At 39.3% G+C, this 434,427-nt stretch overlaps 7 protein-coding genes, 1 long non-coding RNA gene, 1 other non-coding gene and 1 pseudogene across 39 annotated transcripts; 3 read left to right on the top strand and 7 right to left on the bottom strand.

Moving 5' to 3' along the window:
* Positions 1 to 18,289: 18,289 nt before the first annotated feature.
* LOC134756652 (uncharacterized) lies at positions 18,290 to 27,118 on the bottom strand. Its single transcript, XR_010129606.1, has 3 exons — positions 26,375 to 27,118; positions 22,176 to 22,240; positions 18,290 to 19,108 (listed from the first exon to the last, which is right to left on the bottom strand). It is a non-coding gene; the product is annotated as an uncharacterized lncRNA (long non-coding RNA).
* Position 27,119: 1 nt separating this feature from the next.
* On the top strand, positions 27,120 to 30,150 carry LOC101135368 (patched domain-containing protein 3-like; annotated as a pseudogene).
* Positions 30,151 to 43,610: 13,460 nt separating this feature from the next.
* On the bottom strand, positions 43,611 to 61,488 carry KLHL23 (kelch like family member 23). Its single transcript, XM_004032760.4, has 4 exons — positions 61,225 to 61,488; positions 59,104 to 60,318; positions 53,914 to 54,066; positions 43,611 to 46,019 (listed from the first exon to the last, which is right to left on the bottom strand). The coding sequence occupies exons 2-4, from the start codon at positions 60,314 to 60,316 to the stop codon at positions 45,709 to 45,711; spliced, it is 1,677 nt and encodes a 558-aa protein (XP_004032808.1). The 5' UTR covers positions 60,317 to 60,318; positions 61,225 to 61,488; the 3' UTR covers positions 43,611 to 45,708.
* Positions 61,489 to 67,299: 5,811 nt separating this feature from the next.
* LOC115933867 (small nucleolar RNA SNORA51) lies at positions 67,300 to 67,431 on the bottom strand. The gene has a single exon (XR_004069712.1). It is a non-coding gene; the product is annotated as a small nucleolar RNA SNORA51 (small nucleolar RNA).
* A 16,648-nt stretch (positions 67,432 to 84,079) lies between these two features.
* On the bottom strand, positions 84,080 to 100,848 carry PHOSPHO2 (phosphatase, orphan 2). Of its 8 annotated transcripts, none has more exons than XM_019022093.3 (5): positions 100,758 to 100,848; positions 100,033 to 100,065; positions 97,753 to 97,923; positions 97,302 to 97,391; positions 84,080 to 94,348 (listed from the first exon to the last, which is right to left on the bottom strand). In XM_019022093.3, the coding sequence occupies exon 5, from the start codon at positions 94,320 to 94,322 to the stop codon at positions 93,597 to 93,599; it is 726 nt and encodes a 241-aa protein (XP_018877638.1). In that variant the 5' UTR covers positions 94,323 to 94,348; positions 97,302 to 97,391; positions 97,753 to 97,923; positions 100,033 to 100,065; positions 100,758 to 100,848; the 3' UTR covers positions 84,080 to 93,596. The 8 variants fall into 8 exon arrangements, with proteins under 8 accessions (XP_018877638.1, XP_055235121.1, XP_004032806.1 ...); XM_055379146.2 differs by having other exon boundaries at positions 100,539 to 100,840; XM_004032758.3 differs by having other exon boundaries at positions 97,302 to 97,419; positions 100,658 to 100,792.
* On the top strand, positions 100,827 to 153,752 carry CFAP210 (cilia and flagella associated protein 210). 7 transcript variants are annotated; one of them, XM_063694976.1, is made up of 12 exons: positions 114,154 to 114,281; positions 115,475 to 115,563; positions 115,783 to 115,915; positions 118,079 to 118,355; positions 118,630 to 119,931; positions 120,255 to 120,428; positions 120,526 to 120,719; positions 132,861 to 133,017; positions 145,301 to 145,440; positions 148,950 to 149,142; positions 150,148 to 150,312; positions 153,309 to 153,752. In XM_063694976.1, exons 5-12 carry the CDS (start codon positions 119,827 to 119,829, stop codon positions 153,648 to 153,650), a joined length of 1,470 nt encoding a protein of 489 aa, XP_063551046.1. In that variant the 5' UTR covers positions 114,154 to 114,281; positions 115,475 to 115,563; positions 115,783 to 115,915; positions 118,079 to 118,355; positions 118,630 to 119,826; the 3' UTR covers positions 153,651 to 153,752. The 7 variants fall into 7 exon arrangements, with proteins under 7 accessions (XP_004032802.3, XP_063551046.1, XP_063551045.1 ...); XM_063694973.1 differs by lacking the exon at positions 114,154 to 114,281 and adding an exon at positions 114,658 to 114,840; XM_063694974.1 differs by lacking the exons at positions 114,154 to 114,281; positions 115,783 to 115,915; positions 118,079 to 118,355 and adding an exon at positions 114,658 to 114,840.
* A 7,997-nt stretch (positions 153,753 to 161,749) lies between these two features.
* PPIG (peptidylprolyl isomerase G) lies at positions 161,750 to 217,092 on the bottom strand. Of its 6 annotated transcripts, none has more exons than XM_063694970.1 (15): positions 214,958 to 215,099; positions 206,703 to 206,791; positions 195,754 to 195,814; positions 195,350 to 195,426; positions 195,191 to 195,265; positions 193,331 to 193,438; positions 192,336 to 192,380; positions 190,718 to 190,805; positions 184,984 to 185,013; positions 184,753 to 184,892; positions 168,498 to 168,711; positions 167,554 to 167,721; positions 166,239 to 166,326; positions 163,258 to 163,394; positions 161,750 to 163,075 (listed from the first exon to the last, which is right to left on the bottom strand). In XM_063694970.1, exons 4-15 carry the CDS (start codon positions 195,408 to 195,410, stop codon positions 161,971 to 161,973), a joined length of 2,259 nt encoding a protein of 752 aa, XP_063551040.1. In that variant the 5' UTR covers positions 195,411 to 195,426; positions 195,754 to 195,814; positions 206,703 to 206,791; positions 214,958 to 215,099; the 3' UTR covers positions 161,750 to 161,970. The 6 variants fall into 6 exon arrangements, with proteins under 6 accessions (XP_063551040.1, XP_063551041.1, XP_063551042.1 ...); XM_063694971.1 differs by lacking the exon at positions 214,958 to 215,099 and adding an exon at positions 214,549 to 214,873; XM_063694972.1 differs by lacking the exon at positions 206,703 to 206,791 and having other exon boundaries at positions 214,958 to 215,125.
* A 6,727-nt stretch (positions 217,093 to 223,819) lies between these two features.
* FASTKD1 (FAST kinase domains 1) lies at positions 223,820 to 267,971 on the top strand. 10 transcript variants are annotated; one of them, XM_031008449.3, is made up of 15 exons: positions 223,823 to 224,067; positions 225,560 to 226,078; positions 228,480 to 228,548; positions 234,719 to 234,844; positions 237,057 to 237,455; positions 240,553 to 240,663; positions 242,581 to 242,712; positions 251,114 to 251,600; positions 252,992 to 253,106; positions 257,622 to 257,750; positions 259,662 to 259,790; positions 260,462 to 260,575; positions 266,234 to 266,372; positions 267,022 to 267,136; positions 267,797 to 267,971. In XM_031008449.3, the coding sequence occupies exons 2-15, from the start codon at positions 225,702 to 225,704 to the stop codon at positions 267,896 to 267,898; spliced, it is 2,544 nt and encodes an 847-aa protein (XP_030864309.1). In that variant the 5' UTR covers positions 223,823 to 224,067; positions 225,560 to 225,701; the 3' UTR covers positions 267,899 to 267,971. The 10 variants fall into 10 exon arrangements, with proteins under 10 accessions (XP_055235106.1, XP_030864309.1, XP_055235105.1 ...); XM_055379130.1 differs by having other exon boundaries at positions 223,824 to 223,920; XM_055379129.2 differs by having other exon boundaries at positions 223,835 to 224,739.
* Positions 267,972 to 271,466: 3,495 nt separating this feature from the next.
* Positions 271,467 to 289,296, bottom strand: KLHL41 (kelch like family member 41). The gene is made up of 7 exons (XM_019022218.3): positions 286,828 to 289,296; positions 282,976 to 283,133; positions 282,746 to 282,853; positions 279,319 to 279,504; positions 276,697 to 276,843; positions 272,022 to 272,138; positions 271,467 to 271,711 (listed from the first exon to the last, which is right to left on the bottom strand). The coding sequence occupies exons 1-6, from the start codon at positions 287,935 to 287,937 to the stop codon at positions 272,027 to 272,029; spliced, it is 1,821 nt and encodes a 606-aa protein (XP_018877763.1). The 5' UTR covers positions 287,938 to 289,296; the 3' UTR covers positions 271,467 to 271,711; positions 272,022 to 272,026.
* Positions 289,297 to 291,050: 1,754 nt separating this feature from the next.
* Positions 291,051 to 316,281, bottom strand: BBS5 (Bardet-Biedl syndrome 5). Of its 4 annotated transcripts, none has more exons than XM_004032752.4 (12): positions 316,115 to 316,281; positions 313,447 to 313,529; positions 308,650 to 308,715; positions 307,930 to 307,979; positions 307,671 to 307,798; positions 302,790 to 302,925; positions 301,956 to 302,051; positions 298,233 to 298,295; positions 296,312 to 296,446; positions 292,753 to 292,836; positions 291,622 to 291,645; positions 291,051 to 291,467 (listed from the first exon to the last, which is right to left on the bottom strand). In XM_004032752.4, the coding sequence occupies exons 1-12, from the start codon at positions 316,171 to 316,173 to the stop codon at positions 291,366 to 291,368; spliced, it is 1,026 nt and encodes a 341-aa protein (XP_004032800.1). In that variant the 5' UTR covers positions 316,174 to 316,281; the 3' UTR covers positions 291,051 to 291,365. The 4 variants fall into 4 exon arrangements, with proteins under 4 accessions (XP_004032800.1, XP_018877765.1, XP_018877766.1 ...); XM_019022220.3 differs by lacking the exon at positions 316,115 to 316,281 and adding an exon at positions 315,782 to 315,978; XM_019022221.3 differs by lacking the exon at positions 316,115 to 316,281 and adding an exon at positions 315,221 to 315,239.
* Positions 316,282 to 434,427: the final 118,146 nt, after the last annotated feature.

Here is a 434,427-nt window from a genome sequence, read left to right as displayed (position 1 = left end):
AAATGGATGAAGCACGTAGTAAGGGACAAAGTGACTTTAAACAATTGCCCCCCAAGCATGGCGACTGATATAGTTTGGTTCTGTGTCCCCACACAAATCTCATCTCGAATTGTAATCCCCATAATCCCCAAGTGTGGAGGGGAGGAACCACACACAGGGTGGGAGGTAACTGGATCATGGGGATGGTTTCCCCTATGCTGTTCTCCTGGTGGTTTTATAGGGCAGTTTTCCCTGCTCTTGCTCGCTCCCTCTCACCTGCCACTGTGTAAGACATGCCTCTTCCCCTTCCACCATGATTGTAAATTTCCTGAGGTCTCCCCAGACATGCGGAACTATGAGTCAATTAAACCTCTTTTCTTTATGAATTACCCAGTCTTGGGTATGTCTTTATTGCAGCATGAGAACTAACTAATACAGGGGTGTAGGGACATGACTGAAGTCCCAAACTCATATCTCTCTGTGCCTGATAAATTCTGCATACCTCACATAGTTCAGACTGCTCTGGGCTCTTTTTCCTTTTCTTAAGGCCAATGAGAAAAAACATATTTAACAGGGTTGTGCTCAGGTAGTTTAAATTCAAATTAATTAGATTATCTTTTATCCACTCAAAGAATATTTATCTAGTCTCTATTTTATGCCAGACACAATTGAAACCTTAATTCTTGTTTTGATCAAGTCAGTGAGAATATATGTATTTAACAGAACAAATAATATGAGTGTCAGGGTACTCTCATTCATCCATTCAGCAAACTGTTTATTACATGCCTGTTAATGTCCTGGTATGGAGGCTTAACACTGGGAATAGAAAGAAGAGTCAGACTCTGCCTACAGACAGAGCCACCTAAACAAATATAACTGCTTCTTCATGCCCCACAACATCTGGGCAGAACTGCAGGTACAGCCTATTATCAGAAATCACACCGGCAAAAAAAACATTTATTTCATGTTCTCATCAGGTCCCTGGTCCTTTGCTCTCCCTTTCTTGTCTTTTCTTTTTTATCTTTTTCTTTCTTCTTTTTTTTTAGACAGTCTCCCTCTGTCGCCCAGGCTGGAGCGCAGTGGCACCACCTCGGCTCACTGCAACCTCTGCCTCCCAGGTTCAAGTGATTCTCCTGCCTCAGCCTCCTGAGTAGCTGGGATTACAGGCGCCCGCCACCATGCCTGGCTAATTTTTTTATTTTTAGTAGAGTCAGGGCTTCGCCATGTTGGCCAGGTTGGTCTCGAACTCCTGGCCTCAGGTGATCCACCCGCCTCAGCCTCCTAAAGTGCTGGGATTACAGGCATGAGCCACCATGTCCAACCCTTTTCTTATCTTTTCTTTTTCTCCCTCGTTCCCTTCCAGAAGCTGAGTTCCATGCAGACACACCCTCTGAGGAAAATGAATTCCTGGCGGCAGACCAGGAAGCTTCACGTTTCATTTACAGTACCTAGGAGAGGACTCTCTCTCATACTGGTATCCATCTCTCATAGCATAACTTTGTAAGTCAGTACATTAAAAGACCATCTTTCTGGGTATACATTTAGTACAATTATTTTAGAGAACAAATTGATAATATCTACTAAAGTTTAAGATGTGCATAGCTGATGGTGCAGAAAGTCCACTCTAAAGAATATACTCCCAGCCTGGCCAACATGCTGAAACCCTGTTTCTACTAAAAATACAAAAATTAGCCAGGCATGGTGGCGCATGCCTGTAATCCCAGTTACTAGGGAGGCTGAAGCAGGAGAATTGCTTGAACCTGGGAGGTGGAGGTTGCAGAGAGTCAAGATCGCGCCATTGCACTCCAGCCTGGGCGACAAGAGTAAGACTCTGTCTCATTAAAAAAAAAAAAAAGATTATACTCTAGAGCAATGTTCACATCTGTACACAAGAAAACATGTTCAAGCATATTCGGGCCGGGTGCAGTGGCTTATGCCTGTAATCCCAGCACTTTGGGAGGCTGAGGAGAGTAGATCACGAGGTCAAGAGTTTGAGACCAGCCTGGCCAACATGGTGAAACCCCGTCTCTACTAAAAATACGAAAATTAGCCAGGCATGGTGGCACGTGCCTGTAATCCCAGCTACTTGGGAGGCTGAGGCAGGAGACTTGCTTGAACCTGTGAGGTGGAGATTGCAGTGGGCCAAGATCATGCCACTGCACTCCAGCCTGGATGACAGAGCAAGACTCCGTCGCTAAAAAAAAAAAAAAAAAAAAAAAAAAGAATATTCATAGCAGTATGGTTTGTAAATTTAGGGAACTGGAAATCAACTAAATGTTCACCACAAAAGAATGGGTAACTAAATTAAATTGTGATATAATTAAATAATGAAATTCTATACAGTGGGAAAAATAAACTAGATCTACATGAATTGACATTGATAAATTTCACAAACATAATGCTGAGTTTAAAAAGAGATTTCAGAAGAAATGTAAGTAGCACCCCCCAGTCACTGTGACAATGAATAATCCCACCTACATTTCCAAACACTAAGTAAGAATGGGTTACTGCTCCCAGCCTCATATTAAGAACATTTAGTCTAGGGTAATAGCATTGCTCTATTTTGAAGATTTGGTTTTGTTACTGAATTGGGCTTGTTCTGCCTGTTGCACAATATGCCAATCACTGAGACATCAAATTTTGCTGCAGAGAAAGGGTTTATTCATGAAGCAGCCAAGTGAGGAGACAGGAGAACAGATCTCAAATCCAGCTCCCAAAGATGGGGTTTTAGGGTATTTATGGGATAAAGGAGCAAGGTGGTCTGAGGCATGGGGAAAGGTACTTGGGGTAAGAAACAGTGAGGCAACTGGTGATGTGCACAAGCATAGTCAAGCTTCATAGCTCTTCATAGGACACATGTCCACAAAATTGCAGCTTTAGCATGATCTGAGGGTGGAGCTCTTGGTCCTGTGATGCCAAAAGGTCACCCATTGGACACTCATGCAGGCCCAGTTGAAGAGTTGTTGGTCTCAGCTGGCTTAAGCTGGACAAGAGCTAACTCTAAGTTCCTGAAAAACAAGCAACCATTACCATGGTGACCTGTATCTCAGATATGTAATCTATAAGGAAGCTAGTGGAATTTTATTTATATATTACTTAGCTACATGACTTTTAGCTATTAAATATGTAGCTTTTAAAATTAACTAAAACCAAATGAGACAAGTTAAGTTTGGTGGGCCAAATCAGGTTAGCCCTCAGTTTCAGGTTGAAATGCTTATTAGACATCAAGGTAAAGATGTCAAGTAGGCAGTTGGTATGAGTCTGGAGAAGTCAGGGTTAAAGATATAAATTTTGGAACTATTAGTATATAGCAGACATTTTAAGTCATGTCATTATATGAGCTCTCCTAAAGAGAGTATAGACAACAAAGATGGGAGGATCCCAGACTGACCCCTCTAGCATTTGAATTTTTTGGATAATGAATAAAAGAAGAGAAGCCTGTAAAGCAGCTAGAATAAGCAGACCCTGAGAGGTGCTATGAAAATATGGCACCATAGAAGCTAAAGAGTGAAATGTTTCAAGGAAGGAGGGACCAACTGAGTACATATTGATGAGAAGATGCTATGGATTGTGTATGGGTCATGAGGATGGATCCCTTATGAGTGGCTTGGTGCTGTTCTTGTAGTAGCCAGTAACTTTCCCTTCCGATTGGCTCTCAGAGGAATGGGTTAGTTCCCATGAGAATGGGTTGTTATGAAACAATGGGTTGTTATACCAGGGTGCCCCTCAGATTTGGTCTTTCTTCACACATGCCTGCTTCTCTTTGACCTTTTCCACCATGTTTGACTCAGCAGAAAAGCCCTTACTGGGAGCCAAGAAGATGCTGGTGGGTGTCATGCTTCTTATACAGCCTGCGGAATTGTGAGCCAAATAAACCTCTTTTAAAAAAAAGTATCCAGCCTCGGGTATTCATTTATAGCAACACAAAACAGACTAAGACAGAAGATTTGCAAGCTGACCTAAACCAATTTTGTCACTGTGGCAGAGACTGTCACTTATCTCTTGGCTCTCTCCTTCCTATATAATAATAAAATCACCTGTGGCTTTCAACAAAATGTACGGCCAATCAGAAATAAAAACTACATTTTTCCAGCCTTCCTTGAAGCTTAGTAAGACAATGTCTGGCCTATGAGACATGAGTGGAAGTGATGTGTGCAACTTCCAGGTAATTCTTAAATGCAATGAGTTTATTCTCTTACCTCATTTTCTCTTTTCTTCAACTAGCTAGATGTGGATGATGAGCAAAACTGGACCAAGCAAATGAAGGAAACACCATAGGTATGGCAAAGCAGCAAGATAGAAGGAAGCCAAGTCCCAACATCCTGTAGTTCCATACCAACCCAGATGGCTTCGTAGAATGGACTTATCATTCTAACCTGGACTTTAAATGCGAGGGGGAAAAAATCCATGAAAAATTATTCAAGGCAGATGATTATAATATTTTAGACTTTTGGTTAGGGCAATTGAGAGAATTCATCACTAAGGGGCAGAAAACTCAACTAAATCAAAACTCCAGGCCAAGAGTACCACTTTGAAGGCTGCTAGGCTTGCTAAGTTTTTCTATTTCTGTGTGTGTGTGTGTGTGTGTGTGTGTGTGTGTGTGTGTGTGTGTGTGCGCGCGCGCAAGATGAATATCAGATTGCCTAAAAGCCAGAAATCTAGGGTCTCCCTGAATTTTGGGAATAGATTGTAGGACTACTTTTGTGTTTTCTTGCTAATAGATGTTTGAAGGTGAATCTTGTCTACAAAAACTTCCTTCATTGTAATAAGTCATATGAAAGTGAGGTTATTAAGGGGAGACCTAGAGCCCACCCCTATGTCTAACAATTGGTGACCTCCACTATCCTCTAAATTATCTGATAATTGTGAACAGCCAAATTTACTTGGGTCAATTTGCTACATTTGGCAAGTGGACGAGATCAGCATGCATAAAATCATAAGTAGATCTTCTATAGAAGACAGTACATGGAAGTTGATAAAACAGCACAGATTCTTTACCAAGACTTCATGTAAAATAAAATAACTGTGACAGATAAAGAGAAAAGAAGGGCCTTTGGGGGCTAAACATTTTTTTAATTGAATTATATCACACAAACTATAAGGTGCATGAATTTTAAGTGCTCAATGAAGTTTCACAAGTGAACACCACCTTGTAATTACCATCCAGATTGAGATATAGAACATTTCAGCACTCCAGAAAGTTCCTTTGGGCTCCTCTCCCAGTCAATACCCTCTTTAAAAGTAACTACCATTGATTAGCTTTGCCTGTTCTAGGTCATGTAGTATGTATATATCTGGGTCTCAGTTTGGACAGCTATAACAAAATATCATAGACTGGGTGTCTTAAACAACAGAAATTTATTGCTCGCAGTTTTGAAGGCTGAGAAGTCCAAGATCAAGATGCTGTTAGATCTGCTGTCTCATGATGACCTGCTTCCTGGTTTGCAGATGGCCATCTTCTTCATGTATCCTTACATGGTGAAAAGCAGAAAGGAAGTAAACTCTCCAGTCTCTTCTTACAAGGCACTAAATCCCATTCATGAGGTAGAATTCTACCATCATGACCTTATTACCTCCTAAAGGCCCCACTTCCTAATACCATCCCACTGGAGGTTAGGATGTCAATGTATGAATTTTGGGGAACTACAAACAGTCCACAGCATGTGGTATACGCACATACCACAACTGATTTATCCATTCTTCCATTTCTTTTCCTTTTTTTGAGACAGAGGCTCGCTCTGTTGCACAGGCTAGAGCGCAGTGGCGCAATCTCGGCTCACCGCAACCTCTGCCCCCCTGGGTTCAAGTGCCCCCCCCGGGTTCAAGTGCCTCAACATCCCAAGTAGCTGGGATTATAGGTGCCTGCCACCATGCGTGGCTAATTTTTGTACTGTTTTAAGTAGAGACAGGGTTTTGCCACGTTGGCCAGGCTTGTTTCAAACTTCTGACCTCAAGGGATCCATCCACCTTGGCCTCCCAAAGTGCTGGGATTACAGGCGTGAGCCACGACGTCTGGCTCATTCTTCTGTTTCTGACCATTTTGTTGTTTCTAGTTTTTTGCTGTTATGAATAAAGCTATTCTGAACGTTCTTATCCATGTCTTCTGCACTCATTTCTGTTAGGTGTATGCCTAAGAATGAAATTATGGGTCACAGGGCAGGCGTGTGTTTAGCTCTAATATATATTGCTAAACAGCTTTCCAAAGTGGTCATATCATTTTTCACTCACACCAGCAATGTAGTTGCTAAACATTCTGGACAATGCACTGTCATGTTTTAAAGCCAGATATTATTTTTTTATTTTAATTTTAATTTTTATATATTTAGGGAGTACCAGTGCAGATGTCTTAACATGTACATATTACGTAGCGGCGAAGCCTGCCTGGGCTTTTAGTGCATCCATCACCTAAATAGTGAACATTGTACCCAATAGGTAATTTTTCAGTCCTCACCCCTGCTCTCTCACCCTCCCACCTTTTGTAATCTCCAGTGTCCATTATTCCACTCTAAGCCACATATAATATTAATATTAAAAGCTCATGCTTACAATAAGTAAACTACGTAGTGAAGAGACAAAATAAGTACATGCTTACAATAAGTACATGCTTACAATAAGTAAACTACGTAGTGAAGAGACAAAATAAAGTTGGTGAATAAAAATGCACACTTGAAAAGTTTTAGAAAGGCCGGGCGCGGTGGCTCACGCCTGTAATCCCAGCACTTTGGGAGGCCAAGGCGGGCGGATCACGAGGTCAGGAGATTCAGACCATCCTGGCTAACACGGTGAAACCCAGTCTCTACTAAAAATACAAAAAAACTAGCCAGGCATGGTAGTGGGTGCCTGTAGTCCCAGCTACTCGGGAGGCTGAGGCAGGAGAATGGCGTGAACCTGGGAGGCGGAGCTTACAGTGACCCGAGATCGCGCCACTGCACTCCAGCCTGGGCGAGAGCGAGACTCCGTCTAAAAAAAAAAAAAGAAAAGAAAAGAAAGAAAAGTTTTAGAAAGAATCGAACAATTACTCCTGTTTCTAGTGTAGGAGGAAAGAGAAACAGACACATTAAAAATTATTCTTTCAGATGAAGGCTGCTGACAGTTGAAATAGTTAATTAACACTGGCTTCTTTTCTCCCTAATCCAAAGCACTCTTTTCTTTCATTGGCTTCTGAAAAGCTATTTTAGTCTCCTGCCTACATGTAGAGGCAACACAGGAAGGCTTTGGCCAGTGCTGAGATGGCTGGGATCACTCAACTGGTCCACTAACTGGAATTAAAGTCAACAGTAGTAATAAGGGTTTCCAGTGGTGCATGCTAGTAGTCCCAATCACTCAGGGGGATCCCTTGAGCTCAGGAGTTGGAAAACAGCCTGGACAACATACAGCTAAACCATCTCTTGAAGGAAAAAAAAAAAAAAAAAAAAAGGCTAGGTGCAGTAGCTCATGCTTGTAATCCTAGCACTTTGGGAGGCCAAGGTGGGCGGATCACGAGGTCAGGAGTTCGAGACCAGCCTGACCAACATGGTGAAACCCAGTCTCTACTAAAAATACAAAAATTAGCCAGGCATGATGGTGCGCACCTGTAATCCCAGCTACTCGAGAGGCTGAGGCAGGAGAATCACTTGAACCTGGGAGGCAGAGGTTGCGGTGAGCTGAGATCGTGCCATTGCACTCCAGCCTGGGCAACAGAGTGAGACTCCGTCTCAAAAAAAAAAAAATTTTTGAAGGCTTAGTTAACTTTATCTGTCATCCAGATGAAACCGCAATGATTTATGATTTGGAGAATTCTCTGGCATCTGTAGAGTGCCCGACATCCTCAAAGTTTTCAGTAGCATCTCTCCAGCTTATTCACTTAAGACTTCTTTCCCACCAGGATGCTCTGCCAGGAATTTGGTCAAATCGTACACCCAGGTGCTTTTGCTATGATTGTGCTTTGAATCTCCTCCAGGACGCAGCACTTCACGGCCTTGTCCGACTGCTGGGCCATCTCGGTGGGCTGCGAGCCAGTCCCAGCTCACACAGCGGTGCCCTGCCAGCAGCGTGCGCCTCTCATCAAGCTCCGTCGGGGACATTCCCCGCCCGCACCAGGGACCCCTGCCAGAGGCGGGGCAGCCGGTCTGTCATTCTCTTAAATTTTGGCCACATGGTGGTGTGGTGGTATCTCATTGCGCCTTTAATTTGCATTTCCTTGATTTACAATGTTAAGCACATTTTCAGATGCTCATTTGCCATTTGATGTCCTCCTTTGTTCAGGGCCTTGCCCATTTAAAGACTGTGAGAGTTGGCCAGAAGCGGTGGCTCACGACTGTAATCCCAGCACTTTGGGAGGCCAGGAGTTTGAGACCAGCCCGGGCAACATAGTGAGACCCAGACCTTGAATCTACAAAAAATAATTTAAAAATTAGCCGGATGTGTCTCTTAAAAAAAAAGTGTTTTTTAAATTAATTTTTACCAATTTTATCAATTAGGATTTTTATAAATTAGGATTCTTCCAATTTTATCAATTAGGATTACCAATTTTATCAATTCTTTCAATTTTATCAATTAGGATTCTTTATATGAATCTGGATATGAAGGTTACATCAGATGTAGGAATTGTGGATTTCTTCCCCCCAGACTACGGCTTTCTTTTTCACTCTCCTATTGGTGTCTTTGGATAATTAGTGCTTTTTATGTTGCATTTAAAAAATCATTGCCTACTCCAAATGTTCAGAGATATTCTCCCCTAATTTCTTTTAGAATCTGTATTGTTTTATTTTCACATTTAGTTCTATGATTCACGTTAAATTAATTTTGGGGCATAATATAAGGCAGATGGCAAAGTTCCTTCTTTTTCTATATGGATGAGCAATAATTGCTCCAGCAAAATTTGTTGAAAAGATTTTTACCACGTCTAATTCTAATTCTAGAATTGTTATCCAAATTTTAAAAAATACCTTTTTTTTTTTTTTGAAACAAGGTCTAGCTCTGTTGCCCAGGTTGGAGTGCAGTGGTATGATCATGGCTTCCTGCAGCCTTGAACTCCTGGGCTCAGGTGATCCTCCCATCTTAGTTAGTCTCCAGAGTAGCTGGGACTACAAGGCACACGCTACCACACACACCCAGATAATTTTTAAATTCTTTTGTAGAGACAGAGTTTCACTATGTTGCTTAGGCTGGTCATGAACTCCTGGCCTCAAGCAATCCTCCCACCTTGGCCTTCCAAAGTGCTGGGATTACAGGTGTGAGCTACCGTGCCCTGCCTAGAACGAGATTTTTTTAAAGAAATGAAAATAGCCACATAAAAAATCCAGGTATTAAGCAGATAGAAGATAATTCTCCTTTGATCATATCCACCTTAGGGGTAAGACTATGCTGATCCCTTGAAAATAAAGACAGTAATTAAAAATGATTTTAGAGGAAGTTAAATGTACAGTGAAGTTACTGCCTACACAAGGTTGATGTTACAGACTGTATCAGAGTCTCAGCAAGATTTTTTTTTTTTTTTGAGATGGGGTCTCAAACTCTTGGGCTCTATGGATCCTCCCTCCTCAGCCTCCTGACTAGCTGGGATTACAGGTATGTGCTACCATGATCGTCTGGCAGCAGGAAAATGTAATAAACTACTTTTTACAAAGGTGTGGGAAGGGCATAAGTAAATTCTGAGGGATACTGTGGTACCCCAAAGTTAGTAATATTGAGGGCTCCATTACCATCCCAAGGGGAGGGTGGCAGAGCGAAAGGAGGAGCTAGTCACTGGTGAGAAAGACGACTGTACGGAGAGGTCCCTGAGAATGCATCCAAGCCATGCCAACCCTGCAGGAATGGAGCCAGGGGAATGAAGGCTGGAGTGAATGCCCCCCTCCCCCACTCTGTTGTTAGTGCTCTCCTCTGCGTAGATCAGCCTCCTGGTAGAGAAGGAGCTGGTGGAGAATGTATCTGGAGGAGAAAAAGAAGATCTAGCACACAAAACACAGGAAAACACTTAGTCCAAAAAGAGGAAGAGTGGATGTGTGTTATGTACTCAAGATCAAAGAAGGGTTTGCAGTGAAGCCAATAAAGTTTAAGCTTCAGGACCCCTCCATTATATTGGCCCTTTCCAAGGACCTGGGAGGGATCCTAATAATATGTTCATAAGGTCATATGGTTTTGTTAAATTTGTAAAAGATATTTTAACCAAAATCATCAAACTGTTGTTCTTCCATTTCAAATCTCCCTCCATTTCACTTCCCCAGTGTTCAATGGTGCTGAAGTGACACAAGTATTTTGAGTTTCTGTCTAAAAAGAAGTTGAATTGAGAATAAACCACTATAAATGTAATTTGAACAGGCATTTTTAAACATTTTAATAAGATGTGAAGAAATTACAGTTCCTAGTTTATTAAAGAACTGAAAAAACAGATAAAATTAATAGAATATGAAGCTAAAGTCATAAACATGAATGACAAAATCAGTGGAGATTATTCTGTATTCAAGAAGCAAATTATAAGAGAGAAGTTTTCAAATCATACCAATATCAGTGATTCATTAAGAGTAAATAAATTTCAAAAAAGAAATGAATAAGCTTCTTGGATTGTGTATAATCCAAATAACAAAGTGGAGCAAATCATAAGAATATATTGGAAAAAATTAAAATTTTTTATGATTTGAAAATAATGAGATTGGCTGGGTGTGGTGGCTCACACCTGTAATCCCAGCACTTTGGGAGGCCGAGGCAGGCAGATCATGAGTTCAAGACCAGCCTGGCCAATATGGCGAAACCCCGTCTCTACTAAAAAAAAAATACAAAAATTAGCTGGGAGAGGTGGTGCTCACCTGTAGTCTGAGCTACTCGGGAGGCTGAGGCAGAAGAATCACTTGAACCAGGGAGGTGGAGGTTGCAGTGAGCTGAGGTCACACCATTGCACTCCAGCCTGGGTGACAGAGCAAGGCTCCATTTCAAAAAAAAAAAAAGAAAACAATGACATCAACAAATACAACCTAAAATCATAATACACCTTTTTTTTTTTTTTTTTTTTTGAGACGGAGTCTCGCTCTGTCACCCAGGCTGGAGTGCAGTGGTGCAATCTCGGCTCACTGCAAGCTCCACCTCCCGGGTTCACACCATTCTCCTGCCTCAGCCTCCTGAGTAGCTGGTACTACAGGTGCCCGCAACCACGCCCAGCTAATTTTTGTATTTTTAGTAGAGACGGGGTTTCACCATATTAGCCAGGATGGTCTCGATCTCCTGACCTCGTGATCCGCCCACCTTGGCCTCCCAAAGTGCTGGGATTATAGGCGTGAGCCACTGCGCCTGGCCCATGATACACCATTTTAATGACATTGGTGACAAACTGTTTAATGAGTGCCCTGAAATACACTTACACATCCTGAAATCTTACCACTCATATGTGAAAAAGACTTACAAAAGTGTCCTCAAATTTGTAATACTCTTAAATATATTTTTTCTTTTTTAAATTTTTTCTAGCCACTAGACCACCAGGGAACTCTTACATATTTGTAAGACATCACCAATAACAACTTATTAAGCTGACACTTTCCTAAACAACCAATAATTTAAAAAAAACTTTCTAGAGGAATTCTAATTATTCTAGAAAAAAGTAAATTATCCTTATGCCCTCTCTATTGAAAATACTCTCTCTGTAAAAAATGTTACAAAATTGAAGAGTAACCAAAGTCTATGTGGCTAAAGAATGTAGGGAAAAATATGGGAAGGTTTCTGGCAGTTAATTACGTTCAAGTAGTTTTTTGTCCTGGATTTTGTGATGCTTGTGCTATTTGCCTTTGTTGTGATTTACCTATTTATTCTAAATATATATTCATTTTCCTTTTTTTTTTTTTTTTTTTTTTTTTGAGACAGAGTCTCGTTCTGTTACCCAGGCTGGAGTGCAATGGCGCGATCTCACTGCAACCTCTGTCTCCCGGGTTCAGGCGATTCTCTTGCCTCAGCCTCCTCAATACTGGGACTACAGGCATGCCACCATGCCCAGCTAATTTTTGTATTTTTAGTAGAGACGGGGTTTCACCATGTTGGACAGGCTGGTCTTGAATTCCTGACCTCAGGTGATCAGCCCGCCTCAGCCTCAGAAAGTACTGGGATTACAGGCGTGAGCCACCATGCCTGGCCTCCTGCCTAATTTTGTATCCATAATTTGGTATTATTTTTCCTAAAGAGTCCCTCTTTCCCCAAACTGCATTTAATACCATGACCCACAAATTCTGATGTGACCTCGTTCAGAATACACACTAAAGAAACAGGGCTGGGCAAACTTCAACAGTAACAGCAATGGCAATGAAATAAGAACATGAAGCACTCTCCCTAGGGTAGAAGACTGGCGTGCATGTTTGATATATATATGCAAGTCCAACACACACAAACATAAACACACATATGACAGGGTCTCATTCTGTCATCCAGGCTGGAGTGCAGTGGCACAATCATAGCTTGCTGTAGCCTTAACTTCCTGAGCTCAAGTGACCATCCCACCCTCAGCTTCCTGAGTAGCTGGGACCACAGGTTCAGACCACCTCACCTGGCTAATTTTTGTATTTTTTTGTAGAGACAGGGTCTTGCCATGTTGCCCAAGCTAGTCTCGAACACCTGGCCTCAACCAATCCTCCTGCCTCAGCCTCCCAAAGTGCTGGGATTACAGGTGTGAGCCACCATGTCAAACCAGGAATATTTAAAAGAGTCTATAAACCTCATTAAGGAAAGAAGGGGAAAAAAGCAGAACCAGCTGAGATGGGTAAATTGTAGTCTGGAGGAAATCTGGCCCACACAATTTTGGCAGCAAATTGGTGGAAAATTATTCCAGAAGCAAATCTATTCTAAAAATGTCACTGTGATGCAGAGGTCCCAGGAAAGCAGTGTGGAGACTGGAGCAGCACTGGAAGGCCTTTGGCACTTACTCTAAAGGCTAAGCTGCCACCATACTTTGAGGTAGCACCTCCTACTGGGAGGACAGCCTTAATCCATACATTGATAAGCATTACTGACTGCAATTAGTAGGAAAATCCCAGAGGAAATAATTCTACCCTCATCACTCAAAAACAGAAATGAAGCAATACGCTAACTTGAAAAAGCCATGGGGAATTTTGAGAGAATCAGGGGTCCCAAAATAAACCATTCATAGACTTTGGAAAGAATTCTTTTTTCTTTTTTTTTTGGAAATGGAGTTTCGCTCTTGTTGCCCAGGCTAGAGTGCAATGGCGCAATCTTGGCTCACCACAACCTCCGTCTCCCGGGTTCAAGCAATTCTCCTGCCTCAGCCTCCCGAGTAGCTGGGATTACAGACACGTGCCACCACGCCCGGCGAATTTTTTTGTGTTTTTAGTAGAGACGGGGTTTCTCCATGTTGGTCAGCCTGGTCTCGAACTCCCGGCCTCAGGTGATCCACCCGCCTCAGCCTCCCAAAGTGCTGGGATTACAGGCGTGAGCCACTGTGCCTGGCCTGGAAAGAATTCTTAAGGGGAGAGCTCAGAGGGTTGCAAGCTTTTTGGTTTCAAGTTTGGATTTTTTTTTTTTCTTGCTTGTTTTCTTCTTATTATAGAAATTTTCAAGCATACTTCAAAAGTAAAAAGTGTAATATAAATAGTATAACAACCCTCTGAATAGCCATCATCCACCTTCCACATGCATCAGCATATGTTCAGTCTTATTTTATCTACATGCCAACCCACTTCCCAAAGCCCTCATAAGATTATTTTAGAGCAAATGACAGACATATTGATTTAATCTACAAAGTCTTATCTATGTATCTTTAAGAATAAGGACTCTTTTTAAAAATATATAACCATATTTACCATTATCATACCCAACAAATTAACAAAATTACTCAGTCATCAAATATCCAGTCAGTATTTACATTTTTTATTGTCTTATATTTTTTAAGTTGCATTACGCAAATCGGGATCCAAATGCTATTCACATGTTGCATTGTGATATACAATGGCTCTTAAATTTCTTTCAACCTATAGTTTCTTCTGCTTTTCTTACCGTTTATTTGTTGATGAAATCAAGTCATTTTCCCTATAGAATCTGTTACTTTCCAGATTTGATTAATTGTATCCTGAGGTGTTATTTAACACATTTCTCCATCTTCTGTATTTCACATAAACTGAAAATTAGGTCTAGAGGCTTGATAAGATTTAGGCTAGATATTTTTGGAAGAGTGCTTCATAGGCAATGCTGTGTTCTTATTGCATCACACCAGTAAGTACATAATGTCTGTATGCCTCTCTTTTTGGAATATTAAAATTAATCGGTGGGTTCAAGTGTTGTCAGCCTGATCCATCATTATAAAGTTCCTCATCAGCCTCTCACCTAATGATTTCAGCAGCTATCAATAATCATTGCCTAGATCCATTATTTCATTCAAGTGTCAAAATAGTAATAGTCTGTCATTTCTTCTGCATTCACTAGCTGGAGTTCTTCTGTTAAAAAAAAAAAAAATTGGGGCGGGGCGCGGTGGCTCATGCCTGTAATCCCAGCACTTTTGGAGGCAGAGGTGGGCAGATCATGAGGTCAGGAGTTCAAGACCAGCCTGACCAACATGGTGAAACCCTGTCTCTAGTAAAAAGACAAAAATCAGCCGGGCGTGGTGGTGTGCACCTGTAATCTCAGCTACTCAGGAGGCTGAGGTAGGAGAATCACTTGACCCGGGAGGCAGAAGTTGTGGTGAGCCAAGATCGCACCACTGCACTCCAGCCTGGGTGACAGAGTGAGACTCTGTCCCAAAAAAAAAAAAAAAAAAATTGACTGGGTGCGGTGGCTTACACCTATAATCCCAGCACTTTGGGAGGCCAAGACGGGTGGATCACTTGACTACAGGAGTTCGAGACCAGCCTGGGCAACATGGTGAAACCCCCATCTCTACAAAAAAATACAAAAAAAAAAAAAAAGCTGAGCACGGTGGCAAGCATCTGTAGTTCCAGCTACCCGGGAGGCTGAAGTGGGAGGATCAATTGAGCCCAGGCAGTGTGTGTGTGAACAGGCCATTGCACATTGCACTCCAGCCTTGGTGAGAAAGCAACACCCTCTCTCATAAAAAAAAAAAAAAAAGTACCATATTCACAATTTGGTTTCCTTGATGTACATACAAGTAAAAGAAGATAAGTGCTTGATTTTCTCCCTTCGCCAATTTTTAGAATAATGAGTTGGTTTCTTAATATTGTTCAAGAGCAACCAATTAGTTTGGCTGCAAGTCCAACAGTGCTAAGCATGGCACTAAATAGCACCATCTAAGAAGGTAATAGACCCCTGACCCTACTGAACTGATAAGTTCTCTTAGATACTGATGGGTCTCTCAGCCAGTGGAGTAGGGCAGCAGACAATCATACACTATCACAACAATTAAATCATTCTTGAGAAATCATCAAAATCAATAATCATTTATAGATGACAGATCCTAAGTGATAACTCTTCTTGAAAACCAATCATTTTTAGAAGAGTCAACAAGGTAGAAAAATCAAAGGTTTTAGTAGTACCTCTCCACTTGCAGTGGAGAAGTATATGGCGAAGTATGGTGACACTGGAAATAGGGCGCTAATTCGGGAATTTGGGGTAGCAGTAGCCAGAACCTCAGAATGAATCATTGGAATCGGTGTTTCTGGGGGAAGACACAAATTGGAAGAATGAAAAATTCAAGATTTTATGTTTATAAGGGAGGCTAATTAGTAGTTTGCTAAAATGTTCTTCATAAAGTACCCAGTTCAGAATCAAAAGAGACCCATAGCCCTCATTTACCTACATGTACTGGAGGCTACTGATACCTACAAAAAGAAGCTAATAATTGAGAAGGGTCCAAGTGGATCAGATCAGTTTGCACAAGACTCAGGCAAAATGAGGAAAAAGAAGTATCTACTGAATTTGGCAATATGTAAGTCACAGATGACCTGATAACAGTAGTTTCAGTGATGTGATGAGGGTGGACGCCCTGGAGTAGGTGGAACAGTGTGGGGTTAACAATTCTTTCAAGAAGTTTTTCTGTAAAGGGGGGCAAAGAAATGAGATGTTCCTGGAAGGGTATCTAAAGACAACTGAGGTTTATTTATTTTTAAAAATAGAGATGGGATCTTGCTGTGTTGGCCAGGCTGGTCTTGAACTCCTGAGCTCAAGTATCTTCCCTCCTCCCTCCTTGTTGATGGCCTCCCAAAGGGAACTGAGGATCTTTTTTTTTTTTTTTTTTTTTTTTTTAATACAAAGTCTCACTCTGTCGCCCAGGCTGGAGTGCAGTGGCACGATCTCAGCTCACTGCAGCCTCTGCCTCACAGGTTCAAGCAATTCTACTGCCTCAGCCTCCCGAGTAGCTGGCATTACAGGTGCCTGCCACCACACCTGGCTAATTTTTGTATTTTATTTCAGGCTAGGCTGGTCTTGAACTCCTGACCTCAAGTGATCTGCCTGCCTCGGCCTCCCAAAGTACTGGGATTGCAGGTGTGAGCCACCGCGCCCAGCTGGAACTGAGGATCTTTTCACCAATAGGGTTTTTTAAAGGATGATAGTTTCAGGCACGGTGATGCGCACCTGTAATCCCAGCACTTTGGAAGGCCGAGGCGGGTGGATCACCTGAGGTCAGGAGTTCGAGACCAGCCTAACAAATATGGGGAAACCCTCTACTCTACTAAAAATACAAAAATACAAAAAATTAGCCAGATGTGGTGGCATGTGCCTGTAGTCTCAACTACTCAGGAGGCTGAGGCAGGAGAATCTCTTGAATCCTGGAGGCGGAGGCTTCAGTGAGCCAAGATTGCACCACTGCATTCCAACATGGGTGACAGAGCAAGACTCCATCTCAAAAAAAAAAAAAAGATGGTAGTTTAAGAATTGCAAATTCCACATAATAAAGGGAGAAATTGGTGATCTATGAGAGCCGGGACAATTGCAAGAGTGATGTCCTTGAGAAAACAAGAGAAGATAGAATCCAGAGCATGACTGCTTTGATAGAGCGATGGCATTTGAATTACAACAAGCGGGAGAACAGGAAATACTGACACAAGTGTAGAAAGATTTGGTGGTTAGAAGAATAGAGTTCCCGTTTAGTTGCTTATGTTTTTTCAGTAAAGTATGTGAGAGTGGGGCCAATGAGGAAGGGTTTATGTTCTACAGTATTTATCTTAGAAAAAAAAAGGAAAGGGAAAAAAAGGAAAGGAAAAAAAGAGGAAGGTTGAAATTTTTAGGAAAAGAAAAGATATAAAATAGCTGACTCAGAGAGCAAAATATTAATCTTACTAGGAAAACCTTTTAGGATTATGGAGCAGATATAGAGTGTTTCAGCTTTGTGGTCAGAAATTTAAGGCACTGTGCCAGTGTTTGGCCGCTCTGGTGCAGGCCCAGAGAAGTTATACTCAGATGGGCAAGTGAATATAAAAGAAGTACAATTGCTTTTCATAATGACGACCAGGACATCAAAGGTGGATAAGGGAGAGAATGAACATAGAATAGACATGAGAGTTAAAAAAAAAAAAAAAAAGCAGTGAGGTTGGTGGGTTGAGGACCCCAGGTGTCAGATGGGAGGCTATCTGGATAAAAATGAGGACACCAGTCAGGATGAAGAGGAAGACAGTGAGCTAGGAGTCAAGCCTTCAGTGAATGAGGGGTGTGACTAGGTGATCATTAGAATGTAGACACAAAGAGGTGGGGCTTTTGAGGAAGGAGGATAGTTTGAAAGTGATGATGTGAGGCCTGGCACTGTGGCTCATGGCTGTAATCTCAGCACTTTGGGAGGCCGAGGCTGGCGGATCACGAGGTCAGGAGATCGAGACCATCCTGGCCAACATAGCGAAACCCCGTCTCTACTAAAAATACAAAAATTAGCTGGGCCTGGTGGTGTGTGTCTGTAATCCCAGCTACTTGGGAAGCTGAGTCAGGAGAATCGCTTGAACCAGGGAGCCGGAGGTTGCAGTGAGCCAAGATCGCGCCACTGCACTATAGCCTGGCGACAGAGTGAGACTCCGTCTCAAAAAAAAAAAAAAAATCCATACCAGAAATTTAAGGCACTGTTTGTTCCAGTGTTTAGCTGCTCTGCTGCAGGCTCAGAGAAGGTCTGGAGTTAAACTGGGGAATCTTTTGTTGTGTTTTAAAATCCTATTAAAAAATATAAGTGCCTGTAATCCCAGCACTTTGGGAGGCCGAAGTGGGTGGATCACCTGAGTTCAGGAGTTCGAGACCAGCCTGATCAATATGGTGAAACTCTGTCTCTGCTAAAACTACAAAAATTAGTTGGGCATGGTGGCATGCGCCTGTAATCCCAGCTACTCAGGAGGATGAGACAGGAGAATTGCTTGAACCCGGCAGGTGAAGGTTACAGTGAGCTGAGATCGTGTACTGTACTCTAGCCTGGGTGACACAGCGAGACTGCATCTCAAAAACAAATAAACAAACAAACAAAAAATATATACATATAATTTGAAAAGGCCTATTTCTACACTATTACATCTATTGGATTGAACATCCTCTAGTTTACCATAGGTCTTAGACCCTCTAATTTTGTCTTGACTTTAGAGATAGTAGTGGTTTTTACACTTTTTATCTCCCTCACTAGACAGTCAGCTCTTTGAGGCCAAGAGTATATTCCCATAGCTTCCCTTAAAATAATACTCGCTGTGCACAAATTGTCACCTTTTATTAAATGTGTGTGTTTACTGTAAAAACAGAGCTGGACAATAGAATGTAAGCTGAAAATCAGACCATAGAATCTGGCCTAGGTTTGGGGAATGGAGAGAATAAAGACTTGGATTTCATTCAAGTTGATTTTACTTTGGTTTAGTTTTGGATGAACTAAGAAACAGAGCAAAGAATATAAACAAGATAGAGATGCAGGAGGATAAATATTGCTTCCCATTGCCTCCCTTGTATGTCCCAGAATACACATAAAGTTTGCATTCTTGCCAGCTCTGCACAGCAAGGTATCTACCAGGTCAAAGAGGCAGAGAATGACAGGCTCCCTGCCTTCTATATTCCCAGTTATATCAGCTCAGCAACAACTTATACTACCATATAAGGTGATCATTCTTAGACTCAGTGAACCATGCTATCCAGGTTCCAGGCCTTGAAATTCATTTGATGTCCACAGTCAGGCAGGTTCCTATTTTCTGTGGCTGCACGGCAGGGCCTAGGAATTTTTCACCTCATCTTCTTGTGTTTTTTTTTGTGGGCAGGCCTTGGAAAAACAATGAGAAATCCATATATAAAATGAAGCCCATGTTATCACCACGTGATGTAGAATAATTATGGTTGCTATCACACAGTTTAACATGAATTCCTAATTGCACAAATTATGTATGGTGTGCTTACCATGTGCTTCGCCCTAAAGATCCAAAAGTAAATAAAACTTAGGCTCTGCCTTCTGCCTCAGTACACTTGTAGTCTAGTTAAATTCATCATGCTTCTCTGTCATGACCATTTTTTAAATAGGAGGTGGACAGCAAAGAAACAGGATACTCTGGTTGAAACTTTTTTAAAAAGTATATTATTAATTCCAGGTTGTTTAATAGCCTTTTGATCTCTTTTGGTTTTCTCCCATCTCTCCTTTCTGTTCTGTTTCCCTTAAAATAACACTCAGTGCACACACTGTTTTCATTAAATGGGTGTGTTTATTCTAAAAACAGAGCTAAGAGTTATCAACCGGCAGATTCTTCCTGCTCAGGCCTCCTTAGTGTCTAAACAGTGCATGACTCGCAGAAAATGCAAAGTGGTTTGTTCTGGTTCTTAGAGGCAGAGTGTTAGGAGGGCCAACTGATAGAAACAGAACTTAATCATTTTAGGATTTCAGGAGTATCACTGTAGAAGACAAGGGTGAATGCAGGAGTCAGCCTGTAGACTGTGTACAATCCTAAATTCCACCCTCATCTGAAGAAAATGAACCTGTTTTCATGAAAATGCACCTTTTATATTTCTTATAAATGGGTAGCTTAATAAGTGTATGTATTTATTAATATAACTGATCCTTGATTTTGGAGATATAAAATATTCTAAAAGAATTAATTTAGCCTGGGGAACATCCTCTTAGATAATAAGTCTATAGATGGCTTCACAGTACACATGCCTCAGGGCCTTTGTACCTACTGTTTCCAAGGTTATAGCTTGCTTCCTTCAGGGCTCAGCACAAACATCATCTATTAGAGAGGTCGTAGCTGACCACCTTATATTAATAGTACTTCCCCCACAACGATTTTACTCCGCCATCTTCATTCTCATTTTTTTTCATAAAACTTGTTACCAGCCGGGCATGGCGGCTCACGCCTGTAATCCCAACAATTTGGGAGGCTGAGGTGGGCGGAATCACGAGGTCAAGAGATCGAGGCCATCCTGGCCAACATGGTGAAACCCCCTCTCTACTAAAAACACAAAAATTAGCTGGGCATGGTGGTGAGCGCCTGTAGTACCAGCTATTTGGGAGGCTGAGTTAGGAGAATCACTTGAACCCGGGAGGTGGAGGTTGCAGTGAGCTGAGATAGCACCACTGCACTCCAGCCTGGGGACAGAGAGAGACTCCATCTCAAAAAAAAAAAAACAAAAAAAAAAAACAAAAAACAAACTTGTTACCACCTGATATCTTATTATGGGAACATACAAATTTTGTGGGGCCTGAAGTTTTTATAATGGGGGGGCACTTTTTAAAGAAACAAAATATAAAAATTGCAATTAAAAATTAAGTATGAGCTGGGCGCGGTGGCTCACGTCTGTAATCCCAGCACTTTGGGAGGCTGAGGCGGGCGGATCACGAGGTCATGAGATCGAGACCATCCTGGCTAACACGGTGAATTAGCCAGGCATGGTAGCAGGTGCCTGTAGTCCCAGCTACTTGGGAGGCTGAGGCAGGAGAATGGCGTGAACCTGGGAGGCGGAGCTTGCAGTGAGCCGAGATCACGCCACTGCACTCCAGCCTGGGCAAGAGCAAGCCTCCGTCTCAAAAAAAAAAAATAAATAAATAAATAAATAAATAAATAAATAAATAAATAAAAAGTATGAAAGTGAATATTAAGAATGTGAAAATAAATCATAAATTGCTGGAGTCTTGGAGCTTCAGTTCTTCCTTCTAGGATTTGTTTAGGCAATTTACTAGAAATGCTTATATAAAAATGTGTAGTTGTTGCAACCTGGCTTCCACTTGCCACCTAGAACATTCTATGGCCCTCAGCAATTACCAGCCCTCCCCAGGGTATCACAGTAAATCTGACTCTGCATATTAAACATCAATTTGCTTGTTTGTTTATTGTCAGTCTGTATCAATGGAATGTCTTAAGCTTCTTGAGAGCAAAGATTTAACCTTCTATGTTGCTTTATGCCCAGTGCCCACAACAGGAGTAGGCATGGGGGGCATATTATACATGCTTCTTTAATAAATTGTATCTCTCCCCAAAAATCAACTTGGAAAAAATAATCCTTCCTCCTCTCCCATTTTAGCCACTCTGTATTGTCATAGCTCTGTGTTATTGTCTTTTAGCACTATCACTTAAAAAATTAGCTTACTGCTTACTTTTTTTTTTTTTTTAAGACAGAGTCTCTTCTGTCACCCAGGCTGGAGTGCAGTGGCACAATATTGGCTCACTGCAACCTCCACCTCCCGGGTTTAGGCGATCTCATGCCTCAGCCTCCCAAGTAGCTGGGAGTACAGGTGTGTGCCACCATGCTTGGATAATTTTTTTGTATTTTTACTAGACATGGGGTTTCACCATGTTGGCCAGGCTGGTCTCGAACTCCTGGCCTCAGGTGATCTGCCTGCCTTGGCCTTCCAAAGTGCTGGGATCACAGGTGTGAGCTACTGCGCCTGGCCTGCTTGTTTACTTGTTATCTGCGTCCCCTACTAGAGTAGGCCATACTAAGAAAAGAGAGTGTCTTGCTCCCATTTTCCCAGAGTTTTTAAAGCAAGGCACAGAGGAGGCTCTCAATAAGTATTTTTTTGAGTAAATGAAAATAAGGCAAATAAAAAACTTTTCACGATGAAACTTGCCATGTACTGCAACTCTCCTTGTACCTCTGTTTTTATTCTATTTATCTGAAAGTTTCATTTAGGTACTCAATTATATGCTAATTTAATGAAACATAATTAAGTTTTAAAAAAAGTAGAATTATAATAATCACTTCACTTTACACCTTAGCTAAATAAGTACAAATGCATTTTGATTTGACAGAAAGATTGAGTAATTAATTTGTAACCATCTACTAACAAGATTTGAAAGATAGTACTTTCAGACACATGATTTCTGCTCTGAATTTGCACTCACCCATGATTTCTGTGACTTTAGGGAGTATCAAATAGAAAATGCCCCTACGTACCAAGTTTTCTTCCCTGGAGGCAAAATAAAATAAATAAACTGATCAATTTCTTATATATTATTTCTGAAATATGCTATGAAGGTATTAGCAGATATTTATATATTTTTCTTTTTCTTGCACAATTTATAGCATACTATACTCACAATTCTGTACCTTGTTTTTGTTTTGTGATTCTGTTTTTTTAATATATCTTGGAGCTTACTAATATTTTTGGCTGCATAGTAGTCCATTGTGCAACAGTGTCTGATTTAAATAATCCTCTCTATGGACATTCAGATTGCTCTCAGTCTTTTGGTATTATAAACAATGCTACAATGAATAACCTTGTACACATGTAACTTCATACATATGTAAGTATGTCTGTAGGATAAACCCGTAGATGTGTGTTTGGATCTTATAGCAATAAATGACACTCCTCATCCTCACCCAAATTCTAAGCCAATTAGGAAATAAGACAAAAGAGGCAGATAGGTGATTAAAATGTCACTTCATTACTGGTGACAGCTGATGTTGAAGCATGTTGCTTACATTTGCAGATAAGAGAGCTTCCCAATTCTGGATCTCTTTCCATTTAATCATAGGCAATGTTCTTCAAACATAGGTCTCCCCATGCAGGTTTTAGGAAGATGATGGGCTGAATGCGGCCTTCCCAGTTTATTCTTTACAAATTTAACAATTAGAGGAGTCATCCCTCCTTTCTCAGGGAGAAGCAAGTGAGGAGGAGAAGAGAGGCCAGCGGCATTAAACCAGGAGAGCTACTTAAGCCTAGAAGTACACATCAAGAAACATTCCCGCCCTAACAAAATACTCTCATGTTCGAAACGGTCTTCAATTTGTAATTTTAATATATTTTTCTCAGTTGTTCACCAGAAATGTGTCAATTTACACTCCTTCCATGAATATGCACCCAGGCATATAAGAAAAGTTAGCATTAGATAAATGTTTTTCAATTATCCTTGGTCTATTCATGTCTCACTACCCCACAGGTTTTTCTTGAATTTTCTTACATTATTTTGAAATATAACACAGCAGAATTTTATTTTATTTTTGAGACAGAGTCTCACTCTGTTGCCCAGGCTGTAGTAGAGTAGTGTGATCTTGGCTCACTGCAACCCCCGCCTCATGGATTCAAGTGATTCTCCTGCCTCAGCCTCCCAAGTAGCTGGGACTATAGGCATGCACCACCACGCCTGGCTAATTTTTGTATTTTTAGTGGAGATGGGGTTTTGTCATGTAGGCCAGGCTGGTCTCGAACTCCTGACCTCAAGTGATCTGCTTGCCTTGGCCTCCCGAAGGGCTGGGATTACAGGTGTGAGCCACTGTGCCCGGCCCAGAATTTTAATTATAGTGGCTTCATAGCATTTTAATGTCTAGCAGAGACTGTCAATTGTCACAGTATCCATTGCTCCCATCTTCCTGTTTGAAACCAGACTCTCTGAGATTTCACCCAGGCCTATGGCTGTCCATCTTTGTGTGAGTCGTTGTAGCACCCATGCATATAATTGTAAGGACTTTGACTTTAGCTCTGAGTGAAATGTGGAGTCATCACAGGGATGTGAACAGAGGAGTGACATGATCATAATGTCTTATAGGCTAACCCGTAACTATCTGCTCATAAGGAAAGCCTGGTAAAGTGCAAGGCGCTTCTCCAATCAAAGAACTGACTGCAAAGTAGCCCCAAGACTGGAAGTAAAGCTGCTCTACAAGTTAGGGACACTAGGCCACTGGAGAACTGGGCGAGTGGCTCTCCTTTCCCTCATCTTAAATTCTTTTAAATGTTTGGGGTTGTTTTGTTGTTGTTGTTTTTGAGACAGGGTATTGCTTTGTCGCCCAGGCTGGAGTGCAGTGGTGTGATCTCGGCTCACTGTAGCCTCAACCTCCTAGGCTCAGGTGATCCTCCCACCTCAGCCTCCCAAGTAGCTGGAACTACAGGTACACGCCACCATGCCCGGCTAATTTTTTGTACTGTTTGTACAGACAGGGTTTTCCCCTGTTGTCCAGGCTGGTCTTGAAATCCTGGCCTCAAGTAATCCACGCATTTGGGCCTCCCAAAATGGTGACTAGCCATGAGCCACTGTGCCTGACCTAAATATTTGGTTTTTACAGACAAGAAAGGAAACAGAAACGGGAAGGAGACTGATGGTTTCCGATCCTGATTTTATGAGCCAGGATGCTGTGCAACTTCCACAGATGTTTTGTTATATTTTTGCAGTTGTTTTCTTGTCAAACTTTGAGCTTCCTCATTGAAAAAAAATTTCAAAGTTTCATTTCATCCATTGTAATGGCCAATAACTTCTTTATAATTTATGGAATAAAAGCACAGAGCTTCATAGAAGGTGGATGTCACTATGGAAAGATGTCCAGTTAGAACTACTTTTAAATATATTACAGCTACGCAAGATGAAAAACTCAAATAGGGAATACAAAGCTACAAAATACACTTGAAGACTACAGTTGTATCCAGCCAAGACAGTAATGATAATTTCTGCTTTCTTTCTTTTATTTCCTTTCTTTCTTTCTTTCTTTTTTTTAGAGAGAAGGTCTTGCTCTGTCACCCAGGCTGGAGTGCAGTGGCACAATCATAGCTCACTGCAGCCTACACCTCCTGAGCTCACGTAATCCTCCCACCTCAGCCTCCTGAGTAGCTAGGACTACAGGTGTGCACCATCACACCTGGATAATGTTTAATTTTTTTTTTTTTTTTTTTTTGAGGTGGAGTCTTGCTCTGTCACCCAGGCTGGAGTGCAGTGGTGCAATCTCAGCTCGCTGCAACCTCCGCCTCCAGGGTTCAAGCGATTCTCCTGCCTCAGCCTCCCGAGTAGCTGGGATTACAGGCACGCACCACCACGCCCAGCTAATTTTTGTATTTTTAGTAGAGACGGGGTTTCCTCTGTTGGCCAGGCTGGTCTCAAACTCCTGACCTCAGGTGATCTGCCCGCCTCGGCCTCCCAAAGTGCTGAGATTACAGGTGTGAGCCACTGAGCCCAGTCTACTAAATTTTTTTTTTTTAAGGATGGGATCTCATTATATTGCCCAGCCTGGTGTCAAAATCCTGGCCTCAAGTAATCCTCCTGCCTTGGCCTCTCAAAATGCTGAGATTACAGGCATGAGCCACCACACCCAGCCATTAATGATCATTTCTATTGGCCACAACTTTGGTTTAAATTTTCTAGTAACTTTTTTTATAATCACAAAAAAAAAGTATTATGACAAAAAACTTGGAACTCATAAAATTATTAGTTAATTGAACTACAAAAACAAGCCATGGCAATGAGCAGAATGGGGAGAAGCTTGTAACTCTGATCACAAGAAAGGTGGTCATTTTTAAAAAAATATAAATGGTTCCTATAAACCAAGAAGAAAATCTCAGCAATCCATAGGGAAAACTTCTGAATGGAATAGGCACACAAAAGATAAGATAGTTCACTCAGAAAGATGAGGATGCTAAGCAATACATTCAAAATTAAACCAAAGTAAGATACCAGTGGCACAAACCAAACACTTTGCTGACACTGTGGGATAGGCTAAGGCAAATTCATATATTGCTTATGAGGGTATAAATTAATACAACTCCTTTGGATTTTAATTTCTCAATAGCTCTAACACTTTAAAAGAACCTATCCTTTGGCCTAGTGAATCCACTCTAAAAAATTATCTCACAGATATGGTTCCTGTGTATAGGTTAAATAAAATACATTCATTCACTGAGCACTATTTATAAAAGCAAATGACTAAACAATCAATGAGTCCATCAATAAGATTCTGGTGAAATTATGTTTCATCTACACATTGGAAAAGTATAGAGCAGTTAAAAAATAAGATAAATTTATATGCACTGACATACTCAAATCCTCTGCCACCGTAGATGAAAAATATAATCTGCATAACATGAATAGTACAATATTTATGAAAAAGGTATATTTGCTATATCTTTGATATGCATGTATTGCATAGAAAGGGCTTGTAAGGATGTAGACCCACTTTTTAACATTTCCTTTAAGAGGAATGGGATAAAGAGGTTTAGATTTTTTTCCCCACTTTTCATTCTATACTTCTTCACAAGGAGAATGTATGTACATGTTACATTTGTGGATAGAGAATAAAAATAATAACTAAGTTAAGTGTATCAAGTTCACAAAAGCGTTACCTGAAACTGCTACTGGGTGAACCCCAAGAAAGGTAATATCTGTCACTCAGGACATGTGGAATTTCTGTTATTTGTGTATGAGAGAAACACCAAATTCTCCCAATAAATTGCGAGTCCCGTAGGATAAGCACACATCTGATGGCCCTGAAGAAGCGTTCCTTGTGTTTGCTGAACCCCTGAGAGCCCAGGCACGCCTCAAACACATTTAAGATTTGTTGGGCATCCGGGCCAGCCACGTGCTCCCAACGCCGCCTCCGGGTCGGGGCGCGCCGCCAGAGCTCAAACAGACTCCCCTAGAATGCCTCCAGGAAACCGTCGGGTGGGGCGGAGATCTGCTCCCCGCAGCGGCTTTTTCACCTGCTGTCCCGCCTGTGCTTCCTGGAAATGAGTTTCTGTTCCTCTAAGGTCGTGGGGCAGCCGGACCCGAGCCTGGGGCGAAGCGGGAGCTGAAGTTGGCGCCCAGGAAGAGGGACTGGGCGACTACCCGGAGTCGGGCCGGGAGTCCGAGCGGGGTCGGTCAGAGTCGGAGGGGTAGCCGGAGCCGGGCCGGGGCCAGACAGCGCAGCTCGAGGTCTGGGTCCGGGTCGGTGGAGGTCCCGGGGTTGGGACCAAGGACCGAATCGAGGCCGGTCTGGGCGTCAGGGCAGCCCTCGGAGCGGCGACCGTTGCTGGATAAGGGGCCGCAGCCACCCCGGCGTGGGTTGGAAGGACGCACCCCTGCTGGGGCGAAACCCCGAATCCGTAGCCGTCTGCCCGCGACTGCCAAGCCGACCGCCTGAAGGGGCCGCTGTCCCGCGCCTTCCAGTGGCTGGGGTGGTGGTGGGCGCCCCTGATCTTCCTCTGGCGCCCATGATGCTGCCGGCCGCGCTGGGCTCCGGCTTCCTTTACCTGCCCGAGGACGAAGAAGGTCTGGAGGAGCCGTGCGCCCAGGGGAGCCCGGCCAAGGCTGAGTGGGCTTCATGCAGGGCCATTTCACCACCACCGACTCCTACCGCTTCTCCAGGAGGAGCCCCGAGGCCAATTTCGCCTCCATTTTGGTGGTCTCCCACAGCGACTTATAGCTGGAACCAGATACCTTTGCCGAAGTTGGTAAATTGGGCAGCGTGATGCAGGATCTGCAGGTCCCAAGGGGAAACGGAAGCCACATCCAGTACCAGCAGGTGTCCCTGAGGCACCAGACGCTCTGTGTGCCCCCCAACCCGCTCCTGGACGCCTGGCAGGTGGACAAAACGCTTGACCTGAGCAGCATCACCTTCCCTATCTACAACCACAGCGGGCATCTTGTCTTCCTGACCGGCTTCTTTGGAAGACACATCCTGGGGGACAGCTTGGGAATGGGCCAGTTACTTCTGCAGGCCAAAGCCATGCAGCTGCTGTACTACCTGAAGACCCCGCACCGGAGGACAACGTGCAGAGCAAGCAGTGGCTCACCCATTTCCTCCACCAATTTAACAATATTAACAACAGTCTGGCCATGAAGAAAATTGAGGTACCTGGCGGTTCAGGTTTACAAGCAGGCCAAGAGAAGGTGGGAGGGATGAGGAAGACTTGTTCCCAGAACCGTAACAAAAGCACCGCATGACTACTTCAAGGGGTTCTTGCCTCAAAGCCGGGTTTGCTTTACTGTATTTGTCACTTAATCCAACTCTTTTAAATTAACACCGACGGATGCCAGGAATCGTGAATTCTTGGTAACATTCAGGTCGGTAACACAAATCCTGTGTCCACCAGATGGGGCTGTTCAGCACATACACTGGTCTTCATGTTTAATTTTGGGGTTTGGTTTCTTATCATATTACAGTGCTTTGACATTCTACTTATAGTTGAAGTCTTCACTGGTTTTGGGGAGCCCCCAAAACTTGCTTGGAGCTCGCTGAGTATTTTTTTTTTTTTTTTGGCAGGTGGTCCACTTCACATTGCTTTCCAGACAAATGCAATTGGAGGCAACTTCTATGACAGTGATCCCTTTGTTTCACCTGGCATACATTTGAATCATACTATTTGCAGTCACATCATGCTATTGTTACTGCAAGTTCTGGATCAAAAGTATCATCTGTGAACCTCAAGAGCAGGGGGGACTTGCCCACCCCACTCTCACGAAGATGAGGGTCTTCAGGGTGGTTAGCATGTCCTCGTCCATCCTGACCCTGCTCCACTCTGAGCCCAGCTGGCTGCCCCGGAGTCTGCTTCTGAACCCTTCAGCAGCTCTAATAATTTCATAAACCAGTTGTATGTTGTCATTTTAGTGAGGCTGAGTAAATGTTTGGATTCATGGGGCTTCTTAACTGTGTGCAATTCCTGCCCCAAACTTTCTTAGACAAGTTTCTTCTTGTTCAAGAAGACAAAGATTATGGGCTCCATTACCTTGTCTTCCTAACTTCTTTCAAAAGCAGATATAAAAGGGAATAGACATGTTTTTAAACCAATAACTTTGTGTTAAAAATACTGGAAAATACTTTTCTTTTGTGTGTGTTGATTGGACCTCCTAACATGTTGACAAGCAAAAATGTTATATGGAAGAGCCTTTCTAAAAGCTGAACCTCTGAGAATAAATGCCTTATACTAGGAATTGGGGAAGAGAAAAGCAGAAGGAAGTTCTAACAAAGATCGTGTTTCAAAGACTTTCAGAAATTATGAAGGACACCTCTCTGAAAAGTACTCCAGTATGATGTTCCTTGAAATGGATATGGCTGTCAGGATGTTGCTTCAGAGTGTGAAGTCAAATGCATGCTAACCTTCCAGTTTTGTTTTTGTTTTGTTTTGTTTGACACAGGGTCTCTGTCACCCAGGCTGGAGTGCAGTGGCACAATCTCGGCTCACTACAATCTCTGCCTCCAAGGCTTAAGCAATCCTCCCACCTCAGCTTCCCAAGTAGCTTGAACTACAGGTGTGCACCACCATGCCTGGCTAATTTTTGTATTTTTAGTAGAGAGGGGGTTTTGCCATATTGCCCAGGCTGGTCTTGAATTTCTGAGCTCAAGTGACCCACCCACCTTGGCCTCCCAAAGTGCTGGGATTACAGGCATGTGCCACCATGCCCTGCCAACCTTACAATTTTTTAAAAAGAGACAAAATGTGGTTGAATTATCTGGAGCTAATAAGAAAAAACTTGAAGCAACCATTAATCAATCTAATCATGTTCTCTGAAAATATAACCAGCCATTGGCTATTTAAAACTTGTAATTTTTTTATTTACAATAAGTATGGAGACTATACTGCCATCTGATTATAAATGACAATAAAATATTAATTCAACCCTTTATGAATTTTATGAAGAACAAAATGCTCTAAACTTTCCTACTTTTAATGTATGTTTAGTATTTCTGGCTGGAATTCCATACCATTCTTTCCTTCTTACTAAAATCTCAAGTTTCAGGTGGCAGCTTGCCAGTTTCAACCTCACCTTCTCATCTGCTTTCTGATTAAAATGTTTAAGAAATCCGGCCAGGCATGGTGGCTCACGCCTGCAATCCTAGCACTTTGGGAGGCCAAGGCAGGTGGGTCGCTTGAGGTCAGGAGTTCGAAACCAGCCTGGTCAACATTGTGAAACCCTGTCTCTACAAAAAATTAGCCAGGCATGGTGGCGTGTGCCTATAATCCCAGCTACTCGGGAAGCTGAGGCACAAGAATTGCTTGAGTCTGGGAGGCGGAGGTTGCAGTGAGCCGAGATCATACCACTGCACTCCAGCCTGGGCGACAGAGAGAGAGACTATCTCAAAACAAACAAACTAACTCAATAAATAAATAAAATAAAATCTGGAATTATTAAAAATTCATACCCAAACTGCATGTTGGCATTGTTATTCTAAGAATGGTGTGTGTGTGTGTGTGTGTGTGTGTGTGTGTGTATGTGTGTGTGAGGGAGGGAGGGAGGGAGGGAGGGGGGGGAGAGAGAGAGAGAGAGAGAGAGAGATGTGGAATAAAGCAATGAGTTACAATGTGATATCCCAGGTGACCTTGAGAACCAGAATACTTTCTGTGGGAAAAAGGGCTACCTATAGTTGTTAAAATGCTTTTACCATTTCCCTGACAATGCTAGAACCTTAAACATGTTAAATTCTAATACCCCTCTCCTGCTTTTGTGTTATGTATTTTTTTTCTAATTTTTAGAATTATTTATAGTGAGCTATATCGCCCAGGCTGGTCTCAAATTCCTGAGCTCATGCAACCCTCCTGCCTTGGCCTTTCAAAGTGCTGACATTACAGGCATGAGCCACCACACCCAACCTGTGTTATTATGTATTTTAATTTTAGGCCTAGAGACAACGAACAATCCAGTAGCAATAAGCATCCCTAGCATCCAGACTATAGTCTTTAATGAGAAATACCATTTCTCACTAAAAGAAACTAGTGCTGCTTAAACAAATGGTTCATTCCAGGTTTGAGGCAGGAATTGTACAAAATGGGCCAGGTGCATCTTGTTATACAAGATAGCAAAGAAGCTATCAAAAACTATTAAGGTTTTAACTGAAGTAGTTGGAAACAATCTGCAGACGACTCCACTGGCTCAAGATGGAATAAATCATGCATGAATAAGAGTAACTGCAGTGGACTGAAAAAAAATGTTTAAATTAATGATTTAAAAATGATTAAATTTAAAAATGATTTTTTTAAAAACCTAACCGGCCGGGCACAGTGGCTCACACCTGTAACCCCAGCACTTTGGGAGCCCAAGGCGGGCGGATCACGAGGTCTAGAGATTGAGACCATCTTGGCCAACATGGTGAAACCCCACCTCTACTAAAAATACAAGAAAAATTAGCTGAGCGTGGTGGTGCACGCCTGTAGTCCCAGCTACTCGGGAGGCTGAGGCAGGAGAATCGTTTGAACCCGGGAGGCGGAGGTTGCAGTGAGCCAAGATCATGCCACTGCACTCCAGCTTAGCTACAGAGCGAGACTTCTTGTCTCAAAAAAAAAAAAATAATAAACCTAATAAATCATCTTTGGAGGACGCTAACAACTATTTTGCAAACTAGTAAATAAAGGGAAGAATCAAGCATTTAACCTGCCTTTCCTACACAAACTGTAACTCTGAGTAAACAACTAGTAAATGAGGGAATGTCTCTTTTTATAGAAGTATTTAAACAAATAGACCAAGAAGAGACAATAGCGGCCAGACGCGGTGGCTCATGCCTGTAATCCCAGCACTTTGGGAGGCCAAGGCGGGCAGATCACAAGGTCAGGAGATCAAGACCATCCTGGCTAACACGGTGAAACCCCGTCTCTACTAAAAATACAAAAAATTAGCCAGGCGTGGTGGCGAGCGCCTGTAGTCCCAGCTACTCAGGAGGCTGAGGCAGGAGAATGGTGTGAACCCAGGAGGTGGAGCTTGCAGTGAGCTGAGATCGTGCCACTGCACTCCAACCTGGGCGACAGAGCGAGACTCTATCTCAAAAAAAAAAAAAAAAAAAAAAAAAAAAAAAGGAAGAGACAATAGCATTGGAAATCACCATTTTGCAATCCTTAATGAATTAAGGATCTAGGATTGAGCATCTACAGCTGCTAACATCACAGACAACCAGACGTTAGGTTTTTTTTTTGTTTTTTTTTTTTTGAGATAGAGTATCACTCTGTTGTCCAGGCTGGAGTGCAGTGGCACCATCTCGACTCACTGCAACCTCTACCTCCCAGGTTCAAGCGATTCTTGTGCCTCAGCCTACTGAGTAGCTGGGATTACAGGTGCCCGCCACCATGCCTGGCTAATTGTTTTGTATTTTTAGTAGAGATGGGGTTTCACCATGTTGGCCAGGATGGTCTCGAATTCCTGACCTCAAGTGATCCCAGCCTCCCAAAGTGCAGGGATTACAGGCGTGAGCCACCATGCCTGGCCCAAATGTTAGGTATCTTTTGTCAAACACATCATCACCTATGAAGTAGCCTTGACAAAAACAAAATCAAACCTGAATCTGATTAGGCCTCTAGATCTAAGTATCAACGTATAGGACATACAGAGAACAGAGGAATGTGCTAATCTACACAACATGAATCAGTAAAATACCAACATTGAAAAAGTAGGATATATGATCAAGGTTCTTCAACAAATACACTGCCAGGAGTTGAAATAAAGAAGAGATAGATAAGGAATTTATAAAATAAGAGAGCTAAAAGACAAAGCAAAGCTAAATACAGTGTTTATAGAGATTTACAGTTGGGTGATGTAGTGAGTTGAATGCAAATATGACCACGTCCTACTACCTGGAACCTACGAATGTTACCTTAATTGGAAAAAGGATCTTTGTAGATGTAATTAAGGATCTTAGGAAAATCATCCTAGAGGCCAGGTGTGGTGGCTTACGCCTGTAATCCCAACACTTTGGGAGGCCAAGGCGGGTGGATCACAAGGTCAGGAGATCGAGACCATCCTGGCCAACATGGTGAAACCCCATCCGTACAAAAAAAATACAAAAATTACCCGGGTGTGATGGCACGTGCCTGTAATCCCAGCTACTCTGGAGGCTGAGGCACGAGAATCACTTGAACCCAGGAGGCGGAAGTTGCACTGAGGTGAGATCTTGCCACTGCACTCCAGCCTGGCAACAGAGCGAGACTCCACCTCAAAAAAGAAAAGAAAAGAAAAGAAAGTCATCCTAGATTATCCTGGTGGCCCTAAATCCAACAACAAGTGTCCTTATAAGAGTTAGGCAGAGGGAGATTTGACACAGATGGAAGAGGAGGAGACAATGTGACCAGGGAGCAGAGACTGGAGTGATGTGGCCACAAGTCAAGGAATGCCAGCAACCACAGGATGCTGGAAAAGAATGGATTCTTCCCTAGGTCCCCCAGGGGTGCAGCCCTGCTGGCACCTCAAATTCAGACCTCTGGGCTCCAGAACTTTGAAAGAACACATTTCTGTTGCCATCTATTTTAATTTTTTACAGCAGCCACAGGATGCTCATAATACAGGTGGATAATATCCAAGAGAAAGAAAATAATCCCCATAGTGAAGACAGAGGTTATCGATAAGGGTTTGGGAGATACATGTGGAGGGTGTCTGGGGTAGTTGGCAAGGTATTCTCTCCTGACATGGATGCCAGTTGCAAGGTAGTTGCCCTTTAATAACTCAAGCTGTACATTTGTCTCATGTGGATTTCTGTATTCGTATCATATTTAACAGTAAATAAAGTTTTCAAAAAGTCATACAACTAGTAAAGCTCTTATCTCAAATGTCTGCCCGTGCACAAGGAGGGCCTGTGTTCTCTAGACAGGGAAGAAGGTACGACTCACTTCCTTGATGGTCAAGGTGTGAGGAGGGAAAAGCTATGAAGGGTTAGAGGAGGGCTGCAGAAACACACCTTCGGGAAACCACAAGTACCACTTTTATGTATTTATCTGTCCAGGAAAGAACTAGAAACAAAAGTTTGTCTGTGAACCTTCAAATGAAAGATGTATTTCACAAGTCTCTGCTGAAAGTGTTCACAGTTTATACATGCTCAGCCTGACTTTTAAATGCCACTGAACAAAGGTTGGGGGGTGGGTAATAATTAACTACACTCTACTAAGACTGATGGATACAGTGCTGGTATTTCAGATTTCCCAACGAGAACCTCTGTAGGTACTTGTAGGTATACAATCTTGTGGTCTGTTTTGAATTTCAAAGGTAAAAGTTGAAATGTTGGCAATCTTGTGTATCCAACATGGCACAATTTGCAGTGACTCTTCCTAAACCAGCTCAGAACACCCTTAGGAGGCGGCCAGTTGGGATCTACAATATTCACTGGAGGTTTGAGCAGGATGCTCAACACCCGTCCAGTGAGGCCCCCACAAAAATATTATCTTTTAACTCAGAGGGCCCCAGTACGAGTTTAACAGTCTATGACTCACAACTTCAAAATACCATCGAAATTCAATTCAGAGTTAAAGACTGTATGACGATGCCCCAGATTTTAAGAAGACAGTTCTGTTGGCCATATTTTTATGTTCATTGCTATATAGTCCATAAAATTTGTGTCACAACTTGTTCTTTTCTTGAATTTTTATAATTTATATACCCCAATTTTACTAAAGACTACTATATTGTTTTTGTTTTTCAACCTTTATTTTAGGTTCAGGGGTACATGTGCAGGTTTGATATACAGGTTAATTTGTGTCATGGGGGTGTGTTGAACAGATTATTTCATTACCCAGGCATTAAGCCTAGTACCCAACAGTGTTTTTTGTTTGTTTTAGGCAGAGTCTCGCTCTGTTGCACAGGCTGGAGTGCAGTGGCATGATCTCAGCCCACTGCAGCCTCTGCCTCCTGGGTTTAAGCAATTCTCATGTCTCAGCCTCCAGAGTAGCTGGAATTACAGGCATGCACACCCATGCCTGGCTAATTTTTATACTTTTAGTAGAGACGGGGTTTTGCCATTTTGGCCAGGCTGGTCTTGAACTCCTCACCTCAAGTGATCCACCCACCTTGGCCTCTCAAAATGCTGGGGTTACAGGTGTGAGCCACTGCACCTGGCCCCAATAGTTATTTTTTCTGCTCCTCTCCCTCCTCCAACCCTCCACCCTAAAGTGTTTGTTGCTCCCTTGTGTTCATGTATTCTCAGAATTTAGCTCCCATTTATAAGTGAAAACATACAGTATTTGGTTTTCTCTTCCTGCATTAGTTTGCTAAGAATAATAGCCTCCAGCTCCATCCGTGTTCCCACAAAAGACATGATCTCACTCCTTTTTAAGGTTGCATAGTATCCCAAGATGTATGTGTACCACATTCTCTTTTTGCAATCCGTCATTGACAGACATTTAGGTTGATCCCATGTCTTTACTATTGTGAATAGTGCTGCAATGAACATTTGCAGGCATGTGTCTTTATGGTAAAATGATTTATATTCCTTTGGGTATATGTATACCCAGTAATGGGACTGTGGGTCAAATGATAGTTGTTTTTAGCTCTTAGAGGAGTCACCACACTACTTTCCACAATGGCTGAAACTAATTTACACTCCCACTAACAGTGTATAAATGTTCTCCTTTCTCCACAACCTCACCAGCATCTGTTATTTTTTCATTTTTTAGTAATAGCTATTCTAACTGGTGTGAGATATTACCTCATTGTGGTTTTGATTTGCATTTCTCTAATGATCAGTGATACCGACTTTTTTTTAATATGCTTTTTGGCCACATACATGTCTTCTTTTGTAAAAGGACTAGTATATCTTGGCCGGGCGTGGTGGCTCACACCTGTATTCCCAGCACTTTGGGGGGCCAAGGCGGGGGGATCACCTGAGGTCAGGTGTTCGAGACCAGCCTGACCAACATGTAGAAACCCCATCTCTACTAAAAATACAAAATTAGCCAGGCGTGGTGCCACATGCCTGTAATCCCAGCTACTCAGGAGGCTGAGGCGGGAGAATCGCTTGAACCCGGGAGGCAGAGGTTGCAGTGAGCCAAGATCACGCCACTGCACTCCAGTCTGGGCAACAAGAGCAAAATCCCGTCTCAAAAAAAAAAAAAAAAAAAAAAGGCCGGACACGGTGGCTCACGCCTGTAAACCCAGCACTTTGGGAGGCCGAGGCAGGAAGATCACGAGGTCAGGAGATCGAGGCCATCCTGGCTAACATGGTGAAACCCTGTCTCTACTAAAAATACAAAAAATGAGCCAGGCGTGGTGGCGGGCTCCTGTAGTCCCAGCTACTCAGGAGGCTGAGGCAGGAGAATGGTGTGAACCCGGGAGGCGGAGCTTGCAGTGAGCCGAGATCGCACCACTGCACTCCAGCCTGGGCGACAGAGTGAGACTCCGTCTCAAGAGGAAATAAATAAATTAAGAAAAACGACTAGTATATAATGTTAGGTGATGCTTTATTTATTACCTTCAATAAAAATGAAAATTCCTCACATTTAATTTCTTGACAATAGAATTAATTTCATATAGAGTCTTTCAAATGTGACGCATTGGTAAGTTGTGTTATTTACTATTGTCATAGTTAATGAAGCTTTTTTTTTTGAGACAGAGGGTCTCACTCTGTCACCCAGGCTGGAGTGTGGTGGCATGTTCATAGCTCACTGCAGCCCCAAACTCCTAGGCTCAAGTAACCCTCCCACCTCAACCTCTTGAGTAGCTAGGACTACAGGCATGTGCCACCACGCCCAGGTAATTTTTTGGATATTTTTGTAGAGATAGAGTTGCACAGGCTGGTCTTAAATTCCTGGCCTCAAGTAATTCTCTAGCCTGGGCCTCCCAAAGTGCTGGGATTATAGGTGTGACCACCACATCTGGCCTAATGAAGCTTTACTATCAGTATTGATATTTCATAACTTTATAAATATTATTTTCTTACACTGCTCTATTTCTTAGCTGTTAAATAATAATTGCTATAGCTAAAACACCTTATGAAATACTTGATATTATGTAATACTTTGGTTGTCTTATATAGATTGACATATAATAATAATTGGGCTAGACACAGTGGCTCATGCCTGTAATTCCAGCACTTTGGGAGGCCAAGGCAGGCAGATCACTTGAGGTCAGGAGTTCGAGACCAGCCTGGCCAACATGGTGAAATACCGTTTCTACTAAAAATACAAAAATTAGCTGGAGGTGGTGGGGTACCTGTAATCCCAGCTACTTGGGAGGCTGAGGCACGAGAATCACTTGAACCCAGGAGGCGGAGGTTGCAGTGAGCTGAGATCCGGCCACTGCATTCCAGACTGGGCAACAGAGCAAGACTTTGTCTCAAAATAATAATTGGCAAATAAATTATATGAAAACAACTTTTTATATTAGCATCAAGAAAGATGAACTCTTTATCACCTTGAGTCTTTCTCTCTCCTAGGAGCAAAAACCTTTTTTTTTTTTTTTTTGCTAGAGGACCACCCCCCTAGAACCCTTCTTCTAATATCTTAGAGGTTAGAACTGCTTCACATACATTCCTCCACCAAACACTGGCAAGGAGGATGGACTATCCATGATTGGCTTAGAGTAATTAAGATTCAAGTTACATGGCCTCCTAATATGCAAAAAGACCTGGGGCTCTTGATAATCTACATCTTTGACACAATTAGTCACTTCTCTTGCATTATATTTTGCTTCCAGCCCTTGGCAGAATGGTCTAACAGTCAATGACCCTGTCACCAACTTTTTTTTTCCTAAACCTACTTTCTATCTTCCACTCCTCAGGAGTTCCTGACACCCATCATTGTTTTTTGTTTTTTTCTTTTTCTTTCTGTCAGAATCTCCTCTCAAATCAAATGGAATTGCGAAAGTCAGGATAAGACAATATATCACTATCTGTGGTATGCAGAATAATGGTCCCCTAAAGATGTCTACATCTTGATCTTTGGAATCTATGTATCAGGTTACATGGAAAGGAGAATTAAGGCTCCTAACACTGATACGGTGAAATCTGTACCACGCTTCTATCCTGCAGAATTATAAAATAAATTTGTATTACTTTAAGCTACTAAGTTTGTGGTAATTTCTTACAGAAGTGATAGAAAACACAATACACTTTCCAAATATATTTACATCTTAACAAGGGACAAAGCCCTTCCTTGACTTAGCACATTTTTGGTTGCAAGAGATAGAAACTTGATTCAAAACAAAAAAGGATCTATTGGGTCACATCACCATTCAACTGTGGAAAAGACAGGAATGGAACTGTGTCAGGAAGGCCTAGAACCAAGACGTTAACATCATCCCCCATCCCCAGTCACTGGGCATCTGTATCTGTTCTCTTCATTCACACCAGCTTAGTCCCAACAGCAGGGAACTTGGCCAACCACAGCTCTAGGTCTGCCCCCATGACTCAAACACCTCCCATTAGGCCCCATCTCCAATCCTGGGGATCAAATTTCAACATGAGGTTTGGAGGGGAAGAATTTCCAAACCATAGCATTCCACCCCTGGCCCCCAAAACTGATGTCCTTCCCACATGTAAAGTACAATCATCCATCTCAACGGTCCCAAATGTCTTAAGTTGTTCCAGTACCAACTCAAACGTCCAAAGTCCAAAATCTCATCTGAGATTCAAGAACGGTTCCTTTCAGCTATGAGCATGTAAAATAAAAAACAAGTTATTTAATTCCAAGATACAATGGTTATACAGGCATTCCCATGTCAAACATTCCCATGTCAAATGGGAGAAATCAGTGAAAAGAAAGGGGTAATAGGCCCCATGCGTGTCCAAAACCCAGCAGGGCAGGCATTAAATCTTAAAACTCCAAAATAATCTCCTATGACTCCATGTCCCGCAACCTGGGCACACTGGTGGGTCCTGAGGCCTTGAGCAGACCCATCCCTGTGGCTTTTCTGGGTGCAGCCCATGTGGCAGCTCTCATAAGGTGGAGTCAAATGCCAGAGGCTTTTCCAGGCTGAAGGTACACCCTGCTGGTGGCTCTATCATTCTGGGGGCTGGAAGGCAGTGGCCCTCCTGCAAATCCACTAGGCATTACTCTAGCAGAGGCTGGCTGTGAAGGGTCTGACTCTGCAGCAGGCTTTTGCTTGGGCACCCAGGCTTTCCAATAAATCCTCTGAAATCAAAGTGGAAGCCACATCTCCATAGCTCTTGCATTCTGTGGGCCTGCAGAATTAATACCACGTGGATATCACCAAGGCTTCCACCTCGTGCCCTCTGGAGCAGCAGCACCAATCTTATCTGGGGTTCCTGGGGTCATTTGAGCCACAGCTGCTACAGCCTGGGAACAGCATCCTGAAGCAGTGAGGAGCAGTGGTGCCCTGGTCCTGTTCCCCAAAACCAATCTGTCCTCCTAATACCCCTAGGCCTGTGATGGGAGGGGTGGCTGCCCAGCGGAAATTTCGATTTGTGAAATGCCTTTGTGGCCTTTTCCCCACTGTCTTGACTATTAGTACCTAGATCCCTTTTTGTCACCCTAAACTCTTTAGCAACCTGTGGCTCCAGCTTGACCATACCCTTGGATTCCTCTCCTGAATATGCTCTTTCCTTCTCTATTACATGACCAGGCTGAGAATTTTCCAATATTTTACACTCTGCTTTTAATGATAAATTCTGCCTTTAAGTCATTCCTTTGCTGCTGCAATTCAACATATGCTGTTAAAAGTAATCATACACTTCTTGATTGCTTTGCTGCTTAGAAATTTCTTCTGTCAATTACACTAGGTCATTACTCTTATGTTTGGTCTTCCACAAAGCCCTAGGGCATGGACACAATGCAGCCAAGTTCTTTGCTGTGCTGTAACATGGGTGATCTCTGCTTCAGTTCCCAGTAAGCTCCTCATTTCCACCTGAGACCTTGTCAAGATGGCCTTTACTGTCTATATATTTTTTTAATTTTTAAAAATTTTTTAAAAGTCCCCATTTGACATACTGTCTACATTTCTATCAGCATTTTGGTCATAACCAATTAATCAATCTGTAAGAAGTTCCAACCTCTTAGAATTTCCAATCTCTAAATTCCTCATCTTTTTGTCTTCTTGTAACCAGGGGCCTCGGTGTTAAAAATCACCCACTTTCTTTTTCTTCCTTCCCTCTCTAGACACTCCCTTTCAGCACAATGTATGCTTATCTAATTAGGCTCTTGCTTGAGAAATCCCAGAGGCTAACCTTGAAACAAATCAGGGACAGAGCCCTCATTGAGGAATTCTCCCATTTGGAGGGAGTAACCAACAATTAGTCCACCATCATCAGGCCGAAGTCAAGATAATGCCAACCAGACGTCTGGACAGGCATTACCCAAGATAACCACTGGAACAAGACACACAGACCCTGTACCCTGCACCTCCACATGTCTCCAAGTTTCCCTTTAAAAATCCTATGGTAAATTTTAAAATGTAAGATGGTACTTTCATTGCAGCACTATTCACAATAGCAAAGACATGGAATCAACCTAAATGCCCATCAGTGATAGACTGGATACAGAAAATGTGGTACATATATGCCATGCAATACTATGCAGCCATAAAAAATGAGATCATGTCCTTTGCAGGGACATGGATGAACCTGGAAGCCATTATCCTCAGCAAACTAATGCAGGAACAAAAAAAGCAAACACCACATGTTCTCAATTTAAGTGGGAGCTGAATGATAAGAACACATGGACACATGGTGGGGGACAAGACACTACGGTCTGTGGGGATGGGGGTTGAGGGGAGGGAGAGCATCAGGAAGAACAGCTAATGGGTGCTGGGCTTAATACCTAGGCGATGGAATGATCTGTGCAGCAAACTACCATGGCACACGTTTACCTGTGTAACAAATCTGCACATCCGCACATCTACCCGGGAACTTAAAATAAAAGTTGAAGAAAAAAATAAAGATGGTACTTTCGAATGCTTGTTCACTAGGTTCTCAAGTTTGCTGGCTCTCCAATTAAACCTGCTTTTCCTCCCACCAATCCTAGCCTCTAATGTCTGGTGTTTAAGCGGCAGCAGCTGAACCTAAGTCTGGTTACATTCTGAGCCCTCCAAACTCTTCCAACCTCAGCCCATTACCCAGTTCCAAAGCTGCTTTCTCATGTTTAGGTATTGTTAAAGCAATACCCCACTCCTCAGTACCAATTTTCTGTCTTATTCCATTTTGTATTGTTATAAAAGAATACCAGAGACTGATAATTTATTAAGAAAAAAAGGTTTATTTAGGCCGGGTGGGGTGGCTCATGACAGCACGTTGGGAGGCCAAGGCTGATGGATCATGAGGTAAAGAGATTGAGACTATCCTAGCCAACATGGTGAAACCCCGTTTCTACTAAAAATACAAAAATTAGCTGGGCGTGGTGGTGCACACCTGTAGTCCCAGCTACTCTGGAGGCTGAGGCAGGAGAATCCCTTGAATCGGGGAGGCGGAGGTTGCAGTGAACCGAGATTGCACAACTGCACTCCAGCCTGGTGACAGAGCGAGACTCCGTCTCAAAAAAAAAAAAAAAGAAGAAAGAAAAAAAGGTTTATATAGCTCAAGATTCTGATGGTTGCAAAGTCCAAGATTGGGCATCTGCATCTGATGAGGGCCTCACACCTGCTTCCACTCACGGTGGAAAGCAAAGGGGAGCTTGTGTGTGCAGAGATCACATGGCAAGAAAAGGAAGAGAAAGGAAGGGAGGTGCCAGGCTCTTTTTAACAACCAGCTCTCATTGGAACAGAGAACTCACCCACAAGGGAGGGGGTTAATCTATCCATGAGGGATCTGCCCCCATGACCCAAACACCTCTCATTAGGTCTCACCTCCAACACTGGGGAGCAAATTTCAACATGAGACTTGGAGAGGTCAAACATCCAAACCATAGCATAGTCCAAGTGTAAGTGCCCCATAAAAAAAGAGTTAGGGCATCAGCACAGTCACAGCCTTTGGAAGAACTGCTCTAAGACAGACAGAAGCCCCAAGCTGTGTCTGCTGTGACCTAAGAAATGTAAGCCGTATTTATAGTTTCAGACATTTTCAGACTAATAAAACAAGTGTTTTTTGTTGCTTTGCATACGTGAAGGGAGGGAGGATGGAGGGCTGACTGTCTGCTACTGGCTGATCCAGCACCTAAACTGATCATACAAACGGCGATCTCCTCTGCAGTCTGTATTAGTCAGCTTGGGCTACCATAATGGGTGGCAAACAAGCAATTTTTTTTCTCACAGTTCTGGAGGCTGGAAGTTTGAGATCAGGGTGCCAATATGGTTGGGTTCTGGTGAGGGCTTGCTTCTGGCTTTCAGACAGCAAGATGTCTTTTCTTATAATGACACTTATCATGTTAAATCAGGGCCCCATCCTCAGTACCTCATTTAACCTTAATTACTTCCATAAAGGCTGTATCTCCAAATATAGTCACATTGAGAGTTGGGGCTTACAGATATTTATTTATATAAATGTGAAAACATAGGGCAATGTGCCTTTGAGCAAGTACCCTAGATGCTAATCCTCTTTCAGTTCCAGCTAAAACACTGAAAATAAAACCTAAGAGAAATAACAGCTTCTAAAATTTGGATAAACTCATCTTAATTAATCCACGCTTAAAATAATCTCCATGATTTTCACTATTTTGTAAAATAATGTTTGACCTCCCAAAGCAATGGCTTGCATTTGATTTTAGTGAAAGACAAAAATACAAAAATACATACATACATATATACATATATATATATATATATATATTTTTTTTTTTTTTTTTTTTTTTTGTAGAGACAAGGTCTCACTCCATTGCTCAGGATGGAGTACAGTGTGATCAAGGCTCTCTGTAACCTGAAACTCCTGGGCTCAAGGGATCCTCCCTACTCAGTCTCCCAAGTAGCTGGAACTACAGGCATGCACCATGCTGGGCTAATTTTTTTTATTTTTTGTACAGATAAGGTCTCCCTATGTTTCCCAGACTGGTCTCGAACTCCTGGCCTCAAGCAATTCTCCCACCCCAGCCTCCCAAAGTACTGGGATTACAGGTGTGGGATTACAGGCTGGGATTACTAAAATGTTTGGCCTTAGTAAAATATTTTTCATCATACCGCAGTGACTTCAAATTTGAAAAAGTTGACAGAAAGCTGTACACCTTTGTAATCCTTTTTGCTGTGCACAAATCCATAGCAAAAATGTTTTCTAACAGAAAACAGGAGCTTCTGACACAAAGTACAGCATTTTAAAAATTCAAAAAGAGGCCAGGAGCAGTGGCTCATGCCTGTAATCCTGGCACTTTGGGACGCCAAGATGGGCGGATCACCTGAGGTCAAGAGTTCAAGACCTGCCTGGCTAACATGGTGAAACCCTCTCTCTACTAAAAATAAAAAAATAAAAATAAAAATAAAAATTCAAAAAACAAACAGAAAATAAGAGCTGAAAATTAAATACCTCAGATCACAAACTATTTTCAAGATCCTTCAAGCACCTCCAGCATGCTTTTCTGTAAAAATAATCCACATCATCGTCCTTGTATGCTGGACGTACATATGAAATACTAGATCTTGAGAAGGCCAAGAATAAGATGCGGTCCATAATCTCTAACTTAGCCAAGAGATACACAATTCATATATAAATGACCAATTCTTAAACGTGACAATGGGAGTCTTACTGTGGCTGAAACAGGAAAGACTTTCCAGACAAGGCCAGACTTGACTCAGGAGTTCACAGGACCTACATAAACTGGCAAAGGAGGGGAAGGTGACTGCAATTGTTCTCACCTATGCTATAAAGTGGATCTCTAAAGCACTACTGAGCAGCATATTAGTTCTAGCATTAATTGCTAAATGTTCTTCAGAGCAATAAAATAGTCTACAATTCAATTACAGATTGAAGTAGTGTATAACTCACTTGTTTTCATTAATTCAGACTATCCTTCAACCCAATCAGCCCAAATTCAAGCAGTCTTACTATGTACAGTGATTTATTTTTATTGAAAATACAAAGTAATATTAAAGAAAAGATTTAAATAAATAAAGTCATTCCATATCCCGCTACACTAACACAATGAATTTGTTTTGCAGATTACCTTCCACATGCATAAAGATTTTACAAAGTCACAATCATAGTATGCATACGATTTTGTATTGTGCTCATTTTACTTACCGTATCAAACATGTCCACGTTTCTACAGTCTTCCAAATAATTATTTTAATGGCAGTATAATACTTTACTATTTTTCTTATCCCACTTTCTTGACATGGAGTTTTTTTCCCCAATTTTTGTTATTATAAAGAATGCAGACATAAATGTCTTCATGCATTTATCTTTTTTCTGAATTATTTTTAAGGTTAAAAGTATAGAAGTAGAATTTATGCGGCAAAGGATATGGTCATTTTTACAGCCCTTGCTATGTAGTACCATATTGTGTTTCCAAAGGGTTGTATCTATTTAAAACGCCATCTGAAATAAATGCATTAAAATTTTCCTTCTAAATTTTTTTTTAATCAGAAATGCTAGGTAGTTTTAAACTTCAGTAAGTTAAAAATAATTATTGTCTCTTTTTAAAAAATGAAGAGTGTGGAATAGATGGTCTCACAGATAACTAATGGTGTAAAGGAGTTAAGCAACACATCCCAACTATTCCCAAGTTATGGCACACATGGAAAGCGATGCTGTAGGCACACTGAGGAAAATGGACAAAGGTGGTTCTGGCCCAGAGGCTCCAGCCACCCAGGCCACCTTTGGATGTAGCAAGGGGTGAGGGGATCTGTATCTAGGCCTGTCTGTGATTTGCAGTGCCAGTGTGCATGGCTCAGGAAGCTCTAATCAAGGAGAGGTTAAATGACTTAAGTCACAAAATCTAGTTACTGGCAGCTTCGGGAAATAAATGCAAATATCTTCTTGTCAATGTATTTTCTACTAATCACAACTGCTCTACATGCTTTCTGGCTCTAAAATTCAATCATATATGCAGACATGTATCTATATTTAAGAATAAAGAGGATTTCCTAACATGCTTGAACTAAAGACACCTAAGCTAGCAATTTACATCAAAGCTGAAAATTAAAAACAGTTCTTAGCATAAACAAATATTTGACTATCTTCTCATTTATTTTTCAGACTTGCCATTCTTTTAAATTTAGTTTGTAAGCTCTTTGAACAGTAACAATCTTTTGCACAGTATTTTGTATATCTCTGGTAGTCAGTAAATAGAGAGTAACAATAAATTACACTATAAAGGAAAAAACTAGACAAAGTAAATCCACATTCTAAATAATTCTGAAGGTGAAAAAAGCGTTAAGTGTTGATTTTGTAGAGGTAGAGAAGATTCCCTCTTTAAATGTCAAATTCCTGCTAGCTAAATGGATTTTTTTTTTTTTTTTTGAGACAGGGTCTCGCCAGGTTAGTCTCCAACTTCTAGGCTCAAGTGATCCTCCCGCCTCAGCCTCCCAAAGTGCTGGGATTACAGGCATGAGCCACCATGCCCAGCCAGACATCTTAATATGCACTATCTACTATATTATAGGCTCTTGAGAAACATTTCATTCCACAGAATGGTTCTGATTTATCCCCAGTGTTGATGCTACCAAGAGGAAAAGATTCACTACAAAGGTAGTTCAGCTTTTACCAAGTGTCAAATATTCCATATTACCTTTGAAAACCAGAGATTATAGGTATTAATCCCACTGATTCAACTGTGTATATATGTATACATATATATGTATATATGTATATATATATACACACATATATATGTATATATGTATATATATACACACATATATATGTATATATGTATATATATACACACACATATATATGTATACATATATACATATATATAAACACATATATGTGTGTGTGTATATATATATATAAGATTTTTCTTGACCATGAATCACCATATTTGGGAGTACAGTAGGGTTAGGAATTACAATTTACTGATCCCCTATCATGTGCCAGACACAATTATCAGGTAAGGAACTTCAAACCCTGCATTCTTTTTTTTTTAAAAAACTATACTCCAAAAAAGTGATTGCTTGGTCATTTCTGCAGATTCAGTCAGACATTATACACACAAACACACCCATGAGACCGCATGGCACTGGGAAGATTACCCACTATTTCCCACTTATTAAGATCTGGATCATATTTCTCAATGCTCTGAAGATACGTTCCCTTTGAGTAGGAGTATCCTCCAGTGACATAAATACATCCGTTCATGATGACGGCACCGCACTCCATCCTCCTTTCCATCATGGGAGCTATCTCTCTCCATTCATTTTGTTCAGGGTCATAGCATTCTGTGATTGTAGTTTGTCCACCGACTAGATAGAGCTTATTTTCAAACGGAACTGAGCACAATCCATATTCTTTTAAAAAGAAAAAAAGAAAACAGCAATTTTTTAAAGGATAACAAACAAAAGAGATTCCACAGTGTGGTAATGTAATAATCCTTTAAAATTTAGCACACAAAAAATAGGGGAGTGGTGGCATTTTGATTCAGGCACACAATACTGCAACGCTGAGGCTGAAAATCATTCCCTGTCACCTAATTCAGATCGCCTGTTCCTGCCATGCTGCCATTATCCTTCAGCTTGTCCTTAGCTGGCTCTGTAGGAGGCCAGGGAGGAACTCACCCAACAGATCACCTTTCTGGGAATTTCCCAACACAGACAACTTTTACTTGACACCTATCTGTAAAAGATGGTAGCAGTAGAATCCTTATAAAAAGACACACTCGATAAGCAGTGGTGTCCCTTCAGGTCTTGGCAGCTGTCTCCTTAACCAATGGCAGGCAATCTGGCATGCCTCCTGTCACAGGTGCCACACAGGGTGGCCTTGTGTGCTTCTCACACTGCCAGTCCAGTTATGAACTCAAGAAGCTAAAGAAACGTACCCAGACTCGTGGGGCATGACAGTCTATCATCCTGAGAAGCCGCGAAGCGTGTCCCCAGGCGGAGGGCTGCTGTGTGGGATCCGGGTCCTGGGGCTGGAAGTATGTATATGGTGGGGGGGGTCCTCCTCCTAGGCTGTTTTAATGTTTTCCATTTTATCTCCCCCTCTACACCCAAACCTGCTGGATCTTCAAAGCACCAGGATATCTCACAACTCTACTTCTTCTCCCTTCTTCCCAGGGCTGTGACAAGAGTGAGGCTAGCGAAGTGCTTAGGGTACAAAATGCAGGGAGGCAGAACTCTGTGAGTCATTTGCACTGCATGGCCTTACATTTTGTGCCTGAAGCATCTCATTTGCCTCATCCTGGTCTCTGCCCTGTTTTCTTCCACACACCCGCTTTTATCATCACTCCTAGCCTGTCAGTTCACTCTCTGGGAATATCAGTCATAAAATTACACTTAAAAACCTTTCACTGGAGCCCCAAAGGAAGAGGAGGATTTGTCAGTGCATTCAAATTAAAGCAAGGAAAGATTTAGCGCACTATCGCTGAGCTGTTCCTTCTGCCTTGAAGTCTCTCCTCTCCCCAGGTCTCTGCACAGCTGCGTCCTTCCTGTCATTCCGGTCTTATCTTACTCTCACCTCTTCAAAGGGCATTCCCTGACCACCCAGCCTGAAGTGGCCAGGCAGGCGTCTCTACCACATCATCCTATTTTAATTCTCTCCATAGCACTTCTCATTATCTGGAATGTTTCTTTTCTTTTCTTTTCTAGAGACAGGGTCTTGCTCTGTCACCCAGGTTGGAGTGCAATGGCACAATCATAGCTCAATATAGCCTCAAATTCCTGGGCTCAAGTAATCCTCCCATCTCAGCCTCTCAAGAAGCTGGGACTATAGGTACACATCACCACAACTGGCTAATTTTTGTATTTTTGTAGAGATGGGGTCTCCCTTTGTTGCCCAGGCTGGTCTACAACTTCTGGCCTCAAGAGATCCTCCTCTGCCTCAGCCTCTCAAAGTGCAGGGCTTACAGGTGTGAGCCAGGTGTGTTTCTTATCGTCTCTCTCTCTCCCTTCTGGCAGCACAGGAACTGTGTCCTGCTCACTAACCTATTCCTAATTGGAGAATGGCAACTGTCTGGCACCTTGTGAGAATTCAATAAATATGTGTTGAATAATGAATGAATTGTACTTTGTATGCTTGTGTCCCAATGTGTCCTCACATTATAACATAGAAGGAAAGCTTATAAGCAAGCCCCTCTTTAGAAAGAATAATACAATCAGAAATGTGATTTCCAGATGAGTGTGGTGGTGCACACCTGTAATCCTAGCTACTGGGGAGGCTGAGGCTGGAGGATTGCTTGAGCCCAGGAGTTCAAGGCTAGTCTGGGCAACACGGTGAGACCCTGTCTCTTAAAAAAAAAAAAAAAAAAAAAAAAAGTGATTTCCTCTTTAGGAGTGGAAGACAACTTCTTATCAGTAAAGTTCTCCCTCAGTTTTTTTTTTTTTTTTTTTTTTTAGAGACAGAGTCTCGCTCTGTCTCCCAGGCTGGAGTGCAGTGGCGCAATCTCAGCTCACTGCAACCTCTGCTTCCCGGGTTCAAGTGATTCTTATGCTTCAGCCACCCAAGTAGCCAGGATTACAGGTGTGCACTGTAGCTGAGATTACAGGTGCGCACCACCATGCCTGGCTAATTTTTGTATTTTTAATAGAGATGGGGTTTTGCCATGTTGCCCAGGTGCTAGTCTTGAACTCCTGGACTCAAATAATGCACTGAGATTACAGGCGTGAGCCACCATGCCCGGCCCTCCCTAGGTTTTGACAGCTAAGGAAAGTCTTAGAAGATTGCATTTTTGCTTCGCTTCTACATATTTTTCTCGTTACTGACATCCAAGAAAATATCCTACTTGTTAAAAACTCATTTTTTACTTTCCAGTTATTTATATGTTGAATTTTTATAGGATTTACTTGTTTCAAGTACTTGTGAAACACTGCTTATATCAATTATATGAATCATTCAACTAATGGTTATTGTGAAAATGATAGTTCAAATATTTTATCAGTTGGTAAAAGTGATTCAACATCACTCACTAGGCTTTTCTTAAATTACTTGAAGTTTATCAAAACACCCCAATTTTTGATTCATATGTTAAGAAAGCCATCTGTCTTCCTATAGCAGTAAAAATATTTAAGTAAAGTGATTCCTAATCATTTTTTCTCTTTTACTCAAATACAACACATGTTCTATTGTTGTGGATAGGAACTTTTTCTTCCTGAGCTGTAATTGCTTTTTTTCTTGTTAGTTAACCCCTCTAAGCCACTGAGGCTCTGGGACTGTGCCTTGCTCACTGTGCTCCTAGCACTGAGTATATAGCAGCATGTAGGATGCACACAGCAGATATGTTGGACATGAATGAGTGAACAAATGAATAATCAAGAATGGGAGTGACACCATCTGTCACGGCTCAAAAGTTTACACACAAGTATAAAACATCAACACACAGCAGTCTGTATTCAGTGTTAGATGAGTGATATGAACAAACAGCTAGAGGGATTCAGAGAAAACCACAATATCCATTTGAATTGATTTCAATTTTTTTTCCTAAGATCTTTTCTCATTGAAGAGCCTGTAAAGTTTATGTAGTCTAACTTCCTGATTTCACTGGAAAGTAAGGCCCAAGAGCTTAATCTACTTGCCGATGGCAAGGCAGGTAAATAAATGGCAGGGCCAGGAAAGTTCTCTCCCCACTTGACACAGCTCTCCACAGGTCCTTCTTTATCACGTACTGCTTCCTCTCGGCTCTTCACACACTTTTGCTCCCAGCTTATCCCTCAACTCTGCCCGTTTCCTAGGTTTCTGCCCATAGCTGTATTGCTGGTCCCACCCTACCAAGGCATCTTATTCATCCCCATACCCAGAGCCACCATCCAAGCAAACAATCCCCAGATCTCTACATTCAGCTACCTCCCTTCTCCTCAGCTGCAAACCCACATTTCCCTTTGCCTGCTGGACAGCTCTTTTGGGTTATCCAATGATTCTTTCGCTCTAAACTATAAAATCGAGCTCATCATCTCCCCTCTTCTCCCTTCCTATCAGCTTCTCCTTCAGTATACCTCATTCTCTCAGACAACCAGCCAGAGACCCTGAGACGACTGTCAACTCCTTTCTCTCCTTCATCTCCTGTATGCTGTCAGCCAAGGAAGCAATCAGCTGTTGAATCTACGACATTCCTCACATCGGCCCCTCTTTTCTACTCCTACCACTTCTTCAGGCTTTCAGCATTTCTCCCTTGGTTAAACACAATAGTGTTAGTAGATCCCCTTGCTGTCTTTCTCCCAATCTACCTAAAAGGAGTTCTCTTCCCTTTTTTTTTTTTCTTTTTTTTTTTGAGACGGAGTCTCACTCTGTCACCCAGGCTGGAGTGCAGTGGCACGACCTTCGGCTCACTGCAAGCTCTGCCTCCCGGGTTCACGCCATTCTCCTGGCTCAGCCTCCCGAGTAGCTGGGACTACAGGTGCCCACCACCAAGCCCGGCTAATTTTTTTGTATTTTTAGTAGAGATGGGGTTTCACCATGTTAGCCAGAATGGTCTCGATCTCTTGACCTCATGATCCACCCACCTCGGCCTCCCAAAGTGCAGGAACTACAGGCGTGAGCCACCGCGCCCAGCCAGGAGTTCTCTTCTTAAAACCAGAGCTGGGCCAGGTGCAGTGGCTCAGGCCTGTAATCCCAGTGCTTTGGGAGGCTGAGGCGGGTGGATGACTTTAGGCCAGGAGTTCAAGACCAGCCTGGCCAACATGGTGAAACCCTGTCCCCACTAAAAAAAAAATACAAAAATTAGCCAGGCGTGATGGCGCATGCCTGTAATCCCAGCTACCTGGGAGGCTGAGACACAAGAATCGCTGAACCCAAGATTGTGCCACTGCACTCCAGCCTAAGCAACAGAGCGAGACTGTCTTTAAAAAACAAAAAAAAAAAAACCTAGAGCTGATCACACATCATTCTCTTGCTCGAAAACCTTTATGATTCTGCATTTTAAAAATTACCCAGACTGAGCTGGGTGTGGCGGCTCACGCCTGTAATCCCAGCACTTTGGGAGGCTGAGGAAGGCGAATCACAAGGTCAGGAGTTTGAGACCAGCCTGGCTAACATGGTGAAACCCCATCTCTACTAAAAATATGAAAAATTAGCCGGGCAAAGTAGCGGCGCCTGTAATCTCAGCTACTTGGGAGGTTGAGGCAGGAGAATAGCTTGAACCTGGGATGCAGATGTTGCAGTTAGCCGAGATCACACCACTGCACTCCAGCCTGGGCAACACAGCAAGACTCCATCTCAAAAAAAAAAAAAAAAATTACCCAGACTGCCATTCAAGGCTCTCCATGACATGCTCTCCAACTGAGCTCTCCCATCCGATCTCCCATTCTACCCTCTTACATTCCATTCATTCATGTCTACTTCCAGGTAATGGAATACACCTGAAACTTTCCTTTCCACCTTCCTCCACTGGGCTGACTTCTTGCCAGAAAAACCCTCCCTCAAAAACTACCTTCCTTATTTGGGGCCATTCTTTAAGGCCCAGTTCATAACCACCTACTGTTGGAAGCATTCTAAGATAGTCAGATTTCCCTTAATTAGACTTACACTCTTTTTATTCTCAATTTCAATAGCACTTGTTTTTACAGAACTTAGCAGAGACTGTCCTGTATTTCCATTATGTATGTATATTTGCTCCTGGATTCTGAGCTCCTACGGCAGTAAAGACTAGCACTTAATCATCTTACATAATTATCAGAATCCTACCTTTTCCAATGTAGGGTCTCAATAAATGTCACCTTGAATTCAATGTAACTATAGTCCCGTGTTTTCCAATTATACAAACTACCCCATTAAAGGGGTTAAGATAAAATATAATACTTATATTATCTTTAAAAAAAATAGTAGTCATTTCTTCTCAGTGTAAGCAATGTATCTCTATGAAGTCAACTCAAGGATGACATTTTAACTCCTCAGAAGGTACTGCTAAAATCCGTAAGAAACAAACCTTGCTATAATTCAGTGGATGCAGATGCACAGCCTTCAAGAGCTTAAGGATTTAACAGACTAGCTGAGCAAAGCCAGCCGGGAGCAAGAAAAACAACAGCACAGGCCCCCTAGGTCAGTGACGTGAGGAGAATTGGAAGGACTGTGGTGAAACGGAGCACACAAGCCTCATTTAGGGGAACAGCTGCCCCCCGGCTCCCGTGACTGCTGCCTAGAAGGAATACATCCAAGGCTGCTAGGTCTTCCCATTTCTTCTAAAGGACAGAAATAATGATTTTTACTTGAAATTCTCTTAAATTTTAAATATTGGTAACAAGCCAGTTCAAAAATATTTTAAGGACTGTGAAAGCTAAACAGAATACATCATGCAAGGTACTGATTTAAAATCTGTTTTTTATGTTTCATCAGGAAAAAGTTCAACGTAAATCAAAACTACATGTGGATGCATATTATGTTACCATTGATTTATACTATAATTTAACATTTATTTTGGATTTTCAATTTGCCATGACTTATTAATACTTTGGATTAAGTCCAAAGTGACACTGTCTCTCAGACTCTTTTTCATGTAGTTAATAAGCTATATGAAATCTGCTATGGAAAACTTATTTTTGAGGGAACCTCTTAATGACATATACATTAAATTTATAATATAAATAACTGCCCTCTAATTTGTGAATTCTGACTTTTCATGTATCGGATTTTCTTTGTAAAGATAAGCTTATCCACAAAATAGGCAGAGTAACATCTAACTTCTAAGGGTAACATGAGGTTCAGGTGAGATAATAGTGAAGTTCAAGCCAGTCTGTCTAGGTTTGAACCTCAGTTCTAATAAGCACTAGCTGGCTAACCTTGGGCAATTTATATAATCTCTTTGTACCTCAGTGTCCTATAAAATATGATAAAAACAGTACCTAGCTCATGGAATTATTCTGAGGTTTAAACAGATTATACATGTAAAATTACTGGAATAGTTTGTGCCTGCCACACACTGACTGAATAAATGCTAGCTATTTCTCACTATGAGTTGTTACTATTCCTTTCCATTATAACTTCATTGATCACAGCAGAAAGTGGTGGGGAGTCTGGGATGGTCCATTTGGGCTACTAGGAGGGAGAAGTTTACCCATTCCATGGTGTCTTTGCAGCCAGGGAAGCCTGGGGCTAAAGTTCCTTCTCATGCAAAGCCTGGGCATATGGAGATGCAGCACCAGATTTAGGTGTGCTTCAGCTGAACCATCATATGGGATAGATGATGTATGGGCTGGAAGTAGCTGCCTTGGTTGAAAGCAGGAGAGTCTGCTCCCTTAAGGAGAGACAGATTGTTTAGGGGCTACAGCACAAGTTATGGAATCAGACCGCCAGATTTTGAACCCTGGTCTACCACTTTCAAACTGTGAAACTGTGACCTTGGAAAAGTTACTTATTGTTTCTAAGCCTCCATTTCCAAATATGTAAAATGGTGACAAACAATACCTGCTCACAGACTTGTAGTGAGAATCTGAGGTAATACACATATGAAGTGCTTAGCCAGTGCCTGATCTATGGTATTACTAGTCCTCTCAGATGGTTCCAGCTTGTGAATTTCAACTACCCCCTCCACTGACCCACATGGAAGCCTGATGCTCTATGGAAAATGATTCAAGGTAACATGGTGGTACAATGATATGAATCTTTCCTAATGAAAACAACTTAAACCTATGGCATAACTGAAACAGACTAAAACTTGTGCTTCCCTCTGAGCTCTTCACAAAGACACAAGTCAAAGAACAGAAGACATCCAAGAAGGTAGACCATTCCTTATGGGCAGACAGCATGTTCCCTGTATGAGTGTTAAGGTAAGGCCAACATATGGCTCTGCACATTGTAGGAGTGAGTGCTTAATAGTAAGTGAAACCTAGAAAGAACACGCTTCTAAAACAGGAAACAATCTCTAGCTGAACTTCAATCACTGGGTACCCTTTCTGACTATTTGATAGAATGGTGCTTTTCAACTACTTATGAACATTGTATTTTATATAATTAATGTCATAAATGAAAGATGGCACATAAAGGAAAAAAATTTTAAAGACGCTAATATTTTTGACTACATAGACTTATAATGTGCATTGTATAAAGACATCAGGGAAAATATTTGTAGATGTGACCCAATCAGAATCTCATTGTGATTATTGTTGGATGGACATATATGAATATTTTGAGACTTTTAATTCTACCCATGCGTAGTCTACAATAAAATCAGCATTTTCTATTTCCAGTCCATTTTTAGCCATCCTTTATGCTACTAAACTACATCACAACATACACTATTTGAGACAGTATTTTTGTTACCTGGATGTGGACTGGAGGTGATGAGGCTCCATTCGTTGATATCGGAATTGTAGCTCTGAACTTTGTCATAGGTGCAGCTTCCTCTGTAGCCACAGTGGCCACCAATGACGTAGATAACATCATGTAAGACACAGGCAGTAGCATTTCCCACACCTATGTATTAATTAAAATCACATCTTTAGATTGATCTTTTGTTCTTTTTTGCAGTGAACACTGGGCTAAATTTATTGTTGTTTTTGTTATTACTGATGGTAAAATGCAAGGTACTGTGCTAAGTGCTATAAGGGACAAAAGAATAAAAAAGGAAGGCTCTTCGTGCTCTTAAGAGAGGGTGAGACGTGCACACAAACACAGCCATGCACCATGCACAATGATCTCCATAAAATTATAATGGAGTGGAAAATGTCCTATCACCTAGTGATACCGTGGTAGCCGTTTTAAAGACATGGCATAAAGCATTCTCATGTGTTTCTGGTGATGCTGGTGTAAATAAATCTACGCCTCTGGCAGGTCCTTCAAGAGGTATTCCAGAAGAAGGCATTATTATCATAGGAGAGGATAGCTCTATGCCTGTTATTGCCCTTGAAAGCCTGCAAGTGGGACAAGATGTGGAGGTGGAAGACAGTAATATTGATGACTCTGACATTGATGATCCTGACCCTGTATAGGCCTCGACTAATGTGTATGTCTGTGTCTTACTTTTTAACAAAAAAGTTTAACAAGTAAAAAAATCAATAAATAAGTTATATATATATAATATAAAAAAGCTTATAGAGGCCGGGCGCAGTGGCTTATGCCTGTAATCCCAGCACTTTGGGAGGCCAAGGCGGATGGATCACGAGGTCAGGAGATTGAGACCATCCTGGCTAACACGGTGAAACCCCGTCTCTACTAAAAATACAAAAAATTAGCGGGGCGTGGTGGCGGGCGCCTGTAGTCCTAGCTACTCGGGAGGCTGAGGCAGGAGAATGGCGTGAACCCAGGAGGCGGAGCTTGCAGTGAGCCAAGACAGTGCCACTGCACTCCAGCCTGGGTGACACAGCGAGACTCCGTCTCAAAAAAAAAAAAAAAAGCTTATAGAATAAGGATAAAAAGAAAGTATTTTTATAAGCTATATAAAGTCTACGGTAATGCCTGTAATTCCAGCAGTTTAGGAGGCTGAGGCAGGGGATCACTTGAGCCCAGGAGGAGTTTGAGACCAGCTTGGACTACAAAGTGAGACCACATCTCTACAAAAAATAAAAAAGTAGCCACGTGTGATAGCATGTGCCTGTAGTCCCAGCTACTCGGGAGGCGGAGGTGGGAGGATTGCTTGATCTCAGGAGGTCAAGGCTGCAGTGAGCTATGTTTACATCACCGCAGTCCAGCATACGTGTCAGAGCAAGACCCTGTCTCAAAAAAAGTAAAACGTCTACAGTAGTGTACAGTAATGTCCTAGGCCTTCACAATCCCTCCCCACTTACTCACTGACTCAACCAGAACAACTTCCAGTCCTGCAAGCTCCATTCATGGTAAGTGCCCTAAATAGGTCTACCATTTTTATCTTTTATGCTGTATTTTTACTGTACCTTTTCTATGTTTAGATACACAAAGACTTACCATTGTGTTATACTGCTTAGAATATTCAGTATAGTAACATGCTGTACAGGTCTGAAGCCTAGGAGTAACAGGCTATACCACACAGCCTAGGTGTGTATTAGGCTGTACGATTAGTATGGTATAGCCTGTTGTTTAAGTATAACGTTCACATGACAAAATTGCCTAAGCACACATTTCTCAGAACATATCCCCATTGTTAAGTGGCACATGGCTGTAATTAGAACACTAGATATAAAATGGAAGAAACACCATGAAAAAAGGGACAGATGAACTGCTGGGCATGGTCAGGGCAAGAAAACACTGCATTTGACGAGGGAAATCACAGCAGGTGGTGGTGGAATTTGACCTGGGTGATGGTAGGAAGTTGGCAAGTATAGGTGAGAGGAGGCCATTCTAGACAGAGGGAAAAGCCAGTGCAAAGGCTTACTGGACAATGTTAAGTAGTCCAGTTTGACCAGGGCAGGTGGCACATTGAGGGTTGTTGCATGGGACTTTAAGGCTGGCATGGTAAGTTGAAGCCATGTAGCAAAGGATACTGATGCCCAACAAAGAATCTGGATTTAATTCAGCCAGATTTTAAAGGTTTTTAAACAGAGGAATAGAGCAACTAACAAAGGAAGAACAGGTACCAGAAAGATATAGTTACTGGCCAGGGTGGGCGGTCTTGAGGGCCTGATTTTGAAGGGGCTTTGGGTAGAGCATAGAGGAAAGAGACAGGTAAAACACACAGGTCTTGATGACTGACTGACACAGAGGCAAACCAAACCGATTTTGAGGTCCTGAGCTGGAAAAACTGGAATCACTGATGCCAAAACAAGGAGGGGTGGGGGAAGTCGAGGAGGGGAAGGAGAGGGAGGGGAAGGAGGAGGAGGAAGAAGAAGAAGGCAGGAGGGAGAGGGGATGGGGGAGGGGAAGGGGAGGGGAGCAAGGGGAGGAGGGGGAGGAGGGGGAGGAGGGGGAGGAGGGGGGAGGGGAGGAGGGGGAGGAAATAGGTTTGGAGCGAAGATGAAAAAAGGAAGAAAGATGATGAGGATCATTTTAGTTGAAAATGTTGGTTTTGTCTTTCCACTAACTTTTACCTAGCACCATTTTGCATGATACAGTTCAATCTTCTTGTTCCTTTCTATTCCAAAATAAAAGTGGATTTATAAGTAGAGCAGTTATGATGGAAAAAAATAAAGATTCAGGAGTTCCTAAACAGCCAAGTATTTATTTATTCTCTGTACATTAGTGAACTTAATTTGGGTCCAGGACCAAAAAAAGGTAATAAATTTTAAATTTGACTGTACCCAAATTAAGTTTATTACCAGAGAAAGCTGCTATTTCACTTCAAGGCTACAAAATAAAACGAATTGAAAAAAATGTTATCCTTTCTACCAAAAAATGGGAATCTAAAAGTTCAGTATGCCTGGGTGAGGTGGTTCACACCTATAATCCCCGCACTTTGGGAGGCCAAGGTGGGAGAATCACTTGAGGCCAGGGGTTCAAGACCAGCCTGGGCAACATAGTGAGAACCCCCCATTTCTAGTTTTAAAAATTAAAAATAAAATTTTAAAAATTGTTTAAAAAAAGTTCTGTATGAGCCCACCCACCAAAACAAGTAGTAGTCAAAACTGCACATAACTGGCAGTGTTACCTCTCCCTGGGATGACTAGATATAAACAAGAATCAAAGCTTTGAGTTCAAAGTATAAAACTGGAATTTCAGACCCAGTTAGCAGGTGAGGGAGGACTTTGAGGTATGAGGGTCTCCTACTCCACTCAAGGTTAACGCAAGCATGCATATGGCTTTTGTTTCACAGTAGATACACCATCGCAGCACATTTTTTTTCAACAAGCACTGTTCTAAATATAAATTTTTAAAATTTCAGTAAAGTAATAAGCTTTCATTCTCAAAGAAATATACTCTGAACCCACCCTTGTAATCCCAGCACTCTGGGAGGCCAAGGTGGGGGGATCACTTGAGGTCAGGAGTTCAAGACCAGCCTGGCCAACATGGTGAAACCTCGTCTCTACTAAAAATACAAAAATTACCTAGGTGTGGTGGCACATGCCTGTAATCCCAGCTACTCAGGAGGCTGAGGAAGGAGAATTGCTTGAACCCGGGAGGCAGAGGTTGCAGTGAGCCAAGATCACGCCACTGCATTCCAGCCTGGGAGACAGAGTGAGACTCCATCTCAAAAAAAAAAAAAAAGAAAAAGAAAAAGAAAAAGAAATATACTCTGAACCACAAAACCATTGAAACTGTTATATCATCCTTAAAAAACAGAATCAGAAATGTATGCTAGTTTACAATAGCTGCTTAAATATATGGACTTTTCTTATTTCTTTTGCAGAAGAGGGGTCAGGACATTCAGAGCCCTCCTGGAATCGGCAAGTAGTGGTGAGACTCAGGCAAAGACAAAAACCAGGGGAGCAACAGCACCGGGCTTTCTGCTACCTTCTCCCACCCTGGTGTGACAGTGGTCACGACTTCACATGAAATCAATTTCTGCTCTATAAGGGCTGACATGTCCTTCAATACCGACATTCAGGACAATCATGCGTAACATTTATAGCATGCTTACTCTGTGTCAGACACTGTTCTAGGCACTTCACAAGCATAGATTAATTTAATCCTCTCAATGATCCGAGACTAGGTAATATTGTCATCCCCATTATACAGATGACAAACTGGGGGCACAGGGTGATTAAACAATTTGCCAGAGCTCATCAGCAAGTAAGAGGGAAGCAGGGATCTGGATGCAGGCAGTTTAGCTTCAGAGGCAGCGTGCCTGATCCCAAGACTGTTCTGCCTCTCAGCTTCCTGCCCGTCATCCAAGGATCATACCAGGTCAGATTTCCAGACCAGGTCAAATTCCCACACTCTCACCAGCATTAAAAAAGAAACAGAAAAGCCTGGGAAGAAACATTTGGGACAAAATGATACAAATTTGGTAACGACCCACCAGTTGTTTTTGTACAACTCCTCAGCACCAATGAATAAATACAATGAAATAAGATTCCCGTTTAACTTTTTTTCCAGTGGGAGAGAAGGAGAGCAAGGCAAACAAATCGCCAAACACAGCAGAAAATAGTGTTTATCAGACAGATATTGAGACCCAGGGGTGTGCCGGGTTCTGTGGGCCACATGAGGGAGAGTATGGTGTATGCCCCTCTCAGAGAGGACTGAATTGCAAAAGCAGACGTTGTCTCTAGTTCCTGGAAGAATGTACTTTGTTACATCCTGTAGGGACCAAACCTTCCAAGGTTTTAATGAAGGACCTCTTGAGAGCTGATCAGCGTATTTTGAGAGGAAAAAGTTGAATAGCAGAATTTTAAAGGGTTCAATTTTAAGAACATGAAAAAATGAAAAACTGTCCAGATTTGTCTCTTCATCTAGCCCTTGATTTGAATATAAATTCTCATAACTCTCAGACAAGTTGGGAACTATGCTATACTGTTTTTATCTGGAACATTCTGTGTAGCATTATTTGTATAATTCACTATAGTTCCTAGATAGCATCCCAAAGTGATAAATTCAAGAGAAGTGAGACTGCTGGCCTAGCCCCAGACATCTAAAAAATACAAAATAAACATAATCTCCACTTACCTTTAATCATGTTTGCAATAGGAATCCATTTCTCTTTTAAAGGATCATAGAACTCAGCCTCTTCTGCTGGAGCCCCTTTTCTGTAACCACCTAAAGCATAGACACAGCCACCCAAGGTGACTGCACAGTGGTAATACCTGGCATTGAGCATTGGCAAACCTTCTGTCCATTCATCACTTTCACTGTTATAGATCCACACTGTGTCAAGAGCTTCTATGTTATCCGTCCTGTAGCCCCCAGTTACATAAATGTTGGGTCCTAAACATGTAACACCATAGCTCTCCCTGGTATAATCTGGTATTTCTGCTCCCTGAATCCAAACATTTGTCAAAGGATCCCATATGTGAACCTCTGATAAAGGATGCCAGTAATAGCCTCCAATTATATACATTGTGGCTGTGGACCTCTGGGAAATCTCTCTATGCATGGGATTCAAGGCATTGTATATTAGGGAGCGGATCTTATTTTCGGTGAGCAGGCAGCTTCTTTGAAGGCCTAAGGCTGTTTTTAAGTACACTAGATCTATGTCAATGTTGATATAGCTCAGTAGATTATAGAGGCATTCAATTCGATTTTCTACGTCATGAGCAGTCCACTTAATAACTGGCTCTATGATAGCTTCTTCTTTCCAAACACTGAGATTCTTTCTGGACAAGATAAAGAGAAACTTTTCAAGGCTGATTTCCAGAAATTCTTCTTGTTGCCACACTTCCTTAAACTTTGAACAAAGAATTCTTCGAGATTCCTTCTCTAGTTCTGGACACACATGAAATTCTGCAAAGGAGTGCATTCCAATACAATTATCAATATCCAAGTGCCTTACCAAAAACCGCTCACAAGCCTTCTTTACTGAAAGGAACTGTAGCAGATCCGCTGCCTCAAGCAGGCTTTGAACATTTCTTTTAGTTATTTCAATTTGGGAAGTGTATGCATAATTTACAAGGCCTTCCAGAATATCATGGTGGATGCCAGAGAGTTTTATTTTATTTTTAAATTTTTCTTTCATGTCAGCTGTGAACATTGCCTTAAAATAATTGCTGCAAGCAGCTAAAACGGCGCGGTGACAATGGAAAATTATGCCTGAAGGACACTGAAGAGTAATATCAGTAAATAATCCATCCAAGTAAAATGTTCTGAATGCATCCAGAAAATCCACTGGATGTGTTGAATCCTTGAAAAGATAAATATAATCTTCTTGTCCTTTTAGAGCCATGGCTGCAATAAATATGAAATAACAAATGTGTTTTCAATGTTGCACATTCTCTCAAATAATCAACGCTAAATAACTTGACTAGCATCGGATATGCTCCAAAACTGGACTAAGTTCAGCATCTAAATAATAAATGCAAAATGTGGATGGACTGTTTGATCATTTATATGGTGGTCAATTTAAATTCAGGGTAGCTCGGAGCTTGAAATGAGGCTCCTCGATTTTTCAGTAGTCCTTTTGAGAGTACTGATTTGCTATTCCATTCACCGCAATCTACCCTGGCCTGGCGTTCGGAGATGAGATCCCACACTAGGCAAGGCAAGTGTCCGAGGGTCACCCCACTCGAGGCCGGACCTCAGCTGTCTCGGCTCGGCCCCAATTCAACCTTTTCCCCAAGCTCGTCTCCCTTTCAAATCACATCGAAATGCCAAGAAAGGGATGATGGAAATATAAACGGACAAGAAGAGGTCTTGGAAAAGGGAAATCCTGAGCCCTTTCGCTTAAGGAAGGAGAGAAAGGAAGGCAGCTCGGCGCAGCCCTTGCAGCCCGCGCCCCCTCCCCCGCGCCCGCCGCAGAGGTTTCCGCGCGCCCCGCGCCTGGGCCCCGGCCCACGTCCCCGCCCGGAGACCGCCCCGCCCCGGGGCCAGGAGCGGGGCTGGACTCGAGGGCGCCGCGTGCCGCCCGCGGGCCCGGTGCCCGCGTCCCTCTGCCCGGCGCTCCGCGCAGGTGTGGGAAGGACGCCGCAGGCAGCCCCAGCGCAATGCGTTCGGCCCGGCCCGGCGCCCGCGCGGCCATTGTCTGCGCTCCTCTCCCGCGCGGCCTCGCTGCCCGCGCCCGGCCCCGCTCCCCGCGCCCGGCCCCGCTCGCTCCCCGCAGGCCGGCCTCGGGCTGCGGGTCCGCACCGCACCTACCTCCCGCCGGGGCTCGGGACGCGGCGCTGGCCCGCGGGCTAGCAGCGAGCGGGAGCGGGGACGCCTCCGGCCCCTCTGACCATCTTTGGAAGAGGCGCTCGGAGGCCGCCAGCTAGTGCCGCTCCACCCCACAAGCAGCTCCTATTTTGGTGTCCCGGCGGCTCCCCCGCCTCCACCCGAACAGCCCCCCGCACAGTCTGGGCGCGAGGCCACTCGCGGGAACTCCCCCGTCGCCGGGCCGCGCGGCGAGCGGGGCGGGGCGTGCGGGCGTGCGCGCGGCTCGGCCCCTCCCCAGCGGCGCCCCCCACAGCAGGTGGGACTGCTTCCCCAGGAGACAGCGCGCGCCGCCGCCTTCCCCTTCCTTGGCTCGCTCTCTGTCCCGCGCGCTCTCTCACACCCGGTCGAGCGTCTTCTCTTAGATAAACTCTGAGTCCTGAATTATTAATAACACCATATATGAGTGTGTGTGTGTGCGCGCGCGCGCGCGTGTGCATGTGTGTACACTCCCCTCCCTCAGTAGGCTTCACCAGCCCAGACTCAATTGTGAGAGCAGAGAAGGGGGAAAGAGTGGAGAGAATGGGGCACAACTAAAGGTCAGGGATTGGAGGCGCCTTTGAAATGCCAGAAGTAGCCGGCCTTTCCCACAAACGCCATCCCACCCCCAGCAAAGCACTCAGGAGGACGCCTTGGTGCTGGTGAGCACATCAGGGGTTAAGCTGAAGCTTTGAGAGAAACTTTGGGCAGCCGGGGCCAAGGCGAAGTCAAGGCGAAGTCCAGGCGAAGCCCAGTCGTGCTAAGATTGAGGTTATTGTATTTAGAGCATAGTAGCTGGAAGGAGCAGCCTTTCTGGTGACGGCCACTCTAGTCACAGATGTCTATGTGGTACACAAAGTTCATTTTCTTGTTCCAGCTAAAGCCAGTATCAAATATTTTTGTATATCATTCATTCATTCATTCGCAAGATTGTATTAAGTGCTTCTAGTGCCTGATAGGGATAGACACTAGTAGTGATAAGAGTGTTGACAGATGGTCCCTAGCTCACAGGGACCTTCACCACCACCAGAAGACCACGTGTTTCCCAGAGTACGCAATATACATGAATGGCCAGATAGTATGTGACAACAGAACTCTGAACCACATAAGAAGCCCAGGAAGCCAGACCACAACCTTGGTAGCAGCTGAACCAGAACAGTCAGGAAGTAGTCAACGACTGGCAATTTCCCTATTTTTTTTCTTTTTTGAGACAGGGTCTTGCTATGTTGCCCAGCCTGGAATGTAGTCGCACGATCTTAGCTCACTGCAGCCTCGATCTCCTGGTCTCAAGAGATCCTCTGCCTCAACCTCCCAAGTACCTACGACTACAGATGTGCAATTTTTGAAAATTTTTAAATTTTTTTTCATGACAGGGTCTCACTATGTTGCCCAGGCTGGTCTCAAACTCCTGGACTCAAGCGATCCTCCTGCCTGGGTCTTCCAAAGTGCAACTTCCCTATTTTTACCCCTAGTTCCACCTCTGCACCAACCAGAGAAAGCCAAATATGTTCTGCAAACCAATCACATAAAATACCCCCGCTTCTAGTAGCCCACCTGCAGCTTTCCCATGCCAACAACTTCCAATCAGAGAATACCGGGGGCTTTTCTTCACTTCTATAAAGCTTTCCCACTCGTCTGCCCCACCTTTGAGCCTCTGACAAAGTCAAGTGATGGGGAGTGGGACTCCCTTCTACAGCAAACTCTGAATAAATAGCATCTGTTGGTTCTCCTGTGGGTGGGTTTTAGTTTAATTCCACAAGTCAGATCATCTTAATTGAATTATGTAAGATGCTGGTTATGCAGCCCCCACAACTACCACACCCCACGCACAGACGTCTGTGGGGTGGAGACCTAGGGATCTGCATTCTAATCAAGAGCAGCAGGTGATTCTTATGGACAAATAAGAGAATGTGTTGGACCCAAAAGGAAGAAGGATGAAAGTTTAACATCCCAACATCTGGTAAACAGTATAGTTAGAAAAGGAAAGCATATGAGATTTAGTTTCAGGCTTAAGGCTCATCTCTGCCGCTTATCCAACATATAGCCTCTCACAAATTACTAAACTTCTCTGATCCTTCGTCTTCAGATCTGTAAAACACAGACAACATGGATACTTTCTCAACCTAACCTAAGGTTATTGGAAAGACAAATTAATAATGAAGCACTTAGGACTTGATATATAAATGTTAGCTACTATAATGAAAGAATATTTACACTTAATTCTGCATCACAACCTTAATTTGGAAATTAGCATCTTCTTAACATTTCTTCAGAAATTATGAACTTCATAGTTAATAGTAATTATAGCTTGCCCTTCATAACTGATAGTGATGCTGTTGTCACTGTTGCCATTCAAGGACACAATTGTGACTGATTGAAGGAGACTTCTCTCCATTTTTGTCACTGAAGTGTAGAGATGGCTGTTTTTGCAGCTATAATTACTGTTTGCCAAGTTTGATGTATAAAAAAATATAGGCTCCATCTAACTTGGAGTAAGGGCTTCTGGAATCATAACTACATGTAATATAAATGATTCGTGAATAATAGAATTCACTATATTCTCATTTATGCAGTTATTTCAGATGGCTGCATGAACCAATTAAAACTCTTGCTTTCATTTCCTGATGTTCCCTTGTTGTGAATTACTACTTAAAATTGTATATCGGTGTATATTACATATTAGACTATTATACTGCTTCACTTTGCCAAAAGAGCAGGTCCTGAAGGGTATTGCCTGGCATAGTTCCTCTTTACCGTGTGCTTATCAAAGAGACCATTGCAAATGCTGATAGATTTGATGCATTCAGAAACATATAATTAGCATTCATAAATCAAATAAATTAATGATACCGTTCAAGAAAACAGATGTGCCATCTGTGGTTCCAAGTCTTAAAGAAATAAAGTGCTGCCATGGAAATGAGACATAAATGATTTGGCAGATACTAAGCTTGGCGTGGAGTTAGATGACTTATTGACATCACACTTCAGCTTTCAAAGGACTCCGAGTTCTAAAAATAATGATTTTATTTATAATTTTTACCTTATTAGTACATCTTTCCACTAAGTACAGCCATGCCATTAAATGTTTGATATGCTGTGATATCATTAACAATGTGTGTAGATGATGGGCATAGATAGAACATTTTGTATACTTCATTTACATACTGGATTAAACAAGTTGCTGCCAAGTTAAAAAAAAAAAAAAGGCCAGGCCCATTGGCTCACGCCTGTAATCCCAGCACTTTGGGAGACCGAGGCAGGCAGATCATGAGGTCAGGAGTTCAAGACCATCCTGACCAACATGGTGAAACCCCATCTCTACTAAAAATACAAAAATTAGCCAGGTGTGGTGGTATACGCTTATAATCCCAGCCACTCAGGAGGCTGAGGCAAGAGAATCTCTTGAACCTGGGAGGCGGAGGTTACAGTAAGCCGAGATTGCGCCATTGCACTCCAGCCTGGGCGACAGAGTGAGACTCTGTCTCAAAATAAAAAACAATAGTAGGTAAAATGTATAAGGCTACCACATACAGCTTTGCAAATTGTGCACTGCACAATTCCAGCTCATGCAACTTAAGTAGAGTACAGTGTAAACACTGCTCTCAGGAGTTGTATAGTACACAACCAACACAGGTATCTGTGGCTGCCCTGCAGCCGATGTGTCTTGGTAAAACCTTTTTTGGTATGTTTCCTGTAAAACAAGAAAGTGAACATTCTAATAACTAGGTAAAAATGCTTTTGCAAGTCACAGGTTTCCAATTCCTGGTCTCCAGCAAAAGTGAAAGAGGATTTTTGGCAAATAATTTGGAGGGAATGACAAAATGAATGGCATTACTATAATAAAGGTTTTTCATGTTTTTTTTTTTTTTTTTTGAGACGGAGTCTTACTCTGTCACCCAGACTGGAGTGCAATGGTGTGATCTTGGCTCACTGCAACTGCTGCCTCCCAGGTTCAAGCGATTCTCCTCCCTCAGCCTCCTGATTAGCTGGACTATAGGTGCATGCTACCACGCCCAGTTCATTTTTGTATTTTTAGTAGAGATGGGGTTTTGCCATGTTGGCTAGGCTGGTCTTGAACTCCTGACCTCAGGTGATCCACCTGCCTCAGCCTCCTGAAGTGCTGGGATTACAGGCATGAGCCATCGCGCCCGGCCACTATGATAAAATTTATCTCATTCTTACCTATTTGTCTCTGTGAACATGTTTTCTCAGCGATTATGTCTATAGAAATGTTAAGCAGGAACATTATTGAACCTAAATACTGTCTCATTCCAGCAGTAAGCACTACTTGACTTCATACTCTAAATGAAAGTAGCCCTATTCATCAGATTGAAAAAATTTTTAATAATTTTTTACTTTTGATTTAAACATATTTATGTTTAATTAATTATACTAATAATTATAATATTAATTAGACCAGGATTTGTAAAATAACCAAGGATATAAAACAATCAAGGACATACAAATTGTAATTTATATACATTTTTGTCACAGAGAAGGTTAAGAGATTAATAAAAGATATTCAGTATAAAACCATACAGAAAAGTCTTTCTTTTTTTTGGCCTGGCCAAAAATCCTTTCTTTGAATGGTTCCAATATGTATGAATTTTAGTTACCACGGTTTAGTTAAATAACACCTGTCCCCTGAGAACAAGGTTTCAAATTCCAGTTACTGAAGTAAATTAACTCTGAGTAACTGCATAAAATACAAATTTGCTGCTAGCTCCTCAGGTCCATGAATTACTACATTAACAAATGCGCATCCTGATCAGTGACCAATCATGTATCTTCTTTCAAAGTCTGTCAGTGATTGATCTCTGTGCATCTGTCAGTTCACATACAGACAGTAAGGCTTGCAGTTGCATTGTCTCCTGGTCTGCTAGTAAAAAACCCATGTGACATTTTACAAAAATGGGTGATTGAGAAAGGGTATTGACCAACAAAGATGAAAGTATGGCATGGAAATAAAAAGTGACAATACCGCAAACAAAATGTGAAATGGCTGGGCATGGTGGCTTATGCCTGTAATTCCAGCACTTTGGGAGGCCAAGGTAGGCGGATCACCTGAGGTCAGGAGTTCGAGACCAGCCTGGCCAATATGGTGAAACCCTGTGTCTACTAAAAATACAAAAACTAGCCAGGCGTAGTGGTGGGTGCCTGTAATCCCAGCTACTCGGAGACTGAGGCAGGAGAATCACTTGAACCTGGGAGGCGGAGGTTGCAGTGAGCCAAGATTGTGCCATTGCACTTCGGCCTGGGTGACAAGAGCAAAACTCCGTCTAAAAAAATCAACAAAAAAAAAGTGAAATGAACACAATGAGGTTATAGAGGAAATAGCTGACCATGGGAATGTTTACACTACCACCATTGGAGAGAATTCAGATATGCAGCCAGGGAACTTAGTGCAGGTGAACTCATGACATAAGTGAGTCACCTTATGTCTCAAAGGAAGTGATCCCGGCAAAAAACTTCACATTAAAGGAACTCTTGGAGATATTTCACCACATCGAAAATGCAAAGGATAACACATTGGAAGTTGATCCAAACGTAAAACTATGACAGTCCACCAAGGCGTAGAAAGATGAGTACGCCAAATCATAAGTTTTATGACAAGAAGGCAAGAAACTAAGCAAACTACTATTGTTAAGTGTTTACAAAGAAACACAACACTTTATCAATGTTTCTAATATTTTAAATTGCAGTATACTAAGTAAATATCAGTCTTACCATGTTCTTTATTTCCCTATACATTTTAATGAATAGTAAGAGAGTTCATAATGTTGTGACAAAAAAATGTAAAGGTCATAGGACAATCATAATTTTTCCCATTGATTATTTAGATCACATTATACATTTTCAACTGGTACAGTTATTTTGAAGGTCCCGTATTATTCTGCAAAGTGAGGACTGCCTGTATTTTCAGTGGGACAACCTTCTCTAAGAGAAGTAGAATGGAAGTACGAACTCAAGAAGAAAGAAGACTGAGAACTAAATTTTAAAAATGAGAAAATAAAAACTTCCAACAGTTTTTTTTTCTGAACTCCATGTCTCCTGATTCACAATACAGACCCAGCACAGGGCCTGGGCTGAGGTATATGTGGGGTCGGTTTACTCTGCCTCCTGTTTCTATACAGTCAGTGTAAGAACACAGACCATGGTAAGTACTAGGAAGCCAAAAATTTCCCACTTTTAAAGAACAACTTCTTTATGTATTTTTAAATGAATGACAGTGGTTTGGAACGGCTATATTTAGTTTTTACTAAATAGATTTAAAAGTATTATTTAACATTCATTATTTATAACATGTTAGAAATTACAACCTTGGCAAATATTTAAACTTGTGATGAAAAGTTTCCAATATCGATTTAAAAATATGGAAGTGAGTACATAGTTTTTCAAACTTATTAGATTTGAAAGACCACTGATCTGGTCCCAAAACAGAAATTAGCCTATTACTGTTTGAGGGAGTATTATTACCATTTAAAAGATAGCAGTTTATTTGAGAATACGTTTCTGTGCCACAGAGCTCAATCCCAGATAAAATTAATACAAGACAGAAGGATAATAAACTAGGGCTTTTTCCATTATAAGCGATGGAGAAAGAATACAAGTAAGAGCATTGGCTCAACTAACCCAAGAAAGACTGATATTATTCTATAAGTCAGAGATTAAAGCTCGCCAAAGACTTCCTGGCTCATTCAGTAAAAGCCAGAGTACTTATAACAGGCTCCTGGATCCCCACATCCAGCTCTGCTTTGCCTCTCACCAAGAGGCGGTGCCTCAGGGCTTTCTCCAGGCTTCGCTACTAGCTATTCCTTTCGCCTGGACTGCTCTTTTCCCAACTACCGCTACAGGACTGGCTCTCTCACCTCCATTAGGATTTTTTTTTTTAATTTTCTTTTTTTTTTTTTTTGAGACGGAGTCTTGCTCTGTCACCCAGGCTGGAGTACAATGGTGTGATATCAGCTCACTGCAACCTCTGCCTCCTAGGTTCAAGTGATTCTCCTGCCTAGGCCTCCCGAGTAGCTGGGATTACAGGTACATGCCACCACACCCAGCTAATTGTTGTATTTTAGTAGAGATAGGGTTTTGCCATGTTGGTCAGGCTGGTCTCGAACATGTGACCTCAAGTGATCCTCCCACTTCGGCCTCCCAGAGTGCTGGGATTACAGGCATGAGCCACTGCGCCCGGCCTTTTTAAAATTTTTGTGGGTTCATAGTAGGTATATATATTTATAGGGTACATGAGATACTTTGATGCAGACATGCAATGTGTAATAATCACGTCATGGTAAATGGGGTATCCATCACCTCAAGCATCTATCCTTTGTGTTACAAACAATCCAATTATACTCTTTTAGTTATTTGAAAATGTATAATTATTATTGGCTATAGTCACCCTGTTGTGCTGGCAAATACTAGGTCCTATTTATTCTTTTAAACTAGTTTTTGTACCAATTAAACATCCCCACAGTCCCCCACTACCCTTCCCAGCCCCTGGTAAACTTCCTTCTACTTTCTATCTCAATTGTTTTAATTTTTAGCTCCCACAAATAAGTGAGAACATGTGGTTTGTCTTTCCGTGCCTGGCTTATTTCACTTAATATAATGACATTCCAGTTCTATCCATGTTGTTGCGAATGACAGGATCTCGTTCTTTTTTACAGCTGAATAGTACTTCATTGTGTATATGTACCATGTTTTCTTTATCCATTCATCTATAGATAGACACTTAGGTTACCTCCAAATCTTGGCTATTGTAAACAATGGTGCAACAAACATGAGAGTGCAGATGTCTCTTTAATGTACTGATTTCTTTCTTTTGGGTATATACCCAGCAGCAGTACCCAGCAGCAGGATTGCTGGATCATATGGTAGTTCTATTTTTAAGAGTTTTTAAAGAAAGGGTCTTTCTCTTTCACCCAAGCTGGAGAGCAATGGCATGATTACAGCTAACTTCAGCCTCGACTATAGCCTCGGGCGATTTTCCCTGATTCTCCCACCTCAGCCTCCCAGGTAGCTGAAACTAAAGGCATGCACCACCATACCTGGCTAATTTTTGTATTTTTAGTAGAGACAAGGTTTCGCCATGTTGGCCAGGCTGGTCTTGAACTCCTGGCCTCAAGTGATCCACCCACCTCAGCCTCCCAAATTGTTGGGATTATAGGTGAGAACCACCCTGCCCTGCCTAATTGTAGTTTTGATTTGCGTTTCTCTGATGATCAATGATGTTGAGCACCTTTTCATATGCCTGTTTGCCATTCGTATGTCTTATTTTGAGAGATGTCTATTCAGATCTTTTGCTCATTTTTAAATCGGACTATTAGATTTTTTCCTATAGAGTTGTTTGTGAGACTTATATATTCTGGTTATTGATCTCTTGTCAGATGGATAGTTTGCAAGTATTCTCTCCCATTCTGTGGAGTGTCTCTTCACTTTGTTGATTGTTTCCTTTGGTGTGCAGAAGCTTTTTAACTTGATGTGATCCCATTTATCCATTTTTGCTTTAGTTGTCTGTGCTTGTAGGGTTCCATCAGGTTTTTGCTCAAATGCCACCTTCCCAGCAATTCCTTCTTTTACCAATGTGTTCAAAATGATTTTGCAGCCGGGCATGGTGGCTCATGCCTGTAATCCCAGTGCTTTGGGAAGTGGAGTTGGCCGGATTACCTGAGGTCAGAAGCTCAAGACCAGCCTGGCCAACATGGTGAAACCCCATCTCTACTAACAATACAAAAATTAGCTGGGCATTGTGGTGCATGCCTGTAGTCCCAGCTACTCAGGAGGCTGAGGCAGGAGAATCACTTGAACCCGGGAGGTGGAGGTTGCAGTGAGCCAAGACTGCACTACTGCACTTCAGCCTGGGCAACAGAGCAAGGCTCTGTCTCAAAAAAAAAAAAAAAAAAAAAAAAAAAAGATTTCGCTACTACAATGTGCTATTCTCTATTCCCCTTCCCTGCTTTATATTAATCCATAGTACTTATTACCATTTATATTATGTATTTTGCTTATTGCGTTTCTCCCACTAGAATGTTAGCTCCGTGAAAGCAGTGATTTTCATGTTTTCCTCATTGCTATATATAGTTCAAAACATGTAACAGATGCTCAAGAAATATATATTGTGGCTGGGCACGGTGGCTCATGCCTGAAATCCCAGCATTTTGGGAGGCTGAGGCGGGTGGATCATGAGGTCAGGAGAGCGAGACCATCCTGGCTAACATGGTCAAACCCCATTTCTACTAAAAATACAAAAAATTAGCCGGGCTTAGTGGCACGCACCTGTAGTCCCAACTACTTGGGAGGCTGAGGCAGGAGAATCGCTTGAACCAGGGAGGTTGAGGTTGCAGTGAGCCGAGATTGTGCCACTGCACTCTAGCCTGGGCAGCAGAGTGAGACTACGTCTCAAAAAACAAACAAACAAATGTTTGTTGTGTAAATGAAAACGACTGGATTAAGAGTAAGACTCAGTTTCTTTAAAAACTTGCTCAAGGGCACATAGTTGTTTAAGAAATTGCAAAAGTGACTTAATCCACAGACTCTGCCCTCCTGCAGCATATGGTCTAAAAGTTTTGTGCTGTTTTTCATTTTTCAAATTCAAAGCATTGGGTTTATCCATCCCTTCATTTTCATTCCCTCTGATATCACTCTTATCCAGGTCTTTATCACTTCTCATCTGGTTTACTGCAAGATGTTTCTGTCTCAGTCTCTCTATTTCCCTCTGAAGTTGTATACCATCTTTAATCCTCCCCAAACACCATTTTCCTCACATCACATCCTCCCACCCAATTTTTTTTTTTTTTTTTTTTGACACAGAGTGTCGCTCTTGTAGCCCAGGCTGGAGTGCAATGGCATGATCTCAGCTCATGGCAACCTCCACCTCGCAGGTTCAAGTGATTCTCCCGCCTCAGCTTCCCAAAGTGCTGGGATTACAGGTGTGCGCCACCACGCCTGGCTAATTTTTGAATTAGGGGTTTCACCATGTTGGCCAGGCTGGTCTCGAACTCCTGACCTCAGGTGATCTGCCTGCCTCCACCTCCCAAAGTGCTGGGATTACAGGTGTAAGCCACCGCGCCCGGCCATATCACTTCCCTTTACTTGCTCATAAGTGCTACCAAGAAAAAGTTCAAACTCCTCTAATCGGGTTTCAAACCAGACCATAAATTGGCCAAATTCCACTTACAAAGCTTTATTCTGCTACCCCCCAGTTTAAACCCTTAACTTCATCAAGCCAGCCCCCTCATCACTACCTAATGAACAATCTGTGCTCACTCCCATTTCAGTTCATATTGTTTCCATCATCTGGAAAGTTCTGTGGAGTCCTTTTCATCTATCCTAATGCTTCTTATCCTTTAAGGCAGGGGTGTCCAATCTTTTGGGTTCCCTGGGTCACACTGGAAGAAGAACTGTCTTGGGCCACATAGAAAATACACTAACACTAATGACAGCTGATGAGCTAAAAAAAAAAGAAAAAAAAAGCAAATAAATCTCATAATGTTTTAACATAATTTACAAATTTGTGTTGGGCCACATTCAAAGCAATCCTGGGCCACTTGCAGCCCACAGGCATGGGTTGGATAAGCTTGCTTTAAGGCATGGACCACTGTCTACCTCTTTCATAAGGCTTCTCTTATTTCACAATTAACTGATTGATTACAAAACTCAATCATCTTTTCCTCTCAAGTACTTTTGTTAGTGTGATGATTACTAAGATGTTTATGAAGCATATCTTGGTATTATGTATTATATATGTTCACATCCCACCTCTTCAATCAAATTGTAAATTCTTTGAAGGACATCATTCTTTGTAAGATATAATCCTACACTTCTTATACTTCCACAGTTTATTTTGTTTTTTGCACATAGTAGGTACCCAAAAATATTTGTTGAATGAAGTATTTTTAATACCAAAAATTGTAGAACACGATAGTGTTCTGGATTTAAATGTGAAAAGAGCTAAGTTGTCAATAAATCCCCCAAAGAATATACTTTCATATTGAACTGAGGATAATAAAATATTGCTTAAACTTGGTGGTGAAAAGAGTTGTGATTTTGTTACATGTCTTAGTCCTTTTTGGAATTGCTATAAGAAAATACCTGGCCAGGCGTGGTGGCTCACGCCTGTAATCCCAGCACTTTGGGAGGCCGAAGTGGATGGATCACCTGAGGTCAGGAGTTCGAGACCAGCCTGGCCAACATGGTGAAACCCCATCTCTACTAAAAATACAAAAAAATTAGCCAGGGGTGGTGGTGTGTGCCTGTAGTCCCAGCTACTTGGAAGGTTGAGGCAGGAGAATCGCTCGAACCCGGGAGGCGGAGGTTGCAGTGAGCCAAGATCCTGCCGCTGCAATCCAGCCTGGGCAACAGAGCAAGACTCCATCTCAAAAAAAAGAGGGGAGGGGAGGGAAGGGAGGGAAAGGAGAGGAGGAGAAGGAAGGGGAGGGGAGGGGAGGGGAGGGGAGGGGAGGGGAGGGGAGGGGAGGGGAGGGGAGGGGAGGGGAGGACCGAGACTGGCTTATTTGGCTAATTTATAAAGAAAAGAAATTGATTGGCAGGGCGCGGTGGCTCATGCCTGTAATCCCAGCACTTTGGGAGGCCGAGGCGGGCGGATCACAAGGTCAGGAGATCGAGACCATCCTGGCTAACACGGTGAAACCCCGTCTCTACTAAAAATACAAAAATTAGCCGGGCACGGTGGCGGGCGCCTGTAGTCCTAGCTACTCGGGAGGCTGAGGCAGGAGAATGGCGTGAACCCAGGAGGCGGAGCTTGCAGTGAGCCAAGATCGGGCCACTGCACTCCAGCCTGGGTGACAGAGCGAGACTCCGTCTTAAAAAAAAAAGAAAAGAAAAGAAAAGAAATTGATTTTGTCACAGTTCTGGAGACTGAGAAGTACGAGACCACGGTGCTGACAGGTTTGATTATCTGGTGAGGGCTGCTTTCTCCTTCTGAGATGGCCTTTATTGCTACATCCTTCAGAGGAGAGGAATGCTGTGTCCTCTCAAGGTGGAAGGCCATCCTTTACATGGTGGAAGCTAGCTTAGTGCTGTGTGAAACCTCTTTTGAAAGGGCCTTAATCCCATTCACGAGGGGAGAAGCCCTCATGACCTAATCACTTCCTGAAAGCCCTACCTCTTTTTTTTTTTTTTTTTTTTTTTTGAGGCAGAGTCTCGCTCTGTTGCCCAGGCTGGAGTGCAGTGGCGCGATCTCGGCTCACTGCAAGCTCCGCCTCGCGGGTTCACGCCATTCTCCTGCCTCAGCCTCCCCAGTACCTGGGACTACAGGCGCCTGCCACCACGCTCGGCTAATTTTTTCTATTTTCAGTAGAGACGGGGTTTCATCCTGTTAGCCAGGATGGTCTCCATCTCCTGACCTCGTGATCCGCCCGCCTTGGCCTCCCAAAGTGCTGGGATTACAGGCGTGAGCCACCGCACCCGGCCTAACCCCTCCCTCTTAATGCTATCACATCAACCATTGAGTTTCAACACCTGAATTTTGGAGAGAACACATTCAAACCATAGCAGTATGTAATAAAATCCAGAGTATAACTGTAGAGTGGCAGAAAAAATGTGAATGAGCAAGGTTTCCATTTAACACTGATTATAAATGTCCATGCAGCAACCAGTATTTAGTTTAATTGTAAATATTTTTTTGGTATTTGTTTAGCTACACGACTGAAAATTTATTATTTAGATATAAAAGAGAAACTAATTTTTTTGCTAAGTAACATCTTCCGTAAACAATGGGAGTTTTGGAGAATTCTGTTTTGGGAAACATCCATGTTAATATTTTGTTTCCATATGAACCATCATCACACAGACATTATTTTGTACAACACAAACAAGTAGAATAGATTTAGCTGTTGGCTCAGAACATACTGTTCCATATGCCCTACAGAGCACATCTAAAAATCTATGTGACGAGACCAAATCTGTACACAAAAATGAAAAAATTAGTCAGGCATTGTGGCACATATCTGTAGTCCTAGCTACACAGCAGGCTGAGGTGGGAGGATCACTTGAGCCCAGGAGGTTGAGGCTGCAGTGAGCCGTGTTTATATCACTGCACTCCAGCCTAAGTGACAGACAGAGATCCCGTCTTTAAAAAAATCTATTTACAACGTAACTACCACACTGTCCACCTAAAAAAGAAATCCAACAGGTTACACAAAATGTAGGGTATTAGGTAAAAGGGTTTGGTCAATTCATTATTAACCACATGTCCTGTACAACTGTTCTCATCTGAAGATGTACTTTGGGGTTATTAGGTCAATAATGGACTCTTCCATCTTCTAAAAAAAAAAAAAAAAGCATTATCCAGTATCGAGTAGTGAGGTTGCTATAAATTCCAACACTGCTCACATTATTAACAGAGTCACTGTACCGCATCTCATGGTGTACCTCATCTGTACCTCATCTCATCAATCTATCAGCTGTCCCTTAAAGGAGTTTGTAAGACTGTAAACAGAAATATCTAATTCTTCTTCAGGGCTAGTTTCAACCAGGATCTAAAACATTGAAATGCTGTAAAAGTAAATGGATATCAAATATAGCATTAAAAAACAAGGAGAATAGAGATATGATTATAGCTTGTGCTACAAAAGACTTTTAAAAGCAGATTTAAGGCTGGGCGTGGTGGCTCATGCCTGTAATCCCAGCATTTTGGGAGGCCAAGGTGGGTGGATCACCTGAGGTCAGGAGTTCGAGACCAGCCTGGCCAATATGGTGAAACCCCATCTCTACTAAAAATACAAAAACTAGCCAGGCGTGGTGGCACGTGCCTGTAATCCCAGCTATTCAGGAGGCTGAGGCAGGAGAATCGCTTGAACCTGGGAGGCAAAGGTTGCAGTGAGCCGAGATTGCGCCATTGCACTCCAGCCTGGGTGACAGAACGAGACTCCATCTCAAAAAAAAAAAAAAGCAGATTTAAGTGAATAGATGTATGCCATAATACATATATAATACCTGGGTAGAAAAATAATCTAATATGTACTTGACATAAGAAGTATCTAGCACAAGAAGTAAAAGTAGGCATTACCAAAAAAATGCCTAACTTTTGATTGAGTTAGGCATCAAAAATATTTGTTAAACGCTCAAATGATGATTGCTATGCTGTGACAAGGCTATGAACTTGATAACAAAAATTTTTTATAGGAAAGAGAAGCCATTATTTAATATATACATACAGTATGTACAATTGCTGTAACTTCACTTCATCCGCAAGTGGACTTTTAAGCATTAAGTAAGTGGGTTCTCAAATAAGGGCAATTTTATTGTGCAGGAGATATGTGGCAGTATCTGGAGACATTTTTAGTTGTTATAACTTGAGGTTGGGGGAGCAACTGCTCTGCTCTGCTATTGAGTAGAGGTCAGAGATGCTGCTAAATATCCTACACCGCACAGGAAGCTCTTTCCCCATCCTCCTCCACCAAAGAAATTATCTAGCTTCAAATGCCTATGGTACCAAAGTTGAGAAAGCCTGCATTCAGTCACATAGTATACCAGGTCCTACTCTAACCGTTTATTTCTGTGTCTAGTACTTCCTCTTTGGGGTAGGCACAGGAGCTGGGGTAGGTTATTCTTGGCAGGTTATTCTGTGGCAGGTAAGCTTGAAAGTCATCACATTCGGCTACTTATTTAGACAGGATGGTTGGACTCAATTTTAAGGGTTGAATTGACTTTCAGATTATTTCAGTGGCACCCAGACTTGACCTATGGGCCAGTCAAGATTGCTTTCAGGTTCTTAATGTCTTTATAGGAAATGGTGCTAGACTCAGCAGGATGAGTTAATCAAGAGGCATCTAAGTATATGAAGTATTTGTAGTATCAATGCACAATTTAGTTATGTCCTGTGAGCATTCCTGGAAAAAGGGCACACTACCTCACTGTATGGTAAACATACCTGATGCAATAACTGAAGCATAACTGAGAATGCCCTCTATGGCAGATGCACCTGAATGTACGTGGAAGTTCCAAGCTATCTGGGAGTGGCCAACCTGGAGAGCCATTCCTTGTCTATGAGAAACATCTGAGTCCCCAGCCCCTCTCATGGAACTTGCCACTACATTGAGGCCCTTTGGTTTTTTATCCTTTTTTTTTTGAGACGGAGTCTCACTCTGTCGCCCAGGCTGGAGTGCAGTGGTGCGATCCTGGCTCACTGCAAGCTCCGCCTCCCGAGTTCACGCCATTCTCCTGCCTCAGCCTCCCAAGTAGCTGGGACTACAGGCACCCGCCACCACACCCAGCTAATTTTTTTGCGTTTTTAGTGGAGACGGGGTTTCACCCTGTTAGCCAGGATGATCTCGATCTCCTGACCTCGTGATCTGCCTGCCTCGGCCTCCCAAAGTGCTGGGATTACAGGCGTGAGCCATCGCGCCCGGCCACATTGAGGCCCTTTGTTTTGGGTTAAATGGAGGTTGCCAGGTGGAGGTTGTTAGGGGGAGGGTGCTAGGTGAAAATGGTATATAAACTGTATGTGTTTTGCGAGCAGTTGCAGTTCTTCTGCCCAGCCGGCCATCACTGGGCTATGCAGATATCCTGTCCGGCCTGCCGCCACTGGACTCTGTCCCCTGTAGGTAAGCCTCCAGTGAAACCCCATGTCTTGTTTGCTGGCTCTGGGTCTCTTCTTCTGTCTCCCAAACACAGTGCCATCACTATTTGGTTAATACGGGTCCAGTACAACACTCACAATTCTGTGGATTGCTACTACAATTCTGTGGGAAAGAGGTTATTTAAAAAACTTTTTTAACAAAGCACATTTCACTGGAATATACTATGCTACTGAACGTGTGGTTCAGGGAGTAGCATCAACATAACCTGTGGATATGTTAGAAAGGCAGAATCTCAAGTCCCACCCCAGGCTTATTGAAAGAGAACTGGCATTTTAACATGATTCCCAGAGAAATACCGTCCTAATACATTGATGGGAAATAAAAAAAAAGGAAGAGAGGAGAAAGATAATGCTTATAAGAGGAAAATGAAGGGATAATCAGTGACTTGACCCTTGCATACAGTACTTTGTCTGGTTCAGGGACAATCTTGAAGGTCAGAGAGGACCTGTGAGTAGGTCAGAGGAGAGTTATGAAAATAAAAATAGGCCAGGCATGGTGGGTCATGCCTGTAATCCCAGCAATTTGGGAGGCCTAGGCGGGCGGATCACTTCAGGTCAGGAGTTTGAGACCAGCCTGACCAACATGGAGAAACCATGTCTCTACTAAAAATAAAAAAAATTAGCCACGCATGGTGGTGCATGCCTGTAATCCCAGCTACTTGGGAGGTTGAGGCAGTAGAATCGTTTGAACCTCAGAGGCAGAGGTTGCGGTGAGCCAATATCGTGCCAGATAAGGAAATTACCTCAAAGACAAGAAAACTAAGTAATATGTAAAGTTCAAGTCTACAATCTAATATGATAAGAAATGGCGAACAAGGCTGTAAGAAATATGGCTGCGTTTTGGTCAAGGATAGGCCAAAGTAGGATGTTTACATCCTGTGTGACTCAGTGAGTTTAGAGCACAGGCATATAACTCCACTTGTTATCACAGCCATGTAGTCAAAACATGGGAAGGCCATCACTTGGCTCTATGCCACTATTGTCTGTAAAAGCTATAAATGCCCTGTTGACACTGTGCAGGCATGCTGGCACCCAGAGAAAGACAGAGTCAGAGCTGTCTGTCTTTGCAGACGGCCATGCAGCTGCAGGTGTGAGGGCTGCTGAATAAAGCCATGTCTCATCTACCTGCTGTCTCTCTAGTGTTCTTCCAGTTCCCTGCCCCACATCCACCCACTCCCCTCAGCCCTCAGCTGGGGCTGGAACCTAACCCTGAGCATACTTGGTGCAGTCAGCAGGATGAGGTGAGTAGGTCTTCAGCCCCTGAGGCTCCCGGGTTGGCTATGTGGCCACAGCATGGGCTGTGGTACCCCGTGGCAGAGGTGCTGCTTGGGTGGGCCCCAGTGGAAACGTGGGAGGCAGTGAATGGGTCTCCCATGAGTGTGGAGAAGCATCTGGAAGCTCACAGCACCAAGAAGGAATGACTTGCTGGCACAGTCGGATGGGCGTTTCTGACTCAGTCAGAAACTGAGTTTCATGCTCAGTCCCTGCAGGACACAGCACAGGTAAGGGACTTTCAGGCACAAGCTGAGTGCCTGGGAGCCCAAATGCACAGCTTGGAGCAAAACCTGGGGCAGGGCGGAGGGGGGTTGTGGAGAGGGACCTCCATGTGCAAGCAGGGCGCTTAGAGGCCCAGATAAACAACCTGGAACAGGAGTTAGCAACAGCTGTCAGCGCGACCTTCAGCCAGTCCTCCTGGCCAGACACTCCCATTGGGTCTGATGCTGAGGAGGAGGCAGCTTCTCTGCTGCGGGCTCGCCCTGTGATCCATCAGAAGACAGACCATGAGCAGCTGATGGGACCCCAGGGGAGAGCCCAGGGACCCCCACCCCTATCCCCTGGCCACACAGTGGTGGAACACACCTCTTATAGTGTTTATACCCCCACTGAGTTGCAGGAATTAGGTAAACAGTGTTGGCAGTATCCTAGGGAACTGACAGCATTTCTTGCTCTGCCTCTGAGAGGGAGAAGCTGGATTCTATCACAACTCATCCCTCCCTTCATCAGCAGCTGCAGCTGTGTGGACAGTTAGCACAAGGGCAAGATGACCACATGTTAATCGAGTGGCTAATGGCAGCCATATGGACTGTTTGGAATGACGCCGGAAAGACACCAGAAACTGTGAGTAAATGGCAATCATATACTAATTTGGTGCAGATACTCTGAGAGCTGGGTATGCAGCAGGCTGTTTGATCTAAACACCCGGGGACCAGATGATGAACACTTTACCTCGCACATGAGGAGTCTTGTGCTGGGCTCATTGCCCCCGAGTGCTTTTGACTCTCTAGCTGCTGTTCTCACCCCATATGTGGGGTGCCACATACATGAAGTGACTACTGTTATGGCAGCCCTGGGGGAGGCAGAAGGCATCAGCTGGACCGGGGAACCCGTGCCAGAAAGAAGGGGAAGGTGCCCCCTCCGCAGATAACCATCCCACGTGATAAAAAGCAGCCAGGCAGGTGACCTGCATGCAGATGTGGATTGATTTACTTGCAGCTGGGGTTGCTCCAGAGAAAACTAACAGGCAACCCAATGGAATGCTCTTGGCTCTTTGGAGGCAACTGTCCCCGGAGCAGCAATTCCGGAGAATGCTTAAATGGGGGGCGAAGCAATGTTGTTCAACCCACTCCCGCCTGGACACCGCAACTCAAGGACTGTTTGCAGACAGGCGGAGATATGGAGACTTTCTTGTTTGATTAGGGAACTGGCTGAGATATGCAGCTTGGTGTGGGGAACCAGACAACCAGAGGCTGTATGTGGTGCTAGTAATCCGCTGGTCCCCGACTAATGTACAGTGGGTCACAGCGGGTCCTAGCACTGGTAGATACTGGTGCAGACTGCAGCCTAATTTATGGGAACCCGGATAAGTTTTCTGGCAGAGCTGCATTTATTACCAGCTATGAAAGCTGGTCAGTGAAAGTGAAAGCTGGTCAGTGAAAGTGAAACCTGTGTCTCTTTATCTTGGCATCAGCCACTTGGCTCTCCGCCTATACACTGTGTATGTCTCTCTCATACCTGAATATATTCTGGCAGTGGACATTTTGCATGGTCTGGACTTGCACACCATGGCTGGAGAATTCAGGCTCCGAGTTAGTGCAGTAAAGCTGATACTGCAGGGACAATACACATCACCAGCCCAAGCTCTGCCACAACCCCAACAGGTTACCTCCACTCATCAATACTGTTTGTCAGGGGGGCATACAGCCATAACTGAGACTATTCAGAAGTTAGAGGAGGTGCAAATAGTGCATGGCACCCATAGCCCCTACAATTCCCTGGTATGGCCAGTCAGAAAGCCTGATGGAACTGGGCGAATAACAGTGGATTATCGGGAACTGAATAAAGTAACACCCTCTCAGCATGCAGCTGTACCCTCCATCATGGATTTGATGAACCGCTTGACAACGGAACTGGGACAGTACTACTCTGTGATGAATGTGAATAATGCATTCTTCTCCACTGACATTGCTCCAGAGAGCCACAAACAGCTTGCCTTCATGGGAGGATGACAATGGACTTTCACAGTGTTGCTGCAGGGCTAGATGCATAGCCCAACCATGTGTCATCGTTTTATTGATAATGTCATATTAACCTCTGATTATCTTGCAGATTTGAAAGCGACAATGCCCCTCTTGCCTGGGATTGGATGGTGAGGTTGAGACAGCTGTCCTGGCTATCTCAAGCAGGCTATTTAGCAGGCACAAGCCCTATGGGTAGTTGATCAGAGGTGCCCATTTAAGCTAGATGTGCATGTGACCACAGATAGTTTCAGTTAGGGCCTATAGCAGTGCACGGAGTGCTTGAGTATGCCAGTAGGCTTTTGGCCCCAACTATGGAGCTGAGCTTGTCTTTATTGATAGAGAAGCAGTTAGTAATAGCGGGATGGGTATGTTCATGGATAATGACCCCCTGGACTGGGAAGCAGTTAGTAACTGCATATGCTGCCCTTCAGGCTCATAAGAGCATGGCAGAACAGGCTACAGTCATCATGCAGATGACTTACCCAATAGCAGGATGGCTGCTACGTTCATGGGTAGCGACCCCTCCAGACTGGGACAGCACAGACTGGGACAGCACTTTATCAAAGTGGGGCACCTACTTAGAGCAGTGAAGTACACTGAGTACAAGTCCCTTAGCAGCAGAGTTACAAGAGGTCTTAGGGCCTGTAGTCCTCATGCAAGATAAGGCCATGGGGCCTGAGGCACCCCCGGCCCCATTCCTGATGAGGCATAATATATAGACAGGTCTAGCCAGAGTACTGCTGCTGCCTGGATTGCTGCTGCAGTCCAGCCTACTACTGACATTATATGGTTTGATACCAAGAGTGGGCAAAGTAGCTAATAAGTTGAGCTCAGGGCAACACGGATGAGGATCACCAAGGAGGTGACACCCATGGTAATCTACACCAATGCTGGGCAGTTTATCAACGCTTAACCTTGTGGTTAATTACCTGAAAGTTACAGAATTAGTTAGTCACCAGCCCATGTAGGGCCAGGCCATGTGGCCAGATCTACGAGAGGAAGGATGACCCTCTCCAAGCAGGTATGGGGACAAACGGCAATCTGTTATTGCCTGCCCCAATGCCCCTAAAGGTAGGGAAACAAACAAACAAACAAAACCTGGTGTTAGCCATGGACCCTCCAAGCCCCTCACTGCAGATGGTTGGCTATCATAGCCCCCTTGGGGGAGGGTCTGCAGTATGACTTATATGTTATTCCCTGGGTATTTAATGTGTGGCCTCCATGATTGACTGTACGTAGGGGAATGGCCAGGAAAGGAACCCTCCTCTGGTGGGGGGAACATATGCACTGTCTGTGTGGCCTATTATGAGCTCCCTTGTGACTTTGGCATGGATACAGGACCCAAAAGAACCACAAGCAGCTGATAAGGTGTGGTACCATCATCCAGGGCAGAAGCCCTTGGCAGCTACATTGTTATCTAGAGATAAAAGTTGGCTTGCATTTGGCCTAAGGGACATGATTTACCCTTGTTAGTATCTGTGCCTACTTTGTCATTCTGGCCGTAGGTTGGCATGCTCCAACTGCATTGTGGACTGGGCCCACACCTACGCTGAGGTGACCAATGTCTCCAACTGTTGGATCCGTACTACCCTTCCAGCAGCAGCTGTGGATGGCTTGCCCTGGCACATGCATCCAGCTTCTGTGAAAAACTGGACACGGCTAGAAACTTGTGTTTCCACAGACAATTGGTGGGATGCAACACGGCAGGCTTTGGACAGGGGATGTCGCAAAACCCATGGCAAGCCTGCCCCCTGGCTGACTCGTAGTGTCCATGATGGGTGGGGCTGGCTAATGGGAGAACACGTGGTGCCCCCATCACAGGTACCACGATGCATAGAGCAGCACTGGGGTGAAGTCACTGTGGGATGGTGGCCTGCTGAGGTTTGTGCAAACATAACATGTCACCACACCAAGGGTGTTGTGGAACAAGCGGCCTTACCAAGGCTGGGCCCCAATGGACTTTGTGCCCCCTGAGAGTTTATGGGTCTGTGGGGACACCAAATGGCGATATCTACCAGCCAATTGGACTGGATGTTTTACTTGGGGGTGGTTTTGTGTGCCTGCCACTGTGCTTCCCACATTGCCTAGTTGCCCGAATAACTGGGAGGCACTGCGTTCCCAGTTTTTGCCACCCTCTGGTGGCTCCACCCCTTAGCAATAACTATCCCTGGAGCAGGTGTCATTACTATACAAATGCAAGTTACAGCCCTTGCAGAGCACACAGCTCGGGCCCTGAATTACACCCGAGTTGCTCTCCTTTTGCTAACTGATGAGGTTGATCAGATCAGGAAGGTGGTGCTGCAAAATCGGATGGCCTTAAACATAGTCACAGTTGCTCAGGGTGGCACCTGTACCCTTGGAGGGACACAATTTTGTACATTTATCCCTGACATCCACTAGAACATAATGGTAGCTTTACAAGGGGTGTCACAGGAGATTAAGGCTATTGAGCACCTTACTGATGACCCTCTGCAGAGACAGTGGGTGTCTCTGGGCACTACCCTATGCTGGGCTCTAATAATCATAGGTAACATAACAGGAATATTTATAGTAGGTTGTTGTTCTCTGTATTGTTGTTGTGACCTATGAGTTCAGGGTGCTGCCCTATGTGCATGGATCCCCACTAAAAGAACTCCCTCATTCCAGGGGGTGGAATGTAAGGCCTGTGTGCCAAGCCTGTTTATCAAACTCGTGTGCCCAAAACTTATGTATAAGGCCTTGTGTGTGTATATCAAGCCTATGTACCCAAAGCTTATGCATATAACCTGTATCCAAGGCCTATGTCTCCCTTGGCCTAGGGGGTGGACTGTAAGGAACATGGCTGTGCTTTGGTTAAGGATAGGCCGAGGTAGGATGTTTACATCCTGTGTGACTCAGCAGGTTTAGAGCGCAGGCATATAACTCCACTTGTTATCACAGCCATGTAGCCATACATGGGAAGGCCATCAGTTGGCTCTATGCCACTATTGTCTGTAAAATGTATGATTGCCCTGTTGACATTGTGCTGGTGCACTGGGAGAGAGAGTCAGAGCCATCCTTTGCAGACGGACGGTGGGGGAGCCAGGACACAGCTTGGCTCACTTGTGCCCAGAGAAACAGTTAAGCTACTGACCCTGAAGCCAAGGGAGAGCTGGCCATGCAGCTGCAGGTGTGGGGGCTGCTGAATAAGGCCATGTCTCATCTACCTGCTGTCTCTCGAGTGTTCTTCCAGCTCCCTGCCCCACATCCACCCACTCCCTCAGCCCTCAGTTGGGCTGGAACCTGACACTAAGCATGACAAAGGCTGACCCCCAAATGGTTTTAAATTACAGTAAAACAAAAACCTCCTTCTAAAGGCCTTAAAAATTGGATAATGACTTAGTTTCATTCAAAGGATAGATTTTAAAAGCCCCTTATAGCCATAGCCAGACCTAGAGACCACTCAAATCCATAATGATACTGGAATTATAGAATTTTAGAACTGGAAAGTATTTAGGGGGATAAAAATCCATTAATCTAGTCATTTTACAGAAAATGAAATGAGTTCCAGAAAAGCGAAATTATTTACAAAAGTCACACAGCTAATTAGCTGTTAGAACTAGGACTAGAATTTAGTTATCTTGACTCAAGATAACCTGCTTTTGAAGTATCCTTTTATTACTTAGTTCTGAGACCTTGCTGAGATTTTCTTATTTAAAAGATTGGAAATATGTAAATATTTAAATTTTATTCTTAAATACTATTTATTAATACAGAAAAATACTCCTGCTATAATTTTAAGTGACACAATAGTACAACAATTGTTAAGAACAATCCACCTGTGTCAAAGAGACACATACACAAACACACATCCATATACACATACAAGCTTGGAGAAAATTCTGAAAGGATCTCATTGTCCTAGATGGTGGCATTATGGGCAATTATTTTGCAAATGTCACCCAGTGAAGAAGCAATGGTGCCTTTGGAAAGTATGTAGCTCTTAGTTAAGCTTTTATCTGGAAGGTGCTGGAGGTCTCGGCACAGAGCTGGTTGGCTCCATGGTTTTGTGACCTGTGCCATCACATAGGACCCCATGTTCAGAAGGACCCCACTCTTGGTTTAATGCTCTGCTGCCGTGTCTTGAAATTCTTAATAATTTTTTTGAACAAGGGATGCTGCATTTTCACTGTGTTCTGGGCCTCATGATTATGTTAGTCAATCTTGTCTGGCAGCTCTTCTCTGGCCCATTCACTGGTAGATGATTGTGGGGTGGTTATTTCTTTAAATTTTTCATTTAAAAAAAATCATATTCATATTATTAAAAATTTAAAAATAGATTTGCAGAAAAATTAGATCACCCTTAGAACTCTCAAGGGCAGATACATTTTAACTAGCATCTCTTCACACATCACAATGATGCTTGGTGTTTAGTCTGAAGGATAAAAAACAATTCAGTATTTTATAGTATAAATTGCTAAACACATAATTACAAAAAAAGTATGCTTGTGAAATTAGGCTATCTATTCCTTGAGAGATGGAATTAGATATTAGTTTTCTATTGCCACAAATGTAGCAATTTAAAGCAAGAGTTTATTATCTCCCAGTTTCTGTAGGTCATAAGTAAGGCCATAATGTGACTGGGCTCTCTGCTCAAAGGTCTCACCAAGCTATAATCAAGGTGTCAGCCTGGACTGTGTTTCTCATCTGAGGCTTGAGGTCCTCTTCCAAGATCAAGTGGTTGTTGGCAGAATTCATTTCCTTGCAGGAATGAGGTCCCAGTTTCCTTGCTGGCTGTCATCCAGGAACTGCTCTCAGCTCCTAGAGGTTGCCCACATTCCTTACTATATACCTGTGTCCATCTTTAAGCCAGCAATGGCCTATATGCTTCAACCCTCTGACTTTCTCTTCTGCAACCAGCCAAGAAAATTCTTTGCTTTTAAAAGGCTCATCTGATTAGGTCAGGTCCACCTGGATAATTAGGTCAACTGTGCCATAAAACGTAACCTAGTCAAGGTAGTAGATACATCAAATTTACAGTAACAGGGTGTGTACAGCGGGGGTAAGTCTTGGGGACCATTTTAGAATTCTGCCTACTACAACTGTCCTAAAGAGACTCATGTGACAAACAAGAGGTTTCTATACTCTACTTCTCTATCCAACCCTATCATGACTTTAATAGTCTTTTCAGCCAGGCACAGTGATGCCCACCTGTAATCCCAGCACTTTGGGAGGCTGAGGCAGGAGGATTGCTTGAGGTTAGCAGTTTGAGACTAGCCTGAGCAATACAGCGAGAACTTTGTCTCTACTAAATAAATAAATAAATAAATAAATTGGGCATGGTGGTGTTTCCCTGTATTCCCCCAGCTACTTGGGAGGCTGAGACTGGAAGATTGCTTAAGTCCAGGAGTTTGAGGTTGCAGTGAGCTGTGATTGCATCACTGCACTCCAGCCTGGGCTACAGAGACCCTGTCTCCAAAAAAAAAAACAAAATAAGTCTTTGCAATTCACATTTAACTCTAACATCTCTATTTTATAAGTGCATGTTAAAGCATAATAAAAACTGGCCATGACAAATTTGCTTATCTTTGGGGAAAACAGAGATCCTTTTGTTTGCAAAGAAAAAGATTTAAAGAAGAATCTTGCATTCAAAAAGCCTAGTTAGTGTATATCAGCATATTTGTTTCATTAAGTTTAATACAACCTAATGAGATAATAAGCCATATACTCAATTTAAATGTATATATTTAAAAATGAAGGTTAAGAACATATTATCTAGATACATATAATCAAGCATAAGATTTAGAAAATATTAACACAATATAATGCAAACATTTGTCACAAATATGCGAATGTTAGCATCCTCCCTATATGAAGTACTCAGACAAATAGAGAAGCAGAACACAAGACCCTGCAAATAAACGACCAAAGAACATGCCCAGACATTTAAAAAGAAGTAGAAATGACTTAAGTCGGATCTCAATGAACTCATATTTATTCGGTGTATAGGATGTGTGAGATGCTGGCATACGGCAAGTACAGGGCTGCTATTCAGCCAAAGGCACTGTTAGGGGGGTTTGTGGCCAGCATCCATTCTTATTAGTTGGTGATTATTATCTGATAGGTTGGTGCCTTGGTGCCTTGTAGTGTTTGTTAAATGTTTTGATTATTAGTGAATGTGTGTCAAATGCTTTATCACCTCGTAGTAGGCTAAATAACGGCCACAGAAAGACATCGTGTTCTAATCCCTGAAACTTGTAAATGTTGCCTTGTAAGAAAAATGGGTTGCAGATGTGATTAAGGATCTTAAAAATGAGGGGATTATCCTAGATTATCTGGGCGGGTCCTAAATGCAATCCTTATAAGAAAGGGGCAGAGGGGAATTTGATACAGAGAGAAGAGGAGAAAAGAATGTAACTATGAAGGCAGAGATTGGAGTGATGCAGCCACAAGCCAAAGGCCTGTGGCCACCAGAAGGTGGAATAGGCAAGGAATGAATCCCCCCTAGGGCCTGCGAAGGACCGTGGTCCTATTGACATCTTGATTTCAGCTCAGTGAAACTGTTTTGGACTTTTGGTCTCCAAAACTGTGTTTTAAGTCACCCAGTTTGTAGTAATTTGTTACAGCAGCCACAGTAAATTAATACAATGCCTAATTCAGTAAATCTTCACAATAATCTCAGGAGATAGGGAATTTCATTATCCCCACTTAAAAGAAAACCACAATATTAAGAAGCTATTTATTCAATTCAGAGCTAGAATTCAAATTCAGGTCTTTCTAATTCAGAGTGGAGGTCTTACCACTATGTTGCATTAGAAAATAAAAATGAGATTCCCGAATTACTCTTTCTGGAGGAAGTGGGACTGGACTAATCCTCCCACTGTAAATAATTTAAAAACTGGACAAAAGACACGAAATAACAGTTTTCAAGCATTGGTCAACAAGCAGTACAGAACTGTGGTCCCTGAGAGAGAAGAAACAAATGAGGAGAGCCTTATAATTGCCTGTACTTTTGCCTGGAGACACATTCCAGCCCAAGGTGCGGGGAGGGGGGGATCCCCCAAACAGACCACAGTAGTCTTGTTGAGTTGAAGGAATGGAGATCAGTTTGGGGAGGCAAAAGTGGCTGGAATTTGCAGGGCAGAGTACCAGAAAGGAAGAAGGTAAATCAAGAAAGAGTTCCAGAAATCTGCAAGGGAGGATGTCCCCCCTTGAGTCTGTGGTTGAATACTAAGACATACTTGTGTAGGATAAAACCCCGTAAGCCTGGGCAGAGAATGACCCTCAGAACTATAAGCTAAACAATTCCCAGAGCTCACACAAAGCTGGAAGACACTTGAGTCCCAATCAGCCCCAGAGAAACACTGGTTTAATCAACTGGGGAGCAAAGAAGAAAAGAGAAAAGACAATACTTATGTAAAAAAGGCAGAAGAAAAAAAAGGATGGCTACATAGAAGAATAGATAGATATGTGACAAAACAAGAAGAGTCAAATGTTAATGGTAGAATCTAGATAGTGGGCATATAGGCATATGCTATAAAATTAAAGGGTTAATAAAAGAACATTATGAAAAACATGCTCATAAATTTCACTACTTTGACCAAATGAACAAAGTCCTCAAGTGACACTAGTGGTTTTTAAATGTCCACACATTTTTTTGACTTTCATTCACCCCAAGGTGGTGTCTAATTCTCCTCTTTTTCAGTGTGGGTTAGACTAGTGTTCTATTTTAACAAACAGAATATGGCAGAAGTAATGGTGTGCCACCTTTTTTTCTTTTCCTTTTTTTTTTTTTGAGACGGAGTCTCAAGCTGTTGCCCAGGCTGGAGTGCAGCGGCGCGATCTCGGCTCACTGCAAGCTCCGCCTCCCAGGTTCACGCCATTCTCCTGCCTGAGCCACCCGAGTAGCTGGGACTACAGGTGCCCGCCACCACGCCCGGCTCATTTTTTGTATTTTTAGTAGAGAAGGGGTTTCACCGTGTTAAGTCAGGATGGTCGTGATCTGCCCGCCTCGGCCTCCCAAAGTGCTGGGATTACAGGCCTGAGCCACCGTGCCCGGCCTCTGCCACTTCTGACATAGGTAACAAAAGGCCTTGTAGTTTCTTCTTTTTTAATTGTTATTATTATTTTTTAAGACGGAGTTTTGCCATTGTCGCCCAGGATGGAGTGCAAAGGCACAATCTCCGGCCACTGCAACCTCCGCCTCGCGGGTTCAAGCGATTCTCCTGCCTCAGCCTCCCAAGTAGCTGGGATTACTAGTGCCTGCCACCACACCCAGCTACTTTTTAGTAGAGATGGGGTTTCCATGTTGGCCAGGCTGGTCTTGAACTCCTGAGCTCAGGTGATCCACCCACCTCGGCCTTCCAAAGTGCTGGGATTAAGGGCATCAGCCACCACGCCTGGCCTGTGGTTTCTTCTTTGCCCTTTCTCTTGGCTCACTCACTTGGCAAGAAAACAGCTACCTTTTTTTTTTTTAAGGATACTTGATCAGCACTATGGAGAGGCCCATGTAGTTGGAAAATGAAGCCTTCTGCCAATCAGCAATACCTTGAGCCTTTCTATCACTGAGAAACTGAGGCCTCCTGTCAATAGCCAATAAGGAAATGAGGCTTCTTGCCAAAAACCACGAGTGGGCCACCTTGGAAGCAGATACTCTAGCCCCAGTCAAGCTTTCATATGGCTTCAGCCTTAGTTAACATCTTTACCCATTTTTGATCCTGAGCCAGAACTACTCAGCTAAATGCTCCTGAATTCCTGACCCACAGAAACTGTGAGATAACTGTTTATTTTTCCAAGCTGTTAAGTTTTGCAATAATTTATTGTGTAGCAATAGATAATTAACACAATCAAACTACCAAAGCTTGCTCAAGAAAAGCTTCACAATGGAATAGTCCTATATCCGTAAAAGAAATGGAATTCGTGGTTAAAACCTTTCAACAGAGAAAACTCCAGGTCTGGATAGTTTCACTGTTGTATTCTATCAAGCATTTAAGAAAGAAAGAAAAAATGCCAGCTATTAGCTTAATTGTTGCTCCTTTCAAAGTAATATTTCTTTTGGCTTCTTTATACTTTTTCCATCTTTGGTTATCAGCAGTTTTACAATGGTGTAATTTCATGTGGTTTTCATTTTATTTATCCTGTTTGGGGTTTATAAGGTTCTTGAATCTGAAGTTTGATGTCTTTCAATTTTTTTACAAAGTTTTTAAATATATTTTTTGTATTCTTTTTTGTTTTACCCAAGTCCTGCCTCAGGATCTATCTTTCAATTTTGTAAAGTTTTTAATAATTATCTTTTTTTTTTCTTTTTTTTGAGACAGAGTCTCAATCTGTCCCCCAGGCTGAAGTGCAGTGGTGCAATCTCGGCTCACTGCAAGCAAGCTCCGCCTCCCGGGTTCACACCATTCTCCTGCCTCAGTCTCCCGAGTAGCTGGGACCACAGGCGCCCACCACCACGCCCGGCTAATTTTTTTGTATTTTTAGTAGAGGTGGTGTTTCACCATGTTAGCCAGGATGGTCTCGATCTCCTGACCTCGTGATCTGCCCGCCTAGGCCTCCCAAAGTGCTGAGATTACAGGCATGAGCCACCACGCCCGGCCAATAATTATCTCTTAAACTATTGCTTATGTTTCATTTTCTCTCTCCTCTCTTGGGACATAAATTTCCTCTGTTAGATCTTCTTACTAAATCTATGTCTCAACTTTTGTATTTTTATTATTTTGTCTCTCTGCATCATTCTGGATTTTTTCTTCTAATTTGTTTTCATTCACCAATTCTTTCTTCAGCTATGCCCGTTCTGTCAATTCTATCCATCAGTTTCCTAATTTCAGTCATGCTAATTTTCAGTTCTAGTGTTTCCTTTAAAAATTTTTTTAAATTGACACAAAATAATTGTACATATTTATGGCATATATGGTGATATGTTGATACATTTACTGCACAGTGATTAGATCAGGGAAATCAGCATATTCTTCAACTCAAAACATTTCTCATTTGTGTTGGGAACATTCAATATCCTCTATTTGGAAATATATATTATTAACTATAGTCATCCTACAGTGCACAAGAATGCTAGAACTTATCCCCCCCATCTAGCTGTTTCATTTTGTTTTCAATATAATTTTCAATTCTTTGCCAAAATTCTTGTAAGTTTAATTTTCTTTTTCTTTTTTTTTTTAAGCTTGTCTCTGAAAACTCCAATATCTGGAGGTCCCTACAGATGTTTAAATAGAAGCTTCTGCTGGTATACACTCATGTCTCTTTCTGTGGCTACTTTTTATTGTGTGTTCTACAGTGTACCTGCAAAACTGTTTATAGATTTATTTTGAGGCCTAGTTTGTTAGTTTTCTACACTGTGTAACAATATTACCACAAATCTGGTGTGTTAAGAACAAGACACATTTATTATCTCACAGGTTCTGTGGGTCAGGAGTCCAAGCACAGATTAGCTGGCTTCTTTCTGTTTCCTGGTCTCAAAAGACTGCAATCAAGGTGTTAGCCAGAGCTAAGGTCTCAGCTAGGGCTCCACTGAACCAGGATTCACTTCCAAAATAACAAGGTTGTTGGCAATCTTCAGTTCCTGGCACACTACTAGAACAAGGATCTGTTTTCTTGCTGACTACTGGCTAGAGGCCACCCTTAGTTTCTTGCCATGAGGCCCTCTCCAAAGGCTGGTTTACAGCATGGCAGCTTGCTTCTTCAAAGTCAACAAGAGTCTCTTAAGATGAACATTAGAATTTGCTGTAATCATGTCCATTTCATCATCTTCGTGGTAGTCTATGGATTAGAATCAAGTCATGGGAGTCTCCCTCCACACAAGGAATACCAGGGGACAGGGATCATAGTGGCCACCTTAGAGTCTGTCTGCCACACCTAGGATGTTAATTTCTTCCTGAAAAGCAAATGTAGATTTGCTTCTGCCATGCATCTGAGAGCTCTAAAAACCTTAGATAACCTCAATCTAATTTCAGAAACTGAGGGTATTTGAAGCTGAGCTGCCATCCCTTTGAAGGCCTGCTTACTTCTGGACCACTGTTACTCCTAATGAGTAGCCATTTGGGATCCTCACTCCAAGTAAGGGAAAGGGTTTACCAGTGCAGGTCCCTTCTTCCTTGTCCCATAAGGTTGTCAAAATGGCCATTCAACAGCTCAGCAATCACTTACCACTTACAGAATTGGCCAACACAAGGGAAAACAGCTCCCCTAACAAAGTTTCTGTTTCCTTAGGAATTCTTCATTGTTGCCAGCTCGCTGATGTCTTCAACCAGGTGTTTTTAATTAATTTATTTTTAGTTTATCTTTTTTTTTTTTTAAGAGATGGGGTCTCCCTATGTTGCTGAGGCTGTTCTCAAACTCCTGACCTCAAGTGATCCTCTAGCCTTGCCTCCCAAAGTGCTGGGATTAAACGTGTGAGCCACCGTGCCCAGCCCAGATGTTTTTAAAATTTTGTTCAGCTGCCAGCTTTTCTAGATGTTCTCAGTGAAGATCTAGGACAAATTTCTTGGTCTACCATCATTGTAAATGAAAGCTTTTATTTTTATTTATTGTAGAGATGGGGGTCTCCCTATATTGCCCAGGCTAGTTTTGAACTCCTGGCCTCAAGCGATCCTCCTACTTTGGCTTCCCTAACTGCTGGGATTACAGGTGTGAGCCATTGTGCTCAGCCTACTTTTTTATGTCCAGCATTTGGAGAGGGCCACATGGCAAGAAATTCAGTCAGCAAGAAAACAGATTCTTGTTCCAGTAGTTTGCTACGAACTGAATATTGGCAACAACTCTGTTATTTTGGAAGTGAATCCTGCTTCAGTGGAGCCTCAGCTGAGACCTCAGCTCTGAACACATCTGAAACACAGATGTGTTTCAACATAATCTAACCTAAAGCAAAACAAAGATTTTTCAACCTAGAAAAAAGATTAGAGAGTACTAATTACATTGAATATTTCTATTTCTGAAGCTTTCCATAATTTGGAAAATACAGTATTATTAAATACTGCATTTTTATGGCTAAAACATCAATCTAGAAATTAGCATGGACTTATAAAACATTTTAGATCAGTTGATATTTTGCTAATATCCCTATATGGAAGTCTTAAATATTGAGTATTCCTGCAAATTACAGACAGTATTGAATTGCTCAAAACTGCATTGCCAAATATAAACAACACACCAATTAAACTAGCTACTGTAGTTGTCTATGGTGCTATGATATAAAGTTAGAATATTTGAAGGACATTAATATGTACTTCACTTCAAACGGAAAGCCTGAAATTGATGAAAACTTCAACAATAGATACTGCATCCCTATCTTTAAAATACACTGGTTTGGGAGGATATTATATAAATTTGGTAGCCTTTTATTCTTATGTGAATAAAGCATCAGACTTTATTTTTTAAGATCTGTAACTACTGGACATACTTTTAAAATAAATATCTGGCTGGCCACAGTGGCTCATGCCTGTAATCCCAGAACTTTGGGAAACCAAGGCAGGAGGATCACTTGAATCCAAGATTTTGAGATCTGTGCAAAGTAGTGAGACCTCATCTCTAACAAAAAATAACAAAACATTAGCTGGCATGATGGCACGAGCCTGTAGTCCTAGCTCCTCAGGAGGCTGAGGTGCGAGCATCACTTGAGCCCGGGCGGTTGGGGCTGCAATGTGCAGAGATCAAGTCACTGCAATCCAGGCTGGGTGACAGAGACCTTGTCTCAAAAAAGGAGGAATATTTAAGAGAATAAAATATGCTTACTTGCTCCAGGAATAAATTAAAAAATATAAACTATCAACCACCTTTAGTGGACACCACTAGCTGTACCTAACTCAATTCTGTACTTTTTTCCCCAACTTTTCCTGGGCACATGACTACCTGGAATGAAAGCTATATTTTCCATCCTTCCTTGCTATTTACAAGTAAGGCATTATGACTAAGTTTGGCCAGTGACATTTAAATAGAAGTGTTGGGTACAACTTCTGGGAAATTTCTTTAGGCAGGGGATGTAACTTTCTCACTGCCCTCTTTCTTGCTGGCCAGAGTGCTGCTGTGAGGGCTAGAGCTTCACCAGCAACCTTGGATCATGGGTTGAATGCCAAGTGCTGAGGTTGGTGGACTAACACAGCAACCCTGAAATATTTACCTCTGGAATTCTTTTATGTGAGAGGAAAAAAAAATTCTCTCTCTTTTTTTTTTTTAAGCCTCTGGTATTTGGGGTTTTAGTTTTATGCTGCTGAACCTAATCTTAAGTGGTACACTTTTCAATTGCTGACATATTAATCCTTTATTAGAAATTGTAAATGAGAAATTATATCAACACCTGAGGACCAAACTACAACAGAATATTCCATAGGCTCAAGATTTTGAGACATTCTGGAAAGAGTTTTCTGTAAGGTATATCCTTTCCGTGGCATGGCAACATCATCATTCTTTAAAAAGGTGACTGGACAGACATCATTTCCACCATCACCAATATAAACAATTTGTGTATAATTCACTCCCTGTTGTAACTGTTTATCTACAAATTCTATCAAAACTACCTTTTTGCAAAGATTCTTTGGGCATCTATTGCAAGAATGAGTATGATAATTTTCAACAGTGAGATGACCATTGCTATTAAAAGCTGCTGGATTTGTAAACACTTTATCAAATATGTCATGAAAACTGGCAGCTTCTAAAACCCAATCTATGAAGACCGAATTTGAATCTGAAATAATAATGCAGTCAAATTTATCCTTATTCTTTCTTATAAAGTTGAAGAGTTCCACCATCCCTGGAGTGAAAGGCAATGATGTCACTGCTCTTTTCATTTCATGTTCTCTTACACCTTTATCTCCCAAATACTTAAAGACTCTGCCCATAAATTCTGTCCAAAATCCTTTTCGATAAGAATCACGTAGCTCAATAGGAAGCTTTTTGTTGGGAGCACATTGTACAATCCAAGTGTCACTATTGTCATCTATGATTGTATTGTCAAAGTCAAAAACTAGCAAAATTTTCATGGTTCCAGAAGTAGATTTGGATTACCCTGAAAAAGAGGAAATATTATTCCCTAAACAAACTCTGTTTACATATCTAGCTAAAATACTTATTTAATAAACATAACTAAATGTTAATCTGCTAAAGGGAGGAATATAAACAAAGTAATTAAGCACTTCAAGACCACTACCTAACCACTTTTCTCTAAGAAGCAAAGTTCGTATTTGAGTATTTTAAGTGGAAAACAAAATATATAAAAAGAACATTCATAGTATTATTGTGTTCCTGGAGGTGTGTTTCTTATAAAAGTTATAAGAAAGAAAAAAAGGCATTTCTTACTATCATTAAATTATCAATCAAACCACACTTATTTTATTAGATTAAAATATTTACAATCCTCATATTAAATAACGTCATGTATAAAGGACTCTCTGTGTACTAACCAAAATTCTGAACAAATTTAACATAACATGAAATCTTCGAAGATGTAAAATAACTTTTTAAGAAAAGGTATTTAGTAACAAAAACAAGCAATGGGGAAAGGATTCCCTATTTAATAAATGGTGCTGGGATAACTGGCTAGCCATATGCAGAAAACTGAAACTGGACCCCTTCCTTACACCATATACAAAAACCAACGCAAGGTGGATTAAAGACTTAAGTGTAAAACCAAAACTATAAAAAACCTAGAAGAAAATCTAGGCAATACAATTCAGGACACAGCAAAGGCAAAGGTTTCATGACAAAGATGCCAAAAGCAAATGCAACAACAGCAAAAATTGACAAATGGTATCTAATTAAACTAAAGAGCTTCTGCACAGCAAAAGAAACTATCAACAGAGTAAACAGACAACTTAGAGAATGGGAGAAAATTTTTGCAATTTATCCATCTGACAAAGGTCTAATATCCAGCAACTATTACAAAGTTGAAAAGTTCCACCATCCCTGAAGTGAAAGGCATCGATGTCACTGCTCTTTTCATTTTATCTTCTCTTACACCTTTAGCTCCCAAATAGTTAAAGACTCTGCCCATAAAATCTGTCCAAAATCCTTTTTGATAAGAATCATGTAGTTCCTTGATAAGGAACTTAAACAAATTTACAAGAAAAAACAGCCCCATTAAGAAGTGGGCAAAGACACAAACAGACAATTCTTGAAAGAAGACAATACATGTGCCCAAGAAATATATGAAAAAAAAGCTCAACATCACTGATCATTAGAGAAATGCAAACTAAACCCACAATGAGATACCATCTTATACTAGTCAGAATGGCTATTATTAAAAAGCCAAAAAATAACAGATGCTGGCAAGGTTGTTGAGAAAAAGGAACACTTTTACACTGTTGGTAGGAGAGTGTAAATTAGTTCAACCATCGTGGAAGACAGTGTGGTGATTCCTCAAAGACGTAGAGGCAGAAATACCACTTGACCCAGTAATCCCATTACTGGGTATATACCCAAAGGAATATAAATCATTCTATTATAAAGATACATGCAAGCGTATGTTCACTGCAGCACTGTTCACAATAGCAAAGACATGGGATCAACCTAAATGCCCATCAATGATAGACTGGATAAAGAAAATGAGGTACTTATACACCATGGAATATTATGCAGCTATAAAAAGGAATGAGATGATGTCCTTTACAGGGACATGGATGGACCTGGAAGCTATTATCCTCAGCAAACTAACACAGGAACAACAACAAAAAAAAACAAACACCATGTGTTCTCACTTATAAGTGGGAGCTGAATCATGAGAACACATGGAAGGGAATAACATACCCTGGGACCTGTCAGAGGGTGGGGGTGGGAGGAGGCAGAGCATCAGGAAAACAGCTAGTGGATGCTGGGCTCAATACCTAGGTGATGTGATGATCTGTGCAGCAAACCATCAGGGCACACGCTTACCTATGTAACAAATCTACACATCCTGCACATGTACCCCTGAACTTAAAAGGTGGAAATCAACAAAATTAAAAAAAGAAAGTATTTAGCTTAAAATCAATTTCTAAATATCAATATTATAATTAAATGATTGCTGTACTCTATATGATATTCTAAACAAATTACCTGAGAACTGGAGGCCAATTTAATTCTTCCAAACTAGAAGTAACTTGGTTAAGAGTTTTCACATGTTTATAGCTGTTCTAGATAGTTTAGCTCTGGGGTGCCAAATAATTTGAATACACCTGAGTAATCATACTGTTTGTGGTGTGACAATTACTTATGTCTCTGTTTTCATTAGAATATAATGAAGGTGATTAATTATAAATCTCAAGAGAAAAGGAAAGAATAAGCTGGTCAACTGATGGTAAGAATAAACATTATTTATAAAAAATAACTATATAGAATATCCAGAAAAAGATATAATTAATGTGTGTAAACAGATAATAATAATAATTTTGAGAGTCATTATATGTCAGGCACTGACCTAAAAACTTTGCAATATCATACCATTTAATTGTCACAACCCTATTAAGTAGGAATCATTATTATCCTCATCTTAAAGATATATAAGCTGGATCTTGAAGTGGTTAGGTGTTAGTAAAGTGCCAGAGCTGGAATCTTAGGTTGATTTGATTCCAAACTTCATGCTTTTAAGTACCAAATTCTAGTGTTAAAAAATAGAATATTTAATGACTACTCATTAGTTTAAAACTATAACACTAAGTAGGTAATTTCGGCAGAAAGATATTTAATTACATAAAAACATTCATTACTTTCAAAGTACACACTAACCATAACACCACATCTGTGATACACTTTATAACCATTTTGAGGTTTTTACAAGAAATCCTAAAAAGGCAAAGAACCACAGCAATAAGAAAAAGATCAATTAAAAATGAAAAAATGGCATTTAACCACACATATTCTCCAGTTTATAACAGTAGACACCCAGTAGTGAAGACAGAATAGAGCTCTTGACTCACATAAGACTAAGTATTCTGTGTCTCTTAATTTAGAATATCTAGAGAATAATTAACCTATAGGGGTATCACCTGTTGTGTGAATGTGGCTGGTACATAGTTTTTGTTATTCTGGATCCTTGTATCACTAAATGCCTAATCCAGATGCTTCTGACTGGTTCCCTGAAATTTAAATGCAGAATTCACTTTCCTACAGAAACAATGTAATAAATAATAAGGCATAATTGACAATCACATTAGTACTGTAACTAGGCACATTTTAAATTAAATATGCTTTTTGAGAATTCTGAATTTATAATTAAAACAAATTTCAAATGTAACTCACTGTTGTTTGAAAACTGCCTCAAACCTAAACTTAATTAGCCACAAATTACTGAAATTCCTGAATTATTAGCCTCAAAATAGCATGAGACTGAGGTAACATAGTTCCCCTGCTGATCTGAAAGTGCACTTTTAAAATTTTCCCATCTTTTTCTATTAGTATTTTCTCACCACTCAACATAAACCTTTAAAAAATACTTACCCAACTTAGTATTTCCAAGACAATCTTACTTCAGCATTGGGATTAGGATAAACAATCACGACAATCTTCAGCTTTAAACATCAGCCAGTTGTTTTCAAATATTACTCCTATTCTATATACAGGGAACAGAGTCTTCTGGTTTGGAGCAAAATAATGGAAACTTCTTAACTCCTAAAATTAATAAAAGTATTTTAAAAGCTTTAACATTTGTATTTTCAGGCCGGGCGCAGTGGCTCACGCCTGTAATCCCAGCACTTTGGGAGGCCTAGGCGGGGGATCACGAGGTCAGGAAATGGAGATCATCCTGGCTAACACAGTGAAACCCCATCTCTACTAAAAATACAAAAAATTAGCGTGGTGGCGGGCACCTGTAGTCCCAGCTACTTGGGAGACTGAGGCAGGAGAATGGTATGAACTTGGGAGGCGGAGCTTGCAGTGAGCCGAGATCGCGCCACTGCACTCTAGCCTGGGCAACAGAGCGAGACTCCATCTCAAAAAAAAAAAAAAATTTTTTTTTTGTATTTTCTAATTATGTTGTTTTTCTTATGTCAGAAAAGCATCTCTTGGCAATAGGAGAACAAAGTTTTGCTTTCCACTTGGTATCGACTTGGTGTCGAAAATAAGAAATGTTATGTGAAAATAAGTTTTTGTCCAGTGGATAAAATCAGTGTTAAGCTGATTGAGATTTTCAGAGTCCATTTTTTCTTTTTACTTGTTTAATAATAGAGGAGTTCCACATTCTGTTGTCAATAGAGGTTGAGATTTAGTGCTGTACTAGAAATTAAAAGGTCTCCAAAAATTAAGGATATGAACAAAGATTTAGTTTTAAGAATGTGAATCTATTTTGAAACCAATTTGTTAAAATTCCAAAAAGTTAACTGTTCTCTTCAAAAGCACAATCTATGTCTATTTGGTATGTCTGCAATGTTTCCATAGTGTAACAATATCCTGCGTACTTTACACAATAATGATAATTAAAAACTACACAGACATCCAAGAATTGGGAAATAAGTAAGATATGCATGTGATAGCATATAACAGAATAGCCAGCCAGTAAAAGCCAAGATATTCAGTTCAAATTAAATAAGCAAGTCACAAAATAGTGTGTACAGTTTAATCCTGTTTTTGTTTTAGAAAATGTTTACATGTGCAGTGGGATGGTTATGGTTGGTTCAACCGTAGTTCACACTTTTTCTACATCAATTTTGTAATAAAATTTTTTTTCTTCTCAGAATAATTTAAACTCTGTTTCAGATCAGAGTGCATATGCTACCTTATTAAATTCACAACAAAGAAATAAAAGAGTGGTGGGTGTAGGACAAATAACTCTAGATTGACTTGGTTGTGACAATCCACAGGTTGGAGCTGGAATCTCGAGTCTGAAGTCAAATTATATCTGACCACCATGTCAAATTGGCAAGTAACTGACATCAAATCATGAGATTCGATACTTTGGTAACCAATTTTGTTAAAATTCCAGAGAATTTTTGTTGGGAGACAATTTTCCCTGCGTCTCTGGTGGTTCTGCATGTCTTACTGACTGCCCTTTCCTCTAGACTATTGTCTCAAGGATGTTTGTACACTGGACAGCCTTGAGAAACATGCTTATTTGTCCAAATGATAAAGATCTGGGTTCCCTAAGCTCAGGGCTCCTTTCCTGTAATTCGACACACACTACATCTAGGTGACTTCTTGCCCACTTTGCATTATCCTGTGGGAACTGGGGCTTTAGGGAACTCAGGCAAAATTGCTGATATACTGGCTACTGCTGGGAGTAATTCATTCCTGAAATGAATAGTCTTGTGTCTTCCATGAAACTGCCAGGCTAAGTTAGCCTGCAAACAGGGTAAAAACTCTGTTCCTTCCCAGTTCTTGACACTTTTTTTTTTTGAGACGGAGTCTCGCTCTGTCGCCCAGGCTGGAGTGCAGTGGCACGATGGTCGGCTCACTGCAAGCTCCGCCTCCCGGGTTCACGCCATTCTCCTGCCTCAGCCTCCAGAGTACCTGGAACTACAGGCGCCCGCCACCACGCCCGGCTAATTTTTTTGTATTTTTGCTACAGACAGGGTTTCACCGTGTTAGCCAGGATGGTCTCGATCTCCTGACCTCGTGATCCGCCCGCCTCGGCCTCCCAAAGTGCTGGGATTACAGGCGTGAGCCACCGCGCCTGGCCCCCAGTCCTTGACACTTTTTAAGGTATAGTTCCAAAAACCTACCAGTGCTGTATGTGCACAAACTAATTTCTGTCTTCAAATATTTTCTTAATTATTCCATACTTACCAGCATTATTACGTGGAACATCTGATAGAAAACCTAAAGAAAAATAGCACGACTATGTGTTAGAACATTCGTTATTAAAAATCTTTTTGTTCTTTCATTTTGAGAGACTCCAATTTGGTGCATTATGTGTACACGTCAGAGCCAACTTGTTAGTAATGAAGTTATCTGTACATCAATGTGTTAGAAAAGGATCTTTTGAAACCAAACGCGCAGCTACTCCTAACAGATTTCTGTGGTCATGTATTTACCAAGAAATTTAAAATATCTCAAAGGTCCTAACGTAAATGTTCTAAGCATATCATTAAGTTTTAACATTCCTATTTTTAAAAAACTTGGCCCCATCTAGTCCTGACCATGCCTCAGAAACCAAAGGATTAAAAAAACAGCGTTTATGTCAGCGAATCCGCGGGTTTTTATAGTTAAGGGAGGGCTTTGCTCCTCACACTCCACCCGCGAGGAGATCTGCGGACGCACACACCACGCCTAGGCCTCGCGCGCTCACACACCTGCCGGCTCCACCCCGAGGGTAGGCATCAGACCCAATCGGGGGTCGTCCCCCATGGGGAGCGCGCAGGTGGGGATGGGGGTAGCAGGCAGGGCGGGGGCCCACGGGCTTCTCACTGACCCAGGCCCGCCGTCGGCAGCCTCCCCGGCGCCCGTGACGCTCCTGCGGGTTCAGTCCTTTGGCCTCGCCCCACGCCTGCCCTCTGGGCAGCCCCACTCACAAGCCCAGCTCGCAGGCGCAAGCGCCTCTCTTCTCTAGCCCGTCCGCCAACTGCAGCTCCTCCCTTGTTCCTCGGCGACGGCTGGCGTCACTTCCGGCGGTGTTGCCAAGCAACCGCGTGGTTCGAGTGACAACTCCACCGGCTGGCGTCCGCGGCGCTTGGCGCCACAGTCACTTTTCCAGATCTAGGAGCACCATGGACAACTCGTCAGAGATGCTGGTACGGTTTGGACGGCGCTGTGGACGGGCGAAGGAAAGTACAGGTGAGCTAAACTGACCTATCCAGGGACAGGGATTGTTTCTGGACCCCCGGCATGGAGTGAGAGGCGAGGATGCCGAATGAGGGCTTCAGTTGCCTTTTGAAATGGACTCCACCAGGTCGAAAGCATCCTCAATAAGCATCTTTGGGCTCTGTGTGAAGTTAGGCCGTCTTGCCCTCAGGTGAATGGGTGAAGGAGGGAAACGGGGAGTGGAAGTGGGTGGGAGAATGTTTACAGAAATAGGGGTGGAGAAAAGATAGGAAATCAGAGACCCCCACCCCCAGCTGACCTACAACTGCGCAGTTGCAGCTCTGAGAGTCTGGGTTTTGTTAAATTTCCCGCACGCTTAAAGTTTGTTATTCACTGATTGAATTGGAATATCTCTTGGAAATATAAGTCACCTCTTTAGAGGCTTGGCTCTTCTGCAAACCTGCTGATTGGTCTTTACTAAAAGTCTCTGAAGGAAATATCTCCATTTCCTCCTCTCTAAAGTAAATATAAGGTCTCTCTCTAAGTCAAATGCTTTTAGAGAGTTAAAAAAAATCGTGCGACATAAAGTACTGTAATTCAGGTGACCTGTTATCAATTCTAGCTATCAATTCTAGCTACGACAGTTTCTTACGTCTGTAAATTATCAATTAATGTTGTCATGGTGACAACTAGAACTTTGGCAATTTGAAGTATCTTCATGTCATTGCCCGAGCTTCTGTAGCAATAGTGCCCCCTGCACCAGATGCAGAGTGACAGCCAGTCATTCTTCACTAGTGGATATTTATGCAGTGGAGGTTTTATGAGGTTAGCAGCGGACTTTTGCCATGTAAAAGGAAAGAAACAGTACCAACATGGCCAGTTTTGGAAAAGCACAATTAGTCCCACACATTCACTTTCCTGCATATGCATTTCTGCACTACCTGGTTTAGATTTACCTAATAGTTGTTAAATAATGTTTTGCGGCAACTAGCTCAAAAGCTTCCATCTGAGCCTCACTGCTAAATTTTAATCTCCATTTTTAGGGGAAGGCTAAGTTGGAGAGAGGTTCAGAGATGTGTGCAGCTATTTGTAAAATAAATAATTTATAAAGATTTAGTGGGGTGACATCAGCCAGAATGGTGAAATAGGATCTATGCCTGAAATCCTCTTCTCCATAAAATCAACAAGAACAGTGGCAAAAATCATCAATATCGACTTTTTCAGAACTCTGGAAATTAACCAAAGGCTTGCAACAATTTGTAGAGTGTTTACTAAAGAAAAACAGCTGGATTTTTGTAACAACAGCAAGGTTTTTGGCATTTTAACTTGCCATAGTCGTGTACTTTCCTCCCAGCCCCATGGCAGCCTAGATAACCACAGTAATCACAGTGAAAAATAGTGACTTAGCAACTTGTAGAGGGGACAAAACAGAATTTGACCCACTCCAAAGCCAGACAACCGTTATTATTTGACACGTCTGATAGTTCCTTGGAAAATCTCACTCATGAGGCTTATTGTTATTTAGTCTGACTTCAGACTCACCAAGTATGTTTGTCAAATGTTCAGTGGCAATTTTAAATATCACAGCTATCAGAGGCATGTGTGGGAACTTAATCCCCAATGTAAAAATGTTGGAAGGTAGGGACTAATGAGAGGTGATAGGCCATGAGGGCAGAGTAAAGGGATTAATGCCATTATCTGGGGAATGGGTTCATTATAAAAGTGGGAAAGTTGGCCCTCTTCTCTCACTCTCTCTCTCTCTCTCTCTCTCTCTGTCTCTGTGGTGTGTGTGTGTGTGTGTGTGTGTGTGTGTGTGTGTGTGTGTGTGTGTGTGTGCCTGTTGCCCTCTCTTTGCCCTTTTGCCATGTAATGCCTTCCATCATGTTATGATGCGGCAAGAAGGCCCCTGCCAGATGCTGGCACCTTGATACTGGCTTTCTCAGCCTCCAGAACCGTGAGCCAATAAATTTCTATTCCTTATGAACTACCCAGTCTCAGGTATTCTGTTATAACAGCATGAAACAGGCAGGCAGTGATACAGTTGGGAGGCAAACAACAAGCTGACCGAAAATCTTAAAAGGATCAGTTGGGAAGTGATATGTCCATAGGGGGCTTTGGAAAGCTCCTGACATATTCCTGGGAATCTAGAAGGCCAAGTGCATGCATAGAGCTACGTACATGCCCAGGAAAGACCTGCAAATGCCTCTCACCTATGACTTACCTTGAGACTCTGTTTAAGAAAGAAGTAGAGGCTAAGATGGAGTTGTAAATTGCCTGCCCGAGCATTGAAGGCATGCCTTAATACTCATAGACAGTCCTTTGGCAAAGACTGGGAGACTTGTTAGTTCCAGTCATCCAAAGATATGTCTGTCTAGTTATTAGCTGACCACTAAGCAAACCAGAGACTGCAGTGACTCCAGTGGCCACATGTGACAAAGAATACAGACTACAGAATTGGTTCAGAGAAGTCCTGAAACAAACAACAACAGCAGGAATGAGAAACTTTGGGTGTATGTGGAAATCTGATTCCCAGAGTTGACACATATATGTACAGTTTTTAATAAAAATTATGAAAGATGAAAAGAAATAAAGTATGACCCAAACACAAGAAAAAGGTTTCAACAGAAAATGTCTTTGAAATGGACTCCACCAAGTTGAAAGCATCCTCAATAATCATCTTTTGGCTCTGTGGAAGTCTGGCCATTTTGTGCTCAGTTGAATGGGTGGAAGAGGGAAAGGGGGAGTGGAAGTGGCGGGGAGGATGTCTACAGAAGTAGGGGTGGAGAAAAGATAGGAAATCAGAGACTGCCCCCCAACTGACCTAAAACTGTGCAGTTGCAGTTGTTGTAAGCCCAGATGTTGGATTTACTAGATACAAACTTCTGTAAATTTATAGCTATTGTAAATATATTTAAAGAACTAAAACAAAAGTCTAAAGAACTATAGGAAAGTATTAAAAATGTTGTCTTACCAAATAGAGGATATCAATGAATATTTAAAAAAATTATAAAAAGGAACTGAACAGAAATGTTGGAGTTGAAAAGCACAATAACTGAATTAAAAAATTCCCTAGAGGGATCAATAGCAGATTTGAACTTGCAGAAGAAATAATCAGTGAACTTGAAGATAAGTCAATTGAGATTATTCAGTCTCAGAATAATGAGAAAGAAAAAAAGATAAAAGAATGAAGAAAAATGAGCAGATCTTCAGAGAAATGTAGGGCACCAGCAAATATGCCAACATAAATGTAACTCGAGTTCCGGAAGAAAAAGAGCAGAGAAAGGGGTAGAAAATTTTGAAGAATTAATGGCCAAAAGCTTTCCAAATTTGATGAAAAACATTACACAATCAAAAGGCTCAGTGATCCTCTAAGTATGGTAAACTCAACTCAAAGAGATCAACAGCTGTACACATCATGATCAAACTGTTGAAAGCTAAAGACAGAGAAAATATTGAAAGCACAAAAGAGAAATGACATTACATAAAAGTAATCCTCAATAAGATTAACAACAAATTTCTTATAAGAAATTGTGGAGTCCAGGGGCAGCAGGCTGATATATTCAAAGTACTGAAAGAAAAAGTCTTCAAGAATTCTTTTTTTTTTTTTTTTTGAGACAGAGTCTTGCTCTTGTCACCCAGGCTGGAGTGCAGTGGCATGATCTCAGCTCACTGCAACCTCTGCCTCCCAGGTTCAAGTGATTCTCCTGCCTCAGCCTCCTGAGTAGCTGGGATTACAGGCACCCGCCACCACACCTGGTTAATTTTTGTACTTTTAGTAGAGATGGGGTTTCGCCATGTTGGCCAGGCGTGTCTCAAACTCCTGACCTCAGGTGATCCCACCTTCAATTATTAATTGAAAAAATTCTCACAAAGAAAAACTGGGTACCAGATGGCTTCATTGGCTAATTCTACTAAATATTTAATGAAATATTAACATAAATCCTTCAAAAACTTTTTAAAAAATAAGAGGAAGGAGCACTTTCCAACTCATTCTGTAAGGGCAGTATTACCCTGATACCAACATCAGACAAAGATATCACAAGAAAACTATAGATCATTATCCTTTATGAATAGAGACGCAAAAATCTTCAACATAGTTTTAGCACATCAGCTAGATGTGGCACACACCTCCCAGCTACTTGGGAGGCTGAAGTGGGAGGATCACTTGAGGCCAGGAATTTGAGGCTGTAATGTGCTATGGTCACACTTGTAAGTAGCCACTGTGCTCCAGCCTGGGCAACATAGCAAGACCCCATCTCAAAAAATAAGTTAATTAATTAAATAAAATACTAGCAAACCAAATCCAACAACATATAAAAAATTATTATATACCATGACCAAGTGGTATTTATCCCAAGAATGCAAGGTTGGTTTAAAAACAATTAATGTAGTACACTGTATAAATAGAATAAAGAACAAAACTACATGATTATCCTAATAGAAAAAACATTTGACAAATCTAACATCCATTTATGATAAAAACAACAAACTAGGAATAGAAGGGAATTTTCTTAACCTGATGAAGGGGACCTATGAAAAGCCGATAGCTAACATCATAGTTAATGGTGATAGACTGAAACCCTGATCAGGAAAAGACAAGTATGCCTGCTTTCATCACTTCTGTTTAACATCATACTGGAAATTCTAGTCATGGCATTTAGGCAAGCAAAACAAAAGGCCATCCAGATTGGAAAGGAAGAAATAAAACTTTCTATATTCACAGATGACATGATATTCTATATTAAAAATCCTAAAGAATGTACTAAACATTTATAAGATCTAATAAAGTTTAGTGGCATTGAAAGATGATCAGTTTACAAAATTGTATTTCTGTACACTTGCAATGAAGAATCTGATGATGAACTTAAGAAACCAATTGCATTTACAATAGCACCAAAATACTTAGGAAAAGTTTTTATTTCTAAAGAAAAATACTTAGGAATAAGCAAAAATTTACCCTTTAAAAAACTACAAAACATTATTGAAAAAATTAAAGATATAAATAAATGGAAAGACATCTTGATATAGTTTGGATGTGTCCTGACCCAAATCTAAACTTGAATTCTATCTCCCAAAATTCCCATGAGTTGTGGGAGGGACCCAGGGGGAGATAATTGAATCATGGGGGCCAGTCTTTCCCGTGCTATTCTTGTGATAGTAATTAAGTCTTATGAGATCAATGGGTTTATCAGGGATTTCCACTTTTGCTTCTTCCTCATTTTCTCTTGCCACCACCATGTAAGAAGTGTCTTTCAACTCCTGCCATGATTCTGAGGCCTCCCCAGCCATGTGGAACTGTAGGTCTAACTAAACCTCTTTTTCCCAGTCTTGGGTATGTCTTTATCAGCAGTGTGAAAACGGACTAATACAGTAAATTGGTACCAGCAGAGTGGGGCATTGCTGAAAAGATAACTGAAAATGTGGAAGCGACTTTGGCACTGGGCAACAGGCAGAGATTGGAACAGTTTGAAGAGCTCAGAAGAAGACAGGAAAATGTGGGAAAGTTTGGAACTTCCTAGAGACTTGTTGAATGCCTTTGACCAAAATGCTGGTAGCGACATGGACAATAAAATCCAGGCTGAGATGGTCTCAGATGGAGATGAGGAACTTTTTGGAAACTGGAGTAAAAGTGATTCTTGCTATGTTTTAGCAAAAAGACTAGCGTCATTTTACCTCTGCCCTAGAGATTTGTGGAACTTTGAGAAAGATGATTTAGGGTACCTGGCAGAAGAAATTTCTAAGCAGCAAAGCATTCAACAGGTAAGTTGGATACTGTTAAGGGTATTCAGTTTTAAAAAGGAAACAGAGCATAAAAATTCAGAAAATTTGTAGCCTGATCTGGCAGAAGAAATTTCTAAGCAGCAAAGCATTCAAGAGGTGAGTTGGGTACTGTTAAGGGCATTCAGTTTCAAAAGGGAAACAGAGCATAAAAATTCAGAAAATTTGTAGCCTGACTATGCAATAGAAAAGAAAAACCAGTTTTCTGGGGAGAAATTCAAGCCAGCTGCAGAAATCTGCATAAGCATCAAGGAGCCTAACGTTAATCCCCAGGACCATGGGGAAAATGTCTCCAGGCCATGTCAGAGACCTTCACAGCAGCCCCTCCTGTCACAGGCCCAGAGATCCAGGAGGAAAAAATGGTTTTATGGGCCAGGCCCAGGGTCCCTGTGCTGTGTGCAGCCTATAGACTTGGTGCCCTGTGTCCCAGCTGCTCCAGCCATGGCTGAAAGGGGCCAATGTAGAGCTCATGCTGTGGCTTCAGAGGGTGGAAGCCCCAAGCCTTGGCAGCTTCCACATGGTGTTGAGCCTGTAGGTGCACAGAAGTCAAGAATTGAGGTTTGGGAACCTCCACCTAGATTTCAGAAAATGTATGGAAATGCCTGGATACCCAGGCAAAAGTTTGCTGCAGAGGCAGGGCCCTCATGGAGAACCTCTGCTAGGGCAATGCAGAAGGGAATTGTGGGGCTGGAGCTCCCACGTAGAGTCCCTAATGGGGCATTATCTAGTGGAGCTGTGAGAAGAGGGCCACCATCCTTCAGACCCCAGCATGGTAGATCCACTGACAGCTTGCACCATGCGCCTGGAAAAGCCGCAGACACTCAATGCCAGTCCATGAAAGCAGCCAGGAGGGAGGCTGTACCCTGCAAGGCCACAGGGGCAGAACTGCCAAAGACCATGGGTACCCACCTTTTGCATTAGCATGACATGAATGTGAGACCTAGAGTCAAAGGAGATCATTTTGGAGCTTTAAAATTTGATTGTCCTCCTGGATTTTGGACTTGCATGGGTCCTGTAGCCCCTTTGTTTTGCCCAATGTCTCCCATTTGGAATGGCTGTATTTACCCGATACCTGTACCCCTATCATATCTAGGAAGTAACTAGCTTGCTTTTGATTTTACAGGCTCATAGGCAGAAGGGACTTGCCTTGTCTCAAATGAGACTTTGGACTATGGACTTTTGGGTTAATGCTGAAATGAGTTAAGACTTTGGGGGACTGTTGTGAAGGCATGATTGGTTTTGAAATGTGAGGACATGAGATTTAGAGGGGGCCAGGGGCAGAATGATATGGTTTGGCTGTGTCCCCACCCAAATCTCAACTTGAATTGTATCTCCCACAATTCCTACACGTTGTGGGAGGGACCCAGGGAGAGGTAATTGAATCATGGGGGCTGGTCTTTACCATGCCATTCTTATAATAGTGAATACGTCTCATGAGATCTGATGGGATTATCAGGGCCTTCCGCTTTTGCTTCTTCCTCGTTTTCTCTTGCCGCCACCATGTAAGAAGTGCCTTTCGCCTCTCACCATGATTCTGAGGCCTCCCCAGCCATGTGGAACTGTAAGTCCAACTAAACCTTTTTTTCTCTCCAGTCTCGGGTACGTCTTTATCAGCAGCATGAAAATATACTAATACACATTTCATGTTAATGGGCTGGGAGATTTAGTATTGTTAAGATGGTTTGAATATTTGTCCCCTTCAAAACTCATGTTGAAAATTAATTCCCAAAATGACAGTATTGAAAGGTGGGGCCTTTAAGAAGTGATTGGGTCATGAGGGATCTGCTTTCATGAATGGATTAGAAATGGGGTCTTGCTGTGAATGGATTAATGGCTTATGCTGGAAGTGGGACTGTTGGCTTCATAAGAAGAGGAAGAGAGATCTGAGCTAGCATCCTCAGCCGCCTTGCCATATGATGCCCTGCATTACTTCCAAACTCTGCAGAGAGACCTTACCAGCAAGAAAGCCCTCACCAAATGCAGCCCCTCAACCTTGCACTTCTGAGCCTCTATAATTCTAAGAAATAAAATCCTTTTCTTTATAAATTATCTAGTTTCAGATATTCTGTTATAGCAACAGAAAATGGACTAAGACAGATGGCAATACTTCCCAAATTGATCTACACATTCAACACAATTCCTATCAAAATTCTACTTGGCTTTTTTGTTGATATTGACAAGCTGATCTTAGAATTCATATGGAAATGAAAAGGACAATAGAATAGCTAAAACAATTTTGAATCAGAAGAAATATTAATAAGTAGGAGGACTCACGCTTCATGATATTAAGACTTACTACAAAGCTACACTCATTGGCTGGACATGGGAATGTGCACCTATAGTCCCAGCTACTCAGGTGGTTGTGGCCAGAAGGATCACTTGAGACTGGGAGTTCGAGGGTGTAGTGCACAATGGTTGTGCTTATGAATAGCCACTGCACTCCAGCCAGGGTACATAGAGAGACCCTGTTTCTAAAAACAATAAAAAAAACTACAGTCACCAAGAGATTGTGGTGTTGGCTTAAGGAAAGACATATAGATGAGTGTAATAGAAATAATGAAATAAACCCATACATCTATACTAAGTGGGTTTTGACAAGAATGTTAATGCAATGGGAAAAGAGTAGAATTTTTAACAAATGGTGCTGGGATAAGTGGATATCCATATGCAAAATAATGAATATTGACTCCCAAATTTATAGACACCTCACACCACATACAAATATTAGTTTGAAATGAATCATATAACTAAATATAAAAGCTAGAACTATAAAACTATTAGAAGAAAACTTATACATACATCTTTATTATCTTGGATTAGGCAACAATTTCTTAGATATGACACCAAAAGCACAATCAACCCAAGAAAAATAGATTTGGCCTTCCTCAAAATTAAAAACTTTAGTATTAATACATCAAAGAATACTATCAAAAAGTGCAAATACATCCACCGAATGGGAGAAGATATTTGTAAATTATATATATGCTAAGGATCTATAATCCAGATTATAAAGAATTCTTACAACTCAACAATAAAAAGACAGCCCATTTTTAAAAAGGGACAAATGATTTGAACTGATATTTCTCCAAACAAGATGTATAAATAGCCAATAAGCACATGAAATGATGCTCAACTTCATTAGCTATTATAGAAATACAAATCAACACTACAGTGAGATACTACTTCCCACCCACTAGGATGAGTGAAAAAATAAAGGGACAGTAATAACTGTTGGGAAAGATGTGGAGAAATTGAAACCTTCATATGTTGTTAGTGGAAATGTAAAATAGTACAGCTACTTTGAAAAACAATTTGCTACTTTCTCAAAATGTTAACTATGGAGTTATAATTCTGTTCCTAAGCATATACCAAAGATAATGAAAAACGTATGTCCACACAAAAACCTGTGAATGTTCATAACAGAATTATTCATAGTAGTCAAAAGGTGGAAACACCCCTAATGTCCATCAACTGATGAATGGATAAACAAAATGTGCTACATCTATAGAATGGAATATTACTCAGCCATAAAAAGGAATTAGGGCCAGCTCTGGTTGCTCACACCTGTAATCTCAGCACTTTGGGAGGCCAAGGCAGGTGGATCACTTGAGGCCAGGAGTTTGAGACCAGCCTGGCCAACACAGTGAAACCCCATGTCTACTAAAAATACAAAAAAAATTACCTGGGCGTGGTGGTGCACGACTGTAGTCCCAGCTACTTGGGAGGCTAGGCAGGAGAATTGCTTGAGCCCGGGAGATGGAGGTTGCAGTGAGCCGAGATTGTGCCACCGCTTTCCAGCCTGGGCAATGGAGACAGACTCATCTCAACAACAACAACAACAACAACAGCAACAACAACAACAACAAAAAGGAATCAAGTATTGATACATTCTACAATGTGAATGAACCTTGAAAACATTATTTGAGTGAAAAGCCAGATATAAAATGCCACATATTGTATGATTCCATGCACATGAAATGTCTTGAATGGGCAAATCCGTAGAGCCAGAAAGTAGATTAGTGGTTGCCAGGAGCTATGAGGAGGAGAGGACTGCTAATGCATACAGAGTTTCCTTCTGGAGTGATGAAAGTGTTCTGAATTAGATAGTAGTGATAGTTGCCCAGCTTTGACAATAGAGTAAAAACCATTGAATGCTACTGTTTACAGTGGCGGATTTTTATGTGTATTATAACTCAACAAAAAGATGATCTAATCCATGGAAAATGTGTCAATATGGCAGGCACATGGACTGATTTTAGACACTTTTAGGTAACTTGCCACTGCTTTTGTCCCCTCTCTCCTGCTTGCGAGTCTGCCTATTTATATTCTCTCTCTGTCCATCTGTCTCTGTCTTTCATGTCCCTTCGTTCAACTGTGGCCTGCCCTTCTTCAACTTCTCTAACAGCCTCTACTGACATTGTATGAGAGCTACTGTGGGGTAGGAATCTTGGAAGTAAGATTGCCCTCTAAGAGCTAAATTTTACATCAACCAGTGGATTAAAGTGGGGATATATGAAATCATCTATAGCTCTGATCTCAACCAGGGCTCTCCTGATCTTCAAAGATATGGGGAACTTGCCCCAACTTCAGTGGCCCGAGATAGTAAAAAGCCTTTCCCAAGCTTTCTGTGGGCTTTTTTTTTCTTTGTGGTTACCCAACTCTATTCCCACATTTGTGGTTGTTCTCTTTGTTTGTTCCTGTATCAGAGTCCATGAAAAGATCTACTTGAATAAAACATCCTGTGAACAGTTAACTCTACTAAAGATTTGAGATATCAAAGAGGAGGGATCACACTTTGCACTACATAGCTTTCTAACATCCTGCTCTCCTGCCACCGCTGCCAAGGCCCACTTACCACTGTATACTTTGTGGAGAGCAGCTCCTGCCAGAATAGGCCATGTGCTATACTGACCCTCTTTAGAATTTTAGCGAATTAAGTTTAGAATGACTCTTGGGTCAGACAAAGATATTAACATGCCTAGCAATTTGTTAATCAAAAGGCAGATGGTTTAACTTAGAGACCGTTGTTTGGTTAGCTTCTGATTGCAGGTAACACAAGCCAAGTTGAGCTGGTTTAGGCAAAATAAAGGAATTTTGTTACAAGGCTGTAAGGATGTATTGGTCATGACTCTTAAGTAGAACAGTGTTCTGAATCAAGTTACACCGCAATCCCTAGATACGGGAGACACAGTATTCTCCTTTTTATTGTAACTGCTGTGAGTTAGATTAGTCATTTGCAACTAAAGAGTCATGATGATACTCTTTGCAACTAAAGATTCATGATAAAGTCAGCTTTGTTTGGCTTTATTCTGCGTGCAGAGGTTTGGTATGTGGTAGGCAAGATAGTGCCTGTGGTTGTAAACTCACACTTTAGTTTAGTCACCAAGTTCTCACCTCTACCTGCCTTAATTTAAACCCCAAGAAGACTTTATTTGGTCCTAAAGGCTTTTCTTTCATTATCTTTCTCTTTCTGGAACCATGTGATTTTCTTGCTTCTGCCTTTCCCTCTACTTGTTTCGTTCTTCTCCTGATACTAATAGTAAAAATAATAATAGCTAATATTTGTTGAGAACATATTATGTACCAGGCGCTAGTCTTAAATTCTTTACTTACAGTAGATACTGTTAATGACCCCATTTTGCAATTAAGGAAACAGATTCAGAAGGGTAAAATAATTTTATCTAGATTCATATAGTTAATATATTGTATGTTCAGAAAAAGTTCAGGTAGTCTGACTCCAGAATCCACACTCTTACCCACTCTGCTGTCCTACCTTTGTTATGCCTGTGGCCACCCATCGTTGTTCAAATGCCTTTCCTATTTTGGTGAATTTCCTTCCTTTGATGTCTTACCTCCTTAAGATAGAAGGCAGAATTCACTTTTTCAGCCGCCCTTACAGTTAGAGTGCAAGCATGGGACAAAGACTCAGCCAATCAATTTTACATATGCCAGATTTATATTCTGAAGAGAGCAATATAAGGAAACAAACAGCATGTTGAATCAGTTTGTGTGTGTGTGTGTGTGTGTGTGTGTGTGTGTGTATAGAAAATGGCAACAACAGAGTACCAATTTCAGAGGCAACAGTGGTGAAGATTCAAGTATTCAAGTATATGGTATCCAGTGGGGCAAGTTGTAAATGGGGCAAGTTGAGATGCCTACACAAAGCCGGTTGCCATGGGCCCTCACTGGAACCTCATGATGTGGTTTGTATGATGTCTTGCATATATAGCTTATAAGGATGACTATGGCTCTCTAGGAGATTGAGTCCATTACTTAATGCCCCTTAATTAATTCCTTTTCTGCCTAAACTAGTTAGAGTAAGTTTGGCTGTTAGTAATTAAGAACCTGGATCGATTAAAAGGGTATAGGACCGTTTTTCCAAGGAGATCTGTTATCAGTTCCACTGTGTCATTTAGGATGCTTTAAATTCATATAACGGAACACCCAACTCAATCATCTTCAAAAATAAGGACATTTTTTAACTTTATAACAGGCACTCCAGGCTTCAGGTTGAGTTGATTAGCAGAATAAAGAGATCATCATTGCCTCAGATTCTCCCATTGTTTCTTCTTTGCAGTAACAGCTTCTTTGCAGTAATAGCTTCATTCAAGGCTGGTTTCTCTTGTGGTCGTAGCTGTTTATCTGTCTTTCTTCCTTGTTCGTACTTAGCTTGAGAGTCTTTTGGATGTCTCTCCCAGAAGAACAAGGAAGAACTTTTCTAAAAGTTGCAAGTAAACCTTTTGTCCTGTTTCTTTGCTTTTTAAAGAAATAATGATTGACAATGGAGATACAAGTGTTCTTAAACCAATTAGGCCCACCCTGGGACTATAGTGAGTTCTCCAAATTATGTTGCTGCTGCTCAGTGGGAAGAGGTTGAATAGAGTCAGTCATAGTGCCTACAGCCCCAAAAGATGAACACCCACAAAGTTATCCATTTATAAAGTGCCACTTTGTTAACTTTGAAAAATACTTTTATAACAAGCTGTTGGGATAGGTATTACTAGGAGATCTCTATTTTAAAGATGAGGATACTGAGATTCCAAAAAGTTAAATGACTTGCCCAAGTTTACACAGTAAGGAAGTGATTAAGCAAGGACTCAAATATATGCCTTCTGATTTCAAGGCTTTGTATTTTTTTTTCACTTAATCATAGCTGTTCTTAGGATAACAAGAGTAAATTAAGTATTTGAAATAATTTCCAGTTATCATGCCAATATCAGAACTTCTCAGATGAATATCACTTAAACTGTTCCTGTAAGTCTTTAATAATCATTTTTTACAATTTATTAGAAATAAGAAACTCTGAAGAAGATCAAGTTCTCTATCTGCCTCTTCTACCTAGCAAAGTAGATCTCCAGCAGGTCACCATAATTCCACACAATGAGTGGAAAAGGATTCAAGATAGCCTTGACAGGTTGACAAGAGAAGCAGCATGCCTCCGTGCAGAAAGAAAGGCAAAGAAAGAAATGCATTTGCGATCTCAAGAAGTGGTAAAACATTGGACTAATACATATGCAGTAAGTATTAACCATCCAGGAGTACACATGCACTGAAGACTTACTCTTGTTTCTTAGTACTCTTATGCTTCTTTTTATAAATTTTTTTACATGTAAAATTTCATAAAAATGCATTGAAACATATTTTCAACAGTGTTATTTAGGTATAAGTGATATACAATGAATTGGACATATTTGAAATGTACAATCCTATAATTTTGACATATGTATAAACCCCAAAACCATCATTACTATTAGGATAATGAACATGTTCTTCACCCCAAAATTTCCTCATGACCTGTTTTATTCCCTCTTATTCCTCCCTGCTCCTCTTCCGGATCCTTAGGTAACCACCGATCTGCTTCCTATTACAGATTTCATTCAACACAATTACTTTGAGATTCATTCATGTTGTGGGTATCAATTGTTAATTTTTATTGCTGAATCGTATTCCGTTGTATGGATATACCACAGTTTGTTTATTTGGTCACTTTTTGATGGTTGACATCAATGAAACGTTGACATTTGAGCTGTTTCTCTTTTTGGCTATTACAAACAAAGCTGCTATGAACATTCACATGTAAGTCTATGTATGGACATATGCTTCCATTTCTCTTAGTAAATATCTTCGTGTAGAATAGCTGTCTTTTATGATAGGTGTATATTTAACTTTGTAAGAAACTTTCAAACTGTTATCCAAAGTAGTTGTAATTTTGCATTCCCAATAGTAATCTTTGAGAGTTCTATTTCCTCTCCATCCTCAACAACACTTGGTATAGTTGGTCTTTTTAATTATAAACATTCTAATAGGTGTGCAATATCTCATTATAGTTTTAATTTGAATTTCTCTAAGTAAAAATGATGTTGAATATCTCTTCCTGAACTTATTTTCTACCAGTATATCTTCTTTGTTGATGTATCCATTCAAATATTTTTCCCATTTTAAAATTAGTTTTGTCATTGAGCTTAGATAATTTTTAAACTATATTCCAAATACAAATTCATTATTAGGTATTTGACTTGAAAATATTTTCTCCCACTCTATATCTTGACTTTTCATTTCCTTACTGTGTCTTTTGAAAAGCAAAAGTTTTTACTTTTAGTGAATTATGGTTTATCAATTTTTCTTGTATATATCATTCTTTTAGTGGCTTATCCAAGAAATCTTTACCTAATCTCATGTCACAAAGATTTTCTCCTATGTTTTCTTTTAGGAGTTTTAAACTTTTAGATTTCACCAAATACTGCATGTTCTCACTTATAAGTGGGAGGTAAATGCTGAGTACACATGGACACAAAGAAGGTAACAGTAGACACTGGCACTTTTTTTTTTTTTTTTTTTTTTTTTTTGAGATGGGAGTCTCGCTCTGTCCCCCAGGCTAGAGTGCAGTGGGGCAGTCTCGGCTGATTGCAAGCTCCACCTCCAGGGTTCACGCCATTCTCCTGCCTCAGCCTCCTGAGCAGCTGGGACTACAGGCATCCGCAACCATGCCTGGCTAATTTTTTGTATTTTATTTTGTAGAGACGGGTTTTCACCATGTTAGCCAGGATGGTCTTGATATCCTGACCTCGTGATCCACCTGCCTCGGCTTCCCAAAGTGCTGGGATTACAGGCCTGAGCCACTGCGCCCAGCCGACACTGGCACCTGCTTAAGGTTGGAGGAGGGTGGGAGGAAGATGACAACTGGATATTATGCTGATTACGTGGGTGACAAAATTATCTGCACACCAAATCCTTGTGACTTGCAATTTACCTGTGTAACAAACCTGCACATGTAACCTTTGAACCTAAAATAAAAGTTGGAAAGAAATACATATTTTTTGGTTTCCTGTATAGGTCTATGAACCATTTTAAATATATGCTTATATGCAGTGAGGTATTGATTTTTTTTGTTTTTGTGTATGAAGATCAATTGTTCTTGCATAATTTATTGAAAATACCATTCTTTATCCACCTCATTGCCTTTGAACTTTTCTTGAAAATCCACTTGCGTATATATATTCAGGCAACATTTCTGCACTATCTATTCTGTTTTATTGCTCTATTTATCTGTCTTTACTCCAATAATACACTGTCTTGATGACTGTAGATTTAATAATAGGTCTTGAAATCAGTTCTTTTTCAAAGTTGTTTTCACTATTCTAGGTCCTTTGCACATCCTTATGATTCTTTTAATTTTAATTTTTTATTTTTTTTTAATTTTTTTTTGAAACGGAGTCTCACTCTGTCGCCTAGTCTGGAGTGCAGTGGTTTGATCTCGGCTCACTGCAACCTCCACCTCCTGGGTTCAAGCAATTCTCCTGCCTCAGCCTCCTGAGTAGCTGGGAATACAGGCCCGCACCATCATGCCCGGCTAATTTTTGTATTTTTAGTAGAGACTGGGTTTCATCATGTTGGCCAGGCTGGTCTCGAACTCCTGACTTCAAGTGATCTGCCAGCCTTGGCCTCCCAAAGTGCCAGGATTACAGGCGTGAGACACTGTACCTGGCCGTTATGAAATTTAGAATCTGCTTGTCAATTCATGCAAAAAAGCCAGCTGGAATTTTTACTGGGATTGTGTTGAATCTCTAGATCAATTTGGAGATAGTTACATTTTGACAATATTGAATCTTCTGAACCATGAACATATTCTATTTGTTTAAGGCTTAATTTCTTTCTTTCTTTCTTTTTTTTCTTTTTTTTTTTTTGCGACGGAGTTTTGCTCTTGTTGCCCAGGCTGGAGTGTAATGGCAAGGTCTCGGCTCACTGCAACCTCCGCCTCCCGGGTTCAAGCAATTCTCCTGCCCCAGTCTCCTGGAGTAGCTGAGATTACAGGCATGCGCCACCATGCCTGGCTGATTTTGTATTTTTAGTAGAGACTGGGTTTCTTTATGTTGGTCAGGCTGGTCTCGAACTCCTGACCTCAGGCGATCCGCCCACCTCGGCCTCCGAAAGTGCTGGGATTACAGGCATGAGCCACCGCGCCCAGCCTAAGTCTTAATTTCTGTCAGCAGTGTTTTATAGTTTTCAGTATATAGGTTTTATACATCTTTCGTTGGATTTATCCCTAAATATTTCATATTTTTAATATTATGGTAAATGGTATTTTTAAAAGTTTCAATCTGCTATTGTTAGCTTTAGAAATACAGTAAATTTTTCCTGTATTGATCTGGTATCCTGCAACATGGCTAATCTCACTTATTAGTTCTAGTCCCTTCTTGAAAGATTCCATCAGATTTCCTACATAGACAATCATGGAATCAGAGAATAAAGACAGTTTTAATTCTTTTTTTTCCAATCTGGATGCCTATTTCTTTTTCTTGACTTACTGCACTTGCTAGAAGCTCCAATATGATATTGAATAAATGTAGTGAAGGTAGATATTCTTGCCTTATTCCTGACTTTGGGGAAAAAGTACTCATTCTTTCACCTTTAAGTATGATGCTAAGTGTATGGTTTTTGTAGATGTCCCTAATCAGGTTGAAGTTGCCTTCTATATCGAAATTGTTGAGTGTTTTGGTTCTTTTAAAATCAGAAATGGATGTTAGATTTTTTAAAGTACTTTTTTGATGTCTATTGAGATTATCACGAGGTTCTTATTTTCTAGTTTGTTAAAACTGTGAATTACATTGATTGATTTTTAAATATTCAACCAAGCTTGCATTCCTAAGATAAAACCCCATTGGTCTTAATGTATTATCCTTTTGATGGATTGAATTTGCTAAAATGTTATTAATTTTTGTATCTGTGTTCATGAGGAATATTGGTCCGTAGTTTTCTTGAAATATCTTTATCTAGTTTGAGTATCAGAGTCATGCTGTTTATTGTTTTGATGCAGGATTGCGCAGAACGCCAGAGTACTCGAAACTGTGAAGAACCAAGGCAGCTTCTCGTCATTTGCCTCTGATTTGTCTGTCTTGCCTGCCACTTCCTCTCTCTGGAACTGCATAGTGCTTTTGCTGTGCTCCTCTCTGTGCATCTGCTAGCCTCCCTCTACCTGAGGGTTACAGTAGCCCAGTTTAGCTCCTTATGCATGAATGGGAAACTTCTTTGAATTGGGGAGATGTCCCCTGACTCCTTTTATTATCTCGCCTGGGGAGAAATGCTGGGAAAAGGTAATCCCTCCCTCCACCCTACTTTCCTCCATTGTTTGAGGCACTGAGAGGCAGGGTTATTTTTGTTTTATGAAAGAATTATTAAAACTACAGATAGGCATAAACTCGGTCTAGAGAGTTCTCACTTGTTTTTTTTTTTCTTTTTAACATTGCCTGTTTCCTTACTTTGCTGCAGTATACATTATTTATCTTTGGGAAAGGACATAGAAAACTTATAGTACCTCGCTTTAGGAACAATGGTCATAATTTATTAATTCTCTTTCTTTTCTCAAAGAGGGAAGAATTGTATGATGGACTAATATATGTAACATACGACATTCTGAAAAAGGCAAAACTATAGGGAGAGAAAACAGATCAGTGGTTGCCAGGGCCTACTGGTAGGGGGAGTGGTTGACTATAAGACACGATGGGATTTTTTGGGAGGATGGAACTATTTTGTAAGTGACTGTATGCATTTGTAAACTCTACACTATAAGGGCACATGTAAATTATAATATAGAAAACTTGATTTTAAAAAGGTCCCTGGTACATAAAGGGATAGGGGATGGGGATATATCCTTTTTTTTTTTTTGTAACACAGAAGTAGCACATGTAACGCTTTAACTCTCCATTGGTATTAAAGATGAATAATAAGTGATGATTCATCTTACCAGCAAGACTGTCTATAAACCCATAGTAGTAAAAACTATGATATAGACACGGAGAATGACAAAATAATAGGTCAGAAGAGAGAACCTAGAAACAAACCCATGTTATATATAGGAACTTGACATATAACAAAAATTTCATTGCAAATAGGAAAGGAAAGGGTGGGAATTCAACAACTGATACTGGGATAATTGGCATATGAAAGAGATTAAATTACATCTCAATAGTACAGAATGCAGAAAAATGGATTTCACCCAGACGAAACACCTAAATTTAAATGGCAAAACACTAAAACTTTTAACATAAATAATAGAATATCTTCAGGATATCAGAGTAAACAAGGTTTTCTTAGGACATAGGAAATAGGACCAATAAGGAAAAGGAAGACCTCATATGACATGAGGAGTGGAGGCCTCAGAGTTATAGAAGAGCATATAAAATATACAACTGTTGGTTTTTTAAAGGAGCAAAAGTAGTGAGATATATATTTATTGTGTAACTGTGGAGAGGAACTTTGGAAGTAGACAAAAGAAACTAATAGTGGTTATCTTAGAATGAGAGGAGATTGCAGATGGGTTGGAAGGTGATATAGTTTGGATGTGTGTCTCCATTCAGATATCATATTGAAATGTAATTCCCAGTGTTGGAGGTGGGGCCTGCTGGGAGGTGAGTGGATCATGGGGGCAGATTTCTCATGAATGGTTTAGCACCATCTCCATTGGTACTATCCTCGAAATAGTGACTGTGTTCTCGTGAGATGTGGTCATTTAAAAGTGTGTAGCACCTCCTTCCTTCACTTTCTTGTTTCTGCTCTGGCCGTGACATGCCTGCTCCCCCTTTGCCTTCCGCCACAATTGTAAGTTTCCTAAGGCCTCTCCAGAAGCTGAGCAGATGCCAGCATCATCCTTCCTGTACAGCCTACAGAACTGTGAGCTAATTAAATCTTTTTTCTATATAAATTACCCAGTCTCTGGTATTTCTTTATAGAAATGTGAGAACAGATTAATACAAAAGGAGAAGTTCATATACCTCTATAATATTTTGGGATTTTGAACCATGTAAATGTGTTATCTACCTAAAAAGGTCAGTCTAAAAGATAAGCTCATAAGTGTAGCCTCATATTTTATTTATTAATAAAATATTACAAATACAATAAAAACATAATAAAAGCTCAAATTATCATATTATGTTAAACTGTAGTAAAATTAAATTGAAAAATGAAAACAAAAGATTGTGTTTGTCTTTTTACAGGGGATGAAAGAACAGAAACTTGAAGCCAAAAAGAAGCGTGATGAACAAATAGAGGCAGAAAGACAAATTCTTGATCTGGAAGAAGAAATATACAAACAAGGAAAAAGAAAAAAGGCCATTGAAAATGCAAAGCAATATCAATTTTACCAGACAGAAAGAGTGAAAAACTTTCATGTACTACTTGAGTTTTCTTGTATTTTTATATATGTTTAACATATCTGTACATAATTAGGCATCATTTCCTTAAAGTACCATAATTTTTCATTTGTAGTCGGGACTTCTTCTTAGTAGAGTTATGAAAGAACGTGATGCCCAGATTGAATTCCGAAAGAGTAAGATAAGATCAGATAAAAAATGGGAGGAACAGTTGAAACTCAACATTGAAAAAGCTTTTAAAGAAGAACAAGAAAAAGCAGAAAAACGACACAGAGAAAGGGTGGCTCTTGCCGAAGATCATCTAAAACAGTATGTATACATAAAATACCTTTTTGTACCTTTCTTGTTTTCTCATAATGGATGTAGCTTTTTTCTAAATATAAAAGTAATACATGCTAAAATAATTAGTCAGTAGAAAAAGTACAAAAAGGAGGTTAAAAATCACTATCACTTTCTTACCCAGAGATTGTATATTGGTTATTATTGTCATAATAATGCAACATAATACACAACCACACAATCTAGTGGCATGCAAAAAAAACATGTTTACTTCTCATGCATCTGGGGGTTGGCTGATCTAGGCTGGAATCAGCTGGGCAGCTTTTCTTCAAGCTGTAGGACTGGCTGGGTTTGCTTATTGTTGTGGAGAGGATTCTGATCCGCTCCATGTGTATACATTCTGAGGTTCAGGATGAAGCAGCCACATGGGGAAACTTTTCACATGGTATTGATAGAGATGCAAGAGAGCAAGCCCGAGCATGCAAGAACACAGCGTAACCCAAAGTCAATGGACAAGGAAGTATACTTGGCCTTCCATCAGTCTAAAGCAACCACATGGCCAACCCCAACAACAATAATGGAACAGAGAAGTAGACTTCCATTAAATTGAGACAGGAAGGGGAAGAGAGTGAGTCTTTTTTGAATAATAAATCTAAACTACCAAAGGAAGTTACTATTACTGTTTTGGTGTATAGCCATGCAGAGTTTTTTTTTTTAATGAAGGAGGCATCAGCCTTATTGAAATAAAATTTGCATTCAGTAAAATTCACCTTTTAAAAAGTATAGCTGCATAACTACCACTCAAATCAAGATATGGAACATTTCCATCACTCCCAAAATTTCCCTCATGCCCCTTTGCTGTAAGTTCTATCTCCTGCTCCCAGCCTCTGGCAGTCATTGATCTGGCAACACAGACTTTTTTCCTGAACATATATACTCACATTTTATAAAATGAAATTTGAATTAGCAGCATTGTCTTATTACATGCTTTTTTCACATACCTGTATGTCACATATATAATTTATCAAAATCACATTATGTCTAAATGACACAGACATCAGTTCTCAGAATATATATATATATTACCAAATTGTGTATTTTTCAATTCAGTCCTTAGTAACAAGGGAAGAAAAACCTTTGGATTTATTGTAATGTTTTTCTTTGACAGTGTAGAGATCTAAAGGTTTGTACAAGTTAGGGACAAAGCCATTGGCACAGGAAGGCAAGTCTTTGACCAGTGAATCACTTGTGTTTGAGAAATCTCTTTTGTTATATTGCAGTTCAGAGGTGGCAGTCAGATTTCCAGCAAGCTACCTGGCAAGTGCTAACACCTTCATAGGCTGTCTATCCTCCTATAGCCTTTGTATCTGGGCTGTGTTTGGGCCACATCGTGTTTTTTCCTTGTAGTACGTGTCAGTAGGTTAGAGGTTCAAGCTGGTGTAGGATTTATTTTAGTTGTTTCTTTGGCATATCTTCAGTGCAGTCTCGGAAATGTTCATCAAGCTCTGACGTCAGCATAAATTCCTTTACTTACTTCTCATGGTGGGCTTTGTCCTTGTGCATGGTGACCAAGTGTTACCTATCCTCACTGTACTCTCAACTGTTCTATTTTCTTTTGAAATCTCTTGAAAATTCAGTTATGTGGGTAAGACCAGTGGTATAGAATTTCTCCTTTATATTGGTTGCATTTTGGGGAATTAGGAGAGGAAGGATGTGTGATGGTTAATATTAGATGTCAGCTTGATGGGATTGAAGGATGCCTAAATGGCTGGTAAAGTGTCATTTCTGGGTGTGTCTGTGAGGGTGTCACCAGAGGAGACAGACATTTGAGTCAGTGGTCTGGGAGAAGAAGACCCACCCTCAAGGTGGGTGGGCACCATCCAGTCGGCTGCCGGCACAGCTAGAACAAAGCAGGTAGAAGAAGGTAGGCTAATCTTGCTTGCTGACCCTTCTGGCTTCCTTATTTATCGGTGCCAGATGCTTCCTTCTGCTTTTCCTGCCCTTGGACATCAGATTCCAGGTTCTTCCGTCATTAGACTCTGAGACTTGCACCAGCAGCTTGCTGGGGGCTCTCGGGCCTTTGGCCACAGACTGAAGGCTGCACTGTGAGCTTCCCTGGTTTTGAGGCTTTTGGACTCTGACTGAACACTACGGGTTTCTGTCTTCCTCAGTTTGCAGACAGACTATTGTGGGACTTCGCCTTGTAATAGTGTGAGCTAATTCTCCCAAATAAACTCACACATACACACACACCCTCCTGGTTCTGTTTCTCTGGAGAACCCCTGACTAATAGAGATGTTCAACATGTGAACCTGGGTTGCCAATTTGTTTCCAAAGTCCTACAGCTTAAATTTAATAAGAAACATTCAAATCTGTAATTGGAAACAACATAGGAAATTATAAATCTATTATTATATATTTGTTTAAGTGTATGAGTTTACAAACTTATCGCCAAGCTATATTCTGTTTAATGTTTATTCATGTATGGGTTTTATAGAATTCAGAATGCATGTTACTTTAAAATACTGTTAGGAATAGGGATGAACCTATAAAAAACCTCTTTAAACCAATAGAAATGGAATAGTAGCACTGGTATTAACCTGAGTTGGGAAGAGGAGCATGTAGCAGAAAAGAGATGCAAAGGAGAGTTACTTTCCCTTTTCTTGAATAAGAGTTTATTCAGGAGCAAAATTTCAAAATAGGCTATTTATTCATTCATTAGGATATTCCTTCATTCATTCATACAAACATTTATTGAACAACCTCCTTTTGCCAGTCACTATTCTAGTCATTGAGAATACAAAGATGAATATGATGTAGTCTTCTTAAGAAGTTCATGGCTGGGCGCGGTGGCTCACGCCTCCCAATCCCAGCACTTTGGTAGGCCGAGGTGGGTGGATCACTTGAGGTCAGGAGTTCGAGACCAGCTTGACCAACATGGTGAAACCCTGTCTCTACTAAAAAAATACAAAATTAGCCAAGCATGGTGGCACATGCCTGTAATCTCAGCTACTCAGGAGGCTGAGGCAAGATAATTGCTTGAACCTGGGAGGCGAAGGTTGCAGTGAGCCAAGATCGTGCCATTGTACTCCAGCCTGGGCAACAAAAGCGAAACTCCATCTCAAAAAGAAGTTCAGAATCTGGGAGTGGAGAGTACAGAAATGGAACAAATAATTAGAATGTAATGATAAATATTTTGGCAAATATGTGTAGAGGGTGTGTGGAAGCATGTAAAATGAGTATCTGACCCAGTCTAGAGAAGGCTTTGCAGAAGAAACTGGTTCCTGCGCCTAATTTCAAAGAATGAATAGTAATAAGCCATGCTAAGAGTGGGCTGTAGAGGTATTTGAAGCACAAGTGAAGGCCCAGAGTGGGATAGAATATGGTGGATTTGGAGAACTCCAAGTAGTCAAGATGGCTGTAGTATAAAAGACAAAGGGGGCATTGTGAAAGATAAGGTTGGAGAGATAGGCTAGGATCGGCTCATGGTGTCTTTTGTAGGTCATGTGCCTTAAGGCCTGCCAAAATTTGGAATGACTGTCTTCTTTGGGCAGAGACCATATTTTAATTATTTTAATCACAAAGAAATGGAAATTGCAGATTACCAAGGGGCAAGTCTCTTTTTGCATGCCCTATTAATTGTATTACCAAGTGCTACCTTGCGGTGATTTAAAATATTTCCACATGTTCTTTGATACTCCTTCCTTCAGAGGATGGAGCCCAATTTATCTCCCTCTTAAGTGTGGCTATACATAGTAACTCATTTCCAAGAAATAGAATGTGTCGAAATAATGGTGTGTGACATCTAAGCTTAGGATACTAAAGGCAATGTGGCTTCCTCCTTGCTGTCTCCCATGGATTGCTCATTGGGGAACCTAACTGCCACGGTGTAAGGATACTCAAGCAGATCAATGGAGAGGTCCGTGTGGCAAGGACCTGAGGTATCCTGACACCAAGTATGTGACAGTGGATTCTCCAGGCTCATTTAAGCCCTTGGATGACTACTGCTTCAACTGACATCTTGACTACAACATTAGTTGAGAACCATCCAACTAAGTCACTCCCAGGTTTCTGACTCTCAGGAACGGTATGAGATAATAAGTGTTCATTGTTTTAAGCTATTAAGTTTTAGAGTAATTAGTTATTCAGCAATAGAAAACTGAAACACATTGCACAGCTGCTGGCCCTGTGCCTGAAAGTGAAAATTTTCACATGCTTTCTAAACAATCTATCCTATGCTACTGTGGGGCTTTGACTAGTATAAGAGTCTTTGTGTGACTCATAGCCCAGTGGGTGTGACGGCGATAAGACAAATAAGATACCACAGTGACACCAAAATCCCAAAATAGAGGGATTTTGACCAGGAATCTTATACATAATTATTAAAAAGAAACTTAACACCGTAGCTATAGACACTGTATAGGTCTTCTTTCTTCTATATATAGGTAAGGCTTCCTCTAGGAACAGACACATAGACTTTGCTTAAGAAAAAACTCACTAATTACTGTCTGTTAATCCCATCAGCTTCACACACAAAAAAAAGAAAAAATGGTCATAGGATAGTTTGCATCACTTTTTCCTAGATAAAGATTATTTAGGGAAAGAGTAGAAAGAGAGAAGAGGGCTTAAGTGATCTCATCCATTTTACAGATGTAAGTGCCATCCTAAATCTGATAACTCTAGTCTAGACCATCCCTTTGAACCCCAGCTTCACATATCCAGCTGCTTCCATGGTATCTCCATTTCAATGTCTCGTAGTATCTCAAACTTAAAATGTCTACACAGAATTATTGATTTCCAGCGTTTCCAGCAGCATTTTTTTTTTTTTTTAAGACGGAGTCAACGCTGTGTCGCCCAGACTGGAGTGCAGTGGTGCGATCTTGTCTCACTGCAAGCTCCGCCTCCTCCAGCGGCATCTTTATCCAACCAGTTTTTCAAACCGGGAACCTAATAATTCACCTTGATTCCTCATTTTCCTTTATCTTCCACATCAGATCTCTCAGCAATTCATGTTGATTTTTTTCTCCAAAACAAATCATGAATTTACTGCCATCATCTAGTCCAGGCCACCCTCATATATTCACGTGGGTTGTTGTATCAGTCTCTTAATTGGCCTCACATTATTTATTTGCCAAATTCTTCTTTACTTATCATCCAGAGATATTTTATCAAGATGAAAATTGATCATATTATTATTCTACCTTAAGCACTTCAATGGCTTTCCATTCAACTTAAAATAAAGTGGAAATTTGACATCCCCTCCAAGGCTCTGTATGATCTGGCCTGCCTACTTCGCAACCTCCTCTCTTACCATTCCTTCCTCTTAGTTATGATGCCTCCATTATACTGATCTTCCAGGGCCTCGAACATCTACCAAACTCTTGCTTGCCTCATGTTTTCTCTACTGTCTGGAATTTTACCCTTCCATTCTTCATCTGTGGACCTCTTACCAGCTCAGAGAGGCCTTCCTGTCTTAGAGTTCAACTTTGGTCAAAGTTATCTAAGTACCTCAATTATTACTCTTTTACTTAGTCTCTTATTTTTTAAAAAACACTACGATTTGTAATTACATTGTCTATTTATAGACATACCTTGTTTGATTCTGCTTTGCTTTATTGTACTTTGCAGATATTGTGTTTTTTACAAATCGAAGATTTGTGGCAACCCTGCATTGAGCGAATTTATCAGCACCATTTGTTCAACAGCGTGTCACTTTATGTCTCTGTGTCACATTTTGGTAACTCTCGCAGTATTTCAAATTCCTCAATATTACTGTATCTATTATGGTGATCTGTGATCAGTGATCTTTGATGTTACTATTGTAATGTTTTGGGGTGCCACGAACTGTACCCATATAAGATGGCAAACTTAATTGAGGAATATTTTGTGTGTTCTGACTGCTCTACCAAGCACTGTTCTCCTATCTCTCTCTCTTTCCTTGGGCCTCCTTCTTCCCTGAGACACAACAATATTGAAATCAGGCCAATTAATAACCTTATAATAGCCTCTAAGTATTCAAATGAAAGGAAGAGGTGCACGTCTCTCACTTGAAATCAAAAGCTAGAAATGATTAAACTTAGTGAGGAAGACATGTCAAAAGCCAAAATAGGCTGAAAGCTGAGTCTCTTCCACCAAACAGCCAAGCTGTGAATGGAAAGGAAAAGTTCTTGAAGGAAATTGAAAGTGCTACTCTAGTGAACAAACAAATGATAAGAGAGCCAAACAGCCTTACTGCTGATATGGAGAAAATTCTAATGGTTTGGATAGAAGCTCAAACCAGCCCTGACATTCCCTTAAGCCAAAGCCTAATCCAGAATGAGGTCCTAACTCTCTTCAAGTCTGTGATGGCTGGAGAGGTATGGACATTGCAGAAGAAAAACCTGAAGCTAGCAGAAGTTGGTTCATGAGGTTTGAGGAAAGAAGCTGCCTCCATAACATAAATGTACAAGGTGAAGCATCAAGTGCTAATGTAAAAGCTGCAGCAAGTTATCCAGAAGATCTGGCTAAAATCACTGATGAAGGTGGCCACACTAAACAACAGATTTCCAGTGTAGATGAAGCAGTCTTACATTGGAAGAAAATGCCATCTAGGACTTTCATAGCTAGAAGAGAAATCAATGCCTGGCTTTAAAGCTTCAAAGGGCCGACTGACTCCCTTGTTAGCAGCTAATGTAGCTGGTGACTTTAAGTTGAAGCCAATGCTCATTTACCATTCTAAAAATCCTAGGACCCTTAAGAATTATGTTAAATCTTCTCTGCCTGGGCTCTGAAATGGAACTACAAAGCTAAGATGACATCATACGTGTTTACAGCAAGGCTTACTGAATATTTTAAGCCCACTATTGACATCTGCTGCTCAGAAAAAATATTCCTTTCAAAATATTACTGCTCATTGACAATGCACTTGGTCATTGTCAATGAGCAGTAATAAGTTCTGGTGGAGATATACAAGAGATTAATGTTGTTTTCATGGCTGTTAACATCCATTCTGCAGCCCATGGATCAAGGAGTAATTTAGACTTTCAAGTCTTACTGTTAAAGAAATGCATTTCATAAGACTGTAGCTGCCGTAGATAATGATTCCTCTAATGGATCTGGGGAAAGTAAATTGAAAACCTTCTGGAAAGGATTCACCATTCCAGTTGCCATTAAGAACATTTGGGCCAGGCGCAGTGGCTCATGCCTGTAATCCCAGCACTTTGGGAGGCCGAGGTGGTTGGATCACCTGAGGTCAGGAGTTAGAGACCAGCCTGGCCAACATGGTGAAATGCTGTCTGTACTAAAAATACAAAAATTAGCCAGGCATGGTGGCGGGCACCTGTAATCCCAGCTACTCAGGAGGCTGAGGCAGGAGAATCTCTTGAACCCGGGGGGTAGAGGTTGCAGTGAGCCAAGATTGCGCCATTGCACTCCAGCCTGGGCAACAAGAGTGAAACTCCATCAAAAAAAAAAAAAAAAGAAAATTTGTGATTCATGGGAGAAGGTTAAAATATCAACATTAATAAGAGTTTGGAAGAAGTTGATTCCAAACTTCGTGGATGACTTTGAGGGGTTCAAGACTTCAGTGGAGAAAGTAACTGCAGATGTGGTGTCAATAGCAAGATAACTAGAATTAGAAGTGGAGCCTGAAGATGTGAGTGAATTGCTGCAATCTCATGATAAAACTTGAATGGATGAGAAGCTGATTCTTATGGATGAGCAAAGAAAGTGGTTTCTTGAGATGGAATCTACTGTGGGTGAAGATGCTGTGAAAACCATTCAAATGGCAGCAAAGGATTTAGAATATTATATAAACTTAGTTGATAAAGCAGCAGCAGGTGGAGAGGATTGACTCTAATTTTGAAAGAAGTCCTACTGTGGGTTAAATGCCATCCAACAGCATTACATACTACAGAGAAATCTTCTGTGAAGAGTCAATGAATATGGCAAACTTCATTGTCTTATTTTAATAAATTGCCACAGCCACTTCAGCCTTCAAAAGCCTGAAGTAGATGGAATGGCTACATCAGTAGATGTAGATGACATGGCTCACTCAAGAAGCTCGAATTCTAGTGAGGGAGACAAGCAAAAACAAACAAACAAATAAAGTACAGGCATATGTCAGAGATATTGTGGGCTTGAGTGACTTACTTTATTGAGATTTGAGTGACTTACTTTATTGAGATATTCATTTTATTACACTAGTTTGGAACCAAGCCCACAATATCTCTGAGGTATGCCTGTACTTTATTTGTTTGTTTGTTTTTGCTTGTCTCCCTCACTAGAATTCGAGCTTCTTGAGTGAGCCATGTCTGTTTTATCATTGTAGTAGAAATTCAATAAATACTAGGTAAATGAATGAGAGGTCTAAGGATTAGAGACGAGTTAGGTATAATTCTTAAGTCCCTAGCATAGGTAACTGAAAAGATGGTGGTACTGTTCACCAAAATAAAGAAAAGAGACCAAAAGGATCAGTTTAGAAGAGGAGGATGATGAATTTGGTTTTAGACATAGAGAAGGTAAAGTACCTGTGTAATAGCCAGGTGATGATGCCTAGTGGGTTGTCTTTATAAGAATCAAGGTAGGCTGGGCATGGTGGCTCAAGCCTATCATCCTAGCAGTTTGGGAGGTCAAGCGGGGAGGATCACTTGAGCCCAGGAGTTCAAAGACCATCCTGGGTAACATAGTGAGTCCCCTGTGGAGTCCTAATTAGGGAAAAGGAGTCAGGTTGGTGGAAGCAAGAAAAAACCAAAAGAAGATGCAGATAAGCTACAAGCCTGCCTTTCTTCCTGGTTCAGGACGTATAGCCCTTCTGCACAAATAATTCACAATCTTCCTGTACTCAACTACCACCAGCCACCTGCAAGTAAGCTCACTGCAACCTTGATGTTATCAGTACTGCACAAAGCCCTCCTCAGCATACAGCATAAACACTATCCTATAAAATCTCCAGCAAGCCTTGTTTCCTCATAGTCAGCCTCTCTCTTGTAGGCTGCCCATTGCCTCACTGGCAACGTATTTTTATACTTTTTCTAATAAATTTGCCTTTCTTTATCTACAATTGTCTTGGCAAATTCTTTTACCCTCATGCCAATAGCCCAGATAGCCATCCTTCCCCTGCAACAACTCTGTCTCTCTCTTAAAAAAAAAAAAATAGCTGGAATTAGCTGGGTGTGGTGATGCATGCCTGTAGTTCCAGCTTGGGAGCCTGAGGCAGAAGGATCACTTGAACCCAGGAGTTTGAGGTTGCAGTGAACTATGAGGTTGCAGTGAGCTATGATTGTACCACTACACTCCAGCCTGGATGACAGAGTGAGACCTGTCTCAAAAAACAGTTTTTAAAAATGAAAGAATGAAACCTGTCTGTTGTAATAGAGAGAACTCAGTTTGGATGTTTGACTACTGACTTCTTTTTTAGGCCTCACCCTCACTTCCCTTTTGGCCCTACATCTGTACAGGCTGATAAGAAGGCTCCTGGAACTCTCCTCCTCCTCTTTTGGCACAAGTGCTTAATTTAAATCCCTCCTGCTCAGAAACTTTTCCTCAGTCCCACTTCCCTCTGCTTTGTCCAAAGCAATCAAGACCTACTTGTGCCTGCCCAGCTCTTCCCAGGAGTCCCTCATGTGAGTAATACTTTCTACCAAGTTTTCTTGGGATGTAGTGTCATCAGTCTGGACATCTGAACCAAATTTTGGGTAGTGGTCTTTCTTGCTTTTACAGGAGAACTATACAACATCTATATAAGCCCAAGAATCAGATCTGTGCTAGATAAGTACAGATTTGGAATCTTCAGAATGTGAATCAAGGATAGCAAGGAGCTGACTCAGGAAGAGCAAGGCGTTGACATATTCAACTCTGATTGCCTGGTGGAGGCTTCCCAATGCATTGTTTGAGAAGGACCAAGAATCAGCAGGAAAGAGTTTGTGCTGGTTGCTGACTCTGCTTTGGGAATGGGAGCTGGAAGTAATGACATGAATGTTATGTGTTTCTTCCTTGAACTAGAGGATCTCAAATTTACTTCAACAAGTTAACTTTGCATTAAACCAAATTAATGGCATATAGATGACAAGTCTATTCAAACTACCCAAACTAAGGAAAAAGTCTCTTTTGACAGCTAATTAAATTTTTAATTATTGTAAATTATTATGTAAGTCACTGGCAATATATTACATTTTAACTGACATTAGAGACATTTTTGTTATTTTTCTTAGAATAGGTAAATTTTTTGCTGAAATGATGAATTATCCAATGGATGCATAGTTATAATGTTAGTGATTTCCAGATTTGCTAAGAAATGCTAAAGTTGAAAAATTTTAAAGTATCTTCTTGTTTTCCCTTAAAGTAGCAATTTAAAAACTTTGAAAGCTTCTGATCTTAGAATTGGATGAATCTCTTTTTACAATGTTCTTCAAATCTTTTTTTTTTTTTTTTTGAGACAGGGTCTTGCTCCCACTCAGGCCAGAGTGCAGTGGCGTGATCTCAGGTCTCTGCAACCTCTGCCACCCAGGTTCAAGCAATTTCCTGCCTCAGCCTCCCAAGTAGCTGGGTCTACAGGTGGGCACCACCACATCCGGCCAAATTTTTTTTTTTTTTTTTTTTTTTTAGTAGAGATGGGGTTTCATTATGTTGGCCAGGCTGGTCTCAAACTCCTGACCTCAGGTGATCTGCCCGCCTTGGCCTCCCAAAGTGCTGGGATTACAGGCGTGAGCCACTGCGCCCAGACATGTTCTTCAAATCTTGATTGTTGACTTGTGAGTTTGCTTCTAGGAGATTGGTAGATATAAAATATTAAATAATTCTAACAAAATTCTGGAAGCTTGGTTTTTTTTTTTTAATTATTTTTAGGGCAATCATAAACCTGGTTTAGCATTGGCCAACAGTGATCTTTTTCTTACCTCCTCCTAAAGAGAGTGACTCTGACTCTAAAGCTTATTATTCTGCACAGATAAATCAAGTAGGAATCTCCTGTCCTGAATTGGCTTAACAGTAACAAAGTGAACTTGTTGGCGCACTTAACTGTATAGTCCTCCATGGCATAGGGGAAGGGAATTTTCCCTTCCCTGAACCTGAGTGAGGGGACTCCAGTAAAAAATGTTTTCTCGATTGGGTGCATATGAAAGAAAGGTTGGCTGGGTACATTGGCTCATGCCCGTAATCCCAACACTTTGGGAGGCTTAGGCGGGAGGATTGCTTCAGTCCAGGAGTTTGAGACCAGCCTGGGCAACATAGCAAGACCCCATTTCTATAGAAAAAAATTTTTTTAAAGAAAGAAAGGTTTATTCCTCAGACATTCATCTATTTAGGTGGGTTGTCGACCTGCCCTATGCCTACCTTTTCAGGAAAAAAAAAAAAAAAGAGAGAGAGGGCAGATAGAGTAGTGAGAAAGCCTGTATATTGTTAATTGGCTAGCAAGGATGTGTGAGTTTTCCGTGGGCAAGGAGACAACTTGGGCTTGCGCTGTCTTGCCAGTATGCAGAGGTTTGGCTGCTGGATGAAGGGCCTTTGAGACCTGGAGTCTTTAATCAACTGCTTAGAGTGGGAGCTCCTGGTAGCGATGGTGGTGGGGTTTAGGGGTGAGTTGAAGAGATGGAGCTGGAGCTGAATCACTCAGATCAGGGCTCTGCAGTGAGGAGGACCCTCAGGGATCTCTGAGGAACTCACACATATGTTCTGAAAGATAGCCAGGGAGGCTCACAATTCAGAAGAAATTATCAGCTAGTCAATACTGGCTACAGAAAGAACTACAACCCAAGTGGTCAGTTGAGTAAGGAGACCTTTCTTCCTTTCATTCCATCAAACTGCATTCCTTGAGAGGCTAGGCCCACGGCTTATGTAGCATCATCTAGGGCTGAAGTTGGGAAGCACTAGGGATTAGGAACCTTTCTGTAAAATAATGTCACCATTTCTTCTTACTGTCATCCCATTAACTGGTTCTTTCTAAAGGAAAAGAACACTTACTTGGGTGAGTAATGAAATAAATTTTGAAGCAAGGAAAGTATTGCCAATTCTAGGTTAACCAAGATTGGATTAATTTTAGTCACTGCTATTTAATGTCTGTTCTTTTCCCCCAAAGAAATTCACAGATTTTTCCTTGCAGCTTCAACTCATTCCAGGTTGGAATTGAATTCATTTCTTAAAAATATAACCTATTTTTCTGCTTTGTTCTCAATTATAATTATGCTTTTGCTTTAGAATAAAGGAACATGAGGAAGAAGAGGAAAGAAGGAAAAAACGTGAAGAAAAAGATGCTGAGGAAATAAAGCGACAGAATGCATTATATGAAATTGAAATGAGAAAAAAACTAGAAAAGAAAAGAGAAGAGATGCATGAAAGCAGGAGACGGTTTCTTGTAAGTTGAAAGGGCAAAAGTTCCAAAAAGGTTCAAAGTCAAATGCCCAACTTTTAAAATTGATACATAATATATTTGTACATGTTTATGGAGTACATGTGGTATTTTGACCCATGCATACATTATGTAATGATCAAGTAAGGGAATTTAGGTTATCTGTCACCTTGAACATTTATCATTTCTTCGTGTTGGGAACATTTCAAATCTTCTAGTTATTTTGAAATGTACAATATATTGTTGTTAACTATAGTCCCCCCACTAGGCTATCAAACACTAGAACTTATTCCTTATATCTAACTGTAAGTTTGTATATCCCCACTGTGTCTCCACATCCTTACCAGCTTCTGATAGAATAACTGTCATTCTAGTCCCTGCCTCCACTAGATCACTTTTTAGCTCACACATAATGAGTGAGAACATAATATATTTGTCTTTCTGTGCCTGCAAATGCCTAACTTTTAATATTTAAAAAAAAAAAGTGGAGTAGAAAACAAGTTGCTATTAAGTTGGGTTTCTAAGGGAGTGCATACTTTTGGGATAGCTATATTTGCTGTGGTTTTATGTGCATGTGCTCTCATGCATGAACAAGAAAGAAGAGAAAATGAGATTTTAAAACAATGAATATATTTTCTTGAGAGTTGTGAGGAATGAAGGGGGTGATTTATGTTTGGTGTCTGTTGTGCCATTAATATGTGCTCCACAAATGGTAATATTTTTGTCGCAGTTCACCACAGGGGCATGTTTGGAGGGTCTTCTAGTCCCAGTGCCACTGCTCTCTAGCTCCAGGCCTGGGGCTTTCCCTAGCACTGCTGAGGCGCTGTCTGTGCAGCTCAGCCCCTGGAGGGCAGAGGAGAGGGGCTGAGAGTGCTTGGAGGTTCAAGAGGAGGATAAAAGGATAAGGATAGAATTACAAGCAGTGCCTGAAAATGCCCAGCCTACAGAATCTGAGAAGGAAATTTATAATTAATTAGGTGAATGTAGTATTGAAAGATGCAAACGGCATCTTGGAGGACTTACAGTCATACAGAGGAGGTGACGATGAAATACAAGAGGTAATCCAGCAGCCAGCAGATGAGAAGTTGCAAGAGAAGGCATGGGGTGCATTTGTTCCACTGGGAGGCAAATTAAAGAAATTTTATGAATTGTCTCAGCGGTTAGAAGCAGCATTAAAAGGTCTTCAGGGAGCCTTGACAAGTACCCCATATTCTCCCACCCAGCATCTAGTGCAAGAACAGGCTTCTGCTAAAGAGTTTGCAGAAGTTCTTCATTTCACACTCTGGTTTGATGAACTCAGGATGACAAATCCTGCTATACAGAATGATTTCAGCTATTATAGAAGAACGTTGAGTTGTATAAGGATTAATAATGTACCATCAGGCCAGGCATAGTGGCTCATGCCTATAATCCTAGCACTTTGGGTGGCTAAGGCAGGCAGATCTCTTTGAGCTCAGGAGTTCGAGACCAGCCTGGCCAACATGGTGAAACCCTGTCTCCACAAAAAATACAAAAAATAGCCAGGCAGGGTGGTGCACGCCTGTGGTCCCAGCTACTCAGGAGGCTGAGGCTGGAGGATTGCTTGAGCCCTAAGTGGAGGTTGCAGTGAGTCAAGATCGTGCCACTGCACTCCAGCCTGGGCAATAGAGCAAGACTCTGTCTCAAAGAAAAAAAAATATATATATATATATAAAATAAGCAACCTAATGAGGCATCTTAAAGAGCTAGAAAAGCAAGAGCAAACCAAACCCAAAATCCCTAGACACAAACCAAGTGCAAAATTAGTAGAAGAAAATAAATAATAAACATCAGAGCAGAAATAAATGAAATGGAAAGAAACAAAACAAAACAAAACAAAACAAAAAAAACAGTGAAATGAAAAGTTGATTTTTTTTTTTTTTGAGACAGAGTCTTGCTCTGTCGACCAGGTTGGAGTGCAATGGTGTGATCTCAGCTCACTGCAACCTCTGCCTCCTGGGTTCAAGCGATTCTTCTGTCTCAGCCTCCTGAGTAGCTGGGATTACAGGCACTCACCACCACGCTCAGCTAATTTTTGTATTTTTTTTAGTAGAGACAAGATTTCACCATATTGGCCAGGCTGGTCTTGAACTCCTGACCTTGTGATCTGCTCGCCTTGGACTCCCAAAGTGCTAGGATTACAGGCATGAGCCACTGTGCCCAGCCAGAAAAGTTGTCTTTTTTTTTTAAAGATAAACAAAATTTACAAACCTCTAGCCAGATTAAGAAAAAAAGAGAAGACCTGAATAAAAAAACTCAGAGATGAAAAATGAGACATTACAACTGATGCTGCAGAAATTCAAAGGATCGTTAGAGGCTAGTATGAGCAACTATATGTCAATAAATTGGACAATCAAGAATACATGGATAAGTTCCTAGACACATACAACCTATCAAGATTGAACCATGAAGAAATCCAAAACCTGAACAGACCAATAACAAGGGATGAGATTGAAGCTATAATAAAAAGTCTTCCAGTAAAGAAAAGCCTGGGACCCAATGGCTTCACTGCTGTATTCTACCAAACCTCCAAAGAAAAACTAATGCCAATCCTACTCAGACTGTTCTGAGAAATAGAGGAGGAATACTTTCACACTTAAAACATACTTTTAAAAGGAATACTTTCACACTCATTCTATGATGCCAGTATTACCCTGATACCAAAACCAGACAAAGACACATCAAAAAAAGAAAACTACAGGCCAGTGTCTCTGATGAATGTTGATGCAGAAATTCTCAGCAAAATACTAGCAAACTAATTCAACAATACATTAGAAGGATAATTCATGATGACCAAGTGGGAATTATCCCTGGGATGCAAGGATGGCTCAACATATGGACATCAATCAATGTGATATATAAACAGAATGAAGGACAAAACCAAATGCTGAAAAAGCATTTGATAAAATTCAACACTCTTTCATGATAAAAATCCTCACAAAACGGGATAGAAGGAACATACTTCAACATAATTAAAGCCATATATGACAGACCCACAGCTAAGAACCATGCTGAATGGGGAAAATGTGAAAGCCTTTTCTCTACAATCTGGAATACAACAAGGATGTTCATTGTCACCACTGTTATTCAACAATGTACTGAAAGTCCTAGCTAGAGCAATCAGACAAGAGAATGAAACAAAGGGCATACAAAATAGAAAGAAGTCAATTTATCCCTGTTTGCAGATGATATGATCTTATATTTGGAAGGCCCTAAAGACTGTGCCAAAAATGTATTAGAACTGATGAGCAAATTCAGTAAAGTTGCAGGACACAAAATCGACACATAAAAATCAGTAAGATTTCTGTATGCCAACAGCAAACAATCTGAAAAAGAAATCAAGAAAGTAATCCCATTTACAAAGCTACAAATAAAATACCTAGGAATTAACTTAAAGAAGTGAAAGATCTCTACCATGAAAACTATAAAATACTGATGCAAGAAATTGAAGAAGACACAAAAATGGAAGGATATTCCATGTTGATGGATTGGAAGAATCACTACTATTCAAATGTCCATACTGCTGAAAGCAAACTACAAAGTCAGTGCAAACCCTGTCAAAATACTAACTGACATTCTTCACAGAAATAGAAAAAAACAATCCTAAAGTTTATATGGAACCACAAAAGACCCAGAATAGCTCGCTATCCTGAACAAAAGAATGAAACTGAAGAAACCACGTTGCCTGACTTCAAATTATACTGCAGAGATATAGTAACCAAAACAGCATGGTACCAGCATGAAAAAAGATACATTGACCAATGGAACAGAATACAGAGCCCAGAAATAAATTTACACACCTACAGTGAACTCATTTTCTTATTTTTAAATTTTTATTTATTTTAAAATTGTTTTTGAGGTGGAGTCTTGCTCTGTTGCCCAGGCTGGAGTGCAGGGGCGTGATCTTGGCTTACTGAAACCTCTGCCTCCCAGGTTCAGGTGATTCTCCTGCCTTAGCCTCCTGAATAGCAGGGATTAAGGCACCCACCACCATGCCTGGCTAATTTTTGTATTTTTCAGTAGAGATGGGGTTTCACCATGTTGGCCATGGCTGTTCTCAAATTCCTACCTCAAGAGATCTGTCTGCCTCCATCTCCCAAAGTGCTTGGAATACAAGTGTGAGCAACTGTGCTCAATCCCTACAATGAACTCATTTTTGACAAAGGTGCCAAGAACATACATGGGGAAAAGACAGTCTCTTCAATAAATGGTGCTGGGAAAACTGGATATCCATATGCAAAAGAATGAAACTAGACCCCTATCTCTCACCACATACAAAAATCAAATTAGGCTAGGCACAGTGGCTCACACCTGTAATTCCAGCACTTTGGGAGGCCGAGGCAGGAGGATCACTGGAGGCCAGGAATTTGAGTCCAGTCTGGGCAACATAGCAAGATCCCACCTCTCTCTCTATATATATATATTTAAAAATAAAATCAAAGTGGATTAAAGACTTAAATCTAAGACCTCAAACTATAAAACTACTAGAAGACAACCTTGAAGAAACTCTTTAGGACACTGAACTGGGCAAAGATTTCTTGAGTAATACCCTATAAGCACAGGCAACTAAAGCAAAAAGGGACAAACGGGATCATATCAAGTTAAAAAGCTTCTGCACAACAAAGGAAAAAAAAAACAGTGAAGAGACAACCCACAGAATGGGAGACAGTATTTGCAAATTATCCATCTGACAAGAGATTAATAACCAGAATATATAAGGAGCTCAAACAACTCAATAGGAAAAAAAATCTAATAATCTGATTTAAAAATGGGCAAAGATCTGAATAGACATTTCTCGAAAGAAGACATACAAATGGCTAAGAGGTTGATATAGTTTGGCTCTGTGTCCCCACCCAAATCTCATGTTGAATTGTAATTCCCAGTGTTCAGGGAGGGACCTGGTGGGATGTGATTGGATCATGGGGGTGGATTTTCCCCTTGCTGGTCTCATGATAGTAAGTTCGCATGAGATCTGGTTGTTTTAAAGTGTGTAGCACTTTTCCCTTTACTCTCTCTCCTGCTGACATGTGAAGATGTGCCTTGCCTCCCCTTTGCCTTCTGCCATGATTGTAAGTTTCCTGAGCTCTCCCCAGCCAGGCTTTCTGTACAGCCTGTGGAACTGTGAGTCAATTAAACCTCTTTTCTTTATAAATTACCCAGTCTCAGGTAGTTCTTTATAGCAGTGTGAGAATGGACTAATACAGAAAATTGGTACTGGGAGTGGGGCATTGCTATAACGATACCTGAAAATATGGAAGTGACTTGGGAACTGGGTAAGAGACAGAGGTTGAAACAGGAGCTCAGAAGAAGACAGGAAGATGAGAGAAAATTTAGAACTTCCTAGAGACTTGTTGAATGGTTGTAACCAAAATGCTGATAGTGATATGGACAATGAAGTCCAGGCTAAGTTGGTGTTAGATGCAGATGAGGAACTTATTGGGAAATGGAGTAAAGGTCACTCTTACTATGCTTTAGTAAAGAGACTAGCAGCCTTTAGTCCCTGCTTTAGAGATCTAGAGCAGGAATGCTTTTTACAGCACCCAAGTCACCCCTTGAATGCTTTGCTTCTTAGAATTTTTTTCTGCCAGATACCCTAAATCATCTCTCTCAAATTCAAAGTTCCACATATCTCTAGGGCAGGGGCAAAATGCCACTGGTCTCTTTGCTAAAACATAGCAAGACTCACCTTTGCTCCAGTTCCCAACAAGTTCTTCATCTCCATCTGAGACCACCTCAACCTGGACCTTATTGTCCATTTCTCTATCAGGTTTTTGGTCAGAGCCATCCAACATGTCTCTAGGAAGTTCCAAACTTTCCCACATTTTCTTGTCTTCTTCTGAGCCCTGCAAACTGTTCCAACCTCTGCCTGTTACTCAGTTCCGAAGTCACCTCCATATTCTTGGGTATCTTTTCAGCAACGCCCCACTCTGCTGGTACCAATTTACTGTATTAGTCAATTTTCACACAGCTGATAAAGACATACCTGAGACTGGACAATTTACAAAAGAAAGAGGTTTAATTGGATTTACAATTCCACATGGCTGGGGAAGCCTCACAATCATGGTGGAAGGCAAGGAGGAGCAAGTCATGTCTTACATGGATGGCAGCAGGCAGAGAGAGCTTGTGCAGGAGAACTCCTCTTGATAAAACCATCAGATCTCATGATACTTATTCATTATCATGAGAACAGTATGGAGGAAACTGCCCCCATGATTCAATTATCTCTCACCGGATCTCTCCCACAACATGTGGGAATTATGGAAGTACAATTCAAGAGAAGATTTGGGTGGGGACACAGAGCCAAACAATGTCAGCCACCATCCTACAGACCCCAGAATGGTAGATCCATTGACATCTTGCACCATACGCCTGGAAAAGCCTCAGGCACTCAACACCAGTCCATGAAAGCAGCTGAGGGGGCTGTATCCTGCAGAGACACGGGTGGAACTGCCCAAGGCCATGGGAACCCACCCCTTGGATCAGCATGCCCTGGATATGAGACATGGAGTCAAAGAAGATTATTTAGGAACTTTAAGATTTAATAACTGCCTTGCTGGGTTTTGGACTTGCATGGGGCCTATAGCCCCTTTGTTTTGGCCAATTTCTCCATTTTGGAACAGGAGCATTTACCCAATGCCTGAATCCCCATTGTATCTTGAAATTAACTAGCTTGTTCTTGATTTTATGGCCTCATAGGTGGGAAGGACTTGCTTGTCTCAGATGAGACTTTGGACTTGAACTTTTGAGTTAATGCTGGAATGAGTTAAGACTTTGGGGACTGTTGGGAAGGCATAATTGGTTTTGAAATACGAGAAGGACATGAGATTTGGGAGGGGTTAAGAGCAGAATGATATGGTTTGGCTCTGTATTGCCACCCAAATCCCTTGTTGAATTGTGATCCCGAGTGTTGGAGGTGGGTCCTGATGGGAAGTGATTAGATCATGGGGGGTGGTTTCTAATGGTTTAACACCATCCTCCTAGTGCTGTCTTGTGAGTGAATTCTCATGAGATTTTGTTGTTTAAAAGTGTGTAGCACTTCCCCCTTCACACTCTCTCTGTCTTACCATCATGTGAAGACATGCTTACTTCCTCTTTGCCTTATGCCATGATTGTTAAGTTTCCTGAGGCCTCCCAGCCATGCTTCCTGTACAACCTGTGGAACTGTGAGCCTATTTAAACCTCTATTCTTCATAAATTACCCAGTTTCAGGTAGTTCTTTATAGTAATTTGAGAATGGAGTAATACAGTAGGTATCATAAGACTCTATGATTAAGTATATTCAGTGGGAGCATTTGCCAAAACTTCCAAACTTGGTATGAAAGGTTGTACCAAGTTCTTTTTTTTAAAGCCCAATCTGGTGGACAAAGGTAACATATCTTCCTGATTTTTTATTTATTTTATTTTTTGAGATAGGGTCTTGCTCTGTTGCCCAGGCTGGAGTGCAGTGGCGTGATCACGGCTCACTGAAGTGTTGACTTCCCAGGCTTAAGTGATTCTCCCACCTTAGCATTCTGAGTAGATGGGACTAGGCATACACCACTATGCCTGGCTACTTTTAAAAATTTTTTATAGAGATGGGGTATGTTTCCTAGGCTGGTCTCCAACTCCTGAGGTCAAGCAGTCCTCCTGCCTTGGCCTCCCATGGTTCTGGGATTATAGACGTGAGCTACCACAACTGGCCTGTATCAGAGTTCTTAAGGACCAACCTCCTAATAGTGTAAAATATCTTCTAAATGCTCCCCTGTACACAATAAAACATTTGAATGATCAGACTAACTCCAAGCAAATTAAATCCATGCTGCAATAACAGTTTGGGAATAAGCACCTGTTGTAGACAGAAGACAGTATTCTGCACTGACTGAGAATACAGTTTTTTAGTGATTGCAATTACCATGACATTTTTCTTGCTTTTATGTCTTCCTCCATTCCTCTTCTCTCCTTTAAGATCATGTTCTTATTCCTAAGACTTCTTCTCTATACCCAAATTAGTAAAGTTATACTCTAAAGAGATATTGTCCTTTCAAACAGGTAACCTACAGCAGCTAATTATTGGGGTCTGTACTGAGAAAAATTTTGTGACTTTTATCTAAATATTTTCAAATGTGAATTTTGGGGAAACTAATATTTATTTGCTTCTCCTACATGGCAAAACTGCCAATTCTGCTATTTGAAAACCCCCAATAACTTTATTTTCTACTATCACTTTTTTCATGTGCCGCCACAAAATGAAAATGTTTAAATATGTTGTACAAATGGTAGCCAACACAAACTTTTTTTTAATTTTTAGGAGTTTAAAGTTTTAATTTTACATTTTGACCTTTTTTGTAAGGGTGTATGTTACGTGTTTCACCTTTGTTAACATTAAAAACTGTGATGTGTGCATAGAATATTACTTTCTAAGGCTAAATCTCTGATTTCCTGAAGCTTATGTCTTTTTCTTTCTTGATTTACTCCCTCGTCTTGCTATAATACACCTTTGAGTAGCTTCCTTAAGAATGGGTGTATGAGAGGTAAAATTTTTTAATTATCTGAAAAGTTTATTTTATTTTTTACTCATTTTTATTTATTTTATTATTTTTTAAGGACCAGTATGATAGTATGAAAAGCTTATCTTTTAAAGTCATGCATGATTTATAGTTTGATTGGTTATAGAATTCTGGGTTCAGAATTCAGAATTTTGTATTAATTGTTTCATATTCCTCTGGCATCCAGTATTGCTACTGCAAAGTATGATGCCATTGATGATCTTCATCTGACATATGTAATCATTTTTACTTTTCTTTCTTTTTTTTTTTTGGTTTCATTTTTTTTGAGACAGTTTCACCCTGCCTCCCTGGCTGGAGTGCAGTGGCATGATCTTGGCTCACTGCTGCAACCTCTGCCTCCCGGGCTTAAGCACTTCCTGTGCCTCAGCCTCCCGATTAGCTGGGATTACAGGCATGTGCCACATACCTGGCTAATTTTTGTACTTTTAATAGAGACAGGGTTTTGCCATGTTGGCTAGGCTGGTCTCGAACTCTTGGCCTCAAGTGATCTGTCTGCCTTGGCCTCCTGAAGTGCTGTGATTACAAGCGTGAGCCAGTGCGCCCGGCCATTTTTCTTTTTTTCTTTTTCTTCTTTCTGTCCGAATGGTTTTAGGGTCCTGTCTGTATCTCTGGTGCTCCAAAATTTTACAGATGTGCCTTGAATTATGTGACTTCATTCATTTTTCTGGGCATTCAGTTGATGCTTTTATTCTGTAAATGTATTTCTTTCATCCTGAGAACTTTTATTGTTTTATTTCTTAGATAATTTTGTCCCCTCCCATTTTATCTTTCTGTTGTTCTAGAATCCCTCTGATAGACATTGGAGTTTTTGAAATAATGCTCTAATGTCTAAGAATCTTTTCTCATTAGTTAAGAGAAGGCTTAAATGCATGTGATAGAAAACCCAAAATAATATACAGGTTTAAAATGCAGGGGTGTCTGCTAATGGCAGCTATAAAGTTAACAGGGACTAAGACACCTTCAACACCTTCTTACCTTTTTTTTTACTCTGTTCTTTTTTTTTTTTTTTTTTTTTTTTGAGATGGAGTCTTATTCTGTCACCCAGGCTGGAGTGCAGTGGCATGATCTCAGCTCACTGCAACCTCTGCCTCCTGGGTTCAAGCAATTCTCCCTGCCTCAGCCTCCCATGTAGCTGGGATTACAGGCACCCACTGCCATACCCCACTAATTTTTGTGTTTTTAGTAGAGATGGGTTTTCACCATGTTGGCCAGGCTGGTCTTGAACTCCTGACCTCAGGTGATCTGCCTGCCTCAGCCTCCCAAAGTGCTGGGATTACAGGTGTGAGTCACCACGCCCGGTCTACTCTGTTATTCTTTGTACATAGATGGCATCTGTCCTCAAGTTTGCCTCATGGCCCTGAATAGCTGCTGGAGTTTTAGCCCTCATCTCCACATTCTGGATAGCAAGAGGGAAGAAAGGATGAAGGTCAAAAGGGAGTACTCTATTTCCTGTCTCCTTCTCCTCCTCCTCCTCCTCCTCCTCCTCCTCCTCTTCCTCGTCCTCCTCCTTCTCTACTTCATCCTCCTCCTCCTCCTCTTCCTCCTCTTTCCTCTTTCTTCTTCCTTTTTCCTCCTCTTCCTCTCTTCTCCTTCTCCTCCTCCTTCTTCTTCTTCCTCTTCTTCCTCTTCCTCTTCCTCTTTTTTTGAGACAGGGTCTCACTCTGTTTCCCAGGCTGGAGTGCATGGCACGATGTTGGCTCACTGCAGCCTTGACTTCCTGGGCTTAAGTGATCCTCCCACCTCAGCCTGCCTGGTAGCTGGGACTACAGGCATGTGCTGCCATACCTGTCTAATTTTTGTGGTCTTTTTTGTAGAGATGGGTTCTGGTATGTTGCCCAGGCTGTTCTCCTTTTAAGGAATTTTCCAAGAAGTCCCACTTAACAGTTTTCCCTGAATCTCATTGGTCATAATTTTGTTACACCTGGCTGAAAAGAAAGCTGCACATGTAGTCTTTTAGCTGAGCATATTTCTACCCTGAATAAAATCTGGGTCCTGCTGCTAATGAAGCTTAGGCAACTAATTGTTTCTGCCATTTTCTTTTTGTTCTACTGAGTTTCAACTTTGTATTCTAAGTCTTCTATTAATTTTTTTATTTTAGCTATGAAAATTTTAATTCCTAAGACTTTTACTTGAAATGTTGTTGTTGTTTTCATTAAAATCTGATTATTGGTTAAGGGGTGGAATAATTTTTATGTCTCCAAGTAGGCTTGGAGTAGGACAGACCTAGTTTTTAATGCTAACTCTGCCATTTACTGGCTATATGACCTTGAGCTTAAGCTTTCAATATTGAAAAATGAGAATTAACTCTGTGTTAATCAAATCTGTATTTTTTGTATTATAAAAAGTCTTTGTGAATATTAGAATAAACTTGGAGAAAACAGCAAAATAAAACATGTAAGGAATTATCCAAAACAATCACTTTTAACAGTTTGCTGTTTGCTTTAGTTTTTCATATTGATCATATTGACCAATATATTTCCTATCCAGATTACAGGCTTTTAAAATTAACCCATAAAATAGGAGATTAGTTAAGAGTGCTGGGCACATAGTAGACCCTGAGTTATAAATATATTGGAAGATTCAGTGATGCCCCTAACAACTTTTACCTTGAATTGGTTTCTACTTACATAATAACAGAATATGCCAGGCACAGTGGCTCGTGCCTGTAGCCCCAGCTACTCTGGAGGCTGAGGTGGGAGTTTCCCTTGAGCCCCAGAGTTCAAGGCTTTCATGAGCTATGATCATGCCACTGCACCCTGGGCAACAGACACCCTGTCTAAATAACAGAATATACTAATTATCTATATATTCAGGCTATTGTGCTCAATGGCATCTGTTTTTATGATGGCTAACTCAGGCTGAGATCATAGAACATATGCTAATATGAACAGATTTTACTTTTTGTTTTAAATACTAGTGACCTACTTTTATGATTTTTGTTAGAATACATATCTGTTTTTTCTTATATGTATGCAAAAGCAAAGTTTGGACAAGAAACTAGCAATAGTGATTTGAGTCTGGAGGGAGGATTAGGAAGAGACATAGTGGGTGGAGTGGAAGGACGCTCGCTACACTGTGTATGTAAAAAAACATTTTTGGTTTTTGAACCATCTGACTATTCAAACATTAAATGAACTTTATATATATATATATATTTGGTGTATTTTTTCTTATTATACAATTATTTTAAATTATATACTTTAAAGACATGAGATACTTGAAGAGAAATACAGAAAAGCATTAAGAAGGTATAAAAGTTACCTATTATCTCATACCCCAGGGATAACTACTGTTAACATTTGACACATTTCTTCCAGTCATTTATACATTATAAAGTTGTACTTACATGTATTTGTGAAATTGGAATATACTATGTAATGTTACATATTCTGCTTTCCTCCACCTACTTATTGATTATATTATTTGAATCACATCTCATGTAATTGAGAGTATGATTTATTTAACTATATTCTCAATGATTATTCTCTATGATTGAATATTTAGAGGCTGTTTCCATTTTTTTGCTATTATAAATAACTTTGAGATAAAGTACATGGCACATAAACCTTTATGCACTTCTCTGATCATCTCTTTGGGATAAAATTTCCAGGAGAGAAATAACTGGGTCAGAAGCTGCGATCATTTGACAGGTTCTTGTTAGCTATTGGTATGTTGAAAGATATTTTTCTTTGTGATAAGTTAATATATACAATTTTTCCCCCAAGGAACATATGCAGGATAAACATATTATCAAAGCTGTAGAACAGCAGCAGCAAGAGGAAGAAGATGAAAAGATGAGAAAATTCATCAAAGCAAAAAAGCGTCTTATACAAATGGGGAAAGAAAAAGAGGCTGAAACACACAGGTAGGCTTTAATAATGTGTATAATAAAGTACTATCTGAAATTATTATGATTTTATGATTATTATGAGAGTAGTCTTTAGGAACAGAGATCTTATTTTATATACGACTAGAGCATTCAGTGACTTGATTTCAGTTTGGGACGTGGGTGTGAGGACATCATCTTGTAGATGGTCAGAAATGCTGATCTGCCATCCCAGAGGAAGTATGAGCTGAAGATGGCTTTGTGAGTCATTGGTATATAAGTGGTAGTTGGAGTTGTGGATACAGATGAGCTCACCTAGGGTGAGTAGGTAAGAAATGAAGGTGGCATAGTCCCTAGGGAACTCCATTTAAAAGTCAAATGGAAAAAGAAGATAACGCGAAGACCAATAAATAGTTTCCAGAGATTGGAGGAAAACCAGGGAAACATCAGAGAGAAGAGTCTCAGTAAGAAGGGAGCAGTCATCAGTATTAGGTCGTAATGGGATTAAGTACAATTTTTAAAATGAAGTATTCATCAGATTTAGAGGACATTGCTTATATTAGTGAGCAGTTTGGTATGGGGTGTAGAGGTAAGAGTAGGAGGCCAGATTGCAGTACAGGGGGTTTCTGTCTAAATCATGCTTTCCCCTTGTGCAAAATCCTCTGATGGCTTCACATCTCACTTAGTCTTTACAATGGCCCATAAGGCTCTCCACCTACCCAAATTTCCATCTTCCCAGCTCATCCCTCCCAGCCTTATCCCTCAGACCTCTTCTCTTACTATTCCCTCCTCTCCCTCTTCTCACCTGCACTGGACTGGCCTCTGCCTGCTCTAGGGAATGCTCACCTCCAGGCAGCACGTAACTTGCTTTCTTAACTCTTTCAGATCTGTACTTAAATATTACCTTCTCATTGAGGCTTTCTCTGACTACTTTATTTAAAATTATACCCCCTCCCCAATTGCTTATCACTTTACCTGCTTTCCTCGCCCTCGTTGCTTGATATATAGCACTATATATATATACATACATATATGTGTGTGTGTATATATATATATATATTTTTTTTTTTTTTTTTTTTTTTTTTTTTTTTTGAGACGGAGTCTTGCTCTGTCGCCCAGGCTGGAGTTCAGTGGCGCGATCTCGGCTCACTGCAAGCTCCGCGTCCCGGGTTCACGCCATTCTCCTGCCTCAGCCTCCCAAGTAGCTGGGACTACAAGAGCCCACCACCAGGCCCGGCTAATTTTTTTTTTGTATTTTTTAGCAGAGACGGGGTTTCACCGTCTTAGCCAGGATGGTCTCGATCTCCTGACCTCGTGATCCGCCCGCCTCGGCCTCCCAAAGTGCTGGGATTACAGGCGTGAGCCACTGCGCCCGGCTATTTTTTAAAACTATTTATTTTGTTTACTGTCCCTCTCCTCCAGCAATCATGAAAGCCCCATTAGGGCAGAGATTTTTATTTTTATTAAAACTTTTTTTTAGAGATGAGGTCTTTCTATGTTGCCCAGGGTGGAGGACAATGACCATTCACAGGTGTGATCACAGTGCCCTGTAGCCTCAACCTCACAGCCTCAAGGGATCCTTCTATCTTAGCCTCTTGAGTAGTTGGGACTAAAGGTGCGCACCACCATGCCCAACTTCTAATGTTTTTGTTCACTGTTATGTCTGTCCCCAGCACCGGGAATAGTGTCAGGAGCATAGTAAGCAATCAAGAAAACTGTTTAAAATACGATTTTTTGGAATTCTACCAGAAATGTCACCTTTTCTCTGAAGGCTTTCTTTTTTTCTCATTTGTCCATATCATTTTCTAGCTTTCTCATGGCATTTATTCTCTTTTGTCTTCTATAACTATAAAGACATTTGCATAAATGTCTTTTCTCCACTTTAAATTGTAATTTCCTTGGAGTATGCACTGTATCCTTTCTCATCATTTCTCACATGCTGCTTTGCCAATTCACTAAGTGAATTTGTCACAACAAAATTATTTTTTATGCAATTTCATAAATAAAAATGCCCTAATTTAACAAGATGTATTCTTATGATGTACCAGGCACATGCTTAGCTCTTAACTAGAGAGAGGACCCATTCAATTTCTGACCTGAGGAATCTCATAATGAATTTGAGAGGCCAAAGTAGGAGGATTGCTTGAGGCCAGGAGTTTGAGACCAGCCTGGCCAGCATAGCAAAATCCTGTCTCTTAAAAAAAAAAAAAAAGGAACCTTATAGTGTAAAGGGAGAAATTTAAACAGATCAAGTTTAAAAAGTGCTGTGAATAAATTCCAGACAGAGTATTGTGAGGGGATGGATATTTAGGATTTTGATAACTTTTATTAGATTATTTCCTTGATTTTATTGAAATAAAGGCCTTTTATAGCCTCAGCCTCCAATGATAGAGTAAGCAGGGTAGTCTGATAAAATATTGAAATATTTTCTGTGGCCAGGTGCAGTGGCTCACACCTGTAATCCCAGCATTTTGGGAGGCCGAGGTGGGCGGATCACTTGAGGTCAAGAGTTCAAGACCAGCCTGGGTACATGGTGAAACTCCCTCTCTACTAAAAATAAAAAAACTAGCTGGGCTGAGGCAGGAGAATCGCTTGAACCCAGGAGGTGGAGGTTGCAGTGAGCCAAGATTGTGCCACTGCACTCCAGCCTGGGTGACAGTGAGACTCAGTCTCAAAAAAAATTTTTTTTCTTTTTTTTTTAATAGAGTCTCACTCTGTCACTCAGGCTGGAGTACAGTGGTACAGAGCTCACTGCCCCCTTGAACCCCTAGGCTCAAGCAGTCCTCCTGCCTCAGCCTCCTGAGTAGCTGGGACTACAGGTCCGTGCCACTGCGCTTGGCTAAATTTTTTTTTTTTTTTTTTTCAGACAAGAGTCTTGCTCTGTCGCCCAGGCTGGAGTGCAGTGGTGTGATCTCAGCTGACTGCAACCTACGCCTCCTGGGTTCAAGCGATTCTCATGCCTCAGCCTCCTGAGTAGCTGGGATTACAGGCGCCTGCCACCACGCCCGGCTAATTTTTGTATTTTTAGGGGAGACAGGGTTTCACCATGTTGGTCAGGCTAGTCTTGAACTCCTGACCTCGTGATCTGCTCACCTCGGCCTCCCAAAGTGCTGGGATTACAGGTATGAGCCACCCCACCCAGCTTAAAAAATTTGTGGAGATGGGGTCTTGCCATCTTGCCCAGGCTGGTCTCTTAACTCCTGGGCTCAAGCGATCCTACCACCTCAGCCTCCCAAAGTGTTGGGATTACAGGCATGAGCTACCATACCTGGCCTAAAATATTTTTCAATGTAGATAATTTTAAGATCTTATTTCTTACACACACACACACACACACACCGATTATACATATTACTGTCTTTGGATTTTAGAATATATGTTACTTTATAGTTAAAAAATAATGTCCACTTAAAATAATATATGTAAGGAGCAATGGGGCTTAGTTTTGTAAGAGACTGCAAAATATCTCAGATTCCCTAATTAAATTATGTTGGCTCCACTGGACATCTGTTCATGAAGATTTGACGAGTATGGTTATTTTGTTATAGGCTTATGGAGAAACGAAGAGAAAGAATACATAACTTCCTGAGTGAACTATTGAAAGAGAAACTTGACAATGAAGATATGATTATTGCTAGAGATATTGCAGAAGCTGAGGCTGAATGGGAAAAAAGAGAAAGAGAAAAAGATGAAAAAAACAAAGCAGAATTAAAAAAAATTGCAGAATATAGAGCCATTGTGGTAAACAATTCAATTATGAAAATAAAAATAGAAAGACAGAGTTAGGACCTTTCCACTGTGTTTTCCATCTCATCTGCCTCTCTAACCAAAAACTAGCCAAGATATTAAAAACAATGTATGAATTATCTTCCTATATTTTTGAAATTGGACAATGTTTACTTCCTAACAAAGATGACATGACAGTTACAAAAAAGATGATATTTATAGATGCAAAGTAATAATCTCTTCTGTTTCAGAACCATCTGAAACGCAAAGGTTATTTGGTATACTTTTCATTTGTAGGTTTTAAAGACAAACCATGTAAAAATTATACATTTCTGTTTCTTAATATTTCAAAACATATCTTACATGACTGTCATAACATTTAATTTGGATAGTTTATACACATTGGAGCAATTTTTTTTTTTTTGAGACAGAGTTTTGCTCGTTGCCCAGGCTAGAGTGCAGTGGTGCGATCTCAGCTCACCTCAACCTTCACCTCCTGGGTTCAAGCAATTCTCCTGCCTCAGTCTCCAGAGTAGCTGAGATTACAGGCATGTGCCACCATGCCTGGCTAATTTTGTATTTTTAGTAGAGACAGGGTTTCTCCATGTTGGTCAGGCTGGTCTCGAACTCCCGACCTCCCGAGGTGATCCGCCCACCTCGGCCTCCCAAAGTGCTGAGATTACAGGTGTGAGCCACCACGTATGGCTGGAGCAATTAATTTTTTACTTACATATATTTCCCTTCCTTGAGAAGATCTTGCTTTTCTTTTCCTGTATTTTCTTTTTCAAGCCAATAAGGATTGTCCTATAGCACTTGGGTGTTTTCTGATATGCAGGAAATAGAACAAAACCAAAGTAAACTGGCCGCATGGGAACCACCCCAGGTGCATGCACTTTTCTGCTCCTGCATTGCTCCTGGCTGACTCTCCTCTGCTTCAACTCTCTGACTCTGTGCCTTTTCAGACAAGACTGGTTGCTATAACTGGTTTTATATTTGTTTCCTTTGCCTTTAAACATCTAGATGAAAAATAAAGAGGAAGAAGAAAGACAAAGAAAAATAGAGGCTAAAGAACAATTGCTGGCTGTCATGAAAGCAGATCAGATTTTCTGGGAACATGAAAAGGAGAAAAAATGCAAAGCTGATAAAGAACATCAAGAGGTTCAAGATGCCCATATTCAGCAAATGGTAATTATTCCTGAATGTTTATAATTATGTTAGTAATAAGTATATAATACAGTATTCATGCTAGTTTTCTACTCCCAAGCAGTTTCGTCAGGTAAGAAAAAATGGTCATTATGGTTATGACACAATAAAATATATTAAAAATGTGAGGTTTGTTTCTATCTCCAGTGAAGTTCCCATGTGAGTTTTATCTTTTAAATGAATGTTTATCCTTCTTTAGTGTCTACTATACTTCAGTAAATATTAAAGAAAATACAAATGCATGTGGAGGCCATAATGTTCATCTTGTTTTACTTTTTTCCCGTATCTCAGAGACTATGTTGATTGCGATCTCATAGGTTTCAGATTTGAGGAATGGAGACATCGGATTTTAAAAGATGTGTACAGGACCTAGCATCCAATCATTTGTAACTAAAACCTGTTTTTGAAATGGTTGTACCATTTTCCATTCCTACCAGCAATGTATGCGAGCACAACTTACTCCACATACTCATCAACACTTGATAGTCATCCCTTAATTTTAACTATTCTAGTATAGTGATATCTTATGGCTTTATTTTACATTTCTCCAATGACCAAAGATAATGGACATTTTTTCACATCCTTGCTAGCCATCTGCATACCTTCTTTTGTGAAGTGTCTATTTAAGAGTGTTGCCAATTTTTAACTGGGTTGTTTTCTTAGTGCTGAGTTTTTTAAAATTGATTTTTATTGTGGTAAAATATACATAACATAAAAAGTACCATTTTAAGCATGGTTAAGTGTACAGTTCAGAGGCATTGAGTACATTCACATTGATCATCGCCACTATACATCTCCAGGGTTTTTCATCATCCTGTACTAAAACTCTGTACATGTTAAACAGTAACTCCCTATCCCCTCTTTTCTCCAGTCTGGGTAACCTCTGTTTTACTATCTCAATGAATTTGATTATTCTAGGTACCTCATAAATGGAATCAGACAATATTTGTCCTTTTCTGTTTGCTTTTCACTTTTTTTTTTTTTTTTTTTTTGAGACAGAGTTTTGCTCTGTTGCCCAGGCTGGAGTGCAGTGGCATGATACCCGCTCTCGGCTCAGTGCAACCTCTGCCTCCAGGGTTCAAGCAATTCTCCTGCCTCAGCCTCCCAAGTAGCTGGGATTACAGGTGCCCACCACCACGCTGGGCTAATTTTTGTATTTTTAGTAGAGATGGGGTTTCACCATGTTGTTCAGGCTGGTCTCGAACTCCTGACCTGAAGTGAACTGCCCACCTTGGCCTTGGCCTCCCAAAGTGCTAGGACTACGCATGAGCCACGGCGCCCGGCCTCCATTTTTTAATTGGATTTTTTGTTGTTGGGTTTTAGAAGTTTTAAAAATATTCTGTGTATTAAATCTCTTATCAGATACATGATTTGGAAATGTCTTCTCCCATCCCATGAGTTACCTTTTCACTCCATTGATAATATCTTTGATGTATAAAAGTTTTAAATTTTTGGCCAGGTGCCAAAATAGTTTGTTGTTTCAATCACGATCAAATAAGATCAGTATTTGGAATCCTTCTGATTTACTTGTTGAAGTCTTTAAGTAAAGTTTTCTTGATCAAATACTTGGTTCCTCTTAGGTACAATTTTTAAAGAAAAAACAGAATACTTGATTTTTTTTGCCTTATTTTCCAGTTTTCAGTTAATTAGCTATTATCTTCCAAATGTACTTCGAAGGTACTTTACCTTCATCTGTTAGCGTTTTTTAGGATTTTAAACTTAATTTTTTGGAACTTTTTCTTTATATATTTATGCTTAATGCATATCAAATGTGAGGTACCAATCATATGTTCCATTATAGTAATTCTTTCCTTCCATTGTCACTTCCTTTCTGTGCTTCAAGTGGTTCTTTCTGTTCCCTCAATATTTTCCTACATTTACTAAACATATCCAAATTGCTGCTTATTAAGTTCCCAAATATTAGCATTTTACCTTTGATTAGAGATCGATTTTAGCTTTTTTTTGACTTTTTCTCCAATCTTATTGTCATTTTCTACTTTTTAAAACTCTGGTATTTTATCCCCAATTTCACAAATAGTATGTAAACTGAATTTTGAATTGTAGCACTCAATAATGAAAAATTTGATATTTCACACTAATATGGTTGCTCTATTCCATCAAAAATTTAAATTTATGGTAGATATCAGGTTTGGGCTACTGTTTTATGCCAACATTTTGGATTTTGAGAAATATTTTTATGAATATTAAATATATTCCTAAGTAGTCAAAGTAACTGTTATTTTAAAAAATAAACTCAACATTTCTTAAAATGCCACAGAGAATACAAAATGAGAAGTTGCCAACCAGAGCATCACAGAAAAGCCATAAAAAGAATCTCATCTAATGTAAATTAATATAAAGAATTAAAAGACAAAATTGGTATAAAATATTGGTAAATTGGCTTTTGGCAAATTGCCTACTTATTCCACTCAGTGCCTTCTCAACCTACATTGATAAATGTCACTCATTATTCCAATTTTAAATTTTCGGGAAATAGATAATGTAAATGGTTTTAGTCCAGATATTCACTGCTGATTTAATCTTATGTGGCTGGGGACATAGTGTATTGGGCTGACCCAGCACAGTAGAGTTGAGTGAATTCCTCCAGAATAGTGGATGGTTAGAGACAATGGTGGGTGTGCATTCTAAACCACCAAAGTTCACATCTTGTAAGTGATTGAAACAGGATTCTAAACTCAGTTACCTGAGTTTTATCTAAATTTCATAATTTTCGCTATTTCACTGTGTTATTTGCAAATGTATCACATAAGGCTATTAATAAAATTTTCATTGTGCCACCACTTTGAGCATGATAGGAAAGATTCTGAAATAAATGATAGTATATAGTTGTTAAATCAGAACTTGTAAAGTATTAATGAGTTTTGAAAATTATACCTACATTTTCAAATGCCATGTATATTTAGAAAGTTCATGTTCTTAACCAATATTAAGTTAAATTTCCTTTCTTTCCCAAATAGGCCAAAAATAAGTTTAATGCAAAGCAAGCAAAACAAGCAGAATTAGATTATTGCAGACTTACTGAAGCTCTTGTGGCTGAAAAGGAGAAAGAATTTCAGGACTATGCCAGAGAGGTAATTGAACTTGAATCGGAAACAACAAATAAATACATTTACCCTCTTGTAAAAGCTGTACAGGAAGGACCTGGAGGTGGCCGTGGACCAGTGTTTGTGGACAGAGGTGGATTAAGACCCAGCTATCAGGCAAATGATGTTACTGGAGTCCAGCTCCCTTTTTATAACTCTCAGGGACCAAAATATAATTTTCAAAAGTCAAAGAGAAGGCTAGGTTTTACATGGTAGAAAAAAATTATTTTTAACATTGAGAAGACTAAGTTGTAGCATATATGAGCTTCAAATGTAAATGGATTTCTGTGAATAAAGCTGTTCTTCATCTAAGTACAATTATGTCTGATTTAATTGATTGTTCTCAGTATTTCTTTTGGGTATATATAAAACCCCAATTGTGAGATTCCTTTTTTTAACTGTGGTAAAATACACAAGTTTACTTTTTAAATGTACATTCAGTGGTATTAAGTACATTCAAAATATTGTGTAGCCATGACCATTGTGTAGTTCCAGAATTTTTCAGTGCTCTTACTAGAAACCCCATACCCATTCATTAAGCAGTCACTCTCCATTCCCCTTCCCCACAGCTCCTGGTAACTTCATCTGCTTTGCCTATACTGGGTATTTTGAATAAACAGAATCATACTGTGGCCTTGTGTCTGGCTTATTTCACTTAGCATATTTTCAAGGTTCATCCATGTTGTGCCATTTATCAGTGCCTCATTTTGGTTTATGGCTGAATAATATTCTCCTTGATATATTTCTTTTCTCTTCAGCAGAAATTCATATGCTTATTTGCTTTGTCCTTCAGCAGTTAGTATCAGATAACATTATGTAGCATTATTACATAACAATAGGATTACTGAATGAAGACTTCTTTGTGGTTTATTTTATAATCTTACTAGACATGTACACATTATCATGTTTTGAGGTCACTTAAAATAATTCTACATGTAGTTTTGCCAACTTTAGACAACAAAACTTGTTTTGTTTCCAAAGAGACAAAGCAGATTAGCAGTTACCAGGGGCTGTGGGGAAGGGGAATGGGGAGTGACTGCTTCATGAGTAGGGGGTTTCCAGGTGGAGCACCAAAAACTTCTGGAACTAGATAATGGTCATGGCTACACGATACTGTGAATGTACTTAGTACCACTGAATTTTGTGTGATTTTGTGAACTGCATTCCCCGTTTTTTTTTTCATTTCTTATTGAGGTAAAAAACAGAACACCTAATTTAATGTCTTAACCATTTCTAAGTATATCGTTCAATAGTGTTAAGTATCTTCATATTGCTGAACAATCTGCAGAATTTTTTCATCTTGCACAATTGAAACTCTGTATAAAACTAGTCTCCATTTCCCCCTCCCCTCAGCTACTGGGAAACACCATTCTGTTCTGTGAATTTTGACCACTACAGTATAGGTCCTTTTGTGACTATTTCATTTAGTGTACGGTCCTCAAGGTTCATCCAAGTTGTAGTTTATGTCAGTTTTCTTCCTTTTTAAAGCTGAATACTCCATTGTATGTATATCACATTTTGTTTATTCATTCCTTCATGAATGGACACTTGGGTTGCTTCCACCTCCTGGCTATTGTGAATAATGCTGCTTTAAACATGGACGTACAAATAGCTCTAAGATCCTTTCCATTCTTTTGGATATATACCCAGAAGTAGAACTGATGAATCATGTAATTCTAAATTTTTAGAACTCATACTTTTCTCCATAGCAGCTGAACCATTTTACATTTCCAACAGTGCACAAGGTGCACATCCTCACCAACATGTTTTTTTGACAGTAGACATCCTGAGTGGCTGTGAGATGATATCTCATTGTGATTTTGATTTGCATTCCCTAAGGATTAGTGACGTTGAACGTTTTTTCATATGCTTGCTGGCCATTTGTCTATCATCTTTGGAGAAATATCTGTTCCAAGTCCTTTGCCCATTTTTTCATGTTATTTGTTTTGTTGTTGAGTTGTAGTTATTATGTATTCTAGATTGATCCCTTTTCAGATAAATGATTTGCAAATACTTTTCCTTCCTTAGGTTGCCATTTCACTGTTGTGTCCTTTGCGTATTTCTCTTTAAAAGCAAATACACATATATTTTACTTACACAAAATAACTTCGTTCTTTTCACTTAACATAGCTTAGAGACACAACATAGCAGATATAAATATCTTCATTTCTTTTCCAACTGACATAGTATTCTCTTGCAAGGGTGTACCCGTTTATTCAACCAGTGGCATACCAATAGATTATTTGTGTGGTTTCCAGTCTTCAGCTATTATAAATTCTGTAATTAACAGCTGCCTTTTTTTTTCATATTTTTGTCAGTTAACCTTTGAGATAGATTCCTACACAGGGGAATGTTGGGTAAAGGTGTAAATTGTTCAGTGTATCATTCTATAAGAGACCAAGTCTTAGAGCAAACCTTACTTATGTCATGAGCCTCTTGGAATCTGATAAAACTTAGTGGCTTTTTCAGCAGTAAGGTACACATACACATATACTCTACAGTTGTGCATACAGTTTTAAGGACTTCCACAATGCCCTCTAATAGACTGCACAGCACAGTGACTAACATACATCTAAGATTGTGGCTTAGTATACCTGGGTTGTACTTTTTTAAAATGGCAGATTCTGTAGGCTACCATCATTCTGAGTTATTGTTTGTGGGTTTATGGACCTCGGGTTTTAAAAAATGAACTGTTTTAAAGGAGTAAAATAGCTGGTTATTTAAAACAACACTATCTACTGATTGCCAAATTGTGCGCCAAGGCATACTGAGGAACCACAGTGAACTCACAAATTTTTGAAACAAATTACCTGACATCTGTAAGACTAGCTTGAGGTAGTTCAACATATTAAATGCACTGTGCCTTTTGATGACATCCTGTTTGTAAAGCTGAATTTTCAGCAGTTGATGGGATAAAACTCATATATTGCACAAAATCAATGTATTATAGTAGAGGATGGTGTGTGATCTGATTTTGAGGTTTGAGAAGTTGTGCTGTGACCAACATTTGCACACATTCCATTAGTAACTAATTGTGGTTAAGAATGGAACTGTAAAAATATTTTTTAAAATTTCAAATGGCTAAGTTGTTAGATATACTTTAGCTATGTGAACTTTTTATTTATTTTTTAATAGAGACTGGGTCTCACTCTGTGGCCCAGGTTGAAGTGCAGTGGCACAATCACAACTTACTGCAGCCTCAAGCTCTTGGACTCAAGCAATCCTCCTGCCTCAGCCTCCCAGTTATGGGATTATAAGTGTGCTCCTGGCCTTTTAATAAACCGATCTATTAGGTATTTATTCTGGCGCAGGGATAACACCATGTTAAAATTACTGAGACACACACGTAAAGTGAACCAAGAAAGTCTGGGAACTTCTGCCATATATCCTTTCATTTAAATTACATAAATACAACATATAGTGGTAACTAGTAATTTTAGACAGCTATCTTCCCCCATATTATAAAACAGGAAATAAGTTTCTACAAAACGGTTAATTACATAAAAGTGTTATACAACCAACTTAGCTTGAGTGAAGGATAACATAAAACACCAGACATTACTAGTTTTTCTGCCTTATATATACAGTTTATTTTACTTTAAATTGGGCTGGGCTTTCTACTAGAGTATACTGAGAAGAAAGGTAAGGCTACACAATGTTAATCACAAAATAATTCAATGAAAAGAACTGAATGGCACAGCAGTGGAAACGCAACTACTCTAATCTGCTAATTTGATAAGAGAAACTCGTAGATAAAATCTGTGGCAAAGACATAAATTGGAACAAGGCATTCTGATTACTGAGAGGACTTTGATGGGAGTGGGGAAATGTAAAAATTATGAAACAAAATTATGATAACAGAAAATTATCAGGTAAGGAAATACGTTTAGGAAAGAAACCTAGAAAGTAAATAGAAAAAGCAAATTGATGCCTGAAGTATTTTAATGCACAGCTTGCAGGTCATTTGTTGCACTCGCATTTTATACATTTTCTTGGATAAAGCTTTTAAGAACACTCCAGATTTTGGGAGTTTAATAATATTCACGTGTTAACACATACAAACTACTGAATGTTCAGGTTTTTACCTAGGTATATACCTTTCATTGTCAATATTCAGTATAACTAGGCATATATTTTCAATGACGCACTCTCAAGTTAACTAAGTGCATTTTCCCTACCTATGTCTAATGTAAGAAAAAACAGCCCCCAAACTAGGTAATGTTTTACAGAATTCAATTAACATTTATGTTTACATGACTTCACCACTCTAAGTGTTATAGGCACAGGATCTATTACAGAGATCCTAATGCTAATAAAAATGCGGAGGACTTAAGAAGCAAATGGTAGTGATCTAGTAGACAGGAATACAAATTCCGAGCTTAACCTTAAAAGTTTTCTGGGGCAAAAGACACACTACAATCTGAAGTATTATGATTAAATATTTACATTAGAACTTATTCTCAAACCTGGAAATTGTCCCTGCTGGCTAAATTCTTAAAGCTCAGTATTGTTAAAACTTTGTCCAGTTTTTTCATAATGTAAATACCTGTATATCTGAGAGTAAAAGTATGTTTTAATTGGTTTATTTTCATTATTTAGCTTTTAATTTTTAAAAGCCTGGATAATACAATTTAAAAAATACAAAACCAAACTGTTTATTATAGTATAGTTTATTTAATACAATGTTTAACTATAAAAGTTAATACAGCTTCCAAGTTTAAATTTTGTAAAATGCAGTTTGCAGAAAAGTTCAACAATTACTAGACTAATGATAAGAGAAGCAGCATTTTGAAACTAATTTTACAATTGAGAAGACAACAGCTTTATTTCTAAACTTCATTAAAAAAATATAATCACAGTGACTTTTGGGCTAGGAAAAGAAGTGCATTAACTTCATTTATGTTTTTTCCTTCCACAAAGAGAGCGGCCACAATTTTGTACATCCCACATACAAATACCCAATTCGTTTATCTTTCAAAATACTATATACACACAAAAGGGGAAGAAAATATACAGCATGTGCTTTTGGTAACATATGGAATTTGCTTAAAGAAAAAAAGTCAGAAACACAAATCCACCCCACCACTCCCTCCCATACCTTTTAAAACAAACTAAACCCCTCAACAACTCCCTACTCCAACCTTGTTGACGGAATTTTCTTATTCATGTCATTTTTCTTTTCCTTTAATATATACCTCTTTGTCACACAACAGGCCAAAGACTTTGCACTTGCCCGAATCCACTGAAGGCAGTTAGTTGGGAAGCCCACTATGGGCAGTTGTGCCAGTCAATGCTGTACTTCCTGGGGGCTTATTAATTTTTAAAACAAGTATTTGTAACAAAACACATCTTTTCACAATAAACAGCTTATCAACCTATAATCCTTATTCAATTGTAAATGTATAAACCCAAAATGAAATAATTACAGTAAACATAATCAAAAGGAAACAGAAAAACACCCATTTTGTTTCTTTATAACAAATCAGCTATGGTAGGTATTTAAAGTACCTTCTGGTGAAGGCAAACCCAACAAGCTTCTACAGAAATTTAGTATAAAAAGTTTAGTGTGATGAAAACTATATTACCAACTGGAATGAAGTACAATAAACTACTAACAAACATACTAACTTGCTACATATACTAACAAAAATAAATTAGAATTGTCAAGTTAATACCACTACCCAAAATACCAGAGATCCAATATGTGCCTATCCATAATGAAGAGTTATTTAATTGTTTAGCTCCATACCTTCCACTAGGCACAAATATCAAAGGTCATTCCGCAAAGCCGTCCATGCATCAGTATCACATTTGTGCAAAGGCAGATTTATCAGATAAATTCTTTGCAACTTCTGAGGGCTTCAATTAAGTAACTTAAAACTATGAACTTACCAACTATGTAGTAATTTAATCAAAGAATGTTTTAAAGCAATCCAGTAGCTTCTCTACTGCTCATTTCATTAACATTAATCTCACCATAGTGTCCATTTCTGTGGCAGATGGCTTACCCAGAAAAATAATTCATACAAAATAACCATGAAAATTCTACATATTGAAAAAATTTTCTCAGCTATCACCAATTGAGCAATAAATCAGTTTAAATATTTTTAAAAGGATATTAAGTCAAAAATACTTCGACATGAACCATAAATTTAGACATAACTATAAAACCAACTTGATGGGAAAGTAATAGTTGACTTTTAGGAAAACAATGTTCAAAGCAAAAACTAAAGACGGCACAACTACTAAATGTAACAAAAGGAAAGGACCATTTGAGCCGTGTGCTATTCAGATGCATGCGCAGATCCTGAGGTACAGTTAATGCTGTTTAATCATTTTAAAAATGTTCTTTATATTCTAAAAATAAAATCTAGTTGATTGTCCTCTCAACTCCTTCACATCTGTTCTGTAAATAGAGCTAATAAAACTTTAAAATAAGGACTATAAATAATGCGGAGCATGGAGTCGCTCTTTTGATAACCCAAACAGAATATTGCCTATAGAAATTACTACAATTTTTTCCCTATGCTTACTTTTTGAAACTCTAAGATTTGGAAATCCTTATGTATAATTTTTAGTAGATAAAGCTCTGGGATCAGACAACATGTAAGAATTTTTACTTAGCATGGACTTAAAAAAATATTTAACTGTTATTAGAAATCCTTTTTTAAATAGCACCTTTCTTAAAGCTCAAATAGTTTATAACAACAATTTTAAAATGCAGTTAACTGAAATTAAGACAAACAATAACTTGCTTAAAATACATAACGTTATATAGCTTGGGCACTCAGACTCAATTACCCCTAATGTGGGTTTGTGGTCAGTCTCTAAGGAATCAATCACCTTGGATTTTATAATAAACATCTACTACTTTTATCATCGGAAAAAAAAAATTTGGAAAGAATTCATTGTGGATATCTGTATTACAATTTTCCAAGCAATCTTATGGTCATTACACTATTCATTCTGCAACAGCTACCACAATGCCAAATATATCAATATTGCATTAATCAATAATGGGAAGTATCATGTTAATAATTGCTTTATTCAGTACAAATAGCATTGAGTAGCTACTGGATTTACCAAGAAGCTACCTTGGTAACAGAGTTGACACTACACTGACAAATATTAAAGTACAAAACTCTCTAGAGAATCCTATTAATTGGAATTTTGAAATTCCTTTTCAAATGAGGCAGGTTTTATGTTTGCTGGATGTTCAATGTTTTATTTAGAAGAGATTACAGAATAAAAGGCCACACATCACAAAAATGGCAAAATACAACACCCAAAACTCTAAATGGACTTTGGATATGTTTAGTGTTTAACTCTGTAAACTATCAAAATTTGCAACTTTCTACTCTACTCTATATGGCAATGTTATACATGCCAAGTTAAAATAACATTAACAGTAATGGTATAAAACCACCTGAAGAGAAAGAAACCAGAGTCATAAACATGCTATAGCCTATCGTGATACATATATAGAAAAGATGCATTTTCTTGCCATTTGGAACTCACAGCTATGAGAGTTAGAGAAGTCAGTTCAATTAAAACAAAAAAACAAAATCCATGCAGAGTTAACACTCAATTCTATATAGGTTGGAGGCCAAAAAAGAGAAATCTTAGAAGTTAATGTCTCAATACTAACAATTTTTAGAATCTGTATAGCTTAAGGACCTGCACAAATGGTATGTTTTAATGAGAAAAGTTTTTTTTTTTAATTTTAGAGAAGGGTAATTAATAATTAAAACGTTCCCAAAACTCTTCAAACCAAAAGCAACACAGAATTGAGAATCACAATCTGATTTTCCAAGGTATAGTTCCTGTCAAATGCTGTATAACAGCAACTCAAGCTCAATCAGTACATCAACTGAAAAAAATTACTCTTATGATTTTTATAGGCAGTTAAGTAAAACACAACTAGACAGGAAAAGCATTAATAGGAAACAAGCTATGGCTCGAACTATAAAGAACAGAGTATGAAGTGCAATATAAATACATCTATTTTAAAGCAGAAATTACTATAAAATCAAAAGTGATGATTTAAGATCTCAGATTATTAGGACCCTGCTTCTGTGTAATTAAAAGAAACCGCTGCAAACCTCTATTTATAACGCAATCAGAAAATCTATACAAGATGTCTTCTAGTGGCTTCTAAAGTTACTTTAATCATGAGAAACACAAGCTTTTGTAACAATGCATTGCAACCATTCCAAATGGCTGACTAAACAAATTAGGATGCTATTGGCTAATTGTTGCAACACAGTAATGCATACATAAAATAGTTAAACACAGCACACAGTACTACACCAAAGTGTTTTTCTCATGTCAAGTTTATTAAAACTTTAGCAGTACAAATTATCCAGATTGCAGATTATCAAAAAATCAACTCAATGAAATCCACATTAAGAAAAAAAAGGACAAACATAAAACAATCCAAAAACAATGAAAAGGAAAACAACATAAAGGAGATTCATTAGCAAGTCTCTCAAACTTAAAATCTGAAACAGAATGGAAGTAAGTTTATATAACTCACTCATCCGCTTTTGTCTTCATCTGTTCCAGGGCTTGATTCATGATCAAATTTTTTATTTTTTTCATGTACATGGTCATTTTCTTGACCTTTTGATTTTTGGTTTTCTTTTTCCACTGAGGATCTGATCTTCTCATCCTCCTTATTTTTCAACATGGAGGACTTTAATTCATTGTCCTGACTGCTTTGTTTTATTTTTGAGAAGGGACTTTGATCTCTATCAGCCTTTTTTTCCCTGCTGTTATTTGAGCTATTATGATCACGACTTTTAGAGTACATTCTTTTCTCACTCTCAGAATTTTCTTTTCTGTGTGAGCTCTTACTCTCTTGGTTTCTGTATTTGTCTTTGTTTCTGCTTTGACTTTCTTCTCTCTCTGAGCTCCGTGAGTCTCTCCTCCTTCTCCTCCTATCTTTACTTCTTGATCTTTCTGGTGGTGTTCTTCTCTCTCGGCTTCGTGACCGTCCTCTTCTCCTGTATTCCTGTTCTCTGTATCTATGGTACTCCTTGCTTCTGCTGCGATCTCTGTCATGGGTTCTTGATCGCACTCTTCTGCTTCTGTCCCTACTTCTGCTTCGTTCTCTTGTTCTGCTATTATAACTGTGTTTACCTTTAGTTATATCACATTCTCTACTCCTGGATTGTGCACGTCTATCCTTTTCCTTACTTTTACTGTGATCATGCTCATTACTCTTCGATTCTAACTGTTTAGACTTCTCTTTACTTCTACTCCTTTCCTGATCTTTTCCTTTAGAATCAGACTGCTTTTCTTTAACATTCTCATGATCCCTTCCTTTACTCCTTGACCTCATCCTCTTTTCTTCATTTCTATTATGTTTTGAATCTCTTTCTTTACTCTTTGATTTCTCTTTGCTCTTACTCCTACTTTTAGATTTGGCCCTTTTCTTCACTTTGTTTTTATATTTATCATCTTTTTCTGAATTTCTTCTGATGTCTCTCTCTTTGCTGTTAGATTTATGGTCTTTAACTTTCTTCTCCTTTTCATTTTTTCTGTTTGGACTCTCAGATACATTCCTGTGATCTGTTATTTTTCTCTCTTTTACTCTAACTGGACTTCTCTGATTTTCTTTTATTTCATTCAACTCACTCCTAAAAAATAAGAAAAAGAATTGGGGAAATGTTATTAGGAAAAGAATTGTAGATATTATTAGCTAAAATGATATTCTACTTTTCTTAAGGTATTCAGCAATAATTAAAATGACAATAACTATGTATAATAGTAAAAACAAATACTTATCATTACATTTGAAATAATAATAGTTAAATCTTACTTATCCCCCTTGATCCATCTTTCACCACTTGATACCCTCATTCTTTGAGCTCTCTGCATCTCTTGCCTCCAATGTGGAGGAGTCTCACTACGTCTGAAACGATCCCTTGATCTGGATCTGGAAGGAGTTCGATAACGCTAAAGAAAATTAAAATGGGGAAAAATTAATGTATAAAAGTATAGAGGGACTCGCATGGGTGCTGGGAGGGAGGGAAGTACTGGGGTGAGGGTCAGGAGGTAGTAAGGGGTACAAAATAAAAAAATATATAAAAAGCATTAAAACAGTAGCTTAAAAGTATATGTTTCCAGGTTAAAATAAAACGTCTGATATTTCTATACCCTGAAAATTACTAAAATTTCCCAATTTTCATATAGGAAATCAATGAGGCAGAGAAACTTAAGTTGTCATGTTGCAAATTCCAAGAAACATTAATCACAAAAACTTTAGCCGCTAGCCATACGTCTTCTCCATGGAAGAGTCCTAACCAACTAATGCTAGAGCAACTTATAAGTTGCCAAGTTCCAATCTAAATGTTATATACACTTAATGTTTCAAAGCAAATATTTCTCATATTGTGGGGAAAACAGAGTAAATGTGATGTTCACTTATTCAACCCTTAGGATGACCAAACACTCTATTACATACTGAGAGAACATTAGCGAGCCAAGATATATGAGAGTGCTTTCCTGGAACTTACATTCTACAGGACTTGGAGAGCATGTGAATGAACATATAATTACATATGTTAAACATATATGCAGCTATAATAGAATGGGTATAAAAGGAAAAGGGAAAAGATGCTGACAGGAAGGTTCTGAGTTAAGAAGAAACACAGCATGCTTTAGAAATGATGAGAAGACAGACCACACATGGCCAAAGCTAAAAATTGCAAGGGAAAGTAGTACTACATAACATTGATGAGGTAAGCAAGGACTAGGTTTTGTGTAGTGTCATAGGCCATTGTAGTTATTTTGGATTTACCCTAAGATCAATGGTAAAGGAGTGGCACAAAACTCAGACTTTCATTTTTAAATGACAATTCTGGCTAGTATTTTAAAAAAAAGATTAGACAGTGAATCTCAAAGTGGGATCTAGGATCTAAAGACTCGGGGTCAAAACTATTTTCATAATAATATCACAATATTTGCCTGTTCCATTTTCATTATTTCATTATCATACAATAGTGTTATTCAGTTTACATGTTTTGATATCACTACTTTCACAGCTAATGGAATGTGTGCTTATATATTCTTATGTTTCAAGTATTTCTCACTACTAATTCCTAAAATAATAAATATTGATAGATATAACCCACACCAACAGAAGTTCTTTTGGGTCCTCAGTAATTTTTAACATGAAAGAGGTTCTGAGATTTAAAAAAATTGAGAACTATCAAAATTTACAGCTCAGACAATATGATGGAGTTGAATTAACATGGCAGGGGTAAAGCTTGAAACACATGAATTTCTGAATATTTAGGAGGCAGAAATGACAGTATTCGGTGATGGGTAAGATATATTCATGTATCTTACCATAGTTAAGTTACTTGCATAGTTAAGGTATAAACTGAAAGGGGAGAATCAGATTATTCTTGGGAAGGAACTGCACAGGTGGTGGTGCCCCTCACTAAAATCAGTAACCTAAAGAAGGTTCAGATTTGAAGAGGAAGAGCTTGTGCTCAACTTTGTAAAAGCCAAGTCTGAGGTACTCATTAGTCAAATGAGTCTTTGGAGCTGAAAAATGCAGATAAAAATTTGACAGTTACCAGCCATGGGAGTCATGAGATTGCTCAAGGAGTATATGCTGTGTGAGAAGAGTTGAATGGGAACCCTGAGGTACTACAGTATTTAAAGGTTAGGGAAATGGGTGGACACGGTGGCTCATGCCTGTAATTCTAGGACTTTGGGAGGCTGAGGCAGGCAGATCGCTTGAGCTCAGGAGTTCAAGACCAGTCTGGGCAACATGACGAAACCTCATTTTTACAAAAAAATACAAAAATTAGCCAGATATGGTGATGCACACCTGCAGTCCCAGCTACTTGGGAGGGTGAGGTGGGAGGATTGCTTGAGACTGGAAGGTTGAGGCTGCAGTGATCCTTGATTGTACCACTGCACTCCAGCCTGGGTAAAAAGTGAGACCTTGTCTCAGGCAGGTGGATCACCTGAGGTCAGGAGTTTTGAGACTAGCCTGGCCAACATGGTGAAACCCTGTATCTACTAAAAATACAAAAATTAGCTGGGCATGGTGGCATGTGCCTGTAATCCCAGCTACTAGGGGGAGCTGAGGCAGGACTGCTTGAACCTGGGAGACAGAGGTTGCAGTGAGCCGAGATCATGCCACTGCACTCCAGTCTGGGCAACAAACTGAGACTCCATCTCAAAAAAAAAAAGGGGGGGGTGGTGGAAAGAATATTACAAGGATCAAGATTAAGTAGGATTAAGACTGAAAAGAATCCACTGGAATTTGTGACATGCAGCTGATTATGTATCAAGTGCTGTTTTCAGCAGAACAACGGTAGTGGAAGACAACTAAAATGCTTGAGGAATAAGTAGGAAGTGAAGACATAAGACAGGAAAGTATAGCCAAGTTTCTATAAAGTTTTGAAAGCACAAGATATTTAAATTCTGATGAGGACACTCTAGTAAATAAAAAAAGAATAAAATACAAGAATAGGGTTAATTTTTATTTATTTTTAACAAGAATAGAGATACAGTGATTGCCAAGAAACAAGGGAGACAAGAAAGACCTCGATCCCATTTTATACCATGTAAATGTAAAATCTATTCATATCTCATGGATTTTCTGTTGGGAAGTACCAACATACAGAAACTGCTTAAGAAAGAGAATATATAATTCAATGCCTGCATCTCCCCTAAATTTTAGTTACTTGCACATTAAAATAATATTTAAGAAACACCCTAAAATTATTTAAGGAAGACAAATGCAATATTGTGAAGATCTCTGGGGAAAGAATCACCTACCCTTGGTCCTCTTCCTTTAATTTTCCTGCCAGATCTAGTAACTAAAAGTCGTCTCTGGTATGAAGCAGGCTGGGAGTTAGGTGGATTACTAGAAGGAAGCAAACAGAAAGTTAACACATTTTTTTAAAAACTTTCATTGGCCGGACATGTTACTTTAATAAAAATGAATCTGGGCCGGGCACGGTGGCTCATGCCTGTAATCCCAGCACTTTGGGAGGCCGAGGTGGGCGGATCATGAGGTCAGGAGATGGAGACCATCCTGGCTAACACAGTAAAACCCCATCTCTACTAAAAATACAAAAAATTAGCTGGGCGTGGTGGCTCAGGTGATCTGCCCACCTTGGCCTCCCAAAGTGCTGGGATTATAGGTGTGAGCCACTATGCCTGGCCAAGAATTTTATTACTTGTATTATGACAATGTATTTCTGATCATAACTAAGAAAAATATTTCAATATTCCTTTTTCTACTTTTGGACATAGTTATTATTATTATTATTATTTTTGAGACGGAGTCTCACTCTGTCACCCAGGCTGGAGTGCAGTGCCGTGATCTCGGCTCACTGCAAGCTCCGCCTCCCAGGTGTACTTATGCCATTCTCCTGCCTCGGCCTCCTGAGTAGCTGGGACTACAGGCGCCCGCCACCACACCCGGCTAATTTTTTGTATTTTTAGTAGAGATGGGGTTTCACCATGTTAGCCAGGACGGTCTCCATCTCCTGACCTCGTGATCTGCCCGCCTCAGCCTCCCAAAGTGCTGGGATTACAGGCATGAGCCACTGCGCCCAGCCTGGACATAGTTATTAAAATGACTGATAAAGAACCATTAGCATTACAGATATTAATAATGTAGATTTACGTAGTAAACTTTTTTCAGGATTTGAACATGACATCAATTTTTATTACAATGTTGTAAACTGAGTAACGAAAACAGCAGTTTTTCCTATTAGACAAACTGAAAAACCAAGATTCTTACTTGCTTAAGAGTTTAATTGTACACAAATAACACTATAAAACACTATCTTGTTTTACTGGTTAAACAGTATCTTGTTATTGGCTTGGAATGCTGCTTAACATCTCTTTTTTGTATTAGTGTTTATTATGTGTAACTTTACTTCAGAATCTACTTGTAATTTAAGTCAATTTCCCTTTCTAGTTATGTGGTTGGCAAAAAAGAACTATGCGGAAGAACATTTTATAAAAAAGATTTCAATCTTGGGACAAGGTCACCAATTAAATCTTGTTTAAAATAAATAACTTTTTAAAAAGAAAAGTTCTGTGGTAAAACATGTAAGGCAAAATATACACATTCACATACCACTCTCTTTCCCTTTCTCTCTCTCTGTTTTTCCTTTCCTTCTCATCAGCTTTAGGAGGACTTTTTCTCATTAGGAATCTATTTTCAGGTATAGGAGGGATCTCTTCTGGACGGACAGTAGACTGGGGTTGTGCTTCAAGATTTTCAGCTTCACTCTCACTAGATGCACTTAACAGACAGAAACACACAAAACAAGTTACAGTTGGTTATTATGTCCTTACGGAAGTATCCAATTGTTGGTATTTCTTTCCTTTATATCACTATAATATAAACATCCTGTCCTTACCAAAGATGTGATCGCATGGGAAAAATCTTCTATTCCTCTGACAAACCAACTAACCAATCAAAAAACAAACAAAACAAAACGTTTCGATTATCACACTCTCAAAAAATATTTTCCTACAAAATGGATAAAAAATATGAAACTATGTGAGCAATGCACTCTGATAAATTTAAAATACTTTAAAACATGGGTAAAGAAATTAATTGCATTTGAGCCACAGGCAGATGAAGACAAGTTTTAGTACAAACACAGATTATTTCAAACAAAATGGAAAAGAAAGTAAAATACACTGACATTATCTGCTTTCTATCCTTATGCTATCGTAAGAGCAAAGGGGACTGCTACTGAAAATAGGAAAAACAACTGGTGGTTTTCTGCAATTTTCATAAATCCCATAATCCTCCTATAAAACACACAAATCTGTAACACCAAAGCCATTATTTCATTGAGTACACAAAAAAATGAACTGATAGGTTTTGTTTCAAAAGAAAATGAACGTACCCAAAATTTAATCTATAGACTGTGGAATATCAAAAGTCCTACGCTCCATGCTATATTTCTCACTATTTTAACAGTTTCATATAATTGACCCAAAATCCTAACAGATTTACAGAAAGGAAATCAGAATATAAAGCTAGCATTAGAAAAGTAAAATTAAGACCTCTTCTTGCTTTTCTTTCGCTTTTTCTTTTCTTTCTTGTGTTTTCGGGAATTTTTCCGATGTTTCTTTTTTCTTTTCTTTGATTTCTCTTCAGTAGCACTTTCGGAATCAGAGGAATCAGAAGAGGACTGAGAATCACTTGAGCTATCTGAGTCACTAGATGAGGAGGAGGAAGATGATGATGATTTATGCCTTTTCTTTTCTTCTTTCTTAACTTTAATAAAAACAAAAAGGTTTTGATCAACAATTTTTAGACAAACTTTGTGGAAGGAGATTTAAATTTTCTGCAGATTCTCACTAAGTTCAGTATTTAGCACTTAGATCATCCAGCTATGTGAACTGGCAAGTACAGGAAAGGAGTCAAGACTCAGGATTAGAGTCCAGATCTCCAGAATTCACTGGTCAAAGTTTTATCTATTAATCCGAAGAACTTTAAAAAATAGGTGAGTCTAAAATGCTAAACTAACGTTAACAAACATCTGAATTAAGAAATTTTTTTAAAAGCACAGAATAACAATGAAGAGTCCCATGTTCTAATCTTGTAGTTTTCCACTTTCCCTCTTATTATCAAGATTGGCAGAACTAGTGCAGGGAAATAACAGAAAAACTGCTTTACAGAAACATGGAGAGATAAGAAACAGATTTCACTGGCATGGGCTTATATTTCAATGCCCAAGCAGTCTTCTAATAATTAAGAAATTTAGCTCAAGAGGAGACTCATAACAGAGGGAAGTCAATTGCCCATGATGAATAGAATGTTTTGGGGACTCTACAAAAAGTCATCTTAAATTGAAATTTTATTTCAGTTAAGGAAGCAGTAACTTTAAAAAGGGTAAAAAAAAAACTCAGAGTTTAAAGGATCAGTCAATTAATATAAATAAGTGAAGCTAGAAGGTGTAACATAACAAGAATTAGAAGAAGATCCTACAAATAGGGAGGAGCTTGACCCATCTAAAGGTATACTCATTCAAATCATGGTGGATTTGAAGAGGCTAACCGGGGCCAAAGATGGGACAATATTGATATATACATGAGAACTACAATAAATTGAGATATATCAGATTATATTAGAAATACATTAGTTCACAGTGATACTCATGAAGTATAAAGCATTTATCTTGCCTTTCTGGTACAAACTGCACCACTGGCTAATGAAATAGATGAAGGGAAATAGCTCTTTGTCAGAAGCATTCCAGAAATAAATGAAAAAGAAATTATAGTGTTAAAATATCATTGTTTTACAACTTCTTGTGAGGCACTGATAACCCATGGCTGCTGCAAAACACAGAGACAACTTGTCCTGTGTGACTCCTGTTTTCATTAAAAGGAATTTCTTCAAGTCACAACTGCATCTGATCAACATTACATAACATAGTAAGGACTCAATTAGTAAAATCCAGTATGTTCAATTATAGAAAATGCTACATGACAAATGACCTACCTTTTTTGAGAAATACATTTCAAGGAAACATAAAACAAGATGGTGAGGGAATTTATTAAAAAACAAAACACAACTTACAAGACCAATTTCAATGTCTGAACTTCATTTGGATTGATTCACACAGCAAAAAATTAATTAACATTAATGAAACAATTACAATCTGAACACTGTCAGGATTTTTTATATTTAGGAATGTGTATGTGTGTATCATTATGGTATTGTTTTTAAGAATCATCTTTTAGAAATAACATTTATTGATAAAATATTATGCCTGGAATTTGTTTCAAAATAATAGGAAAGGGAAAAGTGGCTAGTGATGGGTAAAACAAGATCGGCCATAAATAAACTCCTGAAGCTAGCTAAAGAAAAAGTGTTTGTTATATTATTTTATTCACTTGTGTATAAATTAATATGTTCCATAATAAAAAGTCAAGGAAAACAAAGAAAATATATCTTTGGATTATCTGTTGGCTGTTTGGTTACAGAACCTTAGTTGAAAGGGTTAACAGCTGATTTGTGACCTTTCCTTTAGCCCCACCTTAGCCTCAGGAACATGTGAAGATTTGGTATTTGGAAAATTTATTCTTGCCTTTTTTTTTTTTTTTTTTTTTTTTTGGAGACAGGGTCTTGCTCTGTTGCCCAGGCTAGAGTGCAGACCATAGCTCACTGCAGTCTTGACCTTCTGGGCTCAAGTGATACTTCTGTCTCGGCCTCCTGAGTAACTGGGAACACAGGTGTATGCCACCATGCCCTGCTAATTTTTTTAATTTTTATTTTTGTAGAGACAAGTTCTCCCCATGTTGTCTAGGCTAGTCTCAAACTCCTGGGCTCAAGGGATCCTCCTGTCTCAACCTCCGTAAGTGCTGGGATCACAGGTGTGGGCTACCATGCCTAACCTTGTTTATTTATGAAGATGGGGTCTTGCTATGTTGCACAGGCTGGCCTCAAACTCCTGGGCTCAAGTAATCCTCTTTCTCTCAGTCTCCTGAGTAGCTAGGACTACAGGCACATGTGCTGCTGTGCCTGAATCATCCTTGAAATTTGTAACTGATAATTTACAGGAATATACTAAACCCAAGATACATGAAAATCTGGCTGAAGTTACTTGTACTTGACCAAGGACTTCTGGTTCACTGTGCAGACTGCTTTTCCAGTACTGATGAGATGTTGCTGCACTTGAGAATGGGAACAAGGTATAAAAGCTGAAGAGACCGTAGATGTAATGGCTTCACTGAACTAAGATAATCCTTCCTTACCCAGTTGTGTTTCTAAGGAACAGGTACATTATCAAGTGTGAGATGTTTGGGATATACGCAAGCTGTGCCTGGAAATCATGAGAGCGCCTCTATGCTGTTGATGTACCAGCCATGCCATTTCCTGCCCTATATCCTTTCTTAAGGGTAAGTAACCTTAGTGCCTGGTGAAGCTAATTTTGTCTCACGAGCCCAACTGTTAACCTGAATCCAATACCTATGCTGCTGGTGAGACAGAGTGGGTATGAAAAAACACATAACCTGCAAAATCTACTTATATATGCTAAACTAATAAACCTGAGGGATATGCAGGGGGAAAAAATCAAATTTTAAGGAAATCTAACACAGAAAATAAATTCATAATGAAATAAAAACATAAAATTGTGCAAGCAAAATAAAAATACTACACTTAAACATAAAATATACTTGTTAAAATATGGTAACTCTTTACCCCACAATTAAAAAAGCTTTAATCACCAGTCTAATTTCTATTTATTTTGCACTGAGATTCTTTCCTATGAGAAATACATCACAGTTGATTTACTTTAAAAGCAAGCCCATTTAGTGTTTGAAATTAAAAAAAAAAAAAAAAAAAAAAGCAAGCCCACTGGCTAGGGGCATGGCTTCTCACACCTGTAATCCCAGCACTTTGGGAGGCTGAGCGGGGAGAATCACTTAAGCCTGGGAGGTCGAGGCTTCGGTGAGCCATGATCGCACCACCGCATTCTAGCCTGGGGAACAGAGTGAGAACCTGTCTCCAAAACAACAACAACAATAAAACACCATACCACACAACAGCAAGCCCACTTACCAAGTGTATTAAATACATTTCATAAACAATTATTTAATTTACATATCACTTTTGAAGAAAACATTCTAGTGAAGCAAGATAACATGATAAAATGAAAAGTCTGGGTGCAGTGGCTCATGCCTGTAATCCCACCACTTTGGGAGGCCAAGGCTGGTGGATCAGTTGAGGTCAGGAGTTCGAGACCAGCCTGGTCAACATGGCAAAACTGTCTCTACTAAAAATACAAAAATTAGCCAAGTGTGGTGGTGCACACGCATAATCCCAGCTACTAGGGAGGCTGAGGTACGAGAATCGCTTGAACCCCAAAGGTGGAGATTGCAGTAAGCCAAGATTGCACCACTGCAATCCAGCCCGGGAGACAAAGCGAGACTCCTCCTCAAAGTAAATAAATGAAATGGAAGGCCAGAAAGAGATTTATAACTGTTTTTATAGGAATATAATCTGCCCAAGAATCAGAAAACATTAACTATAAGAAGAAAATAGGCCAGGCATGGTGGTGGCTCATACCTGTAATCCTAGCACTTTGGGACACCAAAGCAGGCAGATCACTTGAAGCCAGGAGTTCGAGACCAGCCTGGCCAACGTGGTGAAACCCCGCCTCTACTAGAGATACAAAAATTAACCAGGCATGGTGATGGGCGCCTGTAGTTCCAGCTACTCGGAAGGCTGAGGCACAAGAATCACTTGAACCTAGGAGGCAGAGGTTGCAGTGAGCCGAGATTGCACCACTGCACTCCAGCCTGGGCAACAGAGTGAGACTCCATCCCGATTTAACAAATAAAAAAGCTCTAAGATTAAAAAGTTCAGTGGAGAGTGGTGGCTCATGCCTATAATCCCAGCACTTTGGAAGGCCAAAGCAGGCAGAACACCTGAAGTCAAGAGTTCGAGACCAGCCTGGCCCACATGGTGAACCCCTGTCTCTACTAAAAATACAAAAATTAGCTGAGTATGGTAGAGGGTACCTGTAATCCCAGCTACTCGGGAGGCTGAGGCAGAGAATCTCTTGAACCGGGAGGCGGAGGTTGCAGTGAGCTGAGATTGCGCCACTGCACTCCAGCCTGGGAAACAGATTGAGACTCCATTCCAAAAAAATAAAAAATAAAAAGTTCCTCTCTTTTGATATTTGGCAAATTTAATTTACGTTCCTTTTTGTATAAGTCTGCTCAGAAAAAAAATGAGAGAAAATAATTGAGAAAGAGATGGCATTAAAGGACAGAAGGGTAAAAAGGCAAAAAATTGGGAGATATTACAATATCAATATTGATTCTGTAAGACTGTGGCTTGAGTTTCAGAATGTGTGTTAACCTAAATTTTAAAATATGATTAAGGCATATTGAGAATATGATTGAAACTGTATCCTTCTCAAAGTCACAAGTATTATTTAACTGAACAGTATACCGATATACATAGTCAACGTAATGTCAGAACATGGAGATGAAGAGCCATGGTCCCTGGTACTGATCCGTGGCCTGTTAGGAACCAGGTCACACAGCAGAAGGTGAGTGGCAGGCAAGCAAGCCTTACCACTGGAGCTCCACCTCCTGTCAGATCAGTGACAGCATTAGATTTTCAGAGGAGCACAAACCCTATTGTGAACTGTGCATACGAGAGATCTAGGCTGAGCACTCCTTATTAAACGCTTATGCCTGATGATCTGAGGTGGAACAGTTTCATCCTGAAACCATCCCCTAAACCCTGATGAAATAAAGACATTTTCAGAAAACTAGAATAATTTGTCACCAGTAGACCTAACCTTAAAAAAAAAAAAAAATGGTTAAAGGAAGTTCTCCAAAGAGAAAGGAAATAGCAGGAGGAGGCTTGAACTTCAGAAAGGAAGAATAAAAGAATGGTAAATAATAGGCGGTAAAGGAATCAACAATCGGTTCATATAAAAAGAAACATAAATAGCTCTTAAGGAGACACTAACATCACACTCCTCAGAGAAACACTAATTGAAACTAGCATTTGTTAAAAAAAAAAATCCATTAGGCTGGCAAAGGTGAAAGAGTTTACAATAATATGTAGTTTTATACAGGGTGTAGGGCCACTTATCCTCTTATATTCTGGTAGCAGTGTCTACCAAATTACAAATGCACGACCTCTGTAAACTGGCAATTCCATTTCTAGGAAATTCATTCTACAAGATCAACATTCACACACACGTGGAATAATGTACAAAATGTGAGAATGGAAACTCATGGAAAGAGATTTTCACAGATTATCCTTTTATACTTTCTAAATTTCGAACCAAATAAATGTATTAAATTTTTAAAACTAGGGTACAAAGTTTCAGTTAAGACAGGAAGAATAAGTTTGTTGAGATCTATTTTCATAGCACGGTGAGAACAGTTAATAATAATGTATTGTACATTTCAAAAGTCCTGAGATAAATTTCAAATTTCTGACCACAAAAATAGTATTTGAGGTGACAGCTATGTTAAATAGCTTGATTTAATCATTCTGCATTGTATACATGTATCATAACATCACGCTGTATACCATAAATATATACAATAATTTCTCAATTATAATATTTTCAAATTAAAATTTTAAATTCCGAATACGGCAACAGTTGTTTTCAGCTGACTCTTCAAAAAACCTACTTCCGGCTGGGCGCGGTGGCTCATGCCTGTAATCCCAGCACTCTGGGAGGCCGAGGTGGGCGGATCACGAAGTCAGAAGATCAAGACCATCCTGGCTAACATGGTGAAACCCCACCTCTACTAAAAATACAAAAAGAAATTAGCCGGGCATGGTGGCAGGCGCCTGTAGTCCTAGCTACTCAGGAGGCTGAGGCAGGAGAATCGCGTGAACCAGGGAGGTGGAGCTTGCAGTGAGCCGAGAACGCACCACTGCACTCCAGCCTGGGTGACAGAGCGAGACTCCATCTCAAAAACAAACAAAACCCTACTTCCTAACTACTTACACAAAATTGATTTCAGCGTTTCTTTTACAAGCATGTACGTATCCTTAAGGTAAAATGAAATAGTACTAAAAGCAAAAACCACAATGCAAGTTAAGAATCATAATGGATGAAAAAGAATTACAAAGAGTAATAACACTTTCAACTTGGGCCATTTCTGGTTAATTAGTTTAGATTATGCAGTTTGCTTATTATTAAGTAGAATGATTTCCCAAACTTCTTCACTGACCTTTACTTGGGGGTATGGTGTGATGTAACCTTATCAATTAGTCATTTAACTTACTAGTATAATATTAAGGTTAAAAACCAAATTCCATAGCTCATACCTGTAATCCCAGCACTTTGGGAGGTCAAGTTAGAAGGATCGCTTGAACCAGGAATTTGAGACCCGCCTGGGCAACATAGCGAGACCTTGTCTCCACCAAAAATACAAAAATTAGCCAGGTGTGGCAATGCACACCTGTAGTCCCAGCTATTTGGAAGGCTGAGGTGGGAGGATTGACTGAACCCAGGAGTTCGAGGTTGCAGTGAACTATGACTGCACCACTGCACTCCAGCCTGGCAACAGTGCAAGACAGTCTCAAAAAAACAAAACAAAACCAGAAATAACTCCAGAATATTTTATTCGTAAAAACCTAAGGTAAGAAAATGCTGCTTTGTTTTTTATTTGAGACCCACAGATTTTACACCAATAAATTTCACTTGAAATCTTGAAAATGAAGGAAATTGTGAAATCACCATCAAAATAAGATTTGAAATAAAGAACAAAAGTATTCCTAAAATGGTCTTCAGACAATTTCATTTCACATTATGGGTCGCATCTCCTAAACTGTTTCTAAGTTTAATATCTCACTATTTTCCAATAAAAGTGCCAAAATTACTTTCAGAATAAGGACACTGAAATGGGACCCTGTCACCACAGAAATGAATCTCTAGTGTTCCTCTTCACTTGTCTCCTGAGTACAAGATTCACCAGCTGCTTCCTCTGCTATTTGTTCTGTACTGCCAGGCAATCTGCCTCCTGCCATTTCTTCTCATACAACTACTTACCGCCATGTTGCCACAACTCTGTTCTTGTGTTTCTGTGTACTACGTAACATAGCAATCCTCTCATCTCTTAGTTTCATTATTGGTACGCTAAGCTTGTGGGAGTTATGTATATCCTACTTCTCAAGGTCATTGCCAAGATCTGATTTTTCACACAAAAAACTTGCAACCTCCGGCATAAATGGGTTAACAACTGCAGTGAACTCTGAAGAGAACAGCATGATCTGAGGTCACGTCAGCTCCTGAAAAACTAGGAAATATCTTAATCAAGGTACTGGTCTGTGTTCTATCCTCCACTCTGACTTTTGACAGCCCTTTGCTGAGCCTCTACAGGGGATGCAGCTTTTATTAGCTTCCAGTGTTCCATCTCTGCATCTGCTGGAAGGTTTTTCTCCTTGACTTTGAATTTTCTCTGGCACACTCAAATAGTCACAAAAAGAAGGATCTCCAATCTCAAAATTGCAAAGAGAGAAAGGCCCAGGAAGATTGATTACCCAGACTCACCAAGAACATATATAGATGGACCAAGACTGTCAGATTTCTTCAGAACTCTTTTTGTTTTCTTTCAGGAAGTTAAAAAAAAACAGGTGTAAATCTCTCATACAAGGTTTTAAATATAATGATGATAAATACCAGTGTTACAATGCCTTTTGACTGTTCCCAATTAATTATTTTAAGAAGGCCATCAAACTTACTCAGTGGATGTAAGATACAGCTCTGCTTATATATAAGATGCATGACAAAATCTACTCTGACCAATGTTCTGAATGGTAACTGAAGGATTATGGAATAACAGGGGCCCAAGTGTGTGTTTTCAAACTAAAGATCTTTTCCTCTTCACAGTGTGATTCAGAACAGAGCAGCCATTGGAAGTCTGGCTCAAAACAAATCTGACCTTTTAGAAACTCCTGGGCAGATACATATTAACAAAGGGCCAAATCTCAGATTGCTGAAACTGATAAGGGCAAGGTATGCTAGGTTAGCATGAGTTTGAGGGACATATAGTTGGATGTTACATCAACTTTTAGCACAACTTCCTGGCCCCAATGGCATGGGCAAAACCATCATTTATTTCTTCAGATGACAATACATTATAAAGATGTAAGTAATATATAAAGAGCTACATTCATTTACTTCCTCCTTTAGGCAAATATTCAAGTACTGCCCTTTTAGTACCAAAAGAATCTTTACAACAAATTTATTAGAGAGTCTATGATTACTGTTTATGGTTTAAAATGCAAACTTTTTTATTTTTATTTTTAGTAGAGACAGGGTTTCACCATGTTGGCCAGGCTGGTCTCGACCTCCTGACCTCACGTGATCCGTCCACCTCGGCCTCCCAACGTGTTGGGATTACAGGCGTAAGCCAGAGCCTGGTCAAAAATTCTTTTATTACCTCAATCTCTTTCTGAATATATAAACCACGCAGCATCCTTAACTTTATTTATTTATATATTTTTAAGAGATGGGGCCTTGTTGTGTCACCCAGGCTACAGCCTCGAACTCCTGGGCTCAAGTGATCCTCCTGCCTCAGCCTCCCAAGTAGCAGGGACTACACATGGTTAATTAAAAAAAATTTTTTTTTTTTTTGGTAGAGAAGAGTCCCACAATGTTGCCCAGGCTGGTCTGAAACTCCTGGGCTCAAGCGATCCTCCTGCTTCAGTCTCACAAAATGCTGGGATTACAGGTGTCAGCCACCGTGCCTGGCCACTTAACTTTTATAAGGAGGCAACAGATCCTAACACAAGTGTCCTTAAAGACTAAAATATTAAAAAAAAAAAAAAATTAGTTGTCAAGTAGAGAATAAATGATGAAGATTTTCTAGATGACTTGGGAAGAATAATGCCTTAACCTAAAATATTCCTACTGTACTAAAAACACTCTAAAGTTTAAACATCAGTAGGTTCAGGGTTTAGAGTAACAAACATCATTACAGATTTTTTTTATTTTTCGTATTTTTTAATGTAAATAATTACATTTGTAGAATATTACTCAAAGATTCTCAACATCTTGTTTTTTACTGAATCTTCAAGAAAAAAGGCATACATTACACCTGTTGTTTGTAAATAAGGATAGCCAGTCTCATGTACATCAAGAAATCCCATGAGCTGAAGCATACACCTGCAATAATTTATTGCAATAACTTACCTGCAAATATTTATTTGACATCACATGGAAGAAAATAAAATTAGCAGACTCAAAATGGAATGCAGACAAAAAAAATTTTTTTAAATAATCATTTTGCCTTCTCCATGCCCATCTCGGGTGTTTTAAAATTAAAACAAAACAAAATGTACCTGTTTCTAAATATTATAGAGGAAATCAGTGTACCCAGAAGGTGAGATGAGAATCATCTACTTAGGGCAATTCTTAAGAAACTTTAAGGACATTTAAACTTTAATGAGTCAGTAACATATAACAGAAAAAGTTCTAATTCTCGAACTTGGGTTTGAGGTCTCTTTTCCTGACACAGTAAAGAACTTAATCTTCTTGACTATCTTTGTCTGTAAAATAGGGATATGTAATACTATAGAGTTACTGTGAGAATCAGAAAGCATTACAGATGACTCTCACATGTGCTAACTCTAAGAAACTAATTAGTGATATTATTATTCCCTAGATTAGTAACAACAGAGTCAGTTTAAGGTTTTACTATTTTCTATACAGGTTTGAAGGTAATCTCACTCCATTACTTTTAGAATGTCAAGCCCATTATCTGTAATAAAATAGTATCAGCCACATATTTCAAATATAAAGACTTAAAATATTTAAAGTTCTTACCATTTCAGACAATATATCAAATTAGTCATGTTAGCATAAAATGGTCTGGTCTAAATAAAAGAAGTTTCTCAAACATGTAGGATGCTTCTGAAATCTAAGTAGTGCTTAAAGAAAAAATAATTTATTCCCTTAAAGTTTCCTAATCTATCTTCCTCTCTTGAATTGCCATCTAGCCCCAGAGTCTCTTCCTTTAGGGTATTTATTTACTAGGTTATTTAGACAACTACAGTTAACACACAAAAAACAACAACAAAAAAAACTCAGTGGAAGCAAAAGGGCAAATTATTGCAAATTAATAATCAGAAAAAGTTAACTGACTTCATGGTAAATGAAGAAAATGAGAAGTAGGATAAAACAGTTAAAAAAACAAAATTGCCAAGAACACACAATGGGGAAAGGACAGTCTCTTCAATAAACGGTGTTGGAACAACTAGATATTCACATGTAAAAAAATAAAATCAGACCCTTATAATGCATATAAAAATCAACTAAAAATGGTTTAATGACTTAAACATAAGACTTGCAACTGTAAAACCACTAAAAGAAAACACACGGAAAAAGCTCCATGACATTGGTTTGGGCAATGATTTTTCTGGATATGACCCCAAAACCACAGGCAACAAAAAGCAAAAATAAGACAAATGGGATAACATCAAACTAACAGGGTTCTGCACAGCCAAAGAAACAATCAACAGAGTGAAGATACAACGTCTGGAATGGGAGAAAATATTTGCAAACCATACATCTGACAATGGGTTAATATCCAAAATATATAAGGAATGCAAACAACACATCAGCAAGAAAACAACCTGATTTAAAAATGGGAAAAGAATCTGAAGAGATATTTCTCAAACTAAGACATACAAATGGCCAACAGGTATATGGCAAAAATGCTCAATGTCACTAAACATCAAAGGAATGCAAATTAAAACTACATTGAGATAGCACTTCACACCTGTTACAATGGCTATTATAAAAAAAAAGAAAACAAGGGAGAGGATGTGAAGAAAAGGACACTCTTGTAAACTGTTGGTGGGAATGTAAATCGGTACAGCCATTATTAGAAAACCGAATGAAGTCTCCTCAAAAAATCAAAAACAGAAAGAGGGCATTACATAATGGTAAAGGGATCAATGCAATAAGAAGAGCTAACTATCCTAAATATATATGCACAAATACAGGAGCACCCAGATTCATAAAGCAAGTTCTTAGAGACCTACAAAGAGACTTAGACTCCCACACAATAATAGTGGGAGACTTTAACACCCCACTGTCAATATTAGACAGATCAATGAGACAGAAAATTAACAAGGATATTCAGGATTTCAACTCAGCTCTGGTCCAAGTGGACCTAATAGACATCTACAGAACTCTCCACCCCAAATCAACAGAATATACATTCTTCTCAGCACCACATTGCACTTATTCTAAAATTGACCACATAATTGGAAGTAAAACACTCCTCATCAAGTGCAAAAGAATGGAAATCTTAACAGTCAGTCTCAGACCACAGTGCAATCAAATTGGAACTCAAGATTAAGAAACTCACTCAAAACCGCACAATTACATGGAAACCGAACAACCTGCTCCTAAATGACTACTGGGTAAATAATGAAATTATTATAAGTTCTTTGAAACCAATGAGAACAAAGACACAACATACCAGAATCTCTGGGACACAGCTAAAGTAGTGTTTCGAGGGAAATTTATAGCACTAAATGCCCACAAGAGAAAGCAGGAAAGATCTAAAATGGACACCCTAACATTACAATTAAAAGAACTAGAGAAGCAAGAGCAAACAAATTTCAAAAGCCAGCAGAAGACGAGAAATACCTAAGATCAGAGCAGAACCGAAGGAAATAAGAGAAACAAAAAACCCTTCAAAAAAAAAAAAAAATCAATGAATCCAGAAGCTGGTCTTTTGAAAAGTTTAACAAAATAGATTCTGGCTAGATGTCTGCTAGCCAGACAAAGAAGAAAAGAGAGAAGAATCAAATAGACACAATAAAAAATGATAAAGGGGAGATCACCACTGATCCCACAGAAATACAGACTACCATCAGAGAATACTATAAACACCTCTACACAAATACACTAGAAAATCTAGAAGAAATGGATAAATTCCTAGACACACACACCCTTCCAAGACTAAACCAGGAAGAAGTTGAATCCCTGAATAGACCAATAACGAGTGCTGAAATGGAGGCAGTAATTAACAGACTACCAACCAAAAAAAGCCCAGGACCAGATAGATTCACAGCCAAATTCTACCAGAGGTACAAAGAGGAGCTGGTACCATTCCTTCTGAAACTATTCCAAACAATAGAAAAAGGGGGACTCCTCCCTAACTCATTTTATGAGGCCAGCATCATCCTGATACCAAAGCCTGGCAGAGACACAACAAAAAAAGAAAATTTCAGGCCAATATCCCTGATGAACATTGATGGGAAAATCCTCAATAAAATACTGGCAAATCAAATCCAGCAGCACATCAGAAAGCTTATCCACCACGGTTAAGTCGGCTTCACCTCTGGGATGCAAGAATGGTTCAACATACATAAATCAATAAACATAATCTATCACATAAACAGAACCAGTGACAAAAACCACACAATTATCTCAATAGATGCGGAAAAGGCCTTCCATAAAATTCAACAGCTCTTCATGCTAAAAACTCTCAATAAACTAGGTATTGAGGGAACACATCTCAAAATAATAAGAACTATTTATGACAAACCCACAGCTAATACATACTGACTGGACAAAAGCTGGAAGCGTTCCCTTTGAAAACTGGCACAAGACAAGGATGCCCTCTCTCACCTCTTCTATTCAACGTAGTATTGAAAGTTCTGGCCAGGGCAATCAGGCAAGAGAAAGAAATAAAGGGTATTCACATAGGAAGAGAGGAAGTCAAATTGTCTCTGTCTGCAGATGACATGATTGTATATTTAGAAAACCCCATCGTCTCAGCCCAAAATCTCCTTAAGCTGATAAGCAACTTCAGCAAAGTCTCCGGATACAAAATCAATGTGCAAAAATCACAAGCATTCCTATACACCAGTAACAGACAGAGAGTCAAATCATGAGTGAACTCCCATTCTCAATTGCTACAAAGAGAATAAAATACCTAGGAACACAACTTACACGGGATGTGAAGGACCTCTTCAAGGAGAACTACAAACCACTGCTCAAGGAAATAAGAGAGGACACAAATGGAAAAACATTCCATGCTCATGGATAGGGAGAATCAATATCGTAAAAATGGCCATACTGCCCAAAGTAATTTATAGATTCAATGCTATCTCCATCAAGCTACAACTGACTTTCTTCACAGAATCAGAAAAAAACTGCTTTAAATTTCATATGGAACCAAAAAAGAGCCTGTATAGCCAAGACAATCCTAAGGAAAAGGAACAAAGTTGGAGGCATCACACTACCTGACTTCAAACTATACTGCAAGGCTACAGTAACCAAAACAGCATGGTACTGGTACCAAAATGGATATACAGACCAATGGAACAGAACAGAGGCCTCAGAAATAACGCCACACATCTACAACCATCTGATCTTTGACAAACCTGACAAAAACAAGAAATAGGGAAAGGATTCCTATTTAGTAAATGGTGTTGGGAAACTGGCTAGCCATATGCAGAAAACTGAAACTGGACCCCTTCCTTACACCTTATACAAAAATTAATACAAAAATTAACTCAAGAGATAGATTAAAGACTTAAACATAAGACCTAAAACCATAAAAACCCTAGAATAAAACCTAGGCAATACCACTCAGGACACAGGCATGGGCAAAGAATTCACGACTAAAACACCACAAACAATGGCAACAAAAGCCAAAATTGACAAATGGGATTTAATTAAACTAAAGGGCTTCTGCACAGCAAAAGAAACTATCATCAGAGTGAACAGGCAACCTACAGAATGGGAGAACATTTTTGCTATCTATCCATCTGACAAAGGGCTAATATCCAGAATCTATAAAGAACTTAAATAAATTTACAAGAAAAAAACAAACCACCCCATCAAAAAGTGGACAAAGGATACAAACAGACACTTCTCAAAAGAAGACATTTATGTGGCCAACAAACATGAAAAGAAAAAAGCTCATCATCACTGGTCATTAGAGAAAAGCAAATCAAAACCACAATGAGATACCATCTCACGCTAGTTAGAATGGCAATTAAAAAGTCAGGAAACAACAGATGCTGGAGAGGATGTGGAGAAATAGGAACACTGTTATACTGTTGGTGGGAGTGTAAATTAGTTCAACCATTGTGGAAGACAGTGTGGCGATTCCTCAAGGATCTAGAACCAGAAATACCATTTGGCACAGCAATCCCATTACTAGGTATATACCCAAAAGATTATAAATCATTCTTCTATAAAGACACATGCACACATATGTTTACTGCAGCACTATTCAAAATACAAAGACTTGGAACCAACCCATACGCCCATCAATGATAGACAGGATAAAGAAAATGTGGCACATATACACCATGGAATACTATGCAGCCATAAAAAAGGATGAGTTCATGTCCTTTTCAGGGACATGGATTAAGCTGGAAACCATCATTCTCAGCAAACTAACACAGGAACAGAAAACCAAACACTGCATGTTCTCACTCAAAAGTGGAAGTTGAACAATGAGAACACATGTACGCACGGAAAGGAACATCACACGCCGGGGTCTGTCTGCAGGTAGGGGGTCTAGGGGAGGGATAGCATTAGCAGAAATACCTAATGTAGATGACGGGCTGATGGGTTCAGCAAATCACCATGGCACGTGTATACCTATGTAATAAACCGGCATGTTCTGCACACGCATCCCAGAACTTAAAGTATAATAATAAAATTAAAAATAGAACTTCTATATGATCCAGAAATCCCACTACTGGGTATATATCCAAAGGAAATGAGATCAGTGTGTTGAAGAGATATCTCACTCTCATGTTCACTGCCGCATTATTCACAATAGCTAAGATACCGAATCAACCTGTTTCCACCAATAGATGAATGGATTTTTAAAAAATGTGGTTTATATACACAATGGAATACTATTCAGCCTGTCATCTGGAGCAACATGAATGAACCCAGAGGAAGTTATGTTATATGAAATAGGCCAGGCACAAAAGGACGAATACCATATGATCTCACTTACATGTGGAATCTAAAAACGTTGAAGTCACAGAAGTACAGAGAAGAATGGTGGTTCCCATGGGATTAGAGAAGGAAATGTGTTGGACAAATGTTGGTAAAGGATATAAAATTTCAGTTAGCTCAGAGGAATGAGTTCAAGAATTCTACTGTATAACATTATGACTATAGCTAAAAACAACGTACTGTATTCTTGAAAATCACTGGCCAGGTGCAGTGGCTCACACCTGTAATCCCAGCACTTTGGGAGGCCGAGGCAGGCGGATCACAAAGTCAGGAGTTCGAGACCAGCCTGGCCAATATGGTGAAACCCCATCTCCACTAAAAATACAAAAGTTAGCTGGGTGTGGTGGTGGGTGCTTGTAGTCCCAGCTACTTGGGAGGCTAAGGCAGGAGAATTGCTTCAACCCAGGAGACGGAGGTTGCAGTGAGCCAAGATCATGCCACTGCACTCCAGCCTGGGTGACAGAGTGAGACTCTGTCTCAAAACAAACAAACAAACAACAACAAAAAAAACCAAAATCACTAAGATTTTAAGTGTTCTTCTCACCACGAAAAGGGGTAATTATGTGAGGCAATAAATGTTAATTAGCTCAATTTAGCCATTCCACAACATATACATACTTCAAAACATCATATTGTTCACAGTAAGTATACACAAGTTTTGTCAACCTAAAAAAGTAAAAAATAAAAGCACAGAAATACATTTTAAAACAAAAACCTCATTTTTCTTTCAGCTTGAGTATGAATTTCATGTCAACTATTTAGAGTATCTCTGCTTATTTTGTATGTGTAAGTATTCTCAGAAATATGTACTTCATTTTTACCTTTAGATTTGGGAATCAGCTCTCCACAACTGAGTATCCGTACCTCCGCAAACGGTTTGCTAGCTGCATCTGTTTTCTGGTTTTCAATCTCTCTTACAACTTCTTGACCAGAGATTACTTGTCCAAAAACAACATGATGCCTAAAGTGTCAAGTAAAAAATTATTAAATAAAAGCTTCTTATTTCAAGGTTAATTTAAAACAGGTTGTAAAATAAATAAAATAATCTTTACCCATCTAAATGAGGAGTTGGTTTCGTTGTTCTTTTGGAAATCATCAGATAGAAGAATAAAAACAAAGTCAGAGAAAAACAAAGTTAGCATCTCTAAAAAGAAAAAGAAAATAACTGTATTGGAAACAAAGTTGAAAACAAAGACATCAACTGCTATCTTAATATAATCATATTACCTCAATCTTAAGTAGAACAGAAGGCAAAATGCTTTCCACATAATGTATTTATCAAAGTTGTTCTAATTATAAAAGCAATATCTACTTACTGCTGAAAACTTTTATGTAACTAAAACAGACATTTCAGTGTTATTTCTATCCATTAATGTTTCTTGCACTTGAGTTCTTACTGAAGTCATAATTGTATAATGTTCTACATGTAGATATATCAAAATTTATGAAACAATTCCACCAGTGTTTGAGTTTAACAATAATGCTTTTCAATCTTAACATTTTAAACAGTTAAGCACGGGCTATATTCTTATGGTCCTCAGACATATACTGTTGGACTTGAACAGAAATGGTTCATATCGTGTTTACAAGTTTTTTTTGTTTTTATTTTTTTGATTTGGAGACAGGGTCTCATGCTGTTGTCCAGGCTGCAGTGCACTGGCACAACCTTGGTTCACTGCATCCTGAACATTCTGGGCTCAAGCTATCCTCCTGCCTCAGCATCCTGAGTAGCTGGGACTACAGGTGCATGCCTGGCTAATTTTTGTTATTTTTTGTAGAGACAGGTCTCACTATGTTGCCCAGGCTGGTCTCAAACCTGGGTTCAAGCGATCCTCCCACTTAGACCTTTCAAAGTGCTGGGATTACAACAAGTATGAGTCACTGCCCCGCTGAGAGTTTACAAGTTTTTTAATTAGCTGCAAGAGATCTGGATTAGGAGTTGGGAAAAAAATTAAAATAAGCATTTTCTGGCAAACGAAATTATTTTTTAAAAATCCCACCCCCCACCATCAACCTTAAAGCTATGTAGGTAAAAAGGTTGCTACTTGAATACGTACTAAAAACACTGGTATGAAAATTAAAGATTAGCATTTTATAAAATTTTTTATTTTTAAAAAACCTTATCAAAAAGCTATTAGAAATTTGAAAAAAGGAGCATAATTTATGCTAATCTTTAGTGAAAGCATGTACAATACCACTGAAAAAATTATAACATATAGCTGAATTTTTAGGTTTACCTAATTATAAAATTAATGACCTGCTATTGTTTCCTCATTGTAACACTATGCTCACTTCAACTCACTAAAATCATCCAGAAATGTAAAAACCTAGGTGTACACTATGTGTATTCATATAACATGTTACAGTCACAATGCATATATATGATTTGCATTTAGATATAGTTGATCCTCACTTCAAGTCTGCCTGTTCACTAAAACTTATTTGTAATCCCAAAATTAAAAAATTACAGCTTGTGGTGCTTTCATGGTAATTTACAGATACACACAGTGTGGCAAATAAGTGTGCTGGGCAAGGATGTGGAAAAATAAATAACTCCTGTACATTGCTAACAGGAATGTAGAATGGTGCAACCACTATGGAAAACAGTATGGAAGTTCCTCAAAAAGCTAAACAGAGTATTAGCATATAACCCACCAATTCACTCCTAGGTATACATTCAAAAGAACTAAAAAAAAGAAACTCAAATGCCAATGCTCACTGCAGCAGTATTCACAATAGCCAAAATGTGAAAACAAGTCAAATGTCCACTAACAGATGAATCAAAAAATGTGGTATATACATATAGTGGAATATTACACAGCCATAAAAAAAAATGGACTTCATGCCAGGTGCAGTGGCTCACGCCTGTAATCCCAGCAGTTTGGGTGGCCAAGGCGGGCGGATCACGGGGTCAGGAGATCGAGACCATCCTGGCTAACACGGTGAAACCCCGTCTCTACTAAAAATACAAAAATTAGCCAGGCATGGTGACAGGCGCCTGTAGTCCCAGCTACTCGGGAGGCTGAGGCAGGAGAATGGCATGAACCCGGGAGGTGGAGCTTGCAGTGAGCCGAGATTCCGCCACTGCACTCCAGGCTGGGCAACAGAGCAAGATTCTGTCTCCAAAAAAAAAAAAAAAAAAAAAAAAATGGAGTTCTGATACATGTTACAATATAAATAAACCTTGGAAACATTTTTAAGTGAAACAAGCCAGATACAAAAGGACAAAAATCGTGGAATTCCACTTAAATAAAATATGCGGAACAGGCAAATTCAGAGAGGTTACCAGGGATTGGGGGAAAGGGGAAATGGTACAGAGTAACTGCAACAATGAAACAATTCTGGAAATAGTGGTGATGGTTGTACAACACTGTGAATACACATGACTCACTAGGCCCAGTGGCTCACACCTATAATCCCAGCACTCTGGGAGGCTGAGGCGGTAGGATCACTTGACCCTAGGAGTTTGAGGCCGCAGTGAGCTATGATTGTGCCACTGCACTCTAGCTTGGGCAACAGAGCAAGACTCTGTCTCAAATAAATAAATAAATAAATAAATAAATAAATAAATAAATAGCTATAAACAAGACTGAATTGTACACTTACAAATGGTTAAAATGGCAAATCTTCTATATGTTACAGTACAAAAAAAATTTTTTTAAGACTGAAGCTCTCTAAAAATTGAAGTTATTTCCTTTAAAAAACAGAACACAGAAGAAGGGTTACCTATGAAATAGGAAGATATAAGGAGTAACAAACATTTAGAGGGAAGATTCTGAGAATATATATATGAAGGATTATGTGAACTTAACATAGGAGTTTTGGTTAGCACAGGAAAGATTTTATTTAAAAGAGGAAAATAAATTATAATACTCTGTTGAGAATGTGGTGAAATTAGCATTTACATACTACTGGTGCTACGGTAAACTATCCTTTCCTTTTGAAAATCAACATAACAATATATATGAAAAGGCTTAAAAATGTGTAAATAGTTCATTAAGTAAACTTCTTAAATATTAAAACTGCATCAAATGATAGGCACAACAATGTTCACTGGAGCAGTTTGAAAAACAGGAAGCAAACCAAATGTCCCAAAATAAGATTAATAATGCATAGTACTTTCAAGCAAGAGATTAACATGTAGCCATTAAAAAGCTAATATTTAGTGATGTGCAGAGATTTATATTATAGCCAAAAGTTGACTACAGAACGACACTCTACAAACATTTTTAATGCACAGAAAGATGCTCTGGGAATGGGATTTTTGTGTGTGTGTCTTATCTGTGTTTTCTTTCTTTTTTTTTCTTCTTTTTTTTACAATGAAGAGGTAATTATAAGTTGTTTTATTTGTTTGTTTCTGAGATGTAGTCTTGCTCTGTAGCCCAGGCTGGAGTGTAGTGGCACGACCCTGGCTCACTGCAACCTCCACCTTCCTGCCTCAGCCTCCCGAGTGGCTGGGATTACATGTGCCCACAACCACACCCAGCTAATTTTTGTATTTTAGTAGAGACTGGGTTTCACCATGTTGGCCAGGCTGGTCTCGAACACCTAACCTCAAGTGATCCACCCGCCACCTCGGCTTCCCAAAGTGTTGGGATTACAGGCGTGAGCCACTGCACCCAGCCATAAGTTGTTTTGTTTAAAAAGAAAATCAGAGATCCACATTATGTGCAATTGGTTGAATAAACTATGGTATACACAAACAATAGAGTACTATGCAGCCGCAAAAAAGAATAAGAATGATCTCCATAAACTGTTATGGAGTGTTTTAAGGATATACTGTTAAGCGAAGAGTGAAACAGTATACATGGTATGCCATCTACGGTGTAAAAAAGGGAAAGTGAGAAAATGTATACATGTATTTGCTTATGTTTACAAACAGAAATACAGTGAGATAAACTGGAAATTAGGTTGGTTATTAACATGGATAGACAGAACTGGGGTGAAAAAAACAAGGAAATGGGAATGAAGTGGAAGCGTTGGGTGGGAGAGACACTTCACAGTATTCTTTTTGTTTTGACTTTGGAAATGTTACTATTTCATAAACTTAAAAAAATGCAAAAAAAAAATATCAAAACTAGGTAGGAAGGAGAACAAAATGAAATATAACCAGAAAGGAATAAACCTGACACATTTTGAGTGAATCACAAAGCCAAACCAAAAAAGAACTAATTTAAGTCACTTTTAAACTTGGTGTTTAACTACCTACACTCAGTCTAAAAACGAAAATAAGGATAAAGAAATAGTGAACTCTAGTTAGTTGGTCCTTCTTTACAGCAGTATGGGATGGCAACTGTTCATTCTAGGAATCAATAAAGAACAGAAATGTTGAAGATAATCAGGCGCCAGATTTCTCACTGTTGAACAGTTAACAAATACAGAATAGGGAAATGACAGAATAATCCACATGGTACTGACAGATTACATTCCTCACAGAACAAGAGATTTCAAGGCTACCGAACAGAACAAACCTATACCCATAAGACAGGATTTTAAAAACAGGCATTACTGACAACAGGCCTGGTCACAATTTTTTTTGTAGTTGGAATTGGAAATCCTTAGCATTTGGAGGTTACAAACAAATTTTAGTGAGAAGGTGAATTCGCAAATACAGAATCTATGAATAGTGAGAACTGACTGCATTTTATTCTTTGTAATTAAGTAATCTACGGAGAAATACTCTGTAAACATCTAGTTTCTCACTGAAATCACCCCTCTAAATTTAGCATCAATAGAAGATTCTTGCCTGAGTCAGTCATTACTGTGATGATTACAAAATGGTGACTTTTCTAACTCCACCATTCCTTTTAAATTTATTAGCTGACATTCTAATAAGGGAACAGCTTCCCTTCTCTCTCATTATTTAATCATTGATTTATCTCAGTGTAGACTCCTGGTTCCTATTTGACCATAAACTGATATTACTGTTATTTATTTTGATGCTGAAATTATCCTAATTTGGCTAGTGGGAAACCTTTAACCTGGCTCCTGTGTTCTCTTGACAAGTCTCCATTATTTCAAAACATTAGCAGAACAATTTAACTTCCCCTCTATAACAATTTTCCCTCTTCAACAATTTTGGCCAGGTGCCATAGCTCACATGTGTAATCCCAGCCTGGAGTCCAGCCTGGGCAACACAGGGAGACCCTGTCTCTACAAAAAAATTAAAAAATTAGCCAGGTGTGGTGGCACACACCTGTAGTCCCATCTGCTTGAAAGGCTGAGGTGTGGAGGATTGCTTGAGCCAGGGAGGTCAAGGCTGTGGTGAGCCATGATTGCACCACTGCACTCGCCTGGGTGACAGAGCAAGACCTTGTCTCAAAAACAACAACAAAAAAATCAACTATTTGTTCCCCTTCCTTCAACAATTCCGTCCCTCATAGATTCCTCTCCTATTTATTAGTAATCAATGGCAGGCACACAGAGAAATGACAGACCAAAAATGGGATTTTTTTTTTTTTTTGAGACAGTCTTGCTCTGTCACCCAGGCTGGAGTGCGGTCGCGCAATCTCAGCTCACTGTATGCTCCCCCTCCCGGGTTCATGCCATTCTCCTGCCTCAGCCTCCCAAGTAGCTGGGACTACAGGTGTCCGACACCATGCCCAGCTAATTTTTTTGTATTTTTTAATAGAGACGGGGTTTCACCGTGTTAGCCAGGATGGTCTCGATCTCCTGACCTCGTGATCCGCCCGCCTCAGCCTCCCAAAGTCCTGGGATTACAGGCATGAGCCACCGTGCCTGGCCCAAAAATGGGATGTTTTAAATGATCAGATAATAAATACTTACATGAAGAACTGTGAACCATTTGTATCCTTCCCTCTGTTGGCCATTGACAAGAGAAATTCTTTGTTGTGTTTAACAGCGAAACTCTCGTCTATAGAGAAGTAAAGTTTTCAGTTATATTATAGGTATAACCTCCAAAAAAATTTCATTTTCACTTCTATTCATATCTGATGTATTATTTAGTGCCACACACAACTTACTTAGATAATAAAGTTAGGTTATGAAAGAAGAGAATCAAATATGAATCAATTTCCCCTCTCATCTTTTTTTTTGAGATGGAGTCTGGCTCTGTCGCCCAGGCTGGAGTGCAGTGGCCCAATCTCGGCTCACTGTAAGCTCCACCTCCCGGGTTCACGCCATTCTCCTGACTCAGCCTCCTGAGTAGCTGGGACTACAGGCGCCCGTCACCACGCCCAGTTAATTTTTGTATTTTTAGTAGAGACGGCGTTTCACCGTGTTAGCCAGGATGGTCTCAATTTCCTGACATCGTGATCCGCCCGCCTCGGCCTCCCAAAGTGCTGGGATTACAGGCGTGAGTCACCGTGCCCGGCCTCCCCTCTCATCTTTTTAAGATTCAAATATTATTAATTTTCTATTATTTGCTTATAAAACCCAAATATTATCTCAATCCCCTTCCTTTCCATTTATATTTGTCCTTCACAATTTTTGGAAAAGATAACACCACTTTATTTAAATAAAAAAATGAAACTATCTTTAAAAAGCAAGAAACAGCTGAGCACAGTAGTGTGGCTGTAATCCTAGCTACTCAGCAGGTTGAAGCAGGATCACTGAAGCTCAGGAGCTTGAACCTAAAGTGCACTACGATCACACCCATGAAAAGCCACTGCATTCCAGCCCAGGCAACACAGTGAGATCCCATCTCTTAAAAAAAAGAGTGAGAGAGTCCAGATTAGATTCTTTTACATTTCATCTGTTTCATTTCTGAGCACACAGAGGCACACATAGTATTATTTAGTCTGGACTCATTAACTTAACCTCTGCCATAGCATCACTTACCGCAAAAGGAGGAATTTGTTTTCCAATCTTGGGTTAGAATGTTAAGAACAAATCATGTAGAATTTTAAACAAAATTTCACTAAATGTCAAAAGTGAAGGATGAAAAATATTAAATTATTTCCACATTAAATATGCTTATAGACCATTTTCCAAATGGTCTTCACATCAACAAAAAAATTCCAGCAAGAAAACTTAAATTTTTGGAAAATATTATAGTCAAATTTTAGAATATCAAAGATATTTTTTAAAATGTTCATAGAAAAAATGACCTAAAATTTGGACGTTGTAAGAAATATTGCTGAATCTCCTTTAATAAAAGTTAAGATTGACCTACGGAAGTTCCTATTCTATCATTAAAATTCTAAGAATTAAGTACAGATCATTGAAACCCTTTCAAATCATGTTGTAAAAATGTCCTAAGGAGAAAAAAAACCCATCTGTATAAAAAGCAATTTTTTTTTACCAGAAAATTAACCTTCAGATTAGTTGAAGGCAGCTAGACATTAGTATACCCTTTAATGAATAATGTTATTGATTCCATAGAGAATAAAATAGAATAAAAGACAAAATATTTAAAACATAATATAAATGTAAACATTTTTACCTTCAAAAAATCCTCCATAGATAGATTCCCCTCCTCGTCCATTTCCTAAAAATGAAAAACATACTCTTATAACTCTCAGTAAGCTCCTCAAAGGTGATACCTAAACAAAATACTTCTTGTAAAGTAGATTTTTGAATAATGTTGAATTAACAATATTCGAAGATTGCAGCAAATCATAAAAGATATTAATGTCAATAACGACAAGGTCCCAAATTACTTTCTTTCCCCTATGCTATGATAGTAAGAATGTGACGAAGACTATTAAAATATATTTAAAAAAAGAACTTTCAGATTCTAATTATGATTATGCAGGTCTTGCAACAGGTTAACATTTTTTCAAAGTTTTTTAAAACTATAGTTTTGATATTTTTACAATAAAAAAGTAAAAATTTTATTGTAGTAAGGATTACCACTTGTGACAAAATCAAACAGAAACACTTGACAGATTACTGAGATGAATGCAGTGTTCTGTTTTGTATCCAGAAGCCTATTTCTGAAATTCATGTGTCAAAGGCAAAATTATTTTCTATGAGCTTCCTTCTTTTTTTTTGAGACAGAGTCTCGCTCTGTCATTCAGGCCGGAGTGCAGTGGTGCAATCTCAGCTCACCGCAACCTCCACCTTTCGGGTTCAAGCCATTCTCCTGCCTCAGCCTCTCAAGTAGCTGGGACTACAGGCACGTGCCATCATGCCCAGCAAATTTTTCTATTTTTAGTAGAGGCAGGGTTTCACCATGTTGGCCAGGCTGGTCTCGAACTACTGACCTCGTGATCCGCCCACCCTGGCCTCCCAAAGTGCTGGGATTACAGGCGTGAGCCACCGCGCCCAGCCTATGAGCTTCCTTTTTTTACATATTTCTATGAGTACTTCTAATTGACCAAAGATTAAATGGAGCGAGAGTGACAAGAATATTGGACTAAAACTTCTAGGGACTTGTCTAACTTTGAGATCTGTGATATTTAACAGAAAATAATACATGATTTTTCCAAGTCTCACCTTCACTGAAGTCACCACCTTGAACCATAAAATCCTTGACAACTCTGTGAAAGAGACAACTCTTATAATGTAATGGTTTCTGAGTTGATTTCCCGGTCCCCTTTTCACCTATAGAGATAAAAAATTAGGACATTTAATAGAAAGGAAATCCAAGTAGTATGAAAGCAAAATAAATGTAAAATATGCCCCTCTTGAACCCTGCAGACTTAAAATCATATTTTCATTCCTTTCAGGAATTTTTTTTAAAAATTCATTTAAAAAATCACCCACATATTTCTGGAGAATGTAGAAATCACTCTCAAATAATATACCATTACAACTAATATTTGGTTTTAGGTTTTTTTTGAGACAGAGTCTACCTCTGTCACCCAGGCTACAGTGCGGTGGCACGATCTTGGCTCACTGCAACCTCCGCCTCCTGGGTTCAAGTGATTCTCCTGCCTCAGCCTCCCAAGTGGCTGGGATTACAGGCACCTGCCACCACACCCGGCTAATTTTTTTTTTAGTAGAGACGGAATTTCACCATGTTGGCCAGGCTGGTCTCAAAATTCCTGACCTCAAGTGATCCACCCACCTCGGACTCCCAAACTGCTGGGATTACAGGCATGGGCCACCACACTTGGCCTCTATTTTTTTAATTGAGACAGGGTCTCACTCTTGTCGCCCAGGCTGGAGTGCAGTGGAGTTATCTTGGCTCACTGCCACCTCCACCTCCTGGGCTCAAGCGAATCTCCCGCCTCAGCCTCCAGAGTAGCTGGGACTACAGGCGCACACCACCATACCCAGCTGATTTTTTGTTATTTATTTTTTTGAGACGGAGTTTCACTCTTGTTGACCAGGCTGGAGAGCAATGGCACGATCTTGGCTCACTGCAACCTCCATCTAGGGTTCAAGTGATTCTCCTGTCTCAGCCTCCCGAGTAGCTGGGATTACAGGCACCCACTACCACGCCTGGCTAATTTTTATATTTTCAGTAGAGATGAGGTTTCACTATGTTTGCCGGGCTGGTCTCAAGCTCCTGACATCAGGTGATCTGCCTGCCTTGGCCTTCCAAAGTGCTGGGATTACAGGCGTGAGCCACCACGCCTGGCCGATTATTTGCATTTTTAGTAGAGACAGGGTTTCACCATGTTGGCCTGGATTGTCTTGAACTCCTGACCTCAAGTGATCCACCCACCTCGGCCCCCCAAAGTGCTGGGATTACAGGGGTGAGCCACCATGCCCAGCCATAATATTTCTTTCCTTCTTTTTTTTTAGATGGAGTCTCGCTCTTGTAGCTCAGGTTGGAGTGCAATGGCACCAACTCGGCTCACCGCAACCTCTGCCTCTCAGGTTCAAGTGATTCTCCTTCCTCAGCCTCCCAAGTAGCTGGGACTACAGGCGTGCGCCACCACATTTGGCTAATTTTTGTATTTTTAGTAGAGACGGGGTTTCGCCATCTTGGCCAGGCTCATCTCGAACTCCTGACCTCGTGAGCCACCCCCCTGGGCCTCCCAGAGTGCTGGGATTACAGGCATGAGCAACCGCGCCTGGCTGCCCAGCCATAATATTTCTAAGAATTACTTTCACGCCCTAGTCACTGCTGTGTAATCTTCATGTTAAGAGAAAAGTAATATGCATGGAGAAATCTAAAATAGAGTAAATAAAAAATTAAAGCAAGCTATGCCAGGTGTGGTAGCTCACACCTGAATCCCAGCTGACGACGCTTATGTGTAAGGATTGATGAGCCCAGGAGTTCTAGTCCAGTTGAACAACGTTGCAAGATCCTGTCTCTAAAAAAAAAAAAAAAAGCAAGCAAGCAAGCAAGCAAGCCATAATCAACTGAGACTACTATTAGGGCAGTTGAAAATGTGAACAAACCTGTACAAAGACAACGAAAGTTCTCGCATGTTTTGGGGCACACATCAGAAAATAATTCAAAGACAACTCTTCCAGCTGAAAAAGAAGGTAGTTGGTTAAACTTCTTTACTAATTTAAAATATTAAACACCCATTTATAAATGTCAACTAATATTCTTACCAGGTTGATTGTTAATGGCAATGTCAAAAAAACATCGAGGACGTTGAACCTTTATTCCCATGGCTCCAATACTTAATCTGTGAGTAAAATACAGTTTCAGACAAGCAGACTAAAATAGCAAAGATCTTTCACAAATTTCTGGAAAAAAAATTCTGTGAAACAATATTAGAAATATAGTTTGAATTTATTTTGATATTTATTTCTATGAGGTAAATCACATGATTAGTGCTTTCTTTTTAGAGATTAGATTGCATTTTGTGAAGCAATTAGAAAAGACTTGAAAGTTAAGCCTTAACCATTATTATGTAATCAACTTTCTATTTATCAACCGGAATACAGATTAATAGCTCAAACAGAAAATTGTATTTACTCTGTATGATTAGTGAACTCAATAAGCAGATTACCTTCAAATGAAGAAAAGACCAAAAAAAAAAAAAAAAACAAGGACAACTGATCCCTGTGCTCCTAGAAAACAAAAATGAGAGTTCTGATTACAATGTGAGATTTTTAAGAAGCAAAAATCATATAAGAAGAAAAAGTGGGGTATTTTAACAACAGTATGGTATTGTTAAATAGTATATGTGGTAGACTTACATTTTGAGTAAAAGCACAACATTCAATTTTACATATGAGGGTACTTTCTGATTATGAGCAACAGCCTTTACTGATATGCTGGTATAGACACAAAAAATACCAAAGAGATACTCTGTGTAACAGCTTTATTTCCATAACAGAAAGCTATTATTTAACAGACATTATTTTGATAAGGCATTTTATTTTAAGGACTTAAAATGCTGAATCGTAATACTTGGTGGAAGATGATAGGGTAAGGTAAAGCGTAGAATAAACAAAGGCATTAAGTGTAAATAGTATCCAAAATGATGGACTCTAAAAATGACAGTTTCATATGCTATGTATGCTATGTTATATTTCAATAAAAATTTACTTTATTAAAAATAATTAATATATCTAAGACAAAACTCTTTATTCTTCTACCTCCATTCCCTTGAATACTCAGTAAACATTATCACTGTCCAAGCCAGCTGCTGAGGCTGAAAACCTGGGGGTCATCTTCGGTTCCACTTTCCCTCATACCTCATTATCCAAACCACTAGGAAGGTAATTTGGCTCTAGCTTCAAAAACTATCCCAAAAGTTCTCATTACCTTTACCATTATCATTTCTTATCTAGGCTATTCCAATAGCCTCCTAACTGGTTTCTCTTATTTTACTCCTAATTCTGTACTGCCTCTTCTGCACAAAATAGCCAGAGTGGAATGATTCTTTTAAAACACAAACCTTATCATATCCTTCCCCTGCCTAAAACTGTCTTACCATTCATCTGAAAGGTTTTAGCATGGATTTTAAGGCTCTAGACCAGCACTGCTCAATAAAAACGTGAGCCACCCAGGTATAAAATTTTTCAGTAGCCACATTTTGACAAACAAAAAGAGGCTAATTTTGGGCCAGGTGCAGTGGCTCACGCCTGTAATCCCAGCACTTTGGGGGGCTGAGGCGGGCGGATCAGGGTCAGGAGTTCGAGACCAGCCTGACCAACATAGTGAAACCCTATCTCTATTAAAAATACAAAAATTAGCTGGCTGTGGTGGCGGGTGCCTGTAATCCCAGCTACTCAGGAGGCTGAGGCAGGAGAATTGCTTGAGCCCGGGAGGTAGAGGTTGCAGTGAGCCAAGACTGCACCACTGCACTCCAGCCTGGGGGACAGAGCGAGACTCAAACAATCAAACAAAAACCAGGCTAATTTTAATATATTCTATTTAACTCAGTATGTACAGATTGAATATCCTTTATAGGAAATGCTTGGGACCAGAAGTGTTTCAGATTTTTTTTTGAATTTTGGAATATTAGCATACACGAGATATCCTGGGGATGGGACATAGTTTAAACACAAAATTCATTTATATTTCAAACATACCTTATGCATGTAGCCTGAATTGTATGTGTAATTTTATACAATTTAAAAAATAATTTTGTGCATGAAACAAAGTTTGTATTAAGTACTTATGTGTGAAATTTTCAATTGTGATGCTCAGAAAGTTTACATTTTGGACCTCAGATTTTCAGATTAGTGATGTTCAACTTGTACGTCCAAACTATTACCACTTCAAAATATACTAAATAAAAATGTTACTGAGTTTTTTTTTTTTTTTGTACAAGTCTTTGGAAATCCAGTGTATATTTTATCCTTGAAGCATATCTCAATGTAGACTAGCCACATTTCAAGTGCTCAAAAAGCACATGTGGCTTGTGGCTACTGTAATTTCAATTATACGGCTCTAAATATTTTAGCTCCTGTTCACCTCTAGGCATTTTCCTCAACTTTCATTTCCTAACATCTTCTAATATTTTCCTCAACTTTATTTCAGCTACATTGGTATCCTGCTTGTTCCCCCTGCCACCCAACAGCCTACTCTTTCATCAGTTCCTTTACATTTGCTGTTCTCTCCATCTGGAATGCTCTCAAACCATCTTCACATGGTTCATCCCCTTGTTGCTCAAGTATCACCTTCTTATAGAGGCCCATTCCTAGTCTACTGTATTCAAGAAAGGAGCTCTCATCCTCCTAACACTTTACATCCTCTTATTCTGCTTTATTTTTCTTCCAAGCATTTATTGCTAATTGATATTCAATTTTTATATCCATCTTCTCTCACTAGAATATAAGTTCCATGATGTGATAAACCTGAATTTTCAGTCTTATTCTTACTGCTCAAACAGTGCTTGGCATATGACAAGAAATCAGTATTTATTAAATGAATGAATAAATTTGAGAGGACAGGCATAAGTGAGAATGTAAAATTGCAGTAACAACAACAAAAAAATGGAAACACTCAAAATATCTTACAATGGGGAGAACCTGAACAAATTACGGTATAAAATGCTATTTAATACTATATGGCAGTTTCACTGTAACACAAGAAACCTACTGTTTAGTTCAAAAGAAACAAAAAAGTAAATTGTACGTAAGTATTTCTTTTAACACCATAAAACAATACCCTATTTCTACAAAGAGAGATCTTGAAAATACTATATATACCAAACTCCTCACAGAATCTCTGCAAAAGGGACTGAGTCTAGGAATGGAAGTCATTGGGGGCCTTCAGCTTTACGTATAAGGTTTGAATTTTTGCAATAAGAACATGTTCATGTATTAGTTTTTCAACTTAAAATTGATAAAAGTTTAAAATGTATCTGCACAGTAAAACAAAATAGGAAATAAATGAAAATATTGAGTCTATCTCTAAGTAAATGAGTTATAGGTGATTTTTATTTTAGTTTTTGCATTTCCTAGGTTTTATACAGCAGACTTATGAAAGAAACTCAGGTAAGCATGTAATTTAAATCTTCAATTATATATATTTTTTCTTATTTTTGTTTTTGTTTTTCAATGACATTTTTAAAGTGTCTCACTGTCATGATTACTACATCATGATTGAGCATCCTAAATCTGAAAACCCCAAATCTGCAATTTTCTGAGTGCCAAAAAGACACCCAAAGGAAATGCTCATTGGAGCATTTTGGATTTTCAGAATTGGAAGGTTCAACTGGTAAGTATATTGCAAACATTCCAAAATCTGAAAAAATCAGAAATCCGCAATAATATGGTCCAAAGCATTTTGGATAAGAGGTACTCAACTAGTGCTGCTGTTTAACATTTAAAGAGCATAGAAGGCTGGGAGCAGTGGCTCACATCTGTAATCCCGGCACTTTGGGAGGCTGAAGCAGGCAGATTGCTTAAGTCCAGCTGTTTGAGAGCAGCCTGGGCAACATGGCAAAACCCTGTCTCCACAAAAAATACAAAAATTAGACAGGCATCGTGGCATATGCCTGTAGCCCCAGCTACTGGAGACGCTGAGGTGGGAGGATCACTTGAGCCAGGGAGGCGGAGGTTGCAGTGAGCCAAGATCAAGCCACTGTACTCCAGCCTGGGTGACCGAGTGAGACCCCATTTCAAAAAAAAAAAAAAAAAATTTTTTTTTCCTCTCACAAAATGTGTACCTCCCCACAAAATAGAAACTAAGAAAAGTACTTGCGAATATTTACCTGAACCCTGGATATGAAACAGCTTTTTAGATTCACTAATGAAGTAAATAATGGAGATAAACAGATTTGAACTTATGAAAAAAATTATTTCTATTTGTCTATGTGAAATTAAAAAGAAAAAAATTGGGGAAAATACATTGTCATAGTTGCTGAGAATATTAATTTTCTTAAGCAGTGCTTAGGAATGGGGGCACTAGGGCAATTCATTGAGTAGGGCTATCCAACTCACTGCAGAACCTTAAGCAACCCTTGTCCTATTAAATATCAGTCACTGTGACAACCAAAACCTTTCACTGTCCGTCTATCAAATTAAAGCTCAAAGGACACCTAAGGGTATATGAGCAGAGAATTCACAAAAAGCGAAATAACAAAAAAAACATAAAAGGCACCAGCAGTTTTGATAAGCAACTTGGCATTACAGGCCAAGAATCTTGAATATATTCATATTCATTGTACCTTTTAACATTTTACTAATTCTATGTACTGGAATATCTGTAAAGGCAACCATTTAAAATAAAATAGTCCTTGGGTTTTTTTTTAATAACAGTAAGCACAAACAACTTAAATGTCTAACACAATAGTTAAGTAAATTAGTTTGTGATGGACTGCCTAAGAAAATAAGCTTTTTAAAATAACATGAAAAAATGTGTTAAATGCCACATGAAAAAAGATAATTGTACAGTAGTAAGAATTACTTAAAAAATACCCCGATGAAATGAAATACTATCTATGAGAAATCATAATCTTACATATTAAAATTACAAAGGTAACATTTTTTCACCAATTGGATTGACAAAAATAAAAAATGACCTCATTCATTGCTGCTGCTGGTAAAGGGATAAACTGATAGAATTACTTGATTGCCAATTTGACAACAAATATCCATATTACAAATGCATTTAAGACTCTCTGTCTCAGTAATTCCACTTCTAGGAATTTACTTTATGTACATCCTTACACATTCGCAAAATAAGATACGTGCAAGGTTATTCAATGTACCATAATTTGTAGTAGTGAAAGGCTATAAACCTAAATGTCCATCAAGGAGGAATAGGTTATAGAAATATAAACCTGTATTTATATAAATATAAATATTTACCTATATTTACATAAATATATTTACCTGTATTTATATAAATATAAATATTTACCTGTATTTATATAAATATATTTACCTGTATTTATATATAAATATTTACCTGTATTTATATATATTTACCTGTATTTATATAAATATAAATATTTATAATACTTTAATAAATGTATATATAATTTGATATATAATACAAAATAATTTAATAAATATAAATCAGGTATACCATTGTATACCTGTAGAAAGTACAAAGCTATTAGAAAGAATGAGAAATCTGTTCATTTACTGCTGTCTCCAAGATAGGGAGAACTATTTCCTAAAATCTGTAAATGTTAACTTATTTTGTTAAATGAAAAAGAAAATAAGCCAGGCACGGTGGCTCATGCCTGTAATCCCAACACTTTGGGAGGCCGCTTTGGGTGGATCACAAGGTCAGGAGATCAAGACCATCCTGGCTAACACGGTGAAACCCCGTCTCCACTAAAAATACAAAAAAATTAGCCGGGCATGGTGGCGGGCGCCTGTAGTCCCAGCTACTCAGGAGGCTGAGGCAGGAGAAAGGCGTGAACCCGGGAGGCAGAGCTTGCAGTGGGCCAAGATCGTGCCACTGCACTCCAGCCTGGGCAACAGAGCAAGACTACCTCTCCAAAAAAAAAAAGAAAAAGAAAATAAAAGGCTAGATGCGGTGGCTTACACTTTAGAAGGCTGAGACAGGTGGAGTGCTTGAGTCCAGGAGTTTGAGACCAGCCTGGGCAACATGGCAAAACCGTCTCTACAGAAAATATAAAAATTAGCTGGGCATAGTGACGCATGCCTGTAGTCCCAGCTACCTGGGAGGCTGAGGCAGGAGGATCATTTGGGCCCAGGATGCGGAGGTTGCAGTGAGCTGAGATTGTGCCATGGCACTCCAGATTGGGCGATAGAGTGGGACCCTGTATCAAAAAAAAAAAAAAAGGTTGCCCAGGCATGGTGGCTCATGCTTATAATCCCAGCACTTAGGAAGGCTGAGGCAGAAGGATTGAAACACCAGGCTGGGAAACATAGGGAGAATTTTGTTTCTATTTCAAACAAACAAACAAGCAAGGTACAGAAGTGTGTAGGATATACTGTCTTTGTATATTTTTAAAAGAAGAGAGAGCTGGGCATGGTGGCTCATGCTTGTAATCCCAGCACTTTGGGAGGTCAAGGCAAGTGGATCACCTGAGATCAGGAGTTTGAGAGCAGCCTAGCCAACATGGCGAAACCATGTCTTTACTAAAAATATAAATAATTAGCCGGGTGTGGTGGCGCACGCCTGTAGTCCCAGCTACTCAGGAGGTTGAGGCACAGAATTGCTTGAACTCAGGATGCGGAGGTTGTGGTGAGCCAAAATTGCACCAGTGCACTCCAGCCTGGGTGACAGAGTGCGACTCTGTCTCAAAAAAAAAAAAAAAAAGAAAAGAAAAAAAGAAAAAAGAGAGAAAAACTAAAGTGGGGCCAGGCATGGTGGGGTGCACCTGTAGTCCTAGCTACTCAGGAGGATCAGGTGGGAGGACTTTTTCAGCCCAGGATTTTGAGGCTGCAGTGAGCTATGGTAGCATCACTGCACTCCAGCCTCAGACCATCTCCAAAAACAAAATTAAATTAAATTTTACAAGTATGTATTTGCTTAACAAAAAGGCATCTAGGGAGAGAGAAAATGGGTAACTGGAAAAGAGGGCTAAGATTTTTCACTTTATAACCTCATATTTTCAATTTTATACCACATGAATATATTATCTATTAAAAATTATTATAACATATCCCACTCCTAGGTATACACTCAAAAGAAAGGAAATCATATATCAAGGAGATATCTTCACTCCTATGTTTACTGCAGCACTATTCACAATATCCAAGATTTGGAAGTAACTTAAGTATCTATCAACAGATTACCAGATAAAGAATATGTGGGCTGGGTGTGGTGGCTCCCGCCTGTAATCTCAGCACTTTGGGAGGCGAAGGTGGGCAGATTACCTGAGGTCAGGAGTTCAAGACCACCCTGGCCAACTTGGTGAAATCCTGTCTCTACTAAAAACACAAAAGTGAGCTGAGCGTAATGGCGCATGCCTGTAGTCCCAGCTACTCTCCGGAGGCTGAGGCAGGAGAATCGCTTAAACCCGGGAAGCAGAGGTTGCAGTGAGCTGAGATTGCACCACAACACTCCAGCCTGGGCAACAGAGTAAGACTCCGTCTCAGAAAAAAAAATGGACCAGGAGAGATATTAGTGCTGGTTGGGTGGTTCCAAAGGCAGACACTGTTGGGGGACTGCTGCATTAGGTGACTCCTGGAGCCTTCAAGTCTTCAATTTTCTTTAGGTTTCATGGGGAGTGAGGCCCTTCAGGCTGCTGAGTGTTTCAAGAAAGTTCTCCGCTTTCCTGCCTCACTGAGCAGTCTGAAGGAGGTGAGGTGAGCTTTCTGCTGGCATTACCTCTGGCACCATCTGCTTTTCCCTAAGGCCAAAGTTTCCCTGGGATCTAGGGGTTTAGGCCACTCAAAACACAATTTTTCGGCCGGGTGCGAAGGCTCACGCCTGTAATCCCAGCAGTTTGGGAGGCTGAGGCAGGGGGATCACTTGAGGTCAGGAGTTCCAGACCAGCCTGGCCAACATGATGAAACTCCACCTCTACTAAAAATACAAAAATTCACAGGGCATGGTGGCGTGTGCCTGTAATCCCAGCTACCTGGGAGGCTGAGGCAGGAAAATTTCTGGAACCCAGGGGGCAGACAGAGGTTGCAGTGAGCCAAGATTGCGCCACTGCACTCCAGCCTGGGCAAGAGCGAGACTCCGTCTCAAAAAAACAAAAAGGCCAGGCGCAGTGGCTCACACCTGTAATCCCAGCACTTTGGGAGGCCGAGGCGGGTGGATCATCTGAGGTCAGGAGTTCAAGACCAGCCTGACCAACATGGAGAAACCCCATCTCTACTAAAAATACAAAATTAGCCAGGCGTAGTGGCGCATGCCTGTAATCCCAGCTACTCGGGAAGGCTGAGGCAGGAGAATCGCTTGAACCCAGCAGGCAGAGCTTGCAGTGAGCCAAGATCGCGCCACTGCACTCCAGCCTGGGCAACAAGAGCGAAACTCAGTCTCAAAAACAAAAAACAAAACAAAACAAAAAACTGTGATACATATACACAACGGAGTACTATTTAACCATTAAAAAGAATAAGATCCTGTTATTTGTAACAACATGGATGGAACTGGAAGGTCATTATAGTAAGTAAAATAAGCCAGGCACAGAAGGACAAACTTCACATGTTCTCACTTATTTGTGGGAGCTAAAAATTTAAACAATTGAACTCTTGGAGATAAGAGAGAGACGGTTACTAGACACTTGAGAGGGTAATGGGGGCTGGAAGTGAGGATGGTTAATGGGTGCAAAAAAATAGTTAAGAATCAATAAAACCTAGTGTTTGCTAGCACAATGGGGTGACTAATGATACTCAAAAAAAATTTAATTGTATATTTAAAAATAAAGAGTATAACTGGATTGTTTGTAACAAAAAGGATAAATGCTTGAGAAGATGGATACTCCATTCAGTCTAATGTGATCATTATGCATTGCATGCCTGTATCAAAATATCTCACGTAACCCATAAGTATACCTACTATGTACCCACAAAAATTAAAAATTAAGAAAAGGGTAACTTTTAAGACACTGAAAAACTTACTATAAAAATGAATAGGCCAGGTGCAGTGGCTCACGCCTATAATCCCAGCACTCTGAGGCGGGTGGACCACCTGGGGTCAAGAGTTCGAGACCAGCCTGGCCAACATGGCAAAACTCCATCTCTACTGAAAATACAAAAATGAGCTGCATGAGGTGGTGGGCACCTGTAATCCCAGTTACTCAGGAGGCTGAGGCAGGAGAATCGCTTGAACCTGGGAGGCGGAGGTTGTAGTGAGCTGAGATCATGCCACTGCACTCCAGCTTGGGCAACAGAGTGAGACTCCATCTCAAAATAAAATAAAATAAAACTGCCAGGCATGGTGTCTCACGCCTGTAGTCCCAGCACTTTGAGAGGCCAAGGCATCACTTGAGGTCAGGAGTTCAAGACTAGCCAGCCCAACATGGTGAAACTCCGTCTCCACTAAAAATACAAAAAAATTAGCTGGGCGTAGTGATGTGCACCTGTAATCCCAGCTACCTGGGAGGCTGGGACAGGAGAATGTCTTAAACCCAGGAGGTGGAGATTGCAGTGAACCGAGACTGTGCCACTGCACTCCAGCCTGGGTGACAGAGACTCTGTCTCAAAAAAAAAAAAAAAAGAAAAGAAAAGAAAAAAAAGAGTAAAACTGAAGAAGAAAAATTACCAGATTGTTCATGAATGACAAAATAGTCGTACCAGGTGAAAAAAGCAAGTTAGTAAACAATATAGACTATAAAATCCCAATTTCACACGTATCAGTAAGCACATTAAAAAGACAGGATTTACACCATAATGTTAACAATCATCATGTGTAGGCCATGGGTTTCAGGGCAATTTTTAATGTATTTGTTTTCCAATTTTTCTTCAATTTCGTAATCAGGAAACAATTATTTTTAAAAAAGTACTAATAAAATGCGTTTTTTTTTTTTTGCCTATCAACAGCAAAGATCTTTTAAAAGAATAACTCTCAACACATGTACAAATGGAGAGAAACAGGAATTTATACTACTACTAGTGATCATATACAACTCCTTTGAAATTTAAGAATATGAGAAATTCATAAGTGTTTATACTTTGAACCAGTAAAATTCAACTGTTGGAAATCTATTATGAGGAACTACTCTAAATTCAGAAAGCCGTCAGGTATAAAGCTGGCTACCCTGGTGCTCTTTTTTAGCAACATACAATCAAAAGCAACCTATCATAATATCACAAAAAAGTGAAATTGTCTCTGGTTCAACAATAATTAAAGCAATGCTTACGAAGATTAATAATTTGGAAAAATAATCAAGATATGAAACAGTGGGCCGGGCGTGGTGGCTCACACCTGTAAACGCAGCACTTTGGGAGGCCGAAGCAGGCAGATCACAAGGTCAGGAGATCGAGATCATCCTGGCTAACATGGTGAAACCCCGTCTCTACTAAAAATACAAAAAAAAAAAAAAAAAAATTAGCCTGGCATGGTGGCGGGCGCCTGTAGTCCCACCTGGAGGCTGAGGCAGGAGAATGGCGTGAACCTGGGAGGTGAAGCTTGCAGTGAGCCGAGATCACGCCACTGCACTCCAACCTGGGTGACAGAATGAGACTCCGTCTCAAAAAAAAAAAAAAAAAAGATATAAAGCAGCATATGCAATATAATTATGATTGTGTAAACTACTCCCGACCTTCAAGCTCAGGCAAAGACTTACAAGAAGAAAAAAAAAGAGTGAAAGGAAATAAATCATTATTGTGTGTGTTTGTAAGACTGGAGAGGGCTTTTGCCTCCCTACTTCTTTCTAGTTTTCTTTAATAAATGTACTGCTACTTTGGGAGGCCAAGGCGGGTGGATCACCCGAGGTCAGGAGTTCATGACCAGCCTGACCAATGCGGTGAAACCCCATCTCTACTAAAAATACAAAAAAATAGCCGGGCATGGTGGTGGGTGCCTGTAATCCCAGTTACTCCGGAGGCTGAGGCAGGAGAATCACTTGAGCCCGGGAGGCAGAGGTTGCAGTGAGCTGAGATTGTGCCATTGCACTCCACCCTGGACGACAAGAGCAAGACTCTGTCTCAAAAAACATAAATAAATAAATAAATAAATAATAAATGTACTGCTATTATAAAGAAAAAATTCCTAAGATATACATATATATACACACACACACACTCTTCTAACATAATGTACATGTGTGGAAATGGCTATAAGATGTATTCAGAGTCTATCACTCAAGGATACACTTTTCATAGAAATTGATTAAAATTAGTTTTCCTGAAATGACAAATCACATATGCCTCAAATGCAAGAAAGATGAAAGGCAGCAAATGATTATTAAAATTACTACACAAATCCCTTGAATATGTAAATGTTTTAATATTAGCAGCTAATGAAGAACAATGGTGACAACAAAAGATGGCTCACATGCTGTGTCGCTAACATTACTGAAATGCTACTAATTACTAATCATTATAAAAAGTTACTAATTACTAATCAGAAACAGTATATCCTATTTCCTCTATAATTATGATTTCCTGGATTATTAAATAATACCTGAAACCACGGTGGTTCACACCCGTAATCCCAGCACTTTGAGGAGCGAAGGCAGGAGGATCACTTGAGCCCAGGAGATCAAGACCAGCCTGGTCAACATAATGAGAACGCATCTCTATTAGAAAAAAGAAATCTGAGCCAGGCACTGTGGCTCACGCCTATAATCCCAGCACTTTGGGAGGCCAAGGCGTGCGGATCACGAGGCCAGGAGATTTAGACCATCCTGGCTAACATGGTGAAACCCCGTCTCCACTAAAAATACAAAAAATTAGTTGGGCGTGGTGGTGGGCGCCTGTAGTCCCAGCTACTCAGGAGGCTGAGGCAGGAGAATGGCGTGAACCCGGGAGGCGGAGCTTGCAGTGAGCAGAGTTCGCGCCACTGCACTCCAGTCTGGGTGACAGAGCGAGACTCCGTCTCAAAAAAAAAAAAAAAAAAAGACATCTGAAACCAGATGCAGTAAGACAAGCATCTGGTCAATTTTTCATTTTTTTTCAAGTAAAAGTAAAGAGAAAAAGTAATGCTAGGAGATACCAAAAACATGATTCAGGGGAAAATTAAGCCCTTACAATTTTAAACAAAATATCCATGACCAGCCTGGGCAACAGCAAGACCCCATCTCTATTTTAAAAAATGACAATTAGCTGGGTGTGATGACCCAGGCCTGTGGTCCCAGCTACTTGGGAGGCTGCAGTGGGAGGATCATTTGAGCCCAGGAAGTTGAGGCTGCAGTGAGCAGTCATCATGCCACTACACTCCAGCCTGGCCAACAGAGTGAGACTCTGTTCAAAAAAAAAAAAAAAAAATCATGAATTGCCTAAAAATACTAGAATATAATCAAAATTTTCAGTGTAGTAGTAATCTGTGGGTGATTTGTTTGCTGCAAATTTGTTTAGTATGAACTACAGCTAAAATCCAGACAAATTTTTCTTGGAAAAAAAAAAATCACAATATCTGGCACTGTGCCCCATTTCTACACAGCAATGAGCATAGTCTGCTCCCAATAGATGACATATATATGTTCTAGTTTGACCTAATTCTAGCTATTGCTTATTAGCTGTTAAAATTTATTGTCTACTTGACCTCATGTACTTACCTCACCTGCTTGACTCCTTCAGAAATTTAAGTATAATATACTGAATCTTTTTTCATCATAATGAAAACACATTTTTAATAAGATAAGCAATAAAGCTAATAAGCTCACTGAAAAAAATTAATCATACAAAATGCACAAAATTCTAAAACTTAGCTATAGCTTTTAATACTTTTATTATATTCTTGTTTTTCCTATGCAGGTGATTAAATGTTATTTTTAATATTTATCAACAATATAGTCACTTTTGTATTTCAATAATAAAGTAATACAATTTAAAAATATCACAAAGTGCTATCATTTATAAACTTCTGCAACAAACACATTTCATAAAAAAATCAGTAAGAGGTAACCAGTTCATATGTAAAAAAATTTTCTTGTAGTTTCATAAACTATTTTCTATATTAATCCCAAAATAACATGACTAAATGAAAAACAGGACAAAAATATAGGCAACTAATTATTAAAATATATAGTAGCGGACATGGCATTTATAAGTAGGCATATGGTAACTTTATTATATTTAAAAGTTATTTGGAAGTTTCACACATTATGAGGAAGTCAGCATAGCACCGAGTTTCTAATCTAGAAAGAATACAAAGTAAATTCTTTCTATTTTTAGAGACAGGGTCTCGCTATGCCGCTCAGGCTGGAGTACGGTGGTAAGATCACAGCTCACCGCAGCCTGGAACGCAGTGGCTCAAGCAATCCTCCTACCTCAGCCTCCCGAGTAGCTGGGACTAGAGGCGTGAGCCACCACCTCCAGCTAATTTTTTAAATTTTTTTTGTGGATATATTGCCTAGTCTGAGTAAATTATTTTTAACGATTAAGATGCCAAGCAAGTCTCTGACCCTTAGGATTCTCCTCACTGATTCCCGTGTGTCCTTTAAGATGCTAATTAGCCAGATAATTAGTTAGCCAGAGTTCACTCTCTGGGAACTTCACGCTGACTCTCTAAGGTCTGTTTGTTTGTTTGTTTTTCTGAGAGGGAGTCTCCCTCTGTCACCCAGGCTGGAGTGCAGTGGCGCCACCTCCGGCTCACTGCAAGCTCCGCCTCCCGGGTTCACGCCATTCTTCTGCCTCAGCCTCCCGAGTAGCTGGGACTACAAGCAACCGCCACCACGCCCGGCTAATTTTTTGTATTTTTTTAGTAGAGATGGGGTTTCACCGTGTTAGCCAGGATGGTCTCGATCTCCTGACCTGGTGATCCGCCTGCCTCGGCCTCCCAAAGTGCTGGCGTTACAGGCGTGAGCCACCGCTCCAGGCCCTGACTTTCTAAGGTTTAAATGATCCTCCCTTGTTAAATGTTACTCTTTTATCATAAACTCCACCAATTCGAAACCTTTGTATCTTCAACACCAAACACAGTGACGTTATCAAATAAAAAGAATGTTAATTGAGGCATGAACAGAACTAGACTCTATTATAATCCAGTGCCTATCCTCTTAAACATGTACTGCTTACTTCTTTTTTCTTTTCTTTCTTTTTTTTTTTTTTTGGTTGTTGTCGTTGTTGAGACAGAGTTTCGCTCTTGTTGCCCAGGCTGGAGTGCAATGGTGCAATCTCAGCTCACCACAACTTCTGCCTCCCAGGTTCAAGAGATTCTCCTGCCTCAGCCTCCCGAGTAGCTGGGATTACTGGAATGCGCCAGCACACCCGGCTAATTTTGTATTTTTAGTAGAGACGGGGTTTCTCCAAGTTGGTCAGACTGGTCTCAAACTCCCAATCGCAGGTGATCCGCCTGCCTCAGCCTCCCAAAGTGTTGGGATTACAGGCATGGGCCACTGCGCCCGGACTGCTAGCTTCTTAAATGGGGATATTACTAACATATATCTGTAGTCAGTAAATTCTCCCAGAACCTACCACCAGTAATCATCCTCTCTGCCTCCTCCACAACTGAAACAGAACCCATTCCCTAGATCTACTAGGAAGTGTTTTGTTTCCCAAAAAAACAACCCCCCCAAAAAAAACCCCAAAACCAGAATCCACTTCAGTTTACAACCAAGAAAGAAAGGATTATTCTTATCTGCTAAATTTGATGAAACAGGAGACAATTTATATATAAGATTTCCACCTCTTACATGAAATCATGTAAGTTAAATTAATTAAAACTATAGCAGATCTTTAATATTACTTTCAAGGAAAGTAATTTAACATTCCTACCAGCCTCTTTAGCCTACTCTTAATGTAGTTCATATAGATCAAATGAGAAACGAAAATGCACCGCATCAAAAACATTTGAGTATATTTACAAATGCCAAGTTGCTAATGAATAAAGTAGAAACAAGCTAACATTCTGAGGTGTCAAGACAGACAATTATGCTATTTCATGTAGTGTCCCTTCCACTGATGTTTCTGATGGACACAAACCATCCTGATGCAAACCACTGCACTGGTAGCAACATGATTAACAGTGTATAGACACTTCTGAAATTCTTAAATCCTCTAGAAAACTTACAGAGATAACCCATAATGTTGCCTAATTCAGTGTTAAATAAGGATATTACGCACTTACTATATATACGATCTGAGAGACATAAAAATATAATACATCTATGTCACTACCAAACTACAAAAGCAAATACTAACTGGGAACTCACGGCTAATACTCTTAATGTTGTACTTGCAATTATCTAAGGTTTTTTTTTTTTTTTTTGAGAGGGAGTTTCGTTCTTGTGCCCAGGCTGAAGTGCAATGGTGCGATCTTGGCTCACCGCAACCTCCGCCTCCTGGGTTCAAGCGATTCTCCTGCCTCAGCCTCCGAGTAGCTGGGATCACAGGCATGCGCCACCATGCCCGGCTAAATTTGTATTTTTAGTAGAGACAGGGTTTCTTCATGTTCCTCAGGCTGGTCTGGAGCTCCCGACCTCAGGTGATCCACCCACCTCGGCCTCCCAAAGTGTTGGGATTACAGGCGTGAGCCACCGCACTCCGCCTTATCTAAGTTCTTATAATAATAAATTTACCAAAACCAAAAACAAAAAAGAAAAAAAATTTACCCCCACTGTTTTCAAAGATATATACATATATACACACAGTTCTAACCCCATTATTCAATCCAGTAATTCCTACGTAAAAAAATAAGAACATTTGGAGTTTCAAGGAACTCTAAGAGAACCTGATCCAATCTTCTGATTTTATAGATCAAGAACAAGAGGACAAAAGAGATGAAATGAGTGGCTCAAGTTCACAAATGGAAAAAAGCAAAAGTTCTGATTTAGTACTTTCTACAATTTCACGGTAAAATAGTTTACTCACAAATATTCCACATAATGGCTTAATATTACTTTTCACCATATAACCATGATTCAATGGTTTAATTATAAGCTAAAATGTACACAATAATTAACAAGAGCTTAGTATATACACACGCACACACAAATACGCTTCGTTCATTTATAAAACGAGTTAAGGAATAACTCATGTTTTTATTTTTATTTTTAATTTTTTGAGATGGAGTTTCGCTCTTGTTTCCCAGGCTGGAGTGCAATGGCGTGATCTCGGATCACTGCAACCTCCACCTCCCGGGTTCAAGCTATTCTCCTGCCTCAGCCTCCCGAGTAGTTGGGATTACAGGCATGCTCCACCAATGCCCAGCTAATTTTTGTATTCTAAGTAGAAACGGAGAGACGGGGTTTCCCCATGTTGGTCAGGCTGGTCTGGAATTCCCGACCTCAGGTGATCCACCCGCCTCGGCCTCCCAAAGTGCTGGGATTACAGGCGTGAGCCACCACCCCCGGCCATCATTCATGTTTTTAAAATAATCATTTTAATATAAAAGATTGATGTTTATATTTATAAGTGTTATATAATCAAATTTCAGTAAGCGTGTGATCATTTTAAGCCATTATTCTAAAACAAAGTTCGAAAGTTTTCTTATCTGCTGCTAGAAGTACAAACTCCCAATAACAGCAGTATTCTCTGAATACTGTCTGTAGTAAATTTCAGGATGCAAGTTTTGCCCTACAGAAATAAAAATACCGAATTCTTATGGTGACCATTTATGCATTAAACCAGGGAAAATCACCGACACTTAAGCAACATGAAAATTGAAGTTTAGTCCTAACATTAAAAGCAAAAAGGGCTGGGCACGGTGGCTCACGCCTGTAATACTAGCACTTTGGGAGGCCAAGGTGGGCAGATCATGAGGTCAGGAGTTTGGGACCAGCCTAACCAACATGGTGAAACCCCATCTCTATAAAAAATACAAAAATTAGCTGGGTGTGGTGGCACATGCCTGTAATCCCAGCTACTCAGGAAGGCTGAGGCAGAAGAATTGCTTGAACCCGGGAGGCGGAGGTTGCAGTGAGCCGAGATCACGCCACTGCACTCCAGTATGGGCAAGACGGCGAGACTCTGTCTCAAAAAAAAAAGCAAAAGTCAGGCTGGGCACAGTGCACAGTGGCTCACGCCTGTAATCCCAGCACTTTGGGAGGCGGAGGCGGATGGATTACTTGAGGTCAGGAATTTGAGACCAGCGTAGCCAACATGGTGAAACCCCTTCTCTACTAAAAATATAAAAATTACCCGGTGTGGTGGCGGGCGCCTGTACTCCCAGCTACTAGGGAGGCTGAGGCGCGAGAATCCCTTGAGCTCAGGAGGTGGAGGTTGCAGTGAGCTGAGATCATGCCACTGCACTCCAGCCTGGGCGACAGAGCAAGACTCTGTCTGAAAAAAATAAATAAATAAAAGCAAAAAGCATGCAATGCCACAATGCAACAGAAAGACTTGCAACAAACTCTTCAGGTCACTTGCATTAATTATCTATGTATTCCTTCATGACATCTTAGTACACTGGGATTCTAAAAATACACATCATGTTATAATTATGTTTAAATACTCTATTTATAAACTAATAGGAAGGAAAAAAGCCTAACTAAAAGGGGCAACTACTATTTAAAGAATTAACCCCAGATAGTGTCCTAACAGAAGTACTTTATTATGAATGGCTTCCACTTTCCCTTTGTATAAAGAAGAGGATGCTGCCTCACAGAAAATCTAATTTAAGGCAAAATATCAAAAATACGTAGAAGTCATCAATACTGCAAGACCACAACAATAAGCACCACAGTAAATCGACTATATGGTTAAAAATAAATGTAATGAACACTCTTCACCCATAAAGGAATCACTGAGTTAATGAAAGCCAATTTCACACACAATTTTAACAAAGCTGAGTATTTAATTTTCAAGCCCACAGTTGATGGAAGGTGGAGATCAAAATGTCATTTTGCAGGTAGGTGAAGAAACTGAAGCTCAGAAAGATGATTGGGCCAGAAAGTCCAAATTTTTCTAACCTAAGAAGTTTACATACTTATACACTCCTGACAGCAGGGGAAGGCAACCCTGACAACTGACTGCAGAGAAAAGCCTTAAAAAGGAAACCAACAATTCAAATGCGCAGAATCCTACTACAAGACCCTACAGGATCTCAGAGCATCAATAATTCTGAATCATAAAGAAATAGTCAAACAATGTACAATGAACTCTTGTTTAAGACACAGAACCATGTAATTTGTTACAGAAATAATTCTGTCCCAATTCGTTAACGTAAAAAAAAGGGGAGTGCTAAAACGGATAAATTTTCAGGATATATTAAAAACAGGAGAGAAGCAGCCATTCTAAATGTATCTTTTCTGGATTTTATAGCACGATTTCAAAATTTATAAAATGTTCACCCCCCCCCCCACCCGTCACTGTTACAAAGTAGCAATTACCGGCCATCCTGTTACCAAATAGGAATACACAAAGACAAAAACCTGTGTGTAACCGACACACACACACACTCACTCTCTTTTTTCCTGGTTTTAACTACTGAAAGTTAATATCAGGCCCCCCTAATTTCTAAAACATCTAATTGTTCTTTGGACAACTATGTTAGTACCAAACTATAAAAGCAAATACTTTTGTATTTGTGTTCATTACTGCAAAATGTTGGTTACACACAGAAAGGGCTATCGTGGAAAGAAATTAAAATCAATGCACAAAATCGTGCTTTTATAGCATTTCCAAAACGATTGTGCATACTCCTTGCCAGCACATCTAGACTTTGCTCCTTAAGACTAAACATGAGCTGGCCGGGCGCGGTGGCTCTCGCCTGTAATCCCAGCACTTTGGGAGGCCGAGGTGGGCGGATCACGAGGTCAGGACGATCGACCATCCTGGCTAACACGGTGAAAACCCGTCTCTACTAAGAACACAAAAAATTAGCCGGGCATGGTGGCACGTGCCTGTAGTCCCAGCTACTTGGGAGGCTGAGGCAGAAGAATCACTTGAACCCGGGAGGCGGAGGTTGCAGTGAGCCAAGATCGCGACACTGCACTCCAGCCTAGGCGACAGAGCGAGACTCCGTCTCAAAAAAAAAAAAAAAAAAAAAAAAAAAAAGACTAACCAAGAGCCAAATTAGCATACTTCCCCTTCAGGCATACTGAGCTCCGAAATCATCATCTTCCTCCTAAAGAGTAATTATCTCCTCCTAAAAGGCCTGCGCAGCTCACAGCTCCTCCGAAACACGGGGGAACTTCGCGAGAGCTCAAGACCCTGGACTTGAGTTTTAGAAAAATGCTTAACAAAGTGGCCTCTGCCACTTAACTGCACGACAGCCACTATGCTATGAGAGGAAAAGGTCGAAAGAGGAGGAAAGCTAGTCTTCCATTTCAATCCCTGTGATTCAGGCTCTTCGCCCGTCACTCTCCAACCCTAGCCTGACAGGACGTCAGGCTGTCTCCCCCTTCCCCACCAGTCCCGCCACCTACCCCGCAACAGTGCTGAGTCTTAGGATTTTGAAGCTTTAAAAATCAACCCGGCTCCCTAGAGTTCAGGCCGCAGTCGCTGCCGCCATGTTACAGCTTGTGCGGCAAAATGCGTCAGTGAGGGAGGTGTGCGCCTGAGTGGGGAGGGCGGGGGCTGGCAGAGGAAGGACCGTCCCCAGGCCCCGGGGCTCGACTGCAAGACTTCTCCTACTGCAACAGCGGCAAAGGCACTGCTGCGGTCCTCAGGGACCTCCTCTGGGCCCAAGCAGCCCCGATACCTCGAGGGAAAGACGGTAAACCCAACCCGGTCAGCCGCGCCGGCTCCGCCCCTCTTCCCAGGCCCTTCCCGCTTTCGTACGCAGGGACAGCTGAAATGACGCCGCCAGAACAACATGAGCCTCATACCACTTACCTGCACCGGTAGAGTTTTCCTCTTCTCTGGGTCCGGTCCTTTGAAGCGCTTCAAATCTACCGCCGCCAGAAAAGGCGCTAAAGCCCGCTAACCGCCTCCCTCCCCCACAACTCAGTCCTGGCATGGAGAGACAGCGTCGCACCGGAAGCGCGTCAGGAGTGGGTTGTCAGCATCGGCCCGCGTTCACCGGCTTGCGTCACCACGCCCTCCTAGGACTTCTGGGATTTGGGTGCCTTTTAAATTCCTAGTTTATAGGTGGCCTAATGCTTTGTGGATGTGTTGACTGGGAACGCTTGTAACCGTTAAAATGCCATATCCTTTGTGAAGTAAAGTGCCTCATTTAATAAACATTTATTGATCTTACGCTAGGTTATCAGAAAGGAAGGCTTACCTTCATGGAGCTTCCAGTTAAGCTTCCACTTAACGCTAGGATATAAGTTCTAAAAACGCAGTAATGAGCAAAGTGTTATTTGAGGAAAGAGGAAGAAATTACAAAGACCTTTGATGTTCTTTGTTGTTTTACAGATAAAGAAATTGAGGCTCAGGGAAGATAAATGCCTCCTCCTCAAACACACTGTTCTTGAATGCCAAAGCAAGTCTTTTGATGCCAAATCTAGTGCCTTCTAGAGAAAATATGGCATATATTATTTAATTATTTTAAGGGGCAAGGGTCCCCGGCTTATGTTAGAAATAAATAACCATTGCTGTTTGGGCGGGGGGTGGGGGGGGATGGGCAGTGATTCTGGTAGTGATGTGGGGTGTGTTTTAAAGGAACTAGCTAACTAGAGAACTTAAATTGTTCTGTCGTTTAAAGGCAACGTAAATTATGATCATTTAAATTTTTCACTCATTTGCATCAGGTAAATTAATTATCAACAACAGTTAGGTATGTGGTGGTGCTTCTAAGGGGCTTGACCAGTTTACATAGCAGTAAAACAGAGGACATTTCTGCCTCTTCACCCCCACCCCTTTTAAGTCATTGCCCTTTATTGCAGGAGAGCAGCAGCATATTCATCTTTAGATAGTTCAGAGATTAAACGGATTTACACTTCGCTGTGTGTGGAGGGAACAATTCTGCAATACCTTAAAACAGGGGTCCCCAACCCCTGGGCCACAGACTGGCCCGACTAATTTTTTGTATTTTTAGTAGAGACAGGGTTTCTCCATGTAGGTCAGGCTGGTCTCAAACTCCCGACCTCAGGCGATCCGCCCTCCTTGGCCTCCCAAAGTGCCGGGATTACAGGTGTGAGCCACCACGCCCGGACAACGCTTTTCAAAAGAAGACATACATGCAGCCAACAATCATAATGAAAAAGCTCAACACCACCAATCATCAGAAAAATGCAAATCAAAACCACAATGAGATACTATCTCATACCAGTCAGAATGGCTATTATTAAAAAGTCAAAAAATAACAGGTGCTGGTGAGGTTGTGGAGAAAAAGGAACATTTTACAGTGCTGGTGGGAGTTTAAATGAATTCAACTATTGTGGAAGACAGCGTGGCAATTCCTCAAAGACCTAGAGGCAGAAATACCATTTGACCCAGCAATCACATTACTGGGTATATACCCAAAGGAATATAAGTTGTTCTGTTATAAAGACATACACATATGTATGTTCATTGCCACACTATTCGCAATAGCGAAGACATGGAGTCAACCTAAATGTCCATCAATGGTAGACTTGATAAAGAAAATGTGGTACATATACTCCATGGAATACTATGCAGCCATGAAAAAGAATGATCTCATGCCCTTTGCAGGAACATGGATGGAGCTGGAGACCATTATCCTTAGCAAACTAATGCGGAAACAGAAAACCAAGTACCACATGTTCTCACTTATAAGTGGGAGCTAAATGATGAGAACACATGAAGACATAGAGGGGCACGATACACACTGGGGCCTATCAGAGTGTAGACAGTGGGAGGAGGGAGAGGATCAGGAAAAATAACTAATGGGTCCTAGACTGAATACCTAGGTGATGAAATATTCTGTACAACAAACCCCCATTTACACAAGTTTACCTCTGTAACAAACCTGCACATGTACCCCACAACTTAAAAGTTAAATAAAAATAAATAAATGGAAGGATACTGTATGTATAGTGTATATAATAAACAACATTTATTATCCTATAGTTTCCTTATATATTTATTATCCTAGTGTGTGTATGTATACATATACTATATATGTGTATATATACATATATATACACACACATATATATGTACGTGTGTGTGTATATATGTGTATATATATAAAAATAAGTGTTGTTTAAGCCACTAAGTTTTGGGATGATTTTGTCACATAGCAAGGGATAACTGACACAGAGAAGAAAGAATAGACTGATTATCACGGAACTTTTCACTTGTCTAATTCTACATAGCTTCATTTTTTTTCTTTTTTTCTAGAGACAGGGTCTCATTATGTTGCTCAGGATGGACTTCAACTCCTGGAGTCAAGAGATTCTCCCACCTTAGTCTCCAGAGTAGCTGGAACTACAAGTATGTACCACCTCACCCAGTGATGACCTCACATCATAAGGATCTGAGTTTCTGCTAGCCCGAATCATCAAATGCCAGAGAAGTATTTTATTAACATAGCAGAACAGCTCCAAAATTTGTACTCCCACTTACATAGTAGGGGGTGTCACTGGAAAGTGTCTGTTCTGCTAAGAACTACGTTTTTTAGCTGTCCCCTTGTATCTTAGTGGCTTGAAACAACATTTATTATCCCATAGGTAAGGATTTAAAAATGTTTTTTGGGGCCGGGCGTGGTGGCTCATGCCTGTAATCCCAGCACTTTTGGAGGCTGAGATGGGTGGATCATGAGGTCAGGAGTTTGAGACCAGCCTGGCCAAGATGGCGAAACTCCAGCTCTACTAAAAATACAAAAATTAGCCGGGCACAGTGGTGGGCGCCTGTAATCCCAGCTACTTGGGAGGCTGAGGCAGGAGAATCGCTTGAACCCGGGAGGTGGAGGTTGCAGTGAGTCAAGATTGCACTCTAGCCTGGGTGACAGAGCAAGACTCCGTCTCAAAATAAAATAAAATAAAATAAAATAAAATAAAATAAAATAAAATAAAATAAAAAATACTTTGTGTCAGTGGAAAGTGAGCGGACATCCAGGCCAAAATGTTTGTGAAGTGCTATGCCTTCTCCATTCCCTCTCTTCCTGTTTTGTCAGCTGAACCAGAATGTTTTAAGGCCCTGGGGAAGGGCCTATGGAAGAGGTCTACTTCCCTGAATCTCTGTTTGGAGAAAAGTCCTCTTCCACTGACTAGGGATATCCACATTGGAATGTGGTGTGACTGATAAATCAAATTATGTGGGTTAAATCACTGATGTTTGGCTTTATTTGTTACACCAGATACCACTACCAATCTAATAGGCTGTGGGCCTAAAGTATTAGATTTGGCCTAGCCTGGATCACTTCAGTCACTGTAGTATGAGGAATGGGATTTGATACCAGAAGAAGGAAGGTAGGTTGCCTGGGCTACTGCAATTAACCTTTACTGTGACTTTTGCTTTAGAGTAATAAAACTTTTTGTTTCTACCCATAGATCAACAACAAACTGTTGTTTGTTCTATTAATAGTTGTCTACTGTATCACCAATAATATGTTTAGTTTTTTTTTAAAAGCATGCCATTCTCTGATTGTGATGGATCAAGGAAAAAACCAGACACTTCCATAATCTTGTTTCAGACAAAAACAAGAACATTGTACAAACTATAAAAATGACCAAACATCGGCCGGGCATGGTGGCTCACGCCTGTAATCCCAGCACTTTGGGAGGCCAAGTCAGGCGGATCACAAGGTCACAAGATCAAGACCATCCTGGCTAACACGGTGAAACCCTGTCTCTACTAAAAATACAAAAAATTAGCCAGGTGTGGTGGCGGGTGCCTGTAGTCCCAGCTACCTGGGAGGCTGAGGCAGGAGAATGGCGTGAACCTGGGAGGCGGAGCTTGCATTGAGCTGAGATCGTGCCATTGCACTCCAGCCTGGGTGACAGAGTGAGAATCTGTCTCAAAAAAAAAAAAAAAAAAGACCAAATATCCATCTATCCTTGCTAATATGAATGGCTGCTGTTTCTTTATGAATTACAGCTTTAACCTCAGTTCATTCTTCCTGCCTTCTAGATCAAGATTATTAGAATAGAATTACCCTTGCTTACTCACAGCATCCAATCTAGAGAAACCACTCTAAAACTCTCCAAAATCACTTAACACAAGGCTAAAAAAAATTTTTTTTTTCGAGACAGAGTCTCGCTCTGTTGCCCAGGCTGGAGTGCAGTGGTGCAATCTTGGCTTATTGCAACCTCTGCCTCCCGGATTCAAGTGATCCTCCCACCTCAGCCTCCCAAGTAGCTGGGATTATAAGCATGTGCCTCCATGCTCAGCTAATTTTCGTATTTTTAGTAGAGATGGGGTTTCACCATGTTGGCCAAGGTGGTCTCGAACTCCTGACCTCAAGTGATCTGCCTGTCTCAGTCTCCCAAAGTGCTGGGATTATGGGTGTAAGCCACTGTGCCTGGCCAAGACTGTATGCTATAATGACATCTTTCTAACACCTTCTTATGGAGACACCTCTTAGGGTACAGCCTACTTCATTGCAACCAGTCAATAAACCCAACTTTGTTTAACTATATGTGTTCCTGGTGTTTTTTGACTGGAAGGCAATGACTCGGATCATGCTGTTTCATCTTTATGTTTTTCTTACATTTGTTTGAAAACCCCTTCTATGCTGTGCATTCAGATTACCTTCATCTCAGATCTATTATCAGTTGATCTAGTTCCAAGCAACCCAAATCAGTGCTGTACAAAATTATTGTCTGGGATTAGTGGTTGTCTAAAGTATTGGAGGACAGGAGGGGGTGAGGGAGACATGGGGAGTGACTGCTAATGGTTACAGGGTTTCTTTTTGGAGTTATGAAAATGTTCTAAATGTGAGTGATAGCTTCTCAACTCTGTGAATATACTAAAAAGCCATTGAATTGTACACTTTAAATGGGTGAATTTTATGGATGTAAATGAAATCTCAGTAAAGCTGTTTGAAAAAAAAAAGTGTGGGCTGCCAACTGTCAGGAACTGAGCATCCAGAAGCTAGACGTGTCCCAGCTGCCCAATTGCATTTGCTGCATTGGCATCATTTGCTATAGGCATGAGGTTGGGTGCAGGCGGTTGTCTGAGCTCTGAGGCATGGACCACCGGCCAGACTGACTGATAATGGTGGACTCCCACAGGCTCTGCCAATCATGCAGTCGCCGCCGTGGAGCCCAACTCTGTTGGCGTTCTGGCCATGACTTTCAAGATTTTTTTTCCTTTTTGCGGGGTTTATGGTTAATATTTCTGTGGGGTTACATTTTTCCTGTGGATTACTTCTCCAAAGTCTGATGTTAATGTCCCGTGAAGACAGTGCCTTTTAGTGGCCATTATTGCAGTGGTCGGCCTTCACCTGGTGTTGGTAATTTACGTCTTCATAGTGTGGAAGGAGGGCTTGCCTCAGTGGTGGGAAAACAAAACTGAATAGAGCAGCTTTTCCTTTGGAGTGGCAAACGTGGGGGGTAGGCAGGTACCTAAAGGGTTTCTCTTTTTGTCTCTTGTTCACATTAAATGTGATTTACCTCCCACCCCCTGAAAGGTGGATGGGGAGGACAATTAAGTATTTACTGCAGCTAAGATTTTAGAAAAAATGAGGGTGGGGAGGGTGACATTTTTCAACCATCTGTTAAGTGCCAAGTGCTTTTTGTTAATGACATATTTTTGACTAAGGATCATGTTTGACTGATGTAATTTTTTTTTTTTTTTGAGACAGAGTCTCACTCTGTTGCCCAGGCTGAAGTGCAGTGGTGCAATCTCAGCTCACTGCAACCTTCGCCTCCCAGGTTCAAGCGATTCTTCTGCCTTAGCCTCCTGAGTAGCTGGGACTACAGGTGCGTGTCACCACTCCCGGCTAATTTTTTTTTTTTTTTTTTTGTATTTTTCAGTAGAGACAGGGTTTTGCCGTGTTGGCCAGGCTGGTCTAGAACTCCCAACCTCAGTTGATCTGCCTGCTTCAGCCTCCCAAACTGCTGGGATTACAGGTGTGAGTCACGGTTCCTGGCCTGGCTGATGTAAATATTAATGCCAAAATTGGAAGCTGAGATGAAAGTAACACTAATTAGTAGGAGTAGAATTTATTTAATATTAAAATGTATTGTGGTGTAATTTTTTTGTTGTCGTTGTTGAGACAGAGTCTTGCTCTGTCGCCCAGGCTGGAGTGCAATGGCGCCATCTCGGCTCACTGCAACCTCTGCCTCCCGGGTTCAAGTGATTCTTCTGCTTCAGCCTCCCGAGTAGCTGGGACTTCAGGCATGCACTACCATGCCCGGCTAATTTTTGTATTTTTTTTAGTAGAGATGGGGTTTCACCATATTGACCAGGCTGGTCTCAAACTGCTGGCCTCGTGATCCATCCACCTCAGCCTCCCAAAGTGCTGGGATTACAGGCGTGAGCCACCACACCCAGCCTGTGTTGTAATTTTTATGGCTTGGCTAAAGCAACAGTTTTCAGAGTGCACCCTCCTTGGTGCTACTCACAGAGATGTGATGTGCTGTTGCTGCTTTCTAACTCTGCTACTTTGTGACCTCTTAAGACGATGAAGTTGATAAAGTAAACCAGTATCAGTGGCTAAGTCTAGAAGACCTAGAAAACATAGGAATAGGTCCTGAACCTATTGCTCTTGCGATTGCACTGCAGACATCAAGAAGCAGGTGGCTATTTCCACACATTGAGATCTATAATTCGCAATCCCGAAGATGATGGAAAAAATACCCCTTGGTGCATTGCAGAGATGCTACAAATCACCAAGCAAGCCGTGGGATTGGTTGTACCTTTAATTGAGAAAAAAAACTTGAGAAGAAGAGCAATAAAACTCACGAGGACATCATTGGTATCAGATCTCAAAACCACGGCTCTTTGGTTGAGGGAAACAATTTTTTAATGAGTAAATGTTCATCTCCAAACCAAAAAGTGAAGTAGACCGTATTCCCCAATGTAAATATTGGCAACCTAAGAAAGGTAGGAAATTTTACAAGACTTGAAACGAAAGTTAACTTTTCTTTTTTCATTTTAAGACCCAGCTATCAGAGACTCTCTATGCCTTAGCAGGCTCGTGATAAAGGAAGTCAAATGACCAATCAAGTTTTTAGTGAAGAAATCCAACCAGGCCAGGTGCAGTGGCTCATGCCTGTCATCCCAGCACTTTGAGAGGCCAAGGCTGGGGGATCACTTGAGGTCAGGAGTTTGAGACCAGCTTGACCAACACGGTGAAACACCTTCTCTACTAAAAATACAAAAATTAGCTGGGCATGGTGGTGCATGCCTGTAGTCCCAGCTACTTGGGAGGCTGAGGCAGAAGAATTGCTTGAACCCAGGAGGTGGAGATTGCAGTGTGTTGAGATTGGGCCACTGCCCTCCAGGCTGGGTGACAGACTGAGACTCCGTCTCGAAAAAACAAACAAACAACTATTTTAGTTTCGATGGCTTAACCATTCATCCCCTATGTCTTCATGGTTAATTGAAGGTTACTGACAGTAGACAAAAAATGTATTCTCATTTGACTCTAATTTTTCCCATATTCTACTTGAACAAATTTAAAATGTTCTGCTGCCTATACACCCCGAAATCTAGGAGTATTAAGACTAGTCAGTCATAAAGTAAACCTGATACATCAGATGAATGCCAGCACCTATTCAATTTCATTTTGCTCTGTTTTCAGAAATGTCAGAATAAATATATATTGGTTACTGGACATTCTAGAAGGAAGTCTTCAAGTTTTAATTTTTTTCCAGTGTGAGCATGCCTCAACATTTTGCATAGACTGTGAGAACTATTGAAAATTTAGGCTGGGCAAGATGGTTCATGCCTCTAATCCCAAGCACTTTGGGAGGCTGAGGTGGGTGGATTGCTTGGGCCCAGGAGTTCGAGACCACCCTGGGCAACGTGGGGAAACCCTGTCGCTACCAAAACTACAAAAAGTTAGCCAACCATGGTGGTGTGCACCTGTAGTCCCAGCTACTTGGGAGGTTGAGGCAGGAGAATTGCTTATACCCAAGAGGCGGAGGTTGTAGTGAGCGGAGACTGCACTACTGCACTCCAACCTGGGAGACAGAGTGAGACCCTGTCTCAAAAAAGAAAAGAAAAGAAAATTGTGCTAAAACTGGTTTTACGACAATAACCATGACCACATAAACCAAGAGTCTCCTCTGTAACCCACACAATAAGAAAGTTGCACAGCATATTCCAACAAATATCAGTTTGATACCTTTAGAGCCTTACTTTGTTGTAGTGATTATCAGCTGAAAATTATGTCTGTTGTAACTTTGGTAAGCATTCCACTTTGGTTATTTATTAGTGGTTTTTTTTTTAAGTGTCAAGTGTCAAATCTTGGGACTATTAAAATACCATGGTAAGTAAAAAAAAAATATGGTCTGAGAACTGGTACCTATCCACGACATAAGTGTATAAACTGAGAGTAAGAGTTTGCATACTTTCAAAGCTACTCGACAGAGTTATTTCGTATACACTAAAAAATAAGAAAAATCTGTACGTGTCTTTTCCATGTTTACATTTTTAAATTTCATTTTCCTAAGTATATTTTTGTGTATATTATAAAAGTAGTAGACTTCCAAGGACTAGGAGAACAACCTTAGATAGTAGAGAATCACCTAAACGACCTATATCTATCTTCTTCAACAGCTTAAGCTATGTACTGCGCTAGAGCCTCCCTCAATGAGGAACTACAATGCCCAGAATTCCCCCAAAATGCGTGAGCGACGTCCATTTCACCCACCTCGCCGCGACCCACCCTGGGATATGTAGTGCGTGACTTCCGCAGTGCACGCTGCGCCTGCCGGGCATTTTTTCCTGGTTTGGGGGCAAGGTCTCATGGGAAAGGTCATGTCTCTCGAAGAAAGGTTATAAACCTTGGGATATGAGGGTTGGGCGAGACATCCGAGCCTGTTGCGTTCCGTGTTGGGACCAGGAATAACCCTGACTTCTGAGCTTTCATAACCCCAGGATCCTCCAGAAAATTTGCGGCGCGCTGAGGGAAAACCTTGCTGGCAAGTCGGGACCATGTGGCAGCGGCTGTTTTTCTTTTCCCACCCAGCACGTTTTCGGGATGGGGACATAGGGTTCAGTTGAGATACAGAGGCTCCCTTCGGGATATTGGGTTCTCTGAAGTACGGATGGACTAGGGCAGGGCTGAGACCCCATTCATTCACTCATTTGTTCAGCTCTCCTTTATGCCCGGCGCAGAAGATACCCCTTAGGGTCCCAAGGCCCCCTCCTGCGTTAAGTTCCTTCCTTAAGGTCATTCAGCTGGGGCAAAGCTGGGGACTCGACACCTTTCTATGCTAACCATTGAGCTGCCTCTACTTTGAGCAGCTCAGTGGATGAATATAGTATCTTGAGGATACCTTTGATTTGTGCAGGGTTTTCTTGTGCAGGTGTGTGACCCAGGTCAGCTTAGGTCAGGATGCTGTACTGCTTGCCACAAAATAGCCTGTACTGTCGCGTCGTTTTTTCTTGTGAACAGACTGTTTGGCACAGCCGTAGAGAGGGGTCTGAGACATGCATTTAGTGATACGCGTTGATTGGTTTGTGTAATGAGGTTGTTCAAGTGGAAAGAACTGAGTTGTAGTCCCTGCTTCACTAGTACTAGAAGAATTTTTTAAACCTTTTTGAACCTATTTTTCCTTATCTGTAAAATGGAAATAATATCGACCTGGAAGGTTAGCTGAGAGAATTTAATGAGATAATGTGTTTCAAACGTTCTTTGTAAATGGTAACATGTTGCAGAAATATTAGATTATATGACTTTAGTCCCCGCTTTTCTAACCATTACTTCTCAAGTATAAATGTAAACATTTATAGCATATTTTTAAAACAAATTATTTTTTTTTCATAATTATCTTTAGTTCTTTTATTGTTTCAGCATGACTTGAAACATTACTTAATTTCTTAGTATTTCTTGATTGGTGCTTTAATTGTGTCGTTCATTGGTTAAAACCTATCCAAGGCCGGTAATGATTAAATTATATGACTTTTATTTATTTATTTTCTAAAGAAAGGAATTAGTTGAGCTCTTTAAGGGCACAAGAAAAAGGGGCAAGAAATTATCCTGAAAGCAAATAAACCAGAGACCATACTTCTGAAAAATTAAAAAAAAAGTATATATATATATGTATGTATAAATATATATGGCTCTGAATTAATGCCTACACTTTTTAGAAACTTCGAAGGTGATTATTTATTTTAAACAATTTTCCTCTTTTTCGAAAAGACAGCTCTGAGTTTGTGGGCTTTTTTTTCCTTTTATGGTAAATTTGAAAACTTTATGTAAATGTCAGATTTAAAACACTTTTAAAATGGGGTGCAGAAAGAAGCCCCTTTTTCTGGACATTTATTTTTGGATCAAATTCTGCTATCTGGTTTAGACTAAGAAAAAATCTTTAGTTAATGCAGAAAAAATGTATTACTTTAATTTGAATTTTGGAATCATTTTGATATTAATGATGTAAGCATAACCATGTTAAACCAATTCTTTTATAGAAGCTGTACGTTGGAATGGGTTTACAGTCATTGTAATGGAAACAAAATACATGAAGGAAAAACTGTTATTTGTATCTCTGCTTATTGCACCTGACGACTAGTTGCAGATGGTTTTGTTTACCTAAGAAAACTTGTGATATAAATGAAAAAAACACCTGTTTTCCTAGACTCATTGGTTACAAATATGCTTCGTCTAAGAGCTATTTGTCCATTCTCCTGGAGAGTGTTTCAATTTCGACCCATCAGTTGTGAACCACTAATTATTCAGATGAATAAGTGTACAGATGAGGAGCAAATATTTGATTTTATTGAAAGAAACAAAGCCATACTTTCAGAAAAGCAAGTGGGATGTGCATTTGATATGCTTTGGAAGCTTCAAAAGCAGAAGACCAGCCTGTTAAAAAATGCTGAGTATGTCAGAGACCATCCTCAATTTCTTACTCTTCATAATTTAGCTACAAATAAATTCAAATTAATGAATGACAATACCCTGGTGAATGTGTTATACGTCACACAACAGTAAGTAATTTACTTTTATACTTTATGGAATGATTATATAGTTTACATTTTAATTTTCTAAAAATCTCTTTATTTTCATTTTATTTATTTTTTTTGAGGAGTCTCTGTCGCCTAGGCTGGAGTGCAGTGGCATGATCTGGCTCACTGCAAGCTCTGCCTCCCAGGTTCACGCCATTCTCCTGCCTCAGCCTTCCGAGTCAATGGGACTACAGGCGCCTGCCACCACGCCCGGCTAATTTTTTTGTATTTTTAGTAGAGACGGGGTTTCACCATGTTAGCCAGGATGGTCTCGATCTCCTGACCTTGTGATCCGCACGCCTCGGCCTCCCAAAATGCTGGGATTACAGGCGTGAGCCACCATGCCAGGTCTAAAAATCTCTTCAAAATGAAAAATAATTTTTTTCACCAGTAGTTTTCCTGATAATCTAATTTTTTTGTTTTGTTTTGTTTTGTTTTGAGACGGAGTCTTGCTCTGTCACCAGGCTGGAGTACAGTGGCACAATCTTGGCTCACTGCAACCTCCGCCTCCCAGGTTCAAGCAATTCTCCTTTAACAACTGTAATACTATTGTTAACTGTGGGCATTTGAAATTGGATTATTGTGGAATTTTGTGAAAATGTGGTTGGCTGCAGATGAGGATATAGTAGGTAAGCAGTTAGATTTAAGATTAATGCCAGTCGGGTGTGGTGACTCACACTTGTAATCCCAGCACTTTGGGAGACTGATGTGGGTGGATCACCTGAGGTCAGGAGTTCAAGACCAGCCTGGCCAACATGGTGAAACCCTGCCTCTACTAAAAATACAAAAATTAGCTGGGCGTGATGGCAGGCACCTGTAATCCCAGCTACTCCGGAGGCTGAGTCAGGAGAATCTCTTGAATGCACGTGGTAGAGGTTGCAGTGAGCACAGATCATGCTACTCTACTCCATTCTGGGCGACAGAGCGAGACGCTGTCTCCAAAAAAAAAAAAAAAAAAAAGTAATGCCTAATAACAATCAGCAATTAGTAAATTTTGTCTGTGATAACTTGTTTGCAATCTCATTATTGTAATTAAATGGATGGCAGATATGTTTTCTAGGGGGTATTGGTACAATAGGTTGTTTCTCAATAATAGCCCTTAAAAGGAAAAAGAAATAAAATGATTTTGTAGATTCATTTGTATTTGATAACAATGTTATACAAATTATGTGGATGGTTGATAGGTGTTATGTAAAAAAGGGCTTCCTTGGTGTCAATGGAAAAACTCAGAGATAAATGTTAAGAAATATTACATTCCAGTTTTGGGATTTGTGAAGAAAAAATGAAGAGAGCAAAGAAAAAAGGAAAAAAAATAAAAAGAAATGTGTTGTTTGCAAGGAAATCCAGCCTTCAAAAGAACTGGGTTCCCTGAATGAAGGCTTCAGCAGTTGTACAAGGGGGAAAAACACAAAAAAGTTACACCTAATCTGTTTATTAGTCTCATTGATGAAAAAGAGCAGTTTTCTCACATGATGACCCAACCTTCAAGGGTTATTTAAATGGCTGTAAATATCAGCATTACGTAAGTTAGAGATGTGTGAGTTGTTTTTGTAAGAGAATTAGCATTTATAGGAAAGGGGCTTAGGGCTTATATTGGGGATTGATGTTAAACTGAAAAAGGATGATTCCATGTTTTTTGGTGGTCTTTCTCAGGTTACAAAGTTGTTTTCTCTGAGGTACTTGAAGGGGATGCTTAAAGTTTTGTGAATAAGGTGATTGGTGACTATTAGCTTTTTAATTTTTTTACAAACATTTTCTTATAAAAATATTTTATTTATTTATTTATGAGGTGGAGTCTCACTCTGTCACCGAGGCTGGAGTGCAGTGGTGCAGTCTCGGCTCTCTGCAACCTCAACCTCCAGGGTTCAAGCAATTCTCCTGCCGTAGCCTCCTGAGTAGCTGGGATTAAAGGCACATGCCGCCATGCCCAGCTAATTTTTGTATTTTTAGTAGAGACGGGGTTTCACCATGTTGCCCAGGCTGGTCTCGAACTCCTGACCTTAAGTGATCCACCCGCCTCAGCCTCCTAAAGTGCTGGGATTACAGGTGTGAGCTAGCATGCCTGATCAAAAGTATTTAAATCAGAACAAAGACATATTATATGTACTTTTAACATAAATATATTGTTGAACATTATCATTGGTCAGTAGCATGGATATTGAAATAAGCAGATAAAAGGGTGAGAGGGCATGGGATAAAGTATAGATGTTTATTAGGCTGTACCAAAAAATCAGAATATTGAAATAAGAGTGGACCAGAAATAAGGACTGCCTATATAAGAGGAAATAACTTGAGTTTCACTTTTGCATTATAATTTGTATTGCATATGTTTTTAATGATTTTAAAATGATTATGTATGGAGGATTCTTTCTTTTTTATTAAGGTTTGCTGGTGAGGCCCATGACCCGCTAGTTGAAGCACTAGTTACAGAAGCATGGAGAAGGCTAGAAAGGCAAGTACCCTGGGTTCACCTTGAAGGTCAGGGTTATTCTTTTCAGGGTTAACGGAGTGAAATCTTGAAGGAAAAGAACAGGGAACTGATGCCTGTCAAGCTTCACTGAAAAAAATGTATTTAAATTCAGTTTAGTTTTAAAGTTTTTGATTGTGTAATATGTTGTTGTTGTTTTTTTTTTTTTTTGAGATGGATTCTCACTCTGTCGCCCAGGCTGGAGTGCAGTGGCGTGGTCTCAGCTCACTGCAACCTCTGCCTCCTGGGTTCAAGCAATTCTCTGCCTCAGCCTCCTAAGTAGCTGGGATTATAGGCACCCACCATGACGCAGGGCTAATTGTTTGTGTTTTTAGTAGAGATTGGGTTTCACCATCTTGGCCAAGCTGGTCTTGAGCTCCTGACCTCGTGATCCACCTGCCTCAGCCTCCCAGAGTACTGGGATTATAGGCGTGAGCCACCGCTCCCAGCCATGTCTTTTCTTTTTTCTTTTCTTTTCTTTCTTTCTTTTTCTCTCTTTTTCTCTCTGTCTCCTTTTTTTTTTTTTTTTTTTTTAATGGACAGGGTCTTGACATGTTGCCCAGGCTGGTTTTGAACTCTTGGGCTCAAGCAATACTTCCTCCTTGGCCTCACAAAGTGCTGGGGTTATATGCATGAGCCACCATGCCTGGCTGTGTATTCTTTAAGAGAGAAAAGAAAGTATTTCATATTTTTCCTCTTTAAGAGTGGGGAATAGTATACTTTTCCACACATGTAATTAGTTGAAATATAAATAAGATAGAGTCACAGCTATTCATGAACTAGCCTTTTTGAATCTTCTTTTCTAGAAGAATACTTCAGAAAGGAAAGATTCTTGATTAATTGGCTATCAATAAAAACCTAGAAGTGCAGGAGCCAGGAAAGGAGAAAAAAAGAGACCCTAGTTTAGTAGAGAGGAAGGCCATTTAACACTGTTTAGAAGCATCTGTAGCTACTTGTCTGTTACTCCATTTTTATGGAGTGGCAATGACCAGAGCTTATAGGTGACTTAGAAGCTTTTTAAAGAAAGTGAGTTTCAGGTCCACTGCTGTGGACAGTATTAATTCAGATATATTTCCTATATTGTACACAGCTCTATTTTCAGCATGTTGCCTTACTTGATAATCATTCAGAAAAATGGGAAATCTTGTGAGTAGAGAGAAATTTATTCTCTAATTATATATCAGAAGCTCTTTATTTATAAAAGGGCTGAGATAATAGCAGACTCATTTTGGGAAATCTTCATCTATTTCTGAAAACTGAATTTTTTAATCTAGGAATTCTGGATGATTGTAGTCTATTGTTAGGGAATAAGGCAAATGTTAGGGAGGAAAGAAAAAAATCAGGGTGAGGAGGAGATAGGCGGATATTAAAAACTACAGAGCAACTCTCCCTCTAAATCAAATAGAAACCAGACAGGAACGTCTTGACTAAGATGAAGGAGAAACAACAGGCTATTTATTTGTAGACAGAGAGGAGCGACCATTCTGATTTTTAAAATATTTTTAACATATTGCCTCTTAAAGCTTAAACTATAATAAATACTTATATATTGGTAAACTCTGTAGGCCTTTATTACATGGGCTGGATTAAATTAAGGGACAGAACAGTTCTCCAGATTTAGAAATTCTGTATTAATCTACTAAGTTGTGATTTTAAGTTAATCTTATTAGCTAAACCCATTTGTCTTCTTTTATACTCTCTACCTATAACTATATTGAGGGTAAGCAGAGTAATCTTATTCCTTTTGCTAACAGTACAAATTATCTATTTACTGGATCTTTGGGGTTAGATTTGTTGATAATAGGTCACAACATTTTATTTCTCTTCAAAGCAACGATACGTTATGTGTATTATGCATCTTGAACAAATCACTTGTAAAATAGGTGGTCTTTTGTGTTTTACAATTACTGTATTAATTAAATTACATGTATGATTGTATTTTATAGTGAATCAAGCATTTCTTTTAAATTTTTCTTTATTTCAGAATAACTCAGAAGTACAATGATCTTGCTAAAATATCTATAAACTTATGTTTTTTTTTTTTTTTTTGAGACAGAGTCTTGCTCTGTTGCCCAGGCGCGAGCGTAGTGGTGTGATCTCAGCTCACTGCAAGCTCCGCCTCCTGGGTTCAAGCGATTCTCTTGCCTCAACCTCCCAAGTAGATGGGACTACAGGCACCTGCCACCACACCTAGCTAATTTTTGTATTTTTAGTAGAGACAGGGTTTCACCATATTGGCCAGGCTGGTCTCAAACTCCTGACCTTGTGATCTGCCCACCTTGGCCTCCCAAAGTGCTGGGATTACAGGTGTGAGCCACCGTGCCCAGCCTGTTTTATAAATATAATTTGTAATGATTTAAATGGGGTAGATTATTCTGGATTAGTACTATATAGTGAATCATGGCAAGGATAACTAACATGTATTTGAAATCCATATTTATTTTTTTCTTTTGGGATAGGGTCTGGCTCTGTTACCCAGGGTGGAGTACAGTGGTACAACCAGGGCTCACTGCAGCCTCAGACTTCCAGGCTCAAGCCATCATCCTATCTCAGCCTCCCAAGTTTCTGGGACCACAGGTGGATGCCACCACGCCCAGCTAATTTTTATATTTTTAGTAGAGATGGGATTTCGCCATGTTGCCAGGTTGGTCTTGAACTCCTGGGCTCAAGGAATCCTCCTACCTTGGCCTCCCAAGAAATCCAAATTTTTTTAAAAAAACTTTTTATTATAGAAGATTTTTAACATTTACAAAAGGAGAAAGAGTAGTACAACGAATTCCCATGTACCCATCCTCCAGCTTCAACAATTGTCAACACATAGCCAGTCTTGTTTTATCTATATCCCCTCCCACTCTCAGTACACTTCAGTATATTTTAAATAATATCATTTCATCTTTAAATACATCAGTGTGTTTCTCTAAGGACTTTTTAAAAATATAGAACCAGCTGGGCATGGTGGCACACGCTTGTAGTTTCAGCTACTCAGAAGGCTGAGGTGGCACAGCAAAGGATACAATCAACAAAGTGAAGTGAGAGTACACAGAAGGGTAGAAAATATTGGCAAACTACCCATCTGACAAGGGATTAATAACCAGAATATATAAGGAGCTCAAACAACTCTAATTAGGAAAAAGTCTAATAATCCGATCAAAAAATGGGCAAAAGATTTGAGTAGCGATTTCTCAAAAGACCCGTGCAAATGGCAAACAGGCGTATGAAAAGGTGCAACATCAGAAAAATGCAAATCAAAACTACAATGAGACATCATCTCACCACAGTTAAAATGGCTTATATCCAAAAGACATTCATAACAAATGCTGGCAAGGATGTGGAGAAAAGGGAACCCTGCACACTGTTTTTGGGAATGTAAATTAGTATAAGCTCTATGGAGAAGAGTTTGGAGGTTCCCCCAAAAACTAAAAATTGAGCTAGCATGTGATCCAGTAATCCCACTGCCTGGGTATATACCCAAAAGACAGGAAATCAATATATTGAAGAGATATCTGTACTCTTACGTTTATTGCAGCACTGTATACAATAGCTAAGATTTGAAAGCAACATAAGTGTCCATCAACAGATGAATGGATAAAGAAAATGTGGTGGCTGGGCGCAGTGGCTCACGCCTGTAATCCCAGCACTTTGGGAGGCCGAGGCGGGCGGATCATGAGGTCAGGAGATTGAGACCATCCTGGCTAACAAGGTGAAACTCCGTCTCTACTAAAAATACAAAAAATTAGTTGGGTGTGGTGGCGGGCGCCTATAGTCCCAGCTACTCGTGAGGCTGAGGCAGGAGAATGGCGTGAACTCGGGAGGCGGAGCTTACAGTGAGCCGAGATCGCACCACTGCACTCCAGCCTGGGTGACAGAGCGAGACTCCCTCTCAAAAAAAAAAAAGACAAAAAAGGCCGAGTGCGGTGGCTCACGCCTGTAATCCCAGCACTTTCGGAGGCCGAGGCGGGCTGATTACCTGAGGTCAGGAGTTTGAGACCAGCCTCAACATGGAGAAACCCTGTCTCTACTAAAAATACAAAATTAGCTGGGCGTGGTGGTGCATGCCTGTAATCCCAGCTACTCGGGAGGCTGAGGCGGGAGAATTGTTTGAACCTGGGAGGCGGAGGTTGCAGTGAACCGAGATCGCGCCATTGCACTCCAGCCTGGGGCAACAAGAGCGAAACTCCGTCTCAAAAAAAAAAAAAAAAAAAAGAAAAATGTGGTATATATACACAATGGGGTAATATTCAGCCGTAAAAAAAATGATATCCTGTCATTTGCAACATGGGTGGAACTGGAGATTATTATGTTAAGTGAAATAAGCCGGGCACAGAAAGATAAACGTCGCATGCTCTCACTCATTTGTGGGAGCTAAAAATCAAAACAATTGAACTAATGGACGTAGAGAGCAGAACGATGGTTACCAGAGGCTGGGAAGGGTAACGGGCGATTGTGGGGGAGGTGGGGATGGTTAATGGGTAAAAAAATAAAATAAAATGAATAAGACCTACTATTTGACAGCACAATAGGGTGACTATAGTCAATAATAACCTAATTATACATTTTAAAGTAACTTAGAACGTAATTGGATTGTTTGTAACTCAAAGGATAAATGCCTGAGGGAATGGATACTCCATTTTTCATGATGTGTTTATTTTGCATTGCATGCTTGTATCAAAATATCTCATGTACCCCATAAATATATGTACCTACTATGTACCCACAAAAAAATTTTTTTTTTTTAATTTTAATAAAAATGCTGAGGTTGGAGGATCACTTGAGCCTAGATGTTCAAGTCCAGCCTGGGCAACATAGTGAGACACTGTGTCTTAAAAACATAATAACAGGCCGGGCGCGGTGGCTCACGCCTGTAATCCCAGCACTTTGGGAGGCCGAGGCGGGCGGATCACGAGGTCAGGAGATCGAGACCATCCTGGCTAACACGGTGAAACCCCGTCTCTACTAAAAATACAAAAAATTAGCCGGGCGTGGTAGTGGGCGCCTGTAGTCCCAGCTACTCGGGAGGCTGAGGCAGGAGAATGGCGTGAACCCGGGAGTCGGAGCTTGCAGTGAGCCGAGATCGCGCCACTGCACTCCAGCCTGGGCGACAAAGCAAGACTCCGTCTCAAAAAAAAAAAACAAACAAACAAACAAAAAAAAACATAATAACATTGATAAAGTTAAATTTAAATTTTCGATATTACCTAGTACCTTGTCTGTGTTCAAATTTTCTTGATTGTCTTATAACGGTCTTTTTATAGGCAGTTTATTTAAATCAGTTTCTGAGTAAGGTTCACAATTACTGTGTCTCTTAAATTTTTTTGTTTCTTTTTAAGTAAACTTTACAGAAAAATAATGTATAAAAATTATACTAGTCATAAGCATACAGCATGATGAATTTTAATATACTGATCACTGCTATGTAACAGCACCAAGATAAGGAAACAACATCATTAGTTCTTTTCATGTTCTCTTCTAGTCCTCTCACCCAAAAAAGATCTTGACCTCTAACACCATAAATTGTTTCTATAGAAATGGAATCCTACAGTATGTACCCTTATAGTTTAATTTGCTCAGTATGTTTTAAGGATTTATCCATTATGTTGTATGATTCCATAATTTTATTCTATTGTATGAGTATGTGCAGTTTATCCATTGTACTCTTGATGGACATTCGGGTTTTTTGCAGGGTTTTGCTATTACATATGTGTTGCTATGAATTTTCTTATGCTTGTTTTTTAGTGAATTCAAAGTCATAAAATCTGTAACAGTTCCTTTTTCCTCTCTTTTGTCTTGCCATTTTCTTGTGGAAGAAATTGGATCATTTCTCTTATTAAAAAAATTCTGGAGTTCTTCATAGCACTGTTGTAGTAGCAGCCATTATATTTGTTAATATGCAACCTTGAGTCAAAATTGTTCTGTCATCTAAAAAAATTAAGTAAATCATTCAAATAATTTTTAGTGATTTTCTCCCTTTCAAAACCTTTCTACAGTATCTGACTTTTTAACTGTTGCTATTTGTTACTTTTATAATAATAACATTTTAGAAAAAAATAATTTTATGTAATTTACTATTTTGATTGCTTTTAATTTTATAACTATGTATTATGTGTTTTAAGTGAAAGTAAATACTAATGTTCTCCTTTGTATATTTCCTTTAATAGGTTTGATATTAAACTGCTCTCAGAATTTTCCTCTTGCCTAGCAGATCAGCGTTTGTATTTTAGTCCATTAATGGGAAAAATAGCTGATATTGTTCATAGGAACTTGGAAACCACACAGGACTTAAGGTAAATTTATTTAGGGAATCTTGTGTTGTGGTGGAAAGATCCTGGGCTTTGGATGTGGATGCAGTCAGATTTGCTACTCTTAGTTTATGTGACTTAAGGGTAATTTACTTAAGCTCTTGGAAGTTCGTTATCCTCATCTGCAAAAGAGGGATAGTAATAGCTACTTTGCAATGTTGCTGTGGGGATTAGACATAAGGTACATAAAGTGTAATACAATATTGTTGAGGTCTGTGGAGGATCTGAGTTTTTACCTATTTGCAAGCTAAGTTTGCCTGCCACATTTTCCTACGTGCCGTAGGAAGGCCTGAGACTCTGAGGTCAGAGACAGAGGACTTTGTTTTTTATAGCAATAGCAGTAGCAGAGTACCAGCATTTTCTTGTGTTGATTCCCTGAGCTCTCATTCCCATAATGGGTTGTGATCCAGGAGAGGAGCTCTGAGCTTAGGAAACCTGCATCTTTTATAATAAAGCATGCCTAATCTGCTCCAACAGGAGACATTATCTCTATTCTCCTAGGCTGTTTGCTATGCAAACATCCTTGAAAAGATAGTTCTGAACAAAGGCAGTCAGAAACCCACTGAAAATGGCCTCTGAATAAGTATCTAGAACATAGAAGTTTCTCAGTAATGGATAGTAGATATTATTATTATATCATTAAGTAAACCCAGGAAGTATTTAAATTAAGTATGAATTCACTGGCCAGGCGTGGTGGATCACACCTGTAATCCCAGCACTTTGGGAGGCCGAAGTGGGTGGATCACTTGATGTCAGGAGTTCGAGACCAGCCTGGCCAACATGGCAAAAATCCCATCTCTACAAAAAATACAATATTAGCTGGGCATGGTGGCGGGCGCCTGTAATCCCAGCTACTCGGGAGGCTGAGGCACAGGAATTACTTGAACCTGGGAGGTGGAGGTTGCAGTGAGCTGAGATTGTGCCACTGCACTCCAGCCTGGGCAACAGAGCAAGACTCTGTCTCAAAACAACAATAACAAAAAACAAAAAAAAACCCAGCAACAAAACTCGAAACAACAACAACAAAATCCAAAAAAACACAAAAAATAAATTAATTAATCTATAATAAATAATTAACCTATAATAAATTAATAAATAACCTATAATAAATTAATAAATAATTAACCTATAATAAATTAAATAACCTATAATAAATTAATAAATAATCTATAATAAATTTATAATTAATCTATAATAAATTAATTTATAATTAATCTATAATACATTTATAATTAATCTATAATAAATTAGTTATAAATTAATCTATAATAAATTAATTTATAAATTAATCTATAATTAATTTATAATTAATTTATAAACAAATTCACAAATTTTACATACAATTATGTCTTTTTTATTCTTTCCATCTGGGAATGCTTTCTTTTCAGTTTCATAAAGGAGAGTTAATAATTACATTTGCTCAATGTCAAGGAACTATTAATTTGAAACTAACATTTAAGGAGTTTCTCTGGTTTTCATACCAGTGGTTTGAGGGTTTGTTTTGTTTTTAACATAAGATTACTTACTGTCAATGCTAACCTTCATAATCCGGTACTATGATTGTCTTTGGCGTTTCAGATACAGCTTTTTCTCTCATATTTACAAAGTGATTAGCACTTTGGTAAAATTAAATTATAGTAGTTTCCTGCTTTTCTTGTCCCACTCCACCCTACTTCCCTGCCTTTTTTTTTTTCTTTTGAGATGGAGTCTCCCTCTGTTTCCCTGACTGGAGTGCAATGACGCAACCTCTGCCTCCTGGGTTCAAGCGATTTTCCTGCCTCAGCCTCCTGAGTAGCTGGGATTACAGGTGCTCGCCACCACGTCCAGCTAATTTTTATATTTTTAGTGGAGATGGGGTTTCACCTTGTTGCCAGGCTGGTCTCGAACTCCTGACCACAAGTGATCTGCCCACCTCAGCCTCCCAAAGTTCTAGGATTACAGGCATGACCCACCATGCCCAGCCCCCTGCCTTTTTAAAAAAAAAAAAATACACTTATGTGGCTGGGTGCAGTGGCTCATGCCTGTAATCCCAGCACTTTGGGAGGCTGACGTGGGTGGATTGCTTAAGCCCAGGAGTTTGAGACCAGCCCTGGCAACATAGCAAGACTCTGTTTCTACAAAAAAAAAAAGAAAAAAAAAAAAAGAATTGATCATTCTTAATTGATGTAAAAATCTTTGCATCTTTTTTCTTTTTCAGTTCCTTGTCTGTCTTGATGGTCAACATATCTTCTTTAATATCACGACATTTTCAACAACAACTGGTGAAAAAAACAGAACTTCTTTTTGACACCATAGATTCTTCTGAGGTCAACGTTGCAAAAAGCATAGCAAAGTTTCTTCGAAATGTTAGATATCGTTATCAACCACTATTAGAAAGATGTAATAACGTATTTTTAAGTAATGTGGACCACCTTGATTTGGATTCCATCAGTAAAATACTTAGTGTATACAAATTTCTACAGTTTAATAGTTTTGAATTTATTATAATGGCTAAAAAGAAGCTAACTGAAATGATTCCTCTGTGTAATCATCCTGCTAGCTTTGTAAAATTGTTTGTAGCATTGGGACCCATTGCAGGACCTGAAGAAAAGAAACAGTAAGTTCAGTTTAAAATGCATTACTTTTTTTGTTGTGAATACGTGGAGCCTTCAAGCTTAGGTCTCCTTGCAGCTCTGGAAGGTACAAATATCACCCCATTAGGTTGTGGAAGGGAAAATAATCTCTTATGCTCTGCTCCTTGATTCTTTTTCTGATTATTCTGATTTACATCTCAAACTCTTAGTCTGTTGCTGTGTTCTGAAAGGTAAACCTCTGATACTGGGCCAACATGAAAAAAAATGAGGGGAAACGCCGTGTGTTTTTATTCTCCCTTTCGTGCTACGTGACTGGATTTACACACATAAGACTCCCCCACCCAGTGTAAGTCTGTGGAATATTTAGAATTATAGTAGTCATAGCAGAGGGCCATTTTATGCTTTGCTGTCTTCATCACAATAATCATCAAAGCATTTATTATGCACTGGGCATATGCTCCCATGTCAGGTTTGAGCAAATTTTGTGTGGCGCCTCTCATTTAGGAATTTCCAGTTTTGCTAGATATTGATGTAGGTAGTAATATTTGAAATATAATGATGAGCAAATATTAAATTAACATACAAATACGGTTAATAGATAAGAGTTTCTCTTCCTAGGCCATGTGACTGGATTTATACTAGACATAAACTTCCCCCACCCAGCATAATTGTATGAAATATTTAGAATTACAAGCTGGGCACGGCGTTGCACGCCTTTAATCCCATCACTTTGGGAGGCCGAGGCAGGTGGATCCCTGGATCCCAGGAATTTGAGACCAGCCTAGGCAAGATGATGAAACCTTGTCTGTACAAAAAAAATACGAAATTAGCCAGATGTGGTGGTGCCCACCTAGAGTCCCAGCTACTCATGAGGATCACCTGAGCCCAAGGAGGTTGAGCCTGCAGTGAACTGACATCGCGCCATTGAATTCCAGCCTGGGCACAGAATGAAACCTTGTCTCAAAAGAAAAAATAAAAGAAAAAAATAAGAATTTTATATAATAGTCCTAACACATAAGTATGATTAGTAGATTCACTTAAGCAGGGGTTCCAAGACTTGCACAATAGGGGAATCTGTATCATTACTCTGTTAGGGAAAACTTTACGGAGAAAGTTTTATTTTTTAAGAGTACTTTGTGGCTGGGCGCGGTGGATCATGCCTGTAATCCCAGCACTTTGGGAGGCCAAGGCAGGTGGATCACCTGAGGTCGGGAGTTCAAGACCACCCAGACCAACATGGAGGAACCCCGTCTCTACTAAAAATACAAGACAAGTCGGGCATGATGGCAGTGCCTGTAGTCCCAGCTACTCGGGAGGCTGAGGCAGGAGAATCCCTTGAACCCGGGAGGTGCAGGTTGCAGTAAGCCAAGATCGCGCCATTACATTCCAGCCTGGGCAACAAGAGCGAAACTCTGACTCAAAAAAAAAAAGTACTTTGAATTATATGAAAAAATTTTAGAGCACATCTTAAGACTATATCAAGATGGAAACAAGGTGATTATTGAAAAAAACTATTGGGGCCCAGCACGGTGGTTCACACCTGTAATCTCAGCACTTTGGGAGGCCAATGCTGGCAGATCACTTGAAGTCGGGAGTTTGAGACCAGCCTGGCCAACATGGTGAAACCCCGACTCTACTAAAAATACAAAAAAAAAGGGCCGGGTGTGGTGGCTCATGCTTGTTATCCCAGCACCTTCGGAGGCTGAGGCGGTTGGATCACTTGAGGTCAGGAGTTCGAGACCAGCCTGGCCAACATGGTGAAACCCCGTTTCTAGTAAAAATACAAAAAATTAGCCGGGCGTGGTGGTGGGCACCTGTAATCTCAGCTACTTGGGAGGCTGAGGCAGGAGAATCGCTTGAACCTGGGAGACTGAGGTTGCAGTGAGCCAGGATTGTGCCATTGCACTCCAGCCTGGGCAACAGGAGCGAAACTCTGTCTCAAAAAACAAACAAAAAAATACAAAAAATAATTAGCCAGGAGTGATGGCAGGTGCAATGGTGGGCATCTCTAATCCCAGCTACTCTGGAGGCTGAGGCAGGAGAATCGCTTGAACCTGGGAGGCGGAGGTTGCAGTGAGCTATCATGCCCCTGCACTCAAGGCTGGGCAACAGAGTGAGACTCCATCTCAAAACAGACGAAGAAACACACACATGAACAAACTTTATTGGAACTGTTTTTTGTCACCAAGTACTGTTAAAATCTCAGTGCTAAAGCAGTAAAACAGTTGGGTTTAACTGAGTCTGTCTTCAAGGAATTTATATTGCAATTGAGAGGATAGATATAATTGAAATATGTAAATACCGTAACAACATAGTTTATGAAGAAACAATAAAATTAGTGATATGGATAGTGCTGTGAGCAGACAGAAGTGAGAGAAAAATATAGACTGAAGTGGTTGGGAAAAGTTTGTGGAGAAACTGGTTTTGAAACCTTTGAAAAGGTTGGTGGAAAGGATGGCATGGAGTTATCCAGTGTGAATAGACAATTAGTTTATCCTATCCTCAAATGTCACCTTTCGAGCTTGCTTTCTAAATGATTCTAAAAAACACACGTATCATGGTACTTAACATTACTGCACTACTTTGGATAGTTCAAATGACAACTAATCATAGTCAAAATGGACCAGCTTTGTTAATTTTCAGTTTATACTGTTATATCAAGTGCTTAGTATATGAGATTTCTGATAATATGCAGGTTTATTGACTCCTAGATGTTCCTATTCAGTTTTAAAACATTTGGGAAATTGTCAGAATATCAACTGTTCATTTCTTAGCTCTTTAGTATTGAATAATTTCACTGAATCATAGTATTTTATAACCATTATAACCTTGTATTATTTGAAAATCTTAAAATATCTTTTACCTGTATTTTTCAAACAGTTTAAGATTGGATTATAATGAGGCCTGAATTTCATTGAAGAAGACAATATATTTTTCTTTATTCAGTAATATTTTATATTTGAGTAATGTGGGGAGAACACTAGAATTATATATTGGATTCAGTTTTTGTTTATATATTTTTTTCCTATTTGTTACCCAAGAACTGTTATTTAAAAAAAATTGCAAGCTAATTTTCAGTCTTTCAACCAAAAACTTTTTTTTTTTTTTTTTTTCTTCTAGACTTAAATCAACTATGTTACTGATGTCAGAGGACCTAACTGGCGAGCAAGCCCTGGCAGTGTTGGGAGCAATGGGAGATATGGAAAGCAGAAATTCATGTCTGATTAAAAGGTATCTTTTCTGAAATTTACGACGTTAAGTTTGTTGTCATTCACAAGCACCTATTTTTTTCTAAGGAAAAATGGTTTTCTTCTTTAATCTACCAGTTGTTTTGAAGAAATAAGGAATTAATGCTTAAGCCACTGTTTATGTTCTACTTTGTTTTTCTTTTCTTTTTTTTTTGTTTTTTTGAGACAGAGTCTCACTCTGTTGCCCAGGCTGGAGTGCAGTGGCACTATCTCTGCTTACTGCAACCTCTGCTTCCCTGGTTCAAGCGATTGTCTTGCCTCAGCCTCCTGAGTAGCTGGGACTACAGGCGCCCACCACCATGCCCCAGCTAATTTTGTTTGTTTGTTTTTGAGACAGAGTCTTGCTCTGTTTCCCAGGCTTGAGTGCAGTGGTGCCATCTTGGCTCACTGCAACCTCTGCCCCAGACGGGTTCAAGTGATTCTCCTGTCTCAGCCTCCTGAGTAGCCTGGATTACAGGCGTCTGCCACCACGCCTGGCTAATTTTTGTATTTTTAGTAGAAGCGGGGTTTCACTGTGTTGGCCAGGCTGGTCTGGAGCTCCTGACCTCAAGTGATCCACCCACCTCAACCTCCCAGAGTGCTGGGATTACAGGCCTGAGCCAGCGCACCCAGCCCTCCAGGCTGGTCTTGAACTCCTGACCTCAAGTGATCCGCTCACTTCGGCATCCCAAAGTGTTGAGCCACTGTGCCCGGCCGTTTTTTTTTTTTTTTTTTTTTTTTGAGACAGGGTATGGCTCTGTTGCTGAGGCTAGAGTGCAGTGGTGCCATCACAACTCACTGCACTCTCCACCTCCCAGGCTCAATTGATCCTCCCATCTCAGCCTCCTGAGTACCTGGGACTACAGGCACGTGTCGCCATGCCCACTAATTTTTGTATTTTTTGTAGAGATGGTGTTTTGCCATGTTACCCAGGCTGGTCTCCAACTCCTGGGCTCAAGGAATCCATCCGCCTCAGCCTCCCAAAGTGCTGGTTTGTTTTTCAAAGTAGAAATGACAATTGTTTATAGCTTTTTCATTTTATTTGTACTATTACACTCAAGCAGAGCATCATAACCTTGTAAAATAGAGAGCATAAAGACCCTCCTTTTATTTTTTTCTTTTCTTTTTGTTTTCTTACTTTTCTTTCTTAGTTTTAAAATTTTTTGTAGAGATAGGGTCTTACTATTTTGCCCAGTCTGATCTTGAACTCCTGGGCTCAAGCAATTCTCCCAAAATTACCACCAAGGCCGTAATTTTCAAAAGGAAAGTTTCTGCAGCACAGTCAATGTCTATATGAACTTGAATTGTCTCACACCACAATGTTACCTTGAAGTCATACTGCCATTTGTTGGCTTTTTGGTAACTTGAGATTTCAGAAGAAAAAATATATACTTATATTTTTACATATGCTTAATTGTATATGCCTAATTTTTCATGACCTATTATATGTTCCTTTATTTTAATATTTCTTTGTCCCATTTTTTTCCAACTTACTGCCTCTTAGCATTTCCCTTTGCTTTTAAGCATCTTCATTTGAGGGCCAGTGGATTTATGGAAGAAAATTAAATTAGTTTTGCTAATTATTGGTAACTCTTGGTAAAGATTTTGTTATGGGGAGGATGTGGAAGTTGATGCTGTGTGAGATTTGTTTAATTGAGGAAGAAAAACTATGCTTTTCTCTTCTTGTACTATTGATAAGTGAATATTATTTCATTCACACTTAATTGATTGCTTTTACTTCATTCTGTTTTAGTTGTTTACATTTCTAGAGCCACCTTGAGACATTTCTTCAAGAATAGAGAATCTCATCTCATTCATTGCCATTTCTCCAGCACAGAACGGAGTGTCTGGCGTGAAAGCACCATAGTAAATGTGTAATAAATGAATGAACTGGTTATAATATATGCTCTATCCTTTTTAGAGTTACTTCAGTTCTGCATAAACATTTGGATAGCTATAAACCATTAGAGTTGTTGAAGATAACTCAAGAATTGACTTTTCTGCATTTCCAAAGGAAGGAGTTTTTTGCGAAACTTAGAGAATTACTGCTTAGGTAAGATTAAAATAGAAATTTTGTTCAGTGTTTCATTTTCTAGCCACAATATTTGTTTTGTTTAACTATGTACAGTGGTGCTAGAAGTTATGGAGGCAAAATTGTGAAGCTTATTAGTAAAAATGTTAAGACACTTTATCTCCCTCCGTGGCCATTCTGCCAGTGCCCATGCTGGGTATATTTTGAAATGGAAATGAGGCCAGCAGGGTGATGAGTTCCCTAGGGGAGGAATGGCAATAAACTGATGAATAGCAAAGCCATTCTCCTTTCCTGCAAAATGGAGTCACCATGAAAAGATTGGGACTGCTGACGAAAGTTAAACTCCATTTGGGAGCGTTCATATTTAGGGCCTTTCGGTCTTGCATTCATGCCTATTTTAAGGCTTATTAAATTTTTGAGAATAAGACATAATGGTGATGTTGGGGAAAAAGTGTTTTATTTTCTTTTCCTCTTTTTTTTTTTTGAGATGGAGTCTCGCTTCATTGCCCAGGCTGGAGTGCAGTGGAGCAATCTTGGCTCACTGCAACCTCCGCCTCCCCAGTTCAAGCAATTCTCCTGCCTCAGCCTCCCGAGTAGCTGGGAATACAGGCGCATACCACCACACCCTGTTAATTTTTGTAATTTTAGTAGAGATGGGATTTCACTGTGTTGGTCAGGCTGGTTTCGAACTCCTGACCTCAGGTGATCCACCTGCCTCAGCCTCCCAAAGTGTTGGGATTACAGATGTGAGCCACCATGCCCAGCGAAAAAGTGTTTTCATGTAGAATTTTCCCTTTATAATTTAAAATCACCTTATTTTCTACAGATGTATCTATTTTTTTTTTTTTTTTTTTTTTTTTTTAGAGACAGGGTCTCACTCTGTCCCCTGGGCTGGAGTGCAGTGGTGCAATCATAGCTCACGGCAGCCAATCATAACTTGTTGTAGCCTCGAAGTCCTGGGCTGAAGTGATCCTCCCGCCTCAGCCTCCCAAGTAGTAGTGCTACCAAACTTGGCTAATTTTTTTTTTTTGTAGAGATGGGGGTCTCACTTTGTTGCCCAAGCTGGAGTGCAGTGGCATGATCATAGCTTACCACATCTTCAAACTCACGGGCTCAAGCAATCCTACTACCTCAGCCTCCTGAGTAGCTGGTTTTACAGGCTTGAACCAGCATGCCCATCTAGTTTGATTTCTTACCGTTATTTATTTATTTTTTTTGAGATGGAGTCTCGCTCTGTCGCCCAGGCTGGAGTGCAGTGGCACGATCTCAGCTCACTGCAAGCTCTGCCACCTGGGTTCACGCCATTCTCCTGCCTCAGCCTCCTGAGCAGCTGGGACTACAGGTGCCCGCCGCCACACCCGGCTAATTTTTTGTATTTTTTTTTTTAGTAGAGATGGGGTTTCACTGTGTTAGCCAGGATGGTCTCAATCTTCTGACCTCGTGGTCTGCCCGCCTGAGCCTCCCAAAGTGCTGGTATTACAGGCGTGAGCCACTGCGCCCGGCCTGATTTCTTACTGTGATTTCTGAAAGACCAAGCATATAGTTGAAAATGATTTTTATTATAATAAAGTGATATGCAATTACGGTTAAAAAGGTTTTGAACTGAGTAATATGAAATAACATGTTATCAGATGAGAATTTAGCGTACTAGGATGTTATAAGAAAGTTTATCTTTTTCTTGAAAAATAACTTTCTTCTTAAGATGGTAAGATGATAAGATGCTTATTGTTTCTTCACCCTTTCCATATTTAGTCTAGAATTTCACATAGACTACCTCTCAATTATGAATTTTATGTTCTAAATTAGAAATTATACACTAGCCCAGGCATGATTTATGTCTGCACAGTGGGTTTGGTTTTTTTTTTTTTTGCATGCTTTTAAAAAATTTTCTATATTTTTATGTTTTTATTTATTTTTTTTTTGTATTTGTTGTTTTTTGAGATGCAGTCTCGCCCTGTCACCCAGGCTGCAGTAGAGCATGATCTCGGCTCACTGCAACCTCCGCCTCCCAGGTTCAAGCGATTTTCCTGTCAGCCTCCCAAGTAGCTGAGATTACAGGCATGAGGCACCATGCCTGGCTAATTTTTGTATTTTTGGTAGAGACTAGGTTTCACCATGTTGGCCAGGCTTATCTTGAACTCCTGACCTCAAGTGATCCGCCTGCCTTGGCCTCCGAAAGTGCTGGGATTACAAGCATGAACCACTGCACCTGGCCTATGTTTTATGTTTTTAAGAAATATTTCAGTAGCTTTTGGGGTACAAGTGGTTTTTTGTTACATGGATGAATGGTATAGTGGTGAATTCTGAGATTTTAAGTGCACCTATCACCTGAATAATGTACTTAGTACCTAATGTGTTGTTTTTTTGTCCCTAGCTCGCCTACCAACCTCTCTTTTCTGAGTCTCTAACGTCCATTATATATCACTCTGTATGCCTTTGCGTACTCATAGCTTAGCTCACTTGTAAGTGAAAGTATACAATTTTTTATTTTCCCCTCCTATGTTACTTCACTTAGAATAATGGCCTTCAGCTCCACCCAAGTTGCTGAAAAGACATTATTTTGTTCCTTTTAATGGCTGATTAAAGGTGTATTAAATATACACCATGATATCCATGGTGTATATTTACCACATTTTCTTTATGCACTTATTAGTCAATGGGCATTTAGGTTGGTTAACATCTTTGCAATTGTCAATTGTGCTGCTGTAAACATACATTGCACAGTGTTTTTTAAAAAAATTAAATTATTCAGTACTGATGAATACTTCTAGGTATGTTAACAGAAAAATAAGAGCAGGAGTGGGAGCATCAAAGAAGATTTCACTTTCCTGTAATGTTTTGTTGCTTTTATGAAAAGACTTGAAGCACATACGATAATGTTAAAGCTTATTAAATTCTGAGTAAGGAGAGCCTTTATGTATCTCTGTAGTTTAAAATTATATCAAAAGTGTTTGAGTTACTAACATTTGAAAGTTTGGTGTTGTTATATAAAAATCATAGGCACTTCATGTTTCAGAATTACCTTCTTCCACTTCAGTGCAGATAATCTCAAGTAGATATTAGAAGGAATGTAGTCTATTTGAACTAATAATTTACATAAATTCTTATGTAAATAGGTCCTGAAACAGCTCAAAGAACCCAGAGTTTTCATGTACTGGAATAATGTCTGTTGTTGTTTTTTAACTTATTGAAATATAATCTACATAAAATATACATATGCCTTCCTCATTACCCTGTCCTCACCTCCAAGATTAGCTATCTTTATTTGTAACTGCATGGATTGGTTTTGCCTTTATACTTTATATAAATGGAATCATTAGTATGATTTCCTTTATTTTTTGAGATAGGGTCTCATTCGTTTTCCCAGGCTGGAGTACAGTGGCGTGATCTCGGCTCGCTGCAACCTCAAGTGACCTCAAGTGACCCTCCTGCCTCAGCCTCCTGAGTAGCTGGGACTACAGGCACGTGCTACCACACCAAGCTACTTTTTGTATTTTTAGTAGAGATGGGGTTTTGCCATGTTGCCCAGGCTGGTCCCAAACTCCTGTGCTCAAGTAATCTGCCTGCCTTGGCCTCCCGAAGTGCTGGGGTTACAGGCATGAGCCACTGCGCCTGGTCAGTGTGATTTCTTTTGTCTCAGGCTTCTTTTGCTCAATACTAAGTTTATAAGATTTGTTTATGCTTTTGTCGTATAGTATTCTCTTGTAAGAATATAACAAAATTTATTTATTTATTCTATTGTTGATGGATATTCGATTTATTTCCGGTTTTTGGTTATTATCAGCAGTACTGTTTATGAACAAATTCATGTATATTTTTTAGTGAACATACATGTTCATTTCTGTGTGCCAGCGAGTGTAATCATTGGTTCATAGGGTATGCATGTCCTCATCTTCAGTAGATGCTGCTGAACATTTTCTAAAGTGGTTTTACCAGTCCCTACTCCCACTAACAGAATGTACACATTCCTATTGCTCCATATCTGTGCCAACACTTGATATTTTTTTACTTTTTTTCCCCTATAACCCAGGACAGTGCTCATGCTTTTTAACTTGAGCTGTTCTGGTGGGTATGTTGTGGTATTATAAATAAATATACGCAAATATCTAAGCTTTGACAATTGAGAAGGTATCACAAGGAAAAACACCAAGTGGAGGTTGGAGAAATTGTATCTGTTGGGGATTTATTTGTAGAAAAGTATCTCAAGATTGGTAGCTCCACAATGATGCAGCTTTTTGAAGGCTTTCATTTCTTAATATAAAATAGTATATTAATTTTTTGTGGTTATAAGAATAAAATATGCAGTACTAACTAAGTGCCTGGTTGTGTCAGGCACTGGGCCAAATATATAAAAATCATTTTGAAAATTTTGGAAAACAGAAAAAAGTATATTTGAGAGGCTGAGGCAGGAGGATCATTTGAGGCCAGGAATTCAAGACTGGTGTGTTCAACATAGCAAGCCTCTGTCTCTACAAAAAACTAAAGAATTAGCAGGGTGTGGTAGTTCATGCCTGTAGTCCTAGCTACTCAGGAGGCTGAGGCGGGAGGATCACTTGAGCCCAGGACCTCAAGCTTACAGTGAAGTATGATCATGCCACAGCACTCCAGCCTGGGCTATAGAGTGAGACCCTATCTCTAAAAAAGAAAAGAAAGGAAAAAAATATAAAGAAGAAAATAAAAATTATTCATAAACTCATTCATCCACTGTCAACAATATAGTTTATTTCCTTGTTGTATACTACATATATGTATTTTTTTTCCTAGTTGACCATACAATTTTGTTTGTTTTTGGCCATTTTACCTTGTACATCATTAAGAACTACATCATTAAGAACTTTTTGTAAATCTTTTATAATGGCTGGTTAATACCCATCATATGACTGTACCATAATTCACTTATTACTATTCCCCCTCATTATTTAGATTGTTTTCACATTTTAGCCATGTAAAAAATATGATAAGGCATGGTGGTGTGCACCTGTATCCCAGCTACACCCAGCTATGTTTGGGAAGCCGAGGCAGGAGGATCACTTGAGCCCAAGAGTTGGAGATCAGCCTGGGAAACATCGTAAGACTCCCTCTTAAAAGAAAAAAAAAGATGAATAACAACATACATCTTTTACCTGGATTTTATATTAGTTTATTAGGTTAGTTTCCCAGACAGGGATTGACCATGTCAAATGATAAAATTAAAATACTTTTAAAGTTTTCAAAGCCGTACTGCTAAATTACTTTCCAGGAAGTTACACCAACTTTTTAAGTTTACTAATAGTGAATGAGAATGCCTGTATCAGTACACCCTTGCTAACACTGAGTATTAATATTACGATTATTTTAGTATGCTAATTTAAATATTTTAAATGGCCGGGCATAGTGGCTCATGCTTGTAATCCCAGGACTTTGGGAGACTGAGCTGGGAGGATTGTTTGAGCCCAGGAGTTCAAGACCATCCTGGGCAATAAAGCAAGACCCTGTCTCAACAACAAAAAACAAAAAATTAGCTGGGCATGGTGGCATGTACCTATATCAACAGTGTGTAGAGAGGCTGAGGCAGGAGGAGTACTTGAGCCCAGGAGGTCAAGGCTGCAATGAGCTATATTACGCCACTGCCCTCTAGCCTGGGCAACAGAGTGAGACCCTGTCTCCAGAAAAAAATTAATTTAAAAAATATTTTAAAAGTAACTCAATGTATTTATTTATTTATTTTTATTTTTTATTTTTTTTTTGAGATGGAGTTTTGCTCTTGTTGCCCAGGCTGGAGTGCAGTGGCACAATCTCGGCTCACCGCAACCTCCGCCTCCCAGGTTCAAGCGATTCTCCTGCCTCAGCCGCCCGAGTAGCTGGGATTACAGCGCATTACATGCGCCACCCCACCTGGCTAACTTTTTTGTATTTTTAGTAGAGACGGGGTTTTTTCCATGTTGGTTAGGCTGGTCTCGAACTCCCGACCTCAGGTAATCCGCCCACCTCGGCCTCCCAAAGGGCTGGGATTACAGGCGTGAGCCACCACGTCCAGCTATTTATTTAATTTTTTGAGATGGAGTCTCGCTCTGTCGGCCAGGCTGGAGTGCAGTGGTGCGATCTCGGCTCACTGCAAGCTCCGCCTCCCGGGTTCACGCCATTCTCCTGTCTCAGCCTCCTGAGTAGCTGGGACTACAGGCGCCCACCACCACGCCTGGCTAATTTTTTTTTTGTATTTTTAGTAGAGACGGTGTTTCACCATGTTAGCCAGAATGGGTCTCGATCTCCTGACCTCGTGATCTGCCCGCCTTGGCCTCCCAAAGTGCTGGGATTACAGGAGTGAGCTACTGCGCCCAGCCTTAATTTTGTTTTAATTTAGATTGTATTATTCCTTCCACTACTTCTATACCTAAAGTTTTTTTTTTTTTTTTGAGGCGGAGTCTTGCTCTGTCACCCAGGCTGGAGTGCAATGGCGTGATCTCGGCTCACTGCAACCTCCGCCTCCCGGGTTCAAGCGATTCTCATGCCTTAGCCTCCCCAGTAGCTAGGATTACAGGCATGTGCCACCACGCCCGGCTAATTTTTTGTATTTTCAGTAGAGATGGGGTTTCATTATATTGGCCAGGCTGGTCTCGAACTTCTGAGCTCAAGCTATCCCCCGCCTTGGCCTCTCAAAATGCTGGAATTAAAGGTGTGAGCCACCATGCCTGGCCCCAGTTTTTCAATTTTTTTTTTTTTTTTTTTTTTTTTTTTAACAATTATTGTCCTGGTGGTGGGACTCTTGCCATGGGGATTTGGGAATGAAGTAGAGAATGGGGTCAACTATGTCCTGTTTCTTTTGTTGTTGTTTGTTTATTCATTTGTTTTAAATGTTGGACTGTGTATCGGAAACAAAAAAGGAACCAATTTTATTACGTGATCACTGTATGCCAGGGCCTGACAGGTCATATCAGAAATTGAACCCAAGTTCTTTCTTCAGCGACAGCACTGGAAACATTGTTCTGACATGGACCTTTTGTTTCCCTGGGACTGTGGTTTTATTTTTGAATAAAAAATTTTGGCCTGTGCTTCAGAACAGGTCTTCCTGTTTTATTCCTTTATTCCTTCCACTATTTCTATACTTAAAGATTTTTTTTTTCTTTTCTTTTCTTTTTTTTTTTTTTTTTTTGAGACGGAGGGCATCAGGAAGACTTAGGCTTTCCTGAATAATCCTTTATGGACCTGTCATCTTTGAATTTATCTAACTCTTTTTTTTTTTTTTTTTTTTTTTTTTGAGATGGAGTCTTCCTCTGTTGCCCAGGCTGGAGTGCAGTGGCACGATCTCAGCTCACTGCAACCTCCACCTCCCTGGTTCAAGAGATTCCCCTGCCTCAACCTCCTGAGTAGCTGGGATTACAGGTGCACGTCACCATGCCTGGCTAAGCTAATTTTTTTGTCTTTTTAGTAGAGACAGCATTTCACCATGTTGGCCAGACTGGTCTCGAACCCCTGTCCTCGGCCTCCCAAAGTGCTGGGATTACAGACATGAGCCACCGTGCCTGGCCTATCTAACTCTTCTTAAATTAACTTGTATTATGCCCACCTGTGATGTTACATATATTGGCTTTTGTCCTAGTTACTAGTTCATAACTTCTATAGCTCTTGCTATAGTCTTTTGTTAACAATGTTGGGTATGTTAGGCCTCTGGAAACAGAATCTCTCTCCTGCCCCAAAGCAGGACTCTAATCTCCCTCCACCTTTCTGATCGTGGGTCTTAAGATGCTCCCCTGAGAGATCCCACCCTACACCCTGTGTGAGGAAATGTTGATGTCATGAAGCTCATAAAAACCCAAGAAGACTGGGTTTGGACTGCTTCCAGATAGCCGAACACGTGGAGGTTCCTGGAGGGTGGCATGGTCAGGGAGGGCATGGAAGCTCTGCACCCCTTCCCACATACCTCACCCTACTGTCCCTTCATCTGCATTCTTTATAATATCATTTATAATAAACCTGTAAACATAAACAACTGCTTCCCTGAGTTCTGTGAATCACTCCAGCAAATTAATCAAACCCAAAGAGGAGGTCGTGGGAAACCCAACTTGAAGCCGGTTGCTCAGAAGTTCTGGAGGCCTACTTTTGCAACTGGAGTCTGGGGTTTTTGTGGGAGAGGTTAGTCTTAGAGACCAAGTTCCCAGCCTGTGGGATCTGACACTGTCCCCAGGTAGATTGCGTCAGAACTGAATTGGACACCCAGCTGGTGTCCGCTGCTTGGAAGAACTCCCACACATTTGGTTACAGAAGTCTTCTGTGGCTGATGATTGTTGTGGTTTGAGATTAGAGGAGAAACATAGTTTGAAAGAGGTTTTTTTGAATCATCATCTTACCTATTAATTGTAGTACTCATATATATTCATATTTTAATACATATATATTTTGGGTTTGTTGCTGATGTATTTTATTCTTTTCGTTTTTCATTTTGCAGTTATTTGAAAAATAGTTTCATACCAACTGAGGTGTCTGTTCTGGTCTGTGCTATTTCCCTGCTCCCTTCTCCTCACTTGGACGAAGTGGGGATATCCCGAATTGAAGCCGTTTTACCACAGTGTGACCTAAATAACCTGAGTAGTTTTGCCACATCTGTTTTAAGATGGATTCAGCATGATCACATGTATTTGGATAATATGACTGCGAAACAACTGAAACTACTTCAAAAATTAGATCACTATGGTCGTCAGAGACTACAACACAGCAACAGTTTGGATCTGTTACGGAAGGAACTTAAATCTCTCAAAGGAAACACGTTTCCTGAGTCACTTCTTGAAGAAATGATTGCTACTTTACAGCATTTCATGGATGATATTAATTACATAAATGTTGGGGAGATTGCATCTTTTATTTCTAGTACTGATTACCTCAGTACTTTGCTACTTGATAGGATAGCCTCAGTGGTTGTTCAGCAGATTGAAAAGGTGAAATTTAAATGGTAGACATTAATTTTATGGAGTTGTCAACTTCTGCAAGCATAATTTTTATCATAGGCACTTTGAGAACTTGGATTGGAATTTGAGGTTTAAAAATTAAATAAATTCTGGGTCAGATGTGGTAGCTCAAGCCTGTAATTCCAGCGGTTGGGAGGCTGAGGTGGGAGGATTGGTTGAGCCCAGGAATTAAGGCTCAGTGAGCTATGATTGCACCACTGCACTCCAGCCTGGGTGACAGAGTGAGACCCCGTCTCTTAAGAAAAACAAAGAAAACTCTGGTTTCTGTTTCAGCGATTTGTTGTTCCTTTCCTTAAAGTCACTTTCTTATTCCGGCATTGTAGATTTTGAAAGATCAGCAATCATTCTTTGGTTCATTACAGTATTAAGATTAGTAATCAATTCTTTGAGGATACTCATATTAGGACAGTGGAGTATGAATGATTTTTGGTTTTACTTTTTCTTATTTCTATAATCGTGTGGTATTATTTTTACCATTTAAAAGCAATTATATTCAAAAGTGTGAGATAAGCTTGAAAACTGAGAAAATTATAAGGTATCCATTGGCAACTGTATTCTTAAATTGTCATTGCATCTTCTTGCAGATTTATTTCTGGGACTTACTTGTAAAATGCCGCTTTATGGATTATGTGAGAAGCAGCTCACTTACAAAATCACTATCATAAATATATCAGGGCAAGGCCTTTATTTAAAAGACAGTGTTTCTCACAAATGAAAATAAAAAGTTTGTCTTAACTTGCTTAGTATGGTGCCTGGAAGTCATTAAGTATTGGATGAATGAGTGAAAAATGAAATAAAAAAGCAAATGAAAGAAAAATAAATGCTAGTGATTATAATTTAAGAAACTTCTTTAATTATATTATGATTATTATATAAAATGTACTGATTATCATGGAAATTGCTGATACTGTTTCCTATTCAATTTAGTGACTAATGAATTCTGAAACAGAATTTATTTACTTATTTTAAATTTAAATAAAGACAGGGTCTCACTATGTTGCCCTGACTAATCTCGAACTCCTGGCCTCAAGCAATCCTCCCACCTCAGCCATCCAAAGTGTTGGGATGACAGGCATGAGCCACCACTCCCAGCCAGAACAGAATTTTACACCTAACAAAATAAATTTGTAAATTATCTGATTTACTTCTTTTTTGTTACATTAACACTTTTGGGGTTATTAATAATGTTGGTGGGGTTAAATAAATTATAGCAGGATGGAAAAATTAATAAGCAGGGTGATATATTTATTATTTAACTGTAGCGATGATAGGAAAAGATTTCTCCTAAAAAATAATTAGGTAAAAATTTTGTCTTATTTTCCTAAAGTTTAAACTATAAATTTTTTGTTCTTTTTATACAGATCCATCCTTTTACAATCCCTGCTATTATTCGTCCATTCAGCGTATTGAACTATGATCCACCTCAAAGGGATGAATTTTTGGGAACTTGCGTGCAACATCTTAATTCTTACTTAGGTAGGTATATTGTTTGGTAATACATTGAGTGAATAAGTCAGAGGATACTTGTTGCTGCTGAGCTAGGAGATGTCCCTCATTTAAAGGGTAACCATAATAGCCATGAATTATCTACCTAAAAAAAGGTTTTTTGTTTGTTTGTTTGTTTTTGAGACAGTCTTGCTCTGTCGCCCAGGCTGGAGTGTAGTGGCACGATCTTGGCTCATTGCAACCTCTGTCTCCTGGGTTCAAGTGATTCTCCTGCCTCAGTCACCCCAGTAGCTTGGACTATAAGCATGTGCCACCACACCCGGCTAATTTTTTGCATTTTTAGTACAGACAGGGTTTCACCATGTTGGCCGGGGTGGTCAGGAACTCCTGACCTCAGGTGATCCCCCCGCCAAGGCCTCCCAAAGTGTTGGGATTACAGGTGTGAGCCACTGCGCCCGGCCCTATAAAAACTTTGTATCCATTTTAATTATGAAAAATGTCAAACTTGTATAAAGAATTAAACAAAGAACACATATATACTCACCGTGTAGATTCAATAATGTTAACATTTTACAGTGTTTGCCTTATCCGTTTGTTTCTCTGACTCTCTTATTTTTTTTCTGAGCCATTTCAAAGTTGTAGGCATTGTGACCCTCCATCCCTAATTACTTTAGCATACATCTCCTAAGAATAATGACATTCTTCTGTACCACCACAATACTGTTGCCACACCTAAGAAACTTAATCATAGTCCCCTAATATCTAATACACAGTTCATGTTTCAGTCTCCCTAAGTGTTACCAAAATACATTTTAGAGTAGTTGTTTTGCGCCCAGTATTCACTCATTGTGTTTGGTTTTTATCTCTTCAGTCTCTTATAGTTTAGAATTTTGTTTCCTTTTTTTCTTTTCTTGGCATTGACTTGTTTTTTTTTTTTCTTAACTTTTTGTTATCCAGGTTTTCAAATATACAGAAAAATTGAACAATACAACAAACATCTGTGTAATAAACTGTAGCCCCACAGTCATGATTGAGTATTGATTAACATTTGCCACATTTGCTCTGTGTATGTGCACAAGCGTGTATGCGTAATGATGAACCTTCCAGTTGTCAGCTCTATGTACTTCAGGTTATAAGGACATTCTCCTATGTAACTACAATACTGGTATCATTACCAGTACCAAAGAAAATGAACAAGTACCATCTACTACCTAGTCCGTAATCAAATTTTCCCGAGTCACCAAATTATCTTTTATAACTTTTTTTTTTTGAGACAGAGTTTTGCTCTTGTTGCCCAGGCTGGAGTGTAATGGCGCAATCTCGGCTCACTGCAACCTCCGCCTCCCAGGTTCAAGCGATTCTCCTGCCTCAGTCTCCCGAGTAGCTGGGATTACAGGCATGCGCCACTACACCCAGCTAATTTTGTATTTTTAGTAGAGACGGGGTTTCTCCATGTTGGTCAGGCTGGTCTCGAACTCCCGACTTTAGGTGATCCACCCACCTCAGCCTCCCAAAGTGCTGGGATTACAGACGTGAGCCACCGTGCCTGGCTATAACTTTTTTTTAAACAACCAGCATTGAGTAGTTATGTCTTTTCCTCCATCTTTTTTGCTTGATATTTATTTTTATAAAATGATTGGCCATTTATTATAAATTGTGCCACATTCTGGATTTGTCTGATTGTTTTCCTTTAACTTGCTTCTCCATCTCCTGCATTTGCAGTAAACTAGAAATTAGGTATAGATGCTTGGTTAGGTTCAGATTAAACATTTGCAGCAAAAATAACTTGTATGTAGTGCTGTGTACCTTATATTTAGATCACATCTGGAGGCACATAATGTCTGATTGTTTCTGTCTATTTAGATTTTGGTTTTTTTTTTGAGACGTAGTCTTGCCAGATTGTTTTTTAAAAGTAAAAAAATGTTTCTTAAGAACCTTAATAGATGTTTGTGAATTGTTTGAAGGGTTGCTGCTCTTATGCTGATTATTTTGCATCTCTCAAAAAGGTCTTTAAAAAAATTATCTTTTAAATTTAGAGATGGGGTCTTGCTACATTGCCCAGGCTGATATCAAATGCCTGGACTCAAGCGGTCCTCCCACCTTGGCCTCCCAAGTCCTGGAATTACAGGCATGTGCCACCACACCTGGCCAGAAAAGTCTTTTGGTAATATTTCAGTACTAGAAAAAAGTAGAATAGAAATAGTCCTTCCTGCTGTTAGCCTTAGCAGAAGCAATATGTGAGGACAGCAGAGACAGGAAATTACTTTTTCTTTTTCCTTTTCCTTTTTATTTTGGGTCCTGAGTTGTGTTTGGAACAGTTTGACCTTGAAGGATTAGCGCTTTATGAGACTTTTCTTCTCAGACTCACACTATGTACTTGTCAGTATGATATAGAAGCTTTAGAGGAGAAATGCTCAGTAACCGTTCCTTTTCAGTCAACACTTTCCATGTACTTACTGTCAGGTATTCTTCTAGGCACTGGAGATACAGGAGAGAGTAAAAACAGATAAACTACCATGATCGAGTTTACTTTCTGTTAGGGGGAGATTGACATAAACAATAAACAAGGCTGTAAGGTCAGATGGTGATAAGTACCTTCAAGAACATTAGAGCAGGGTAAGTGTGTAGGCTGGAGCATCATGGTAAGTGTGAGATGGAGTGCTATTTTGGATAAGGGATTCAGGGACTGCCTCTCTGAGGAGATGTCATTTAACCATGGATTAAATGAATTGAGAGAGTGATGCATGTCAAGAGATAGGGAAGAGAGTCCCAGGATGAAAGAAAGGGAACTGGAAAGGGCCCTCAGGTGAGAGCATGTTTGTTTTTTTCCAGGAACAGTGGATTCAGTGTGGCAGGAGTAGATGAGGGAGACCGAGTTGGTAGGAGATAAAGTTGGAGAGACAGCCAGAGACTGGTTTCCTCAGATCTTTTTGCTCTGCCTGAAGAGTAAGAATTACCCAGTTATCTACCAAGCAACAGATACTGAGAGCTTCCTTATCCAGCATAACATGTTAGGCTCTACATTAGGGATTTATATAGATCTTTAGACCTCTGGTGAAGCTGGTGTGAAACAAGTATAAATATATTAATTGTGTCTGCATCATGCTAATGGACTTTGCTACATTTTTGTGGGATCTATGGGCCAGACAGCATCTAACCATGTCTGATACTACTGTGTCACAGCCTACAACGTGAGGCTGGGATATGTATATGTATATGTGTATATGAATGTGTTGCATGTATGGTATACATTTATACCCCTTTTTAGTAACACAACTATATGTAGAAAGATGAGACTTTAAATTGAGACTTAGACTGTATTCTCCTGGTTGTTCAGTCATGTGTCGACAACCAGAAGGAAATGAAAGTGCATCTCTTCCCAGGTTCTCCAAATAGAGTCTTAGAAATTAGAACATTTTGTTGCTAAAGAGTATAAGGAAAGAAAGATTGATAAGTACAGCTTTGAGTTTTTAAAACTTAATCAGAGAAAGTTTTAAAAATTCCTAGGGAACTTTATAAGTAAAATTTTAAATAACTAATGGAGTAATAATTTTCATTGTTTTGAGTAAAGATGAATTTTGCCAGATTAGTTTTGCTGGTAGAAATCATCACTATTAACTTCATTTATGATCTGGTCTTTCTTTATTAAATAAACTTAGAAAAAATTGAAAAGGAAAGATTTAATGTTGTCTCTTCTGTCCTTAGTAAGAATACCTATGCCAGTCAGGCATTTTAGGTGACCCTTTCCGCCACATTAGAAATGTCTCTTGGATGAGGCAAATCAGGTAAATAGTTGAAGCCTTATACTGTGGGGCATCTGCCATGCTGCTGGGTGACAAGTAAAGGAGGAGGTGCTAGGCAAGACCTCAGCCTCAAACATTTGTACACTCTGCTTGGAGATCTGAGATTCCCAGAGAGCAGCATAGTATAACAATCCAGGCTCCAGAGCTGGACATTCTGGGTTAAACCCTACCTTCCGCTGCCAACTCTGATCTTGGGCAAGTCATTTAACCTCTCTGCTTCCTAATGTTTATTTATAAAGTGGAGATAATTGTTTCTACTGATATAAGATATAAGTGAGTTAATATATCTAAAGTGTTTAGAATGGTATGTAACATATTCTGAACACTATTGTATTATCATCAACACTGGGATCACTTCTTTTTACATGCACCACTGTCCTTTTGTTTTGGATTCTTTTTCCAAGGCTATTTTTAAAACTTCTTACTAAAGTGTAAAAACAAATGTTCGTATAACTTTAGTATAATACTGTGAATTTATTCAAATTGAATCACCTAGGGAATCAGTACTGAGATCAAGACACAGAGTATTATCACAGTACCCTTCTCCTCTTGTCCGCTTTTCCTACTTGGCCCCCACCCAAAGGTAACCACTTAACCATTATCCTGTCTTGTAACAGTGTAGATTAGTTTTGTCAAGGCTGTGTATCATTTTTTTTTAAAACCTGGCTTTGCCTGAATAAATTATAAGTGTATATATAAGTGAGGCAGCTATACCTTTAAAAAAATCTTAATTTTCTTTTAGGTATATTGGATCCTTTTATATTAGTGTTTCTTGGTTTCTCTTTGGCCACACTTGAATATTTTCCAGAAGATCTGCTAAAGGCAATTTTTAACATCAAATTCTTAGCTAGATTGGATTCTCAACTTGAAAGTATGTATCTATCTTTTAATTTATTTAATTATCTGTTGTACTTTATATCCAAGTCTCAGGTCTATCTATACTGAAGAATTTTAATGTTAATAACTTTTTTCTGTTTCTAATAGTATTCATGCTTATTGTAGAAATTTGGAAAACACAGGAATAAAATAGAAAATAAAAAATTACCCATCTTACTAACAAGTAAAACTACCACTTTTAATGTTTTGGAGTATTTCTTTTCTGTCTTTCTCCTTCTCCTATGTGAATGTTTATATATCTGTGTTTTTTTGTTTTGTTTTGAGACAGGGTCTCACTCTGTTGCCCAGGCTGGAGTGCAGTGGTGCAGTCATAACTCACTGAAGCCTTGGACTCCAGGATCAAGTGATCCTCCCACCTCAGCCTTCCAAGTAGCTGGGACCACAGGCGTGTGTCACCATGCCCAGCTAATTTTTTTTTTTTAAGAGCTGGGATCTCACTGTATTGCCCAGGCTGGTCTCAAACTCTTGAGCTCAAGTGATTCTCCCTCCTTGGCCTCCCAGATGCTGAGATTATAGGTGTGAGCCCCCGCACGCAGCCTGTATTTAATTTTAATTTGTTAAATTTTTTATTTTTATATTTTGAGACAGAGTTTTGCTATGTTGCCCAGGCTGGTCTCTAACTCCTGGCCTCAAGTGATCCTCTTGCCTTGGCCTCCCAAAGTGTTGGGATTACAGGCATGAGCCACTGTACCCAGTCCCTATATGAATTTTATTTTATTTTACATTTCTTTCTTTTTCTTTTTTTTTTTTTTTTTTTGAGATGGAGTCTTGCTCTGTTTCCCAGGCTGGAGTGCAGTGGCTCAATCTTAGCTCACTGCAACCTCCGCCTTCCTATTTCAAGTGATTGATCCTCCTGCTTCAGCCTCTCGAGTAGCGGGGATTATAAGTATGTGCCACCATGCCCGGCTAATTTTTCTATTTTCAGTAGAGACGAGGTTTCACCATGTTGGCCAGGTTGGTGTTGAACTCCTGACCTCAAGTGATCTGCCCACCTTGGCCTCACAAAGTGGTAGGATTACAGGCATAAGCCCCCATGCCTGGCCCCTATATGAATTTTAAAACAAAATTTGGATTATTTATATATTCACTTTTGTATGCTGCCTTTTTCCATCTAACTATATTTTGAGCAATTTTCCATGTTATTAAATATTTTTTGATGTCTTTTTTTATTGGCTACATAATATCCTATTACATGGATATAATAAAATTTGTCACAGATTGTTTCCAATTCCTCATCATTGTAAGTAATGATTTGTTATACATGAATCATTGTTTCCTTAGGATAAAATCCTAAGTGTGGAGTATTAGGTGAATGAAAATTCTTGGGAGTATTTTTTTTTTTTTTTTTTTTGAGACAGAGTTTTGCTCTTGTTGCCCAGGCTGGAGTGCAATGGCATGATCTTGGTTACCCAAAACCTCACCTTCTGGATTCAAGCGATTCTCCTGCCTTGGCCTCCTGAGTAGCTGGGATTACAGGCATGCACCACCATGCCTGGCTAATTTTGTACTTTTAGTATAGACGGGGTTTCTCCATGTTGGTCAGGCTGGTCTTGAACTCCCGACCTCAGGTGATCCACCCACCTCAGCCTCCCAAAGTGTTGGGATTACAGGCATGAGCCACCGTGCCCTGCTGGGAGTATTTTTTAAATGTACTTTTAACATTCATGATTAATGAGAACAGTGCAGGAGTTGGTCCTAATCATGTCACTGAATGTAATAATTTAAAAATATAAAGCATACGTTTGTAAATTAGAAATGTAAACAGTTCTAAATACTGTTAGAATAAAAGCATCTACTAATAGTGGGGATAAATGAATGTGAAAAAAATGGGTTGTCTTTCCTAGGTCTCAGCTATCAAAATTCATTAGTATTTTATTAATTTCAGTTTTATCTCCATCTCGAAGTGCAAGAGTCCAGTTTCATCTTATGGAGTTAAATAGATCAGTCTGCTTGGAATGCCCTGAGTTTCAGATTCCATGGTTTCATGACCGCTTCTGTCAACAATATAATAAAGGTTTGAATTTTCTTTTAGTCAGATAGCAAAGTTTAATTCTAAAGTAAGTTATTAGGTAGTACATTGTTAATCTTGTTATACTTAAACATGACATGAGCCTTCCCAAGAGTGCCATGACCTGTTTAATATTTTATATGAGATATTGTAGGTGAAACATTATAAGAATTTCTTCATATTTGGGACATAACCCTCCTAGTTGAGAGTAAAGAACTTGTATTGAATTTAGTGTCATTATATAAGACACTACATTGAAGCTCATATTGAAATTATTAATCTTTATTTTTCAGTTTGTAGAATTGGGATGATTTTCATTAAAAAACTGATTAAGTCCGGGCGCGGTGGCTCACACCTGTAATCCCAGCACTTTGGGAGGCTGAAAGGCGGGCAGATCACCTGAGGTCAGGAGTTCGAGACCAGCCTGACCAACATGGAGAAACCCCATCTCTAACAAAAATACAAAATTAGCCGGGCGTGGTGGCTCATGCCTGTAATCCCAGCTACCTGGGAGGCTGAGGCAGGAGAATTGCTTGAACTGGGGAGGCAGAGGTTGCAGTGAGCTGAGATTGCACCGTTGCATTCCAGCCTGGGCAACAAGAGCGAAAACTCCGTCTCAAAGGAAAAACAAAAGAAAAAAAAGATTAAGTAGACTAATTATTTATTTTTTTATAAAGGTATTGGTGGCATGGATGGAACGCAACAGCAGATTTATAAAATGTTAGCAGAGGTGCTAGGAGGAATCAATTGTGTAAAAGCCTCGGTTCTTACGCCTTACTACCACAAAGTAGGTAAGTTATTGGGTAGGTTATTAGTTACTTTCAGAAAATCAAACTAATTTGAGTGGAATCATCTTATCAGTTGGAATTTTTAAAAGTTTTTTGAATTTTTTTCAAGTTGTTATTATTATTAAAATTTTCAAACGGAGGTAGAAAGAGCAATAGAATAAATCCTCAAGTTCCCGTGGCCCAGTGTTGATAACCAAGAGCGTTTTCTATTCTTTAGAAAAAAAAAAAAAAAAAAAAAAATTAAGGTCAGTCCTCCACCAATTCTAAGTAAAACCCAGATTCAGATTCACTGAACATTTCTGGATCTTCAAAAGATTCTGTCTTCTCCATTCAGTGTGTGAAAATAAGGGAAATGACTCTTTAATTTCTATTTCATTGTTTTAAGTTCATCTGAAAAACTAAGTTGGTCTATCAGCCTGGATGAAGATTTCCAAAGATACTGTGCTTGATGCTAACCTGATTAATCTTGTTTCTCAACTGGTCTAGTTGTAGAACGCATTCTGATTGAATTGTGGATCACATAAAGCTGGTGGACTAACTTATGTTGATTGCAATATAAAATTTTCAAAGATATTGCCACATTCAAGTGGTGATCTTAAATGAAAAAGATAAAATTTCAAGATAATTAACATAAACTTTCTAAATTTAGGTTTAGAAAACCTCTGCATATACAGGATATTTAAAAGGATTATAAACTTGGTATAAACTAACAGTGTAAATGGTAGCCAAAAATCAAATACTATTTAAACTATATTGTTAATAATAACAAAAAAGTTGGTAATCCCATTGTTTTCTATTTTTTAGACACCTTAATTTTTTTTTTTTTTTTACATGTTGTCCTTTTTAAGAGACAGTGACAATTAGGGTCTAGAAACAAAGGAGGACAGATAGTGAAGGATCTTGTCTAATCATGTCGTATACAGAACTAGAGAGGACTAGGATTGCATGGATTTCAATCCTTGAGCAAGTTCTTCTGAACCTTGTTAACTTCTTCAGTGAAATGGGGATAATAATGCCTACTTGATAGGATTAACTGAGATATTGCATGTAAAGCATTTAACACTATCCTTGGAACATAGTAAGTGCTCAATGAATTTATTTTTATTTTAATTTTTTTATAGAGACAGGGTCTCACTATGTTGCTGGTCTCAAACTCCTGGGCTCGAGTGATCCTCCTGCCTCAGCTTAGCCTCCCAAAGTATTGGGATTACAGGTGTGAGCCACTGTGCCCAGCCCAATAAATCTTACTTGAAAAAAAAAAAAAAAACGATGTTTAGTCTGAAAAACAGAAGTCTTATGGGGACCATAATGTTTTAAAGTGTTTGAAGGATTGTTAAGTAGAAGAACTAGATATCTCTATCTCAAAGATGAACAAAATGGTAAAAATGAAAGGAAGACTTTAACTTGGTATAATGAGAATTATTGACTGCTTTCTGAAGAAGTAATGTTGAGGCAGAGGCTGAGTATTCAGATGATAGATGTGTGTGATTTTTGCACTGGGCAGGAAGGTGAACTAGATAATCGTCAATGCTCTCATCTTGTGCTACAAAACACAACTTTCCTTTGATTTTATGTTAATCAGGATTGAGTTGGGTATGAGTGACAAAAATACATAAATTGGCTGGGCTCAGTGGCTCATGCTCATACACATAGTCTCAGCACTTTGGGAGGCTGAGGTGGAAGGATAGCTTGAGCTCAGGAGTTTGAGACCAGCCTGGGCAATGTAGTGAGACCCTGTCTCTAAATAAATAAACAAACAAACAAACAAACAAATAAATAAATAGCAGGTATGGTGGTATGCCCCTCTAGTCCCATTGCTCAGGAGTTTGAGACCAGCCTGGGCAATATAGTAAGACCCTGTCTCTAAATAAATAAATAATTATCAGGCATGGTGGCATGCCCCTGTAGTCCCATTAGGAGGCTGAGGTGGGAGAATCTCTTGAACCCAGGAGTTGAGTCTACAGTGAGTTACAGTCACGCTACTGCACTCTAGCCTCAGTGACAGAGCAAGACTCTGTCTCTAAAACAAAAACAAAACAAAACAAAAAACAAACATTGAAGCTGGGCATGGTAGTGCAAGCCTGTAATCCTAGCTACTTTGAGAGACAGAGGTAGGAGGTTCACTTGAGCCCAGAAGTTTGATACCAGCCTGGGCAATATAGTGAGAAGCCATCTCTTTTTAATACTTTTCTTTTTTTCTTCAGAAAAATAGGAATATAACCCCATCTCTTAAAAAAAAATTACATGAGACATGCTTAACATAGAAAAACTAGAAAAGGAAGATAACAAAAAAGAAAAATTACCCATGATATAGCCACTGTTTGCTTTTGGTGTCTGTTTTCCTAACTTAGAAAAAAAAAAAAGACAAAAAGGTTTTCTTCTGTAGTGTTTGTGTTTTAGTCCTTTTCTGCTGCTACAACAAAATACCTGAGACTGGTTAATTTATAAACAACAGAAATTTGGCCGGGCGCAGTGGCACACGCCTGTAAACCCAGCACTTTGGGAGACGGAGGCGGGCGGATTACCTTAGGTCGGGAGTTCGAGATCAGCCTGGCTAACATGGTGAAACCCCATCTCTACTAAATATACAAAATTAGCTGGGCGTGGTGGCGCATGCCTGTAATCCCAGCTACTCCTGAGGCTGAGGCAGGAGAATCGCTTGAACCCGGGAGACGGGTGAGCCGGGATCATGCCACTGCACTCCAACCTGAGCGACAGTGAGACTCTGTATCAAAAAAAAAAAAAAAAAGGAAAAAAAAAAAAAAACAGAAATTTATTTTTCACAGTTCTGGAGGCTAGGAAGTCCCAGCTCGAGATACCAACAGGTTTGGTATCTACTAAGGACCTAGCCTCTGCTTCCAAGACGGTACTTTGAATGCTGTGTCCTCCCATGGCAGAAGGGACAGGAAGGCAACAGAGGATGCTCTTTTATAGGGTCACTAATCTTATTAATGAGGGCTCTGCCCTCATGACTTAGTCGTCTCCTAAAGGTTCTGCCTCTTTTTTTTTTTTTTTTTTTTTTTTTTTTGAGAAAGGGTCTTGTTCTGTCACCCAGGTTGGAGTGCAGTGCAGGAGTGCCGTGGCATGATCACGGTTCATTGCAACCTCTGCCTCCAGAGCTCAAGTGATTCTCCCACCTCAGCCTCCTGAGTAGCTGGGTCTACAGGCACACACCACCACACCAGGCTAATTTTTGTGTTTTTTGTAGAGATGGGGTTTCACCATGTTGCACAGGCTGGTCTTAAACTCCTGAGCTCAAGCAGTCCTCCTGCCTCTGCCTCCTAAAGTGCTAGGATAACAGGTGTGAGCTACCACGCCTGGCCTAAGGTCCCACTATTATTATTAACACATTGATGATTATGTTTCAACAGATGAATTTTGGGGGACACATTTAGATCATAGCAGTTTATAACTTTATATGTTGTGAATATTTTTCTATGCCAACAGATATGCTTATACAACATCTTTTTTAGTTACTGCATATTTCATTGAGTATGCTATGATTTAATCAATCTGTAAGATTTTTTTGCTGGTATGTCCATCTGTGAAACAATGCTGCAATTTCATATAACAACAATAATAGATTTATCTTTATATATTGCTTATTATGTGTTAGACACCATTTTAAGTACTTCGTAAGTACTTGTGTGTGTGTATGCATATAGTAAACTTATATCCCTATGAAGTATGTAAATTATTTGCAGATGAGGAGACTAAAGTCCACAAACATTATTGATTGCCCAAGGTTATATACCTGGCAAATGACAGAGCCAGGATTTGAGCTTGGCATTCTGGCTCTAGAATTCATTCTCTTAATGAATTCTATATATTTCATCTTTCATAATTAACTTAAAGATGGTTCAGTGCCTGAGTTTTTCACCAGAGTTCCATCTGATTCTTTTCAAATCACAGACATCATTTCAGGAAGTATATTTAAAAGATAAGAATGACTTTAAAAACATAACAACAATATCATTATCATCCTATAACCATTAATAATAATTTCTTAATATCTTTTAAGAAATGTTCAGCAGTATGGGAAATTTAACATAAGTAGAGAGATATGGGAAATTTTAGATAAAATTTAACATTTTATTGAAATGTTAGATTTGGCATACTATAATGAACTCAATGATCAAGGATTGAAGGTAGTAGAATTATGGGAAATGTCACATAAGTAGAGAGATATGGGAAATTTTAGATAAAATTTAACATTTTATCGAAATGTTAGATTTGACCTACTATAATGAACTCAATGGTGAAGGATTGAAGGCAGTGGAACCTATTCCTCATACGTCTCATGCACTGCACCCCTATACCTTTGCTTTTCCTGTTTTAAGTGTCTTTTATGTTTATTTTATAGTTTGTTTGTCCAAATTGGGATCTTAACATTCCACTTGGTTGGTTTGCAGTTTTTGGTTCAACTTTTCCTTTCCTACTTCTTTTTTTAACTTAAAATTTGAGAATAAGTTTTTTTTTTCCGCATTTCGAACTTTTCTAATTGCAGCCCTGTGATAACATTTAATATGTCATCTGATAGTTTTTAATGTTTTTACTGTAAACCTGGGTTTGCTGTAAACCATTAGTGATATCTAGAGATTTGATTAGATTTTAGGGTTTTTTTTTAGGTTTTTCTTTTTGGCCAAAAACTTCATAAGTGGCTTGTACTTCTTTTTGCATCCTCTCAGGAGGCACACAAGGCTGGTTGTCTTTTTCTTTTTCTTTCTTTCCTTTTTTTTTTTTTTTTTTGTCTGGCTCTGCTGCCTAGGCTGAGGTGCAGTGGCACAAGCATGGCTTACTGCAGCCTTGACCTCCTAGGTTCAGGGGATCCGCCCACCTCAGCCTCCTCAGCCGGAGTAGCTACCACTACACCTGGCTTATTTTTTAAGTTTTTTGTAGAGATTGGGTTTTGCCATGTTGCCCAGGCTGGTCTGGAACTCCTGAGCTCAAGCAATCTGCCTGCCTCGGCCTCCCAAAATGCTGGGATTACAGGTGTGAGCCACTGTGCCTAGCCTGGTTGTCTTTTATATATTAAGACTCATCAGTGGGTTCGTATGTTGTCAGCTGATTCATTCAACAGAAAGTTCCTCTGTCAGCTTTTCACCTGCTGATTTTAGCAGTTATTAATGATCACTCATTGCCTAAATCCATCATTCAGAGGGGTGGTAAAGTAGCGATATTCTACATCTATCATGCCTTCTACATTTATTAGCTGGAATTTGTCTAAAAAGGACTTTCCCATATCAACTGTTTAGTTACTCTTATGTACAATTCATGTAGAAAAGACAGGATAAATGCTTGTATCTTTTTCTTTATTAATTTTCAGATGAGTTGGTTTAGCTTTCTCCAAATGTAATCAAGAGCCTTAAAGAGATTGAAACTCTTTAATGTGATTTGGCCTAGCCCAGTGCTAAATGTAGCCCAGTACTTAATATTGTTTTGTAATTCTTCTGGTTGATTTTTTTATTGATTGATTTCCAAAGAGAGGTGCCATTGGACCAGATCTTATAAAAATAACTTGGATAATTTGAGAGGTTCGTCATTCTTTTGTGAGTGTGTGTGTGTACAAATATTACATGCATATATATTTCAAATATATCTTAAACTTTTATCTGTAAGACTTTACCTAATTCATACTACCAGTTTCTATGCTTCCTTAAGATTTTGAGTGTATCTTGGATAAAAGAAAAAAACCTCTTCCATATGGAAGCCATAATATAGCATTGGGACAACTACCAGAAATGCCCTGGGAATCAAATATCGAAATAGTTGGATCAAGGCTGCCACCAGGGGCTGAAAGGTAATTTGTTTCTTAGTTTTAGATTGTATTAATATCTAGATGTTAAATTTGGTGTACTATACTGAAGTCAGTGATCCAGGACTGAAGGTAGTGGAATCTGTTCCTCATATGTCATGCATTCCACTTTTGTAACTTTGCTTTTCCTCTCCTTTCTGCTTTAATGTTCTCCCTTCTTCTGTCCAAAGCCTAGCAATCTCCCTAACTAAAGTGCTAAAAGAATTGTCCTCCACTGGAAGTAAAATAGTATCTTCTTTTGTGCTCCCATACCTCTCTACTTTTCTCATAGCACTTAGCCACTTCCTACACTGCATTACAGTAACTTACTATACATCATGTGTTCTCTGTTAGACTATAAGCTGTGTTGCTTCATATTTGTACCTCTCACAGTGGTTTACATATAGTAGGCATGTGTAAATATATATTGGACCAAAAAAATGGATGAAAGCAGACAAATATTTACAATAATTTTGTGTAACTAAATAGGTTTGTCATCAATTACTAATTTCTTAGTAGAAACATAACTTGATATACTCATTTATATTCATTGGCTTTTGTTAGTTTATAAAGATGCAGTCTTGTTTCTGAAAAGCTTGTAATTATTCAGTTTCTTATTCTGATTTTAGGAGTAAATATTTTTTATCTTATGTAGGATTGCTTTGGAATTTTTGGATTCAAAAGCACTTTGTAGAAATATCCCTCACATGAAAGGAAAATCTGCTATGAAAAAACGACATTTGGAAATTCTGGGGTATCGTGTAATTCAGGTATGAAATACTCATGTAATTCAGCCTCTAAAAAGCCCAGAGACACTAGCTGTACATGTGCTTCCTTTTAATGTGAAAGTTCCAGAATTACCTTTTTAAATATATTTTTTAAAATGTATCACTCAAACAGGCCAGATACAATAGCTCATGCCTGTAGCTACTTGGGTGGCTGAGGTAGGAGGATTGCTTGATCCTAGGAGATTGAGGCTGCAGTGAGCCGTGATCATCCCACTGCACTCCAGCCTGGGTGATAGAGCAAGACCCTGTCTCATAAAAATAAATAAATAAAAGTTGTCATTTATTTTATTGTCTTTAGAATATCCATATCTTGTGATTTCTATATCTTACAAAGGAGAGAGGCACTGTAGAGATGGATAGAGTTATCAGAGGAAACAACTACGTATGAATATAGAAGACTATGTAGGAAAAAATGTCCATCATTGGTATTGTAGGAAAAGGAGGATGAAAGGAGCAGAAAAAAGTATTCTAGGCAATGTCAGAAGGACCCACTTGGCTTCCAATAGAGGTTCACAGGCTATCCTTATGTAAACTAATTTCACAGGATTCCTACAGCTTTGATCAGTAGTGCTTATATGTCTTCCTCAATGTTTTTTGTTGTTGCTTTAAAACTTTCATTCAAACTACATTACTTATTTTCAGATTTCCCAGTTTGAATGGAACTCTATGGCACTGTCAACAAAGGATGCTCGGATGGACTACCTGAGAGAATGTATATTTGGAGAAGTCAAGTTATGTTTGTAGTTTTTATTTAAAATGAATGTTATGTGTTACGTTTGGACTTATTTTAATAAAGTGGCCTGTCTCAATTAAAAAATAGGTACAAATGTCCTAAGGTGGGAACATGCCTGGCATGTTTGAGAATAACAAAGGATCCAGTGTGGCTGGAGCAGAACAAGTGGGGAGTGGGTTGGGAGTGTATAAGAGAAAAGATAAGAGATAACAGAGTCAAATACAACCTCTTGGCTACTCTGAGCGAGATGAGAAGCCATTGGAGGCTTTTCAAGCAAGGAATGATATGAACTCACATTTTAACTGCGTCACTTTGGCTACCTTGTTGAGATAAGAAAAGACTACGATGAGGCAAATGTGTAAGAAAGAAAACTCTTTATGAGGTCATTGCAATAATCCAGACAACAATGGATGGTGGCTTGGAGAGAGTGGCAGCAGTGGAGGTAATAAGAAGTAGTGAGATTTTTTGGATGTATGTTGAAGATAAAGGCAACAGAATTTGCTCACTGATTGGATATAAGGTATGAGACAAATAGGAGTCAAGGATAATTCTAAGTTTTTGTCCTAAGCAACTAAGAGGATGTCATTAGCATTAACTAAGATGGGGATAGTCTACAGGAAGAGCAAGATGGGGGGCAGGTGGTGGGGGTTGATCACAAGTTTGTTTTAGATATGTTGAGTTTGTGATGTCTTTTAAACATCTAAGTGGATATATCAAATAGAGAATTCAGTAAATGAGCTTGGAGGTCAGGGAAGAGGTCCAGGCCCCAGATATAAATGTATAAATGTCAGCAGTATTCAATGCCATGAGAGTAGATGAAATCGCTTAAAATGAGATTAGAGAAGAGTGTGAATGGAGGAGAGGTCTGAGGACTGAGTTTTCAAGTGCTCCAACATTAAAAGATTAAGAGGAAGAGGAGGAATCAGGAAAGGAGACTGAGCAGGGATGGCCAATGAGGTAGGAGGAAGGAAGGTAAGTAATACTTCGTAGAAGCCAAGTGGATAAAGCATTTCAAGGGGGAGGTGAGTAGTTGTATCAGATGCTGCTGATAGGTCAGGAAAGATGACAAATGGGAAATGGCTATTAAATTTAGCAACATGAAAATCATTAGTACTTTGAAAATAGTCGTTTTGAAGTGGTGCATGTGAAAGCCTGACTTGTTCAAGAGAAAATGGGAGGAGATACATTTTCTCCTAAATGGAAGCAAAGAAATGGGGTAGTAGCTGAGTGGACCATCTTGACCTGGTGTAATCCTACACACTGAGGGAATAATGGCTTTTCCCTGTCTTACAACACATTTATTCAATAAAATGGTTATTAAGGGCCTACTATGTGATATAATCCCCAACCCTTCCTCTAAGAGTGGTGGTTTTGTGCTCAGCAGGCCACAGCCTAACTACTCTCACTTACGCCACCTGGTGGTGGTGGAGGTAATTGACCATCTGAACCGTGGCTATCTTCTGACTCCATGACCCTCTCAATTCATACTATCTCAAAATAAGTTGGTAGCTGGAGTGCCTTCAATCATAAGCATAGCTTTAAAATATGTGTCTTGCATGTAAATTGCTTCACTGATGTTTGGCTTAGGCTTAGTTGAAGTACATGTTTAAAATATCCAATGACTTTGCATGATTTGAACTCCAATACTTAATGATTTTGTGGAATATTAACTTCACAAAACGTTTTGTGAAAAACAAAATCAGAATAGTAAGTGAAAGATGTCTCATTGTCTCTTCCTCTTTCTGAATTTCCTCATAGTCATATTAGTGGAAATGCTAAATTCAGTGTTTAATTTCCATGAAATGTGTTCTATTTCTCAAGCAAGTGATAACAAGAACTAAACCATTGAATAGGTTAAAATATTTTACTATGCAACTTTAGAATAAAATGATTAGGCGATGAGGGTTATAAAGGGTTTCCTTTGGATATAAATCATTAAAAATTTAGTCATTATATACTTGTGGTACATGGAAATCTTGATTGAATAGCCCTGGTATACTTTCACTAGTTGTTACACATGATCTAACTTTTTACCTGTCACATCTCCTAGTCTCTCTAGGCCAGCAGTCCCCAACCTTTTTGCGGAAGACAGTTCTTCCATGGACAGCAGTTGGGGGATGGTATGATTTCAGGATGAAACTGTTCCACCTCAGATCATCAGGCATTAGTTAGATTCTCATAAGGAGCATGCAACTTAGTTCCCTCGCATGTACAGTTCACAATAGGGTTCGTCCCCCTATGAGAATCTAAGGTAGCTGCTGATCTGACAGGAGGTGGAGCTCAAGTGGTAATGCTCACTTGCCTGCCCACTGTTCACCTCTTGCTGTGTGGCCCAGGTGGGGACCCTTGCTCTAGGCTATCTGATTCAAATGGTTTTCTTTATATAGATACTCTTATTTTTTGATTGATGATTTTTCTATCTAAATAACTTAGATTGTTATAAACAAAAGCATTTTTTAATTGAGATATAAATCCCATACTATAAAATTCACCCTTTAAAAGTGTATAATTCAGTGGTTTTTAGTATATTTGTGCAACCATCACCCATATCGGATTCCAGAACATCATCATCCTCAAACCCTGGAAGAAGCATTATTTTTACAACTTAATTTTACATCTATGTAGATTGGCATTCTCTCCCTAAAATTAACCTCAATCCTGATTTTATAGTAAGTACTTCTTACAATTTTATCACCCAGATGTACATTTCTGGACACCATAATCCCTGTGGCCCCCTCTTCCTCCACCCTTTTGAGTCTGTCTTTATAAGTGCCCCTTCCTCTTCCTAACAGTTTATTTGTTGAAGAACCTGTAGGATTTTCCACTTTGGGAATTTCTTGATTCCGTATTCATGCTATAATTAAGAAAAGTATTTTTCAATATAGAAAAGTAATCAGGATTCTACTTTAAATACCCAAAATAAAACTTGTTTCTGTTAAATATATTTCTGTATTTATGGTAGAGAAAAAAAGGTGTATGGACACTTAGATCTGTTCTTTATGCAACTCCTTGACAAATAATCATGAATGTTCCAAATTAGTCCCAAGTCAGGTTTTTCAGAAAATAATATGGGTAAGGATAGAAGTCAAATATATGTCTATGAAAGCTATGTGAGACTCATAAGTTGGTGTGTGGCTAAAAGTGATGATTAATTGATGACTTGCACAGAGTTGAATGTGATGGTTATGAGCAGACTGAGAAGTCAACTTACTATATGCACTAAGAAGGAACAGTGAATGGAGGATATCACATCCCAGAAAATGAAATAATACAGTCACCTTCCTTGCTGTCAGAAATTTAGCAAATAGGTAGCCCTTTCATGGAGTGTAGCCAAAATTTAAACCAGTGAATACACTTCCTCCTCCACATCACCCACTGACCCCAACTTCTGCCCCAGCAGTTTAAAGAATCAATCCATTTCCTAAGGGTGCTCCCTCACCCTCCTGCCACAGATGCTGTAGTTAATGGCTTGAAGACTGTGATTTACTGGTTTAATTTAAAAATTAAAATTTTTAAAATTTGACTTGGAAACCACAAATAATAAGCCAGTGTCGCAAAAAGAATGGAGAGAAAAGGCCATTTGAATTTGACTACTTTTACTTACAAGAGACTTTTCCCCATCAAACGATTTCCCCATCCATTTATTACACTTCTGAAGTAGGATTTCTGAAGTCATCTTATGGCATGTAATTCTTAGTATAATGCACAGGATTCCTGTCATTTTGAAGCACGAGGAGAGGTTTTTGATATTTTAAACACTTTTTTAGTGTAGATGCACATATTCTCCACTTCCAATTGTAATAGAAAATCAGTGTAAGGATACCCTAATGATGCAAATGAAATGATTAGCAAACAACTCAAATTTAGGAGCCTTCTTTACAATCCATTGAGTGAAACAGATTCACAAAATAATTTGCTCAACTGAATATTTAATTTATTATTAGAAAATGGTTTTAAACTCTGATCATTACATTGAAGAGTCAATGACTGAGGTTTTGTTACCTACTGCTCATCTCTTAGACAATAACTTCTTGAATAATTTCTACATGAGTGTGTACAAGCTTTTAAAAAACAGAATAAATTAAAGCCCCATTCACCAAACAAACCACCTCCCAATCTATTATGTTTTGTCACCTTGTTCACAGTTTAGACAGTTTGAAGAGATTTAAACGTGTTGCTAGGCAACTAGCTCCTGAAGCATAACGTATTTCCTTCAACATCCCAGCCCATTCTTTTTTATCATCTTCATACCTGATGGAGGAAAAAAAAGTAATCAATAAGCAGCTTTAGTTCCATAGGTTTCCCTGTGTTCAGAATACAAATGTGGATCTTTGAAAAAACCCTAGTGGCTCTTACTCAGAAGAAGATGCACCTGCCTGGTAGAACAGAACTTAAATATCTCCCAAATATGCATTGTCTGGATGAGCATGTGCCTGAACTACTGCCACAGTATTTAATCTGGATGCCTAGGCAGTTCGGCATTCTCTGGGAATCAAAGACTGCAGAGAAGAGGAATAAATAGCTAAGCAGTTAAACATTCACCTTTGAACTGATGAAGATGGCTGGTCTCTGAGTCAAAGTAAGCAGACTCTTGCTTAAGAGAAAGAACTGAGGAAGAGCAGGGACTATCGGTAGACTTAATTATGCCTTCAATTGTTCCTATACACTAGTGCCTAGCATGGCACCTGATACACAGCCGTCACTTTATGAAAATTTGTTCCCCTTCCCCTTTATTGCTCTGTTTGAGGACTACTCTTAGACTTTGCACTTGACTTAGGTAAGAACTGGTCTTCATCTCTGAATATTCAAGGTTATAAAGATACAGACAACTTGAATTCCCTTGTACGATGTGTGCTGAACATGTCTGCTCTGCCTGGTACCTGGAATATTTTCTTTGTTTGGGAAGCTTCTAAATGCCGCCTTCTCTCTGAAACCTTTCTCACCTTCCTTAAGCACAGTTTGTTGCTTTCTCTTTCTCATATCATCCTTTATATGGTATTATAGCAATTATCACTCCATTTTAGTTCCCCCCCCCCCCCCGATATCAATGTCCTCAAGCCCCAAAGGCATCTGAGGACAAATAATATATTAATATCTCTCCACAAATTGTCAAGACCTGGCACAAGACAACCCCAAATCAGCCAGGTGTGGTGGCTTACACCTGTGATCCCAGCACTTTGGGAGGCCGAGGGGGGCAGGTCACCTGAGATCAGGAGTTTGAGACCAGCCTGGCCAATATGGCAAAACCCTGTCTCTACTAAAAATATAAAAATTAGCCAGGCATGGTAGTGTGCGCCTGTAATCCTAGCTACTCCGGAGGCTGAGGCAAGACAATTGCTTGAACCCGGGAGGCGGAGGTTGCAGTGAGTCAAGATTGCACAGCAAGACTCCATCTCAAAAAAAAAAAAAAAAAAAAAAGATTTACCCCAAATCATTCTGTGATGAATGGAGATTTAAAATAATTATTAAAATTAGCTTGTACCTACATAAGATATGCTCTGACTTAATTTCATCAACGTTCCAAATTAGTTCTCAATAATTGTACCATGCACTGATTTTTATGTAGAGGAAAGCATACAAAAAATATTTTGCTACTAATAAAGGGAATAACCTTAATTACATAAAATTCAGGACAACAAATAAATAATAGTTTTAAATAACCTAAAGAAAGTGACCACATTTAAACAATATGAGGTTAAGGTTAAATGAGGTTTAAAAATGTTTGCTTCCTGGCAGTTATATTTACTTTCAGCTTGGTCAATCCTAAATAATGGAATGATTTCAAGAAAAAAATACAAGAATGGAATTTTTTTTTACATATCATAGTAAGAGGGTCTATGTTGAGAATGTTGTATACTGAGAGTTTTCACCTCTGCATGTATGGTTGGGGAGGTTCACTAGGAAATTGAGGGCAAATAGGCAGCCACGTTTCTCTAGATCAGCGGCCTTCAACTTTAACACACATCTAAGTCACCTGGAGGGTTTGTGCACACACAGATCGCTGGCCCTATCACCCCCAGAGTTTCTAATTTAATAGATTTGAAGTGAGACCTGAGAATCTGCCTTTCTGATAAGTACCCAGGTGAGGCTGATGCTGCTTTGGGAACCACTGTAGTAGATTACAGGTTCTCAAACTTAATTGCCAATAGAACCAGCTGGAGATGTTAAAGATACTGATGCCTAGGTCCTACTCTGAGATTGAGTTAATTGGTATGAAGGGTGGCCTGGGCATCAGGATTTTTTAAAGCTCCCCAAGTGTTTCTAATATGCAGCAAAGTTTGAGAATCATGCTCCAGATCCTACCCCAAATTAGGAAATACCAGTCTCAAAATAGCCAAGCAGATAGTGATGAATGCCCCCCTCTTCTCTTTACCCAATCCAGTGGTTCCCAAACTTGTCTACACATATAGAAACATCCATGGATCTTTTAAAACTTCCAAAGCCCAAGCCATACTTCAGACCAATTAAATCACAGTCAATATGAGTGGGATAGAGGTGTTAGTATTTTTTGAAGCACGCTGGTGATTCGAATGTGCAGGCAACTTTGGGAACCACTGCTCTAATCGCAAAATAAACCACAATCAGAGAGGATCCCTCTTTCAGGTTCCCTAAACAATGTCAGGGCCACTTTTATAGCAGGAGATTCTGTACTTTCTTTTGCTGCCTGTAACTCTTCCCTGCAGGGGCAGCATGGCTTTTGATAACCCTTAGGAACCAGGAGGGCTTCAGGGAGGTCCCACTGATTGACAGCACAATTACTTAATATCAGTGTTTCTCAACCCTGGCTGCTGATTAGAATTATCTGGGGCCGGGCTCGGTGGCTGACGCCTGTAATCCCAGCACTGTGGGAGGCTGAGGTGGGTGGATCACCTGAGGTCAGGAGTTCAAGACCAGCCTGGCCAATATGGTGAATCCCCATCTCTACTAAAAATACAAAAATTAGCCGGGCATGGTGGCGCACACCTGTAGTCCCAGCTCCTCCAGAGGCTGAGGCAGGAGAATCGCTTGAACCCAGGAGCTGGAGGTTGCAATGAGCCAAGATCACACCACTGCACTACAGCCTGGGTGACAGAGTGAGACTCTGTCTCACCAAAAAAAAAAAAAAAAAAAAATCATCTGGGAAGGTTTTAGGAACTAGGGATGGTCAACTCTACCTCCAGAAATTTTGATATAATTGGTCTGTGTTAAGGTCCAGACACTGGTATATTTTAAAAGCATCCCAGATGATTGTAACATACAGCTAGGGTTGAGAATCACTGCCCATTTATATATTTGGTACCAGGCCCTGTTTTCCAAAAAACCCTAACCTTCCCAGCCTTCATTAGTTCATCCTTTTTTCCTACTGCTTCCAGCTTTTCCCCATCTCACTGTCTTGCTAATTCTAGCCTCTTTGCTCCGTGGAAATCTCATTTTTTTCTCTTTCTCCCTCTTTTTTGGGGGGAGGAGGGATAATAGTTAATTTCCTTGCATAGCCACTTTTTTTCTTGCCCTCTACACAGCTAGTTAATATTACAACATGGGGAAATGATGTCTAATGCACAAATCATTGTTTGGTTAAGGTACCAGCTTTTCAGCCTTTTTAGTTCAGCATCTGGGAATAAAGCATCTGCTGGTTAAGGTATAGAACAAATAATACGCACTTTTCACTCTCAGGCTTAGTGGTATGCCTTCACTGATTAAGTATAAATGGCACTCTTCCAAAGCTGTACTTATAAACTTAAATGTGCAAACAATTCACCTAAGAATCTTGTTAAAAAATACAGATTCTCATTCAATAGGGTCTGGGATTCTGTGTTTCTTTTTTTCTTTTTTTTTTTTTTCTTTTAAGACTCGCTCTGTAGCTGAGGCTGGAGTGCAGTGGCGCGATCTCAGTTCAAAATAAAATAAAAACATAATTTTTTTTTAATAGCCTCACTAAAATGTTCAATGGAGTAACAGTTTCAAGTGTCATACTTAGGAGAACTGCCTGGCAACTTCAGGCAGGTAAAATGGATTGCTATTTTGACTTTTTTCATTTTAAAAAAGCATTTATTAGCTGAATCCTCAAACAATTGGAAAGCTGTTTAAATTAGATTGAAAACAGAACTAATGAAGTAGTGGAAAGCTCAAGAGGTTAAATGTTTCTTTAGGCTGGGTACGTGGCTCACGCCTGTAATCCTAGCACTTTGGGAGATTGAGGCGGATGGATCACCTGAGATCAGGAGTTCCAGACCAGCCTGGCCAACATGGCGAAATGCCGTCTCTACTAAAAATATAAAAATTAGCTGGGCGCGGTGGCATATGCCTGTAATCCCAGCTACTCGGGAGGCTGAGGCAGGAGAATCACTTGAACCTGGGAGGCCGAGGTTGCAGTGAGCTGACATCCTGCCATTGTACTCCAGCCTGGGTGACAGAAACTCTGTCTCAAAAAAATAAAAATAAAAAAGTAAAAAACATAAAATTTTTTTTAGAACTCTGTTCTGTTAGGAAATAAACCACTCTGGAGCAAAGAGGCTTTCACTCTACTGGATGCCTACAGCATTATACTCTTAGAGCTGGAATGAAGCTGAGAGTATCAAAGGTCCAACTCTCATTTTACAGTAAGAAACAGGCCCAGATAATTTCTTTCCCAGGCTCAGAGCTAACTAGAAGTAGATACTTGTTCAAGTAAGTGGCATGTACAAAAGTTCAATTAGGTTTGAAGTGTTTAGTCTACTACCAAGAAGTAGCTTGCATGTTGGGAAAATCTGGCTTATTATTTACTACAAAATAGTTTATCAGTCATCTGATTTAATATGTGATTCTGAAAATTGAAGTGGTGAGAACTTACTTCCATATGTCATTGACTTCAGTGGGTGCAAATTCTTTAGACTCCAGTTGAATCATAGCAAAACCACCAATTGCATACAGAGATCCAGCCAGGCTGACCAAACTGATGGAGCTTCTTTCTTGGGGAAATTCGGTCATTACATCCCATCTAGGTATCATTAAAAATATAGTCAATGTAAAACTTAAAGAAATGCCAGATGTACTTACTGAACAATTATAGGAAATAATAATTTAAAAATTCAAGTAGTGGCCAGGCAGCCAGGCGCGGTGGCTCATGCCTGTAATCCCAGCACTTTGGGAGGCTGAGACGGGTAGATCACCTGAGGTCAGGAGTTTGAGACCAGCCTGACCAACATAGTGAAACCCCACCTCTACCAAAAATACAAAAAATTAGCCAGGCACGGTGGCGCGCACTTGTAATCTCAGCTATTTGGGAGGCTGAGGCAGGAGAATCACTTGAACCTGGGAGGCGGAGGTTGCAGTGAGCTGAGATTGTGCAACTGTACTCCAGCCTGGGTAACAGAGCGAGACTCCATCTAAATAAAAAATAAATATTCAAGTAGCGGCTGGGTGCGGTGGCTCATGCCCGTAATCCCAGCACTTTGGGAGACTGAGGCAGGAGGATTGCTTGAGCCCAAGGAGTATGCGACCAGCCTGGGCAACAAAATGGACTGCCTACACACACACACACACACACACACACACACACACACACACACACTGAGGCAGGAGGATTGTTTGAGCCCAAGGAGTATGAGACCAGCCTGGGCAACGAAATGGACTGTCTACACACACACACACACACACACACACACACACACACACACACACACACACACACACACAGCCAGGCCTGGTGGTATGTCCCTATAGTCCCAGCTACTCGGGAGGATCTCTTGAGCCCTTGAGGTCAAGGCTGTGGTGAGCTATGATCGCATTGCTGCATTCCAGCCTGGGTGATAGAGCAAAACCCTGTCTTTAAGGGGGGGGAAAAATTCAAGGAGCACAGGCATCTAAAAGTAAATGACTAAGTTTGCTACTAGAAAATATTTGAAAGATGTAACTTCATTAAATATAAAGCCTTCAATATGGCAACCCTAAGGCCGGGCACGGTGGCTCATGCCTGTAATCCTAGCACTTTGGCAGGCCTAGGTGGGTGGATCACCTGAGGTCAGGAGTTCGAGACCAGCCTGACCAACAAGGTGAAACCCCATCTCTACTAAAAATACAAAAAATTAGCCGATTTTTTTCTAATTATAAAAATAATATATGTACATTATAGAAAATCTGTACTCCAGCCTGTGTGACACAGTGAGACCCTGTCTCAAAAAAAAAAAAAAGTTTGAGAAAATCTGGAAAGTACAGAAAGGTATACAAGAAAGCAGATATCTCCATAATCATACCTTACAGACATAATCACAAGCAACAATGTGGTGTAATTTTGTCATCTTTTTAAAAAGCATGTACATATAAGCTTCTATACATATAAATGAAACTAAGAAGATATTTACAATTTTTGTGTGTTGCTTCTTAACTTACATCATGAGTGTTTACCCACATTACAGTCTTCAAAAACATTATTTTTAACGATAATTTAAATCGTGTTCCACAAAAGTTCCTTGTAATTTTCAGATACTAAAGTCTGTTTTGTAGTCAGGCATACATGTTTCTAAAAAAAGTAATAATAGTTCTCTTTTTTCTTCATTGCTAAACTAGGAATATAAAAGGTACATACTCATCCAGATGTGTGAGCTCAAAAATTTTAAAAAGACCAATTTTATATGAAGAATAGCTGTCAAATATCTTTTCACATTAAGTCAATAAAAGCTTAAAAATGAAATTTTTAATAAAATTATAAACAGCATAAAGGAATGAAAACTTCGGAAGCATTCATACTTTACAGATATCAATCATTAACAAGTTAAGTGAAGATCTTTTCATAAAGAAACTACATTTAAAATCAAATGATTCCACAGAGACATGTATATCCGTCTACACATAGACAATTATTCAGGGTCAGGCGTGCTGGCTCACACCTATAATCCTAGCACTTTGGGAGGCCACTGTGGGAGGATCATTTGAGGCCAGGAGTCAGAGACCAGTATGGACAACATAGTGAGACCCTGTCTGTACCAAAAACAAAAACAAAAACAAAAATTAGCTGGGCACAGTGGTAGTCCTAGCTACTCAGGAGCCTGAGGTGAGAGGATCACCTGAGCCCAGGAGTTTGAGGCAGCAGTGAGCTATGACTGTGCCACTGCACTCCAGCCTGGGTGACAGAGCCAGACCTTGTCTCTTAAAAATAAAAAAATCAAAATTATTCACAAGTATTACCTTTGCATTTCTAAATTCACAAAGTTAATAACAAGGACAAATAGAGCATGACAACACTGACTTAAGGGTCATATGTTCCAGATTACAGACATGTAATGCATTAGAATGTTAGACGAGATCTACATCCAGTAACAACAAAAGAAACCCAGATGAAAATACTTCCTTTGTAATCTGTGGCTCTGTACCCTCCCCTCCCCACATCCTAATTAGAAAGATAACTTTTTATCCAAAGTTAACAATTAAAATGTATAGTTGTTCACATGCTATATACTAAGATGTGGCAACTCACTTATTTGTTGTAAGGTCAAAAGCTTCAACTGAAGCTGAAAGACCATCTTCAGTGACACCTCCTGCAATCACAATTTTGCCTTTATGGACTGCTACTCCAAACATGGAACGAGGAATTTTCATTGGAGCCAGATCTTTCCAATCTCCTTTTTTGGGGTTGAAGATAAACACCCTGTTTGTACATTTTCTGTAAACAGAAAAACAAATGTTCCTTTTAGAACCTTCTTTTTTTGACAGCACCTTCACTAATAATTTGGCTTTGCTTGTCATGAAAAATATATAGTAAGGCAGAAGATCAGAAAACTCCAAAGAATTCTTAATTTGAACATATGTCACTAAACAAAGGACAAGCCCAAATGTGGGGACCAAAACTATAACTTAATTATACTATTGGAAGATAGGGTACCTTTACTTCTGGATAGCTGCTTAGAACCCCAGGCACAGCTGATTTTAATCATATCTACTAAATTCAATTGAAGTTCTTTAACTCTATTTGAGTAAAAAATTAAATCATAAACCTTTTATTGCACCTCAATAACAAATGGTAAGTTTATTTATTATCTGAATATCCTAGGAACGAATCAGTTAACTTAAAAAATAATTAGGTGCAAATATACCTACTTTAGATTTTATATGATATATCATTTTATTTTATATTAGCACTAACATACCAGTGCATTTTAAGAAATCTGGGACTATGGATTAGACAACAAATCATCTGAGCTGATGAATCATGAGAACAGTTTTACATGCTAAATGCTACCAGAAAGACCTGGACTCATCTGAATTATTATTCACTCTGCCACCCAGGCTGGAGTGCAGTGGTGTGATCTTGGCTCACCGCAACCTCCGCATCCAGGGCTCAAGTGATCCTCCCATCTCAACTTCCCAGGTAGCTGGGAACACAGGCATGTGCCATCGCACCCAGCTAGTTTTTTGTATGCTTGGTAGAGACAGGGTTTCGCCATGTTGGCCAGGCTGGTCTCGAATTCCTGAGCTCAAGTGATCCTCCAGCCTCAGCCTCCCAAAGTGCTGGGATTAGAGGTGTGAGCCACCATGCCCCGCCCTTAGTATGTTTTTTATGGTTCCTTGAAGTTATCTATAATTTGATGGGAGTTCAGAATTTCAAATAATAATTGATTAACTGGATATATTTGGTGATGAAAAACACCTCAACTTTTTTGTGAGGACAATTTTTTTCTTAATTGTGTAAAAGACCAGTTATCTGGAGTAGAAGCATTTCCTCTAATATTTGACTATTGGTATCATCTGAACACTTCTTGATAAGAACATTATCCAAAATCATGTTCTTCAAATTCATTAGTGGGAACTGGTGCAATTCAGCACTTACTTTTATTTATTTATTTATTTATTTATTTCTGGAGACGGAGTTTCGCTCTTGTTGCCCAAGCTGGAGTGCAGTGGCGCGATATCAGCTCACTGTCTCCCGGGTTCAAGTGATTCTCCTGCCTCAGCCTCCCTAGTAGCTGGGATTACAGGCAAGCGCCACCAGGGCCTGGTTAATTTTGTATTTTTAGTAGAGACGGGGTTTCTCCACGTTGGACAGGCTGGTCTCAAACTCCCGACCTCAGGTGATCCGCCTGCCTCGGTCTCCCAAAGTGCTGGGATTACAGGCATGAGCCACTGCACCCAGCCCAGCACTTACTTTTAGATAATGACTCATTTCAAAGTTCTTGACTTTGACATTTGTCAAGCAGTGTTGTGTTAGTTAATCATATTCTCAAGATTGATATATTCCTACTGACAAGAACTGTATGCTTCTTACCGACATATCAATTTCCTAGTTACTAATGCTGCTTGAAGGAAACAATTTAAATCATTTGGCAGGGTTCCTGTGTTTCCAAAGTCAGAATGCTCTTTAGTAGTGATTTTCCATTCAGTTTACTCAGGAAAAATGCCCAAAATAAGATCTGGCACCAGGTGAGCATATAATATACCTTCCTTTAAATTTGATAGGAATAGCTGGGATTAGGGAGGATATAAAAATTTTAGAATATGTTATCTTTGAATACAGGTAGATGTTTAAAAACCATTGCTTTTTAAAATCACCTTTTCTGTGCTATATTTACCATTTAAATTGACTAATACCCAATAATCATTAACTCCAGAATAGAGTTCTTGACATCTAACACATTTCTATATTTTACTCTCCTTTCCTGCTTTGCCCTTACAATTCTAAATTTTGGCTCCCTTTTCAGGGTTGGACATCACTATTAATTCAATGGCCTGGGCAAATGATGACAAGCCAAATCAGGCAGATTTTTTAGGGGCAGAATATTAGTTCTCACCATCTAAACTGAAAATGCTTATTTTACTAGACAGGTTATACTGGTTTGACTGTCTCTGAAGCATTCGGAGCTCACTTCTCCTCTCTCTGGGTTATAACATCTCTTTCCTCTTACAGGTTCCTTAAGAATTGACTGGAAATCAAGTTAGGTTTATATATGAAACCTCATCCTGGTTTTCTCACAAGATACTGGGTGCTACTGGGAGCTCAGTTTTGAACAGTTGGAAGCCATTTTGAATATTACCTCTGTCAGGGAGTAAATATGTGGAAGAACACGGCTGAGGAAATAACTGCCTTAATTTTTTGTTTTTATTTTGTCTTTTTTACTTCCCTCTTTTCAATCACCACGCTTTTCTTTCAAACTGACCTATCTAAAGTCCCTCTTATGAATGTAAAGTACAAATCCATGACATTTTTTATGCACAGTTGTCTTAGAAGATATATTTTAAATACTACATTAAAGATACATTTCAATTTTTATCTACTTATGGCTAAATGAATAAGAAAACCCATTGGTTTTAATGTAGTAAAATACAATTATAAATCAGTGAAATACAGGACTTGATTATGCTCCTAGATACTGCCTGGACTGTAAGGATGCTTATGATTGGGGTATTAGGCGCATTCCTAGCAGTATGCTGAGTATCTACATGTTTACTTCAGCGACTTGAAATTTTAAGATTTTCCCTCCACAATATGATAGGTGAGAACCATGTCCCATTTTAGTGTGCAGATCCAAATGAAAAGAGGAAGAGACCGGGCGCGGTGGCTCACACCTATAATCCTAGCACTTTGGGAGGCTGAAGCGGGCAGATCACCTGAGGTCAGGAGTTCAAGACCAGCCTGACCAACATGGAGAAACCCTGTCTCTATTAAAAATACAAAATTAGCCAGGCGTGGTGGAGCATGCCTGTAATCCCAGCTACTCAGGAAGCTGAGACAGGAGAATCGCTTGAACCCAGGAGGCAGCGGTTGCAGTGAGCCGAGATCACACCACTGCACTCCAGCCTGGGCAACAACACTGAAGCTCCGTCTCAAAAAAAAAAAAAAAGAAAAGAGGAAGAAACCCTTCTAATAAAAAGTCATTTAGACATAAATCATGAGAGTTCAGGGTACTTACTTGTCATCTGTCTTTCCTCCTAGACAATATATCATCCCTTTATGTGAAATCACATTATGGCCATAGACTTTGATAGGGAGTTTTTTTACTTCGTTCCATTTTGCAGCCCTAAAATTAAACGAGACAGAATTTATATACTTTCAGTAAATTCCAGGTTCTGAAAATATGAATGTGTTGTAGGCACGCATATACTTGAATGCTTAGGGAACAGGAATATCATGCCAACTTACACAGGATCATAGCATAATACTGAATCCAGCGAAGCCTCTGTTTGAAGGTCTTTGCCTGCAACTACATAGATTTTATCATCCACCTCTCCCAGACCGAAGAGACACCTGGCTGAAGGCAGAGGTGGAAGTCCAACCCATTCAGATGCTATGCTATCGAGCTGAAAAAAATATATATGAGAGATTGTGGAGCCTGTTAGAAAAAAATTAGAAGTACACCAAAAAAGTTATACTTTATATGTTGTTTAGAAGTCATAGAGATAGTCAAATATCTCACAAGTAAATAAAACTACAACCCCAAAGTATCACATTGTAGCTCATAATTACCAAGAAGAATGAGTAAATCTACTTGGCCTACCAGATAAAGATATCAAAATCTTCAAGGCTTCAAGAAAAGAAAAAATAAAATAGAATCACCAGAGGTTAATTACAACTGTGAGGTTTCTTGTCAAATTTTCTCCCATATTGCCTTGTTCAGCTTTGAAACAGGAGATCCTCATACTTTTAGGACACTGGGGAAAGAAAGGTTGTCATAGCAAGGAGGGTCACAGAATGTGAATGACCCCTGCGTGCTATATTTAACATGCTCCCCATGCTGGCAGCTGGGACAGCTGGACCTGTCACTCAGTCCACAAACAACTGGGATGTTGGGCAATATCTTTTTTTCTTTCTTTAAAAACATTTTAGGTTCTCTGTGTTTTGCTTTATTATTCCTGATACAGGCAGGTGTTAAAGTGAATTTCCTAGTGTGTTGTTGGGAGTCACTTGAAATACTCTTCTCTTTTTTTTAAAATTTATATTAATAAGTAACTGCTCATTTTTGGTCACCACCACTTCTGCAAGCTTAAGATTTTCCCAAGGAGGAAAATCTCCTTGTGCCCATGTCCTGGGGTAGATGATGGTGGCATCTGTTTCATCACTTACTTTTGGTAATTTAAATATTTTACACTTTGCATTTTAGCACACTAAGGCACAAGAAAACTGTTTTCTGCAAGAGTACAGTTGCAGATTTGTTGTTCTCTCTGGTACCACTTCCAGATTTCAAAAATAAAATGAATAAAACCCAGTTTCATTGGATACTAAGAATAGATGTGCATACAAGTGGCTGTGGTATAGACAGGGGTGTCTGTGGAAGCCTATCTATATGTGGTCTAGTAACCTCAGTTAAACAAAGCGCTAATTAAGACTAGATGACATGAGAAGTTTAATCTCCACATGTGCATTGTTAGCTTTGCATTCACTAATTTCAACAGCTAGATTTTGATCCCTTATGTTTTCACTTCTGAAAGAAATTCTTTGATCATGAAGGTGGTGTGTAATAGAGTAGAAATAATAATGAACATTTATGGGGTTTTGACTGTTGTCATAGGCTTTGAACTAAATGCTTTACACAGGTAACCTCATTTAGTTCTCCAGGATAGGCATTTCTATCATCCCCATTTTACAGATGAGGAAACCGAGGCACAGGAAGATTAAATAATTTTCCCAAATACACAGAACTTTTAGGTGATATTCAAATCCAAGCCATGTACATTCACAGTTGGTTTTAAAAATGGAAACAGCAGCCATCATAATCCCATACCTGTGGGCTTAACTCTCATACTGTACAGTACTGCCTACCTTCCCATATTACCCGTTAGAGGGCACTTTCTCTAGCAGATGGAACAGTAGACTACCTGCCAGTCTCTTTTATAGAGGAACTATCAAGCTATTTAACTTCTCTGAGTTCAGCTTTCCTCATTGTTAAAATTAGGGTTTGGACCTAGATTACTTTAAGACCTGTTCAAAGATTTGATGAATCTATTAATTCAAATTAATGAGTGGGGGAAAAAAACCTCTCTTACCAAGGAAAAAATTCTCATAATCTATTTACAGCATACAATCAAAGGTCAAATTACTCCTAAATTAATGCATTTTAAATAGATGTGACCAAGCAGAAAAATATAAAACCTGAAATTCTCATGTAAATATTGTCTGATGAGTCACAACCCTCTTTTATGGTGAAGTGTTTTTTATCCTGGCATACCGTTCTATTAGTGCCTTTTAAAAGCAGCAAGGCATTTGCAGTGAGAGGGAGTTGACCTTCCAACTTTGTATAACTGTTATTGTTAATGTTCTGTTATACAGAACATTAAGTAGGTTTCTTGAACCAAAAATGAGAAGCTGCGTCAGTAAAAGTAAGGGTTTTATTAGGCTGGAAGAGAAGGACAAAGATTAAACTGAACACTTGAAAGTAAAAAGGACTGTGTTATAGATATATTCAATAAATTAAATATAAAATGAAATTTAAAACTCCAGTAATTTTGGAGAATCATTCCATGGCAACAACTATTCCGTGGATCTGTCATTTGTAGGTATCTACCTATATGTCTGTCATCTAACTATCTGTGTTTTCATAACATTCTTACTTCGTGGATGTATTTATAGCTGTTTTCATTGACTTTGCCCTTTTTGAAGTTTATTTGACTTTAAAATTAGGGCTTGGGAAATTTTCTGACCCACATTCAAATACTTATAACATTCTTCACTGGAACTTTGAAAATTAAGAAACATGATTAATATGTATTATCACAACTACATTTTTCAAGATTAGAAAAAGTTGATTAAAGGTATAATAGTATTTTGTGAATGCAAAGTATGTCACACACTTTGAGAGCATACAGTGATTGTGGTATGACATTGTATACTTGCTTATCTTTGGCCTTTCTAACTAAAGTGCCCATAAGCCCCGGCCATGATTAGCTATGACCTAAACAAACTCTTTTGAGCCAGTTGTAAGCTATAAAGTTTCAGTATTGGCATTATGGAAGACAAAGGTTAAGCCAACTCCTTCATAAACTGATAAAGTATAACACATTGATAATATAAGACAAATTCCTTTCAAACAACTAAGGGTATATTGGTTTAGGAGAATTAATTTTCTTGGAAAATTCTGTGGTTTCACAAAACAGATTGTTAAGTTCTAATAATGTCTAAGTATATCTCTGATCCAAATAAATGTGATATAATAAAAATTTCTAACTATAATTAATTCAAATTAGCGACTTTTGTGTAGACAGTTTTTCCTAGAAGATAATCCAAAGTGTGTGGAATATGTACACAATTCTTTTTCATTTTCAACAAAATTATATTTCAGGCAGTAACCATAAATAAGAGATGAAGTGCTACCTCCAAGAACTTCAAATGAAGTTCAGGGAAACTTGGAAGAAGGTAGAAAATCTGACCAATTTAGAGCTGCCAGCAGATGAAGAAGAAAAAAAAATTAAAAAAGAAAATCTGACCAATTATTACTTCTTTGTAATGGATAAGAACTTTGATTTAGGGAAACTATTTGGGGAAAGACATTAACTATTTTTAATAGGTAAGAGTATACAAGATTAAATTTAGTTTTTACAGCAGAGGGCGGTGGCTCACACCGGTAATCCCAGCACTTTGGGAAGCCAAATTGGGAGGATTGCTTGAGCCCAGGAGTTCGAGACCAGCCGGGGCAACATAGTGAGAGCCCATCTCTGCTAAGAAAAAATAAATTTAGTTTTTATTAAAATACTGGGCTTTGGGGGATTACAGTCACGATCATCTATAAACAAGGCATTTTTGGTAAAATAGTATAAAGAACATCTTAAGTCATTAAACATGAATTAGAACCTCATTATTCACCAAACTTTTTATTACACATTAACGAAACAGTCAAATATTTTTCTGTCAACGCTCTATACAGCAAAAGTGCAAGGGACTAGAATAGGTCATCAATTAGAGTAAAATGCAAGCAGCCTGAATACTTCACAAATTGGCTAACTGGATGGTGAGTAACAGCCTTCCCTTTAAGCAACTACATATACAAAAAGACCTTCTTACCTGGAAGAAGTATGACTGTAGAGGTTGATCCTTATTTTCTTCATCCACATATAGTCCTCCTACCACATATATCTGATTTTGCTGGGTAACAATGCTGGAATGATTTCTGGGAATCTGCTCAGCCAGTGCAGTAAGGTAGCATTCATTTTCCGTGGGGTCATAAGCCACTGCTGCTGTGTCATTAACCAAGAGGATGAGGTCTTTTACAAACATTCCATGCCTGGGAATGTCATTCAGGTAACCAGGAAGTAAATCTTCATCACCAACATCACCATTCACCTCACCAGCCCCAGTCTTCGTGGCATTTTTGCTAGGTTCTGGGAGTTTGCCTGCGAAAGCATCTTTTAGAACTTTGATTTTTTTCTGGAGGTCTGGGTTGCTTTTAATTATATCATCTTTCTCAACATGATCCTTAAAATATTTTTCTGTCATAAGGCGAAAACGGATACAATCAAACACTTCACTAAGGTTTTTAACCCTGTTTTCCTTGTCTGTTCGCACCCATTTCATCACTGCCTCAAATACTGCTTCTTCTTTTTCTACATTTAGGCTGTCATTTGAAATGACTGAGATCAGTTCCTGTGGAGACAGTTGCATAAAGTCCTCTTCCTTACAAATCTGTACAAAGCGATCAGACACAAATTCACGGGCAGAAATGGCGAGTCTCGGGCAGTCAAGAAGAAGTCCTAATCTTAGGATGGCTAGACAGTTACCAGGAGCAAGTCTTTTCTGAAGATAAGAAACGCAGACAGTAAACACTGAGGGGATCTGAAAGCGGCTGGCCAATGCAAAAATATCTTGCACATTTCCATCATTGAGATCAATACTGGCAGAGTACAGGTATTTGATGATTAAATCAAGTATAGCAGGATCCACATTATCTAGCACTACCTCCTTTTTTTTCGCCTCATCAATTTCAGATAAAAAGTACTCACGGAAGTAAGGACTACAAGCTGACAAAATCAATCTGTGGCAAGGAAGACTTTTGTCACCTGCTTTTAGGGTGCAATCGATGAATTTTTTCTCATCCAGGAGATCTTTTAGACCATCCTGAAGAAGGGTGGATTGGTAAAGCCGCAGTTCCTCTGCAAGTTCCCGCTGGGAATCCATTCTGTGAGAAACCTGGGTAAGGAAGGGGACACTGAAGGCCTTAGCTCCTTGCAGCACACAGGTCTAGCTGTAAAAAGGCAGATCAGTGTGCTTTGCCCAGCTTGAAGCCTTTGCAATTTAATCCCACTAGCTAAATATAGATACCAACTCTAACAACGGGAATTTAGGAGAGCTGGCTTGGAAAGAAGAGTTGTTCTTGCAGCTGTTATAGATTGAAAGTAACAACTGGAACTTTTAATCGCTAGGGAAACAGCTAAGAAACAAGACATTTAAGTGAAGTTGAAAGCTTAAAAATACATAACACATTAGAAGATATACTAATAAAGGCTACTACAAGAAAATGTTTATTGAATTAACAGAAAAATGAATCATAAAAATGAGTCACTCCTCTAAATATGTTCTAGTGTCAAGCTACTTGGCTCTCTGAATTAATGATGCAAAGGTCAAGAATATGAGATGTGTTCATTTGAATACTCATAAGCAAGATCCCATTTCCAATAATTGTTAACATACAAATTTTTACTTTCTACTCAGAACAGTGGGATATAGATATTTCTTTTAGAAGTAGTAAACTTAAAGATGTTTACTTCTGTACTAGTTTTACAAAACCTTTAATGTTGCCATGATAATTGAAAAAAGAAATGCAGAGGAATTGCTAATTTTCTAAAACATTCCAAATTATTCCTACATAGCAAAACTGTAATTAATATTGGATTAAATTATAAAATTATTTATTCATATCCTGCCTTGTCATACAAATGATCTAATGTGGCAAACGATAATAAGGTAAAATAAAAGCAAAAGGTTAAAAGGAATCACAGAGCCAGAAAAAATAATTAAAAGTCAATCTAGGGAACGAAAAAGTCCACACACATTCAAATAAGATCACAAAAGATAATCTGTAATTTTAAGTATCAAAAATTATCATTCATTAAATAAAACGTTAAAAAATAGAACAGATACAACCCCATGAGAACAATGTTATCACTAAACACAGCAAAATCAAGATGAAGTCCTACAACGGTCATAGAGAACAGCCCCCCCTTTTTAAAAAAAGAGTATATAACTGGGGACATAACGTAAGTTGTTGATTATAATAGAATACCGTATTAATTATGGAGGTAGAAGTAATGATTTGAAAGAAAATTGGTCCTTTGTTTATATATAGATGGTATAATATAATTCATTAAATACTTTCATTTATTTATTTATTTTTGAGACAGAGTCTCGCTCTGTCACCCAGGCTGGAGTACAATGGCGCGGTCTCGGCTCACTGCAACTTCTGCCTCCTGGGTTCAAGCAATTCTCTTGCCTCAGCCTCCCGAGTAGCTGGGATTACAGGCACCCGCCACCATGCCTGGCTAATTTTTGTATTTTTAGTAGAGACAGGGTTTCACCATGTTGGCCAGGCTGGTCTCGAACTGATGACCTCGCGATCCGCCTGCCTCGGCCTCCCAAATTGCTGGGATTACACGTGTGAGCCACCGCACTGGGCCCATTAAATACTTTATTACACAGTCATATTGTCACATTATCTGAACTCAAGTAGGGCTGTAGAAATACTGTAATTTCAAAAGTTGGTATTTTTACACATACCCCCAAAAACAAATTCCATGAAGACAGGGATTGTGGGAGTGTCTGTTCTTTTCAAATGCTATAGCCTAGGGGTTTCGTGAGTGCTTTATAAGTATTTGTTGAATGAACGAATGCCCCAGATCAAGGAATTATGTATTTTTAAACTTCAAGGTCTCTATCCATGAGTAAAGGCCTTTTCTTTTATTTTACATCACAGTGAAGTCAATGGTACTGTCAGCTGCTAAAACAACAGCTGAAAGAAGAGCTCATTGAGTCTTTTTCCATTTATAGATGCCACTAAAGGTTTTAACACACTAGAAAAAACTAACAGCTGCTTCCTTGTTTAAACAATAAATGACTCATTTCTCTCTACATGTAACATCTAACATTTGAAAAGATTAATGAGTCAGATGCAAACATCATATGACATCTGAGATTATTCCTTACTAGTCAGCAATTTTATAGTCTCTTTTGCTTGAAAAAAACAATATTTAAACAATAGTTATGGCAGCATTTTATCTGTGACCAGTACAAATTTTTCATACATTCTTTCCCCTCGTCTTAAAGGTGATTTATTATAATTTCAACCCTTAAAATTGTAGAAATCCTTTTCCATTTAAATGAAGAAACCAATTTGTAGCTTTTGTTGATTTTTAATAAACTTAGGTTAGCACTTGATTGTACTGTATGTCTATGGTTGTACACAGACTTGCATCTTATTTTAAATGTTTTTACATACTTTTCCCTCTGGAAGAAGAGGGCTCCTTTGGCTAATTTCAATTATTTGAAAAAGATTCCTTACAATGTGTTTTACACGGAAACAGTGGTCAAAAACACCGAATGATCCTAGAGAGGTCAACAAGTCTTACCTAACCAAGAAATGAGAAAAATAATATCCTATTTTTGAAAATTCAAAGAAGTTTCAATAAGTACAAAGAGAAAGTTAATAAACAAAGCTATTTTCTTACAAAGTAAATGTATTCTTGCCAAAACTACATTGAAATTCTTACAAAATAGCATCCAAAGCACTTTAAAGGGGGGGTTGATGTATTCCAGAGTTAGTTGTAATTTTTAGTTTTTACAAAAATGACAGGTTTAAGGATTACAATTTGTATTAGAGTTGGTTTACATTTGGAGCTATGTGATTATTTATTTATTGAGATGGAGTCTTGCTCTGTTGCCCAAGCTGGAGTGCAGTGGTGCGATCCTTGGCTCACTGCAGCCTCCACCTCCCAGGTCCAAGTGATTCTCGTGCCCCTCCCAGGCAGCTGGGACTACAGGTGCCCACCACACGCCCAGCTAATTTTTATATTTTTAGTAGAGACGGGTCTCACCATGTTGGCCAGGCTAGTCTCAAACTTCTGACCTCAAGTGATCTGCCTGCCTCGGCCTCCCAAAGTATTGAGATTATAGGCACGAGCCACCACGCCTGGCCAGGAGCCATGGGATATTTAAAGCAGATTTTCACAATTAAGAAAGCAGAATTTTGATTATTCCGTAAGAATAGTCTTTTTCTTTTAAATGATACTTTCAAAACGTTAAATGGTGCTGCATAAATTCTTTATTAAACCGAACATGATACAGTCACTTAATATCTGAAGACTAAGACTTTACAGGTATTAAGTACAAAATAAACATTTATAAACTAGGTACATTTTGATTACAATTTTAAATATAATTTTTAGAAAACTGAAGTTTTCTAAATGACTTTTTCCTCAATCATTAAAAAAACTCTTACAAGTTTTAAATATAAAAGCTGTAAATATAAAAACTATTCCATGACTTATGGCAGGTGACTAGTATCTTTAAACTAGAGATATCTTTAATAGAAATCCATCTCAACTCAAGGTCAATCAACTCATTACTTCCCAAAGTCCCTGTAGGGTGAATCCATCCTTCAATTTCTCTATTGCAAGCCCCAGTTCTTCTGAAAATACAGGTTCACGATCTTGTTGCTTTTTGGGAGACAGGAGGATAAGATGGGAATAGAGAAGGTGGGCAAGGAAGAGGAAAAAAACAAAAAAATAGGTTTCACATAAGTTTGTGAATGCTAAATGTTGGAATTTAGAAACTTTTTTCATATACTGTAGGTAAAATAAATGTCCTTACCTTATTGCCATCAGCAAAATAAGCCTGTAAGACAAAGAAAATTCTATTTCGCAAACTGGACATATAATATTTGAATAGATCAGTGGGCTAAGGAACTTAATTTGCAGAATGATTTTATAACTATATGTATTTCACATTCTGTTACTGTGTAATTTGTTTTTACCTATCTCTACAATGCTGGTAGCAGAATTCACTCTGTTCATGTCTACAAGAGTTATACCTTAAGTTGTAAAAAATGTGCTTTGTAATGTATGATTAGCACTATTAACTTGAAAGGAGATAAAAAAGAATGAATTAATCATCATATGGCAAGAAACAGGTAAAAAAGAGAAAAAAAGAAAAGAAAAAGAATGACTTAGAAGCTATACAATTTCTTCCCTACATTTGGTTTAGAAGATGATACTGGCAAAACAAAACAAGTACTTCAATGTGTCAGCAAATGCATATAGTTTGAGGCAGTAGTAGTTTATAATTATTTTATACTAATTTCACACCTTTGTTTCAAAGTATTTGTTACCAGACAGGTATTCTAGTCAGATTCATAGCCATAGAATGGAGAAAGCACTATTATTTTGGCTATAAGTTAAATGATACCAATTTGGAAATAGGAAAGCTATTGTTCAAATACATGTCCTTTTCAAAACAAGATCCCTATAAATTAAGAGATGAACATTTCATAAAAAGTATAGATTTTAAATTAATTTAATTAACAATATTTAACATGTTCTATTCACAGTATGAAAAAACTTTAGATATCTAAAATCCTCTGAATAACTGTGTTTTCAGTATTTCTTTCCTTTTTTTTCTTTTTTTATAGAAATGGATTTTTGCCATGTTGGCCAGGCCGGTCTTAAACTCCTATCCTCAAGCGATCCGCCTACCTCGGCCTCGCAAAGTGCTGGGTTTACAGGTGTGAGCCACTGCACCTGGCCTCAAAGTATTTCTGATTTTGGTAATTTAAAAGTTATCGTCACAAAAGAAACCCCTCACTAAAAATATTACCTTCAAACTCAGGTTTAAGATACCATCAAAATCTCAAGTTATATGGTGTTTCACACACACCATTATTTTATTAAACAAGACTGAGATAAAATCCTTAAGAAATTTAATGCTGTCCTTTGTGATGCTCACCACAAAAGCATCCGTGTGACCATCAGAGTCTATTTCTACATCATCTTGAATTTGTTCGACTGTCAGAGCTTCGAGCGGCTGGGGCTGAAAATCAGCAGATGTTAAAATGCATCAGAGACAATATTAAATGTACCATGAGAACTGCAAATACTGTTAAAATAACAATTACAAACTACTAAAGTCTTATAAAATCACGGTATAATTTATGTTATTTTATTAAAAAACTAACAAGTAATAAAACTTATCAATTAAACCTAAACTTTCATATCTGAAGTCAATATCACGAAAAGAACTAGAAAGAGAAATTTACACATACTTGATACTCAGATATCTTTAAAGAAAAAACTCTGACTTGACTTTCACATTTCTTTCACATTGTTTAGAAAAACTAAGTTTTGCATAACAGCAAATGTTCAATTTTCCTCAGAATAGTCATTATATAGAATTTGTGAAAAGTAAAAGAACTAATATTTTTATGGAATATTCTAAAGGTAAAGAATAAAATGTAGAACTAACACTTACTTATTTGTTCATTTTTCAAATGTTTGAATATCCCCTTTGTTATATTAGGTACTATGCCAGTACTACCAAGGGTTATAAAATCCTACCCTTACTCACAAAGGGTTTATAATTTACTGAGTAGAGAAAAATATAAGACACAATGACCGATAACTAAATATTATGTTGAACCACAAGAAACTGCCATTTTTAATCAGTCAAAATGATAAATTATCAACACTATTATATGCGTCAACCTACAAAAAGCAGTTATAACAAAGCTGAGGATAGCCTTAGTGTTTCAGCCACGCTCAGAGCTGTGTGACTATGTGCAAGTAAATTAACTAAGCCTCAGTCTCCTTAACTGTGGGATAAGGATAATAATAATATGCCTCACAGTATTGTTGGGAAGATTAAATGTGATGGTGCATATAAAATGCTTAGAGCAGTGAATGACAAACAGCAGATGTTTAACACAGTTATCCAACAACTATGAATATTCACTAAGAGCCTATCATGTGCTAGTTTTGACTGCTGGAGATATAGCCATTAAGCAGACAAAAATCGCTGACTTCAGGGAGATCACTTACAGTGGAGGAGGCTGATTAATTCTGAAAGGAAGGGAGGAAGGAGAGAGAGAGAAAGTAAGCAAGCAGAATAAAGTGATGGGAGTTGCTGTTTTAGAAGAATAGTCACGGAAGATCCTGAAGAGATGGCATTTGAGTAGGGACTCACATGAGGTGAGACAGTGAGCTATTACAGCTAGCTGCTATTAGGTACTGGGGTCAAAGAACAGGAGAAGAGAACAAACGAAAATTAGAGAATGCGTAGGGGAACTAACCTATCAAGCATCTCCCATGCGCCAGGCATTTAATGGACATGATCAATAACTTTCTAAGAAAGATTATGTCTGTTTTACTCTTTTATTTTTTTAAGAGATAAGGTCTTGCTTTAAGAGATAGGTCATTGCTGCAGTGCAATGGCATGATCATAGCTCTCTGCAGCCTCAAACTCCTGACCTCAAGCAATCCTCCCATCTCAGCCTCTGGAGTAGTTAACACTACAGGCCGGCACCACCACACCTGGTTTTTAAAATATTTTTTAAAATTTAGTACAGACAGGGTGTCACTATGTTGTCTTATTATGTTGAGGCTGGTCTCAAACTCCTGGCCTCACGTGATTCTCCCACCTTGGCTGCTCCAAAATGCTGGGATTACAAGCATAAGCCACCGTGGCTAGCCCTATATCAATTTTGAGAAAACTGAAGCTCAGATTTGCCTAGGATCACAAATAAATGATGAAACTGGGATTGAAAGTCAGGTTCTAAGGACCATGCTTGTTCTGCAACATTATTCTACAAAGAAGAGTAATAACTAGAAACAGGGAAGAGACTGGTATGACTGAAAGTGTAAAATGAGATAATGGGAAAATGAAGGAATACTTCAAAGTTTTGAGTACAGCTGACTTTGACAGTGCCAAAAACATATAAGTAAACAAATCAATAAATCAGCAGGTTGCTGCTTTTGAGAAAAAGATGAGGAGGCCAGTTTTAGGTATGCCAAGTTTGAGATGCTCATCCAAGTCCTAGTGTATCTTATTGACTTGCATAATTATTTAAATTACTAAGATAAATCTGAAATAAGAAATTCCACTCGTACCATTTGGGATGCTCACCTATATGAAAATATTCAAGGGTATTTGGAACCATAAGCTGAAAGAATATGTCAAGGTCAGAAGGAAAGATCTACAGTCATCCACAAAAGTACAAGTTGAAGAAGCTGAACGAGCAGGTGATATTACCAAGGAATATACAGAGAAGGCAGAGTGAAAGGGAGACTGCTGAAAGAAGAGCATGTTGGGAAAAAAAAGAAAGGATGGTTCAGATGATGAAATACATACAGTGTATGGTAATACAATGTCAGAAACCCAGATGCAAGTTTTAGCTAGAAGGAGAAATATATGGAATTCAACAGGGAGAGAAAAAATTAAGTACAAGGAGCACTACCAGGCAACAAGGGCCTCACTAAAGTCACATGCTGTAGTCCAAGAGCAGAAGAAGAGATATAAGTAATGGCTGTGATATGGCTCAGCATGCCAAGCCCCAGCAGGGGCACCGATTATAAAGTAAACGGCAAGGGCACCAACAATAGAGTGCATAATGAGGGTGCCAGTAAAAGAACAGACAGCAAGGGAGTCTACAATCGAGTGATCAGTGATGGGACCAGGACAGAGAGGACAGCAAGGGCAATGGCAGTGGAGCAAATGGCAAGGGCACCTCTGACAGAATGGACAGTGATTGTCCCAGTGATAGAGCAGACAGTGGGGGGCACCAACAATAGAGGGGACAGCAAGTACATCAGAGTTAGCGCCTCTAGCAAGGGTACTGGTGATAGAGTGGACAGTAAGGACACCTCTAATGGAGTAGGTAGTGAGGACATCACTGATAGACTGGATGATAAGGGTCCCAGCTGGAGAGACAAGTGAAGCCAAAAGAGAGCTCATGTACCTGGAGAGCAGGGAATAGTAGCAGCAACCAGGAAAGAAATCATGAAGAAGACAAATAGCAGACATGTGGGCAGGATATGCAAAATATTTCATAACTGATATGGCAGAGGTACAGATCAACAGGAATGGATACAGGCCGTGCTGATATAGCCTACTCCTGGAGTTGCTATATTGTGGAGTACTAAGGCAGAAGACGGTATTCATGAGGACTATAAGGTTTGCCCATGCTCATAGGGGGCTGAAGTAAAATAAAAATCTGACAGAGAGACTCAAGTCTGTATCAGAGGAGCATTGCACATGGAAATTTACTCAGGTGGCTGCCCACCTACAAGGGCAGGTATGCGGGGCAGGAATGAATGATGAAGCAGCCAGTTAGAAGACAGGTGGTAGGTACAAATTAGTGATAATCCAGGAGCTGTGCCCACTTGAGCAGAATCTGTATATTCACAATTTTAAAAACAGTTCAAAATTAAATGGTGCACAGTGGTATTTACATCTGAATTTTACAGATTGCATAAAGCAATGCAAACTTTATTTCACATACTCAACAAAGTACCTTTTCTTCCATCTCATAATCAACTCCAAATATGGGACTGGCACAATAGACTTTGTGAAGTGAATTGATTTCCTTAACTGATTCTTGTAGTTTTTCCACAGGATCTATTTTAAAGCCAAGAACATATCCACCACTCTACAAGAGAAAAAATAATAAAAAAAAACCCAACAAGACTGAAGAACAGTATTTATAGTATAAGATAAATTATAGCTCAAATTGTCCTTATTTTACAGCATAATATGTAAGTTCATTTTTTCAATTAAACTTTTTATTATGAAAAATTTCAAGCATATACAAAAACAGAAGAGCACAAGGGAGCCTCCACGGAGCCATCATCCAGCTTCAAGAAGCAGCAACATGTGGCCAATCCTGTGTCATCTGTAACCTTGCCCTCACCTGAACACCCGTCCCCCAACGCAGGCTTATTTTGAAGTATATTCAAATATAAGTTCATCTGAAATATCAAAGGTAATCTTTCAAGATTTAAAAAATACACTGTAGACTGTGAAGGCCAAGGGAACTAAGTTTTTCTTGAACTAGGCCTTGAAAAGGAACAGACTACATGAAAAGACGAAAGGAAATGGGCCACCTGAGGCTATCTCCTTGAAGAATTAGGAAAGAAACTGGGCCATGATACAGTATTTTGAGAGGAGTGTTAAAAAACTAAGTAGCATACTGTAATAGGTGAGAGTATATGTTCTGGATTAAGAGCACATGCTTTTATGTTCAAATTCTGGTTCTACCACTAATTCACTAGCTGTAGGATACTTAGAAACTTTCCTTAACCTTTCTTTTCTTTTTTTTTTTGAGACAGAGTCTCGCTCTGTCGCCCAGGCTGGAGTGCAGTGGCGTGATCTCTGGCTCACTGCAAGCTCCGCCTCCCAGGTTCACGCCATTCTCCTGCCTCAGCCTCTCCGGAGTAGCTGGGACTACAGGCGCCTGCCACCACGCCTGGCTAATTTTTTGTATTTTTAGTAGAGACAGGGTTTCACTGTGGTCTCGATCTCCTGACCTCGTGCTCTGCCCGCCTCAGCCTCCCAAAGTGCTGGGATTACAAGCATGAGCCACTGCGCCCGGCCTCCTTAACCCTTCTAAGCCTCAATTTTCTAACCATAAAATGGTTATCAAGTTGTCATATTAAATAAGATAAACATATATATGACATTTGGTATAGTTCTTGGAACAGAGTAAATACTCAATAAATGGCAGCTGTAGGCCAGGGGAAAGGAGTAAGCAGACATTCATGTTTAAATTTAGAATGTAGATGATAAGTAATTTTATAAATCACTTTTAAAAATGTATTTAAAATTTTTCTTAGCCAGTGAAACCTACTACCATGAGACCAGCATGTTTTATTTAAATGTATTTCTGCAAAAAGCTGGCATAATGGAGCATAACAGGTTATAATTAGCATATAATCTGTGTGTGAGAATATAAGACCTCAAACTGTGTGTGTGTACACAAATATATGTTTGTGTTTCTCAAAGACAATCTTGGTAAATCAGTCAGACTTGAGATCAAAACTTAGCCCCACCACTAGTTGTGAGATCATGGGCAAGGTTCCTAACTTCTCAAAGCCTCAGTTTCCTTGACTATAAAATGGGGGAAAAATAGTAGCTGTATCGTAGGATTGTGTAAAGATTGAGATAATGCATGAAAAGCCCTCGGCACAATGACTTGATTCTGTCATTAATAATAAGTGATGATCCCAAATGATCATGTCTGTCCAACAAAAAAATATAAGCAGGATTCTTCCTCTGGGGACGATTTCTGTATGACTTCAAACACTTCATATATAACTTCATATTAAAGCTAATATTCTTCTCAGATGTAAACTGATTACTATATAAATAAAACTAAAAATCTAGACTGTCACATAGTTTTAAAAATCAAAGATTAATAAAAATATACAAGATCTTACCTGCTGAGAGCTTTCTATGACAAGAGCTAAACCAAATTTTGAATCTCTAATCTTTATTGAACGCTAGATACAAAATGAAAAAGAAAAACATGCAAGTTTTTATTAACTGAATAGCGACTCTTTAACTCAGTTTTTAAACTTTACACAGTATTTACTTTTCATAATCTAAAGAACAGAATTATCCCTCCTTCCTTCATTAAACTCCCACAGAGATCAAGTAAAAGAAACAAAACTCATACTGAAAATAGGTGGCAAACTTTTAAGAGGCAATACAAGAAAGACATCTCTGAAATATGTACAAAATTCCCTGACTCAAATATTTCTCACTTCCAGGGAGTAAACATTTTTAAAAATTAGAGACAATTAAATTAATTAGATCTCATTCAGCCACCCAGGCCAGACTACAATGGTGTGATCATAGCACACCACAGCCTCAAACTCCTGGGTTAAGGGATCCTCCTCCTGCCTCAGCCTCCTGATTAGCTAGGACTACAGGCATGTGCCACCATGCCCAGCTAATTTTTTCTTTTTTGTAGAGATAGGGGTCTCACTATGCTGCCTAGGCTGGTCTTGAACTCCTGGCTTCCAGCAATCCTCCTTTCTTGGTCTCCCAAAGTGCTGGGGTTACAGGCATAAGCCACAGTGCCCAGCCTGAACTTTTAAACAAAAGGCTAGCAATCTTTTAGTTTTGGTAAGCCAGTGCCTTTTGTAGCTCCTAAGCCTAGTTTAGTTTTTTAAAGTCACATGTGCCTTCTGTTTCTTACATCATAGGTGGCTACATTCTTAAAAGAACCTCTATTCAAGGTTTTATTTTTTTTTTGAGACAGAGTCTCGCTCTGTTGCCCAGGCTGGAGTGCAGTGGCGTGATCTCGGCTCACTGCAAGCTCTTCCTCCTGGGTTCATGCCATTCTCCTGCCTCAGCCTCCTGAGTAGCTAGGACTATAGGCGCCCGCCACCGCGCCCGGCTAATTTTTTGTATTTTTAGTAGAGACGGGGTTTCACTGTGTTAGCCAGGATGGTCTTGATCTCCTGACCTCGTGATCCACCCACCTAGGCCTCCCAAAGTGCTGGGATTACAGGCGTGAGCCACCGTGCCCATCTGTAATCTAAGTTTTAAAAATAATTTTATTTAAGTTTAATATAAAATATTTAAGTTTTAAAAATAAGTTTGAATATTTATCACCAGACATCAAGGAAGGTTGGGATAGATTAAGTGTAATTAACATCAACTGGTAAATGTGATGTGAGGACTAAGCTTGGTTAGCGGAAGATAGGTGGTGAAACCAGCGGCCTGGGAGAAGGGGAGAGTAGAGGCAGAATGGCAGGTAGGGCCTGTAGAAGTGACACAAAATGTACCTGCTGGCAGGGTAGGGGAGAATCACGGAGGACCTAACACTATGACCAGCAGACCAAAAGCCCAGAGAAGGGTAATCTGGCAGGTGATGATGGGATACCATGCTTCTAGACAGATAGGCAACTTTGAGAAAGAGACTGAGAAAAAGAAGAAAGGCTTTGATGATAATTGTTACGAAAACCTGGCCTTTCATCTGGGCTACTTTACACCCCACCAAGAGTACATACAATCCCAGTTAAGAATCATAGAACACTGGCCAGGGGCAGGGGCTCACGCCTATATAGGCTGAGGTGGGCAGATTGCTTAAGTCCAGGAATTTGAGACCAGCCTGGGAAACATGGGGAAACCCTGTCTCTACAAAAATTACAAAAAAATTAGCCAGGTGTGGCGGTTGCACGCCTGTGGTTCTCAACCTAGCTGTTCGGGAGGCTGAGGTGAGAGGATCACCTGAGCCTGGGAGGCGGCGGTTGCAGTAAGCCAAGACCATGCCACTGTACTCTAGCCTGGGTGACAGAGTGAGACCCCTGTCTAAAAAGGAAAGAAAGAATCACAGAACACTGGCACTCTGGCTTTCAATAGGTAATCTAACCAGGTGTCTGTGGGTGACACAGGCTGGTAAGACAGAAACTGGCAAGAAGCTGATATAAATATCTATAGGAGTGGGGTCAGGGTAATGGCTGAGGTGTAGAGCTGAAGTTAGACTATGACTGCCGCAGTGACAGACTGTGATGGTATCAGATTGCAAGTTGTTTGGGCCACTTGAATTAATTCCAGAGGCCATATTTGGCAACTCTATTCTTAAATAACAAAAAGAACAGAAAGCACAAGGTTATTTACTACTCAGTAATTATTCAGCATAATAGAAGTTAGGTTAGGCAAGCTATAACATGTTAATGTAATGCAATATAAAAAAGCAATAGCAATACAAACACCAATTTGTCAAATACCTATGTAGATTTTGTTACATTGTCCCAGCCTTGATTACAAACTCTTATATTTCTTTTGATAGCCAGAAATAATTTTCTTCCTATGAGATTCTATGGCTTTCTGTTTAATATGTTGCTTTTCTCCAACAGACTGAAAGCCCCTTGATGGCAGGAACTGTATACTGGTTCACGATTTTCATGATTGTATCTCTAGCACTTGGCACAGAGTAGGTACTCAAAATTTGGCATAAAAATGAATGAATTATCAGAAATTTTAAAGAAACTCCAAAATCAAACAATTTAGCCAAAGATAGGGTTGGGAATATTTTGCAAAGAATTATTCTTCTCACGGGCCAGGAATTCTTTCCTTAAAAACGGTATTTTCCAGGTATCACATACATTCTGTCTACTCAATAAATATTAATAAAACTCCTTAGTCTTAAGACTATATATCCTACAATAAGGGCAATTATCATAGGATAACCTCATGGGATTTTCATTAACTATTTTTATGTTCCATCTAATTTGTTCTAGAATTCTATAAGTAGTTTATATAAAACAAAATTATTTAGTGTATTGAAGTTTACAGTTTGTTTCACTGAGTCACTTATTTATCATAGCAGCAGCAGAGTACAAAGAACTATCTTTACCTACTCCCAAAACAAACTGGTCTCAGATATAGTCAGTTCTTATTTTGAATTTTAATAGTTTTTTTTTTTTTTTTAAATAGAGAAGGGGTCTAGCTATGTCGCCCATGCTGGTCTCGAACTCCTGACCTCAAGCAATCCTCCCGCCTCTGCCTCTCAAAGTACTGAGATTACAGGAAAGAGCCACCATGCCCAGCCTGATTTTAACAGTTTTAATTGAACTTAAGCTGAAAGTATTATCACTAAAAATCATCTTGATTCCTTTCACTAAACCTGTGGTATGAATCCAGCTTGTATTACATTCTGTATCTAAATACAATGAAAGCAGTTCATTCGCAGAATTAATAAATTCCTTTTGGCTTTTAAAAGCTTTAGAGCAGAAAATGACAAAAGAGCCAAGAAAAACCGTGGATCAGTGTGCTAAATCTATGCCAAGGAAGCACCACATACCTGCCTCATGAAAAAGTTACAGAAAACTTTAATAGCTAAAGCCCTCTGGATGGAATCCAAGAGACACCTTACTCTGTATAACTATTTAAATTTTTAGAATCCAGTATATTTCTCTTCTAATAGCAAGTTGATAATGGTGCTGCTTCTCTGGAATGCAGTACAATTGGATCTTTTCTACATTGAAATATTTCATAGTAAATTATCAGCATCTTTAAAATATGCTCTCAGCTAATAACTGCTACCACTTAAAAAAGGGAGAGAGAACTCATCTAAAAGTCCAATTAACTATTGAACAAAAAATATTTATTTTACATTAAAATAAGGTCATCAAAATGTATGTACTTACAATTTGCAGATATGGTATACTGACATTAAAACTATCATTCATATTTGCATGCCACACAATTCTCACATTGGTAATAAAAAAGGTTCCTAAATTGCCCTGTAAAAAACAGTAATGAGATACAGAAATGATCATTTTTTTGGATACCTATTCTTTATTTTCTAATCACCAGAATAACTTATTACAGCAGCAAATAATACCAAAATTGAGTATCAATGACTTCATCATTCATTGATGGCAGTACAATTAGATGAGTGACAGCCTGGACTTTGGAGTCAGGCTGCCTAATTATTAAATCATTAGTACCTACCAACTGTCTGACCATAGGGAAATTTCTTCTTGATGTATTTTGTCAAATGTCAAATGGAGATCTGATTAAATATCCCATGTAAATCAATCCCTTAACACAGTGCCTAAATGTTAGACCTTACTAAAATTATTATTCAAAACCTTGGATAGGTTAAGGCAAAGGAGTTGTAGCAAGAGAGAGAAACAAAACATATGTAATAACCCCCATGAATCTACATTAGATTGTATTCTTTATAAGGATAGGAGTGGAGTTACTCTGTTCCATAGTTAGATCTTTACCACCTAGCATAGCACCGCAAATTTTTTATTCATTAATTAAGGAGACATTCCAGGATTATCAGATATTTCATTGTATTGAAAGAAAATAGGGATGCTATCATCAACCTAACTTGTACTTATTGAAAAATAATACGCTTTCCTATAATGCTAATTTTAACAATTAGAATTGACTATATAAATCCAATGATGAATGGAAAAATGATTACCAAAACACTGTCCCAAAAGGTTCACTAGCTCTTTGCACAATACCTGATCACTGGATAAATTCCATACTCCATTTATTTTATCATATACATGTTCTTGTGGCAACAGTCTTAGTTGCTTGTTCTGAATTAGTGCACTTCTTAATTTAAAATCACGATACATTTTAGAAGTTTCATAAGCTCTATGAAAAAGAACAAACAAAAGACAACTCAAACTGAAAATGTGATTTTCTTGGGTTATGTCTACTTACTAAAATATGTAGTTGTTAGTATTTATGAACATTACTCAAATAATTATGATACATTTTAATATTTTTATTTATTTTTAAAAATTGTTCTTATAGAGACAAAGTCTCAATATCTTGCCCAAGCCGGACACAAACTCCTGGGCTCAAGTGATACTCCTGGCTCAGCTTCCAGAGTAGCTGGGACTATAGGCATGTGCCACTGTACCCAGCTATATTTTTCTTTTTAATAAGGTCTGGCAATTACAGTTTTTTGTAGAATTTGTATTTTAGTGTATTATTTACATATTTTATCTCAATAACCTATTTTTTTTTTTTTGAGATGGAGTCTCACTCTATCATCAGGCTGGAGTGCAGTGGTGCAATCTTGGCTCACTGCAACCTCTGCCTCCCAGGTTCAAGTGATTCTCCTGCCTCAGCCTCCCGAGTAGCTGGGACTATAGGCGCGCGACACCATGCCCAGCTAGTTTTTGTATTTTTAGTAGAGACAGGGTTTCACCATGTTGGCTAGGATGGCCTCAATCTCTTGACCTCGTGATCTGCCCGCCTCGGCCTCCCAAAGTGCTGGGATTACAGGCGTGAGCCACCACGCCCAGCCCCTATTTTTTAATACACATGGAAATTGTTTTTTCTATCAAAATGCTACCTTTTCTTCCTTTCCTTGTTTTTCAAAGGACATAAACAGGCGTCCAATTATTAATACTTTTTCTCGGCCGGGCACAGTGGTTCATACCTGTAATCCCAGCACTTTGGGAGGCCGAGGTGGGCAGATCACTTGAAGTCTGGAGTTTGAGAGCAGCCTGGCCAACATGGTGAAACCCTGTCTCTACTAAAAATACAAGAATTAGCTGGGCGTGGTGGTGTGCACTTGTAGTCTCATCTACTTGGGAGGCTGAGGCAGAAGAATTGCTTGAAACCAGGAGGCGGACATTGCAGTGAGCTGAGATTGCGCCACTGCACTCCAGCCTGGGCCACAGAGCGAGACTCTGTCTCAAAACAAAAACAATTACTTTTTCTCACTGCAACCTGAAAACATGCTCATGTCTACCTCTATACAGAAAACTAGAATGAATCTGTACTGATTCCAAAAGGGACCCTAAGGGGAGAAGGGGGAAAGAGGAAGAGAAGAACAGGGAGGGAGGGGGGAGAAAGAGGGAGGAAAAAGGACAGGGGGAGGGAGAGAAAGAGAATTAAATCCTTATAATTTTTTCAATGTCTATTGATAATAAATAAAGAAACCCTGATTAATATTTGATTAATTTTAATATTTCATATAAAACAGGCTAAGTTACCTATTTAACAAAAGTAAAGTTTTCTTAGCCTTAATAACAACAGATTCATATATTCATTGTTGAACTGCTAATTTTTATTTTAATCCTCTAATATATAAATTGTGAAAGAGCAGAATTTTAGCACTCTGCTTGTAAATGTTAATTTTCTTTAGTGCTGTTATCATCAATACTTAACCAGTGGAAGAAATAGAAACTATTTATGCTATAAATTATTTTGGGGGGGAAGCACATAGTGTTTTTAATACTATTAAAGAAAAGCAACTTCTGTTCCCTTCATATTCCATTTAGAACTTTTCATTTCACAGTACTTCTCTCAGTGAAATAAAGAGCTAAGGTTTAGGTATATGCCCAAGAGAACTGAAAACATATGTTGACACAAAACTTATACACAAATGTTCATAGTAACATTATTCATAATGGCTAAAAAGTAAAAAACCCAAATGTCCATCAACTCATGAATGGATAAACAAAATGTGGTATGCCCATACAATGGAATATTCTTTAGCTACAAAAAGGAATGAACTGCTACTACTACTGATACATGCTACAACATGAATGGACCTTGAACACACTGTGTAAGTGAAAGAGGTCAGACATAAAAGGCCACATATTATATGATTCCATGTAAATAAAATTTCCAGAACAGGCAAATCCATATAGACACAAAGTAAGTTAGAGGTTATCAGGGGCTGTGGAGTGGAGGGAATGGGAAATGACTGCTATGGGTAAGGGATTTATTTTGGGAGTGATGAAAATATTCTGGAATTGGATCTTGGCAATAGTTGAACAGTATTGTGAATATACTAAAACTATTGAACTGTATACTTTAAAATCGTAAATTTTGTTATGTAAAATTTTATGTGAATTATATCTCAATTAAAAAATTAAGCCATTATATAGACTAAAACATCAATAAAATTAAAAATCAAATAACAAACTAGGAAACTAAAAATAATATTTGCAATATATATGACAGCTAAGGGTATAATTAAGAAATTTAGCTTCCTGCTGGGTGCGGTGGCTCACGCCTGTAATCCCAGCACTTTGGAAGGCCGAGGCGGGCAGATCACGAGGTCAGGAGATCGAGACCATCCTGACTAACACAGTGAAACCCCGTCTCTATAACACAGTGAAACCCAACTCTACTAAAAATACAAAAAATTAGCCGGGCGTGGTGGTGGGCACCTGTAGTCCCAGCTACTCGGGAGGCTGAGGCAGGAGAATGGCGTGAACCCAGGAGGCGGAGCTTGCAGTGAGCCAACCATCGCACCACTGCACTCCAGCCTGGGTGACAAAGCGAGACTCCGTCTCAAAAAAAAAAAAAAAAAAAAAAAAAAATTGCACATTTCATTGGCTGGGCCCAGTGGCTCACACCTGTAATCCTGGCCCTTTGGGAGGCTGAGGCGGGCAGATCACGAGGTCAGGAGATCGAGACCATACTGGCTAACATGTTGAAACCCTGTCTCCACTAAAAATACAAAAAATTAGCCAGGCGTGGTGGTGGGCACCTGTAGTCCCAGCTACTCGGGAGGCTGAGGCAGGAGAATGGTGGGTGAACTTGGGAGGTGGAGCTTGCAGTGAGCTGAGATAGCAGCTGCACCCCAGCCTGGGCAACAGAGCAAGACTCTGTCTCTAAAAAAAAAAAAAAAAAAAAAAAGGAAATTTATGAGAAGCCAAAAAATACAAAAAATATATGAAAAATGTCAACCTCACTGGTAAATACAAGTTAAACAATTATATACACACATATATACACATACATATGTGTCTATATCCTGTCATCTTAGCAAAGCTTAAAAAAAAATCATAGCACTTAGGGCTGGTTTAAAAAAGAAAAAAAGCCGAGGTAGTAAAAAGAGAAGAATTTAGTAAACAACAAGAAAAAATATAAAAACAAAACAGCCTGGGTGAAGTGGCTCACATGTGTAATCCCAGCACTCTGGGAGGCTGAGGCAGGAGAATCACTTGAGCCCAGGAGTTGAAAACCAGCTTGGACAACAAAGTGAGACCCCGTCTCTAAAAAAAAAAAATTTTTTTTTTTTGAGACAGAGTCTTGCTCTGTTGCCCAGGCTGGAGTGCAGTGCGGCGATCTCAGCTCACTGCAACCTCCATCTCCCTGGTTCAAGTAATTTTCCTGCCTCAGCCTCCAGAGTAGCTGGGATTACAGGCATGCACCACCATGGTCAGCTAATTTTTTTGTATTTTTAGTAGAGGCAGGGTTTCACCACATTGGCCAGGCTGGTCTTGAACTCCTGACCTCAAATGATCCACCCGCCTCAGCCTCCCAAAGTGTTGGGATTACAGGCGTGTGCCACCACGTCTGGCTCTACAAAAACATTTCAAAAATTAGCAGGACATGGTGGTGCACGCCTGTAGTTCTAGCTACTCAGGAGGCTAGGACAGGAAGATCATTTGAGCTCAGGAGTTTGAGGCTTCAGTGAGTTATGACTGCACCACTATACTCCAGCCTGGGTGACAAAGCAGGACCCTACCTCTATTTAAACATAAATAAATAAAAAAAGGCCACAAACCTAAAACAAACCAAAACACCAATAAAACTCTTCAGGGAAAACACTCAAACATGCCTTCTACCTACTAGAAAAATAACCTTTTAAATTAATTAGTTATGCAACTTGTTTAGCTATATTGAATGAATTCTTTATTTCACTTTACCTACCTTGGTAGCTAATTTAATCTGGTCGTCAGTAGAAATTTTTAATGAATCTTCAGTAGTTTTATGTGTTTTATAAATACCTTCAAAGTGTTTATTAAATAATAAAACATGTTCTTCTCAACATCTTCCTGATATTTACAATAGAGCTTGGAGGAAGACAGTACCACACTTCTAAGCTTTATTCTCTAAAACAGGGGTCCCGAACCCCCTGGCCACAGATAGATGGGTACTGGTCAGTGGCCTGTTAGGAACCAGGCTGCCCAGCAGGAGGTGAGTGGTTGGGGGGTGAGTGAGCAAGCAAAGCTGAGCTCTGCCTCCTGTCAGATCAGCAGCGGCATTAGATTTTCATAGGAATGCAAACCCTACTGTGAATTGCACATGCGAGGGATCTAGACTGTGCCCTCCTTATGAGAATTTAATGCCTGATGATCTGTCATTGTCTCCCATCACCCCAGATGGGACCATATAGTTGCAGGAAAACAAGCTCAGGGCTCCCACTGATTCTACATTATGGTGAGTATATAATAATAATAGAAATAAAGTGCACAATAAATGTAATACACTTGAATCATCTTGAAACCATACCCTCACCCAATTCGTGGAAAAACTGTCTTCCATGAAACTGGTCCCTGGTGCCAAAAAGGTTGGGGACTGTTGCAGTCTAAAACCATAGAGTAAACAAAAAATATTCAATAATCCATAAAGTATTACTATACCTGTGTACTGCCATCACAGAAGTAAAAAGTCTAGGGCTTCCAGGAACCAAATTTGTAAATATAAATTCAAAACGAGTACTGTTACATTTTGTTAGTATATACAGAGCTTCAGTTTGGCCTCGTAATTTCTGTAAGGACAAATTTATTTAAAAGTTCAGATTTTAAGAGCAATTTCTCCTTTATAGTGAAAACAAACATCAATCTCAAATATCTAGTCTCTTTACTATATATATATTGCAATAAGATTTTTTAGACTTACAGAGTTAGCAGTCCTTGTTGTAATATTCAATATGCAATTGTAACCGACAGCTAAAATCCAAAAGCAAAGAATGTAAAGAGTATGATATGGTACACTGAGAAAAAATACTTTTCTAAAAAAAAAGTATATACAGAACTTTGAACAGTTTAAAAAATTAAACATATATGGAAATAAACTTTTAAAAGTTTTAAAGAAATAACTATAAATTAAATAATTAAAAAAACTAGAGGGTCAATTCTGTCTCCTTGAACAAACAAAAATATAACACAGGAAAAAGGAAGTCTTCATCCCTAAAGCCTCTGCAGCATTATTTACTGAAAGTTTTGGCACTACTACTAAAAAAGAACAAGTCTAGCTGGATAATCTAAAATACTTTAAAAAAATAAGTGAAACAAAATTTAACACAATGAAAAGATTATACTTTTATTAGAGCTTCTTCCTTCTTTGGGATTAATCAAAACAGGGGATGATAGTATGTTCTCAAAAATAATCAAAAAACAAGAACCAAGGTTAAAGCCCTAATCTTCTATATGTCCAAGACACAAAATGGACAAACCAAAATAATAATGGATAATTTTGTTTGCATTATGATGTCTAGGATTTCTGAAGGTTTTAATTTTTATTAATATTTCTACATACTTCTTTGGTATCAAAGGCACCATGCAAATTCACCTGACAAAGGATTTTTTTTCTTCAGACTTATCTAACAAAGATACTTACAAACATTGACTCTTGATAATGCCAAAGAGTGCCAGAGAATTCTTAAGTTTGTTACCAAGAGTCTACCTAAAAGCACACAGACAAAAAATAGGTTAACTTAAATAAGAACCCATTTTTGCAGCACTGAATGAGATGGATATGGAACTTCTGGCCCAGTATTAGAAGCAACACTCAGATATTTTTCATATATTAACTGAAAATATTGTGCATATCCAACCTATATAAGGTATACAATATATGATTCAGAATCCCAGAGAAACAAAATTTGACAGTTATATAAGGGATACAGATGTTCTCTGCCAATAGCTTTGCTCTAACTCAAACTGACTGAGGAAAGAATTGTGTACTAGTTTTTTTGTCTTGGTAGAAGTTGTTCTGGGTCCCAGCAAGTCATATGTGTACAACTGAGAATGAATATAGGATAATTACACAGCTATTCACTGAAATCACACTTTTCAAAGAACTCTCACATACACACTAATCCTTTCTATATGAGTACTTTCTTAGCAGTTCTCATTTAAATGAACCATATATTTATACACACAATTTTGCTGTGAGCAAACTATTTTGTTCCTAAGAAGTTATGGTCAGGCTGAAGTCTATTTAAGGCTTTATACTTTTTGATCTTAGCATCAGACTGATGTCCATACACTGAAATACAAAGTTAGATACTTCATTTCTCAAAATGTGTCCTGTACAACAGTGATCTCTTACTGATGCTCCAAGAGAAAAACAATAAATTTGAGAATGGTATACTAGGTGTATTACAGATGTACAATACAATCAGCATATTATCATAGCTTTGAGATATTCTGAAATAATAAGACTCACTTTGTTTAAACACATTATTTCACCAACAAATTACAACCATAAAATTATTTTTATGAGTAATCTATAGCCAGCCAGGTCATACTATTTCTGAAAACCTCTATAATGTCTAAAATCAGAGAAACTAGGTCTGTACGAATACTGGAGTGAAAAGTGGATAGCAAACATGGCTCTAAAAAAGATGAAAGCATTCTCAAGGGAGATTGTGGAAAATTACAGAATATCTTTGACAAATAATAAGTAATCCAGCATGGCTGGAGTGTAAAGTTCACACAAGATCATAGAAGACTAGGTATAGCATCCTTCAGTCATTGGTCCAACGGAAAACAGATGGCACACTCAAGTTAGGATAACTGAGGTTTATTTACAAAAGAGGGAGCAGCAGTTCATGAAATCTGGAAGCAACAAGAGTCCTATGGAGCTGACTGCTTTGAGAGGAGAGACACAGCCAACCCTTCACTGGGAAGGAACCAGGGCAATAAATACCCAGACCTCAAACTCCTGCCTCCCTTTGATCTTCTGCCATGGCTCTTCCAACTGGAAGCCAGAGTATACAAGGAACCCTTAGATGTACTCTATACAAGTCATCTTTCCAGGGCAAGGGGAAAAGGGTGGAGAAGAATGCTGGACCTGGATGGACAAATGGAAGACAGCAGCACAGGCGATAAAAGTTGTTTTTGGACATACTAGAAGTTCTTTAATGCTAGACAAAGAAATTCAGACTTAGATCTGTTAGCAATGGAGGCAGTAGAGTTGGGGGTGGGGTTTAGGATTGGAATTGGGGAGGACTAAAAATCTTTGAGAAGAGAATAATATGACCCTCCCAGTTTAGAAATCAATGTAGGCAGTTAGGTTCATCACCTAGCTACGTGACCTTGGAAAAGTAAACTAACCTCTGTATTCCTCAGTTTCCTCATTTGAAAATAAATATGACTGCATCTACTTTAAACTTTTTGTTTTACTGTTTTTATTATTGTTAAATGAGATTATATTTATATAAAAGATTCAGAACAGTGACTGTCAATAAACATTCCCCAAATAATAGCTATTTAAAAAATAATCCTTTGCAAACTCATTTTTGACTTTTTTTGGTTTTTATATAGATATACCTGTTTTCCTTACGCCATTTTACCTAGGCAACATTTTATCTTTACAAGTGGGCTATGGGCTCAGGACATCTATTGATTCTTTTATATTTTTCTGTCAGTCCCAGGAGAAATTATGGAGTGGGAAGGGTTTGCCATATAAAACCACCAACCACCTCTGTTTGCCTTTTTCTTTGCTCTTGGTATATCTCCTACAATCTCTAGGATTTTTAATGCTACCTCTTTTCTGCTGAAGAACCCCAGCCTATGGCTCCAAACCCAGTGTTCCAGACATGGACTTTCCTCTCTACCCTGCCTAATACCAAAGTATAGTTGTTCCTGTTTCTACTAATCTCCCAAACACTGAAATATGGCTGTCCCTTTTATTCTCACACAGCTATTTAATATAATATTTTAATTCTTTACAAACTCATTTCTATGACTTACTTTCTGATTATAGATACATTGGTTATATTTTCCTTATGCCATTTTACACCTAAGCAGCATTTTATCTCTATAACTGGGCTATGAGCTATGGGCAGTGTGCAAAGTTAATCTGATAATTTCAAGTCAGGGTACTAACAGTTGAAAATGGATTAAATATGCTAATCTTCTGGGATATAGTTTTAACATAAGGGGCTCTTGAACTTGGCAATGTCTTAACTTGGTCATTTTCAAACTGCTGAAAGGGAGGGGAGGGAGACGGCTAGAAGGCAGGATTCCCCTTCCATTTTTTAACTCCTTAATGACCAGAAGCGCTGCGTACTCCTGTAAAATTTCAAAAGGTTTTTGAGGTCTGTGCACACATACACACAATTATTTCTATTTTAATTTTGAGACAGGGTCTTGCACTGTCACCCAGGCTGGAGTGCAGTGGCATGAACATGGCTTACTGCAGCCTCAACCTTCTGGGCTCAAGTCATCCTCCCACCTCAGCCTCCCCAGTAGCTGGGGCCACAGGCGCACAACACCACACATGGCTAATTCTTTTTATTTTCTGTAGAGACAGGGTCTTGTTATATTGCCCAGGCTGGTCTCTAACTCCTGGCCTTAAGCAGTCCTCCCACCTTGGCCTCCCAAAGTACTGGAATTACAGGCAAGAGCCATTGCAGTTGGCCTATTTTTATTAATAGTAGGATTTCAGGCACTGGAGATTTCTGGTCAGGGAAGCTTTCTGCCCATCCTACTCTAAAGTATTAGTATAGGATTCTGCACTCAATGAATATCTGAGGAATCGAAAAATGTTTTATGAAGAGTTCCTGCCAATCTGTATGAGACTTTCTATTGGCTTTCTCAAGTTAATTCTGAGTTCGTCAAGATACAGCCATCTTGATAGTTGGGATTATTATTCCACCCTCAAAAGCACAAACTAAGACTTTTCGTTTGCTGCCAGATCTTCATACTCCACTCTCATCTGAGCCTGACGTACACCAGGAAGCATTTCAGAAGTGTGATCTAAGCATTACTTTAAGGATGGGCCCTAGCCACTAAAAGGATCTGCCTGTAGGTGGTGGCAAGTAGGCAGCAGGCCCCTTTCTAAGCCTTTCTTCTGAGGGGAACTGCCCTCACCTCTATCTCCATTATTTCCTCTGGTGTCTTCAACCGAATCTAAACAATCAATAAAGACATCGCCAGGTCTTGTTTTCATTTGCCTAAAATGAATATAAAGGTCTGAATTTTATAGCTACCACTATACCTACTTGCCATCTATTAGGGACATATTTACCATCTAATATGTCTCTATTAAGAGACATATGTACATTAGCCAGGAGCAGTGGCTCATGCCTGTAATCTTAGCACTTTGGGAGGCTGAGACAGGTGGGTCACTTGAAGTCAGGAGTTCGAGACATATGTACATAAAAGAGCCAGCAGCATAAATAATACTGTACCAAAAGTTCATGCATTTAAAAATAAGGTCTCTGAGGGGAACTGATCTCAGAGAAGCAGGCTTACAACAGGGCTTGCTGCCTACCTGCCACCTCAGAGCAGGTCAGAAGAAAGTCTCAGGAAGTAAGCAGCCACTCAAAGGGCTACAGTAAGCATGTTCTGCTAATAAGGTTTACTGTTCCTTCTCTATGAGTTATTGATTCCCCCTTTCCTGAATGAAGTCTGCTCTATTTCCCCTCTTACCCCTTTCCAATAAGAGGTTTACATCCCTCCCTCCTAAACTTCTTCTCCCACTAAAACATATTCTGGATACATTAAGCTGTCATTCCACATCTATTTTTTTTCCTTGGAAGTAGTGATGCTTTCAAGACCTAATGGTCACTGGCTCCTCAGATAGCTGCTATGGGCAGCCTGGACTTTTAAAAGTCCCAACCTTAGGGAGATTTGGTTTGGGAGGGGCTCTAGGGTCCAGCTGTGCTGGTCCTTGGTGACAGTCAGAGAAGACTCACAGGATTTTCTAGTACTTGACCTACAAATAGATTTCACAGTGCAGGACTAAATTTGCTCTCCACATATCCATGTCTAGGTGACAACCATAGGTGATCGATGGTACATTACTCCTGAATTTTTGAAAAGGAAGCATGGCTCCAGGTACTACAGCTATGACCTACTTATATTCCACTACCCCATATCCTTTTTTGGGAAGACAGATCTAACCGTCAGAACTAATGCCCCTTGCAAACAGGTCTACTTGAGTTTTAACAGCTACAATGGATAAAGGTGATGTTAGAACCAGGACTTACTGAAGCACCAAACTACATGTTTAATACCTATCCTTTCTTCTGTTTAAATCTGAGAAAAGTCTTATGTGAATTTAACTCTCCTATTCTCACAATTACACTGACAAATGATGCTGTTTCATATATTCTCTAGCTAATATGATTCAACATTTGTAAATCAAACCAGGAATATAAGATACATTTAAAAATATACTCACCTCTATCTCCATTATTTCCTTTGGTGTCTTCAACGGAATCTAAACAATCAATAAGGACTTCTCCAGGTCTTGTTTTCATTTGCCTAAAGTGAATATAAAGGTTTGAATTTTATAGCTACAACTATACCTGCTTACAATCTATTTAGGGAGAAAAGAGACATATGTACATAAAACAGCTAACAGCATAAATAATACTGTACCAAATGTTCATGCATTTAGAAATAAGGTCTTCAAGAACTTCAAGAACCTGAAGATCAGTGGGGCCTGGAGTGACCAGGGCCATCTGGAGTAAGCCAGATTGGTAGGAGGTGTTGAATTTTGAAAAATAAAAGGAAAAGAAAAGAGAGTCCATGATTAAAGACCAGGAATAAGAAATGGTAAGGACATGGGAGAAGGCTGGCCAAGCTTGGAAAGAAGGACCATATTGGGAGGTAGTGAGAGAAATATTGTTGGATAACTAAGGACGAACCAGACTATGGAGAACTCAGAATGCCAATCTGATAAGTTTAGGCCTTATCCTGTGCACAGGAGAGAACCTCCAGAGGTTTCTGAGTAGAGGAAAGGACATCAGGAAATTATAGAAGGAATGGTTAAAGAAGAGCTGTATGAAAAGCATCTTTGGAATTTGACAAATAGATACAGGTGACAAAAGGAAATAAGAGCAGCTTGCTGACAGACAGAATACATTCTACAGTGTCCAAAAAAAAAAAAAAAACCTAGCAAAATATCTAAAAGAGCCTTCTAATACACTCTTCATAAAGCCAACTCAACTATCCATTGAAAATACAGATATGACCATATCATTTCCCTGCTTAAAAGCTTTCTATATTCTCCTGCTGCCTAGAAGTTGAAGTCCAAAATCCTGAGCTAAAAATGTTACAATCTGGCTAATTTATCTATTTGTACTTCCAACCTCTCTCTGCAGCAGACCCTGCCTTTAGCTAATGAGGTTACAGCTCCAAGACTGCTTCTAACGCTAAATTCTTTTCTTCTTTTCTAGAATACTCTCCTCCTGTCTACCCTGACAAGGCTCTGCCCATTCTTCAGGGAACAACTCAAATACTATGAATATTTATTCTTCTTCAAGAACTTCACCAGGTAGAATAAATTGTTCTGTTTCTGAGTCTCAGCTTTTCACTCATTTTTTCAGAATGGTATTTACCACATTTATTATAGTGGTTGTCTTTATGTATCTCCTGCACTAGAACAGGGGGATATGAATATCATTTCCTATTATTTGCTGTCTCTAGCTATCGGCCCAGTAACTAGCACGTAATAAAACATTGATAAATGTTTACTAATGTTACTGAAACGGACTTTTGTTTGGATTAAGAATCCTACAAGAATGACAGAAAATGTCGCCGGGCGCAGTGGCTCACGCCTGTAATCCCAGCACTTTGGGAGGCCGAGGCGGGCGGATCACCTGAGGTCAGGAGTTCGAGACCAGCCTCAACATGGAGAAACCCCGTCTCTACTAAAAATACAAATTAGCCAGGCGTGTTGGTGCATGCCTGTAATCCCAGCTACTCGGGAGGCTGAGGCAGGAGAATTGCTTGAACCTGGGAGGCGGAGGTCGCAGTGAGCCGAGATCGCGCCATTGCACTCCAGCCTGGGCAACAAGGGCGAAACTCTGTCTCAAAAAAAAAAGAATGACAGACAATATCATAGAAAGTGCGCAATATGTTACTACAGTCCGTAATTTTAAGAATTCCTTTCTCTTTCATCTTCTTAAAGGGTCTAACATGTTAGCATTAGATATCTAGCTATACTTAACCTGAGAAATGTATCAATATTTCATTTTTCCATCTAAGGAGGTGAGGTCCATGATAAGGAACGATTCCACCTAAGGAGGGGAGGTCCATGATAAGGAACGATAAGAAGTAGCTAAGAAGCTCCATGCCATTAATCCAGGAATCTTAGCTTTAGCGTTTCTCAACACTTAGTATCCCAACCGGCATTTCCCGCCCTGGATTTTGGAGCACGAGGTTTCTAACCACTTTTTCTTTACGATACTTTCCAAAAACATGGTTTCTATTTAATGTATGATAATTTCCAAAAACAGGTTGCAAAAGAAGACTCCTTCTTGTTGGTGATTGATATGAATAACTAGATGAAAGCTTACCAAGGACATAAAGTTTGCGTGGTTAGTAATTTTTGAAGACTGCCTTACTCCCACCTCCCTTATTTTACAGACATGAGGATTCTAGCTCGAATGATGAAGACATCTGCCCAAGGGCCCACACTGTGGGTCGATATTACACATCTACTTTTAGAACCCTAGTTTCCTGAGCCCCTGGCCTACGATCCTTCCATGAAACTGAAATCCCAAGCTCACGTGGGTGTATACGGGACGCTAAGCCCCGGGTGGCCCCGGTCGTGCTCAGGTTCACATTCCTGATCCGTCCCGCGGGCCAGGATGGGGGAACCGGAGGTCGCATGGGACCAAAACTGTGTAATGCCGATGCGCTCTTGCCGCGGCGCCGGCCTCGAGAGGGCCACAGTGGCCCAACCAGCCTGAGGTCTCTCGAGGCGCGGACGATCGGCGCAAGCCTCCCACCCTCACCAGGGCCGCGAGCTGCGGAAGTGCAGTCTCCGCCCGCGGGTCCCTAACGCGCACGGCGGCGCCCTCTACAGGGTTGAAGATCCCTCGGGAATCTTGGAAACTCACTGCGCGGACAGGTCGAAACGGACATCCCGATCCTCCCAAAGCGCATCCAGCACCGACATGGTGAACAAGGCCCGTGGCAGGACCTCTCCACAGCCGTGGAGGCCCAGCCGCGGAGGCCCAGCCGCGTCTCTCTGGCTCCAAGGCAACGGGCCGCCTCTGTCACGACGTCTACGGCGGGCGCCGAGACTCAAGCTTCCGCGAGAGTGCGCGCGCGTCGCCCAGCTCTTTCGCGTCGTTAAGCCGATTGGAGATGCGAGGCAGGATTTAGGAGTCTCTGAGAAGCCCAGCTGTGTCCGCCGAGGGGAGCGTGCCTGACCTCTGGGCGACCTTCCTTGCCTCCAAACAGACATCCTTTAGCCATTTTACCCCCTCCTTATTTCTCTTCACCGTCAAGAGATTCAGGTTTTTAGCCGGGCATGGTGGCTTCTGCCTGTAATCCCTGCACTTTGGGAGGCCGAGGCTGGAGGATCACTTGAGGCCAGGAATTCGAGACTAGCCTGGGCAACATAGCGAAACTTCATCTCTACAAACATAAACAAACAAACAAAACCAACCCAAAATTAGCCAGGGGTGGTGGTGCACGCCTGTAGTCTCAACTACTCGGGAGGCTGAGGCGGGAGGATCTCTTGAACCCAAGAGGTGGAGGCTGCGGGGAGCTATGATCGTGCCTCTGCCCTCCAGCCTAGGTGATAGAGATATAGGATCAACAGGTTCGTATGCCTGCTGTGCAGTAACAAACCCATTACATGAAGACAGCAGAGTTTGCAGCAGGGAAAGAGTTTAATGATTGCAGGGCACCTAGCAAAGAGATGGGAAGAGATCCTCGAATCTATCTTCCCAAGAGTTCTGGGCTGAGGTTTTTAAGAGGATCACAGAGGGCGAGGGGCTGGAAAATTGGGGTCCTTGATTGGTCGGAGTAAGGGAGATGAAATCATCAGGATAGGGAACCTGCATTCTTTGCTGAATCAGTTTCTCATGGGGTTCCTCAGACCAGCTGGCATCAGTGGGATCCTTCAGGCCAGCTGAGGCAGTAGTTTCATTGGTATGCAGGGTCTGAAAGACTATCTCAAAGGGAAAACTGAGTATTTCATAATGTTCAAGTTGTTCTCTATAGAGCAATAGAAGGGAACTATAATCTTGTGACAGGGTCTGCATGATTCTAGGACAATAGGCACCAAACAACTCTGAGCAAGCAGGTCAGAGAGGAAGCTGACCTCATGATTAATGCCGAATTGGCTGCAAGCTTGGTTTATTTTTGTCCCCTCCCCCACACTTTCTTCCCTGATTACTTTTATAAAGTTTATTGGGATGGTTTTAGAATGAGGAAAAAATAAATTTAGAGTTAAAGCTTCAAATTCCTTACCTGGGCCTAGCTCAATGTGGCCCTGCCTACGTCTGCAACCTCAAACCACCCTCACTTCTGGCTGCTCTCTTGCCAGACAGGGCTCAGAGACTTTGGAGGGCCCCCTTCCTTTGCCTGGAACACTGTTTCCCCAGACCTCTCCATAGGCCTGCCCTTTGTCACTTAAATCTCTGCTTGGGCTGGGCGCTGTGGCTCAGGCCTGTAATCCCAGCACTTTGGGAGGCCGAGGTGGGTGGATCACCTGAGGTCAGGAGTTCGAGACCAGCCTGGCCAACATGGTGAAACCCCATCTCTACTAAAAACCCCAAATTAGCTGGGCACGGTGGTGGACGCCTGTAATCCCAGCTACTCGGGAGCCTGAGGCAGGAGAATCACTTGAACCCGGGAGGCGGAGGTTGCAGTAAGCCGAGATCGCACCATTGCACTCCAGCCTGGGCAACAAGAGTGAAACTCTGGCTCCAAAAAAAAGTCAAATCAAATCAAATAAAATCACATCTCAGCTCACATGTCAACTCCAGCAGTCCCTGATCCTTCTGCCCCACCTGCTGTGAACAACCCGAGGACAGACACCTGATCTGTCTAGTTGACTGCTTTGAACAATACCCAGCACAGAGTAGGACCCAGTAAATACTTCTTGAATGAATCAAAGTCCCTTTTCTCAATGTACGACAATTATTTAAATTAGTGGTTCACAAAGACTGATCTGGATCCCTACAGGGGGCCCACAAGGTCAAACTATATTCATAATAATGTGAAGACATCATTTGCCTTTTTAACTCCCATTCACGTATAGTGGAGTTTTGCAGAGGCTATATGATTTTGTTGTTGTTGTTGTTGTTGTTGTTGTTGTCTTACAGGGTCTCATTCACCCAGGCTGAAGTACAGTGGCACGATCACAGCTCACTGTAATCTCAAGCTCCTGGGCTTAAGTGATACTCCCACCTCAGCCTCCCGAGTAGCTGGGACTACGGGCATAGTCCTGGCTAATTTTTTATTTCATTTTATTTTATTTGTACAGACAGGGTCTTTCTATGTTTCCCTGGCTGGTCTCAAACTCATAGCCTCAAGTGATCCTCCTGCTTTAGCCTCCCAAAGCACTAGGATTATAGGTATGAGCCACCATACCCAGGCATGATGATTGAATGTAGAAGCAGGTATGAGAATCCTGGTGCCTTTTACTAAATCAGGCATTAAAAAAAATCGCAAAAATGTAAAGCAATGTTCTCACAAATTGTCTGGAAAATATAATTATTTTTAAAAAATGCTATATATGTTAATACATAATAAGTGATTGTTACTTTTGAATGAATGAGTTTTAAAACGCTCAGTATTAACAGATATAATGTATGTAAACAAAAGCTCTTTTAGGTCCTCAGTAATGTTTTTAAGAGGATAGTCGGGTCCCAAAACCAAAAGTTTGATAACTGCAGCTTTGAATTATTATTTAGAGCTCCTAGCTCCTATAGGTCAGGCTATATGCCAAATACTAGGGATACTAATGTGAAAGGCCATGAGGTGTTTTTCTCAGATTGAAGAGGGTGATGGAGACAAAGGAACGTGAGTGTACACACATTAAGGTGGACTCCAATGAGTCATGCCCTTGTATAATCTCTTCCCCATGAGTGTGGTTGGAACCTGTGAACTTGCTTCTGGTCAATAGAATATATCAAAGGTGATGAAATGTCATTCCCACGACTGTTATGTTATAAAAGACTTGGTCCCAGCCAACTGGGGTGAGAAAGACCCTCCCACTTGCCTTGAAGAAGCCAGCTGCTGGGCTGGGTGTGGTGGGTCATGCCTGTAATCCCAGCACTTTGGGAGGACAAGGCAGGTGGATCACCTGAGGTCAGGAGTTCAAGACCAGCCTGGCCAACATGGTGAAACCCTGTCATCTCTAAAAATACAAAAATTAGCCAGGTGTGGTGGCAGGCGCCTGTAATCCCAGCTACTCAGGAGGCTGAGACAGGATAATTGCTTGAACATGGGAGGTGAAGGTCGCGGTGAGTGGAGATTGCACCATTGCACTCCAGCCTGGGTGACAAGAGTGAAACTCCGTCTCAAAAAAAAAAAAAAAAAAAAAGAAGCCAGCTGCTATGTTATGAATTAGTACCAGAGACCTTCGTCCTATAGGTCCGAAGAACTGAAATTTGCCAACAATCTGAATGAGCCTGGAAGTGGATCTTTCCCAGGTTGAGCTTCTGATGAGGCTGTAGCCTTAGGAAATATCTGAATTGCAGCCTGGTGAGACCCTGAAGCAGAGAACCCAGGTAAGCTGTGCCTGGACTTCTGGCCTACAGAAATGATAAGATAATAACTGTTTTGTTTTAAGCTGCTAAATTTGTGGTAATTTATTATGGAACAATAAAACACTAATACAAATGTGGGCCAGATGTACTGGTGTGCACCTGTAGTCCCAGGTACTTGGGAGGCTGAGTCAGGAGGATCACTTGAGCACAGGAGTTTGAGGCTGCAGTCAGCTATTGACTGCACCACCACAATCCAGCCTGGGTGACAGAGAGAGACCCTGTCTTTAGGGAGGACAAATTGTAGAATTGGCTTTGGAACTTGTGAGCAAGCAGGAGCTTTTAGAGCTAGCAAAATCCTATTGGTAGGAAGCAGGCTGATAGATTAATCAAACATGTGCTACCTTCCATGAAAAAGCAAGGATGACTCACAATGGAACCAAGAGCCCAAAGGGTAGGTTGGAAGTCAAGGAAGATTATTCCCAGATCTTAAAACTTAATCAATAAAAATCCAACATTTGTCCAGATGAATGACAGAATTGTTATATACCAGTAACTCATTTTTACCTTCCATTTCCTTATTCCCTTTCCCCATTTTTGTATTGGTATGTCTGTAACTGTTATTCTATGTCAGTCCCACCGTTGTGTGATGGAGTATTGGGAGCAGACTTGTCTCTAGTTTCACAAGTCCACAGAAAGGAATTGTGCTTTGAAGAACTGAGCTTAATGGATCACACCCAGCCTCATCTTCACCAGATATAGATAATTCAGATGATGAGAGTTTGGACTTTGAGCTGATGCTGTAAGAAGATGGGGGAAACCTTGGGAGGGAGGAAGTTTTTTCCCCTTTGGAAGGAACACAAATTGTTGGAGGCCAAGGGGCCTACTGTGGTAGGCAGAATTCTACATAGTCCCTAAGATTCTTGCTTTCCTGGTGTACATGCCTTATATAATCCCCTCTTCTTGAGTGCAGAAGAATCTCTGAATGTGACAGGATATCAGTCCTCCAATTAGGTTATGTTATATGACAGGTGAAGTAGTTTTGCAGATATGATTAACGTCCTTTAAAGTAATCAAAAGAGAGATTATCCTTGCTGGCCTGATGTTATCAGGTGAGCCTTTAAAAGAGAGTCTCCTGCTGGCTTTGATGAAATAGAAGCCACGTTGTGAGAGAGCCACATGGCTAGGAACTGAGAGTGGCCTCTAGAAGCTGAGAGACAGCAAGAAAACGGAAACTCCAGTCATTTACCCACAAGGAACCGAATTTTGCCAGCAACCTGAATGGGTTTAATGACATCATGTTCTTGGCTGAATTTTGACTTTGAGTGAGACCTTGAGCAGAGACCCAGTCTGCACTCCTGACCCACAAAAACTGTGAGGTGATATATTTGTGTATTTTAAACTTCTAAGATTATGATAATTTACTGTGCAGCAGCATTAACATACTGGCATCACAGTAGAATCTTTGAAATGACTGGGGGAAGACAATGACAACCTATTATTCATCAATATGCATATAACTGACTTTCACATACTTAGAAAAAAATTAATATACTTGGATGGGTGAGGTGGCTCATGCCTGTAATCCCAGCACTTTGGGAGGCCAAGGTGGGTGGATCATTTGAGGTCAGGAGTTCAAGACCAGCCTGGCCAACGTGGCAAACCCCCATCTCTACTAAAAATAATAATAAAAAAAATTTAGTCAGGCGTGGTGGCGCGTGCCTGTAATTCCAGCTACTTTGGAAGCTGAGGCACAAGAATCATTTGAACTTGGGAGACAGAGGTTGCAGAGAGCCGAGATCATGTCACTGCACTCCAGCCTGGATGAAAGGGCGAGATTCTGTCTCAAAATAAATAAATAAATAAACTTTATTTTTTAGGTAAGTGTTAGGTTTACATAAAAATTGAGTAGAAAGTACAGAGTCCCATGTATCCCCTCCCCTACCCCAGCTTCTCCTCTATGATTAGCATCTTGCATCTTGCAATGTGTGGTACATTTTTTATAGTTGATGAACTAATATAGATAAGTTATTAACTAAGATCCATAGTTTGCATTAGGGTTCACATTTTTCTCTCTTACAGTCTATGGATTTTGACAAATACATGATGACATGACTTGTGTCCGCCATCACTGCATTGTACAGAATAGTTTCATTGTCTTAAAATATCCCCTATGCCCCACCTATTCATCCCTGCCTTCTGCCCCCAGACTTCCGGAAACCACAGATCTTTTTACTGCCTCCATATTTTGCCTTCTACAGAATGTCATGTGGTTGGAATCCTATAGTATGTTGCTTTTCCAGATGGGCTCCTTTCACTTAGCGATATGCATTTAAGGTTCTTCCATGTCTTTTCAAGGCTTGATAGCACATTTCTTTTTTTAAAAATTCATCTCTTATTTTAGATTTGGGGGTACATGTGTAGGTTTGTTACAAGGATATATTGTGTGATGCTGAGGTTTGGAGTACAATTGAACCCATCACTTGGGCACTGAGCATGGTACCCATTGGTAGGTTTTCAACTCTCTCCTCACCAAGTACCTTTGCTGAGGTATAATTTACATACAATAAAATGTACCTATTTTAAGTGTACACTTTGATGAGTTTTGACAAGTGTATGCCTCTATGTAATCAATCCCATAATCAAGATATAGAACAGTTCTGTCACCCCAAAAACTTTCCTCGTGTTCCTCTGCAGTCAGTTCTAGGCCCCAGGAAACCACTTGTTTGCTTGTTATTAATATCACTATAGATTTTTTTCATATTTTAAATTGTGTTAAAACATATATAACATAAATTTGCCATACCATAGTTTTGAGTGTTTTAGAATTTCATATAAGTGGTATAATAAATTGTGTACTGTATGTATTGTTTTGTATCTGACTTCTTTCATTTGGCAAGTTTTTGACATTTATACATATTGTTACGTGTATCAGTAGTTCATTTCTTTTTATTGCTGTCTTGTATTGTATTCTATGGATATACCACAATTTGTTTCATCTTTTGGACATTTGGGTTGTTTCCAGTTTTCTGCTGGAGCTTGCCAAGGACATTCATACAAAACTTGATAAAATTATAAAATTGCCAAGAACATGAATGCATAAGTCTTTGTGGGATATAGATTTTCATTTCTTTTGAGTAAATACCTACAAGTGAAATTGCTGGGTCATGTGATAGGTATATATTTAACTTGTTAAAAACTACCAGCTGTATTCCCAGTATCTAGCACAGCATCTGGGACCTAATGGAATATCAACAAATATTTGTTGAATTAGTGAATAAATGAATGACTTATGTGGGACTCATGAAGAAAGAATTTCAACAAGCAATTGGAAGATATTTGTTAAAAAAATTACTTCCCAAATTCTGCTTTGTTGTTAAGTGTTTAGTAACACTTTGCTCCTATCTCAGAACAATATTGGGGCTACAAAAATAAAAAGCTGTGGCATTATGCAGATCATTTAAACCTAATAAATGATCACTTTAAATCATCTGAATATTTTGGTTGAAAATGGGTGGGAGATACAGTTTGATGGATGACATAAGGCTCAGTGTTTGATAGATCAGTAGGGTGACTATAGTTTACAATAACCCATTGTATATTTATTCTTCTTTTTTTAAAATAGAGATGGGGTCTTGCTATGTTGGGCAGGTTGGTCTTGAACTTCTGGTCTCAAGTGATCCTCCCACCTCAGCCTCCCAAAGAGCTGGGATTATAGACATGAGGCACCGTGCCTGGCCTATTGTATATTTCAACAGCTAAAAGTAAAGAATTTGGATGGTTCTAACACAAAGAAAAGACAAATATTTAAGGTCATGGATATCCCAATTACACTGATTTGGTCTCTACAAATAAAACAAACTTGTTTCTTAAGATGTCTTGGGTCAATATATATAATATGTGTAACGCAAAATTTTTACTTTCAAATTTCAAGGAAAACTACATTTTTTAATATCATTGAACAGCATGGTTCATTTAAATACTTCTGGAGATATTTACTGAAGGTCAGCTACATGCCTGGTTCTGTGCTCAATGTTGGAGTGATGCTCCTGAACAAACCAGACATGGCATCTGCCCTCATGGAGTCTATATCTCAGTGAAAGACAGTGCATAGCCTGGATAGCAGAGAAGCACAATCAAGTCAAAACAAGAATAAAAGCTGGTTATTAGCCTTATATCACTGAGTCATTTCTTCTTCTCCTTACTGCATCCATCCCCTTTACAAAATGATCACCCTTGACAACACATATGGATGAGGGCTTAAAAAAAAAAAGAAAAACAAAATAAAAATGATATCTTCTTTATTAATGTTGAGAGTTCATAGATAATAGTAACAACCTTTCCTCCAGGGTGTCAGCTTTCACCTTTCATTGGGTTCCCACAGTATGTTGGATGCCCTAGTAATTGCTGTTCTTTCTTCCAAGGAGACATGCCTTATTAGAAGACATTCAGTAAGCCAAAATCTATTTTACAATCTTAAGACTAAAAATAATCTATAATCTAGAGTTTATATAATATAAAATGCCCTTTGGTGCAAATATTTTGCTCTTTGTTCAATAACTTGGCAGTCAATGTCGACTGAAATATATTTCTTTTTTCTAGTTTTATTGAAATATAATTGGTATACAAAAAACTGCACATAATGTATACAATTTGGTGAGTTTGGACATATGTATACACTTTTGTTACCAACATCACATCCAAGAAAATAAACGTATCCATCACTTCCAAAAGTTTCCTTGTGTCCCTTTGTAGTTTTTGTTTGTTTTTTTTTTTTTTGTGATGAGAACACTTAACAAGAGATCTATTTTTTTTTTTTCGAATCAGGATCTCTCTATGTTGTCCAAGCTAGTTTTGAACTCCTGGGCTCAAGTGATCCTCCTATCTCAGTCTCCTAAGTAGCTGGGACTACAGGCATGTGCCACCATGCCCAGCTCTAATGCACAATACCTTATTGTTAACTATAAACACTATGTTGTACTGCACATCTCTGGAACTAGCTCATCTTGTTTAACTATAACTTTATACCCATTGAACAACTCCCCGTATGTTCTTCTTCACAGCCTTTGGTAACTACCATTCTATTGTCTGCCTCTATAGTCCATATAGTCCATGTTTGATTATTTTAGACGCCTTATGTAAGAGAAATCATGCAGTATTTGTCATTCTGTAACTTATTTCACTTAGCATAATGTCTTCCAGGTCCATCATGTTGTTGCAAATGGCAGGATTTTTTTCTTTTTTAGGGCTGAGTAATATTTCATTGTATGTACAGTCAAGTGCCACATAACAATGTTTTGGTCAACCACAGACTGCATATATGACTGTGGTCCCATAAGATTATATCATATTTTTACTGTATCTTTTCTATGTTTAGTTGTATAAATACTTATAATTGCCTACATTATTTAGTACAGTCACATGCTGTACAGGTTTTTAATCCAGGAGCAATAGGCTATACCATTTACCCTAGATATATAGGAAGATTGTACTATCTAGGTTTGTGTAAGTATACTCTATGATGTTCACGTGACAAAATCGCCTCACAATGCACTTCTCAAAATGTATCTCCATTAAGTGCCGTATGACTGTATATACATTTTCTTTGTTCATCTGTTGATGAACAATTGGGTTGCTGCCATATCTTGGCTATTGTGAATAATGCTGCAATGAACATGGGAATGCAAATACCTCTTCAAGATCCTGATTTCAATTCTTTTGAATATATACCAGAAGTGGGATTGCTGGATCATATGGCAGCTCTATTTTTTAATTTTTCGAGGACCCTCCATACTGTTTTTCATAGAGGCTGCACCATTTTACGTTTCCACCAACAGTGTACAAGGGTTTCAATTTCTCCACAACCTCACCAACACTCGTCAGCTTTTGTTTTTTGAAATGTATTTCTATCTAAAGACAAAATTATTGCATTTAGGAACAACTTTCCAAGTCTAACTTTAGAAACTTGATACTAAACAAAAAGCCTTTAAAGGGAGAAGTAGTTACTTTAAGCTATTCCAAGCGTTTGATCTGAACCTTACCTCTGACCTATTCCTTAACTTCTATGTGAAGACAATCAATAAATACATGCCACAAGTTCCTGAGTAGTGCTTATTGCAAATTGTTTTAAAATACAAAAAGGAGCTAATAGGGAGTTTGATGTAACCATACAAATTTTTATTTTAAAATATTTAATCTGTTTACTGAATTGTTGAATTTATTGAATCCTTTATTCTTTTATTAAAAACAAAGACTTTCTTACTATAAAGAAGTTGTGGAATCCATTTAAAGACTTCAAGCTTATGCAGAATGAAATGAAACGTTATGGTTTATGTACAAGATGTTCTATGGGGTGTGTTCCTGAATATCATAGAGATCGTATCAATGAGAAATGTTTTATTTACTGAAAAGGAATGCAATACACACAAAATTCTCAACTTGTGACTAAATTGATCAGCAATTAATATATGCTGTTAAGAATTGTGTCCCATGCTGTAAAAGCATGTTCATTTTCTTAATGTGCCATATCCAAAGCAATGTATTCTTGCTTGGGTAGATTGAGATGTTATTTAGTATAAAAGGTTGGCAGTGGCACAAGGGGAGGATGGAGAAGAGAGAAAGGCTCTGTGCTTATCACCTCCTATCTTCCTATTAAGATCCCCATTTCTCCTTATAGTAGCTGCAGTCCCTGTATTTTGATGCTACTAGTAATGGGATAACTAGGCCTTTTCTCTTCTCAATGTCAAAAGTCCCATTGACAACAATCCCATTGACTTCCAATCTGGTAAACTGGAAACAAACCAATGACTCCGAGTTTCATTTATCATACTTCAGTGACCTTAATCTTTGAAAGTTTCATTTCTCTTTATAATTATCATTATTGGCTGGGCGCAGTGGCTCATGTCTGTAATCCCAGCACTTTGGGAGGCTGAGGTGGGCGGATCACTTGAGGTCAGGAGTTCGAGACCAGCCTGGCCAATATAGTGAAACTTGGTCTCTACTAAAAATACAAAAATTAGGCAAGCATGGTGGTGTGTGCCTGTAATCCCAGCTACTGGGGAGTCTGAGGCAGGAGAACTGCTTGAACCTGGGAGGTAGAGGTTGCATTGAGTGGAGAGAGTGCCACTGCCCTCCAGCCTGGGTAACAGAGCAAGACTCCATCTAAAAAATATATATATATATAAATATATAAAAATATATAAATATATATATTTATATATATAATTATATATATATAAATATATAATATATATCAATTTTATATAAATATATATATTTATATATAAAATTTATAAAATTTATAGATAAATATATATTAATATATAAAATATATAAAATTTATATATAAATATATTTATATATTAAATTTATATGTAAATATATTTATATATATAAAATATATAAATTTATATATAAATATATAAATTTATATATATATAATATAAAACTTATATATAAATATATAAATTTATATATATAAAATATAAAAAATACATATAAATATATATATTTATATATAAAAATATGTAAAACTTATATATAAATATTATATAAATTATAATATATATTATTTTTATATATATTTATATATAAATTATATATATTATATATAAATATATATAAAAATAATATATATTATAATTTATATAATATTTATATATATTATATATAATTTTATATATAAATATAATATATAAATATAAATATATATTAAACATAAATATATTTATATATAAATATATATTAAACATAAATATATTAATATATAAAAATATATATTAAGCATAAATATATTAATATATATAAATGTATCAAATATAAATATATTAATATATAAATATATCAACTATAAATATATTAATATATAAATATATCAAATTTAAATATATTAATATATAAATATATCAAATTTAAATATATTAATATATATAAATGTATCAAATATAAATATATTAATATATATGAATATATATCAAATATAAATATATTAATATATGAATATATATCAAATAAAAATATATTAATATATGAATATATATCAAATATAAATATATGAATATATGAATATATGAATATATAAATATATAATATATTTATATTAAATATAGATACATATGGATAATATATTTATATTAAATACAGATACATATGGATAATATATTTATATTAAATACAGATACATATGGATAATATATTTATATTAAATACAGATACAGATGGATAATATATTTATATTAAATACAGATACAGATGGATAATATATTTATATTAAATACAGATACATATGGATAATATATTTATATTAAATACAGATACAGATGGATAATATATTTATATTAAATACAGATACAGATGGATAATATATTTATATTAAATACAGATACAGATGGATAATATATTTATATTAAATACAGATACAGATGGATAATATATTTATATTAAATACAGATACATATGGATAATATATTTATATTAAATACAGATACATATGGATAATATATTTATATTAAATACAGATACATATGGATAATATATTTATATTAAATACAGATACATATGGATAATATATTTATATTAAATACAGATACATATGGATAATATATTTATATTAAATACAGATACATATGGATAATATATTTATATTAAATACAGATACATATGGATAATATATTTATATTAAATACAGATACATATGGATAATATATTTATATTAAATACAGATACATATGGATAATATATTTATATTAAATATGGATAATATATTTATATTAAATATAGATACATATGGATAATATATTTATATGAGATATATAAAATATATTTATATGAGATATATAAAATATATTTATATGAGATATATAAAATATATTTATATGAGATATATAAAATATATTTATATGAGATACATATAATATATATATGAGATACATATAATATATTTATATGAGATATATATAATATATTTATATGAGATATATATAATATATATATGAGATATATATAATATATTTATATGAGAGATATATAATATATTTATATGAGAGATATATAATATATTTATATGAGATATATATAATATATTTATATGAGATATATATAAATATATATATAATATATTTATATGAGATATATATAAATATATATATAATATGTTTATATGAGATATATATAAATATATATATAATATATTTATATTAGATATATATAAATATATATATAATATGTTTATATGAGATATATATAAATATATATATAATATATTTATATGAGATATATATAAATATATATATAATATGTTTATATGAGATATATATAAATATATATATAATATATTTATATTAGATATATATAATATATTTATATGAGATATATATAAATATATATATAATATATTTATATTAGATATATATAAATATATATATAATATGTTTATATGAGATATATATAAATATATATATAATATATTTATATGAGATATATATAAATATATTATATAATATGTTTACATGAGATATATATAAATATATATATAATATATTTATATTAGATATATATAAATATATATATAATATGTTTATATGAGATATATATAAATATATATATAATATATTTATATTAGATATATATAAATATATATATAATATATTTATATTAGATATATATAAATATATATATAATATGTTTATATGAGATATATATAAATATATATATAATATGTTTATATGAGATATATATAAATATATATAATATGTTTATATGAGATATATATAAATATATATAATATGTTTATATGAGATATATATAAATATATATAATATATTTATTTTAGATAGATATGAATATATATAATATATTTATTTTAAATAGATATGAATACATATAATATATTTATTTTAAATATATATGAATACATATAATATATTTATTTTAAATATATATGAATACATATAATATATTTATTTTAAATATATATGAATACATATAATATATTTATTTTAAATATATATGAATACATGTAATATATTTATTTTAAATATATATGAATACATGTAATATATTTATTTTAAATATATATGAATACATGTAATATATTTATTTTAAATATATATGAATACATGTAATATATTTATTTTAAATATATATGAATACATGTAATATATTTATTTTAAATATATATGAATACATGTAATATATTTATTTTAAATATATATGAATACATGTAATATATTTATTTTAAATATATATGAATACATGTAATATATTTATTTTAAATATATATGAATACATGTAATATATTTATTTTAAATATATATGAATACATGTAATATATTTATTTTAAATATATATGAATACATGTAATATATTTATTTTAAATATATATGAATACATGTAATATATTTATTTTAAATATATATGAATACATGTAATATATTTATTTTAAATATATATGAATACATGTAATATATTTATTTTAAATATATATGAATACATGTAATATATTTATTTTAAATATATATGAATACATGTAATATATTTATTTTAAATATATATGAATACATGTAATATATTTATTTTAAATATATATGAATACATGTAATATATTTATTTTAAATATATATGAATACATGTAATATATTTATTTTAAATATATATGAATACATGTAATATATTTATTTTAAATATATATGAATACATGTAATATATTTATTTTAAATATATATGAATACATGTAATATATTTATTTTAAATATATATGAATACATGTAATATATTTATTTTAAATATATATGAATACATGTAATATATTTATTTTAAATATATATGAATACATGTAATATATTTATTTTAAATATATATGAATACATGTAATATATTTATTTTAAATATATATGAATACATGGAATATATTTATTTTAAATATATATGAATACATGTAATATATTTATTTTAAATATATATGAATACATGTAATATATTTATTTTAAATATATATGAATACATATAATATATTTATTTTAAATATATATGAATACATATAATATATTTATTTTAAATATATATGAATACATATAATATATTTATTTTAAATATATATGAATACATATAATATATTTATTTTAAATATATATGAATACATATAATATATTTATTTTAAATATATATAAATATATATATAATATATTTATATTAAATATATATAAATATATATAATATATTTATATTAAATATATATAAATATATATATAATATATTTATATTAAATATATATAAATATATATATAATATATTTATATTAAATATATATAAATATATATATAATATATTTATATTAAATATATATAAATATATATATAATATATTTATATTAAATATATATAAATATATATATAATATATTTATATTAAATATATATAAATATATATATAATATATTTATATTAAATATATATAAATATATATAATATATTTATATTAAATATATATATAATATATAATATAAATATATATATAATATATTTATATTAAATATATATATAATATATTTATATTAAATATATATATAATATATTTATATTAAATATATATATAATATATTTATATTAAATATATATATAATATATTTATATTAAATATATATATAATATATTTATATTAAATATATATATAATATATTTATATTAAATATATATATAATATATATAATATATTTATATTAAATATATATAAATATATATATAATATATTTACATTAAATATATAAATATATTTATATTAAGTATATATATATTTATATTAGATATATAAAAATATATTTATATTAGATATATAAAAATATATTTATATTAGATATATAAAAATATATTTATATTAGATATATAAAAATATATTTATATTAGATATATAAAAATATATTTATATTAGATATATAAAAATATATTTATATTAGATATATAAAAATATATTTATATTAGATATATATAACTGTATTTATATTAGATATATATAACTATTTATATTAAATATATATAACTGTATTTATATTAAATATATATAACTATATTTATATTAAATATATATAAATATTTAATATATATTTATATATTAATAAATTTTTATATATATTAATTTATATATATATTAATTATTTATATATTAATAAATTTATATATATATAAATATATAAAATATATAAAATATATAAAAATATATATTTTTATATATAAAAATATATAAAATATATATTTTTATATATAAAAATATATAAAAATATATATTTTTATATATAAAAATATATAAAAATATATATTTTTATATATAAAAATATATAAAAATATATAAAAATATATATAAGTATATAAATATATATTTATATAAATATATAAATATATATTTATATAAATATATAAATATATAAGTATAGAAATATATATTTATATATAAATATGTAAATATGTAAATATATACATATATAAAAATATATAAATATAAATATAAATATATATAAAATTATCAAGCCAGGTTACTTCAGAATTCTAGCCTCGCATTTCAGTATTTAACAATGGGCAGGTATTCTGAACTATTAAACCTGATTCCCAGTATGTGCCTTGTGCTTTCCTTATGCTCTTCTCTGCTGCATACATCCTCCTCCCCAATCTAAACCCATCAGACCATCAAGTTGTCTTTTAAATTCACATTTATAAAGTTACCTCAAGCTCCACTTAAAAAATGAGCAGGCCTTCATGTGTTGACCTTCACTGACAAAATGATAAACATTTCCGTGGCAACCACTCTACCAAAACTAAGTGCAGTCATTTATATCCATATCATAATACCACTGTATTATACACGTAGCATGGCCTTGATCTAAGTTAATCTACATCATAGTTTCTGTGTATCTTCTGTATAAAAAGAACAATGAAAATATCTGTAGTTATTTACATTTCATGATTACTCATTTTAATAAAACATTTTATAAACATTTTCAGCCCATACCTCCAAAGTAGATTGATCTACTCTGATGCCCAAAGTTATTTTAATAGAATGCCATTAATAGTATGTAGCAATACACTTAAAAGGTTATGATTTTGTCTGACAGTGTGATCTGTACTCTAAAATTGAGCTTCAGTGCTCAATGGGCTGATAAAAAGTACAACTCCTCACAGTATTAAACATAAACATTATGAATGGAATGGGTTTCATCATTATTGTTCTTTCATGCAAATCCAGAACACAAAAACAATCTGATGATGTTGGAACTATTTACAGTAGATTAACCATCACGTTAAGTTTTAAAGATCAGAGAGGTTATAGAAGGAAGAAAAAAGTTTTTTATTTCTTGGAATTTTTAGTATCTACTGATTATAACATAACTAGTAAAGCTTAGAAAATCCATTTTGTAAGCTATAATGTTATTACCTGTACTGATAAAAAATAAATAGCATGAAAAATGCTTTCTGGAAGGCCATCAGCTTTTATAGATAACTTTAGGATACTCACATTTTGAGGGGGGTGGGGGAAGGGAGAGGATCGCTGAGAAACCTGGTGGGAGGTTCGAAAGTATTATAGAAATGACAACTTCAGTACATGGCAGAAGGTCATTTCAATGGTATGGGCATCTAATTCTCAGTTTTAAATTACCTGTTGGATTGTGATGTAAACCCCATTTATCTCACAAGACTTTAGGTAAAATCTACTATAAACATGAAGGCTTTGTGTGACTGTTTCTTCCCAGGTAGAAATCAGAAGGAGGGACTAAATTTCATGGCTCCTAATTTCAGATAATCTAGTAGAGGTGGCTTTACTGTGGCTTTGATTACCTTTGGGTCTAACTTGCCCCCCACAAAAATTTACATGGTGGTTGATAGAGATCAGTATTATATACATGTGTTTGTGTATGTGTATGTGTGTGTGTGTGTGTGTATATATATATGTATATATATATATATATATATACATAAATTTCAAAATAAACCCTGCAGTAATACTTTTTAAAAAATGTATTGTGTGACTGTGCGGTCTCTATGCTCTATAAGAAGCTAGTCTGGACATTTCCCATTTAGCTTTTAGGACCAAGTTTGATGATAAATATGAGTGTCCATAAATCAGTGTGTGCCAAATAGATTATACAACTTAGAATTGACTCTGATATAAGTTCAAATAAAAACAAAGAAGTTTTTTTTTTCCAATTACAATTTGTGAGAACTAAAAGTATATTCTCCTCATAGGTCTTTTAAGGACGCTGATGCAGCTGCCTCACTAAGTGAACAATAATGAGTAATTTGAACATTTTTAGCAAACTCCTCTGTTTATATAACTGTAGATTCCAGAAAGCACACTGTGATAGGGAGTCAAAAATCACAGGATTCCCCCATCACTGTTTCCTCCTCTCCTGGCAAAGCCACCCTTCCTCTTAGATTAATGCAAAGGTAGAAATAATAAAGCTGAGATTTTGATCTCTAGTTTGATCCCTAGCTGAGTCCACTTCTGAGCTGGTTCAGAACCTGGAGGAAGCTGGAGCATTCTTTAACTGAGGCTCTATCCCCTAAACACCTAAACTATTCACTGCACGTGGTTAACAATCTTTTAAAATATAGCAAAGACATTTCCTTCATTAGGTTTCCCTACCCCTTCACTATTCTCCTTTTTGAGGTCAAGATTCCTGCTCTGTTGTTCCTTTCTAGTGGAGCACTGATCACAGTGTATTGAAACGATCTGTTCTCTCACTAGATGGTCAGCCCTAAACAAGGCATTTTTGAATCTTGAGTCCTTAGCACAGTGCCAGCCACCTAGTAGATGCTTCATAAATGTCTGTGTGAAGTGGAAATAATTTAATGCTAAATTCAGTATTCTTTCTCATTGGTCCAATCATCTTATAAGATGTTCTTTCTTTGGTTGGTAGTTTCCATTTGATTTCAGTCTTCCTGTGACAGTAAAAAAAGTACACCACTTTACAGCTAAATTACAAACTTTAATCATACTATGTATTTCATACTATACTGAAGTAACAATTCTAGCTTATTGTATACAGAAGAAAAACAACAGAATTGAACAAAACATTATAATTTTTAAACAGGCACATTACCAGAACTAAGTTTTTTTTGTAAGTTTATACTCAAACTATTTCTTCATTCAGCTAATCTCTGTTACTGGGTGTTATGACCAAATGTTCCCCAAATGAACCCCCAACCAAATTCATATGTTGACATCTTAAACCTTAATGTGATGGTATTGGGAGGTGAGATCTTTGAGAAGTAATTGCGTCAAGGGATGGAGCCCTCATGGATGGGGTTAATGCTGTTATAAGGTGATGAAGGGACCAGAGCTTTCTCTCTCAGCATGTGAGGGTATAAGGAGAAAATGGCTGTCTGGAAACTGGGAAGTGAGACCTCACCAGACTTGGACTTCCCAGTCTTTAGAACTGTGAGAAATAAATCTTTGCTGTTTAAGCCACCCAGTCTATGGTAATTTGATGTAGTATGAACTGATACACTTGGGTATTTATCAGGGTTTATTTCTGTTGAGATTGTGAGAAAGGTAACTCTCACTAATTCATGTCCATTTAGGAGACCTGTCCTGAAGGCTCAGGTTGGCATGGTCTGACATTTATGGACGATGGGCCATACTGAAAATTAAAATTTACTTGGTAGTGAAGGGACTTCAAAGGAGACCTCAAAATGTAAGGAGCCATCCTCCAGAACCACTGAAACTGAGGAAGGACCAGAGACCCATGTGACTGCTGACTAAGTACCAACTTCCATATTTGGTTGTCTATAACTCTGGAGTCTTTGAAATTCCTGATGCCCAGGTTGCATTCCAGATCAATGGAATCAGAGTCTCTAGGGACATAACCTGGGGACTAATGGTTTTTAAAAACTCCCTATGTGATTCTACTGAATAGCAAAGGTTGACACTTTCTGCAATAAACAGACAGATGCCCTAGATATTGGGAGAAACAACAGAGATTTCAAATACACAGGTGCTTCAAATTTTAGGTATTGGAATGTTAATGAGCTTCTACTTATGTGTTCAACCCACAGCTCCAAGGTCACAAATAGCAAGGATTTCTTTTATTGACTATTGATTCTTCTCCAAAACAATTCAAAGGAGGCATACGGGAAGTTATGCAAATATAGAGACAGCATATTTTATTAAGAAAACTTGAAAGTCAAGTTTGTCCTTTCTTTGTTTTAGGGAACAGCTTTTTTTCCCCCCTCCTGGAGTTCCTTTACCCAGAAATCTAGGCAGACTTGTAGGACTGAAAGGACTTAGTCTTTTAAAAATAAAGACATTGCTGACAAAGTCAGTTGTGATAACAGTAGCATCATTATTATTGTTGCCATAAATCAGTTTAATTGCCCTTATTGCCTTGGGATATGGGCAGGAAACACCTTACTGGTCATTAGTTCTTGTTATCACTTCATTGACCTGGTTTTACTTTCCTGTTTAAGAAAATAGCAGAGAAACTTCATTAGTCTGTATCTACAGTGACGTAATGGAGCTGTTGCAGGAGGCAGTAGCTCTTCAAACCCTTCTCCCCCATCCTTGTAATGCATGTATTACAATGCATGTGGGAGCTATGATACTTGTGTTTACTGGACGGAGGAAACAAGATGCAGAAGACATTGCCTGAAGTGTGAACAGGGTGGCATCACCAATGCACTCACTGTCCTAGGCCTGCGTACTGACTGAGAGGCCACATTTTGCAGCACCACGAGGTCAGCTCAGACCACAGCCCTCCCCAGTCACCATTTTTATTTTTATTTTTATTTTTTGAGACAGAGTCTGGCTCTGTTGCCCAGGCTGGAGTGCCATGGTGCGATCTTGGCTCACTGCAACCTCTGCCTCCCGGGTTCAAGCGATTCTCCTGTCTCAGCCTCCAGAGTAGCTGGGATTACAGGTGCTGGCCACCATGCCTGGCTAATTTTTGTATTTTTAGTAGAGATGGAGTTTCACTATGTTGGCCAGTCAGGTCTCGAACTCCTCAAGTGATCTGCCTGCCTCAGCTTCCCAAAGTGCTGGGATTATAGGCTTGAGCCACCATGCCCGGCCCTGATTCTGTGCTTTTAATCGTTACTTAACACTTCCACATGCCAGGGACGCAATCTCCCTTGGTTAAGTTATTGAATCCCCCTGAGTCTCTTTTTTTTTTTTTTCTTTTTTTTTTCATTTTAATAGTACCTACCTCATGGAATTGGTGGGAGGAAGATGGCTAGTCCAATGGCTGGTGTGGGTTCTCCCTGTAGAAGTTATTCTCCAGCCCCAGGCTGGTTACTGGGTTATTGTCAGTTCACCTTACTCTGTGTACCTGCGTGTGGGATTTGGACGTTTATTTAATGATTAATTAAGGTAGACTAGCAGAAGCTTATAGTTCATTTTTCTTGTCTCCTACTTTAGAATATAAAATAATAGATACAAGCACTGTACCCGGACTCCACAATCTTGCAGAATATACTTTAAAAATGATTTTAGAAGATGATTAATTTCAGCCACTTTTGTCCTGAGCAAAACCAACTTCACTTCAATTTGGCTGTATTGTTTAGCAAAGTTAAAAAAGAATCCCCCAAGATAGTTCATGATTTATATTATAAGGATTTATAGATTTATATGTTAGGTCCTACTCTGGAAGCCCTTTTCTGGAAGCAGAAACCCACCCTATCAAGCCATGGCAGTTATGACAAAATTCCTGAAATACGTGACAGAATTACTTCCCCTTGTCATTTAAAAACAGTTTATGCTGAGTCAAATGCAGTGGCTCATGCCTGTAATCCTGACAGTTTGGGAGGCTGAGTTTGGGAGGCTGAGGCAGGAGGATCACTTGAGACCAGGAGTTCAAGATAAGCCTGGGCAACGTAGCAAGACCTCATCCCTGCAATAAATTTAAAACAATAATTGGTGGGTACCTGTGGTCCCAGCTACTAGGGAGGCTGAAGTGGGAGGATCACTTGAGCCCAGGAGGTTGAGAGTGCAGTGAGCCATGATTGTGCCACTGCACTCCAGCCTGGGTGACAGAGCAAGACTCTATGTCAAAAATAAAATAAAGTAAAATAAATAAGTACCAGTTTATGTTGTATGATTCCATTTATATCAGGCCAGAATAAGCACATCCACACAGACAGAAAGTAGACTGGTGGTACTTAGGGGTTGGATAAAGGGCGAGAATAGGATATGGGGTTTCTTACTGGGATAGTTGGTATGGGGGTTCTTATTGGGGTAATGAAAATGTTCTAGATTTAGATAATGACAATGATTGTACAACTCTCTGAATATGCTAAAAACTACTGACTTCTCTACTTTTAAACGGTGAATTTTATGGTATGTGAATTATATCTCAAAAACACTGTTATGAAACAAAACCGATCATGTGAATCTTGATGTGACTTTGGTGGTGCCCAGAAGGGAGAAGCCACGGGGCCAGGTGGACATTTTACAGATGACTGCTGCCCACCTTAGCAGTGATGGATGAATATTACCCCAGGCAGCACTGTAAGATATAGGATTATTATGACATTTTTCAGGTCGAGTAACTAGAAGAGTCCGTTTGGGGTGACCAGGTTCTCTCTAGGGACTCTGAACCAAATCCCTAAGCTATTGCCACCATAAGCTGGGGACTAATTATGCAGAGCTATTGTGAGAGTGACCAGATATGGCTAAATCTCCTGGCAAACTGTCACATGCACAGTGCCTATCACATAGTGGGTATTCAAAACATCTTTAATGAATCAGTAAATGAATGGTTGAGACTTTCCGTGGATCTTCTGGGTTAGGAGGAGGTATTGGAACCCAAAGAGTGCTTTTTACATAAAGGGCATCTCTGAAAGATTATGTTGGTGCAGTATTTTTTGTAGAATATACAGATTGAATGTATTATGTTACTATTACATTTATTTATTTTTTATTTTATTATTATTATACTTTAAGTTTTAGGGTACATGTGCACAACGTGCAAGTTTGTTACATATGTATACATGTGCCATGTTGGTGTGCTGCACCCATTAACTCGTCATTTAGCATTAGGTATATCTCCTAATGCTATCCCTCTCCCCTACCCCCACCCCACAACAGTCCCCATTGTGTGATGTTCCCCTTCCTGTGTCCATGTGTTCTCATTGTTCAATTCCCACCTATGAGTGAGAACATGCGGTTTTTGTTTTTTTGCCCTTGCGATAGTTTGCTGAGAAAATGATGGTTTCCAGCTTCATCCATGTCCCTACAAAGGACATGAACTCATCATTTTTTATGGCTGCATAGTATTCCATGGTGTATATGTGCCACATTTTCTTAATCCAGTCTATCGTTGTTGGACATTTGGGTTGGTTCCAAGTCTTTGCTATTGTGAACAGTGCTGCAATAAACATACGTGTGTGTGCATGTGTCTTTATAGCACCATGATTTATAATCCTTTGGGTATATACCCAGTAATGGGATGGCTGGGTCAAATGGTATTTCTAGTTCTAGATCCCTGAGGAATCGCCACACTGACTTCCACAATGGTTGAACTAGTTTACAGTCCCACCAACCGTGTAAAAGTGTTCCTATTTCTCCACATCCTCTCCAGCACTTGTTGTTTCCTGACTTTTTAATGATCGCTATTCTAACTGGTGTGAGATGGTATCTCATTGTGGTTTTGATTTGCATTTCTCTGATGGCCAGTGATGATGAGAATTTTTTCATGTGTTTTTTGGCTGCATAAATGTCTTCTTTTGAGAAGTGTTTGTTCATATCCTTTGCCCACTTTTTGATGGGGTTGTTTGTTTTTTTTCTCGTAAATTTGTTTTAGTTCATTGTAGATTCTGGATATTAGCCCTTTGTCAGATGAGTAGGTTGCAAAAATTTTCTCCCATTCTGTAGGTTGCCTGTTCACTCTGATGGTAGTTTCTTTTGCTGTGCAGAAGCTCTTTAGTTTAATTAGATCCCATCTGTCAATTTTGGCTTTTGTTGCCATTGCTTTTGGTGTTTTAGTCATGAAGTCCTTGCCCATGTCTATGTCTTGAATGGTATTGCCTAGGTTTTCTTCTAGGGTTTTTATGGTTTTAGGTCTAACGTTTAAGTCTTTAATCCATCTTGAATTAATTTTTGTATAAGGTGTAAGGAAGGGATCCAGTTTCAGCTTTCTACATATAGCTAGCCAGTTTTCCCAGCACCACTTATTCAATAGGGAATCCTTTCCCCATTGCTTGTTTTTATCAGGTTTGTCAAAGATCAGATGGTTGTAGATATGCGACATTATTTCTGAGGGCTCTGTTCTGTACCATTGGTCTATATCTTTGTTTTGGTACCAGTACCATGCTGTTTTTGTTACTGTAGCCTTGTAGTATAGTTTGAAGTCAGGTAGTGTGATGCCTCCAGCTTTGTTCTTTTGCCTTAGGATTGACTTGGCAATGTGGGCTCTTTTTTGATTCCATACGAACTTTAACGTAGTTTTTTCCAATTCTGTGAGGATAGTCATTGGTAGCTTGATGGGGATGGCATTGAATCTATAAATTACCTTGGGTAGTATGGCCATTTTCATGATATTGATTCTTCCTACCCAGGAGCATGGAATGTTCTTCCATTTGTTTGTATCCTCTTTTATTTCATTGAGCAGTGGTTTGTAGTTCCCCTTGAAGAGGTCCTTCACATCCCTCGTAAGTTGCATTCCTAGGTATTTTATTCTCTTTGAAGCAATTGTGAATGGGAGTTCACTCATGATTTGGCTCTCTGTTTGTCTGTTATTGGTGTATAGGAAGGCTTGTGATATTTGCACATTGATTTTGTATCCTGAGACTTTGCTGAAGTTGCTTATCAGCTTAAGGAGATTTTGGGCTGAGACGATGGGATTTTCTAGATATACAATCATGTCATCTGCAAACAGGGACAATTTGACTTCTTCTTTTCCTAATTGAATGCCCTTTGTTTCCTTCTCCTGCCTGAGTGCACTGGCCAGAGCTTCCAACACTATGTTGAATAGGAGTGGTGAGAGAGGGCATCCCTGTCTTGTGCCAGTTTTCAAAGGGAATGCTTCCAGTTTTTGTCCATTCAGTATGATATTGGCTGTGGGTTTGTCATAGATAGCTCTTATTATTTTGAGATACATCCCATCAATACCTAATTTATTGAGAGTTTTTAGCAAGAAGGATTGTTGAATTTTGTCAAAGGCCTTTTCTGCATCTATTGAGATAATCATGTGGTTTTTGTCTTTGGTTCTGTTTATAAGCTGGATTACGTTTATTGATTTTCGTACATTGAACCAACCTTGCACCCCAGGGATGAAGCCCACTTGACCATGGTGGATAAGCTTTTTGATGTGCTGCTGGATTCAGTTTGCCAGTATTTTATTGAGGATTTTTGCATCAATGTTCATCAAGGATATTGGTCTAAAATTCTCTTTTTTTGTTGTGTCTCTGCCAGGCTTTGGTATCAGGATGATGCTGGCCGCATAAAATGAATTAGGGAGGATTCCCTCATTTTCAATTGATTGGAATAGTTTCAGAAGGAATGGTACCAGCTCCTCCTTGTACCTCTGGTAGAACTTGGCTGTGAATCCACCTGGTCCTGGACTTTTTTTGGTTAGTAAGCTATTAATTATTGCCTTAATTTCTGAGCCTGTTATTGGTCTATTCAGAGATTCAACTTCTTCCTGGTTTAGTCTTGGGAGGGCGTATGTGTCAAAGAATTTATCCATTTCTTCTAGATTTTCTAGTTTATTTGCATAGAGGTGTTTATAGTATTCTCTGATGGTAGTTTGTATTTCTGTGGGATGGGTGGTGATATCCCCTTTGTCATTTTTTATTGCATCTATTTGATTCTTCTCTCTTTTCTTCTTTGTTAGTCTTGCTAGTGGTCTATCAATTTTGTTGATCTTTTCAAAAAACCAGCTGCTGGATTCATTGATTTTTTGAAGGGTTTTTTGTGTCTCTATCTCCTTCAGTTCTGCTCTGATCTTAGTTATTTCTTGCCTTCTGCTAGCTTTTGAATGTGTTTGCTCTTGCTTCTCTGGTTCTTTTAATTGTGATGTTAGGATGTCAATTTTAGATCTTTCCTGCTTTCTCTTGTGGGCATTTAGTGCTATAAATTTCCCTCTACACACTGCTTTGAATGTGTCCCAGAGATTCTGGTATGTTGTGTCTTTGTTCTTGTTGGTTTCAAAGAACATCTTTATTTCTGCCTTCATTTCGTTATGTACCCAGTAGTCATTCAGGAGCAGGTTGTTCAGTTTCCATGTAGTTGAGCAGTTTTGAGTGAGTTTCTGAATCCTGAGTTCTAGTTTGATTGCCCTGTGGTCTGAGAGAGAGTTTGTTATAATTTCTGTTCTTTTACATTTGCTGAGGAGTGCTTTACTTCCAACTATGTGGTCAATTTTGGAATAGGTGTGGTGTGGTGCTGAAAAGAATGTATATTCTGTTGACTTGGGGTGGAGAGTTCTGTAGATGTCTATTAGGTCTGCTTGGTGCAGAGCTGAGTTCAATTCCTGGATATCCTTGTTAACTTTCTGTCTCGTTGATCTGTCTAATGTTGACAATGGGGTGTTAAAGTCTCCTATTATTATTGTGTGGGAGTCTAAGTCTCTTTGTAGGTCACTAACGACTTGCTTTATGAATCTGGGGGCTCCTGTATTGGGTGCATATATATTTAGGATAGTTAGCTCTTCTTGTTGAATTGATCCCTTTACCATTATGTAATGGCCTTCTTTGTCTCTTTTGATCTTTGTTGGTTTAAAGTCTGTTTTATCAGAGACTAGGATTGCAACCCCTGCCTTTTTTTGTTTTCCATTTGCTTGGTAGATCTTCCTCCATCCCTTTATTTTGAGCCTATGTGTGTCTCTGCACATGAGATGGGTTTCCTGAATACAGCATACTGATGGGTCTTGACTCTTTATCCAATCTGCCAGTCTGTGTCTTTTAATTGGAGCATTTAGCCCATTTACATTTAAGGCTAATATTGTTATGTGTGAATTTGATCCTGTCATTATGATGTTAGCTGGTTATTTTGCTCGTTAGTTGATGCAGTTTCTTCCTAGCCTCGATGGTCTTTACAGTTTGGCGTGTTTTTGCAGTGGCTGGTACCGGTTGTTCCTTTCCATGTTTAGTGCTTCCTTCAGGAGCTCTTTTAGGGCAGGCCTGGTGGTGACAAAATCTCTCAGCATTTGCCTGTCGGTAAAGTATTTTATTTGTCCTTCACTTATGAAGCTGAGTTTGTCTGGATATGAAATTCTGGGTTGTAAATTCTTTTCTTTAAGAATGTTGAATATTGGCCCCCACTCTCTTCTGGCTTGTAGAGTTTCTGCCGAGAGATCAGCTGTTAGTCTGATGGGCTTCCGTTTGTGGGTAACCTGACCTTTCTCTCTGGCTGCCCTTAACATTTTTTCCTTCATTTCAACTTTGGTGAATCTGACAATTATGTGTCTTGGAGTTGCTCTTCTCGAGGAGTATCTTTGTGGCGTTCTCTGTATTTCCTGAATGTGAATGTTGGCCTGCCTTGCTAGATTGGGGAAGTTCTCCTGGATAATATCCTGCAGAGTGTTTTCCAACTTGGTTCCATTCTCACTGTCACTTTCAGGTACACCAATCAGACGTAGATTTGGTCTTTTCACATAGTCCCATATTTCTTGGAGGCTTTGTTTTTTTCTTTTTATTCTTTTTTCTCTAAACTTCTCTTCTTGTTTCATTTCATTCATTTCATCTTCCATCGCTGATACCCTTTCTTCCAGTCGATCACATTGGCTACTGAGGCTTGTGCATTTGTTACGTAGTTCTCGTGCCATGGTTTTCAGCTCCATCAGTTCCTTTATGGACTTCTCTGCATTGGTGATTCTAGTTAGCCATTTGTCTAATTTTTTTTCAAGGTTTTTAACTTCTTTGCCATAGGTTTGAATTTCCTCCTTTAGCTCGGAGTAGTTTGATCTTCTGAAGCCTTCCTCTCTCAACTTGTCAAAGTCATTCTCCGTCCAGCTTTGTTTCATTGCTGGTGAGGAGCTGCGTTCCTTTGGAGGAGGAGAGGCGCTCTGATTTTTAGAGTTTCTGGTTTTTCTGTTCTGTTTTGTCCGCATCTTTGTGGTTTTATCTACCTTTGGCCTTTGATGATGGAGACGTACAAATGGGTTTTGGTGTGAATGTCCTTTCTGTTTGTTAGTTTTCCTTCTAACAGTCAGGACGCTGAGCTGCAGGTCTGTTGGAGTTTTCTGGAGGTCCACTCCAGACCCTGTTTGCCTGGGTATCAGCAGCGGTGGCTGCAGAACAGCGGATATTGGTGAACTGCAAATGCTGCTGCCTAATCGTTCCTCTGGAAGTTTTGTCTCAGAGGAGTATCTGGCCATGTGAGATGTCAGTCCGCCCCTACTGGGCGGTGCCTCCCAGTTAGGCTACTTGGGGTCAGGGACCCACTTGAGGAGGCAGTCTGCCCATTCTCAGATCTCAAGCTGCTTGCTGGGAGAACCACTACTCTCCTCAAAGCTGTCAGACAGGGACATTTAAGTCTGCAGAGGTTACTGCTGCCTTTGGTTTGTCTGTGCCCTGCCCCCAGAGGTGGAGCCTACATCGGCAGACAGGCCTCCTTGAGCTGTGGTGGGCTCCACCCAGTTCGAGCTTCCCAGCTGCTTTGTTTACCTACTCAAGCCTCAGCTATGGCAGGTGCCCCTCCCCCAGCCTCGCTGCTGCCTTGCAGTTTGATCTCAGACTGCTGTGCTAGCAATGAGCGAGGCTCCGTGGGCTTAGGACCCTCTGAGCCAGGTGCAGGATATAATCTCCTGGTGTGCCGTTTGTTAAGCCTGTTGGAAAAGCGCAGTATTAGGGTGGGACTGACCCGATTTTGCAGGTGCCATCTGTCACCCCTTTCTTTGACTAGGAAAGGGAATTCCCTGACCCCTTGCGCTTACCAGGTGAGGTGATGCCTCGCCCTGCTTCGGCTCACGCTTGGTGCGCTGCACCCACTGTCCTGCACCCACTGTCTGGTACTCCCCAGTGAGATGAACCCGGTACCTCAGTTGGAAATGCAGAAATCACCCATCTTCTGCATCGCTCATGGTTGGAGCTGTAGACTGGAGCTGTTCCTGTTCGGCCGTCTTGGCTCCACCCCCATTTTACATTTATTATTATTATTTTGAGACAAGGTCTTGCCCTGTCATCGAGGCTGGAGTGCAGTGGAGGCCATTATGACTCACTGAAGCCTTGATTTTTGTGGGTTTAAGCAATCCTCCCATCTCAGCCTCCTGAGTAGCTGGGACTACAGGTGCATGACACTCACCTGGCTAATTTTTAATTTTTTTGTAGAGAGGATCTGAATATGTTGCTAGGGTGGTCTCCAACTCCTGGGTTCAAGTGATCCTCCCGCCTGGTCCTCTCAAAGAGCTGGGATTATAGGCATGAGCTACTGTGCCTGGCCTTTTTTTTTTTTTTTCCCTAAAACAAAGCTCTTGGGATGCAAAGGTAATGTTCTCATTCACTCCCTTCCTCATCACCCAGGCATTACTTAGTCCTTTTATATTAAGGAGGTTGGGAACTGTGGGTGGGGGTAGGGGTGGGAGGTGGAAGTTGTGGGAGTGGTAGGCTGTTCAAGTTTTTCCTTAGAACAACAGTGACATCCTGTGGCCAATTTATAGAATAGAGGCTATTAAGCAGAGTGGGTATGGATTCTCTACTTGAAGACAAAAATTACTATGAACCAAATTAATCAGACTTTGCATTAAATTCAGAGAATTTAGGGAATGCTCATTATTTACAGGAATTATGATGGTGCTTTTATAGGTATTATTTTCTTACATTATTTTATATTTTCCCTAGATAACCCGGGGAATTAATTCTGCATATATTTTGTGTCGAAGAGCAGCCATCACATTCAGAACCCCTAAAATTGTATGGAAAATGTTGTGTGTATGTGTATGTCTAGGGAAACAAGCTCTTGTTTTTATAACATGCTCCTCTGGTTCCCCGGACTCTCACAATCCTTAGCATTGCTACCTTAGAGCATGTTTCTAACAATGCCGTTATGATAGACTTTGGATTAGCTTCATCAATGTCTTTTTCTCTGGAAGCTGCCATTTCTTCTAGCAAACCATGCTCATCCTATGTTAAAAACAACTTTGTGGCCGGGCATGATGGCTCACGCCTGTAATCCCAGCACTTAAGTCTCACTCTGTCACCCAGGCTAGAGTGCAGTGGCGCAATCTCGGCTCACTGCAACCTCTGACTCCCAGGTTCAAGCGATTCTCCGGTCTCAGCCTCCCGAGTAGCTGGGACTACAGGCACCATCACCATGCTGGGCTAATTTTTTGTATTTTGGCTAATTTTTTTGTATTTTTAGTAGAGATGGGATTTCGCCATGTTGGCCAGGCTGGTCTTGAACACCTGACCTCAGGTGATCCGCCTGCCTCGGCCTCCCAAAGTGCTGAGATTATAGGCTTGAGCCACCACACTCAGCCAAAAACAACTTTAAAAGAGAAAAGAAAAAACGAAAGAAAAGCAAAGAAAACAAAAGCAAGAATAATAGGATTAGATAGCATTGCAACATTATATAGTGGAAAAAGCAATGGAATATAAATCAGTCCCAAATCTATTACTTGCTGCAGGTCTGAGCTAAGTCAAGTTAGTTAATCTTTGAGTCTTGGTTTTTTCATCTGTAAAATGGAGATAAGTAATATCAGAGAATTATTTCTCTGATATAAACACAATTATATCAGAGAATAATATCAGAGAATCAATTGGTAGGGATGAGTTTTTCGATGCAACACCAAAAGTACAATCCATGAAAGAAAAAAGTGGTTTGTGGGGTTTTATTAAAATTTAAAACTTCGGCTCTGCAAAAGATACTGTTTAGAGTATGGAAAGACAAGACACAGACTAAGAAAAAATATTTGCAAAACACATATGATAAAGAACTTGTATTCAAAGTATACAAAGAATCCACTGGGAAAATTTATGCTTATGTTTGAAAATAATAATGGCCTATATGAACATAAGAATTTTAACTATCGCCGGGCACAGTGGCTCATGCCCATAATCCCAACACTTTGGGAGGCTGAGGCGGGCAGATCACAAGGTCAGGAGTTCGAGACCAGCCTGGCCAACATACTGAAACCCCGTCTCTACTAAAAATATGAAAATTGGCAGGCATGGTGGCACATGCCTGTAATCCCAGCTACTCAGGAGGCTGAGGCAGGAGAATTGTTTGAACCCAGAGGTGGAGGTTGAAGTGAGCTGAGATCGCGCCACTGCACTCCAGCCTAGGTGACAGATCAAGACTCTGTCTCAAAAAAAAGAACCAAACAAACAAACAAAAAATTTTAACTATAGCACTTATATGTTTTTTAAAACAATACATGATCACATAAAAAACATAAAAGTGAAATGAGAAAAGTCTAAAGAAAAAATTCAATTAATCCTATCACTCAGCAGAAGTAACTGTTGACATTTTAATGTATTTCTTTCCTTTTTGCTAGATATACACATATGTATTATTAGTTAACTGATGTTTAAAGTTGCCTTATTTCTCTGCCTCAGAGGACCTGGATTTCTCCTGAGAGAATGAGAACCGCCTTTCCAACACTGAGGAACAGAATATTAAATCCTGTTCTATAGCATGGCATCTGCCAACCCCTGGATTCTCACCTGGGTCAGAGTTGGGAAGAGAAGGCAGGTATATCCCTTTGGAGCATCCTTTCTGGCTTCTCCAGCCTCTGAACAGATCTTGTTTGTATCTGGGTGTGTGTAGATTTGAATGAGCCGGTGTGAGATGTGCACACACACAGGAAAAGAAAGAAAGAAGGCTGAGGTCTACACATTGCATTGCTGGCTGCCCACTACCTAGATGGTGTCAGGAGGCCTCTGCCCAAGGCTTTTACTTTTTTTCTTTTTTTTTTTTTTTTTGAGACAGAGTTTCGCTCTTGTTGCCCAGGCTGGAGTGCAGTAGCATGACCTCGGCTCACTGCAACCTCCGCCTCCCAGGTTCAAGAAATTCTCCAGCCTCAGCCTCCATAGTAGCTGGGATTACAGGCACCTGCCACCATGCCCAGCTGAATTTTTGTATTTTTTTTTTTTTTTAGTAGAGACGGGGTTTCACTATGTTGGCCAGGCTGGTCTTGAACTCCTGACCTCAGGTGATCCACCGCCCTCGGCCTCACAAAGTGATGGGATTACAGGTGTGAGCCACCATGTGCAGCCCGGCTTTTTCTTATCTTTGGAACATTTTTATTGAAGTATAACAAATACAGAAAAGTGTAAAAACCATAAAAACCAGAATTTTCAAATTGAATGCAGCTAGATCAAGAAACATGACCAACACTCCAGAAACCTCCTATGCTAGCTTGCAGTGATTACCTGCTGCAATAAGTAATCTGACTTCTAATATCATAGACTACTTTTGTCTGCCAAACAGACTTAAATTCAATAATGGACTTGATAAAGGGAACTATAATAACTTCATTAACACCCTGAAAAGAGTAAAGTTGCATCTGATGATATAAATAATTTGTAATCGAATTTCAACAAGAGGATGAGGTCAACCAGGTAGGCCCATGGGCTCTGATGCAGAAAGGCATCATGATGGTCATGGACGTGGGCAGTTCAACTCATCTCTCTTAGAAGCATTGGGGTGACACAGAACCTCTGATTGAAATCATGTCTATCCTGTGCCTGATCAACTGCTTTAAATATTGCCCTTCCAAATTCAGATATCCAAATCCTTATCAGTTTCCCTGACTCATGTCCTGCCAGAGAAAACTAATCTCCACAGCCATCCCCTTGTTCCAATTTTTGTTAGCTTGAAGTTAACCCTCTTGCCTGCCCTGATCCAGTCCACTGTAACCTTAACTAGTCCCTCTCATCCTAATTTGTAGTTAGACTTTTGAAAGATCCGGGCCTAGATAATTCACTGAGAAAACTAGAGAGGAAAATATAAAGAGTGATATTTAAAGAACTGAAAAGAGTAGGAAAGAATGTGGGAATTATTTTGCATATGGTAACTTTCAGGACATGGGACTTCCCAGTTTCCTTGTCTAGACTAGAGCAGGGGCCAGATCAGGGAAGTCAAAATAGGTCTTAAGGCTCGTAGTAGTTCATTTTGGATCTGATACAATAACTTATCAAACACAGCAGGGTCAAAAATTTTCTATATATCCTGGTTAAAAGTTATCTATCCATTCTCTACAGAAATTTTCGTTTTTTTCCCATGTTCTTCAGCATATCTTCTCCCCCATTGCTGGCTGGAAATCATTAAAGCAGCCTTGAAGGCTGTCTTGAGACAGTCAGTGTTAGCAGGAGTCCATGGGGATTTTGTGAGCCCTGTATACACTGTAATGAGGTGTAGGGAGTTGGAGACACACATAGGGTAAGGGTGATTTAGAGCATCATTTATAACAGAATACAGGAGGTGGAGTTGCAAGAGACCTTAGAGGTTAAATAGATCATTCTCCTACTCAGTGAAGTAATCCCTTTGACAATAACCTTGATAGATGGTTATTTAACGTCTGCTTGAACATTTTCAGTGATTTCCAGCCAATGACGAGAGGCTCACTGCTTATCTAGGCAGGTCGTTTTATTTATTCTCAACTTGATAGAAAGCTTTCCTGTATAGTGGTTTGAGATCTGCCTTCTTGTAACTACTCCCTGGGGGACACAGTTTTTTCCCTCAAGAGTAACACAGAATAGGCCTTAGTAAACTACTTGGACATTTTTCTAATATAGTAGGAGAGTTATCATGTCATTCCTTCTCTTCTCCAGGCTAAATAGTCCTAATCCTTTCTATCATCCTCTAATCATCTTGGTCACCTTCCTTTAGATGCTGTTGATTTTTATCAATGTCCCAAATAAAACACAATATTATAGATGCAGTCTAGCTACTTTAGAGTCCAGTGGGTCTGTAGCTTTGTTTGTTCTGGATTGAATACTTCCATTAACGCATCTCAAGCTGTTTCTTTTGATGGTTAAGTCATACTTTTGGCACAGCTGAGCTGTATTCAACAGAAACTGTCCTATCTTTAAAATATTTACATAGTTAAAAAATTAACATATAGTAAAAGCGACATTTTTAGTGTGCAATTCTATGAGTCTTAACACATGTATAGATTTGTGTAACTACTGCCATAATCAGCACCTAGAACAGTGCCATCTCTCCAAAAACCTCCCTCCCGCTACACATTTGCTGTCATAGCCTCCTGGGACCCCCTAGCCCTGGAATCTACAAATCTGTTTTCTATTACTAAAAGTTTGTCTTTTCATGAATGTTACATAAATGGAATCATTCAGAATGTAATTCTCAATTGTTTTTACTCACAACACTTCTGACATCTAATGTGCAGTTTTTTTTTTTCTCACACTAACCAATTCCCCAACTTTCTGGACACCAACTCGGTGTTCTACAATTCACTTCAGGCACTGATGCTTGGAGTTGGAAAAGATCCTACTCATTAAGGGTGTAATATCACAAGACAGCCTCTGCTCTGGGCCACCCATACTTAAGGCTGACAGAGGATAAAGTCAGTGAGTTCCCAAAACCCCCTCTTCATGTTCAATAATTTGCTAGAATGGCTCACAGAACTCAGGAAAGTGCTCTACTTACTGTTGCCAGTTTATTATAAAGGATACAACTCGGGATCAGCCACATGGGAGAGATGTGCGGGGTGTGGTAAGGGCAAAGGGGTGCAGAGCTTCCAGGCCCTGTCAGGTGCACCACCCCTTCCAGCACCTCAATGTGTTCACTAACCTGGAGGCTCTCAGAACCCCATTGTTGAGTGTTTTTATGGAGGTTCCATCTATAAACATAAGCAAAATCGATTAAATCATTGGCCATTGGTGATTAACTCAGTCTCCATTCCCTTTCCCCTCCCTAGAGGTCTGGGGATGGGGCCGAAAGTCCCAACCATATAATCACATAATTGGTTCCTCTAGCAACCAGTCCCCATCCTGAAGCTATCTAGGAGCCCACTAAGTCACTTTATTAATATAAACTCAAATACGGTGGAAATGGGCTTGTTATGAACGACAAAAGACATTCCTATTATCCCCATCCCTCAGGAAGTTTTAGGAGCTCTGTGTCAGGAACCAGGGACAAAGACCAAATATGTATTTCTCATTGTATCACAGTAACCTTGTGAAACTGGCTTCTTTTACTCAGCATAGTGCCTTTATGATTCATTCAATTTGTGGCATGTATCAGTAGTTTGTTCCTTTTTATTGTTGAGTAGTATTCCATTGTGTAGATGTACCAGAGTTTATTTACCCATTCACCAGTTTAAGGACATTTGGCTGTTTCTAATTTTGGGCAATTATAAATACAACTGCTAAAAATGGTCAAGTACAAGTTTTTGTGTGAATATGTCTTCATTTCCCTAAAGTAAATACTTAGAAGTGAAATTGTTGGGCTATATCTAACTTTATAAAAAACTGTCAAATGATTTTTCAGAGTAGCTGTTTTTGAATTTCCAACAGCAACACATGATTGTTCTAGTTGTTCTGCATCCTTGTCAGCACCTGGTATTGTCAGTAATTTTTATTTTAGCTAGGAGTTTAGTGATATTTCATCCTGGTTTTAATCGACATTTCCCTAATTGCTGAAGATGTTAGATGTTGTACTGTGCTAATTTGCTTTCTGTGTATCCTTTTTGGTGAAATATCTGTACACATCTTTTTCCATCTTTTATTTATTTATTTTTTAAGAGACAAGGTCTTGCTCTGTTGCTCAGGGCTGAGTGCAGGGGTGTGATCATAGCTCACTGCACCCTCAAACTTGCGAGCTCAAGTGATCCTCCCACTTAGCCTCCTAGGTAGCTGGGACTACAGACATGTACCACCATGCCATACTGATTAAATTTTTTTTTTTTTTTTTTGTAGAGATGGGAGTCTCACTATGTTGCCCAGGCTGGTCTTGAACTCCTAGGCTCAAGCATTCCTCCCCTCTGGGTTTCCCAAAGTGCTGGGATTACAGGCATGAGCCACTGCCTCAGGCCTTTTTCCATCTTTTAACTGTTTGTTTTTTCACTAATGAGTTTTGAGAGTTAAAAAAATTCTGGTTAGAAGTCCTTTACCAGACATACGATTTACAAATAATTTCTCCCAGTTTGTAGCTTTTTTTCATTCTCTTAACAGTGAACATCTTTTGCAGAGTAAAAGTTTTAAATTTGTTTGAAGTCCAATTTATTAATATTTTCTTTCATAGATTATATTTTTAGTGTCCTATCAAAGAACTTTTTGCCTAAACCCAGGTCATGAAGTTCTATTTATATATATTTCTAAAGATTGTATCACTTTGGGTTTTACATTTAGATCTATAACCCATTTTGAGTTAATTTTTATATATGGTGCAAGTTATGAGTCGAGTGTCATTGTCTTGCACATGGATACTCAATTTTTCCAACACTATTTGTTGAAAAGACTATCCTTTCTCCACTGAAATGCTTTTGCATCTGTGTCAAAATTAATATATGTGTGGTTTTGTTTCTGGACTCTGTTTCATTGATTTATGTGTCTGTTCTTTTGCCAATACTACATTCTCTTGATTATTGTAGCTTTGTTTTTAATTTAATTTAATTATTATTATACTTTAAGTTTTAGGGTACATGTGCATAATGTGCAGGTTAGTTACATATGTATACATGTGCCATGCTGGTGTAGCTTTGTAGTACATCTTAAAATACAGTAGTGTGATTCTTCCAACTTTATTCCCCCTTTTCAAAATTATTTAGGCTATTTTAGTTCCTTTGCTTTTGCATATAAATATTAGAATCAGATTGTCTATATCTGCCAAAAATGTTGCTGGGATTACGATTGGAATGCATTAAACATATAGATCAATTGACATCTTTATTATGTTGAGTCTTTCAGTACTTGAACATGGTATGTCACTCTATTCATACAGATCTTGATATTTTAAAATCAGTGCTTTGAGGTTTACAGCATACAGAGCCTTTAAAAATTTTGTTAGATTTATACCTAGGTATATCATTTTTTGGACATATTATAAGTGGTATTGTGTTTTAAACTTCAGTTTCCCATTGTTTATTGCTAGTAAATGAAAATATAATTGATATTTATGTGCTATCGTTGTAGCCTGCTATTTTGCTAAATTCACTTAGATCTAGGAGGGTTTTCTTTTTTGGGTAAATTCCTCGGGATTTTTACGTTGTTTATGAAACAGTTTTATTTCTTCCTTTCAATCTGTATGCATTTAATTTAATTTATTTATTTCTTGTTTTATTCTACTGGCTCGGAGTTCTAGTAGAATGCTAAATTGGAGTGTTAAAAGTCTTTGTTCTTGACTTTAGAGGAAAAGCATTCAGTCTTCATGATTAAGTATGACGTTAGCTGTAGTTTTGTTTTTTTGGGAATGCTGTTTATCAGATTGAGAAAAAGCCCATCTATTCCTAGTTTGCTGAGATTTTTATCTGAGATGGATGTTGGGTTTTAGAAAATGCTTTTTTTTCTGCAGCAATCGAGATCTGATCATATGGTTTTTCTTCTTTAGGCTATTGATATGGTGGATTACACTGATTAATTTTAAAAATATTGAACCAGCCTTGCTTTCCCAGGATAAATTCCACTTAGTTGTGGTATATTTTTCATGTTTTATACTTGCTGAATTAGATTCAATAATATTTTGTGCCTATCATCATTAAGGCTATTGTTGTATAGTTTTCATGTACTATCATCATCTTCTGGTTTTGTTATCAGGATAATGCTAGTAGCCTCATAAACTTAGTTGAGAAGAACTCACTTCTCTTTTCTTTCCTGGAAGAGATTGTATGGAATTGATGTAATATCTTCTTTAAGTGTTTTATAGAATCTGCCAGTGAAACCACCTGAGTCTAGAAATTTCTTTCTTTCTCTTTTTTCTTTTTTTGAGACGGAGTCTCGCTCTGTCACCCAGGCTGGAGTGCAATGGCCTGATCTTGGCTCACTGCAGGCTCCGCCTCCCGGGTTCACGCCATTCTCCTGCCTCAGCCTCCTGAGTAGCTAGGACTACAGGCACTCACCACCATGCCCGGCTAATTTTTTGTATTTTTAGTAGAGACGGGGTTTCACCGTGTTAGCCAGGATGGTCTCGATCTCCTGACCTCGTGATCCGCCCGCCTTGGCCTCCCAAAGTGCTGGGATTACAGGCGTGAGCTAGAAATTTCTTTTTAGAAGGTTTTCAATGACATGTTCCATTTCTTTAATAGTTACAGAAAAATTCAGATTGTCTATTTCATCTTGGTTGCATTTTGGTATTTTGAGGTTTTAAGGAACTGGTTCATTTCATCTTTGTTGTTCCATTTATGTGCTTAGAATGGTAGCATTCCCTTATACCTTAAACATCTGTGGGGTCTGTAGTGATCCCATCTTTCTTTCCTGATATTGATAATGTGTGTCTTTTCTCCTTTTTTCTTTGTTGATCTTGATAGAGAATTTTAAATTTTATTGATCTTTTCAAAGTACTAGCTTTTGGTTTTATTTTGTCTAGTCTTCTTTCTTCCAGTTGCCCTTTTTTGGTTTGGTTAGTTTTAATTTCATTGATTTCTGCTTTTACCTTTATTATTTTCTTCCTTTTGCATGCTTTGAACATATGTTGCTCTTCTTTTTCTAGTTTTTAAAAATAGAATCTTAGCTAGTGGATCTGAGATCATTCTTCTTCTTAATATGAGCACATAATGGGTATAATTTCACCTTTAAACACTGCTTTACCTGTACACCTCAAATTTTTACATTTTATTTTATGTTTCATTTAATTCAAAGTATTTTCTAATTTCTCCTGAGGCTTCCTCTTTGATTTGTGGGTTGTTTAAAGATCTATTGTTTAATTTAAAAGTGTTTAAAACTTTTTTTGCTATTATTGATGTTTAGTTTAATTTTCTTATGGCCAAAGAACTTTGTGTGATTTCAACTCTTTTACTTTTGATAAGGTTTATTTTATGACCTAGTATATGCTCTATCTTGATGAATATTCTGTGTGCATATATAAAGACTATCATGTTGTTATGGGGTAAAATATTCTATTAATGTTGATTAGATACAGTTCTTTAATAGCATTGTTCAGTTCTGTGTCCTTGCTGATTTTCTGTCTACTTGTTCTAACGATTACTGAAAGAGGAGAGTTGAAATTTTCAACTATAATTGTGGGTTTGTCCATTTTTCCTTCCAGTTTTGTTAGCTTTGCTTCATGTATTTTAAAGCTTTGTTGCTAGGTATATTATCACTTAGGACGGTTACATATTCTTGATTAATGGACAATGTCCCTTTTTATCCCTGGTAATTGTCTTTGCTCTGAATTCTTCTCTGCTATTAAATAATCACTCTAGCTTTAAAGTTTTTTTTTTTAATTAAGGCTATCATTTTTTCCACCCATGTATTTTTAAAAAATTTATTTATTGATTAATTAAGAGAGAAGGTCTCACTATGTTGCCCTACATGCATTCTGGCAGTGAGGGAGGGCATTACATAAAGAAAAAGGGGTCCATTCACCAAGAACACATAACAATCCTGAATGTGTACACACCTAACAACAAAGCTTGAAAATACATAAAGCAAAAACTTACAAAACCTGAAAAAGCAATAGACAAATTTACAGTTAAAACTGGGAGCTTCAATCTTCATCCCCCAAGAATCAATAGAAGCAACAGCATACCATAACCTTTTTTTTTTTTTTTTTTTTTTTTTTTTTTGAGATGGAGTCTTGCTCTGTCGCCAGGCTAGAGTGCAGTGGCGTGATCTCAGCTCACTGCAACCTCTGCCTCCTGGGGTCAAGCGATTCTCCTGCCTCAGCCACCCGAGTAGCTGAGATTATAGGCATGCACCACCATGCCCAGCTAATTTTTGTATCTTTAATAGAGACGGGGTTTCACCTTGTTGGCCAGGATGGTCTCGATCTCTTGACCTCATGATTCGCCTGCCTCGGCCTCCCAAAGTGCTGGGATTACAGGCATGAGCCACAGAGCCTGGCCCCATAACCTTTGAGAACATAAACAGTTACGTACAGGCTGTGATTTCTGATCAATCCGCTCTGGGTGTGGTTCCAACGTTAGTTCAGTTTTTAAAGCCTATGCAATGCTCCTTGTTTCTGTCCCTTGTATGTGCCACCCAATGTACAGTCTGGGAGCTGGGCTGCAGTCTGTCCCACCTTTCAGTTCTCAAAGTCTATGATATGCTGTTAAGGGTCAGATTCATGCACACACCACTCAGGAATAAGCTCCAGAGCCTAGAAACGACTTTATTGGGTCACACTTCCTAGCTCCTCCCTCTCTACGCTCTCCTCAGAATTTTCCAGTTTCCTTCATCTTTTTAGTTCTCCAGCCCAAAAAACTGAGTTTTAAGTTAGCCCAGTCTGTGTGTATTCAGAGTCAAATAGTAGGAGGCTAGAAAGAGAAAAAACCAACAGGGATTTGCCCCACTTTGGGGGACCACAGCTCCTCTGATCAGAGAGGAACATTCTGTACTTCAGAGTTTTAGGGACCTGCAGCCTCTGCTGCCACCACTGTCTTTGCTGCAACTGTTGTCATGGGATCGTCTGGCTTCTGGGGCATGACAGAAAAATGAACAAAGGAAAATGATGAATTGCCCCCATCTCGATGAGTGTTAGAATTCTCCTTTCCCACTCCTGGACCCAAAACTAGAGGGCTTTTCTTGAAGCACTCTCTGTCTACATCTGGGTGCCTACTTCAGAGTTTCAGACTTCCCTGAGTCCTGGCCAGGAGGGAAAAAAAGGGAAAACTCAGTACTGGCTTGGTGGTGCTTTGAATTCTGGTGTCCTTTCCAAATCTTCCTGCTATCATTTATTTTGCAGTGTTCCTAAATAGATGCTCCATGCACTGTATCTAGGTTTTATAGCTGGATGGCTCAGGGGGCTGATGGTATTGGTGACTGTCATAGCTTTTAAAAAGTAGGCTATTTCAAGCTGGGAACCCTCCTATTCTTTGTGCATTTTTGAATATACATTTAGTGATATTAAATTTTGTTTTATTGGTATTGACCTATGTCCCTTTTATTCATTGCATTTTTATCTATCCATAAGCACATTGTCTCAGTATGTGTGCAATTGCAATAACTGGCAATCTCGTTTTTTAAAAATATAGCTTCAATCAAGTCATCAATTAAAATGTTAAGAGTAAGAAAATCTTATACGAATGTTGTAAAAGATCTATAGGTTTATTCATTTATTCATCACATTTAAAATTGATTAATTAATTAATTAATTTTGGGACAGAGTCTCACTCACTTTGTTGCCCTGGCTGGAGTACAGTGGTGCGATCTTGGCTTAATGCAACCTCTGCCTCCTGGGTTCAAGTGATTCTCATGCCTCAGCCTCCTGAATAGCTGGTATTATAGGAGTGTGCCATCACGCTTGGCTAATTTTTTTTTTGTTAAGTAGAGATGGGGTTTCACCATGTTGGCCAGGCTGGTCTTGAACTTCTGGGCTCAAGCGGTCTGCCCACCTTGGCCTCCCAAAGTGCTGGGATTACAGGCATGAGACACCATGCCCAGCCTATTCATCAGATTTTATTAAGTGCCTACTCCATGCCCTAGAGATATGGAAACAAATAAAACCAAGTCTGTTCACATGGATCCAGAAAACAATGTGCTTTTGGTATTACTCCTCAGTCATCAGTGAATGCACCTAACTATACCAAATCAGGACCCATTTTTGAGCCTGTGTCATGCTCTGTGCAGCATAAAGGAGATATGGCGGTGAACAAGTCAGTCACATTTTCTGTCCTCATAATGTTGCCAGTCTTATCCGTATTATCACTTTCCCCAGTTGTCTCCATTTTGCCTACCAGGCTATCATGAAAGACCTTGTCACATGACTTTCTGAAATCCCTAATTTACATCACTGACCTATCCCTGCTCTACAATGAAGACAGCCTAACATACAAAAGAAAAAAAAAAGAGTTTGTGAAAAAAGTTTGTGAAACTTGCTCTGAATTATCACCAGTTTTTCTAAGTATTAACCAATTTTACGTTTAAGTCAGTTATTTTTTCTAGAGCTTGATATCAGCTAATTGACAGAATCTAGAGTCTAGGTTTTTTTTTGCTTTCAAAAAAGCAAGCTCTTTGTTTATCTTTGGTCTTAAATCTTCGCTGCCAATTTAAACTTTGTCATCCAACCCATTTTGCCTTTTTGCCGACCCCTCTATCATCTTTGGCTACGTGTTCTCTCTCTTCAGACTTTAGCACCTTTTTCCTCTGGGTGTATTCTCGCTTACCTCTCTTAGAAGCTCCCCCAGTGAGAGGAAGTGGGTAACTGCCGTTAGAGAAATTGATCTTTGTGGGGTACAAGGAGAAGAGAACCACAGAGGTGATGAATTCCCTGTTGCTATTTGTGCTTAGGATTTATTTTGAATGTAGATGTTTGGTATTAGACTGATATCCATCAGGGGTGTACACACCCTTGGTTTGACTGTTTCAAATCTAGGAGAGTGGATGCACATGGAGCTGTTGGCAGAAACGATTTATTTCAGGACACAGAATGAATTAAACAGAAAGTATTTATGTTTTCAAGATGTGATGGTACCTGTTCGTATTATGGGCACTTTCTCAGCTCCTGAAATACTTAACTCTAAATATGGAAAAAGTAATTACTGTTAAAGGCAAAAGCTCCTCTTTCTTCTAATGATAGTGTGATCATCTCTATACAATTAAAGTTGACTAACACTGTCTTTCTTTGGATTCCAGTGCCAGTAACCTCAAAAGGTTCTGGTAAACCTTGTGGTCCAGCTACGCCTTCATGACAGGTATAACTATTGCCTTACTACAAGATACTTTTAAACAACGCAAACGACAACAATAAGAGCAATAGCAGCAACAAAACCCAGTCTCTGGCAAAATCCAGATTCCACATCTAAACTGTGTAAACTCAAAAACGAAAATAAAAAAAAGGAAAAAAAGAGATAAACTGTGCAAACTCAATATTTCCAATAATTGCCTTACGCTGTCCTCCCTTTCTCTCTCATTTCACAATACAGGACTTTCCCACTAAAATCAATCATTCTTTGTCTCAGCTCATGTTTTCCTATGTATAGGAGTTAGAATGGTTCTGGACAGTTAATTAGCCATCAATCCATCTCTAAAACACAGAACATGTCTGTTGCTTTTGTAAACCCCCGATGTTTCATTTTGCTTCAGTGCCTTTTTTTATAAACCTAATTGTGTTTATGCACTGGCATATTTATTGCTCACCTTTCACCCTTTATGCTGATCCCTGGCTGCCCACGGGGTCCTTTCAATTGATCAAAACCACAATCCCCTTGTGTAAGAAAGGTCACATTTACTCTAACAATGGAAACCCACAGCCATGTGTTGCCTCAGTGTGGGTCACCAAGGGGCACATCAAAGCAAAGGCATGTATGGATCTCTCTTGATTTTTTACTTTCCCAGTTTCAGACACTGAAGCACAGGGATTTTTTTTTTCTCTTGACTGCCACCTCATACTCATTGTGAGTTCTAAGGGGGAAAACAGGAAGTTTTTATTAAAAAGGAGTATCTCTTTTCTCCACTCAAGCTTTTGTTTTTTAAAAAATCTATCTTAATTTTTGCGGGTATAAAGTAGGTGTATATATTTATGGGGTACATGAGATGTTTCGATAACAGGTATATAATGTGTAGTAATCACATCATGTAAAATGGGGTTTCCATCCCCTCGAGCATTTATTCTTCGTATTACAAACAATTCAATTGTACTCTTTTAGTTATTTAAAAATATATAATTAGGCTGGGCATGGTGGCTCATGCCTGTAATCCCAGCACTTTGGGAGGCTGAGGTGGGTGGATCACTTGAGGTCAGGAGTTTGAGACCAGCCTGGCCAACATGGTGAAACCCCATCTCTACTACAAATAGAAAAATTAGCCGGGTGTGGCGGCACACGCCTATAATCCCAGCTACTCGGGAGGCTGAGGCAGGAGAATCGCTTGTACTCAGGAGGCAGAGGTTGCAGTGAGCTGAGATTGTGCAACTGCACCCCAGCCTGGGCAACAGAGCGAGACTCTGTATCAAAAAAAATGTATAATTAAATTGTTATTGACTATAGTCACCCTATTGTGCTATCAAATACTAGATTTTATTCGTTCTGTTTTTTTGGTACTCATTAACCATCTCCACTTTCCTTCAGTCTCCTCCCCACTACCCTTTCCAGCCTCTGATAATCATTCTTTTACTATCTAAATGAGTTCAACTATTTTGATTTTTTGATCCCACAAATAAGTGAGAACATGTGATGTTTGTCTTCCTGTGCCTGACTTATTTTACTTAGCATAATGACCTCCAGTTCCATCCACGTTGTTGCAAGTGATAGGATCTCATTCTTTTTTATGATTGAATAGTACTCCATTACGTATAAGTAGCACATTTTCTTTTTCCATTCATCTGTGGATGGACACTTAGGTTTCTTTCAAATTTTGGCTATTGTGAACAGTGCAACAAACATGAGAGTGCAGATATCTGTTTGATATACTGATTTCCTTTCCTTTGGGTATATACCCAGCAATGGGACTGCTGGATCATGTGGTAGCTCAATTTTTAGTTTTTTGAGGAACCTCCAAACTGTTCTCCATAGGATTATGCTGATTTACCTCCCCATCAACAGTGTATGAGGGTTCCCTTTTCTCCACATCCTTGCCAGCATTTGTTATAGCCTGTCTTTTGGATATAAGCCATTTTAACTGTGGTGAGATGATATCTCATTGTAGTTTTGATTTGCATTTCTCTGATGATCAGCGATGTTGAGCACTTTTTCATATGCCTGTTTGCCATTTGCATGTCTTCTTTTGAGAAATGTCTATTCAAATCATTTGCCCATGTTTTAATTGGATTAATAGATTTTTTTTCTATAGAGTTGAGCTCCTTATATATTCTGGTTATTAATCCCTTGTCAGATGGGTAGTTTGCAAGTATTTTCTCCCATTTTGTGCATTGTCTCTTCATTTTGTTGACTATTTCCTTTGCTGTGCAGAAGCTTTTTAACTTGACGTGATCCCGTCTGTCCATTTTTTGCTTTGGTTGCTTGTGCTTATGGGGTGTTCCTCAAGAAATTTTTTCCGGACCAATGTCCCGGAGTTTTCCCGATGTTTTCTTGTAGAAGTTTAATAGTTTAACAGCTGTTTTGGTTACTATATCTGTGTAGTATAATTTGAAGTCAGATAATGTAATTTCTCCAGTTTTGTTCTTTTTGCCTAGGATAGCTTTGGCTATCCTGGGTCTTTTATGGTTCCATGTAAATTTTAGGATTTTTTTTTTGTTCTATTTTTGTGAAGAACGTCATTCGTATTTTGATAGGGATTGCATTGAATCTGTAGATTGCTTTGGGTAGTATGGACATTTTAACAATATTGATTCTTCCAATCCATGAACATGGAATATCTTTTCATTTTTTTGGTGTCCACTTCAATTTTTTAAATCAGTGTTTTATAGTTTTTGTTATAAAGATCTTTCACTTTGGTTAATTCCTAAGTATTTAATTTTATTCGTGGCTATTTTAAATGAGATTACTTTTATAAATTTCTTTTTCAGATTGTTCACTGTTGGCATATTGAAATGCTACTGGTTTTGTATGTTTGCTTTGTATACTGCAACTTTACTAAATTTGTTTATCAGTTCTAATCATTTTTTTCATGGAATCTTTAGGTTTTTCCAAATATAAGATCATATCATTTGCAAACAAGGATAATTTGACTTCTTATTTTGGATGACCTTTCTTTCTCTTGAATAATTGCTTTAGTTGGGACTTCCAGTACTATGTTGAATAATAGTGGTGAAAGTGGGCATCCTTTCTGTGTTCAAGATCTTAGCAGAAAGGCTTTCAGTTTTTCCCCATTCAGTATGATACTAGCTGTGGGTCTGTCATATATGGCTTTTATTATGTTGAGGTATATTTCTTCTCTGCCCAGTATTTTTTAGGGTTTTATTCATGAAGGGATGTTGAATTTTATCAAATACTTTTTCAACATCAATTGAAATGATGATATGGTTTTTATTCTTCATTCTGTTAATATGATGCATCACATTGATTTGTGTATGTTGACCAATATTCATCAGAGATATTGGCCTGTAGTTTTCTTTTTGTGATGTGTGTCTGTCTGGTTTCGATATCAGAGTAATAATGGCCTCACAGAATGAGTTTGGAAGTATTCCCTTCTCTTCTATTTTTTTCAGAATAATTTGAGTAGAATTGGTATTAGTTCTTTTTTAAAAGTTTGGTAGAACTCAGTAGTGAAGTCATTGGGTGCTGGGCTTTTCTTTACTCGGAGACTTTTTATTACGACTTTGATCTGGTTACTTGTTATTGGTCTGTACAGATTTTTGATTTATTCATGGTTCAATCTTGGCAGGTTGTCTGTGTCTAGGAATTTGTCCATTTCTTCTAGATTTTCCAATTTATTGGCATATTGTTGCTCATGGTAGCCACTGATGGTCCTTTAAATTTCTGGGGGTATCAGTTGTAATGTTGCCTTTTTCATCTCTGATTTTATGTATTTGGCTATTCTCTCTTTTTTAATTAGTCTGCTAAAGGTTTATCAATTTTGTTTAATTTTTAAAAATCCAGCTTTTTGTGTTTATTTTTCGTTGATATATTTTGTTTTTGAGACAGAGTCTTGCTCTTGTTGCCCAGGCTAGAGTGCAATGGTGCAATCTTGGCTCACTGTAACCTCTGCCTCCTGGGTTCTAGCAATTCTGCCTCAGCCTCCCGAGTAGCTGAGATTACAGGCATGCACCACCACACCTGGCTAATTTTATATTTTTAGTAGAGACAAGGTTTCACCATGTTGACCAGGCTGGCCTTGAACTCCTGACCTCAGGTAATACAACTGCCTCGGCCTCCCAAAATGCTGAGATTACTGGTGTGAGCCTTCATTGATCTTTTTATTTTCTTTTTTGTTTCAATTCCATTTATATCTGCTCTGATCTTTATTATTTATTTTCTTCTACTAATTTTGGGTTTGGTTTGCTCTTGCTTGTCTAGTTTTTAAAGATCCATTGTTAGATTGTTGATTTGAAGTTTTTCTTTGTTTTTGATGTAGGCACTGATAGCTATAAACTTCCCTCTTAGTACTGCTTTCACTGTATCCCATAGGTTTTGGTGTGTTGTGCTGCCATTATCATTTGTTTCAAACAATTTTTCAATTTTCTTCTTAATTTCTTCATTGACCCACTGGTCATTCAGGAGCATATTGTTAAATTTCCATGCATTTGTATAGTTTCCCAAATTCCTCTTACTATTGATTTTTAGTCTTATTCCTTTGTGACTAGAGAAGCTTAATATTATTTCATTTTTTGAATGTTTTAAGACTTGTTTTGTGACCTAATATGTGGTCTATCCTTGAGAATGACCTATGTGCTGAGGAAAAGAATGTGTATTCTGCAGCCATTGGATGAAATGTTCTGTAAACATCTATTAGGTCCATTTGGTCTATAGTGCAGATTAAGTCTGATGTTTCTTTGTTGATTTTCTGTCTGGAAGATCTGTCCAATGCTGAAAATGGGGTGTTGACCTTTCCAACTCTTATTGTATTGGGGCTTATTTCTCTCTTTAGCTCTAATAATATTTGTTTTAGATATGTGGGTGCTCCAGTATTGCGTGGATAAATAATTAAAATTGTTATATCCCCTGTTGAATCAACCCCTGTATCATTATATATCCACTCAAGCTTTGACCAGAATTTGTTTTTGCACGTGATTCAAGACAAGAAAAGAACAGAGTAGGGGAGTGGGTAGTTATGAGAATTTAGCTGTTGAGCTCCCTGGCCAGCTGAAAATTTGTGGAAAATGCAAATTTTGCCATAAGCTAGGTTAGTTTGTTCATTTATCCTTCCTAAAATTCTTTCATCCATTCACCTACCGCTTACTCTGTAGAGGTGTTAGAACTAGGGATCATAAACTCAGATGCCTCCAAAGTAAGAGCAAGGTTTAAAAATAGGAAGCAGGAACTTTAGTGAACTGGAGAACAGAGGCCCCACCCTCAGGAGTGGCCACTACTCAGCCTTAGCATATTTTAAGTAGAAGTGTAGGCCCAGTGTGGCAAGATATTCTGAATTTTCAAGAGAAGCAGGAAACCCAGATTTTTATAAGATATCTCCCAACTTTTAAATGTTGGTAACAACTAACTGCAAGTTTTGAAATCACTGTGCAGAATGGACCTGCAGTTTGAATTTGGTCAGCTCTTCAAGGTCTCCAAAGCGCCACTGTCCTCCTGAAATTGAGAGTGGAGCTGGGAAGCAGAAGTGATTATCCTACAAAGAAGGCAAAGGCAGAATGGCAGAGACAATAGCCATTATTTCAAGGAGGAAGATAAATCTCAGCTGGGATAATCAAGGCTTCTTGGAAAGCTGAGATTTGACATAGGCCTTGAAGAATAGGTCTTGAGGACCTTGAAGAATGTTGATAGGCAGCAATGGAGGGAGAATTAGAGGCTAATTCTCTATTCTCTATTGGGGGAGAAGGCAGAAATAGCACAGAAATAGGCAATCATGGGGTACTGTATGTAACCAAATGGGAATTTGTGTAAATCTGGAATGATAGATTGGGGCTAGATTATAGGGGGCTCTAAAATCAGATTTAGGCTCATGCCTGCAATCCCAGCACTTTGGAAGGTTGAGGCGGGAGGATCACTCGAGTCCAGGAGTTTAAGACCAGCCTAGGCAACATAGGGAGACACCGCCTCTACAAAAAGTTAAAAAATTAGCTGAGTGTGGGGGCACACACCTGTAGTCCAAGCTACTCAGGAGGCTGAGGTGGTAGGATTGCTTGAGCCTGGGAGGTTGAGGCTGCAGTGAGCCATGATTGCACCACTGCACTCCAGACTGGCTGACAGAGTGAGACTCTGTCTCCAAAATAAAATAAAATCAAATGAAATAAAATAAAACCAAACCAAAAAAAAAACAGATTTAAAAGTTGAATTTTATTAATATTTGGTTGGCAGTGGGGAGGTACTGAAGGATTTCAAACAAAGGAGTGACAAGAAGAGAATGTTTTGGGCAGGCTATTTGATGTTTGTGTGTAGGATGATTAGAAATGGGAGAGACTATAAGCAGAAAATGAGACAATTACAACAATCCAGGCATAAACTGGGAAGAAGGCAGTGGTAAAAGGAAAGAAGAGATGGATGGGGAAAACCCTAAGAAGAAAGCGTAAGAATAATGGTGTCTAAAGTATGCCAATTCTACATCTGAGATGTTCCTTTCTTCTACAGGTTTCTGGCCCTCCTCTAGTCAAGGCAGGATATAGGTTGAAGATTCTGTGGGCTGATGATACCAGAATGGGGACTTCAACTAGGCCAGTTGACTAGATGGCCCATAACCTTACTAATTCATGTGCTGCTGTAGTCTGTCCTGGGGCTGGTGGGAGTCTCATAGGAGTATAGGACTGGTGCAAAAATGCCACGTGGGGTATAAGAGGAGTCTGGTAGAAAGGTGAGTGTCCCTTCCCAGCCAGCAGGGGTCACAGGTCACAGGGGCCAGGGACACAAAGGTTTATAGGTATCTGTCCTTGCATTCTTGGAATGGATGTGTGAACAAGAGGTTAATCATGACAGCATTCTATGTACTATTTAAATGTTTCTTTGCAGGGCTTGGACAGTCAGTTTTTAATTTTTTATTATACTTTAAGTTCTGGGGTACATGTGCAGAACGTGCAGGCTTGTTATATAGGTATACGTGTGCCATGGTGGTTTGCTGCACCCATCAACCCATCAATCCAGGGGAGGGATGCTATCCCTCCCCTGGCCCCCCCACCCCCTGATAGGCCCTGGTGTGTGATGTTCTCCTCCCTGTGTCCATGTGTTTTCATTGTTCAACTCCCACTTATGAGTGAGAACATGTGGTGTTTGGTTTTCTGTTCTTGTGTTAGTTTGCTGAGAATGATGGTTTCCAGCTTCATCCATGTCCCTTCAAAGGACATGAACTCATCCTTTTTGATGGCTGCATAGTATTCCATGGTGTATATGTGCCACATTTTCTTTATCCAGTCTATCACTGATGGGCATTTGGGTTGGTTCCAAGTCTTTGCTATTGTGAACAGTGCCACAATAAACATACATGTGCATGTGTCTTTATAGTAGAATGATTTATAATCCTTTGGGTATATACCCAGTAATGGGATTGCTGGGTCAAATGGTATTTCTAGTTCTAGATTCTTGAGGAATCACCACACTGTCTTCCACAATGGTTGTACTAATTTACACTCGCACCAACAGTGTAAAAGCATTCCTATTTCTCCACATCTTCTCCAGCATCTGTTGTTTCCTGACTTTTTAATGATTGCCGTTCTAAGTGGAGTGAGATGGTATCTCATTGTGGTTTTGATTTGCATTTCTCAAATGACCAATGATGATGAGCTTTTTTTCATGTTTGTTGGCTGCATAAATGTCTTCTTTTGAGAAGTGTCTGTTCATATCCTTCACCCACTTTTTGATGGGGTTGTTTGTTTTTTTCTTGTAAATTTTTTAAGTTCTTTATAGATTCTGGATATTAGCCCTTTGTCAGATGGATAGATTGCAAAAATGTTCTCCCATTCTGTAGGTTGCCTGTTCACTGAGATGATAGTTTCTTTTGCTGTGCAGAAGCTCTTTAGTTTAATTAGATCCCATTTGTCAATTTTGGCTCTTGTTGCCATTGCTTTTGGTGTTTTAGTCATGAAGTCCTTGCCCATGCCTATGTCCTGAATGGTATTTCCTAGGTTTTCTTCTAGGGTTTTTATGTTTTTAGGTCTTATGTTTAAGTCTTTAATCCATCTTGAATTAATTTTTGTATAAGGTGTAAGGAAGGGATCCAGTTTCAGCTTTCTGCATATGGCTAGCCAGTTTTCCCAACACCATTTATTAAATAGGGAATCCTTTCCCCATCCCTTGCTTTTGTCAGGTTTGTCAAATATCAGACAGTTGTAGACGTGTGGCATTATTTCTGAGGCCTCTGTTCTGTTCCATTGGTCTATGTATCTGTTTTGCTACCAGTACCATGCTGTTTTTGTTACTGTAGCCTTGTAGTATAGTTTAAAGTCAGGTAGTGTGATGCCTCCAGCTTTGTTCTTTTTGCTTAGGATTGTCTTGGCTATGCAGGCTCTTTTTTGGTTCCATATGAAATTTAAAGTAGTTTTTTTCCAATTCTGTGAAGGAAGTCAATGGTAGCTTGATGGGGATAGCATTGAATCTATAAATTACTTTGGGCAGTGTGGCCATTTTCACAATACTGATTTTTCCTATCCATGAGCATGGAATGTTTTTCCATTTGTTCGTGTCCTCTCTTATTTCGTTGAGCAGTGGTTTGTAGTTCTCCTTGAAGAGGTCCTTCACATCCCATGTAAGTTGTATTCCTAGGTATTTTATTCTCTTTGTAGCAATTGTGAATGGGAGTTCACTCAGGATTTGGCTCTCTGTTTGTCTGTTAATGGTGTGTAGGAAAGCTTGTGATTTTTGCACATTGATTTTGTATCCTAAGACTTTGCTGGAGTTGCTTATCAGCTTAAGGAGATTTTGGGCTGAGACGATGGGGTTTTCTAAATATACAATCATGTCATCTGCAAACAGACAATTTTACTTCCTCTTTTCCTAATTGAATACCCCTTATTTTCTTTCTCTTGCCTGATTGCCCTGGCTAGAACTTCCAATACTATGTTGAATAGGAGTGGTGAGAGAGGGCATCCTTGTCTTGTGCCAGTTTTCAAAGGGAATGCTTCCAGTTTTTGCCCATTCAGTATGATATTGGCTGTGGGTTTGTCATAAGTAGCTCTTATTATTTTGAGATACATTCCATCAATACCTAGTTTATTGAGAGTTTTCAGCATGAAGGGCTGTTGAATTTAGCCTACCGACCAAAAAAAGTCCAGGACCAGACTGATTCAGAACCGAATTCTACCAGAGGTACAAGGAGGAGCTGGTACCATTCCTTCTATTCCAAGCAATAGAAAAAGAGGGAATCCTCTCTAACTCATTTTATGAGGCCAGCATCATCCTGATACCAAAACCTGGCAGAGACACAACAAAAAAAGGAAATTTCAGGCACATATCCCTGATGAACATCGATGTGAAAATCCTCAATAAAATACTGGCAAACAGAATCCAGCAGCACATCAAAAAGCTTATCTACCACGATCAAGCCGGCTTCATCCCTGGGATGAAAGGCTGGTTCAACATACACAAATCAATAAATGTAATCCATCACATAAACAGAGCCAATGACAAAACCCATATGATTATCTCAATAGAGTCAGTCAGATTTTGAATTGCAAGTCTCAAAGTCAAAATGTGGCTGGGCGTGGTGGCTCACACCTGTAATCCCAGCACTTTGGGAGGCTGAGGCGGGTGGATCACTTGATGTCAGGCATTCAAGACCAGCCTGGCCAACATGGTGAAGCCCCGTCTCTACTAAAAATACAAAAATTAGCCGGGCATGTTGGTACATGCCTGTAATTCCAGCTACTGGAGAGGCTGAGGCACAAGAATTGCTTGAATCCGGGAGATGGAGGTTGCAGGGAGCCAAGATTGCACTACTGCACTCCAGCCTGGGTGACAGAGTGAGACTGTCTCAAAAAACAACAACAAAACAAAGTCAAAATGCACTTTGATATGGCATGGTATTGAATAGGATGTTCCAGAAACAGGAGACAAGCGTAAATACATGGACTTTTATTATTTTATCCAAAAACCTGTCCCTGTGTTTTATATAATTTTTCTTGTCTTTTCTCTCCCATTACTTAAAATTTTTAAAATGAGATATATAATACCCATACTATAAAATTTACTCTTTTAAAGTGTCAAATTTAGTGGCTTTTAGTATATTCACAGATTGTACAATGATCACCACTAATTCCAAAACATTTTCAGAATCCTAATGGCTGGGTCATACATTAACTCTATAACTAACTTATTGAGAAACTGCCAAACTGTTTTCCATAGTGGCTGCAGCCTTTTACAGCCTCACCAGCACATATATGAGGGTTCCAATTTCTCTACGTCTTCATCAATATTTATTATTGTCTTTTTTTTCTTTTATTAGAGTCATCTTAGTAGGTGTACTGGCATCTCACTGTGGTTTTCATTTGCATTTCCTTGATGGCAATGATATTGAATATCTTTCCATTGTGCTTTTTAGCCATTTGTATATCTTCTTTGGGGAAATGTCTCTTCACATCCTTTGCCCGTTTTAAAATTTGGTTATTTGTCTTTTTGTTGCTGAGTTGTAAGTCTCCTGTCATGTTTGCAGGCTTTACATTTGTGCAAAAAAAGGTCGTCTTCTTGCAGATATTGCCTGTGGATTCTTTCCTTTCTCATGGTGAATTGACCATAACTATAGTTTTTGACTATAGTCAAACCATAACTAGTGTATTATTTGGGACCTAACACCAAGAATAGCAGTTGATTCCCATTTTCAGCATCTTTCTACATTCCCATACTCTTGGAAGTCCCAGCACTAGCTAGGCAGCACCTTCTCAGAGAAGTGAGTCCCAGATCCATTGGGCCCCCTCCTCTGAGTTTTTAAGTTTGAATGACCCGTCCAACCTCTTTCTTTTGTTTCTCCAGCTTTAGAGGTGGCAGCTGCTTCTGCAGTTACTGTCTCTATGATACCTCAGACTTCCCTTTTTGCTGTTTCAACCTTCCAAGATTTGTTTGACTTTTTCCCTGTATTAAATTCTCTCTGTTGAAACAACCGATATGGTTTTTGGTTTCCTGACTAGATTTGACTGATATGATTGTTTAGATTTACTAACTTACTCTATAACTCTAGTTCAAGGTTCTAATTTAGCTTCTGCTAAATTAAACTAGACTAAGCCTCTGGCTTTAGTCCAGAAGTTGATTTTTGACAAAGAAAGCCAATTGATTGCTATACCCCTCTTGCTGACTTAAACAACATACATCTATTTACATTTATTTTGGACAGGAAAGTACCTTAAAGTAAAGAATGTCATTATCTAACATGTTACTCAGTATTACGTTCTTATTAGGCATCAGAAATGGGCTCTGCTTGGAATGAAATAAGCACAGAAAGAGTTGAACCCATTTTCAATATGAGGCTGTCACATTTGTGAAGAAGACATTCCTCAAAGAACTTGAAAGTTTCCCTGACCAAGAAAATTCTGGCCTTGGGCTGTTGCAGATTAGTAATTATGAGCCTAAGACCCAACACAAGAGGATTCTGGACACTAGCCATTTGCTGGCATCAGTCTTGTTGACTGGTGATCCCGTTAAATCCAGCATGTGAAGATATCTTTCATATGGTTGTATCCTTGAGAAGCCAAAAAGAGCCTCGGTGTGCCCCATGTTCTCTTGGACCCTGGGAGAATATTTAAGTTGTGATAAACAGGCTCACTCCACACTGACGGGGTCCTCAGCACCTTCACCCTGATGCTTCTGTTCAGGCACAGCCCTCTCTCTGCTTGCAAAAATCCTTGCCTTCCCTTTTCCGGCAGCCACCTCCCTTCCTAACTCCTAGTGGCTATTCCGACTCACTGGCGTGTAGTGTGTAAAAGTTTAAGTTATATACCCATCACTAAATTGAAAAAGGTGGCCTAGTTTATTCAGAACTACAGGCTTGCTGCAGCAAATGTGCTGGAATAAACAGCTTTTCTGGAGGATAATGATGTTTCAGACATCCCCTGATAACCATGTTTACTGTCTGTACCTCACACATAAACCCAAAAGGAAGGATTCCTCTATGCATTAGGAAAGCACAGAACTTGGACTCTCTGGTAGGAGGGACCAGCTTCCCATTCACAGCCTAGAACCCCCAGTGGGTGCAGAAGGATGTCTAGGGATGAGCGGTCAGCAACCTCGGGTGGGGTCTCTTTTGGTTTCCACCTCCAGTTCCAGGGCTATCATCTGGCCCCAGGGCATGACTCCTTTTAGGTGCGGGAGGTAATCTCGTGCCCTCCACCTCCACTTTCTCCGACCTTTTGCCTCCTCTCTGGGGGTTGCTCCAGGTTTATCCCCCTGCACTCCCATGCCCCAGTGTGTCCTGGTAGATGGCCCCAGCTTTCCCAGCTTTCATGGGAAACCCCTTCCCTGAGCCCGGCAGTCGGATGCGGGGGGTGTCTGGGGCCAGACACGAGACTGACCCGGAAATACCTCCAAGCCCTTCAGCAAACCCTGTTCTAGATGGAGGAACCTTGGGGGAGGGGCAGGTGGCAGAGTGAGAAAAGCTGGGGGTGAGAACAGAATTGGGTCGCAGGGGCCCTGTGGCGGAGGCAGAGCCCTGGCTTGCGTTTCCACAGAAGAAACTCTTCCTCGGTTGACTTTCCAGAAAAACTGTGAGTCTTCTGACATTTCAGCAGACACCAGTTTTTCCTGCTGTGGCTTTTGGTGAGAGGGCTGGGGAAGGATTGGTTCTTTCAGGGATCCCCTGGCCAGTTCTGCATTTGCTGGGTTTGTCGGGCCGCTGTTACAGTGCGCGGTACTGACGCTCCCGCCTGGCTCTGGGCCACTCCAGAAACTCAACTCACCAAGAAGCTTTCTCTGCGGTTCACTGCACACTCACGGGCCTCACACTGGCAACTTCAGGTTCGTCCTTTTTCACTGGATTTATATGTGTGGCCATCCTTGGAGTCCATTTGAAAAATCTGTAGAATTTGGTGTCATGTGGACGTGAGATGGCTTTTAGCAGCCTCCGCTCCGCCTCCAGCTGGTTTCAGTATGAGGTTCCTCGTTGTGCAACTGAGAACTGTCTGGTGACCTCTTAATTTATCTCATCTGATCTAAGATTTGTTTTTTAAAAGTATCAGGTTTGAGTTGAAAAATTGTCAGACTATTTATGCCTTAATGGTTCTCAGAAAGAATGTGGATATTTTCAAGAAGAAGATTTTTTTTTTTTAAATAGCAGCCGGGCGCGGTGGCTCACGCCTGTAATCCCAGCACTTTGGGAGGCCGAGGCGAGCGGATCACCTGAGGTCAGGAATTCGAGACCAGCCTGGCCAACATGGTGAAACCCTGTCTCTACTAAAATACAAAAATTAGCCGGGCGTGGTGGTGGGCGCCCGTAATCCCAGCTACTTCGGGAGGCTGAGGCAGGAGAATCGCTTGAACCTGGGAGACAGAGGTTGCAGTGAGCCGAGATCGTGCCATTACACTCCAGCCTGGGCGACCCAATCTCACACACACACACACACACACACACACACACACACACACACACACACGAAATCCCTAATTGCTTAAAATGATAACTGATCTCATTTATTTAGCTGAACACCATTATTTCAGTTCTACTTTAAAAACTTGTCTATCTAAAATGAATTCATTTAGGCAGACAGTAAGACATTTTAAAGCAGCTTTTTAAGGTTAAACAATTATGTGAGTATATATATATATAATTTTTGTTTGTTTGTTTGTTTTTGAGAGGAGTCTCGCTCTGTCACCCAGGCTGGAGTGCAGTGGCGCGATCTCGGCTCACTGCAAGCTCTGCCTCCCGGGTTCACGCCATTCTCCTGCCTCAGCCTCCCGAGTAGCTGGGACCACAGGCGCCTGCCACCACGCCGGGCTAATTTTTTGTATTTGCAGGAGAGACAGGGTCTCACCGTGTTAGCCAGGATGGTCTTGATCTCCTGACCTTGTGATCCGCCCGCCTCAGCCTCCCAAAATGCTAGGATTACAGGCGTGAGCCACCGCGCCCAGCCAACAATTATATATTTTTTATAACTAATGTCAATATAAGGTTATAAATAGACCAATAGTACATTTATATAGAAATTACAATGTTAATATTACTTAAGGGAAAATTACAATCTAAAAGTAAAATCCTACAGTACCTTATAAATCAAAGTAGGTAAAAGCATTCCTCTTGCAAAATTAGTGGTATTGTTAAAATACTGATGACCTTTTAACTTCTATTTAAAAATTAATTATTTGAAATGTAGTTAACTGGAAAAGTCTTAATAAGTTGACTTTTTCTTACTCCGTAACAGATTCTTGATGCCAGGTTATGTTAATTTGGTAACAAGTGACCGTATTCTGTAGGACAGTGGTGTGGCTCAGATATAATTACATTCTGAAAGCCTTGCTCAGTTTGGCAGAATTTTAGTTAAATGCCAATGATGTTTAGCAGTCCTCTCACTAGGTAGGATTCCAAGTGTATGAGATATTCTCTTTCATGTTGTGCACGTTTTGACTTGTAGTCTGATTAAATTATATTATCTTCAGCTATGATAGTGTGTTAATTGGATAATAGTGGCAACTGTCTCATGTAAATCTTATTTTTCTTAATAACATTTAAGGATAAAACTCAGTGGAATTTATTTGAGAAAATATACAATCCGAATAAAATGCATGGCCATGGAAATTAAATTACATTCATTGTTATGAATAAATGAATTAATAAATAAATGAATGAGTAAATATTGGCTTCCACTAGGAAGAGAAATTTAGATTGTACATTAAATCAAGGCAGTTAGCAGCATATAGCTACTTTAGTGAGATTCTCCTTAGCAGACGTTTGCTACATTTCTGTTTAGAAAAAGTTGTTAGCTATATATATTTTTATTTGTTATAGTTTAAAAATATTTCTTCTAAATAGAGAAATATAATAAATGTACATTAAGGAGATTATCTCCAAAATAATCTGAATCAGAATTCAGTCATCTTATGTATTTATAATTACAAATTGATAAAAAGAAATAAGTGGAAAGTCTGTTCTTGTAGCCTAGAAAAATATTCCTTCAAGAACTGTATTTTTAAATAATATGTTGTATTTAAAAATGTACTAGGCCGGGCGCGGTGGCTCATGCCTGTAATCCCAGCACTTTGGGAGGCGGAGGTGGGCGGATCATGAGGTCAGGAGATCAAGACCAACCTGACTAACACGGTGAAACCCCATCTCTACTAAAAATACAAAAAATTAGCCAGGCGTGGTGGCGGGCACCTGTAGTCCCAGCTACTTGGGAGGCTGAGGCAGGAGAATGGCGTGAACCCAGGAGGTGGAGCTTGCAGTGAGCCGAGATCATGTCATTGCACTCCAGCCCGGGCGACAGAGCAAGACTCCATCTCAAAAATAAATAAATAAATAAATATATAAAATTAAAAAAATGTACTAATGCATGTGTTAAAAACTTCTAACAGTACAAAAAGGTAGAAGAATGTTGTAAAGAAAAGTCTTTCTTCTGTCCCAGATCTCAATTTCCCAGTCTTTCCCATCCAGAGGCAACTTCTGATACCAGTTTCTTATTTATGTATGTTCCCAAATATATCCTATATGCACATATATATTCTTTAAAAACAACAAATGGGAATATAATATGAATATTGTTTTGCATTTTATTTTCTTCACTGCTCTGTCTTGGGTATCATCCTTTCTCAGTACGTATATATCTAACTCATTCTTTTACTGATGTATAATATTTTACTACCTGACTTTGGACCATCATTTATGTCTCTATTGTATAATTTTAGGATTCTTTTCTGTTCAAAAAAATTATGAACATCTTTTTACATGTGTCTTTACATGTAAATGAAAGAATAATTGTAGAATAAAATGTTAGATGTGAAATTGTTGGGTGGAAGGGTATATGCGTTTATTTATTTATTTATTTTGAGATATTCTCGCTGTGTCATCTAGGCTGGAGTGCAGTGGCGGGATCTCAGCTCACTGCAACCTCTGCCTCCCGGAGGAGGTGGGTTCAAGCAATTCTCCTGCCTCAGTCTTCTGAGTAGCTGGGATTACAGGTGTGGGCCGCCATGCCTGGCTAACTTTTGTATTTTTAGTAGAGATGGGATTTAACCATTGAGACCACCTTGGTTTAACCAAGCTGATCTCAAACTCCTGGCTTCAAGTGATCTGCCTGCCTTGGCCTCCCAAAGTGCTGGGTTTACAGGTGTGAGCCACCAGGCACTGGCCACATTTAAATTTTGAAATATTATTGCTAAGTTTCTTGCAAAGAGACTGCCAGCCTCTTACATGCAACAGTGCTGCCTGTCACATCTCAGTTTTGCCAACACAGTGTATTATCAAATTTTTAGAACTTTTCAATAATAGTATTTCATCGATGTTTTCGTTTTTTATTTTTTTGTTTATGAGTGAGGCTACACATCTTTTATTATGTTTAATAATCATTTGTTTCCATTTTTTCTAATATTCACTCTTTAATGACCAGGTAAAATATACCAGGCATTGTGCTAGGTACTATCAAACTGAATCAAATATACACAATCTGTGTATTTATGGAATTTATTGTTTAGTGAAGGGAAACAAAACAATCACAGAAATACTTATTTGATTCCTATTGTGTTTTAAGAGTGTGTAACATGGAGACTTTTTAGTCTAGGAGGAGATGGAGGGGTTTCTGGAGAAGAAAACTGAGATCTGAAGGAGAACTAAAATTAAAAAAAGGGGAAAATGAGTGGGAGGTGGGACGAGGGATAAGCTTTCCTGGCAGCTGAAAGAACTTGTGTGAAGATGTTGAGATAAAAAGGGGCTCCAGGGCCTTCTTGACCGGAAAGAAAGATAGTAACTAAGGAATGGACTCCCTTAGATGAGCTATACTTGAAAGCAACTTCCCAAAATAAGTATACTTCTTGTGGTCTGTTGCTCACATGAGAAGCATTGGCTTTAAAAGAAATCCTTTTGCCAGGTGCAGTGGCGGCGTGCCTGTAATCAGTCCCAGCTCCTGGGGAAGGTGAGGTGGGAGGATCGCTTGAGCACAGGAGTTGAGGCTAGCCTGGGCAACATAGCAAAACCCTACTTCTAAAAAAAAGAAATAAATTCTTTTATTTTTGTCTGTGACATATTTAAATACAGAAGAAATTACTAACTTTAAGTCATTGTTGTATGCTTAATCTTCCAAAGTAAAAATAAATGGTTTTTAACAATTTAGTGTTCTGCAGGGAAAATAATACTTTGAAAGTATTCGAATTTGCTTTTTCACTTTAGAACTAACATATAATAAAGTGAACACCTGAGCACTTTCTATTACAATTTGCTCATTAAGTATCCTTCATCTTTAATTTTCTCATTGCAAGAAAATAAATTGTTGTATCAGCTACTCTTTTTTGTACTGAGAAATACAAATAATGACATTCACATAAACAATCAAATCACAAATATATTCTGGGATTTATGATGGATTCCACAGGGAATACCAAGCTGTGTATCATTGAGATCTTAGGGATCCATTTTTAGTGTTTTAGGAATTGATCTTTATAAATTTAATCTAAATAAATAGGAAATAATTTACAGACTACTATAGACTCAGACCCTGCTATAAATACTGAATCGGCTGAAGAGACCAGGGTGTCAACGGACCCCAGACAGATCTACAGTCTTCCTCTGTGGACAGAAAGCATCTCCTTACAAGATAGTCTTGTCACTCTTGAAATTTTGAAAGATAATGAGGAAATCTTCAAGAGAATTTGAAAGCCAAGAATAAGAACATAATTTTCAAGACAATATGGTGACATGAGACTTGGAGAACCATTCTGATGCAAAGCCATTTTCAGACTGGGGTGTTGTGGTCCAGGCAAACTTGTACAAAACTGCACATGAAGCAGAGTGACTAATAAAAGGTAGACTTTTTTTTTTTCCTTAAGACCACTTTTTCCCCATATGTCCTTATTTTCTAAGCCTGGAACTTAAGATGCAGAGGAGTTTAATCTGGGTTTTCTCTCCCATTTTCTATTCCGAAAGGATTTATATTTAGATCCTACCCTACAGAATCTCTCTACATTGAAATGTTTTTGCCATCTTATTGAAAAGAAAACCAAACAGGTCTATTTCCAATTTGACTTAAAAGTTCCCAAATTATAAAATGTCACACAATTATTAAATATTATATTTGAAAATTGGATGTCAGAAGTGATTGCCTCTAGGTTTATTGATGGGGACACTGAGGCATGGAAGGGTAAAGTGTTATTAATCAATGGTTGGTCCAGGATCTGTTAACATCATGGTGCCTTGATTCTCTTCCACCCTAGGGAGTGACTGTACTTCCTTCCTACAATAGATCCAGGCTTACCTCACCAAGAGGTGATTAGGGAACAAGAAGGGAGCCAGTTTTAATCAGTCATTTTCATTGTTTCATTTAGTAAAAAGTTTGGTGTTCCAATGGCTGAAATCAATGACTAAATTTTGTTTTGAAATATGTTAATTTTAATATCTGATTGTTAATTTGTCAAAAATCAAAAGATGAATAAATTGAAGTCATTTGGAATATTTGACAGAATGACAGTCCCCCTTCATTACTCAGGCCCCACCTACAAAATCTTATATTTCCATTTTCTTTGACCACCAAAAATCAGCTTCCTTCATGTTACTGTAATGTTGTTCAATAGGTGTAAAATCATAAAAGTTTGTCAAAAATATTTTCCTTCCTTCCTTCCTTCCTTCCTTCCTTCCTTCCTTCCTTCCTTCCTTCCTTCCTTTCTCTCTCTCTCTCTTTCTTTTTTTCTTCTTGAGATGGGGTCTCGCTCTATTGCTCGGGCTGGAATGCAATGGCATGCTCATAGCTCACTGTGGCCTCAAACTCCTGGGCTCCAGTGATTCTCCTGACTCAGCCTCCCGAGGAACTGGGACTACAGGCACAAGCCACCACACCCAGCTAATTAAAATTTTTTTTTAGAGACAAAGTCTCCTCATGTTGCCCAGGATGGTAAAGATCTTTTTTTCATTTGCAGGTAGCCCTTTACCATATTGAGACCTTGATAGTAACTTTTCATATTTGAATTATAGAGAAATGAGAGCTGGAAGATATTTTTCTTGATTAAAAAAAAAAGAATGAATTCGACACCAAATAACTTGAAAAAAGAATCATGTGACTTCAGCCTAGACCTCATCACATCACCTAGTGCTCATATCACCTTGTTCTAATCTTGTCTGAAATTATCTGAGGGTTCCATTATGCAGGTAAAAAGATCGAAGTTGCTCCCCAGTTTAAGCCGTGGGTAACTGACACTGTAAGATCAATATGGTTATGATGAGGCTATTAGCTTTTTGAAGCCTAGCTGGTTTGTTTTTTGAGAGATGTCAATAGCTATTTTGATAGCCACATGGAGAACCTTTCTTTAGAGTAACCTTGGAAAATTACTTTTTGTGTTTTTATTTGCTTGCTTATTTATCTTAATCAAAGTAATCACTCCCATAACTAAAACAATCAATTATTACCTCACCTCTCTGCAACTCTTAGTCCTGCTCCTTAAAAGCACCCACTCCCTACTATTTTAGCTGCTTCTGTAAGTATGTAACTCTGTGTTTCTAAATGTAGGATTTATATTGCTCTTTACAGTATAGATTTAACACTTTTAGATAGTACATTATATATTTCCTGTTATGATAGACGTGTATTTAGCACTCTTACTACCTGACTACACCCGGCAATTAGAATGTTAGAATACTTTTAAGTGAGGATTTTAGAAAACTCTGACTGTACTGGTTTAATAAGGAAATTTACTATCTCCCCTTAACATTAGTCTGAAGACAGTGCCTCTCAAGGTTGGATAATTCAGTGGCATCATCAAGACCCAGGTACTTTTGACCTCAACTCTGCTACCCTTGGGGTGTTGACTTTGTCTTCAGGTCAACTGCCCTCATGATTGCTAGAGGGTGGCAGCAAATTAAGTTGTCTTTTCCGCATATGATAGTATCCAGAGGAAGAAGAGGAGAATGACTCTTCTTGCATTTATATTTAAGAAGCCCCTGAACAGACTTGGGTCATTTGCCTTTTCCTAAAACAATCAGAAGTAAAGGGAATGGGACTGTCATGACTGGGACTAATTGGACTTACCCTAATCTAGCACACTAACTAATCAGTTGAGGTTGTGATCAGTCTCCCCTAAAGCACATTGGGAGGCAGCAAATGGTAGATACCTGAATAAAATCTAGCTGGAGGAAGGTAGGAGATGGAAGGATGGAAACAACATTCCATCCTCATGGTGGAATTATGTCACAATTTTTGGTTCAATTGATAGTCACGGATAACATTATCAGAATATATAAATGTTGTTCACGTCTGAGCCAAATAATTTATTATGATTTAACTTCTTTGCTTTAACACTTCTTGTCCTTGTTTTTTTTTTTTTTGTTTTTTTTTTTTCCTTTTTTTAGATGGAGTCTAAGTCTGTCACCTAGGCTGGAGTGCAGTGGCGCAATCTTGGCTCACTGCAACCTCTGCCGCCCAGGGTTCAAGCGATTCTCTCGCCTCAGTCCCCTGAGTAGCTGGGATTACAGGTGCCTGCCGCCGCACCCGGCTAATTTTTGTATTTTTAGTAGAGATGGGGTTTCACCATCTTGGCCAGGCTGGTCTTGATCTTCTGACCTCGTGATCCTCCCGCCTGGGCCTCCCAAAGTGCTGGGATTACAGGCGTGAGCCAACGCACCCAGCCTGTCCTTATTTTTACTGGTCTTGATGATTGCAACATTTGTTTCAGTTGTATACTTTCCAGTACTTAACCTTAATTTCTTCCAGGAGATTTGTCAAATTTCTCTCACTTGTTTTCCAAATGTTGAGCATGTCAGATAATCTAACTTGATTCGTTTTTCTGGGAACCTTTTTCCTGGAGCCCTCCAGGGCTCACTCTGAACCAGTTGCTCTCTAGGTCAGCTGTCATCCTGAAACTATTCTTGGACTCATCCTAAATTAGATAACCTGTTTTGGGGGATGCACGATTTCTCTTTTTCTTGATCCATTTGCTTATTTTGCTGGACAATATTAGCTTTCTCTTTGTTTAGTCTTTGTGCATCTGCAAATGCTTTTAGTCTATGCTAAAGCTTGATGAGGTATAAAATTCTAGATTGAAATTCTAGGTTGAAAGTCATTATCTTTCAAAATTTTTAAGACTCCTGATCTTTTGTCTTCTATATATAAGGTCATTATTGAGAAGTTCAAGGCTCTTCTCAGGTCTGTCCATTTGTATGTGACCTTCTCTTTTCTGGAGACTTAAAGGATTTTCACTTTATCCTCAGTAGTCAGTCATTGTGTGAAACTATTGGAATGAAACTTTTGAAATTAATTGTGCTGCTTGCTTGGTGAGTCCTGTTAGTTTACAGAGTTGTGTCCTTCAGCTACACTAGTTTTCTTGAAATATTTCTTAGATTATCACTTTTTTCCTTTCATTTAATCTTTTTTTTTCCTTTCCTGGCTCTCAGAAAATACTCATATGTTCAATAACCAGGATAGATCTTCTAATCTGGTTATCTTTTGTATTTTTCATTTCCATCCATTCCCCTGTTCTCTCTTTCTACATGCTGGGAAGACTTTATTTTCTAACCCTTCTATTTTATTTTTAAATTTTGAATGCATAGTTTTTGTTGTTGTTGTTTGTTTTAGAGGTGGGATCTCATTCTGTCACACAGGGCACTGGATGGCTCTGTCATAGCTCACTGCAACCTCGAACTCCTGGGCTCAAGCAGTCCTCCTGCCTCAGCCTCCCAAAGCACTGGGATTACAGGTATGAGCCACTGCACCTCACCCTGAATGCATAGATTTTTTAATTGCCAAGAGCTCTTTCTTATTCGTGGATTATCTGTTTTCATAGCCCCTATTCTTTTTTTCAGGACACACCCTCTCTTATTTCTCTGAGGTTATTCTTTGTAAGTTTTTCTTTCTTTGTAAATTTTCTTTCATGCATCAGGTTCCCCCTCCTCCTCCCTCCCTCTGAATTTTCTGTGATTTTTTTTTTCCTTTCATATGGTTTGCTTTTTTTGTTCTCTCTCTTCTATGTTGTTGTCAGCTAGAAATATCTGATAAATCTTCAGCATTTATTTCTATTTAAGGGTAGAACCCTAAGCAGTTGTTTTTAAGTCTGTGTGTAGCCACATCTATGAAGCTTTTTATGATTCCCCTAACCTATGTGCTTTTAGGTTTTTAAACCCCAAAGCATTTGCAATCTCTCATAACCATCACATTCTGCTTTATATCATAGCTATTTCTTTTTTTTTTTTAGACAGAGTCTCATGCTATCACCCAGGCTGGAGTGCAGTGCCTCACTGCAACCTCCGCCTTTTGGGTTAAAGCGATTCTCCTGCCTCAGCCTCCTGAGTAGCTGGAATTATAGGCATGCACCACCATGCCCGGTTACTTTTTGTATTTTTAGTAGAGATAGTGTTTTGCCATATTGGCCAGGCTGGTCTCAAACTCCTAACCTCAAGTGATTCACCTGCCTTGGCCTCCCAAAGTTCTGGGATTATAGGAATGAGCCACCTCACCCAGCCTTATAGTTATTTCTAAACCAGCCTAATAAATGTAAACTCTTCTATGAGATATCAATTTATACCCCTGGGATAAATGACCCCAAATCAGCCTTGATAACCTTGGAGCATTTTATGTTTCTTCCTTTTCGCTGTCAATGCTGTTTAGCATTGTTAATTAGTGTTAATCAAGAACGTGGTTGAAATTCCTGGATTATACTTGCATAATCTGATAGAAGCAACCACAGAATAGTTTATTGAATTTACTAAATAAATGTTCTAGGTGTTTTCTTATTGCCTTTTTTGTGGCTGTGCAGGTGGCGTAGTTGTCCTGCATGGCGTTGGGTCCTTTCCTCTGTTACAAGAAGACAGAGTTTTAAAAGGTTCAGGGTCTACTGATAATTAGGGAGCGGCAAATGATACACCTCAAGACGCCACAAAAGGGGGCTTATTAAAAACTGGAGTGATTTGTATGCATCCATTATATCAAAGAGGGATGCAGGATAAATGCCTCTCAACCCAAACAAATATAGGATCAGAAAAAGATTTTTTCTTTTAAGGTTGGTGAAGAGCTTCTACACAATCTGGTGTTTCCTTCCCAGCAAAGATTAAAGAAAAAAATGTCTCAGAGTGAATACGTGTTTCTCAGCTTCTTTAGCAATAGTCATTATTCACTTGGCTATTAACAATTTATTTTTTTAAAGAAGAAAATAATTCTTTTAGTGCTAATCAATTAGGTATTTTACTTTTCTGTTATGAACTATAAAGGACACCGACCTTGAAACATTGCTTATACAACTGTATGACATGAAAAAATGGCTAGTGTAAAAATTAATGGTGTTTCAAAAAAAATGGAATCAATTGATGTAAAGGAGTTGATAGAAAGCTTGCTAAGTTATTCTGAAAGGTGAAGAAACCAAAAGCTTAAATGTGTTGAGTAATTCAAGATTTCCCTCCCTTTGCAGCCAAAGATAAAATTGACTCTGACAGTTTTCCCGCATCTTAAGCACAACAAAAAAGCTGATTTGCTTAATTAAAACTGTGAAAATTGTGGTGTGTGGAACTGTATGTGTATGTGCTTGTGTGTGTACCTGACCAAGTGAGATGACAGAAGAGGAGGAAAGCAGAAGGCTCAGTGTCAGAGAAGCCTCTTTTTCTGGCCTGATAAACTCAAATGGGGAAGTGATGACAAAAACATAGAAGTGCACTTAAGACACTGCTGTATGTATTCAAGTGATGGTCAAGGACAGAATAATGGTTTTTGAAAGCTGGCTGCGATTCCTTTGATACCATGTGATACTGTGTGTGCTGTGCAAGTTCTGAGGCTAGGTAAGAAGGGTGATGTCAATTCAACTTTTGGAACCCAGAGCCATCATGCAAATTCCCAGCTGTCATGCTGTGGGAGAATTCAGGTCACGTGATGAGGCCACCTCTAGTATTCAGTCCCAGCTAACGTCCTGGCTGACAGCCAGCATCACCTGACGTGAATGAAGACACCTCCAGATGATGATTCCAGCCCCTCCCACCATAGCCTCATTCCCAGCAACTGAGTCTGCCCGTGTGAGGCCCCAGATATTGTGGAGCAGAGACCAGCCATTTTTGCTGTGCTCAACTTGTTGCCAACTTGTTTGTTATTTGTCCCTTCACTCTATTACTTTTTCTCTCTTGGTCAGAGAGTTGATTTCTGTTTCTCCTGGGTTCTTCGAGGCTCCCCATGTTTCAGGGCTCTGTTCTACTACATGTATGTACAGTGCCCAGGGTAAATAATAATAAAGCTGGGTCAAAATTTAGTCCTAAGCCGTGTGTGGTGGCACACACCTGTAGTCTCAACTGCTCAGGAGGCTGAGGTGGGAGGATCGCTGGAGCCCAGGAGTTGGAGATCATCACGGGCAACATAGTGAGACTCCATCCCTAAAAAAAAAAAAAAAGCAAAAACAAAAACAAAATTTAGTCATAACATAGATGTGTTAATATTTAACTTTCTTTCCTTCTCTGTAACTGAACTTATTTTGTTAGTTGGTCCTTGTTTCCTCTAATAGTAGAAAACACTTGTAGTAGGATCTGTAAATGGAAGTTTAAGCTGAGATCCTAAAATGACAAATGCCAGATGCCAGAGTAAATTATGTGATCACTGAGCAGGATTTGTAAAATTTCAAGGGAAATTTCTAGACCTTTCTCATATGGAAGTTCTAAAGGATAGGGTTGGAGATGGGAAGAGAGGATTGGATAGAGGATGTCTTTGAAGAGAACTCTGTTGTATGCTCTCCCTGCCTTCCTTTCCCTCATTTTAAGCCTGATAAGAACTCCTCAGGAATCTTGACATGTGGCTTATGCGATTGGGGGATATGGAGTGTGAACTGGTGACTTTTGACTGGAAGATGTAAAAGGCAGAAATGTGGGCCCTTCAGCTGATCTGAGGAGGAGGCAACAGATGTATGCATGCTTCCTTGACCAGATGCAACCACTTGGGAGGGAGAGCACACCTGGGGCTCTTTAAACAAACAAACAACTTTTAAATTGTAATTAATATTTATTTATTTATTTTGAGACAGGACCTTGCTCTGTGATGCAGGCTGGAATGAAGTGGTGCTATCTTGGCTCATTGCAGCCTCAACTTCCTCAGCTCAGGCTTAAGTGACTCTCCCATCTCAGCCTGTTGAGTAAGTGGGACTACAGGCAGGCACCACCATGCTCGCCTATTTTTATTTTTTTTTAGGGTGAGGTCTCACTATGTTGCCCTGGCTGGTCTTGAACTCCTGAGCTCAAGCGATTCTCCTGCTTTGACCCCCCAAAGCACTGGGATTATGAATGTGAGCCACTATGCCTGGCCTATTTATTTATTTTTATTGAATGAAGCTCTTTCAAATCTTGTTCAAGCCTGGACTGGGTGATGGAAATCCAAGACAGAGAATGGACTGTGGAATGCTGAGGGCTGAGCAGCTAGCCAGAGGAAAATGTGTCCTCCACAACTAGAATCACAACTAAATGTTCCTGGTAAGGACTTCTGAAGGGAATCATGAAAGAGACCACAAGTTTACGGGGAAGCTTTAGGCATCTTCCAGACCAGAGAGCCAAGACCATCTTATTACATTCCCAATCAAGTAAAAACTAACTTTCTCCTTTTCCCACTCCCCTTTTTCTTCTTTCCTCCTTCTGCTTTGGCCCTTGAAGAGTCAGAAAACACAGCTAGCAAGATAGCAAATAGAAGAGAAGGAGCAGAAATCTAGGCTTGGAATATAGCATTGTGTTCCATTCTTTGGTTACCTACGTACAAAGACCACAATTGAAAGGGGGTGAAATTTAACTGTGAAATGAGATCCAATGTTTTGGTAATTATTAATACCTGGGAATGAACACATTCATTTCCCAAATTGAGACTTTGTTTGCAACTTGATGTGACCATTTGGGCTTTTTATTATGTAGAAATGACCAGAAAAGTCTGGAACTTCCTGAATTTCATCCAGGATGAAAGGAAGAGGGAGCTGGGAAGCAGACCTTTTACTTACATTTGAACTTCCCTTCTTCCTCCAACCTAGGAAGGTCTTTTACCCTCCTTAAAGGGGTAACAGTCTGTCCTTAATTCCTTTTTTTTTTTTTGAGACGGAGTCTCACTCTGTCACCCAGGCTGGAGTGCAGTGGCGCGCAATCTCGGCTCACTGCAACCTCCAACCTCCACCTCCTGGGTTCAAGCGATTCTCGTGCCTCAGTCTCCTGAGTAGCTGGTATTACAGGTGTGCACCACCATGCCCAGCTATTTTTTTTCTATTTTTAGTAGAGACGGTGTGTCACCACATTGGCCAGGCTGGTCTTGAACTCCTGACCTCAAGTGATCCACCCGCCTCGGCCTCCCAAACTACTGGATTACAGGGATGGGTCACCGTGCCTGGCCTGCCCTTACTTTCTATATTGCACCATTGCTATTGCTAACTTAAAACTCTATGTTTAGTCCTTTAGTTAAATCGTGTTGCAATTCAAAACAAAATCATCATGGTATTTTCTCAAGCACTTGCAACTCAATCCCTTGGCTTTGGCTTTCAGACTGTTGTGTCTTCTGTGAGCTGATAAAGCAACTCAGTTGTCTTCTTTGTTCTAGGCTAGGTAAGTAGAAAGCTTCAGGGAAACCAGGAATTACTAGGGGTTGTGACACCAAAACTGCATCAGTTGAATATTTTAAAAATATTATTTTGTCTTATACCATTATTAGGCAGACCCATGACACTTATTTCCATTGGTCTCCCTTTGGTTAACAAGGAAGGGGGGTACGTGTGCCATTTGTAAGGTTGTCTCTGAGTTATACAAGTAGATGTAGAAATATCCGTTGATTCCATTGAAGCAATTGTGGTGGCTAGAGAGGAATTAATGCTTCCTTCACTTAGTAGACTCATGAAATCTCAGTTGGTGAAAGCAAGTAAAATAAAATGAAATTAAATAACAATCAAAGCCAAATGGCACTAGAGGAAATCCTAGGGGAAGATCTTTATTACTAATCAAGATAGCAATTCTAAATGCCACGTGAACTTGGGACAATATATGTAAGAATTATCATTATCTCAGTTAAGGTGCTGGGAGCTCTTTTTCTATCCAATTCCACGGATCCTACTCATTGGTAAAAAAAAATGACGGAAGGTTAGGTGTAGATAGAGCAATGATCCAAATAAACAGCTTTGGGCTGTAGCTCCTAAAAGAACATGCAATATAATGGTTGAATCATCATTCTGAAACCAACTACGTGGACACTTAGACACATAACAGTGTTTATTACTATTACCGAACATGAAGTACATTTTAATGATTTGAGACTGAAACAATTGGATTTGGTCTTATTGGCCAACCTCCTTGAAAGATCTTTGGTGTTTGCACCATTCTTTCAGACTACTTACTTCGACAACCGTGTAGATCAATTGCCATTAGTTTCTTAATCACAATGTGATATAAATATAGGTGTTGTAGGGAAAAATGTGTGCTTTGATGAAAAACTAGGCACTGTTTAGGTGACACCATTTCATGTTATCTGGTTCTGATTCTTTGGGGGCTATATTCAAGTTTGTAAATTGTAGATCACTAATGACAATAAAAAATAATTCTTGTCTATAGACACACAAATTCTGTTCCGTACAGTAAAGGTTCTGCTGCCTACGCTCTCCACTGTAGAGGAAGCTCATTTTGCCTTCACTTGTGCATTAGTTTCAATATTTCTTTATTCCATATAAATTTGTGCTTTTTTTGACTTTTCCTTTGGGTATAGTCAAAAAAGGGTATAACATCTCTCCAATTTTTTCATTGAGTTAAATAAAATCTTTTTTTTTTTGCAGTAGAGTTTCACTGTGTCACCCAGGCTGAAGTGCAGTGACGCCATCTCAGCTCACTGTACCCTCTGTCTTCTGGGCTCAAGTGATACTCCCACCTCAGCCTCCCCAGTAACTGGGACTACAGGTGTGCACCACCACACTTGGCTAATTTTTGTATTTTTTGGTAGAGATGGGTTTTCATCATGTTGCCCAGGCTGATCTTGAACTTCTGGGCTCAAGCAATCTGCTTACCTTGGCCTCCCAAAGTGCTGAGATTACAGGCATGAGCCACTGTGTCCAGCCTACAATCTTTAATGTATTTTCATTTTTATATCTGTATGGACGTATGATTTTACCTTTTTTGGGGAATTATCTTTTTACAGTGTTGGCAACCTAAAAAAAATACAATAGAGAAAACTATCCCTAAATATGTTGGGTTTACTCAGGAATAGAGGTAAGGATTATAATCCAGAATGCATGAAATGGCAAGGTACCAGTGCATTTGGTAAGGGAAGAGTAAAGAGAAAAGTTTATTAGGAAAAAGTTGATTTACATAAGATGCTTAGAAACAAGAGTTTTTTGGGTCTGGAGGTTCAAAGCCAGAGGTGTTGTCAGCTCATTTGTGGAGGTACCATTACTGGGCAAGTGTTCGTCTGAGAACATCTTATCTGAGTTTTTGCAGCCCTAAAGAATGTCTAGTGATGAAACTTAGCAAAGCAGGAGATGCATGAAGGATGCAAAAGGGTTTTTAGAAAGTTCTTGGAAACATTTATTATCTCAGACATGTAAGCATGAGTCCCGTCTCCTTTTGCCCTTCCTATCCCTATTTGTCTGGGGTTCACAGTGTATTGTCAAATAGTTGTGTCTGGCAGTTCATGTGTTGCTAACCAGTGACATAAAGCTGTGATTATTATAGCAGAGGTTTGGCATGGAGTTATAAGGCTTTAATCAAATTTATTGCTTCTTTCCCTTGAAGCTCAGTGGATTTGCTTTGATCCTCACCTAAGCTACAGTTCTTAGACAAAAAAGAATAATTAATCATAGCTAATATTTACTGACCAGTTATGTGCCAAGTACTGTAATAAGCACTTGACATGTATTATCTCAATTGTCATATATGGGCAACAGGAAAAAAAAAGTCAAGGAACGTACAGGCTTGGGACAAGATAATCCCTATGGCTGCAAAACTACTGTGGGATCCCTCAGCGACTCCCTCAGCCCACCCCTCTGTCACTGAACCAGAGGACAACAGGAGCACAAAAGAACCAGAGTTGCAACATCAAATTACAACAGGCAATGCCACCTGTGCATACCTGGGCCCCAGGGCATCCAGAGTGAGTCCCTTTATAATGACATCAAGGAGAGATCATCTCCATTAGAGGCTTAGGAAAGTGTAAGGGCCAGTTTCTATATTTAACTGGAAGACCCCTGATGTTTCTTGGTTGAAAATTAAGAAGAATCTGAGTGGTTTTTTGGCATGAAAATCTCTAAACACACACTATTATAGCAGTAAGTCATGAACAAGGCCTGACACAAGGTGACATCCGTGACCTTGTCAACGTTGATGGGAACTTGTGTGGAAACCAACTTCTGTCCTCTTTGAAGTCTGAAGTTTTGAGTAGATTCTAGCTGTTTTGCTAGGGCACTGACACTAATTAGTTCTGATCTCTACCCTTTAAGACTCTCTTAGCAATTTGGCTGTTGCACAAGTGCTGCCATGGGCATTTACTACCATTCCTCATGAATATGGTGAAGTATTTGGCTTCAGTTTCCTTTCTTCATCAGCTCTATTGAGGTATAATTAACAAATAAAAATAATATATATTCAAGATGTACAAGGCGATGTTTCAGTATATGCTTTTTTTTTTTTTTTTGAGATGGAGTTTTGTTCTTGTTGCCCAGGCTAGAGTACAATGGCGTGATCTCGGCTCACCACAACCTCCGCCTCCCGGGTTCAACTGATTCTCCTGCCTCAGCCTCCCGAGCAGCTGGGATTACAGGCACGCACCACCATGCCTGGCTAATTTTTTGTATTTTTAGTAGAGACGGGGTTTCTCCATGTTGGTCGGGTTGGTCTCAAACTCCTGACCTCAGGTGATCCGCCCGCCTTGGCCTCCCAAAGTGCTGGGATTACAGGCATGAGCCACCATACCTGGACTCGGTATACGTTTATATTCTGAAATTATTTCCACAATGAAACTAATTAACATATCCATCACCTCACATAGTTTTGTCTGTGTATGTGTGTAGTAAGAATACTTAAGATCTGCTCTCTTAGCAAATTTCAAGTATACAATGCAGCATTGCTGACTATTGTCACCGTGTTTTACATGAGATCTCCAGGATGGACTCATCTGATAACTGAAGGTTTTTACCTTTGACCACCGGCTCCTCATTTCCCCACCATAGTTTCTGACACAGAAGAAAACAATGCCAAACATGTGAAGCATGGTTACTTGTTGAAGGATAACCGTACCCCATCCGTCTTGTCTTGCTGAATCACTTTGCAGCAAACTAAGTCCGCTTTTGATATTTGTTCAGTTCTCAGACAGGAAGGGAGAGAGAAATGTGGTGTGTGATCACATGTTAAAGTCTAATGAGAGCAAAGGTGTCACAAGAGTCTGGCACATTTCTCTGGACACTCTCTTGGTGATGGGGACAGAGTTACCCCCCATCTAACCTTGATAATAGTTGCTTAAATAGTTGCTGCGCAGATGCCTCATAGAAAACACAGTCACACTTTATTTTTTTTTTTGAGACAGGGTCTTACTGTGTCACTCAGGCTGGAGTGCAGTTGTGTGATAGCTCACTGCAACCTCTGCCTCCTGTGTTCAAGCGATTCTTGTGCCCTAGCCTTCCGAGTAGCTGGGTTTACAGGCATGTGCCACCATACCCAGCTAATTTTTTTGTATTTGTAGTAGAGATGGGGTTTCTCCATGTTGGCCAGGCTGGTCTTAAACTCCTGACCTCAAGTGATCTGCCCACCTTGGCCTCCCAAAGTGCTGGGATTACAGACGTGAACCACCATGACTGGCCCATACTTTATTTTTTAATCCAGGAGTTGAAGCCACTTTGCTAGACCCTGTGCTTACCTTGGCTATTGGTCCGAATTTTGCTAAATTGATTCATACATTTGTATAATTGGAACTACAGCTAAAGATAACTATGTTCACCAGCACATGAGAAGCACAGGGCATTTATTTTAAAGTCAGGGCTTTAAGTCTATAGCAAAGTGACCTGTAACAAAATGTATGGCATCATTCCCATTCCGTGAGATCCACAAAACTCCCTCTTAGGATATCATAGTTAATTTGTGCTTTCTAAATATCTTTTCCAAATGCCTATAAAAACTTGATTGTGGAGCTTTTTCCATTTCTCAGAACTTGGAGAATTAGGGTGAACTCATTAAAATTTCATGTGGATTATTGCCCTCTACTGGGATTTCATATCAATGTCCCTGAGTTTAAAATGGGCTCGGGGATACCCTCCCACACTGATTCCTTTATATCTATGGAGATTAAAAAGACTCCTGCTACTCACAGATGTTTTCCATCTAAATGACTGCTTTGTCTCTAAAGACAAGCCTAGATGCCTACTGTGGTTTTTCTTCCCCCCCTTAATGGTGAATCCCAGTTATCCATCTGGATGAAATATGGTGTTTTCCAAAGTAATAAATAATTTGTCAATTCCTTAAATCATCATTCTGGGGTAATAGGCTTTGCTGTGAAGCATGCTGAAACCTCAGAACATTGGCTGGCATGAAACAGGAGGACACCGACATTGAGTCGAGAGAGAAAGGGAAGTGTGCATGCAGGAAGGCTGTGCAACACGATGCCCTGGGCCTGAAGAATGTAGCAATATGGGATTGCCAGGCAATTAGTAAATCCGGGTACATGCATGTGTCATACCGAACACTCCAGTAAGCTCCAATGTGCTCCATTTAGTAGCTGAGTCTCGAAGCAGAATACAGGAATGGATGCCAGTACAGCGAGTGGTTCCTGGCAACACCCCTGCAAGGGTAAAGAGATAGGGTCCAGAATCTGAGGGTAGATCAGGCAGGAATCAGACAGGGAATCAAGGTGGGAAATGTTTTAGAAAGAGCATGTGATTTGGAGCCAGATTAGCATTTCCTTTCCTAGCTGTCTGACTTTGGGGAGCTATTTAACCTCTGGCTCTCAGTTTCCATAACTGTAAAATGAAATAATAATCACCACTTCACGGGTTATTTTAAGGAATGGAAATAATGTATACAAAATACCCAGGACAGCAGTAGGCCCAAAATATGGCACCTATTTTTAGCTAACAGGGCATCAGTCCTAGTAAAGGACTAGAGCTCCAAACAGGTGAGCCAAAGCAGACGCTGTCTTAGTCAGGTAGGAAATGCTGCAATCTGGCCACCTGAAATTCCAAAGGCGGATGGAGCAAACCATCCACCTGGTCTATAGGTCAGAGGTCCTAAGGCTGCTGATAAGGAATAGCTCAGAGTGGGTCCATGCCTGGGAACATTCTGTCTTTGGATCAGAGAAGACAGCAAATGTCCATGCTTTTTGTTGTTGAGACCATCTGTGGCCTAGTAGAGTGGGCCTTGGTCTCTTCTCTAAAGTGACTAGCCTTTGGGCTGGAAGGACACTGGTTCTCAAGTGTATGTGTGTGTGTGAGATAATTTGATCATTGTTGGGGAGACAATAGCGATAATGATAGTTATTTGTAGAATCCTTTCCCTAACCTATATTATTGCATGCTAATCTTGCAGCGAGTGTAAGTAATATCATTCTTACTTAATGTATGAGGAAAATAAGATATAGGGTTGTCAAGTGACATGTCCATGTCACAGTTGGGGCTAGGATCTAGGTAGCATTCCTTTTGGACCAGAGCTTTGCCCACTGTATAGATTTTAAAATAAAATATATTTAATTGTTGATACTGGTAATAGGATATATTTTTCTCTGTGGTTTGTGGTTTTTAAAAACCATTTAGTAACAACTATACATGTGTAACTATTAATTGTTTCTCTGAATAGGCTACACATGGAGTAACCATGTGTGTGGAAAATTTCATTATGGAATTTATATTTCCAGTCCCAGGGAAACCTTGTCTGACAGTACATTTTTTGAGGCTGCCCATCAGCTCAGTAAAGAGAGCAGGGTGACCCTAGATTTGTCAGTAGCCAGCTGTGTGGCTTTAAAAATCCAGGAGACTGGATCTTTCTAGTAGTTCCCTAAGTGACCTTTGAAAGCTTCTTTCAGCTCTAAGTAATAATAATGCCATGCCAAGCACTGCGTTTTATGGACAATATCATTTGTATGTATCATCACCCTCCTTTGACAGAAGAGGACCCTGAGGTTCAACAAGATTAGGACTCTTGCCAAGGTCACGCCAGCACTAATGAAACCACAGTTTTCCAATGCAGGATTGGGTTCATCAAAGCCCTTGCTCTTTCCACTGTGCCAGATCACCAGTTTGTCTCTCTCTCATTTACTGGTGAGAGTCAGAGAACTGTTAGGGTAACAGCTTCCAGAACAGGGGGTACCCACCTCAGGCATGTGCAAGATACTCCATTGAGGGGGAGAAGGGAATTGCCTCCATTTTGATTTATATGTATCTTATACTGAAAAATTTCTATTTGGGGACATATTTTACAATGTACATAATATGTAGTAAAATAGCATGTGTACGTGATTTATAAATAACTTAATTTACACACATCATATATGGAGGTTTGTAGGGTATGTACTACATGTTTTTTTCTTTCCTGAAAGGCGAAGAATGTGGAGAGCTTTGAGTTTTAATCTAATTTTAATTTTTGATAAAAAAGTGATTGTGGCAGTAAATAGGCCATTAAAAGTGTATAATAGGCCAGGCTCAGTGCCTCATGCCCGTAATCCCAGCATTTTGGGAGGTCAAGGTGGGTGGATCACCTGAGCCCAGGAGTTTGAGACCAGCCTGGGCAACATGGTGAACCCCCTTCTGTACAAAAAATACAAAAATTAGCCGGGTGTAGTGGCACATACCTGTAATCCCAACTACTAGGGAGGCTGAGGTGGGAGGATTGCTTGAGCCCGGGAGGTCTAGGCTGCAGTGAGCCATGAGCTTGCTACTGCACTCCAGCCTGGATGACAGAGTGAGAGCCCATCTCAAAAACAAAACAAAGCAAAACAAAAACATAATACAAATCCAGTGTAAATGACTCTATTTATATTGTTTGATCTTTTTTTTATTATTATACTTTAAGTTTTAGGGTACATGTGGACAATGTGCAGGTTTGTTACATATGTATACATGTGTCATGTTGGTGTGCTGCACCCATTAACTCGTCATTTAACATTAGGTATGTCTCCTAATGCTATCCCTCCCCCTTCCCTCCTTCCCACAACAGGCCCCAGTGTGTGATGTTCCCCTTCCTGTGTCCATGTGTTCTCATTGTTCAATACCCACCTATGAGTGAGAACATGCGGTGTTTTGTTTTTTGTCCTTGCGAAAGTTTGCTGAGAATGATGGTTTCCAGCTTCATCCATGTCCCTACAAAGGACATGAACTCATCATTTTTTATGGCTGCACAGTATTCCATGGTGTATATGTGCCACATTTTCTTAATTCAGTCTATCACTGTTGGACATTTGGGTTGGTTCCAAGTCTTTGCTATTGTGAATAGTGCCACAATAAACATATGTGTGCATGTGTCTTTATGGCAGCATGATTTATAATCCTTTGGGTATATACCCAGGAGTGGGATGACTGGGTCAAATGGTATTTCTAGCTCTAGATCCTTGAGGAATCGCCACACTGACTTCCACAATGGTTGAACTAGTTTACAGTCCCACCAACAGTGTAAAAGTGTTCCTATTTCTCCACATCCTCTCCAGCACCTGTTGTTTCCTGACTTTTTAATGATCGCCATTCTAACTGGTGTAAGATGGTATCTCATTGTGGTTTTGATTTGCATTTCTCTGATGGCCAGTGATGTTCAGCATTTTTGCATGTGTCTTTTGGCTGCATAAATGTCTTCTTTTGAGAAGTGTCTGTTCATATCCTTCGCCCACTTGTTGATAGGATTGTTTGTTTTTTTCTTGTAAATTTGTTTGAGTTCATTGTAGATTCTGGATATTAGCCCTTTGTCAGATGAGTAGATTGCAAAAATTTTCTCCCATTCTATAGGTTGCCTGTTCACTCTGATGGTAGTTTCTTTTGCTGTGCAGAAACTCTTTAGTTTAGATCCCATCTGTTAATTTTCACTTTTGTTGCCATTGCTTTTGGTGTTTTAGACATGAAGTCCTTGCCCATGCCTATGTCCTGAATGGTAATGCCTGGGGTTTCTTCTAGGTTTTTACGGTTTTAGGTCTAACATTTAAGTCATCAGTCCATCTTGAATTAATTTTTGTATAAGGTGTAAGGAAGGGATCCAGTTTCAGCTTTCTACATATGGCTAGCCAGTTTTCCCAGTATCATTTATGAAATAGGGAATCCTTTCCCCATTTATTGTTTTTGTCAGGTTTGTCAAAGATCAGATAGTTGTAGATATGTGGGATTATTTCTGAGGGCTCTGTTCTGTTCCATTGGTCTATATCTGTGTTTTGGTACCAGTACCATGCTGTTTTGGTTACTGTAGCCTTGTAGGATAGTTTGAAGTCAGGTAGTGTGATGCCTCCAGCTTTGTTCTTTTGACTTAGGATTGTCTTGGCAATGTGGGCTCTTTTTTGGTTCCATATGAACTTCAAAGTAGTTTTTTCCAATTCTGTGAAGAAAGTCATTGGTAGCTTGATGGGGATGGCATTGAATCTATAAATTACCTTGGGTAGTATGGCCATTTTCATGATATTGATTCTTCCTATCCACGAGCATGGAATGTTCTTCCATTTGTTTGTATCCTCTTTTATTTCATTGAGCAGTGGTTTATAGTTCTCCTTGAAGAGTTTCTTCACATACCTTGTAAGTTGGATTCCTAGGTATTTTATTCCCTTTGAAGCAATTGTGAATGGGAGTTCACTCATTATTTGGCTCTCTGTTTGTCTGTTATTGGTGTATAGGAAGGCTTGTGATTTTTGCACATTGATTTTGTATCCTGAGACTTTGCTGAAGTTGCTTATCAGCTTAAGGAGATGTTGGGCTGAGAAGATGGAGTTTTCTAAATATACAATCATGTCATCTGCAAACAGTGACAATTTGACTTCGTCTTTTCCTAATTGAATACTCTTTATTTCCTTCTCCTGCCTGATTGCCCTGGCCAGAACATCCAACACTATGTTGAATAGGAGTGGTGAGAGAGGGCATCCCTGTCTTGTGCCAGTTTTCAAAGGGAATGCTTCCAGTTTTTGTCCATTCAGTATGATATTGGCTGTGGGTCTGCCATAGATAGCTCTTATTATTTTGAGATACGTCCCATCAATACCTAATTTATTGAGAGTTTTTAGCATGAACGGCTGTTGAATTTTGTCAAAGGCCTTTTCTGCATCTAGTGAGATAGTCATGTGGTTTTTGTCTTTGGTTCTGTTTACATGCTGGATGATATTTATTGATCTGTGTATGTTGAACCAGCCTTGCATCCCAGGGATGAAACCAACTTGATCATGGTGGATAAGCTTTTTGATGTGCTGCTGGATTCGGTTTGCCAGTATTTTATTGAGGATATTTGCATCGATGTTCATCAGGGATATTGGTCTAAAATTCTCTTTTTCTGTTGTGTCTCTGCCAGGCTTTGGTATCAGGATGATGCTGGCCTCATAAAATAAGTTAGGGAGGATTCCCTCTTTCTCTATTGATTGGAATAGTTTCAGAAGGAATGGTACCAGCTCCTCCTTGTACCTCTGGTAGAACTTGGCTGTGAATCCACCTGGTCCTGGAGTTTTTTTGGTTAGTAAGCTATTAATTATTGCCTTAATTTCAGAGCCTGTTATTGGTCTATTCAGAGATTCAACTTCTTCCTGGTTTAGTCATGGGAGGGTGTATGTGTCGATGAATTTATCCATTTCTTCTAGATTTTCTAGTTTATTTGCATAGAGGTGTTTATAGTATTCTCTGTTGGTAGTTTGTATTTCTGTGGGATCAGTGGTGATATACCCTTTATCATTTTTTATTGCTTCTATTTGATTCTTTTCCCTTTTCTTCTTTATTAGTCTTTCTAGTGGTCTATCAATTTTGTTGATCTTTTCAAAAAACCAGCTGCTGGATTCATTGATTTTTTGAAGGGTTTTTGTGTCTCTATTTCCTTCAGTTCTGCTCTGATCTTAGTTATTTCTTGCCTTCTGCTAGCTTTTGAATGTGTTTGCTCTGGCTTCTCTAGTTTTTTTAATTGTGATGTTAGGGTGTCAATTTCAGATCTTTCCTGCTTTCTCTTGTGGGCATTTAGTGCTATAAATTTCCCTCTACACACTGCTTTGAATGTGTCCCAGAGATTCTGGTATGTTGTGTCTTTGTTCTTGTTGGTTTCAAAGAACATCTTTATTTCTGCCTTCATTTCGTTATGTACTCAGTAGTCATTCAGGAGCAGGTTGTTCAGTTTCCATGTAGTTGAGCGGTTTTGAGTGAGTTTCTTAATCCTGAGTTCTAGTTTGATTGCACTGTGGTCTAAGAGACAGTTTGTTATAATTTCTGTTCTTTTACATTTGCTGAGGAGAGCTTTACTTCCAAGTATGTGGTCAGTTTTGGAATAGGTGTGGTGTGGTGCTGAAAAAAATGTATATTCTGTTGATTTGGGGTGGAGAGTTCTGTAGATGTCTATTAGGTCCGCTTGGTGCAGAGCTGAGTTCAATTCCTGGATATCCTTGTTAACTTTCTGTCTCGTTGATCTGTCTAATGTTGACAGTGGGGTGTTAAAGTCTCCCATTATTACTGTGTGGGAGTCTAAGTCTCTTTGTAGGTCTCTAAGGACTTGGTTTATGAATCTGGGGGCTCCTGTATTGGGTGCATATATATTTAGGATAGTTAGCGCTTCTTGTTGAATTGATCCCTTTACCATTATGTAATTGCCTTCTTTGTCTCTTTTGATCTTTGTTGGTTTAAAGTCTGTTTTATCAGAGACTAGGATTGCAACCCCTACCTTTTTTTGTTTTCCATTTGCTTGGTAGATCTTCCTCCATCCCTTTATTTTGAGCCTATGTGTGTCTCTGCACATGAGATGGGTTTCCTGAATACAGCACACTGATGGGTCTTGACTCTTTATCCAATTTGCCAGTCTGTGTCTTTTAATTGGAGCATTTAGCCCATTTACATTTAAGGTTAATATTGTTATGTGTGAATTTGATCCTGTCATTATGATGTTAGCTGGTTATTTTGCTCGTTAGTTGATGCAGTTTCTTCCTAGCCTCAATGCTCTTTACAATTTTGCATGTTTTTGCAGTGGCTGGTACCGGTTGTTCCTTTCCATGTTTAGTGCTTCCTTCAGGAGGTCTTTTAGGGCAGGCCTGGTGGTGACAAACTCTCTCAGCATTTGCTTGTCTGTAAAGGATTTTATTTGTCCTTCACTTATGAAGCTGAGTTTGGCTGGATATGAAATTCTGGGTTGAAAATTCTTTTCTTTAAGAATGTTGAATATTGGCCCCCACTCTCTTCTGGCTTGTAGAGTTTCTGCCGAGAGATCAGCTTTTAGTCTGATGGGCTTCCCTTTGTGGGTAACCTGACCTTTCTCTCTGGCTGCCCTTAACATTTTTTCTTCATTTCAACTTTGTTGTATCTGACAATTATGTGTCTTGGAGTTGCTCTTCTCGAGGAGTATCTTTGTGGCATTCTCTGTATTTCCTGAATCTGAATGTTGGCCTGCCTTGCTAGATTGGGGAAGTTCTCCTGGATAATATCCTGCAGAGTGTTTTCCAACTTGGTTCCATTCTCCCTGTCACTTTCAGGTACACCAATCAGATGTAGATTTGGTCTTTTCACATAGTCCCATGTTTCTTGGAGGCTTTGTTCATTTCTTTTTATTCCTTTTTCTCTAAACTTCTCTTCTTGCTTTATTTCTTTCATTTCATCTTCCATCACTGATACCCTTTCTTCCAGTTGATCGCATCGGTTACTGAGGCTTGTGCATTTGTCACGTAGTTCTCGTGCCATGGTTTTCAGCTCCATCAGGTCCTTTAAGGACTTCTCTGCATTGGTTATTCTAGTTAGCCATTTGTCTAATTTTTTTCAAGGTTTTTAACTTGTTTGCCATTGGTTCGAACTTCCTCCTTTAGCTTGGAATAGTTTGATCATCTGAAGCCTCCTTCTCTCAACTTGTCAAAGTCATTCTCCGTCCAGGTTTGTTCCGTTGCTGGTGAGGAGCTGCGTTCCTTTGGAGGAGGAGAGACACTCTGATTTTTAGAATTTTCAGCTTTTCTGCTCTGTTTTTTCCCCATCTCTGTGGTTTTATCTACCTTTGGTCTTTGATGATGATGATGTACAGATGGGTTTTTGGTGTGGATGTCCTTTCTGTTTGTTAGTTTTGCTTCTAACAGACAGGACCCTCAGCTGCAGGTCTTTTGGAGTTTGCTGGAGGTCCACTCCAGACCCTGTTTGCCTGGGTATCAGCAGCGGAGGCTGCAGAACAGCGGATATTTGTGAACAGCAAATGTTGCTGCCTGATCATTCCCCTGGAAGTTTTGTCTCAGAGGACTACCCGGCCGTGTGAGGTGTCAGTCTGCCCCTACTGGGGGGTGCCTCCCAGTTAGGCTACTTGGGGGTCAGGGACCCACTTGAGGAGGCAGTCTGTCCATTCTCAGATGTCCAGCTGTGTGCTGGGAGAACCACTACTCTCTTCAAAGCTGTCAGACAGGGACATTTAAGTCTGCAGAGGTTTCTGCTGCCTTTTGTTTGGCTATGCCCCGCCCCCAGAGGTGGAGTCTATAGAGGTAGACAGGCGTCCTTGAGCTGTGGTGGGCTCCACCCAGTTCGAGCTTCCCGGCCGCTTTGTTTACCTACTCAAGCCTTGGCAATGGCGAGCGCCCCTCCCGCAGCCTCGCTGCCGCCTTGCAGTTTGATCTCAGACTGCTGTGCTTGCAATGAGCGAGCTTCCATGGGTGTAGGACCCTCTGAGCCAGGCATGGGATATAAACTCCTGGTGTGCCGTTTACTAAGACCGTCAGAAAAGCGCAGTATTAGGGTGGGAGGGACCCGATTTTCCAGGTGCCGTCTGTCACCCCTTTCCTTGGCTAGGAAAGGGAATTCCCTGACCCCTTGTGCTTCCTAGGTGAGGCGATGCCTCGCCCTGCTTCGGCTTATGCTCGGTGCACTGCACCCACCGTCCTGTACCCACTGTCCGACAATCCCCAGTGAGATGAACCCAGTACCTCAGTTGGAAATGCAGAAATCATACGTCTTCTGCGTTGCTCACACTGGGAGCTGTTCCTGTTTGGCCATCTTCTTGATCTTTTGAATTCTTTATACGTTTAGATTATCTGGGGTCACGGTTCTTCTCCATCAAACTAGGTACTATAAAGTTGATTCAAGAAGAGGTATATTCTTCATGTGGGTTTGACTTTCACAAACTTGCTTTTTCTGGTAATAGCTACCAGAAAGTAGCTACCACGTGTATGTATATATATGTGTGTGTGTGTGTGTGTGTGTGTGTGTGTATTTCATAACATACATGCAAGTACCAAGATAAGCATTTTAAATTTGCATCTCATTTAATCCTCACGATAGGGAGGAAATTGAAATTTAGTAAAATTCAGAGACTTGCTCAAGATTGCCCAGCTAGAATTTGGACTTTGATGTGTCTAATTCTTAAATTCACTACTTTTCTCTTTGGTAATCTGTGTTAAACATGTTAGTTTTATTTGCTAAAATATTAACTTCATCATGGCTGGGTGCAGTAGCTCACACCTGTAATCGCAGTACTTTGGGAGGCCGAGGCGGGCGGATCACCTGAGGTCAAGAGTTCGAGAACAGACTGGCCAACATGGTGAAACCCCGTCTCCACTAAAAATACAAAAATTAGCTGGGCATGGTGGTGCATGCCTGTAATCCCAGCTACTTGGAAGGCTGAGGCAGGAGAATCGCTTGAACCTGGGAGGCGCAGGTTGCAGTGAGCTGAGATCATGCCACTGTACTCCAGCCTGGGGGACAGTGAGACTTTGTCTCAAAAGAAAAAAAAAATGAATACATTAAGTCCTCAATGTCATCAATAGGTTCTTGGAAATGGCAACTTTAAGCAAAATAAGATATAACAAAACCGATTTTATTTTTCTCATTGACATTATAACTAAGCCAGCCATGGTGGCTCATGCCGATAATCTTAGTTTCTCAGGAGGCTGAGGCAAGAGGCTTGCTTGAGGCCAGGAGTTCAAGATCAGCCTGGGCAACTTAGTGAGACTCCCATCTCAAAAAAAAAAAAAGACATTATTCAAAGACCTGTTGTACCTCATTTTGCTTAAAGTTGCATTTCCACAGGACTTAGTGTACATTGTTTTGTCAACCGAATGAAAATTGCTTCTTAATGTTAGGAAAAAATGCAAACCGAGAGGATACAGAAATAAACCTGTTAATTATGTATGAAACAAGACCTACTAATTTAACCTGGCTGTCTAAGATACAGTTCGCTTTCAGTAAACATCACAGATTTAAATGATTTTTTCCTCTAAAACATAAAGGGAAATTTTAGAAATGTCAAATTATATAGCAAGAATGTCAGTGAAAAAAAGGATTGTATCTGGCCACTGGGTGTCAATCTTGATCCACAGTCACAGGGAAAGAACACTCTTTTATGACTCCAGCTTTTCTTTCTCATTCTCTCCCGAGAGAGTTAGGAGAATGATTTTATTTATAGCTAATAGGACACATTTTCTCTCTTAAAATCTTTGTGATTTCTAGTCCACTACCATGAAGATTATAATCTTCAGAGAATCTGAGGAGGAAAAAAAGACTAAAAATAGCAGCCAAAGAAACATCTTTAACAAAAATGCACCGACATTTGCAGTTCTAAAATTATTCTGGGCTGGGTGTGGTGGTTAATGCCTATAATCCCAGCACTTTGGGAGACTGAGGGAGGAGGATCACTTGAGCCCAGGAGTTCAAGACCAGCCCGGGCAACATAGTGAGACCCTCTCTCTAGGAAAAAAAAAAAAATTAGCCAGGCATGGTGGCGCGCGGGCCTGTTGATCCAAGCTACTCAGGAGGTTGAGGTGGGAGGATCGCTTGAGTCCAGGAGATTGAGGCTGCAGTGAACTGTGATCGCACCACTGCACTCCAGCCTGGGTGACAAGAGTGAGACCTTATCTCAAAAAAAAAAAAAAAATCATTCTGGGATAAGCTTGGCCAGCTGTGTAAGACATTATTTTGTGACTTGATTTCTGTACAGTTCTGACTATGTAAAATTTCAAAGTTCCATATGTCAAACATTCGTCTGGAAAATCTAGCTCTTTTAGTGAAATGGTATGTTTTATTGTATGATTACTATTTTAAACTAGGAAAAAGGTGAAACTTCAGAAGGTTATATAATATAGGGGGATTTCTCAGCCTCACAGTTCCCTTACCATTACCTCCCTCTAGTGCATCCTTCCAGAATCTAGATATACTCTATACATACATAAGCATTTATGTCTACATAGCTCCTCTGTTTTTAAATACACAAATGGCATAGTCAACATGCCATTCTGAAGCTTTTTTTTTTTTACATTTAATAAAGTATCTTGGACATTGCTTTGAATCAGTTAATGTAGATCTGCCTTATTCTGAATTGCGACCATACTTTAAAAAAAGATATTAAATAGTGCTCTGATGTTCTCATCTTTTAGGATTTTACAAGTGGCACCAAAGGCAAGAATTTGGTCAGACATGCCAATCCAGATTACAGGAAATGGAACGCAGAGGAGCTGGACGTCCTCACCTCTCATGGTCTGCAAGTCTTTGATTCCCCTTCTCCTCCTCCTCCTTCCAAACCCCTCCAACACTCTTGAACATATCTCTGACTTCTGTTTATCTTACACTTGCTGACAAATCTCCTTGGAAGCTGGTGGTCCATTTAGCCATGCCACAGCCATATCATGGCCCCCAAGACACACTACAGCATTGTAAGGGCCCCGAAGAAAACACATCATAAAATTAGATAAAGCTGGATATTTGTAAGTAAAATTTTAAAAAACCCTTGTTTGGTTAAAACAATGCAGTTTGATTTCATTTACTTCTAAGCTCTTTAACTGAATTGAGCATATTTGTATTTTCCCAAATTCAGTAGATTAGACTTGAATCTCTCATCCCATAAACAGGGATGCCCCAAATGAGTCTCAATGATTACTGTATGTTGCTGTGGCCGCAAATTCACCTTCCATTATGTTGGACTGACATTCAAACTGTTCTGGACAAAATGCCAGTACTCTTTCTAAAACCAGTGTAATCATGATGTGTTGAGATATACCTTCAACAGGTAGCCGATGAGTCCTAGCTTTCTGGAGTTGTTGCACTCTGCTGCTGGGTTTCAACTTCCCCTCCCATCCCAGGCACTGCGGGTGGTTTTGCCTCGGTTTTGAATTCATTTGGTTTTGAGCACTTGTGGGGTCTTGTTTCATGTCCCTGGGGATCGTTAGTGACATCCTGGGTGTGGAGTGCTGGGGAATACCTGTTACCAAGCTGTGGTCTCTTTCTCAGCGTAGTAGTTAGAACCATTGTTCAGTAAATGGGCTTTCAAAAAGCCTCAGGGCTTTGTAATTCTACAAATGGTATAAAACAGGCTCCTTTGGAGCGATTCTGCAGCACTGCCCGCTAAGAGTTAAGGGAAATGACTGGCTCTGTGTCCAGAAGGGAATGAGTGTTGGATGTTTTATCCCCTGATTGGATGTACAGAAGCTGGCCTCGATATGCAGCTGAGGTCCCTGTTGGCCTCAGAAACTCCAAAAACATCTTAGCTAGGAATGACGTGAAGTCAGGGCTCCTAGCGGGGTGCTCCCCAGGCCTTCTGGAGCAGTGTTTCAATGGGCCTTTATAGTCTGGCTGCCATGTAATCTACTGAGGCTTTGAAAACATTAATGCAGCCTCTGAAAGGGTCCAGCACAAAGGAGGGGTGGAGGTGCCACCAACAGGAAAAAAAGGGCCTGCTTCCTTGCTTCTCAGACCTCCATCACCAGTGATCCAGAAGAATGAGTTCCTTTCCTGGGACTGTGCTGGCAAGCTTTGGCCTCTAGTTTCTATTTTTGCTTTTAGTGGGTAACTGCTGCTAAACCCAGTGTCAAATAGGCCTTTCAGAAATGCAAAGAAGGATTTAGTGCTATTTGTTTTGTTCCCTTGGGCTGGATACTAACAGTTTCTTTATTTGTGAAATAAAAACAACAATAATGATACTACCTGTGGAAATAAACGAGATAATGTGTGTAAAAGGCTTGGCACAAAGCTGGCCCATAGTAAGTGCTCAATTAATAGGGGCACCAACATTAGGAGAAAAGGTTGCTTTCATAGTTACCTGTATGGGATGACTTTAGTTATTCCTTGTCTAAAAGCAGACCTACTCCCCTGACTCTGATATGTGAAATTCTGTAACTAGAGATTCACTTCTAAAAATCAAAATGTCTTGGTAAGTGTAAACACTTCTGTGAAAGAGAACATTCAGGCTTGGCAACCATTTACACATTAATGAGAATAAACTTAACAGATTTTGTTAGGGAGAGATAAGGGCAGTGAGTACTTTGGGAAGAGAAAGAGTTCCCACTGAGTAGAGGAAAAGTGTAGAGATACTCCAAATCTAGACATAGGGCAGGCTGCCCTGTTAAGTAAGCACCTGTATTTCCTTGGGTTTGTGTCCTTTTGAGACAGGTCATCTGATGACCCAGAAATATTCAGTCCCATGGTTCCCTCGCTCCATTATTAACCATTTATTAATTCTTTGCTTGAATTAGTACAAGACTGGAAACAGAACGAGGGCAAAAACCCCAATATGCTTGTACTACTGCATGTTCAATGCCTTCATAAATATTTGTCTTTGAAGAACGGTATATAGGTACAGTGTTATATAAATATAATTGAAAGTGACATATGATTGAAAGAATATGTCCTTAATATTTCCATTCTGAAGAGTATATTCTTTCAGAAGAGAGCTTATAGCTTTTCTAGTTAAATGTACTTATTTTACAAAGAGGAATTTAAGGGCTGAAATGGGGAAGTGATTCTTCCCAGATCTCCCAACTAATTAGTGGCAGAACAGGACTAAATCTGGGGTCTTTTGTTCCAAAATGGTATTTACAATGCAGAATTCAGCATAGCCAAGTAGTCAAATAATAAATGTCTGGGACAACTAAGTTGGTCCAATACATATCTGCAGATTTTATCTGGAGTCAAGTATGCAAAAAGATACAATTCAATTGCATTAAAACTATATTTCCTAAAATGAATCTCTGTGGTTAGAAGTCAGAATATTAGCTTCCCTGATAGGATGGGAGTGACAAAAAGGGTCATGAAGAGAGTTTCTGGGCATGTTCTCACTCATAGGTGGGAATTCAACAATGAGAACACTTGGACACAGGAAGGGGAACATCACACACCAGGGCCTGTTGTGGGGTGGGGGGAGGAGGGAGGGATAGCATTAGGAGATATACCTAATGTAAATGACGAGTTAATGGGTGCAGCACACCAACATGGCACATGTATACATATGTAACAAACCTTCACATTGTGCACATATACCCTAGAACTTAAAGTATAATAATAAAAAAATTAATTAATTAAAAAAAGAGAGTTTCTGGGATGCTGATCATGGTCTGTTTCTTGATCTGGTGCTGGCTAAATGGATTAATTTATGAAAAATTTGTTTAACTCTATACTTGATGATCTGTGTATATGCTTTACTCTTTAATTTTAAAAGCTCACTTAGAAGTATATCTATTGGCCAAGTGACGCCTGTGCAAGACCTTGAGATGCTATGTTTTACCCACATTAAAGGAAGGATTGAAACAAATAGTGGGAGGACAGAGGCTCACATTTTAGAAAGGTCATAATTATGCCCTGCGGGCCTTTCACTCCTTCCTGGAAATCGGTTCTCCCAAATCAGCAAATTTATTTCAGAAATGTAACAGATAAAAATCTGCCCCATGGGAATCTTTCGTTCAAACCATTTGGAAAAATACAGGGACCTGTAGGTTTCTGGTTATTGCCATGAGCTCAGGGTTAGAAATGCTTGTCCCCTGTTTGGCCACTGTATAACCTTTTATGTGCCGTTATCTGATCTTCTTTTCACCCCAGGCAGTAAAGGGAGTGATAAGTCCTCCTCAAGGTCTCTTGCAAAGACCTCATAGGTGGATGGAGGAGGGGCAGAGGTGCCAGATGCACAGCCGAATTGAGCAGAGCTATTTCAGATGTTCAGTCTGTTCCTACACTTCTGCTCCTCAGTGTGTGAATGGCATGTGTGTGCGAGGCAGGTCCAAACGTATTTTTCTTGAAATGAATGTTAGCACAGAAGGGAGTGGAAATTAATGGGTTTTTATCTAGAAATAGAAGGAGGAGGCGGCTGCATGCTATTGATGTGGAACTGACCACAGCCTACCACCAATTTCTCATTCTTTGATCTTCTGCCATGATTTCTACTTTTAAAAATTTCAATTAATGCTTCACCATGGAAAATATGGCATCCTTAATGGCCCACCAGAGTAAATGCAGCTCTTCTAGTTTTATAGATTTTTAAAACCGAAATTAATTATAGAAAATCTGAAAATAGCTATCAGCTTTCTAGAAATATTGTGATAGTTGTCTCAGGGTTCTGTATTCCCATTCATTGGACGCTTTTTTCTTTTTTTAATATGACAGCTCACCATATGAAGTTACTTTTTTTCTTTGCATCCAGAGTTGCTCAAAAACTCTTTTGAAGTGTATTAACAATTCCTTCAATTTCACTTTTCCTTTTCTGGTTGGAATAAGAAAAATATTTATTATTTTTAATATGTAGGTCAATTTTAGGAATGAAAAATGCTCTCCTTACATAGTTGAAACATTAAGAAGTGGCAACAGCCCTAGTCAACATTTTAATTGGGTTCATATAATCATTTACTGCCATTGGCTCCCTATTTAAAGTGTGCAAAAATGCCTAGGTCCCAGCTCTGTGCATTTCAAGGCAGACCAAAAAACACCTATGAGTAAATAAAACTAGACAAAAATTCAAAGAGCAAATATTTAGACCTAATATTTTTTAAAATTTAGATTTTACAAAATCTTTGCCATACAGTTCAGCAATTCCTTCTCACACTCTACTCATTGGGTATCAAGCTTCATATTGGGCATTACACAAAATAATGACTATCAAAGTTGCATTTGGATAGAAGGGGTATGATTCTTCCTTAACTTGAAAATGAAGTAATTGTATTAGACATAAATCCAAAGGGAAAATGAATCTCTAACACATTTTTGTTCTTTACTTTCACTCGTTTGATCTTTTAGTGTATATTATTTGAAAACCATGCCTTTACAAATGCAGCTATGTATCCGAAAGAGTTTAAGTTACAAAGTTTCAAAGATAACTATGGTTTTAAAAATCGTATGTAGCTGGCCGGGCGCGGTGGCTCACATCTGTAATCCCAGCACTTTGGGAGGCCGAGGCGGACGGATCACGAGGTCAGGAGATCGAGACCATCCTGGCTAACATGGTGAAACCCAGTCTCTACTAAAAATACAAAAAATAGCCAGGCATGGTGGTGGGCACCTATAGTCTCAGCTACTCGGGAGGCTGAGGCAGGAGAATTGCTTGAACCCAGGAGGCAGAGGTTGCAGTGAGTCAAGATTGTGCCATTGCACTCTAGCCTGGGTGACAGAGCAACACTCCATCTAAAAAAATAACAAAAAACAACAAACAAACAAACAAACAAAAATTGTATGTAGCTGACAGGAGAAAACAAAAAGAGACTAATTAAGATACTATAGTTACTGATGCGAGTGGCTGGTATAAATGAAATAGAGACACAAATATTGGCTCAGTACTTATTTTGAGGTCCCAAAGTTAAATAATAAATCTTTTTTTCCATTGAGTGATACTGGGAAACTTCTTTTTAAAAGTCATATGCCTAGAAGCACATCCATTGAATAGATTCTGGCACTGTTACTCCCAGTATGCCTCTACATTCCAGCCCTATCTGTAGTTCAGAGATTTGAGAGCCAAAGTTAAAGAGATTGTAGGAAATAGGAATTTTTTCCTTTTTGCTGTAACTCAACTGGGAGGCTTTTCATTTACATTGTCATTCCTGCGGGAAAAACAAAAACCTGCCTCCAAACCTGATAATGCTTCCTTGGTCCACTGCAGATAAGAGAGCTTTTGTCATAAATAAAGGAGTCAATTTGAATTTAGTTTTAAATCACTGCAGTGAATTTGTTGCCAAAGGAGATATTAGCAGTAATTGGTACAAAGTATTTTTATATGCTAACCCTTGTCATCAAGGCATACAATCTGATTTAAGATCATCAAAGGTTATCTTTCATGGTATATGTATAACTAAGACTGATTAGTTAATGAGCTGACCTTTTTTTCCAGCAAGGAGTTGTGGACATTGCCCCTTTCCCTTACTGTGTTTTCTAGAAAGTCATTTACTTGCATCTAAACCAACTGATATCTATCAGAAACCAAAAGATATTGAATGTGTCTCCTTTATTTTCTCCCAGAAGATACTGGATGCGTTTCCTTTTTTCTCTCAAATTATGGCTCACATAGTTTACCCTGCTCAGTGTTGTACCATGTAATGTTGTTTAAAAAGCAAGTAAATTTATTGCCAACATTTAAAAGTTGGGATGTTTTTCACAAAAATCCAGATGTCTGCCTCTGTTACAAAATTAGGGGAACTAGTAATTCTAGAATTAATTTCTTCCAGGACAACAACTGGCTGAAGCTGAGCAGTGGCTAAGTTACACTCGTAGAACAATGTGAGTTTTTTCTTAAGTATAACCCATATTAACTCATTTGTGTTAGCATCCTGGTCCCCAGTAGGTTGTTGAGTTTCAGACTCCTCTATGAAGCAGAGATTGGGTTGGGTGAGATAAGACTTTGAAGGAAGCAAAGGATTTTTGGTACAGTTGTTCAAAAAGCTAGAATGACCCTAGAGCTTCATGGTCAAGAGTGTAGACTTTGGATCAGTCAGATCTGGGCTTCAGTCCCTGTTCTGCCATTTCCTATGTCTTGGAACTTGAGGCAAATTGCTTAAATGTTCTTAAACTGCTTCCTCTTTGGTAATAGAAGACAATAACAGCTCCCATAGAGGGCTGTTGTGAAGAGTATGACAGAGGAATTATTTCTGGCACAAAAAGTTTTATTAATCAAGAAATCTAGCTACTTTTAAGAAATTGTTACAGAACATTGACTAAAATTCTTAAAAGTACATTTACATATTTTAGACACATCTAAATTTATCTGTATTATCTGATTAGCTACAATCAATTAATTAATTCAGAATTGTCCCTCTTAGTCTTGGAGTCAGAATTTCGTTTTTCTTTTCTTTTTTTTTTGGAAATAGAGTCTCACTCTGTTGCCCAGGCTGCAGTGCAGTGGTGCTGTCTCAGCTCACTGCAAACTTCGCCTCCTGGGCTTGAATGATTCTCCTGCCTCAGCCTCCTGCCCAGCTCATTTTTGTATTTTTAGTAGAGACAGGGTTTCAGTATGTTGGCCAGGCTGGTCTTGAACTCCTGACCTCAAGTTATTCACCTGCTTCGGCCTCCCAAAGGGTTGGGATTACAGGTGTGAGCCACTGTGCCTAATTTAGGAGTCAGAATTTCAAACCATTTCCCCTTCAATGTATTTTTTCCAAGAGTCATAGTGGTGGCTTTCAGGCTGAATAAAGCTTCCTACATTGTTTGGCTAGATTTCTGCATTCACTATAATCATGCTTAAAGGTCACCGTAACTTCAGAAGCCATTCCTAGAGTGGATAATAAGAGAAATGTTAAAAACAAACAAGAAGTCACAGGAAAGGATTAAGAATCCTTTTTTTTGGTGGGTGTAGGGGCAGTTGTTGCAAGAAGAGATAAGTCAACTTCCCTGGACTAGAAAAATAGACTTGACCTAGAAAACTCTTTCATAGGCACACATTTCACAAATGAAATTTATAACAAAGCCAATAGGAATCTTACAATTGCCTGAAAATTCAACTTGCTTCAAGTTCTTCTTTTAATTTTCCTTTCTGCCCAGCTCTATAAAGTTATTAACATTGTCTAAACAATAGCATCCCCAAGGTCAGTGTTCTCCATCTGGCTGCACACTGGAATCACCTGGAAGATGTTAAACATTAGTACTGCTCAGGCCCTACTCCCAGAGACTCTGACTTAATTGGTCTAGGGTGCCTGGACAGCAATATGGGCTTCTGCTCTATAGCCTTATGTTAGCACTGGGCGTTGGTATGGGGGAGAAATGTAAATCTCAAGAGAGCAGAAGCCCGGCCATTGGTTTGTCTCCTTTTCCTGACATTCATAGAACTACTCTTGCTGGCTGCAATAAACTGAACCTTCACTTATTTGAGTGCAAAGGAGAGAGAGATGGCAAATGGTTAGTCAGCACTCCAGCAAGGGAAGGACGGTCTGTGCTAACCATGTCTAAGGGTATCTATAACAGTACAAGAAATCTTTGAAGTGTACTTTTTACTCTACACGGTATATCTCATTTTGCTACACCAGTAACTTTTGAGATGGATATGGTTATTATTATTATTCTCACTTTGTGGAGGAGTAAAAAAGTCTATAACAGGCATGGATTTTTCCATGATGATTCATCACTTCGTTTTGATTTTTTGAAATAAAATTGAATCTATTTCTGAATTCCAATTTGCCAAGGTTGATAAACAGTTCAATATAAATCATTCGTCTGCCATTGGCTTGTGCAAGAACCCTACCCTTAGAAACATGATAAGGAGAGCTGGGTCTTTGAACCATAGTGGTCACCATTACCAGTTTATTCCTCCCACTACTTGATGCCCTTTTCATGTCCTGGCCCTTCACTGTTCACCTCCAGGTGTCCTTCACTGAGAACACCTCTAATTTCTACAAGTTTGGCCATGGAGAGCCTCATTGCTATTGCCAAGGGTCTGGTCCTCCTCAAGCATCCATGTGTCCAGCCCCCTTCAACGTATAGGGCACTTTGAGGAAGCTGGTGTAGGCTTAACTTCTAATAGCATCCCATTCCTCTCCTCTGCCAGTCTTTCAGGGACTCAACAATACTTCAGCATCTAGGCAAAGCCTCTCCTTTCCTTGGATGCACAGAAGCTTTAATATCATCTCCTTGAATGGGCTGAGCCTTCCCAAAAGGCAGCTTAGGAAACACACAGCACATTGTTATCTCTCTCTTCTGAGCAAAGGAACCCAAAACTCAAAACACAAAGACCTGGCTGTATTTTTTAGATTGGAACAGGGAAATAGCGTTCTTTTTCTTTTTTGTTGATGAGTCTACAGCAGCCCCAAAGACACAAATTAGTTATTTATTATCTACTCTGATGTAGTGCTATAAAGCTTCTAAAGCAAGTAAGAGAACTTTCTCTTTTCATCAGAATTAACCCATTGACCCAAATGGATCTTTGACACTTCCTAAGTCCAAAAAAACCCACACAAAAAAAAAACCAAAAAACATCTTTACTGAAGAGGTTTGAAATTAGACACTGTATTAGGTCTCTGAGAAGTAAGTACAAAACCTCAATCTTTAATGAAGTTCCTCTGAAACAGTTTATTTTTCATGGACTATTCTTCAACAAATCTTCCATACCATTTTAGGTTTGTTTTTATGAGACTTCTTGAGTATTAACAGTTAGTGGTCTTGGTCACTGATTCTTATTCTAGTCACCTATCTAGTTCTTGGGCCAGAGGAATATCAGCTTAGTTAAAAGTGCTTCCAGGTCTTGGGACCCTTGAAATATCTAAGGGAATCTATAGTCCCACTCTCAACTGTGGAGACCTCAGCTATAAATATAATACCATTCAAATGGTCTCCAGCTAGACCATCCAGTAATAGATAGGTATCTATAATAATAAGAGTTCTAGTTTGTTCCTCCATTTTGCAAATTAAAAGTGCAGACCTTTTCTGAGGCTGAAGTTATTACATCTCACAAAGGACTTCATGGGAATGGATGAAGGGTGGTAAGCAAAGAAATTGCACAGAAATGGAAGCTTATACTATATGGTGCGTTACGTGGGGTCACTAATAAAATGGGCCTTGGGGAACACTAAGGACTCCTTGACAGGAAGAAAGAGTGGGTACCTTGATTTCCTAGGTCACTCATGTTGGAGCTACAATAATAATAACTGATGGTTACTGAATATGAATTGTCATCAAAACCATGTGGGGTAAACACTATTGTTATTCCCATTTCATAGATGAAGAGACTGAATCACAGGGAGGTTACAAACCAAGGTTGTGTTGCCAAGGTTATACAGCTGGGGGAAAAGAACTGGGATTTAAACTCGGGCAGTGTAGCTCTTATTGGTGGTTGTCTGTGGTAGGCTCATCGGCTCCATTATTGGGAGGATTTGGAGGAACTTGTTGAAAATACCGTCTTTGCATAACACCAGCTAGCCTCCCTTGGGAAGTGCTGCCTGACCCCAGCTTTGGCAAAGCAGCACAGTCAGGCTTGTCCATGAAGCCCTGTACATTTTTAATGTGTACAAAGGCAGCAGCTAGAGCTAAACATTTCCTTTTCTAACCTCCTTCACGGTTTATCAAGTAAAACAGTTACCTTAATCATCTCAGGGTCCAAGGGTTGGATGGAACCTTGCTTTCTCCTAAGAGAGATTTTCTGGGAAGGTTCTAAACTAAGAAAACACCTTAGCAAAGGGGTAAAAAATTGACTACTTAGTGACCATCAAGCTGCAGGGCTTATGACCTTTGGATTACTGACACAGTTCATCTACTTTGGCAGTCATACAGGATTTCTGGGAATTGACACATTTTTATTAATGACCTTTTAAGCCACCACACTTACAGGTATAGACTTGACATACTAATATACACATACAATGTTGGGCATTTTTTGGGGTAGAATGGCACATCTACCCAAAGAGAAATAAATCATAGATGTTCATATTCATTTTATTCAAATTGCGATAGTATGGCTGTTGATCAATTCAATCCAAGGGTGCAATTCAATCTGCACCCTATTTCTCAGATTATACAATTTTTTAATGCCCTTGGCTCTAATAATTCTTAGAATGCACTGAATTCCAGATGATAGTGTTGAGTGAGAATTAAAGTGCTACTGTATTTAAAATTTGATGTTTGTGACTATTCATGACTTGTAGCGTGCAATAAAGAGCAGGTAACAAATGGGAGCAAATTATTCTTTGCTCCCAATAATTCTTTTTAACTGTAGAGATGGGGTGTCTTATACTGATAGCCTTTTCTGGCTTATATTTTTCCCTCTCCTTTCTCTGTGCAAACCTTCCCCTTTATTTAGAATCTTCTTTTCTGATTTCTTTTTTTTTTTTGAGACAAGGTCTCGCTCTGTTGCCCAGGTGGGAGTGCAGTGGCATGATCTTGGCTCGCTGCAATCTCCGCTTCCTGGGTTCATGCAATTCTCATGCCTCAGCCTCCGAAGTAGCTGGGATTACAAGCTTGCACCACTATGCCTGGCTAATTTTTGTATTTTCAGTAGAGACGGGGTTTTGCCATGTTGGCCAGGCTGGTCTGAAACTCCTAGCCTCAAGTGATCTGCCCGCCTTGGCCTTTCTTTTTTTTTTTTTTTTTTTTTAATGTGTGTGTTTTTGGTACTTATCAACTTTTTTTTTTTTTTTAATCATACTTTCAAAGTACTGGGATTTACAGGCTTGAGCCACTGCTCCCAGCCCCTGAATTGTCTCTTACTGAAACTCTTTATCCTCCAAGGCCAGCCTCATGATGCCTTCTTTGATCACCATGTTCTCTGTGGTCACCCAACACTCAGCACAGGGTGGGTGTCACTCACATGGTGTTTAACCCATTCTCCCTGAATTTGCTGTTATTTGCTATTTATTTCACTTTGCCTTTTGGATTATGTATTGGTAAACATTTTCTGTAAGTGGTCTGGTGGTAAATATTTCAAGCTGTGTGGTCTCTGTATGGTCTCTGTCATAACTCTCAATTCTGCTGTTGCAGTGTGAAAACAGCCACAGTCAATGCATAAATGAACTGGTATAGCTGTGCTCAATAAAACCTGATTTTTAGACACTAAAATTTGAATTTCACACAATTTTCACATGTCACAAAATATCATTCTTTTGATTTTTTTTCTATCATATAAAACCGTAAAAACTATCTTTAGCTTGTGGGCTGTACTAAAACCAGAAGTTGGTGGATTTGGCCTATAGTTTGCTGAATTCTATTTAAAATTATTCGTTCCTGCAAGGCAAGAATGACATATTAGACAATGTTGTGTCTACCCCTTACAATGCCGGCCACAAAACCTTTCATGTCATAGCTAAGTCAATTGTTATTTGTTGAATTGATGTGGAATAAAAAGAAAACATACCTGCTGGTCGAGCGCGGGTAGTTTATACCTCTAATCCCAGCATTTTGGGAGGCCAGGGTGGGAGGATTGCTTGAGGCTAGGAGTTTGAGACCAGCCTGAACAACATGGCAAGACTCTTGGCTCTACAAAAAAAAAAAAAAATTAAAAAAAAAAATTTTGCCAGTCATGGTCGTGTGTACCTTTTGTCCCAGCTACCCAGGAGGCTGAGGCAGGAGGATCACTTGAGCCCGGGATGTCAAGGCTGCAGTAAGCTATGATTGTGCCACTGTACTTCAGCCTGGACAATGGAGCAAGACCCTGTTCCAAAACAAAACAAAGCCATACCTTCATCACTGAAAAATCAGAAAACTTGAGTGTTTATGATTCATTTCATTTATTCTTTTATTTTTTCAACTACATACAAAGAAGTTTGCAGAAGTGAAAAGAAATAATGGATTTTGCTTGTGCCTCTTTATATGAAGAGTTAACCCATTGAAATACTATTGCCATTGAAGAGCCAAATGAGTAAGGTAGTCATCCCTGCACCTGGAGGTTGACCAAAAAACCTCCTGAGTTCATTTGGAGTAGAAATGTTTCAAATTACACTTTTGCTTTTGAAAAGTAAGTGAGTAGGGGTTTGTCTTAGTTTGCAGAAAAGGAGCAAGAAGTTCAGAATTTGTTCCTAAGGGAGATGAAAAACATGAGAAGGTTTGAAAATATTTTTTAGTCTATGTTGATTTCCAAATAGAGAGATCTTCTACAAAAAGAAAGTGCAGTGAAGCTGCCTATGTATTGTTGACTTCCATTTTATTGCTGTTGTTTGAATTTCTTTTGATTGTGGTCATTTTAACAATTTTAAAATATACAATTCAGTGGCATTAAGCATATTCACAAGGTGCAATCATCATCACTATCTCCAGAATTTCTCATCATCAAAACTATGTACCCATTGAGCAATAATTTCCCATTTTCCCTTCCTCATGGACCCTGGTAACCACCATTCTATTTTCTGTGTCTGTGAATTTGCCTATTCTATTTTTTTTTTTTTTTGAGACAGTCTTGCTCCATCACCCAGGCTGGAGTGCAGTGGTGTGATCATAGCTCACAGCAGGCTTGACCTCCCGACTCAAGTGATCCTCTCACTTCAGCCTCCTGAATCCTCCCCTGGGACTACAGGCACACACCACCATACGTGGCTAACTTTTAATTTTTATTTTTTGTAGAGACAGTGTCTTACCATGTTGCCCAGGCTGGTCTAGAACTCCTGGGCTCATGCGATCCTCCTGCCTCAGCCTCCTGAAGTGTTGGGATTACAGCCTGAGCCACTGCACCCGGCCTGCCTATTCTAGATATCTCACATAAGTACAGCCATTTAATATTTCTCCTTTTGTGTCTGACTTAGCATAATGTTTTCTGCTTAGCATAGTTCACTTAGCACAATGTCTTACAAATTTATTCATGTTGTAGCACATGTCAGGGCTTCATTCCTTTTTATGGCTGAATAATATTCCATTGCATGCACGTACAACATTTTGTTTATTCATCTGTTAATTGACATGGGATATTTCCACGTTTTGGCAATTGTGAATAATACTAAAATGAACTTCAGTGTATAAGCATCTGCCTGAGTCTCTGTTTTCAATTATTTTGCTTATATTCCTAGAAGTGAAATTGCTGGGTGATATCATAATTCCATGTTTAACATTTTGGGAAACCATCAAGTAGTTTTTGACAGTGCCTGTACAGCAATGTACAAAAATTCCAGTTTCTCCACATCCAGTCAAAACTTATTGTTTTCTGGTTTTAATTTACTATGGCCATCCTTATGTGTGTGAAGTTGTATCTCATTGTGGTTTTGAGTTGCATTCCACTAATGACTAACGACATTGTGTATATTTTCATGTACTTTTTGGCTATTTATATACCTTCTTTGGATAAATGTCTGTTCAAACTCTATGTCTTTTTTTTTTTTGAGTTGGAGCTTCACTCTTGCTACCCACGCTGGAGTGCAGTGGTGTGATCTTGGCTCACTGCAATCTCCACCTCCTGGGTTCAAGTGATTCTTCTGCCTCAACCTCCTGAGTAACTGGGACTACAGGTGTGTGCCACCATGCCTGGCTAATTTTTTGTATTTTTAGTAGAGACAGGGTTTCACCATGTTGGCGAGGCTGGTCTTGAACTCCTGACCTCAGGTGATCTACCTGCTTCAGCCTCCCAAAATGTTGGGATTACAGGTGTGAGCCACTATGCTCAGCTTCCTCGTCCACTTTTAAATTGGGTTTTGTCTTTTTGTTGTCAGGTTGTAGGAGTTCTTTATATTTTCTGGATACTAGACCTTTATCACATATATGATTTACAAATATTTTCTCCCATTCTGTGGGTTGACTGTTCATTCTGTTGAGTGTGCCCTTAGATACACAAAAGTTTTAAAATTTTGATGAAGTCCAGTTTATCTATTTTTTTCTTTTGTTGCCTGTGCTCTTGGTGTCATATTTTAGAAACCGTTGCCAAATTCAAATTAATAGAGATTTGCCCCTCTGTTTTTTCCTAAGAGTTTTATAGTTTTATATGTTAGGTCTTTGATCGATTTTTAATTTTCATATATGGTGCGAAGTCGTGAAGTAAGGATCCAACTTTATTGTTTTGTATATAGATATATTATTGTCTCATCATCATATGTTGAGAAGACTTTTCTTTCTTCATTGGATGGTCGTGGTACCGTTGTTGAAAACTAATTGACCATAGATGCATGGGTTTCTTTCTGAACGCCCAGTGCTTTTCCATGGATCTGTATGTCTATACTTAAGCCAAACGCAGTTTGGATTACTGTAGCTTTGTAGTAAATTCTGAAATCAGGAAATGTGAGTCCTCCAATTTTGTTCTTTTCCAAGATTGTTTTGGCTATTTGGGGTCCCTTTGCAATATGAAATTTAAGATTGGCTTTTGTATTTCTGCAAAACAAAAAATGTCATTTGATAGGATTTACATGGAATCTGAGGATTACTTTGGGAAGTATTGTCATCTTAACCATATTGTCTTTCTTTTTGAGATGGAATCTTGCTCTGTTATCCAGACTGGAGTGCAGTGGTATGATCAGAGCTCACTGCAGACTCAAACTTCTGGGCTCAAGTGGTCCTTCTGCCTCAGCCTTCCAAGTAGCTGGGATTATAGATGAGAGCCACCTTGCCCGGCTCCATGTTAAGTCTTAGATAGGGTCTCACTCTGTCACCCAGTTTGGAGTGCAGTGGCACAATCTTGGCTCACTGCATCTTCACCCACCAGGCTCAAGCAGTCCTCCCACCTCAACCTCCTGAGTAGTGCACACCATCACACTTGGCTTTTTTTTTTTTATTAAAAAAATTTTTCTGTGTGTGTAGTGATGCAGTCTCACTATATTGCCCAGGCTGGTCTTGAATTCTTGAGCACAAATCATCCTCCGACCTCGGTCTCCCACAGTGTTGGGATTATAGGCATGAGCTACCACACCTGGCCATATATTAAGTCTTGTAATCCGTGAACACAGAATGTTTTTCCATTTATTTGTGTCTCCTTTAATTTTTTTTTTTTTAGCAATGTTTTGTAGTTTCCAGCATAAAAGGCTTTTGCCTCCTTGGTTAAATTTATTCCTAGGTATTTTACTCTTTTTGATGCAATTGTAACTAGAATTCTTTTCTTAATTTCCTTTTAGATTATTCATTGCTAGTGTATAGAAATACAAAAAATTTTTGTGTGTTGATTTTGTGTTCTGCAACTTTGCTGACTTAGTTTATTAGCTCTAACAGTGTGTGTGTGTTGGGGGGCCTGGGGAGAGTGTGTATTCTTTATGGGTTTCTACATAAAAATTATATCATCTTTGAATAGAGATTGTTTTACGTGTTCCTTTCCCATTGGGATGCCTCTTATTTCTTTTTCTTGCCTGATTGTTCTGGTGAGAACTTCTAGTACTATGTTGAGTAGAAATGGTGAAAGTGGGCATTTTTCTCTTGTTCTTGATCTTAGGGGAAAAGCTTTTGTTTTTATCACCATTGAGTATGATGATAGCTGTGAGTTTTTCCGATATCAGTTTTATCATGTTGAGGAAGTTCTTTTCTATTCCTAGTTTCTTGAGTGTTTTGTCATGGAACATTGTTGAATTTCGTCAAATGCTTCTTTTGCAGCCACTGAGATCATCACGCTGTTTTTTTCCCTCCCTTCCTTTTTTTAACGTGGTGTATTATATTGATTGATTTTTGAATGTTAAGCCACGCTTGCATTCTGGGGATAAATTCCACCTGGCCGTGGTATGTAATCCTTTTAATAAGCTGCCAAATTTGGCTTGCTAGTATTTTGTGGATAATTTTTATAATTTTATATCTATATTCATAAGGGCCTATAATTCTGGCCTATAATTTTCTTTTTTTTAATAGTATTTTTTTCTTATCTGGTTCACGTCTCGTGACAATTCTAGCCTCACAGAATGAGTTAGGAGATGTTTTCTCCTCTTTAATTTTTTGGGAGCATTTGAGAATGATTGGCGTTAATTTTTCTGTAAATGTTTCTTAGAATTCACAAGTAAAGTATTGAATTTTCTCTGTTGGTAGGCTGTTAATTACTGATTCACCCTTCTAACTTGTTACAGGTTTATTCAGATTTTCTATTTCTGTTTGAGTCAGTTTTGGTAGTTAGTGTCCTTGTAGGAATTTGTCCATTTCATTCATTACATTTTGTTTTATCTAGGTTTAGAAAATCTACCAAATTTTGTAAGAAGCTAAAATCATCATAATATATTAAAGCCATCACTTTATGAGTCTCAAATTTTCCAATAATGTTAAAAAATATTTATTGAATAGGTGGGGGAATTTTGGACTGAATAATATGCCTAGTGCATACATATTTAGAGGGTGTTTCTAAACTGCCTTTTTGCAGAGCTACCATTTTCTAAGACTCCTAACTTTTTAGGGCCTGTTACGTATCTAATAAGTATCAATGAAATTTTTTTTTATAGTCTGTAACATTGGCCTCCAAAAACATATAAAAGATAAGAACTTTGACATAAATAATATGTGACAAGGATATCATAGATAGATAAAAATATCTATTAAATAAAGTTGTCGAGAACTATAATGCACTAAATAAATGACTTTTATTATATTCATTGTTCCTCTGTCAGCCATATTAATTATTTACCTTTCAATATTCAGTTTATAGATAACTTTTTTCTCCAATCCTTCCTTTTTACTCCCGAAGGAGAGTTAAGTGTTCCCTCTTTATGCTCCTTTAACACTCTGTAGATACATTGATTATATTTATCAGGCTGTGTTGTATTATTAGGTCATACATCCTTAAAAACATAGGCAAATTTCTCCAAACTCTGTGCCTGTCACATAGATATTTGGTAAATGTATACAGGCTATATGCAGGGCATCACAACTTTAACCATCTGAAAAGTCCTTTCTAGCTTGTCTCCAGGATTTTACGTATTCAGGGTTTTCACTGTAAAGAGTCACAAAACTAAGTCTTTGTGCCTTACGAAAGTTTTGAGAAGTTTTTTTTTTTTTCTGAAAGAAATAAATTATTTCTCATGAAGAATATATAAGATGCACACACAGGTAGAATGAAAGATATTAACACCTAAGCAAATGTATTAGAAACCTCAGATTCTGTACTTATTCTGACATTACTCATACAAAAAGTCTTTGCTCTTCCCGTTGAAAGTATGTTTCTGAAGAATCATAAGCTGGATCATGTTGATGAGGGCCTTTGCTGACTAACATTTGCTATTGCTGTGAAGTATGGAGTCAGGACAGTCATAAACTAGGGGAAGAGAAGAAAGGGGATTTTGAGGCCAAGATCAGTTGTAGTCTGTTGAGAACTAAATGGAGAACTTCATGGTTTTGTCATTCACATTTTTTTGCATTCACCATTGCAATGGTGCCAATCTGTTATCTAATGGGAAAAAGAATTAGTACTCTCACTCTTTCCTTCCATTAAGGTGCCCAATTTTTTTTTCATTATAGGCTAGATTCAAATGAAGGATCTTGTGGTTTCAGAAAATGACAACAAATTAGCAAACTTAGGGTGTTATCTTAAGGGGAAAATGTCCATCCTACAGGTCTTTCAAGAGAAGCTTGATGGTGTCATGAGATGTCAACCCAGGGACTTTGGGGAAAGGGCTTGTTTTAGATTCCTTAAGGGTCCTGGAAAAGTCAATCCCTAGTGTGATTTCTGTTGGAGTGAAAAAAACAAACTCAAAACAAATACCACAAACAAACAAATAAACAAAACCCAGTAGGAACACAGTATGAGCCCTAGTTTAGAATACCTGTGTTTGGGTCCTGGCTGTGTTACCAGCTTATTGGTGACTTTGAAAATTCCCCAAATATTGGAAATTGGAAACTCCCTAAATGTTCTTGAGCTATGAAGAGTAATATAGGTGATCAAACAAACTTTGGAAACTAGTTGATGGACAGTAAATGTAGCTTAATTGTTTTTTCTCTTTTCATAAAGAAAGCATGTTTGCTGCAGATAATTTAAACAATATAGAAAAGTTTTCAAAAAAATCATCCCAAAGTCTACCATTTGGAGCAAACCTCTTACTGTTTCAGTGAACATTGAGCATAGAGCACAATTTTGGCCTTGATTCCACACACCTTTCTCACCCTCTACAGACCCCCCAACACATATGTGCTTTAACAGAATAGTATATATAATATATGCTACTTTGCAAACTGATTTTTAAAACATTATTATGAAGAGAAAAATAATGTTTAGTGTTTATAATAAGCCGACCTTTTAGATTTCTAATAACTGAAATGACCTGGCAAGTAAGTTAGAGCCAATTTACAAATAAGGGTTGTATGAAAGGCAAATAAAGTTGTTTTTTTAAACAGTATTAAATTGTAAGGTTCTAGTTCTAACAGTCTTTCTCTTCTTCTGTAGCTGCAGCCATTCTCTACTTACAATAGAAAGTGAAAACCAGTTGACTGGTTTTCATCTGGGTTCCTGTCTTCACTCACTAGCCATGGGAAGCCTTTTCTCTGTTGTTCCTTCTTGTTCATATATGAATAGTTAACGAACTTTTTTATTTAGCATAATTTGCCTTTCAGGTTGAGGTATTTCTAGGGTTAAATAGTACTTTAAAGTTGTCATTTTTATGCTGACAGAATGTACACATTTTGAAGAGTATAGGTAAATGTTATTTATTTATTTATTTAGAGACAGGATCTCTCACTCTGTCACCTAGGCTGAAGTGCAGTGGTGTCATCATAGGTGACTGCAGCCTCCAACTCCTGGGCCTATGTAGCATAATTTGCCTTTTAGGTTCCGGTATTTCTAGGGTTAAATATTACTTTAAAGTTGTCATTTTTATGCTGACAGAATGTGCACATTTTGAAGAGTATAGGTAAATTTTATTTATTTATTTTTTTAGAGACAGGGTCTCACTCTGTTGCCTAGGCTGAAGTGCAGTGGTGCGATCATAGCTCACTGCAGCCTCCAACTCTTGGGCTCAAGCAAGCCTCCCCCCTCAGCCTCCTGAGTGGCTGGGATTATAGATGTGAGCCACCGTGCCTACTTTAGGTAAATTTTTATTTACAGCTTTTATGACACATTATCCAAATGTCTTGCAATATATTCAAATACAGTAGGGTTTTGTTTTTGGCATATTTGTTACTAAAGAGGTTCCTGTAACAACAGAATGTATTGAAATCATTAGGCAGAACATATTATGCTTTCAATTGATAAATTAGCATTTTGGAAAACTTGTATCTGCTACTTGAAGTGTGATAGCTTCACAATACTTAAATAATTTTTTGTTGCGTTTGGTGATGATATTAACAAATGTGATTTCAAAAATATTCTATAATGAAATATATCAACATTCAGAAGAACTGGCTAACAGTAAACTAATAATTTTCAAGTGACCAATGCATAATGTTATAAAACCATTTAAAATGAAAGATAGATCCATGGGCTTTAATATAACTGAGGATAAAAAGTTCATTGATGTGGTTTCAGATTCCATATTGCAATGAACCTTTAAGAAACTACCACTTATCAAGTTTTGCTGTAGTATCAGAGAATAGCCACAATTATCTGAAAAAATATTTACTAATTTAAAATATAAAAGAACTCTTTGAAGGCATTGGAGGCTGGGCACGGTGGCTCACACCTGTAATCCCAGCACTTTGGGAGGCCGAGGTGGGTGGATCATCTAAGGTCAGGAGTTTGAGACCAGCCTGGCCAACATGGTGAAACCTTGTCTTTACTAAAAACACAAAAATTAGCCGGGCGTGGTGGCAGGTGCCTGTAATCCCAGCTACTTGGGAGGCTGAGGCAGGAGAATTGCTTGAACCCGGGAGGCAGAGTACAGTGAACCGAGATTGTGTCACTGCATTCCAGCCTGGGTGACAGAGCGAGACTCCATATCAAAAAAAATAAATTAAAAAAAAATAAATAAAGGCATTGGAAAGCAACAAGACATCCAGCACTTGAGAGACCAAGATTTAGGAGAGAGAGAAGAAGGTTAAGATAAGCCTAAAATTCTCTGCTACTTTTTTCCTCAAGGAACTTAAAATGTGTAAGCAACATTACTAATATAATGTGCAAATCAAGATGTTAAAAGATTAATCAGAGCTTTCGAAAGTATCATGGTGCTGGTGAGCTAAACACTGGAATTCAGAGCCTAACGAGGAAGAGACACAATCCTGGGCCACACTCCATGTTTCCACTGAGATACCTGAATACCTGTTTCCTAGGAGTAAGGATAAACCAGAAATAGTTCAGCTCTCAAAGACTGGAACCCAGCCCTGAGACAACTCATTCTGACTGGATCAAGGATTTGCCTCTATTCTAACTGCCTGCTTGAAGAAAAAGAAATCCTCTTTGGAGAAGATAGCATCATCCAAAGCTTATATAACTTTTCATATCCAATGGAAATTATTCAATTAAAATTTGCCAGGCATACCAGAACCTTAGATAAAAGGACCAGAAACAAAAACAACAGACAGAGACAATCCATATCCAAGAGTTATCAGGTACAGACTTTAAAATAAACATAATAGACCAGCGGTGGTGACTCATGGCTTTAATCCCAATGCTTTGGGAGGCTGACATGGGAGGATCACTGAGTTTGAGTCCAGCCTGGGCAACATAGAGAGACCCCATCTCTACAACATATTAAAAACTTAGCCAGGTTTGGTGGTGCTTGCCTCTATTCCTAGCTACGCAGGAGACTGAGGTGGTAGGATCTCTTAAGACCAGGAGTTCAAGCTTACAATGAGCTATGATTGCACCACTGCATTCCAGCCTGGGTAACAGGGTGAGAACCGACCTCTTGAAAAACAAACAAAAAAAACCCATAAAAGTAAAATAATCATGATTGCCATGTTCAAGAAAATAGATGACAAAATGGAGAATTTCACAAGAGAACTGCACTCTCTAAAAATAATTCAAATAGAAATTTCGGGCCTGAAAATGTAATGACTGAAAAGAAAATTTAATAGATAGAGTTGACAGTATATAAATCCCAAGTAAGCAGGAAGAAAGAAATAATAAAACAAAAGGTATAAATGAAATATAAAGCAAAAATAGGGCTGGGTGCTGTGGCTCATGACTGTAATCCCAAAACTTTGGGAGGCCAAGGTGGAAGGATCACTTGAGCCCAGGAGTTCAAGACCAGCCTGGGCAACATAGTGAGACTGTGTCTCTACCAAAAATAATTTAAAAATTAGCCGAGTGTGGTGGCATGCACCTGTGGTCCCTGCTACTCTGGAGGCTGAGGAGGGAGGATTGCTTGAGCCTTGGGATAACAAGGCTGTAGTGAGCTGTGATCATGCCACTGCACTACAGCCTGGGCAACAGAGCAAGACCCTGTCTCAAAAAACAAAAAACAAAAATACAATTGAATGAGAACAATGGTTCTTTGAAAAGATTGACAAAATTGACAATACTCTAAAGAAAAGAGAGAAAAGACAGCAAATAGCCAATACACCAATGAAAAGAGAGATAACACTATAAATCGTACAGATCCCCAAAAGATAATAAGAGAATATAATGAACAAATTGATGGCAATATATTTGAAAATTTTGGTGAAATGGAAAAATTCCCAGGAAAGGACAAATTTCCAATGCAGACATGAGAAGAAACAGGAAAATCAGTTTTTTGGTCGAATGTTGATTACATCAGACCCTTTCCATATGAAGGGAGAAGTGACTTGTCCATACTAGAATACACAGATACTCTGAATATGAGTTTGCTTTCACAAGCAATGCATTTACAGTGAAGGAAGTGTAACATCAGTATATGATCTCAGAGTGTGTTGGTGTTACTTATACCTCATTCCTAGAAACAGCCACATAAATAGAGAGATGGAATGATAAATTCTCATTTAAATCACCAGTTCAAGGACAAAACTGGTGAGATTAGAGTGTTGTCCTCTAGGATGTGGCATATGGTAGATATATGATATGTTGTCCCCAAAAGTGGAAGAAAGATTGGTGCCTCCCACCATCAGCTCAAGAATTTGCTTCTCATTCCTGACATCTTAGGCTCTGCGCCATCTGAAATCCTGATTCCTACGTGGAATGATTCCACCAGTGAGTACCACAGAACATTAAAGTATCACAACTGCTGGTCACTTGGCTCCTCAATGGGGCTTCAACTCACTTTATACTGGAAGCATTATGCTCCAGGTACCCATGGGATGTGCTGTCACTTTTTGCCCTAGAGCTTCCCTGGTGCTGTAAACACTGGTGGGCTGAGGAAGCCCACATGCATGCCCCAGGATACAGAGAAATTGATGCCCTGAGGAGAACTCCTAACCAGTAGGGGATGGGGGCTGGTGAATAAATACTACTCCTGGTTGATCCTCAAGTGGACGATTTTGAGAAGCATTTTAAAAATTAACTGTCATGAATGTAGCACTCCTACCTAGTTTTTCCTCTTCCCCATCTCACTCTATCTGGTCCTTCATTATTACTCCTTGGAATTATTTCCCAATAAATTACAAACATCCAAGTCTTTGTACCATGGATCTGCTTTCAAGGATAGTACAAGCTTAGATAATCTGGAGCTGATCAGATTGGGTTCAAATTCCAGGTCTGCTGCTAACAGGCTATGTGATCTTGGGAAAAATCACAACCAACATTTCTGGGCTCAGTTTCCTTATCTGTAAAATAGGAATAATTACGGTGCCTACTTCATAGGGTTGCTGTGAGGATTAAATAAGTTTATATTCATAAAGCACTTTGAATTGTGTCTAGCACCTAATAAGCAGCACATAAATGTTAGCTCCTACTGTGTTTGCAGATCATTTTTCTAGTGGGATACTCAACTTTTTACTGGTTTCTAAGAACTTATTTATATTAGTAAACATTAACCTTTTTTTGGTCATAGATGTAAAACGTATTTTCTCAGTTTGTCCTTGAACATTGTTCATGGTGTTTTTTGCCTTACATAATCATTTGATTTTTATATAGACAAAATTAGCAACCCTTTCCATTTTGGATTGCAGCATTCATGCCTTACTTAGGCAGGCTTTCCCATCCTAAAATTAAAAGATAAAATGTTTCCCCAGGCAATATATTTCCCCAGGCAATTCAAAACAAACAAGGTCTGTAGATTACATACTAATTAGTTGGAATTTTGTTTAATGTCAGATAGTATATGCATGCCAGATTCTTAGCTTATATTTGGCATACAGTGAATGTTCAGTAAATTTTGGTTATTATTTTCATTCTTCGTGAAATGAAGAATAAAAAGAAGATCTTGACTTTATGACTGGTGCAGGGAATACAGAAGATGAGCCTGGGGCAACTTGCTGTGCTGGAAAGCAAGCAAGTGCTAAAACACAAAATAAAACAATAACAATGAAACAAATAAAATGCCCCCAAACCCCACAATAATGAGGGTATGTCAAAGGGACCCAGGAGCCAACTGAGAGAGCTCACAACGGCCAATGCTAGAGCAATTTGAGCAATAAAATAATGCAGTATTGGGTTATAATCCAAACTGTATAATAAATATCCATGATTCTATGTTGATATAAATATATGATTAAATAAATAAATAAATGGGAACAAACAGACAAATCTATCCATGCAGAAGAATTCCTTCACTGTGTCTGCAAGGAGGAGGAGCACAGCTCTCCAGTTCTTAACTGTGGCCTGCACATAGTGGCTTCCTTCTGAAGAGTACAGAATGAAAAGGAAGAAAAAGGAGTGACTGTTCAATGGAGAAAACTGACAAACACAACTTCAGCCAGGTGATCAAGGTTGATATAAATTTATCCTAAATCATGACTTAAGTCATATTGATATTATCTACCATTGATTTAATATGAGGAGAATGGCTCTTACTGGTTTTGTCCCAAAGCCCCATAACTCCAATATAATCTCGAGAAAAACGTCAGACAAATCCCAAGTAAGGGTCATGTTGCAAAATACCTGACCAGTACTCCTCAAAACTGTCAAGGTCATCAAAAACAAGGAATGCCCAAGAAACTGTCACAGCCAAGAGAAGCTTAAGGAGACAGGCTGACTAAATATATGTGGTACCCTGGATGGGATCCTGGAACAGTAGAAGTACATTAGGTAAAAAACTAAGGAAATCTGAACACACCATGTGCTCTAATTCATAATAATGGCTCATTAATTGTGACAAATGTACCATACTCATTTAAAATGTTAATAATAGGCTAAACTGGGTGTGGGATATATGGGAATTCTCTGGACTCTCTTTGTAATTTTCAGTCGATCTATTCTACAGTTAAAAAGTTTATTTTAAAAAAGAAGACCGTGAAGTACAAAGTTTATTGGGGGACACTAAAAGTAATCAAAGAATTTATTTCACATGTTGAGAATCCTAATGAAGGTAAGTGTTTGGCGGGGTAGGATTGTAGAAAAGAAAGAGGTGCTCTGGGAGAGTGAGAGGAGGTTTCGCCACCAAAGAGGAAACATTTGAGGTGGGGCTTGAGGAAGAAATAGCAGTTGTTCAACCAGAGAGGAGAGGGGAAAGAAATACTTTTCTTGTTTAGTTTGCATTTTAACATCACTGAAGCGTAGGAACCAATATGCAGCTTCTCTATTTTGAAATGCTTCTTGGCATGCTGCATCTTATGTCTGTTTCTTTTTTATTTTGTTTTAAGTTCTGGGATACACGTGCAGGAAGTGCAGGTTTGTTACATAGGTAAACGTGTACCATGGTGGTTTGCTGCACCTATCAACCCATCATCTAGGTATTAAGCCCACCTTGCATTAACTATTTATCCTGATGCCCTCCCTCCTCCTGCCCCCCACCACCCACCAGGCCCCCGTGTGTGTTGTTCCCCTCCCTGGGTGCATGGGTTCTCATTGTTCAGCTCCCACTTGAAAGTGAGATATGTCTGTTTCTTTTGACTGGACTTTGATCTGCAGAATTATAGTCCTTTGCCCACTGTATTGTCCAGTACTAGAAAAAGGAAATTAGCAGAAGTGGTTTCTAAATGCATTTTATGATTTTGTTCTTGAGCTCTAGGTCTGAAATCCAACTTAAATACTTTGTTCTCAAAATATTTAAAATTCGATTGTTCTATTTCAGGGATTCTTAACCTTGCACTATTGAAATTTGAGGGCAGATAATTCTTTGTTCTGGGGTCTGTTCTGTGCATTGCAGGATGTTTTATCAGCAACCCTGGCCTCTACCCACTAGTTGACAGCAGGACTCCTCAGTTGTGATCATTAAAAATGTCTCCAAATATTGCGAAATGTCCTCTACGGACATTAGAGAAACACTGCTCTATTTCAACTCACGTTGCAAAGTTAACTGTAGGTCCTGAAGGCAAGTATGACTAAGGAGAAATTCAAACTGAAACACCCTGAGGATGTTTTTCCACGGTACTCAAGATCTCAAGATCCCTTTAGCATAAATTGTATCCTGTGAAGTCTGTTCAATATCTACATTCTGATTTGGTTGAAATGCGAAAAGCCAAATGTAGACTTTGTGCTGTCTTTTTTCATTTATTCATTCACCAAACATTTACTGAGGACCTGCCATGTATTGGGTCTTGTGCCAGGTTCTGGGGATTTGGTGGTGAAAGAGATAGACCTGACTCCTTTGATAGGGAGCTTGGCTGAATTCTGGTGCACGTTCCCAAACCTGTGAACACCAAAGACTGGATTTACAAGTAATGGTGACCTTGAAGTAATTGTCCTCATTGATTTCACTTGAAGGATCCTATGTGCATTCTGACTAAATAAAGGTGTTTTCTTCCTGCATATACTACTCCTTATCATATGCCTTTCTATACCTTCAGCACTTTTTCAATCTCTGAGATAAAAGAGGAACAGTGAGACTGATGGAATCATCTTGGTCTTCTGGCCATCAAGACTCATCTAGCCAGATGTTTTCACTGATCTTTACTGGCATAAACTGCTCTTGAGAGAGAAGAATTTAAACGTAGTATGGTTAACAATTTTGACTTTCTTAACTTTATTCCTAGGCTTCCTTACTGTGTACTCTGAAATCTTCCTGCACAGGGTCTTGACTCTGGTGCTAGCGATCCTGGACTGATGGAAGCATTTGTGATGGCCTTAGCCCCAGGTAACTGAATCCCAGGTCTTCCTGCAATGGTGTCTTTATATCCCGGATTTTTTTTGTTGTTGTTGGAAAGCTTTAATTTTATTTAACTTTTTTTCAATCAGTGAGACTTGTTAGAGTCTCTGTTGTTTCTTTAAACCTTTGCCAAGACTTGTCATATAACTTTATTTGCAAACCAAGAGGATTCCCTTGTGATATTATACCTGGTGTCTTCATTTCTGTTTGTGGAAAATATGTCTGTTGCACTGGCTGTCCCTTTAGATCTTGCTGTGGCTTTCCTGGCTCTGGCTGCACACCAGAGGTATGCTGTTAATTTATGGCTCAGAACCTGGTCCTCAGGCTGGTGAGTCCAAAGTTATTATTGCTATTTTTAAAAAGGCTTTAAGAAAAAAGTATTATAAATACTGGAGCTGACTAGTAGGTGAGATGCCTTATGATGTCTTCTTAGCAATTGTTGATCATTTCAGTCTAGCTCTGTTTTACAAAGGGCAGAGGTCAATTCAAGCTTATTCAAGCAAAAGGGGTAATTTTTGTAAGGATACGCTAGGTTAGGATCTAAATCTAGAGAGCTGTAAGGAATTGAGGCAACTCCATGACCTCTGCCTCTCTGACCTACGTATCTTTTTTTTTTAATTATACTTTAAGTTCTAGGGTACATGTGCACAACCTGCAGGTTTGTCACATATGTATACATGTGCCATGTTGGTGTGCTGCACCCATTAACTCGTCATTTACATTAGGTATATCTCCTAATGCTATCCCTCCCCCCTCCCCCCACCCCACGACAGGCCCCATTGTGTGATGTTCCTCTTCCTGTGTCCATGTGTTCTTATTGTTCAATTCCCACCTATGAAGGAGAACACACGGTGTTTGGTTTTCTGTCCTTGAGATAGTTTGCTGAGAGTGATTGTTTCCAGCTTCATCCATGTCCCTACAAAGGACATGAACTCATCCTTTTTTATGGCTGCATAGTATTCAATGATGTATATGTGCCACATTTTCTTAATCCAGTTTATCATTGATGGACATTTGGGTTGGTTCCAAGTCTTTGCTATTGTGAATAGTGCTGCAGTAAACATACGTGTGCATGTGTCTTTATAGCAGCATGATTTATAAACCTTTGGGTATATACCCAGTAATGGCATGGCTGGGTCAAATGGTATTTCTAGTTCTAGATCCTTGAGAAATTGCCACACTGACTTCCACAGTGGTTGAACTAGTTTACAGTCCCACCAATAGTGTAAAAGTGTTCCTATTTCTCCACATCCTCTCCAGCATCTGTTGTTTCCTGACTTTTTAATGATCACCATTCTAACTGGTGTGAGATGGTATCTCATTGTGGTTTTGATTTGCATTTCTCTGACAGCCAGTGATGATCAGCATTTTTTCATGTGTCTATTGGCTGCATAAATGTCTTCTTTTGAGAAGTGTCTGTTCACGTCCTTTGCCCACTTTTTGATGGGGTTGTTTGTTTTTTTCCTGTAAGTTTGTTTGAGTTCTTTGTAGATTCTGGATATTAGCCCTTTGTCAGATGGGTAGAGTGTAAAAATTTTCCCCCGTTCTGTAGGTTGCCTGTTCACTCTGATGGTAGTTTCTTTTGATGTGCAGAAGCGCTTCAGTTTAATTAGATCCCATTTATCAATTTTGGCTTTTGTTGCCATTGCTTTTGGTGTATTAGACATGAAGTCCTTGCCTATGCCTACGTCCTGGATGGTACTGCCTAGGTTTTCTTCTAGGGTTTTTATGGTTTTAGGTCAACATTTAAGTCTTTAATCCAACTTGAATTAATTTTCATATAAGGTGTAAGGAAGGGATCCAGTTTCAGCTTTCTACGTATAGCTAGCCAGTTTTCCCAGCACCATTTATGAAATAGGGAATCCTTTCCCCATTTCTTGTTTTTATCAGGTTTGTCAAAGATCAGATGGTTGTAGATGTGTGGTATCATTTCTGAGGGCTCTATTCTGTTCCATTCGTCTATATCTCTGTTTTGGTACCAGTACCATGCTGTTTTGGTTACTGTAGGCTTGTAGTATAGTTTGAAGTCAGGTAGTGTGATGCCTCCAGCTTTGTTCTTTTGGCTTAGGATTGTCTTGGCAATGTGGGCTCTTTTTTGGTTCCATATGAACTTTAAAGTAGTTTTTTCCAATTCTGTGAAGAAAGTCATTGGTAGCTTGATGGGGTTGGCATTGAATCTATAAATTACTTTGGGCAGTATGACCATTTTATCGATATTGACTCTTCCTATCCATGAGCATGGAATGTTCTTCCATTTGTTTATGTCCTCTTTTATTTCATTGAGCAGTGGTTTGTAGTTCTCCTTGAAGAGGTCCTTCACATTCCTTGTAAGTTGGATTCCTAGATATTTTATTCCCTTTGAAGCAATTGTGAATGGGAGTTCACTCATGATTTGGTTCTCTGTTTGTCTGTTATTGACGTATAGGAATGCTTGTGATTTTTGCACATTGATTTTGTATCCTGAGACTTTGCTGAAGTTGCTTATCAGCTCAAGGAGATTTTGGGCTGAGACGATGGGGTTTTCTAAATATACAATCATGTCATCTGCAAACAGGGACAATTTGACTTCCTCTTTTCCTAATTGAATACCCTTTATTTCTTTCTCCTGCCTGATTGCCCTGGCCAGAACTTCCAACACTATGTTGAATGGGAGTGGAGAGAGAGGGCATTCTGTCTTGTGCCAGTTTTCAAAGGGAATGCTTCCAGTTTTTGCCCATTCAGTATGATATTGGCTGTGGGTTTGTCATAAATAGCTCTTATTATTTTGAGATACGTCCCATCAATACCTAATTTATTGAGATTGTTTAGCATGAAGGGCTGTTGAATTTTGTCGAAGGCCTTTTCTGCATCTGTTGAGATAGTCATGTAGTTTTTGTCTCTGGTTCTGTTTATATGCTGGATTACATTTATTAATTTGTGTATGTTGAACCAGCCTTGCATCCCAGGGATGAAGCCCACTTGATCATGGTGGATAAGCTTTTTGATGTGCTGCTGGATTCAGTTTGCCAGAATTTTATTGAGGATTTTTGCATCAATGTTCATCAGGGATATTCGTCTAAAATTCTCTTTTTTTTTTGTTGTGTCTCTGCCAGGTTTTGGTATCAGGATGATGCTGGCCTCATAAAATGAGTTAGGGAGGTTTCCCTCTTTTTCTATTGATTGGAATAGTTTCAGAAGGAATGGTACCAGCTCCTGCTTGTACCTCTGGTAGAATTCGGCTGTGAATCAATCTGGTCCTGGACTTTTTTTGGTTGGTAGGCTATTAATTATTGCCTCAATTTCAGAGCCTGTTATTGGTCTATTCAGGGATTCAACTTCTTCCTGGTTTAGTCTTGGGAGGGTGACCTACGTATCTTAATCTCACCTTCAAGGCTGCAAAAGCACGTAGTACATGTTCGAAGAACCAAGTGGAGGCCAGTGTGGCTGAACTGTCAAGTAAAGTTTGAGAGATTGTCAAAGACCCAGTCATGCAAGGGTTTGTAGGCTATGCTAAAAATTTTTCATTTTATTGTGGAATAATGGAAAAGTGATTGAAAGGTTGTAATCAGGCAAGTGTATGGTTGGCATAATGACTAAAAAATATTATTCTGGTTGCAGAGGGAGAAGAGTTTTGAGAAGGCCATGGGAACACAACAAATGTGACAAGTGCTGGGCCGAGGGAAGTAAAGAGAGTTCTGAGGGCATGCATATCTGATTTTCCCAATAACATCCTCTAGGGATACTTTTTTCCCAGTCCAAGATCCACCCTAGGGTCATGCACTGCATATTTCTAAACTGCATATCTCAGCCTTTCTTTATCTTTTATGACCTTGCCATTTTTGAAGTATACAAAATATACTGCAAATACTGTACTTCAGTACTTAAATGTCCCTTAGTTTGGACATTCTAAAAAACGAGAAAACATTGGTTTGACTGATGTTTTGTCATGCTTAGATTTGGGGCATGCACAGTAATACCACAGAAGTGCTGCTGTATCCTTCAGAGTGTGTCACACCAGGAGGAACATGATGTCAGTTTGCCTTATATTAGTTTTGATTGTTGTGTTGACTTTGATTCCTTGGTTCAATGTAGAGCCTATTGTATTTACCACATTTCTAGCTTCTATAAATATAATGCCTTAATATATATAGGCGAGAGAGAGACAGGTTCTCACTGGAGTGCAGTGATGTGATCATAGCTCGCTGCAGCCTCCAACTCCTAGGCTCAAGCCTCAAGTGATTCTCCTGCCTCAACCTCCCAATGTGCTGGGATTACAGGCATAAACCACTGTGCTGGGCCTAAACTTCATGTTTAACATCTGTCCTGCATGCACGTGCCATATACACTTTGTTCTAGATAATCTGTTAATATGCCTGACTTATTAGTCATCTTGCTTTGACCTCCTGCTTGTTTTATAAATACAAATTAGTCAGTCCTAAACCTGCTTACTCTGCCTTGTCTGTTCCTTTAGGTGGAAACCATAGTAAAGGAGCTTGCCCACACTTCTCCGCTTGCCCTCTGCCTCCCTGTGTGGTCCCTTGAGGCAAGATGTGTACTCCTTCTCTTGGGATCTGTGAATATAACAAACTATATTTTCAATGGCAGTTGTCTTTTGGTCTGTTGACTTTATCATATTTAAATAATAATGAAACATATTAAAATGTCTGACATATTTTTCTGCTTAAAGTCACTTTTTCCCTTTTTAATGAATAAGTAATTTGTGGGGAGATACTTTAAACTTTTTTGGCTGAGATGCATATGAGAAATATATTTTACATGGTGACACAGTGTGTGTGTGTGTGTGTGTGTGTGTGTGTGTGTGTATTGGTTTGGGCTCCATCCTGCTGAGTTTGAGGCCTTAGGACATTGGATTGGAGCTGTTCAGGGGGCAGTTGGCTCTCAGGAGGAAACTCAGGAGGCACTCAGGAGGAAACACACACATACACACACACACACAGAAACAGTAGTGTTATAAAGTTATACATATCATTTCCACATGAAAGTTATTTTAGTTTCTATGTTGTTATATTTCATTTGAATATAATTCTTGCCTTGACCTGCTAAATTGATTTCATTACCCTCTAAAAAGTAATTACCTCTGTTTGCAAGCACTAGTTTGATAGAACTACCAAGTTGAATTGTCTGGTTGCCAAATGGAAAGTAGATGGGAGGGGGCAAAACTGATAGCAAGGAGCTCATTCTAAGGCTCTCCCTATAATTTAGATTGATGAGCAGATTGATAAATTTGAGTTAACAGAATTTCATGATTGATTGGCAATGGGGGTGGAAAAAAGAAGGAGGAGTCAAGAATGATGTAAATTTCAGCTTGGTTTCTGGGGCAATGGTGGTGCTGAAGCTTCTTGGTTTCACTCTCCCCTGTCTCTTTCGGTTGACTGCTCTGAAAAGTCCTATATACATATATGGAGAGAGAAATGTGAAAACTAAAGAAATTATCTTTTTGCATTATAGAGAAACACTGCTGGCTTAAATTACAACTGAATTAACCTGGGCTTTCCCAGATACTGGTCCATAGATTTAATCACCCCAATCTAGTAACAGGCATTCTCAGGTATGGATGCCAGAGATAAACACGTGCATGGTGCAGGCTGTTTTCAAACGTCACGAATTGGGGATTGCATTGAGCAAATGGGTTGTTCTAGTGGAAAAGCGTGTGGGTCCACATACAGAGTGCTGCGAATGATGGGCTGTGCTCCGCTAGGTGGTCCCCCATCCCTACCCCTTTTCTGCTCTCCTACCTCCCGTTCTCCCTCCCTCCTTTCCCCTCTTCTGCGTTATTCTGGGATTAACGGCGGGGTCGGCCCCATACACAAACGCAGCTGGCTAGTACGGTCAGCCTGAGCCCTGCTGTGCAACCACGTCAGGAATTCCAGTAAGTTGGCAACACTGGAGCACAAAGACAACAACAATTGAGGAACTCTTCAGTACAGAAAGGAATGTTTGGAGCCCTGGCTGCTACAGTGAAAGGGCACACACACACACACACACACACACACACACACACACACACACACACACACACACGCTTGCGCCTGCGCGCCCACGGGCGCACTGGAGGGAGCCCAGCCCCTCCCGCACTCGCGGTCCTCCCTCCCGCCAGCCGGCGGCCGCTCTTTGTAAGTCGGAGGTGCGGGGACTCATTGACTATGCAGCGCGGCCCCAGCGGGCGTCGGACCGGCTTGACCCCGGCGCGGTCTCGTACCATCGCCTCGGCCGCCCGGAACCGGCATAAATCACCCGCGAAGACTGGAGTGCAGCATCAAGCCCCCTCGCCGCCTCCCTCCTCCCGCTCCGGTCCGGTCGCCCCCTCCCTCCCCAGACCCCAGCTCTCCTGTCCCCAGTCCTGTCTCCTCCGCGCCGCACAGCTCCCAACACTATGCAGGGAGGCAAATAGAGAACCAGTGACTTTGGCCAGAGCACAGACCTCTGGATTTCCCAATCCAGGAATCTCTCCCACTCTTTCCCACAACGCTGCCCGCTCCACCTTTTTTTCTTTAAGCCTAAGTTTTCTCTTTTTGTGTCTATTTATCTCTTTTTGTCTTTCCAAAGTAACACCTATCCTTTCCCTCCCCTAGCCCCCACACCTAAACCTGCGCCTACCACTGCAGCCCACGGAAGCTACGCGATCCGGACTGTTGGGGTCAGCAGAGCCCCAGACGACCTGTGCCCCGGGGAAAGGGGCTGGCAGTAATTGGCAGGTTCTCGCTCCTGGGGAAGGGAGGCAGCGGGAACCTGTCCAGCGACCACGTGCGTTCAGGGCTGTCTCCTCCATGCGTCACGGCCCCTTCGCTGGAGGGAAAGGGCTCCTGACTTCTTGGACCAGGATCCGGAGCCTGGGACCAGCTGCCGCGCTGGTTCAGGGGCTGGAGCTGGAGATGATGGGATGGCCTCAGGCCCGCAAACAGCCCCTTCTCACACAGGGTTCCCACCACCGGGAAATAACTTGCATCAACCCTCCTTTTTTTCCCCCGCCGTGTGGGCTCTGATGTCACGTACAGGCTGAGGACGTGCGCTGAGGGCGGGTGTAAGGCCACTTGTGCTTTTGGCTTCCGGGCCCCTTGCCAGCCTGTCCAAAGCGGCCCCAAAGAAGGGAGGCTAGGGGATCCCTGAACCTCTCGTGTTTCTCCCTCTTATAAAAGGGTACCGGAACCATGGAGAAGACGTTCGCTCTTTTTCAATTTTGGTTCAAAATGAGCAGACTTGTAAGAAGCACGATCTGGCCATGACACCTGTAGATGTGGTGCTGAATAACTGCTAAATAAGAATCCAACCTCCCCAACAAAGATCCACCTCCCTCTCTAATTTGTAAAAACACAAAGCACCCCATCTCAGCAGCCTGTATCCTATCAGGGGAAACCAAGATATCCGAAGGAGCCCAGAGAGATCAGGCCAGGAATGAAGGTCACAGATCTCCATCCAGCAGGCTCTTTACTCCTTCCCTTCCCTACCCCCGCCTCTTTCCCTTTCTTTCTCTTTCCTTCCTTTTTACTTGTCTGGTTTTGCTTTCCTTTTCCATTTCTTATT

Source organism: Gorilla gorilla, chromosome 11 (genome assembly GCF_029281585.2).
Source record: "Gorilla gorilla gorilla isolate KB3781 chromosome 11, NHGRI_mGorGor1-v2.1_pri, whole genome shotgun sequence".
Lineage (NCBI taxonomy): Eukaryota > Metazoa > Chordata > Mammalia > Primates > Hominidae > Gorilla > Gorilla gorilla.
Note: the sequence above shows the minus strand (reverse complement) of the source record. Positions and strands in the feature narration are given on the sequence as shown.

Bases quoted from the DNA above. Each gene is read 5' to 3' on its own strand.
- KLHL41 (XM_019022218.3), bottom strand. From the start codon at position 287,937: ATGGATTCCCAGCGGGAACTTGCAGAGGAACTGCGGCTTTACCAATCC. The intron at 282,854-282,975 runs GTAAGTTGGCAT...GTTTAATTTTAG, and splicing joins GTATTATGCTATGATCCTGT to GGCTGCAAAATGGAACGAAG. The intron at 279,505-282,745 runs GTAAGTACCCTG...TTCTGTTTACAG, and splicing joins GGAGGAAAGACAGATGACAA to AAAATGTACAAACAGGGTGT.
- CFAP210 (XM_004032754.4), top strand. From the start codon at position 100,953: ATGGACAACTCGTCAGAGATGCTGGTACGGTTTGGACGGCGCTGTGGA. The intron at 133,018-145,300 runs GTAAGTTGAAAG...TTTTCCCCCAAG, and splicing joins AAAGCAGGAGACGGTTTCTT to GAACATATGCAGGATAAACA. The intron at 145,441-148,949 runs GTAGGCTTTAAT...ATTTTGTTATAG, and splicing joins AAAGAGGCTGAAACACACAG to GCTTATGGAGAAACGAAGAG.
- PPIG (XM_019022223.4), bottom strand. From the start codon at position 195,410: ATGGGAATAAAGGTTCAACGTCCTCGATGTTTTTTTGACATTGCCATT. The intron at 192,381-193,330 runs GTGAGACTTGGA...TTTCATTTTTAG, and splicing joins AGGTGGTGACTTCAGTGAAG to GAAATGGACGAGGAGGGGAA. The intron at 167,722-168,497 runs GTCTTAATTTTA...CTGTCTGTTAAG, and splicing joins CGAAAGAAAAGCAAGAAGAG to TGCATCTAGTGAGAGTGAAG.
- BBS5 (XM_004032752.4), bottom strand. From the start codon at position 316,173: ATGTCGGTGCTGGATGCGCTTTGGGAGGATCGGGATGTCCGTTTCGAC. The intron at 307,799-307,929 runs GTAAGTCTAAAA...TTGTCCTTACAG, and splicing joins CAACAAGGACTGCTAACTCT to AAATTACGAGGCCAAACTGA. The intron at 298,296-301,955 runs GTAAGTACATAC...TTTTGTATCTAG, and splicing joins GTATACCATATCTGCAAATT to CGTTCAATAAAGATTAGAGA.
- PHOSPHO2 (XM_019022093.3), bottom strand. From the start codon at position 94,322: ATGAAAATTTTGCTAGTTTTTGACTTTGACAATACAATCATAGATGAC.
- KLHL23 (XM_004032760.4), bottom strand. From the start codon at position 60,316: ATGGCTCTAAAAGGACAAGAAGATTATATTTATCTTTTCAAGGATTCA. The intron at 54,067-59,103 runs GTAAGTGGAGAT...ATTAATACATAG, and splicing joins TATTGCAAACATGATTAAAG to GTGTGGGAAATGCTACTGCC. The intron at 46,020-53,913 runs GTAACAAAAATA...TCTTTTTAAAAG, and splicing joins CACCTCCAGTCCACATCCAG to AATATGGATTGTGCTCAGTT.
- FASTKD1 (XM_055379131.2), top strand. From the start codon at position 225,702: ATGAAAAAAACACCTGTTTTCCTAGACTCATTGGTTACAAATATGCTT. The intron at 260,576-266,233 runs GTAAGTTATTGG...TGCTTCCTTAAG, and splicing joins GCCTTACTACCACAAAGTAG to ATTTTGAGTGTATCTTGGAT. The intron at 267,137-267,796 runs GTATGAAATACT...ACTTATTTTCAG, and splicing joins TGGGGTATCGTGTAATTCAG to ATTTCCCAGTTTGAATGGAA.